This window comes from Nyctereutes procyonoides, unplaced genomic scaffold (assembly GCF_905146905.1).
Source record: "Nyctereutes procyonoides isolate TBG_1078 unplaced genomic scaffold, NYPRO_anot_genome, whole genome shotgun sequence".
NCBI classification, from domain to species: domain Eukaryota; kingdom Metazoa; phylum Chordata; class Mammalia; order Carnivora; family Canidae; genus Nyctereutes; species Nyctereutes procyonoides.
In genome coordinates, this window is record NW_026575020.1 from 37,399,046 (window position 1) to 37,878,082 (window position 479,037).

Below are 479,037 nucleotides of genomic sequence, written 5' to 3' on the forward strand. Positions count from 1 at the left end.
AGGGAAAGGGGACCACCTCCGGTGACCCTCTGTCCCTGGCACAGCCTCAAGCTGTGCACCCCTCTTACCCTGGCTGAGATCTTCCCCCATCTACAGGGTCCTGGTGAAGTGTGGGTGATAGCACCTCAGCCCCCTCAAACGCTTTCAGCTCCCTGGCCCTAGCTAGGCCCCTGCCATAGGACCTGCAGCAGGTAGCTGAACGTGGATGTAAGATGTGACCCATCAATGTGTTAAGAGGCAGAGGTGAGTGAGGGTTATTGCTGGTCTGGGTCTGGGCCTGGAGTTGGGAGCTGGATGTGTTCAGTAAATGCTGAACTCTGCTTCTGTGGCCTCCATCCCTCTCTGGGGACCACGATCTCTGGGAGTGATGCTAATAGGAGCCCTCCTTTGCTCTTCTCCCTCTCAGATAGCCCAGGGGTCAAGGAGCACAGGTTGGGAACCAGGTGGCATGTGTTTATTTAGCAAGCAAGGAGGAAGAGTTCCATCAGAAGGACAGCCTGGAGAGCAGCTGGTGGGCTATGCGGTAAGAAGGGTCTCATGGCTCTCTCGGTGTCCGGGTTGGTGGGGACAGCTGGGTGATGTCCTGGTCAGAGGTTGGTGTGAGGGCGACCGGGTGGAGAGAGACAGGGAGCACCTGAAAGGGAGTCAGGGGAATCAAGATGGCAGCAGTGCTGGTCAGGGGGGACAAAGGCAGGCCTGGGACTCCCTCCCACCAGCACTCTGGCCCCCATCAAGCCCTCCTGAGCCATACTCACCGCGTTCTCATTCACCCATCAATGCACTGATCTGTAGGGGACAGAGTGGTCAGCATGGGCAGGGGGGTTGGGGTGTTGTTCCCTGACCTCCAGGGCCCCTGTTTTTCCTTTGGGCCACCCTGGGCCCCAGCCTGGCCCAGCCACAGAAGATCTGGGGGTCCCCTTCTGGGATAGTACAGCAGAGGGCTGGCTGATGGGGGCGGGGAACTGGGAGAGAGACCTGAGGACGTGCAGACCTGAGTGACACTTCTCCAAAGGAGGCAGGTGAAGCCCAGCCACATGCCTGCTTGGGCATCAGGCCTTCTGCCAGCTTACCTGCTAAGTCCCGACAGCCCCTCAGCCTTGGGCCCCACTGCCGGAAGACAGGGGGCCTCCCAAGTCAATGGTGAGCAAGCCCCAGGCAAAGTGGGAGTTAGCCCAGGACAAGCAGAGGGAGGTGGAGGGAGTCAGGCAAGGAGACAGGAAACCTGGACCCTGGCTATCTGTCAGGGAGGAGCACTTGGGGCCCATGTTGCCGGGTGCCCCACAGACCCCTGGGTACAGCAGACTCTTCCTGAACCCAAAGTGGCTCCCAGGGACTCCAGTGACTGCTGCTGGGGCCCAAGTCTCCCCCTCTCCCCCCTTTCCCTAGTGGGGCAACATCAGGTTGGGACAGTCCCCACTTCCCCTTCTCTTCAACTTCGCCAAAGATTACCAATGGGGACAGGGAAGATGATGTGGTCTTCCATGAGGCCTATGGATTTGGCAAAACTGATGAATTTCTTCTTCAGTTCTGGGGGCAGCTCCTTCGTCCTCCCTGTAGTCAAGATGGCCGGTAAGTGGCAGGTGAATGCTCCAAAAATATCATTGAACACATGAAGGAGGCCTTAGACCCCTTCCTCATGATGGAGGTGGGGGGGGTGGTATCTGTGGAGAGATCTCTCTCCCATTTCCCAAGGGCTGGGGGGCGGGGAGCAGGTGGGATGGGCTTATCTTACTCCCTCACAAGCATGAGCAGGAGCCGGGCCCCAGAGGCCATAGTGTGGACCTACCATAGAGGGTGGTCTTGAAGTACTCCTGGCTTTTGTAGACTTTCCTGAAGTACACCAAGGCATACTGGTTGTAGTTGGTGGCCACCACTTGCACCAGGTAGCTCTGTACTCCAGGGTAAACTGCAGGGGGCGGATGGTAAGGGATCAGCCCATCCCAGCCCGGTGGAGGGACCTATTTCTCCCTAACCCTAACCCCCACACCCCCTGGCTGGGCGGTGTCTGTGCGGATCGCCCGGAAGGTCTGTGCCCCTGGAGACCCACCCTACTCAGGACTCACGCTGAATGTTGCCCAGGCTGAACTGGCCAGGCTGGAAACTTGGGACAAAATCTCTGTTCCAGTAGTCACAGCGCTCATTCCTGTGGAAGCAAGAGATGGGTGGTAAGATGGTGACAGCCTGGCAGTGCTTGGCTTCGGCTCAGGTCACTATCTCAGGATCCTGGGATTGAGCCCCACATCAGGCTCTGCACTCAGCACCAAGTCGGCTTGATGTTCTCTCTCCATCTCCCCTTGCCCCTGCCCTTGGTCGCGGGTGCACACACATGGGCATGTGTACACACTCTCTCTGTCTCTCTCTCAATAAATAAATACAATCTTTTTTTTTAAAGGGTGTCAGCCCCTCGTGCTGCAAGAGGCCTGCACCCCATCTTACTCCGATGGGTCTGGCTCTTCCCCACTGAGCCTATCCCAGCCTGTCCCTGCCTGCTCTGTCCTGAGCCACCTGACTCTCCTTCTGGCACCTACTGTCCTTCCCCCTTCAGGGCTGTTTCCCCTCAGTGGCCTTCCCTCCATCCTGTCTCCCCAACCCCAGGCATTTGTCCCCTACTCTCATCTTGTGGCTTCCTGCTATAAGCTCTCCTGGGGGATTCACTCTCCAAGGCTCCAGTCGGCTTGATGCCAAGGGACTCCCTTAGCTCTTGGGCCAACTCTGACGTCTCACCTGCGTCTCATCTGGTCCCCTGGCATCCCAGAGCTGATCTCCCCAAACTTGCCCTTCTTCTGTTCCCAGAACCACAAATGCCCTAGCCCCATCCCCCAAGTGCTAGAGCCAGAAAGCCATAGGAGTTGGGTAATCCTCAGTTCCCTCTCTGGGTCCTAATCTGTGCCTGATTCCCCCCTACCCCAGTCATCTCCCACCTGTGACTGGCCAGCCTCCCAGCTGCATCCTCTCATCCCTCTCCCTGTGGCAGCCAGACCTGTTCCTCACCAGACCCCTTTGGTACCGGTGCCTAAAGACCCTGCCACTGTGTCCAACGCCCCTGTCTAGGCTGCTCCTTGGCCCCTGCTCAGGGCAGCTACTTGATGGCTTCCTGAAGAAGCAGCTCTGGCAGGCCCTGTCCAGCAGCCGCTGCCACAAATGTTCCCGGCCTCCTTTTGAGGCATGTTGATTCCTCAAGGCCTGGCCTAGAGACCACCTCCCTGGAAGCCCTTGACGAAGCCCTCGGTGGGATTCCAGGCTGGATCCAGGGGCCCTCCCCTCCACTCTAGGACACCCCTGCTCTCTCTGTCTCGTTGCCCTGTGACTGTCTGTGTCCATCCCCAGGACTATCGGTGTGTCTGTGCTGAAGGGACCGATAGACATGGATCTAGAGAATGAAGGAAGGAATAAATGGAGGGGGATCCAGTTCCAAGCAGTAGGATGACCTTTCAGTTTAGGTCACTCCTTGGTACGACATCGGTCTGTCTCTTAGACCCCCAGGGTAGCCCCCACCCCAGGGCCCTTGTGCCCCCCCAGGAGGCGGTGGCTCTCACCTGAGTACGGTGGAGGTGACATTGTAGCTCTGGTCATCTTTCAGCTCATAGGTGGTGGTATACATCTTAAGCTGGCCATGTCCTTCTTTCTTTAATGTATTCCCTGCTATGCCGATGATGTACCATTTCCCCTGGAACTACAGTGGGTGCGGATGACAGGCAGAGCCCAGGAACAGCCCCTGGAGGGCCCTACTGCTCCGTCCCTGCAGACAGCTCTGGGCAGCCTGGCCAAGGGTCCCTCTAACTGGGCAGCAGGGACCCTGACTGGCCACACAGGCCTGTGGTGATGAAGGCTGCGGGAGCTGAAGGCTACCAGGCCAGGAGGGAGCCCTGAGTCTGGTAGGGATGGGGTGACCCTCGGCGAGTGGCCAGCTGACCTCCCTGATCCTGTTTCTTCATCATGCAGAGAGCCTGAAGCTTTTCCACCTCACTGGACTGTGGGGATTATGGAAGGGAGTGTGGACCTGGGAAGTTCTGCCCTAGTGACCCTTTTGTTGGCGAAGTTGGGGTGGGGATGGGGGCATGAGATGTGCCTTCCATTAGGGGACCCAAGGGCAGGCTGGGCTGAAGCCTGAGCCCATCCTGCCCTAACACGCTCTGCCTCTCCTCCCCTCTGTTTATACTCTGCCCTGGGCCTCCCTGCAGCAGGCTGCCCCTCCAGCCCCCTTACCTGGTCATGCTGGAAGTCAGGCTGCAGTGGCACCTTGAGCAGAGGCGGGGCTGGGATCAGACTTGGGGTGGAGTCCTGGGTCTGGACCTGCAAGGACCCCAGCAAGGCAAGGCCCAGCCACAGGAGAACTTGGGTCATGACTTTAGGGCTTAAGAAGCTGGTGTGCCAGATAGCAGCTGAAGAAGAGAAACTAGTGAGAAGGTTGCCCCAGGGGACCTTATTTATGGTCCCCTAGTCAGTTGCTCATTCCGGGGTGGGGCGATTTATCCTTTGCTAATCCAGAAAGGGTGAAGCAATTGCCCGCAACTCAGGCTGAAACATTTGGCAAGCTCTGACCCTTTCCCTGAGGTCAAGATTATGCAAGATGAGGGGCAGAAAGGCCAGGGAGGGGGGCAGGGATTCCCCAGAGCTCCACACCTCCGCAGGCACAAAGACGCCTTTGTGTGTGATCTGTGGTCTCCAGTCTGGACAAGCTGTCATCCCTGACCTCTAGAAGCCTCTGCTCAGCCCAAGCCCAGAGTGGGGTAAGTGTGGGGTAAGGCGGGAGAGAGGCCCCCTCCCCACACCTAATGAAAGCAGAGAATGCTTCACAGCAGCAGAGTACCTGCTACTTCTCGGTTTCCCTCCAGGAACAGGGGGACAGCTGTAAGTACACCTTACCGGCAAGGAAGGGAAGGATGGAATGTGTGCCCCACACTCCTGGAGCCCAGATCCTGGCTCTCCCAGGGACCCCACACCAGACCCTGGCCCAGGGTGAGATGTCCCTCTCCCTGCGAAGGCCCCCTGTCCCATGCCCCACTGTCAGGGCTGGACCCAGACCTCAGCTGACACCTAAGGGCTTGGCCCCTCCTGTGGGCCAAGTGGACAGAGACCCCAAGCTGGGCGTGCCAGTCGCAAATGAGACAGCTTGATAAAGCAGAGCTCTAAGGCTGCGATGCCAGCTCCATTTTGCTGGGAGGACCATGAAGGACATGCCCTGGACTGGATGAAATGGGCTGGGGTGCTAGGGCCCAAAGGGAGGGCTCTTTCTACCCTGTTACTCTGGACCCCAGGTACTCTGGGGTCACAGTGATGGCAAGGATTCATCCTCATTCTTGAGAGAGCAGGTATCAACCATCTGCTATCTCTGGTCAGCCTTGGGCTCTGGAGCCCAGGGGCCCAGGCCTAGGCCCCCAGAACTGTTTATGCCATGGCTGATCTCAGCTTTGTCCTGGAGGGAAGCAGTTTCCTCATGGGGGCCTGGCGGTCTATTGGAGGCAGTGAAGGGGCCCGGCCCCTGGGCAGTGTCCCCTAGAAGTCAGCAGGAGGCCTCACTGGCCTCAGGTGACCTCTGGGACCTCATTACTCCTCCACCTGCTACAGGGGAACCGGCTCCTCTAGTCTGGGCTTTGGGTGGTGGGTCCTGAGGGAAGGAGACTCTGGGAGTCCTGAGATGAGGGGTGAGGGTAGCGTCTACCTCCTCAAACACCAGGAAGGCCCCCAGAGGATCCCCACCCTCTCAGGCCTGTCAGGGTGATCAAAGAGCAGGAAGTGGGAATGTGCAAACTTTTGGGGTAATGATGCTGCCACCAAAGGCCACATACCCTCTGAAGGCACCAGTGGCCATCCCTGACCCCTCTCATCCCCACTCACAGCCCCAGGAGCTCCACTTCTGCTCCTTCTTTGACCTTTAAAGGTATCTTTGGGTTTGCAGTGACTGCTGGATACGAGGGAGGTCAAGCCCCAGAGACTTTTCACTAGGGGAGGGGCAGTGCCTCTCTGTCACTGGATGGAATATTCTAGACTTGAAAAGTCATGAGGCAAAGTGGTCAATGCTCCTTTGGTATGAATCCATACCCCTGGCTCCCCAGGGTATGAAGTGGGGAGGGGTTAGGGCCAGGTCTGCAGCCTGAGCAAACCAGGGCCAGGTGCAAGCAGGGGGAAGGCCCGGCTCAGAGGCGCCTGGTGGGACCCTGAGTCCCCTAGCTGTTGCCCACCCTTGCCCACCCCACCACTCCCACAGGCGCAAATGGATTCACTTATGTTAACAGCCCCGTGTTGGCAAGCTAAGACCTAACATCGCCTAACCCAACTGCAGTTTCGGCTCCGATGTACCCTGCCCCATGTAACCATTCCACATGCAATTTCTGGAACAGCACCCTGGAATTTACTGAGAGATCCCTTCTGTTACCCTAAAGAGGGTGACCTTGCCTAACACAATGGATTCTTTGATAATAATTTCCTTCTTTCTGTTGCCTCTCTACCTTCAAAAAACCTTTCCTTTTCTACAGCTCAACAAAGCTCCTCTCTATTTGCTAGATGGGATGCTGCCTGTAGTCATTCAATAAATCCAATTTGATGTTGTAAATTAGCTGAATTTGCGTTGTTTAACAGAGGCCAGGCACACACACAGGGCATCTCTATACAAGGCTGTCTCAGAGTTTGTTTTTTTTTTTTTTTTTTTTTTTTGTCTCAGAGTTTGTAAGCAAATCTGGTCTTCTCTTGGTGGTGGCTCCAGGCCTATCGCAGGCCCACTGGTCTTATCTGTCTGTTCTTATCTCTGTGTGGTCTCGCCTCAGCTGACACCTGGTGACAGCCACCTCATCACCCCTTCCTTCCCTATCTGCCTCTTCCCCCTGTTGGCCCAGCCCGGGAGCCGAGGGAGAAGAGGGGGACGAGGCTGTGTCCATGGATTTGAGGCTCAGCAGGGTGCAGTGTCCCAGTCATACTCTGGGGATCCAAGGACGGTCATATGACCGTAGCTGGGGCAGAGAGGTCAGGCCAAGCTGTGGCTGATCCCAGCCAACAAGATGTGGGCACTGAGCTGGTTGGAGCTGAGAGGAGGGGATTGGCTGGGTGTGCCCACTGCCCTGGGCCTGAGGAAGGGAGGAGTCCTACAGGGCTGTGGGGAAGAGGGTCAGCTCCAGATGGCACACCCACATCACAAGCTGAGACTTGGCACTCAGAGGAATGGGTGAGCACCATGGTGTGAACCTTCTGTGTGGACTCTGGCCAACTCCAAGGGCTCCACGGTAGACAGAGCCCTGAAGGCCACATTGCCCACTAATGTGAGCCCACAAGTCACACAGAAGCCTTGGGCCCAAGTCCCTCCTGGGAGAAGCCAGGACTGGGCCTTCCAAGTCCTGCTGTGGGTCTCTGCAGCAATGGCAGGGACTGTGGCAGGAAGTCGGGACAACTCCCCCACTGTTCCCGCAGGCGGCTCTCCCTGACCCACACGCCCGAGAGCAGAGGCTCCCGGGGACTGCATGGCCTCCGTGGAAGAACAGGCCCCACCTTTGTCTAATCACACAAAATGTACTCTGGCAATTTTTACATCTGAGGAATCCTGTCTAACCTCCTGGACAGGTTTCTAGAAGTTTGTGAGCAGTGTCTGGTCCAGCCCATAGCTGGGGCAAAAGCAACCCTCTCTCACCTGCTGGAAGGCTGGGATGGACATCCCCAGGAAGGGGGTCACTAGGCTTCTCAGAGCCAGGACCACACCTAGGAGGAGCGGCCAAGCGAGATGCCCCCAGGAGACCAGTCACAGTAGCAGAAACTCTTGGGGTCCAGAGATGAGCCCTCCTGGCCACTGCAGGTCAGAACACCCTGGAAGGGGAAGGCCTGCTCCTCCATAGCCTTGGCTTAAGTTTCTAGTTTGCAGAAGCAGCTTTCTAGCTCCCAGGCCCCATCTGTCATGCTAGGACTCACCAAGGAGCCTCAAGGATCTCCTTGCTCCTGCCCCTTCCACCTGGTGGGGACCTTGCTTATGGAAAAGCTCTGAAAGGCAACCCCTCTCTACACCTCCCACAAAACAACTGCTGGGTTCCTCTAGCTGCTGCCCACCCTGCGGAGGTGGGAGTCCTTTGGCCCTCTGGGCAAGGGCAGCAGGCCCTGCCATTCGAGGTCTCGGCCCAAGGCTGCCTCCTCAGTCTGGCCCTCAGGTACCTGGCCCAAGCATGCCTCCTAGCTGGTGCTCCTGCCTTTCACTCCAGGACCTGGACTCCCATGCAGCCTAGAGGGTCCATGATCACCACAGTGGGGCCTGGAGGCCACTGCTCTGGGCAGGGTCTACAGTGGGCACCAGGCATCTAGCAGGTGGTGGGTAGACACTGGACTCCCGTGGAGCTGGGCAGGAGGCACCTCTGCCTGGCAGGGTCCTGGCGCTGGGCGAGACCCCACTCCTCCTTGCTCTGTACCCTTCCTTCCTGGGTTGCAGCCCTGGGAGCCCCAGGAAAGGGCATCTCCACCTTGGCCATTCCTGCCTCCCCTCCCCCCTTGCTCCCTGCACGCCCCGGGCCCTTGGTTCGGCCTCTGTTGGACACCATCCAGGATGGCTCTCTTAAAAGGATGTTTCTCAGGGACACCTGGGTGGCTCAGTGGTTGAGCATCTGCCTTTGGCTCAGGTTGTGATCCCGGGGTCCTGGGATCAAACCCCGTATCAGGCTCTCTGCAGGGAGCCTGCTTCTCCCTCTGCCTCTGTCTCTGACTCTCTCTGTGTTTCTCATGAATAAATAAATAAAACCTTAAAAAAAAAGAAAAAAAGGCTGGTTCTCCTTTGTACCCTGAGAGACCGAGACGCATGAGAAAGTGCCCAGGTTCTGGAAGGGGGAAAAGAAAACAAATGTCTGAGAGGTACCTAGCTCTGACGAAGTCCTCCCAGGAGCTCAGGGGGTAGGGACTGCAGCCCTTCGGCCCCTCCGCATTCATCCTGGGCCCCTCCGCATTCATCCCAGGTGGAGGAAGGCCAGGGTCACTGTGGCTCCTCCTCACTCTCTGAGCTTATTTCTTATGGGGTGGGGTCTGTGGCTGAGCCGTTTCCTCTGGGGGATGGGGTCACGAGCAAGGCTGTGACAGGCAAATGACAAGGTTGGCCCCAAAGAAGAGAGTGTCCAGCCTCATACAGGGAAGGGGTCGACTTGGGCAAGTGGAGAGTGCGGTGAGGGGCCAGGGGGCTGGTGCAGGTTTGGAGGAAATGCTGAGAACATGCGAACCCTCTGTGGCAGCCAGAGCACACAGGGCACAGGTCTGGGTGCCTCTCTCTGGGCCCAGGGTCCTTCGGGTCTTGGGTGGGCACTGGTTTCCACCCCCGCAGGTCAGTGCAGCTGCGAGTGTCCCTCCTGAATTGCTCAGCCAAGTCTGCCGGGACTGGAGTGTTCTCGGCCCCTACCCCTTGGGCCCCTGGTACTAGACTGAATGCTTGTGTCATAACACCCCCATCCATTTGTATGTTGAAATATTTTTTTTTAAAGATTTTACTTATTTATTCATGAGACACACAGAGAGAGAGGCAGAGACAGAGGCAGAGGGAGAAGCAGGCTCCATGCAGGGAGCCCGAAGTGGGACACGATCCGGTGTCTCCAGGATCACACCCCAGGCTGAAGGGGGCACTAAATCGCTGAGCCACCTGGCTGCCCTGTATGTTGAAATCTAATCCTCAGTGTAGTAGTATTTTGAGGGGGGTTCCTTTGGTAGGTGATTAGATAATGAGAGTGGAGCTCTCGTGAATGGGATTAGTGCCTTTATAAGAGGCCTCAGAGAGGTCCCTCACCCCTTCTACCATGTGCAGTAAGAAGGCAGCCAGATCCATGAATCAGGAATCCAGTGCTCACCAGACACTGAATCTGTCTGCAACTTGACCTTGGACTTCCCAGCCAGGCTCCAGAGCTGTGAGAGATAAATTAAAACTTTTTTTTGCCTTTCTCTCTCCTGGCCGTTTTGGCAGCTGCTCTTGGTTGGGGCCATTCCTCATTTAAGGCAGGAGGATGGTGGCTGTGAAGAAGATGAAAAAGTCATTGGAGTCAATCAACTCTAGCCTCCAACTCATTATGCAAAGTGGAAAGTATATGCTGGGGTACAAGCAGATTCTGAAAATGATCAGACATGGCAAAGCGATGCGGGTCATCCTCGCCAACAACTGCCCAGCCTTGAGGAAATCTGATATAGAATACCATACCATGTTGGCCAAAACTGGTGTCCATCACTACAGGGGCAATAATATTAAATTGGGCACAGCATGTGGGAAATACAACAGAGTATGCACACTGGTTACCATTGACCCGGGTGATTGTGATACTATTAGACGCGTGCCATAACAGATGGGTGAAAAGTAAATCATGCAAAATTTTTCTTTAATAAAACTGACCAGAGCTTGTTCTAAAGGAAAAAAAAAAAAACATTTTTTTTTAAAAATTGGAGTATAGGGGATCCCTGGGTGGCTCAGCGGTTTGGTGCCTGCCTTTGGCCCAGGGTGCGATCCTGGAGTCCCAGGATCGAGTCCCACATCAGGCTCCCGGCATGGAGCCTGCTTCTCCCTCCTCCTGTGTCTCTGCTTCTCTCTCTCTCTCTCTCTCTCTCTCTCTCTCTCTCTCTCTCATAAATAAATAAATAAATCTTTAAAAAATAAAATAAAATAAAATTTGAGTATAGTTGACACAATGTTACATTAGTTTCAGGTGTACAAGATAGTGATTGGACTAAGTATGCTATGCCCCCCGCAAGCATACTTGCTTGCAGATACTGCTGCTGTGCAATATCAAGGACTATATTCCCTAAGATGCACATGAGAGATAAATTTCTGTTGTTTCTAAGCCACCAAATCTGCAGTATTCTCTTAGGACCGAGATAGTTATCACCCCACACTGCTGGATCTCCACGTCCTGGGCTGACTCCCCCACCCCACCCCTGGAGACCCCTGTCTTGGGCTACCTTTTCCTCCACATCCTTAAGTCCCCTGCTCAGCTGTACCCCTGATCTCCCCACAGCACCCTCTCTGAACAGTGAATTTCCTACTTTTAGCTATCTTCTGACTAGGCTGATTATTTCCCAAACCATCAAATTATTGCAACAAATCACCACAAACTTTTTGTCTTAAATGAACACATTCTGAAGGCCAGAAGTAAAAAATCAGAAGTTCTCTGTGCCAAAATCAAGGTGTGGGCAAGGCCACACTCCCTCCTGATGTTCCAGAAGACTGTTCCTCGCCTCTTCCAGCTTCTGGTGGCTGCTGGCATTCCTTGGCTGTGACTCCACTGTTCCAAACTCTGTCTGTCTTTGCATCCCCTTCTCCCCTGTGTATCTCACTTGCTTCTTTAAAGAGCACACATGTGATGACACACTGGGCCCACCTGGAAAATCTGGGATGACTTTCTCCCATCCAAGTTCCAACTCATTTGGAATAAGAGGTGAAGAAAGGACAGAAAATGAGAGAAGCAAAAGAAGGGAAAAACCAATCATTAGTTTTGAATGCTTGTCTTCTACTATTAAAATACTGGTCAGTTGTGAAAATAATTTTCTTCTTCTCTTGAAAATTTGAAAACCGAATGCACTCTGTGTCAGATTACGAATCAGGAATTAGAATACTGCCAATCTTCAAGAGAGGAAAAAAAATCTGGGCCATAAAAAGAAAAAAATAGCTTTATTTGCTTTTGAAGAGAATAATGTACACATTTAATTTTTTAAAAAATATTTTATTTGAGAGAGAGAGAGCACAAGCAGGGAGAGGGGCAGAGGTAGAGGGAGAAGCAGACTCTCTGCGGAGCAGGGAGCCCCATGTAGGACTCAATCCCAGGACCCTGGGATCATGATCTGAGGTAAAGGCAGATGCTTAACCAACTGAGCTACCCAGCTGCCCCTGTACACATTTAATTTATACACTTTGAAAATCGGATGTTAGCACATTAACCATTAAGGCATTTTGAAAAAGTAGTAATAAAGAAAAAAAATCTTTAATTTAATCACAGCTGCAAAAACTTTTTTTCCAAATAAAGGTACATTTACAGGTTCCAGGAATTAGAAAATGATTATATCTTTTGTGGGGGGTGCAGTTTTCAATCTGCCAAAGTCCCCTTGACCCACTCAGACCCTTTCTTCTCACACCCCAGGCCCTATCTGTTGTGTGCCTCATACCACATATCTGCTTACAAAGGGACTTGGGTTCACTGGTCCTGGGCAGTCTGGCCTGTGTGCGCAGCTGCAGTTGAGCTGCTCAAAGAGCTCCTCATCTCGCCAGCAGAGGGGCTTCAGAGCTCTGCTTTGTCCCACACAGGGCTTCTGGGTGCCCTGGAAGGTGCTGTGGCTGCAATGCGGGAGCCCGGCCTTCTGGTGTCTCCTTCTTGTGCTGCCTCACAATGCTCCCCTTCCTGCATGGCTAAGGGCTCCCACGAGGTCCCAAGTGTACACCAAGTGTTTTCTTGAGGGGGCGTGTGCCGTATTAGGAGCAGTGGGAAGTAGGTCTCCCGGAGGGCCTTGGGGTCCTTCCCCTCCCTGACTGGAGTCTCTCCCCTTCTATCTATGAATTATCCCTACTAGGAGCAGAGTGGGGAGGGAGCTGCTTCTCCAGCTCCTGCCCAGAGAGGCCTATTTTAAAGTCGTGGGGAAGATGGAGGGCTGACTTCTGACCTTGGAGATTATGGACTAGAGTTAGACTATTGCCAAGAAAAGTCAAGGCAGCTGGCTGGCTCAGCTGCTGCTGAAGAGAGAAGAGAGGGGGCAGTGGCCCAAGAGAGGCTGCTGCTCCAAGTAGGCAAGGAGGGGTGACCAGTCTTTCTGTTGTCTCTCTGCAACCCAAGTGGGCCTTGATCAGGATCTATTTGTGTGTGTGTGTGTGTGTGTGTGTGTGTGTGTTGTTTTTAAAAGATTTTATTTATTGGAGAGAGAGCGTGTGCATGCATGCACATAGAACCAGGGGTGAAGGCAGAGGGAGAAACAGACTATCCACTGAGCAGGGAGCCTTACTCGCAGGATCCCAACCCCATGATCCCAGAGATCATAACTGGAGCCGAAGGCAGATGCTCAACCATCTGAGCCCTTATCCAGGTGCCTCGAGTAGGATCTATTTGAAAAGCAATCATAGCTGAACAGGAGCCTGGACATTTTGAAGAGCGCTCTCTCTGCCAGACAACCAGATGTAGCTGAAGCCAAAGCTGAATACCTGGCTAGGTTCACAACAAACAAGGGACACGCCTAGTCTCAAGTGTGTGCTTTATTTATTTATTTATTTTTAAGATTTTTTTTTATTTATTTACGACAGACACAGAGACAGAGAGAGAGAGGCAGAGACACAGACAGAGGGAGAAGCAAGCTCCGTGCAGGGAGCCTGACATGGGACTTGATCCCTGGTCTCCAGGATCATGCCCCAGGTGGAAAGTGGCACTAAACCTCTGGGCCACTGGGGCTCCCCTATTTATTTATTTTTTTAAAGATTTTATTTATTTATGAGAGACACAGAGAGAGAGTGGCAGAGACACAGGCAGAGGGAGAAGCAGGCTCTACGCAGGAAGCCCGATGTGGGACTCAATCCTGGGACTCCAGGATCACACCCTGGGCTGAAGGCAGCACTAAACCGCTGAGCCACCGGGATGCCCAAGTGTGTGCTTTAGAATAGAGAAAGGCTGCAAAGTCACGAGAAAAGTGTCCTGAGTAAAAGTTTAGAAAAGAAAACATGGAATGCAAAGAAAATAGAATGAGAACATGAAGACAAGAAATTAATAGAAACAAAGTTACAATAGGAATATCAAAGTAAAAAAAAACTGAGGTTCCCTGGGCATTAAGTAAGGCTCTTTGTTCAATGCTGGCCAGAAACAGGAGGCCCCTGGCTGCAATGAGTCAAGAAAGAAACTGTAGGGGGATCCCTTGGTGGCGCAGCGGTTTGGCGCCTGCCTTTGGCCCAGGGCGCGATCCTGGAGACCCGGGATCGAATCCCACGTCGGGCTCCCGGTGCATGGAGCCTGCTTCTCCCTCTGCCTATGTCTCTGCCTCTCTCTCTCACTGTGTGACTATCATAAATAAATAAAAAAAAAATAAAAAAAAGAAAGAAAGAAACTGTAGGGACAGAGGGCAGTGAGACTGCCCTAATATCCTGCCTAATCTTGACCAAAAGGACCAAAGGAAAATTCTGCCAGGTATTTTGGTGGAGGTGCTGGTCACTGAGTTTCCATTCCATAGTTGGCAAATGTGGAGCAGCTGCCAGGCACGCAAAAAAGAGGAGTCTCTATGGCACAAGACTCTCTAGCCTCTAGTCTGTCCCCATTCATTTTTCCATTAAATCCTTACACATCTCAACGCAGGAGATACTGCTCATTATTCTTGTTTTATAGATGGGGAAACAGGTTGGAAAAGGTGAAAAACAGCTGATGGTTCTCCCTCCACCACCATTCCCACCCGCCCCCACCCCCCCACCGCAGTGCTGCGCAGGCAACAGGCTGCGCTGTAAGCAGGTCACAGGCGCCAAGGCTCCGGGTCGCACCAGCCAAGGTGGCTGGGGAAGCTGACTCAGCAGGGCGGGTTCGCCCACCCAGGCAGCCCCTCCTGCTAAGCCAAGACGGCCCACCCGCCCCACCCCCTCAGGAGCCTCCGTGTGCTCACGGACTACAGGGAGTGGCTGGAGCAACTGTCTAAAGGGCGAGTGAACCTGAAGTGGCCTCAGTTTCCCCGACTGTAAAACGGGGCGGGTTGCCCGCAGTTCTTCAATGCTGCGGGTTTCCAGGGACCCACTCACGGGTGCTCGCCCTGAACCCCCGGGCCGGCGCCTGCAGCCGCAACCCACCCAGGGGCGAGGGGAGAGAGGCTCCTGCGGTCCCCTCCAAGCCCCCAGCCTGGCCCCGGCCCCCATTCCCAGGAGGGCAACCCTGGGAAAGCAAAGGTCGCTTCGGCAGTCCCCCGGGTCACCTGCTTCCCCGAAGCCGTCGTCCTCGCCTTCCGCGCCCGCCTCCACCGGCAAGCCCAGGTCCCCGACATTGCGGGCCCTCCGCGACGAGGGAAGGCGGCGACCGTCGAGCGGACAGCGGGCGCGGGGCGGAAGGCCGAGCAGCAGGGTGGCGCGCTGGGGCGCAGGGGGGCGGCGCGGGGGAACGCCTCCCGACCCCCGGGTCGGCCGCACAGAGGCTCCGCCCCACCCCGTCAGGCTCCGCCCGCCACGCCCGGAGCTCTCGCACTTCCCCCAGCGCCCAGCGAGCCGAGCTCTGTCGCCGCCCCGCGGTGGCACCCCTCTACCCGCCCACGGCCTGACCGGTCCTGGATCTCCGCCTTTTCCCGGAATCCCGCTCCTCTGCCGGCCGTCGGGCGGAGCCATCCGGGGCTGCCCACCGAGAAGCCTAGGTGCGGGGGGCCTGGGCCCTCAGCTACGGCGAGCGAGCCCCGCAGAGGGGCGGGGACAGCCTGGCACCTGCCCTCGGCGCGTCCTCGGCGGGGACCTGCGGGTCGGCTAACCTGCGCCTCCGCGTGGGCGAAATCTGAGACACGTGGTCCCTAAGGCCCCCTTGTGTGTATGGAAAATTTTATGGTTCGGGACACAGAAGAAACAGTGCAGCGGCGCGGGAGGGCAGAAAGAGCCCTAGTCCTGGCACCAGGCCTGGGCCGGCTGTTCCGCGGCTCTCCCGGACCCATGCTGTGGCCCTTTCCCAGACATTCTGAAGGGCTCAGTCTCTTTCCATTGGGTGCATGAGGTAGAAGTTAATAAACACACATTCCGGACGACGCTGAGACCCAAAGTCCACATGGCGGGTTCCTGCATTGGGCCCCGGGTCACCACCGAGAGCGGTTACATCGCGTGTTCAGAAGCCGGGCATTTAGCGACTCCCAGATATCCCAGAGTGTTTCTGTGGCTCTGACGAGTGCGGGGAAACTGGGCGCCCGGGACGCACGCCCAGTCCCTCCGGGGCTGTTCTTCCCCTCTCGGCGTCACTGTCACCCCTGGCAACCCTCCGGCGACGGAGCCCCGCCCCTTTAAGGGGAGCCTGATCCCCGGCGGTCTTCGTTTCGCGCGCCCGCCTGCGGCTCCGGCGGAGCGAACATGGCCCAGGTCGCGCGGGCGCCGTGGCCGGTCCGGTACGCTCTGGCCTGGAGGCTGGGCGGTCGCCTCCCGCCGGGACTCCCCGCGCACAGTCGGGCCGGCTTCGCGGGAGCGGCAGGAGGCCAGGGCCCCGCTGCCACCGCCCGCAAGGGGAGCCCGCGGCTGCTGGGAGCGGCGGCGCTGGCCCTGGGGGGTGTCCTGGGGCTGTACCACACCGCGCGGTGGCACCTGCGCGCCCAGGACCTCCGCGCCCAGCGCCCTGCCGTGCAGGTAAGGCCGGGCCGAGCCGAGCCGAGCCGAGCCGAGCCGCGGGCTGGGATCCGCGCCGAACTTCGGGACTTCTGGTGGGGTCGGGTATCCCCTCTTCCGTCCGTTCGTGACCTTGGGCAAGTGACTTGGTTTTAGGTCTCTGAGCACTTAGCGTCCTCATCTGTGCAATGGGGTCGCCATTGATGCCAGCTAACTAGTATTGTTGTCTTTGTCTTAAGGTGGTTTTCTTTTCTTTTCTTTAAGATTTTATTTATTTATTTATGAGAGAGAGGGAGAGAGAGAGAGGGAGGGAGAGAGAGAGAGAAGCAGGCTTCATGCCAGGAGCCCGACACGGGACTCGATCCCGGGACTCCAGGATCAAGCCCTGGGCCAAAGGCAGGCGCTAAACCGCGCTGAGCCACCCAGGGATCCCCTTAAGGTGATTTTCTATCGTGTTTTCAGACCTTTTTAATGGAAAGATTTGGAGATTACAAGAAAGGGAAAGAAAGCCTCCTTCAGAGTTCATTACTTTCTAAACATTTTGTCTTTTGGAAAGTAATAAACGTTCCCCAAACCCTCCCACTGTCTTCACATCATAAGGTTATGTATTCGTTTATTAGTGTTAATATTTTTAGGGAACACACGACCCCTGGATTCTCTGGATTCTAGGCCCTGAGACAGAGAACCGATGACCCCTAGATTACAGGCCCTGAGACAGAGAGTGGCAAGGAGGTGTCCACTAGCTGGGTGGTGGTCCAGGTGCCCTTGCAGCCCTCCATACACAGCACCAAAATGACCACCATCCACCCACAGGTGCCCCTTCCCTGGGCCCAGGGAAATAGGGTGGTAGGAGGGGAGTGGGATTCTCTTATCTCTCTGCCCACCACCAACCATGGTCCAGCTTCAGTGTCGCATCTGAACAGTGATGGAGGGGGACTGCTGCTGTGGCATGCATGCATGCATTTATTATTTATTTGTTTGTTTGTTTATTTATTTGTTATTTATTTGAGAGAAAGAAAGCATCAGTAGGGAGAGGGGCAGAGGGAGAAGCAGGCTCCCCGCTGAGCAGGGAACCCAATGTGGGGCTTGATCCCAGGACCCTGGAATCATGACCAGAGCTGAAGACAGATGCTTAACCAACTGAGCCACCCAGGGACCCCTGTTGTGGCTTTTTTTTTTTTTTAATTTTTATTTATTTATGATAGTCACACACACAGAGAGAGAGAGAGGCAGAGACACAGGCAGAGGGAGAAGCAGGCTCCATGCAGGGAGCCCGACGTGGGATTCGATCCCGGGTCTCCAGGATCGCGCCCTGGGCCAAAGGCAGGTGCCAAACCTCTGCGCCACCCAGGGATCCCCCTGTTGTGGCTTTTAAACATGAATATGTAGCAAGCTTACCTGGGGCTTACCTGCTGAACTCACAGATACAGGCCCAAGGCCCAGATACAACCCTCCCCACTTTGGAGATTTGAGGTAGACCCTGCTCCGGAAAATGCTGGGCTCTGCCCCCTTACCCAGACGTCCCTTGGGTGGAGGGAGTGGGGGTGGGTCCTCCAAGTTGAAACAATTGCCCTGCATCTTGAGTGGCACATTGGAGATGTATGATATGGTCTTGGGACAGTAGATGAGGAGAGGGATGCCTGGGTGGCTCAGTGGTTAAGCGTCTGCCTTTGCTTCTAGAATTCTGGGATCGAGTTCCGCATCGGGCTCCTGCACTGAAGCCTGCTTCTCCTCCCTCGACCTGTGTCTCTGCCTCTCTCTGTTGTCTCTCATGAATAAATAAATAAAATCTTTTAAAAGGAAAAAAAAAAGGAGGAGAGGTGTCTGATGTTGAACAGAGACCTGAAGATTCATCCATCCTACCATATACTTCCTGCCTGAGGGGGGTGTGGTATGAGCTCTCTGCCACCTACCCCACCCCCCTCACCATTCCATCTGAGGGTCTCAAGGTCATCCTCAGAGACTCCCTTGGGAGAAGTTTGCTTAAGGGTGGGGGCCTGGGCACCAGGCTTCAGATGCCCCCCTCCCTCTGCTCCCCACCCAGCTCTCCCTGTCCAGTCGCCTGCAGCTGACCCTGTACCAGTACAAAACATGCCCCTTCTGCAGCAAGGTCCGTGCCTTCCTCGACTTCCACGCCCTGCCCTACCAGGTGGTGGAAGTGAACCCCGTGCGCAGGGCCGAGATCAAGTTCTCCTCCTACAGAAAGGTGCCCATCCTGCTGGCCCAGGAAGGAGAGAGTTTGGTGAGCCTCAGGGAGCAACCCCCTGTGTCCTGGCTTGTCCTGGGGTACCCCCGAGTCAGGCCCTGCTCTGCAACTCTAGAAGAATGTGGACTCTTTGGGCCTCGCTAAGGATTATGAACCAGCTGGGCCTAAGGGAGGCAGAGCATCACAGAGGTCAACAGTGTAAGCTCTGAAATCAGGGCGGCCTGGGCTCAAGGTGGGGCTCTGCCTCTCCCTGGTTATGTGACTTGGGGCCAGTCACTTAGCCTCTCTGAGCTTGCTTCTTCATTAATTAACAGAGGACCATAGTGCTTGGCTCCTAGGGTGTAGCTTCTAGAGTCCACCCTGCCCCTCAGTGCCTGGGAGGGCAGGCAGGTGAGTGGGCAGGGCCCAGACGTTAGGTCCTCCCTAAACCCTCCTTCCCATTAGCCACACTTGGGTCTCCCTTACTCAGGATGGGTCTGAGGGGATGGGCAGGGACTAGGCTCAGTGGGCATCGATTTTGGGAGGATGAACCCCCAGGGATGGACAAACAATGCCAGGGTTCCACCCAATTTCCTTAAATGCCTGGTGTTTATTTTTAAAGAACCCTGATGATCCTGCTGGTGGCCAGGCAACCCCTGCCCACTCCCCCAATTTAAACCAACCTCTTGTCCTCCAGCAACAACTGAACGATTCCTCTGTCATCATCAGTGCTCTCAAGACCTACCTGGTGTCGGGGTAAGGAGCCCCTCAGAGGCCCAGGCTGGCACTACATTTTGTCCCTTTTATCCCCTGAGAGGCCTTGCCTGGGTCCCTCCGGGGGAGCAGGGTGGGGCTGCTGCAGGATCGTTTCTACTCTGAGAGCCCCCTTCTCTCCTCTGTACATCTTGCTCTGTCAGGGAAGTGCTTCTGGTATTTGCCCCAAGCCCTGCTTGCTGCAGGACCTCCTCTGGCACCACCAGAGGGCAGAAAGCTTCTGTTGGCTTGGTCCTGGTTCTGCCCCAGAGCTGGTCCGGCCAGGGTAGATATCTACCCTGAGCCGGTGACAGCTCAGCCTCCCAGAGGAGGATGTAGTTGGGGTGAGACTCTCGATGTCTCCCAAAGGCAGCCCCTGGAAGACATTATCACCTACTATCCACCCATGAAGGCTGTGAACGACCAGGGAAAGGAAGTGACTGAATTCTGCAACAAGTATTGGCTCATGCTAGATGAGAAAGAGGCCCAGCACCTGTATGGTGGGAAGGAGGCGAGGACGTAAGTGAGGCTGGGGCAGGTCCCAGGAGGTGGCGGGAGCAGGGTCTTCCGGGTAGGGGTGGGAGTGGGGACAGACTGAGCGAGACACTGTGAGCAGGAAACAGTGTGTAGACAGTGCACCTGCTCCCACACCTCCCAGGCCCTGGCTTGACAGCCTACCTGGCCTGCCCTCTGTCCCCCTCTCTGTCCTCCCACCTTGTCCACAGGGAGGAGATGAAGTGGCGGCAGTGGGCAGATGACTGGCTGGTGCACCTGATCTCTCCCAACGTGTACCGCACTCCTGCTGAGGCCCTGGCTTCCTTTGACTACATTGTCAGGGAGGGCAAGTTCGGGGCAGTGGAGGGTGCCGTGGCCAAGTACATGGGTGCAGCTGCCATGTACTTCATCAGCAAGCGGCTCAAGAGCAGGTGATGGTGCCTGTGTGCGTGTGCGTGTGCGTGTGCGTGTACGCGCCTGGGGGCCCACTGTCCCTGAGCCCCTCATATAAGCTGAGCCAAGACTCAAAGTCAGAACTCCCAGTTGCCTCCACCACCCCAGGGGAAGCAGACTGGCCTAGATGCCTGCTTTATGCCTTTTTCTGCTCTTTTCTCTGTGTTGGGTCTCTTGTCCATTGGTCTTGGCCTCCCTGTCTGGGGCAGATGATAACTGATTATTGCAGTGCCCCTCAGGGGAGCAGCCCTGGCTCCCTAGCCTTCCTGTTTTCCCAACCTGGGGGGAGGGTTGGAGTTCCCCTGATGGACTTTCCCCTCCACACCTAGGCATCACCTCCAGGATGACGTTCGTGAGGACCTCTATGAGGCTGCCGACAAGTGGGTGGCAGCCGTGGGCAAAGACCGACCCTTCCTGGGGGGCCAGAAGCCAAACCTGGCTGATCTGGTGAGTGTGGTGGTGGCAGGGGGTGCCCAGACTTGAGGGACCTGTTTGGGCAGAGGAAGCCCACATGTAGGCAATACCTATATCTCACAGCATTCCCACTCTGGAGGCACCTGGCTCCATACGAGGAACTGTCTTGCTTCACATAACTGACAGGTTCAGGGTGGGGGTGGAGGGTTGGCTTCAGGCCCAGCTGGATCTAGAGGCTCAAGTGATATTACCAGGGCTCAGCCTCACCTGTTGCATCTCAACCCCTTGGAGTTGGCTTTAGCCTGAGGCAGACCTGGGTCCCATGCTCCATGCTTACACCCGACAAAAGTCTGGGGACACTGTCTTGTTGGCCTGGCTTCAATGCCAAGCCTTGAAGCAATTCTTCAAGTCAGGGTGGAATATGTTGATTGCCAGGTCCAAATCTTAGAGCTGGGTGGTTGGGTCCCCGATCCTCAAATCTCAGGACCTAAGAGTGGGGTCAGACATTTTTCCAAAGGAAATTCTGGAGGTGGAGTTTGTTGCCCAGATAGGGAGTGTGGGTGCAGGGTAGGCAAAAACCTATAGAAATCCCACACTCTTCACCCAAAGCCCCAGTGAGCCCTCTCAGAGAGGAGGGTGATGGGCCCCAGGGCACACAGCTGGTGGAGGACAGGGCAGTGTGGACACCCACTCTGTACCCACCCGCAGGCAGTGTATGGTGTGCTGCGTGTGATGGAGGGCCTGGAGGCCTTTGATGACCTGATGCGTCATACCCGCATCCAGCCCTGGTACCTGCGTGTGGAGAAGGCCATTGCTGAGGCCCCCCAGTGACCCGAGTGTCCTCAGGGAGGCAGCAGAAGAAACACCGGCTGCCGGAGACCAGGACTGCTGGGTCAGCACTTGGTGCTGTGCTGTGGTGGAGGGTGGGGGTGGGGGTAGGCGTGATCATTCTGCCTCTTGCCCACCCCCAGCCCTCCAGCTCCCTCAATTCTCACACCAGACATATCCCCTGAGGGCCACAGAAGGCTACTCCTCAGCCCCAGGTGGCTGACCCACCCCTGCCCCCTATCTGGGGCCTCCCTCTCTTCAGCTCTTCTCTGGGACTCTCAGGGGCTGCTCTGTCCACAGAGGAAGCGGGAACAGTCTGGCTTTAGAAGATTTCATCCCTGGCTCCTCCTGGTTCCTGCTTCCCAGGTTCCCCTGGGACTGCGTGTCACGTTTGCAATAAAGAAAGGTTTGCTGCTGCCTTGGTGGTGGTGGTGTTGTCCTGGGGGTTTGTGCCGGAGTGCTGTGTGTGACTGCTGGTTAACAGAGGCTTCAGAACGAGGCCATGCCCAGCCCTGGTCGGAGCTGCTGTTTGTCCGGTGCCTACTGGGTGTCAGGCCTGGGGTGAAGGACTTAGCAGGCTTTGTGTCACATAGACCTTGGAACACCAGGATAAGTAGCCAAGAGGCTTGAGATGTGCCAGGGTGCAGGTCCAGTTCTGCCCCTCACTTACTGTGGGACTCTGGGCAGTGACACCCTCTCTGAGCCTCCATGTCCTCATCTGTCAAATGGGCATAATGATAGGCTCCACCTCAAGGGGAAATTGCAAGGGTTTGAATAGGAGAAGGACGCCCCTCTCGGGGCAGGGGCTAGAGTGGCTTCAGTCCCAGCCCTGGGTAGGGGGCCTTGGGACAGGGGTCTGTAGGGAAAAGCCAGCTCTGGGAGCCAGGGGGGCAATAAGTAGAGTCCCATTCTGAGCAGAGCGCCCTGGGTCAGGGGGTGCCATTACCCTGGTTCTGGTAGATGAAGAACACAGTGGTCTCCAGAGGCCTGACAGGTGGCCAGTGGGCCAAACTCTACTCACTGGGCTCTCCGACTCCCCCAGACCTCTCAGGAGAGTCTGATAATTTTATTTTCTTTCTTTATTTATTTTTAAGATTTTATTTATTTATTTGACAGAGAGAGAGCACAAATCACAGGAGGGGCAAAAACAGGTTCCCTGTGGGGCTCGATCTTGGGACTCTGGGATCATGATCTGAGCTGAAGGCTGACACGTAACCAACTGAGCCACCCGGACACCCATATTGTCTTCCATTTTTTTAAAACCTGAAAATAATTAATGTCCCTTGTGATGGCAAACACTCAGATAAGGTAGAGAGATGGTGAGTACTCTGGAGGCAAATAGCCTAACGTTTGGAAGCAGCTGCCTCAGTTTCTCTTGCAGAAACAGTCTGCTAATCTGTTCTCATACCCATCATGGGCTTCTGTCTGTGTCAGCACATGTCACACCAGCTCTGTCACAGCTGCAGAGGGCTCCTCTGTATGCATGCGCTGTAGCCCACCAGCCAGGCCAGGGGGAGCACCAGCCTGATCCCCTTTCTGTCTCCCTGGGAGTGTCTCTCCTGTGGGAGGAAGCAGCCAGGGCCTGAGGCCACATCAGTCTGTGGCATGAGGAGCCATGGAGGCCACCTCCAAGAGCCACCCTTGTGTCCAGACAGGGTCCCCCTGAGTCAGGCCTTAAGTCCTGAAAGGCCTTTGCTCCAGGGATCTGGCATGGCCTGTGGATCCCAGAGCCTCCCTCCACCAGATAGGAACTGGGCCAGCAGCGCTATGGGTCCCCCAGGGAGGGCCTTCCCTGCATCCCTGTGCCCCTTCCCTTCTCTTTGCAGATACCTGTTTGTGACCCCGTGGCCAGGGGAGGGTCTCACCACCCTGTGCTCCCTGCCCCTCTTGCTCCGACCAGTGATCATGTCTCCCAGCCTGGCTTTCCCGCCAAGGCCTGGTCTGGCTAAGGAGGCTTGGGTGCAGGCCAGGCCCCAGTCACCTACCTTCTCCCTATTTTCACAGAGAGATTTTTTCTGTCTCTGCATCTTGCAGAGGAGAATCCATTGGTGGCAGAGCCATGCTGGAGATAGGGACCTGACTCCTGACTGGGGCTTTTACCCTGTGCTGCGGCAGGCAGCACCCTCCACACCCACCTCCACTGAATGGTCACCCTAATGGAAAGTCCAGGGACTATACTAGCTAGACCTGTTCCCAATGGCTGGGGCTGGAGAAACTTTTTTCACTGAGCATCCCCCTCCTCCATCCCTGGTGACAATCCTGCCTGAGTTTTCCCAAATGTTCCTTGGCCAGCCCCTGGGTGTATTTTCCCCCCTAACCACTAGAGGGCAGCGGAGGATGCGAAACAAGGCCTCATGCTGTCACCTTGTGACCAACTTCAGAATTGCATCTTGTCGACAATGTTATCCAGAGACTCTATTTGCTCATCTGTAAAATGGGTTTAGCAGATAAGGATCTGAAAATAGGCAGGCAGGAAAAGCCACACCTCTCAGGGGAAAGGGCCCCAAGCCAAGAGCCTCTGCCGCATTGTGGTCACGCTTAGATCAAGGCATGTGCTCTCTGGCCTTGATGGCAGCAGAAGGCCTGAGGTAGGAACCCTGCCACTACCTTACCCATCCCTGGGTAAGCCCTTGGAAGTCAGTTAACCTTCGTGGAGCTGGTGTGGTCAGAGATGGAAAGCCTGCAGAGAGTCAATGGGCACAGTTGACATGTATGGGCATTTTATGCAGCCAGTGGGGTCTGCTAGCTCGGAACACGCTCCCTGCTCTGTTCCCACCCGGGGTCCTCAAGCTCATGGTCAAGAGCTCCAGGAAGTAAGAAGAGAGGAGTCGTGAGAACAGAAAGATCCTTCTGCCCTGGGAGTCAGGGAGGTCTCCCTGGGGAGGGTAAGCCACAGCTGGGGCTCTAAGATTCGGGAAGATTCTCGTTTGCTTTTCTGTTAGATTTTTAAAATTTAAAATTTCACTTTGATTATGCAAATGATTAAGTATTGTACATGAACAAAACTCAGATAATCAAAAAGATGATACCAATAGTTTACAGTCCCACCAACCTAGAGGTATGACCACTTAAAAATTTGGGGGAGGGGACACCTGGGTGGCTCAGTGGTTGAGCTTCTTCCTTTGGCTCAGGGCACGATCCAGGAACAAGTCCCACATCTGGCTCCCTGCATGGAGCCTGCTTCTCCCTCTGCCTGTGTCTCTGCCTCTCTGTGTCTCTCATGAATAAATAAAATCTTTTTTAAAAATTGGGGGAATATAGCCTTCTAGATTAATCTTTATGTAGTTTACATATAGGTGCATGTGTGTGTGTATGCAGACATAAATAGGTATAAATATAATTTATATTTCATAAAAGAAATATGTCCATTACAGGGGGCCCATTTTATGGCAAACATTGTTTTATTTTATTTCATTTTTTAAATTTCATTTATTTATTCATGAGAGATACAGAGAGAGAGAGGTAGAGACACAGGGAGAGGGAGAAGCAGGCTCCACGCAGGGAGCCCGATGTGGGACTTGATCCCGGGTCTCCAGGACCATGCCTTGGGCCGAAGGTGGCGCTAAACTGCTGAGCCACCTGGGCTGCCCAGCAAGCATTATTTTAAGCACTTTACATATTTTACCTTATTTAATCTTTGCAACCCTATTTTACAAATGAGAAAACAGTCTTCAGAGAGGTTAAGTGAATTGTCCAGTGTCACACAGCTAGTAAGTGGCAGAGGTGGGATCTGAACTCAGATCTCCTGGCTCCAGAATCTGCAATCTTAACACAGTGTCTTATTGTTCCTCTCTCTCTAGGTAAGTTTTTCCTTTTTTCTTTTCATTTTTTTTTAAGATTGTATTCATTTATTCATGAGAGAGAGAGGCAGAGACACAGGTAGAGGGAGAAGCAGGCTCCACGCAGGGAGCTCGACACAGGACTCGATCCTGGGACTCCAGGATCATGCCCTGGGCCAAAGGCAAGCGCTAAACTGCTGAGCCACCCAGGGATCCCCAATTTTTTCCTTTTTTCAAGTAAAAATTTGGATTGTGAACATATTCCAGATCAGCAACTGTTTTCTCTTACTGTTTTTTTTTTTTTTTTTAATTTGAGAGCGGAAGAAGGAACAGGGGGAGGGGTAGAGGGAGAAGGAGAAGCAGACTCCCTGCCAAGCAGGGAGCACGGCACAGGACTCGATCCCAGGACTCCAGGATCATGACCTGAGCTGAAGGCAAATGCCCACCGACTAAGCCACCTGGACGCCCCTCCCGTATGAGTCCTGATGACTGTGTGGTGTTCCACAGTAGCCAAGTTCCATCGGATGACTGTTCCCTAATTTTTTTTTTCTGTTCCCTAATTTACTTCACCAGTCAAATGGGATTTTGCCGGGCAGAAGTGTCTAATGAGGAACAGGGTTTGCAGCGGGGGAGTGGTGTGGTGGATTGAATAATGACCCCAATATGTTCAGGTCTTACGCCCTGGAACCTGTGACTGTCAGCTCATGGGGTCAAGGGCATTTGTAGATGTGATTAAATTAATGATTTTGGGATGAAAGGATTTTCCTGGATTGCTGAGGTAGGCCCTAAATGTAATATAATCATAATCCCTTATCAGAGGAAGGTGTGACTCCAGAAGAGATGAGAAGCTGTGCCTGGGGAGATTCGAGAAGGGGCCACGAGCTGAGGAATGATGACACCCCCAGAACCCTTAGGGACAAGGAGACGGCCTCTCCTTAGGGGTCTCCAGAAAGAACCCGCCCAGCGCACACCTTGATCTCAGCCCAGTAAAATTGAGTTTGGACTTTCAGCCTCCATCATTGGCAGAGAATAGATTTGTTTTGTCTTAAGATGCCACACTGTGGCACTTTGGAACAGCAGCCATAGGACATGAATACACATGATCCAAGCCAGTGTGGTGGTGTGGGGGGGAGGTGGAGAATCAGCCACAGGGGGTCTAGAGGCCTCTGGTAAGTCCCTTGCCTGGGCTGCCAGTTTCCTCCTCTGGAAAATGAGGGGTGAGGCTAGACTGGAGCAGGGTGCTCGCCCTGGTGGGCAAGAGTGGATCCAGCCCCCTCTCTCAGCAGCATCCACAGCTGCTGTGGGGAGATAAGGGGTGGTGTGGATGGGCCACGGCAAGTGGCCAAAAGAGGTGGCTGGTGGCAACCCCGGCCAGCTGCTGTTCCAGGAAACTGCAAGCAGGAGGCCCCCATCTGTCTGAGGACAGGCCTCTGGCCCTCTCTGGCCTCAGTTTACCCATCCTTGGTTTGGAAGGTAAAACCAAGGGGAGGGACCTTGGTCCCTGCCCCATTGCATCCCTCCTGCTGTCCCTTCCTAGCCAGCCCTGACCAGTCTTTCCAGCCACCGTGACCAGCCCTCGCTGGCCTGCTCCAGCTTCCTCATTAGCCCAGAGGGCAGGGACCAAGGTCCACACCTGGGCTGCTGAGCTGAGCACACAGGTGCTCCCCTCTCCCTTCCCGTACATTCCAACTTGCTCAGACCAGTACGATCGGGACTGTGGGTGGCCCAGCTGGGAGCCAAGGTTGAGAACATGGCTTCAGAGTCAACAAAGCTGGTTTGAATCTCAGTTCAACATTTACTTAGCCTTTGTATGAACCCGGACAAGTCCCTTCCCCTTCTGAGCTGTCAGGAAGGTACTGTGCCCATCTTGATCGTAAGGAAACTGAGGCCCAGAGAGGCAGATTTGCCTAAGATCACACAGCAAGGTGCCAGGATTCAAGCACAGGCCTGCCCAATGCTTCCCAGGCTGTCTGTGGCCTCCTGACCCAGGAGAGTAGCCAGGGACTGGATGCCACGTGCCTAAGATGAGGCAAAGAGCACTTGCTCCTGGGTGTAAGTCCCCACAGGTGGGTCGAACATGTTCCCTGCCTCCTGGGCCTCCTGACAGGCAGCCCCAGCAAACCCCAGGGGTCTGCTGACCTGCATGTGAGGCCCTGTCACCTACTCATGGTGAGGCCCTGGCCAAGTCACTTTTTCCCCCAGACATAGTTTTTTTTTTTTTTTTTTTTTTGATATTTTATCTATTTATTCATGAAAGACACACAGAGAGAGGCAGAGACACAGGCAGAGGGAGAAGCAGGCTCCATGCAGGGAGCCCGATGTGGGACTCGATCCCAGGACCTCACCCTGAGAGATCATGCCCTGAGCCAAAGGCAGACACCTAACCACTGAGCAACCCAGGCATCCCAGACTTAGTTTCTTCATCTGTAAAATGGGGTCATGGCCATTGCAATACCTCCTCGAACCTCTGAGGGCTAAGCTAAGTCCTGTGTGTGCCGTGCCCTAGCTGGTGCCCTTAGGATTAGAGATGGGAGGGCTTAGCTTCAGGAAGGAGGCATGAAGAGGAGTTGCCAGATCTTGCAGCACAAATGGCTCCTCCCCCTCCCCCAGGTTGGATATCTTCAGGTGCCAGAGATCCCAGACATGTGCAAAGCTCTTTGCATCAGAGGCTGGATTGACAAGCACCGAGGGTGAAATTGCTGTGTGTGTAGAATCCTGGATGGGGAAGGGGAGCTGGTTTTTAAGGACCAGTTATTTAAATTTCCTGTCTCATTTCAATGTTCCTTTTTTTTTTTTTTTTTTTTTTTAAATTCATGAGAGAAAGAGAGAGAGGCAGAAACACAGGAAGAGAGAGAAGCAGGCTCCATGCAGGGAGCCCGATGTGAGACTCGATCCTGGGTCTCTAGGATCACGTCCTGAGCCGAAGGCGCCGCTAAACCGCTGAGCCACCCAGGTGTCCCATCATTTCAATATTCTTTATAAAAAAAATTATTTTTTAGATTTTAGTTGACACACAATGTTACTTTTCATTCCAACTTGTTAAAAAATAATTTATGGCTAACATTTTTTTTTTAAGATTCTCTTTATTTGAGAGCGAGCAAGAGAGAGCATGTGGGCCCAGGGAAGGGACAAGCGGACACGTGCTGAGCTCAGAGCCTGACATAGGGCTCCATCCCACAACACTAGGATCATGACCTAAGCTGAAATCATGAGTTGGACACTTAACTGAGCTACTCGGGCACCCCACATTTTTTTGAAGATTTTATTTTTAGGGGCACCTGTGTGGCTCAGTCATTTAAGCATCTGCCTTTGGCTCAGGTCATGATCCCGAGTCCTGAGATCAAGCCCAACATGGAGCCCTGCTCAGCAGGGAGCCTGCTTCTTTCTCCCTCTCCTTCTGGCTTGTGCTCTCCCTCTCTCTCTCTCTCTCAAATAAATAAATAAAGTCTTTTTTTTTTTTATTTATGATAGTCACACAGAGAGAGAGAGAGAGAGAGAGAGAGAGAGAGAGAGAGAGAGAGAGGCAGAGATATAGGCAGAGGGAGAAGCAGGCTCCATGCACCGGGAGCCCGACGTGGGATTCGATCCCGGGTCTCCAGGATCGCGCCCTGGGCCAAAGGCAGGCGCCAAACCTCTGCGCCACCCAGGGATCCCGTAAATAAAGTCTTTAAAAGAAATTTATTTTTAAGGAATTTGTACACCCAAAATGGGGTTTGAATTCATTACACTGAGATCAAGAGTCCCCGGCTCCATCCACCAGCCAGCCAGGTACCCCTCACTCCAACTTTCTTTCTTTTTTTTTTTTTAAAATTAAAGATTTTATTTATTTATTCATGAGAGAGAGAGAGAAAGAGGCAGAGACACAGGCAGAGGGAGAAGCAGGCTCCATGCAGGGAGCCTGACGTGGGATTCGATCCTGGGTCTCCAGGATCATGCCCTGAGCCGAAGGCAGGCGCCAAACCGCTGAGCCACCCAGGGATCCCCTCACTCCAACTTTCTAACAACACTTCCAGGCAAGCCTTACTCTCTTGATCTAATGGACATGGGCTCAGAGAGGAGGTGTGACTTGCCCAAGGCCGCCCCTCTGCCACCGTGGGGCAGGGATTTCCACTGTCCTGGTGTCTGTCCGTGGGAAGTCAGACAGGCTCTCTGCAGCTCCCACATCCCCCGTTCCCCAGACTGCTCCAGGCTCTCCAGCCATAATCTCACAGTAGGTGGGTGGCTGGATGCCATCTACACAGGCCTGAGTACCTGGGGCAGGGCGGGGGTGGTGGTGGTGCCCACAGTGCTTGGGCTTTCTGGTGGAGCAGTAGGGGTCTGCTGGCCCCTGACAGGGTGCTCCTGGGGCTTCAGTGCCAGCCACCTACTCAGATGGGCCAGGAGCCAGGCTGGAGCCCGGGCCGTCCTAGGTCACCATACCCTGCATACCCCACCTGCAAAGTGCCAGCTGGAGGCAAACCCCAACCCAGGGGAGGCTCTTAGCCCAGATGGAAGAAGTTCAGAGCTAACCGTGTGTGTGTGTGTGTGTGTGTGTGTGTGTGTGTGTGTGTTTCCTATTGCTGCTGTAACAAGCCAGCACAGGCATAGAGCCTTAACCAGTACAAAATTATTATCTTACAGTTACAGTTCTGGAGGTCAGAAGCCTGACATGTGTCTTACTAGGCTAAAATCAGTACATCAGCAGGGCCATGTTCCTCTTGGAGACTCTCCGTGAAGATTCCATTCCTCATCTCTTCCAGCTCTTAGGAGCCATCGACATTCCTTGACTCGTGGCCCCTTCCTCCATCTTCAGAGCCCGTGACCGTGGGCTCAGTCCTTTCTGTGCCTTCTCCCTGGCCCTCCCATTGAAGGACCCATGTGATTCTGTGGGGCCCACAGGGATAATCCAGGATAATCTCCCTATTTTAAGGTCAGCTGATTAGCAAACTTGATTGCCCCATGCCTTGTAACCTAGGTCACAGGTTCTGGGGATTAGGCCAGGGATATCTTTGGGAGGGGGTGTGACTCTGCTTACCATACTATGGGACATTTGGTTGGGAGAGCAGGTTCAGAGTAAAGGGGATCCACTTACCAAGACCCAATCATTGGGAAATGGTTTCTGCCTGTTACCCTGGCAATGAACAACTGAAGCAGGTGGCATATTAGTTTCCCCAGGGCTGCTATTAACGAAGCATCACAAACTTAGATGACCCCAAACAACAAAAATTCTCTCATAGTTCGTTCAGGAGGCCCAGAGTCTGGAATTCAGGTTCTGGCAGCCGTTGGGTCCTTCTGGACAGGCTGAAGAAGAAACTACTTCCCGCTCTCCTGGCTTCAGGTGGCCCCCTGCAATTCCCGGTGTTTCTTGGCTTGGAGGTGCCTGTCCTGTGATCACGTGGCCTCTTCCCTGTCCTTCTCCTCTGGGCTTGTCTGTCCAAAGTCCCCTGTTCTAGGACACCACTCATTGGTCTTGGGGCTCACTGTAATCCAGTGTGACCTCATTTTAACTTGATTACATCCGCATGAGCCCTATTTCCAAGTGAAGCAACATTCTGAGGTTCCCAGGGGACAGGAGTTTTGGGGGGGATGTAATTTGACCCAGGACAAGTGGTATATACCACTCTCAAACCTGGGCACACTTCTGTGCCTCCCTACAGTCTCTGGATGCCACACCCCCTCCTGGGTTCCCCCAGCTGCTTCCTAGTCTGCTGCTGCCCTGACCCATGGTGCCTGGGGCCATGAGGAGACAAAGGGTGGATAGTTTTTTAATGAAAATGGCATCTGCACTGTCTTGAGTGCTGAAGAGAATGCCACAAATGCATTCCCTGCCTCAGAGGCCTCATCTCCTCCTGGGAAGACAGAGAACAAACCGAGAATGCCAGGTGGGGTCCTTCAAGACTCTAAGTGTGCAAGTGTGTAACAGTGAGGCTGGGAGGGGGGCAGCCAGCGAATGGACAGCACAGCAGCATCTGCAGGTGCTTCAGGGGTAGGGAGTGATCAGCTCCGCCCAGGACAGACTTCAGAGAAGGGCTGAGGAAGGACCACCAGGCTCCGGTGACCTGGGCAGAGCACCCCAAATCCTACAAGCACCCACTTTAAAGAGGCAGTGCCTCCAAGAAGCCCGGAGAGGGAAGCTTTCTCATTTTCTGATGGCAAACATGGATTCATCTTCTAACACGCAAAGCCCCCCCAACCCAACAAGCCCATATCAGAAAAACCATGGCTCTGTCATCAGCTTTGAAAACAACTTTATTAGAAGGCTGTTTTTTAAATGACAACTTCCAATCCTTTCTTAATTTGCTTTTTCACAAATTCCAGTTATCGCTAGATTTTTATATAACAATTTTTGCATTGATCTTTGCATCCTATTTGAGTTGTCCTCACCAGGCCATTCTGGTGGAATGGAAGTGCGACCCTGAGAGTCGCAAGTTTACCAGCATTGCTGAGCAGGGGTTGTGGTGGCAGGAAAGGAGGGAGCCCGATTCACAGGCAGGAGGGCGGTGCTAGCCGCCCTCTCCTCTCCTCCCCACCCCAATCTCACAGTGATAGGACCCTTGGCGCTTGTTGTGCTAAAGGATGAAACAGATCCTCCGAGCCCAAGAAATGATGTGGACCTCCATCTTTGATGGAATTGAGATTTCTGCCACTCTTCCTGCTGCTGGTCAAACCCTCAGACCCTAAGGCTTCCTGGGTGTGAACCCTGTCCCAACCTGCCCACAGTCATCTCCCCCTGGCCAGGGCCCCTCCCGATCTGACCTTTTTTTATTTGTCGCCAGTTCTGAGGAATTTCTTTGGACAGATTTGACGTCAGTGTGGCCAGTGGCGGGGAAAGGTCACTCCCACAGCCCCTCCTTCCTCTCCCCACCCGGCCTAGAGGGTGTAGGGAAGGTACAATCAACCACAAACATAAATATGAATACAAAATGAACTTGAAAATGACAGGCTATTAATTAAACAAATCTATAAAAATAGTTAGGACATAACTCTGTTCAAATAAATATGAAATAAATAGGCTCCAAGCAGTGACACCCTGCATCAGTGGAATGTGAGGCTGGTCCCACTCTGCCCCGATTGGGATCCAACAGGAATCCCCAGGGGCTCGGAAACAGACTTTAATGCCATCAGCCAGGCTCTCAACCCCCTTTGTCTCCCTCTGGAAGCACAGAATTTGCACATTTGTCCAGCTTGTCCTTCTGAACAAAACCCTTTGCCCAACGGTACATAATTAAGGCCTTGAACACCTTCTCCTCTCATTGGGGTGTGCAGACACTGGGCAGCAGCTCCCTTCCAGGAACTATGTGATGGCCCCCTGCTCTCATTCCAGAGTGGGCATGGGGAGCTGGTTCTGAGCTGGTGCCAGTGCTGACAGTCTGGGGCCAGCTCAGAGCACCAGGACAATCCTGGCAGCAGGAGCAGCAAGGCCCTCCACATTGCAGAGGCCAGTACTCGCCTTCCATGAAGCCATGCACTGGGTCGCCAGGCAGCCAATGGCGGGGCTTGGCCTTGCCCCCTGCATGCACACACACATCCAGGTGCCCATCTGTTGGTGAGCTCAGAGGCCAACAGCAGGGCTCAGAGGAGGATGAGCAAGAAGCCAGACTCCTCCCTCTCCCCGGCACAACCTAGCCAAAGGTGACACCATAGGCCAGAAGTCAAGGTGTGAGGCCCCCATGGACCGAGGGGAGGGGAGCAAGCAGTAACATGAGGAGCAGGCTGGCAGCCTTCCTCCTACCATATCAACACAGCAGCAAGGAAGGAAGCAAGGTGGGCATGGGGTAGATGCCCAGCAGGCCAGACAGCAGGGCTTGCGGCTGGTGGTCTGGCTGCCAGAGGGAAGAACTAAGCCGGCTCTGGGCCCTGCTATCTGGCAGGCACCTCAGGAAAGGTCTGGAGCTTGCGTGCCTGTGCCCATGTCCTGCTGGCCCCGGGAATGGACATGGTGGTCGGCCAGAGTCAGCAGGACATACCCAGTGGGCCTGCCAGGCCCTGCCCCACTCCCTTGCGGGCACATCCCAGGCTTTTCACAGCTTGGCTTCTGTCAGCTTAGTGTTGGCACATTCACAGAATGGATGGCTACACATCCCGGGGCTGCAGACCCAGGATCCGGGAGTCCGCCGAGCAAGTGCAGCTGCCCCCCGTCCCGTCACCGAGACTGCACACCCAGGGTGATCTTCAGGTTCTCATAAACCACGTAGCTGATGCTCACAGCTGGGATCACCTTCATGAAGTTAGGGGCCAGCCCCCGGTACAGGCCAAAGGCCCCCTCGGTTCGCAGGATCTGTCTGAAGAGGCTGCTCATGGTCACCTCTGGAGCGCCCTCAATGGAGGCTGTAGTGAGAGAGGCACCATCAGGGGTCTGCCAGTTCTGCCCTGGAGCCCAACCTGCCTGGGGACACAGGCCCCTGAGGACTGGCCCAGAACCAGCATTACCTTGGGCCTGCATCCGGGTCCTGACCAGGGCCAGTGGGTAGCTGGCCAGCTGGCCACAGGTGCTGGACATAGTGCCACAGGCCAGGAGTACAAACACGCCAGGGTCCGCACTGTTTACCGCATAGCGCTGTAGCCAGGCGTTCTTGAGCGTCTGGAGGGGGACAGGGGGACAGGGGTGAGCCAAAATGCCTGTGAGGCCCAGAAAGAGCCCATGAGGCAATAAGAGACAGGGGTTGGGAGTGGGGACACACAGTTACTGAATCCGCTCAGGAGGCATTTCCTTATCACATGGCATCCTCGAGGCTACTGTAACCTGACTCGCTTGGCCTGCCTGCCCTTTGTTTCTGCTGTCACTGGGGATTCCTGGATGGGACAGGGGGTGGGGATGAGGCAGGGGCAACACCCACTTCCCCACCCAGAGTCTGACTGCTGTGGTTTCAAGTCTGCTGGGGGCCCAGTGAGCAACCCTGGTCAGAATCAGTCTGGTTATCTGTCCACTTGAGTCCCTGTCGGTGGAGAACCTGGGCAGTCCCAGGGACTGGGAATGTGACAGGAGACCCCTGCAATCAACAGAGGAGTCTGGAAGGAGACACTGTTCCCTGCTGCAGCCATCCCCCATGTCTATCAGGAGGTGAGAGCAGGTGGGGGGCCTGGCTAGGAGGAGTTTCTGGGTCTCTGCTGCTGGGTCAAGGGGCCTGAGCCACCAGAGCCTCACCTCATAGACGGCTAGGTCTATCCCAGCGTAGGGGATGATCCCCAGCATGTTTGGAACGTAGCCTTTGTAGAAGGCGGTCATTCCCTCTCTGGCTAGGATCTTCCTGGCACAGTCCAGCATACCTGAGTACTGGCCTGTCTTGCGCAGGGCCATTCGGGTCTTCAGAACCTGGAGGACCCGAAAGAGCAATGGTAGTGTGAGCACGGCCCACTCCCCACCCTCAGCCCCAAGGGCACTGACCACTCTAGGACCGAGGGGGCCCTCACCTCCATTGGGTAGATGCTACTCTGGGCGATGGCCCCAGCCAGGGACCCTGCCACAAGTCTCTCGTGAATCCTCAGAGTCTCCTGGTCACTCCCCACAAGACGCTTGATCTAGAACAGAGAGCACATGAACTGATATAGCCCAGAGACCAGCACAGCTGCTCCTGCTCCACCGTTCCTCCCGGAGCCAAAACCTGGTGCCTCTGGAACACCTGTCACTGCCCAAAAATAGAAGTAACTGGCCCACAGTGGAGCTGGCAGCAGAGTGGGGGCTTGTCCCAGCTTCCTGCCTCACCCTGCTGACCCCTCAGTACAGTGACTGGCTCCACGTTCCAGGGCATCAGCAGGGCAGGGAGGCTCAGGAAACAGCTAACGACTGACGACTCTCCCTGGGAAGCTGGGTCCTTACCTGCTCGTAGGCCATGAATTTGATGGCTGATTCAGGGGCAATTTTGAGGACGTTGATGCCATTGCCCCGCCAGAGAGATTTGGCCCCGCCTTCTCGAATCATCTGGGTGAACCCGCCCACAATGCACATGTTGTTGCTGCGGGAGGCGTGGACCTAAGGAGGGAAGGACAAGCGGTCAGAAAATCCTGCAGCCAGAGGGATGCCATCAGGGCACAGAGAGCCTCTACTATAGGCCAACATAACAAGGTCAGCAGGCAGCTCTCTCCTCTCGGTGTCCTAAAGGGTAACTGGGCACTGGGAGAATTAACCATGGCTACCCTGGTTCTTCATGGCACCTGCGGCGTGCCAATCACCTCCACGACCACTACTTTAAAAAAAATTTGTTCAACTGAGCCTTTAACTATGGAAAGTTTCAGACACGTACAAAAGTGCACAGTATTGGGGATCCCTGGGTGGCTCAGCGGTTTAGCGCCTGCCTTCGGCCCAGGGTGTGATCCTGGAGTCCCGGGATCGAGTCCCATGTTGGGCTCCCTGCATGGAGCCTGCTTCTCCCTCTGCCTGTGTCTCTGCCTCTCTCTGTGTATCTCATGAATAAATAAATAAATAAAATCTTAAAAAAAAAAAAAGCGCACAGTATTATATATTGGGCTCTCGGGAACCCATAATCAGCTCTGATAATCATAAAACCATGGCCCATGGAAGACTGCACGCTGCCCCCACCTCTGCTGGATCAATTTAAGGCACATCCCAGGTACTGTGAGTCCATCCATGGACAACTTTTCATCTCTCCAGCATTCCTGGGAATTCAGTTAGGAAAAACAAACTGATGAAGCAATTTGTTCAAGCCTCTTGGTTTCTTTCTTTCTTTCTTTTTTTTTTAATATTAAGATTTTATTTATTTATTTATTTATTTATTTATTTATTTGTTTGTTTGTTTATTTATTTATTTATGATAGTCACATAGAATGAGAGAGAGAGAGGCAGAGACACAGGCAGAGGGAGAAGCAGGCTCCATGCACCGGGAGCCCGACGTGGGATTCGATCCCGGGTCTCCAGGATCGCGCCCTGGGCCAAAGGCAGGCGCCAAACCGCTGCGCCACCCAGGGATCCCAAGCCTCTTGGTTTCTGCAGAGGAACGGAAATCCTGGCATTGAAGTGACTTGCCCAAGGTCACACAGCTGTGGGGTGGGACCTGGTCAGGTTCTAAAGCTCTTCTCCCCAAACCATTACGCTGCCTCTCCACTTCTGCATGAGAAGGGAGCTCATTTAACAGGCTTCCCACCAATGCCAGCTCAGGAGGGCAAGGCGGGGAGGAAAGGATGTCACCTTTTTTTTTCTTTTCAAAAAAAAAATTTTAGGTAGTTACCACATAATGCGATCTTGGTTTCTGGAGTAGAACTCAGCAATTCATCACTTACACATAACACCCAGTGCTCATCACAAGAGGATGAGCTTGAAACACAATGCTAGCACCTACGCCAAGAGGCGTGTGTGACCAGCCATGTTCAGGCGACACTGAAGTCCGACAGGGCATCCTTGTGTAGGCCAATTTCGCAAGCCTGTCCCTGACGTGCACCTAGCTTATCTCTGCCCTGTGGACGTGGAGTTGGGCGTCTGGCCAAAGTAAAGGTGTCTGGGCCAGGCAGGGGTCTGCTCGCACTCATCCCATGTGCCTGCACAAGATGTACCCAAGGCAACAGGTTCCTGCCACACCTGGTTCTCACTGGCTTTACCTGTCCACACTTCAGCCCTTTAATGTGACCCCTGGCTTTTGTGCCCCGGATAAAATGAAATAAGCTCTGTGCAAAGGTACCCCAGACCTGGATCTTATGTTGCCCTTGTCTGAACAATGATTCCAATCTAATTCACTGGGGTTAGAAAAGTATGAGCCCAGAGAGCACAAGACACAGGAGGAGGAGATCAACCTACTGAGGACCCCTGGGGTGGAAAGCCAGTGGTCTGAGGCCTGTTTTCCTACATACCTGCATGAGCACCTTGAGCCTGTCCAAGGGCGCCGTGCAAGTTCTGGATACAGCCCCTGCCCCGCCTCCAGCAACGAGGTGTCTCCACCACATCCCCGTCTGCCTCTCCTCAACTGTGAATTCATCAGGGACTGTCAGATTCTCACCCACATCAAAGATCTGCAAAGGAAGACCAGCAAAGATAAAACAAACAGGCTCCTGACGTTTGCAGCCAAGCTGCTGGCAGACAGCTCAGTTTATAACCTTCCACCATCTAGAATGGCCAGGCCCCAGGGGCCATACGGTGTAAGAAGGCCCAGGGGAGGGAGACTGGCATGCCCCTTCTCATTTATCTGTGAAGGTGGCATAGCTCTGGTCCCTGTCCAAGCCCTGAAGAGGCCCAGGGAGAGAATCTGAGAGCCTAGGGAGAGAAAGTGGTTATACAACCATTGGATGGCCTTGCAGATACCTGCCCACGGCTCCTGCAAGAACGGCTTACAAAGGCATTTCAGTTGAGGATCACCAGACCGCCTGTACTGCAAGGGTCAAGTCAGGGGTAAAGATTCTGAAACCCAATGTGTAACCAGATCACGCTGGCAGAACATTGCACAAGGCCTCGGCAAATATCAGAGCGCTGTGATGCCTATGTAACAGCCGCTCTCCTGGGCAGCATTCCACCTGGCCAGAGCCAGCTCTGCTCCAAAGCGTGGGGCGCCGTGCTGGATTTTAGCTAGCTGGAGAACCAGGTGTGCCCTGAGGGTAGGCCCTGCCCTGGGTACTGTGGAAGACAGGCCAGAGGCGCGCCCCTGGCCTCCCTTCCCAGAGTGGAGAGTCTGGGGTGGCTAAGATTGCAAATAGGGTGGGTGTACCCCGAATGAAGGGGCTCAGAGGTGGGGAGTCAACATGGCCATGTCCAGGGAGGTGTGGATGTGTCTTTCTGTTTTTGTTTTGTTTAAAGATTTATTTATTTATGATAGACATAGAGAGAGAGAGGGGGGCAGAGACACCAGAGGAGGGAGAAGCAGGCTCCATGCCGGGACCCCAGGATCGCGCCCTGGGCCAAAGGCAGGCGCCAAACCGCTGAGCCACCCAGGGATCCCCGGATGTGTCTTTCTGAACAGCAGCACTGACAGGGGTGAAAAAGCAGCATGTACAGGACCACAGGGACATTTTCTTTTGACAGAAAGGACACACAAAATGGGGTGGTGGGGGAAGAAACTTAATGGCTCTACTATTTGCTGTCTGTGGAGTGCCCCTGCTGCTGGGCGCACACGGGCTTTGGGAGAACAAGCAGATTGGGGCAGGGGTGTTTGGAGTAGACCCTGAAGAACAGGCAGCGGGAGGGCATCCTTGGCAGATGGAGGCCTGCATCTGGGAAATGGTTAGGCTGCTCAAGTTGGCTGGTGTGTGGGATTGCGGTGGTGGTGGGTACATGTGGAGGGCCCTGCGGGGCTGGTGGAGTTGTGGACAGCCTTTTGTTGGAGGAGGCAAGCTGAAAACCCTACGTGCATCTCCACGGATTCCGTATCTCCACGGATGCCGCAGGACCGGACCCGCCTTCGTGTCCCAGGGCACAGGACTCACCGTGGAATGCTTCCAGTACAGGATGATCTCGGGGATGTTTTCCACGGGATGGAGGAGGTGGTAGTCTCTCCATTCATTCCAGTCAATAGTCATTGTGCCATTCTTATCCATGCTGTAAGACAAACGTATGGTTGGTTGCCCGGGGGAAGACAGGCCAGTGGGTCAGCTGCACATCCCCCCTCCCGGCAAGCTAAGGGCAGGCGCTGGGCCACCGAGGAGACCATGGGCAGTGTCTCTGTCCCAGAGAAGAGGTGAGGTGGCTCTACTTTGCACAAAAACGGGAATTTAATGGCCCACAAGAACCCCACTCAGATCAGGCACAGAGGTCAAGAAGGGAGGGAGTCACCGGGGTGACACAGATACTTACTAGGTGACAGGGCCCCAGAAGTGGCCCGTTCGTATTCTGACAGACAGACAAAGGAGGATGCAGAGGAGAGAGGAGAAACACAGATAAGTGCTCTGAGCAGATGTTAGTGAAGCAGGCACACAACCACAGCATGATGCCCGGGGATGCCCCGGGGATCTGGAAAGGTGCACATGGGAGAAGAAGCCGCTCCTAAGGCCAATCTGCATGATTTCCTGGTGGGGACACTATGTTCTCCCCTGGGACCAGGGCTCCCCCATGAGCTGTCTCCAGGCAGCACATCTGATTACAGGGTGGAGGAAGGTCAGCATTCTCAGGAAGCCCACCCTAAATGGGGTGCTGCCCCCGGAGCCCCTTCCCCACTAGGCAGAGAGAGTGCTCCTTGCTGGCCTTTCACCCTCTTGAAATCTCCCCAACTAGTCTCTTCTCTTCACGGGTCACTAGTGAGTGGGCATGCTTCCAGGCGATTTGTGACCCTGGCCTGGAAGCTGGGGAGCGGCTGCTCTTGGGGATGGGCTACCTTTCCATCACGTCAAACCACCTGAAGCCAAAGTTCAGAGAAACTGGGTCAATACAGTGAAGGGCACCACAGAGTTTGGTCCAAGAAACTCTCTTTCATCACATGTTTGTTAAACCAAAAACAGAAGCTGACTAGGCTCTCACCTCTTGAGAATCTTTTCCGCCTGCTGTTCGGATATCTTTACTCCTAGGTCCCGCAGGGACTGCATGATCTCCTGAGCATCGATTCGTCCTGTAACAACAAAGGCTTCATCCAGGGGCCAGGCCCATAAGAGGCCTGAGACCCGGGCGGCCGTGGGCTCTGGAGGGAACACTTACCATCATTCTTCTTGTCCAAACTCTTGAATACCAGCCTCAGCTTCTTCTCGTGATCTTGTAGATAATGGACAAACTCTTCAAAGTCGAGCTGCCCATCGAGGTCTTTGTCTCCAGCTTGCACGATTTTCTATAAAACAGAAATTGAGGTTTCTTCCTTTAGCATGTACCCCAGCTTTTCCTTGTCCCTCATGGTGTCCTCGTTCCCCAGGACACAACTGTGCTAACCCAAGGACCGAGGTGGCTCTGAGGACCTGAGAGGCTTGCTCTGCTCTATTCCCAAAGCTACCACTTGGATCCCCGAAGGCCATCCAGAACCCAAGTGAGAGCCCACCTTGCTTCCTTCACAAGCAAAGAGGAGAAAGGCACTCCCAGGAGGAGCCCTTCAGATAGAAACCAGTGCTGGCCAGCTTGGCACTTTCTCATTCCAAGTATCCCGAAGACTAGCTTGCACAACCAAGGTCAGTTGTGTGGCTCCCCTGTAGCACTGTCCCTGGCACCAGGCCTCAGCCCGCATGCTCTCTACCCAAATGTGGGGACGGCCTTGGACGCTCCAGATTCCATGAGGAATGCTGTATCTTGCTCTTTTTATCCCTAGAAGTGGCACCGGCCCAAGAACCAATGGGTGACCAGGGTAAAAAGGTATGGGGGCAGAGCTAGCTCCTGCCAATGCCTGCAAGGCAGAAACACTGCCAGAGAACCCTGGTAAGAGCCAAGGCGGACTATTCTTGGGCATGGACATGGGCTTGATGGCACTGCTGGCCTCTGACTCCCGGGGAACCAGATGACATCGCCGACCTCAGCCCACTCAACCAGGCACTGAAAAGCAGGACAGCTCTTCTTAGCAGTCCTGACCCAAGAAGGCTTGAAGAGACCCCTTGAACAGAACTCTGTGCCTGTCCTCAAAAGTGAGCTTTGTTCAGCAGCCGCAATTTTACACGCTCAGCCCTGGAAATTCTCCCTATAAGGAGGGAGCAGCCCTTGGCCTGTGCCACAGGGCCTGCTAAAAGCTTTACCTCTGGTAACCTGCTGAATCCCCTCAAGCAGCTCTAGGAGGCAGGTACTGTTATTTCCCCCATTTGTACAGAGAAGGAAACAAGCTCAGAGAAGTTAAGTAATTTATCCAAGGTTGCACAGCTAGGGAAGTTGTGGGTAGGATTCAAGCTGGGCCTGTCAGACTCTACCTCCCTGGATATCCTGCTGCCACCCTAAAAGTTAATCTCAAGAAGGTGGGTGACACACATGAGTCACTGCAACCCAACAACACCCCAAAATCTGGACGGAGACTCTCCTAAGGAAAATGAGGATAGTCTTCCTGCATTGCCCAATTCTCTCAGTGAGAACCACGTTCACTAGTCACAAACCAGTATGGCTTTAAAAGTCTCTGGGCCAGAGGGTTTGGAAATTGATGGACCACTGGCTGGCTGGTGCTCTCCAATGACTACAATCATGGTTACTCTCTGAACCACCTGATGGCCCTTTGTGACTGCTCAGCCACTAAGGGTGCAAGGAGGAGGCCTGGACAGACACCATGTCACTTAACATGATCCAAAGAACAACGCCAGGGGTGTGGCTGGAATGTGAGATAGGCTGGCACATATTTTATCTGTTATCTGGAGTTAACTTCCTGCAGACATTTATGGTCTCAGCCAAGAATGGTACAAATTACATATAGGGTTATCATTCTAGATTTATAGCAGGAGTGGAAATAGAATCTAGGAGGCGAATGCTAGGCACTGAGCTTTTTGGTATCCAAGCTGCTCTGCCACCAACACAATCCACCTGCCTTAGTGGGGTGGGTGCCTTGCAATATAGAAAACCCAAGGATGTGTTCATTGCAGCTGATTTCAAGATATCCTCAACGACCTTGCTTCTACCTCAGAACCACTAGATCTACTTTCTGTCTTCTTCCTAGGATACGTTAATCACCATCCCTGGCACACCATCTAACCCCCACTGCCATCATGAGCACTGGAGGACAGCATGAAATCTGATTAACAGAAAAGTCAGAGGAGGCCCTTTTAGGAGGCAAGGAGTCCCTCACAGGCTCTGGAGCCATTTCCCCATCTTTAAAATGTGATTTCTGCTGCCTCTCTGCTCCCAAGGGAAGCTAGGAAGGTTCCCCTCCCCAAGGCACAGCCAGGCCAGCTCCAGCCTCTGCAGCTCCAGTTCCAACTCCTGGCCTCCAACAGGAGCTTCTCTGCCTCTCCCTCCCCCAGCTCTGAGAAACGGTCCCACAGCAGCCCTGTACTTCTCTGGAACTCCCACCACTCCACCCCATCCCCGGCGCCCAGCAAAAGAACTCATTTCCATCTCCCACAGTACCTTCCCCGTAATTCCAGCCTTCCTTCCTTGGAAGTCATAAGAAAGCCAGGCATTCCCGTGACATGACATAACCCTTTCCCGGCTACAGCCACATGACAACTGGGGAAAGAACTCGCACATTTCCGTCATTCTTGCCCTGTGGCGGGGCACAGTTCGCGCATGCGCACCCCTACCACACCACTCATGCGTTTGCTCAGCCGACCCCGACCGGGCTCCCCGCCGCCGCTCCAGACCTGCTTCCACTGGCGGTAGGTGGAGAACTCCTGGGAGGGGATGAAGACGCTGAGTTTGAAGATGGACTTCAGCTCGGCGGGAAGCCCCTTGGACTCGAAGTACTGGAACTCGCTCTGGGTCTCCCCGATGAGCGGCACATAGAGGCACAGGCAGAGCATGCTGACCGGGATTCGGGCGCGCAGCCGCCGCCGGGGAGCCAGGGAATGCTGCCCGGGCCGCACACGCGCTTCGGATAAGCCGGGGCGCAGCTGTCATTGGCTGCTCGGGCCCTGCCCTTTTACTTAATTGCGAAAAGCCGGCCCAGGGGAAGTCCTGCCCACAGCCAATGAGCACGGGCCCCCACCTCCAGCGCCAGCGGAGGGGTGTAAAGATCAGGGCTGACGTCACCGGCGCCCCGAGTTAACTCTTCGGAAGCAGGCCGAGAGAGAACGAACTTTCACCCTTCGTTGCCAACCCGTCCAGATGAACAAATACCCCTCAACATATTTTTCCACAAGGTCCCCAAACGCGTCACACCGTGGTTTTCTCCCCTTAGTAAATCATTCCCAGCAGAAAAATAAGTGGATGTACAGACTGAGTCGATGCTCGCTGGAGAGGGGCCCAGTTTAGCTGTGAGGATAGAAGCTGGGGAGCGCGGTGCCCAGCCTTCCTGGAAGTAGCCCCAAGGCGGGCTCATTCATCCGCAGGGGAGTTGCCCCTGAACTGACTGAGCCCTGGACTCTGCCTGGGCCAGCCACCTTCCAGCTGGCTCCAGTGGCCTTCTTTGGGCCATTCTGTGATGTGAGCACTTCAGCAGAAACCCATTCCCCTGGGGTTTCCCGTGAGGGTCCTGCAAGGACCCGGGAGCGACCACGACACAGGCGGAAAGGACCCTCGCTAAAGATGGTTGTGCTGTGGGCCTCCGAGGAGATGGGGTCAGCCAGGCCCTCACAGAAGACTCCAGACAGCCTTCAGAGCCCACTCTCAGAACACCTGAAAGTTCGGTATAGTCCTAGCTTTCTGGCCTAGGTCTGTGTTAATCAAGAAGTTTTAAATTTTGAATTGATTAAAATTAAATAAAATTAAAAATTCAGTTCCTGAGTTGTGTGACCACGTTTCAGGTGCTCCATAGCCACATGGACTCCGAGCATTTCCATCACACAGGAAGTTCTACTGGGCAACAAAGCTCCAGAAACACCCCTTTTAAGTGAGGATGAGAGAAAATCTCAGGTCCTGGAAATTCAGGATTGGATCCTCATTTATTTTTTTAAAGATTTTATTTATTTATTCATGAGAGAGAGAGAGAGAGAGAGAGAGAGAGAGAGAGAGAGAGAGAGAGAGAGGAGAGAGAGGCAGAGACACAGGCAGAGGGAGAAGCAGGCTCCATGCAGGGAGCCCGATGTGGGACCGGATCCTGGGTTTCCAGGATCACGCCCTGGGCTGAAGGCAGCGCTAAACCATTGACCCACCCGGGCTGCCCTGGGTCCTCATTTAAAGGTGATCCTGGGACACCTGGGAGGCTCAGCAGTTGGCTCAGGGCATGATCCCAGGTCTCCGGGATTGAGTCCCACATCGGGTTCCCTGCATGAAGCCTGCTTCTTTCTCTCTGCCTGTGTCTCTGCCTCTCTCATGGATAAATAAAATATTTTAAAAATAACTAAATAAAGGTGATCCTTTCCTGGCCAGCCTACCATCTCCACGTCACCTCTTGCCCACAAAAAGTGTCAAAAGATTCATGCTGCGGAGGCAGACTGCGTCACAAAGATGTTCCTTCTATATAGTGTACCACTTCCTAATATAGACTAAATCTCACTACTGGGATGGATAAAAATGGATGGTTATAATTTGGAAATAACCAAAGTAAAAGGAATTTTGTAATTCACTAAAGAGCTTTTTTGTTAAAAACTAGAAAAAATGATTTTAAAATAAGATGTTGGGGCACCTGGCTGGCTCAGTCGGAAGAGCAGGTTGAGTTCGAGCCCCATGTTGGGTGTAAAGATTAAATAAATAAAACTTTAAAAATATAAAATGAGATGTTGATGCTTACATACAGTATTATGAAACATTTTAATAACTTACATGACATTTCAGCCCTTCTAAAAGAGATGTGATGGGGGCAGCCCTGGTGGCGCAGCGGTTTAGTGCCGCCTGCAGCCCAAGGCGTGATCCTGGAGACCCTGGATCAAGTCCCATGTCAGGCTCTCTGCATGGTGCCTGTTTCTCCCTCTGCCTGTGTCTCTGCCTCCCTCTCTCTCTCTCTGTGCGTGTCTCTATGAATAAATAAATAAAGTCTTTAAAAAAAAAATTAAAAGAGATGTGATGGGCAGCCCCGGTGGCTCAGTGGTTTAGTGCCACCTTCAGCCCAGGGTGTAATCCTGGAGACCCCGGATCAAGTCCCATGTCAGGCTCCCTACATGGAGCCTGCTTCTCCCTCTGCCTATGTCTCTGTGCCTCTCTGTCTCTCATGAATGGATAAATAAAATCATAAAATAAAAATAAAATAAAATAAAAATAGATGTGATGATGAGTCTATAAAGACAGGTCTTGGACTACACTGGGGAGGATTCGATGAGGAATCTAGAGGCAGCTTGGATTATCCAGATTTCTGCTCAGCCTCCACCCAAGTCCATGACACTCATCTATCTCTTCAACTGCCCCATCCAGAATTTCTGGTTCAGGGGTATTTTCATATATAACTTATCTCTGCTACTGGGGTTCTTGAAGGCAGAGGCTATTGGCTTTGAACCTTTGTATCTTGACTTGGGTCATGGAGGGTGCTGATACAAACAGCTTCTGAATGAGTGAAGCCAGTGGCAGCCCTTTAAGACTCCAGGAAACAAACATGACCACTCTTGATGAAGACTTAAAGTGTGTTCTCCTGAGCGTCTGCAGTTGTCAGGGTATTTTATCCACTTCAAGAGGATCACGTACTATTTTTATTTTAAAGGAGGTTCACATTTATAAGGGCACCTGGCTGGCTCAGTGGGTAGAGCATGTGACTCTTGATCTCGGGGTCGTTAGTTCAAGCCACATGTTGGGTAGAGAGAGCACCTAGCTAAATTTTGAAATGGTGATCTTCCTTTGTTAAATTATTCATGTTTGCCTCTGAAACAAAAATAAGTTAGAGATGTTGAAATATCTCATTTCAGTGATGACTGCAGTCATTCCAATACAATAGGACCAATATTTTGACTGAAAAAAATAAGTTGTTAAACTTGGAGATGTTCATTTCCTAATAAACTATTTTTCAAATAATTATGGTAACTGTACCACTGAATTTTTCTTTGTCTACTATTGAGTTTTCTGATCCATTTATAGAACAAATATAAGAAGAGTAGATAATAACAAATAAAAGTAAAACCTATATTCTATACTTTGGGGAAAACTTTATAAAGTATTATCAGATAAGAGCAACTGTTTTCCAGGAAAAAAAAAAAAAAAAACAAGGTGAAATCCTAATTATAACAAAGCTCATTACTCCACAGACCAATGGCATCATGGGGTCAGGAAATGTCCTCTGACAAGCTCTGCATGTGCTTAATCAAATGTTATTTTACAATGCTAACGTTAATTCCATTCCAACGTTAATTCTAAAGGTTCAAACTTATTTTTATTGTGCAACTGTGATGGAATCCAACAGAATGTCTTCACTGGGCAAATGTGAATTGCTATTTGCTTATTTATTTAAACCACTCCTCCTGAGTCTCATAGGTCATGCAGAATTCCACTTTCAAACGGAAACTGGAAATTCTGCCCAAATGAACCAATCTCTAGGCACCTGGGATCCATGGTAAGTGCTGTATCCCTGGGGTTATAGACAGTGGGGCCCGCAGGGGCTCCTGGGGTTGCCCCTTAATCTCTGAGATGAGCAAAAGGAACTTAGGAGAGGTGACCTGGTTTGCCCAAGCCCAGAGCCTGTTTGCAGCAGGGCTGAGCCTCACCCAGGACCCAGCTCTTGTTACATCCACGTAAGACGGCACCCAAACCTGACACTGCCAAAAATATTTTAGAATTCAGTTTCCAAAAAAGCCCATATGCCTGATACTGAGAATTACAGTAAGCCATACTTCACATTAAAAGGTGGCAGGTGTGTGGGAAAGGTGTGACCCGAGCAAGTTCAGGCTTCGGCTTAGCTAAGAAACGACACAAAAGCTGATATGGGTTACAGCTTCTGAACCCGCATAGGAGAAATAAAATAGGAAAGATTAAATCAAGGTTGTGTTCAGTTCCTCACGATTCACACCAGTGCATGGCGTCACGTGTTGTCCCTCTCCTTGTCCTGTTGTGTACCATTCTTTTCTGCTCTTTTTACTTATTCTGATTTTGTGACCCAGATCTACTTTCGCTGGTCTCTTCTGATGTCCATTCCTGTAACAACTAGCACACAAAACCAATGACAGCAACTCCAGATCCCTGAGGATCTAATGGTTATCAGGTTCCATTTCATCCGTAATGTAGAAGTTCCTCTCCTGAGCATCTCAGCATCTTGTCCCCCTCGAATCTACCAATACCACAAGTTGTCTCTGGTTCTACCACTCTGGTTCATGCCCCAGGACAGGCACTTCCTGTTAAGTGCTGAATACCTTGAGTAAGAACAGGGCAGGTAGAGTACCTTCGGGACTGTAGCATTAGGTCATAAGGTATCTCCCCCCTCCTCTGCAATGACTCAGACCAAGCCAAAAATATTAATATGCGAAGAAGCCCTGCCAGCATCCGGCTCTTCTAGCCGCACCCACCCATACGGCTCGGCTCGGCTCTTGAACCTCCTTTGCTGCTGTGGCCAGAGTGTCATTTGATGATCAGGTTGCCATGACAGCCCAGTGTAGCAGGTTTCCAATGAAACCTGCCTACACTTGGTAATTAGACACACAATGAGCAAAATTCTCTGAGCTTCTGAGAAGACGGCCCCTTGGGATTTGCAAGCTTGAATGCTGCTGAGGGCACCTCCCACTCCACACTAATGGCTTTCTTCTCCAACTGCAGATTAACTGTAAGACAAAGATAAAGGGGAGAACTGGAACAGTTCCTAGAATAAAAAAGCCTGCAGGAACCTGACTCCCTGGCAGACATATTTCAACGGAGGAAGTGAGAGCAAAACAAAGTAGTGCAGCTGGGGAACTGAGGAGCTAAGGACCAGGGGGCACGTGTCTATAAGGTTTCCGCAGTCTTTTCAGGGAGACAGTCAGCGAGGCCAGGTCCCCTCGGCCAATGATCACAAACCCCAGACCCCACCTTTCGGAGTCACTGGAGCTGGTGGGCGAGGCCACGCTCTGTAGAAACATGCTCTTCCAACTGTCAGTTGATCCACAGAAATGCTCCTGCTATTCCCAGGTCCCAGTTTGTCGGCTTTTAAAGAGTCCACACTGCCGAGGTGTGCTTGTTCTCTTGCTTCAAACCAAAGAGGCTGATCTGTCTCTCTCCTGGGGCTGTCCCCACCCCCACCCCCTGCCAGCTGATCCACAGCTCTCTTTCTTGGGGAGAGTGGGTTAATGAAAGGTCTGGGTCTCCGTCTCAGCCCTATGGCCCCTGACTGGCAGGCCAGGAGTGAAGCTGTTCAGAACATGAAGTCCTGATGCCAGGACACCCTGGGGAGGAGTAGGGGGGGAGGAAGGCTGGCAAGAGGTGACGGGATGAGTTTGGAAAATGGTTCAGTTTATTTATTTATTTTATTTATTTATTTTTAATTTTATTTATTCATGAGAGACAGAGAAAGAGGCATAGGCAGAGGGAGAAGCAGGCTCCACACAGGGAGCCCGATGTGGGACTTGATCCCGGGACTCCAGGACCACGCCCTGGGCCAAAGGCAGGCACTAAACCCCTGAGCCACCCAGGGATTCCCAAATGGTGCAGTTTAATGATTAAAGTCCAAAGAAGGTGAATTTAAAAGGGAGCCAGCCAATCCCTTGATCCCTTGCCCGTAAGGCCAGCAGATCTGGAAATAAAAAAGCTCACAAAGGAGAGTGCCATTGCCATTTCTGAGCTCACCCCAAGATGACAGAAAGATAGAAAGTGACAGGGCTCGAAGCACACCTCAGGCGAACACAGACTCTGAGATCCTTGCCGACCAGGACAAGCCCAGGGGAACTGAGGCTTCTCTGCCAAGCTCACGCCTAAATGCCCACAGAAGCTGTTGGCATCAAAAGTACCTCCCACTCAGCCAAGGAAAATGGAACATTGAATTCTTTGATGTAGCAATTCAATTCAGGCAACTTTTCTGGGGTAATCTACAATGTGCCAGACATGGGGCAGAACCTCTTTCCCTCTTCTAGTTGATTTTTATCATGACAAATGAGAACAGATTCAAAATAACCGAAACTCAGGAGGTCAGCAAGGTTGCCCCTAGTGCTGGCAGGAGAAATCCCAGGCGAACTGCACTTTCTGTTCTAATCCTGAGAACACGACCGTATATTAAAATTGCTTTCTTAAGGGTAGCGAGGCCAAGTACAGGGCCAAAATTCCACACAGATTCAGGCGAAATCTCATCTCTACTCCCCATAACTGTTTAATCCTGGGCAAATGACTCAACCTTTCTGCACCTGTTCCCTCATCCATGAAATGGGGGTGCTACCACTTACCTTGGCTTTTGTGAAGATGATCTGAGATAACCCACACTCAGAGCATGAGATGAATGGAAGGCTCTGGCACTCAGCAGACCCGCAGACCCTCGAGGGGCACCGGCCTCAGTACCTTGAGATTCCAGCCTTTCCTCCGATTCCTCCTCCCACTCCCTTCCTTGCAGACCCAAGGCAAGGGGTCTGACCTTAGGGATGCAGGACAGGCTGGCCCTCCCCAGCTCCAGGCAGTTGGGTTCAACTTTGAAGATCCTCCCTGCATTGTTCAGACAGGCTAAAACATAAGACACACTGTAATAGTTTGTCTCTTCCTTTCAAATGGCTTTCTGGGGCCAAACCGAAAAATCCTAAGGTAAATCCTCTATTGCCTTCAACCTTCCTTCCCCAAATCGCCACACTGAAGCAGTCATGGCAGGCTGATAAAAAGCTCTTACTGTGGCCACAGGAAGATTCTAGACTGAAGACTTGGGCTTCTTCATTGTCTAATATTCTCCCCAGCCTCCAATACCAAACTGATTGATTTCTAAGTCCTTGCTTCCTCCCCACACTCCAGTTTTTTTCCAGGAAACCGATCCTAGACCAGCCCCTAGAGTAGGAGGTCTTCTTGAGGTTGCCATTACCTTAGGAAAATGCTCTGCAGGTCCGACCACCAGCAAAATGGTGGGTCTCTTTTCCGTGGCCTCAGCCTTTCCGTCCTGTTTCCCCAAAAAGCTTGACATCTGGTCTCCCCGAGATGGAGCCAGGGTGCCTGTGACTTCATTATCCTTCCCCTCTCTGGAGCCTTGGCACCCAGCCCTAGGGAGAAAGCTAGACAGAAAATGCCACAGCATCTGCAACATCACGGCTTCCTCTCAATGTCGCGTACGGTGACTGTTCACTTTTGAGGAGGGATGTGACCACAATACCAAGGATCTCTGGCTACACGGTTGCTTGGAAGACTAGCCTGGGGAGTTGTAAGGCTGGACGCTCTGCATGCAGTGGCTGTTTCCTGCTTTTTCAAATTTGCTAGCACTGCTGTCCTGCCTGACCAGAGAAGTAGCTCGCTCTCAGCGCCGCCGCTGGGTTGCTGGCAATGAGAGCAGCTGGAACTTCTTCAATAAAAACTCACTTTTGCAGGTGGACGGTGATCAATTGTGTGGCTTTTTTCAAAAAGGAAAAAGCAATACCCCGGCTGATCTCTCCTGGCGGCAGAAGCAACTTGGAGCTCCCAAATATTCAGCAGTCCTCGCTCCACTAATGATCATCACACTAGCGAGGACCAGAGTACCCCTACCGCATTCTCACTGCAGCAGGGCGCGGCCAATCACCTCTGCCGACACTACCCAGTTCATTATCCCAACCGGCAGCGCCCCTCCAATCACAGGCGGCCGATTCCCTGCAAGCATGCGGCCGGCAGCTCTGCAGGGAGGTGCTGATGGCGAGCTCCGGGCTCCAAGCGAGCCTCCCACCTCGCAGAGTCCTCCCTGCGCTGGCTCCCGCCCGCAGGACCCCAACTTCCTTCTCCCCGCCTGCTCGTTTCCGGGACGACATTCACCATCAAGGTTAACATGATCGACAGGCCCTGGCAACACTTCCTAACACATCTAGCAACATTTTTCTTTGCTCCGTTATCCCATTCTTTCCAACGGAGCGGAAAACAATACCCGCCATACCGGCTACTTACTCTCCCCGTGTCTTCCTCTACGCCATGAGCTGCTTGGGGACAGGAACCAAGTCACTCATGTTTCTACCGGTAGTACCCACAACCAGCACAGATGAAGGCTGCAGACTGGGATTGAGTCTATGATCATGAATAAAAGGGAATTAATCTTTGGTTATCTGTTTCTTAATTTGCTAGCTGCAGTGACCAATATCCTTCCAAAAGTCACCGTTTGATATGGTGTTCACAATCATTATTTTAAAAACACAAATATGGGGGAGCACCTGGGTGGCATAGTCGGTTGAGCGTCTGACTCTTGGTTTCCATATTCACGGTGATCTCAGAGTCATGAGATAGGATCCAGCAACAGGCTCCTTGCTCAGCTAAATAAATAAATCTTTTTAAATTTTTTTTTAATTTTTTTTTATCTATTTATGATAGTCACATAGAATGAGAGAGAGAGGGGCAGAGACACAGGCAGAGGGAGAAGCAGGCTCCATGCACCGGGAGCCCGACGTGGGATTCGATCCCGGGTCTCCAGGATCGCGCCCTGGGCCAAAGGCAGGCGCCAAACCGCTGCACCACCCAGGGATCCCTAAATAAATAAATCTTAATAAAAAAATAATAATAAATAAAATAAAATAAATAAAATAAAGTAAAATAAAATAAATAAAATAATAAAATAAAATAAATATAAAATAAAATATAAAATAAAATAAAATGAAATAAAATAAATAAAATAAAATAAAATAAAATAAAATAAAATAAAATAAAATAAAAACACAAGTATGAGGGATGCCTGGGTGACTCAGCGGTTGAGCGTCTGCCTTCGGCCCAGGGCGTGATCCTGGAGACCTGGGATCGAGTGCCACATCGGGCTCCCTGCATGGAGCCTGCTTCTCCCTCTGCCTGTGTCTCTGCCTCTCTCTCTCTCTGTCTCATGAATAAATAAATAAAATCTTAAAAAAAAAAAAAATCACAAGTCTGAGACAAGTTTCACAAACTGTGTTAGAGAGTGGAGGGAAACATGTACCCTCACACTCTCATAGCAAGAGTACAAATCAGTAAAACCTCTCCAAAAGAGTAAGTCAGTCTGATTTTTTTGTTACATTTTAAAAGCACAAACCCATTGACACAGCAATTCCACTTTTAGCAATATATCCTGCAGATATATTTGCTCTTGTGGGAAATCACATATACATTTTTATGATACATATGTGATAAAATATAAGGATATTGTATTTTATCAAGCAGCCCTGTTTATAATAGTGCAAGTCTGGAAGCAACTTCAAGTCCTTTACAAGAGGAGCAGGTAAGATTCTGGCACACCCATACATGGAACCCTACAGAACTGTTAAAAAGAATAAGGTAGGGATCCCTGGGTGGCGCAGCGGTTTAGCGCCTGCCTTTGGCCCAGGGCGTGATCCTGGAGACCCAGGATCGAATCCCACGTCGGGCTCCCGGTTCATGGGGCCTGCTTCTCCCTCTGCCTGTGTCTCTGTATCTCTCTCTCTCTCTGTGTGACTATCATAAATAAAAATTTAAAAAAATTAAAAAAAAAAAAAATAAGGTATAGGGATCCCTGGGTGGCGCAGCGGTTTGGCGCCTGCCTTTGGCCCAGGGCGCGATCCTGGAGACCCGGGATCGAATCCCACGTCGGGCTCCTGGTGCATGGAGCCTGCTTCTCCCTCTGCCTGTGTCTCTGCCTCTCTCTCTCTCTATAATAAATAAATAAATAAATAAATAAATAAATAAATAAATAAATAATAAATAAATAAATAAAAATTTAAAAAAGAGTAAGGTATAGGCAGCCCCAGTGGCGCAGTGGTTTAGTGCCTCCTACAGCCTGGGGTGTGATCCTGGAGACCCGGGATCGAATCCCACGTCTGGCTTCCTGCATGGAGCCTGCTTCTCCCTCTGCCTGTGTCTCTGCCTGTGTCTCTGAATAAATAAATAAATCTTAAAAAAAAAAAAAAAGAATAAGGTGTCTCTACCTACTGTTAGGAATGACTTGAAGGTATCTTTTTATTTTTATTTTATTTTAAAATTTTATTTATTTATTCATGAGAGACACAGAGAGACGCAGAGACACAGGCAGAGAGAGAGAAGCAGGCTCCATGCAGGGAACCTAATGTCCCAGGTCCGTGGGATCATGCCCAGAGCCAAAGGCAGACGCTCAACCGCTGACGTCACCCAGGCGTCATTTCAAAAGTATCTTTTGAAATGAGAAAAGCAAGATACAGAAGAAAAGAGATGATACACTGCCATTACATTTCAGCGTACATGTGACAAGTAACTCTGGAAAGACACACTAAAAATTGAAGAGATGGTTTAGGGCACTTGGGGGCTTGAGGGGAGAAAGGCAGGTAGGAGATTTCTTTTCAATGCATAGCCTTAGACCTTGTGAAACTGAATCATACGCCATGTATGACCAGGTAAGCATACATATGTACATACATACAATTACTTAAAAGATCCCAGGTTTAAATCCTGGCCATCCCTTACTGGTAGTGTGAATGATCTTGGACAGTTACTTTAGTTCTCTGTACTTTAGTATCTGTATGTGCAAAATGGGCATAGTAAAAGAACTGTATTGTTACTTCATAGAATTGGTTAAAAACTAAATTAGATAAGATACATAAAGCTCTTACAACAGTACATACTAGGGGCTCTGGGGTGGCTTAGTCAGTTGAGCGTCTGACTTGTGGTTTTGGCTCAGATCATGGTCTCATAGGTTGTGGGATCAAGCATGGCTCCATGTTCAGTGGGGAGTCTGCTGGAAGACTCTCTCCCTCTGCCCCTCCCCTCCCTAAAATAAATAAATAAGTCTTTTTTAAAAAACAGTACATGCTAGCTATTTTATTTTTTAAAACATGTTAAGTAATCTCTATACCCAAATGGGGCTCGAACTCACAACCCAGAGATCAAGAGTCACATGCTCTACCAACTGAGCCAACCAGGCACTCCCATACCAGCTATTTCATTATCATTATCTAGAAAATGACTGTGAGTTCATGCAAATAAGTAGTTTTAATAGCAAAGAAGAGTCAGCCCAGAGTCCAAAATCCTACACAAGTAATCCTTTGAAGATGGATCTTGTTTTTAGGCACTGAAGGTCTGGTGAATTGCACATGGCAGTGTTTTGGACTCCCATCTGCAAACACAAGAGAAATCTCTAATGTAGATTACTAGCATTTCATTTAATGGACTCTTCCACTCCACAGAACTGAGTAAAAACTCAGGGGTTTCCAGCCAAGATGGAATAACAGGGACTGATCCACCTTTTAGCCCATAAGCAACAAAATACAGTGACTCCTGAGAGATCCATGCAAATGAGACAAGCCCTGCAACCGCCCCAGATTCCTGGCTGGAGTTTGCAGGCTACAGTCTAGGAAGTGGGTACCCAGGCAGAGCCCAGCAGTCTCCCCATGCTGAAGGCAGGGATCTGGAGGATCAGGGAAGCCAGGGAGCCAGAGGAGGAACAAATATCAGGGAGGAAAGAACTGCACAGATAGCAAGCTCTGGGGAGCTGCTGAAGGTCCCCTAGAGTCAGGATGCATGCATACAAGGAAACTGCCTGAGGGTGGGAAAAGAACCATCAAAGGCATCCTGTTCCCACCAGCCAGAGTGGAAAACCTCATAATATAGGGAGGTTCAGGGATGCCTGCCTGGGTGGCTCAGTGGTTGAGCATCTGCCTTTGACTCAGGTCGTGATTATAGGATCCTGAGATCGAGTCCCAAATCAGGCTCCTTGTAGGGAGTCTGCTTCTCTCTCTGCCTGTGTCTCTGCCTCTCTCTGTGTGTCTCTCATGAATAAATAAAACCTTAAAAAATAATAATTAAAAAATAGGGAGGTTCAGGAAGGGTATGCAGAGTACTTTGCCTAGTAGTGGGGCAAAAGTGGCCCTAGGCTAAATGTTATTCTGGCACCAAGAATAAAGCTTTAAGTTTATTTTTATTATTTTTTAAAGATTTTATTTATTTATTCATGAGAGACACATACAGAGAGAGGCAGAGACACAGGCAGAGGGAGAAGCAGGCTCCATGCAGGGAGCCCGATGTGGGACTCCATCCCGGGACTCCAGGATCACTCCCTGAGCCAAAGGCAGATGCTCAACAGGTGAGCCATCCAGGCAATCCAAGAAAAAAGCTTTAAACAGCAAGCCCTGTAGGGTCAAATAGTTTCCAAATAACTGCATCCTAGAATAAAGCTCAAGAATATTCATAGGAGGAGTGCCTGAGTGGCTCAGTCAGTTAAGCACCTGCCTTCGGCTCAGGTCATGATCCCAGGGTCCTGGGATGGAGCCCCATGTCCGTGTCTAGCTCCCAGATCAGTGGGGTATCTGCTTCTCCCTCTCCCTCTGCTGGTGTTTATACACATGTGCACTCTCTTTCTCTTCATGATTGCTCTCCCTCTCTTAAATAAAAAATAAAAAGAGTATTTGTAGGAATATGAGAATATCTAGCACCCAGCAAGATAAAATCCAATCAAAAAAAAAAAAAAAACAGGAATGCAAAGAAGCAGGAAATGACCCATAATGAGAAAGCAGTTGAAACTGACCCAGAGGGAGGCTTGGGTGGCTCAGCAGGCCACCTGGGTGGGACAACCACTAACATGTTAATATGAACTGGAGTTCATGAGGGTAGGGACAGAAAAAACATTTAAAGAAATAACGGCTAGATTTCTACCCCCAACAAATTCATTGAATACTACAAATCTACAGATCCAAGAAACTTAACAAACCCTCAACATAAGAAATATAAAACAAACTACACTCAAACCTATCAAATTAAATTTCTGAAAACCAGTGATAAAGTGGAATATCTTAAAATCAGATAGAGAAAAAAGACCCAAACATACAGTGGAACAAAGATAAGAATGACGGGGGACCTCCCATTAGAAACTGTTAACTTAGAAAAACACCTTCCACAAGGAAGGAAAAATAAAAACTTTCAGGCTTATGAAAGCTGAAAGAATTTATCACCAGTAGATTTGCATTACATGACATGTTAAAGGAGTTATTCAAGTAGAAGGAAAATCGGGATCCCTGGGTGGCGCAGTGGTTTAGCGCCTGCCTTTGGCCCAGGGCGCGATCCTGGAGATCCGGGATCGAATCCCACGTCGGGCTTCCGGTGCATGGAGCCTGCTTCTCCCTCTGCCTGTGTCTCTGCCTCTCTCTCTCTGTGTGTGACTATCATAAATAAATAAAAATTTAAAAAAAAAATTTAAAAAAAGTAGAAGGAAAATCTAGATTTATACAAAGGAATGATGAGCACCAGAAATGGTAACTGTGTAGGAAAATATAAAGGACTCTTTCTTTGTTATTTAAATCTCTTTGATCCCAGGACCCCAGGACCATAATCTGAGCCAAAGGGAGACACTTAACCCACTGAGTCACCCAGGCGTCCTTAAAAGATGGTATCAAAGTGAAAGTAAAACAATGTATTGTGGGTTTATGACATATGTAGAAATAAAAATGTATGAGAACCACAGTACAAAAGCTGGGAGAATAGAAACAAAAGTACAGTTGGTCCTTAAACAATGCAGAAGGTTGAGGCATCAACCCCTGAACAGGCAAAAATCCACTTTTGATTCTCTCAAAACTTAATAGCCTACTGTTGACCAGAAGCCTTAATGATAACATCAATAGTCGATTAACATATATTTTCTATGTTCATCTGCTTTTGGCTCAGGTTGTGATCCCAGGGTTCTGGGATCGAGACCTGCATCAGGCTCCCTGTGGGGAGCCTGCTTCTCCCTCTGCCTATATCTTTGACTCTCTCTGTGTGTCTCTCATAAAAAAATAAAATATTAAATAAATGATTTTATTTATTTGAGAGAGACAGAGAGAGAGAGAGAGCATGAGCAGAGAGAAGGAGAAGCAAACTCCTTGCAGAGCAGGGAGCCCGATGTGGGGCTTGATCCCAGGACCTAGATCGTGACCTGAACCAAAAAAAAGACGCTTAACCAACTGGGCCACCCAGGCACCCCTGTATTTTTTTCCCCCAAGAAATCCACATAGAGAAGTGGATCTGCACAATTCAAGTTCATGTTGTTCAGGGGTCAACTGTATACTAAGATTCTTAAACTATTTAATATAGTACCAGTTAAAGTAGGCTGTGATTAGTTAAAGTTGTATGTATATTATAATCTCTAAAGCTACCATAAGAGAGAGATTTGGCTCATAAGCCAACAAAAGAGACAAAATGGAATCACAGATCATACTCAATTGACCCAAAAGAAGGCAGAAAGAAAGGGAAGAATAGAAGACACACACAGAAGACAAATAGTAAATTAAAAAAAAACAAATAGCAAGATGGTAGATTCAAACCAAACCATATCAATAACAGTAGGTACAGGTGGTCTAAACATCCCATTTAAAAGGTAGAGAATGTTAGATTGGATTAAACAGGCAAGATCTAGCCTATGTTACCTATAAGAAACACATGTTTTTGTACAACATTATAGAGCCTCAAAAATACATGAAGCAAAACCAACAAAACTGCATGGAAAAGGAGACAAAATTATAGTCAGAGATCTTAACATCCTTCTTTGAATAACTGGTAGAACAAGAAGACAAAACCAATTAAGGACACAGAAGACTTGGGCAACATTATCAACCACCTTGACCTAACTGGCACTTCCAAAGCACTCTCTACATTAAGACTAGAATATGTATTCTTTCCAAGTACAGACAGAACAGATTCTGGCTCACAAAACCAGTCTCACTAAATTTAAAAGGATTCAACTTGTACAGAGTATGTTCTTTGACCACAATGCAATTAAATTAGAAATCAATGATAGAAAGATACCTGGAAAATACCTATATGTTTGGAAACTAAATAACCCAACTCTAAATGATCCACGTGTCAAAGAAGAAATCAAAAGAGAAATTAAAAAAAAAAAAAAACAAAAGAGAAATTAGAGAAGTATTTTGAATGGTGTGAAAGCAGAACAAATGAGAAGTTGTGGGACACAGCCAAAGCAATACTTAGAAGGGAAAGCCCATATTAGAAAAGAAAGGCCTCCAAGCAATGCCCTCAACTTCCCCTTCCCCTTCAAGAAAATAGAAAAGAACAAAGTAAACCCAGACTGAGCAGAAGAAAGGAAATAATCGAGGCAAGGGAGTGACCAAGCCTTATCTTAAAATCTGTACTGAAGACCCAGATCAGTGAAAACTTGTTTTGTTTTGCCAATATTGTTTTGCCAATATTGTTATTTTGTTTTTTTTTAAATTTTTTATTTATTTATGATAGTCACACACACACAGAGAGAGAGAGAGAGAGAGAGAGAGAGAGAGAGGCAGAGACATAGGCAGAGGGAGAAGCAGGCTCCATGCACCGGGAGCCCGACGTGGGATTCGATCCGGGGTCTCCAGGATCGCGCCCTGGGCCAAAGGCAGGCGCCAAACCGCTGCGCCACCCAGGGATCCCCCAATATTGTTATTTTGAAGCACCTTCTTTTGTATCTTTGATTCCCTTGGGGGTTAATACAATACCTCTCTTTTTCTTATATCACATCATCACTGAAACCAGTGGTTTTCTGGAGAACCATTAAACTTCTTTTGGGTTACAAGCAATTCCTATAATATAACTCTACTTCCTTGGGTATAAGAGGCCGCTGGTAGCCAGACACCAGGCTGGCAAGTGTAACCCTCCAGTAGCTGTTGCTTGTATGCATCAACAGAACCTGGTTAACAAGGCTAACAACCAGAAGTTACCCACTCTCGCAAGAAGCCAGGAAACAGACTTGCTGGATAAAACAGGATCTCCTGTATTTCGCAGAGAAAACAAGACTCTAATGGAATGGCTGCCCAGCAGGAGCCCATTCCAAATTCTCCTGAGGAATTGCCCGGGGTGCAAAAGCCCTGGAGCAGCCAACAAAAGGAAAACTGGAGATTCCTGAGGAGTCTCATAACCCGGCAGAGAGATTTCCCATGACTGACTCCAAGGCAATGTTTCATGTCTCATGTCTACCAGTTTAACTACCTATGACCTATCTGAGAATTATTACCATTCAGAAGAGCTGTAGTCAGAGGGAAGACTATTAACACTTTTTTTAGATTTATTTATGAGATTGAGAGAGAGAAAGGGAACCTCAAGTGGATTCCAAGCTGAGCACAGAGTCCAATGCAGGACTCGATCCCACAGCCCTGAGATCATGACCTGAGCCAAAGCTGAAACCAAGGGCAGCCCCGGTGCTGCGGCGGTTTAGCGCCGCCTGCAGCCCGGGGTGTGATCCTGGAGACCTGGGATCAAGTCCCACGTCGGGCTCCCTGCATGGAGCCTGCTTCTCCCTCTGCCTGTGTCTCTGCCTCTCTCTCTCTCTCTGTCTCTCATGATTGAATAAATAAAATCTTTAAAAAAAAAAAAAGATCAAAGCTGAAACCAAGAGTTGGATGCTTAGCCCACGAAGCCACCCAAGCGCCCCAACACTTTTTTTTTTTTAAACTGAAAAATTAAGCCAGACTTTGATAGAAAACCACACTGATTTGCTTTGAAATGAGGGCTGGCTTGGCCAAGTAGGTTATATGGAGGCGAGGAGACAAAGCAAGGCACACCAGTTGGCACCAATGAAACCAAGGCATCGAAGATGACGATTCTGCAATGAAGAAGGTGAAATCCCCTAGTTTAATTCCATTTTAGGAAATAGAACTAAAAAAAATCTAGCTTTGGCAAAAAGTCCCTGAAGGAAACTCCTTTGACTGTGGGAAAGAGAAGTGCACTTTGGAGAAAACTCTTGGGAGGGCTTCTGTCAACTCCTGGTGAACAGCCAGTCCCCACCAAGGTTCAAGGTCAATGCCTACTAAGATGTCTTTTCCTTTTCTCTAAAAGAAAGTTAGGGGCCTACAAAATTAACCCAATTTAGAATTGGGATGTGTAGGATTTTGAGATGTGACACGTAAATTAAGCACTACGCCATGTAGAAACATGCATGATTTTGTGTGTGTGCTCTTAGAAGAGCAGGATTCTCCTTCAAATCAGATGTGTGCCAAATGTTAAGGGGGAGGGGAGAATGAGGTATTGAGGCCAGCAGGTATAAACTCCATCAGGGCAGCCCCGGTGGTGCAGCAGTTTAGCGCCGCCTGCAGCCCAGGGCGTGATCCTGGAGACCCTGGATCGAGTCCCACGTCAAGCTCTCTGTGTGATGCCTGCTCCTCCCTCTGCCTGTGTCTCTGCCTCTCTCTCTGTCTCTATGAATAAATAAATAAAATCTTAAAAAAAAAAAACTCCATCAGTTAAAATGATCAGAAATTTCTCAACCAATCCAAAATTGGCTCAGTGGGAGCCACACCCACTGTCATACATTGAGCCTAATTCTGCAGCCAACTTATCCTTATTCACACTTTCCCTTCTCTACCTCAAAAAGGCAAACCAGCAGATTTATTATTAAAGCAACACTAAGTGTTGATCTCAGGGGGCGCCTGGGTGGCTCAGTGGTTGAGCCTTTAGCTCAGGGTGTGATCCCGGGGTCTGGGATCAAGTCCCACATGGGGCTTCCACACAGAGCCTGCTTCTCCCTCAGCCTATGTCTCTGCCTCTCTCTCTCTGTGTGTGTGTGTGTGTCTCATGAGTAAATAAATAAATAAAATCTTTATTAAAAAAAAAAAGGAAAACTGATTTCAGGATTACAGTCTAAAACTGAGATCAAATGAACAGTGCAAAAAATCATTTTCCCCAGCTGCTTGCTCTGTACTGAGTGGACTGCAGGGAAGAGCCTGTGTGAAACCCACCCAACCACTGCCTTCAGCAAACACGCACCAGAGCTCCTGTTGGGGTGCGAAGGGCAGCCTTGAGAATTCCGTGTAAGCATCATGGTTTCTATCTTTTTAGCTATAGATTTATTAGATGCCATCTTTACTTCTTATACAGATTTTAATCTTTTAGAAAAGACTCTAGCAAAAGAACACACCTCTGATGTGATGAAAAAAAGGATAGCCGTGTCCACAAATGCATCGCTAAGGGGTGCTCCAGGGACCTTACCTTACTTCCCCTAGTGAGTCTGCAGGTCCCTGGACAAGTCGTTTTAGCCTCTCTGGGCTGCCAAGTGGGGAGACTGAACTGGACAAACCTTGGAAAGCTTTTCCATGCTAACATCATATGGATTCAGACTCAGCCTGCAGTAATAACCAAAAGCGACAAGCATTTTGCGCATGAAGGGGGGGGGGGGGCAACAGATGAATGAGGTGGGTGCTGTGGCTGGCTGGTTTTAACCGACTATTTAGTTGTGTCACGCCTAGGGCCAAGATTTCACAGCTTGTGCTCATTCTAAACCCTCCTCTGCCGGCCCCTCCTATTCACCACTGGCTTTCAATGGTTTTTGAGTTTTCCCACACAATATAGGTGGTTTTGTGTTTTGGTAAGAAGAGTCACAGCAGACTCCAGCCAAGGGGGGGGGGGGGAGATTTGGAGGAGAGAAGGTACAAGACCAGGGGTTGACCAGAACAGCCTGAAAGACTTCACAGAGCAATACCAGGAACAGGGACGGCCACCATCTCCTTTCCCCTTTGGCCCTAGAAAATGAGTCATTCACCTCCCTTTCAAGCTTCCTGGCCCAGAGTGTAAAGCAGATAAGAAGCTCCTTGGGCTCTACCTTTGTTATTCATTTATTTAAAGAAAGGTGCACCAAACTTCTTGTTTGGTTTTCTTTAGGTATTGTGTTGAGTCTTTTCTATTCCGTATTTAGGTAGACCATACCATAGGTATCATTTTAGTCACTGCTTCCTGAGCACCATCGGGGTCCTGCAATGCTGAGCTGGTCTTCTACATGGTTGGTCACTGTCATAAACTGTGAAAATAAAAGTTGCAAAGTCTTCAGGGCTGGTGAAGTATCTGCAGCTGTAGAAGCAAGGAGGCAGGGTTTGCTGAACTAACTTGGGCAGTCAGAATTCTGGGCTCTGCTACTCCCTTTGCCTCCAACCAGCCTAACTTCTATGCCCCAGTCCCGCTTCTGCAAAGTAACAAGGCTGGTGAGCTCATCTCTGAAGGTTTGAAGTCAGCTCCACTTGAAGCTTCCATTTTCACAACTTCCAAGTAAACTTCCAATCTGAGAAAAGGCCATCCATGGTTCATGAAAATAGGCAACAGGCTTGTGAGAGCCCATAAGCACCCAGTTCTGTCCAGGGAAACATTTGGGCCAAAGACATCTTTTTTTTTAAAATTTTATTTTATTAAGATTTTATTTATTTATTTTAGAGAGAAAGAGAATGAGGGGAGGTGCAGAGGGAGAGGGACAAGTGGACTCCTCGCTGGAGCACAGAGCCCACCTGGGGGCTGGATATCAGGACCCTGAGGATCACGACTTGAGCTAAAATAAAAAATCTGGACAATTAACCATCTGAGCCACCCAGGTGCCCTGAGCCAAAGACATCCATCAGTGTAGATTGACTCTACCCCTTCGGTAACTTTTTAGAGATTTCCTGCTAGCAGGGTTTGTTTCTATCTTCCTAATGTCTGTAGGGCCCAAACTTCCCACAGCCCACACCTGTCCTCCCTAACTGCTGGCCCTCCCAGACTGCACCACCCAGGTGCTACACAAACTTTATTACTGAGGTCCACCAGATGTTCTTCCTTCTTCACCTAAGCCACCTGGGAAAAACCAATTCTGGGCATCTCATTTTCAAAGACTCTGTGTGCGAAAAAGCCACCTTGTGCCAAATACCTAGATGTCAGACACTGTGCCAGGCTCTTTACATACTTTGTCTAATTTAATCTCACAACCACCTTATGAAGCAGGTATTCATAACGCCATGTTTCTAATGAGACTGAGGTGTGGAGAGGTTGAGTAACATGCTCAAGGTCACATGGCTGGCAAGCAGTAGAAATAGTATTTGAATCCAGATTTATACCACAGATCCTGTACTGGGTACAGGATCTTTTATTGTCATTGCTGTTGTTGTTTTTAAGTTTATTTAAGTAATCTCTATACCCAGTGTGGGGCTCAAACTTATGAGCCCAAGATCAAGAGTCACATGCTGTTCCAACTGAGCTAACCAGGTGCCCCTGTACTGGGTTTCTGAAAACAGTTTTACTGAGATAAAACCCCACGCACCCTACAAATCACCCCTTTATACAATTCAATGGTTTTTCACAGATCTGTGCGATCATCACCATAGTCAAGTGTAGAACATCTTCTCACCTCCAAAGAACCCCTAACCCTTTAGTTATCACCTTATCTCTACCTCTCCCCTCCCAGGTTTAGGCAACCACTAGTCTACTTTGTCTCTTTAGCTTTTCCTATTCTGGACTTCCATATAAATGGATCATGTAATAGATGCTCTTTGTGACTGGCTTCTTTGACTTAGCATATTTCCAAGGGAAGACTGTACTCCTAGGGTATCCTGCCTCAGATGAGGGACCCCAAAAGGTATGGACAGCATATCATGTGAGCAATGCATGATGAACCCTGTTTTGGGCAGCAGCAGCAATTATTTTATAGACAGCTGTTTTCAGATACTTAAAGAGCCTTTGGATCACTTGGGTAGCATCTACAGATATAAGCAGACTGACATGAAAGCTCCCCACAATAGGTATGAAGCTGGCCTATGGTGACCAGTGACCCTTTCAAGACTAAATTCTTTGATTCTGCCAAATTCATATAAGAAGAAATGGCTATACATGAAAAGTCTGCCCGGCCTTAGTTTAATGAGACTGGTCCTATACAGTTTTGTTCATTAGATTCATCCTGGAGCTGTGCTCAGTAGGACTGGAAATGAATAGTAGCAAAAGTTTTTGTTTCTCTCAATCCCTGGTGGTCTCTGTGAGGCTTCAACAATTAATAACTCTTTGAGCATCAAAGGAATTCATTCAGCTGAAGCTCCAGATGAGGCCCACTCTGGTATATTCCCAACTATCATCTGGTTTTAGGATTGGGGTACCTGATTGTACCTTTCCAAATATCAATTAATTTATTTTATTTTTAAAGATTTTATTTATTTATTCATTCAAGAGAGACACAGAGAGAGACAGAGACATAGGCAGAGGGAAAAGCAGGCTCCTCGCAGGGAACCCGAGGCAGGACTCGACCCAGGACCCAGGGATCATGACCTGAGCCAAAGGCAGATGCTCAACCATTGAGCCACCCAGGTGCTCCGCAAATATCAATTAATTTTAAAAAGCCTTCTAGTTGACTTGATAATTACTTCAAACTAGGAACCAATTTCACAACAACAAAAAACAATTAGTTTAATATATGAATTAAATCTAATCTGTGGAATAGCATTTTTCTTTTTCAAGTGGGCCATTATATTTTACCAAGTATTGTCTATCCTTTTTTTTTTAATAAAAAGGCTCTTTATTTTGCAGATGATCTTACCTGAGTCTGGCTATTTAGGTAAATACCTTCCCCACAAATGGCCAATCATTTAAAAAGTATAGAGTTCAACAGCACTGTCTGATTAAGCAATACCAACCTGATATCTTTTATTCATTCATTTTAAGTCAATAGAGATTGCCTCCCGTACACTGCTCAGGTCAAGGAGAGAATTAGGGCAGGGCGGATTCTCATTCTTTGATAATCTCCAGACAATCTTGAAATCTATTTTGGGAATAACAGATGTGGGTCTAACTGGATCTTTCTCAAAGTTCTTTCCAAAGCCTGAGTTGGAACTCTCTGTGTGTCCCTCAGAAACAACTGGTATAGTTATGGAGGAGTGGAGCAGGAATCAGAAGACAGTTCAGTTGCTTCTCTGGTGTAATTCCTAGGTGGCCAAATGAGTTTTGAGGTTGTTTCACTGTCTTTCCAGACCTCTGTAAAATGGGGTGAAAACACTGCCTTGCTGCCTTCTCATAGTTATGGTGGAGCTCCAACTCAATGGCACATGTGCAAGTCTCTGAACTCGACCATCTTCTAGAAGCTTCACCTGCATTAAACACCAGTCTGGTAAGAGGGCCCAAGAGCCGCAGCTAAGGGGACAACTGTTTACATGTCACACAGCTTGCATTCTTTCTGTAATTGGCTCCCTGGGTTCTACCCTAGGTTTTAAATTTTGTTTTAAAACAAAGATTGCGTTTGGTCACATGAAACTGCCTTAAATAGGCAATCTATAATTAGCTCCAGCTGAAGCTTCAACTCCCAGAGTCACTACCGGTGTCGTCATCTCTTTTCTTTCTTTAATAAGCTCTGCCCCTCTTCTGTCCTAGGACGGGCTTCTGGTTCACATGCCCTGGCCGGCTGCCATGGGTTTCTCTGCCCACATCCATTTTAAGTCATTTTTCCTCAACTGTCCCAATTTCTTCTGAAATAAAGGCAGGTGACCCAAACTGCTGGTTCGTGTCTAAAGAAAACTTGACTTGACCTGTTGTAGGCTATCCAGAGGCTTTATGTGGTCACATGGCCTGGGTCCACACCACACACTGATAAGCACTCACAAGGGATTCCTGCGCAAACCCTAACATCTAGGACTGGTCCTCTGGGTCTCATGATGCAGCTACCAAAGCGTGATGTTGTGTTTTTCAATGCCTATTCCCACAGCAGATGACCCATTTCAAACCGAAGGCCCCCCACATTCTCTTTTGGCTTTGCTAGTTCTGCAAAACTACAGCACTGTTTTTTCTGTATGTAGCTAATACTGATAGAATTTCAACAGGAAGTGGGAGGGGGGGTGTTCGTGAGAGAGGGTGTCTTCCTGTGGCCAAGTTATTGACAAAAAGGCAGGTTCTCTAATACTTCAACCATTTGCCACAGGACTAACTTGTATATAAATGAATAAAATAGATCATTCCCAATTTCTCTCAAGCTGTACGCTAATTTTACTTATATAAAACCCCAAAAAATTGTAGAAATAGAGTCCATACTAAATCCACACACCAAAAGAATGATAAAGAAGGGGCAGCCCAGGTGGCGCAGAAGTTTAGCTGCTGCCTGCAGCCCAGGGCGTGATCCTGGAGACCCTGGATCGAGTCCCACTTCAGCCTTGTTGCATGGAGCCTGTTTCTCCCTCTGCCTGTGTCTCTGCCTCTCTCTCTCTGCATCTCTATGAATAAATACATAAGAAATCTTAAAAAAAAAAAAAAGAAGAATGATAAAGAATTGTTTCACATCACACAACTGAGATCAAAGATTTCAGCCAATGTGACCCCAAGGGGAAAAGCTCCTTTTAGTTAATTAAAGTTTTAACACTGGAAATCAAAATGATCACTTCCTCCTTATTTCCCTTACAGATTTACTGGCCAAAAAAGGGGATTAGCATTAATATCAGATGTATCATGAATCACAGTTGAGTCACAAAGTACGTACAAATATTGAATAAAGCCAGATGCCCTCAATGTGCCTGGGTAGGTTCACAAAAGCAGAAAGGTTCACCTAGGCTCACACTTCACCAAACTCCTAAAGCACAGACCCTGAGTTTAGCCATCCCATCTTTCCAGGCAACTTATTCATCAGATATGCATGGAAAAATATCTAGGGGCGCCAGGGTGGCTCAGATAGCTAAGAGTCTGCCTTTAGGCTCAGGTTGTGATCTCCAAGTCCTGGGATCAAGCCCTGCATTGCTCCTGGCTCAGAAGGGAATCTGCTTCTCCAGAGGCTTCTTCCCCGTTTGTGCTCTTTCTCAAATGACTAAATCAAATCTTTAAAAAATCTAGCTCATTGTATAAAAATGCAGGGAAAATAAAAATCTTAAACTTGTCTCCAAGCCTCTTAGACTTGGCCAAAAATTCTATCTTGCATAGTTTTACTCTTGGTCTTCTAGGCTGATCCTAAGTAGGTTAAATTTTTTTTTTTAAGATTTTATTTATTTACTTAAGAGACAGAACACCGGAGAGAGAGCAAGCACAAGTGGGGGGCAGAGAGAGAGGCAGGCTCCCGACTCAGCAGGCTCAATCTCAGATCCTTGAGGATCATGACCTGAGCCAAAGACAGACGCTTAACCAACTATGCCACCCAGGCACCCAGGTTAAATACTTTAGATCTGATCCAATACCCTGTAGGCAGAAGTTAAAAACACCTTAGATATACCCACCTGACCAACAAATGGGTTTAAAGTCACTGGTGTTTTATCAGATTTTTTTCATATTTGGCTATAAGAGATTCTCTAATTGTTGTATGTACAAATGGACCAAACAAACGAAAAGAGAAACAGGTTACCAGGTAAAGTACTCGGAAGTTCTATCCCACGTTGGAAATCAGATTAAGTCATAATAAATGAAATACTTGGGAAGAGTATCTGCAGCTACCAAGCCAGGGTTGGAAATACCAGGAGAGATAGAAGGGGAAGTGACAAGCCTCTGCTTGAGGTTCTTCTGAAGAAAGAAAAGCACTTTTCTGGCAGGCCTAGATGGCCATTCTTGGTCCTCCCATTCCTCTTGGCCAAAGCCCGTTCCAGAATAGGAGTAAAAATATCCCCTTCTAGGTGTGCAACGCTTTCACTTTTAGGAAGAATCTTCCTCCTTCCACTCGAGACCACCATTCCATCTTCTGGATAACCATGTCAAATGAGGATGAACCTAAACCATGAGAACTGTCAAGTCTTCAGTCTTCACCAACCTCCTCACAGATCTGCCTGAAACCCCAGTTCCCATTTTTTCTACTCCCACATGCTTCTAAGAGGAACCAGATCAGGGCTCGCGGCTGGCAAAGAATCGAGAGGGGAAGGGAGGGGTGCCGCCGGAGGACGGATGAAATAGTCAATGCAGCGGAGGGGAGGGCATCAAGCTTAGCTTGGAGGTCAGGAGGTGACAAAAGGCGACTGCCGAGACCTGGCCTCCTACTTCGAGAGAAGGCCGAGCAAAAAGGGCTATGCGCCCACCAGACAGCCCCAGAGTGCCCTCCTGTGCCTACAGAGGGCCTTTCCCCCTAGTCCAAGCGCCCACAGAGCTCAAAAAGGAGCTCCACTCCCACGAGCACACACACGGTGCGTCCCACCCAGCCCAAGAGGCCGTCCACCAGCCCCGCCGCCACGCTCCACAAGGAGCTGCTGCTCAAGGAGCCGGGCCGCTCAGACCTGTCACCCCGACCGCCGGAGGAGCTGGGGCGCGAAGGGACCCCCTCCCAGCCCGCGCCGACTGAGCGCGCCGCCTACCCGGAGCTCGCCCTCCGTGCGGTGCAGTCCCAGGCGCCGCAGCCCCACGGCCAAGTCGTTGACACACAGGCCGCCGTCGCGGTTGACGTCGAGAGTCTGGAAGAGGCTCCACAAGCGCAGCTGGTGGTCCGGGCCCCCGCAGACGGCGCCGCCGCACGGGTCCACGGACGCCGGAGACGAGGCGGACGACGAGGAGGCGGCGGCGGGGGCGTCCGGCGGCGGGGAAGCCACGCAGCGGCACAACACACTGCTCACCATCGGGCGCGAGGCAGGGGCGCCCGGCGCGGGGCGGGGGAGACTGGCCGGCGGGGAGAACGCGGAAGACACGCGGGAGTCCCCAGACAGGAGCGCGGGTTGAGAGAAGCCGGCAAGCGGGCGGGAGGGGCCGCTTCCGGGAGCCGAGCCCCGCCCCGCCCCGCCCCGCCCCGCCCCGCCGCCCGCCGCCCCGCTGGCCACGCCCCCAAGCGCGCCACCGGCCAGTCACAGGCCCGGACCGCCCCCCGGGCGGGGCGGGGCCTTCCCGACACCGCCGACTGCCTGGATCCGGGGAGGAGGCGGGCGATCCCTGCTCAGCCTGCGGTCGATTCAAACTGAAGGAGGCAGGGATTGGCTGAGCTGGGCTAGAGAGAGCAAATCACGCCGCGATAGGCAGAAGTTCTGTGATTAGCAGGCGGAAGGCCCCGTGTCCAATTTCCATCGAGAACGCTGTTTAGGCTAAGGAATCCCGAGGAGACATCGTAGTCTCCGGTGGGAAATAGGATTTGTGTGAGGACCAACTGGGAGCTGCGGCTACGAAGCAGAATTTGCCCCCGTGAGTAGGATTAAAATTAATTGGCCAGTGGTTCAAGGCCGAAAGCACTAGGAGGCCGGGTTTTGGTACTCTAACTCCCTAAACCACCAATAAAATAGCTGAATTTAACGGCGTAATAGTCGTAATGCTGACGATTGAGGGACAGAAGGATTTTCCAATGGAAGTGAGTAAAGGCAGGTGGGCGGAGCGCTCTGTAGCGACAGACACACGTTTAGGCCAATGACCAGGCCAATTTGGTAAGTAGGCGCGCTCTCCAGTTGAGCGACAGATCAAAGGAACCAGTGATCGGCGTGACGTTTGAGCCCCAACCAATCAGGAGGGCGGGTTCCCCTGAAGACGCTCTGGGAGGCGGGAAGAGGGGAAGTGGGCGGATCTCCGCACACCCCGGCGGAAGAGGCAGATTCAGGAAGCCATTACGCAGCTGGCTGGCCGCGGCCGGGCCGGTCGGGGCTGGGCCCTACGCACTTTGCGTAGCGAAGGGGGTTACCAAAGGCCTGGTGCTTGGCCTTGGGCAAGCCCGGCCTCTCCCCTGTAGGGGGAGGTGGGTGAGGGGCGAGGCTGGGGAAGAAGGGAAGGGGAATTGGGGCAGTTGAGGGGATTATAATTTCCTTAAAAAGGGGGGGGCTGGGGAGAGGCCATGGCTGTCCCAGCCAAGAAGAGGAAGATGAACTTCTCTGAGCGAGAGGTTGAGATCATCGTGGAGGAGCTGGAACTAAAGAAACACCTGCTGGTGAACCACTTCAACGCCGGGGTCCCTCTGGCTGCCAAGAGTGCGGCCTGGCATGGCATCTTGAGAAGGGTCAACGCTGTGGCCACCTGCCGCAGGGAGTTGCCTGAGGTCAAGAAGAAGTGGTCTGACCTCAAGACCGAGGTCCGTCGCAAGGTGGCCCAGGTCCGGGCAGCGGTGGAGGGTGGCGAGGCCCCAGGACCCACTGAGGAGGATGGAGCCGGTGGGCCTGGGACAGGTGGTGGCAGTGGCAGCGGTGCCCCAGCTGTAGCCCCCGTCCTGCTCACCCCCATGCAACAGCGCATCTGCAACCTGCTGGGTGAGGCCACCATCATCAGCTTGCCCAGTACCACAGAGATCCACCCCGTGGCCCTCGGACCCACAGCCACTGCAGCTGCAGCCACGGTCACCCTGACACAGAGTGAGTGACCTCTCCCGCCCAGTCTGTCGTGCATAAATGGGAAGGGCCAGCCAAGAGCTGGGGCAGCCTGGGGAAGGTTGGCTGCCAAGGGTCAAAGGTCAGATGGGAGACTCTGAAGACCATGAGGCCTTCCAAGAGCTCCCCAGACAGAAGTGATCCTGTACTCTTTGGGACTTCCTCAGCACGCAGTCTGGACTTCTGAGGAGCTGGATTGCTCTCAACCGTTTTGCCACCATTCCTGTCCATGACTGACTGAACTCTGTGATCCTTGAAGACAGAGACCATGTCTGGATCCCCCCCCCCCCCCTTATCACAGGGCCTGGCCCTTAGTGGCAGTCAGGATGTATCTGTCAAATGAATAGATAGACGGGAATGATAATACCCAAGTGAGACATCGATTCTGGACAAAGACCTTCTAGGTTTTCAGTGCGGGGAGCATTCATCAGGCACTGCCCAGAAAACTCACGATTCCTAGTGTTAATCTATTCATTCCTTCAGTCCTCAAACACTAGATCTTATTCCTTCCACGTCAGACCCTGTGCTTGGCACCAGGATTACCCTGGTGTTTAAAATACAGGCCAAACTATTCTAGTAGGACGATAAGACACACCCATGAACAACTGTACTGTCGGTCAGGAGAACCTAAGGACTCAGAAGAGGAAGGGGCTTCCTGTGGGGTGGGGACTCACAGCTGATGTTGGCATGGTAGGGTAGAGAAAGTTGTCCTTTCCCACAAGCCAGGAGGCCCAAACAGCCCACCCAGAATTCCTTTCAAAGGTTCTCAGTTATGAATGACAGTGGTTTTGTTGGACTTCTTAGTTCAGATAAGGGTTTGTACCAGTAACTGGTAACTGCTAGTTTGTGCTGGGCTGTGACCTGTATCAGCCGGTGATTCTCAGTGGGGTTTGGGGGAATTGGGTGTATGCGTGAGTACCATCCCATGCAGTCGTGTTTCCCAAGGATATCAAGGTGGGAAAGAGGATCAAACACTGGTCTTAGTCAGTTGCTATTCTAGAACTAGAAGGACAAGGTGATGGAGTAGGTGGGAGGCATTTATTGGGCACTTAAGCAACTGCTGTCCCGCTCCCACCTCCTTTTCTGCTTTGCTGTAAAAGAAGGAGGGAGGTAGGAGGACTAGTGTGGCTACCAACAGTTCAGGTAGAGTCCCATCCAAACTGGCTACTGTGTGCCGGCCCTGCCTTTGTTAGCTGGAGGCATCCCAGTGAAGTGGTTACCCGCAAGTTGGACTCTGGTGTTAGGGAGACCTGGGTTTACTTCCTGGACCTGCTGAATAAACTGTGTGACCTTAGGCAAGTCACTCCATGTTTTTGAGTCTGTTGCCTCATCTCCCAAGATGAACATGACAGTACCTGCCTCTTGGTGTCTTGTGAGGATTCATTGAGCTAACAAGTGCGAAGGGCTTAGCACAGTACCAAGCACATAGTGGGTGCCCTAAATTTTTTGCTAGTATTGTCATTAGCTTTGCTTTTGCCAGATCTGGTACTGGCCCTTTGGTTACCAAGTAGATTCTAAATGCTTTAGACTCCAGATTTATATGAGAAGAGCTCTAAAGCCAGAGGAGACCTGAATTCCCCTGAATAGGGATTAATGGCCTCCTGCCAACCCCATTTGGCCAGCTTCATTCCTTCCAGAAGGTGACCTGCCACTGCCTTTGGTGTTTCTTCCCCACAGTCCCCACGGAGACCACCTATCACACACTCGAGGAGGGAGTGGTGGAGTACTGCACCGCAGAGGCCCCTCCACCCTTGCCAGCCGAGGCCCCTGTAGAGATGATGGCCCAGCACGCCGACACCTCAGTCAAACCCCAAGCACTCAAGAGCCGCATAGCCCTCAACTCAGCCAAGCTGATCCAGGAGCAGCGGGTCACCAATCTGCACGTGAAGGAGATCGCCCAGCACCTGGAGCAGCAGAATGACCTGCTACAGATGATCCGCCGCTCCCAAGAGGTGCAGGCCTGTGCCCAGGAGCGCCAGGCCCAGGCCATGGAGGGCACCCAGGCAGCGCTGAGCGTCCTCATCCAGGTCCTCCGACCCATGATCAAAGATTTCCGGCGCTACCTGCAGAGCAACACGCCCAACCCCACACCTGCCTCTGAGCCTGGACAGGTGGCCCAGAACGGGCAGCCCGACAATATCATCCAATGAGGGCAGGGATTGCGCCAGCTTTCTGCTATGATTGGATGACACCGCTGTGGTCTTGTAAGAGGGTTCCATGACTGGCCTTAGGGCTGGTCACATGGCCAGCTCTCTCTTTGACAGACTGTTAGGAATCCACTGTTTCTCAGAAGTGAGGGAGACTGAGCAGAACTTGTGCTCCTGGGAGCTGAACTGCCTTACCCCTACCACTTGAGCTGCCTTGCTGAGAGCTTGCAGATTGGTTAGGTGGGGTTTGGGCACTGGTGATACAACACGTGGTGTCGAGCCAGGGCTTGTAAAAGGACACAGTGGGAGGGGAGGTTCTCACTGGTGGCCTTCTCATAGCTTGGGGTGGGGGGGTGCCCGGAGGGTCTGTGCTGAAATGCTGCCCCACCCCGCAGTGTCATACTTTTGAATGAGATAATGTCAGTGGTGCTGGCATGGGCACAATATCTTCTTCCTCCCTTGGGAGGCAGAGTGACTGGGCCTGAGGAGGAAGCTCCACCCTGTTCTCCTTCCCACTGTGCCTCCATTCTCAGGGGACTTTAGTCAATCTGTGCTCTCTCCACACCCCACCCCACTCTGGGCGTAGCAGGGGCCCCTGTTATGTCCCCAGGCTGCCTCTGCATTACACCCAGGATGCAGCCCATGGAGCTCAGGAGTGCTAGGTGTGCTGGGGACAGCCTGGCCACCAGCCAGTCTTCCCTGCATCCCCAGGCAGCCCTTCCGTGGTTGGTCCTGACAGCTTTTTGACTCAGGGCAAGATTCCGGCTTTGGGTGCAGTAAATTTGAGAGAAAACGGACCAATGTGGAAATTCATTGCTCCCCTGCAGTGGTTCTGAGGTGACCAATTGGCTTCTTCCAGAAGCTTGCTTCAAGCCAGTTGTATTTATTCTATACACTTATCCCTCCCTTGGAAGGGGCAGGCAGCTCTGGCCACAGCCTCCGTCCTGTCCTTACTGGCTGCATGATTCTGAAACTCAGTGTGGGGGGAGAAGGAAAAAGAAAAGTATGTGTGTAGGGGGAAAGGGCATCATGCCCCAGATTCCCTCTCACATTATTCAGCACCTCGTGTTCTTGTGAGACCCCAACTGACTGCCAAGGTGAATCTAAAGGCCTGATCAGCCCTGAACATTTGAGGGGGAGAGCCAAAGCTGACCCAAGAAGTGGGATCTTTACTTTCGTGCTCGGGAAAGAGCAGACTGACCTCGGAGCGCCAAAGGAGGTAGTGTTCCTTGTCCCATCTTGATGCTCTTGCCCCTTTTGTGGGGAGTTTACCGAGATGGCACTTGCTTGGTTCATTTCCAGAATTGCCCTTGATCACTGAGACCCTTACATCTTCCCCAGTCATTCTTCAGGATTGCCATTTTGCTGCCGATGCCTTGGCTACATGTGACCAGTGGTAACACCTCAAGGCTCCAGATCTCAGCTAAACAATGAAGGTGTTGCCCTTCTGGGCAACGTACGCTTAGAATGCTCACTTCACTGTTGCAATCACAGGAAGGAAGATGCCCCCAAAGGCAGTTGGGAGGTGACTGCAGAACACCAGCCTCTCTAGAGGGCAGGTGTGGCACCGACTACTGAGCAATGGAGAGGAATCAGACTGGGGAGGGGGGTGGGTGACAGAAGGAAGCTCAGTGGAGCCAGAAAGCTACAGCCTCCATGGAGCCGGATGGCCCTGGCAGGGAAGCTATGGGGCCTTCCTGAGGCTTTGCCACTTGGTTTAGTTTTTCTTTGGGGTTGGCAATCTGAGCCAATATTGCATCTGTTCCAATTGGTATAAAGAGGAGGCCTGGATCACTTAAACTGACTGTTCCTTTCCAGGTCATAATTTTAAATTAAAAATATATCACTTTTTTTTACACGTATCTGTGTCTTTATTGATTATATATAGAAGAGATAGGGGCTGGCAGAGAGAAGGGACTGGCACACGATGGCCCCCAGGTCAAATCTGGCCCACCACCTGCCTTTGTAAATTAAGTCTTATTGGAACACAGTCACCCCCATTCATTTACTTAAAGTCTGTGGCTGTTTTTGTGCTACAGTAGCAGAGAGTTGAGTAATTGTGGCAGAGACCTCTGGCCCACAAAACCAAAGGTATTTACTCTGGCCCTTTACAGAAAACCCTGCCTATCCCTTGCTGAGAGCAATGTTCCAGACTCTAGATGAGAATTACCTGGGCTGTCTGATAAACGTACCTCAAACCTGACCCCCCTAAAACCTAGAAGAGACTCCTGGAGGGAGAGCTCTAAGAATCTGCTTTGTAAGCAAGCTCTCTGGGTAATTCTGGTATTTCCTGAAAGTTACAAATTTTGGCTTAGAGGCTAGAAAGACTTAAACTCGGCTAGAATCATGGAATCACGGATTCATGCCCCATAGAGGGCTGATTCTCTGGAGTTGCTGCTGCTAAGTCCTGCCAAGCAAAGATTCTCACTTAAGATTGGCCTTCATTCTGGAGATTGGAGGGATCCCAACCTTCCTGAACATAGTTTTTGTTTTGTTTTGTTTTTTTTACGGTTTTATCTATTAATGAGAGACACACAGAGAGAGAGGCAGAGACACAGGTAGAGGGAGAAGAAGGCTCCATTCAGGGAACCCAATATGAGACTCAATCCCGGGACTCTGGGATCACACCCTGAGCCAAAGGTAGATGCTCAACTGCTGAGCCACCCAAGCATACCCTTCCTGGACATAGTTATCACTCTCTCCCATACTTAGTAACAATAAAAACTTTATTATCAAGCCTTTGCTCTGTCTAGGCCTTGAAAGAGTTACCTTATTTACTCCTTGCAACAGCCCCATGAATTAGGTAATAATACTGTTCTCACTTTGCAGATGAGGACATCAAGGATCAGAGAGGTTAAGCTATTTGCCAAAAATCACACAGCTACCTTATTCTCTGGGGTGGCCCATGCTTTTAACAATGCTGGCCTCCACAATAGCCAAACTGTGGAAGGAGCCTCGGTGTCCATTGAAAGATGAATGGATAAAGAAGATGTGGTTTATGGATACAATGGAATATTACTCAGCCATTAGAAATGACAAATACCCACCATTTGCTTTGATACGGATGGAACTGGAGGGTATTATGCTGAGTGAAATAAGTCAATTGGAGAAGGACAAACATTGTATGGTCTCATTCATTTGGGGAATATAAATAATAGTGAAAGGGAATAAAAGGGAAAGGAGAAAAAATAAGTGGGAAATATCAGGGAGACAGAACATAAAGACTCCTAACTCTGGAAAACGAACTAGGGGTGGTGGAAGGGGAGGAGGGCGGGGGGTGGGGGTGACTGGGTGATGGGTACTGAGGGGGGCACTTGATGGGATGAGCACTGGGTGTTATTCTGTATGTTGGCAAATTGAACACCAATAAAAAAATAAAGTTATTATTAAAAAAACAAAAAACAAAAAAACAAAACCATGCTGGCCTCCCTACCAGTCAGATGTGAAATCACCTAGAGACAATTTGAGCCTGGCCTTGGGGAGTTTCTAGGTCAAATGTGGAAGCCCAGGAGGCACCTGGTGTTACTACCCTTGACACTTGAAAGGGAAACACAGTGACCTCTCCAAATCTATACAGGCTTTGGACATTCCTATTAAGAGGGAAAAGAGTGGCTTAACAGAACTGAACTCATGTCTCGGTGCTACTGGAGAAATGTGTTACACTGGAGAGACTTTTTGGAGTCCTTCCTGAAATGTGGGATTTTACGTAAAATCCTCCAAGCCACTGAAGCTTACTGCTTCAGGCAATGAAGCTTTTTACATTTTAAACCATTTTGAAGGTGAGAATTCTGGGTGGCTCAGGGGTTGACCGTCAGCCTTTGGCTCAGGGCATGATCCTGGACCCTGGGATCAAGTCCCACATCAGGCTCCTTGTGGGCAGCCTGCTTCTCCCTCTGCCTATGTCTCTGTCTCTCTCTGTTTCTCATGAATAAATAAATAAAATCTAAAAAAAAAAAAAAATGGGGCTGCTGAGTAATAGTCCCTACTTGCTAGGGGTGTCATAAGGTATTAATCAGTGGAAATAGCTGCCATTTATTGAGCATTAACCATGTGCAGCACTGTATGTATTAACTCATTTCATGAGATTAGTCGAGTCTGTAACACTTGGCCTGTACCTACGATATGACATGCTCAATAAACACTGCCCACTGTCATCATTATTACAGTGTCTTGTTACTCCAAAGGGGTAACTAGTGAGTCTTCTCTTGAGATCACAATAGGAGCTTTGTCAAAAGGGTTTTGAGCTTAAATGACAATCATTTGTGATCTTGCAGTATGAAGAGGGCTCAGAGGGAACAGCTTGTCTCTGTTTCTGTGTCAGCTGGAGCACTCTCCTGGGCATGGGGGGGCCACTTCCAAGATGGCCTACTCACATACCTTGCAAACTGTTGCTGGATGTGGGCTGGGAACTGGACCAAGGCCAGGAGTTGGGGAGGGGGACACCCCAGTTTTCCTCTCCATGGGTAATTCTCCGTGTGGCTGCTTGGACTCCCTCACAGCATGGTGGCTGGGGTTCCCAGCACAGGAAGCCAAAGCTGCCTGTCCCCTTAAAGATTAGACTTCAGGGACATCTGGGTGGCTCAGCGGTTAAGCATCTGCCTTTGGCTCAGGGCATAATCCTGGAGTCCTGGGATCAAGTCCCACATTGGGCTCCCTGCATGGAGCTGTTTCTCCCTCTGCCTAGGTCTTTGCCTCTCTCTCTGTGTCTTTCATGAATAAATAAATAAAATCTTAAAAAAAAAAAAAAAGATTAGGCTTCAATCTGGCCCAGCATCACTTTGTCACATTCTCTTAGTCAGGCAGTCACCAGCCAGCCCAGATTCAAGGGGATCCAGGAAGAGATTCCACCTCTTTTTGGAGGTGATGGCCCTGGCAAATGGGGGAGGAGAGGACCTGATGGTGGCCATGGCTGCAATCAAGCTAACTTGCTGCTTTTATTGTTATAAATTAGAGTCAGGACTCCTGACCCATGAAAGACAGAATCTCCTCCCCATTCCTGCATTCTGCCAATCAGGAGGGAAGGAAGCTCCCCTAGTTTTGAAACAGAACCTCTTGAACCTACTTTTCCATTTCTTGTAGCTTTGAGTCCAGATAATAGAAAGCAGAAAACCTCGGCAGAATGAAGACTGCTTTGGCTCCTACTCGGGAAATCTTTGCCCGTTAGAAAGGGCCCTGTGCCCTGGAAGGGCCCATCTGTGCAGACCCACTTGGAAATCTCCATGGAAGAGGCTTCCTGACCCGTGGGAGGGGAATTCCAGACAACTGGTCAGGGTGGCAAGCTGGTGGCTGAGGGGAACAGGCAGGGACAAACCACTCTTGTCATTAGAAGAGGATGAGCTAAACTCAGCGTGGATATCTACAAAGGAAGAGATGGCTCTCAAAATGGCCTGTCTGGTGACAGAGGTATAGAGGCTATGCTGGAATGTACTGGTTCTCTGTCAAATTTGGGCCATCGTCTTCTGCACCCCACCTCTTCCCTGGCAAACTGGTGGGTGACGCCTTGGGGTACAGCCTGGATATCACTTCCTCAAGAGGCCCTTCCCTGCCCCCCATGTGCCAGGGGAGGCTCTTCACCACTGTGTACCCCGATAGCTCTCCACACTGGCTCCCTAACTCATGTCCATATGTACTTGCTTGTTTTCCAGCTGATACCCTCACTGGGAGCCACATGGTTTCTGTAGCCTCATCCACCTTGTTCCTGGCTCTGACAGTGGCACCCCTGCCACACACCCCAGTTGCCCAAACTGGAAGGCCAGGTGACATACTTGTTTCTTCCCACTGCCTCATCCCTGTATCCTCCAGTGTTTTTTTTTTTTTTTAAGATTTCATTTATTCATGAGAGACAGAGACAGACATAGGCGGAGGGAAAAGCGGCTGGATGCAAGAAGCCCCATGTGGGACTCTATCCCAGGACTCTGGGATCATGCCCTGAGCCAAAAGCAGATGTTCAACTGCTGAGCCACCCAGGCGTCCCATATCCTCCAGCTGTTAAGGCTCTCACTATCCCTCAGATCTATCTACCTTTCTCTCATCTGGATTGCCCACCACAGCCTCCTTGCCAGCCTCCCTGCCTCCAGGCCCTGGGAGTTAAGGGAAGTCACTGAAAAGATAGGACAGGGAGTGGCATGGTTAGATTTGCTTCTGAGGACCCTCTCAGGATAATGGAGAGGCTTCTGAATGTGACCCACAGGGCCTTTCATGGTCAGATGCTACCTCCCATCTTCATTCAGCCACAGTGAAAGTTTACTTCCTCATCGGTTGATTAGATCTCCATAAAACTGCAAGAAAAAAAGGATTATTTCCTTAAAAATGTCAGGCTCAGGGTGCCTGGGTGGCTCAGTCAAACATCTGGCTCTTGATTTTGGCTCAGGTCACAATCTCAGGGTCCTGGGATGGAGCCCCTTGCAGCAGGCTCCACACTGGCTTCCTCTCCCCGTGCCCCTTCCCCTGCTCACATGGGTGCATTCTCTTTCATAAATATTATTATTATTTATTTATTTATTCATTCATTATTTATTTATTTTTAAAGATTTTATTTCTTTTTCTATGAGAGAGAGAGAGAGAGAGAGGGAGAGGCAGAGACACAGGCAGAGGGAGAAGCAGGCTCCATGCAGGGAGCCTGACATGGGACTTGATCCTGGGTCCCCAGGATCACACCCTGGGCCGAAGGTGGCACTAAACCGCTGAGCCCCACTTTCCAAACTTCTATTCATCCTTCACATCCGGCTTGGACGTCACTTCCTCCAGGGAGTCTTCTTGGGTCACACTGTGTGCTTCTTTCTCACTGGTTTACCACACCCTACTGCAATAGCATGTTTAAATGTCTGGGTCCTGGGACGCCTCAGTAGCTCAGTAGTTGAGCGTCTGCCTTGGGCTTGGGGTGTGATTCTGGAGTCCCAGGATCGAGTCCCGCATTGGGCTCCCTGCATGGAACCTGCTTCTCCCTCTGCCTATGATTCTGCCTTTCTGTGTGTGTCTCTCATGAATAAATAAATAAAATCCTTAAAAAAAATAAATGTCTGGGTCCTGCGATAGGAGAGTTTCTCAGCCTCAACATGGTGATTTTTTTGGACTGGATCATTCCTTGTGGAGGGCTGGCCTATGTGTTATAGGATGTTTAGCGGCATCCTGACCTGTACACAGTAGATGCCAGTAACACATCTCATCCAGTGGTAACAATCAGAACTGTATCCAAACATTGCTAGATGCCCCCCACCCCATGCAAAATTGCCTCCCAGTTAAGAACTGTCCTATAGCAACATCAGTCTTTTTTTTTTTTTTTTTATTTATGATAGTCACACAGTGAGAGAGAGAGAGGCAGAGACATAGGCAGAGGGAGAAGCAGGCTCCATGCACCGGGAGCCCGACGTGGGATTCGATCCCGGGTCTCCAGGATCGCGCCCTGGGCCAAAGGCAAGCGCCAAACCGCTGCGCCACCCAGGGATCCCAGCAACATCAGTCTTATTCATAGTTTTCAAGCATGTGACACAACAACCCCCCCCCCCCCGCAACAAGTATTTGATACACTTTTTACTGTAGTGTAAGATGTTTTGAATTTCCGTCATTTGATAGATAAAGAGACTAAAGCAAGACTCACCCGATGTCATGTAATTTGTAAGTGGCAGAGCTGAGAGTCCACCCAAATGGGCCTGGCTACACAGCCTCCTCTTTGTGAGTCAACCTCCTGTGAGCATGTGAGTGTGAATCAGCTTTCCAGAGCTGCGGCCTGGGCTCTGGACCTGTGACAGGTGCATCAGGAGCTCCGCCCTGAGAGGCCAGCCTCACCTGAGTGCTCTGACCTTGGGCAGGTCGCATCACCCCACCAGGCTGGGCTGTGAGGCTTTATCTCTGGTGCAGGCCCTGCCTTTTGAAGGGTAATGAGAGGATTCAGTGAGGAAAATGAAGGCGATCAATCATATGAGGGTAATTCATGGGCAATGAGGAGCCCCAGGGCTCTCCACAGGGCTTGGCTTGCATCGGATGAAGGATATAAAGAGATGAGAAGGCAAGAAGGGGCCCACCTGAAGACCCTTCCCCACACCTTCTCTGAGATTCTGTTAATCCCGAGGTCACAAACTCCTGCCTACAGCCACTCAGATAAGAGTCCTTTGGCTCAGATAAAAAGTGTCCTGTCTGCATCTGCATAAGGTTGGCTGGATGGAAGCTGAACTCAGCTTCAGGCAAGCCTGACAGTCAGGAATGTGGTCCCATCCTGCCAGAGATTTCCTTTTTACAAAAACAGCCAGAAATCTGGGCTTTCATGTGAAACCTCCCAGTTTAAACATATTGACTACTAAATATTTGTAAACCCTGTATAAGCCAAACAAAACACACCTGTGGGCTAGAGTGAGCCCACAGAAATCAGCTTGTGAGCTCTGTCTGTACTTAACCCTTTGGAAGCCAGCTTGTACCCCTTGGGAGGAGCCAGAGGAAAGCAGTTGGAGGCGAGGTTGCTGAGCGGGAGGCCTGGGTACCAGATCCCTGTTTCTCTTGCACCTCAGCCTCCCCATCCATATAATGGGGTTTCCAATCCTAGCTGGAATGGTCTCTAGTGAGAACACCTCTCCTGGACACCCCTCCTTTGCCCAGGCTGGGCCTGACTCACTGGGAAGATCTGGGTTGGGCTCTTTGCTTTGCTGGAAGCTGAGTAAGTCTTGATTTGTGGTGATGATATTCACATGCAACCTGCCTGTCAAGAACCAAGCACAAATGGGGACTGGCCATTGCAGGGGACCAGCACCAAGGCTGAGGCTGGGAAACAGTTTCCAAGCAGGCCTCCAACAGGGTCCTGTCCAGAGGGTAGGTTGGGCCAAAAGACATCCATGATCTCTTCTGGCTGTTTTTAAGTGCCTGCTCAGCGTCCAGGGCTCCTCCCAGCTGGGATACTCTGGTTTTGTTCTGATGAACCATCTCCCTTCAGCTTTGAGTTGGAGCAATATGAGCGACGGATCCCAATTCTGGCTTTAGTGGTAAGGCCCAGGCCTCCTCTCTGAGAGCAACGTCTCCCTCTGTCCACAGTGATTGGTTATGGGTAAACACATGACCCAACTGGACCTATAAGAGTTTGCCCTGGGGAGGTCACCCCCCCGCCCCCTCCCCCAGCCCACCTATCAGGAAACCACCCTGGGAAAGGTTAAGCAGAGGATGGAGAAAGATTTCAGTTGGTGTAATTTGATCCAGCAGTTCCTGAAACTATATCTACCCTCCTGGATTCAGGTGTAGCACCAGCAAATCTCCAGTTTTGCCTCTGTCCCTTTAAGCAGGCATTTGTCATTAGCAGCTGAGAGTCCTCAGGGTCCCAGCTTAAGGCTCTGAGATTCGGATTACAGGTCAGGATGCCTTCAGAGTATCTGCCTAGGCTAGCTGTTTCTCAAGGTGTAAACTGAGGGAGTTTTAGCTTTGATGCACATTGCTGAGCCCCCATCCTGACCAAGTGAAACAGATCCCTGGGGTGTTGGCTGAGAATGGGGTGGTTCACAAGCTCCCAGGTGGTTCTGGCCAAGTCTCCAGTTGGAGAACACTGGCCGACCTCTGCTCTTTATCTCCACTCTCCTCCCTCCGAATCTGAACCACATGATCCCGCCCAGATACCTCAACTGAGCCAATCAGTTGGCTTTCCCTCAAATTTGGAATTGGGATTTAAGGACCTGCACAGTATTTGTGGCTGTTTGAACCTCCCTCCACCTCCCTCCACCTCCCACACCAATAAACCAAAAAGGATGCTCAGCAGAGGGAGAGGGAGGAGAGAACAGATGAGAAGGGACAGGGCTGAGAGCCTAACATAAGAAGTGACCAAGGTGGGCAGCCTCGGTGGTGGCGCACTGGTTTAGCGCCACCTTCAGCTCAGGGTGTGATCCTGGGGACCCAGGATCAAGTCCCACATCAGGCTCCCTGCATGGAGCCTGCTTCTCCCTCTGCCTGTGTCTCTGCCTCTCTGTCTCTCTCTCTCTCTCTCTCTCTCTCTCTCATGAATAAATAAAATCTTAAAAAAAAAAAAGTGAGCAAGTTTCCAGACTGTTCCTTATCCTGATCCCTGCCCCCCCGAGTTCCCCTTGCTCACTGCCTTCGGGGCCCCCTGTGTTTTTTATTTATTTATTTATTTATTTTTATTTTTTTCCCCCCTGTGTTTTTATAGCCCCTTTTAGTCATCCACTTTTTGCAGTGGGTGACTAACTCGGGTGATGTCTGTTACTCGTAGCCAAGAGACCCTTACCTGAGGATTAGCTTACTTCTCAAGGTCTCAGTTTCTTTACCTGCAAAACAACCAACATTTTGTGATTCAGGACACCCTCTCTCCATATGCAGCAGGTCCTCACAGAAAAGGCCCCGCTTAAATGACTCCTTCGTTTAGGAGAGGTTTTGGTAACATGGGGTATAGGTGGCAGAAGGATTTTGTTACAAACAGTACCTTTCAAACTCTGGTGTGCATTGAAATGATCTAAAATGTAGATTCCTAAAATAAAATAAAACAAAATAAAATAAATAAAATAAAATGTAGATTCCTGGACCCCCACATGTGCAATCTGTGATTGCTGGGTAGATCTGTAGGTGTGTGTGTGTGTGTATGTGTGTGTGTGTATTTTACAGATTTTTTTTTTAAAGATTTTATTTATTCATGAGAGACACACACAGAGAGAGAGAGAGAGAGAGGCAGAGGCACAGGCAGAGGGAGAAGCAGGCTCCATGCGGGGAGCGCGACCTGGGACTCGATCCCAGGACTCCAGGATCACGCCCTGGGCTGAAGGCGGCGCTAAACTGCTGAGCCACCTGGGCTGCCCTACAGACTTTTTTGAGGTATAATTGACATAGAATGAACTCCCTATATTCAACAATTTTTTAAAGTTTATTTTAAAATTTTATTTAGGTATTTGTAATTTCTACATCCAATGTGGGGCTCAAAATCAGGACCCTGAGATCAAGTCACAATGCTCTTCCCACCAAGCCAGCCAGGCACCCCTAACAATTTGATGAGTATGTATGTATATCTGTGAAACCATAACCATAGTTAAGACAATGAGAATTGCCATGACAATCTCCATCACCACCAAGTTTCTTGGTACCTCCTTATAATCATCCCTTCTTCCCTGCTTCCTCCCACCACTTCCCCCAAGCAACCACTGGTCTGCTTTCTGCCTATAGATGCACTTTCCAGAATTTTATCTTTTTTTTTTTTTAATTTTTATTTATTTATGATAGTCACAGAGAGAGAGGCAGAAGCAGGCTCCATGCACCGGAAGCCTGATGCGGGATTCGATCCGAGGTCTCCAGGATCGCGCCCTGGGCCAAAGGCAGGCGCCAAACTACTGCGCCACCCAGGGATCCCAGAATTTTATCTAAATGAAATCATGCAGCATGTCCTCTTCCTTTGTCTGGGTTTTTTCATTCAGCCTAATTATTTTGACACACATCCACATTGATGTGTTTATCAATAGCTCACTCTTGTTGAGTAGGATATACCGTAATTGACTCATCTAATCACATACTAATGGACGTTTTAGTTGTTTCCAATATTCAACTACCACAAATAAAGCTGCCGTGAACCCTTGTGTATAAGCCTTTGTAGATAAAAATGCTTTCCTTCCCTTGGATAAATACCTAGGAGTGGAATGGCTGGGTCATATGGTGGGTGTATGTTTCATGTTTCAAGAAAACACTGTTTTTCAAAGTGAATGTATCATTTTACATTCCCACCAACAGTGTCTGACAGTTTCTAGGGGCTCCACATTGTTGCCAACATTTGGTAGCATTTTAATTTTAACCATTCTAGTAGGTGTGAAGTGGTATCTCATTGTGGTTTTAATTTGCATTTCTTTAAGACCAATGTGTGGTTACTTGCCATCTGTAGATCTTCTTTGAAGGGGTGTCTAGCCTATTTAAATAGTCTTCTTATTCATAAGTGTTTAGAATTCTTTATATATCCAGATACAAGTGCTTTGCTAACTCTATTTTTGCAAATATTTTCTCCTGTTACCTTTTGTAACAAATGCCATAGGTTCCTTTGATACACATGGAGTCTGAGAACCTATCTTCAATTACAAACAGAGCAAATTCAAACAGTAATGAGCTCGACTTTCCAACTGGCAAAAATAAAAAAAGAGCTCTTAGGCATTCCTGAGGACAGCCAATGGAGAATGCTCTTGTCTGTTACAAAGAGCAGAAATTGGTACAAAACCAGGAGGACTATTTGCTGACGGTTCCTCAAAATCTTTAAGTGCAGGTTTGTTTGAACTCGGCAAGGTCAGTTCTAGAAATTTTTTCCTGAGAAAATAAACAAACAAAAGCAGTAAATTATCCCAGAATCTTTGTTCTGGAGATTGTGCTGACAGTTGGGGCTACAGACACGCCTGGCTGGTCGGCCTAGTATCTTGGTACTGTGCCCCCATGTGCTTAGAGCTCTTTTGCTGTCAAGCCTGGGTAGAAGGCTGAGTACAACTGGAATTTGACCCATCCCTGGCAGGGTGGCCAGAGGAAAGGGCAGTGCAGGTCTCACTCGATTGCATCAGGAGTCTGGCTCTGCTGTGAGGCTGGTGTGGCCGTGGAAGGCTCCAGGATTCAGGTTCTAACCAACTCCCACCAATGCAACCTGGGAAATGGGGACACCTGGTTGACATAGCTACCTGGGGCCTGAGAAGAGACAACTCTTTGCTCTCCAAACACCAATAATTTCCCCAGGATTAGAGGAAGTGGGGCCTTAGCTAAGGCTGGGTCAGCACAGCTGGATCTGGGTATGAGAAGGAAGCTTGGAGCCTGGAGATCTGGTTTCTAGATTAGCCCCTGTCCTGCTGTGTCACTTAGGTAGGGCCAGCCTGTTCTGCCACCTAGGTCCCAGTCTCCTCAGCTGGAGGGTGAGGAGATAGATCAGATAGTCCCTCCTGGCCCCTCCAGCAAAGAGTGAAAGCATGGGTGCCAGAACCAGCCAGACCTGAGTTCCATTTCTCTTTTTTTAAAAAAGATTTTATGTATCCGTTCGACAGAGAGAGACAGAGACAGAGGCAGAGAGAGAGAGAGAGAGAGAGAGAGAGAGAGAGAGAGAGAGCATAAGCAGGGGAAGCAGCAGAGGGAGAAGCAGGCTCCCCTCTGAGCAGGGAGCTTGACACCAGACTCAATCCCAGGACACTGGGATCATGACCGGAGCTAAAGGCAGATGCTTAACCAAATGAGCCACCCCGGTGCCCCCTGAGTTCCATTTCTGTCTCCAACACTTTCTATGACTTGGCATGTTGGTTAGCTTCTTTGAACCTCAGTTTCTATCTCAACTTAAAAGCCCTGCAACAGCTTCCCATTGTGCTTTGGAAAAAGGTCCTCATGATCTACCCCTTCCTAACTTTCAGTTCCAGTTCCCACCACTCTCCCCTTCATTTGTCACACTCCAACCACACTGGAGTCCCTAAGCTCTTCCTCCTGACCCCAGGACCTTTATACATGCTGCTGCTTCTGTCTTGCATGTCTTTGCCTCTCTCCCTAGCTAGGCCCTATTCTTTTATCAGAGTTCAGATGTCACTTCCTCAGGAAGGCCTCCCTGATCCCAGACACAGTCACTCCTGTGCGTCAGGAGTGACTGTGGTTCATAGCACCACTGTGGTCATTAAACAATTAAACATTATGTCTGCATGATTATTTGATGTCTGTCTCCCAGTGGCATTGTGAGCTGCCTGAGAGCAGAAATGAGACAGTCTTGTTTAGGCCTCTTGCACCGGTCTGGTATAAGGAGGTACCCCAGTAATTTTGTTGACCTAATTTGTCGCCCCACTAAGGGAGGGCTTATATCATGTAGGCTGATACCAGACTTCATCCATTCTAAGAGGTGTTTTCCCCCACATTTAAACATCTCTGAAATCAGAACATATTTTACATGCTGTGACCAGGTAGCAACCGTGACATAGTTGTCAATATCTATGCCTATGAATCAAAACTTGCAGCTTGGAAGGACATCCTGAGACAAGAGTAGCACACTCTGAGGAAAATCGGTGTCGCCCATGCTTCTAATGACACAGGACATTAATGTCTGAAACAACAGACATTATGTTTCCTTCAATGACTCTGAAGGAAAAAGTCATGCAGAAAAGTCAGACTCTGCATGTGCAAAAGTTTCAGGAATATCTTTACTAAATTATTTTGATAATATGTATGCACAATATTGATATATGATTTTAAAAAGTCTTGGGGATCCCTGGGTGGCGCAGTGGTTTGGCGCCTGCCTTTGGCCCAGGGCACGATCCTGGAGACCCAGGATCGAATCCCACATCGGGCTCCCGGTGCATGGAGCCTGCTTCTCCCTCCGCCTGTGTCTCTGCCTCTCTCTCTCTCTCTGTGACTATCATAAAATAAATAAATAAAAATTTAAAAAAAGTCTTAATTAACAGAGCGCCATCAATAAACATAAAATTAAATTTCTAGGTGATAAATGCTGTGTCATATTTTTTAAAGTATCAATACCTTTTTCTTTTTTTAGCATTTATTTATTTATAGAGACACACAGAGAGAGAGGGGCGCAGAGACACAAGCAGAGGGAGAAGCAGGCTCCATGCAGAGAGCCCGACGTGGGACTCGATCCAGGGTCTCCAGGATCATGCCCTAGGCTGCAGGCAGCGCTAAACCGCTGCGCCACCAGGGCTGCCCTGCTGTGTCATATTTTACTTGGTAGTGCTTTTTTCTTTTTTTAGTGGCACAGAAATGAACGCTGAATCTTTCTACAGAAGTAGGCTCAGATTTGATTCAATACTGCAAACTCTTCCTAAGTGGGATTGTGGGGCGGATTCCAGCGAGATCAGAGGAGGGCGCAGAGCTCTGGGCGGCCACTGGGGGCGCTCTGTTCTCAGCCCGAAGTTTGAGGCCTCTGGGCTCTGAGAAGCCGGGCGGCGTGTCGTTATTCATATGTCCTATAGGTGGCGCTAGAGAACCACAGTCGGCCGCGGCCCAGCGAGTTCTAGGTTGGAGGGAGGCCTCCGGAGAGCGTCAGGCAAGGAGTAGGCTCTCTTGCTATCCCAGGGAGAGGACATAGCCAGTTCTACCAGCCCATCTGGCCCAGAGGAATCTCTGGGTGTGGAGAGAGCTTAGGAACGAACAGAAATTGGGGACCCTGCCCTGCCCTGCCTGGGCAAGCTGTGTGATTTTGGTTCCCCTCCCCTTTCTGGCCTCAGTCTCCCCTTCTGTGCAGTGAGGGTGTGAGAGCCTGCCAGACCTGAGCCCAGACGGTAGAGGTCTGCGGTGGCCGAAGGGCTGTGACTGGCTTACCTGACAAAGTCCTGGGCCAGCCCTCTCCTTGTCTGACCTTGCCATCTCCCTCTGAGGTCATGATGTTTCCCTTCCCTAAGGATTGGGGGGAAAGATTCAGTGACTTTCCCAAGACTACAGAACTGTGAGTGGTTGGAGCCAGGAGTGAAAGCTTCTGCTTCAACCATGCCGGTCTGACCTCCTGTGATAGAAGGGGATGCAAAGCAAGGTGGGAGTGAGTTTCCCACCAGAGAAAAGAGCTAAAAGAAGTTCTTTGGCAAGACAATGGATCCATCATCCATGCCTAATTTGTCTCCCCACTAAAACCATAGCAAGGAGATTTTTTAAAAAAGATTTTATGGGCAGCCTGGGTGGCTCAGTGGTTTAGCGCCACCTTTGGCCCAGGATGTGATCCTGGAGACCGGGATCAAGTCCCACATCCTGCTCCCTGCATGGAGCCTGCTTCTCCCTCTGCCTGTGTCTCTGCCTCTCTGTCTCTCATGAATACATAAATAAATTTAAAAAAAATAAAAAGATTTTATTTATGTATTCATGAGAGACACAGAGAGGCAGAGATACAGGCAGAGGGAGAAGCAGGTTCCTTGCAGGGGTAGCCCGATGTGGGACTTGATTCCAGGACTCCGGGCTCACGACTGAGCCAAAGGCAGTCACTCAACCACTGAACCACCCAGGTGCCTCCAAAGAGACTTTTTAAAAAGTCATTGATTTCTTAGTACACAACGCACAAACTATAAAAGGAAAGCTTGATAAATTAGACTATCAAAATGTAAAACTTGCTCTTCAAAAGTCATCGTTAAGAGAATGAACAGGGGGGATCCCTGGGCGGCGCAGCGGTTTGGCGCCTGCCTTTGGCCCAGGGCGCGATCCTGGAGACCCGGGATCGAATCCCACATCAGGCTTCTGGGGCATGGAGCCTGCTTCTCCCTCTGCCTGTGTCTCTGCCTCTCTCTCTCTCTGTGACTATCATAACTAAATAAAAAAATTAAAAAAAAAAAAGAGAGAATGAACAGGGGACAGCCCAGGTGGCTCAGTGGTTGAGTGCCTGCCTTTGGCCCAGGGCGTGATCCTGGAGATCTGGGATGGAGTCCCACGTCAGGCTCCCTGCATGGAGCCTGCTTCTCCGTGTACCTGTGTCTCTGCTTCTCTCTCTCTCTCTCTCTCTCTCTCTCTCTGTGTGTGTGTGTGTCTCTCATCAATCAATAAATAAAATCTTAAAAAAAGAAAGACAGAGAGAATGAACAGGCAAGTTACACACTGAGAAAAATATTTGCAAAACCTGACTCTGGCAAAGGACTTGTATCCAGGATATTTACAGCTCAATAATAAGACAAGCAGCTCAGTGTAAAAATGGGTAAAATATTTGAACAGCTACTTCATGAAAGAAGATATATAAATGGCCCATAAGCACATAAGAAGATGCTTAACATCATTAGTCATAAGGGAAGTACAAATTTTTTTGTTGTTGTTGTTGTTTTTGGGAAGTACAAATTAAAACCACAGTGAGATACCTCCACATGCTCACTTCATTGTCTATGCTTAAAAAGATGGATAATTCCAAGTGTTGTTAAGGGTGTAGAACAACTGGGACTCATATCCTGCTGGTAGAAATGTAAAATGGGACATCACTTTATTTATTTAAAAAAATTTTGGGGGGATGCCTGGTGGCTCAGTGGTTGAGTGTCTGCCTTTGGCCCAGGGCATGATCCTGGGATCCCGGGATCCAGTCCTGCATTGGGTTCCCCACAGGGAGGCTGCTTCTCTCTCTGCCTATGTCTCTGCCTCTCTGTGTGTCTCTCATGAATAAATGAATCAAATCTTTAAAAAATAAAATAAAAATTTTAAAAGATTTTATTTATCTATTCGAGAAAGAGAGAAAGTGAGAGAGAGGCCACAAGAGGGGAGCAGACCCCCCCTCCCCCCACTGAACAGGAAGCCTGGTGCGAGGCTCCATCCCAGGACCCTGGGATCATGACCTGAACCTAAGACAGACGCATAACCGACTGAGCCACCCAGGTTCCCTGGAACACCACTTTAGAAAACAATTTTGCTGTTCTTATAAAATTAAACCTATGCTTCCTACACACCCAGAAAATCCACTCTGAGGTATTTACCCAAAAGGAATGAAAACATATGTCTGCCCAAAGTCTTGTTCAGGAATTCATAGCAGTATTATTCACAACTGGCGAAAACTAAGTATATTCAGTGAGTTGTGTAAAAAAGTGTACAAATCTGGGGTGCCTGGCTGGCTCAGTGGGAAGAGTGTGCAACTCTTGATCTCGGGGTTGAGAGTAGAGATGACTTAAAATAATCTGTAAACTTGAAAAAAAATGTGCAAATCTGAAGCATGATTAGTGATTTAACCTGAGACTGCAACATTACCTCTGCAGTAGATGACAGGGGAGAGGGGATAATAGGGGAGAGGAAACAAGGAGGGGGCGTGATGCAGGAAGGACTAAGTCCTTCATCCTAACGGGGTAGTCAGGTAGTGCAGGGCAGACAGGGAGACAGAGTAGGTGGTAGATAATGGTTAAAATTAATGTATCAAAAGAGAGCCATATGTGCTTGTTACTTAGAGATATGAGATGTGTGTTAGAAAAAAACCAGCTGAGAGAGTCAACAGTGGTTGCTTTTGGGGAGATGGGGTGGGGAAACAGGGAGGGGCAGACAGGAAACCGCTGTCTTGCTATCTCCCTTCAGCACCGCTGATTTGTTTTCTGAGCACACACTGTATCTCATCCAGGCTGAGATGCCCATTTATTTACGTTTTAACATCTTTAAAATCAAGATACATCTTCTAACAGTCAATGGTGCGCCTGACAACTATAATTGGCAGTGGTTTTTCTTCCCTTTTCTTTGAAGATTTTATTTATTTATTTATTTGAGGGAGAGAGAGGCAGAGAAAATGATAGCACAAACAGGGAGGAAAGGGAGAAGCAGTCTCCCTGCTGAGCAGGGAGCTCAGAAGCAGGGCTGGATCCCAGCACGCTGGGATCATGATGTGAGCCGAAGGCAGACGCTTGACCAACCTGAGCCACCCAGGCACCCCAGCAATGGTTTTTCTTGATGGTACATAAGAAATGGTGCATGTTACATATGGTGATGTCTGCCCAAAGGCTTGTTCAGAAATGTTCATAGCAGCATTATTCACAACAGGCAAAAACTAAATATAGTTAGGTTCACTGAAGTAGGACGTTATTTTTATTTGTTTATTTATGTATGTATATATTTTTAGGTAATTTCTACATCCAACATGGGGCTCAAACTCACGACCCCAAGCTCAGGAGTCACAGGCTCTACCAACTAAGCAAGCCTGGCATTCTTTTTATAAAACAATTACTTCTAAGAAAAAAAAAATAAGCCAATTGGAACAGCTACTATTTATGGAGCTCCCACTGTGGATCAAGCACTGTGCTTCCTGCCCATATTCTTACTTAGTATTCCAAAGAACCCTGCCTTATAACTCAATTTTTTTTTATAACTCAAATTTTTGAGAAGAGGTAATTGCGGCTCAGAGAGGTTAAGTGACTTCCTTAATGTTGCCCAGCGAGTGACAGACACAAGTCAAAAGCGATGGTCTGACTCCTGAGTATGCCACCTCTGTTTTGATTAGTTTGCAAGAGCTCCATCTGTGGTCCCTCTGGTTGTAAGGCCCGGAGAGAGACAGGGGATTTGCTCAAAAATCACACAGCAAGGGGATCCCTGGGTGGCGCAGCGGTTTGGCGCCTGCCTTTGGCCCAGGGCGTGATCCTGGAGACCCTGGATCGAATCCCACGTCGGGCTTCCGGTGCATGGAGCCTGCTTCTCTCTCTGCCTGTGTCTCTGCCTCTCTCTCTCTCTGTGACTATCATAAATAAATAAAAATTAAAAAAAAAACTCTAATAAAAAAAAATCACACAGCAAGACTAAGGCTGAGTTGGGCCAGGACCTGGGCCTTTAATCCCTAATCTAGCATCCTTCTCTTGAACCTGTTCTCTCCCTCCCTTACTCTCTCTTCCCAGGATGCTCTGGATACCATAAAGAGCTTAAGCTCCTAAACGCAGGCAACAGTTATGGGGCCCAGCAGAGGCCCTGGAGGTGGGCTCAGGGTGGGCAGGGCAGAGCCTGGTGCCCGGCGGCGCTCAGCCAACCAATATCATGTGAATACAGCTGTGAGCACGTGGCTCAGCAGCTGGGCAAGACTGGCCTCGGGACAGGTCAACTGACCAGAAGGAGCCTGAGGGCACCAGTGTGGCAGGGAAACTGTGAGGTGAAACCAGGGACTTTCTGCAAGCTGCATTTGGCCAGTGAGCTGGCTCTTTTATGGAATAGTGTCTTTGTTTGGGGAGGCTGGGGCAGAAGGCTGCTGGCACTTATTATGACAGGGAGAGGATAAAGCCAGCCAAGTGGTCCATGGGCTTTGCCTCCCCATATATGGAATGTCTCACCAGCCTTCCTAACAGAGGCCCAGAGAGGTCAAGCCCTGCATCTGCAGTCACACAGCCAGGAGCCTGACTCCGGAGCCTGTGCTGTCACCCTTAGCAGAGCTGTTTCTCCCACAGTGCTTACATCTGATAGTATGTGTCTATCTTGGGGCACCAGCCCCTTAAAGGGAAACCCACATCCTGTCTCTGGTTCTGCCTCAAAGAGATGAATTTTCGATAATGGGGCATCAGGAGCTAAGCTCTCATGTAAAACCCTGCTTCCTCTTTCCTTCCTCTCTCCTCAGCCCCCAACTTGCACATGGCCATGGCCTGCCTGTGGCTTTTGCAGCATTTCCACATCTCGTGTCTTTGAGCCTCACTTTCCTTTCCTGTCAAATGAGAGGAAGTATAACGCTGATTTTATAGGGTTCTTTGGAGATTGGACGAGTTGATGTGTGTTTCATGCCTGGCACTATGCCTAGTGGGAGTCTGGGAGTCAGGGGACATGGATGTGACCCCTATTCCTGCCATTGACCAGCTGTGTAGCTGGAAGCAAGTCCCTGCCACTCTGCACTTCAGTATTCTCATCTGTATTATGGGGGCCGTGGCCTGACCCCCCTTTCATTTACCTAACACAGGGTCCAGGTGAGACTGAATTTATTGTGGTTCACAGTTATCTTCACTGCTCGGCTTCATTGACCCTCTTCTCCCATCAGAAAAAAACCATCTAGAAAGCTTTTACCCTGACTTCATCCCTGAGGGTGCCAAGAATCCCCAGTTAAGGGACCCCTATGATCCTCAGTTTCTTCATCTGCTAAGTGGGCACCACAACTGCATATGCCTCACTGCAGTGCAGTGAGAACTCAGTGAGTGATGCCTGTAGATTGTCCAGGGGAGCTCATCTGGCAGGAGACCTCCCTGTCACAAGTGTGCAAGGGGAGGTGAGCAAGGATGTTCACTGCAGCAGAATGCAGTGGAGAAAAAGGGGAAATTGCCTCGTTCCCCTGTAGGCACCTACGGTGGCAGGCCCCCAAAGAGCCCAGTGCTCCTTGAGGCCTGGTATCCAGGCCTTGGGAAGCCCCTCTCGTGTGTACCGGAGTTGGTTTGAGTGCTGAGTAGCAGAGTGGCCTGCCATTGTGGAATGTCACATCTGAGATTAGGTTATGAAAGACTGCCACTTCCATCTTGGGCTCTCTCATTACTCACTCTGGGGGAGCAGCTGTTGCATCCAGGGGACAGTCAGATAGCCTGTGGAGAGGCCCATGGAGCTAGAGTCTCCAAGTACAGGCAGCAAGTGATTGAGGCCTGTGAAGGTCACAGGAGTGAGCCTGAAAGCTGATTCGCCCACCCCTTCAGAAGATAGCAGCCTCAGCCAACAGTTTTCTGCAACCCCAAAGGCATGGAGCCAGAACGACCCAGCTGAGCCCTCCTGGAATCCTGACCCTCAGAATCTCTCCTGTAATAAATGGTTGTTGACCTAAGCTGCTAATTTTCGGGGTAGTTTGTTATACAGCAATAAATAACTAACACAGGGCCCCATTAAATACATTTATCCATGTGTTACAGAATGCTGGACTGATGTTAAAAAGAATTAGATTCCTCTATCCAAACATGGAAAGATATCCAAGGTATGATGCTAAGTGAAAGGAAATCTTGCAGAACAATATATATCAAATGATGCTTTTTGTATAAAAATATGCTGCTACGGCACAGCAAAAAAATCTAGAAGAATATATTTAAACCGTTAATAGTAGTTATTTCTCAGAACGCCTAGGTGGCTCAGTGGGTTAAGTGTCTGCCTACAGCTCAGATCATGATCCTAGGGGACCGGGATCAAGCCCCACGTTGGGCTTCCAGCTCAGTGGGGAGTCTGCTTCTCCCTTTCCTTCTGCCCCTGCCCCCTGCCCATTCTCTCTCTCTTGCTTGCTCTCTCTCAAATGAATAAATAAAATCTTTAAAAAAATATAGGGGATCCCTGGGTAGCTCAGCTGTTTCGCGCCTGCCTTTGGCCGGGGGTGCGATCCTGGAGTCCCGGGATTGAGTCCCACGTCGGGCTCCCTGCATGGAGCCTGTTTCTCCCTCTGCCTGTGTCTCTGCCTCTCTCTCTCTCTATCATAAATAAATAAAAATAAAATCTTAAAAAATATATATATATAGTAGTTATTTCTCCTTGAAGAGCAAGGAGGGGGCACAGGAGACCTTCATTCATTTCTGTAGTGTTTGAACTTTTTATGATGTCTTACTTTGGTAAACCAGTGGAAAAATACAACAATTTTTTAAAAAAAATTGCTTAAGAGGAGTCTGATGATAGAAAAACATAATAAATCGGCTTACATAACCCATAACCCTTGAAATCTCAGTGTTTAATAGAATTGAAGTTAATGTCTTAAGTCTTGTGAAGTTCAACCAACAGCCAAGAGGGAAGAATGGGAAGGACTGTGGTCCATGGAGCCATCCAGGAATGTGGCTGATTGCTCTCGCCATTGCTCTGGCTTCCTAGATGGCCCTGGGCATAGATAGGCATCTGGCTGGCAGGTGGGAAAGCGAGAGGGTAAAGGATGAAGTGAAAGTTTTTTTGTGGGACAGGTCTGAAAAGATGCTCAGTCACCTCTGCCCACATTCCATTTGGTTAAAATTCAGTCACCCTCTGGTCACAGCTCCTACTTGATGAGCTCAGGACCATCTCCCCTTTGTCCCCACCCCCATTGGCTGTCCACTATCATTGTGGCCTCCTATCCAAGAGCCTTTTTTTTTTTAAAACCCAAGATTTTATTTTTAAATCATCTCTGCACCTAGTGCGGGGCTTGGACACACGACCCCATGATCAAGAGTCCCACACTTCACCAACTGAGCCAGCCGGTGCCCCCTATCTGAGCCTTAGCCACAGGAACACTAAGGCAAGCCCCCCCTGCTCCTCCAGATGCTGCTGGCCACCCAGAGGAAGGAAGTGCTGATGCTGCATTATTCTGGGAGTGTTAACCCTGCTGAGGGTGGTTCAGCCTGTCCTGTGTGGTCTGTTCAATCAGGAACCCAGCCTTCGACCTGGTGCCCCTCCCGCCGCCCCTCCCAAGGGCAGGGCCCTGTCACCTAGGGTGGACCTGTTTGAGGATGAACCCAGGGTCACAGAGCCCTAGGAATTGTTTGCAAACTGCCGTGTGCATCCGCGTGGATCTGTAAGCCAGTAGTGCCAAGATCAAGAAGTGTGATGACTGGTGTTCCCTGTGCTGAGCCCTACACCAAGCACTGTGCTGAGGGCCTGCCTGCAGGAGCGTGTGGGACCCTCCAAGCTACTCTCTAAGGAGCCTCCAGATGAGGAAACTGAGGCTCAGAGAGGCGACATCATTTACCCAAGGTTACGTAGCCCCTAAGGCATAAGGTTGGGAAGAGAGTGTAGACAGGTCTGCCTGTGTTTCTTTTTTTGTTGTTTTAAGCAAGTTCTATGCCCAATGTGGGGCTCGAACTCATGACTTTGAAATCAAGAGTCCTGTGTTCTACCAGTCAGGCATCCCCAAAGCCAGTGTTTTTAATCCTTACTCATGTGGGTAATCAGGGTCAGTGTCTCCCAGCTGATGGCACTTGAACTGAGGCCTGAATGACTAGGAGCCAGCAGCAATGGAAAAATGCGGGGAAAGACATTCCAGGCAGAGAACATGGCATGTGCAAATACCCTGGAGCAGGCACAGGCAGGGAGAGGGAGGCTGGTATGAACAGGGGTCTAGAAAACAAGGGGAAGGAGAACATGTAAAGTGAGCTCAGAGTGGGTGGGGGATACCCTGAGGGCCTTGCAAGCCACAGTAAGGATTTGGGGTTTTACTTGAAGCACAGTGAGACACTCTTGGAGGATTGAAGCCAGGGAGTGATATTTTCCAAATGTGGTCCTGAGCATTTTCAAGTTTTGAACTATTTCAACATTTTAGTAAAACCACCAGCCTCCGTACTGGGCCACGTGGAGCCTGGCCTGTGTTAACATTTCTGTTTGCGTCTGAACCAAGGAGGGCTATGTCAAGGACCTCTGCCAGTGAAACAGTAACAAAGAAGAAAGGGCAACTATATTATTATTTATGATAATATAGTCTAACATACTAACCTCCCAAAACTCGGCATCATCAAACAACCAACATTGGGCATTCCATATTTTCTGTGGGTCAGGAATCCTCAGGGTCTCTCCCCAAACTGCAGTTGAGGTATCAGCAGGGGCTGAGGACCTATCTCAAGGCTCAAACGGAGAAGGATTTGCTTCCAAGCTCACTCAACCTGATTGTTGGCAGCATTTGGTTCCTCCATGGCCTCCCTTAGACCTTGGCCACATGGGGATTGCCATAGGGCAGCTCACAACACAGCAGGGGACTTCAGAGCCAGGGAGGAAGAAAGCCAGAAAGAAAGAAGAAAGCCAGAGGGGACAAACATCCAGAGGTGGAAGACAGCGTCTTTTTCTACCTAATGTCAGAAGGGACATCTCATCAGTTTTTTCTTAATAAGTTTTTAAGGGGCACCTGGGTGGCTCAGCGGTGGAGCGCCTGCCTTTGGCTCAGGTTGTGATGATCCCGGGGTCCTGGGATCAAGGTCTTCATCAGGCTCCCCTAGGGAGTCTGCTTCTCCCTCCGCTTGTATCTCTGCCTTTCTCTCTGTCTCTCATGAATAAATAAAATCTTAAAAAAAAGTTTTAAAAAAGTTTTTGGAATAATGTTATAATTTACAGAAAAATTGCAAAGAGAATACAGAGTTTCTGTACACCCCACCCCAACCTGTTTCCCGAATGTTAGCATCTTCATTTACTACGGAGCATTTGACAAGAGAAACGAACTCTGATAGGTAATTATTGACTAAATTCCAACGTTTGTTTGTATTTCACTCATTTCTATCTTTGTTCCTGATCTGCCTGAAGATCCCACATGGTATATGTTCTCTTGATTTCTTCCTGAGAAGAAATCTCAGGTTTCTGAGCAGTTCCTCAGGCTTTGCTTGCTCCTGAGTCAAAACTCCTGATTTTGAGTTTTGAGGAGCACTGGCCAAGTATCTTGTAGAATGTCCCTCAATTTGGGTTTGTGTCTGCTTTTCTTATGATTATGTTAGGGTTATGGATTTGGGCATAGGATATCACAGTATTGGATGAAGTACTCGCCTCATTCCATTATATTGGGGACATATGATACACCTATGATGTCACCTATGAGATTAATCCTCAACTTTTTTTTTTTACTTTCATCTGTTGATTAAGATAGTGTGTTTCTACACTGTAAGGTTTCTACACTGTAAGCTTATAATGTTTTCCTTTTTTCCCTACTTTATTTTTTTTTTAATTTTTTATTTATTTATGATAGTCACACACACACACAGAGAGAGAGAGAGAGAGGCAGAGACACGGGCAGAGGGAGAAGCAGGCTCCATGCACCGGGAGCCCGACGTGGGATTCGATCCCGGGTCTCCAGGATCGCGCCCTGGGCCAAAGGCAGGCGCCAAACCGCTGCGCCACCCAGGGATCCCTCCCTACTTTATTCTTTGGAAACAAGTCACTGAGTCCACCCATACTCAAAGGGGTGCAGAATGAAAGTCCACTTCCTGGAAGGAGTATCCTAAATTATTTGGAATTCCTCTGTAAGGACAATTTGTCCCTTCTCTCCCATGTACCTATCTGTGCAATCATTTACTGAAGTCGGTATGGACTTACGCATGTTTATTATATAATTTGAGTTATAATGCAATACTACGTTGTGTATTTATTTTGTTGCTCAAATCATTCCGGCTTTGGCATTGTGAAACCTTTCAGGGTGGCTCCTGTGTCCCTTTAATCTGCCCCTGTTCTTTTGGTTTCAAGCATTTCCTTGCTTTCTGGCACTATGCTCATACGTTCCCTCTTTCCACCTTAGAATTAGTCATTTTTTGAAGGAGCCCTGATTGCTTTCATTGAGGAATAGTATTTAGGAACCAAGATCTGGGTGCTGGGATTTAGGGGCTTGTTGCTGCTAGAGTGTCAATGCTTCTGGGCCCTCTTGGCCATCCTGTGACCTTTGCTGGGTCTCTTCATCAAAAGCTAATCCCTGGACCCCGCCCTCTCTCTGGGGGAGGGGATGATACTGAGGCATGAATATCAGGAGGTGGGCATCACTGGGCACCATCGTCAAGGCTGCTTCCTGCAGTGACTAAGGCCAACACGGGCGATTGTGAAGGACAGGAGCAACCATCACAGGTTTCAGCAGAGGACAGGCAGGGACACAGCACACAACGTGAACGTTCAGTCACAACGTGAACAGGAATGAGGAAGCCCCCTCCATCCATGTGAAGTGACCTCCAAGACCCTCTGTGAAGTGGAAATAGCAGGGAGCAGAGCCACGGATATGTCATGAGACTTTCCTCTTTCTAAGGACAGAAAAGAGAATATATATGCTCTTTGCAAAGACACACAAGAAGCTAGTAACACTGACTTCTAGGGAAGAAGGGTAGGAAGTGTATCTATGTTTCTATTATCTATTTATCTAATATCTCTGTGCAATTTTGAAAAATTTGGGAACAATGTGAAAGTAGTATGTGTTCCAAAAATTAAAGTAAAAAGGAGAAAAAGGTGCTGTTATGCCAAGTGGAGGACAAAAGCCAAGGATTTCCCCATGGTTTGGAAGGAGAATAGTAGTAGGCAGGCCAAGGCCCCCTGGGGAACACAAGGGCTGAACTCAGCACTGTTGGGGGCAACCTCATTCCCGCAAAACATCATCGCCTGTCAACAACATCACATGAAGTTTGTGCGGCAGTTTGAATGTTGTTCTTGTAGATTGGTTTGTGCTTAATTTGTAGCTGTGTGGTGTAGTGGCCAAGAACACAGGACTCGGGAGACTGACCGTGTGTCTAAATCCCAGCCCTGCCACTCCCCAGCTGGGTGGCCGTGGCCAAACAGCTTACCTCTCTGAGCCTCAATTTCCTCTTCAGTAAAATGGGAACAATAATAATCCCTACCTCGTAGGTGCTAGTAAGGATTCAGTGAGTTAATACATGTCGGGTGGGGATCCCTGGGTGGCGCAGCGGTTTGGCGCCTGACTTTGACCCAGGGCACGATCCTGGATACCCGGGATCGAATCCCACGTCGGGCTCCCGGTGCATGGAACTTGCTTCTCCCTCTGCCTGTGTCTCTGCCTCTCTCTCTCTCTCTCTCTGTGTGTGTGTGTGTGTGACTATCATAAATAAAAATTAAAAAAAAATACATGTCGGGTGCACAAAGCAGCGGCTCAATAAATGTGAGCTGCTATGGTTATTAAGTTCAAATTCATACATATTTAGGAAACAGAATAACTGAAATAATCTGTCACCTCTGGAGCTCTGAGAGATTTTCTCCCTTTTATTTATTTATTTTTATCTTTATTAATTTTTTAAAAAGATTTTTATTTATTTATGAGAGACACAGAGAGTGAGGCAGAGACACAGACAGATGGAGAAGCAGGCTCCATGCAGGGAGCCTGACGTGGGACTCGATCCCAGGTCTCCAGGATCAGGCTCTGGGCTGAAGGTAGCACCAAACCACGGAGCCACCCAGGCTGCCCTTATTTATTTATTTTTAAAGATTTTTATTTATTCATTTAAGAGAGAGAGAGAGAGAAAGCACAAGCAGGAGGTGTGAGAGGCAGAGGGAGAGGGAGAAGCAGGCTCCCCACCCAGCTAGGAGCCCAACGTAGTGCTCGGTCCTAGGAGCCCCAGTTCACAACCCAAGCTGATGCTTAACTGACTGAGGGCACCCAGGTGCCCCTAGATTTTCCCCTTTTAGGTGGGTGTTTTTGTTATTCTAGCTGGAGGAGCATTGGGTTCCCAGCTGCTTATGGCCCATTCCCAGCCCAGCACTGTTCACACGCAGACTGGCACTGTCTGCTCCTCTGTTCCCTCTCCTCCTCGAACCCAGACCTCGATGTGAGCTGGACAGGGCAGGGAGGGTCCGTTCACTCTGGTATCCCTGCTGTCCAGTTTGGTGCCTGGCATAGACAAGTATTTCTATAACCATTTGGTGAATAAATGAACGCAAAACGATAAAAATGAATGGTAACTCTGACAGTGTCCATGTGACCATGTTGCTGAACTTCCCCTCAGGTGATCAGGCAAGGCTTCCAGGAGGAAGTGGGGGAGGTGCGGTGTCAGCAAGGGGGTGTTCCAGGCAGACTGGGGCCAGTATGTACAGAGGTTCAGAGACTAGGCAGTGTCCTACTCCTTTGGGGAACTGAAAATAGGTTAATCCAGGTGGAAGTCAGAGGGTGAGGGCAGGAAGCAGCAAGGGAGGGGTGGGTGGGCAGGGGAGCAGGGCCCAGATCACTCACTGTCCTGAGGAGGTTGGTCTTTCCCCTCAGGGGAGGAATACAGGGGAGACAGGGCCCAGCCTGGAGCTTAGAGGCGAAATGGGAAGCAAAAGAGCCCTGGCTGAGCTGGTGCTCCTGGGCTACATATTATTGTATTGACCTTGGACAGATTCCTTCCTCCTTTGGGGTCTCAGTTCTCCCATCTCTGAAATGGGCACTGGGTTTTAGGAGGGTGGACACCAGACAGGCCCACACTGTGCCTCTCAAGCCTGCTGGCAGAATGGGAGAATCCATCTGCTGGTCAGCAGGACAACCTCACAGAAGGTATTGTACCATTATATACATATATCTTTAAGATTTTATTTATTTATTTGAGAGAGAGTGAGGTAGAGAGAGAGAGAGAGAGAGAGAGAGAGAGAGAGAGAGAGAAAGGGAGCACCAGTGGTGGGGAAGGGCAGAGGGAGAGGGAGTAGACTCACTGCTGAGCAGGGAGCTGGATGCTGGGCTCCATCCCAGGACCCTGAGATTGTGACCTGAGCCAAAGGCAGACGCTTAACCAAATGGGCCACCCAGGTGCCCAGTATTATATCCTTAGAACATTCCTAACCTTCAACTCAGCAGTTCCTTTCCTCAGAACTTATCCTGAGATGATAATTGAGGACTAGTGAGAAAGTTGGCTCAGAAGATGTTCATCAGAACACTGCCGACAAAGGAGAACAATAGGAAGCAGCCTAAGTGCCCAGCATCAGGCAAATGAGTTGCTGCTCTAGCAAGAGTCGTGCTGGATATTTCTAATGACATGCAAAGATTTTCACAGCACATTCATACACATTTTTATTGCAAAAACAATACATCTCACTTTTAAAATATTCCAACCCTAAAGAAAAGTATAAAGTAAAAACTGAAAGGTTCCCCCTTATCTACTCATTTCTACTGAAAGTTAAACACTTCTAGCAGTTTATTGAACTGTCTTGCAGATTTACATCAATGCACCTATAAACATATACACGTGTATTATCCAACAAATATGTGAGATGATATTTTAATAAGGACAGATGTAGTTTCTTAATAAAATATTATCTAATTACATATATAATGCTAGATTATTACTGCAATGACCCCCAGTGCATCTTGCCTCCTAGTACTGGTGCCCTGGCGTAGGCCCTTTCTGTACTGACTTTGGACCTGGCCATGTGACTTGCCTTGGGCAAGGGGACACGAGCAACCATGATGCAAGCTGGGGCTTGGTAAGTAGTTGCACTTGGAAATCTGGTCTCTTGAAAACCCTTGGGATCCAGCCACCATGCTGTATGGCAGCTCAGGCTAGACTGCACAACGATTAGAGGCCACATGCAAGGCCCTGGTGGATGAGAGGCCATCTTGGAAGCTCCAGCCCAGCCAAGCTTCGAGGTGAAAGCAACCTAATGACCAAGTCCTGCTGATGCTTTGGGGAACTGAAGAATGGCCAGATTCTGGATGGTGTGTTACTCAGCAATAGAAATAGAAACATAGATCCCGCTTGAGGGCGCGATCACCATCGAATCACGGCCCGTGCAGGACCTGCTTCCCTTGCGTGTCTCTGCTCCTCTCATGTGTGATCTAAATAATAAAAAAATAAAAAAAAAAAAAAAAAAAAAAGAAATAGAAACATAGATTGTTTTGCAACTTAAAAAAATCTTAATACATATATATATCATGTGTATGTCAGTTCATGTGGATGAACTCATCCTTTTTAACGACTGCATAATTTTCCATGGGGGTCAATGAAGCATATATTTTTTTAAAGATTTTATTTATTCATGAGAGACACACAGAGAGAGGCAGAGACACAGGCAGAGGAAGAAGCAGGCTCCTCACAAGGAGCCCGATGTGAGACTCAATCCCAGGACCCTGGGATCACGACCTGAGCTAAAGGCAGATGCTCAACTGCTGAGCCACTCAGGCGTCCCTGAAGCATAATTTTCTCACCAATCTCCTACTGATGGATGTTCTTGGCTATGACAAACAGTTCTACCTCCTTGTGTGAATATCACTGCCAACCGACATTAGTGTCTTTAGGATAAATTCCCAGAAGTGGACTCACTGGGTCAAAGGGTACACATTTTAAAAGTTTGCACAGATACTTGTAAAGTCACCCTCCCAAATGGTTGTACCAATTTGCAATGGGTAAGTGGGTCAGGCTTCCAACCCTGTCTACACCTGGTATGATCCAGCTTGAAAAGTGAGCGTGTGAAAATATCACTGAAGTGGCAGGGCTGCGGTGTGGTGGAGGTGCAGGCCATGGGGAAGATCTGCTGTGGCTGCTGGGAACAGAGTCTGGGGCGTCAGCCCACATGCCCTCCCCCTCAAGTCCTCCAGTCAGTTCCTTCCTCTTCTGCTGAGGCAGCTGTGCTCAGCACATCCTCTTTCAGCGCTGCCCTTGAAGACGCTTCCCCAGCAGACCTGCCTCATGGTAGGCTCAGTTCCTCCAGCCTTAACCCCTATTCACAGTGACCCTTTGGCTCAGATGGGCCCTGGCCCCAGCCCTTGTCTTCTGCACAGAGGAGCCTTCCAAGTTCACCTTTTGACTTTGGGTAAACCCTGATCTTCTCTTGATGAGGGTGATACCATACCAACCTTTGGGCTCTGTTTATTCCTTCAGCAAATGGTAATTTATTTATTTATTCCCTTAGGAAACAGATATTTCTTTTTTTTTTTGAAAGAGGGTTTTCTTTTTTTTAAGATTTTATTTATTTATTCATAGAGACAGAGAGAGAGAGAGAGGCAGAGACACAGGCAGAGGGAGAAGCAGGCATCATACAGGGAGCCTGACGTGGGACTCGATCCAGGGTCTCCAGGATCACGCCCTGGGCTGCAGGTGGCGCTAAACCGCTGCGCCACCGGGGCTGCCCGGAAACACATATTTCTTCATTCATTCATTCATTCATTCATTCATCCCTAAAAGCAACACTTATTTATTCATTCTTTCTTTCCTTCCTTCTTCCCTTCTGCAAACATTTACCATTCTGGCCTCTTAGCCCTCATGGTCCAGTGGGAGGAATAGGTAACTCCATAGGTATATATTTTTATGTACTTGTATATGGGGCTGCATCACCTGAAATCAAGTGCAAGAACACAGAAACCTGATTTAGCTGGAAGGGGGGAGGGGACAACGAGATGGCCATCTCCAGATGGAAGGAGGAGCCAAAAGGGTGGGAAGAAGGATAGCTGTTCTCCTGGTGGGTGGCATGGCTTATACCAAGACCTGAAGTACAAGGTGCATGTCCCATTCCTTTCTGGGACAGAGAGAAACTGAGTGCATGGTGAAGGGGAGAGAGAGGTCTGAGATAAGGCCCCAGGGGTCAGCAGGACCACACAGGCGGTGACCTTTAACCTAAGAGCACTGGGGAGTCATTGCCAGGATGGTAGGAAGATTAAATAAGATTAATGATGTGTAAGTCTTAACCTATGGTTAGTTGCTCTGTTGTTGTTGTTGTTGTTTAATTAATTAATTTATTTTTTAAAAAGATTTTATTTATTTATTCGTGAGAGACACACAGAGAGAGAAAGAGAGAGAGAGAGGCAGAGACACAGGCAGAGGGAGAAGCAGGCCCCACACAGGGAGCCTGATGTGGGACTTGATCCCAGGTCCCCAGGGTCATGCCCTGGGCTGAAGGCGGCGCTAAACCGCTGAGCCACCCGGGCTGCCCCTGTTGTTGTTGTTGTTGTTGTTGTTATTATTATTATTATTTTGAACTTTCTCTACCTACTGGGTATCAGGCCAGAGAATTCCCTTTGATCCCAAGACGCCCTGACTAGTCTGGACCAGCTGTGTTCCTTGACTGGGAAGGACTCCAGAAATAGCCCCAGTGTTTTTAGGAAATGGGATCCAAATCTAGAGATCATTATTAGTAGCTTGCCCCAAGGTCACCAGGGGAGGCAATGCTGGGATTTGGACTCAGTTCTCTGTCTTCCAGCCCAGTGCCCTCTCACCCCATCCCTACTGCTAAATGCAAGTTCTCATTATTATCTCATTGCCTAGCCTGAAACCCTCAATGGTTCCGCACTGCCTCCCAATACCCATAGCCTAGCCCTCAAGACCCCCTGCTTGGGGTTACCTCTCTCTGTCACCTGCCATTAATCCACACCAAGACAAAAAACATTGTTTGATGTTCTCCAGAGGACACAAGGACTTGTGCTGCTACCTATTTGTTGGTGCCATTCCTCCCCCTGCCCCGCCCCGCCCCCCCCCCCCCCCCCCCCCCGCAACCTCCCACCAGGAAATTAGGAAGTAGGGGTACTCCAACCTTTTCTCTAGTCATTCTGCTCCCTATGGAGCCTACCTGTGCTCCTGGATTAGTTTCCTATGGCTGCCATAACAACTTATCACAAACTTCGTAGCTTAAAACAACATAAATCTTTTTGTCTTATAGTTCTAGAGGTTAGAAGTCTGAACTGGGTCTCACTGGGCTAAAATCAAGGTGTCCCCCAGGACTGTGTTCCTCTGGAGGCTCTAGGAGAGAAGTCTTTTCCAGCTTTTAGAAGCTTCCTGCATTCCTTGCTTCATGGCCTTTTCCTCCATCCTCAACGCCAACGACATAACATGGCCCTTCCCATGCTACCATCTGTTTTTGATTCAGTCTCTTTCACATTGGGAGACCCTTGTGATTACATTGAGGCCACCTAGATAATCCTGGATAATCTCCCTATCTTAAGGTCAGCTGATTAGCAATCTTAATTCTGCTTCTTGCCTTAATCCCCTTTGCCATGTAACCTAACATATTCACACTAATCCCTGGATGTGAATGTGGACACCTCTGCCAGGGAGTCATTCTTCTGCCCACTACACTCCTCCCCCTCACCTCCCCTCTCCCTTGCAGGTCCTGCCCTTTCTCACCAGGCAGCTGTCATTCAAGTAGGAACCTGAGAGGAAGTGTTTGCCACTCACATTTCCATAGAAGAAATAAAGACTCCTCACAATACACCTTTGTGGAATGTTTTTGCCTTTGTAAAGGGCTTTCTCATTCTTGGGGGTTAGTATCACTTCTTTTACTCCACATCTGAGAGAACCATGGTTAGAAAGGTCAAGTGGCTGTCCCAAGGTCATAGGTCAGGAGTGAATGTTGCTGGGCTCACACCCAGGCCTGACCCCAGCTTTTCCCCCTCCTTCCCCACCATGCATGAACAGCCGCTCCTCCCCAGACCATCTTAATGACTTTCCAAGGGCGAGCCAAGGGAGTCCTGTGGCCGGCCAATCTGCCCTTATTCTGGCTTCTGGCCAGAAGTCATGGGGTCATACTTGAAAGACTTCCTCAAACCTTGCAAGTCTCTCTGGAGGCATCTGCCTGAATTAGAAGCAGGAACTGTTCCCTCCATGCTGCCAATGGAGCGGGGTGTCATGGGTACAGGTTTCCAGGGGAGCTATTAATCAATGTGTTTCAAAAGCCTTAAAAGCCTGAATTCTGGAGGGTTGGGGGGGAATGGGGTAACTGGGTGATGAACATTAAGGAGGGCAGGTGATGTAATGAGCACTGGCTGTTATATAAGACTGATGAATCAATGACTTCTACCTCTGAAATCAGTAATACATTATATGTTAATTAATTGAATTTAGGGACACCTGGGTGGCTCAGAGGTTGAGCACCTGCCTTCAGCCCAGGGCATGATCCTGGAGTCCCAGGATTGAGTCCCACATCAGGCTCCCTGCATGGAGCCTGCTTCTCTCTCTCCCTATGTCTCTGCCTCTCTCTCTCTCTCTCCCCTCTGTGTCTCTCATAAATAAATAAATAAATAAATAAATAAATAAATAAATAAATAATTAAAAATTAATTGAATTTAAATATAATTTTAAAATAATTTTTCAAAAAAGCACGCATTCCTTTACCCATCAATGCCATCTGATGGAAATAGACAAATATGCAGAAATGCACATACAAGGTTGTATGCCGTGGCATTACATGGAACAGCCAAACATCAAAGCCAAGCAAAATGTCTACCAGTAGAGTCTTGATAAAATAAAAAGATGGATCCATTGTGGTAGTACTACACAGTCATTAAGAATAATGTAGATCGCCATTTAGCGATATACAAAGACAGCTTCAAATAAGCACATGAAAGAAGTTCCATACCATAGTCACCAGAGATACACAAAATAAAGCCATCTGCCACTATACACCTATTAGAGTGGCTGAAATAAAAAAGAGTGACCATATCAAATATTGCCAAAGATGTAGTCACTGGAAATCACATATAGCGCTTGTGGGGCCATAACATGGTATGATGATTTTTTAAAAAAACTTATTCATGAGAGACACACACAGAGAGAGAGAGAGAGAGAGAGAGAGAGAGAAAGAGAGAGGCAGAGACACAGGCAGAGGGAGAAGCGGGCTCCGTGCTGGGGACTGGATCCCGGCTCTCTGGAACCACTGAGCCACCTGGGCTGCCCTGGTATAATGATTTTAGACAACAGTTTGGCAGTGTCTTAAAAAGTTAAACACTTACCATGTGTTTCAGTCATTCTATGCCAAAGAATTTACCCAAGATAAATAATAGCACAGGTCCATACAAAAACTGATATATAAATGTTTACAGTAGTTTTAGGTCTAACAGCCCCAAACTGGAAACAACCCAAAGGTCCATCACCAGGTGAATGGATAAACAAACCCGTATATCCACACAATGGAATAATGCTTATAAAAAGAAAGGGAACTATCCAATCCACACAACACGGATGAATCTCAAAATAATTATGCTAAATAAAAGAAGTCAGACAAAAAAGAAAGCATAGTGTATGATTCTATTTATATAAAATTCTAGAAAATACAAACTAATCAGTGGGACAATAAAGCAGGATCAGTGGTTGGTGGTGCGCATGTGTTTGGGGGAAGGGGTGGCAGGAGGGATTCCAAAACGGCATAAGGAAACTGCTGGGGGGGTGATAAGCTTGTCGATGCGAATACGGTGATGGGCTCGTGGGTGTACACATATGTTGAAACTCATACTCTTTAAATATGTACCATTTACTGCATGTCAATCATACTTCAATAAAGCTATATTTTAGGAAAGATTAACTCTTAAAAAAAAAAGTAGGTTCCAACTGTATAGACAGTCTGATTTCCTTTCCAGGGGAGAAAGAAAAAAAAAGCCTTTGTGTGTGCACATTTTCTGGGTGACAGATCGGACGTGAAGTAGACTTTTTTCTCTAAACTCTTCTGTGTTTGCGCACAACCACACGTCTGAATTTATATTTATAATAAAACAATTTCCATTTTGCAAAAGGAAAACCAAACAAGGGCCCGAAGCAGGGCCCAGCTCCTCCCCCTGCCTGGTCCTCTCCAGCCAGAGCGGAGGCACGAGGTGACCCCGACTCCAGGACTTCCTGCAAAGTCCCCACGCACAGCGGCCCCCAGGGCAGTGACGAGCACAGCCCTGCAGATGCTTCCCGGAAGGCCGGGGAGGTCAGCCTGGGCTAGACCAGTAAATCACCCGCGGAAGGGGCCGCAGGGTTTCCTCCGCTGAGGCTGGGGAAAATGCAGGCTGGGGTAGGTGAAGGAAGGGGCGGCCACCCGCACTTGGCTGTTCGGGGGGGGGGGGTGGTGGTGGTGGTGGTGGTGGTAAAGACTTTAGCATACGGGGACGGGAAGCAGCGCTGCCCAGCGTCGCCAGGACCGGGCGGAGGCCCGGGAAACCAGCAAGCCACTCCCGAGCTCTACGTGCCAAGGACCGCCTGTTTCACTCGCTGTTTCTCTGCGCATGCGGCTCGCCTTCCGCTGGTAGTTCACGTGCCGGTAAGGACTAGTTCTGAGTCCGGTATAGAACCAGGCTAGAATCTGATTGGCTCATTTTGGGTCACGTGAGCGAACCAGTCAGCCAATCGGGTGGGGTCCCGTAGAATAAGATGCCTTCTAAGGGGTCCTGCAGGGCTTCGCACCGGAGGGGTGGGCGGGGGCTTCCTACCGGCTATGGGCTTTGCTTTGCAAGGAGTGAAAACCTGACTGGTTCAGTTCTCAGACAGCACGGTGCCTTCCTAGGGCGCAGCTGTCCTGAGGGGCCCAGGCACTAGGAAACCAGCCTGGTTCAAGCCTCCTTCCATGCAGTGGTTCCCCACCCAAGTCTCTACCACCACAGCCCCTGGCGGCGGCTGCTCAGACCCCTGCCCCAGAGCAGCAAAGCTCTGCCCCAACAAGGTGCTGGCAAAGTTCTGTGAGGAATCTGAACTAGGTAATGCCGAGGAAAGTCAGGCCTTGTCAGGAGAAGCGGGGGTGGAGAGGTGCAGAGTGAGCAGAGGAGGCAGAAAAACGGTGACTCCAGGGGCCTTTTCATCACTGTCACCAGAGCTACAGTCATATGGCTGCAACACTGACACAACCGTTATCACAAAAGGCACAATTTTAAAGACATGCTTGCAACATGGTAAGCAAATTCCATGCAGGAAGATGCTGGGTAGCAGACACCAGTGCCTGCTGCAGATAGAACCTTGGAGAACCTTGTCTAACCACTAGTGTTTAATGCTAACAGTAACACTGATCTAGCATCTTCTACAGACCAGGCGCCCATTCCAAGCACCTCACTTATAGCTGCTCATGTAATGAGATAGGTATTATTATCCCCACTTTACAGATGGGAAAACTAAGGCACAAAGAGATTCGGTAACTTGCCCTTAGTTCATAGAGACAGGCTTCAAACGCCAGAGGCCTGGCTCAGAGGTCATGCCTGTAACCACTGTCCCCTAGGCACTGGTATGTACCTGACACTGTTCCAGGCACTGGGGTACAGATCAAGACGCTTACCCTATTTTCTGGGCCTTACTGCCTGGGTAGGGAGAGACGTAAATAGCAGTGACCCATATAATGAGCGGTCACTGTTGTTTTAAGTGCTACAAAGCTTGGAGCTCTAAGAGAATCTAGAAAGGGACCATCCTTGCCTGGAGAGGTCAGAGAGGGCTTCCCTGCAGAAGTGAGACTGAGGGCAGAGTGTGTGGCAGGAAGAGGTCCCAGGTGAGAGGGAACAGCATGTACAGTTTGCTGAACCACATTAGCTAAGCTCTTTGCTTACCCCAGGCAAAGGTTACAGGGCATGATAAGGCCCTGCCCTGGCCACCAGGTGACTGGCCATTCTCTCCATGACTCTGCCCCCACCTCTCCACTGGCAATCACAGTTGAATGAATGACCGTAGCTCTCTGAGGTGGCAGTAGGACAAACCTATGAATGTTTTCGGGAAAATGTTTTCTCCCAAGTGGCCCTGGAAGGACACTAATCACTTTAGTGCTCGGGTTGTGGGAGTCATGATGATTCAGGGAAAAAAGGCCACTAGCTGGATTCTGGAGGGAATTCAGCCACCCCAGCTGCCCATGTGTGGAGATGCTTATCAGAGGCCAGCCTAGGCATCGCTAGCTTCGAAAGTGGGGCTCTGGCAGTTTGCGCAAAGCAGCCCTGGCCTCTCTCCAAGGGCTTATTTTGGACACTGCTGGCTTTCCTAAATGAGTTAAAAAGCAAACTCTGGGGGTTTTGAGAAGTGCTCTAGTCTCAGCCAGATATTCTTGACAAGTATGGTCAGTTTCTGGATCCTAATGGCTGCAACAGGGCTGTCACGACGAGAAGCTGGGTCACTCTCAAGGGTTAGACTGGGTAGGATGAGACAACAATTGGATCTCATACTGGCCAGCTGGGCAACGGTGACAGCAGGGACGGGGAGGGTAGGGGAAACGACTCTCTCCTACTCTCTCTAGGCAAAGCTGGTTTCGCCTTCTAGGAGGGAACATTAAAAATGTGCTTGACTTTTGGCCCAGAGATTCTGCTTCTGGGAATTATTCCCCAAGACGCCTCCTACCATCACACAGGGGCATACACAGGGGCATTTACAAGGGTGCTCACTGCAGAATGGCTTGAAATAGTTAAAAACTGCGAACACCCCAAACATATCCTGATGGAACTGGCTAAATCTAGTGCGGATGTCCTCATCCCAGACAACTGCCGCCCCTGAAGAGAATGTTCCAGAAAGGCACAGCCTCTAAGAGTTGCTGCTAGTTAGGTACAACAAAACAAGACAAAAAAATACATAAAAGTGATGAAACAATGTGTATTGTATTATTTCATTTTTGCTTTTTTTTTCATATAGTATTCTTGCAAGCTTGGAAAAAAAGATGATCTAAAGCATCCCTACTGCACTGATAAACAGAGGTTATCTGTAGGGAGGAGCACCATGGGAGGACTTTCAGTTCTTAAACTTTTGCTTTCTATAGCATAAAGTTATGCAATGCTTGAATTTTTACTTTTGCTTTCAGATCTTTCTTTTTTAACGCAAGCATTTTACTGCTATAAACTTCCCTCTTAGTCCGGCTTGTGCTGCATCCCTGAGATTTTGGGACGTCGTGTTTTCGCTTTCATTTGTTTCCAAGATATTTGCTAACTTCCCTTGTGATTTCTTCCTTGACTCACTGGTTGCTTAAGAGTGTGTTGTATAGGGATCCTGGGTGGCTCAGCGGTTTAGCGCCTGCCTTCAGCCCAGGGCCTTATTCTGGAGACTTGGAATCGAGTCCCACATCAGGCTCCTTGCATGGAGCCTGCTTCTCCCTCTGCCTGTGTCTCTGCCTCTCTCTCTCTCTCTCTCTCTCTCTCTCTCTCTGGGTCTCTTATGAATAAATAAAATCTTAAAAAAAAAAGAAAAAGAAAAGAGTGTTGTATAATTTCCACATACTTGTGAGTTTTCCATTTTTTCTTTCGCTCTTGATTTCTAATCTCTTTCCATTGCAGGGTACACACTATGTTTGAAGTCAGAGGAGCAGCGATGACAAAAGGAGAATGTCTCCGCAGCAAGGTAAGTAGGAGCGCAGGAATGGGATCCACACTGCCTGGATTTGGAGTCAGCTCCCTCATAGACTACCCACGTGATCCTGGCTGTGCTGTCACTGCTCTGTGCCTCAGCTTCCTTATCTGTGAAATGGGACATACAGCATAGGGTCTTGTGAGGATGAAAAGAATTCACATGAAGAGGGATCCCTGGGTGGCGCAGCGGTTTGGCGCCTGCCTTTGGCCCAGGGCGTGATCCTGGAGACACAGGATCGAATCCCACATCGGGCTCCCGGTGCATGGAGCCTGCTTCTCCCTCTGCCTGTGTCTCTGCCTCTCTCTCTCTCACTGTGTGCCTATCATAAATAAATAAAAAAAAAATTAAAAAAAAAAAAAAAAAGAATTCACATGAAGAAAACCTGAAATTAGTGCCTGGGGCCCATACAGCAAGTGTTCAAGGAAGCGTCAGCTGTGGTGGTGGAAGAGGAGGTCAGGACACTGGCAACTGCCCAGTCTGAGGATGTCTCCACTGAGCCCAGTTATAAGCACATATGTTTGCACTCCCTGCCCTCCAGGACCAAATGGGTCCCTGACCCCTGACCTGTAGAAGGGTTGCTGTCAGCCTGTCCTCTTGTTCATTTGTTCCTTCCTTCCTGCATTCAGCACTCCCTCACTGTCCCCACTCCCTGATGTGCTAGGCCTTGGAGTCAGTGGGGGCGGGGAAGAGGACAGACATAAACTCTTCTGTGAAATGGGGATGATGATTATCTAAACTGCTTTAACAAAATACCACAGACTGGGTGGTTTATAAAGAACAGAAATTTATTTCTAACAATTCTGCAGGCTGGAAGTCCAAGGTCAAGGCGCCAGTAGATTTGGTGTCTGGCAAGAGCCTGGTTCACAGCCAGCTTTCTTTGGGTCATGTCCTCACATGGCACAATGGGGGAGGGAACTCCTGGGAACCCTTCGTAAGGGCACTGTTCCCATTCATGAAGGCTATGCCCTCATGACCTAATCACCTCTGAGAGGCCCCCCCACACCCTAATACCATCAGGTTGGAGGTTAGGATTTCAACATATGATTTTGGGGGGAACACATTCTGTCTATAGCAATGATACAACCACTTGCTGCAGGCTGTTGGTGCTTGAGGGGATCTTAGAAATACAGTCCTTAGCCCAGGGCATGGGCCCCCAGGTGAGGTCAATACACGGAAGCTGTTGTTTAGAGAGAGCAGTGACAATACCAAGGGCCTCTTATCTATCTATCTATCTATCTATCTATCTATCTATCTATCTATCTATCTACCTTTAAAATTTTTATTTATTTATTTGGGGGGGGGAGCAGAGGGAGAGGGACAAGCTGACTCCCAGCTGAGCTCAGAGCTCCATGTAGGGGCTCGATCCCACAACCCTGAGATCATGACCTGAGCTAAAATCAAGAGTGCAGTGCTTAACCGACTGAGCCACACAGGCACCCCTCTATTTTTTTTTTATTTTAATTTTTAAATTTTTTTCCATTTTTAAAGTGAGTTCTGTGCCCTCCTTGGGGCTCAAACTCATGACCTCAAGATCAAGAATTGTATGCTCTAAGGACTGGAATCAGCCAGGCACCCCCATTGAGGCCCATTTTTAAGGCCAACCCCCTTATGGTCAACAATATGCTGCCTTGGGGTTGATCATTGGTGTTGATTTCTAGCCATCTCTCCTCCCGCCTGCACCTGTTCCAAAATCTTCATGGAGGTCAGAACTCTTGTCTAGTTGTCCATTCTTCTGTCCCAGTGCTAACGTCAGTGCCTGGCACAGTATGGACAATCAGTTTTGTTCTAGTCAAATAAGCACTATTCTAACTGCTTTACAAATATCAACTCATTCTCTACTCATAACACTTCTGGGAAATAACAGAGAGTTTCATAACTTATCCAAACTCACAGAGCCAAAAAAGCGGCCAAGTCAGAATTTGAACCCTGGGCGATGATGTTTGCTGAAGGAAGGAAGGAGAGTGAGGTGCAGGCTCTGGCATATATAGTTTTGAAATGCAGCCTCAGGGATCCCTGGGTGGCGCAGCAGTTTGGCGCCTGCCTTTGGCCCAGGGCGCGATCCTGGAGACCCCGGATTGAGTCCCACGTCGGGCTCCCGGTGCATGGAGCCTGCTTCTCCCTCTGCCTGTGTCTCTGCCCCCCCCCCCTGTGTGTGACTATCATAAATAATAAAATAAAAATAAAATAAAAAAAAAAAAAAAAGATTTGAAATGCAGCCTCAGGGCAGCCCGGGTGGCTCAGTGGTTTAGTGCGCCTTCAGCCCAGGGTGCGATCCTGGAGACCCGGGATCGAGTTCCGCATTGGGCTCCCTGCATGGAGCCTGCTTCTCCCTCTGCCTGTGTCTCTGCCTCTCTCTCTCTCTGTGTCTCTCATGAATAAATAAAATCTTTAAAAAAAAAAAAAAAGAAAAGAAAAAAAGAAATGCAGCCTCAGAGAGCAGGGCCTTTAGCAAGCACTGATTTCCAACCTCATTGCTGTTCCATAAGAAGGAAGTGGAGACTAAAGTCTGGGGAGGTGGGACCCCAAGGCCAAACAGGAAATTAAAATTTGGAATTCCCAGGCTACAGCCCTGTGATCCTAGACTGTTGGGAATTCGGGGTGTGTCAGGTATTCCCCGCTGTCACTGGAGAGAACTTCACCATGAGTTGAGTAGAGAGGACAGTTTACAAAATACGGTGTGATGTTGGTAGCTAATACTTGATGAGCACTACCCAGGTGCCAGGTCATTTGCAAAGTCCTTTTTGTGTGTGTGTGTGTGTGTGTGTGTGTATGTGTGTTTTGTTTGTTTTTTTGTTTTGCAAAGTCCTTTGTATATATTATGCCCTCACTGAATCCTCAAAAGAATTTCATGAGGCAGGTATGACCACTAAACCCATTTTACAGCTGTTAAAACTGAGGTTGAGAGACTCCAAGTGACTGGCCCCCAGGTCATTGAGCTAAGATGAGGAGGAGCCTGGGACACACACACCCCCCACCCCTGTCTGCTCTCTGGTCTCCGCTGGAGCCCTTGTCCCCCTCTGCTCCTCCAATGCCTCACTGTTAAATGATACCACATTTCAAAATCTTAGCTGTTGCTGACAGCAACATGGAGGACTGTGCCTAAGGATTCAGAAAATAAGCAGAGCTCAGCAAGGGCTGAGGGGCTGTGTATGTGCCTAAGAGGACAGGGAGGTGACCTGGAAACACCTCTTCTTGGTAAACAGGGCCCTGATCACTGGGTGAAAGGTGTCGGACTCCTGACCGGTTATGTAAACCCTGTGTTCACCTGCTGACTTCTGGCCCACCGGGTGGGGGTCTAAGAAGGTCCAGAAGTCTACCTCTCTCTTTGCAGTGTGTGTGTGTGTGTGTGTGTGTGTGTGTGTGTGTGTGTCTCATTTTAGTGCACCTCACATACAATCAGGCTGCTCAGACAAGGCTTCAGCCAATCCATCTGTCCACTGTGCTTAGGCCCAGAAGGGCCACAGGGCCACCTGCCAGAAATAGGACTGCTGCTTGCTCTTGATGCCCCCTCAAGCCCTCTCCAAGACTTTAGTTTGACTTTGCACAGGAGGAGTTTAACTGGACTCCTTTTCCTAAGTGGTACTATGCCATGCACTTTCTCCTCATACTTTATGTAACTGTGCAAAGGGGTCATTATCTCCATTTTATGGGTGAGGACACTGAAGGTGAAAGAGGTTAATAACTTGCTTGAAGCGATAGGGCCAGGGAGTGGCAGGGCTGGCATTTGAACCCAGGTCCCTTCAGGCAGAAGGAAGGCTCTGGGAACTGTGTTCTCATGAAAGATCTGGAGATCCAGGTGACAGGCAGAGAAAGGAAAGTTAAGGAAGTTAAGTTCCTGACTTTTATAGGGAGGCAAAGGCCATGTAGGAGCTGGCCTGGGATAATCACATCACCCTCTCTCTAACACTTTCCATGGTTCCCCATGAGCTTTAGGATAAAGCACAGCATCATTATCATAGCCTGCCAGGCCCTCCTGTGGGATGGGGCCTGCCTACTTTTCGAGCCTTGCCCTCGTCTCTCACAGATTCTGGGCTCTTACATCTTCTCAGCTTAGACTTCCCACCAATTCCCCTCTTTCCTGGCTGACTTCTGCCCACTCATTAGGCTTGGCCTTACATGCCTTTCCTACTCGGAAAAGCCTGCCCAGGTCATGGACACCAGTTCAGGCCCAGTCTGCATCCCCACCACTCCCTGAACGCTCCTTGACCCCCAGGCATACCACAGCCCTCATTGCTTGAGTCACACCTGCCTGCCCATCCCCAGCCCTCCCCCTTGCGGCCCAAGTCCCAGAGCCGATGGTGTGATAAGCACCTGGGAATGAAACATGGAGGGAAGATGTGCTTGGCCGACCTTGGAAGGCTGGGGACCTCGAAGGCAGATAGAGAGCGAGGTGGCAAGGCTGCTGGGCTGCCCTGCAGGTTGTACTAAGACAGTACTATAAGAGCAGGGCCAGTGCTCAAGAGCCCAGAACACAGGCTGGAGTTTGGACTTTGTCCAGTTAGTGATTTGGAGTTCTGGGCTTAAGGCACGCTGGAGCCAAAGCCAGGGTTTAAGAAGGTAAGGCTGTCCTCAAAGCCATAGGGAAAGACAGGTGGGTCTGGGGAAAGCCACCTCCGGGTCTCTGGACAGAATGAAAATGGGGTAAACACACTGTCATGTTTCAGCCTGGGAATCGGCCTGATTTTGAACAGTGTCGAGTTAGATGTTGGGTCTCGGCCTTCGCATACTCACTGATTGAATCTCCTCAACAACCTCAGGAGGCAAGGACTGCTGTGGGCCCAATGGGACAGATGGGGAAACTGAGGTTCAGAGAGGTGGAGTGACCTGCCCCAGGTCACACGGGGACTCTATCCCTGCCTTAGTTGTAACTCTGCCTTGTAGCTCACTCAGAGGTCAGTGGGATCTAGACGGTCTAGACCTGTGCTGTCCAATATGGTTGTTGTGAGCCACCTGTGCCTAGTTAAAATTTAAATTTATATTAAATGGAGTTTAAAATTCAGTTCCAGGGCAGCCCGGGTGGCTCAGCAGTTTAGTGCCACCTTCAGCCCAGGGCCTGATCCTGGAGACCCGGGATTGAGTCCCCTGTCGGGCTCCCTGCATGGAGCCTGTTTCTCCCTCTTCTCCCTCTGCCTCTCTCTCTCTCTCTCTCTCTCTGTGTGTCTCATGAATAAATAAATAAAATCTTTAAAAAAGTAAAATTCAGTTCCATAAATAAATAAAATAATAACATAAAAATAAGATTCAATTCCTTTTTTTTTTCTTTTTTTTGTTAAGATTCAATTCCTCAGTCACACTAGCCACATTTTAAGTGCTCAATAGCCACATGTGGCTAGTGGTTATCACACTGGATAGTGCAGGTATGGGACATTTCTACCGCCATGGAAAGTACTATTAATAATGCTGGTCAAGGGATCCCTGGGTGGCGCAGTGGTTTAGCACCTGCCTTTGGCCCAGGGCGCGATCCTAGAGACCCGGGATTGAATCCCATGTCGGGCTCCCGGTGCATGGAGCCTGCTTCTCCCTCTGCCTGTGTCTCTGCCTCTCTCTCTCTCTCTGTGTGACTATCATAAATAAAAAAGTTAAAAAAAAATAATAATGCTGGTCAAGACTGTGAAGGTGGACAGGTCCTCAGAGACCATTTAATTCAATTCAATGCTCCTATTTAACAGACAAAGAGAGGGTAGGGACTGGTTCAAAGTCATACAGTGAAAAAACAAAAACAAAAACAAAAAAACCAAAGTGAGTTGCTGATAGGGGTAGAACTCAAAACCTGAGTTCCTCACTCCCAGCCTGAGCTCTCTCCACTGAAGGAGACTGACTCCTGTCTCTTAGCTGGGGCTTCATGAGAGGCTTCTGTGAGGCAAAGAGGGACCATAAACTAAGTCTAAAGACAATCCATTAAGTGGAAGTAATACTTTCATGTTGAAATTTAACAAAGGTTGATATCCGCAATATGTAGTAAGCTACTACAAATAAATAAAAAGATGACTACTCCAATTGGAGAAAAGGACCAAGGATAGGCCAGGCAATTTACAGAGGAAACGAGAATTGCCAAAAACATTCTAGTGAAAGAAATGTACAGTAGTGTAGCTTTCTGTTGTTGTTGTTGAACAGATTGGTAAAGATAGAGAAAATGTGGGAATGGATGCTATCTTATACTCTTGGTAGGAGTAGAAATGGGTCCAACCTGTTTGGAAGGCAGTTTGGCCACACTTTTCAACAGTAAATATGTAAATTTTCTTTGAATCAGTAATCCCTGGGCCGGAACCCAAGGATGCCTGATTCTGGGTCTTGTGTTCTGAACCATGACTACTCTCCATGAGTGATGGTCAGGCTTAGGTTGGAAAGGGCAGAATCACTGGTCAATGGGGAGGCTTGTGGACTTGGCTGTGGGAGGCTTCAGCAGGATGGACCCGCGTGGGCGAGTTCTTTGGAGCCTTTATTTTCTTATGTTACTGGCTCAGATATTAGCCAGGGGCCCAGCACCAATCAATACGCGCTTGGTCAGCTGCCGTGATGGCTCAGCTGCCATTCCAGTTCTGCAAATAATTGGAGCCCAGTCACCGGTGAATCAGCACCGGCCGCCCTTGGCAAGCAAGGCTGGGAAGGCAGCTTGGCGTGGCAGTTTGTGCTGGGTGTCAGGTGACAGAGAGCAAGCCAGCTGGGTAGCTGCCCCCAGAGTGATTTGGGCAAGTAACACCCCACTTCAGTTTCCCCTTTCTTTCCCTGTTTCTTTTCTTTTCTCCTCTCTTCTCTCCTCTCTCCCTCTTACCCTTCCTTCCAAAGACTGCCAAGTGTGCATCACCTATTGTGACAGCAAACAGAAGGCAGAACCCTTGTTTTCTCTGCACACAGATGGTTGGTAACTTGGGGGCACAGAGAGTGAGTGTTGTGCCTGACATGGGGGAATGGGGTGGGAGAAAATGCCTGAGCTGAAGCTTGGCACCTGGTAGGCGACACCAGGTGAGCAGGGGACAAGACTGAAACCTTTGGACAGGGCTGAGGGAGGCAGACAGTGAAAGGCTGAGCAGTTGCTTCCAAGGATCCTGGATACCAGGCTAAGGACCTTTGATTTTATCCAGAGGGTGATAGAGAAACGTGGTAAGGCTTTGTTTGTAATATACTTATAACAATATATTACTGAATTATAAAATGAATTCATCATATTACAAAAAACAATATCCAGGGCAGCCCAGGTGGCTCAGTGGTTTAGTGCTGCCTTTGGCCCAGGGCGTGATCCTGGAGATCCAGGATCGAGTTCCACATCAGGCTCCCTGCAAGGAGCCTGCTTCTCCCTCTGCCTGTGTCTCTGCCTCTCTCCCTCTCTCTCTCTGTGTGTGTGTCTCTCATGAATAAATAAATAAAATCTTAAAAAAACAACAACAATATCCAAAATATCCATTAAAATAAAGTAAAAATTTCCCTCTAAACTCTCTCCCCAGACAGAAGCCTCTGGTAACATTTAGGGTGTATTCTTCAAGATTCTTTCCTATGCATACAGAAATATATCCATTCTTCTAGACAAAAATAAGCTCACCCTTTACATACTGTTCTGTGACTCACTTTGCCATAGCAGGGAGGACATTTCCCACCTTGGCACACACACATCTCCTATGTCCTTCTCAGCAGCCATGTGGCATCTCATCAATGACACTTGCCTTCATTTGACAAATACTGATTGAATTCCATTGTGTACCAGACACTGTTCTGGGTGCCGAGGATGGAGCAGAGTAACAAAAAACAGGTTTGCCCTTAAGGCTTCCAGCTTCCTACTGGCAGACATCAGGCTGCTTCGATATTTTTGTATAATATACAAGGGTGCAGGGACCATCTTGCATGTGTATTTACTTGCATGAGTGAGTACTGCCATTGGGTAACCTACTTGAAAAGGAATTGTGCCCCAGGGTGCCTGGGTGGCTCAGTTGGTTAAACGGCGATTCTTGATTTTGGCTCAGGTTATAATTTCAGGGTCCTGAGGTCGAGCCCTATGTTGGGATCCACACTCAGTGAGGAGTCTGCTTGAGGATCGTCTCTCCCTCTCCCTCTGTCCCTCTCTCCCACTCATGCAAGCACATGCGCTCTAATAAATAAATCTTTAAGAAAAAGAAACTGTGCACATTGGATTTTGGTAGTTACTGGCAACATTGAAGAGTTTTAGAGTAGGAGGTGATGTGGTTATATCTACAATTATCTGCCCACCCGTCCATCACCCTGTCCATCCACCCATCCATCCTTTACCCATCCATCCATGCATATATATGCACATACATCGTGCGTGTACCTGTGCATCTGTCTCTTTGACACAGTTATTTATAAAGTGTCAATCATGTGGCAGGCCATGAAATGTACATCCCGACACCATGAATGAGGCATCTGACCCTGTGAAGCTCCTGCTGTAATGGCACAGAAAGAGAGAAAGAGAGAGAGAGAGAGAGAGAGAGAGAGAGGGGTAAGCAGTATCACAAGAGTTTGTCAGGCCAGACGAGGGCAAGGATTCTCTCAGGCCTCCTGTTTTCTGCAGGTATGATTCTGTTCTCTGTTCCCCCTCCTCCTTCCTTTTTTTATTTTTTTAAATTTTTTTAGTTTTTTAATTTTTTAATTTTTTACTTTTTTTCCCCTCCTCCTTCCTGACAGGGGTTATGCTCACTCACAGCTACTTGGAGAACCAGGTGGCATTCAAAATTCAAAACCCTGGGGATATTCAAAAACCTCCACTTGAGAAACTATAGCTGTTTCTCAGGAAGCGCTGAGCTCTTTCTCTGCCATGTGTCCCCTTCTCTTCACAGTGCTCTAGTGCACTAGTCCATCTCCTATTGGCATGGCTGCATTAGCTTCCTCACCTGTCTGTCCTGTCCTTGTTCTTTTTTTTTTTATATTTTATTTATTATTTGAGCATGCACACAAGAAAACACAAGCAGGGAGAAGAGGCAGAGGAAAAGGGAGAAGCAGACTCTGCCTAGCAGGGAGCCTGACGTGGGGCTCAATCCCAGGACTCCAGGATCATGACCTGAGCCTAAGGCAGAAGCTTAACCAAATGAGCCACCTAGGTGCCCCCCTGCCCTTGTTCTTGCCTGCTGGTAACCAATCCATTCTCCACATAAAAAGAACTTTGAAGGAGGCATTTTGGATCTTGTCACTAACCTGCTTGTATCCACCCTCAAAGATAGTGTCCCTTTGGGCTTCAAAAACTCCTCCCAGGCTCACAGAGCCCATGTCAGCAGGCTCCTTCCTGACTCCATGCCTCTCACTCCCCAAACATGCCAATCCCTGCCTCTGCCCCCAGAGCTTCCTGTGCTTGGGTCCTCCTTATTATGTAGGTCTGTGCTGGGATAATCCCTCACACAGGCCAGGAAGGACAGGCTATGGTTGGGATTTGAGGGTGCTGGGGAAGTGTGGAAGTGCTGGCCTGGAGCTCTGTTATGACCACTCGCTCAGATCTCTTTGTCCCTTCAGGCCTATGCCATTTGCAGGTGTGGCCTCTTGAAGTCTTCATAACATTCTGAAAAGATTGGTTTCCTTCCTTCCTTTCTTAATTTTTCAGTAAGCTCTATGTCCAATGTGGGGCTTGAACTCACAGCCCTGAGATCAAGAGTTGCATGTTCTACCCATTGAGTCAGTCAGGCACTCAGGTTGGTATTCTTATTCCCCTTTTACAGGTGAAAAACTATGGCTTGGAGATTAAAAAAAAGGGGGGGTATATTTTCAAGATTTCTTTCTATGCATGCAAAAGTACACCCAAAGTTTGTGTGACACTGATTGATGGTCAGTGTTAAGTCAGCCGGATTTTTTTTTAAGATTTTATTTCTTTGACAGAGAGAGAGCACAAGCAGAGGGAGTGGCAGGGAGAGGGAGAAGCAGGCTCCCCATGGAGCAGGGAGCCTGATGTGGGACTTGATTCCAGGACCCTAGGACCACAACCCAAGCCAAAGGCAGATGCTTAACCAACTGAAGCACCCAGGTGTCCAAGTCAGCCGGATTTTTCAATCTTGCTCTGATGACTTCAGAGCAAGTGGTCCTGGCCATATCATCCTGAATCTCCTCGTTATGTAGAGTCTTCAGGCCTCAGTGTCCCAAACCGAGGCCACACTGCCAATGTGCAGTAGAGCCAGGATTCTAACATAGGTTTGTCTCACCCCAAATGGAGCATCCTGAACTGGCACCAGGTTTTCTCCCTTCCCTAGGCACTGTCTGGGAAATGAGGAAAGTTGAAACTTCCGGGGCTCCCAGCCCTGAGGCTATAGAGAGATAAATACCCAAACTGGGCTGAGTCTGGCAGCCAGGCCCACCCTGCTTCTTGTTAGAGCAGTTTGGGGTTACTCGTGGTCACAACTGAGGAGCCAGCCAGGCCTTGAGACTTCTTTGGCTGGTCTTCTCCTCTAAAATCCCTTCCTGGGGTCAGGTGGGCATGAGTTCTTCCCCTGTCGAGCAGGCCCAGCCAAGATCAGGAAGGACAACACATCCCACAGAGTGGGAGGCACAGATTAGTCCTTTACTACCTGTGCTCCAGGGTGAAAACCTTATTCGAATTATCTAAACTCTCCAGGCCTCAAGTACCCTGGCTGTACATGGATGCACATAATGGCAGCGAGAGCTGCTATTACCACTTTTCACCTATCTGGCTTCATTGTGTTTCCTAAATTATGAGATAAACTGGAGAGAAGTACACGTGGCTACCCCATTTTATGGCTGGGAGGCAGAAAGAAATCAGAAATTTGAGCCCTCGGTTACATGTCTGGACCTAACTCAGCCTCAAGTCCAATCAATTTCTGTCTCTCAAGTGCCTCTCAAACCCATCCTCTCATTTTCTTTCTGCTCTGAGGTTCTGCCTTCATCATTTCTTGCCTGGATCAACACATGGCCCCTCACCCCTGTTTCCCATATTCTCTCCTCCACACTACCTGCTGCCAGAGCCAGCTTCTTACAACAAAAAACAAGTCTGAGTCACGCTCCTGTTAAAAATGTGTGAGTAGCTCCCCTCCTTACTCTGGTCTATGAGGCTCTGTAAGATCCAGCCACTGCAGCTCAGGTCTTCCAGCTGTATCTCTTGCGCCCTGCCTCTTTCGAATCTCAATGCAGCCAGGTGCAAGTACTCAAAGCTTCTGTGGGCACCACATTCTCTGTCCTCCAGGCCTCTAGAGGCTCCCTCTGCATGGCCCCTCCACCCCTCCCACCTAACTCAGGGTGTGCATCCTTCTAAGGCTTGGATAACTTTGTGTGAGAAGCCTTATCCCTTGGACCATGCATCCCTGCCTCCACTGAGCTCATCCAGTCCCCTGTGCGACCACAATCACAGTTCTCATCTACCAGAATTGTTGCTGCCTGGGTCCCAGGCTGCTTCTCCACCTGATCTTGGACTTGAAGAGGCTGGAGAGGGGAGAGCCATCGGGGGGGCTCACTGCTGGGTCCAAGCCTGGTTCCGAGCAGTTGCTCTTTAACATTTGGGGACCAAATGAATGAACTACAATGTGTCCCAGGTCTGAGAAGTACGGGGCTCTGGAAGCGGTCTCTGTACCCAGGGCAGTTAATGTAGTCAGAGAGACCAGCAATAGCTAGCTAAGAAGCTAACCGACAACAAAAGGCTTGGGAAGCAGCTTGAGGAAGAAGCTGGGTCTACACAGGTTGCGTGAAGAACTGCTCCAAGTCACTTCCTCAGCGAAGCCTTTGCAGACATTTCTCAGTGCTCACAACTAGAGATTCCCAGGTCTGCTGCTCCCAAGGACCTGCTCGGTCTAGCCCTGGCCAGCTCTCTGGGTGTTTTTTCTGAAAATGGGACTCACTACCTCCCGGCCTGATTTAGTGGCTAACGAGCTCAAATCTGGGGGGGGGGGGGGGCATTGGAGGGCCACTGCAGCTACAGCGTTCATGTGGTTTCTTCTCATTGTTTCTTCTTTTCTTCTGCTCGCGCCCTCCTCCCGGCCGGACCAGCCCGAGCTTCCCGCCCCGCGACCTCCCACTGCCGTCTCGGGGCCCCCTCTCCCTGGGCCTCCGCTCCTCCCCGGCCGAGGAGGCGGGCCCAGCGCGCGGCGCACCAATCCAACCGTCCTGAGCCGCCTCTGCCTCCCGCGAGTCCCGCCCCATGCCGCCGCCCTCCAATCGCGCTCCGCGCCCGCCCAGCTAGGTCGCCCAATTGCGAGCGGCTGGGCCGCCGGCGCCCCGCCCCTCCCGCGCTCCGCGGCGGCTCCGCGGGCGGCCGCGCTGGGCCTCAGCATTCTCCCGGCGGCGCCACACAGCGTCGGTCTCTGGCGGCGGCGTCCGGGGCGCAGGCGGCGGCGCTGCTGCTCGCGGGCTGTTGGGCAGAGGCGGCGAGCGAGGCGGGTGCCACCGGCCGGCCGGAAAGGCGCCTCAGCTCCGCCGGGGCCCGCGGCGCGGGACCCAGGACCGAAGAGGAGGCGGCGCCCCGGCTGCCCGGGCCCGGTGCCTGCCCCGAGGGGGGCCGCGGCCGGCCGTTCCTGGCCCGGAGTGTCCCCGCCGCGTCTCCCGGAGAGGCCCCCAGAGCTCCCGGTCGCCCCCTGGGGGTGCCTTCAGCCGCCCCGGACTCACCTGCGCGGGCCGCCGGCGCCCAGGTGCGGGGGCGTGTGCGCGCAGGGCGCCTCCCCCGACCGCCAGCGGGGCGGGGGCGGGGCCGGGGCCGGGGCCGGGGCCGTCCTCCGCCTCACCGGTCCGCCAGCCGCGCCCGGTAGCGCGGCGAGAGCTCCCCGGGGACCGCGGAGCGGGATGCTGCCCGCCAGCGCGGCCGCTCGCGCGCCGCCCACCACCCCAGCCCCTGCCTCCTGGGCCATGCCCCGCCGTTTACATGCCGGTGAAGCCCCCGGCCACTCCGAGCCCCTCCGAATCCCGGCGTCCCGACGGTGAAGCCAGCCGGCCCACGAACTGGACTGGTCGCTCAGACCTGGGCCCTCCGGACTCAGATCCCCGCCCGCTCAGCCGCCTTCGCCACCATCTGGGCGGGATCGGGCTCTGATGTTTTGAGGAGGGGGTGTGGTGTAGGGAAAGGAATCCTGGGGATTTCTGCCCCCCCCCTTTTTTTGGCCTTCGGGGCTTCAGACTCAGGGAACTCGCTCATGGCTTTCTTGATGAAGAAGAAGAAATTCAAATTCCAAACCACTTTCACCCTGGAGGAGCTGACTGCGGTCCCCTTCGTGAACGGAGTCCTCTTCTGCAAGGTCCGGCTGCTGGATGGCGGGGATTTTGTCAGCTTGTCGTCAAGGTAGGAGCTGGGGCAGTGGCGTCTGCAGAGGAGGGGGGGGGGATGATGGGCCAGATCTAGCCACTTGGCACATGGAAGCACCCCTCTGGGCCCAGAGAGTCCTGGGGATTATGTGTGTCTGGGGCAGGTTTGCACAAGGCAGGGCTGAGTGATGTGGGAGGTCTGGGCCTGAGCAAACTGGCAGGATGCCGGTACCGTCTGCAGGTGACCAGCTGGATAGATGTGGGTTCCTTTTTTCAACTCCCTCTTGGGGCCCTGCCCACAGGCTCATTCCTCAGACCTGTGCAAAGAGCCCACTGGGGTTTGTGCCTGGAAGGTCTGAGACCGAGAGGAGTATTCCACGCCACCTTGCACCCGGCTGGCCGCTTGGGCTGTAATATGATTTAGAGCCTGGGCCAGCCACAGGTTCCCAGGCACTCCCGGTCTGGCTGGAGGGAAGTGGCTGGATTTTGGCCTGCCCAGCCCTCTCTGAGTGTCTGTCCTCTTCTGGCTGTGGCTTGGACTGCTTTGCATTGTAAATGCCCTTGTCAATGAGCCTGCCCCCCTCTCTGAAAGAGGCTCAGTCCAGTTCAGTTTATGTGTTCTTCCCCATCCTGCAGGTCCAGCTGTCCAGCTCATTGCTGAGGGTGACTGAATTCCTGAATGACTACCTGGGGTCACACAGTTTCGGCTTGCGGGGGGGGGGGGGCAGTGTCTCGGAGTCTGACAGATGGGGTTTTAAGTCCCAGCTCTGTCACTTCCTGGGCTCAATAACAGGTCTCTGTCAGAGTTGTGGAGAAGTTTCAGTAGGTAAAGTGCAGTACAGAGCCTGGCCCAGTGCCTAGGACATGCTGGTTCCCTTCCCTGGTTTGTCCCTTTGCTCCTCTGGCCTCGTTGTGGGCCCAGTTAGCTGGAGCTGCCTTACTTGAGCTGAGATGGAGAAACTGAGGCCCAGAAAGAGAAAGTGAGTGGCTTTCCAGGGACCTCGCAGGAGGCAGTTGTCAACTGAACTTGGCCTATTTGGAGACCTGTTTGATGAATCTGGTGGTCTGAGAGGATGCAGGTGAAGGGGTAGGCATATAGCCTAACCCAGATTTAGGAGTTTCTGGTACAGACAGGGTGGGGTGCCTTTTCTCTGCACTTGGGCCCACTCAGGCCTGGAGGCTCCCCAGTCTGCCAGGAACTGCTTATCTGAGGAATTCACAGAAGGGCTGCCCTTTGCTGTGGGGGCTGGTGGCAGTCTTCTGCCTGGGAAGGCTGGGATCCCGTGGCCACCCACAGAGCAACCTGAGGTTTGGAGGGGTGGGAAGGATTGTGCTCAGGGCTAGGGTCTGGGGTCTGACACTCACTGGGTGATCTTGGGCAAGTTACCTAACCTCTCAGATTCTAAGAACCAGCATTTGTTGGTGCTGTGCTCCCCATTTTACTAGCACTTCTTCCCTAATTCCTGGACTATCCCATGGAGGGGGGTAGAGAGAGGGGGCACTGTAGGATTATTATCCCCATTTTACAGAGGTGAAAACTGAGGCTCAGGGAGGGAGTGATTTGCTTGAGCTAATACAGAAGAGCCCAGATTCAGTCAGGGTGTGCTTTTAACCACTATCTTGTTCTACCTTTGAGCCTTGGTTTTCTTGTCTATGAAATGAGAGAAGTCATATCTGCCCCCAGAGTTGAGAGGATAATGGATAACGGCTGTGCCACGTCTGTCTCGGGCAAATTGTTGCAGCAGTTGTGGTTATTATGGCAGAGGGGTTCAGGCTCCAGGCCCTAGGCCTCCCACTTCCCAGGGACCAGCTGGAGTCAGCAGAGGGCCCACATGTGAGCTAGGGGTGGAGCAGGGTTTTAGATCCCACCAAGCAATCAATATTCAGCCTCAGACTGAGGTCACCTCCCAGGCACTGGGGCCATTGTCACCCTACCTTTCAGTCTTTCCATTGCCCTAAACCTGCCCCCTCATCTGGGAAACTCTGGAAAGTTCCAGGTTTTGGCCCACAGTGTCTGGATTTCACCTCTGCCGCCCCTTCTTCCCTCCTGGCAAGGGGCCAGGGATTCCCTGAACCCAGCTGAGCCCAAACAACCTTTCCCAGCCCTAGTCCTGGTTGAAACCTGAGAGGATTGTGGAGGGAGGAGCTGATACTGAGCCCCTAAGGCTGGGCACATGGTAGGCCCTGAGTACCTGTCTCTTGCTGGGCAGGTGTGGCTGCAGCAAGCAGACAGGGACATTGGAACCTGAGGTTGCTTTAGAGCTGCTTTGGCTTTTGCCCAGGAGATAGGGGTTCCTGGGCTCCTACCCTCTCCACTCCCATCCCACCCATTCTATTCTGTAGCCTGGGAGCCTTACCTCACAACCCACCCCTCCAGATGGCCAAGGCCCCATTGTTTTGGAGTTGCGGTAGGGTCAGGGGTGAGGAGGCCTGCTTAGGTCCTGGGCACAGATCCAGTAGCATACTCTTCCCAACCCCAGGGACCCCTGGGATGGCCTGGAGACTGCTGGTGGCAGCATGTGTGTTGTCTGAGTAAGGCCCTGAGGCCCCACCCCTGCAGTGCCTGCCTTCCTAGTTGGAGTGTTTCTGTGTGTTGGGTGCTATGGCAACAGCTGGGTACACAGCTCCAGCCTGACCCAATTTGAGCAGGTAAAGCAGGTGGTATGCCATGCTGTTCCCCAGCCTCATCTTGGGCCTCCTTACTAACCGTAATCCTCACAGCTACTGTGCTCCAAGGGCCCGTGCTATGTGCCAGTGTTTTGCAAGTGGTATGTCCATTAATCCTCTTGGCCATCGAGGTGAGGGGGACACCAAAGCCAGAGAGGTTAAGGCATATGCCAGAAGTCACTTGGCTGGTAATGTAATTGGGAAGATATCTTATTTACCATTAGGGTTTAAACTGCCTTCGATGTGCACTTAACTGGATGCAGGGGATCTGCTGAGCTCCTCGAATGGGTGATCAGTTGAGCCTTGGAACCACCCCCTGAACTGATGAGGAAACTGCTCAAGAGAGCTGAAGTGATGGACCCATTTCACTTAGCCAGGGAATAACAGGGCTGTGATGTAAATTGGGCAGGCCTGGCTCCAAAGTCCTGCCTTGCCTTGGTGGCAGAGGGCTGGAAGCAGCTACAGCCGCATGTGATGTCCTCAGACCTTTGTTTATTGGGTTGGATGGCAATAGTCTAGATTTGGATTAGATCCTGTGATATCTGAGGAAAAGGGGCTCTAGGGCCAGAAGTGGGGGTGAAGCTAAAATCACTGCCATGGATTTGGGGCCAGGCATGGGCTGGCACTGGGGCATAGTGGGCATTTGCCAAGGTCCCTGCTTGGAGTCCTTTCAGGCAGATGCATCCAGATGGCATCTGGAAGGCTTTCTCAGGGGTCCTGGGAGGAATGCAGAGGTCCCAGCCAAGTCTGGTGAGTTGAGAGGCAGCAGCCCGGGCCATGGTCTCTCCAGGGCAGGCTGGGTGCAGGCTTCCAGTCTTGAGCCAATCCATCCTTCAGGCAAGAAGAATCCCAAACATCCCAAGAGGTCTCTCTGCCCAGCTGGCACAGGTCCTGTGGTCTGGCCCATGCATGTGCTGGCGGTGCCAGGGAAGAGAGCAAGAGGGAGGCATTGATTTACCGTATAGCAAGTCCCCTCAGGAGGAGACAGGTGGAGAACCCTTCCTTGGCCAATGGCCAACGGGATAGGGAGGGACTGGTGAAAATGAAGATGAGGAGTGGCCAGGCCTGACTGCCACCCTCCCCCCACCCCCCCACCCCCCCCACCCCCCGGTCTTGGTGGTCCAGCTGACGGGCAGGGGGGGAAGTGTGGCCTGGTTTGCCCATTAGGATGATGGCTTTTGGCTGCTGAATGGAGAAGATGCAAGGGGTCCTGACCAGTACCCCGTAAGGGACAGTTGGAGCTGGCCAGGTGGGTTTTGCTGGCCCAGCTGTGTGGTAGCAGGTAGAGGGAGAAGAGCAGACATCTTGGAGAGAAGGTTGGCAGGCAGAGTGGGCAGGTGGGTTTCCTGGTCCTGAAGCACCTGGCACCACACCTAGTGCTTAGTGGTTGCCTGAAGATGGAAGTTCACAGGGTGCACAGTGGCCAAATGTAGCTAGGATTTTACTGCCCCGTACTGTGCTCTAATAGTTTTTGACAGAATAAAAATCCAGACTTTTGATTTCTTTTAAATTGGATATCTGGCAACAGTGCCACGTGGCAGCATTTGGCCCAAGGGGCTTTGCAGCTGCCTTCTCCATGGGATGCTGCTCTAGGCTCCTGACCCCACTGCGCACCTTTGGATCTCTGCCATAGTCTGCCTCCCTTGTTTTACTAGGTCCTGCCTGAGGCCTCTGCGAAAGGCCTTCTATGAGCAGGCTGAGGGACATGAGAGGCAGGCACCTATGGAGAAAGTCCTGCTGGCAGGCTGTAGAGGCCACCCCAGGCAGCCAGGCGGTGGCACCAGGCCAGCTGCTGGGTCCCTGTGGGGTCAGACCGTGCTGCTGGTGCCCATGGTGAAGCCCGAAGCTGCCCAGCCTGGTCCTGGCTTTGCTCTCTGCTCCTTGGACCTGGTCTTTGCCACCAGCTGGCCACACCTTTGGCAGGTGCCACCCTGGCAGTCCCTGCTACTTGTCTGCCAGCCTGGCAATGGCAGAGCCCTGACCTGAGGTGATCTGGCTCTGTGGAGCCAAGGCTATTCCCTGAGGCCTGTTCTTTGCTTTGTGGTCTGTCCTGGGAGCCACTCTGGCCAGGGGTTCTTAGCAGTGATGACTTTGTGTGTCTGAGGGCCCTGAGTGCACTTGAACTCTGTTTGTTCAGTACCTGAAAGTCCTGACTTGCATTCGGGAAGCCCTGCTGAGCCTTGTGATGGCTGCTAGTGTGTCTGTTCACATGTCTCAGGAGCCCGGAGACTGAGTGTATGCAGTCTGGTGACTGCCATGTGGTGACCCTGCGGTCACTTGCATGTTGTTGGGGATGGGATGGGCAGTATAACACCCTGGCAGCTGGGGTACGTTTATCTTCTTCCTACCAGACAGCCACAACAAAGTTTGAGCAGGGGAGAAACATAAGATTTGCTTAGAAAGAGACGAAGGTGAGGGCAGCGAGGGATGTCTCTCTTCATTATCCACCTTGTCTGGCAAATGCTTCTGGTTGTGGATACACCAGGCCAGCCCCCACGGCTTCAGGTGCACTCTGTGACCTGAAGTCTGTCATCCCCTGGGCCTACATGGGCTCTCCATGAGGTCACACCGTGCCAGTGATGGCCTTGGTAAGGCCTGACACTGCCCAGCCTGCACCTAGTATTGGTGTCTGTTTAGGGCTGTGCTTGCGAACCCTTGGTTTCTCCTCTGCGCCTCTTTTGACACCTTGAACTTGGAATAGCTCTCACATGCAGGCTTGGAGCCACCGACCCCCAACCTTGTCCAGATGTCAGCTGAGAGTGGCCAGCTAGCAGCCCTCTCTGGCCAACTTGGTTCAGCAGTTGGGAGGAAGCAGCTCTGGTGGAGGACTTACTGCCTAGTTGGTCAGGCTGGTGCCCTGCCCCCGACATAGGACTGGGAAGGACATTCCTGTTCTGCCTCTTGCTGCCTGTGTGACCTTGGGTGAGGGATTTAGTCCCTTAGACCCTACCAAGTGGGGCTGGTAGTGCCTGCCTCACAGTGTTCTTGGGAGGACACAGTGAGATAATGCCTGTCAAACGTCCAGCTTGGTTTCTGGCACATACTAGAGACACAGTACACACTGCAGTCCATCCTCCCGTCCCAGGGCTGAGTCACAGTGGTGGGCTGGGTGGTACACCTCAGTTCCCCCCACCCCCACCCCTACCTGTCCCATGACAGCTGGCACTTCTTTGTGGGCCAGGACTGACTGGGGTGCTGTCTCTGTCTTGTGATTTCTGTGTGGCGCTGTAGGAAAAGGACACTTTCCCTTTGGGGCTTTCTGCCCTTCAGATGGGTGGGAATGAGTGAGGAGCACACTTAGTGCCTAAGGGGCATGCTATCATATTGGAGCACAGGGTCCCTAGTGGGTCTCTGTGGGGTTTTTTGCCCCCATTGCTTTGAACCTGCCCCATCTTGGGGTGCTTGGCTCTGAGCCAGTGCCATCTGGGGCACTGTCCCCACAAGGGCCTGCGCTGGGTCAGGGTGGGGTCCTACCTGCAGGGAAGGACCCCACTCCACAGCCAACTTTGAGCCCCCCTCCCAACAGGCCAAAAATAGCCCCCACTAGAGGTGGAGGCCCCCAGTGTCAGATTCTGCTGGGGACAGGGGAGTGGGTGAGGAAGCCAGGGGCCCCTCAGAGCGGGGAGGCCCCTCTCCTGGGGCTCTGGTCCCCTTGCTTCCACCACGCCTTACTCTTGTAGTTGTTTGCTTCTGCAGTTATGTTGATCTCAAGCTCCCTTCCCTCATTGCTTCACTTGGCAAAACTCCTGCTCAGCCTAAGAGCCACCTCTCCCGGAAGCCTTCCTGGGACTCTTGCCTCATACACCCACTGTGAGTCCTCATCTTAGGACACTACGGTCTCTGTCCCTGCCTCTTAGCTCCTTCCCCAGACTGTGGGCAAGAGTGGCATCCGTTACGTCTTAGTTCTAGGGCTTCCTGCTGCTGCCTGTTGGTGCTGGCACAGGGCTAGAACTTTTCTCCCTTGGCACTGAACCAGCATGGGCATTGGTGGTGCTGGATCGTGTGCCAGATCGTGTGCCGGCCACTGCCAGCTGCTTGGGTATGGCCCCTCCCCACCCTGGGGGCCAGAGGTATCAGCCTGTGTCAGGAGCAGCCCTCACCCGCTTACCAGGCAGCTGGGCGCCGCCACGGGCTCAGAGGCTGGGATTGAAAGGCAGCTGGGGGCATCGATGGGTTGTGTTGGGTGAACCCTCTGTGGGAGGTGGGGATGCTCCTGGTGGGACAGGGGTGAAGAGAGGGCTGGGGCCCACCCCGGGCTCTGTTGTTGGACCTTGGCAGCTGCTTGCTGGCTCTCTGACTGGATGGAGGCTTTGTCCTTTCAGCCTTGGTTTGTTCCTCCATCAAGTGGTGTGGGGTTGCTCACGTGAGGGTGGGAGGACTACCTGTTCAGCACAAGGCCACGCACCTGGCAACTGAAAGCCAACTGAACTTGCTGAGAGAGGAAAGATGCACAGCCTAGTGCGGGGGAGGGTTCCGGGGAAGGCAGAAGTCTGAGTCCTGTTCGCCTTCAGTGCACCCTTTTCCTCCCACCACTTCCTCTCTAAGAGCAGACATGTGGAGACAGCACACCTGTGGCTCCTAGTCCCACAGGGGACAGTTTCCTGACCACCTTCTGGGGGCGGGGCTTGGCGGCTCTTGGGGACACAGCCCTGCAGTCCCAGGGCCCCTCCTCAGGCAGTGGTGCTGGGTTTGGTTCAGGGAAGAGTGGCCAGGTGGTGGGGAGAAGTGCAGACTGGGGCAGAGGGAGGGCAAGGATGAGAGTGCTGAGCTGGAGGGCCCAGTGGCCTGCGGGCCTGCAGTGGCAGGAGGCCATGGGGAGTAGTTTGACCTTTCCTAGGGGGGTGCCCCAGAAGAGATTTGGGTTTTGGGACCAGCAAGGGCCGCCCCCGGGTTGTCCACTTGGGGCTCCAGTTTGCAGAAGGGGAGGTGGCTGTCAGCTGTCATCATGGAATGGTTCCAAACAAGGCTCAAGCCTCTTCTGCAGTGAGAATGAACGAGCCACTGCTACTCATAACCAGGACGGGCGTCACATACAACGTGGAAGGGAAGGAAGCAGACAGCGTGCTGTGTGATGTTGTTGATACAAAGCTCAGAAGCAACCTGATTTAAAAAACCCAACCTGATATGAGTCAGGATGATGTTCTCTTTGTCAGGGTGGCAATCACGCCCGGAAGGGGCTTCTGGGGACTGTCCTGCTCCTTGGGGGCTGGTTATGTGGGGCTGTTCTGAGAATCTGTGAGCCCAGCACTGACAACATCTACACACGTGTGTCAGCAACAGCCATAAGACATCCCACGCCTTTGGGAGCACTGGGTACCTCTAGACAAAAGTGAGGTGCTTTCTTGGCTGCCTGGAAGCCTGGAGGAGGTCTTGCTGGTGGGGCAATCTGAACCGTTCTGACCTGATAAGCATCGCTCCTGTTTATGAGGCTGTAACTCATCTTGGCAGCTGCCAACGGTCTTCTCTGGCTGCAGATTTTCCTTCTGGTGCTTGCAAAAACCCCAGCGGGGGCTGCTGGCCTGGGGGGCTTGGCAGTTCAGAGGGAGGATGGGCTCCTGAGGCTTCCAGACCACGGATGTCTCTGAGCCTTGCTTTCCTCCTCTGTGAAATGGGGTGATAAGCTGCTTGGTGTTTGGTTAAGTGGATTAACACCAGCTATATACCCAGCACAGCCCTGGGCCAGAGAAAGGGCTCAGCGAAGTTTGGCAGTGATTGGTATTAATCTAGGACAGTTATTGGAGGGGACCCAAGGGTGAGAGCAGAAGGGAAAGGTCCACATTCCTTTGTCTCTCCTTTTAATCGGTTTTCTTCTCTCTTCCTGTGGTTCACCCAGTCAGCAAACATTTGTGATTAGAGCCAGGCTGCTGCCCTGGCTTTGCACTAGGCACCGGGCCCAGCAATGACCAAGACAGCCATGGTCCCTGACCTGGGGCCGGTGAGCCGGGGAAGACCATTAGCTGCATCCGCTCTCAGAGGAGATCTAGCACCATGGGGGGAAGGAGACATTGGCTTCTCCCGCCTGCTCTGGCCCTGACCCCTCTCTTTGGGAATGGGCCTTTGACTGACTGGGTATTCTCCTTGAATGCCAGGAGAAGGCTCCAGCACCTCCCAAAGATTATGAGTTGGCTAAAGAAGAATCACCTGGACCTGAGTGAGACACACACATTTTGGAGGCAGACAAGACTGAGGCCCAGGCTTGTTCTGGATGTATCTCCAGTGTCCTCCTCAGGCCTGGCTCAGTGTAGGAAATGCTCAGTTGATATGTGTAGCATGCATGAGTGACAGAGGCAGTGAGTGGCCCAGGGTCTGCATGAGTCTGTTGGAGAATCAGGTGTTGAGGAGGAGGTAGATATTGGGGAGCCCCACCTGACCCTGAGCCCCTTGTCCTGTGGTTGGAATCTTGGGGAGATGCTGAAGATGCCTGGAAAAACAGGTCTGAGTCTGTGTGGAGACGTGACTCCGAATGAGTGGTCTCTGAGTATTCCTTGGTCACCTCAGAAGACTGGGGAGCCATGTGTGGGGCAGTGGGAACACCTGGGAACAGCTCCAGGGGTGGCGATAGCCCTTGACCCCTTGGACTCTGCAGAGAACCAGAGGACATGGGCCAACCACAGCAGGAATGGCCCTTTCATGGAGGTGGAAGGAGCATTTTAAGAAGGCCTGTGACAGCCCTTGTTAGGAGCAGGGCTGTGAGGGTCACTAAGTTAGTCAGTCATTAGATACTTCCTGAGTTACCTACTGTGGGCCAGCTGCTATCCTCAGGACTCCGAAGCAGCAGTGGGTGAGACAAAGGCCCTGCCTCTAAGAGCTTCATACTCTGAGACACGGGAACCTTGTATTTTCACCACACCTAAGACCCAGGCCTAGAAGAAGAAGTGATTTGTCTAGCTGTAGTAGTTGGGGGAAGGGTGCTTTCCAGAAAGGCCTAATGAGGTTGGGTAGGGGCTCAGAGGATAGGGACAGCCCCCTGACTTGCTGAAGACCAGCCACTCAAGGAACAGGGTTCTGGGGATGGGATTCCCTCCCTCCTCTCTTTCCTTCCTTGGATGATTCAAACACCACCCAGATGTGAGTCAGCCAGGAGTGGCCTGGACATTCCTGCCTGGGCCACCTGCCGGTTTATCTCCTGGGTTATCCCAGACAGGCTCAAGGCCTGGGGAAACATCCAGATGTATGGTCCAGGATGGGGAAAGGGGGACTCCATTAGGGGCCTGGTGTGCCTGGCTTCCTGCTGGACCATTGGTCTCAGTTACTTCTGATGGTAATTCAGCATGAGTACCCTCTAGGGGTGGGCTCCTGAGGTAGGGTTTGGGAAGACAGATCAGCACCTCCTGTGTGACCAGTGGACTTCTTGAGAGTTTGCTCATCTGTGAGGTGGGTGGTGGTCATGCCTGCAGAGAGTCAGTGCTTGAGTAGCACCTGGCATATGTGCCAGGAGGCCTAGAAAACAGGACCCGATGGGCCACACTGGGTAGTGGGGGCATCTTTGTATAGGTGTGTGGGATTGGACCAGCACTTGGTCAAAGCTAGAGGTTTACTTTGGATCCTTTCAGTGGCCTACTCTCCTCTTGGGCTAGAAGAGCAACAGAGAGTGGCCCATTGTTGCCACTTGAGAATAGCAGCCTTCACCTGGGTAGTGGGGAAGCTGCCTCTGAGGCCTGACTGCATATAGAAGGCTGAGCAGGGAGGCTGTGTGCCTGTGTACATAAAATGGGGAAGCTGGCACCTGCTCACTGTGGGGTTTTTTTGATCCAGCTCAAGGTTATTGGGCTGAGAGTGGCAGGATTCAAATTCAGGTACATGTGACTCCAGAATCTTTACTCCCACCCCTGATGCTTCCCCACCAGGCCTGAGTGATTTGCCTGCCCCCCTCCCTTTTTCAATCTGGAGTTGCTGCAGCCCCCAGTGGGCTGTCCACTCTGTACTTCCATGGGTCGCTTGCTAATGCCAGCCTTTACTCTTGGGCCAGCAGCAGGGCTCATATTGGCAGGGGAGCAGAGAAGGGGTCTTGGGGGTGGCTGGTGACAACACCTCTCTGAGCACTCCAGTGTCAGCACAGAGTGGCTGGCTTCTAGGAACTGACTGCTGCCTCATCCTGTTGCAGGAGGAGCCGCTGGCTGTGTCAGAACCGCAGCAAGCTGCTTTCCTTGCGCGCAGCCCTGAATTCCTGGCAGGAGGCAGATGTTGCTGGGCTGCCACGTTGGCCACGTCGCTGGGATGGAAGCTCTACCGCCCCACGGCCCCTGGATGGGCGCCTTGGCTGGTCCCCGGGGTGGGCCCCTCCCCAGGCGGCTGTACTCTCTTCTCTTCGGGGAAGCACAGGCAGATGTTGTTGATTTAAATTGTTTCCTTATTAGACTCTCCTGGCTTGGGCTGCCTGGGCTGCGTTTCATCAGCCGGGAACCTTGGCCGCATCACTGGGACCGCCGCTTGCTCTGCCAGGAACCCAGCCAAGGACTGGAAATCATGGAGTGGGCGTGGCCGAGAAGCCACAGGCTGGCCTCGAGACAGGGCCCCCCCACCTCCTGCCCCCACCCCCACCCCGGCTGCTGGACCAGTGGTAGGGACTTAGGTGATACAGCCTTGCTCTGGTTACCTGTCATTGTAGGGGCCAGATAGGAAGAACCCAGGAAGCGGTCCTCTCAGGAACCTAGGAGTACAGCTGGGGCTGGGAGGTCCCTGGGGTCCCACTCATTGCTCCTGGGTATGTCCTCCGTTAGTTGTGTGCCCAGCTCCTGCATCAGAATCCCAGGTGACATTAAGAAGTTCAGTCCCCGAGACACCTGGGCTGTTTGATTTTGGCTCAGGTTGTGATCTCAGAGTCATGAGATTGAACCCTGTGTCGAGTTCGGTCCAAGACCTGCAGCAGTGATTCTCAGTGGGGTGACTTTGTCCCCTGGGGGGACAGTTGATAGTGTCCAAAGATATTTTTGGTTGTTATAGCTGATGTTGTGCTACTGGCAAGATGCTGCTAAATATCTTGCAGTGCACAGGTTGCCCCACTAAAGCCTCCAGAATTTCCATCTCCAAATGGCACTAGCTCTAAGTTTGAGAGGGACACCCTGCCCTGTAGTCTGTAGTTCTGGCAGTGTCTGGGAATCTGGGTGATGAGCCACAGGTTTTTCAGTGTTCCCTCGAGTCTGAGAAGTGCTGTTTTCCTGGGCCCTGCTTGGGGCCATGGCTGAGCTGCCTCCTACCAGGCTAGGCCTCTGTGCTGGGCAGTGGTAATGAGGCAGATGTGCAGACGAGGCCCAGGGGCTGGGACAGTGAAGTGCTGACTGTGGGTGTGGTGTCACGCTGGCACCTGTTCCAGGGGCTGCCCCATCAATACCCCAGATTCCGTGCTCCTGACTTTCTGTTCCTCTCATGACTGCTGGCCATGTTCCATCTTTGCTCTGACTCTAGGGAGTGGCACCGAATGGCCTGTTTGGTCCCTGTCTGCAAGGACCCTGTGGGTGTGGCAACATGTGGCCAGGAGGTGGCTCCCACTAGCACTGACTCCTTATCACCTGGGTGATGGAGACCCTGGGGGTGCTAAGGCTCTGGGATCTTGCTGCACTTTCTGGGTGATGATGCCGGTCTGGGCCAGGTGATGGGGATGTGGCAGTGGGCCAACCTTGAGAACCATAGAGCCTGGACTCTGGGGTGACTCCTGCTGGGAATCCTGAATTTCTAACCAGCTCTCAATGTGAAAGGCTAAGGATGGTGGCTCAGTTCAATCCGACCTGCCACCCTTCACAGCCTTGAGACTCTTCAGTTGCTGGGGCCTGGGAAGAAGCATTTCCCTCCTCCTAGGTGTCCACTTACCATCCTGCTTTTGAGGGGAACTGACATGAGGAAGCAGTGGAGATGTGGCCTTGATGTCAGGCTATCTCAGGTCAGCATCCAGCCCTGTTTTGTGACTTAGGGCCTATCTTGCCTTCTCTCAATCTCAATTTCTTCATCTGTAAAATGGGAATGATAATGGTACACACCTCATAGGATTGTGGTAGAATTCAGATAGTCATATATACAAAACATGTATCCTGGGATCCCTGAGTGGCTCAGTGGTTTAGTGCCGCCTTCAGCCCAGGGTGTGATCCTGGAGACCCAGGATTGAGTCCCACGTCGGGCTCCCTGCGTGGAGCCTGCTTCTCCCTCTGCCTGTGTTTCTGCCTCTCTCTCTCTCACTCTCTGTGTCTCTCATTAATAAATAAGTAAAATAAAAAAAAATGTATCCTGTAGAATGAGCTCAATGAACAGGACCTGCTTTTATTATTGATTGATTAAAGATAAGCCTGAGGAGCAGGGAAAGTGGTCTAAAGTGAGAATCCCACTCTGTGCAGCTCTGTTCTGGGCTCTGGGGAGATAGTGTGACAGATGAGGTGCTTTCTTCATCTGTGTGGGGCCCCAGTGGTGGCTACCACCTGCCTTCTCTGGTCTCTGACACACAGTGAAGCAGATGCTAGGAAGACTTGGCCACATATACTGTGTTGACAGAATTGTCCGTGTTCACCACCAAGCTGAGCAGGAGGAAGAAACCAGACACAGCACCAAGGCGGTGGGCAGTGTCACCCTTCTTGCAGATGAAGAAGTCAGGGCCCCCCCCGAGATGGACCTCCTGGGGGGTCACTCAGCAGCCTGATCCTGTGCCCCCAGAAGCCACCTCCTTCCCTCAGGGTCTGCTTGGACTGTTTCCATTGCCTCAGACATCTCATCTAATCTTCACCTGACCAGTCTCACCTTGAGGTCCCAGCTCTGGTGTCACTGCCCCAGAGCAGGTCAGGCTCCTGTCTGCATTCTTGGAGGCTGGTGGCAGTTACCAGTCACTTGTGAAGTGTCTGTCTCCCCCATTCAACTGTGGCCTCCTCCAGGTCTGCTCCTGCCATGTCCCCACACCCACCCAGGCCCCATGCCAACCCAGCACCCACAGTAAGTCTTTGTGGATGTGTAATAGAGGCCTTGGCCGGGATTTGGGACCAGGGGAGCTCCAAGGGAGTTCTGCTGGCCTGAGGACTGCAGCCTGGTGCGGTGCTCTGCCCTATTTTAGGACAACCCAGAAATAACTGAATTCTGCCACTGGTATGGCCACAGTGGGCTGTGATGGGTGGAGGGCTTGCCCCGCCTCTCTGGGATTCAGGCGTCTAATTGTATATCTTAAACCTAAAAACAAAACTCCCCTGAAAACCCAGTCTCTGTAATTACCTGTCCCTGGCAGCATGGAGCTGGGGACTCACACTTGAAACCCCAGGCTGCAGCACGCCGAGGTCTTCCTCACCATTTCCTGGGGGGTGCCTGGCCCTGTGAGAGGGTAAGTCTGGGTCCAGGCTGTGAATCACGGAGATGAGAGGTTACAGCCCCTTTGCTTTGGACCAGTCCCCCTAACCTCACACCCTCCTAACGCCATACCCTTTTCTCATTTTTCAATTTAAATTTATATTATAGAAATGATTCTTGGACAGAAATGAAGAAGATGGCCCTGTTGTCCCTCATCCCACTCTAGCCAGACCTGCTGTGAGCTCCCTCCTTCCTCTGACCATTGTCCCCTCATGGCAGCGTGCAGATGCAGCAAGCCCCTTGCCTGGGAGCCTAGCGTCCAGGGTTCTGAATGGGCTCCTCTCCGGGCTTGGCTACTTCATCTTTACAGTTCTGTTTCCTGGCCTGTCCTCAGCCACATCAGCAGGACGAGCGGTGGGGACGCCCAGGCCTGTGTTTTCTTAACAAACATGTTATTATGACTTTTTTTCATAGATGCTCATTGGTCTTAATTCTTTCATGCTCCCCCTCTTTCTGAGATAGGCACTCACTGTGTCTCCTGCTGGTGCAGATGCACGTGGAGGCCAAGGGTGCCCAGGCAGGCGGGGTCCCTGTCCCCTGGGCCTGAAGTCCATCCAGGTCACAGTGGTGTGAGGTGGCGCTCGGCTTTCAGGGTCCCGGTCACCCTTCAGGAGTCTTGCACGGAGCCCCTGCTCTTCCTGGGGTCGTTCCCCACAGTGGCTTTGTGGCCTAGGGCCTCATGGCACCGCTGAGCACTCCCAGAGTTCATTTTTTTCCCCCAGTCATGGTTGTTAAAAAGGCCACATTGATACTTAGAGTTCCAAAAGAAAAGGGCACAGTTACCCTCCCCCTCGTCTCGTCTTCCTGTGCTTCCCTACCTGCCTATGCACATGGGCCCGGGATTGCTGACACCTCTGCACAGTTTGGAAGCTTGGGGCCAAGATCTCGTCTCCAGCCTTCCTCCTGGCTCCAGCCACGCTGGTCTCCTTGCATTTTGGTAAACCTGTCAGGCACTCTCCCACCTCAGGGGCTCAGCAGTGTGAAAACTGGCCCTTCTGCCTGGGCTGCTGTTCCTCTAGGGCATGAGTCACTGTCTCACCTCCTTCAGCTCTTTGCTCAGATGTCACCTTCCTAGTCACCTTCTCTCACGGTCTCTGCACCTGGTCACTGCCTGCTGCCTCCCCTGGTTCCTTATTCCTGCTGTTTATATGAACACCCCTCCCCGGCCCTCTGCTCCTCTCCCTCCATTGTCCCTGTCCTGAGCCTGGGACTATCCCACCCGACTAAGGATGTCCGACTCCCTCTCTCCAGAGGCAGCTATAGGGCCAAGTCCTGGCTGTGCCATCTCTGGTTCTATGACATGGGCTCTGGACACAGAAGCGCTCGGGTTCCACACTGGTCTCTACTCCTCACAACTTTGACTATGGGTGAGTTACTCAGCCTTTCTGAGCCTCCCCTGTGTCCCCTGTGAAGTGGGCATGAAGACACCCAGCATTCAATGTTGAAGGGTTCCAGGTGGCACATAGTAGGCCTTTGGGAAAGGGCTGCTGCTAGGGTATTTATTTTACCCTTGCTGTGACCTCCTGGGGTGGGCCAGGGTGGGGCTGTGAGCCTCTTCCCGTGGGAGTGGTGGCATTTAATAGTGTGTGTTTAGAGCCCTGTGGAAACAACGGGGAGGCCCGGCGCTGATCCTGTGAGCCCTGCCCTGGCCCATCTTCCTGTGGAGGGAGAGGAAGGCGCCTGTTACCTGAGCCTGGGAGGGCATGGAGTGGCTTTCTCTGGCCTGGCCTGGCAGGCCCACAGGAACCCCGAGAGAGCCTCAGGCTTCCTGGCCGGCATTCCCAGGGCAGACTCACAAAGAGAAAGGGAGAGAGCCTACAATTCGATATATCAGCTTTTGTTCCCAGACACTAATCCTAATTCCTTTGGGTGTTTCGACATGCCCAGCCTTGTGAGCTTCCTCCTCAGATCTCCAGCAGCTGCTTCCAACTCCTGGGCTGAGTTGAGTGGAGGGGGTAGGTAGAGATCTGAGGGCCTGTGTGGGAGCCATGGCTATCCCCAGATCCCCCATTTAGGCTTGGGCCTCTGGTTGCTTGGGAAGTGTTTCTGCTCTTTTTGCTCTTCCACCCACCTACTCTGGGGTTGCTCTCTGCCTCTGCCTCAAGCCATTGTAGCAAGACCCAGCCACCATCAGAATAAGACTCAAAGACCTCATCATGGCCCTTGAGGTCCTGATGTGTGCTACCTAACCCCCCTCTACTACCAAACACATCTGCTCTCCAGCCCCATTCAGCCACTTGCCTCCATGTCACACTTCCATTTGCCAAGCATATTTCTACCTCAGGGTCTTTACATTTGCTGTTCATGCATCTGGACAGCTTTCCCCAGTTTTTGCATCTTTGCTCAGCATGCTCACCCGGCTCAGGTGTCACTGCCTTAGAGCTTTCCCCAGCCATCTGCCTGAAATAGCAGCCCTCACCGTCTTATCTCTTTTCAGCCCTACCCACCTTACCCTCTGTCTTCTCCATTTTTCTCTTTTTGTCTGACCTACCGTGTTTTTTGGTTTTTCACCTGTCTAAAGTGTAGGTTCATTGGTTTGTAGTCTGTGCAGAGTGGTGTGACCATCAGCACAGTAAATTTTAGAACATTTTTGTCACCCCAAAAAGAGACCCTATACCCATCAGCCCATTAGCAGTCACTCTGCATTTCCCTCCTGACTCCCCTGGCCTCTGCAGTCACCAGTCTTTCTGTCTCTTAGGGCTTTGCCCATTGTGGACGTTTCATGAGTGGAATCACAATGCAGTTGTGACAGGCTTCTTTCACTTAGCATTTTTCAGGGTTCATCCACATTGTAGCGGGTGTCAGCCCTTAATTTCTTTTGACTACTGAATCATACTCCATGGTAGGGATAGACCATATTTTATGGATGCATTCACTGGTGGATGGACATTCAGGTTGCTTTTATTTTTTGGCTGTTGTGAGGACTGCTGTGTACATTTGTGTACAATTTTTAAAAATATTTTATTTATTTATTCATGAGAGACACAGGCAGAGGGAGAAGCAGGCTCCATGCAGGGAGCCCGATGTGGGACTCCAGGATCACGCCCTGGGCGGAAGGCAGGTGCTAAACTGCTGAGCCACCCAGGGATCCCCATTTGTGTACAATTTTGTATGTGGACGTATGTTTCGTTTCTCTTGGATATACACCTAGGAGTAGCATTGCTGAGTCCTAAGGTAACTATGTTTAACCTTTGAGGAAGTGCCAGGATGATTTTTTCTTTTCTTTTTTTTAAGATTTATTTATTTATTCATGATAGAGGCAGAAACGCAGGCAGAGGGAGAAGCAGGCTCCATGCCGGGAGCCTGACGTGGGACTCGATCCCGGGACTCGAGGATTGCGCCCTGGGCCAAAAGCAGGCGCTAAACTGCTGAGCCACCCAGGGATCCCCCCTGGGATGATTTTCTAAAGCGGCTGCACCACTTTAGATTCTGACCAGTGCTGTGCGAGGGCTCCAGTTTCTCCTTATCCTCTCCAACTCTTGTCACGATCATGATAACCTTCTTAATACAACGAAGTGGTCACTCATTATAGTTTTTTTTTCTCTAAGATTTTATGTATTTATCCATGAGAGACACAGAGAGAGGCAGAGACACAGGCAGAGGGAGAAATGGGCTCCCTGTGGGAGCCCAATGTGGGTCTTGATCCCAGGACCACAGGATCACCACCTGAGCTAAAGGCAGACACTCAACCATTGAGCCACCCAGGCATCCCTATAGTTTTGATCTGTGTTTCCCTGATGGCTAATGATGCTGAGCATTTTCTCCTGTGCCTGTTGGCCACCCGTTCGTGTACTTCTTTGGAAAAATGTGTATTCAGATCATTTGCCCATTTTTAAATTAGTTGTCTTACTGGTAAGTTGTAAGTGTCCTTTATATATTGTTAGCAAAAAGTTCCTTGTTAATATGTATAGTCTGAAAATATTTTCCTTCATTCTGTGGGCTATCTTCTCCCTTTCTTGGTGGTGTTCTGGGAGTCACAAAAAAAGGTTAATTTTGATAAAGTTCAGTATTTCTATTTTCTCTTTTGTCACCTCTTCTTTTGGCATCATATCTGAGAAACTTGCCTAATCCCAGATCACAAAGAGTATTCCTATATTTTTTTTCTAAGAATTTTGTAGTTTAATCTCTTACACTTAGGTTTTTGATCCATGTTGGGTTAGTTACTGTGTATGGTGTAAGAAATGGGTCCTACTTCATTATTTTGCATGTGAATATCTTATTGTCCCAGCAACTTTTAAAAAGACCATTCTTTTCCCCCATTGGCAGGCACCCTTTTGAAAATCAGTCGACTCTATTCAGTCGATTTTTTTCTGAACTCATAATCCCATTCCAATGATCTATGTGTCTGTCCTTATGCCAGAACCATACTTTCTTGATTATAAGCTTGATTAAGCTTTGTAGAAGTTTTGTAGTCAAAGACATGTGAATCTTTAATTATATTCTATTCTACTTTTCTAGATGCTTTGACTATCCTGGTCTCTCTTATTTCCAAGGTTGAGGATCAATTTGTCAAATTTCTGCAAAGAAGCCAGCTGAGATCATATTGAGTTTTTAGATTCAATTTGGGATTATTGTCATACCAGCATTAGATCTTTGGAAACCTGAAGATCTAATGGAATGTCTTTCCATCTACTTAGATCTTTTTGAATTTCTTTCAGTAATGTTTTGTAGTTTTCCAGAATATATATTTTGTAGTTCTTTTTTTAAATGTAATCCTATTTATTTTATTCTTTCTGATGCTGTTGTGAATTGACTTATTTCCTTCATTTCATTGTGGATGTTCACCGGGACATAGAAATAACTGATTTTTGTATATTGATCTTGTATCCTGAAGCCTTGCCAAATTCGTGTATTCTGATAGTTATTAGTGGATTCTTTGTGATTTTCTACATACGAGATCAGAGTCTCTGCCAGTAGAGAGAATTCTAGTTCTCCCTTCCATTACTTTTCTTGTTTGCTTGACCTCATTCTTCTCCCACCACAATGGAAGTTGGTTACTGCTCTGGTCCCAGTGCATAGTATAGGGACCGGCACATGTTTGAATGAACAGGTGGAACCAGCGCGGTTCGGTCAGGTGATGCTCCCCAGCCCAGGCTGCTGCTTCTCCTGTGACACCTGCTTCCGACAGGGTCCCCATCCATGTCTGCCAGGGGTCGGGCACTCTTCTTCCCCCCTCACGTCTGGTCCTCACATTTCCGCTTGTCCCCAGTCTTGGGGCTGCAGGGAGTTGCTGGAGTCCCCAGTGTCTTCATCAGTCAAGACACGTCTCATGGACCTTCCCCTGAGGGTCTTGCTGATGCTCCTGGGTGCCCAAAAACGAGTGGGTGGTGTTCCTGTTCTACCCATGAGGGTAGAGAGGTCAAGCCCTGGCTGAGTCATTCAGCGATTTGAGGGCTTGGAGTCCAGGTCTGCCTGACCTGAGTCCTGTTGCCCCCTTGTCCCGGCCCTGGCAGAATGTGGGAGAAGCCTTGTGGAGCCACGAGGGGGCTCCTTGAAGACGCTCAGTGCAGGGGAGGCGAGGCCAAGGAAACCAAAAGAATATTTGTTCCTCACTCAGGCTGTTTCCTCTGCCTGGAACTTGTCTCCCTTACTGGCTACACCCCTCTTTTCATTCCGTTTGAGCTTGAATGTCACCTCCCTGCGGCCAGTCACCTACTCTGACTCACCCCTCCCTCCACCCTCTCCTGGTGACACTGAGTCATCGTTGGTTAACTGTCAGTATTGATCTGTGAATACGGTCCCCTGCAGAGCTTAGGGCCTGATGCGTACTTGGCACTGGGAGACGTGGGTATGTTTCTTGAGTACAGAGCAGGGCTGCTGGCCGGGAAACCCTGGCGAATTCTGCCTGCCGGGCTTTTCCAGGCTCTGACCTGTGAACCAAGGTGATGGCTGAACACATTGACTAGTCAGACGGTCCTGGGTTCAAATCTGGGATTGCCAGTCACTGGGGATGTGATCTGGGGCAGTCTCTTGGCACCTCAGTACCCTCAGCTGTCAAAGAGGGTGGTATAGAGCCTACTGTTGGAGTTTATGTGAGAAGCGAACACACCCATGTTCAGATAATACTCCACTTGTGCGGACCCTCTACCCTGAGGCCTAGTCTGGCAGTTAACCTGTGATCCTGGGGTTCCCGGGGTGTGGAGTAGTCACTTCCTCAGCTGTCCAACATGGCCATTCCTGTTAGATGGGATGATGGGACAGAGATAATGTCTCTCACTCCATGCCTTCCCTTCCCTTCCGTGGCCACCCTTCCTGAGCACAGACTCTGCCAGGCAGACTGTGGGGAGGACAGGGAGCTGTGCTGGGCCATGGAGCTTGCCCCTGCCACCCCAGAGCCTGCTGAGCAGCTGGGAGAGACAGGATGAGTGCTCCCCGAGGTTCCACTCACTCCCAGGACACAAAGCATTTCCTTATTAAGGGGGTGCTGGATTTTTCAGTGTGGTAATACCCCCAGGTACAGAAGGATTTGGGCTGAAGACCAGCTCCCCATTTAGCGTCAGGGAAGCCAAGGACTCCAGGTTGGTGTCACAGGCTGATATGGTGTAAGTGAAGGATGTGCTATCGGGAGCCTACTGCTCAGGTCCAAGTCCCTGTTCTGCTGTGCACGTGGTGGGCCTCAGGCCAGGGTCTTGGCCCCCCAATTCCCGGTTTCTGTGAATGAGGAATTGGCTTAATGGTAGTAGCTGTCCCAGGCAGTTGCTAGAAGGGTTGGCATGATCATGAGTCTCTGGCCCTTGGATCAGCTCCATTAAAGTGCTGTGAGTGCTGTCTGGCACAGGGGAAGCATGATACCAGCCTGAAATGCTGTTATTGTTACTACTACTGTTGTTGTTATTGTTAGTGGTGAAGAAGGGGTCTCTGAAGCCAGGCAGCACTGAGCGGATGCCAGCTGTTTCCTGACTGGGTGACACTGGCGATTTACTTCACTTTTCACCTGTAAAATGGGCTCTTGGGCCAGTTTGGAAGGACTGTGATGAGGGTCCATTGAATGGCCAGGGGCTGGTGGGAGATAATGGCAGAGGAAGGAGCCCTCCAAAACCACAGAACAAGGGGTGGGAGCAGCACTGAAAGTAGGGGGAAGTAGTAGCTGCCCCCTGCTTGACCTCACCCCTACCTTGTTGTTTTTCCATTTTGTATTATTTAATTTTTTTCTTTTTATAACACTCAACACAAGCTTGTTCCTGTTATGAAAATACAGTCACTTTGTGATACAAAGTAAAAAGTGAGAGCTCCTCTCCTCCTTCCGTCCCCTCCCTAAAGGCCAGCCCTGTCCCTGATACCTGCTTCGACCTGCGTGCTTGTGCTCACCTGTGTGTCTGCCCTGCAGGGAGGAAGTGCAGGAGAACTGCGTGCGGTGGCGGAAGAGGTTCACCTTTGTGTGTAAGATGAGTGCCAACCCAGCCACTGGCCTGCTGGACCCTTGCATCTTCCGTGTGTCGGTGCGCAAGGTGAGGCTGGGCCTCGGGGCTGGGGCTGGGGGCTGGGAGTCCATGGCCAACGCGGGGGTGTGAGGCCACTAAACCAGTGGCTTTAGATCCATCCCCTGACCTGTCCCCTCCAGAGAGCAAGGAGTGGGTCCCTCTGCTACTTTGCTTGACCCCCCCCCCCCCGCAGTGGTCAGATTGGTTGCAGTGGAGTGGGGAGGCTGGGGCAATGCAGGAGGTCCCTTGGATTCCCTAGTCACACTGCTGCTTCTGTGTGTCTCTCTGCAGGAGCTGAAAGGCGGGAAGGCTTATTCTAAGGTGAGTGGGGCTGTGAAGGGACAGTGGGATGGAACAGGCGTGAGAGAATTTCCAGACCCTCTCTGCACAAAGCAGGAGACACTCAGCGCTGCATGAGATATATTATTTTTTGGAAATATCTTTATTGAAATTAACTATCAATATAGTCTTTGTACTCAATACAAAGCTGCCACATGCTTTGTTATAGCACAAATGGTACAAAAGTCCAGACTGAAGAGGGCTGTTTCCATCCCCTTCCTCTGCACTCTTTCTCCCCAGACCCCATTCTTGGATTTGTTAAGGTCTTCCCAGATCTTTTAAGAAAAAGAAAATTATGAAATGTACACACAAAGCAGCGAGTAAAACACATGTGCATGCAGTTTAGAGGAATGCAAAATGAGCACTCCGGGTGTGTACTCGTGTGCATGCAGACGGTAGGATTTTTAAAGACACAAAAGGGACTTGTTCTAAACAAATTCTGCAGCGTGGTTTTCATTTGCCAGTATGCTGTGGGCATATTTTCATGAATTACTCTCTTGCTGGCAGTGGCCCCCTGTACGGCTGGGTGGTGGGTACCCAACCAGTCCCCGCTGTGGCACATTTGTGTTGTTGCCATCTGCATGGCACCTACTGTGACCAGCAGGAGAAAGCGGCTCTGCCAGGGTTGCCTCTGGCTTTAGCCTGTTCTGGCCTGGACCTCTTTCTTAGTGGGGAGTCACAGCCCACTGTCCGTGGCTCTTGGGAGGTGGCCTGGTGGCAGACGGTGGGCTTAGTCCGTCCAGAGGGGAAATGCCTTTACCTCACCTCGCCCTGCGTGAAAGGCGTGTCCCTTCCCACTGACCGGAGCTCAGGAAGCTCCGTGTTTTGGACCATGCACTCTACCCCGGCCGGGGCACTGGTGGCCTTTTGCAGAAACGGAGGGCAGGGTGGCTAGAACTGGGCTGTGGAAGGTGCCACCACAGTGGAAATTTCTCCTCCCGTTAAGTCATGTGGGCGCCGACAGCTGCAACCTCCCACTTTCATGCAGCAGACACTCACCAGGCACCCAGCACATGTCAGACCTGCAGGCCCTTCCCTTCTGTCCTGTAGTCAAACGCCCTTGACAGGCCCTGCTCGCATTCTCCAAGGAAGGAAGCTGGGCCCCAGAGGGACTGGACTGGAGCTGGTTGGTCCTGGTCTCAGGCCTGGCTCTGCTAGCTGGGCTGGATGAGACCCTGGGCACATCACTTACCCCCCAGAACCTTAGTTCCGTTCCCTGCCAAATGGGGGTCTCTCTGACTTGATGACAGGGCTGGGATGTGAACCTCCCAAGTCTCTGATTCTGGCTTGTACATCTCTAAACTCTACAGTAGAGACTTGCATGCAATAGGTGCTCAATAAATGCCACCTGTTGGTTTGGTTGTCCCCCAAGTCCCTAATCCCAGCATGCCCCCACCTTAACCCAGTTTCCCCCCCTACCCAGGTCTGGAGACATGACTTCCACAGAAGATCTTCCCCACTCCTACACCCTGTTCTTGAATGTTCTCCCTCTTCCCTCCATGCCCCTGGCGCCTCACCCTGTGTCCCAGGAGCAGCCAGGTGTTTCCCCCAGCCCCTCATTCCATCCTCTGGGAGGGACTCCTGCCTGCCCCCTCCCCCATACCAAGTTCCCACGGGGCTTCCCGCCCCCCTGCCCGCTGGCCTGGCGGCTCCCACAGCACAGCCTTGTTTCCCAGGGAACAATGCCTCTGTGTGACAGGCAACAATGTCCTTTCATCTCAGGCGCTGCCCCAGTGCACGCCGGGATGTGGCACAAAGGGCGCTTTGTGCGGCTCAGGGATATGAGCTCCAGACCAGCCTCTGTCCTTGGGTGCCATTATGCAACACTCAGCCTGGGCTGTGGGCAGTCCAGGGATCTGCCTGCCCACTCCCCCAAGTTAACCCTTGCGCAGCCGCGCTGCACACCCACACCCCCTGCAGCCTCCCACATTCTCCTCTGTCCTTCCCAGCTGGGCTTTGCCGACTTGAACCTGGCCGAATTCGCAGGCTCAGGCTCCACGGTGCGCTGCTGCCTGCTGGAGGGATACGACACGAAAAACACTCGTCAGGACAATTCCATCCTCAAGGTACCAGGGCCCGCCACCAAGGGCGGGGGCAGACCTCCTCAGCAGAGTCCCCTGGAGGGTGGCTAAAAATACAGGTCCCTGTCCCAGACTTTGGGAAGGTGTGGTCCTGGGGTCAGGAAGCTACCCTCAGAACTCTGGCTCTGCCACTGGCCTCAGTTTCCCCATCTTTAATCAGGGATCAGCAGTGGATCCCAGCAGTCTCTGTAAGGGTTTGGTGAGATGAACATCCCTGAGCGCTTGCCACCTCTCTGCTCATGATGCCTGACAACAGCCCTATGGGGTGTGGGGCCCGGTTTTGCATGGGAGGGGGTTGAGGCACAGAGGTTAGATAGATCATTTGCCTGGGGTCACAGGCAGAGATGACCGCCAGCTATTTGACTCCACAGTCCAGCTCCCAACCATTGCCCTGTGTGACATGAGGCTGCCTGATCTGTGAGTGGGAGAACCTGCCATCTCTTGACCTGGGCAAACTGAGGGTGGCTGCTTCTAGAGCCCAGCTACATTCAGGTTTCCAGTGGCTGGGGCAGCTCCCTCCCTCCAGGCAGCTGACTCTCTGGCTTCTCAGGACAGAGCTATCTGGGCATCTGCCGCTGCCAGCACACCTCTCTTCCTCTTCCCCCAGCCTTCCACTTGGCTGAGAAAACAGTCTTGTCCTAACCACACCTCTATGAGTAGTTGACCCAATGGGAACGTGTTGTGTCGGAAGTAGAGCCAGGCTGCAGGTGGTGGACAGGGGCTCTGCAACTTCCTGGACCCTTTGCAGAGGGAACCAGAGGTACCCAGAAAGGTCTAGGCTAGTTTTGGTGGGGGCTAGGGCCTTTCATTCTCACCCCAGTGGCCCTGTGCATCCTTAGGCAAATCAGGAGGTGTGAGGGGGGCGCAGGTGGCCTCAGTTTCAAGGACAGCTTCCCCACGTCCTGTCTGTGGGTCTGTGGGCCCTCACTCCCCTTGAGTCTGTATCTGAGCGCTTGCTTCCCTTGTGTACACCCTGGGGCCATCACCTACTTATAAGCTATCACAGTCAAATGAAATAGTTTATTTAAAAAAAGAAAAAAGCCTCAGGGAGCACCAGGCTCCACAGGGGTGTAGAATTTATTTATCAAAAAAGAGTGAGGGCACCTGGGTGGCTCAGTAAAGTGTTAGACTCTTGGTTTTGGCCCAAGTCATGATCTCAGGGTTGTGGAATTGAATCCCATGTCAGGCTCCACCTTGGGTGTGCAGTCTGCTTGAGATTCTCTCTCCCTGTCCCTCTACCCTCCCCTGCTCGTGCACATTCTTTCTCGATCTCTCTTACATAAAATTAAAAAAAAAAAAATCTCAGCCCAGTAATCTCCATTTTTGTCAGTGATAGGAGTACCCATTTCCTATCCCATCACCCTTTTCCTGTTGCTCTATCTCAGCCCAGATTTGGGGTCCCAACCTTGCCTTGTTTGGGCCATTGCCCAAATCTCTGCCCAGGTGGACATTGAATTTCTGACGACTTCCTGTTTCACTCAACAAACTTGTTACCAAGCCTCTGCCCTACATGTTGGACTCTGTGTACCTCCTCCCCACCAGGTGGCCTCCGGGAGCCTCCCGCCTGCCTGCGATGATATGAGTAGGTCCAGAGGCTGGAGAAGGAACCGTGGCCCCTCTCCTAATTGCAGTTCTGGAATAAGAGTTGCTAGCTTTTTCTGCTTGTGCTCTGTGCCAGGTGCTGAACTGTGCAAAGCCTCATCTCCCCCAGTCCTCTCTACCCATCCCAGGAGGTGTCAGGATTAATTCTATCCTCCGCCCAAGGAAACGGGCTCAATGCATTTCGGTGGCTTCACCAGGTCCAGCAAGGGGCAGAGATGGGCTCAGAGTCCAGCCCCAGCCCGTCTGGAGCCACAGCAGAGGGGCCACAGGGGAACACCTGGGTCACAGAGTGGTATGGCTGATTTCTCCCTCTGTGCAGGTCACCATTGGAATGCTCCTGCTATCCGGAGACCCCTGCTTCAAGACGTGAGTGTGGTGCAGGCTGAGGGAGTGTTACACAGGGACTCTTCCCTCCTCTGGGCTTTTGGGCTCCCCTGTCTTTGACCCCGAATGTGGGGCACCCCAGTCACAGCCATCTGTTCTCCCCAGGCCACCATCCACTGCCAAGTCCATCTCCATCCCAGGCCAGGACTCCTCCCTGCAGCTGACGCGCAAGGGTGGTGGGACCAACAATGGCACCAACTCCCTCACAGGGTCCCGGCCCCCCAAGGCGAGGCCCACCATCCTTGGCTCAGGTACCGTTCCCCACCTGCCTTCCCTGTCCTTCCCTGTGACCTAGGGCTCATCTCTGTATCTCCAGGTCCCAAGAGGGACACTTGCTGAGAAGACAGAGGTGGTGGGAGGGTGTTTATGCCCTTCCATCAGGCCCATGACTGAACCCTTCCCAGTGCTGGGCCCTGGGATCACAGCAGGGAGGCCCCGTCTTGCAGGAGAGACAGGAGTCAGACAAGAAATAAGTCAGTGTCACCTAAAGAGTGACAAGGACTTAAAGAGTGACAAGAGCTGTGACAGGCACGGAAAGCATCTGCCTGAAAACAACCAAGGAAGCCCCTCTGAAAAGGTGACATTTGCGCTGAATCTGAGGTGTGGGGGGCAGTGTTCCTGGCAGAGGGATGTGCCATGAGCTCTTGCTCTCCTACTTGCGTCACCAGGCCTGGCCATTTTGCCAGTCCGATCTCAGCACCCTCCGCTGGCTAATTGTGTCAGCATTAGTAACTACAACCTGGGTTGCTTTGGAAATGAGCTGATGCCTGGCACATAGTATGTACTCTGTGCATTTCCCAGCTCTGGGTTTCTACTTAATTGTTATGATTACTAATGCTATAAAAAATGCAAACGTCTGAATATCCAGAGGAGACAGCATGGTGATTAGGATGAGGAGGTGCTACGTGAGAAGGTTCCAGCTTCCCTTGCCACCTCATGTCTGGTGCTGTACATGGCAAAGTAGGGGCCCCCTGGTACTCTGCCCCTGGGGGTGAACTCGCCTCTGGGAGGCAGACTGCCCCCAAGCTGATTAGGGAGCAGGGCAGCACCTGCTACCCTAATTTGCACCACAAGAGCAATTAGAGAGGGCGCAGGGCCTTGGGTGGCTCAGCGGATGTTTGTGGAGTGATTCTGCCCCCAGGACTGCTGGGAGCAGTGAGGGCCTGACTGACCTCAAGGGCTAGCTTTCTTCCACTCCCATTCTTCCTGTAGACTCAGCCAGGGAAGACCCACAGCTGAAAGCTGGGGTTCAGGCCTGCCTCAGCCTGGTGACTGCTCGCTAAAACAAGGACTTCCCAATGCCAACACCACTGCTCTCTTTAGCTTCTGGGGGGTGGGTCTCCCAGGCAGGGTAGGGCTTGAGCCCCCTATATGCTTCTGTAGCTGATTTTCTACCCTTCCCCTCCTGCAACCACCCATCTGCAGAGCACCTGTCTTGAGAAACCCTGTGGCTTTGGGTAGGGACCCAGGCAGGCCTGGGGTCCAGCCTAAGGCCTGGTGGGCTCTTCTCCAAGGAGGGGCATGGATGAGATGGGTTATTCCTTCCTCTGAGCAGAACCTGGTGGGCAGGCACTCAAGGAGCCCAGAGTGGATCCCACCTGGGTCTCTTGCGCCTCCTTCTGGTGAGTGCCAGAAAGTTTGTTTCGAAGTTGGGCTTATGGGTGACTTGGGACCAGACTGTTGGCCACTCCTCATTCCCCTTATTGTCTCACTCCAGCCACACTGACCTAAGCTCATCCAAGCCTCAGGGCCTTTGCTTCACTGTTCCTCTGTCTGGAAACCTGTTTTTCTGAAGGTTTCTGTGGCTTGTTCCCTCCCATGCCTCCTGAAGGCCTCCCATTAAGGCCACCTTCAGAGAAGTTTTCCCTGATCCCAGACCAGGTCAAACCCCCATACACACTGCTCCCTGCTCTGTACCACTCACCTCAGTTGTGGTTAATGGTGGATCTTTTTTTTTTTTTTCCAACATTCTCCCTTCCCACTGGCCTGTGGCACTTCATCTCCTATTTACAGCAGCAGTGGGGTGCCGTGTGCAGAGAAGGTCCTCACAGATATTTGTGGAGTGAACCGGACTGGGCCCCCGGGGTGACTGTGGTGGGAGCAGGACCTCTGTTTTTGTCTGTTAAATGGGAAACACGCAGTGCACCTCCCCTACCCCTCACTCCCGCCAGCTCCCAGAAAGGACACGTGCAGTTGGCAAGGGCTGACACTGCCAGTAAGCCTGCCCTCTCCCTGCTTTCCAGGGGTCCCAGAGGAGCCTGAACAGAACCTGTCCAGCCCTGAGGAGGTGTTCCATTCTGGCCACTCCCGCAACTCCAGCTATGCCAGCCAGCAGTCCAAGATCTCTGGTGAGTGCCTGCCTGGCCCCATGCCCAGGTCTTTCACATTTCTGGCCGATGCCCCCATAACAAGCCTCCCCAAATGCTCATCAGGCTACAGCACGGAACACTCGCGCTCCTCTAGCCTCTCAGACTTGACGCACCGCCGCAATACGTCCACCAGCAGCAGTGCCTCTGGTGGCCTCAGTGTGACTGTGGAGGCCCCTGAGGGCAGTGAGCGTGAGCACCGGCCCCCTGAAAAGCCACCACGGCCGCCACGGCCCCATCTGTCTGACCGTTCATTTCGGTAAGTACCACTCCCCAATGGTCCTGGAGAATAAACCCTTCTTGGGGGCACCTCGAACTTCTGCTTCTTTACCTATAGCATGGAAACAGCAGGGTCCCACTTCAGAGGGTTGGCTGGTGACAATTCAGCTGGTGGATGCACATACAGGGCACAGCCTGGGCCTGGCAGGCAAATGCTGTTGTACATGACTTAGTGACCTAGGGCCCCTGTTTACACTGTGTGGCCTCTCAGAGGCTAAGGTTAGGTAACTTCTCAGGGTCTCTAGATCCTCATCCATAAAACGAGGCCATGGCCCCTACCCTGGGTACTGAGGGGAGGGCTAGATGACCACACCTGGGAATGAGTTCTTGGGTGCCCTCAGAGCAGCCTGAGTCCTGTAGGTGCCCACCACTGTCATCCTCATGCCTATCACTGGCTGGACTGCTGTGACTCTGCCCTGCCCCACCCCAGGCGGAAGAAGGACTCTGTGGAGAGCCACCCGACCTGGGTGGATGACACTCGGATCGACGCAGATGACATCGTGGAGAAGATCATGCAAAGCCAGGACTTTACAGATGGCAGCAACACTGAGGGTGAGCTGCCCACGTGGGGAGGACTGGGAGACTATGCCGCCTGCTTCAGGGCTTCCCCAGCTGCTCCTGCTTCACTCAGCCTCCATCCTTCCCTGTGTCCCCACAGACAGCAATCTCCGGCTGTTCGTGAGCCGTGATGGATCCACCACGCTGAGTGGCATCCAGCTGGCCAACAGGTAGGAGTCACAGCTAGGAGTCACAGCTCAGGGATGGGTCACTAGGGTGGCTACTGGGGGCACAATGGTGAGAGCACGGTCTCTATAGACACTCACATGGCTTTGTTCTTTTTGTTTTTAAAGATTTTATTTATTTATTAGGGGGGGGGGGCAAGAGACAGGCAGAGGGAGAAGTAGGCTCCATGCAGGGATTCCAATGTGAGACTCGATCCTAGGACTCCAGGATCACACCCTGGGCTGAGGGAAGGCACTAAACCGCTGAGCCACCCAGGTGTCCCCCATCACCTGGTTTTGAATAGCAGTTCTTACCACCACAGTGTCACCATGGACCGCTCACTTCTCTCTTAACCTCATTTTTCCTATTTGTCAAATGGCCTGGACCATCACATCTCACCTAGAAACCTGGGACAGCACCCTGGTGTTGGTTCTGAGGGTTCCAAGGGTAGCCTTGGGCAGTGCCTAGTGCAGGGCTTGGCACACAGCAGAGGCTGTAGCTGTCTTTATTTTGGATCTTGCTTTTCCCTTCCTTCTGGATCTGGGAACCCTTAAAAATGATGATGATGACCCATTTATCAAGTTAATATTGAGCATGAGCCACACACCAAGCAAAGCACTGAGCTAGGTGCTGGGAATACAGCAGTGGGCACCACAGATCTGTGCCTGCATGATGTTTACATATGAGGGAGTGGCAGGCCCAATGTGGTGCTTCAACTACAGTTTGTAGAGAGTCTTCTTGGGATCATTTATTTGTACCGTGTTTACTGGTTCACTGAAGGAATGAGTGAATGAGTAGAGGAGCTCCCCATGTGCAGGGCTATGCTAACTGAAGCCTTATCCCCTGTTTCCGGGGGCTGGCCAGGAAGGTGCTCATTTAATTAACATCAAGGTTGGGGAGGGGAAGATGGAGACCTGGCAGGGCTGCGCAGGGTCCCCGACCTTCCCTCTGGTGCTGCTATGCTGACACCTGCTGGCCGAGGCTCAGAATTGCAGCTGCCGTCCCCAGGTGGCTTCCTGGGCTGTTCCAGTGAGGTGGGCAATGGTAAAACAAAAGGCACCTCCTTGGAGGTTTACAAACCCCTCCCTAGCCCCCTCTGGCAGTGAGGAAACGATTTCAGAGGATGGAAGAAACCAGTTTAATCAGGAGCAAGGTCTTAGCAGAGCTGCCCACCAGCCCTGAATGTCCGTGACCCTGTGGGTGGGCCTGGCTTCAGGAGAGAGAAGAGCCAGTAAGGCTCCCCGGCCTTCTGTCCTCTTGGCAAACTTCGTAATCCCTCTCTGCTTCAGTTTCTTCATCTGTCAAATGGGGCAGCAGGCAGTCTTTGCCTGCCAGGGTTGCCATGAGGATGGGTGAGGCACAGCTCATAGCAGCTCTGAAATCCCACAGACTTCCATATGTAATGTCTCTGTTGTGTTAGGTGAGTAACTCAACTTCTCTGAGCCTCAATTTACCTCTCTGTGAAACAGGGCGGGTTAGTTCACAGTGCCAACTTGTGCAGTAGTTCTAAGGGCCTGCCCCAGAAGGGCATCTAGGAGGACAGGCTGACCTGTTTCTCTTCTCCCCTACCCTGCAGGGTCTCCTCTGGGGTCTATGAGCCTGTTGTGATTGAAAGCCATTGAGGAGCGGGTGTCCAGGCTGGAGAAGGGCCCTGCCTTTGCGGGCATCCAGGCCCGCATCATTCCACGAGGGACCTTCCCCTTCGGATCGCCATCCGCACCACATCTTATCTGTGCCTCCTCCATGCACTCCAGCCCCACTCCTGCCCCAAAGCATCATTCCATTGTCCTCCCATCCATACCGGGACCCTCCTGGCCCACCAGGCCCCCGGCACCACTGTGAATATTCTCCTTTGAACCACTAGGGGGCAGGAGGTGCAGGTCCGTGAAGCAGGTGGACAAGACAAAGATGGCCAGGACTGCCCCGCTGGAGACCAGTTTTGGCCCCTCCGCGAGGACATGCAGCGGCACCCACCTGCAGGGATGCCTGTGGCTAAGGGGCCCCTGGCCCTGTGTCCCTGCTCATTCCGGGAGCATCAGCTTAGCCATGCCCTGGCCGGGCCTTGCTCTATTGCCCCCTTGCCCTTGGGAGGGCCAGTCCACCCCTGAATCCTGCCACCATGGCCCTCTGACTGCTTTAGTGCTTCAGCTGTCCCTTCCCTGTGTCCTGGGGGACCCGCTGGCGGCCTTCTCCTGGGAACCAAGACCTCAGACCCATCCACACTCCAGACTGAGACTCCCACCCCAACGAATGTTCTCCTGCTGCCCTGGCAGCCTGCACTTTGCACATGCTTGCCTCCAGCACAGCCCCACTGGCCCTTGTCTGCCTTTCCCTTGAGCCCTTCACAAGGGTTTCTGGGCACTGCTTGCTGTGCGGTCAGTGCCTACCCCTGGCAGCCCGTCTGGAACGTGGCACTGCCTCTCCCCCCCACTTTGCTCCAGCTCAGGCCTGACCCCCCTGCTGAGAATGGTCTGAGCATTGATGGTGGCTCTCCTCTGCTCAGGGCTGGATCCTGAGCAGCTGGTTTTCTGTAGGAAGCCAGAAAAGGTGCCTCCCAAACCCTCAGAGGTCAGCAGTCAGGCTGGTGGGCTGGACTTGGCAAGCAAAAGCCCCTTCTCTGTCCCTGCAGGGTCGGCTAGCCCAGGCTGGGGCTGATGCTGGAAAGGCAGGTGGACTGTGACTGGACCAGCCTGGAGCTGGCTTCCTGGCCAGAAAAGCCTCAGCCCTCCTCTGGAAGCATCCCTCTCTCTGGGCGAGGGAGAGGCAGGGAGCAGTCTGGCCCTGCCCCCCACCTCTCACTAAGTAAGGCCTCTGCTGTCTATACCGCCCCCTGTCCTGTCTTCCTTACTTGCTTGAAGGTGGGTTCTGGCTGCCAGCCGGTCCCTGGACAGACTTCCCTGCCACTCTGAAATTTCACTCATTTTGTGTGAACCCAGCAGGCTGGTGTTTACCTAATCCTGTAACTTTTTTCTTTTTAAAAAACATTTCTCCTTTTTTTTTTCTTTTTTCTCCCCCCCCCCCTTTTTTTAAAAATTCAGTTTGGTATCTTCTCCTCCCCCAGGTGAGGGGAGGTGGTTCTGTTCTCTGCCCTACCTGCTGGCTGGGTCCCAGCAGGGCTGAGGATCTGGATTGAGGGACCGGTTCTCTCCCTGGTAGGGGTATGGGCACCAGTGGGGTGTCCTCCCCAGGCTGGGAGGGCTCCTTGCCTTATGCTCCAGCTGGCAAGAGTTGGAGCATTTAGTGCTTCAGCTGTCCCTTCCCTATGTCCTGGGGGACCCGCTTTGTCCTGGGGGTTCCTTTGTCTTGGAACCTCCTGGCCTTGGGAGCAGAGCATTTCTAGAATTCTTTGTTGTTTTTAATCCCCTAACTCTCAGAAAATGAATGTGAGGAGCTGCCTGCTGAGACAGGATGGAGCATTTGCTCTGGTTGGAGAAGGCTCTGGTTAGCCCTGCACGTCCCTTCCTGCCCTGCAGACACCTGGCACTTTAAAAGGGGAACTGACTGTGCTGTCTCCAGATGAAGTGACCCCCCAGAAGATGGGAGAGCACTCTCCTTCCTGCATGACTTCAGCACAGGGGGGAAGCACATTCAGGGTATATTTGGGATCTGGCTCAGAGTTCTGGGCTTCATGCTTAAAACAGCTAGCTCTGGTGCTGTTGGGTAGTCCCCCAAATCAGGAGCCCCAGCCCCATCCTAAGCGAGGTCTGGGCTCGACCATCACCCCAGAAGAAGACAGAGCCTGCTGCATCCTGCCCTGCCAGGCCCCAGACCAGGGTAATTGGACTGAGAATTTGGCCACATCCAAATGAACACTAGCTGGAGCCAGAGGCCTGGAGCTTCACAGCCTCATCCCCATGTGGGATCCCCTTCTTCGACATCTGGGTCCCCTCAAGCTCAGTGAATTCCCTCCAGGCTCCCACAGCTCCTGGACTTAAAATTCTATATATAGAGAAAGATAGACTATATTAGAGATATTTTTGGAAAGGAATCAGTCTATGCAATGCCAGTTTGGAATCTTCTTGAAAGACAGTTTAACGTTTTTACTAGGAGATTTAAAGAAAATAAAAGTCTACGATATTTTTAGGTTACTTTTTTTTTTCCTGGTCACCCCAAACTGACCGTATGGTGTGATCTATCGGGATGGAGATCTGCCATGTTCTCCTCTCTCTTAGGGAGTTGAACTGGGAAATGGGTGGGGGTGGGGGTACCTTTGGGTTTGTTTTTGTTTTTTTTTTTTTTTTTTTGGCCTTTAAAAAAAAAAAACCCTCATTTCTAATAGAATGTTGCCACCACCACCACTCTTATTTAGAGGGCTGTGTTTATATCTCTGTCCTGGCTTCCGTTGTAGAAATTCACATTGTAAGTGGAAATCAGCCTAGTGTCAGTGTCTTGGTTTGGGGGGAAAAATTAAATGTTGCAGTTTTTGGTTGTTACGGCACATTGGGTTTTGTTTGTTTATCTTTCTGTCAGCATCAGAAGAAAGCCACATGTGTGGGTTGATATCCGGGAATGGGGGAAGATGTAAGTGGCCAGGGTCCTCCCTGTCCTGGCTGTCATCAGTCATTACCACCTTCATTGTTCAGGTTCCCGGAGGAGGAAACAGACCCAGAAAGGAGATTTCTTGCCAGTCTCACACCTACTAAGCCGTCTCAGTGCACAAGTTCCAACTGCTGGACCTTCCCAGCAGCCAGCCTGAGACAAATAACTGTCTGCACCTCCATTCCTCGGCTATAAATGGGCCTGTGGTTGAAAGAAGGAAGTGGGTATACGGCCTGACCTAGGGGTGCTGACTTTGTTCCCAACTTCTCTCAAGCCCCAGGCTGCAAGTGTCTCCATGCCTAACTAAGCCCTCACTTTCTGCCCTGACACTCTCAAGTTATGGGGAGCCAGCAACTTAGCCAAGTTCTGAGAAAGGCAAGTCACCCTGGCCTTTAATTAGCTCAGAAGTGGCAGGAAGCTTCAGTGGCTGTGGACAGGCCAGAAGGGACCAAACCACCAGGTCTCCTTCCTGCTGCAGCTCCTCCCTGTCCGCACCCCTTCTTGGAGCTGACACCCATTCATGGCCCCTTTAAACCCTTTGAATCTCTTGTTCTTTTTTTTTTTTTTTAAGACTATTTATTCATAGAGACACACACAGAGAGAGAGAGAGAGGCAGAGAAGCAGGCTCCATGCAGGGAGCCTGACGTGGGACTCGATCCAGGGTCTCCAGGATCATGCCCTGGGCTGCAAGCGGCGCTAAACCGCTGCGCCACCGGGGCTGCCCGGGTCTCCTGTTCTACAGTGCACACCTGGGGAGGGGAAAGTTGGCTCCTGGCTGAGCCCAAAGTCAGTCCTGAGATGAAAAGGGAAGGCTCTAGGCTGCAGGCCAAGAAGAGTTGTTCTGTCAGCTTTGAAGAGTGCAGTCCCGATAAAGACGGGCTCAGGTGACCCAAGGAGACATGCTGCTGGCAGGAGCAAACCATGCTAGGTTCTGAGGCATCTCCAAGTGTGCCAATCTGCCCCTCCTTCCCCCCACCCCTGTACCCCCAATTCTGGGCACTAGGGCTACAGCAGTGACTGCAGACCTCCCCACAGAGCTCATGGTCAGGCAGATCAACAAGTAAATGAGCTAACCAAAACCTGATGATGACAAGCATTATCAGGGGCACACTGGGGGCTGTGGAGCACAGAGGAGGGGAGCCCTGCCCAGCTGTGAGGGGCTTCCCTAAGGGGTGTGGCATCTCGGTGAGACCTGATGGGGGAGGAGCAGCAGCCAGCTCCGCGAGCTGTGGGAAGACCGTGTTCCAGACTGGGGAGGGACCTGTATGCGGGGCGTCCGTGTGGCTGCCTGGGCTGCGCACCCAGGCCCAAAAGGCGGATGGTGAGGAAAGGGACGGTCCCCTGAACTCATCCCTGCAGTGAAGACAGGACACAGGAACGGCCGCCTGGGAAGCGAGGCAATGGTAACCAGGCGCTCCCCCAACAGCCAGTGGGAATCCTCCCATCCCTGGGGACGTGGGGCACGCCCTCTTCCAACCACTCCAGGTGGGGCAACAATCACTCTTTGCACGCCTCTCGACCAACAAGTTGGAGGCTCCGTACTAAGAAATAGGGCCCCTGGGTTCCGGTCTCGGCTTCAGCACTGACTTGGGTTGTGATCTGCAAGTCTTCACGCCTCTCTGATCCTCAGTCTTCCCACCTGAAAACTGGGACCTCTGACCTCGCACGCCATCCCGCTCTGGCTTGGGGATCCTGGGATATTTAGAGATGAGCTTTTGCTTCCGGGACGAGTGCCAGCCAGTCTGGGTCCCCCCTCCCCCGCCCCCCTCGACTCTATTCCCTAGGGAAAGTCAGAGAACAGCGTGACCCGCAATGCCTTTGGAAACTACATTTTCCGGCATGCAAGGGGGGTGGTGGTGGCACCCTCCTGTCTTGGGACACGTAGTCGCGGGCCCGCCTACAGACTACGACTCCCGGCGTGCCCCGCGGCTCAGGGCCGGAAAGCCCCGGATCCGGATCTGGGCGGTGGCTTCCGGCTGGGGTGTGAGATCGTGGGGGAGATGGTGAGCTCTGGGCGGGGGGCGTGCGCGGGTGGGCTCCGCCCGGGAGCGGGGCCTTGGGCGCTCGGAGCCGGGATTGCTGTCCCGCCGGCTCCCTGTACGAATGAAAACGCCGTGGCCCGGCGCTCTCCGAGCCTAGAAAGCGATACCTGATCGGGGCTGCGTCTGTTGAGTGAATGGGAAGCTGAGAGCGCAATCAGGCTGCGACGCCACCCCGCCATGGTGCACCCAAATGGGGAGTTACTTCGTCAGTTGGGCCCTCCTTTTCTCCAGGCCACGGGGACAGACCAGGTGGTGGGACTCGGCCTCGTCGCCGTTAGCCTAATCATCTTCATCTACTACACCGCCTGGGTGATTCTCTTGGTATGTGTGCTTGCCCCGCCCCCGCCTCACCTTCCACCCCCGGATGCTGGCGCGGACCCCTGGCATCGTTTAAGCAGCTGCTATGGACCGGGCTCGGTGCTAGGTGCTTTCCCTGCCTCATTTCCTTTAGTCTCCAGCACAGCACTATGAGGACGAGGCTGGGGGTGTCCGGTGTGTAGATGACGAAGTAAGGCTCAGGGAGAGGACTGATCGCTTACTGCTGCTCTGTAAAGCCTATTATTGATTCGCTTTTGCCTTTGATTGGAGTTGTAGTCCTTCTGGTTATCCTGCTGGCTCTCCGGCATGAGTGCCAGTGGATTTTGTGAGGGCCTTTAGGACTTTTTTTTTCCTTGTGGGAAAACTTGTTGGTCATTGCTTAAGAAGTGCAGTGTGTTTGGAAGGCAAAACCTTACAGAACTCTGGAGGAAAATGTTAGTAAAGAAGACCATGGAGCCCACTTGAGGATTTCTCCTGTACCTTTGCCCCCGTTGGGCGGTGAGTGCCTCAGGGCAAGCCCCTCATCTTCTGTTCAGTGCCGGGTCCCTAGCACCACCGTAGGGCAGGCACCAGGCCAGTGTGCAGTGAACAACTTCAATAATCAAGTAAAGGAAACAGACCAGAGCACCCCAGATACCACCGTGTTAAAGCAAAGTAGGTGCTGTCCCAGTGCTTGGACAGGGGTTAGCCCCTGAGATGGAGGAAGGGGGGTGTTTGGCCTTGAGAGGTTGGGCAAGGCAAGGAACACTCACCAGAGCTCTGTCCTCGATACCAGCCTTTCATCGACAGTCAGCATGTCATCCACAAGTACTTCCTGCCCAGAGCCTATGCTGTCGCCATCCCACTGGCTGCCGGCCTCCTGCTGCTCCTGTTTGTGGGTAAGTCATTGCTCCCTCGACCCTGAACAGTGTGTCTGGGAGTTCACACCACCCTCTCCCACCTCTGAACATGTTTTCATACTTCAGCACCGGCCATACACCTGCTTGATGCCCCTGGCCCCCGACTGACACCCTGGGGTTTTCCTGTTCCTCCTTCCGGGCTGCCAGTCAGTAGCCCTTTGGATTTTCTCCATGCCTTCTGGCTCATTGGTCTCAAATGGGATGGCCCTCATGCGGTGTCTCCCTTTTTCCTGCTTCCTCCACTACCACCATCTTCACTCTGTGGCCACCTCAGTCACCTTTCACCCCTTTGTCACCCACTGGCTCATGATTCCTGTACCTCTCTGTCTCTCAGCCTTTAGTGTATGCGCTTCTGTGGGGCAGGATGGTATCTTCATCATCTTTATTATGTCCTCAGCTCCTGGCACAGGCTGTGGCACCGAGTTGGTGCCGAAGAAAGTGGTTTGGATGAGTCATTCGGATGACCGGGTGGTGGGGTGGGTGGTGGATGTAGAGAAGGCAGGTAGGGGGCAGGGGTGGATGGGTGGTTGATGGGCTGGGTAGATGGATAATCAAGTGGGTCTTATGCCCTGTAGAAGCTAAAACACTATGCATAGCCAACTGCCTGTGCTGGGCACTCCATTGATGTTTGTTGAGTACGTGTGGGTGGATGTGTGGCTTGCTGAATGACCAGGGAGGTGATCCTGGCCTGGAGGGTGGTTGCGCAGGTGCTTGGCCCTGTGTATGGGTCACTCCACCATGCTGTGCCCACTTTGGCCTCCCCGCAGCCCCAAGCCTGGATCTTACGTGGCCTTTCTGGTCTATTCCAGGAGTGTTCATCACCTACGTGATGCTGAAGAACCAGAAGGGGACCAAAAAAGCTCAGTGAAGGCCCAGTGGGGCTGAGGCTGTGGCACCCCTCTGCCACCCCTCCAAGGGTGGGGGTGCACAGGACCCATCCAGGCACCTCGGCTCCCTCAAGCCAGGGCTCCCTTTGGACATCCCGGGGATGGAGCTGTTCAGGACCTACCACATAGGCTTGCTCCTTCCTGCTCAACTTTCCAGAAGCCAGGAAGGAGGATTACTGGGAAGCCTCCCTCCTACCCCTTTCTGGTTCAGGGCCTGAAAGATGCTGGTTGTCTCCCTCTCACCTTCAGACTCCCTGTCACCTTTTCCTCTGAGTTCTATCTTGTTTCAGTTTCCCTCCTGTCACCTGCTGATGTTGGACTTGGTAGGTTCTGAGGCACCATGTGTCCTGCTCCTCCTCTGAGGCAGCTTTCCTGGGTCTGACATAGCCCCTGGCCCCACCAGGACTTCAGGACCTGGAAAGCCTAAGGGGTTTACTGACAGGCCAGGGGTTATCACCAGGCCTCAGGGCACATTAGGGGGGGGCCATAGTAGGCCCCCAGACCAACTGCTTCTCATAGAGGCCCAGCCCCTTGGGCCTAGCACTGGCCAGTTGGGGGAGAACTGAACAATAAATGTTGATGATGTGTTTGTCTCTGTGCCATCACTGACCTGGGAAGCTGGAGAGGGGCTGGTCTCAGGTCAGGAGACTCTGATCTGTGCAATGAGGGAACCTCCCCGATTGTCCACGCACTGGACACGGCATAAAGTGGGGACTGAAACAGGTGTGGCTCCAGTCTGGTGTAGCTGACAGGTGGGGAGTTGGCAGAGACCTGGCCATGTGCCACACACCACAGTCTCTACCATGCCTCCCCTGTGCCAGCCCAGCTAGTGTGCATTAGTATTTTAGGAATCCTCAGGACCCCCTAAAAGCTCAAGTCCATCGTCCTTCTCTTGTACCCAGCAACCCAACCTAGCATTGGCTCTGAGCAGTGAGAGCTCGGGGAACCAGAACAGGGCTGGCTCTGGTCGGGCTGACTCTGGTCAGGCTGACTGACAGGCCCAGCCCTGTCTCCCCAGCAATCCCACCACACCCTTCATCCCATGCAGCTGGGTCTCCCGTCCTCAGTGCCTAGTTCAAGCTTCTGTCATACCTGGGATGATATTCACTTCAGTTAGCAGAGGCCAACCACAGGCACACCTGCCCTGCCCTCACCTGTCCCATCCTCTCCCCCCTGCTGTAGCGGTGGTATCCTGTCTGATGGTCCCCCTCTCTTAGGGACAGCCTCTGCCTCTCACCAGGATCCTTCTTGTGTTTCAAGAGCATGCTAGAGGCCCCCACGTAAAGGACTGTCCATCAGCCCAGTAATTCCCTCCAGGTCTCCCCCCCACCTACCCCAAATAGCCAAATTCCCAAAAGGGTGTCCACACCTGCTGCCTGCTGTTCCTCACCTTCATCGCCCTCAGCGTCACTTGGGAGGACTGCACCCACTCAGACCACTGGTGACCCCATGTTGGCCTGTGACATCCCCCCAGATGTACTTTCAGATGCTCTCAGTGTCTATGAGGCTCATTCTCATAATTCATGTCTCCCTGTTCCACTTCTGCCATGAGATGGTGGGTTCCTTGGGACTTGGTCACAAGCCTTCCCACCCCACACTTGTCCTTAGCCAGGCTCGCCTCCTGAGCCCCAACATATTGCTCATGCACCAGTTATCTGCCGTTGGATGTCATAGTGGCATCTCCAATTCATACTGTCATGATCTGAATTCCCAGACTCCTCCTCCCCTCATGCCTTGCCCCCTCCCATGACTGGCATCCTGTGGCCCCAAACCCAGCCAGAAGCCTGGCCAATATTATTGACCTTGGCTTCCTCCTAGCGCCCATCCACACAACCCCAAATCCAGTCTGTTCTCCCTCCTCCCTCCCCTCCCCCACCAGTCACCTTCCCAATGCAAAGCCACTCTTCTCTGCCCTAAGTCATCAAAAGTTTCCTCACCCCCTCCTACTCTGGCCCCTCCAGTGTGACTATACATAACAACCATGACCTTTTTAAGAACATCTGAGCATCTTCTGCACATAATGCTTGCCTGGGTTCCCACCCCCTCCCTACATGATCTAAGAGAACCTACATGTATCTTTGTTCACTTCTCACTCCAGCTACCCTTACCTTTCATTTCCTGGGATTCACTGAAGCCTTTTGCACATCCTACTCACAGTGGCTCGACACATACTTATGAAATACTGGTTTGTGCCAGGCACTGAGCCAAGAAGTGAGCCAGCACGGTTCCTGCCCTTCTGGTGCTCCCATCCTGGTGGGGGCCGGGGGGGGGGGAATATAATGAACAAGACAATTTCTGACAGTGTTAACGGTGATGAAGAAAATAACACAAGGTGATGTGGTCAAGAATGAGGGGACACTTAGAGTCGAGCAAGGTGAAAAGAATGACAAGAAAGAATAGGGGAAAGGATTTCAAGCAGTAGGAAGAGCACCTGCAAAAGCCCCAGGTGTGAAAGAATTTTCTGCCTAAGGAGGGGTGGGGGATCCCCTTGTGGCTGTTGGGTGGGTGTAGGCAGGGTGGTTTGAGATGGGCCTGGGGCCGTGGCAAGGGGTGTGGATTTTGTTCTAGTGCAGAGGGATGCCACTGGAGGCTTCAAGCATGAGAGTGACATCATCCGATTTATGCTTTTAAAAGATTACGCTGGCAGCTGTGTTCCTCTCACTCACCACTGAATCCCCAGGGCCTAGCAGGGCTCCTGCCCATAGTGAGCGATCAAAATAGACTGAATGAATGCATGCGCCAGCCTTCCTGTGTGACCTGGAGGTACTCACTTCTCTCTCTGGACCTGAGTTTCCTCGCCCGAGGGACAGTCTGTGGGAATTTCACGCCAGAGTGGGTGGGCGGGATTTCGATTCAGGTTTCCCGCCTCCCCAAGCGGCCCCGAGACCTGAGTCCTCCGCTTCAGGAGACGGACTGGGGAGGTCTTCCCTCCTGGCGACCCTATGCCCCGCGTGGCGGCCCCGCCCCAGCCTGGACAGCGGTCTGAAGGATGCTGCAGCTCCGGGGGCGGGCTCCGCAGGCGATCGCCGGCGCCTCCCGCGCGGATTGGCTGCAGCCGTGACCGGCGCCGCTCTATTGGTCGGTCCAGAAGCCGGGGCGGGGACCGGCTCCTGCAGCGCGGCGGCGGGGACGCGGCTGGAGCCCGGGAAGCTGCTGCGGGGGCGATGGCCGCACCGAGCCCGGGGCCCCGGGAGGTAGGTTCGGCCCCAAGAGAGGTTTCCGGCCCCAGGAAAGGGAAGGGTTGGGGGACAGGGCCCAGGCCTCCGATACCCGTGCGGCGCGGACACACCCCCATCCAAGGCCAGGAGGGGTCCAGCTCTGGGCGGGGACCAGGACACGCCCCACGCGGGGCCCGCAGGTATGGAGGGGGAAGTCTGGTGGGTGTCCCCAGAGAACTTCCTCAGTTTTCTTATCCGGGGAAAAAGCTCCTTCATTGGGCTGCTAGCAGGTCAAGCTCTTGGCCAGTGCTGGGTACATGGTGGGTGCCCACTACTAATGGGTCAGCTGCTATGAGCTCAGCTTCGAGCAGAGGTCTGCTCGGCCTGGAGGAACTCCGCATACAGGAGTGGAATAGATGAGTCCCTGGCTCATGAGTCACAGCTCCTACTATCAAGGGTTCCTGTGCATGGAGCTCAAAATGCCAAGGGGTTATTATAGTTCTCATTTCACAGATGAGAAAAGGAGATGCAGAAGGGTTAGGTGACTTACCTAGGATCATACAGATGGTGAGAGACAGGTTTGGCTGTGGAAAGCATCCTCTACCTACTGGTAATAATAACCATCATTCTAGTCTGGGTGCTGACTGCATCACAACACCCAGTGAGGTGGGTACCAGCATTATCCGTGTTTTACAACTGAGGAAACTGAGGCAGGGAATGATAATAGGAGGGCTCACATGTACTGGAGGTGGGATTCAAACCCAAGTCTTTCCCCTCTGCGATGCTTCCGTGTGTTCATTGCTTCTTGTGCCTCCTGCCACCAGGTCCTGGCCCCCTCCCCAGAGGCTGGATGCAGAGCAGCCACCTCGACCTCTGGCCGCCGTGGCCTCCTCTGGCGTCTCCGAGACAAGCAGGCTCGCATTGGCCTGTTTGAGATTGGCCCGGGGCATGAGCTGCACCAGCTGACATGCATGATGCAGGCAGGGCTGTGGGCTGCCACCCAGGTCTCCATGGACCACCCAACCACAGTGAGTGGCCCATCTCCGTCTGCACCTCTGAGGTGCTGAGGGCAAGACTATGCTGATGCCCTGTCCTGCTAATACTGCAGCATTGGGGATCAGAGAGGGCTATAAAAGGAGGAAATCAGGGGCTTGGTGTAGGAAGGGAGGGACATGCTGGGGTGGGGGCTGAGGCCAGGGAAGTCCAGTGTGTATTGGGGATGTGAGGAACCCCTTGACCTGGGTGTTTGTTATGACTCTAGATAGGCCTCTGCTTCTTTGGGCCTCAGCATCTCCATCTGTATAATGGGTGAGGCAATTATACTCTTTGGTCTCTGAAACCCTCCTAGTTCTGCTAGGGTGTATGGCTGAGAAGGGACTCCACCCCCACCCTGCCAGCCTGGCCCATCTGTCCTGGAGCTCAGGCTGGGGCCAGGCTGGCTCAGCAGAAAGGGTCACCCAACTGCAAGCTCAGCAGCTGGATGGGCCAGAGTGAGCATGTGTGTTGTTTGTGTGTGTGCACACACATGTACAGTGTGACCACATCCCACAGACCGAGTCCTGGCACAAGGACCTAGAAGTCCAAGAAGAGTATAGGAGCTTGAGGCGGGGAGGGGAGGGATGTCTTCTAAATCTTATCACCTGCTGACAGTCTTCCATGGCTCCCCAGTACTCAGCATGGCTTCAGGATCCTGCTAGCTCAAGTCCAAGGGCCTACTGTCCAGCTACATTCACATTCCATCCCTTCCTTATTTACTTTAACCACTTGAGCTCTCCTGCATTTCCGGTGGCCACCAATGCTGTTCCTCCTGCTATGAGCACCACCCTCCTCCTTTCTACCACTTTCAGATTTCGGCTTAGAGGTCATCTCCCCCAGGAAGCCTTCTCTGATCCTGCCCCTCTCACACTGAGTCAGGCAGGTCCTTTGGCTTTAAGGCCATCCCCTTTCACTGGGATGGCATCCTGCTTCACTTGGCCACACAACATGTGCTTCTGGGTGAATGGACCAGGCTCTGAGTCCTGGTCTGTTTGCTGGAGCAATCAAATTGAGGGAAGGGGGTGAGGCCAGGTGTAGGACCCTTCGAGATCCTGGAGCTAGCATTGTGGGGCTGAGACTGACCCTGAGCCCCTCCACCCCTTTTAGGGACCACCCACTGAGGAGGATTTCTCTGAGGTCCTGACCCAGGTTCACGAGGTAGGAAACCCAACAAAACTGCACGGGGCTGGGGGGGGGGGTGCGTGCTGGTCTTCCTTCTCTGTCCTCAGTTTCCCCATCGGTGCAGTGGGAGTGCTGGCCTGCCTCAGGGCTTTGCAGGAAGGGCGTGGTTCCCCTGACCCACTCAGGCTTGGGCCAACTGCACCCTCCTGGGGCGCCGGTGGACACTTTTGGGGCTGCTCTTCCTCCCCTGCAGGGCTTCGAGCTGTGCACCCTGGCTGGCCCAGCCTTCTCCTGGCTGCGCCGTTCCCTAGGCCTGGCAGAGGAGGACTACCAGGCAGCGCTAGGCCCGGGTGGCCCCTACCTGCAGTTCCTCAGCACCTCCAAGAGCAAGGCCAGCTTCTTCCTGTCGTGAGCTGGCAGCAGGGGTGGGGAAGGGGTGGGCGCTGTGTCTCTGGGTGGAGGGGGTGGCTGGGAAAGAAACAGGATGGCCAGGGCCGGGAGGGTCAGGTCCGGATAGAGGTCAGATGGAGGAGAGTGAGGGTGGGAGGTGACGGGGTAGGGGTGGCGGGGAGGCCTCGAGCCCGGTCCTGGGCGGCGGGGCGAGGGGGCGGGGGCAGGGCAGGGAGACAGATCCACACTGGGGCAGAGGGCCGGGTGGGGGCCGCTCCAGCCCCGCCTGACCGGCGACCTCTTCCTCCACCCCCCAGCCACGACCAACGCTTCTTCCTGAAGACCCAGCGGCGTCGGGAGGTGCGGGCGCTGCTCGCCCATCTGCCCCGATACGTGCAGCACCTGCAGCGGCACCCGCACTCGCTACTTGCACGGTTGCTGGGTACGACCGGCCGGGGACCAGGGACTGCGGGGCGGGGAGGGGGTTGGAAAGGAGGGGAGGAGGAGTGAAGGAGACCGAGAGCGAGCAGGGGAAGGGGCCAGGGAGTGGGGCGGCGGCCAGGATGGGGGGCGTAGGGGATCTGATCCCGGGGTCTGGGCCGGCGGCGCCGGCTGCGGGCAGCGTCCCGGGAGGGGGGGGCGTGTCCGAGAAGCCCCCATAGGAGAAAGGCGGTTTCTGGAGGGCGTGGGCCGAGCTCTGGGGCGGGGCCTCCGCAGTGGGAGGGGCCGGGGATCGCCCCGGCCCGGGCAGGGGCTGTGGGTGGGGTCACGCCTGAGGACCGCGCCTCTCCGGGGCTGCCTAGAGGCGGGTCCAGTCGGGACGTCCACTCAAGCCGAGGAAGAGGTCTGGGGGCGCGGCCTGGAGGGGCGGGCTCGGGAGGCGGCGGGCCTCCGGGAGGAAGCGTGGCCCGGAGCTGGGCTAGGGCGGGATGGACCCGGGGCTGTCGAGTTGGGGGCCCCTCACCTGGCGCCCTCTCCCCTTCCAGGAGTGCACAGTCTGCGGGTGGCTCGGGGAAAGAAGGTGGGTGAGGCCGAGGCGAGGGGGCCGGGCCAGAGGGGGCGGCTGGAGGGTGAGATCCTGTCCTTCCTCACTCCCTACCCCGTCCCCAGGAATTCTTCATCATCATGCTGAGCGTCTTCTACCCTGCCGGCCGCATCTCTGAGAGGTGAGTCGCCTCCCAGGGCCCCAGCCCCACGCGCGATCTGCCACCTGAAGCACCCGTACTCACTAGACAGATGTGAAACGGGGGCCCAGGGAGGAGAAGGGACAGCCCCAGGATCTCCAGATGGATCGGAGACAAGGACAGGCACGACCAGCGTCCCCCTTGAACACTCAGGATGCGCTGGACGCTGTGTCGAGTCTTTGCCTTCTTTGCCTTCTTTATTCCCAGAACAACTCTGAGGGATAGGTGTGGTTATCATCCCCATTTTATACAGAGGAGAAGCTGAGAAGGAGGAGGAGGAGGGCCACGCAGCTACCACGGGAGGAGCAGGGATTCAAACCCAGCCTCTGATCGCACATTGCCCTCTGAGCCTCCTAACCCTGACTCTGTCTGCAAGCTCTCCATGAGTGCTCCCTCGGGGGCCACGGGCTTCCCTCAAGCCTTACTGGTGCTGCTGCCTAGCCTTGGACTCCTGTATTGGGAACACTTCCAGGGATAAGGTGCCCAGAGGGAGGCATAGGCAGGGATAAAGCCTGGACTGGGCTTCCGGAGGCCTGAGTTCAAATTCCTGCTCTGCCCTTTACTTACTATGTGGTCTTGGGCAAGACAAAGATACTCTCTGAGCCATTTTCTTCCTTTCTGCCATGGGGACAATAATGCAATAGGGGTTGTGGTGAAGATTTGAACATCCTCCCAGTGGAAGCTCTTATTTCTTGCTCCCCGACTTGTGTCAGTCTCTATAAAGCTGAATTTTGCTGCCCCCTTCCTGTCATCCCCCCTCACAGGTACGATATAAAGGGCTGTGAGGTGAGCCGCTGGGTGGAGCCAGCCCCTGAGGGCAGCCCCCTTGTCCTGGTGCTGAAGGACCTCAACTTTCAAGGCAAGACCATTGACCTAGGTGAGCCATGGAGGCAGTTGGTGCCTGCTCTTCCTCCATTCAGGGTGAGGTTAGAAGAGTGTCCCTGCCCTGCCCTCTGCCTGAGACATGGAGAGCCCTTATTCTAGGGTCAGGCAGGGGAGGGTTCAAATCCTGGCGCTGTGACCTACTAACCAGGTGACTAGGGCAAATGGCAGATGCTCATCTGTGAAATAGGACAGTAATGACACCTGCCCTCTTGGGGCAGATAGGTGTCGTACCCTCAGCACCTTGCCTGGCACACAATGAGCACTCAAGTAGGGGCACTGATGCTCTGGCAGGGCCCCAGCGGAGCTGGCTCATTCACCAGATGGAACTGGACACCGCCTTCCTCCGGGAGCTCAACGTGCTCGATTACAGCCTTCTGATGGCCTTCCAGCGTCTCCACGAAGATGAGAGGGGCCCTGGCAGCAGCCTCATCTTCCGCACAGCCAGGTGGGCCCCCCACAGAGCAAAGGCAAGAAGGAGGTGTTGAGACCTTGACAAAGATGGGGGAGGCGGGAGGGGGGCAGACAGCAGAATCAAAGGCTTGGAGACCAGAATGTGCAGGGTTTGTGTGTATATGCTTGTGTGTGTGTAGTGTGTGTGTGTGTGTGTGTGTGTGTGTGTAGAGTGGAGGGCTGAGAAGCCTGGCTGGCAGACTTGATGGACAGGTGTGGACCGCAGCATGGGAAATCCAACTGGTCAAGGGCTTCAGTGCTGATTTAAAGAATCTATCCATTTCCCTGAAGATGGATGTGGAGCCACTGAAGGTTTCAAAGCAGTTTTCAGACCTATTTAATTTTTGCTTTAGAAAGAGCTCTAGCCCTTTATTATTTTTATTTTCTTTTATTTTTTAAAGATTTTTTAAATTTAATTTATTTACTCATGAGAGACATAGAGAGAGAGAGGCAGAGACAGAGCAGAGGGAGAAGCAGGCTCCATTCACGAAGCCCGATGTGGGATTCGATCCCAGGTCTCTGGGATCACGCCCAGAGCCAAAGGCAGATGCTCAACCTCTGAGCCACCCTGGTGTCCCCCCTTTATTATTTTTAAAAAGGTTTTATTTATTTGAGAGAGAGAACAAGTGAGTGTGGGAACACAAGTGGGAGAGAGGGGCAGAGGGAGAAGAAGCAGGCTCCTAATGAGCTGCGGCTCAATCCCAGGCCCCCAGGATCATGACCTGAGCGGAAGGCTTCACTGACTGAGCCACCCAGTTGCCCAAAAGAGTCCTTGTCCTTTACACCAATTCCACTTCTAGGACTGAGGTCTTCACCATTGGCACCATCATCATGTTGTCTCCTGCTTTGTAGTAGTAATTGTCACTCTTTGCACGCTGACCATGAACTTTGTTAAGGTGGACTCATTCCCACTTTAGAGATGTGAAAATTGAGGCTCAGAGAGGGGGAGTGAGGTTGTAGAATGACTTCTGCAGATGCATGTTAGTACTTGGTTAGTTACTTGGATTTCAGTCCTCCATGGCCCACGTCTGTGGCTGAGAATCATGTAGCGGTTAAGGAAGGCACATTCAGGAAATGTGAAAAATGACATCCTCTCATCCAGCCCACCAACCCACCCTTTGGAGGAAGACCTTGGGGTGGGTGAGGCTTGAGCAGAATTGAGGTTGGTGGCTCCCCACAGCCCTCTGGCTGAGCTGGACACATCCTGGCCAGAATGTGGAATTCCTGCCTTGGGGCACAGGCACCCCCCACCCCCTCTCTCCCCAGGTCTGCCCATGCAAGCTAGGTCAGCTTCTTCCTACCACTCTATCCCCAGCTGGGGCTTAGATTACAGTTGTCATTCAGCCAGTAAACCCTAGTTTGCATATAATGGTTGTTTTCATATTGAAATATGCTGGCTGGTAAATACCCACTGCCCTACCCTTACCAGTTCCCAGCAACCAGCCACACACACACACACAAACACACACACAAACACACACACACACACACACACACACACACACACACACACCCCGGCAGAGTGTATCAGTGTTTTTAGCCCAGGCACCCAGGCCACTGGGTTCTGATTGGTTGATGCCTGGGATACTTCCCGCACTCCCCTCCACCTCCTGGAGGATAAAATTAGGGAATTGAACCTGCTTCTGGCAGAGACTGGGAACCAGCCAAAGGCATCTTCGGATCTCAAATACATTTAGAAGGCAACCTCCCTCTCCATCCACCCCGACGCCATCTATAAACTGGAGCTGGACTCTGTTCATAAGCTTTTAGCTCTGCCATCCTGAAACCTCCAGGGTTGGATGACCCCAAGGAGAGGTTTAGGAAACACCCCCATACCAGACTTAGCCAAAGTGATGTTGCAGATAAGTAAGTGTCTCTACGACCCAAAAGCTATAGCCCATACCACCCAATAGAAATGTAGCTTGAGTCACACGTGTAGTTTTAAATTTTCTAGAAGCCTCTTTAGAAAAATAAACAGAAGGGACGCCTGGGTGCCTCAGCGGTTGAGGGTCTGCCTTCAGCCCAGGCTGTGATCCTGGGGTCCCGGGATCCAGTTCCCCATCGGGCTCCCTGCAGGGAGCCTGCTTCTCCCTCTGCCTGTGTCTCTGCCTCTCTCTGGGTCTCTCATGGATAAATAAATAAATAAATACATCTTTTTAAAAAAAAAAAAAACAGAAACAGGTAAAAATTTAATAATATATTTGTTACTTTGTTAATACATCCCAAGTTTTATAATTTCATCCTGTAATCAGTATAAACATTTATGGGGCATTTTGCACTCTTTCTCATACTGTCTTGGAAATTCAGTATGTATTTTACATTTACAGCGCATCTCAGTTGGGACTGGTCACATTTAAATGCTCAATGGCCACATAGGGCTAGTGGCTACGTAATGCACAGTGCAGGTCTAAAGCATCCTCTGCACTTCACTCAGCCTGGGGTTTCTCTGACGTCAGGGGCCTGGCCCACAGGAGTTGTGGGAATGAGCCGGGGACGGGCAGGGTCGGTGCAGAAGGCTGCCCGGGCGCCCCGTGGCCACGCTTGCGGGCATCCATGGGCTGAGGCTCCCCCCGGAGGAGGCAGTAGCCTCACCCCCCTGTCGGCCGCCAGGTCTGTGCGAGGCGCGCAGAGCCCCGAGGAGCCGGGATCCCAGAACCGCCGGCTGCTGCCGGACTCCCCCAACGCCTTACACATCCTGGACGGGCCGGAGCAGCGCTATTTCCTGGGCCTCGTGGATCTCGCTACTGTCTACGGGCTCCGCAAGCGGCTGGAGCACCTGTGGAAGACGCTGCGCTACCCGGGCCGGACCTTCTCCACCGTCAGCCCCGCTCGCTACGCCCGTCGCCTCTGCCAGTGGGTGGAAGCGCACACCGAGTGACCGGCGCCCGCCGCGCTCTCCGCGTCCGGACAGTGGGCGCACGTGGGGAACCGGGGTTCCAGGCTGGCCCGGGCGGCCTGTCGGGCTCCCTTCGCCTGGCGTTCCTCCCTTTGGCCTCCAGAGGGCAGCATCCCCTAACTAAAAACGGTGACGACACAGCCTCCTCTGGTGGTGATGCCGTGTTTGGCTTTGTGCCAGGGACTCCCCTACATTAGCTCATCTAATCCTCAAAAAACTGCTATTACTTTCTTTTTACAGACCATAAGATGGAGGCTCAGAGGGTGAAGGGACTGAGCACGAGCATTCAGCAATAAATGCTGGAACCAGGACTCGACTATGCCTTTTGGACTCAGGAGCCTGTGTTCTTACTCACCAGTTCCCTCAGCCCTGTCCTCATGCTCCAGGGAAGGGGGGAGGCTGAAGGCTCCAGCCAAGCGCCTTTGTCGTCCAGATGGGGAAACAGGCTCAGAGACTTTAAGGCGCTTACCCATGGGTAAGTGGAAGGGCAAGTCCGAGAACCCAGGCCTCCTTCCCCCTTGCCCACTGACTTCCTTTTGGAGTGTCCCCCTCACTGTGGCTCCTTGAGGGATGCAGTTGGGAGAAGGTGGGGGGTATTCAAGGGCCTGTGTCTCTGGAAGACACTATGTTGCAGCCCACCACTGATCTGAAGTAAGCTCTTTTCTCCTCTGGGAGTCACTTATCTCATCTGCGAAATGGGCGTAGGGATTGGTGGTCAGACCAATCTTGGTCTGACCCTTGGCCACATGGAAATGACAGCGAGCAAGGAAATACTGCGTGCATAGCCCCTGATCATTCCTTCTCCTCCCACCAGGAAACTACAGCCTGGCCTCTGACCCCGGTCCAATCCAACCATACCCAAGTGGGCCTTTCCTCTAGAGCTTCTCTGGGGCCTGGTTGTATGACCAGGGCAAGGTGCTAAACCTCTCTATGCCTCAGTGGTCTAATCTGTAAAATGAAAGGATGAAAATGGACTTCACTCATTAAATATTTATTGTTGCACCTACTACATAACAGGCCCTCTACTGGGTGATGGGGACCCAAGGGTGGAGCAAGATTCACAGATTCTATCTTCACAGAACTCACAGTCTGGGGAGAGGTGACAAAGGCAGCCTGGCATGACACAGCCTCATGAAGGAGCATGGGTCCATTGTGCTGAGGGAAGGGGCCTCCACCTAATAGTTTGATGGAGGTGGGGCTCTAACATCTCAGCTGAGACCAAAAGAGTCAGATGCAGTCCTGGGCGGGTCCCAGGCCAAGGGCATGGCAAAGGCCTGGGATGAGAGAAAGCCTGACACTTGAGAGAAGGAAACATTTCACTGTGGTCAGAGTTCAGAATGGGAGAGGCAATGTGGTGGTAAAGGGGGACTTTGTGGGCCAAGAGCTGACTCCCCAGGACTGGGACTGGACTTTGGAAGAGCCACTCAGCTGATACCAAATAGTGTCAGTCCATTAGCATTCAGAGAAAATGAAGCAAAATGATGGGTAGGGAAGGGAGAGGTAAGGGGAAGTTAACGCGGCAGCCCAGGAGTGTGGGCTCCTGGAAAAGTATACAATTGACCTCACCCCTCATTGTCTGGGTGACCTTAGGTGATTATTCAATCTCTCTGAACTGGCACAAGTCACAGAGAATTTCTTGTTTGGGCTCAGCAGGAAGTTGAGACATAGAAGCCTTAAAGCCATCACTCTGGAGGTGGGTACTTGAGGAAGCTCAGTAGCAGTAGGGGCAGCACAGCAGGAAACGGGTTTGGCCCAGCATTTCCCCAGAGTCTGGATCTGGCTGGACTGAGTCAGAGCCTGAGAATCCTGCACTCATAGATGAGGATGGCTCAGCCCTTCACCTACCTTGGATCTCTGGCAAGGGCTGAGCCAGAGCTTGAGGCTGGAGAGGGACGTGACTTATCCAAGATCTCATGGGGCCCAGGACTCCTGGTTCTCCTAATGTGGTCACTCAACAGATGTTACTTAGCATCTTGTGCATGCTGGGTGTTGTGCAGATACTGGAAATGCTCGAGAACATGACTGGCCTGACTCTGCCCACACGTGGCTGAGAGTCTGTCAAATGGGTGGACGGACCATGAACAAGAAAGGCAGTTAGTACACAGGATGATTTCAGAATGTGACCAATACTGTGGAAAAGACCAATCAAAGTGGAACTTAGAAGGGTGGGCCCGCAGTGTCACAGTGTGGTTGGCAAGGGCCTTTTTTTTTTTTTTTTTTTAGATTTTATTTATTTATTCATGAGAGAGGCAGAGACATAGGAAGAGGGAGAAGCAGGTTCCCTGTGGGGAGCCCAATTTAGGACTTGATCCCAGGACCCTGGGATCATGACCTGAGCCAAAGGCAGATGCTCAACCACTGAGGTCCCCAGGTGCCCCAGTGAGGGCCTTTCTGAAGAAGTGATGTTTGAGCTGAAGGACAGGAAGGAGCTGGCTATGTGAGTAGAGCCATCCAGGTAGAGGAAACAGCAAGTGCAAAGGTTCTGGGGTAAGAATGAGCTCGATGTGATCGGGGGTCAGAAGGTGGCCAGGGTGGTTGGATGGTGATTAAAAAGAAAGACAGGCATTCCGACTGTACAGAGCCTGTCCTTCAGGTTAAAGACAATAGACTTTTGGGCAGCCCAGGTGACTCAGTGGTTTAGCGCCGCCTTCAGCCCAGGGCGTGATCCTGGAGACCCAGGATCAAGTCCCACATTGGGCTCCCTGCATGGAGCCTGCGTCTCCCTCTGCCTGTGTCTCTGCCTCTCTCTCTGTGTGTCTCTCATGAATAAATAAATAAAATCTTAAAAAAAAAAGACAGTAGACTTTTGCCAAAACCAAATTGAAAAGCTTCATCGGAGCCTGCAGAACTTGCCACTGTCAGTACTCCTGTGGACCTGTATCTAAGTCCAGGACATCTGGGCATGTCCTTGTCCTCATGTGGCCCTAACAAGGAGGGAGTCAGTTGCCTCTCTGGGGAAACAAATATCACTTCACCAACCATTGTGGGTGATGAATGAATCTGTAGGGGATTTCTCACCATTGTCCCCTTGGGGTTGGGTCTCTGAGGAGAGAAACTTGAAGGATGAGGACTTGGGGTTGGGGGCAGAAGGGCTCTGGCTTTGGGGACCCACTGTGTGCCTGACCTGGAGTAAAGAGGAGACCACAGAGAGAGATGGAACTTGAACCACTACCCTTGAGCTGTGCCCAAGCTTTGGGGGAGAAACAAGGTAGGCCTGTGCTCAAAAGAGGCTTGGGGCAGGGCTGCTTCAGTCCCCCACCCCCACCATAGGATGGGGATAGGCATTGGGGACTTGGTTTTGCACTGGAGCAATCTAGGTAGACTTGGGAGTTGCTGATCTTGGTGCAGATACCCAAACATGATACCTTGGCATTGTGCCCACACCAGAGGCATTGAGGAAAAGGCAGATGGAATTTGAAATGGGGTCTGAGAGATGCCTGGGTGGCTCAGTGGTTTAGCACCTGCCTTCAGTCCAGAGCGTGATCCTGGAGACCTGGGATCGAGTCTTGCATTGGGTTCCTTGCATGGAGCCTGCTTCTCCCTCTGCCTGTCTCTGCCTCTCTCTCTGTGTTTCTCATGAATAAATAATAAAATCTTTTTTAAAAAATGAAATGGGGGGATCCCTGGGTGGCTCAGCGGTTTGGCGCCTGCCTTCGGCCCAGGGCATGATCCTGGGGTCCCGGGGTCGAGTCCCACATCGGGCTCCCTGCGTGGAGCCTGCTTCTCCCTCTGCCTGTGTTTCTGCTTCTCTCCCTCTCTGTGTCTCTCACGAATAAGTAAAATTTAAAAATCTTTAAAAAAAAGAAATGGGGTCTGAGCAGAAACCTAGCCTGGATCCCAGGGAGAGGCCCTGCAGAGGGAGGTGTGATAGAGGTGGTCAGATGAGCTTTCTGGCCCATAAAACATTTTATAAAAAACATTTTAGGTGAGAAGCATGCCCTCCACTTCACCACAGGCCCACTCCTCCCTATTGCCCTCTATCTGTTCTTTCAACCCTTTCTGGCCTCTGAAGGCACTTGAGTTTGGACTCCCCAGGGGACCCCAGTTAAGCCTTCATTTTTTAAAAAAGATTTTATTTATTAATTCATGAGATACACAGAGAGAGAAGCAGAGGCATAGGCAGAGGGAGAAGTAGGCTCCATGCAGGGAGCCTGATGTGGGACTTGATCCCAGACCCCAGAATCATACCCTGAGCTAAAGGCAGATGCTCAACCGCTGAGCCACCCAGGCGTCCCTTGAGCCTTCAAATGGGACACATTTCAGCATCTGCAGGGGGTACAAGACTGAGTTGGTTGGGGTTTGGAGGACACTTGGGAAGGGGAAGGGTTAAGAGGCAAGAAAGTACATGGCCCAGGGTTGGAGTCCTGACTGTACTACAGCTGCCCTGCACCACCTCACTGGCAGGTAGGTGCTGTTATTATCACTTTTTTTTTTTAAGATTTTATTCATTTTATTTATTCATGACACACACACACACACACAGAAGCAGAGACACAGACAGAGGGAGAAGCAGGCTCCATGCAGGGAGCCCGATGTGGGACTCGATGTGGGACTCGATTCCGGGACTCCGAGATCACGCCCTGAGCAGAAGGCAGACGCTCAACGGCTGAGCCACCCAGGCCTCCCTATTATCTATCACCACTTCATGCAGGAGAAAAACTGAGGCTAAGGTGGAAGTCACACGGCCAGAGAAAATACAGAATGCCCAGTTACACTGGAATGTCAGATCTTTAATATAATTATTCATTGTTTATCTGAAATTCCAATATACAGAGCGTCCTGTATCTTACTGGCTAAACCTGGCGCGACCCTAGCAGCTTGAAACCCAGGGCTGCCTGACCCCAAGCCCCTGTTTAATTTTCCTGCCCCCCCCCGCCCCGCCCCGCCCCCGATTTCAGAAATGGAGAAAGTCGAGTCCGGAAAGCTAGGCAGCCACGGCGCCGCGGCTCCCACATCCCCTCGGTCCTTTTGCTCCGCGCGCTGCCCGTCCGATCCCCCGCCGGAGCTGGAGCTCGGGAGAAACAGAAAAGCCTGGGAGGGCTGAGCTCCGCCCCCGCCCCGCCCCGCCCCCGCCCCGCCCCCGGCCGCGGGCTCCGCCCCGCCCCGCCCCCGGCCGCGGGCCCCGCCCCCGGCCACGCACTTCCCTCCCCCGCCGCGCCGGCGGTGCTCGTAGGTCCCGCCCCCGTCGCCCGGGGCCCGCCCCCAGCGCGCCGGTCCCCTCCCTGTCCTCGCAGACCCCGCCTCCGCTGCCGGCGGCGCACGTTCGGGGTCCAGCCTCCAGCCGCCGCGGCAGCGGTGCCGCCTCCGCCCCGGGGCTCCGGCTTCCAGCCTGGCCCGCCCGGGTTGCGGGCCATGGAGCTCCGAGCAGCGGATCGAGAGCAGCCGGAGCGCCCCAGCGCGTCCTCCTGGTTAGCGCCTGGCCAGGGGAGGGGGCCGTGGAATCGGGGAGAAGAGGGGTGGAAATCCCTCGTCTTATCCTGCCCCAGGCCTCTCCGTTCATCTCGCCTGTAGGGAGGTAGGAGGGATGGAGTGGCAGTCGGGGCTCCTGGCTCCTGGTTCTCGCTGACCCGGACTCGATGGGTGACCTTGAACCGAGGGCTCCCTCTCCCCGCCTCTCCTTCCCCATCTGCACAATGGGGATTGGGTTGGTGGGAGGTTTCCCAAAGGCCACCTGACATCAGCTCCTTTAGGATGAGGACGACACTGTCCGGTGTTTGCGGGCTTTAAGGAGTTTGATTCCTGGAAGTCATCTGCCTAGACCCCGGCCCACACCTTCCGCTGCCTCAGTTTCCCTGGGCCATTTCCTCAGAGGCCCAGGACCCAGCTCTGAGTTTCTGGATCTTGGCAGGTGCCTGGCCCCCACCCCTTCCCAGCGTGAGGCCTGGAGACGGCAGCCCCCTGGCTGCTGAGCAGCGGCAACAGCATGAAGGCCCCGGTAAGTGGTGAAAGGAGGAAGGCTCTTGGGGAACTTCCGGCACAGCAGCCTCATAACCTCTCCCACCCCAGGACTGACTCACTTCTGACCCACTACTCCTGGCTAAGAAGGGCAGACTGGCCTCAAAACCCTGCTGATCTGGTCTGGTGGGCAGTGTGGCTTCTGGCAAGTGTGTTCCCTCTCAGGTTTCAGTGCCTTGCCAGACTCCCCTGTAATATGGAGATAATAGTACTACCCCCTGTAAGCATCCCCAGGGGTGACCCAGGTGCGGCACCCACCTGGAAGGGGGATATGGTGTGAAAGTTCTGTTTAGCTGCCCTTGACTATTCAGAAGCCCCTGGTTGTGGGAGAGGGGCCCCGGGTGTTGGGGGGAGTCCACTACCACTGCCTGAATTCAGGTCTCTGGGTCCTTTGTGAGCAGAGGACCAGGTGCCAGGCAGAGCCTGAGGCCTCAGGGACTGAACCCCCTCCCCCACACAGCTGGCCACCGGGAGATTTATTTTTAGAAGCTGATGTGGCTTGTGGGCAGAAAAGGGTGGGCCTCTGGTAGGATCTGCCTGGGGGGGAGTGGAGGAGGCTGCTTTCCCACCTCCGATTTTCAGAGCACCCGTAGCTTCTAAGTGGATTCTGAGGGGCAGCTGAGGGACCTATGCCTTGGTCAGGCTGGGAGAATATTAGAGCCCAAAGAGACACAGATGGTGACTGGGGTGGCCCAGCACATGATAATAGCCCCGGGTTGTGCCATCTATGTGGTGGCCCTTCCTTGAAGCCTTGGTCACTAAATTGGCCAGCAGAGCCAAGGGGCCAGGAGGGCTTCCTGGTTCACATTGCCTCTGGCACATGTTCTCTGGAGATGGGGGCCTCTGAGTGGCAACTTTCAATGACTGAAACATTCCTTGAGTGAGATTTCAGTCGCTTCCTGGCCGCTGACCCAGATCAGGATCATCAGCTCGGGACTGGTCACTGAGCAGCTAGGGGAGGGGACAGGGGAAACCCTGCTTAACCGAGATCGCGGGGTGTGCTCTTGTTCTGGAAGCTACTGAGCTGTGGTTTGGACCCATGAGGCTGGAGTACAGCAGCCAGCACGAACTTCTAGGAGCCCCAAAGACCCACACCTACACACCCTGACCATGGTTTCCCCCAGGGCCGGCTCCTGCTCATCATCCTGTGCTCCCTGGGCTTCTCTGCTGCCTACATCCTGCTGTGCTGCTGGGCCTGCCTGCCCTTCTGCCCGGCCTCCTGCCTGGACCCCCACCTGTCCACCCACTCCAGGCCCACCGTGCCAGGGCCCCTGCACTTCAGTGGATATAGCAGCGTGCCAGATGGGAAGGTGAGCTGGCCAGACGACATGGCGCAACATGGCAGGCCACAGCTGCCAGGGTGCCCCCAACCTCCTGGGCATAGGTGAGAACCAGGCTCATGCAAGGCCAGCCGGGACCCAAGGCTTGGCTCCTTTGCTCCAGCTGTGTGACACTGAGCAGCCACTTCACCTCCGTGAGCACCAAGTTCTAAGAGGAAGTGGTTTGGGTTTTTTTGTTTTGTTTTATTTTTAATTCAACAGATCTTGCCTGGCTGTTCTCAGCTGGGTGCTGGAAGTAAGAAAAAGGTGAGTCAGCCAGGGTGGCTGGCCATCTGGAGCTCCTAGTCCAGTGTGGGTGACAGACACCATCACATCATAGGGGTCTGTGCTTCACTCTATGTATCTTTAGAATTAACTATGTATACACATAATCTACTCATTCAGCAGGTGTGTCTTTGGTGCTTTGGATGTGCCCTGCCTTTTGCTGATGGCTGCTGGGGATAGAGATGAGAGAGAGAAGTCATATCAACCCCAGAGCTCTCCCTCTTAGGGGGACACAGGGACCCTGGGGCTCAGAGGTGACAAGGCAGCTGTGGTCTCTGCCCCATGATGCCTACCTCCCTATGCTTGTCTGCCAAGTGTGGTTTGGAGTACTTCACACCCTTCACCTTGATTTCAGTGCCCCCCCTCAGGGTAGCTTTCTTAGAAGCATCCCACACTGATACCAGGGTAGAAAGCTCCACAGGTCAGAGGGAGGCATGTTCAGGGACCCTGGCTTAGAGGAGACGTATTTTGGATCTTAATTTCTCTGAGTCTCGGTTGCCTCCTCATCAGTAAGGGACCGTCTTTTTTTTTTTTTAAGATTATATTCATTTATTCATGAGAGACACAGAGAGACAGAATCATAGGCAGAGGGAGAAGAAGGCTCCCTAAGGGGGGCCCGATGTGAGACTGGGTCCCAGGACCCCAGGATCACAACCTGAGCCAAAGGCAGATGCTCAAACACTGAGCCACCCAGGTGCTCCAGTAAGAGACCATCTTGTGGTTTCTACCTTGATAGTGTTGCCGGGCAGATTGAATTGGGTGATCCTTGGACAGTGGTCACAACAGGTGCTGTATAAATATTTGATCAAGATGCAAAACCAGGGACACCTGGGTGACTCAGTGGCTCAGGGCATGATCCTGGGGTCCCAGGATTGAGTCCCACATCGGGCTCCCTGCGGGGAGCCTGCCTCTCCCTCTGCCTATGTCTCTGCGTGTCTCTCATGAATAAAGAAGTAAAATCTTAAAAAAAAAAAAGCAAAACCCCTGGGGCTTTGGGCACATAGGACAAGTGGTGGTTGTGGGCCAGGTAGATGCTGTCCCATCTTCCATGGTGGTGGCCAGTGTCTATTTCATACACTCAAGGGCTCATAGGGATGTGGGCTGAAGGTAGCCAGATCCTCTGAGTTTCTTAAACGAATCCAGAAATCCAGGTTTGGGGTACCAAAGTGGACTGATTGCAATTAAATATTTTTAAGACCTTACATGGGACAAGCAGAATATCTCCTGAGGCTGGTGGGGACCTCAGATCTGAACAGACCCCCACTGTCAGGCTCAAACTGCAGGCAGAATAAAGGAGTCTTGTTCTGTGGCTTGGGGGCTTGGAATATGGGCTTATGAGTCCCTAAATCAACATCATGTTAGATATAAAATGTCCCCAAGTGGGATATAGGCCTTTGTAAACCCTGATCCCCCCAGGAGGACATGGTAACATGGAGTGAGGAGCAAATACTTTTCTGGGAGTCCTGACCTCTGACCCCAGTGAACATTTGCAGGTTTGCTGGCTCAGCTTCTGCTTCTCTGAGTTTATTTTTTTATTTTTTTAAAGATTATTTATTTATTTGATGGGAGTGGAGGAGAGAGACCACAAGCAGGGGAAGAGGCAGGCAGAGGGAGAGGGAGAAACAGGCTCCTCGCTGAACAGGGAGCCCGATGTGGGGCTCAATCCTGGGACCCCAGGATTATGACCTGAGCTGAAGGCAGATGCGTAACTGACTGAGCCACCCAAGCACCCCACTCTCCAGGCATTTTTTTTATTAAAGATTTTATTTATTTATTTATTCATGAGAGACACAGAGAGAGGCAGAGACACAGGCAGAGGGAGAAGCAGGCTCCCTGCAGGGAGCCCAATGTGGGACTTGATCCTGGGTCTCCAGGATCATGCCCTGAGCTGAAGGCAGCGCTAAACCGCTGAGCCACCCGGGCTGCCCTCTCCAGGCATTTTTAATTAAGTCCTCACAACCTGGTGAAGTTCATTCCCATTTGACAGATGAGAAAATTGAGGCTCTGAGAGACAGGGGAAGGGCTAAGCCAGGATTCCAGCTCAGAACGGGAGGTTGTGAGTGTTGTTGGGGCACTAAACACTCCATTTGTACTTATGAACCAGGCATAACGTGAGCAGGGCTTAGGCAGAGGAGGGAGTGGTCTCAGTGATTGTGAAGAGCTGAGGTTCATGTTTACTTAACAAACACATGTATGACACCCAGTCTGTGCCAGGCATTGCTCTAAGTGCTTTATAAATATTTGCTCATGTAATTGCAATAAGGAACCCATGAAAGAGGGCCTGTTAGGGGCTCAGCAGTAAGGAGAAGGAGCATGAATACAGCCGATGAGGAAGCATGGGGCTCTGAGCACACAGAGTCTCAGCCCTGCCACCCGCTATCCATATGACCGTGGGAAAGTCACTGCCTGCCCAGTCTCAAATTCCTCATCTGCAGAATGGGTTGATGCCGTACTTGGAGCTGATACAGGGATCCTGTGGAGTCAGTGCCTGGTACCAGGTGGAGGCGCAGCGCCGTGGGAGCTGTATGCTCATGCCTTTTCCTTCCTCTCTGCAGCCGCTGGTCCGAGAACCGTGCCGCAGCTGCGCCGTGGTTTCCAGCTCCGGCCAGATGCTGGGCTCAGGCCTGGGCGCCGAGATTGACAGTGCTGAGTGCGTCCTGCGCATGAACCAGGCACCCACTGTGGGCTTTGAGGCAGACGTGGGCCGGCGCAGCACCCTGCGCGTGGTCTCGCACACGAGTGTGCCGCTGCTGCTGCGCAACTACTCACACTACTTCCAGCATGCCCGAGACACGCTCTATGTGGTGTGGGGCCAGGGCAAGCACATGGACCGGACGCTGGGGGGCCGCACCTACCGCACGCTGCTACAGCTCACCAAGATGTACCCAGGCCTGCAGGTGTACACCTTCACTGAGCACATGATGGCCTACTGCGACCAGGTCTTCCAGGACGAGACGGGCAAGAACCGGTGAGCCTGGGGCCAGCCTGCTGCCTGGGGGCATGCCTTCTCTAGCATCTCCTTGTCCCTCCAGGGTCTGTTCCACCAGGCGCTGGGGGTCAGCGGTGATGGAGGCAGATGTCCTGCCTCTGATGGAGGACAGAATCTGAAGGCCTGTCATTCATCGAATTAGCACGCATATCCCAAGCGCTGGGGGGGGGGGGTGTTTGGCCTTGCAAGCACTAGATAAGGGAGCACTGGCGGGTGGAGCAGTGGCAGGGAGCCCTTCCCTCTGGAGTGGATATTCCCTGAGATCTGAATTGGTGTGTAAAGTCCCTGCCACATAGCAGAAGTAACAGTTGCGGTGGTAACAGCCCTCTCCGTGCACCAGGCTCTGGGTTAAGCACTCTACATTGAAGATCTCATTTTATCCTATGCTCAGAGGAGCACCTGACTCCCGCCAGCCTCCTCCGCACACTGGCTCCCCCAACTCTCCCTGCTCTGCCCCAGCTCAGGAAATACAGCACCAACCTCTGGTTTCCCAGCCAGAACCTCTGGTTTCCCAGCCAGAAACTTGGGTTGTGCACTCGACTCCTTTTATTGCATCACCTGCCACCTATAGTGGGCTCTTAACTCTCCTTCTGTGCCCACAGGTGCCACCTTGACCTAGCCATCATTCTGCTGGCCCCACCCCCTGCTTCCCTTGCAGCACCCCCTTGCTGCTGCCGCTCTGCTCCCACTCCCGCAGTCTGAGCGCCAACCCCCAGTGAATTCATCCCATTGGTGGCCTGCCCTCAACCTGACAGCAGCTTCACTTTGCATGGAGAATAGAGTCAAGGCCCCCACTCCCCCCCTCTCCTGGCCTGCAACCTTGTATGATCTGGCCCCTGCCTACCTCTGTTATTTCATCATTTCCCTTCACTTTGCCTGCCCCAGCCATCTGGGGTTCCTCGAAGCAGATCTTGCACATGCTATTCCCTCTGTCTAGAATGTTCTTTCCCTGTATCTCTCTATGACTGACTCCTTGCTGTTCAGGTCTGGATGGGATGACACCTCCTCAGAGAAGCCCTCCTGGACCACCCCATCTGCAGGCACACCTCCTTGCATGATATTGTCCTCTTCCTTTGTCTCCTTGCCTTTTCAGCAGTTCTGCCCCCATTCCTTGAGAATGTTAGTACTGGCTGGGGCAGGTTCCTGGCTAGCACAGGGCCTGGGAGGTATTGAGTTTGAATGAGTGAGCTACCCCATAACCCCCCTGCCGAGGTAGAGGTGGGTAGCCCTCAGCTAGGAGAGTAACCAGTGCTGGTACATTGAGAGGGTTGAGGCAGGGGCTATCCACACAGCCCCTTGCTCCCAGGTGGGTACGGGGGCAAGGGGAAGGTGCTGAGCTGACAATGTTCCCTCCCCATAAATATCTCTGATTCTCCCCATTTCACAGGTGGGTCAGTGAGCTCCAGAGAGCTTTGGGAGCAAACGTACTGCAGAACAGATTCAGGGTTTGAATTGAAGGCCATTTGACTCCAGACAACTGTCTTTTTTTAAAAAAAAATTATTTATTCACCTAAGAAAGACACACAGAGAGAGTATGAGCACGGGGGAGAGGCAGGCATAGGGAGAAGCAGACTCCCCACTAAGCTGGGAGCCTGATGCAGGACTCGATCCCAGGACCCTGAGACTATGACCTGAACTGAAGGCAGATCCTCAACCATCTGAGCCACCGGGTGCTCCTGCAGACAACCGTCTTACCCATTTTCAACCACTGCGCTCTATGGCCTCCTGCCATCTCCCCAAGCTTGGTCCCTTAGAATAGCAGAGGTTGTGACCACACTGTCGTCTGGGGGGTTGCTCAAGTCCTGTGTGGGTGGTAAGGGGCTGAACAGGCCTGGGTTTGCATCCAGCTCCACCTCTTACCTGCTGCTGATCTCAGGTTGGCTCTGTCCCCTCCCCAGGTTCCCCCAGGGTCCCCTCTGAAGGGGTCAAGGTAGGGGCTTTTGGCTGGGAGGGTAGCCAGCGCCGTGTCCTAAGAGAGCTGAGGCTGGGTGCTCCACACAGTGCCTTGCTCTGACTTGAGTTGGGGAAGCAGCCAGGCTGACTGTTCCCCCTTCCTGGCAGGAGGCAGTCGGGCTCCTTTCTCAGCACTGGCTGGTTCACCATGATCCTCGCCCTGGAACTGTGTGAGGAGATCGTGGTCTATGGGATGGTCAGCGACAGCTACTGCAGGTCAGGCCAGCCGGGTCCTGGGCAGGAGGAAAGGCCAGGGCAAGGAGGACCCTGTGGGGCCCCTGTGCTGGCCTTACCCCGGGGGCCTAGGAGCTGTGGGACCCAGGGTGTGTGGGCTCCCCAGTGGGCGGCTGAGGCCCAGACACCCCATGGGCCTGGCACCTGATGGGAAGGAGCCAGCCTCATGACCAGTCTCATCCTGCCTTTGTGACTTTGGGCCAGTCACACCACCTCCCAAGGGCCTCCATTTCCTCATGTGTAAAAGAAAATAATCACACCTCCAGAAGGTTGTAGAAACATTTAGAGAGAGAATAATCTACCAAAGTGGTTAGAATGGCGTTATCAGGCACCAGCTGATAGGTGTGTCAGGGATATGTCACATCTGACCTATTGCTGTTGATACTATAATATTCCAGTATTAAAGTTTTTTTTTTTAAAGATTTTATTTATTTATTTGTGAGAGACACAGAGAGAGGCAAAGACACAGGCAGAGGGAGAAGCAGGCTCCCTGCAGGGAGCCCAGTGTGGGACCGGATCCCAGGACCCCAATGCTCAACCATTGAGTCACCCAGGTGCCCTAATATTCCAGTATTATTGGAAGTGACATGTTTGGAACATGAACACATCCCAGATCTTTATCTTCTGTTCTCTTTGGAGCTTGCTTGATGAGCACATGGGTGAGATGGCAGGAGCCTGTATGCCCTCTGCCCTCTGTACTTTACAGTCTTGATCTTTTGGGACCTGTGGTCTCAGATGACCCTCCATTTTATAGATGAGTTACTTATACTCAGAAAGTACATCTCTGGCCCAGAATCAGCCAGCTTGCCAAAGGCAGAGTCGGGGTTGAACTCTGACCTCTGGGATCTGTGGGCTGTCCTGCTGTCCTGTCCTAGCCCTCTCGCTGGTGTGGGGCTCTGGGGGAGTACCTGGTGAGGGGTGGTCGTGGTAGGTGACAGGGTGTGCTGGGAGGTGGGCCAGTTTTGGTACCCCATGCTTGTCCCTCTTACCCACCTGCAGGGAGGAGAGCCACCCCTCGGTGCCTTACCACTACTTTGAGAAGGGCCGGCTGGATGAGTGTCAGATGTACCTGGCGCATGAGCGGGCGCCCCGCAGCGCCCACCGCTTCATCACTGAGAAGGCTGTGTTCTCCCGCTGGGCCAAGAAGAGGCCTATTGTGTTTGCCCACCCATCATGGAGGACCCAGTAGCCCCGTCACCCAGCCAGCCGCAACGCCTTCCCCAGGCCTCTGTTCAACACTCCACTAAAAATTTATGGATCCTGTCTCCTGCCACATGCCTACTGGACCTAAGGTCCCTTTGTGCCCTACCCTGGGGACACTTGGAGCCATCCTAGGACTTGAGAGGGAGAAGAGGACTGTGGCGACCTTGGCGCCCTCCTCACCCCACTCCCTGAGTCATCCAAATCTTCATCCCTTCTCTGGGTCTGTCCAGTGGCCTTTGCCCTGGGGCCGATGGCCCCCCACTCACCAGCATCACAATCTTTGATCTTGCTCAACAGCCCTGGTCCTCCCTTACACTCCCCCTTCTACTTGCCTTTGGTGCCACACTTCCCAGGCCGGTTGCCTTGGTCAGGGCAGCTTGGAGCTTGGGGTTCGTTGGGCAAAGGGGCCTTTGAACTGTGACTGTCAGGGCCATCTCTGCAGTGTACGGGTAAACGTGTGTTTTCTGGAAGTCTGTCTGAAGTGTGATCATGTGTCTGGGGGAGGGGATGGGGGTTCATCTGCCTGCCACCATCCCGTAACATGTTAACTTGAGGGCAAACTGAGTCCTTGGGCCCTTCCCCAGGCCCACAGCTGGCTGGGTTCCTGGCCCTGAATCTGCCCACGTTTCTCTTCCGCAGGAGCCTACCGGCTTCCCTACCAGGTCAGGGAGCCTCTTCCCTACCAGGCCAGGAAGTCTGGCCTCCTGGGTGCACTTGACTCAGGGAACGCCCCAACTCAGAGGCTTCCAGGAGACCCCCCCACCCTGCACCAGTGAGAGGAGAGTCTAGGGCCTGGCAGGAAGTGACTCAGGATGGGAAGGAAATTGCCCCACCCCCTGTCACCTCCCTGGTCCATGGGTTAAATTCCAAGGACTTGACCAGTGAAATTCCCTTTTAACTCTGCAGTGGGTCTCACTGCAAGAGAGGGAGGCAGAGAGCAGGCCCCAGGCTTTCTCTCTCTGAACTTTAGCTTTCTTACCTATCAGGTGAGAAAAAGAGACCCACCAGTAAACAGCAAGTGCCAGTGAACAAGGGCCTGCAGCCACCCTATGGGGAGGGGGCTGGTGTTAGCCCATTTCATAGGTAAGGAGAGGCCACTTGGCTGAGCCAGGATGCAATCCCTTATCAGAGTGGAGCCTGATGCCTGGACCCTGCACTAGGGGGCTGGGAAGGGCCCACCAGAGGGCTTCACTACTCCTACCTCCTTTTTTCTCCTCTCTTCCTCCCTCCTTCATTGGAGACCAGGAGCCTAATGGAGAACCATGACCCCAGGACCTCAGGCTCTCAGGTGGGATGAAGCCCTGGGGTCTAGCTCCCTGCTCCAGAGTTTGGGGCCTGCTTCATGGGCATATAACCTGTACAGTTGTTCAGAGTCCTGTGGTTGGCATAATACTCTGTTGTTGTCAACTTGAAAGTCTTAATGTTTTTTAATCAGGCATGTTCTCTTTTTGCATCGAACTCCCACAAATTATGTGGCCAGTTGTGCCAGGGAGTCTGGGTAACCCAGCATACTCCCTCTCCTGCCCCCTGCTTTCTCAGGAGAGGCTGGAGACCTGGCACCTGGACCACAGCACTGCCTTTTGGGCCCTGCCTCCCCCTCCCCAGTACCAGGCTGGCCCAGAAGGCTCTGCAAGTGTGGGAGGAGGGAGGAGTGCCCTGAGCTGGGGAAGTGGGGAGGAGCAGGCTGGCGGCCAACCCCAGCTGCTGGCCTGACAGTAGCCAGAGTCTCCAAGTCTTCCTCCAAGTCTCCCTCAGAGCAGGTATTGGGCCGAGGAAAGGGTAGAGGATGTGACCTGGCTGGCAGAGGGTTGGGAGTGGAGCTTCCAGGCACAGAAGGACCTGGAAGGAGACCTGGCCTTACTCAGGCTCCTGCCATGGAACTCTGGCAGATTAGGCCTCAGCTTCCTCATCTGTAAAAAGTATTACAGAATCTACTGGGGTGCCGGGCGGGCTCAGTTGATAGAACAGACAACTCTGGGTTGTGAGTTCAAGCCCCACGTGGGTGTGGAGCCTCCTTAAAAAAAAAAAAAAAAAAAAAAAAGGAATCCCTACCTCATGTGATTGTATGAATTCAGAGAGATGGTCCCAGGGCTGGCATTTCCTATGTGGTATCCATCATTTTCAAAGGGATCTCCCTTGTTCACCTGGCCCTGCCCTTGGCAGCCACAAGAAGACTGCCCACCCCTACTAGCTCCCTCCCTGCTCACAGCCTCATCCTCAGTCTCCAAAGACCAGAGACTGCTGGTTCTGATGGGATTTGAACTCACCCTGCCTCCCAGGAGGTTGGGTTGCTTCCTCCTCCTGCTCCATCCCCCGGGAGATGCTGGCTCAGCCCCTGGGCCCAGCACACAGAGGAACCTCTATTCTGGTCCTGTGTGGGATGTTTTTTGCTGGTTTGCCCTAAATAACGTGTCTTTCTGGGGTGGTGACCTGGCAGGACAATCCATTGCTACTTCCTCCAGGCCAAAGAGGATGACCCCTGGCTGTTCTGTGACTGGTTCAGGGCCTGCTGAAGGCTCTCTCCCACTGGAGTTCCAGCAGCTTCCAGGAGGTGAGTTGGGGGCAGGAGCTCCCTCTCAACTCCAAGAAGTGGGGTGGGGGTGGGGGCACCAAGCTGTGCAGACCTTCTTTGGGGCTCTTCTTTCCTGTCCACAGCCCTGCTCCTTTGTCCCCACAGGCCTGGTGGGGACTCATCTACTTCCTCCTAAGGAGACACCAGATGAACCTCTCAGCCTAGAGGTTCTTAAGGGGCCTTTTTTCAGAAGGAACTTGGGGCCAGGCCAGGAACTCACACTCAAACCTCATCTAGCCGGCTGAGGAAAGGAATACTGGTTCTTCCGTGTACCACTGGGTTCTTGTGTCCAGTGTCACCTGGGCCCACCTGAGCACTCCAGCCTGTTTGTGAAGAACCAGCTACTTCCTGGTTCCAGACTCACTGCCCAGGTCTTGGGAACACAAGCTTATGGAGAGCTCCTGTGTGCAGGCCCACACCTGCTGGAGCCTCTTGCTAGCCTCTCTTCCAAATGCCCTTCCATTGGGCTCCTTCTCTATCCAGAGACAGAGAGAAGCTGCAGTTTCTAGACTTGGCTCCCACACTGGCTCTGCCTGAGGAGTCAGCAGGGAGACTTGGACGGGTCTTGACCCCTCAAAGGGCTTGGTTTCAGTCCATGAAAATTGGGAGCTGGGGTGGTGGGTGAGGAGGCCCCTGTGGGCTCTTTTTAGGGCAAATATTGCTAAGTGGTAAGAAAGGAGGGTGTTCACACTCAGGACCCCCACTCTGGGACAGGAGGAAGGCCTGAAGCAGAGGTCACTTGTGCCAGACCATGGAAGGGCAGCCCTGTGGGGAGGACCAGCTCCGGGCAGGACTGGAGTGTAGCATGGGGATTGGCATGGCCACCCATCCATGAAAGCCCTGCTGTGGGCGTAGGCAGGCCTGGGGCTTCAGGGCAGAACGGCTTATGGTTACTCAGCAGACAGGTGGGAAATCCCGGCCTAGGCAACTGCACACACCCCAAGCCTCACTTTCTCCCTCTGGAGCAGAGTGTCCATCTCATAGGTTATTTTAAGGATTCTGTGAGGTATGTCTGCAGAGTGCTTACTTAGCATGAGAGAAAGCCCTGCTACATGAGGGTCTATTTTTCTTATCCTTGTTATTATTGAAAGGCTTGTTCTTATTCTTGGGGCCCAGGAAAGGGAAGCTGGCCCTAAAGTGGAGCCTCTGGAGTAAGCCTGTGCCTGGAGACAAGGCAGGCCTGAGGGGGGAGCTCCAGGTCCAGATTTGGTCCAGGAGCTGGGTTATTGCAATTTGATTTCTGGAGTCCCTGTCCTTGGCCTGGGGCAGGACAAAGAGCTGGGGACAAGACGCCCCTGCCCCCTGTAGAGCCTCCAACCTGCAGGGTGACTTCAGGCAAGGGGCTCCTCTTCTTTGAACCCTCCAACATCCGGCTTCCCACCTCACTGCCTCGTTCCTTGCCCAGTGGTTTGCTGTCCTGTGGCTGGCAGGGGGAGGTCCAGTAGCTGGAGTGGGGTGGGACTCAGAAAGCAGACGGAGGTGGACAGCATGGGGGCAAGAAACAAAAACTTATGGCCCCAGAGTAAATTCTGCAAAGAATAAATCGCAAATAAAAATTAAAAGAAGAAAGAGGAGGAGGAGGAGGTGGAGAAGGAGAAGAAGAAAAGAAGAAGGAGAAGGAGAAGAAACAGCAGCAACAGCAGCAACAGCTGCAGTAGCCTCCAATCCACCTTTGGCTCTCTCTGCTGAGCCCTACTGTCCAGTGGGTGGTGTGTCTCCACAGCCTAGAAGATGGACTTGGGCCTGTCCTCACCCCACTTTTGTTTTAATTGAAAACAAAGTGGTATGAACTTAACAAATGTGTCCAAAGTAAACAATCTGGAACTTAAGAAAGCAAAAAATGAAGGCAGCACCCACCCCTTCTGTGCCACATCCACTCTTCAGGGGCAACTACTGACTGCAGTCCAGTATGGATTCTTCCAGAACTTTGGTGTACATTTTCAAATACATAGGCATAGGTAGTTGTATTTTTTTAAATTTTTATTTATTTATGATAGTCACACACACACACACACACACACACACACACACACAGAGAGTGGCAGAGACACAGGCAGAGGGAGAAGCAGGCTCCATGCACCGGGAGCCTGACATGGGATTCGATCCCGGGTCTCCAGGCTCGCGCCCTGGGCCAAAGGCAGGTGCTAAACCGCTGCGCCACCCAGGGATCCTGGTAGTTGTATTTTTTAAAAGGAACCATGTTATATAGGCAGTTCAGGTTTTTTTATAAGTTAAATACTCAGTTTTTAAATATGAAAACATTGTGTAACCATGATTTTAAAAATTTCTGGAAAATCCAGTTAAGCTTCCCCTCCAAAAAAACCCCCCAAAACAAAAGCAGCCCATAATCTCATCATTCCAGAAATAACCACTCTTAACACTTTTTTTTAAAATTTTATTTATTTATTTATGATAGTCACACACAGAGAGAGAGAGAGAGAGGCAGAGACACAGGCAGAGGGAGAAGCAGGCTCCATGCACCGGGAGCCCGACGTGGGATTCGATCCTGGGTCTCCAGGATCGCGCCCTGGGCCAAAGGCAGGCACTAAACCGCTGCGCCACTCAGGGATCCCCACTCTTAACACTTTAATCACTCGTTAGGCAAAGAGTATCTCCATATTTTCATTTATCTCCTCTTTCTTTTTTCTTTGAACACCGTGATGCATACAAATGATGGCATGCATCATACTCATAAGTTATAAAATGTAGTAATGTGGGACGCCTGGGTGGCTCAGCGGTTAAGCGCATCTGCCTTTGGCTCAGGTCGTGGTCCTGGAGTCCTAGGATCTAGTCCCATATCGGGGTCCCTGAATGGAGCCTGCTTCTCCCTCTGCCTGTGTCTTTGCCTCTCTCTGTCTCTCATGAATAAATAAATTAAATATTAAAAAAAACCAATTGTTTAAGTTATAAAACATAGTAATGTAACAAACCTCTTGAATCCCGGTCCCAGTGGAAGACCAGAGGGTAGGAGGACTGCATGCTTCTGTATTTCCTCCCTCCGCTCCCCTGCATCCCTGCCTCCCTGACGAAGACAGCTGTGTTCTTGACTTTTGCTTGTTTAAAACTTTAATCATTCTGATAGGCAAAAGCTCAGTCTGTCCCTGGCTGTGAGAGGTGTCCCTGCTGACAGCTGTTTGCTTAAACAATATAGTGTGTAGTTTTATTTGGTCTTCTGGGATTTGTCTTTTTCACTGTGCATGTCTCTACAATCCATCCATGTCACGTAGCTCATTCATTTTTCCCTGCTATATAATACTCCACCATGGCATACTGCAAAGGAAACATCAATTTTCCTGCTGATGGATGTATAGGCTGTTTCCGGTTTTGTGTTATTTCAAAGCTACTCTGAACTTTGTCTTGTGCATGTGCAAGAGTTTCTCCGGAGTACATATCCAGGAGTGGAAAGCAAGTTTTTACAATTTCCTTTTCCAGAATGATTAACTTCTTTCATTTGCTTTCTTAAGTAGCTTGTAAATATCCTGGACATTTCTTCCTGTCAGGTGCCTATTGACTTGCATCCTTCATTTTAGCTGGGCTGTGCTTTTGTTTATTTAACCAGGCCCCTATCGTGGCTACTATCACATAAAACCCATGTCATGAATACCCCGATAACTCCAAGAAGTAACATAACATTTTTAACCCTGACAACACCCTATGAGCCTGTTCTGCCTATTTTCCAGAGCAGAGGAAGGGTGAGTAATGTGCCAAGCCCCAACAGCTAGTAAGTGGCACAGCTGGACTTGAATCCAAGGGAGGACCCCTGGGTTCACTCCCTGCGACTAGTGGATGGATTCAGGGCTCTGGGGGCCCGGGGTAGGGGAGCTCTGGATGAAACTCAACTGATCTCGAGCTCAGTGTGCCCTGGGACTCGGTTTCCTCATCCGGGCCGTGGCGGCAATAAAGCGAGATAAGACAGGCCCCACTCACACTGAAGGGCTCCAGTAGGCTGTTGTAATTTTTTTTTTCATCGCCACTACCGGCTGCCCGAAGGAGCAAGCGAGGCGCCGGCGCGGCCCGGGCGCGGGGTCGCCCGCCCCCCACCCGTCCCCGCCGGCGCCGCCCCTGGGCGGAGCCACCCGCGGCCCCTCCAGGCTCCGCCCGCCTCCCTGGCCTGGGCCGGAGCGGCGGCGGCGGCGGCGCTAGGACCCGGCGGGCGGGGGCTGCGGCGGGGCCTGGGCAGCCGGAGCGGCGCGGACCCCGGCTCTCGGCTCCCGGCTCCCGGAGCCATGTGAGGGGGCTCGGGGGCCGCGGGGGCCGGGCGCTCCCCGGGGGAGGTGAGCGGCGGCGCGCGGGGGCGGGCAGCGGGAGGGGGGCGCTGCGTGCGCCCGGGGGAGGGGGTCGGGACCCCGGGCCGGGGGGAGATGTGCAGCCCCGGGCCCCCCCCCCAGACCCACTCTCCCTCGGCGGCCGCGCCTGGACATCCCGGTCCTCGCGCCCAAGGGCTGTCGCGGGGATCGCGGGGCCCCCGCCGCTGACTACTCCATTAGGGCTCGGGGACCTGCCGCCGTCCTGCCTCCCTCCTCTCCCCAGCAGGGGCTAGGCTCCGGACCGCCCGGAGTGCGGGAATTGGGGCGGGGGGGGCAGGTCAGTGCGAGAGGGGGCGTAGAGGGTGAGTCGCTCCCCACCAGTGGACCTAAGGGCTCAGCGACCCCCCATCTAGACATCAGGAGGCTCCTTCCCCCTTCTCCCCAAGCCCTCCTCCCACGCGGCTCGTGGGGGCGTCTCGACCCTGCAGGAGGACTCCCCCGCGGAGAGGGGCAAAGCCCCCATACAGGGGGCAGGGTGTGTCCCCCCCCACACAGCCACGGACTGAGCCCTCCTGCCCCGCCAGTCCCGGGGCCGAGGCCACGCTCCTGGCCCAGCGCTGGATGCCGCCGCCTCCCCAGCACGAGCAAGTCACTCCCCAGCAGGCCTGCTCCCTGGTGCTAGGCCAGGTGCTGAGCGCACACTTGGTGGCCTCTGGCTGATTCCACCCGGGGAGATCCCTGAGGGAGATCCCGGGCAGGCTCAGCCCTGGACTGCTCCCTGCAAACAAGCCTGCAAACAAGGCTCCCCGGCTGACTCTGGGCAGCTCTGCCTCTCTGTACCTCAGTCTCCTTATCTGTGAAATGGGGAATAAGAGCCCTTCCCTTGCAGGGTTGCCGGGAGGATGGGGTGAGTGGGTGGTACCTAATGTGGCTCCCTGCACATTAGAGGAAGCACATCTTCCTTGGTATTAGAGGAAGTGGCTAGGCGAGGTATCTGAGAAGGGGCAGTGTTCTGGCAAGCTCAAGGTGAGGCAGGCCTCCAACAATGAATAACCGCAAGGCTAACAGGCACTGACCGATCACTTTCAAGCCCCCTACTTCCCTTGCCACATCTGCTGGAATCCTTTCAACAACCCCATAAGTTACCTACTCTTATTATTCCCATTTCAGAGATGAGGAAACTGAGGCTCATAGAGGTCACATGGCTTGCTCCAGGCCCCTCAGCCAGTAAGTGGTGGAACCGGGATTCACACTGGCACCTGAGATGCTGTATGACCGTGGCCTTCTCAGAGCTGGATTGTGATGGGGCTGACCAGAGGGTCCGTGGTCCTGGCTGAGGGCACTCATCAGGCGAAGGTGGGAAGGTAGGGAGGGGGTGGGCCAGGGAACTGGAGTGCCCTGGTGTGTCTGGGGCGTGGGGCATCCGAAGGAAAGGGTAGTGAGAGGAGAGGCTCCACTCAGAGGTAGCTGGACGGTGAGGGCCCAGACTGCCAGAGGATCAGTGCTGATGGGCGGGACGCTGGGATTCTGGACTCCCGTCTTGCGCCCCAGCGGGGGCTGTGAGTCCGAAGACAAATTGTTTCCTCTCCTAATGGGCCTCAGTTTCCTGGTCTGTATGGTGGGCACTGGACCCAGCGAGAGCTCCCCCGGGACTGGCCCTCGGGTCCTGGCCCTCAGTCTGGGAGGAAACAGAGACCCGGCCTGGGAGGAGGGGGCCTCACCCGGAGAAGGGGCGGGGTTGTGCGGTGGGCGGAGTCGGGGCCCAGCCAATCAGGAGCGGCATGCGAGGAGCCTCCTTCGGCCTGAGGTTCTGTGGCTCTTCGTGGTGGCGGTGTAGGAGTAAACAGCGGCCAGGTCAGGGAGCGGGGACAGTGGCGGAGCTGGGAGGCCCCTGGAGGGAAGGACGGAGCTGGGGAGCCCTGGGCCCCTGTTTCTCCATCCGCACACTCTCCCAGTGGCCTCGAATCTACTGGAGGTGGCTGGAATGCAAGTACTCCCTCCCTCTGGACAGGTGGGGAGATTGAGGTCTGGAGGGGAGCTAGGGCCTGTGAAGATGTCCCCTCGCAGCCGCGGCCGCTAAGGGCAGATGGGCAGGCAGGAAGGATTGTCCAAGGCTGCCTCGTTACGGGAGGTCCTCCACCCCCCACCCCCCCACCCCCGCTCCGAGGGTGGGACTGTGATTATTGCCCATTGGTGAGTCTGTGCCCTTAACCCCGAGATCTTATTGTTAATTAACGAAGTCATTAAGCGAACCTCCTGCACCCATCTCTGAGGCTTCACAGCGGAGATGGTGAGTGAGGATCTGTGCCGGCCCCACCCTCAGGGAGCTCTCAGCCGCTCTCAGGCTAGTGGGGAGGTGACACATAGAAGTTGTTGGCCTCCCCCAGGCTTGGAGGATGAGAGAGCGTGAGCAGGGTGCAGGAGGGCAGGGTGTTCTAGATAGAAGGGACGTGTTCTAGATAGAGGGGACATTTAATGCAAGATCTGGAAGGGTGCTTTGCAGAGAACTTTGGGGACCTGTAAGGAATATTGCCTTATTCCAAGACCACAGGGACCTACATCAGAGTTTGGGGTAGGAGTGTGCATGGGGCTCTTGCTGGGTTGGGGAGCCAGCCTCAGACCAGTTGGCTGCCTAGAAGAGCTAAGGTGTGGGGAGGTCCCTGTTCGGGGAGCAGAGTGGGAGAGAGCAAGGGACCAAGAGAGAGGCAGGGCTCTGCCACCACCTGGCTGTGTGACCTCAAGCAGGTTGCTGCCCTTTCTGGGCCTCAGTGTCTCCCTCTGCAAAACGGATATGGCCTTGAGCCTTGAAGTCTTGTGTGGGTAAGAGGGCTGGTAGGGTGGGGAGGGTGTAGCCTTTGACTAGCTGTTCTAGGGGAGAGGACTCAAGCCATAACCTTTTCTGTGGCTTGCAGGTGTGACCCCACATCCCTGCCCCCTGGGCCACCTACAGGACGCTGGCCCCTGCCCCTCAGCAGACGCCGGAGAGAGATGAGTAGCAACAAAGTAAGCCCCCCTCATTTCTTGTCCTTATCTCAGCTTTTTACTTTCTCAGTGAAGTGGGCTCCTTTGGGCCTGCCTCCTTAGGCCACTACCAGTGTCTCTTCCCTACCAAGAAGTGGCTGATGCCTGAGAGGCTTGAGCTCTGCTGTGGCCACTGATCCCTGTAGCTTTGGGATCAAGCTCCTTTCTCATTCTGGGCTAGGTCCTCCTCTGTCCTCCTAGGTTAACTGGTCCATCTGTGGTCCAGAATTGGCCGAGAAGGTGACTGTGAAGTGTTGTGCAGGGTGGGGGTGGGGTGGGGTGAGCAGGCAGTGGTCAGAGTCAAAGATGACAGGATGTTGGGAGCATCACTCTGAGGGTGTCACAGCAATCCATTCATTCACTACTATGTTCCTGGCCCTGTGGACCCCTTCCTGGGATCCAATGCGGGGCAGCCTTGGCACAGCTTGAGGGTCAGGGGTAGTGTAGTGTGGACATACCAATCTGGGTCAGACTGGGAGACAGAAAGCACACAGTAATTTGAACCAGGAAAGTTTAGTGTAAAGAACTATTAGCTACAGCCAGGCATCGAGTAATGAGGGATTGGAACTCTTAGGAATACAAGACTAGCCAGGAGAAGGAGTAGCCACCACCTGCGGGCCTGAGGCCCAGGCCTTGCTGGAGAGGGCACAGCTCTGGCCCACTGGATGACAGAGACCTTACCCGAGACCTTGCTGGGCTGGTAGAAGTTGTCATAAAAACACTTCTGAGCAGGGATCCCTGGGTGGCGCAGCGGTTTGGCGCCTGCCTTTGGCCCAGGGCGCGATCCTGGAGACCCGGGATCGAATCCCACGTCGGGCTCCTGGTGCATGGAGCCTGCTTCTCCCTCTGCCTGTGTCTCTGCCTCTCCTCTCTCTCTCTCTCTCTGTGTGTGACTATCATAAATAAAATTTTAAAATATATATAAAAAAAAACACTTCTGAGCTACGAGGAAGGCTGCCACTCTGAAGAGGCCCTCTGAGCCTGTACAAAACTGCTCCAGGGACAGAGCTCTGGCCTCTGGTAGTTGAGTGTACTGCATGAACTGAACTCTGGAGAAGCTGTGTTCCTAGCAGGAGCCAGAGGCACTCTGCTCCCAAACTGCCTGAAGCCAGGTGCCCAAGCAAGCGCAGCTGAGTGCTTCTGGCTGCTGGCCACTGGGTGCTGGGGATGGAGCATGTGCTCTGGAAGCCGTGTGCTGTGGAAGGGCAAGGGCACAGACCAGGTGTCAAGTCCAACTAGAAGCAGGAAGCAAACTCCTTTTGTCTCGCACTGCCTCTCCAGCATCCTTTCCTGACAAAGCTCAATCTGCAATTAATTGGCAAAATGACACTAGGGCCCAGGTCCATTTCACAGAGCAGGCAAAAAGGATGAACTTGGAACTGAGGAGAGATACATGAGTAACCAGCACAGAGGGCTTAGCGCAAAGAGCCAGGACTTGCAGATCTTGTCTCACCATGTGGACCCTGGGCAGATAAGTCCCAGTGGATACTTTGGGGATTACTTTCCTACACTGTCATTGACATGATGGGGGCACTGGCTGTCCACACATTCCAATTCCTGACCAGAATAATCCCCTCCAGGCTTCATGAATGATAAACATTACAGAGAGTTCCTGTTTGGGGAAGACCTTGGGCCCTCTCCTTTGAATGCCTCACCTGTCTCTAAGCATCCTTCCAGCTGCAGCTGAGGTATCCCTCTGACACATCCAATCCAATCCAGCGAACCCTCCCCAAGAACCTTCTGTGCTTCTGTGTTCTGGGAGGTGGGATAAGGTGGCCAACGAGGCTCAGTCCCAGCCCACAGAGCTCATGGTCTGACTGGTGGGGAGGGGGTGGGAGACCACAGTGTGACCAGTGCTGTGATGGGGGTGCTCAGGGGCCTGGAGGAGGTGGTGCCTCAACTGGTCTGGAGTGAAGAGCAGGAGTTAGCCAGGCATTGTAGGTGGCAAGGACGAGGCAGGGGCCTGGGGGGTGGCTGGGCACTCATCGGCCCCTCCCCTCTCCAGGAGCAGCGGTCAGCAGTGTTCGTGGTCCTCTTCGCCCTCATCACCATCCTCATCCTCTACAGCTCCAACAGTGCCAATGAGGTCTTCCATTACGGCTCCCTGCGGGGCCGCACCCGCAGGCCCGTCAACCTCAAGAAGTGGAGCATCACGGACGCGTATGTCCCAATTCTTGGCAACAAGGTAGCGTGACCACTTTGGGGAACTCTCTGAGACCAAGCTGATGATTGGTCTTCCCTGCTACCCACCATCTCTGTTCCCACTCCTCCACCTCTTCTCTCTGCTATTTCCATTCTTCCTAAAGGAAAGGGGGGACCCCAGGAGTCAAGGCCTTGGCTTCCAGTGCCATCAGCCCCTGGTTTGCTGTGTGATCTCAGACAGGTGCCCTGTCTGTCTCTGGGCCTCCACTTTCTGCAAGGTCCCATTTTAACATTGATATCCTACTGCTTTCGGAGTCTGAATCCCTAAGGAGAGGTATTGCTGGCTTTCACTGATCTCTGTCTCTGCAGGGGTGTCCATACAGGGTTTGGGAGCAGAACACTGGAGTACTTGACAACACAAAACAGTCATAATAATGGTTGTCCTTTGTCAATTGCCTGCTGTGTGCCAGGCACTGTGATTAGCAGTAATCATCACACCTACAGAGGCTGTGAGGTCAGCATTGTTATCCTCCTTGAAGAGATGGGGAAACCAAGAGTCAAAGAGGTAAAGTCACTTGTCCAAGGCCACACGGCAAGGGAGGGGCAGAGCCCCAAATCCCTTTGGAGTTGCAGCTGTATAGAGAAGCCAAAGGTCATTCCCAGGGCTTTTGTTTGCCTTGGGTAGCCATGCAACTCAGGCTGTATTTCTGGGGTTCCCTCTATAATCCTCTAAGCCGTAAATGTTTTCTGAGAGGCCAGGGAGATAATCATTGGCCTGGAATATGGACTCCACCTTCCAGGAGGAGGAGGTCTCCAGATCCCTGCCTGCCTCCCTCTCTTCCCTCACAAATCCTCCTAAATCTATCAGGATCTCTGTACACTTGGTGCCTGGGGCTCTGAATACACCCTTACTGCGAAAGGGCCCCTTAGCAGGTATTTAGAGACGGATCAACATCTAACTGAGATCGTAATGCCCTTGAAATAAAAATAACAGAACCTAGGAGAAAGTAGAAGGGCTTGAGTGCGGGTGAGGCAGTGCTGAGCTTGTAGCTACCTCCAGCCTGACAGGGGAAGCCAGTAGAGCTCGGGAACCTGCAAAAGCCGTCAGCTGAGGTCCATGGGACCAATTGTTGGATCTTGGAGTAAGGGCTCAGGGAAGACTGCCTGGAGGAGGTAGCACCTGAATTTAGGCTTAACGGGTAAACAGGAATTCCATGGGTAGAAGATAGGTCCCAGAGAACTCATGGTTCCGACTCATTCAGCAGTGGGGAAACAGGCCCAGAGGGGCTTCCACCCTTTCCTAACTGACAAGGTGGTGTCTTGTTGGTGGGTGTTGTGGAAATGTCATGGGTGCCCTGGGCAGGATTCCCTCCTATGGGAACTGGACTAAGGCTGGGGCGCTGGGGCCACACAGAGTTGGGTTCCTACCCAAACGTTCCACTCCTCTGCTGTGTGCCTTTGGGGACATCCCTGCATGACTGTCTTGTCCTCCTGTTCCTTCACTCTGCCCCAGCCAAGCAGCCTTTTGCTTCTCAACATACCATGGTCATTCCCACTTCAGAACCTCTGGTCTTGCTGTTCCTCCTGCCTTGCGTACTTTCCTATGTGGTTCCTTTTCATCCTCCAGGTCTCCACTCCGAGAGCCCCCCATCCCCCAGATGATCTTTCTAGAGTAGCCCCTACTCCTGTATCTCTTGATCCCTTGCCCCTACTGTATTATCTTCGTAACATGTTTTACTCACCACCTGGTGTCATTTTGTCTTTTACTTGTTCCCTGACTCTCTGACTGTGAGCTTCTTGAAGGTAGGAATGGGGTCTCTTTTATTCATTGCTCTGTCCCTGGCATTTGGCCATTAGCTAGCTTGATGTAATATTTGTTGAATGTTGAGTGAGGAGCCTTTAGTTTCCTTGTCTTTAAAATGGGCAAAATAGGGGCACCTGGGTGGCTCAGTCAGTGAAGTGTCTGCTTTCAGCTCAGGTCATGATCTCAGGGCCCTGGGATCGAGCCCTGCATCTGGCTCCCTGCTCAGTAGGGAACCTGCTTCTCCTTCCCCCTCTGCACCTCCCGACACACAATCTCTAAATATACAAACAGGTAAATAAATATGAATAAAATAAAATGGGTAAAATAATTCCTGCCTCCCAGATGCCTGGATGTACAGGGCATAGGGCCTGGCACTGAGTGGTCATGACAGTGTTGACTTTCCTTGCCCCCCACAGACGCTGCCATCCCGGTGCCACCAGTGTGTGATTGTCACCAGCTCTAGCCACCTGCTGGGAACCAAGCTGGGTCCCGAGATTGAGCGAGCCGAGTGCACAATCCGCATGAATGATGCGCCCACCACGGGCTACTCAGCCGATGTAGGCAACAAGACCACCTTCCGTGTGGTAGCCCATTCCAGCGTATTCCGTGTGCTGCGGAGGCCCCAGGAGTTCGTCAACCGGACCCCCGAAACCGTGTTTATCTTTTGGGGCCCCCCAAACAAGATGCAGAAGCCCCAGGGCAGCCTTGTGCGCGTCATCCAGCGGGCAGGCCTGGTGTTCCCCAACATGGAGGCCTATGCCGTCTCTCCCGGCCGCATGCGCCAATTTGACGACCTCTTCCGGGGTGAGACGGGCAAGGACAGGTACCAGCTTCCTGCCTGCCCCCTCTAGCCAGCCCTGTGCTCCCCCTAAGCATTCTCTGCCTACCAGGCCTTTGGCTTCCAGCATGCACTCCTCTGAGGCTGTGGTCACTTCCTGCTACCCTCTGGTCAGATTTTCCAGGAGAATCTTCTTCACATCTAGTCCCTAGCCTGGGTCACTTCCAGCATGCTCTGCACGGTCTCATCTCCCCAGGAGGGCTTCCTCCCAGCATGCATTGGTCTGAGGAAACAGGACTCTTAGCATGCTCTGCTCTAAGGCGGCATACTCACTCCTAGAATCTTTCTAGGAGAACTCCCTGTCGCTCACGGCAGGTATTCACTGTACCCAGCATGTCTTGCTTGAGGCACACAGTTGCTCCCAGCATGCTCTATCCTAAGGGTACATCTTTCCCAGCATGTCCTTTTCTGGCTGATCCCCCCAGAAGAGCTAGGCCAGTGCTATCCAATAGAAATATAATGCAAGCCATGTATGTAATTTAAATTTTTATAGTAGCCAAATTAAAAAAGTAAAAGGAAACAGGTGAAATTGATTTGAATATATTTTATTTAACCCAAAACACTCAATATCTATACCCTGTATTTTTTTCGGTTTGATTAATCCCTAAATATTTAAGATTTGAGGGAGCTATTATAAATTTTATTTAAAATTTTAGGGAGTTTCCATTTATTTATTGCTAGTATATAGGAATACAATTGATTTTTTTGTGTGTTGGCCTTATATCCTATAATCCTGCTAAACTTACATATTGGTTCTGGGAGATTTTTCTAGGTTCATTGGGTTTTCTATGCACGTAATCATGTTGTAAGGACATGTAATTCAGAACACCTTTATTTCTTCCTTTCTAATCTGTATGCATCTTATTTCTTTTTCTTGCCTTTGCACTGGCTAGGACTTTGATACAAGGTCAAATTATACGGGGGATGATGAGAGTAGACATCCTTGCCTTGGTCGCCATCTTGGGAAAGCATTTGGTCTTTCGTCATTGAATATGACGTTAGCTGTAGAGTGTTTAGTTATCCTTTACCAAACTGAAGAAGTTCCCTTCTCTAATTTGCTAAGAGTTTTCATCATTATTGGATATTGAATTTTATTTTATTTTTTATTTTTGTTTTTTTTGGATATTGAATTTTATCGAGTGTTTTTCTGCATCAATTGATATGATCATGTGGTTTTTCTTTTTTTTTTTTTTTCTTATTTATTTATGATAGACACACAGTGAGAGAGAGAGAGGCAGACACACAGGCAGAGGGAGAAGCAGGCTCCATGCACCGGGAGCCCGACGTGGGATTCGATCCCGGGTCTCCAGGATCACGCCCTGGGCCAAAGGCAGGCGCCAAACCGCTGCGCCACCCAGGGATCCCTCATGTGGTTTTTCTTAAGGCTATTAGTATGGTGGATTATACCACCATATACATTTTTGAATATTGATTGATTTTTGAATATCGAATCAGACTTGCATTTCTGGAATAAATTTCACTTGGTTGTAGTGTATTATTTTTATATAGTGCTGGATATAACATGCTAATATATTTTTTTAAGATTTTATTTATTCATGAGAGACACACAGAGAGAGGCAAAGACATAGGCAGAGGGAGCCCTTGCAAGTAGTCCGATGTGAGACTTGATCCCAGATTCTCAGATCACACCCTGAGCCAGAGGCAGACGCTCAACCACTGAGCCACTCAGGCATCCCAACATGCTAATATTTTGTTGAGATTTTTGTGTCTGTACTCAGGAGACATACCAATGTGTAGTTTTGTTTTGTTTTTGTACTGTCTTTGCATGGTTTTTGATATTATGGGTAATGCTGGCCTCAGAAAATGTGTAGAATTGGTGTTATTTCTTCTTCAAATGTTTGGTAGAATTTGTCAATGACACTATCCGGACCTGGAGAGTTCTTTTTGAAGATTTTCTGCTTTTTTAAAGATTTATTTATTTATTCATAAGAGACACAGATAAAGACCGAGACATAGGCAGAGGGAGAAGCAGGCTCCCTTCAGGGAGCCGGTTGTGGGATTCAATCCTGATCCCGGATCTCAGGATCATGCTCTGAACCAGAGGCAGACGCTCAACCACTGAGCCACCCAGGTGTCCCTCTTTTTTGAAGGTTTTTTTTTTTAAGGCTTTTTTTTTTAGTATTTATTTATTTATTTATGAGAGAGAGAGAGAGAGAGAGAGAGGCAGAGACACAGGAGGAGGGAGAAGCAGGCTCCACGCCAGAAGCCTGACGTGGGACTCGATCTTGGGACTACAGGATCGCACCCTGGGCCAAAGGCAGGCGCTAAGGTTTGAAGGTTTTGAATGATGAATTCAATTTCTTAATAGTCACACACACTCAGGTTCATCTGTTTCACCTTGACTGAGTTTTGGTAGTTTCTGATTTTCTTTTTTTTTTTTTTTTAAGAGATTTTATTTATTTATTGATTGATTTATTTATTTATTTTTTAAACATTGGTAGCAAGTATTTTTTTTTTAATTTTTATTTTATTTATGATAGTCACACATTGAGAGAGAGAGAGGCAGAGACACAGGCAGAGGGAGAAGCAGGCTCCATGCACCGGGAGCCCGACGTGGGATTCGATCCCGGGTCTCCAGGATCGCGCCCTGGGCCAAAGGCAGGCGCCAAACCGCTGCGCCACCCAGGGATCCCAAAGATTTTATTTATTTATTTGACAGAGAGAGAGAGAGCGCACATGCACAAGCAGAGGGAGCAGCAGCAGTGGGAGAGGGAGAAGCAGGCTCTCTGCAGAGTAGGGAGCCCGATGTGGGGCTAGATCCCAGGACTCTGGAATCATGACCTGAGCAGAAAGCAGATGCTCAACCAGCTGAGCCACCCAGGCACCCCTAGTTTCTGATTTTCAATCTAAGTTGAGGATTTTATGTATGTAATTGTTTGTGGTTTGCTTATTGCCCTTCTCATGTCTACAGGCTCTGTGATATATAATCTCTGTTTTATTATTGATAGTGGTTAACTTCTGTCTTTTCTCTCTTTTTCTTTGTCAGTCTTGTGAGAGGTTCATTTTCTTCTTAAACTTCCCCAAGAACCAAAACCAAAACAAAAACAAAAACTTCCCCAAGAACCACCTTCAATCAAATATATCCAAACTATTTTCAGTTTAACATATAATCAAAAACTACCAGTGACATTTTCTATGTTTGTTCTTTCATACTAAAAAATCCCATGCATATTTTACACTAATGGCACATTTCAACCACATGTCATGCTACTGGCTGCTGTAGTGGGCAGCTCAGCTCTAGGTCCTTGGTTACTTTCCATGCCTTGCTCTGAACCTGTGGTCACCGCATGACCTTCTCTGATTAGTCTCCCATTAGTCTGCTCCTAGTGTGGGCATGGCTGTTCTTAGCAAGCTCCATCAAGCAAGACCACAAGTCTAGTGAGCTCATGGTCACTTGTGACCTGCCCTACTCTGACTAATCTCTCCAGTTGATTCCCAGCATGCCCTGTTCCTTCAAAGGCACTCTCTCCACACCCTTCGTCTCTGCCCAGACAAGTCCTCTGCCAGCATGCCCATGTTCCCACAGTGGGGCTTGAGCAAGGGGGTCACTGAAGTTGGGGGAGGGCCCCAGGGGGGGTGGGGGTGGGAGGAGTTTCGGGAAACTCCAGGTGGGTTGACCTTCCCATGTGTGTGCCCCCTCATTGTGCTCCCTCTCTGCCCCCAGGGAAAAGTCTCATTCGTGGTTGAGCACCGGCTGGTTCACCATGGTGATTGCAGTGGAGCTGTGTGACCATGTGCACGTCTACGGCATGGTCCCCCCTGACTACTGCAGGTGAGCCCCGGATAGGGCCCAGAAACTTCGGCTGGGGGTGCCTCTGAGGGCCTCTGTGGTATTCGAATTGCTCTGCAGAGATCTAGGCTTCTTGGGGCTCCTCCCCTCAACTCAGCCAGAGTCCAGAATTCATATATTAATAACTATTATTATTATTATATGAAAAGTCTGCTAGGTGACAGCTTTTCTTTACCGAGTGCTGACCATGTTCCAAGCCTCGCTACATTTGTGATGTCATTTACTCCTCACAGTGACCCTAATGGCTAGTTACCTTATTATTTCTGTTCCATAGATGAGAAAAACTGAAGAAAACATTTTGTGAGTAGCCTAAGGTCCCACAAACAGTAAGCACTGGGGCCAGGCTCCAGAGCCCGCCCTTCTTACCACTACCCCTACATCACCACCCTCTTAAGGAAAAGAAAAGTTTCGATCATATTAATAAAAATAAAAAAAAAAAGCCGAGTGGTCATAAACCTAGTCCGCTCTACACCCATTTTACAGATGGGGAAACTGAGGCCCTGGGGGAGGCAAGGATTTCCCCCACTGAAATCCTCTAGTAAGTCAGGTGCTGGAAAGCATAAGGGCCCTGCTGGTGCCTGCCCTGCCCTGACAGCCCCCATCTGCTCTGCCCCAGCCAGCGGCCCCGTCTGCAGCGCATGCCCTACCACTACTATGAACCCAAGGGGCCAGATGAGTGTGTCACCTACATCCAGAATGAGCACAGCCGCAAAGGCAACCACCACCGCTTCATCACCGAGAAGAGGGTCTTCTCATCCTGGGCCCAGCTGTATGGAATCACCTTCTCCCACCCCTCCTGGACCTAGGCTACCCTGCCTGTGGACCTCTCACAGGGGACACAGGAGAGTCCTCTCTCCTTCCAGCCACTCAACCCAGGGCCATCTCTTGGCCAATCAGGGCTGGCTGGAGTGTCTTTTGGCCAATCAGGGCCTCGTATCCTCCAGCCAGGGCCTGGGGGTGTCTCTTGACCAATCAGGGATTTGAGCTATGTGGTTAATCAGGGGTGTTGGAGGTATTTCTAGTCCAGTCAGGGTCTGAGCATAGTCTATCAGGGTATATCTGAAGTTATCTGAGGCTAAGGACATGTGCTTTCCCATGAGGCCTTGGTTCAGTGCCCCAGGATGGACCCCCAATCACTCCCTTATTGGCTGGGACAGTAGGGTCCTGTCCTGAAGAGCTGGGAACCCTGAGCCAGAAAGAGGGTTTGCATGGGAGTGGGAGCTGTCTGGAAGCTAGGCCAGGGCATTTGTGGGCTTATAGGGGGCTACTAGAGGTGGGAGCCCCCATCTGGATCTTGGCTCTGCCCTGAGTGGCTTTGGACAAAACCCTTGCCGCCTCTCTGGTCGCCCTCCTGCCTGTGTCAGGTTCTAATGTGGAGTCTGAGGCCCCCTCCCACTTTCCCCACTGACCTCTTTGGGTCTGTCTTCCAGTAAGACTGGGCCCCTCCCGCCACCACCCTTGCTGGGGGGCTCAGCTCCTGGGGGTCTGGAGTCCCCTTCCTCCTGGAAACTTAGGGTATTTTTGCACAAACTCCCACAGAGTTTGGGGGGGATCTAATAGGAAAGGGATAAACCTTTAGCTATTTTCTTAATCCCTCCACTCAGCTGCCATTAGTTTGGCTCTTAAAGAGCCAGGCTCCCTTTTCTGCCATCTAGCAGTGAGGCTTTCCACCTGTTGGAGTGGCCTCTGGGGCTGAGAAAGGGGGAATCCCAGCCAGACTGGGGTTTCTCACAGCCCCTTTGTCGCTGCTGGAATCATCCAAGGGTCTCCCCTCAGCTGGGCCTAGGAAGGCTCTCGGGGGCCAGGAGCCGTGTCACCTGGGTTCTGTCCCCTCACTCTAGATCAGGCACTTTATTGTTGGAACTCAGTGGGGTGGGCTTGCCCCTATTCTTCCAGAGCCTGGAAGGGAAGACTAGAGGGCTTCCTGGAGGAGGCTGTGGAGCAGGAGGGGTCAGGTGGAGAAGAAAGAGGCCAGCAGCAAGCCTTTGCACACTGGGGTGGGGGCTGGGAGCCGGCGACTACCCCAGACTTGGTTTTGTAATAATTTGTACAGGAATAAATGCACCTAAGCTCTGTTTCTGTTTCCTGTGTCTCGGATCAAGCATGGCCTTGTCCGGCCCTGCTGTGAGCCTCCTCAGGACAGTGCCCACGTCCTCCAGCCTGGGAGCCCACACTCAGGACAGCTGGCAATTTCAGCCAGGCAGTGAGTCATGCATTTTGCAGCTTGGGTGGAGACCTGGCAGCTCCAGAGGTGTGTGGGGTTCCCGGAACCAAGCCCACCTGGCTTTTCCAGTGTGACCTCAGGCCAGTCACTTCACCTCTCAGAGTGCTGGTTCCCTCAGGGGCGAGACAGGTCCAGACACTGCTCTCCAGGTTCTAGGGAGACTCCAGGAAAGGGAGGGGCCCCGTGGTAGTTCTGTCCCAGACAGGGCCTGGCGGGTGGTCGGGACTACAGGACAATGACACTGCCCTTTATCGAGGTGACATTCTTCCGGAGGCTTGAAGGGTGAGGAGGAGTCTGTAGAAGTTTGGGGTAAATGCTCCTGGCAGGAAAAAGTGTGTGTGTGTGAGGAGGAATGATATCGTTGTCACAGAAGCAGCTTCAGGGGACTGCAGGAGGCCAGAGCAGCACAACCAAGGGGAGACTGCAGGGGGTGGGTGCTCAGAGTTTGGCTCTAGGGCCTCCGGGAGCTGAGGGCAGGGACATTTCCTGTGAGGCCTGGCCTGGAAAGGAGGCGAGGCCACTGGGCTGCAGCCTGGGGAGGGCCCCGGTGAGCCCCGGACTCCACGCGGCTGCCGCCACGCTCTAGGCAAAGGGTTTGTTTGCTCCAGGTTGGCAGGAGGAAGGGGGTCCATGACCCTGGCTGATTACAACCTGTTGAGGCAGATAAGATGCCCTTGGGAGCAGAGGCCTGACAAAGGCGCTGTGTGAGTTGAGGGCAGGCTGCCGGGACTGCAGGGACGAGGCGGGGGAAGAGCTCTACCCCGGCACTGGGCCAGCTGGGAGGGTGGGCCACAGAGTTGGTAGGCCGCAGGGGCACCGTGCATTGGTTCTTGCTCACATTTACGTTCATGCAACAGGTAGCACATGTCATGTGCTGTGTTAGGTGCAATTGGTGAGAGAGGGAACGTCAGGTGGGAAGAATGGCCTGAACAAAAGCCTGGTGGGAACAGGGAGGGGGGACCTATAGCCTCGCTCTAGTCAGCCGTGAAGCCACAGAAGGAGGGAGCAGTGGGAGATGAGACGGCTTGGGGTCAGATGGGGAAAGGCCATGAGTGTCAGCGAGAGAAGGCCAAAGGCGCAGCCCTCGGGCAGCAGAGGGGGGACAGGACGATGGGACGCTGCAGGGCCCAGGCCTGGGGCCAACTAGGTACAGTAACAGTGGAGGTGGTTGGACAGTTGGAGGGACAGGGACTCCTTGCAAAGTCCTTATGCGGGGAGCCTAAGGCCCTACATGGCAATGGGAAGACAGGAATATGGCAGCACTTCCAGTCCCGCACAAAGGCTTCTGGGAATCTGGGTCCAGGCAGAGGTTTCTAAGTCAACCTTCTCCCAGAACACTGTGGTCCCTTCGCCTGCTCACTGGTGGGCATAAAGGCAGATGCCATTAAGAGGGGGGTTGGTTGCTTCTCCTTCTGCCTATGTTTATGCCTCTCTGTGTGTCTCTCATGAGTAAATAAAATCTTTGAAAAAAAAAGAGAGGGGTTGGTTGCTGGGGGTGGATCCTGGGACAGTTCAATTTAGCATCAGAAGGTAGCACTTAGGGACGCCTGGGTGGCTCAGTGGTTGAGCGCTTGCCTTTGGCTCAGGGTGTGATCCCAGAGTCCTGAGATTGAGTCTCATATTGGGCTCCCTCCAAGGAGCCTGCTTCTCCCTCTGCTTGTGTCTCTGCCTCTCTCTCTGTATCTCATGAGTAAATAAATAAAAACTTAAAAAAAAAGAAGAAGAAGAAGAAGGTAGGACTTGGAAGGAGGCAGGGGCCCTCAACCCCACAAACTCACGGCCTCAGTTGGGACCCAGCAGAGACTGGTCCACTCATTGCCAAAACTAACTCTCTAAGCCACCTCACCATGGTTGTCTTTGCTCTGAAACCTTCACTGGCTCCCAGTGTGGCTAGGACCAAACCTATCTCTTTCTTTGGGATCTGCCCCCCCCCCGCCATGTCTCTGTGGTTCCCTTTCCCGGTTACCCCTTTAAGGCGCCTACTCCTCACCCCTCCTTGGGGCTAGGGGGGCATCTCCCACCAGCTGCAGACCTGATGTGTGCTTCCTGGAGTAGCCAGTCCAGCTGTTTCCTGCAATGCTCAGCTCAGGGGTTCAGCCAGGCCCACCTGGGGCAGCTGGGCTGTGCCTGGTTCCAGCTGTGAGCTTCAGAGCAAGGCTGCCCCAAGAGTCAGCCTCCCCCAAGCAGGCTTGTCTAAAAGCTTTGGGGTTCTTTTTCTTAACCAAAATATTTTTTAAATATTTAAAAAACTGGTTTCATTTTATATGTTTTTAGTTTTTTGGGTTTTTTTTTAACGTTATAAAGTGATACAAGATAGAGGGCATCACCCCTCGTCCTATTCCTGTTTTTTTTTTTTTTTTCGTCCTATTCCTGTTAACAGTCTAAGGTATAATTTTCCAGATTTTTCCTCCATGCAGCTTTTTGCCTTTTCTCCCTCTGGCTTCTCTCATTCCCTCCTTCCTACCTCTTTTCCTTTCTGCCTTCTTTTTTTCTTTTTTTAGGTTATAGCCTGGGGGGGTCGGAAATCCTGACACTTTATTATCCCAGCATTGGTGGAGAATCCACAGGTCATACACTAATGAAATAATTAAAATAGGTACTCAAATACAGAAATTTGTTTGGCTGGAAAGCTCATTGAACTTCCAACTTGCTCAGATAGAATTACAAAAAAGCAAAATTGTGTTTTTCACAGACTTCAATCTGGCTGAGACTTGAATGCAGAATAAAACAAGTACTTAAAATTTTAAGATTTATTTATTTTTTTAATTTTTATTTATTTATGATAGTCACAGAGAGAGAGAGAGAGAGAGAGAGAGAGAGAGAGAGAGAGGCAGAGACACAGGCAGAAGGAGAAGCAGGCTCCATGCACCGGGAGCCCGATGTGGGATTCGATCCCGGGTCTCCAGGATCCCGGGTCTCTGCACTGGGCCAAAGGCAGGTGCCAAACCGCTGCGCCACCCAGGGATCCCTATTTATTTATTTTTAAAGATTTTATTTTATTTATTCATGAGAGGCACAGAGAGAGTCAGAGACACAGGCAGAGGGAGAAGCAGGCTCCGTGTGGGGAGTCTGATGTGGGATCCCAGGACCCTGCGATCACAATCTGAGCAGAAGGCAGACCCTCAACCACTGAGCCACCCAGGTGCTCCTCTTTTTTTAAGGTTTAAAAATTATTTTATTGGGGAAAAAAAAACATAAGATTTACCAGTTACCCATTTTTAAGACTACAGTTTGGTAGTGTGAAGTACACTCACATTGTTGTAAAACATCTCCAGAACTTTCTCTCATCTCATGTGCCTGCAAGTCAAAGTCTATTAAACAGCAACTCTGAATTTCCCCTTCCCCACTGAACCCCTGGTTGCCATTTCTGCCTTCTGCTTCTATGAATTTGAGTACTCTAGATACTTCATATAAGTAGGATCATACAATATTTTTCTTTTTGTGACTGGCTTATTCACTTAGCATCAGGTCCTCGAGGTACATCCGTGTTAAAATTGTTTTATGTATAAAGTAATAGGTGCTTGTCTTATTTTTAGAAAGCAAGCAAGCAAGCAAACCATCCTCTAAGTAAGAAGTGAAAGTCCCACCTCATCAGGGGGTCATGAGCACACCCCCGCCCTGCCCCCTCCGTTCTGCTTCATTTTATGACTTAAAGATACCATCAATTTGATTTTAAGACAACACGATTTCTGAGAAGGTAAAATGCAAAACAACAAAAACAAAAAAACAACCCCCCCCCCCCCAAGAAAGCCAAACCCGGAGGAAGAGATTTTACACACATGCCCCCGCATGTTTAGAATTATTTTCCCTGGGCTCTTTGCCTGTTTCTCTTGCATCACAGTCACACAGACCTCTGGCTTCCTTTCTCATGCGGACTCTGCTGCAGAGTCCCACCCCATCCAGCCTGGCTGTACCACCTCCCTCCCATCAGTCACACCCACTGGCACTGGAGAACCATCCTGTACACATTTTGTGCCCACGTGTGAGAGAGATTCCTAAAAGAAGAAGGGTACATTTGAAGTTTTGATGGACATCATCAGTTTGTTTTCCCCAAAGATTGTGCCAGGGTACTCAGTCACCTACAGCTTTGGAGAGGGACTTTCAAGCAACTTCAGCTTCAAACTTCTAAGGCAGAACCTCTGGCCCAGCACCTACTCCTCCCACACAGATGGAGGAAATGAAGGTCCCATGAAACAGGGACCTTGTCTCATGTCACAGGTGGCAGAGCTAGGACGAGACCCAGGCCTTATTGTCCTGGCTAGTTTTTTTGTTCAGGAACCACCCACCTGATACAGTCTCACTTTCCTGGTACTCTCGCTATCTGGCTCAAACACCTTCCATGGCTCTCTAGTGCCTACAAGACAAACTCTTAAGCTCAACTCACCACTCTCTGGGACTGCTACCTTCAAGGTCATGATGTAGCCTGGTGGCCAGCTGCATGAGTTCTGACACTGCATGGTCCTGGTCTCTGCCGTGCTACATTATTGAGCACCTCCTGCTATGTGCTGGTCTCCACGAAGGAACACATCACTTCTGCCTATTTGAACTAAGAGAAAGAACTGAAATAAAACAAAAGCCTTTATTTGGGGTCTGAGAACTGTAATTTGGGGAGCATAGATTCAGGGGAGCGACCCAAATTGCGTCCAGTGAGGAGGGGAAGCCAGGGGTCTTTATCAGCAAATTGCAGTATTAGGAAGACCACACAAATTGTTTTCTAAACATATGGCTGAAGAGAGACTGACATTTTACAGTGTGTCAGGTTTCTAATACATTATGACAGTTGCTAGGAAAATAATCAACTTGTTGATTTGTGATTTGTGATTCTCGGTATCACCTTTGTTGATTATTTGTTAAGAATGGGGGTGCAGGGCACCTGGATGGCTCAGTGGTTGAGTGTCTGCCTTCGGCTCAGGGTGTTCCTGGGATAGAGTCCCACATGAGGCTCCCTGCAGGGAGCCTGCTTCTCTGCCTGTGTCTCTGCCTCTTTCTGTGTGTCTCTCATGAATAAATAAAATCTTAAAAAAAAAATAACAGGTGCAGCAGCTCTGTGCTCCATCATATACGCCTTTGTCCAGTTCAATAGTTCAGAAATCCCTGCGTCTAACACTGGATGAAATTTTTTGTCCCAAAATGAGGTTTCAGGTTCAGAGGTTTCACAGAGGTTCATACTGGGGACCCCAGGCAGGCTATCTTGCAGGCGTGACCCTCAGTTTCCACTGTGTTTAAGGATCCACAGGCCCAGTGTGAGCCCAGCGCCCTGCCCAGCACCTGGCACAGTGAGTGCTCATAAATGGGAGCTGTTCTGTCGGGATTGTCCGTCCCCCATCTGGGTACCCGCGTCCCACTCAGCATTCTGCATGTCCCACATGCTCGTGCTCACCTCGTGGGAGCTGCCTGGCAGATAATTGGAGGCAGAGCTGATTTTTTATCCCCGATACAACCACTAGCCAGGGAATGGGTACATGAATGGCGTTTGGGGTCCTGAGAGAGTTTCAGTCCCAGAGAAATTCTCTGGCCCCTTCTAACAGGAGACGAGGAGTTCCAGGTGAGTCTCGGCCCAAGAGCCTCTGGGCACCATCTCAGGAGGGGCAGGGGCCTGGTCTGGCTAGCAAAGCCCCCTTGCCCCCCAATCCATACATTGGTTGTCTCCCACACTGGGGTCTGCTGTCTCGCCCACAATTTGTGGCGGGATTTTGTGCAGAGCCTCTAGTCTCTGAGTCTCAGTTTCCCCAGTTGTTACAGAAGAAACCCGACCCTACCCCCCCCCCCCCGCAGTGATGTGGGTACACCGGCGGCGGTGGCGCGGGACGCGAAGCCCTGCAGGCGCAGCCCCCGGGGGTAAGATGCCCCGGGCGGGGCGGGGCGGGGCGCGGCGGGGCGCGGGGCTCCGGCCTCCCAGCGGGGCTCCCCGGGTCCAGGCGCCCCCTCCCTCCGGGCCCCTCTCCCTCCTTCCTTCCCTCCTCCCTGCCCTCCCGAGCGCTGGCTCCCGGCATGCTGCGCGCTGCTGACAGCCTTATAAATAGTCGCCTTTGCGGGCGGCCGGCGAGGACGCGCAGGGCACCACCGGCCCCGGCGCCCGCCGCACGCCTCCCCCAGGTCAGTGCTGCGCGCCTGCGGGCCTGGGCGGGGGGCGCCTCCGCGGGGGTGGGGGCGGCGCGCCGGGCGCGGCGCTGCGTGTGTCGGGAGCCTTGCGGCTCGCGCGGCTGCGGGTTTGTATGGGCGGCCGGGACCCGCGTGTGTTCGCCGGTCTGCCCTTCCCAGGCTCTGCTGCGGGTGTTCGTGCCACCGTGCGTGTGCCCGGGTCGGGGGATGTGTGCTGCGCTCCCGCCTCGCCTCCAGCCCGACGCCCCTTTGTCCCCGCGGGCACTCCGGGGGGGCCGGGGGCTCCAGGCCCCTGCCTTGGCACTTCCCGGCTGGGGCCCAGGGAAGGGGGCTGTGGCCCGACGCCTGCCCTGGAGGACCCGGCGGGAGCCCAAGAGATTGGAGGAGGTATCCTGCCGCGTCATTTTGAGTGCGGGCGGGCGGGGGGGGGGGGGGGGGGGGGCAGGAAGCCCCCTGGATGTTTGGCCCCCTGCCCCAGCCTCCTGAAAGGGCGAGGGCTCTAAGGGAGCCCCGGGGCCAACACATGGGACCTTCTCTGAGCACCGCTCAGATATTCACTCAGGAGTCTCCAGCAACAGCAGGATGGGGCCTGGGGGTGCAGGCCCAGAGAGGGGACGCCAGCTGCCCAAGGTCACACAGCTGAGTGAGGAGGAACCCTTAAGCCACTGTCCTTCTGGGCCTCAGTTCCCCAGGCCCCTGGGCAGACCACCCAGTCTCAAGTGGAGCTGCTGCAGCCTGGATCCAGGGGCCTTATAAGGCCTCAGTGCTGAGCCGGTAACCCAACTCCATCCTGGACCCCTGGCCTCTGGGAGGCCTCCTCACGACCCAAGTTATTTTGGACCAAGGAAGTAGCAGGTGCCAGTAGGGCAGAGGGGCTTAGGTTACTGGGAGGAGGCAGGGCAAGGTGGGTGCGAGGCCACTCCTCAGGGTGTCACCGCAGGTTCTCCCTGGCCTTGGGACCCTCCACCTCCCTTGCCAGCTGCTTCGGAGCATTGGCTGTTTCTACCCTTCCTTAAGCACACTCAGCAGGAAAGAGGCTATAACTCATGCCCCACGAGTGGCAGGACAGTCAGCAAAACTGCTCAAAGACCTACTGGGTGCCAGGCCTAAAGCAGCAGAAAATGCAGCCTGAGTCTGACCCCAGCCAGTCTCTGGAGAAAGTCTCTGCTCCTCTCTAAGCCTCAAATACCTTCCAAGACAGCTCCGAGCACAGAGTGAGGCACCCGGCCCTCTGCTCTGCCCAGAGCCAGGCCCAGGCCCAGTCTGGTGGGGCACATAGGCCAACTGCACAACAGAGCAGTCCAATACCATGTGGTGTGTGCAGTGCTGGGGGCATTCAAAGAAGGCAAAAAGTCCAGGAGTGGAGGGCAAAGTCCAGGAAGACTTTCAGGAGGAGGTGACACCTGAACTGAATCCTGGACAGTAGCACCTGGAGAAAAGCATCCAGGCATCAGGGTCTGGAGGTGGGGCACAGTCATGGGGGGTGAGGAAGCTCCAAGCTGTTCAAATGGTGGCTGTTACGGCTGCAGAGGGGGGGGCAGGAGCCAGGTTGTTGGGCCCTATCATCCATGTTAGGGGCTCAGGCTTATCTTGGGAGCTGAGGGGGCCCCACATGGAAGGGTTTTAAGCAGGTGAGCGATGTGGTCTGATGCTGACCAGAAAGAATCCTGCAGATTGCCTGGTGGGGTATGGAGGCAGGAAGACCCATGGGAGGCTGGGGCAGTGGCCAGGCACCCTGGCTGGAACAAGGAAGTGGTGGTGAGGACACAGGCTGGACGGAGAGTGGTTCAGGAGCAAGAGAGGGGGTATGCATGTGCAGGGGTGAAGTGGGGTGTGGGAGAAGGATGTTCACACAGACTGGGGCCTCTGGCTGGGCAACAGGGCATGGAACTGGGAACATGGGAGAGTCTGTGGGCACTCCAGGCCTGTCCAGGGACCGTAGGCTGGGGAGGGAGGGCCAGGTTTGGCTGGGCAGAAACAGGGATCCTGGGAACCTGAAGCCAACAGGGTGAGGGTGAAGTAAGGGGGTTGGGGGGATGCCAGGCAGAGGGAATGCCGGCTAAGAGTTGGGCGTCAAAGGTCAGGGCAAGAGTGGCTGTGATGGTCGCTGGTGGCCTTGGGGAGGGCAGGTGGGTATGTAGGTGGCAACTCTAGGTGGAAGGAGAGGTTGGAGCAGAGTGGGGTCCCCAGAGGGGGTGTGGTTGACTCACATGCTGAGAGGAAGGCAGGGGGTGCAGCAAGATCCTAAGGGGGTGAGAGTGCAGGGGCCGTATGAGGGGGTGAGACCCCCCCCACGAAAACTTTCCAGGTCTGTGTCCACTTGAGCAACTCCCGCAGCTTCCTCCCTGTCAGGCTTCTGTGTCCCTTTGAGCATCCTTGTCCCAATCCCAGCCCAGAGGAAGACACATGCAGCTCAAGAGGGCTTCCCACCCCGGCCTCTCCTCCGCAAGCTTTCCTCCTGGCCCTAGGGAGTGTTGCCAAGGTGTTGGGCAGACTTCTGCTTTCTGGGACTTAACTAGGGGAGCCGCTCAGCGGTTGCTGACGCCACTGTTGGTGTCCCTGAGGACTGTCCTCACCACTGGCTCCTCCAGCGGGAAGAGGTGAACGGGAAGGGGCTGCCGCCCTGTTGTTGCAGGCAAGGCCGCGGAAGCACACCGAGGAAAGGTGACTTTCCCAAGGTCACCCAACATTCGGGGCCTTCCCTGCCCTGTACCCTTGGGAGCGTCAGGGCCTGGCGCATACCATGCAGCCTGGCAGGAGCAGGGCAGGTGGAGGAAGGTCCCCCTCACCTGCCCTGCCTGTACCCTTGTCTTGCAGTGTGCTGACTCGGCTCCCCGGACCTCAGCAGGATGGAAGGTACCGAGGCTCTTCTTTCCTGCTCACTGCCTGGGCCTCAGTGTGCCCATCTGTCAAGGGGGTGTGCTTTCAGGAGACGTTCTGAGAAGGGTTGGAGGAGGTTCTGGGGCTGCCAGAGGGCCCTGCCTGGGAGCCTCCAGCATCTTCCTCAGGCATCTCATGGGATCTGCCAGCTCCAAGATTAATTTTAGAAGCAATGAGGCCTCCGTGAGGCTCCTGAGGGCCCCATAGCTCACCTCCTACGCTGATATTTATAGAGCTGAATCCCTGCCTCTTTCTAGAAAGGGTGGGTGCTGGCAAGGGGGTGGCTGGCCCTGGGGATGGGCCCCAAGTGTACAAATGCCAAGCCTGACAAGGACGAGGTGAGGTCTAGCCCCTCTGTGGGACTCAGTTCCCCTGTTGTCCAGAGGGGGTGGGTCTTGAGAACACTGTGGGCCCTCCTGGCTGCTCTGGGCCTGGACAGGAGGGAGACGTGCAGCCAGCAGGGTGCCTGGCTGGCCTGCCTCCTGGCAGTTTCACCGCCCCATCCTTGGTGTTGTGCCTCAGCCTGGGCGGCTCTTAAAGGAGCCTGCTGCTGCTGCCTGGGTCACCCTTCTTCCCCTTGGGCCCCAGACATCAGCTGGCCCTGGGGTGTGGCCTCCCCCCACCCCCAGGTTGTACCCAGCACTTGGCAGGCACTTGGCAGGCAGTTGATGGGAACCCACACAAGGAGTTGTTCTTCTGACAGGTCCTCTAGGCCTCCAGCCTCAGGGCCAGAGGGCCCCTGGGAGCTGCCAGGCCTTCCTTGGGAGGGACAGAGAGCCAGGGAGGGGTGGGGATCCTTGCCTAAGGTGACATAGTGAGGGCCTACTTGCCTGAGAAGAGGGCAAGGCTGAGCAGTCTGGGAACAGGGCCCAGGTTCCAGTTCCAGGCCCGGCATCCTCAGAGCAGGCCCTGGCCTCTACAAGCCTGTTTCCCTTGTCTGGTGAGGCTGGGGTCTTGCTGAGTTCTAAGGGCTGGCAAGGCAGAGGCTGCAGCCTGAGTTCACCTCCCTCTCTGGGCAAGGGTTCTACATGCCCACCGCAGCCCTCTTCCCTGGCAACAGTCTCCAGGGCAACATATATTGCGGTTGCCAACTCCATACTTGTGCTGCCCAGAGAAGGCGGGCAATGGGCAGGCCCAGGGTCTGGGAGGGGAAGGCTAGGGGACACGGGAGAACAGGACCATGGGTGCCTACTGCTCCAGAAACCACTGCAACATGGAAGACTCTAAGGCCAGAGGTGACCCGCTGCAGCCCAGCTGCCCACAGGGAGGGGCGGTGAGGGGTGGCCTCTGAGCCCCTTGGAGTGGTCCTCAGCCTGTGCCAAGTCTGGAGCCTCCAGGCCTCTGCCTGTGCTGGTTCTTCTGCCTGGAATACCCCCCCCCCTTCCCTGACCGCTGAGCTTTGCTCCCCTGTCACCGGACACTCTGGGCAGAAGCAGGAGCCGTGTCTGTCCCTCTGCCTAAGGCCTGGCACGGGCCTGGGATTCCAGAGGTGCTTCTGGCTATTTGTCAAGTGAGTGACTGAACCCTGCTCCCCTTTTCTCTTCCGCAGAGAAGCTGAAGAAAACCAAAATCATCTTTGTGGTGGGTGAGTCCAAGGCAGGCGGGTAAGACAGCAAGCAGGGAGGCTCTTTGCAGGTGTCTGTGGGAGCCTGGGCCTGGGGGCTGCACCCCGGGCTCCGCCCCTCCTTCACTGGGTGATCTGGGCAGATCCTGTCCCTGCAGCAGCTCCCATTTCATGGGGCTTCCGAATGGGTGGGCGCTTGCAGGAGGGCCCGGCTCAGGGAAGGGCACCCAGTGTGAGAAGATTGTGCAGAAGTACGGCTACACCCACCTCTCCACCGGGGACCTCCTGAGGGCCGAGGTCAGCTCAGGCTCGGCCAGGGGCAAGATGCTGTCGGAAATCATGGAGAAGGGGCAGCTGGTGCCACTGGTGAGTGGGCCCGGTGGGGTGGGGGGTGATGGTGGCCCTGAGCGGGCTCCAGCCAGCAAAGCCCATGATGCCCTGGCAATGCTGCCTTGATCTTCCCCGGCTCCAAACACTCCTGCTCTAGTCCCCATTGCCGTTGGTGGGAAATTCCTTCTAGAAGCTCCCAGAGCTCTGAGGACCCTGCCCTGCTGACCCCTTCAGCCTCACATTACCCACTCACCCTACCCCACCCCAACTTTCCACCTTCCAGCTGCCCTGGCCTTTCTGTCCTGTCAATCTCATCATACTCCTTCCTGCCTGGAATGTTCTTTCCTCCTCCTTTCAGACATTCCTGGCTCCACAGATTTGAGCTTAGACCCCCAATCTTATAACTACAAAAGCCCTCCTTCTTTGCCCATTCAACCTATGTCATGCTTGGAAATTGATTAATCAACATCACCACACTGTGAGCTTCTTGAGGAGGTTCTGCTTTGTTCCCATGGTCCTCCTGGGCAGGAGCTGGCTGAGAGGAGGGATTCAGTACATACTGTTGAACAAATGGATGGATGAATGAATGATTTGATCAACCAGTCAAGTGCTCACAGTCAAAGGAGGCTTCCTGGAGAGGGAGGCTTGTTTGGAACACCTTTATTAGGGCAGAGGCCTGGAGGAAGAGATAGGGGAAGGAGCTCATGACCCCCGCCATCTTTTCCTGTGCCCCCAGGAGACAGTGTTGGACATGCTCCGAGATGCCATGGTGGCCAAGGTAGATACTTCCAAAGGCTTCCTGATCGATGGCTACCCTCGGGAGGTACAGCAGGGAGAGGAGTTTGAGCGGAGGGTAAGGTGCAACCTGCTGGGTACATTTGGGAGCTGTGAGGTGGGGGAGCCAGGCAGAGGCTGCCATTATGGCCAGAGAGAGAGACTGATTGTGGGGTCGGGGAGGGGAGAAGGGTGAGGAGGGCAACCAGGGAAGAGTTTAAGAAGAGGAAGCACAGACTGGAGAGCTCACAAACCTGAGCTCAGGTTCTGGCTCAGCAGACCTTCGGCCAATCATTTTGCCTCCTGGAACCTCATCAGTGTCCCCATTTGCAAAATAGGGGGAGAGAGTTGGCGGCTGCCTTATGGAGCAGAATGGCGATGAGAGAGAATGTACCCTTCAGAAGTGGGGCTTGGCATCTTATAAACATGTAGGCAGAGGGGCAGGGAGCAGGATGGACTGGGCTGGAAGGGTCAGCTGGGGGGCAGGGCAACCAGGACAGATGTGGGAAAGGGTTCAGACCTGGCTGGAGGCTCCTGAGGCCAGAGAGTCCAGTCTCCTCTGGGCCACAGGGAATCCAGCTGGAAAAGGTAGGCCTCAAGGAAGATGGCTCTGAGCTGCCTGAAACAGATGCCCAGCAGGAAAATGGGGTGGGGGACACCTTTCCCAAACACACAGGCACACAAGCACATGTACATGTGAGCACATACAGAGCACACACAGTGTGCACAAAGCCACGGACAGACACACATGTGCACAGGCATGCATGCATGTGCACACACATCTGGCAGTATACATACACACATGCTCACACAGTGCATGCACACTGATACAGCACACTTGCACACAGGGCTGTACACCCCTACCCCCATGCCTCTGGTGTCACAGGTCATACTAGGGAAACAGAGCTGCAAGGGGAGGGGGAGTAGCAAGAGGTAGGGCGGGCTCAAGGAGGGCCTCTTAGTAGATCCCAGTAGGCTGGAGCAGGACCAGTCCCTCAACTCCCACTTCCCAAGCCTGCAAGACTGGGGCTATCATTGAGTTTCCATAGCTTTGAGCCTCATCCAGAGGTAGGAGATTGTATTTCCTGACCTTTAAGTGCCTGCAGGACTTCAAGAAAGTGTCTACCCTATCATGGGCCTCAGTTTCCCTATCTTTGAAAATGGAAGTTGGCTGGGCTTCCTTCAGATTAGGAGGGCATGGACACTGTGGTCAGGTGCTAGGCAGCCTCGAAGCATGTCCGGTTGTGACACACACATACCAGCTGTGTGATGTCATCTCTGACCCTCAGGGCCACACCTGGAAAATGAGATTACTCAAAGTCTCCTTCCCTCCTGGGGCTGTTTTTGGCACTATTGTGGGCAGTGGACTCAGCACAGGGCCCAGCCCTGCCAAGGCCTCCCAGGGTCCGGGCACCTGGTCTTCTCAGATCTGGACACCAGGGGGCATCAGGGCCTCATCGACTGAGGATGGGTCAGCCTTGCTCCTCACCCTTTGCGGGATGAAATGTTTATTCCAGTGACAATGACATTGTTCAGAAACCCCACCACCACCACTCCCAGCTCAGCGGGGCCGTCACCCCTCCAGGCAGCCCTTGTCAAGTCCTTGCCCAGCTCTGCTGTGCAGACAGATGCCTCGCTGCCCTCAGGGGCCCCTGGCTGGCAGGGGAGAGGGAAACTAAGTAAATCACCAGATACCCCCTGAGACATTCTGGGCGGAGGAGAGGGCAGGATGGACTTGGCTGGAAGGGTCAGGCTGGTGTGGGGAGAACAGAATCAAGGGGACAGGGCAGGAGATCCCTGGGTGGCTCAGCGGTTTGGTGCCTGCCTTTGGCCCAGGGCGCGATCCTGGAGTCCCGGGATCGAGCCCGCGTCAGGCTCCCTGTATGGAGCCTGCTTCTCCTTCTGCCTGTGTCTCTGCCTCTCTCTCTCTCTCTCTCTCTCTCTCTCTCTCTCTCTCTCTTTCTCTCTCTATGTCTATCATAAATAAATAAATAAATATTTTTTTAAAAAGGGGGTTGGGACAGGGCAACCAGGACAGATGTGGGAAATGGTGTTCAGGCCTGGCTGGAGGCCTCCAAAGCCAGGGAGTCCATTCTCCTTCTCTGGGCCACAGAGAGTCCAGCTGGAAAAGGTAGGCCTCAGGGAAGATGGCTCTGAGCTGCCTGAAACAGATGCCCAGCAGGAAAACGGGGTGGTGGTGGTGGGGTTCCCGCAGGGAGCTGGGAATGGTGGTGGGGGTAGCATCCGGGAAGACTGCCCTGGAGGAACGAGATTTTTGTTCCAATCTGAAGGCCAGCACTGAAGGCCTGCCTTGGTATTGAGGCCAGTTTCTGGCATGAGCAACGGCCTGGCGTGGGAGGAGGCTGACGAGAGCCCAGACTACAGAGTCCACGTGGCTGAAGCAAGGAGAGCCAAGGAGTGGGAAACACAAGATGAGGAGGGCAGGAAGCCGTCCTCTGAAGGCACTGGGGAGCCATGGGAGAGGTGGGGAGCAGGGCAGTGGTTTTTGGAAGGTCCCTCAGGCTGCCTTGGGGAAAGGCTTGGAGGTCTGAGTGGGTCTCAGGTGGGGCCTGGGATGCGGGAGGACAGGGTGGAGGTGGCCCAGGGGCAGGAATGGGGCCCCTATGAGTACTGCTCCACCTGCAGATTGGACAGCCCACGCTGCTGCTGTATGTGGACGCAGGCCCAGAGACCATGACCCAGCGGCTCCTGAAGCGTGGAGAGACCAGCGGGCGAGTGGATGACAATGAGGAGACCATCAAGAAGCGGTTGGAGACCTACTACAAGGCCACAGAACCTGTCATTGCCTTTTATGAGAAACGTGGCATCGTACGCAAGGTGCGCCCTCTGCAGGCCGCGGGGGGCCCTGGGAAACCGGGTTTTTGCTCGGGGTGGCCAAAATCCCGGTGACCTGGGGCCAGCCCTCCTTTGGTTCCCCCAGTGGCGCGGTGATGGGCTGCTGCCCCTTGTGGCAGGGCTCCGAGCTCTGCAGCCAGGCCAGGCCCCTGCGGGGAGTGAGCCCCTGCCTCGGTGGGCCCGCCCAGACCTCCCCGTCCCCTCTGCCCCTCCGGTGCTCTCCCCACAGGTCAATGCTGAAGGCTCCGTGGATAATGTCTTCTCCCAAGTCTGCAACCACCTGGATGCCCTCAAGTAGCAGTCCCAGAGCCCCTTCCCCAGCCGAGCCCCGCCCCACCCCTGTCCTGCCTGAGGCTGTCCTGGCCTGGGCTCAGCGCCTCCACCCTGCCCGGCTGGAGCACAGACAGAGGAAGCCACTTTATCCTGTTTTCATGGACAGCCAAGCACTAAAGGAATTTCCAAGGACATTCGGTCTTATTCCTTTTTCTTTGCTTTCACTGGAGTTGATCCACATGGGATGGCCTCTCCTAGTCCCTCACCCTCCCGGGCTCCCTCGGGCCCCTCAGCCCACCTTGGCCAGCTGCCTTCCCCCTAGTACCACAGGAAGACCCAGGGCCCTTCCTCACCCAGGGCCTGGGGAGTCTGGGGGGCCAGGGTGACTGAGGCAGGATCCTTGCTCTCAGAGACGGATTGTCAGGCACAGCCGAGCCCGACCTGGGTTCCTCCAGGTCCTTGCTGTGTGGCCTTGGCTCTGACCCCTCATCAATCTGAGCGTGTTTTCTGTGCTTAATGCCACTGGGGCCTGTGTGCAATAGGCAGCGAGGTCATGGGCTTTGAGGAGCTTCCAGGGCAGCAGGGTGGCACACATCAGCTGTCAGGGTGGGTGTTGAATTGGCTTCCTGGGTAAAAGAAACTCTGAGTGTCTGAAAAGGGCATCGAGATGAATGGTCAGTGGTACCTCCCTGAGGAGGTGAGACGTGGAGGATCTCCCACCATGATGTCCCCAGACAAATCACAACCTGCCCTTTCTGAGCCCGTTTCCAAATCTGAGTTAGGGTCCATGCCTCCTGAGACCCCCACCCCTCAAGGATAGGATGAGGACACACTGGATGAGGGTATAGGCTGTTGGTCATCATGGCTGTGGGAACTGAGATCAGAGCGGCCTTGGGGATGAGCAGGGCTGGGGTGTCCCAGAATCCCCGGGGGGAGAACTCGCTTCCCTTTCCTGTTCTTTCACTCTGACCTCATCACCGAGAAAGGTTCAACTTGGTGCTCACGTATCCTTAACACCTGTCCCAGCCCAGGCTGACTCCTCTAGAGCCAAGAGGGCCTTCAGCGGGTCACACTGGGCCAAAACAAAACCCCACATGGGGCTGATTGTGCCCATGCTGCATCCCCTTTTCTTTATGGCAAGTGTGGCTGGTTTTCCATCTACATTAGTTATTGAAACTTTATTTATTTTTTTAAAAGATTTTATTTATTTATTCATGAGAGACACACAGAGAGAGAGAGGCAGAGACACAGGCAGAGGGAGAAGTAGGCTCCATGCAGGGAGCCCGATGTGGGACTCGATACTGGGATCCCAGGATCAGGCCCTGGGCTGCAGGCGGCGCTAAACCGCTGAGCCACCCAGGCTGCCCCGAAACTTTCCTTTAAAATAAAACATATTTAAGTTATAAAAGTGGGTCTATTGAAATAAGAACACAGAACAAATAAATGAGAGCCCAGGGGAGGTAGAAAGCAGGCATCACATGGGGATGAGCCCTCTGGCTTGGGTAGACGCGCAGGAAAGCCCTCTGCCCTGCAGTGCAAGGGGGAGCCTCAGTCGCTCTGTGACCTTCTACCACCGAGTCTCCAGGTCACATCCATCCAAGCAGGTTAATGTGTGCGCACACGCATGCACATGCACACACATACACACACGCACCCATGCACGTACACACCTTCTAGCTCAGGGTTGTCGGATCAGCGTGAGGATGAGCGGGAAAGACATGCCAGAGATAATAGCTAGAGAACTCACCTGACAGAAACATCTTCATGATCTTTATTATTTTTAATTATAGCATCATCGAATCAGGTGTGTCCAGTTTAATGAAAACCTAAGCTGACTCAAACTACTGCTGGCTGCAGAGTTACTTTATTCACTTAAAAAACAAGCTGAAAACTTGAAAACACACACAGAGACATACACAAATGTAAAAGCACCAGTAACCACCACCCCATCCTTGCCACCACAGACCTCTCTTCGAGGGTTTCCTTTATGCGTGTTCATTCACTTAGCAATTTTCCAGAGCCCCAGCCATGCTGGCAAGCAGAGGCTCATAAGCCCCCACCTGCTGTGATATGGCCCCTCAGCAAGAGGAGGGGGCCGTGGTCACAAAACTGAGACCAGTCTGGGCAGCTGAGTGCACAGACTCAGAGGGGCTCCTGCTGGCAGCCGGTTCCTTGAGGTGGAGATCTGTAGTGGGGCCTTGTAGATACCTAGGAGCTCACTTCACCATTAGAGAGGTCATGGAAGGGTAAAGGGAATAGCTCTGCAGAGGCACAGAAGCCTGTTGGGTGGGATGCAGGTGAGAGGGGGTGCAGTAGCAAAAGACAAGGCCAGATTTGCAGGGCCTTAAATGCTGAACCAAGTATCTAATCTCTCCCCTAAGGGTCATGGGAGGCTCAGAAAGAGGTTTTCTTGGGGGAGGGAGGGTGCTTGGGTGGCTTAGTTGGTTAAGCATCTGAATCTTGATGTCAGCTCAGGTCATGATTTAAGGGTTGTGGGATCGAGCCCTGTGTCTGGTTCCACATTCAGTGGGGAGTCCGCTTGAGGATTCTTTCCCTCTCTTTCTCCCTCTGCCCCTCCATGCCTCTCCCACTCCACTCTCTCTCCAAAAAAAAAAAAAAAAAGTTTAAAAACTATTTTTAAAAAAAAAATTTGGAACAGAAAATTGGAGGAAATAATATAACACCTGTCACCAACATTTAGTAACTTTTATTTCCCTATATTCCCTTCATTATTGTTTTGCTTTCGACCGAGTATTTACAGTAAATTACAGATACGAGAAAAACTTCACCCCTAAAGTATGATTCTGAAGAATAAGGGCATCTTCCTACATAACTGCAGCTCAGAGTTTCAATAATACTGTTTTTGCTTTTGTTTTTTTTTTTTAAGATTTATTTATTCATGAGAGACACAGAGAGAGCCAGAGAGAGAGGCAGAGACACAGGCAGAGAGAGAAGCAGGCTCCGTGCAGGGAGCCCAACATGTTACTCCATCTTAGATCCCGGGATCACACCCCGAGCCAAAGGCAGACACTCAATCACTGAGCCACCCAGGTGTCCCCAATAATACTAAGTTAATGATAATTTCGTAATATAGGATAATCAGCTCACATGCAGTTTTGCCCAATTGTCCCCAAGATGGGTCTTTGTTCAAATCAGGGTAAACCCGGGATCACACATGCACTTGGTTGCAATCATCTGTCAGACCTCTTTCAGCCTGGAATGGCTGTCACAACAGCCTGTGGAGGCACCAGCTGTCCTGCAGAAAACTCCTTCCAGATTCATCCTTTGCTTCCTCCTGGTGTCATCCGGCTTGCTCCTCCATCCCCTAAATTTCTTGTACACTGGAAGTTAGTTGTAAAGCTTCATAGATTCAGGCTCAGCCTCTGGGGCAAGAACACCTAAGAGGTGAGGCTCAGTAGAGCCTTTTTAATTTTTTTCATTTTGTTTTTTATTTGAAAGAGAGAGAGAACATGAGCAGGGGAGAGGCAGAGAGAGAAGCAGATTCCCTGCTGAGCAGGGAGCCCAACACGGGGCTCGATCTCGATCCCGGGACCCTGAGATCAGGACCTGAGCTGAAGGCAGGCGCTTTGCCCACTGAGCCACCCGGGCATCCCTCAGGAAGGCCAGGACTGTGGGGCGCCCAGACTACAAGTGCACACAAATCTCCCGCTTCTGCTTAGGAAGCTCATTCTGCTTCAGCAGGGCTGGTCTGACCAGTGAGGCTGGGCTGCTGGTCCAAGGGCGGGGAGCAGGGGACGTCTCCAGGGTCACCTGCTCCTGGGCTCCTGTGGGCTGGGAGGTGGGCGTGGCATCAGGACCGGGCAGGAGACAGTCATAAATGTCACTCTTTGCGTCTCTAGGGATGCTCCAGGCAATGGCTTGTCCCAAAGTGCCGGAACATTCTGACCAGCCAGAGACCTTAGGATCTCAGAGAGAGAGAGAATACTCGGCGGGGGTGGTGGCCTCAGATGCCCCCCCTGGACTGCGCCCCCAAGTCTTGGCCTGGAGGGCCCTGAGGGCCTGGCCAGAGGCACTGAAGTGGGAGAGGAAGGAAGCAGGGAGCAGAGGAGGCCAAGGCTGCCGCCTCCCAGCCTCAAGAGGGGCCTGGAGTAAACAGGAAGGCCTGGCGGCTCCACAGTGGGGGGGCTTCGGAGGGGTGGGGGCCAGGGCCCTACTGCACATGTGCAGCCTGTGAGCTCAGGGCTTCCTTATGGGGGAAGCTGACCCAGGGAGGTTGTATGACTTGCCCCAGGCCACACAGCAAGGCAGGGGTACTGGGCTAGACCCTCACCTGCTTCTCCTGCTTCTGCCCCCTTCTCAGTCCTCTGGTGCAGTGTCTCCTGCCTGTGTTGCCCTCTACGGTTCAAGGAGTGCTGGGTGAGTCTCTCTCCTCCGTGGGCCTCACCTTTCTTTCTATGCACTCTGAGCCTTACAACTTAGAGGTTCTAGAATCCTGACCCAGTGAATTCTCCTGCCTCCTAGGTGGTCATCAAGGGTTCTTTGGACCCTGGGGAGCAGATTTCATCAGAAAGGCCAACATTCAGAAGGCAGCAGGTACCTGTCCTTGGGGAATGAGAAGGAGAATCTGAGGGACTTCTCTCTTCTAGAACAGAGCAGAGTCTGGCAGTACCACTGACCCTCATGACCACCATGTCCCCATGAAGAAACATTCTCCCTCTCAGAGACCCTGTCCTTGGGCTCAGAATGCCTCCAACACCCACACCCTGAGGCCTCAGAATCACAACCTTGAGCTACAACCTTGAGCTGCTAGCCCATTCATTTATTTTATCAGTACTTCTCAAACACGTCCCACAGGCCAGGCACTATTTGAAGTGATGGGTATTGGGCAGTGAACAAAGCAAGGCCCGTGCCCTCATGGAACTTCTAGAGGTGGAGACAGACAAAACAACAAAACAAAAACAAACACACACAATATATAGCGTGTCAGATTGAGAATAATTGCTGATGTGGGGAGGGGGCTATTTTGAATGCCATGGTCAGGGAAGTCCTCACTGACCATGGGACATTTGATCTGTGACTTAAAGCCCTGTGGTTATCTAGGGGAAGAGGGACTAGCAAGTGCAAAGGCCCTGGGGTGGGTGTGTGCCTGGCACATTCCAGGAACAGCAAGGAGGCCAGTTCTGCTGGAGTTTGGGGAACAAGATAGAGCAGAGCAGAAGGTGAGGTTGGAGATGGGACAGGTGAAACCTAGCTGGCCATTTGAGGGGCTCTGGCTTTTACACTGAGTGAGATGGTGACCCAAGATAGGTGCTGAGCAGGAGGATGGAACTTGGCTCAACTTTAACTGCCTCCCTTTACTGTGTGCAGAATGGGCTGGGGTAAGCGTGGCAGCAAGGAAACTCTGTAAGGAGGTGACTACAATATTCTAGGAGGTGCTGGTGGTGACCAGGGTGGTAGCTGTGGTGGGACCCCACGAACACTGGGAAATTGGGTGAGCCACTGACAAGATTCGCTTGTAGGTTGGATGGGCAGGGGGAGTGAGAGTCAACGTCCACCTCAGGGCTTGAGCAATGAGAGGAGGGAATCTGTTATGGTCTCAGATGGAGACACTGAGGCAGGAGGGGTTGGCAGAAGAACCAACAGCATGTGGTTTGGGATGCATGACGTCTGAGCTGCTTATTTGACGTCCAGGAGCCTGGAGCCTGGGGGAGAGTTCTGACTGGAAATAGAAAGCCATCAGTATATAGAGATGGTACTTAAAGCCATTTATTTGGATGAGGGCACCCAGAACAGCACTTCTCAAATTTAAAGTGTCCACGGATGCCCGGGGGGTCTTGAGAAAATTGCAGGCTCTGAGCCAGCAAGTCTCTGGGTCAGAGCTGGAGAGAAGCTCTCGGGAGATCCTAAGCCCACACTTGGAGTGGCAGGGAACTAAGGCATGGTATTTTATGGCCAAGACCCACTGGTGGGTCATGAAATCAATAGAGTGGCTTGTGATCAGTATTTGAAAGGAAACGAGACAAGAGGGATAAGCATCATAAGGGTATATATACACGTTCACAAAACAATGCAACTGTCGGAGCCCAAGTCCCAGGGTTTGTGTTGGGACACAACTTCATGGTCTCAAAGGTTTGTGAAAACCTGGCCTAGGGAGCGCCTGGGTGGCTCAGTGGTTAAGTGTCTGCCTTTGGCTCAGGGCATGATCCCAGGATCCGGGATCGAGTCCCACTTCGGGCTCCTTGCAGGGAGCCTGTTTCTCCTTCTGCCTGTGTCTCTGCCTCTCTCTGTGTGTCAAATAAATAAATAAATAAATAAATAAATAAATAAATAAATAAAATCTTGGGGGGAAAAACAAAACAAAACAAAAAAACCTGACCTGGGAATGAGTGTAAACAGAGAAAGGAAGAGGCCCAAGAGCCGAGCATGGGAGGATGAGGAGGAACCAGCATGGGGGCAGATAAGGTGACCAGGGAGGTGGGAAGAACACCAAGATGGAATGTTCTGGAAGCTATGGGAGGAAATATGGGCCCAGATTTGAATTATCCTCTGCTTCTCCCCAGTCCTGTGGCCATGCATGCCCGAGTCTGTTTCCTGCCCTGTAAAATGGACACATGACAGTGTCACCCTATTCGGTGGCTGTAAGTTGGCTCTCGGCACAGAGCTGGACAAGCTTGTGAATGGCGGGGTGATTCTGAATCTTGACTTCGAGCTTTTCCAGGCTCAGGCTGTCCTCCCATTGTGCAAGTAAAGAAACTGAGATCCAGAATGTAGAAAGGTTTTACCAGAGGCCGCCTAAGACAGAGTGACACCCTGGGCACCCTGACTCCCAGTCCCGTGCTCTCATTCCTGTTTACCCACTTTCTCCCTTGTCCTTGGTGGGGTCATCCCTGATGTTCTCAGCAGCCTCTGGCTCCAGGCCGGTGCCGGAGACAGACAGCCGCCTGGGGGCCTCCCGGGGGACTGCCTAAAATTCCTCCTGTGGCTAGTGGCCAGGGTAGACGTGCTCTGTCCCTTCCCGTGGCCCTGGCCCCGCAGCAAGCCAGGAGGAGGAAGGAGCAGGATTTATGCACCTGCCCACTGTGGAGTCAGGACACAGGGCCCTGGCCATCGGCCATGTGTCTCTTTGGCGTGTGGCTAGGCGGCACCTGAGATCGTCTGTATCAGCCAGAGCCCCGGCAGGAAACAGATGGCACGCTCCAGTGGGATAATTTGAGAATTTAATGAAGGATCTGTTTACCCAGGTGTGGACAGGGTGTAAGGGAACCACAAGGGACCATAGTGTGGACCATGACCACCCTTGGCCTGGACAGGGCCTGGTCAGGGCTGCAGCCTTCAGTGCATGGAGGCCACTAACTCACAGTGAATCTGCAGGGATGAATCCTCCTCCCGGTCCCCCTCCCACTCTTCCTCCTCCTCCTCATTCCTCTCTGTGATCTGTGCAGGGCTGAGGGGGAGGAAAGATGAAAGGTGGTTAACCCCAAGTCTGTCCCCAGCCGTGAGACCATATGACTGTCAAGCTTCCCAGGGAGAGACGACCCAGACGGAGGACTGGCCTCTTCTACTAGAGAACATGAGTGAGACCTGCCTCTTTGTACCCCAAATGCCCTGTGCCTCCTTGGCCTCCACCCCTGCCTTACCTTCCTGGTACTTCATGCTTTCAATAAACAGATCTTAAGGCCCAAAGGGTCCTGGGCTCTGTGCTGGGGACCCTGCAGTGTAGACAAAAAGTGCCCCCTCAAGGGGCTTCTAGTCAAGTGGAGAGACTCACACAACATGACTCCACACAGGCTAGAAGTGGTGTGGAGGTCTGAGGTGCTAGGGAGCTGCAGGGTGACCTCCTCTCCACAGTTAGAGGGGGGCGGGTCCCAATCTCCTTCCTCCTGGGGTTGGGGCTCCAGGCCCTCCTCTAACTGCCTGTAGGTTTTTTCTATTTTTGGAAGCTTCCTGTATGTTCTTTCTTGGGTCTGCCTATAGCCTCTCTTGCTTTCTAGAGAATCCAGTGGGTCTTGTGTATAAAGTGTGTGGGGATGGATTGTGCAGCATGGAGTGGGGGTGGGTAATGGGAAGGAGGAAGTTTTGGGGAGGGCCTCCCATGGGGTCCCTGCTATGGCCCTGGATATCCCTCACGCGGTGACACCCACAACCACGGCGACATGGGTCTGCTCCACATTTAGCAGAAAAGGAGGTGAGCTTGGAGCCAGGCAGTCTTGAGGTCTCCACTTGCCTGCTGGGGGTCACGTAAACTTCAGGGAGCCTCGGGTTCCTCTTCCGTAAATGGTTTAATGTCACTGGCCTCCAGGGGTGGCTGTGAGGATTCAGAGCTGATAAGGCCACCGACTGCCTAGGGTGGGGCCTGGGGCACTGGGGAGTTCGGCCCCTGAGGCCGGGTTAACTGTCCCCTGGGGTACAGACCCTGTTCAGAGGGCCTCGGGGAAACCTCCCAGCCCCCTCCATCATCCCTGCCCTTTGCCTTGAAGGGCCACCCCCCATCTCTGCACCCACAGGAACAGGTAGAGGAGCTGTCACTCCCGGGATGGCCCCATCCTCCCCATCACGGCCTTCCCGCTTGCAGGGCATGGAGGGCCTCCTGTGACCCCGCACGCATGGCTGGCTAGAAACTGGCTCCAGGGCCCCACAGCGAACCTTCTCCCAGTCCCCATCCAAGGAGCCACACCTGCCCTTCCCTCCCCTGTATCAGCTCCTGTAGGGACAAACACACTGCTGCTCTGCTCCCTCCAGAGGCACCCAGGGCTCCTGCCTTCTCCTCCCTCCCTGGGCCTCCATTTCTCCATCTGGGACCCAGGACAAGTATAAAAAGAAAGGACTCCTGGCTTCATCCCGTTTGTGGGTCCTGCCAGCAAATATCACAATTTGTCTTCTCCAAGCCAGCAGCTTCTGCTCCAGGACCTTCCATGATATTCCTTGGCCTTCATTCAAGGCGTCTCTCCAGAACCCAGCCCAGAGTCTGCCTCTCCAGCCTTCCTGTCCCCACCACACCCCTGCATGTCCCACAGCAGTCCGACCACTTCCTGCATTGCGCCTTCGCTGGGGCTGGTCCCCTGCCCAACGGACCCTCTTTACCCCCTTCTTCCGCATCTCTCTCCCACGCACCAAGTCCTTCAAAGGCCAGGCAGTTCAGGCTGCTTCCTCTGGGCTCCCTTGACCCGACCCCCAGGTGCCACCTGTGACTAACGCCATGTGGGCACACAGTTGGCACTTACTGTTTGCAGAATGAACTAAGGGCCAGTTCTGACACTGTCTCCCAGGCTCATGGGAGAGTGCTTCCTGTTCAGGCCTAAGCGCATTGTCCTGGTGCCCAGACCTCCCCAGATCCCATAGCCGCATGGCTGGGAAGGCACCATGTGCCCACTTGACAAACAGGGTGAGGAAGGTTGTGGAAACTTGCTCCAGGTCTTGAAGGTCAGAGTAAGGAGAGCAGGGCTTTGAATCCAGGGCCGTCTGACCTCAGGAAGGCCATCAGGGGCTTTTTCATCTGGGGCTTTTGTCCCTGGAGGATTTTCCACCCGTGAAGGGGGCAGACCTAGTGTTTCCTATCCTCCTTGGGCCCTGAGGCCTCTCAGCCCCAGCTGCCACTTGGGAGTGTTCCTTCCGTATCCCATGCCTTAGTTTCCCTGCCTGCAAAGCAAGAAACGACAAGCCAGTGGCAGGCTAATGTAAGCTTGGTACTTGATGACACCTAATCAAATCCATCTTTCAGGGCCAATTATCTCACCTCATCAGACCTCTGTTTTCTCATCTGCAGAATGGGAACAACTGAGTTCAAGAACTATAAGCTCCACCTGGGCCTCCTTGGCCAGGGCCTGGCCTGGAACGGCTCCTTGGTGGGCTGTTAGGGTGACCATTTTCATCTGTGCTTTGGGGGCTGCCAGATGTGCCCAGCAGCTGGCCCTGCAGGGGGTGGGATGGGAGGGTGGGGTGCATAGGGAGACCAGCCTGGAGCCTGGGCCCTCCCACTCCCCCCCCTGCAACTCCCCCCCCCCAGCCCGAGGGCCCCCCACCCAGCGACAAAGCCCGTGGCACTTCCTCTGCGCGCCTGGCAGGCCGCCTGGCCCGGCCCCTTCTCTAAGGAAGCGCATTTCCTGCCTCCCAGGCCGGCCTGGATGAGCCCGGAGCTCCCCACCGCTGCCTGTCAGACCCCCCAGCCTCCAGCTGCATCCCCAGGCCCGGACCTGCCGCTGCCGCCTCCGCCTCCACCGCCCCAGGACCCGGCACCCCCGCCCTGCTCATCCTCTGGCCGTGACCCCGGCCCGGCCCGGCGCCCCTGTGCCCACTTCTCCTGACCCCTCCGCCGCCACCTCAGAAGGCTGGAGCGGGGACGCCGTCGCTCCGGCCGCCTGTTCCCCTCGGGTCCCCGCTCGCGCCCACGCCGGCCCCCACACCCACCCGCAGCCCTGCCCCTGGACACCGGATAAGGCCCCGAGCGCAGACCCCCTGGTGGACCGCATGGACCGCACTGCGCTTCCCCTGGTCGTCGCCCTACTCCTGGCCATCTGCAGCCTCAGACATACAGGTAGGTGTGGGGGGGGGGGCTGGGGGGGGGGGGAGCCTCGGCCCCATGTGCTCCCGGCATCTCTCCTGGTCCTGACCTCATGCCCAGTGGGACTGTACTGGGGGGCTTGGACACCAGAGAGGTGGGTATCCGCCATCCCGTCTTGACTAGATAGAGAACTTTCAGCCCTAAAAGTCTCAAGCATAAAGGGATGAGTTATTTGCCTTAATCCCAGCCTCTGGCCTCTGCCCTACCAGCTAAGTCTAGTTTCTCCCCAGGAAGCCTAGGTCGCAGAGTGCTGTGCAGTCGGGGGAGGGTCTCCTGCCCTCTCTGGGCCTTCAGGTTCCCATCTGAGGAACCCGTGGGAAGGAGGGCCTGTGGATTCGCAGTCAGCACTAAGGCTCTTGGTTCAAATCTCACGTGGTTATTTCCTCCTGGTGTGATGTTGGGGGGACTACCTTTGGGCCTCTGAGCAGAGCAGGGATGGCAATGGAACTCCTCTGGGGCAGCTGGGGGGCTGGTGGTGAGGCCATGCTTAGAGAGCGAGCTCCAGAGCGGGCTGGAGGATTCTGTGTTGTTATTGAGGCTTTATGATTCGCTTTAAATTCCTGCCTCTCACCTCCCCAGGGCCCCTGAGCGGCTCCCAGAACATTCTTGAACATAGGGCTCTCCCTCTGTCTCTACTTACTTTCTCTTCCTCAAGATGCTGCAGGGTGGGGACACGGGCCCAGGGCTCTGCAGGGGCTTCTCTGTCTGGGGGCTTTCCCAGGTGGTCATGGTTCTGCGGCCTTCCAGAGTGACCAGATGAGGGACCATGAGGAGCTGGGGACTCCCAGACCTTCATCCCACTCTCATCCCACTCATGCCGGCCTCGCTGTGCCCACTCCGCAGGACAGCCCGGTGGGCACCCTTCACCTACGGCACATCCAGAAACTGTCTAAAGGATCTGGGGGTGGGGAGGAGAGAGTGTAGGGGAAGAGCACAGCGGTGGCCACCCTCCCCACCTGATCCCAACCTGTGGACTTTAAAGCCCCTAGTCCTTGGTCTCTAAACGCCTACCCCTGTCTTACTGATCACAGGAAACTGTCTCAGACATTTAGTGACCAAGCACAGATTTCACCCTAGGCTTGTGGTTCCTAAGCATGTGTAATACGCACCCTCCACCCCCATAGAGCTCCCCGAAACCCGGTAAGATGGCTGCCTTTGTCTCCACATTTCACAGGAGAGGAAGTAGAGGCTGTACCTGCCAGGTTCACACAGCTTAGACAGAAGCCTACCTGGGCCCCACGATAGGCCTCCAGGCTGCCCTTTCTCCTGCCTCCCCCACGTGTCTAACTTGATAACACTGTCTTCTTCATCTCATCAGAGAAAGATCTGTGTAGAGCTTTAGGGTCTGGTTCTACGGGATGGAAAGCAATGGTGTGCTGGCAAATAATTAACAACAGGGGTGGAGGGTGTTGGGAATAGTGTTTGTTAATGTCCAGGGTATAAATGTTCTCACATGGCTGATTTCAAGCTACCAACTCACCAACCTTGCAGTTGGGATGCGGTGTCCATAGACCCTTTGGTATCTTTGCCACACAGATGCAACAGACATCTGACCTCAAGAGCATAGGTTTAGAAAAATGGAGTAAAATAGCTAGGAAATAATGAGTTTTGACATTTATTACCATTTTTAAAATGTAATTTATTTTTAAGCTTGTAAAACTTAAATTATTTTAAAAAGATTTTATTTATTTATTCATGAGAAACAGAGAGAGAGGCAGAGACATAGGCAGAGGGAGAAACAGTTTCCCTGCAGTGAGCCTAATGTGAGACTCGATCCCAGGACCTGGGATCACGATCTGAGCCAAAGGCAGATGCTCATCCACTGAGCCACCCAGGCGCCCCTAAAATTTAATTTTTTAAGATTTTATTTTATTTTTTTAAGATTTTATTTATTTATTCATTAGAGACAGAGAGACAGAGACAGAGAGGTGGAGACACAGGCAGAGGGAAAAGCAGGCTCCATGCAGGAGCCCAATGTGGGACTCGATCCTGGGGTTCCAGGACCATGCTCTAGGCCAAAGGCAGGCGCTAAACCGCTGAACCACCCAGGGATCCCCTAAGATTTTATTTTTAAGTAATCCCTACACCCAATGTGGGGCTCAAACCTATAACCCCGAGATCAAGAGTCATATACTCCACTGACTGAGCCAGCCAGGTGCCCCAAAATTTATTTATTTATTTATTTTTTATTTATTTTTTTAATCTTTATTTTATGATAGTCACACACACACAGAGAGAGAAAGAGGCAGAGACATAGTCAGGCTCCATGCACCAGGAGCCCGACGTGGGATTCGATCCGGGGTCTCCAGAATTGGCCCTGGGCCAAAGGCAGGCGCCAAACCGCTGCGCCACCCAGGGATCCCAAATTTATTTTTTTAAAAAAGATATAATTTATTTACTTGAGAGAGAGAGAAAGAGGGGCAGAGAGAGAGGGAGAAGCAGACTCCCCTGCTGAGCAGGGAGCCCAACGCAGGGCTCGATCCCAGAACCATAGGATCATAAGCTGAAGGCAGACGCTTAACCTACTGAGCCATCAGGGTGCCCCACAATTTAATTTTTAACAATGGCTGTGTTTATTTTTTTATTATTTTTATTTATTAAAGATTTTTTATTTATTCATTTATGATAGATAGAGAGAGGCAGAGACACAGGCAGAGGGAGAAGCAGGCTCCATGCCGGGAGCCCGACATGGGACTCGATCCCGGGATTCCAGGATCACGCCCTTGGCCAAAGGCTGGCGCCAAACCGCTGAGCCACCCAGGGATCCCCACAATGGCTGTGTTTAATCGCAGATTACAAAACCTGATAATTTATCAGCTTGCTCCTGGGAGCAGGTTCTAATACCCCAGTAATCATACAGTTCAAGGACATTCCAAACCATCCAGCCCAGCTCTGTGACAGTCTGGGAAACTGAGGCCCATGGAGGGCAGACAGAGGCCCAGGTCAGGGTGTGGAACCGAGATCTTCATGCTGGGAGTGGGGTGGGAGTGACCAAGGCATCCTCAGTCAGGCTGGAGAAGGTTAAAATGGGTGAAAAACAGGTCCAAGAAGGAGTCCAGCCTTCTGGGAATACAACTTGGCAGAATGTCTCAAAACCCTAATTTGTGCACCAGCTCAACCTTCAGCCCTGTGGAGTCACGTGCCCAACTCTGTAAGGACCTGTATGATCCATAGGTACCTGTAACAAAAACCCATCAGCCTAGGCCCTAGCAAATGAATTATTTTTTAGTGAAATACCCTGCGGCTGAAATGGAGAAAAACCTGAACCTGTGTCTATACTACTGTGGACGGGTGTCTGGGACACAGTGTTGGGTGCTCAAGCAGCAGTGACTCCATTTCTATCAGAATCAAATAGGAACAGTGCATGGTACACATGGGGACAATCTCGATGTTCCTGATCTCAGCACAAGCTTCCTCTAGGAAATTGTCTCTAAGACACACTTTTCTGCCATGCTGTATTTTTTTTTTCCTAAAGAACAAACACGTAGATTTTTATTTATTTATTTATTTATTTTTAATTTTTAATTTTTATTTATTTATGATAGTCACACAGAGAGAGAGAGAGAGGCAGAGACACAGGCAGAGGGAGAAGCAGGCTCCATGCACCGGGAGCCCGACGTGGGATTCGATCCTGGGTCTCCAGGATCGCGCCCTGGGCCAAAGGCAGGCGCCAAACTGCTGTGCCACCCAGGGATCCCAACACGTAGATTTTTAAAGAGCAATTTAATTACATATTCACTTCAGACTACTCCTCAAAGAGCATAGATAAGAAGGGGGAAAATGACTTCCCAAGTTCTTTGACTAATATAGGCGTTGTTAGCATGCTGGTGGGTTGCCTACTAGTTTTCGTCTAGTGTTTTTTTTTTTTTCTTAAGATTTTATTTATTAACTCATGAGAGACACACACAGAGAGGCAGAGACACAGGCAGAAGGAGAAGCAGGCTCCATGCAGGGAGCCCGATGCGAGACTCCATCCCAGGACCCCGCCATTATGACCTGAGACGAAGGTAGATGCTCAACCACTGAGCCACCCAAGTGCCCCTTTGTCTAGCTTTTTAAGGTAACTTTAATGCAGATGGGTCAATATTTGAGAATCTTGGGTACCCTTCTTATGACCCAGAAGGTTTCTATGTTGTCATGTAGACTCCATAACTGTCCCACTATGGTTCCAGAATATTCTTTCCCTTGAATGTGCCATCCCGTCGTTTGTCTAATGAATCCCTTATTGTTGAATATTTAGGTGGTTTCCCCAATAAGTCTAGTTATAAATACCACCACCATGCACATTTTTGGTACATGCATCTCTTCCTGTATTTTGGAGTATATTTCACTTGGATAGAGTCCCAGAAGTGTAGGGGTGCTGGGATTTGAGGCCCATGTTGGGTGGCTGGGATCAGAGTATTTCTGGTGTGGACAAGGCTTCACTGGAGGATGGGGCAGAGGCGGGACTTGGAGCCCTGTGGTACCTGCCACCTGTGTGGGGATCTGGGCCTCTCCAGAGAGGCAAGTAACATGGGACAGAGACAACAAATATCCATCTCTTCGAGCCCACACTCCAGAGCAGCTTCCCATTTGCCAGGAGGTAAAAGAGGAGCTGTGTGAGCCAGGAGAGGATGAGACCCCGGGGACAGTGGAGACAGGACCGTTGAGATTCTCTCTTGTCTCAGCCAGACAGAGAGTGACACTGAGACCTGGCTCCAGCCCTGGCACTGGGACATCAGCCCTGGAGGCTGAAGAAGACCATCATCCTGGGCTGAGCTGACTTCGAACCTGGGACCAGGATGGGGGTGAAGAGACAAATGTTACTGCTGACACTGATTCAGCACCCACTCTCTGCCACACACACAATGCTCTAGACCTGATGGGTACCATCAGATTTAACCTTCACAAAAGCCCAGTGAAGCAGACACTTGTCTCCCCCATTTCACAGCTGAGGAGCCTGGGGCATAGGCAGGCGAAGAAATTTGCCCAAGTAACAGCCCAGAAATGAGCAGCTGGGGTTTGCACCCTGATTCTAACCACGGCAAAATACTGCCTGAGGGGCAATGAGGTTTGGTCCCCTTCTTGTCCCCGACACTGGCCCTCCCAGCTAGAGTGCCACTGGATTGGTTCCGACGAGAAGACTTTCACAATAGGCTTTGAAGGTTGAATAGAAGTTGACCAAGAGGTCAAGTAAAGGAAGACCACTGGTCTGGGAAAGAGCAGGGCAGCTGCAGGGAATGAGGTGTGTTTGGAGGAGAAGCTCACCTCTGCCCAATGGGCATAAGTACTCATGAAAACAGCTGCCGGGCCCGAGCCACCTCATGCATCATAGGTCCCCTCGTTGCCATGCAGCTGTCATCTGCACAGTCTCAGCAACTCGATGAGGAAGCTATTGTGATTGCCACCATACCCATTGTACAGATAATAACACTGAGGCACAGGAAAGAAGCTGGAAGTTGGCAGGATCAGGATCTGAACCTTGGTATCGATCAGATCCCTGCATTTCTTTTTTTTTAAGCTTTTATTTATTTATTCATGAAATACACACAGAGAGAGGCAGAGACTTAGGCAGAGGGAGAAGCAGGCTCCTCAAGGGGAGCCGGATGTGGGACTCGATGTGGGACTCCAGGACCACGTCCTGAGCTGAAGTCAGATGCTCAGCCTCTGAGCCACCCAGGCGTCCCAGGTCCCTGCACTTCTTAATTCCACATTAGGTTGTGGAGTGTGGAGCTGTCCCTGCAGGCACTGAGGAGCCTCAGGGAAGACTGGAGAAGGGAGCCTTGAGGCCTCCTGGGGGTGGCTGGGCTGGAAGTTGGGCCATCCGGGAGGCTAGAATGGGACCCTGAAAGGAGCAAAGGATGGTTGGATAGCTGGGTGAGTGAAGAAGAGAAAAAGCTGGGATCCCTGGGTGGCGCAGCGGTTTGGCGCCTGCCTTTGGCCCAGGGCACGATCCTGGAGACCCGGGATCGAGTCCCACGTCGGGCTCCCGGTGCATGGAGCCTGCTTCTCCCTCTGCCTGTGTCTCTGCCTCTCTCCTCTCTCTCTCCTCTCTCTCTCTCTCTCTGTGACTATCATAAATAAATAAAGAAAAAAATTTAGAAGAGAAAAAGCCTGTGAAAGACTCTGCCCTGGCATTAGGAAGCAATCACAGCCACTGTGTTCAGAACACTTACTGGGTGCCAGGCTGACACATAGCTGCGAGGTGGATCCTGTGTGCAAGAACTGGATCGCCTGGTTCAAGTACAGACACTGACACTTAATAGCGGGGCAGCCTCAGGCAATTTCTTGTAGCAAATTCTTATACCTGGAGGATCTTGTCTCCCCAGGCGTCAGATGGTTACAGTAACAGTACCCATGTGTATGGCTGCTGCAAGGATCAAATGAATGAATTCATGTAAGACCTCAAAACAGTGCCTGGCTCTCAGGAAGCATGATAGAAGCTGTTTTGCAAATGGAGAAACTGAGGCCCAGAGAAGTTAGGCTTTTGCTCAAGGTAACCATCGTTTTGAGGGGGAGAGCTGGGATTTGACCCAGGCTGTCTGGCTCTGGAGTTGCTTTTCTTGACCATTGTTCTCTGTGGCCTTTCAAGGTGCTGGGGTGCCCCATGTGGAAAGCCCTGAGGTGGCTCTGTGCTCATGGGTGGGAGCAGAGGAGGAAGGGGACAGAGGTGGGGAGGTGGCTCCTGGGTCTCTCACTCGGGCCAGGTCACCCAGGCCCCTAGCGGCGCCTCCTTCAAGCTGGGTCCCGGGAGGCCCTGGAGTTTCCCTTGGTGCCAGGGGATTGTTTTCAGCTCTGTCTGGGCCCGCCTCTGGCTCCGGGAGACAGGCCCGGGCGTCATACTCCCTCCTGTCTCCCCATTCTCGTCTGCGGGGTGGGGGCAGCCAGGATTCGAAAAGGCCCCAAAATAAATGGACCTCTTATCTGATCTCCCAGCCTGGCCTGTTATCTGATCATTACATAATGGGCAGGCCCATGGCCTCTCCTGCTGACGGCATGGAGGAGGTGGCCCTGGGCAGCCCAGGCAATCCAGGAGGAACTGGGGTTCCTGGAAGTCTGGGGAGGGGGCAGGGAAAGTCCGAAGGAAAGGAGGAAGGCACTGAGCTAATCTGCAGACCAGACCCCAGGTCATATGGAGAGAAGTGGGTCTGAGGCCCAGCCTAGTCAGCCATGTGCCATGTGACTCCGGCACATCCCACCTCTCTGGGCCTCAGTTTCCCCATCTGTATAGAAAGAGTTTGGACCAGGTAGCAGCTGAGAGGTCTGTGTTTGCTGATAGGGAAAGAGAGAGAGGGTGGGGAGCCCTGAGGGGCTTAGTGGGTCACCAGGGGGTGGACAGCAGGACATGCTGTCAGCCCTTGCATCTGTTGGGGTAAGGAAGTCTGTTGGCCTGAGGCTCCAGAGTCCTCCCCATCAGAGGTCTCTCACCTGCAGACCACCCCTTCCCACCACTTCACCCCTACCCCCTAAGACAGTCCATTCTTCTCCAGTAACTGAAGTCAATCAAATAATTGTAACCAAAAGAACTGTTCTCATAGTCTTCCCAACATCCTCAATGGGTTATGTGGGTTCTAATTGTCCTTTTACAGATGAGGAAACTGAAGCCCAAAGTGGTGAAATCCTTCACTAAAGCCACATAGCTAGGAAGTTCAGGCCTGAGATTCAAACCCAGGTCGGCCTGGCTCCAGGGACCTTGCCTTGAATCAAAATGCCACATGACACTTGCACTGTGACACCCACATACTGGACAGGGCCAAGACAAGGAGTTACAAGGCCTGGGCCTCCATGGCTGCCAAACGTCCTCGTCCTGAACTTCTCCCTCCCAAGACGTTGCTGGGGGGTGGAATGGCAGCGGCCAGGGACGGCCATCTTAAGTCCTTCTCTGACCTCAAGGGTCCTGAGCACAGGGAGGCGGGCTTTGGAAAAAGACAGCCCAATAGCCTGAGCCTCCCTACCCCCCATCCCCTGAGCTGGCGACGGCTGGACGTGAGGCCAGCTCCTCCGCGCCCATCTTTGATCTCCAAGAAAACAGGAAGTGAGCGCGACAAGATGGAGACACAAACTTACAAACAGTCTCCCTTTCTCTGTCCTCCTTCCCTCCTCCGGAGCCCCCCCTTCCTTGGCACATTCCTTAGGACGAGGTGTAGGGGCCTCATTTCCTCTTCCTCCTCTGCTGGGTCAGGGTGAAATTCCATTCCCTTCCCTCAGGACCTGTGTTTCCGGGCAGCCCAGGGGCAGGCTCTGCGGCCCAGGCCACCTCCCACTGTCGCCCTCTGAACCCAAGCCGCCCTTCTGGCTCGCTCTGTCCCTTGGGGCCAGGAGGCTCTCAACCCTCCTTGGCCCCATTCCTCCCAGCCTCCTTGAGGACCAGGATGGGAGGTTTTCTTCTCTGGATCTTATCTCTTGTCTCCCTTTAGAGTGAACCAGCCTGGAGGCTTGGAGTGTGTGCACCCGTGAGCTAGGGTTGCCAGACATAGCAAGTAAAAATATAGGATGCCCAGTTAAATTTGAGTTTCAGATAAACAGTTAAAAAAATTTTTTCAGTATAAATATGTCCCATGCAATATTTGGGATACACTTATACTTTTAAAAATTGATCGTTTTGGGATGCCTGGGTGGCTCAGTGCTTGAGCGTCTGCCTTTGGTTCAGGATGTGATCCCAGGGTTCTGGGATCAAGTCCCACATCGGGCTCCCTTCATGGAGTCTGCTTCTCCCTCTGTCTGTGTCTCTGCCTCTCTCTTTGTCTCTCATGAATAAAGAAATAAAATCTTATTTAAAAATAAATAAAAATAAAAATTGATCGTTTTTTATTTATTTAAATTTAACTGGGTATCCTGCATTTGATCTGTCACCCCTACCCCTAGTCTCACTGTGATATTGGGCAAGAGACTTTTCCTTTTTTTTTTTTTTTAATTTTTTTTTTATTTATTTATGATAGTCACAGAGAGAGAGAGAGAGAGAGAGGCAGAGACACAGGCAGAGGGAGAAGCAGGCTCCATGCACCGGAAGCCCGACGTGGGATTCGATCCCGGGTCTCCAGGATCGCGCCCCGGGCCAAAGGCAGGCGCCAAACTGCTGCGCCACCCAGGGATCCCCCAAGAGACTTTTCCTTACTAAGCCTTAGTTTCTCTGTCTGTGGAATGGATATATGATATCTACCTTGTGGGGATGCAGATAGCCCTAAGCCAGTGCCAAGCCCTAGGCCCTCAGAAAGTGGGAGTGATTGTCACCACCTTATTCTTATCTAGTGCTCTCTGGGCTGTGCTTCCCCAACAGGTCTTGCAGAAACAATCCATTGTGACTTACAGCCTGTGGACGCCGAGGTGACATACATTACAAGTCAGGTTTCTGAGGGCTGCGTGGCTCAGGTCCCCAATGCTACCGTGGAAGTTCATATTCTCTTCCTGGAATACTCAAGGGTGAGTGCCTGATGGCAGGGTTTGGGGGAGAGAAGACAGGACCAATGGGATGAGGGGAGCTTTCCTTGTGGCTGTCCCTGGAACAGTGGTCGACGTCCTCAACAGAGCCACCACCAGCAGGGAGATGTCGGCATCTCCCAGGGCGAGTAAGGGATGGCATTTCTGGGGTTGGCATCACGGAGGTCTTCTGGATGCCATAAGACCCAGGTGGGAAGGGCTGGGGTTTGGCCAATAACTGGATGGAGAAGAGCCAGGTGAGTGGTGGAACGGACCAGGTGTGCTGTCACCTGTGCATCTGCAACGGTGGGGAGCTTGCTGCTTCTCAGGGAAATGAGCTCCCCTCTAGGCAGCTTGGATTTTGAACAAGTGCTTCCCTCACTGAGCTCAAATTTCCCCCACTGAACAACTGTGACGTGGCCAGGCAGCCCACAGAGATCGGAAGCCAGTGATGCCCCCTTGCAGACCGCCATCCTTACTGGGGTCCAGCCCTAGTCTAAGTTCCTCCTAATGATAATAACTCACTGAGTGCTTACTATGTGCTAGCTTCTGCCCCAGGCACACTGTGTGCTGGATTCTACGTGAGGCTTACTATGTGCTAGGTACTATTAGGCATCTACTAAGAGCCAGGAATGGAGTTCAATATCATCCATATATGAAGCCTCCCAAGGGCCCATCTGTCAGAGTCTGTTAGTACCCCCACTTCTTGGAGGAGGAGGAAACTGAGGCAGGACTAGAGAGGTGAAGCCAACATGCCCAAGGCCAGAGATCACACTAGATTCCAGAAGACCACGAGCTCAGCTATCACCTGGCTCCCCAGGAGATCCGTGTTCTGGCAGCATCTGGCCTGCCTGGGCTGGTGGCCACACCTGGCTGGTGTGGCATCAGGTCCTGATAGCAATTTAGTGGCGTCAGCTCAGCAAACCTATAGCCAAGCTGCCCCTGAAACTGTTGAGTTGCCCTACATTTGTGTGGTGATAAGACGGTGCCCAGACCACCAATATCGGGGGGCCTGCTCCCCACCGCCCTGCCTGCCACCAGGACTGTGGGCCTTGATAACCCCCAAACTGAGATAGCACCAGGCACACGTTACATGGTTTCCATAGCCATTGTCTTTTTTTTCAAGTTTGGTTAATGATATGGAACCTAAGATTGCCCTCTGTAAGTTCACTCTGTTCTGATGACCCAGTCTCTGTGCCTCCTCTGGGTGCCTGGGATTCCCCCACCCTAATTACTCAATAACAGGCCAGAGTCAGAGAAAAGCCCCCTGCCAAGTGCCTGAGTCTATGGGAAGCCTATGTATAGACAGACAGCCAGGATCCAGGGGATTGGTGCTTTCTCGTGGAGCACAGGGCAGGGGTACTGCAGCTGCTGTGGGATTAGACAGGTCTTCCTGAAGGAAACAACACTTGGGTGGCCAGGAGCTCATGGGGTGAAGGAGAAAGTAGAGGAGAACAGAGGGCAGAGTGAATGCCCAGGCTGAGAGGACTGTGGGTCCAAATGTGGCTCACAGTGGCGGAAACTTACAGTTCACCTTGGGGCAGGACCAGGGAGATGCAAAGGCCCTGTCACTGTATATTAAGGAGTTTGGTCTTTATCCTGTGGGCAGTGAGAGTCATTGGAGGGTTTTTAGGGGCATGGTAGAATGCCAGTATAACTCATGTCATCCTGGAGCTCATGACAACAGAACCTCCCGTCATCCTCTGCCTCTTTCGGAGAATTCAGTCCATGGAACATCTGGTTTTTATTTGTTTATTTATTTATTTTTAAGATTTTATTTATTTATTCATGAGAGACACAGAGAGAGAGAGAGACAGACAGAGACACAGGCAGAGGGAGAAGCAGGCTCCATGCAGGGAACCTGATGTGGGACTCGATCCCAGGTCTCCAGGATCACACCCTGGGCCAAAGGCAGATGCTAAACCGCTGAGCCACCCAGGGATCCCCTACACACAGTTAAGAACATGGGCTCTGGAGCCAGACAGTCTTTGGATTGAACTTTGGCTTCTCAACTTACAGCAGCACGGCCTTGAGCTGCCTCTCTAGACCCTGGCTTTCCACAGGAAATATGGGGACAATAATATTACCTCCCTCACGGGGACTTTGTAAGAATCCAGTGGGGTAGGGCAGGCAAATATTGAGGGCAGGCCTGCCCAAAGTGACCACTCATCTTATTGTAGCTCCACTTATTGTGGTTATAATGGCTCCTCTTTGGCCTCCAAGACCCTCATATAGTTTCCAGAACATCTTCACATCAGTCAACTAATTTGATTCCCAAATGTTATCGCTACAGTTAGCTAAGGCAGGGGCCATGAATCTCTTTTCAAAGGGAGAAACTGAGATCCAACCTGATAGAGCTGGGCCTCCCCACCAGGTGGTCCTGGCCTTCCTGCCCCAAGGGCCTATGATCTCACTAGACCCTATGCTGTGACATGGAAGGCACCTCCCTCCCCGTGTAGCCCTAGGAATCAGGTCCACAGCCTGAGAGTCCCCCCCGCCATACACACTGCTCTGTACCCAGCCTGTGTAGGCATTGACAGTGCAGAGAGAAAGCAGACCCGATCTCTGCCCTTGAACTACTCTCAAGCCAGGGGAGGTAGAAGCAGGTATCAGCAGCCCTGGTACTGAGTGATGGGATTGGCAGTGGGGGGCACACAGGCCATGGAGGGAAAGGAGGATTAGTGAAAGGCTCTGGGTGTCTAGCCAGACAGAGGGGAGAGGTGAAGGGCATTACTAGGCAGAGGGCACTGCACAAGTAAAAATCTAGAGGACAGAAAACCAGCCCAAGCCCTCCCCACCTTTGGCTGCCTTCTTCAAACTCTGGCACACAGAAACAGCTTCCCTGTCCACCCATGCATAGTCTCCGAATCCTCAGATTTCCTGTGGGTGGGTGTACATGAGCTGTGGCAGCCAACAGGCTCAGGGAAGAGAGATCCATGGCAGACAGACCAGGGGGCTGTTGGGCAGGGGCTCTATCTCACTGGGTCCCTGAAGGCAGGCTGGAGCCTGGATTCCGGGAGCGGGCCCGGGGTCACATCCTGACCCGCGGAGACAGGAAACTGGCCTGGTGTCTCAGCGATTCCCGTCACTCTGCACAGATCTGCTGTCTTCCTAACAAACCCCAGGCAGCCAGGCCAGAGCTGGGGCAGCCGCTGATTCACCCTGCTTCTGGGCAAACCTGGGGAACTGAAGACACTCCACCCACCCCCGAGCAAATGGAACCTGCCAGGGTCTTGCACTGACTCATTCCTGACCAGAGGGGCAGGCCAGGCTGCTCAGGCAGAGAGGGAGAGTGGGAGGGGGCCTGGGCTCCCTCAGACCATCCCAGGAGGCCATTCGTGAGGCCCACACGGCCCTCCACTGGCCTTCTTCCAGCTGCATTCCTCCTCCAGGATAGGGTATCTGCAAGGCTAGAGGGACATCCCCATCCAGAGCCTCACCTGTCCCTGAGTTCATGCTCCGGGTCCCTGGGCTCCAGAATTCCCTGCCCATATGTGCTGCGCCTCCTCCTGGGGCTGCGTGGGGCTCTTTCTAGTCCCATTGTCTAGAGGGGGTTCTGTGTGGCTGGTAGGAGCTCCTCCAGACCTAAGAGGGGTGGGATGAGGTGATTATTTGTAGGGGCCAGGCACGGCAGAGCTCGGGCATTCAGGCTGGGTCTCTCACATTTATGCTCACGAAGAGGAGGTGAAAAAAAAAGAGGGTGGGCTGGGAGCTGGGAGTTTGTATTCATATCCCAGGCCTTGCAAATAGTAGGGGCAGGTTTGGTAGAAGGGCACAGATCACAGGCCAAACACGCTTTGTGGAGATAGTGGCTATGCTCTCACTGCTTTGTTTGCAGGTGTCCAGGTCAGGGTCAGTCTGGAAGTAAATATCAGGTGGATGGATGGATCACAGAAGGAAGGCAGGAGAAATATACTTGCACATGAGCATTTGCTCAGTGACCATCCCCACGGAGTTAGTGGCGTCACTTGCTGTTCATCTCGAGCTGTTCAAGGGTATTAGCCTTGTTCTCTGCCAAGCCCCTAAAGGATAGAGTTGTGCCTACCTCCTGTGCCCCTTCAAGAGCATAGAAGCGCCAGGCAGGACTCAGCACTGGCTTCATAGATTAGCAAAGAACACAGGCTGACTAGGGGCCCTCAGCACGTCTCTCCCAGGGGGTTCCAGAAGCCCATTCTGTGTCCACCTGGCTAGAGACCACGTCTCCGGGATGCCAACCACGGGGACCCCCAGGAGGCAGGATGAAGTCCAAGGACCATACGATACTAGAACATTGCTGAGCCCAACTCCTCACTACACAGATGGGGAGACCAAGGCCCAGAGCGGGGATGCCACCATGAGGCATAGCTTTGACCTGCTCCAGTTCTAGCTAACTGCTGCCCACCCTTAACACTGACCTCCCCAAACCATGGCAGTCCTCTGGATGAGTGGGCAAGGAGGAAGTCACAGGTGATGAGAGCCAGTCTACTGCTGTGTATTTAGCTGGGCCCTGGACACCCCCATTTTGCAAGCAGAATCTCACCGATTCCTCCCAAGTCTATGAAGTGGGTGTATCATTCAGCCAATTTTCCAGACCAGAAAACTGAGGCCCAGAGAGGAATCGTGACTGCCCAGGGTCACAGGTTAATGACTGAGCCCATATTTGAATTCAGGTCAGTCTGGCTTTGACCCATTTCCCCTGCCATCCTGCCCGTGTGATCATCTGAGACTGCTGGGGTGGATGGAGGGACGGCTGGCTCCAATCTGGCCGGCTCCAGTCTGGCCCTAGGAGGGTGGGGGCTGCAGGCAGCCCCAAGGCTCCACTCCTAGAAGAATTGCTGGAAGCAACTTTCTATAAGTGGCTACTAGTGTTCAGGGCCTCCTCACCGAAATCCCCCCTTCCCGCCACCGACGCCTGAGCCAACAATGCATCTGTGGGACACTAGCACAAAAATAGCAACGCGGCCTCCCGCCCACCCACTCAGGGAAGGGGGGCGTGGGCCCAAGTTGGCCCAGGCCAGAGCTGAGAGCTCCTAGAATTCCCAGGCTGCTATTCGGGAGGCAGGGTGCTGGGAGGTGGAGGGGGGCGAGTCAGACCCCTCTCTTCCCCCCTGGGCTCCGGGCAGGGGCAGAGGGGGAAGTCGGTGTGTGTGGGAGTGACGGTGATGATGAGTCAGGGCTCTGGGATGGAAATGTTTGCTGTGGAAACTCAACTGGGGTTTTCTGGTAACCAATTGGCCTCGGCGGGGTCTGGGAGCTTGGGGACCCCTGGGGGGTTGGGGGGTACCCAGGCCTCCGGCCTCCCCAAGCATGCACATGGTCACCTGCTGTGTGCCTCTGGCCCATGGCTGCCCCTCCTTGGGCCTCTACCCCTGCTCCCTTTCCAGCCCCTACCCCCGCAAGGAGGGACACGGGGACAGCTGAGTGAGTGGTGGATGAAGAGTTGAGTTTCACAACACATGTCCCGAAGTGCCCGTCTCCCAGTGCCCTCACCCTTAGCCTGGCCCGACACTGACCTCTACTTCTCTTTTTTAACTTCCTTTATCGAGAGCCCTACCTGGTATTTGTTCCCAACCCTGTCCTCCTGAGTGGAGACCAGGGACAGTTGCCAAGCAGCAGCAAGAATGGATGTTCATGGGGCTCTTCCCTGCCAAATCCCTATTGCTCTGGGGCCTGCGGTGCTCTCAGGCTGTGGATGCCCACCAAGGGGCAGAGGATGGACCTCATCCACTGCGGCCCATCCACAGCATCTGCAAACCCCAGGGCCCATGCCTTTGCTGCATATGGGACTCCAAAGGTCACTCTCCTGGGGGAGGACAGACAGATGGGACTAGACAGTGATGAACTGCAGGGCAGTCCAGGACAGCAGGGCTGAGAGAGGGAGGACACAGCCCAGGGGTGTGGGCTCTGCTCTGGCACCAGGCTGATGTGCACTGGACACCTGACTTCACCTCTGGCACATCCCTTGGCAGTTTCCCTTTCTGACCCTGAACTGATAAATCTGTAAAATGGGAGGTTCCCCGACTCTGCTTCAGTAAAAACACATGTAACATGCTCAGTATAGGGCCAGGAACAGATTATGTTGAACCATGTGAAATTACTGATATTTAGTGGTTTTTTTTGACCGCTTTATCCAGGTAAAGTTTGCCCATTGAGAGTGTACAATTGAATGGTTTTTAGTAGATACACAGGGTTGTGCAATCATACTCAATTGTTCAAGCCAATAGTACATATACAATCAGGGCAAAGAAGTGGGAGGGGGTGGGCAGGTCCATTCTCAAGGATTCTCAAAGATTCTCAAGGATTCTAGCAGGTTGGCAGTACTGGGTCTTTCCCAATACCACCAAGGTGGGTCTCCTTTTGCTTAGGTTAATCTCAAGTAAGTCTGCCAATTATACTTCAATTTTTAAATAAATTAACAAATTAAATAAAAGTTTCAAGTAGTGATCACAATCTTGGAACAAAATGTCAGTTCTGACCATTAGCTATTTATTTCATATTTTACCAAAATATATTAAATCCACTTTTTAAGTTTTAAAGTGTTTAGAATGCATAAATATTTTTTTTTAGTTTTATTTATTCAAGAAACCTCCATCCCCGACATGGGACTTGAACTCACAACCCTGAGATTAAGAGTTGCATGCTCCTCCAACTAGGCAGCCAGATGCCCTTAGGATGCATAATATGCATAATATTTTTAAACATTGACCTAAAAAGATATTTCGAAAACCAAAAGGTTATAAACCTATTAGAAAACACTAATTTAAAAAAAACACTGATTAATCAAAAACATGAACTTATGAAACATCATTTTTAAAAAAGATTTTATTTATTTATTCGTGAGAGACACACAGAGAGAGGCAGAGACATAGAGGGAGAAGCAGGCTCCCTGCAGGGAGCCTGATGTGAGACTAAATCCCAGGACCCCAGGATCATGACCTGAGCTAAAGGCAGACACTCAACCACTGAGCCACCCAGGTGCCCCTAAAACATAAATTTGAAACATATATTATTGTTCTATAAATGTGCATAAAAACAGATCTGAAGATAGGCAACATCAATAGCTCACTGAAGTGAAAAAGTTACTTGTGAAACATTCAAATTGAAATCACATTATTTGCTCTTTTGTTTCAAAGAGCAGAGTTACAAACAAAGAGTGACTATGGTGTCATTATTGACTAACGGAAATATTTCTGGGCAGATTTTTCCAGCGGCTGAAACACTCTATCTGGCTCTGTGACATCAGCTGGGGAAATGGCCAGGAGATAATTGGAAGTTAAATCTAAAACTTTCCACTGATGTCTTCATCTTGAAATACCTCTCTCCTTTTTGATAAGTATTAAGGAGATTTGGGGGGTCAGGTTTTATCTCTGTGTAGGGGCTGCCAGCTTCAGAGAGCGGCTGGAACTCGTTGCTCAGAGAAGTGTTTCCATTAATCTTTGTCCCCGTGAGTCCATGGTGGGGCTCCCGAGGCATATCTCTGCCTGTTCACTGGTTCAGAAAGTCTTTGAGCAGAGCTGAGGTTCTCTTTCTTTTCTCTTTTCTTTCTTTTCTTTTTTTCTTTTCTTTTCTTTTTTTTCTTTTCTTTCTTTCTTTTCTTTCTTTCTCTTTCTTCTTTCTTTCTTCTTTCTTTCTTTCTTTCTTTCTTTCTTTCTTTCTTTCTTTCTTTCTTTCTTTCTTTCTTTCTTTCTTTCTTTCTTTCTTTCTTCCTTTCATGTATTTATTGAGGCACCTGGGTGGCTCAGTTGGTTAAGCATCTGCCTTAGGCTCAGGTCATGATCCCAAGGTCCTGGGATCAAAACCCATGTCGGGCTCCTTGCTCAGCAGGGAATCTGCTTCTCCCTCTGCCTCTGCCTGCTGCTCCCCTGCTCATGCTCTCTCTCTCTTAAATAAATAAACATCTTTTAAAAAACTATTTATTTATTTGAGAGAGTGAGAGACAGCACAAGCGGGAGGGGCAGAGGGAGAGGGAGAGAAAATCTCAAGCAGGCCCCACACTGATCTTGGATCCTGATACAGGCCTTGATCTCACAACCCTGGGATCACAACCTGAGCTGAAACCCAAGCGCCCCTGAGGTTGTTCTTTCAATAGAAGCATTGCCATGGTGATTGCTGTGTCCTTTTCCTTCTTGGGAGTAAAGAGGTGTAGAAAAATGTGGTGAGACCATATGGTTAGAGCAGAGGCCTGCCTGGTCCACATCCTAGCTCCATATTTACCTGTTGTGTGATCCTGGGACTTCACCTCTCTGCACCTCATTTTCTTATCTGTTAAGTGAGAATAATGATGCCTACCTCTTAAGATTGTCATGAGGATTAAGTGAGTCCATATGTAAAGGACTTGGAACAGTCCTGGCACATAGCACCATCTAAGTGTTGTTATTACTGTGGATGTGGTTGTGGTTGTTGTTATGAAGGCATTCTAAATGCATGCCCCGTGATAAATTAACATTTTTCATTCTATAGGTTCCTCTCCCTCTCAGGACTTAATGATTTCAAGTTCCCAGTCTCATAAAATATCAAAATGATGGTATTATATCAACAAAAATATGGGCATTTTAGTACTTTAAAATAGGAAGGCAAACAGCAATACAGGAAACAGGGAAAGGCTGATGCCTCAACACTGCTGCCTAGGAACAGAGAAAGGGCACAGGATACCATCCAAGTCACGCGGATGCTCAACAGAAACAGCAAACTTGGATCTACTGTGGGATAAAGTTCAGGCTTATTGCATTAAAAAAAAAAAGTCTCTTTGGATTTGATGAGAGTAATCACTTTCATATTCAGCAATATTCAGCAAATATTTTCTGAGTCTCTCCCAATGGCCAGGCACAGTGCTAGGCCCCGGGAGGCAGGGGCAGCCTAGTGGGGCAGGAAGAGTGGAGGGGAAACTGATGGCAGGTGAGCCTTTACTACTGATCCAGGTGGCACAGCCCGTGCAAGCCTGACTGCCCGTGTGTGTGTATGTGTGTGTCACTTTCCTGCCTCCACTCTAGGAGCTGTCAGAGCTGGAGCTGACTATCCAGAAGTCCAAGCAAAATGGCACTCGGCCCCGAGAGGTGTTCCTGGTCCTCAGTGCAAAGAAGAATGTGCTTCTGCAGTTGCAGGCCCCAGGAATCCCACTCTACCTGGCCTTCGTGAGTGTGTTACTTCCAACTGTGGGCTGAGGTACTGGCCGAGGAAGGCCCCTGCTGTCTGCCTCCATGGGCCAGGCTCTCTTGCCCCAGCAGTCCTGATTTTCTTGTTCATTCTGACATTATTGCCTGGTGAATATCATGGGGCCCTGACTGAGAACCCAGAAGGCTGCAGCGGCTGGGGTGAAAAGCCCAAACCCAGATGTGGGAGTCAGGTTTATGGACAACCCTGGCCAACTCCAATCCTCTTGTAGAGCCTCAGTTTTCCCATCTGTCTAGTAGCAGAATTGGAATCTGTGACATACCATTAAGTAATCTTGTCTCTATCTCTGAAAAAGTTACAAGATATGTCTGAAAATATTTAAGTACAAAGGAAAAGGAAACCTAACAATGAAGTAATGGTGATTATGGCTGGGAAATGGGATTAGGAGAGACATTTATTTGTTCTTTACACTTTGTTGAATTCGCATTTGTTCTCATCAACATAGCCTACATTGGAGAAAAAGTATTTTGTAAAAACTCAAGTTTTAAGTGTCAGACACATCCACCAGAGAGAGAGAGGAGGTCAACAGGTGGGGACCCACGGCAAGGGGGAAGGTCAGGGCTGGAGGAGGTAGAAGGCCCTGGAAAGTGGTCCCCAGATGGGAGCAGCTGCTGTTTTTAGCCAGAGAAAGCAGAGGGCAGGATGGGGGCGGACAGCAGAGATAACAAGGGAGAGAGAAACACAGAAAGAAAAACAGAACTAGCAAGAGCCAGCCTGTTGTAGGAGGGACAGACACACACTCAGAGAGGGGGAGGAGGAGGAGAGCTGGGAACTGAACACAGACCCGGATCCAGGGCTGCCTGGGAGACAGGCCTAGAGACCAAGACAACCTGGGCGTGGGGTGTGGAATCCAGGCTTGCGGCAGGCCAGCAGAGACAGACAGAGAGGAGAGGGCCACGTGAAGGCCCAGGGAGCCCTGGAAGCCAACCAGGAGGCCCAGCCCTGGAAGTCAAACACCGGCCCAGCCCCCTGTGTTTCTTCCCTCTGTTCCCAGTGGGGTAAATTGAGGCCCTGTGGAGAGCAATGGCTTGCCAGGGCTCCTCCTCCCCCTTCTCTCTTCCCCTCTCTCTCCTACCCCTTCAACGGCCCTGCAGGCGGGGATCTGAGCCCCAGCGTGGCACTGGATGACATAGGGAACATGAAACGCACCGGCTGGGCAGGAAAGTCAAGCAGCTGCTGGCCGTGGCCTGGGTCACGCTTTCCTCCCCAGAGCTAAGAATACTCTGGGATGGGGGTGGGGCACTTACTGTGGGAGCTGCTGGCACCCCTCACACACACTCCAGCTACCTGAAGGGGGCAGGGACTCCCCCAGAGGGGCCACAGTCTGTTTGGAGCTTGGGCCTCTAAGTCTAACTCAGCACCAGGCAACTGACAAATGCCTTGCCTTTAATCCCTGTTACATCCCCAATTTTATAGATGATGACCTGAGAGTCCGACTGGGTAGAGGTCCCTAACCTCCTCCTGCTCCAAACCACACCCTAGCCCCTCCATTGTGGGGGCTGAGTTCCTCATCCTAGCACTCAGCACTTTGTCCCCTTGTTTAAGTCCTGGTCCTTTCTAGAGGTGTGCCATTCTATGGTATCTTGCTGACTGCTACTGCCCGGCAGTCCCCCTTAGTATCTAGCCTGAAGCCCTTAAGGTGCTGTTACTTCAGAGCAGTGCCCCTGGCTTTGGAGATGGAATGCAAAGGAATTCTGAGTCTGGGGCCCCAAGAGCTTCCTCTGAATCCTTTGGCTTCACAAAATACCTCTTCCAGGAAGTCTTCCCTGTTTCTTTTTCTTCTTCTTCTTCTTTTTTTTAAAGATTTTATTTATTTAGTCATGAGAAACAGAGAGGAGACAGAGACACAGGCAGAGGGAGAAGCAGGGGTCCTGGGTCTCCAGGATCACGACCTGGGCTGAAGGCGGCGCTAAACCGCTGAGCCACCCAGGCTGCCTGTCTTCCCTGTTTCTTTCTTCAGGCCCACCAGGGTCGCTCCTGAGGCCTGGACAATAGAGGCAGTGAGGTGCTAGAGCCACCCAGATTCCCATCCCTGTCCATCCAGAGACCTGTCTTGCTCCCTTGTTTCTATTAAATAACATCCTCTGTCTTCTGTTGTTTCAAGTGACTTGATGCACGACTAGTTTCTGGATGGTAAAACCCCCAGGGCAGGGATGATCCCATTCATTCATTCATTCATTCATCTGTTTCTTCTTTCCTTCCTTCCTCCCTTCCATTGTGCAGGGAGCACCTGCTGTGTGCTAGGTATCTGGGTAAAGCTGACATATCAGGATCCCCCATGCTGGGCCCCGGGCCTGGCACAAAGTCATGTATTTCTCAGTGCCTACTATGTGTCTGGCACCATGCAGGGATGATGTGCCTCACAGCAGATGCTGTGACTCACAGGCCCTAGCCAAATGGTGTTACAAGTGTGGGTTTTATGAGTAAGACTATGGAGGGGTGGTGAGGTGATCTTTGGACAGGTGGATGAACATGGATGTGCATCCATCCAGCACCTTAGGCATGGAAGGGCAATGGGACAGATCAGCTCAGGGTAGGGGGGCTAATGAAGGGGCTCTGAGCTAACTTCATATCCATCAGCCTCAGCATTCTCAGCCCTGCCTCCTCCACTCAGCCTCCCCAAAATACCTCCCAACCTTCTGAATGGGACAGGGGGCTCAGGCCCAGGAACAGCATTCTGAGTCATCATGTGTCTTCCCAGAACCCCAAACTGATCTTCCAAGGGCACCCAGGAGTCAACACCACGGAACTGCCATCCTTCACCACCAAGAGCCAGCTCCTCGCCTGGGCGGATACCAAGGGCTCCATTGCGTCTATCGCTGAGCTGAATGACCCTCAAAACATCCTCCTCCGTCTGGACCAAGGTCAGCTTCCCCAGCAGCCTTTCTGGACTCAGGACTCAGCTCTGAAGAAATGTGACTTCCTCTGGCCCATTCCTCAGATGTGGACACTAAGATCCACAATGGGATGTGATTTGCCCCAAGTCACATAGAGCAAGTCAGTGCTCTCGGGACAATAATTTGTGACCTAGAAAGCAGCACTTTTATATTATTTATTGTGCACCTACTATGTGTTCAGTCCTATGCTAGGCACTTGGGGACTCTGTGCAGTCAGACCCAGGTCCTGCCATCCTGGAGCCAACACTGGTGAGGCGATCACAGTAAACAAGTATAAAGATGAATAAATTCCCTAATTTTAGGTCATGGTAAATGCCATAGAAAGAGGAGAGTGAGGTGATGTGCTGGTGTTTGCAGGGCTGCACCCCTAAAGCACACCATGGCTTCATGCTTTTATTAACGCTGTGTCCATGGATAAGGAAACAGGCCAGGGGTCTTGCCTCCAGTCACTTGGCAGTAGTGATAGAGAGGAGATTTCAATTCAGGTCCTCCCAGGCATCCTACTTCTTTGCTGCTCCACCCTGCCCACCCCACCTTTACTGTGGGTGAGGGTGGACCTCTGTATTGGCGCCAGGCTGCTCAGGGAGGGAACTGAAGTGTGCTTGTCCCCACAGCCCCGAGATCACCGTCCTTCTGCAATCTGGAACCCCTCATGGACATGGGCCACACACTTGAGTGGAGCCCGCTCACCCGGGCCTCTGTCCGGGGCTGCCGTTTGGAAGGCGTGCCTGGCCACAAGGAAGCGCACATCGTGAGGGTCCTACCAGGCCCGGAGGCAGGGTAAGGGTGCCCGCCCCTGGCCCCGCCCACATCAAGCCCCACCCCGGCTAGGTGAGAGTGGAGCGGCCTCTACCTTAGCTCTGGCCCCTCCCCCTCTGGGCTCCACCCCACCCACTCCCACGCCCCTCCTACCGGCCTACACCTGCTGCCCACCTGACCCCAGGCCTAGTCCCCTCCAGACCGGTCTCCATCAGGCCCCACCCCGCATTCCTGTCCTGCGCTGAGCCAGGTCTGCCCCCACCGCAGGCCCCGGACAGTGACCGTGAAGGTGGAGCTGCGCTGTGCTTCCGGCGATCCCGAAGCTGTGCTTATCCTGCAAGGTCCACCCCATGTGTCCTGGCTCATCGACGCCAACCACAACATGCAGATCTGGGTGAGTCTTCCTCCGCGGCGACGCGGACAGCCCTGCCAAGGCTCTGGAAGAGAAAACCCCAACTCCCTGGATCAGCAAGCACCCCAGCCCTGAGCTTTTGCACGTCTACCCTCTTCCTCGGTGCACTAGCTATTCCTTCTTTAGGCCTTCACCCGGGTGCCACCCCCTCCACAAAGCCTTCCATCATCCCCTAGGGAGGCCCCTACCCCAGCCCACAGGGTCAGGGAAGGTTCCTGGAGAAGAGAACCTCAGGCTGATTTGAAGGACCAACAGGAGCCAGTAGAGGAGGGGAGGGGGTCCTCAGGGGAGGAAACAGTAGGAGCAAAGGAGAGAGTGGCACTGACGCCTGGCATAACCCTGCCAGGCTGCGTGCCCCCCTGACTGTGTCTGTGGCTCCCTGCCCTATCATTAGACCACTGGTGAATACTCCTTCAAGATCTTTCCAGAGAAGAACATCCGTGGCTTTGTGCTCCCAGATACACCCCAAGGTCTGCTGGGGGAGGCCCGGAGACTCAACGCCAGCATGGTAGCATCCTTCGTGGAGCTCCCCCTGGCCAGTGTCGTCTCGCTGCAGGCCCACAGCTGCGGTGAGCACCCTCTTCCCTTCCCTTGCCCTCTACTGGGGTCAGTAGCCACAGTGCAGTGAAGCACCACCGTGCTGCCGTAGGAACAGGGCACTTGTGTCAGCCTGTGGGAGCCCCATCCTTCCCATCCACAACTGAGGACAGTGACAGTAGCTAGTCACTTCGTGCCTGGTGCATGGGGAGTGCTCAATGACTTGCCGGCCGTCCTCTGTGAACTGCAGGTGGTGGTGGGCTGCAGACCTCTCCCCCACCTGTCCAGACCACCCCTCCTCCCACGGAGAGCTGCAACCAAGAGCTGCTCCTGTCCCTGATCCAGCCCAAGTGCTCTGAAGACATCATGACTGTGGTGCTCAAGAAAGACCTCATCTCGGTAAGGGAACCCCTGCCCCTCCAGCCCCAGGGTATGTGGGTAGCTGGTCCTTCCCTTAGGCCAAGAGTCTTGGGGTCCTGACCCTGGCAGGGAGGCAAATCACATCCCTCTGCAAGCCTCAGCTCTTCCACTTGTGAAATGGGCTTGATGATGGTACCTGCCAAAAAGAGGTCTGACACGTGGAGCCACATGTTGTGTACAGTAATTGTTCGATAAACAGATACTAGTCATCATTAATGAATCCTAAATGGAGGCTGAGCTGGGCGGTTACTTAATATCTGTATGATACAATACGCATCTGACTAAAGAACGAGGATACTTACAATAACACCAGATTTTTTTTTTAATGTGAAAAATTAGGGAGAAAAAATTTCAATCTTCCTACCCAAAGACAATGGCTACCAATATTTTAGTGTTTCTTTCTGGAATGTGTTCTTGGTGTATTTCTTTTTTTTTTTTTTTAAGATCTTATTCATTTATTCATGAGAGACACACAGAGAGAGAGAGAGGCAGAGACACAGGCAGAGGGAGAGAGAAGCAGGCTCCATGCAGGGAGCCTGATGTGGGACTCGATCCCGGGACTCCAGGATCATGACCTGGGCCGAAGGCAGCGCTAAACCACTGAGCTACCCAGGTGCTAAATGGCTGAGCCACCCAGGGATCCCCTCTTGGTGTATTTCTTATATGGTGTCATATCCAATGCACTTGTCTGTCTCCTGCTATATTCACTTAATGTATTTTTAGAACTTTGACATATACTTAATGTCGCTTTAATAAGCACAAATTATTCCATCATATTGGCATGCCATAATTAACTCCTCCCTTGTTAGACATTTAGGTTGCTTCCAATTGTGCAACATTATACATACACAGAAAATATCACCATGCATTCTTTATATAATAGATTGTTTTCTTAGGCTAGATTTCCACATTAGTGAGATTGCTGGGTCAAAATGCATGAATATTCTGTAAGCTTTGATATATGTTGCCAACCCACTTTATAAAAGATGATTCCTATTTTTCACTACCAATTTAGGAGAGAGAACTTGACTCTCTCCAGACTGTTACTTTTGTTTAAAAGAAGTCTTTGCCGGGCACCTGGCTGGCTTAGTTGGTATAGTGACTCTTGATCTCAGGGCTGTGAATTCAAGCCCCACGTTGGCTTGGGCACAGAGCTTACTTAAAAAAATTAAAATATATAATTTTTATTTATTAAGATTTTATTTTATTTACTTATTTATTCATGACAGAGAGAGAGAGAGAGAGAGGCAGAGACACAGGCAGAGGGAGAAGCAGGCTCCATGCAGGGAGCCCGACGTGGGACTCGATCCGGGTCTCCAGGATCACGCCCTGGGCTGAAGGCAGGCGCTAAACCGCTAAGCCACCCGGGCTGCCCAAAAAATATAATTTTTAAAGTTATCAAAACCTTTGGCAATGTGAGAGGTGGGACATGGTGTTCCATTCTTGCTTTAATTTCTAATTCTTTGTGTTTTTTTTATGTTTATTTATTTATGATAGTCACACACACAGAGAGAGAGAGAGATAGAGGCAGAGACATAAGCAGAGGGAGAAGCAGGCTCCATGCATCGGGAGCCCAACGTGGGATTCGATCCTGGGTCTCCAGGATCATGCCCTAGGCCAAAGGCAGGCGCTAAACCGCTGCGCCACCCAGGGATCCCTAATTTCTAATTCTTTGATTTGTAGTGAGTGTGGTCATGACTCCATGTGACTTATAACCTAAGGCTCTTTAACAATGTAGTTCAGCATTTTTCTTTTTAATTTTTATTTATTCATGATAGTCACACACACACACACAGAGAGAGAGAGAGAGAGAGAGAGAGAGAGAGAGAGAGGCAGAGACACAGGCAGAGGGAGAAGCAGGCTCCATGCACCGGGAGCCCAACGTGGGACTCAATCCCGGGTCTCCAGGCTCGCGCCCTGGGCCAAAGGCAGGCGCCAAACTGCTGCGCCACCCAGGGATCCCCAGTTCAGCATTTTTCTTGATTTTTATGAGCATTTTACGTAAAGAAAAAACTTGAGGGCCCTCTGTCCACCATTCTAATTTGAAATATTGGTTATAGTTCAAAATTTTGGCTACAGTGATTTTTGTGTCTTGGGACATTTTAAAACATTGGACCATCCTAACTGCCCATCTCCCCTGTGTGATTTCTTCTAACCTGAGGCAGGAAATCTTGGCCAGAGGTTGACAAATCATCTATGATCTCAGCAATCTTTAGAATGACACTCAAATCTGTAAAGTCCATGTGGAAGTTAGCTGGATTCAAGTGGGCTCTCCAACAGCTCACTCAATGCAAAGACTGAGTCTCTGACTCTAAGAGCGTGAGGGAAAAATTCTAAGATTGATTCTTCTAAGACAGGAGATGGCAAACCCTGGCCCTCTGCCCGGTTTTTGTAAATAAAGTTTATTAGCATACAGCTACACCCATTCATTTGCATATGTTCCATACCTGCTTTGGGCTATGATGGCAAAGTTGAGTAATCACAACAGAGTCCACATGGCCCACAAAACCTAACGTATTAACCATCTGGCTCTTTATCAGAAAAATTTGCCATCTCCAATTATCTAGGGTTCAGAGACTGGATTATGCTGGTGGGATCTCCATGCCCCTGGGGCTGTGGGCAATGATTATATGTAGAACTCAAATGAATACTTTTAATACGTCTGCATTTATTCTAATATATATAAGTAGCAAATCAAGCTCATGATGTCACAGATATTGCTTAGGACAAGGCTACGTGCAAAAGTGAGTGTAGTTCAGGTATTAAGTCTTAAATGGTGTGATCTGGTAAGACCTAACAGAAAAGAGGAGGAGGGGAGAGGAATGCTGTGACTGGGGAGCCCTGAGTTATCAGTCCTGGGAGCTGGGGTGTGAGGAGCAGGCCCCAGGGAGCCCTGCGCCTCCTGATGGTGCCCTTCCACTCCAACCCTGGCCCAGACACTGCGGTGCACCATCACGAGCCTGACCTTCTCAGACCCCAGCTGCCAGGCTGAGGACAGAGACGACCAGTTTGTCCTGCGCAGCACTTACTCCAGCTGTGGCATGGCAGTGACAGAAAACGTGGTCAGTAATGAGGTAAGAACAGAGGGCGGGCAGGAAAGGTATCGGCCAGCTTAGCTGCTGCCTCCGACCTTCCAGGCCGATGGGCCTTTGAGAGAGGGGTGTGATGCTCAGTGGGAAGACAAGCTTAGCCCTTGGTTGCCTCAGTCTCCCCATCCATAAATGTTGGGTGGGATGCCCTCTGGGGTACTTTCTGGCTCTGACCTGCTCTTCTTGGCTCTTTTCCTGCAGGTGGTCGTCAACCTCTTCTCAAGCTCTTCACTGCAGTGGGTGAGATGGATGGTTACCATGCTAACCCATCTGGTTCAGGGTCCTGGCGCCCTTTCCTGGCCTGAGAGGGGAGCAGGGCTCAGGAAACTCAGGCCCTGATGCTACAAGCCATGTTATTACCTTCAGTATGCCTCAGTCTCCCCTTCTGTACAATGGAAGCAGTACTGTTTAGGGTTCTGTCCTCAGCCTTTCAAGTCAGAAAGTTGTAGTATATACTGGCTGTGTGGCCTTGTGCAAATCTGTTAAGCTTCCTGGACCGAAGGTCATGTCTGTAAACAGGGGCATAAGAGATCTCCCTCGTGAGGGTGCTTATGAGCAGTCACTCACATGACACATAGAAGAACATTCACCCAGGCCTGGCCCAGAGCAAGTTCCTGATAAACGTTAGCTTTGTCTTTTTTAAAAAGGTGCTAACGAGGGTTGGCCAAGCAGCAAGTCAGGACTGTGGCTAGTGTTCCTACCCCCACCCCTTAATATTCCTAGCCTGGAGCCTCCCAGACTGACCAAGCCCCCCTCCTATCTCCCACAGAAGAAGGTTCACTGCATCAACATGGAGAGCCTCTCCTTCCAGCTGGGCCTGTACCTCAGCCCACACTTCCTCCAGGCCTCCAACACCATCGAGCTGGGGCAGCAGGGCTTTGTGCAGGTACTGGACTTGCCCGCTCAGGCCTGCCCGCCCCTGGGGTTCTCAGAGCCTTTCTTTCCACCATCAGTACAGAGAAGGTGTGCAGTTAACTCCCCAGCAGGGTGCAGGGCGGCGGGGAGACACAGCAGTCAGGCACTGGGTGGAATGTCCCCTCCTCCTCATCTGCTCTAAGAAGACCATGGACTGTCCTTCCACTGCCAGGATGGAGCTCCTGAATGAATCTAGCTTCTTCCACGAGGGGAGCATTGAGTAACTGACCATGCCTCGTCACTCTTACCTACCCACACAGGTGAGCATGACCCCATCGATCCCAGAGCTCACGCTCCAGCTGGACAGCTGCCAACTGGATTTGGGGCCTGAGGGAGACACCGTGGAACTCATCCAGAGCCAGACAGCCAAGGGCAGCTGTGTAAGCCTACTGTCCCCAGGCCCTGGTGGTGATGTGCGCTTCAGCTTCCTCCTCCGTGGCTACATGGTGCCCACACCCACAACTGGCACCCTTACCTGCACCATAGCCCTGCGTTCGAGGAGTCTGTCACCGGTGAGTGGGGCCCCAGCTTCAAGGGTGGCTTCAGGTCTAGAGTTTCCAGGAAGGGGTAGGACAGCCCATGATGTGGGGCCAACTGGCAAGGGGCAGAAGAACCACAGATTGGTGTAGGACTTCTGCCTACCACGGCTACTCCTTCTGCCACCCTACAGTCTTCTGATAGCTCTGCTGAGTATGGAACATTAGTAGGATTTGCAGCTGTGTCCATCATTCCTTCCTTCGTGCTTCCATCAATCCTCTCATCTATCCTTCATTCCTTTTTCTTCAATCCATTCATCTATTCATTCTTCCTTTTCTTTCTTCCATCCATCTTTCTTCCCAACCACTTATCATCCACCTACCCTTCCTTCCATCCATCCATTCATCTACCATCCATCAATTCGTCTGCCAACCATCTACCCATCTTTCCATTTGTGTCTTCTACCCATCCACTTTTCATCTTCCATCTTCTCTTTCTTTTATCTATCCATCCTTCCACCCACTCATCCTTCCACCGTCCATTCATCCTTTGCATCCATCCACCCATCCTTCCTTTCATCTATCCATCTTCCATCCATGCATTCTTCCATCCTTCCTTCATTCTTCCACCATACTTTCCTCCCATCCATCCCCTTCCTTTTCTTCCATCTATCCATTCTTCCACTCATCCCCCACCACCCATCCTCTCACTATCCATCCATCCATCTTTCCACCATCCTACCCAGCCATCTACCCTTCATCCCACTTTCCCAACCAGTCATCCATTCATTACGTGATACTTCTCACCATCCCACCAAGTCATTCACTCATCCATAGTCCTTCCAACCATCTCAGTCAGCCAGTCAGGCTCTTACCATCCCACCCACTCATCCATTGATCCATCCACCAAGGAATCCACACACTCCCCCATCTTTCCACATAGTAGTCACCAATGTCACTGCATTAAACAGGAAATCTCAGTGAAGATGGTTAAGATAAAGGACACCGAGTTCTGATTTTGTTCTTCACCATCCAGTGGAGATTCCCATCCTCAGGCACACAGCCCTAGACATACCTATCCTCAGGTCCTGGCATACAGAAGGGTCTTCAGGATTGGAAACTTCTCTGATTGTATGAAGCTAGGAAAGTGTTTGTGGCCATTTCTGAGTTGGCCTCTCCCCCACTACCCTCCATGAGCACAGGTCTCTGGCTAACCTGGCTCCTCTCTCCCAGGTGTTCACAAAGGTCACAGATGCAGTGCAGGGTGCCTCCGCAATCCTCGTGGGATTCGGGCACCTCCCAGGGAACATCCTAGTAGCAGCCAAAGGTTGTCCACCCAACACCCTTCTCTGAGCACAGATCTCCCAGGACCTGCCCACAGGCTCTTAGCTAGAAAATGGTAGGATGGGACCCAAAGCCACAGCCCCAAGGTGGCTGGTGACAGGCCAGGGTCACTGAGCCAGGGAATAAGCCCAGAAGCTGCCTCCTGCAGGCTATGCTATCCACCTCTCTTTTCCTCCCCCAGGAAACCCACAGAACTATCTCCATGCGTCTGAACATTGTCAGCCCTGGCCTGCCTGGTGAGTCTCTCTAGGGTTCCACTGGCTGAGGCCAACATGGGACCTGATGGATAGCCCAGAGGGGTGCAGCATAGACACATGCAGGAAGGACCCCAAAGAGAGCAACTCTGGAAGGAGGGGCAGAAGGGCCCCCTTGCAGCCTAGCATAGGATCTGTGCTGTATCTGCTAGATAGCCTTTGTACTTGACTACCGCATGGACCAGATCCCAGGCATTTAAGTTTCTCTAATTCCCATAGTTGCCAGCTGACCTTGCTTGGTTGGGGGAAGGGGCATCCTGAAATCAAATGAGGCAGAAGGCATGTTGCAGCAGGGCTGGCCTCACCTTCTTAAGGCCTCCAGTGTGGAGGGGGCCCCTCAGTCCAGCACTCTCTAGCCTCCTCGTTTATTCCCTCTGGGCCTGGGCCCCCACAAAGCAGAAAAGGTCACTGACATTGGGGGCAGAAGCTGAGGGGTACCTGCTTCCTAGCCACCCTACTTGGGTCAGAATGGAGCTCCCAACCCCAGCCCATGACCAAGAGAGCACGGCTAATTACCCCACAGCATAGATGGAAACTCAGTATCCAAGGGGAGGCCAATAGTCACCCAGGAGTCAGGAGTGTGGACAGAACAAGGCTTGGGAAAACCCAAGAGCAAGCAGATCTGAAGAGCCCTCAGAAATACTCTGGCCATTCTTACCATAGTATAGGGCTCAGAGAGGGGCAGGGATTGACCTAAGGTCACACAGTGGGGTGGGGCAGGCTCTGCACTCCCAGGCCCCCTCACTTGGCTCAGATTACACCATCCATTTTCCCTAAAAATGCAGCTCCATCAGCCTTGGAAGGCAGACGCATGGCCCAAAAGCCTGATAGGGCTTTCTAGGTATATGGTCAGAACAGCCATGGCTTAGTGCCAGGCCTGGGTGTGATGAGTCCATTTGCCTGATGAGAAGAGACTGAGGTCCAGAGAAGTCAGGGTCAGTGGCTGAGCTGGGATTGATGCCCAAACCTGTGCTCCTGGCCAGTACCACACAGTAGGGTGATAGGGAAGAGCCACAGCACTGACCACAGCCATCCTTCCGTTGCATGCTTAGACAAAGGCCTCGTCCTGCCCGCTGTGCTGGGTATCACCTTTGGCGCCTTCCTCATTGGGGCCCTGCTCACTGCTGCACTCTGGTACATCTACTCGCACACGCGTGAGTATCCCAGGCCCCCACAATGAGTGCTCAGGACCCCTCTGCCACCATCACCTGGGGGAGCCAGGGGGAGCCTCAGGGGGAGTGGGGAGCCCTGGCCGGGGCCCTGACCTCCGCCCCTGCCCCCAGGTCCCCCTGGCAAGCGGGAGCCCGTGGTGGCGGTGGCTGCCCCGGCCTCCTCAGAGAGCAGTAGCACCAACCACAGCATCGGGAGCACCCAGAGCACCCCCTGCTCCACCAGCAGCATGGCGTAGCACCCGGCCCGGAGACCTGGGGGCCCCCCAGCCAGCCCTCGCCCAGCAGGAGAGACTGAGCAGCCACCAGCTGGGAACCACTGGCCATGAACTTATCCCGGGACCCCAACCCCTCCACTCGACCAAGGATGGACCATGCCCTCTGCGCCCACCCCTCCTGCCTCCCTCTCAGAGGCCTGCTGCCAGCGGGGGCACCAGTTTGGAACACCTTGGGGTCCCCCCACCCCACCCCCTAGAACCTGCAAACCCAGTGGGCCTGGAATATGACTGCCCAGGACCACGGAGAGAGAGACCACTGCCCTATAAGTCCACACTATTGTAGAAACCAAGTCCTTGTCATTTTAACCTGGATCCAGCACTTGGTGACCTGGGCTGGGTGGGAGGGGAGAATTCAAAACAGACTCACCCAGCCCACCCAGGCCTCCTCCAAGGAAACAGAAGAAGGCTAGTCCAGAACCCTCTGGACCTGCTCCCCGCGGCCTTCACACCTGGACTGGCACGACTTTGGCAAGGGAAACAGAAGCCTACGGGTGCCCAGCCTGAGAACAGGGGAGCCTAGCTCCTCTACAACTGTCACATGGAGACCCCAAAGCAGGCATCAGCTGGGAAGTGGCCTGTCTGGCCTGGACCCACCCCTATATACTCACCACCAATAAATCAGACCATGAAATCAGTGCTGGGCTGGGCCAGAAGAAAGAATGGGAAGCCTAAAATGGGTGGGGAGGTGACAGCTCTGGGTTCAAATCCTGCAGCTGCTGCATAATTGGCTGTGTGACTGTGGGCAGGTTCCATGGCTTCTTGAAACCAGCCAGTTGCCTCAGTCGGAACAAGGTCTCTGTGGGGAGGTCTACAAAGCAATGCCTGGCCTGAGGCCAACAGACATTAGTCCACGGTTCTCATTTCAGACAGGCCTCCTGAGACTTGGGAGGAGGGGCTCCCACCGAGTCCAGTTCCTGTGCCAGCTGCAGCCCTCAGGCCCCTACCTTGTGCTAGGGGCGCTAGGGATCAAGAGTCGATCAAACTTTTTTTTTTTTTCGTTAAAGGCTTTAATTGGTTCCAACCATCCGCCATCTCTTGTGGGCCACTAGGAGGTAATCTACCACCCAGCACCCAGCAGAACCCTAGGCTGGCCAGGTCGCTCACATTGTGAGCTGGGCCCAAGCCAGGAGGCAGGCAGGATGGGAAGGGAGGTGAGCTGCATAGTCAGGTGGACTCCAACAGCGGGAGAACGAGGAAGAGGAAGCCCTCTGGCTGTCTCAGCCAGGAGGAAGGGGAGGCCAAAAGCACCCTAGGCTCAGAGACAGAGGTGGTCCCATCTTGGCCTCCCCTCTCCAGCCCTCAATCTTGCTGCCCAGAACCCGGGCCCCTGGGCCAGTCTAGACAGAATCAGAAAAGCAGACAACAAAAGGCACCTAACAGGAGTTCATGGAGAGATGCAAGGCAGGTATGGGAGACCCCCACTTCCAGTCCCACTGCCCAGGCTACTGGGACAGGGCAGGCTCCAGCAGCTTGAGGACACCGCCCACTAGATGCAGGCTGCCTGTGACCAGTACGTGGATGGCTACAGCGTCGCGGAGCAGGCTGGCCCCACTGCCTGCCACAGGGTGGGCAAGGAGGCCCTGTGGGGGACTGGGTGGCTGAAAGACAGGGTCCCGGCCTTGGCTGATCCACTGCAGGGCGTGGGAGATGCAGCTGAAGACGAGGGAGCTGGTGCTATGGGTGTGGGGTTGGTGGGAAGCCAGCAGCAAGGAGGTGGGCTCACCAGGCTCCAGGCTGGTGGGGCTCCAGAGGTTGGGGCTGGCATGCTCCTCATTCAGGTGGCTCCAGTGCTGTTGGTGTGCAAGGCAGCGGAGCAACACCTGGTCCAGGGTCACCATGAAGTTCTGCTGGTCTGCCGGGTACAAGGATGGGCACATGAGCAAGAGGAACAGGGGTGGGGGGCACAGGAGGCATGCTGAGCACCTGCCTAAAGCCAGGCCCTTCCTTTACACATACGATCACATCATCAGGCCTCACAGTGGGCAGTGCTGGGAGGAAACAAAGATGCAGATGGTGACCTGCCCCTGATCCTGGAGCTGGGGGAAGCAAGGCCAGGTGGTTTAGCTTCAGAGCTGGGGCTTTTGCCCACTGAGCACAGCTCCCCACCCTAGCCTCACTGCCTCCAAAGGTAAAGCAGGGTCCAGCACCTGGGTGGGCGTAAGTAGAAATGCGAATTCCTAGATTCTCCCCAGCAGTCTGATGTGGAACCTGAGGATCTGTATTTTTTTAAGATTTTTTTTATTTATTTGTGAGAGACACAGAGAAAGAGAGGCAGAGACACAGGCAGAGGGAGAAGCAGGCTTCCTGCAAGGAGCCCAATTTGGTACTCGATCCCAGATCCCAGGATCATGCCCTGAGCTGAAGGCAGATGCTCAACCACTGAGCCACCCAGACGTCCCAGGATCTGTATTTTTTTTTTTTTTTACACTATTTCAATTTGTTTTGAACATGACCCAGAGTAAAAAACACTTACGTGGCAACTCAATACTCATACGGGTGTATACAGATGTCTGGGACAGATTTTTCATAAAACTACCCTTCATGCAAGGTACACAGAGACAGCCAGAGGGCTTCCTCATTTTCCCGCTGTCGGAGTCGTTTAAAAAATGCTAGTTTAGGGGATCCCTGGGTGGCGCAGCGGTTTGACGCCTGCCTTTGGCCCAGGGCGCGATCCTGGAGACCCAGGATCAAATCCCACGTCGGGCTCCCGGTGCATGGGGCCTGCTTCTCCCTCTGCCTGTGTCTCTGCCCCTCTCTCTCTCTCTCTGTGTGACTATCATAAATAAATAAAATTTAAAAAAAATGCTAGTTTTAAAAAAAAAGCTGGTTTACACTAGCATTTGATTTTTATTTATTTTTATTTTTTTAAAGATTTTTATTTATTTATTCATGATAGTCACGAGAGAGAGAGAGAGAGAGAGAGAGAGAGAGGCAGAGACACAGGCAGAGGGAGAAGCAGGCCCCATGCAGAGTGCCCAATGTGGGATTCGATCCCAGGTCTCCAGGATCACGCCCTGGGCCAAAGGCAGGTGCTAAACCGCTGCGCCAACCCAGGGATCCCTAGCATTTGATTTTTAAATTGATTTTGAAACCAGCAGTGGGTTGCAGCCTGCATTTTGAAAACGGTTTCCCCCAGTAATTATGTTTTGGTACTGTGGTCACAATACCCAAAACGTACCAAACATTGTATATCTGTACAATAAAACAAGTCTAGCTCCTACCCCAGACCAGTTCGGAAACCCCCACTGTCACCAGCAGAGCAATCCACTTAGGGACCCTCCAACCCCCTGCTCCTACCCAGGGGTCATACCTGTCACCTCTTACCTGCATTGCCAGCAGATGACACCTCTGTCAGGTTAGGGCAGAAAACAGCATAGTCAAACTGACAGGGCTAGAAGGCCAAGAGGAAAGACTGGTGTCAGAGCCCCCAGAGGATGGCCCACCACCCTGACTTGCACCCAGCAGCCCCCTGCCTCCCCCCACATACCCACCTCTGGAGATGCCCCCACCCAGCTGAACCGCAGTGATGCTGTTAAGCCCAGCCATGGCACTTCGGCGGCCCATCCACCTCCATTATACCCTGCGGAACCGGGGCTGGTCGGCCTCCCACCCACCCTCCAGCTGGCCCCTCACCTGCAGCAGCTTGAGCAGGGCCACGGGATCCCGGTCCCCGGTGGAGTTGAAAAGCAAGACGCGCACCTCAGGGCCGCTGGGAGACGGGCAGGGTTGGGGGCGTAGGGCGGTCAGAGTGTGGTACCTCCCGCCCTTCTCTGCGGGCCCCGCCCCCTCCTTCCTCCAGAAACTTCCCTTCCCCTCCGCCCCTCCCTGCGGCCCAGTCCTGACCCAGGTCCCGCCCCCCACGCCCCCGCCCCCGGAGCTCACCGCCTCGGCACCCGGCTGCGATGCAGCGCCTGGCGGAACCAGCGCACGCAGGCCTGCACGCTGCTGGCGGTGTGCGCACCGTCCAAGTACCAGGTGAGGGGCCCGCGCCGCAGCACCTGCGTCCGGCCCAACCACTCCGTGTCCCGAAGCCCTGCAGGGGGCAAGGCAGCCAGCTCCCACCCTAGCCCTAAACTCACACACACAACCTGCCAGCAGGGCCCGCTGTTCGGGGCGCCCACCCTGAGCCCTCTCAGCTGATGAGCCTCTTATTCTTGGGGGCCAGTCACTGCGATCAGCTCTTGGGCTGCCTCATCTGATGGAATCTTCCCAGCAGCCCTGAGAGGGAACTATCCTATGTTAGTCCCATATTACATGTAGGCGGAGAGCCCTTAGCCCAGAGAGGTTAGGTCACAGAGCAAGTGTGCCAGGACGTGATCCGAGATCCTCCTGGCTCCTGTCATGGCCCTGACTGGGGGTCTGGCACACAGTGAGCACACCGGAATCATCTGCAAACGGGGTTTAGCTGCTATGAGTGCCTACTATGTGCTGAAAGCTTTGGGGGAGGCAAGAAGCCTGACAATATCTCCATTCTTAAGACCTGTCTTATGATGATGACAAGGATGACAGTAGCACTGATGATAGTAGTACCATTGACTGGGTATTATATCCCAAACCACCAGGCCCTGGTCTCAGCCCCTTCGTGATGTCACCTCACGGTGGGTCCTGTCATCACCCCATTCGGCTCAGAGTCATGAACTCAGTCAAGGAAGCTTACTGACTTCAGAGCCTTTTGTTGTGGGCACCGTCTCAAACTGCTCCCACCTCTCAAACAGGACATGCTACATGTGAAGGGGCCTGACTGGGCAGAAGGTCCAACTCACCATGCCGCATGTGGGACGTGGGCTGGAACACGGGTGCCAGGGGCATCTGCCACAGGACACTGGGCCGAGACACCTTTAGCTCCCCAAGGCCTGAGGAGGGAGGAAGGAGGGACCTGTGTGGTCGGAGTGTGCACGGGACCTTCCAAGGCAGGCTCCACATGCCCCCTCCCCACCCATCCGCCCATTTACCTTGGTGGTCCTTTTGCTGCAGCCAGCAGCGAGCCAGCTGCAAGGCTAAGGCGGCATTGGACCGCTGGTGCTCTCCCTCCAGGCCCAGGGTCAGTGGCGGCCCCCCTTCCTCCAGGGCTTCCAGCGGTGGGCACAGGTAGAGAGGACACTGCCAAGGAGACAGGTGACAGCTGGTCAGGGAGCTGCCATTGCCAGCATCTTGGCGAAGAAGCCCTCCCTGACGCTGTGGCTCCTTCCATCTTTCCACATTGACCAGAACCCACCAAACCCCGCTCCCAGAACAAAAATGTGCTCCAGCTGGAGGAACAGTTATCCCTCACTGTGCAAATGGGCAAAAGTGAGACCCCAAAGGATGACGTGTCTCCCCAGCCAGCTGCCACCCCCGCCCCAGTGCGGCCAGACTCACTGAGATCTTCTGGGCACGGTCCTGCAGCACTGCCAGGGGACCGTCAGGCTGGAGCACCGTGAAGGCAGGGACGCCATGCTGGGGAGGGGAGGAGAGGGAAGGAGGGAGGGAGACAGGCTGCTGAAGGTCCTCTGTCCCTGGGTCTGGGCAGTTCACTTAGCCTCCCACCCGAGGGGAGGGGAGGTGGCTCTTGCTCCACACACACCACTGAGACAAGAACCCAGGCCCCACTGACGCCCTAGACCTTATCCTGAGTCAGGAAACAGATGCCCCTGCCCCACTTCCCTGAGCCTTGAGGTGCAGGCCCAGGCCATCCGTGGACCTCCTCTGCCCTGCGCTGCCTGGTACCTTGAAGATGCCCCCTTTCTGCCATGCGATCTCCTCCACTGTGTCCCCCAGAAGGCTGGTGTGGTCAAGGCCAAGAGAGGAGATACCACACACCACAGGCTTCCTGCAGAAGACAGGAGAGCCATGATGGCACTGCCCTCGGCTCATGGCCACCATCCTTCTCCCCGCACAGCTGTCCTCACCTGATGATGTTGGTGCAGTCATAAGCACCACCAATGCCCACTTCCACCACTGCCAGGTCTACCTGCAGAGAACCAGAGGGACATCAGGGGCCTCGAGCACCCAGCCAGCTGAGCTTTCCCTCCCTGAGGCCTCTCAGACACAGGACTTTGGGGGAGTGCACTCGTACCTTCTCCTGGAGGAAGATGTGGAAGGCCATGAGTGTGAGGAAGCGGAAGTAGGCTGGCATGGAGACACAGCTATTGCTGTCCTGCGGACAAGAACGTGTCAGGGCCCAAGCCCTGTCACCTCTGCTCTGGGGAGGTTGGGTCCGAAGATGTGGAGCCTCCTCTGGGTCCCTCCAGCGCCCCCTACCCTGCACACCCACCAGCCCTCCTGCATGCGCACCTTGGTCTCCTCCAGCCGGTGGTAGAGGTGCCAGAAATGCTTGGTGAAGAGCTCAGGGCTTATGGGCTGCCCATTGATGCGGATCCGCTCCCGCACCTGCACCAGGTGGGGAGAGCTGCCGGGAGACCCGTGGTCATCGGAACTCCCTTCCCGAGTCCCTCAGACCTGTCTTCAGAAACCTAAATCTGACTGTGTCACTGCCCTGCTGACCATCCTTCTGTGACTTTCCTCTGGCTTCCAGTGTCTCAGCTCCTCACCCGGCCTCCCAGGCCCTGGTGGGGCTGCTGCCATTGGCCTCTGGGCTTCCCCTCTCCCACATCCCAACAGTTCCCTGTGCCCCAGGCCCCCTGGACTATCTATAGTTCCTCCAGCCTGCCCCCCTCACCTTGCTCAGTCTGACTGAGTTGGCCCCTCCTCCAGAAAGAAAAGCAGCCCCACCCTATACCCCAACAGGCGGATCCAGAATGTGCTCTGGGCACCAACAGGCCCCTGCCAACATGCCAACGTCTGCCCCCACAATGCCTATTTTCTAGCCCTGGACAGCAAGGCCTCATCTGTGTGCTCAAGATGCATCTCCAGGCTGGCCCACAGGCTACATGGGCTGAAAGTCAAAAGCTGGGTTTTTACCCCAAAAAATATGTTTTAAAAAAATACTTTTTATTAAAGTTTCATTTTTTAAAGTAATCTCCAGCCCCAACATGGGGCTCAAACTCACAACCCCGAGATCGAGAGTCGCACTCTCTACCCCGTCAGGCTGCCCCGCCCCAAAAATTATTTTAGAAAAAAGATTGTCAGCTTATATTTGAATCCTCCAAGCTCCGCTTGTATTATAAATCCCTCTCTACATTTATTTTGAACAATGAACTGTGAAGAGAAAATATGGCCTGAAATGATCTCAGCTGATTCCAGACAGCCACAGAAGGCACTTGATGGAACTAGTAAAATAAAAGGAAGTAAAAATCTTAAGTCCCTCCACCCCAAGGACCAAATCCTCAGCAATTAATCATCACCTTAATCCTACTGCTTGACTGGTGGCCAGGTAGGGAGAGGCATGTGTAATACGGGGAAGAGTACCTCACGTCTGGTCCATACCCCATCCTCTGGTATGAGTTTTGGGTGCCTGACAACAAGCACGAGGAGGTGCTGCCCCAAAGGGCAAAGCAGTGGCTGAGGCTGGCAGAGCAGAAGGGAGGCCTTGACACGCTGATATCATAAACTACCTAGACCTTAAACCCTAATAAGCCAGGTTTTCTGCTCCTTACTGTAGAGACATCCAAACTGATAAATATTTCTCTGTGATTTTTTTTAATTTTTTTAAATTTATTTATTTATGATGTCACAGAGAGAGAGAGAGAGAGAGAGAGAGAGAGAGAGAGAGAGGCAGAGACATAGGCAGAGGGAGAAGCAGGCTCCATGCACCGGGAGCCCGATATGGGATTCGATCCCGGGTCTCCAGGATCGCGCCCTGAGCCAAAGGCAGGCGCCAAACCGCTGTGCCACCCAGGGATCCCTATTTCTCTGTGATTTTAAAGCTATACGTGAGGGCACCTGGCTGGCTCAGTTGGTAGAGCGTGCAACACTTGATCATGGGGGGTTGTGAGTTTGAGCCCCACACTGGGTGTAGAGATTACTTAAATTTTTTAAAAATCTTACAGGAAAAAAAAAATAAAAACAGGATGTGGAATTTAAAAGTTAATAAAAGGGTATCTGACGATTCTTGCTATGTATTTACTTTATACATCCAAGTTGCTATCCCTCTCCCAAATTTGTTTCATTACGAAAGTTCAAGACTGCCACAAACTGGGGCCAATATGTTAAAAGCTAATGGAATGGTTATTCCATTAATAAACCAACACTGGGCAGAGAGACAAGCAGTTGAGCTCCTGCTAGTTGGTTCCAAAGCCCTCCAGAGAGCTAAGAGATCCCACATTTCTCCACACCTCAGTACCTAAAGAATCCTGTCTTCAGGCCGTAGCTTCGGAGAATACGTTCCGTGAAGGCACAAGTGGAGCCCTAGAAAGAACAGGTCTTGTCTGGCACGTCTCACCCTCCCACACCATCAAATGGCTATCCTGCTCCTGAGTCCCATCCCTCACCTTCCCCTTGGTCCCAGTGACGTGAATGATGTTCAGCTGGTCCAAGTCTTCCACCTGAGACAGAGACAACTGCCTCAGCCGCAGACTCATAGATGGGGGAGGGCGGGGGGGAGGGGTGTCACTGGCCCCGCCCACCTTACCTGCAGACCACTCCGTGCCAAGTACAGCTTCATTGCTTCCAGCTGTGTCTGAGGATCACCCCGCTGGCGCTTTACCTGCTCCAGGTAGCCAGCATTGGTCTGCAGGGTATTCAGTGTGCGCACTGCATCCTAGCAACCACAGTCCCCAGGTAGCAGGTTAAGACCCACCAGCAGTCCACAGAAACAGAGGAACCCCAGGGCATCAGTGGCCAAGCCAGGGCACCAAGTCTACAAATGCCAGCCCTGTTGCCCCAGCCTAGAGGTTAGAGAAGTGGCATCTTTCCAGCCCTGGCAGAGATGGGAGCCTGTGGCAGTTCAGCCCCACCTAGGAGTGTCAGGCAAGCAGGTTACATGCCTAACGGGAAAAGCCTTGCTTCCTGTTCCCAGTTCGGGCTTCCGAACTGTCTTCAGCAGTCTTCACCCCCCACACCAGGGCCTTAGGTCTTGTTCCCTCCAATGACATCCACATCTATACTGGGTCCTAAATTGGGAGGGGACTGCAGGAGCAGAACCCCAGAAGGCTGGGGTCTTAGAACTGGAGGAATTTGAACTAGGAATCCCTGGAAGTTTCCATGCCCAACCCTGAGGATGGGGCTCCGCATTCTGACCCAAAGAAGAGCTGCTTGAAGCATCCAGATGGAGAAGAGCAGGAGGCTCAGAGGAAGAAGGGTATATATACCTGGGGTCACCCAGCTGGCAAGGTGGGTAGCTACAGTCTCAGGAGAGTCTACCCTGAGGGTGAGAGTGCAGGTGCTATTTATTTCTCCTTAGGGTCCCAATAGCTGGTTGGAGGCCCCACACCCATTAAAACTGTTAACTGCCTGGCAGGCAACAGGTGTGGTCTACGGAAACCAGCCTCAGCAACAGAGCCTGGTGTCAGTTTTGTTTTCCAAATTCTTACCCCCACCAACATGGGGTGAATCCTGCCTGCCCCCCAGTTGCGGGTACTTTCCTGAATCCTGGAGACTCCAACCCAAAATCTCAATTCTTGGATCTCTCAAGTGTGAATTCCTGAAACTCTTTACTCTCCCCCCAGCCTCCACCACCCAACCGCTTAGTTGGGACTCTGGAGAAACTGGACCTCCTGTCACTGGGCACCCCTTCCCACAAGGCGGGACTTCTTAGCCTCAGAATTCCCAGAATCGGCGGCCCAGGCCCAACTTCCTGGTGCCTGTCCCCACCCCCGGGCTCCAGGATGTCCCGCCCCCGAGTCCCCCACCGCCAGGCTCCCGGTCCACCCCAGCCTCAGGACCCGGAGTCCGGACGCCGTGTGACTCAGGCCCGGCCCACGTGTCATCATCGCACGACCGCTCGTCGGCCCGCCGGATACCTGATACTCCATGCCGGGCTCCTGCGGCGCGGGCCACGCGCTCAACCCTCGCCGCGCCTTGACCCCGGTCGTTGCACCGCGCGGGGAAACTGCTGCCAGGAAGAGAGCCACGCGCAGGTGGCGGCGTGCCTGCGACATACTCCCGGCGCCCGCTACCACTCGCTAGGCCCGAGCAGGAGACGCCCCGCCCCGCCCCCGCCCTCGGCCAATCAGCGCCGCCCAGTGCGTCCTCCGGAACCAATAAGAACCCGCCGATGCCATATTTGTGAGGGGCAGGCCCGGGGGCGGGGCGGGCGGTTTCGCCCGGTTTGTGAGGGGCACGCTCCCCGGAACGCCCTCCGCACGCGCTCAGCATCTCGTGGACTCGGCCACACCCCCAAAATAGTCCTAGTCTGCACCCCTCAGCCTGGTGATCCACGAGGACTAGCTCTGAGGCGGCACAGAAGACGGAGCAGGCGTACGCTTGGAGGGAGGTCCTTTAATTCAAGCCCAGAAACGTCACGCCTTAACGCACAGACCGCAGGCGGCGGGTGTCCGGCCTCTGCGCTCCTGAATCTGACAATCCGATGGCGAGGCGATAGACCCAATCCCAAGCACCTTCGCTACTGGGGCTACTACCGTCCCTGGGCAGCCTCGGAAGGCGTCCTGGAAGAAACGACATCCTAACAGGGGCCTGGGGATGAGGCGGAGTCAGAGAGGTGGCGAGCAGCGGGTGTGGGGAGAGGTTTCCAGGCCAAGGGAGCGAACGCCGGTGAAAAGCAAAGGACTGAAGAGGGAGAGGGCGGGGTGGAGAGGGAGGAAGGGAGGGAGAGAGAGCACGAACTAACTAGCCCGAGGGAACTGCACTTCCACCTGGTGGGGCCTAGTTGCCCCGGAGTGCCAGAATGCCTGATCCAGCAGGACCTTGTAGCCTAAGAAATTTGGATTAAATCTGGAGAACAATAAAATGGTTTTAAAAAAAGATAACAAGATCAGGTTTGCGCGTCGGAAGACTTGCTGTGTGGAGAATGAACTAGATAGAGAGCCACGTGGGGAGGAGACATAATCTATCCTAGTTTAGGGGTGAGGAGGACTTGTCCCAGACTTTCCCCGTTTTGACCTTCTTGGCCAGAACTGCTAGCATGGAAAAAGTAGCATGGAGATTCCTTTTCTTTTCTTTTTTCTTTCTTCATAAGATATGCCTGTCATTTATTTTTCAGCCCTCTGTAGGATTAAAAAGTCCTTTTCGCATCACATTGCCATGCTCCCTGCTCTTGGTCCTCTTTTCCATGTACTCCTTCAAGCATTGTCTCATCTCCTGATCGAAATCATTGCAATGACCAAACAATTTCAGAATGCTGTGATTTTTATGACATTCCTTAAGCAAGTTAATCAAGACATTGCATTCTTCAGTGTGCAGGTGTAGAGAGATAAGACAATGCATCTTTAGAAGGTGAAGGAGCACAACAGAACAACCTGATCATCCGCCACACCCAGAGGGCTGAAGCTACAGTCACCAGGGAAGACTCCCCATCCAAAGGCTGGTGGCCTGGGCCCTGGGCAGCTCCCGGTGGCAAAAGCTCCCATGCCCTCCACAGCTGACCGGCTCAGAGATGCCCTTTTTATAGCTCAGGTCACAGAAAGGTGTATGGATGGGGGGCTGGGGGGCAGGGTTGCTATAGACAACACTCTAGGGAAGTTCCCACAGGCAAAAGATAATCCTTCAAACAACTGATTCCAGCACCTCCCTCCCTCTTTCCTGCCAGCATTGGGGGTAAATATTTATCAGAGATTGTTTGATTTTTGAAATAAACATATGACATGTTGGGAAGATTCTGTCATTGGCTGGACTTCTGCTCTTTACATCACTGTTGGGCATCCCAACTCTGGCCCCATGGGAAATAGATGCTTTCCCTTCTTGGTTTTCTTCTCCTTCTCTTCCTCCTCCTTCTTCCTCTTCTTCATTGAAATGTTCTCTATGCGTATACATGCATATAATAACTGCATAGAAATGATCATAAAAAGGAGCTTTAAATGTTTTTTGCTTTGTGGGATCCTGGCAGGCTCAGTCCGTAGAGCATTCAAGCCTTGATCGTGGGATAATTAAGTTCAAGCCTCATGTTGGGTGTAGAGATTACTTAAAAATAAAAATCTTTAAAAATAAAAAATATTTTTCTTTGCTCACCCCTACCTCTTAAATTCCTCCTTTGGTGACATCCCATCATGTTTTCTAAGCACATGAGATGACAGACACATCTAGACATCTATAGGACTTTGTCGATGTGCATGACAATATTTTCTGCATCTTAACACTTTTTTTAAAAAAACATTTTATTTATGAGAGGCACAGAGAGAGAGCGAGGCAGAGACACAGGTAGAGGGAGAAGCAGGAACCTTACTGGGAGCCCGATGGGGGACTAGATCCCCAGGATCGTGCCCCAGGACCACGCCCTGAGCCGAAGGCAGACACTTTAACCGCTGAGCCACCCAGCATCCCATCATCTTAACACTCTTATCCAACAATAAGCTTACAGGGATCCCTTGAAGATACTGACTTAGCAGATAGTTAAAGAGCACTTGTTTGGGCCATGCCCTGTTCTAAACACCTTCTATACCATTCCTTTATCCATAATGACCCTATAAGACTAGTATTAATGTTACTAGTATTAATGGCCTGTTTTCACAAGTGAGGAAATAGGCCAATTGCCTCCCTCCTGCCCTTGTGCCGGGGCGGGGACCCTGCTAACTCAGTGGCAGTGGCAGTACTATATTGCACCAACCACTTGCCTGCTGAGGGGCATTCGTGTCACCTTCCATCTGTGTTTTGTCTCTGGGGACAGCATGTGCCCCAGGGGGTTTTGTTTCTGTGGGTAAGATCCCCTGTAATGAGAGTTTGGGGTCTATGGGTATTTGCAATTCTTTCCCCTCACACTGTAACATTTGCATCCCACCAACTGTGGGTGAGGATACCCCATTCCCAGAATGTCCCCCAGACTGCTGGGTGTAGAGTACCTTGTCACTGTTACTCTGCATTTCCCTGGCTGTGGTAAACATGAGCATTTTCCATACATTTATTTCTGTAAACTGCCTCCCTCATCCTTGGCACACTTTCCTACTGTCTGTTCATCCCCTTCTCGGCAGTTATAAAAGCATTTTGGGGATCAAAGACATTAGTCCTCAGTTCTGTCCTGTATACACCAAGTTTTGTTTGTTTGTTTGTTTAAGTAGTCTTCTAGTAGTTTTTATTTTTTTATTTATTTTTTTACCCCCCCCCCAGTAGTTTTTAAAGTAGTTTTGTTTTTTTGTTGTTGTTAAGTTACTGTTGGGGGCTTAACTTAAAATTCACAAACCCGAGATCAAGACCTGAGCTGAGATCATGAGTCAAGCCCTTAAATGACTGAGCCACCCAGGGTCCCCCGAAATGTTTTTTCTTGATCTACTATGGGTGGCCTCAGTTGATCCATATATAACAGGGTGTACTGGAGCTCCGGGTCATTCCTTCAAGAATGAGACCGCAGGGAAAATAAGATGCCAGGAAGGAGTCTCTCTTCTCCCAGGTCAGCTGGAAAACTCCATTTATCTACATTCCTAAATCTTAACCGATCTCTTTCCCTTTGCCCTGAGCAAAGAAGTCTGTTCATTTCCCCCTCTCTAGAGCAGACTGCATTTGCAATCTTAACAATCATTGAGCTACCGACTTCTGTTCCAGTTGGGAACAGAATAGATGCAAAGGCATGAAGGCAAGCAGCAGCCCAGAAAATTCTGGGGGTCTATCTGATATCATCCCAGTTGTGTAGGAAATTATAAGTGGTGACTAGGGCTTTGGCAAAGCCACCCAGTGGCCTTGGGCAGGTCATGTCTCCTTTCCCCTGGACCTCTGTTTACTCCATGGTCTCTAAGGACAATGGTCATCATAGCCACAGACACTGGGAAATTTGTAGGAGTCATTTAAGGGGGTGGGGGGTTGAATAGAGTTATCTTCTTTTCCTATTTTTATTTTGTTTTTAAATCCTAATATTTTGAGGGAGGGGACGCATGGGTGGCTCAGTTAAATATCTGACTCTTGATTTTGGCTCAAGTCATGATCTCAGGATTGTGAGATCAAGCCCCTCCTCTGGCTCTGTGACGGGCATGGAGCCTGCTTAAGATTCTCTCTTGCTCCCTCTCCCTCTGCCCCTATCCCCTCCCTACTCTCTCCAAAAAAGATAAAAATTCAAAATAAAATAAATCCTAATATTTTTTGATGGATAATACATCATATCATTCAATTAGTCAGAAGTACAGAAAATACACAATGAAAAGCTTCTCTCCCACACCAGGTCCCAGCATCAATAATAGCTCTCTCCAGTCAGTTATGTTTCCTGTGAGCTCTTCAGAGATATGTCATGCATTTGCAAGCAAATATAGAGATTTCCCGTTTATACTTGCAGATAGCAGACCATATACACAAGTCTGCATTGTACTTTTTCCATGTACCTTTATATCCTGAACCTTATTTTGGACCATGTTGGTACATAAGAGCTGCCTCACTGGCTAATTTGTTTTTTTTGAAGCTGCTCAGTACTCCCTGGCGTGGAAGTACTACTGTGGATTTAGCCAGTCTCCTACTGATGGACATTTAGGTTTCTAATATTTTGCCATCACAAGCAATGTTGCAGTGGGTAACATTTTACCCTCATCATCTCTTCCATGTGTGAGCACATCTGATGGATGAATTCCAAGAAGTGCAATTGCTAGGTTAAAAGGGATTGGCATTCAACATCTTCATACATATTGCCATATGTATGTGCCTGTGTGTCTCTGTGTGTGTGTGTCTCGAATAAATCTTTAAAAAATGTATTAAAAAATAAAAACAAAAAAAAACATTTGTATGTATGATTTGCTAACCTCCTTTGTATCATTGCTTTTTATTTTTATTTTTTTTAAAGATTTATTTATTTATTTATTCATGAGAGACACAGGCAGAGGGAGAAGCAGGCTCCTCACAGGGAGCCCGATGTGGGACTCGATCCCGGATTCCCAGATCACCACCTGAGCCAAAGGCAGGCACCCAACCACTGAGCCACCCAGGCATCCCAATTTTTTATTTTTTTAAGATTTTATGTATTTATTCATGAGAGACAGCAGAGAGAGAGAGAGGCAGAGACCTAGGCAGAGGGAGAAGCAGGCTCTGTGCAGGGAGCCCAATGTGGGACTCGATTCCAGGACTTCAGGATCAGGCCCTGAGCCGAAGGCAGATGCTCAACCAATGAGCCACCCACGTGTCCCCATTGCTTTTTATTTTGAAAGTCACAGATGTTTATAGAAGAAAACAGAGAAATGTGTAAGGGGAAAAAAATCAAAGTCACCTTCATCACACACCTGGAAAACCAATGTTGGCTTTTTAGTTCCAGGATGAAAGTATTCATGCTCTCCAGAAAGGACAATAGAAACAAAGCCATTGTCTGGAGAGAAAAAGAAAACAGGGATGCAAGAAAACTGGCAAGTGGGTCAGTGTCCCCCCACTGGAAGCAGATCTGCAGATGTATGTAGAGGGGAGCAAGGGCCAGGAATTCTAATTTAACCCCCACCCTCTCAAAGGGAAAGGATGTCATCCATCCATCCATCCATCCATCCATCCATCCATTCACCTCTGTGCCAGACCCTGGGCTTGGTGCTGGAGACACTGGGTTCTGGGGACAGATGGCCAAGTCCTGCTTGCAGAGCGCCCTGTCCGATGTGAGAAGACAGTAGAGAAGGAAACTCACAAAGGAACATACATCTTTGCAAACCCTGATAACCCTGATTAAAGCCATCCTCACTGCTATAGGGGCAGGAGGCTGAGGTCCTAGAGAGGGACAGAGACAGCTTGGGGTCACACAGCAGGTCAGCAAAGGCCCTATGCTGGGCCCCAGGGTGGACTTTTTAAACTCAGATCAGCCTGTGTCACCGCCCCCTCTCTTGGCCCATCATGCCCTCCAGATTAATAAAGCCCATAAGCTCACTGTTGCCCAGCTTCCACCACCTCTTGCCTCACTAACCACCTTAGCGCACCATCCTTACAGCTGGCCAAGGACTTCAGGAATCGGTCTGGGTGTCTTCCACTTCCAAGCTTTTGCTCACATTTACCTTTGCCTGAAATACTTTTCTTCTATACTTTTCTCCTTTGCTTTTTCGGGCAGGTTGCTTTCAGTTAACATTTATTAAACACTTATCCCGGGATCCCTGGGTGGCGCAGCGGTTTGGCGCCTGCCCTTGGCCCAGGGCGCGATCCTGGAGACCCGGGATCGAATCCCACATCGGGCTCCCGGTGCATGGAGCCTGCTTCTCCCTCTGCCTATGTCTCTGCGCCTCTCTCTCTCTCTCTCTCTGTGACTATCATAAATAAATAAAAATTAAAAAAAAAAGCTATTCTTAAAAAAATAAATAAAATAAAATAAACACTTATCCCTGTACTTGACATTGCAATCTCTTTTTGTGTTCTTGAAAAGTGTGTGAATTAGAGATTGGCCCCATTTTATAGTAGAGAAATCGAGGTTCGTCTGTTGTCAATGAGCTGGGTGGCCCTGGGCAATTTGCTTCCCCTCTCTGATCCTGTCTGGCCCTTGGTCTCCTCCTTAGTAGGGTGAGAGCTGAAATGAGCTCTGTCCTAGCCCATAATTTCTGGGGATATCTATGGGTGGATATTTCACTGAGGACAAGTCTCCAAAGGCTACCACACTCCAGAGCCTGGACTAGAGGGGTCCAGTGGTTCCTTTCTTGCTTACGTAGACCAAGGGAGGTTCGAGCTCATTGGTAGGTTTGTACAGAAGCCTGACAGCCCCCGGCCCCGGGGTTTTAACCCTTTGATAAAAAGACTCCTCCACCACCCAATATCTATTTACATCTAGTGACCTATAAGAAAACACTTATTCTGTAATTGGGGGAAGAAAATTTGCATTAGAGGGAATTCCATATCCTCAGTGGTGTGGCTATGCCAAACTCACACCCTTGAGTCTGGCTACTAAGGTGTTTATGGATTTAGTTGGAGGGCAACCGGGGCCTTAAAAATAGGCCTCCCTCTGATCCTGTAATTCTATTTCTAAAAATGACCTTGAGGAATCAATTGGAACTGTGCTCAGAGCCCCATGAGCCATGTTGATCACCCTCCATCTTAGGTGGCAGGTTATAATACAAGGCTCATGATGCCCTCCTCCTTCCTGAAACCCTTTGTTCTCTGTGCTTCCCTGACACCTCCCTCCCTGGTGCTACTTCTTCCTTCTTCCTGCTTGGCTGCACCTTCCCCACCCCCTGCCCTCACCACCCCCATCCTCATGTTGGAGGGCCCCAGGGATCATGCTTCTCTCTCTCCAAGGTCCCAGGTCTGGGATGATGTCTGAGTTTCAAGTGCTACGGACATGAGTGGCCTCCTGACATCTCCCCCAGGCTTGACCACAGCAAGCACCTTACACTGGTCATATCCATAGCATGTGTTCCCTTGTGTTCTGCCCTGAAACCAGTCAGCCAGCCAGGCCTTCCCAGCTTGGGACACAGCTTCACCATCTGCCCAGCTGCCCTCACCTTGGGTTTCCCTCACCCCCAAACCCCACCCATCCACAGCCTTTCCAGCAGCCACAGACTTCCCTCCATGTCACCACTGCTGCTCCGCCCTGTCTGTAGTCTTGCTGCTGCTCCTTTGGACACACACAAGCGTTCTCTTGTCATTTAAAAAGAAAATCAGATCTTGTCTCTGTTCTGCTAAACCCCTTCAGTGAATTTCCACAGCATTTAGGGTTACATCCAAACTTTTGTACTCACCATCTCTTACCATCGCCCCCGCCCTGCTGGCCTTCTCTGGGATCCTCAGATACACCTGCTCACACCCATCTCTGCAAAGGTCCACCTCGGCATTAAAAGTACCCATGTCATCCTCACAATAGCTTTTTGAGCACTTTGATTATCCTCATCATACACATGGGAAACTGAGGCAGAGTGGTTACTCAGCCAGCTGAAGGTCACACAGAGAGAATGTATGACAGTGCCTTAGGGCCTTTGCATTGGTGGTTCCCTCTGCCTGGATCATTCTCCACAAAGTTCCCATGACCGACTCCCTATCATACCAGGTCTTTGCTCAAATGTCATTTTCTTGCCACATTCTGTTCACCATCTGCCCTTTTGTTTAGCCACTGGGGATACTGAAGCCCAGCAAGGGGCTATAACTGACCTGGAACTAGGCATGGCCCACATGTTCTTGGGGTGTTCCTGGGGTCCCCACTCATGGCCAAAAGGGGCCCTCAGAGGGTACCAGACATGTGATGCAAGGCCTTGTGGTGGGCCAGGCCACAGAGAGGCTGGCTTCAGCCCGGCCTCCTCCCCAGGGGCCCGACGCTCTTTGGACTGGCTGCTACCTTCTCTGCTCAAACCTGCAGACAGCTGTCTTCCTGACCTCCAGTGGGAAGAAGTGTGTGGAATTTTTTTTTCATTTGCATATCTCACTCTGCAACCACAATTGTCTTCAGCACCTCCTCCCTGGGGTGTGAGATTTATGAGCCGTGTCCTTGCCAGGTGCTGTACTGAGCCCTTCTGACCAGGGAGGAACTGAGGACCAGAGGTGCAGAATCACCTGCGAAGCTCACCAGCTGGCAAGTGGCGGAGCAAGGATTCGGCTTAGTCCCAACTCCATTTGATTCCAGCTGCTTCCAGTTTATTTATCTTTTATTTCCTCTCTATACCCAGAGCGGGGCTTGAACTTACAACCCCCCCCCCCCCAGATCAAGAGACATGCTCCATTGACAGAGCCAGCCAGGTGCCCCCAGCTGCTACTGATCAAGCTTGGGAATCCTTGGCTATTTTTTTTCATTTGTGACTTGGATTTTCTTTAATAATAGCTAATATGAATTCTTTCTAAACATCAGCACTGTGCAGAAATCTTTATGCAATGCTTCTGTTCCTGGACCCATTTCTCAGAGGAGGCAAAAGAAGGCCTAACAGGGAAAATAGCTTAGTCACTCAAGGGCTCTATAACACAGGCTCCAGACTCCACCCTCAGGCCACCCCTGGACCCTGCCCCCACCTGCCCTGTGTCCTGCAAGGGCACCTGTCACCTGGTCATTTGATCAATGGGGCTCTGGCCTTGAGCTGGCTCTTATTTCAGAGGGAGGCCTTACTGCCTCAAGGAGCCATGCAAAATGCCAAAACCCCATAGCTCTTGGAGTGTCCTCAATTCTCTCTTCCCTGCTGAGGGGACCCACACTGTGTGACCCTGAGCAAGTCACCTCACCTCCCTAGGGTCCTGACCTGTAAGGTAAGGGGGCCTGGATGACCTCACGGGGGCCACTGCTCTCAAACCCTTGCATCTGGGGCCACCCCTCCTCTGCTGCTGGGCAGAAGGTTCTATGGGTCAGGTGGTCTGGGTAAAGAGTGGCCTGGCCTGGTGTGCAGCCCCAGGCTGGCTAATGGCAGCCTTAAAATTCTGGCCTGGACTTCAGACTACAGTCCCAAGAGGGAGGGAGGTGCTGACTCACTGTGGGCCCATTCAAGAGAGGAGAAAACTGAAGGTTGTTGAGGCCAAGTGACTTGTCTAGTGCCTGTCAGGTCCTGAACCTTGATTTCCTCACTCAGACTCCTGCAGCCAGGCGAGTTCTATACCAGCTCCAGCCAGTGTTCACCCAAGCCAGGCTGGAAGGTGGGGGGCCGGCCTGGGCCAGTCTCCTCACCTCTCTGAGCCCCATTTCCTCATCTGTAAAGCAGAGAATGTTGTCATGCCCACTTCAGAGGGGTGTGGTGAGGCAGAATGAGAGGGTGCTGGGCCTGGAGCCCAGAGCAAGCTCCAGATGGGGGTTAGAAATTCAATAGGCTAGGTGCTTAACTGCTCACTATCGCACCTTCCAGATCTATAAAATAGCAACATCAGCACGGGACCAGGGCTGCCACTATTACTATAATTCTTACTATTATTATTATTTAAATGGAGCTAACAACCCTTCCTTATGGAGCAGGCAGAATTTAATCTGGTGAGATCCAGTGTAAGAACCATGTCAAGAGGGCAGCTCCAGTGGCGCAGCGGTTTAGCGCTGCCTGCAGCCGGGGGGTGGGATCCTGGAGACCCAGGATCGAGTCCCACGTTGGGCTCCCTGCATGGAGCCTGCTTCTCCCTCTGCCTGTGTCTGTGCCTCTCTCTCTCTCTCTCTCTCTGAATAAATAAATAAATCTTAAAAAAAAAAAAAAAAAGAGCCTGGAGCACTAGAAGCCCTGTGAGGGGGCCTCTGCACCTCCCAGTCCTGCTGTCAGTTCTGCCTTGGGGACCCCTCCTCAAGAGCTTCCCCCCAATATAAACAATAGTGAAAGGGAATATAAGGGAAGGGAGAAGAAATGTGTGGGAAATATCAGAAAGGGAGACAGAACATAAAGACTCCTAACTCTGAGAAACGAATTAGGGGTGATGGAAGGGGAGGAGGGCAGGGGGTGGGGGTGAGTGGGTGACGGGCACTGAGGGGGACACTTGACGGGATGAGCACTGGGTGTTATTCTGTATGTTGGTAAATTGAACACCAATAAAAAATTAATTTATTAAAAAAAAAAAAAGAGGGATCCCTGGGTGGCGCAGCGGTTTGGCGCCTGCCTTTGGCTCAGGGTGCGATCCTGGAGACGCGGGATCGAATCCCACGTCGGGCTCCCGGTGCATGGAGCCTGCTTCTCCCTCTGCCTGTGTCTCTGCCTCTCTCTCTCTGTGTGTGCCTATCATAAATTAAATAAAATAAAAATTATTTAAAAAAAAAAAAAAAAAGAGCTTCCCCCCAACCACAGCGGGCAGGGGTTCCCATGGAGCCTCTGGCCTGGTTAGAAGGTGGAGCTGAGGCCCACAGGGGAGGCCCCTGATCGCCCCAAGCCCACAGAACAAGATTTTAGAGAAGACAAAGTTTTCCCCTGGGGCCCTGCCAAATGTGGGTTATCACTGTTGATGGCCTTGGGCCCCCGAGGGAGTAGTTACACGTTACACAGAACAAAGATCTAACCTTAGAGAGGCAGGAGTTACCTGCCCCAGGTAACTTTACCAAGCTCTCCTACCTGGAAGGAGGAAGTTTTAGCTGAGAAAGGACTTGCAGATGGGCCCGGCTGCTCCATGGTAGCTTCCCACCGCACCTTCTCAGCCAGGAGGTTGCCAAAGACCTGGTACCGTTCATCCCTGGGCTTCCTGCACCCTAACGGGGCTGGGCACAGAGTGATCCCTGAGTGAGGGCGCCTCTGTCAAATCCCCTCTGCCCAGGGCTTGGCTGGGCTAGAGGAAGGAGGGGGTGTTGGGGGGATTCCCTCTCCCTGCCTGTTGGCCTTGGCCAGGGCCTCCCCAGGGCCAGGGAAGAAGGTCTTAGCTGATAGGTGCCTGCTCTCATCCTGGGATGGGCCTAGGGAGGGACCTCTCTGATGAATCTCCCGGGTTAAATAACAGCCCAGGAAGGTTAAAGGTGAGTGGGAAGGTGGGGGGTGTGCTGTGCAGAGAGAAGGGAGCCCTTGAGAAACTTCCAGACCTTGGGGCTGGGCTTCCTGCAGAGCCAGGCTGGCCTTATCTGGCCTTTCTTATCACAGCCCACCTCTCCTCACAGTTAGGGCCGTTGGCCCTGGCCCTGCCAGGCTGGGAGCCCCCTACAGCAAAGGCAGGACACCCAGGCACTCTCTACCTGAGGAGTCAGAGGCTGGGTTTTCCCAAAAAGGAGCCAGGACAAAGACAGAGTTCCCCGCCTGCAGGGTGAAATGGAGGGCTGGCCCCCCAGGGCTGGTGGAGGCCTTCCCCACCCCGGCTTTCCCCCTTCAACCGTCAGCTTGCATGGGCTGACCCGCTGGAGTGGGTGCCACTCGCAGATGCCAGGCCCTCCACTAGCTGCCTCAGGGTAACACCACGAGGCCCTGCCCTCTGGGAGCTTTGGTTCCTGACCACGCATCTCTCTCCACAGACAGGGCAACTCCTTCTGCATGCCAGGGGTTGAGGCATGGTTAGTCCAGGCCTCCCCTCTGGGCAGTTCTGTGTTGGGGGAGCTTGGAGCCAGCAGCTCCAGGGCTTAGGGGCTGCTTTTTGTTTGAAAATACGGTTTGGCTGCATGAGTAAAAATACGAAGTAAGGAAACAGGAGAAAACACAGAGAAACATGAAGAGCAAAACCATCCAGGAACAACCACGAGTAATGTTTTACTGTGATTCCTTATTTTTCTTATAAAATGAGTTCAAGCAATAGAACTGGAACATCTTTCTAATGCTATACACGTGCTGCCTGAATCCCAACCAGCAGCGTTGGTTGGCCAGAGGCACCCACCTGGACACAGGAGTCCCAGGTCTGGACGTGCACTGAAGGCAAAGAGCTGCTCTAACTTACCGAAGCTGAAGGAGGTTCTCCCAGCTTTTCCCCACACAGGGCTGCCCTGAACATCGTGGACACACTGGGAGGAGGTAGCAGAAAGGGGGTTAGGGGAGTAGCCTTTGTGTGGCCACTGCACACCTGGCCACATGGCCCTTCTGTCTACAGGACGAGAATCAACACAGAGACGTGCCGTCTCTACCGGGTCATTCCACGATGTCTTGGCTCTCATGTAAGACTAGCCAAGACTAGTTGGATCCCCACTCCTCCTTTACAGATGTTCCTGCTTCCTGTCTTTGATCCCCTTTGTCTTGTTTTCCAGGAATCCTACAGCTCCTGGCAAGCCTTCACCCAAAGCACCCACCACTGACCCCAATGTAGCGTGGCCTGATGGTCAGCCCTCACTCCCATCAGCATGGGACCATCAGAGGCACTTGTCCAAGCCACCACTCCCTCCTGCCCAGAACACCCTCTCCCTGGCCCCTGCTTACCTCATCATTCCTGCTCTTGATTCCCTGAGGACATCTGAACACTGGAGGACCCAGGGAGCCATCATCTCTGTTCTCTCTTGCCATGTGATCTCCTCCTGCCCTGGACCATTACAAACCATGGTGCTGACAGCTCCCAAAGGTGTACCCCAGTTCAGACTCTGGGGCCCTGAGCTAGCCTTTGATATACACCTGCCAACTCCACTGGATGTCCTCTCCATCTTACCATGTTGGACCACCCATGCCTGGGCCCCACCTCCTGCAGCCTTCCCTGTCTCAGGGATGGCAGCCCCAACCTCCCTTCCAGCAAAGCCCGGGACTCTGGACTCCTTTCATTCACTCATCCAACCTGAAAACACTTACCCTCATAGCATCATCACATAGATTGACACACTTGCCACCAGCCGCATTACCAGGCTGGTTCAGGCCCTCATCGCCTCATGCCTGGATTATTACAGCCCCGTTTCCCCTGCGTCCAGCTTTCAACAGAGACACTCTGACCTTTTAAAACGCATGTCCCGGGAAGCCTGGGTGGCTCAGAGGTTTAGTGCCACCTTCAGTCCGGGGTATGATCCTGGACCCGGGATGGAGTCCTACATCGGCTCCCTGCATGGAGCCTGCTTCTCCCTCTGCCTGTGTCTCTGCTTCTCTCTCTCCTTTTCTGTGTCTCTCACGAATAATAAAATCTTTAAAAAATATAAATAAAAATTATAAAAATAAAATGCATGTACCCCTCCGCACAAGGCTCTCTGAAAGCTTCCTAGCCTTGGGTCCTGGCACTTGTGCCACCCTCTACCCGACCCCTCCCCACGTCCCATTTCTCTCGGGGTTTCTGCTCCTGTGTCACCCTGAGCCCCTCCCACCCTTTCCCCACTATTCCACTTTATTGTTTGCCACACAATTTATCCCATCAGACTAGTTCGAACCAACTAGAATGTGAGTTCCATAGAGGTGGGGGTGGCCACTGCTTGATAGCTGTATTGGGTTCAGAAAAGTCTGGTCCTTGGAAGACACAGACAATACATGCTGAACAAAGGCATGAAACAATCAGGCTGGTAGTGAGGATGCAATGAGGCTGTCACTGTATCAGTGGAAATGTCTTTTTTTTTTTTTAAGATTCCATCTATTTTAGAGAGAGAGCTCGAGTGGGAGGGGCAGAGGGAGAGAGAGAATCTCAGACTCTACACTGAGCATGGAGCCCAACATGGGGCTTGATCTCAGATCATGACCTGAGCCCAAACTAAGAGTCTGAACTGATTGATCCACCCAGGTGCCTCAGCAGTGGAAACTTCTGTAAGAGAAATTGCTGGGTCAGAGAACAAGAGCCTCTGCAGCGCAGCTTTCTATCTCCTTCAGAGAAGAAAAAAAAAAAAAACGCACCTCTGACAATTTAGGCCAGGTCATTCAAAACTATTGACTCCAAGGGTGCCTGGGTGGCTCAGTCAGTTGGGTGTCAGACTCTTGGTTTCCACCTGGGTCATAATCTTGGGACTGTGATATCGAGGGCCCCCGACCCCGGTCTCTGCGCTGGGTGTGGAGTTGGCTTGGGATTCTCTCCCTCAGCCACATTCCCCCGCCCCACCCCATGCACAAAGGAATTCATTAAAAATCATTTAAAAAATAAAACTATTGACTCAATAACCATTAGGACAATTTGCAGTTGTTTCCATATGGATTTGATTACTTACTAGCTATACTGACTTGGATAGAAGTCCATGTCCATCTGGAACCTCAAAATGTGACCTTATTTTAAAAGATCTTTGCAGATGTAGCTGGTCGAGATGAGATCATACCGGATCAAGATGGGTCCTAAATCCATTGACTGGTGTCCTCATCAGAGATAGTCACACATAAAAGAAAGAACACGAGGTGAAGACAGAGGAAGAAACTGGAGAGGTTCATCTACGAGCCAAGGAAAGCCAAGGACTGCCAGCCATCACCAGAAGCTAAAGAGACAAGGCATGGAACATTCTCTTGCAGAGCTCTGCTGACAGACCCTGCTGACACCTGGGTTTCACCTGGATTTCACTTTTAGCTTCTGAAACAGTGACAGAATAAATATGTTATTTATATGTTATTATATGTTAACCCAATCTGGTTAGGTGATTTCCTATGGCAGCCCCCAAAAACTAAAACACTAGTCAAGAGGCCTTGGTGGCTGTTAAGCATCTGCCTTCGGCTCAGGTCATGATCCCAGGGTCCTAGGATCAAGCCCTGCATCAGGCTCTCTACTCAGCGGGGGTCTACTTGTCCCTCTCCCATTCCCCCTGCTTGTGCTCTGTCTCAAATAAAACCTTAAAAAATAAAAACAAAAAAGAGGGTTTTTTTGTTTTGACCTCTGGCCTTTTGTGAAGCTGAGATCTGGATCAATTTCTACAGGGACAGATACGATAATAAGTTTTACCCAACTTCCTTTGGGGCCCCCCTTCAAAAGACATCCTCCTGTGACAGAATATAGAATTTGCCCTAAGCGTGCCTGTCCCCAGCTTCAGACTCACAGGGAAGTATCTACCAAAATGTGCTCTCCTCCAATGATTGCAGCTCTGTCGCCAGACATGCCAACCTTCCCACTGCTGTTTGGGGCCTGCTCACCATTCTAATTCCAGTGACTGCCACCTCCCCAATCCCCTGGAGATCCTTCAACTGCTCTGGTCCTTTCTTGCCTCCCTTGGCCACCAACTACTCAGCAGCCTGAAGGACCTTTGCAAGTTACAGATCTAACTCTTGTCACTTTGATCGAGAGCCTTCTGCAGCCTTCTGTGCTCATGAGTCAAGTTTGAGCACTTCTGTCAGCCATAGGACATGGATTCACCATTGCAGATGCAGCTCACAGCAGGCTCTCCCCAGTTCCCTCTCTCTGAGGAATTAAGATCCTGCCTCATGTGTCTTTCCTCTCCCTTGGACACCAAGTGGACAGGGAGAGCAAAAGAGCATCACAGCACCTGCTTTTGCAGGAGCATGACAACAGTGTTCTGGAAGGTACACACACACTCACACACAAACCCTCCAAAAGACAAAAGTACTCTGCAATTATGTCTGGGGACATGAACTGGGATGAAGAAAAGAGTCAAGACTTGACAAATCCAATCTCGATGGTTAGACCCAATGTGCCAGCTACAGGGTTAAGAGCTGGGGGGTCTGAACACAGAACACAGCACATAGCCACTTACTGGAAAAAAAAAAAAAAAGAAGTCAACTTTAATTATAACTGACCAAACTGCGTCCAGGAATGTCTCCAAACTGAACAAAAGAAACACGATAAAATTCTCTATTGAAGAAACCAAGTTTTTGCCAACCCCAGGCGTCTGAGGGTTGGGCCAAGAGTAGCCCATTCCTGAGGCTGCTTCTGTCCCCCACACAAGTTTCTCATCCCGAGAGGAGAGCTGGCAACAGGCAAGGGACCTGTCCCTTCCTCCCATCATGCTCAGAAAGTCACTGGTGGGGTGTGCCTCTCCTCCTATCCCATTCTTGTGTGAAAGTAAACGGAGAACCTCTGGGCATCATCTTGAAAGCCCGGGAACAAGGCGAGGGGCCTCAGCGCCCTCCGGACTTTCAGCCAAAGCTTTGCTCCAGTCTGCTCAGCGGGCATTCCCAGTGCCCAGGGTGGGGAGTAAATAAAGTAAGCACTAGAGAAAACTCAAATGCCCCACAATCTCCACAATGCAAGTCACATAGCAGAAAAAGAAATGAAACTGCCCTAATGAAAAGCATGGGCAGCCGGCCCTCAGAAGACACGCTCGAATTCCGTCTGGTTGGTGGTGGCAGGATTGCGGCTCTGGTTGGTGGATTGCTGGGTGATTTGACTGCCCTTCCGGCGTGGTGGCGCCAGGTACTCGAACATGGACGTCAGGTGGGTGGAGAGCATGCCCTTCAGATCCGAGGGCATGGGGTCCGACCAGAAGAAGTCATGGTTGAGGGCGTCATCACTGTCGATGCGCTGTGCAGGATCCAGCACCAGCAACTTGTCGATGAGGTCCAGCGCGTAGGGGTCACGCACATAGGCCTTCAGCCTGTCCTTCACCTTCCGTTTCTGGCCCTTCACCAGGTCCAGCTTCTCAAAGAGCTCATACTTGTCCACATTGGGCCATACCTGGGCAGGAGGCACGGGAAGAAGACTGTCTTAATTCAGGGGGTGTGTGGCTTGTCCCCTGGTTAGGCACCCGAAGGGACTACAGCTTCTCCTTTCAGATGCTCCCAGACCACCCATGGAGGGTGAACTTGACCTCTCCAAAGTAGAAGCAGCAGTGACCACGTGTCTGGCACACACCAAGCGCCAGGCCTTTTTACGTGGTCATCTGAAATATGTCCACCAAGCCTGATACAGGCATAGTTGTTTCACGAAGAGAAACTCAGCTCCGAGGTGAGGGATGCAAACGCCCTCCCCAGGGCCATGAACTGTGATGGAAGTGAGACTCAAGCATAGCCCATGCGACTCTAAAGAGCAGCCCCTGTCCCTCCACCAGCCACCTCTCCAGAACTTTCCTGCTATTTCACTCCCCACTCCTCCCTTGCCAGGAGGACTTCTGGATCTCTGCGTCCTGTGGGGACCAGGGGCCCAGGCAGCCTGGCCACGCACCTCAGGGGTGATGGAGCCACAGAGCTGGCTGATGAGGGCAAGCTGGTGTTGCTCGGTGTTGCCCTGCATGATAGGGCTGCGGGTCCACATCTCGGCCATGATGCACCCAGCACCCCACAGGTCAATGGGGGGGCCGTAGTCCCGCTCCCCTGGGAAGAAGAGCGCACCAGGAGGGCCCCTTGAGCCCGAGGGCCTCCTGAGACGCAATGCCCCGGGGCCGGCGGCTCAAGAAGCCCTGGCAGTGGGGGACTGAGGCCGGGTAAGTGCCCAGCCCCTGCCCCACTCCGCCCGCTCGGGAGTCCTCACCGAGCAACAGCTCCGGAGGCCGGTACCAGAGCGTCACCACACGGTTGGTATAGCGATTGGGCTGGCTGTTCTTGGCCAGGCTGAAGGCTCGGGCCAGCCCAAAGTCTGCCAGCTTCAGAACCCCATCGCGAGTGATGAGCACATTAGCTGCCTTCATGTCCCTGTGCAGGATCTGCAGGAAGCGCAAGAGGGCTCAATCAGGTTTCCAAGGGGAACCCTCAGTCGCACCCACCCAGCGGTAGGAGCCGAGGCCCACCCCAGCCTGGGTCTCTCTTACCCCATGCTGACCCCCACCTTGTTTCTGTGGATATAGTAGAGACCGTTGAGCAACATCTGCATGACCTTCTTGATCTCAGACAGTGTGAACTTGACCAAGACATTGCTCAGCAGCCCAGCAAGATCGTGCTCGCAGAAGTCAAACACTAGGTATATACTGCCTTTGCAGCGGTTATAGGGGGAAGCTGGGAGGGAAGAATGGGGGAGGAGTAAGAAAAAGAAAGTAAAAAACCCCACGTGCAACTCATTTCCCCACACAGCTTCTACCCCTCCAGCCCGTGGACACTGGGATATTCGGCTGTGCCTTCCTTCACTGGAAAACTATTTCCTGAGTGCCTCCTCTGGGCTGGGTGCTGTGGCAGGCCCTCTAGGAGCAACAGCTACGATGGAAGGACCCAAGAGCAGTCACAGTCGGTATGTCTGGGTTAAGAAGAGGCAATTTAGGTGTGTCCACTTCCAACTTTGCAAAGCCTTAGGCAGTAAGCCTCATTTTCCCCATCTGTAAAGGGGGGCAGGAGCCAAAGAACCTACCTTTGGTTCGACAGATCTCAATTAAGTTGACCACATTCTCGTGTTTCAGAAGCTGGAGGATCTTGATTTCCCGCAAAGCTGTAATGGGGAACTGGGTAGGAGAAAGGCAAGAGGGGGCCTGAGGTGAGCGAGTCAACTATAGACCAATGAACAGACCAATGAACAACCGTGTGGTCCAGATCAAGGGGCACAGGTGCAGCAAATGAGTAAGGTCACAGGCTCTGAAATTAACCATTTCAGATGTCTTAGCTGTAAAATGGGTGTAACAATAGTATGTGCCCCTCAATGAGTTGCTCTGAGACAATGAACTGAAACAGTGGGACTTAATACCTACACACTTCACTACTCGTCACTAAATAAATGTTCCACAGTTTCTTCAATATTTAAGTTTTAGCTCTATACCTGTATTTAATTTACTAGGTGGTAACAAATAGCTATTTAAAGAAATGTCCTTGCTAAGCAGGTCTCTGGGAAGCTGGACTAGGGCTAAAATGAGGCAAGGGAGGGGACTGCTCCTTTTCAACTGAGTACAGCCACTCCCTTAAAACCACCAAGTGGAATTTCTTTCCGCCTTAAGCAAAATAAATGCTAAGGAAACCGTGTTTAAAGGCTTCCTAACTTCAGGAACCAAGGCACACTCTGCAGGCATGAGCTCCCCCTCCTGGCCCCAACCGTATTTACCTAAGAGTGGGATATCAAAATCTCTAGAACATTTGAATTAAAAAATTCAATTTGGAAGCCAAATTCCCCGAATACGGAAATTGCCTAACTACCCCCCCCCCAACACACACACACACAGGTTCTCCAGACGAGAGCCCTAGCAGAAGCAGGGTGGAAACCCAACCCCGAGCCCAGGGGAGCTGGCAGGCCCGCCCACCCGGCCCATACTCACCCCCTCCTTCTCGTTCTCCATCAGCACTTTCTTCAGAGCCACCTTTTTGCCGGTCTTACGGTGCTTTGCCTTAAATACCTCCCTGCAGGCCGGAAGGGAGACCCAAGAGGTTTTATCAGGCCGTTTCTGCAGGGCCCGCCCCTCCCCCACCAGAGGAGGGGGGCAGAAAAAAGGGATTCCCCGGGCGGGGCTGGGCCGGGGACCGAGGGCACTCCGCTACCTTGCCACCCGCTATCTGCGGAGCTTCGAGCCTCTACTTCCTCCCCTCAGTCTCCTCACTCAGGCGTCTCTTGGAGCGCCCGCTCCCATCACTGGCTCCTCTCCGTAACGCCTCCCCGCCCCCCATCACAGGCCTCAGGCTCCTCCCCGCCAGCCGGCTCGGTCAGGCCCAGGCGGGCCGCAGCGCGGCCTAGCAAAACCAGGGGACACGTCTGGTGCTCATGGCCTTCCCGACCACCTCGGGCCAGGCCTTGGGCATCGTGACGTCGGATTTGAGGGGTGCAGGCCCAGAGCGCCTGGTCCCCCGGGGGCGCAGCCTTACCCGAAGGTGCCTTGGCCGATCTTCGCGAGCTTCTCATATTTGGACACCTCATCACAAAAGGGACACTCCACCGAGTCGTACTGCTTTGCCATGGCCGCCTCCAGCGCGCCGCCGCCGCCGCCCCCAGCCGCCGCCGCCGCCGCCGCCGCTCCCGCTCCGGGTCCCGCCGCCGAGCTCCAGGCCCCTCCGCGGCCGCGCCACTTCCGCCTCCACGGCCACTTCCGGCCTCGCGGCGCCGACCCCGCCTCTTCCGCCCGCCGCCCGCCGCCAGGCCCCCTGGGACTTGTAGTTCCCGGGAGGCCAGGAGCAGCCGGAGCTGCAGAGGCGCCTCCGCCGCCGCCGCCGCCGCTGCCCCCGCCTCCGCCGCCGCCACTGTTGGCGGCTGCCCCGATCGGGGGCGCGGGGAGCCGGGGCGCCGGGGCTGGGGCTCGGGGCGGTGCGTCCCGCTGCATCGGCCCGGGCCGCCGCTGCTGCCGGAGCCGCTGCCGCTCTGGCGCCCGATCCGGGGCCAGCCGCAGTGCCCTGCTCCTCCTCCTCCGACGGCGCCGCCTCCGCCGGGCTGCGCGGGGCGGCGAGCGGGGGGGTGGCCCCCGAGCCGCGGCCTGGGGTCTCCCTGGCCGGGCCCGGGCCCGGGGCGGCCGGGCAAGGGGGCGAGATGGGAAGAGCCGACGAGGAGGCGGCCCGAGAGCCCGGGAGGGGGCGCGTTATAAAGGGGGAGGTGCCCTGGCCTCGCCCTCCCCTCCCCCTCCGCCCGCCCCCCTCCCTCCTCCCTCCCACCCTCCGCGGCCGCACCTGCCGCTGCCGCCGCCGCCGCCGCCGCCGCCGCCGCCGCCCGCCCGCTGTCCGCCGGCCGCCCTCGGCGCGTCACCGCCCGCGGCCCCTCCTCCGCCTTCGGAGGTGGGGCCCCGAGCTCGACACCTGGCTGCGGAGCGCTTTGTCGCGTGCCTCAGTTTACCCCCACATGCTAGCTGCCGCGGAAAGCCCTCTCCCCGGCTCGGAGTGCCCCTCCGCAGGGAAAGGCGGGAGGCGCCGAGGGAGCGGCCTCCGGTCCTGGGAGGAGAGAACGGCCCCCGCCGCCGCCTCCCCAGGCCCCAGTCGCCCGCCGTTGACATGGCAACCGACGGCCGCTAGGGGGCGCGGCGACATTGGAGACGGCGAGCGAGCAACGCCCGGGCCTTCCTGCCCTGGACCCCCAATTTTCTGGGAGGAAGGGATGAGACCCACAGGAGCCCTGTCCCCACCCAGCTGCGTCTGAGCGGGTCAGTCCCGGGTCAGTAATCACAAAAATAGCTAGCATTTACTCAGAACTCCTGTGCGTTCAGGAATTGCTGGGCATTCCTGCTGAATCCTGCTGAATCCTCACTCAAGCGCCCCATGGGCAGGTTAACTAGCCCATTTTACAGAAGAGGGCATTGAGGTTCAGAGTGGTGAGGTCATTTGCCCACGGTCACAGAGTGACAGCGCTGTGACTGGAACCTGGTCTGTCTGATTCTGAAGAGGATTCTCCTGAGTCAAGGCTATCTACAGTCTGGCCAAGGGTAGAGCAATGGTGCAGCTTGAGGCCTGCTGTCCCTATGCCAGCCACCAAGCCCTCCACCCATCTCCTCCTCCGACCCTACTCCAACCCTTCCTCCTCATTTTCCTGCTACCTTCCAGGCTCCAGGAGCCTCTAGATTCTTCCTCCAGCTCTACTCAACAATCAACCCACAGCAAAGCTGACCTTTCTACCACCTCTGCACCCTTTCAGTCTGTCCTCTGCTGATGGGTCCTGAGTCCTACTCTCCCCAGTCTGGCCTCTCCATCTGTCCTCCTTACAGCACCTTCCAAATCCTTCTAAAATGAGGTATTTCCCTCTTCCACTGTCTTCAGGAAAATCAAAATTGTGACATTTGAGGCTCTTTCCAGCTCCATCCCAGGCCCTAGTGGCAGGAATCTCCCTCCTGCGCTTTGCTAACTCCCTGGACCTTCCTACCTTCAGAGCTGGAAGGCAGTTCCTCAGTGGCACACTGTTACCTGTCTCTTCAGGAAGCCCTCAGGGTGGCCTGGTAGCTCTTAACCCCCATGGCTTGGCTTTCCAGCCCTTGTAGAAGGAAGCAGGTTCTGATGATCCTGGCATCCCAAGAGTCTCTGTTTTGGGGGAGGGCCATGCCACAGACACCTTGATGTTCAGGCGACCAGCAGGGAGCCCCCTCCTGAGGTCAGTGTGAGGCCATCGAGGGTTTTAGGCAGTCAAGAGACCTGTCGGGGTGATCTGGGGTCTGCTTCATGGGTATGTAGAAACACGGAGGCTGTTAGCTAAATTGCAGGTAGGGAGGGCAAGGAAGGAAAGCACAATAATAATTGTAGTCATTACAATTTGTTGAAGGAAAATAAATGGTCCAAGCCAACCATCAGCACTTTACAAGAATCATCTCAATTCTCATTCATAGGTAGGTAATATAATCACCTCTGTTGTACACGTAAGGACATCGGAACTCAGAGGTAACATCACCTGGCCAGGGTCAAACAGCTGGCCAGCAGCCACACTGGTATTTAAACCAGGTCAATCTAGACCCCACCCACTGGGGCTGTGGGGAGAGCTAGGGCACAGCCAGGACACAGTACCACTGGCCTAGGTGTCCTGGATGCCCATGGGAGGTATGGGAGGGGATGGCAGTATTGGGGATGTACCATGGTTTTGGGTGGTCTCCACCATCAGACCCTCAGCCTGGGGCCCCTACCTCTTTCCCATGAGCCCTCCTTAAATCACATCCTGTGGGCAGAGGCCTCAGCGGATGTTCCGGTGATGTTGTCACCTCCACCCTACCATCCCTGGCCTGAACCCCAACATCCGCCTGTCACTTCCCCTCAGAGCTTTGGCCTCCCAGACAGAAGCCATCAGGAGCCCTTTAGAAGCCTGCCCACCACACTGCCCAGGCATGGGGTCCTGGATCACCCAGGTGGAAGTATGAACAAATTAGGTCCTAGTTGGAAATGATTTGTCACTGACTCTGACTTCTGATTTGCTGGCCTGAGGAAAATGTTTCCTGCTTCCATGGATCAGCTAAGCTGGCAAAGCCAGGCATGTGGCTAGTACTCAGTCAATGTTTGCCAACTGACTGACCAGACTCTGTGAGAGCCTCTGGTCCTGCTGCCTTGTGACAGGGAAGCTGAGGCACAGAGTAGAAGAGGGGGTTACTGGCCAGCTGCTTGACTCTGGCCCAGACCTTTGTTTTCCTCTCCTGAGCAGGGACAGAGTAGGGGGCATATGAAGGGAGGCAGAAAATAGACTCACAGGTAGGCTGCTCTTGGCTGCTGGACACAAAGGGGCCCTGGGTAGGGAGAGACCAGACAGAGGGCAGTGTGATGCTAGCAGCTCTGTACACCATGGACGTTCTGCCCACACCAGCTGGGTACTGACTCTGCTCAGCCCTGTGTCGATAGGTGTCATTTCCCTGGAGCTTTACAGTGCCCCTCTTAGGAGGTTGCCCGTATTGGGCCCAAGTTACAGAAGAGGAAACTGAGGCTCAGCGTGGTGAAGTGGCCTGTCCAAGGCCACACAGCCAGGAAGCTATGGAGCTGGGATTCAAAGCCAGGTGTCTTTGCTTTCAAAGTCCAGGGTCGGGGCTCCTGGCTGGCTCAGTGGGTGAGCAAGTGACTCTTGCTCTCAGGGTTGTAAGTTGAAGCCTTACATGTACATGCAGCCTACTTAAAATTAACAGCAACAACAAAAACAAAGCCCAGGGGGTCATTTACCATCAGCCCACACAAACCCCAATATCAGACAACTGGGTCAAGCCAGGAGAAGCTGAGACCTATAGTACAGGCGCCAGTATGGATACATATGGCCAATTCCTCTCAGGGAGGGTGAAGTCTGTTCGAATATGCAAATAAAGACACCAGTGAGTGTAACATGGATAACACTTGCAGTAAAGATGTTTTATTTCACTGCCACAGGATCACATGAGGGATGTTGAATTTGTCCCATTTTACGGATGGGAAAAACAAGGCTCAGCGAGGTGACATGACTTGCCCAGGGTCCTGCACGTGGGATCTGAACTCAGGTTCGCCTGGGCCCCAGTGACTTTGACAATGAAGATGAAGGATTCCAAAGCATAATAGAACCTGGCCAAACACAGACTGGGGGAAGAGGCAGGAGGGAGGGGACAGGAACCAGAGCAGGGCTCCCTAGGGCCCTGTGGCTGGGTCTTGAGCTGCGGCCACTCAATGGTGGCAAAACTCTCAGCCAGTGGTGGTGGGTGGGAGAGCCACACTTGGGGTGTGGGTCCAGCCGCAGCAGGGGCCTGGAGGCAGGAAAGCACTTATCTTGTCTGGGCTATGGAGCACATGCGCTACTCTGGGCCAGCCTCCAAAGCAGGCTGAGGAGGGTCTGCGAGACAGCCACCCGCCAGCAGGTCCCCAGCGGCACTCCCAACGGCCACTCAAGGCAGCACAAAGGGGGCTCTGAGCTCAGTGGAGCTGCCACACTGAGCCCCATTCATTCTCCCAGGGACGCGGCAACTGCCCTGGCGCCCAGGCCAACGGCAGCAACACGGCCTCACGGCCTCAGCTCAGCCTCAGCTCGGCCCAGCTCCCGGCTCCCCCACCCTGTGCTCTCCTGGGCGCTTCTGGGCCTGTGCCACTCTGCCCCAGGCCTGCACCACCCCCATCCTTCAGCAACAATCACCGGGGGCTGCGAGGCCACCGGGACCAGCCTGGGCCAACTTTTGCTCCTTTCATCCTCCCAACAAGCCCTGGAAATGGGAGCGACTGTGACCCTACTTCATGGACAGAAACGGAGTACCAAAGAGGCAGTGTCTCGTGAAGGGTCACACGGTGAGGCAGGAGTGCCAGAAACCCACCCAGGTTACTGAGACTGCCTCCCAGGAAGGAAGCCAGGGATATCCCCTCTGCCTTCCATGAGGAAGACCCCTGGCTACTGCCAGGCCACAGGCCCTTCTCTCTCTTCTTTTTTTTTTTTTTTTTAAGATTTTATTCATTTATTCATGAGACACACACACACACACAGACAGAGACACAGGCAGAAGAAGAAGCAGCCTCCATGCAAGGAGCCCGATGTGGGACTCGATCCCTGGACTCCAGGATTATGCCCTGGGCTGAAGGCAGGCACCAAACCACTGAGTCACTCAGGGATTCACCCTTCTCTCTCTTCTGACAACTGCAGGTGGGAGAGGGCTCTGGCCAGGAACTAGGACACCTGGGGGTGCGTCTGTCTAGCCTCTGCTCCTCTTCAGCCTCAGTTTGCTCATCTGTACAATGGGAGAGTACCAACACTTGCCTCACAGGTCTGTTGCAGGGACTGAGCAGATGATCTGTGAGGCTTTCAGCTCCATGCCTGGCTCAGGGTCAGGACTCAGTAGAAGGACTGTTTCTTCCCAAGCCCATGACCCAGAAACCCCATCCCTTCATTTGAACTTTGAACACTGGTCCCATCCAGATCTGTCTGTGAGCAAGACCCTGCTGTCTGGGTCTCATAGGGTGTGTCTCTTTTTCCCTCAGGGACTCCAGTCCCCTCTTATCCCACGAAAAAGTTTCAATCAGATACTGCCCCTACCAAGGCCCATCATCCAGCTGCAGGGGGCAGGGGCAGCTCTGGAGCTGTGGGTGTGGAAGTTAGGCCCTCAGCAGGGGTCCTAATTCCAGGTAAGCTGACTTTGGGGGAGGCCCTCAGTTTCCACATCTGTAAAATGGGGAGGAGAGAAACATTTATCTCCTAGGGCAGGAGGACTGAGCTCTGGCTGGAATGTACCAAGTGATCAGAAGATATTAGTCATCATTGTTTTTTACTGAGAATGCAGGAAGGGCCCCATCTGACCTTGGACTCCCTCTTGCCAGCCTCAGGGCCAGGATAATTATGTCCAATCATGCTAGGGCCTCTGTGGGTTAACGGTGTACCTTGCATTTATGCCCATTCTAGAGATGGGGTGACTGGGGCTTCAGAGGCAGCAGTAACTTGCTTGCAGTACACAGAGCTGGGATCTGAACAACCCCTGGCCACCTCAACACCAGCAGCAGCTGACAGCGTCCGCAGGTGTCTGGGACAACCTGTGTTGGGGAGTTTCATTTCCTCATCTCTCTCCTGCCCACTTGAGCATACATATGTGTGCGCACGTACACACACACACATGTTATAGGGTGGAAAACCACCGAGCTGTGGGCTTAGGACCTAAATGGGTCAGATGTAACCCAGTCTATGCCATCAACCTGCCATATGACCTGGGACAATCCCTCTGCCCATCTGTTCTTCGGTTTCCCCACGTCCAATGGGCGTGGGGGACCAAATTACCACCATGTCTCTGCTGGCTTAAGAGGGAATGATCATGCCATGGCAGGCACCCATTCTGTGCCAGGCTTTGTACCAAGCACTGGACCCTGTGAGGTAGGCATGGCAAATACCCCCTGCTCACAGTGAGGAACCTGAGGCTCAGAGAGGTCAGTGGCCTGGCCGGGATCACACAGGGCAAGTAGCCAGCCAAGATGACAAAGTAGACAGCCAATACTGGAATGTTGATTTGGGTGGTCCCAGGGCCACAGGCCTAACCACCACACTCTTCACTGCTGCCAGTCCTTCCCCCAGACACTGACAGTTAGAACAAACTGCCCTGTGGGCAGGCCTGACTCCCAGCACCCTTCCAGCCTCTGGCCAGACCCCCTGACAGCCTTTGGCAGGTCTCTCCACGCCCCGCCCCGCCCCCCAGCAGGCTCCATTCCCTGGGCCTGTGGTTTGTCTCCCAGGCCCTCCAGGTCCCATGGGCTTGTGGTCTGCCCCCTGCCCCCCCAACAGCCAAGGCCAAGGAGGCAGCCCACAGGGGCCCAGACTAGGGGAGGCCTTGGCCCCCGCCCCCTGTGGAGAGGATGGGGAGGGTGGAGCTGTGGGAGTTTCACTGGTTTAAAAATACACAGAGGAAGCGAGTGAGAGGGTGCGAGAAAGGGGAAGGGGAGGTGAGGGAGGAACCTCAGCATTGATGTCCGGAGCTGGCCAGGGGCTCTGCGGTACTTGCCAAGATGACAGAGGGACCCAAGAAAGCCAGCAGAAAGTTCAGTGAGTGCGGGGTGCCCTCTGCACTGTCTCTCATCCTCTGTCTATCCTTCCAGCTCGGCCTCTGTCTGCACTTGCTTCTTCATCACTGTCTCCTTTCTAATTCTTTCTCTCCATCTCTGCTCCTCTCCAGAACTCCCTGCTTCTGGACTCCCTGTCTCCACCCCTCCATCACTGTGGTCCAGTAGCTCTTCTCTGTCTCCAGCTGGTTTGGCTCTCTATCTCTGCTTCTTGTCTGACTCTGCCCATCTCTGTTCCTCTGTCCCTGCATTCGTCTGTGTGTCCACCTCCGGTTTCCCTGGACCCCATGGCTGAGCAAGGGGAAACCTCCACACACTCCATGCCCTGCCTCTGGGGCGGGTTCACATGGCGGAGGGATGAGGGTGCTCGGGTTGGAAGTTACTAGGGCTGGAGAGGGTACGGTGCACCATGGGATGCTGTCCCACGTCACTCCCCAACAGCAGTGACGTTGGGACCCAGTGCAACTCCATGAGGGGGTCACACCCACTATCACTGCTTCCCCAGGTCAGTCCCTTCCTGACCTGGTCTCAGCAAACTTCTGCTTCCCCTGAGTCCTTCCATCTGATAGCACGGGGGGTGAGGGGGGGAGCATATAGGGCCAGGATTATGACTGTATCCCACAGATGAAAATATTGGGGCTCAGAGACTTGCCTGAGATCATATGGGGCTTCCCGGCAGGTCAATCCCATGTCCCTGGACTCGGCCTCGGTTTCCCTCCCTGTCCTGCTCTACTATTTCCTCCAGATAGCCCCAACCCCAACTCCGGTGCCCAGGAGACCACAGTTCTTGGTCCCCCTCCTGGCAATTGGCATATTTCTGGCCCATGACATAGCTAAGAGCAGAGCATCAGAATTTTCCAACAGTTTGTCTGAAGGCAGAGGCTGAGACCAAGTAGGGGGTGGGCTGGGAAGGAAAGCCCTAGAACACTGACCCCTGCAGTCCAGAGCCTTGAGCCCTCATCCAGGCTCAGCCCTGCTGTGTGATCCTGGGTGAGTCCCTTCCCTCTCTGGGCCTCAGTCTGCTCTCACCAATGAGGGCATCCTACCTATATATTCCAACGTGGTGGTGAGGACCCGAGGAGGCAGAGTGTGCCCAGGAAGTGAAAATGCCAGGATTTTCCCTTTTCACTCATCTGGAGGCCAGGGGGTTGTCAGAAGTGGTGGCTTTGAGGAGGGGCAGTCCCAGGGCTGGGGGCGGGGCGGGGGCGGAGGGAACTCACACGCACCCCTGCGGAAATGAGGGAGATGGTATCACCCGAGCCCTGCCGCCCAAGTCAGGACCAGGAGCTCAGCTGACAGGAAGGACAGAACCACAGAGTGGGCCCCTCGGGTTCCCAACCACCTCCTTCTCGCTTCATCCCCCGCCCCAGGTGCTCAAACAGCCCCCCTCCCTGCCCCTCTGCCCTCCACCCCTACACACACACACACACACACACACACACACACACACTCAAATACACTTCATCTGCTGGCTATGCCACCCCTGGTGGTGCCTTCCATGGCTCGTGTCATCTGCAAAAAGGGAAATTAAACTCCTGCCATTGAACTGTGCTGGGAATTCAGTGAGGTGACCTCTGAAGCACAGCTGACCCATCAGAGGCATTTCTGGTGATCACCATCATTATCTATGTTACTTGTGGAGGCTATTTTGGGTGCCAGGCACCCTACTAAGTGTGTTATTTACATGCTTTCCTTCAGTCCTCTTGCTGTCCATAGGAGGTGGGTACGACAATCTCTATTTTGCTGATGTGGCGAATGGGGCTTGGAAAGGTCAAGCGACTTGCCTAAGGTCACACAGCTAGGATGTGCAAGCGGAGGGACTGAAGCCCAGGGCTGTGTGACTCTAGAGCTGCTGTGTTATATCATAACAGCCCTGAGCCCCCCTTGAAGCCTCAATAAGAGGAACAACATGTATTTTTTATTGTTATTATTACTGCTGCTGGCATTAACTCCTTTCCTTCCCCTCCTCCCTGCCAGAGTTCTTCAAGTTTAAGGGCCTTGGGAGTCTTTCGAACCTCCCTCGGTCCTTCACCCTGAAAAGATCCTCAACCTCCAGCAGTATCGAGTCCCATCTGGAGCCTGACACCTTTGAGGCTACACAGGATGACATGGTGACTGTCCCCAAAAGCCCCCCTGCCTATGCCCGCTCCAGCGACATGTACAGCCACATGGGCACTATGCCTCGCCTCAGCATCAAGAAGGCTCGAGACCCACAGGCTACCCACAAGACCAAGGAGGTGGGCCTTGAACCCCACTTAGTGGCCCAAGGTCTGCCCAACCCTCCAGGCTTGGAGGCAGCCAAGGAGGTGGTGGTGGAGACCAAGCCCCCCCTGGAGGACACCCCAGCAGTGGGACCCAACCCTTCTGCAATGAGCCCCACAGAAAAGCCTAAGGATCCCAGGGCAGACAGAAAAGAAGAAAGAGCCCCCAGGAATGTGCCTCCAGAAAGGTAGGTGCCCACCAGGAGAGGGGGAGGGTGGGATGTGCAAGAAGAGTGGTATCTCCAGCCTCCTGCTAAATAGAGTCCAGAGAGGACCCCATGATACACACATCGAGGGGGGAATAAAAACCCTGTGCATAAACCAAGTGCTTACTACAGACCAGGCACTGTGTTTAGTCCTTCACTTGCACTTAATTCTGAAAAACAAAACAAAAACAAAAACAACTGGTGAGGAGATTCTGTTATTTCCATATGACAGATGAGGAAGAGGAAGCTGAGACTCGGAGAGGGAGAGTCATCTGCCCCAGTCAGGTTGCATATCTGGCAAATGACAAAGTTGGGATTTGAACAAAGACCCACCTGACTTGCCCTAGGCAGCCTCCAGAGGGAACTGCAGGGCTGTTTGGGCCCTGAGCCCAATCACTGGATCCCGCCCAGCCTCCCTTCTTTAGTTCTACCGGACAACCCTGCTCCCTCCTGCTTGCCACTTGGCTTGGTTATACCATGAGTTGAGTTCATGCAAAAATACAGTGATGATATGACCTGAGCTCACTCCCATTTAGGAAGCACCCATTCTACTGGGTGTCAAAACAAATATTACTCACAGACAACTCTGTAAAAGAATCTGTCATTAGCCCCATCAAACAGATGGGGAAACTGAGGCTCGGCCAACATGGCAGAGCTGGATTTGAGCAGAAAACTGCCTGCCTCCTGTGGCTGCACACTCACCTCTCACATTGTACCCACCACCTTGGAAGCCCTACAGGTGTGTGCTTCATGCCCTTGGGAGACCCTCAATCCGAACCATAGCAGTCTCCAGCTTTTCAACTTTCAGAATCTGTGTCTAACCCACACCAGTCAGATGTGCTTATTTAAATGAAGGCGCGGGGCAGGGGCGGGGACCAGCTGAGGAAAAATAACTCTAGAGCTGGTCCTGGGACCTCTCCTCAATGGCTTTTCCCTGAGACACCAAACACTGCTTCTGGGTGCTGGGGTAATTGAGTCCAGACCTCTGTTCAATGGGGAGCAAGACTTTGTAAAGCTGCAGAAGGAATCCAGCCCAGACTCTGCCTCTCACTGACTGCAGGATCTTGGGTCATAGAAGGACATAATGATAGCACCTACCTTGGAGGGCGTGATGACAATTCAGGAATAACCTAAGTGCTTTGTCATCGTCTCTGATCCACGCTGCCTTCTTCTGCCATCCCCTCCTTAGTTCAGCCCTACTTGGGCGTGGAGGAGCAAGGATTGGATGCAGGGGAGAGGGCCTGATGGGTTCTGGGCCGTTCTGAGGCACCCTGAGGTCTGAGACGTACCCTGGGAGTTTGCAGGAGCCGGGCGCGTGGAGGGGCGCGTGGAGGGGCGCGTGGAGGGGCGCGTGGAGGGGCGCGTGGAGGGGCGTGGCTTTTCCAGGCTTCGAAGCGGACTGTTAGGGGAAGGTGGCTTTGGAACGAGGCGGGCCGAGGCGGAGGGGTGTGCCCGGGGGCGTGGCCTTCCGGCCCCAGACTCTGACAGATGGGGAAGGGGGCGGAGCGAGACGGGAGGGGAGGGGTGTGCTCGAGGCCGGGCGTGTCCTCCCCGGCGGGAGGCGTAGGCTGGGGAGCGGCCCCCGGCGGAGGGCGAGGGGCGTGCCCGGGGCGTGGTCTACAGGTCAGGCTCCGCCCCCGGGGTTCGGCTCCGAGCTCCGCAGCTCCGCCGCCTGAGAAAGGCGGGAGCCGTCAGGCCGAGGAGGTGTCCGGGCTGCAGGTAGTGACCGCGGGGGACCATGACTGCAGTGGGACGAAGATGCCCTGCACTGGGACCCAGAGGGTGAGTGACCAAGCTGGACCTGAGGAGGGAACGGGAATGGTTTGAGGGGAAATCAGTGCCCTTGCAGCAACCAGCGAAGGAAGATGCCCTGTTAGCATCAGGGACTTTTAGGCTTCCTTTTGGTGTAATTTTGTCCCTGTCTTGTCCTCGCACAGGTTGGGCATTTCCTCCTCACAACAGCCCCAGAAGAAGGGCACTATTATCATCCGATTTTACAGATGAGGAAAGGGAGATTTACTTGATGGTTTGCCTGCCACAGTATCGAAAGTTAGAACCGGGGTTTAACTCCATCTTCCTGGCCCATGCCCTTAAAGGCTGGACAGCCCGTTCCCTTCCATTTGGGTCAGGGTCTCTGGGAGGAATGGTCCTGAGAAACCTTGAGGATGCCAAGTCTGGGACCCAGGATTCCTCCCTGTGGGTAGGGGCCCTGGTGGTCCTAGGCAGTGCCTCTGGCGTCAGGCCTGGCCTTGGACTGGCAGAGGAAACAGAGAGACAGAGCGACAGGCCTCCATCCCTCAGTCATCCAGGGCACTCATCCAGAGTGTCCTATAGTCCTGAGGGGGGTGAGGTTAGCATGTCTGATTGAGGCCCTTCCTGGTGTCCTGAGATCCAGTGTCCCACTTGCCCTCCAGGCCAAGCAAGAGGCCAGAAATTAAAGGTTCTTCCAGGAGCCCCTGAAAGCCAGCCCTGAGTCCCAGAGTTAAGAGAGCTGCTTTGCCTATGATCTCAGATTTGCCCTGCCCTACTCTGGGCTTCAATCTCCTAGCAGCCCAGATGGGACTGGAATGGTCTCTGATGATACATCCAGTTTGTTTTTTTTGTTTTGTTTTGTTTTGTTTTTTTGATACATCCAGTTTGGAGAGGAGGGCATTTGAGAACTGCCACTGAGCAAGACTGGGGCCCCATTCCCGAGTGTCCCAAGGAGGTCATCTATGGCTGCTCAGGGAGTGGTCAAAGCTGGGGTAGATGGTGTCCCTCCCCTGCCCCTGGGAGGCAGGGTGCACCTGGAGCAGAAGGAAGGAAGGGGAAGAGGTGAGGCTGCAGGAGTTTCCTGGTGCCCTGTTCCCTGCTGAGATCATGGGGGATGAGGAGGAAGGAGGGAGGAGGGGCCAGGAGCACAGGGGCTGAAGAGCCTTTAGCTCCCAGACAGAAGAATACCAGCCTAGCCTCACCCTACCCTACAGCACCTCAGCCTTCTGCAGGGAAATAGCAGGTCCAGACATCCTTGACACCCTCCCCTTCAGTCCGTGTTAGGAGGAGAAGTGGAGGCCTGGTAAAGGAAGGAGGCCCCAACACCTTCCACCCACACCCATGCCCACACACAGGAACTGCACTCCAGGGTCCTGCAAGAGGTGGTTGAGATCTGGCTCACAATTGGCCAGGCCCTGCCTGAAGCACCCCACAGGTGCCATCTCCCACACAGGCCCTGTGAAGGGGAAACCTCTGTTTGCTTCATTTTACCAATGAAGAGACCAAGACTCAGAGAGGGGAAGGGATTTTCCTGGGGTCACAGAGAGATTAAGTGTCAGAGCCTAGATTTGATTCCAAACGTGACCAACTCCCAAGTCATCAGGCTGCATTTCACTTTTCGCAAGTAAAAACCACAAAGCCATTTCTATGTTACTTAAATGACCTCCTATAAGCCCCTGGAAGGGAAATAATAGGAGCTTATTGTACAGATGAAGACACAGGTTTTCTGGGGCCAATAGCTTGCTTGAGATGACACATATAGTTGAGTTGGAATTTCATTCACTTTAATATTTACTGTGATGTGACTATGCCCTAGACACTCTTGAGAGTTCTGGGAGACAGCAGTGAGCACAGCAGACAAAACCCTGCTATTGTGAAGCCCCCATCCATTGTGGGGGAGACATGATAAGACAAGGAGTTAGATGGTCAAGCAGAAGAGGGATGTGCTGGGGGAAATATTGAAACCATCTAGGGGAATTGGTCAGGGCAGGAGAATGTCTAGTGGTAGCGATTTAGGAAGGTTAGCCAGGAAAAAGCTCTCTTTGAAGTGATGTTTGAATAAAGGGATGAGGGAGCAAACTCTCTTGATATCTGGGGAAGAGTGTGCCAGGCCAAGGGAACAGCAGGTACAAAGACCCTGAGGTAGGAGCATCCTTGGCATGTGTGAAGAACAGCCGAGACCTACAGTGGCTGGAGGAGATGAGGATGGGGGCTGGGGAGTGGAGTACTGGGAGGCGAGGCCAAAGAGGAAACGGGTTCAGATAATGGAAGGCCTGGAAGGCCCGGCAAGGACCTGGCTTTGACCCAGGGAGATGCGGCCATTGCTGGCCTTGAGCAGAGGAGGGCCTCACTCAGACTTATGTTTTATGAGGACCTTTCCTTTGAGGAGGGTTTGAATGAAGTTCCACTCATTGTAAAGTGTCACACCCAAGCGTTCTTTCCTCCCTGCCAGATCACAGAGACCCAGGCCCCTCCACTCTCACTCTCAGGGCTGTTCAGAGGGAGATTTGGAGCAGGTGGCACCCCACAGGAGAGCCAGGGACACCCTGCGATGTGGGTGCCCCAGTCCTGGTGCCAGGCACTGAGAACGGGCCAAGAATCTGCCCCCCATCCCATTTCCTTTTGGAATGTTGATCCTGGTCCAAGAATTCCCAACACTCTCCAGAGTCCCACGACCCTCTCGGCCCTGCAGAGTGACGTCAGCTGCTGGGCATCTGGTAGTGATTACCCACCAGGGGAAGGGGCTGTGGTGGGCTCAGCCTGATGGGCCTCCTCAGGCTCTGGGCGGCTGGTCCTTGTCTTCCGAAGGGGCCCAGCTGCTCCCGGCTCTCATTTCCTGTGGAGACTTTCTCACAGTCCTCCTTGAGACCCCCGGATGCCTCTGGCTGTGGGAACTGTGCTGGCTCAGGAAGGACAGACAGTACCCCCACCCCCAGCTGGAACCACATCCCCCCCACCCTGAAACCCTCAGGGGACCTTGTTTGCAGAATCCTGGACCCACATGGAGTAGAGCTGGAGAGGAAGTTGGGGACATCACTGATTGAACAATGTTGAGCAGCCCCTTTGCCCCGTCTGATGCTCAGGTTCTCCAACTGTAAAATGGGGACAATATGAGCACCCACTTCACGGACACACTGTGAGGACTAGATGAGGTAGAGCATTTGTCCTGGGCAAGGCCCAGGGAAGGGCCAGTATATAGGAGCTGCTCTTGCTATCACCACGCCCGTGTCATGGAAGAGTTCACTGAGGCCCCAAGAGGGGGACATTCGGGGCTCAAGTGGCTTCCTCCATCCAGAGTCAGAGAGGGTCTTCTCTCCTCCCATCCTGCCCCATTTCTCCTTCTTGACATCAATTCTGGGCTCGTGGTCCAGTGGAAATATTAGTTTTCTTTGCCCTTCCCTCCCCACCTTCTGATGGAGATGGTCCCCACCCTGGAATGGTCCCCTTTCTCCAGGGGAGCCTGCCTCATGCAAGGAACAAAGCGGAGCCAACCCAGATGGAGAGTCTGAGCAGCTGTGTGTCCTGGATCAAGTCGCAAACCTCAGCTTCCTCTCCTGTCAAGCGAGGCCTCCAGATCACAGGCATTCAGTCAGCACGCTACACATGCCCTCCCCTGTCCTCTTCTCCAGCAGATTTTGAGGGTCTGTTAGTAGCTCTCAGGGCTCCAAAGCCTCAGGTCTTCCCTGGAAAGAGTAGCCCCCATCTGCCCTAGCCTCACAGGGCTGGTCCCATTTGTGAACTCCTGCGGGCAGGCTCACCCCTGTCAAGAAGACAGAGGGCACAGAATGGTGGAGAAGGAGCAGGGATGTCTTCAAGACAGTGGTGGCCCATCTTACTGGAGGTGGAGTGGGGCAGGGGCTAAAGCCAAGAGCCTACGTGGCAGAGAATTGCGAAAGCCCCAAGGCAGGGTGCCCGGGGAAAGACAGGGCTTTCCACCTCCACCCTCTCCACCCAGGAACTTAAAAACTAAAGAGGGGATCCCTGGGTGGCGCAGCGGTTTGGCGCCTGCCTTTGGCCCAGGGCGCGATCCTGGAGACCCGGGATCGAATCCCACGTCAGGCTCCCGGTGCATAGAGCCTGCTTCTCCCTCTGCCTGTGTCTCTGCCTCTCTCTCTCTCTCTGTGACTATCATAAATAAATAAAAATTTAAAAAAACAAAAAAGAACTAAAGAGCACAGAGCAAGCAGTATTGCTTTTCTGTCAGGGTGAATGATGGTCGCAGTGAAAGGTAAAAGAATCTGCAGTCCCCACCTCCCCGACCCTCCCAACACCCCCCCACCAAGGGCAGAATGGGAGGTCTCCTTAGCTGGGAGCTTGAGCAGCAAGAGGAAACACCTAGGTTTGGTAACTCTGCACTCTTCCTTCTCAGGTTGCTTGTGGATCTGAGGGGACGCTTAATGCCCATTTTACAGAAGAGGCAGTTGGAGGGGAGGAGGCAGGGTAAAGCTGAGAAGCAGGAGGCAGAGGTTGGGGAAGGGTCCACCTGAGGCCATATGGCCAGGCCTGGAGGCCCATGGGGGTCAGAGAGAAGGTAGACAGGCAACTGGCCTCTGCAGAGGGTAGGGCTGCCCCTGGCAAGGGAGGGTCAGGGTGGGATGGGACAGCAGGTGCTCTCTAGTGCCTCTCCTCCAGGATCCCCTGGGAAGCCTCCCCCTTTCTCCTGGCCAGGATGGAGGCCCTGAAAGCAAAGCTCAGATTTAAACCTGTGTTGGGGAAATAAAGGATAATGGGCTCTAATTACTGCTCATTAATCCAATTAATTAAGCTAATGTATGCAATAAGTGGTATCAGTTATCAGAACAAATCAGTTAATACAGGCAACTAAAGGGGTTGGTTATTTGAATAATTAATGTGGCTGATTAATGGGACTGATTTACTGATTGTCAGAATTGTTTATTAATTGATTTCACCACTAATATTAAAGAGGAAGTGCCTTTTAAGTCCACAAAGTAAAAAATAAGTTGTTGTTGTTTTTTTTTTTAAGATTTTGTTTATTCATGAGAGATACCCAGAGAGAGAGAGAGAGAGAGAGTGAGAGAGGCAGAGACACAGGCAGAGGGAGAAGCAGGCTCCATGCAGGGAGCCTGATGAGGGACTGGATAGGATCCGAGGACTTCAGGATCACGCCCTGGGCCGAAGGCAGGCGCTAAACCACTGAGCCACCCAGGGAACGCCAGTAAAAAATAAGTTAATTAATTGGTGGAGTGGAGCCTTTAAAAATGGAAGCTTCAATTTCTGAATTTGATGATTACAATGGGAGGGACAATGTTCTAGAAATGTCTAAGTGAACTGAGATCTGAAGGCCACGTAGGATCCACTCTGGCCCTAAGGGAGAGAGGACATTCGAAGCAGAGGGAGCATTATGTGGAAAGGCCCTGAGGCTGGAGGGAGCAGAGCTCTTTGGACAAAGTGCAAGCAGGCTAGAGTGCAAGGAAGAGCAAGGGGAGAGGGGAGGGATGGCTGTGTCAGAGTGCTGAGCCATGAGAACAAGACTTTGTTGCACAGGGCAGCTGTGTGACACCCATTCATTCAACAAAATTTTTGTGGGGTGCCTGGCACTGCTCTTGGCAGATCCCAATCCCTGTCCTCTCGGAGTTTATGTTCTAATGAAAGAAGATTGTTCATGCATGGCAGGTCAGATGTGCAGTGGAGTAAAACCAGAGAGAAGGGAGATAGGGTGTGTTTAGAGATTCTCACTTCAGACAGGTGGCAAGGGAAGGCTGTGCTGAGCTCAAGGGGACATTTTATTAAAGACCTGATGTAGGGCAGGGTGGGAGCTCAGTGGTACCTGGGGAGAAAGTATTCCAGCAGAGGGAACAGAAAGTACAAAGGTCCTGCAGTAGGAACAAAAACCTGCAAGAAGCCGAGCATGGTGGGAGCATCATAAGTGAGGGGAGCAGGGCAGGACACTGGGTGGGAGAGATGGTGGGGATCTAGTCCACAAGGCTGTCAGGGGGACTTCAGCCCTTACTCTGAGTGACACTGGGGGCCAACCCTGGTGGGTCGAAGCAGAGGAAATCCGGGCCTGACTTTCATTTTAACAGGAGTGCTTGGACTGCTGGAGTGAGAACAAGTCACAGAGGACACACATAGAGGCAGGGGAGCCAGTGATCAGGTGGTGGCAATAGTCTAGGCAAATGATGACGATGACATGGATCAGAGGCAGACATGGTCACGTTATGTCTTGGAAATCCTGGAGTATTGTAGAGGGGCAGGGTGAGGTGATGGGGGTCCAAACGTGGCCCCAGGCCTGCAGCTTCTTGGGCCTTGGCCTCTGCCCTGAGCTCCCCCATTGGCTCTGACCACCCCAGCCCACTTGATCCTTGGTGCAGGCAGCCACCCCCCACACCAAGGCTCTGCTCCCTCCCCTGGGCCCAAGGAGGAGGTAGACAGGAAGCAGGAGGAAGCTCTGAGGGCAATCCCAGTGTCCTGGCCAATCTGTTCCCAGCAGTGGGCGGAAATCCGGGACTGAATGGCCGGAAACTCTGGGATGGGACACCTCACCCCGGGAAAAACTGGCAGAGGTGAATGCGCAGGGGAGGGGACCCCATGCCACCTCACTCCCACCGCTGCTAGACAGACAGAACCAAAACAGCCGTTGACTGGGCTGCAGCTTGATGGGCTATGTCCTTAAGTCAGGAAAGACTCTAGGAGAGAAGGTTAGCAACAGGGAGGGCTGTCAGTCAGCCTTTCAGTGAGGAGCCCCTGGCCTCAGGAGCTGGGGAGCCCCGTGTGGAATTCTGCCTGAGGGATACCTACCTTACCCACGATTTTGAAAGCTTACATTTTTTTTGTGTATGTTTTAAATTAAGTTTATTTTACTAAATTTATGACATTTAAATTTAAATATTGGGCTTCTGGAGGTGAGGAAGCAGTTTCCTAATGTTTGGCCTCCCTCCCTATTGTGTAGATGGGAACACTGAGGCCTGTCCTAGCCAGGGAACCAGGACCCAGCCTGACAAAATGAATCATTATGCTAGTGATCCATATTGGCTGAGTACTTACTGTTCATGTATTCCTTTAAGCAATCGTGAGCTCCTCCTATGCGCCAGGCACTGTGCTGGGGGCTTAATGATGGATGAGACAGTCAATGCCCTTATGTAACAGGCAACAATACATGTAAAATGATCATTGCAGGCTGAGGAAAATAAAGGAGGGTTGAGGACAGAGAGTGAAGGCCCAGGGAGGGTGGTCAGGGAAGGCTTCTCCGAGGAGGGGCATTAAACAGAGCCCTAGGGATCCCTGGGTGGCGCAGCGGTTTGGCGCCTGCCTTTGGCCCAGGGCGCGATCCTGGAGACCCAGGATCGAGTCCCACATCGGGCTCCCGGTGCATGGAGCCTGCTTCTCCTTCTGCCTGTGTCTCTGCCTCTCTCTCTCTGTGTGTGACTATCATAAATAAATAAAAAAATTAAGAAAAAATTTTAAAAAATAAAAATAAAAAAAATAAACAGAGCCCTAAATAAACTAGAGGGAGGGGCAAGCTATATGAAGATATGGAGGAAGGGCATTCTAGGCAGAGGGAACCGCAAGTGCAAAGTGGGCTTGACAAGGAGGCCAATCTGTCTGGGGCAGAATGAGGGATAGAGTGAGGGAGGGAGGCATGCTGGTGGTTGGCAAAGTGGGTGGTTGGGCACCACAGACCCACACAGGGCCTTGTAGGTTAGGGAACATATGGCCTGGTTGATGCCGATTTTTCTGGTATAACAATGATATCTATCTCACAAGGGAAGAAAAGTTCTGGTTTGGGTGATAAACTACCTGGCCAACCATTTGCAGGCCACGGAGAGGGGTTTAGATCTTGTTGGGTGAGAGGGGGTAGCCCAGAGGGCATGGGGGTGCTTTGTGTGACCTGCTTCTTTTTACCTGAGTGCTGCTGGGGATGGAGTGGAAGCTGAGTGGGGTGTGAGAACAGGCAGGGGGCCAGCGAGAAGCCTGCTGTGTGCTCCACTGAGAACACAGGGTTCCTGGATGGAGCAAGGATTGACCCTCGGGGAGAAGTGGTTAGGATCTATTTTGAAAGTCGAGCTGCAGGATTTCCTGATGGGTTGGGTGTGGAGTGTGAGTGGAAGATGAGGCACAGATGACTGCAGATTTTTTGGCCAGACAGAGCGACAAGGATGCAGCTGACATTAACTGAGATGGGAGGCGGATGTGGGGAGCTGGGGCGTGGCGGCAGCGGGTGGGTAGCTGCAGTCCTACTTTGGATATGACAAGTTCACAATGACTTTGGGCATCCGCGAAGAGATGCTAAGGAGGCAGTTGGGTTTATCAGGCTGGAGCTGAAGGGAAAGTTCCAGGCTGTATCAGAAAAGCCATGGCAGGGGCAGCCCCAGTGGCTCAGCGGTTTAGCGCCACCTTCAGCCCAGGGCCTGATCCTGGAGACCCTGAATCGAGTCCCACGTGGGGCTCCCTGCATGGAGCCTGCTTCTCCCTCTGCCTGTGTCTCTGCCTCTCTCTCTCTCTCTCCTGTGTATTCTCATGAATAAATAAATAAAATCTTAAAAACAATAAAAAAATTAAAAAAAAAGAAAAGCCATGGCATTTAAGGCCAAGGACCAGGGGAGGTGGCTCACCTCATCCCTCACAAGGAAGGGTAGTATTTGTCTGGCACCTGGGAAAGATAGCCAGCCTCTGGCCTCTTCAGGCCCCCTCCTGGCCACCATTAAGGCTGAGGGGATCCACTCCACAGCCAATGGTCACCAGCACAGTGTGCTGCTGCTGAGTGGGCCATTCTGCACTAGGGAGAGAGTGTGAGTGGATGGAGGAGAGGGGAAGGAGGGTGAGCCCCAGCCCGGGGCCACCAGCGCTTGGAGTGGAGATAGGTAAGAACACTCGAATGTCCTGAAGCTGGGTGAAGACACTGGTTCAGGAAGCAGGCTTCTCATTAGGCATATTAACATGTGTCAGCTCCCAGAGTTCTTGGAACAAGCCGATGAGGCAGAGGCTGTCATTATCCCCAGGCAACTGGAGCTCAGAGAGGTGAGGGGACTTGTCCAGGGTCGCACAGCTGGAGAGCAGAGGAGAAGCCCTGCCAGCAGATTCCAGCCAGTGCTGTCAGCTGCAACACCCCCTCCTGCTTTCAGATAAGCCCTCTGGAGTGCTAGGGGCAGGTGCTGGCAGCAGGCAGGTGGGTGGAGGGTAGCAGCTGGGGAACCAGGTAGGGCTGGCGACACTCACCTCTCTTCTCTCCTTCTAGGGTTGCTGGAGAGCCAGAGGCTGGCGGGGACTACGTGAAGGTAAGAGGGGCTGGGCAGGGGACTCTGGACAGCTCAGAGCCTGCTCCATGAAGGGCAGAGTTCTTTTCTGAGCCTTCTTAGGAGGTGGACCTCACAGCCTGTTCCCAAGAAGAGCCAGTCTTGGGGGTTGGAGCGGAGCTTGGGATCTGGTTTCACTACCAAGGATCTTCTTCCCATGCCTGCCATCATTCTCTCCTGGACCCAAACATGGGACACCCTGCTGTTTGTTACCACCAGACCCCATCCACCTGCCAGCTGCACAGAGCCCTGGGATGTCTCCATGCCCAGACCCCATCCCACCCGTTCTCTGAGCATATGCTTGTGTTGAGAGGTGGGAGCAAGAAAAAATGACTCGGTTTTCATCACAGATAATGGGCTCAGCTCACATTTACCACGAATTTAATTTGTCCTGGGCACTGGGAATGTTGAGAATGCAGCTTTGAAACAATGATGATAAAGAGAGTAACATAACATTTTGAGAGCCTGCTGTGTGCAGAGCCCTGTGCTGGCTGCCAGCAATGGAAGGGAGATAGTTCTGAGCTCTGTACATGAATGAGGCCTTTGACTTCTTCCCTCATCACTGAGCAGGGAAGGCCTTCCTATACCCATTTATATATGGGGAACTTGGGGCCTGGAGATGCACAGTGATTTGCTCACAGCCACACAGCTATTACAGGGCAGAACTGAGACTGCAATCTAATGCTATTTGATGCCAAGACCATGGACAGAGTCCTTGGTCTTCTACCACCAGGAGCACGCACACTGAGCCAGGCTCAGTGTTGAGTACAGAGCATACAGCAGAGGGCTGCGAGCACCAGATCTTGTGTTCAAAGGGCTCCTGGTCCACATGGAGACTGGGAGAGAATCACACAGTGGTTTGGGCTTGTGCTTTGCAATCCAGCAGACACATATTTTAGTCCCAGATCTACCACTTACTTGCTACATTCTTTTGGGTATGTGGGGCACCTCACTGAGCCTCAGTGTTCACCTATATGAAATGGGGTAACAGCAGTTCCTCCCAACTAGGGTTGCTATGGGCTCCATAAGTCCATGCCCTTAAGTAGGGTTACTGGGCCTGGAATAGAGCAGGCTAGCCTATCTCCTGACCCCAGGGACATTCTGTCATCTGAGATGCTGCCTGTAAAGCTCTGTGTAAGTGTCTAGCGATGAGGCAGCAAGGGAAGTGCTCAGACATCTGCCCCTCCCTTTCATCAGAAGCCTCAGATAGGAAGTCATTGGAGCTCAGTAGGTAGCAGATGACTTTCTGCTTGGGAAATGGGGAGTGGAGATCAAGGAAGGGTTTCTGGAGGAGGAGGCATTGAAACCAAGCCATTGCAGTTGACCAGGAATGTTTGCCAATATCCTGTGCCCAAAGGAAAAGCTGAAAAGCAAAGATAAGCAGAAATAGGCACTAGAGTGATCCAAGCAGAGGCAAGAGGGTGGCAAGGTCAAAAAGCAAGCTGGGTGAGCCCAGGAAGTGCAGCCCAGGGCTGTGACAAGTTGAGCTGGAGCTGCTCCTGGAATCTGGGCCCTGGCTCTTCATCCAGAGCTCTTATACCACAGAAGGACAGAGGCCTCAGGGAGAACCAGCACCAAAACCAGTGGGTAGGAACATAGGGCACACATTTTAGCACCCCACAGTTCTGGGATACTTGGCAAGGTAGTGAGATCCCCATCACTGATGGTAGTAAGATCTCTGTAGTATTATTAGCTTTGTATTTTCCCTTTAGTTTATGGGGCTAAAAAATAAAAATATTATAAAAGAAATAATACCTGTTTACTGGAACTGATTAAAGGATGAAGTCAAAAGAACATGAGTTCTAGTTTCAAGTCTCAGAGGGTAGTAGAATCAATAGTCAGTTACCAATAATCCGTTCCTCCCTTGGGGTACTAGCTTCCAGAACTGCAGGGTTCTCAGACCATGATGTGAATAATTTGATTCCAAGTCAAGGGTTCTAAAGTTCCAAGGCCATAAAATTCCACGCTTTATGCTCAGAGCTTCAGATATATTTGTGGAAAACAATTGAATAATGGAGGCCTAGAAAGGTGGACTCACCTCCCTAACATCATAAGGCAGGTCAAAAGGATTTGACCCTAGGCCTGACTGACGCAGTCAGTGACGACTCTCCTTAATTTCTAGGACACAGGGTCCAGATTGTAAGACAATCAGCTTGACAGTAATAGCATGCGTTTATTGAGCACTTACTTTATGCCTGGCAACTTAACATCCATCAACTCAGCCAAGGCTCAGAAGAGTTCTGTGAGGTCAGCACAGGTAGGTTTTCCAGATGAGTGCATCTGAGCTCCAAGAGAAGGGACTGGGGGGTGGAGGTGGGGGCATCGCTAGCTGAACCCAGGTTGGTGCCCTGAGCATTGAGCCTTACTGGCTCTCTGCATCCCTAGAGTCTGGTAGATTCTCAGTCGGGTCCCTGATTCCAAATCAGGGGTGAGAAATCCTGGGCTCTGGGAGATTTCCCCAGGCCACAAAGGATTTGGTCAAACGCATGCATACAGGGATTTTTCCAGCTTTAGATATGATTTAATTCAAGTCTTTGGCCGCTCCGGGTCAGTAAAGGGTCCGGTGAGTTCGGGGAGGCAGGATCTCCCCCACCAGGCATCCCACCCCACTCCGCTCCCTCCTCCCCCCGCCACCCCCGTGACCGCCCCCCTAGGCGGGTCCTTGGCTCCGCTCCCCCGGACTCCAGGCAGCCCCGCGGGGCTGGAGCTCGGGGGGCGAGGGGCGGAGAGCGGGGGGCGGGCGGAGGGAGGAACAATGGCCCCCTCCCCTCCCCTGACCGGCTGGAGGGTGGGGTCTCCCCGCCCCGCCTCCCCGCTCCTCCCCCGGCAAGGCGATGAGGTAATCGCGCCGCCGAAAGGCACGCGCAGCCGGTGCCCAGCCCGGTCGGTCCCCGCGCCCCTGCCCCGCCGGCCGCCGCCCCCCGCACCGGCCCGGCCCCGGACGCCCGGCCCCACCATGACCGAGCGGTGCAGCCTGTGGAGCGCCCTGTCGGCCGCCGCCTGCTGCTTCTACCGCGGCTCCTTCGTGCAGGTGCAGGTGAGGGGGCGGCTGGCTCCCGCCAGGCGCTCCGGGCTGAGACCCCCGCCGCTCCGCCCCGGGCCCGGGGACCCGGGGCCGCAGCCCGGTGGCGCCTCGCAGGGTCTGGCGGGGCAGGGGCAGGGCAGGGGCTGCGGGAGGGGGCGGGGTCGCCCCAGCCTCACCTCTGGGCGCCCCGCCGCTCCGCAGGGTGAGGGTCCAGGCTGCGGCTCCTGGGACTCGGGGCTGCGGGGCTGCCTTTTCGGTCCCGCTTCCTCCGCGGGCGGAGCTGAGCTGGGGTCCCAGGTCCCGGGAGCTGCGTGCCCGGCGTCCCGCCCGTGCTCCGGCGAGCGCTCCGGCCCCTGCGGCTGACCCGGGCAACCGGGATCCCCATTGTACCGGGGGCGCCGGGCTGGGGTCCGAAGGCTGAGTGAGCGGCGGGAAGTTGAAGGGGTGCTGCGGGTCTCCGGGGCGACGGCCAGGGCGCCCGCCACTCTCCCGCCCTCCAGGTGGACCGGGGCAGGCTCGGCGCGCGGGGCTCCCAGCCCAGCCGGCCGGGCAGTGCGGGACGGTGCCGCGGCGGTGAAAGGGTTAAACGGAAGGGGGTGGAGGGGAGGACCCGGACCCCGCCTCTCTGCGGAGCATCATCTGGGGATGGCCTCGCTTGCGGTTGTCGGACCGTAGGAAGCTGGAGGGGGCTTGCCGGGCGCGGGCCGGGGGTTAAGGGTTAAGACCCTGACCGGGGGTCTCTGCGCTTTTGCCTCCGGAGCCCCCTGGGGGACGCCGGGCGCGTCACCTCTGCGCTTCCCTGGGCTCACACACACACACACGCTCCGAGCCCGCCTGAACCGCGGCCCCGCCGGCAGCGGAGAGCAGCATCCCCGCATCGGCCAATCAGGCGCGCGCAGGCGGGGAGGCGGTGAGATCATCTTTGGCCAATAGCGGTGCGCCGGGCGCAAGGATGCTGCATTCGCGCCCCAGCCCGCAACTCCCACACCCCCGCCCCAGCCTTGGGAGCTGGGGACCCCCTGATGGAGAGTGATGAGGAGGGCAGGAGGACCCTAGGGTTCCTCACTCTCAGGTGTGTAGGAGGACTAAGTTGGTTCCCCTAGATTCTCCCTGTGACCATTGGTTATGGATGGAAAAGTGGAGCCCAGTCTCCCCACCCCCTCCCGCCCCGTTTACAGATGAGGATACCCAGGCTCAGAGAGGAAGAATGACTAGCTCAAGGTCACACGGTGGTGGGCAGAGTCTTGTGGCCAGGTTCTTTATCTCACAGCCTGCTCCCCTGTTTTGCCCCATGTCCATCTTATCTTGCTCCAGCTGTGGAACTGGGGTCAATTCTCAGTTACATGCTTTTTGTCAAGGAGAAGAACCCCTGAAGGCTGGGGTACCAGTGTGCTCTCCCCTGTGACTCCCAGTCTTCCCTTCTCAGGGTGTGGTGAGGTATAGAGAGGAAGGCCAAGGACACCCAAGAATAGGGAGCGCCACACAGGAGTGTAGGTCTCAGTTCAGCCCTCAGCCTTCCTACTCTTCAGGTGTATCAGTTTCTATCCCGGGCAGAGGGCATACAGAATCCCCATTTCCAGGACCTGTACCATCTCTGACCCCCCACCATCTGTCCCTAGAGCCCTACAGGCTCCTCAAAGCCCAAATTTTCATAGGGCCATCACCAAGCAGCTCCTGCTCCAGCTTTGCTCACTTGGGGGAGTGTCTCATAGTCCTCCCAGGATCTCCATCAGAAATCCTCCGGACCCTTCCAGGCTCTTCTCCATATTCACCAATGGCTATTTAAACACTCTTTCCCCAGTTGCCACTCCCTTGCCCCGCCCTTCCCTGCCAGTGCCTGAAAAGCACTGAGCCACTCACCACACAGCAGACTGAATCTTGAAAAACCCTCTGTGGCTCTGCTGTGGCCTCTGGGTAAACCCCAGCTCCCCACGGCAGCCCGACAGCCCTGTTGCATCTGCTCCCATGTCTCCCCACTTTGATGCTCCCCACCCCCACCCCAGGACATTTCTGCCTACAGAACCCCAGCTTTGCCACTGTCTTCCCAGAAGCTCTTCCCTTCCTCCACCTGTTTGCCTGTCTGCCCCCACCTTGATGCTTTTGCTGGGCTCATTCGGTCCTTCTGCAGGCCTCTGTGGAAACATCACCTACTTCTTCAAGGACTCAACTCCCCGGCTAGATGAGGAGGGACACTCTTAGCTGTTCCCAGAGCTCTCTGTGCATCTTTGAACATTCAGAAAATTGGAGTTGCTCATCAATGTGGCTCTCCCAGAGGTCGTCTGTCCTGATGACTTTGGGGTCTCAGCTCCTGGCACAGGACCTGTCTCAGTGGGGGATTAATCACTGTTGAAATAATGAAGTCAGAGACTCTAGATATCACTGAAGCTGGCGATTAGCATGTCTCGGGGACAGTGTGGATTGGGGCAAACTAAGCAGTGTGGCAGCAGAGGGGTGGGGGATGGAGCTGTAGAGTTAGGTTCTGAGATCTTTGGAAGGTCAGAAAAGGCAGGGAGTGGATTAGAGGACCCTTGGGCCCTGGTAAGTAGCGGATCCTGGGGAGAGATTGTCACCTGGCTGAGCCAGGCCCTCTAGTACCCCCTTTCATCTGTCCTGCTGTCTGGCCAGGTTGAGGCCAGATCTACCTGTCCTAGAACAGCCACCTGTGGGGCCTGGAGTTGAGGGATGGGAGAGGAAGCAATGTTACATGTCCTCACAGTGATGAGGACATCAATGGGCTAGTCACAGTACTCTGGAGTATTGTCTCCTTTCATCCTTGCAACCCAGTGAAGCAGGTTCTGTCATAATACCCATTTTAGGAGATCCCTGGGTGGCGCAGCGGTTTAGCGCCTGCCTTTGGCCCAGGGCGCGATCCTGGAGACCCGGGATCGAATCCCACGTCGGGCTCCCGGTGCATGGAGCCTGCTTCTCCCTCTGCCTGTGTCTCTGCCTCTCTCTCTCTCTCTCTCTCTCTCTCTCTGTGTGTGTGTGTGTGTGTGACTATCATAAATAAATAAAAATTAAAAAATTTAAAAAAAATAATAATACCCATTTTACAGAGGAGGAAACTGAGGCCTAGAGAATTTACAGGGCTCAGCCAGGATTGGGGTGGGCTTTGTGGTGGGGAGTACACCTGGCAATTGGAACTCCCTTCCCTCTGCTCTTATGTATCCAGTCCTGGGCCACAGTAACCAGGAGTCTCCCCCTTGGGCAGGTGGAAGGGTGAGGTGTCCTGAGCATTATCTCCATTGAGTGATCTTTGGCTTCCTTGCTTGGCTACAGTCTCTCCATCTAGCCAGGTTTGCTTGAGATAGCAAGGAGGAAAGGACCTCGGGAATTGTAAAGGACAGGAGAGATGCCTGTGTGGGGGCCTCTGCTTCCCTGTTTATAGCTGCCTCCTCCACCCTTCCACTGTATAATTCAGCATCCCAGAATGCATCCTCAGCCATTGCAGCTCTCTATTTTTGTCCTTGCCTCTGCCTGGATACCTGCTGCCTTCCCTCCCTGATCCACCTGTAGAAATCCTGCCTCTTCCCAATGCAAGGTCAATTAGATGTTTCTGGTACAGAGTGAGTGTTTTGTTGTTACCATTCCCTCCAGAAAAGCTGCCTGGACCACTCCACCTCGCCTCTACCTTATCTTCTCCTTTCTCCAAGCCACTCTGCTCTTCTCTGCTGCCCAGTAGGGTGATGCTGACCCCATTCTGCTCAAATGTTCCTGTCGTTTTTGCTTCCCTGCCTAGACTAGCAGCTTCTTTGAGGACAGGGCCTGGTTTGTTTATTGCCTCATTTACTCCTGGCACATAGCAAAGGGCCTGGAGCACAGTAGGACTAGTTGACATTTCCTTATTCTTGCTGGGATAGGGACTCTCGGGTGTCTGAGTCTCCCCAAGGTGCTGGGATGGAAGTGGCTCACCTGGGATGGGGAGGCATTGGGAGAGAAGAAGGAAGAAGGCTTTAGACCAGATCCAACTCTTGACTGTCTCCTGCCCAGTTCTCCAAGGAGAAGTACATCCTGGATTCCTCGCCTGAGAAACTGCACAAGGAGTTGGAAGAGGAACTCAAACTCAGTAGCACAGACCTCCGCAGCCATGCCTGGTACCACGGCCGCATCCCCCGCGAGGTGAGCTGGGTGGGGGGCCCGGGCGGGACCTCAGCCCTAGACACTTCCACCCACCAACTGGGCCAGCCCTGCCTAGAGAGGCTCTGACCCGCTGCTTGGTGACTCAGTTTGAGTAGACTGCAGTGAGGTCTAGCTCTGGCATTTACTGACTGTGTGACCTTGCACCGGGCACTTCACCTCTTTGAGCCTCAGTTTCTTCTTCTATGAGATGGAGTGTAATGATAGTGCCTGCCTTAAAGGGCTGAGAACAAATGAAACAATGCAGGTAGAGTGTTTCACTTGATGTCTGACATGCAGTGGGCTCAGTGTTATTATTAGTGTTGTTATTGCCATTATTGCCACTATTATTTTTAACTGTTTTTTCGTGGGTCTATACATAAGACTTTTGTGTGTTTGGTTAGTGAGCGTCAGTGCCTAGGATTCTTAGTTTGGGCAAAATTGAGTTTCTGTGCTGAGTCATAGATAGGCTGATAGTCACCTGTTCCCTCTTTCATTCATGCTCTCAATCTTTGTCAAGCATCAACTCTTCTAGGCCCTGTGCTGAGCACCAAGAATATAGGGAGAAAATGGGTGGTGGCTTCCCCCGAGGGCTGGTAGTCCAGTCAGAGCGCCGTAGAAGAAGTGCAAGAATGGAGCATCCTGCAGGGAATGTGGGCAAGCCCTGAGATGCAGGTCAGTGAGAGATGGACAGGAGTTCACCAAGTGGGCAGAGGCGGAAGGATGTTCCAGGCAGAAAGAGCAGCGTGAGCGTACAAAGGCCGGGAGGCATGGGAGAGCACCGGGTGCTTGGAGGAATAAGGATTGGGAAGTCACTCTGTCTAACATGAGCCCCAAGAAGGAGCAGAGCTGAGACCCCTAGGTGCCCCAGACTCTGGTGTCCCTGTTCCAGAGTGTCATGTCCTCCCATTCCCGAGCTCCTGTGCACCGGACCCCACTGAATCCAAGTCACTGCATCCCCTTTCCCAAGCCTTCCAGAGCTCTGTTCCCTGTGTCCCCCCAGATCCCGGGTCTGCCCCGCCCCAGCCCGATCACTGCCTCCCACAGGTGTCAGAGACCCTGGTGCAGCGCAACGGTGACTTCCTCATCCGGGACTCTCTCACCAGCCTGGGTGACTATGTGCTCACATGCCGCTGGCGCAACCAGGCCTTGCACTTCAAAATCAACAAGGTAGTGGTGAAGGCCGGTGAGAGCTACACCCACATCCAGTACCTGTTTGAGCAGGAGAGCTTCGACCACGTGCCTGCCCTTGTGCGCTATCACGTGGGCAGCCGCAAGGCCGTGTCGGAGCAGAGCGGAGCCATCATCTACTGCCCTGTCAACCGCACCTTCCCGCTGCGCTACCTGGAGGCCTGCTATGGCCTGGGCCAGGGCAGCAGCAAGGCCGCCAGCCCCGCCAGCCCCTCAGGCCCCAAGGGCAGCCACATGAAGCGGCGCAGCATCACCATGACTGACGGGCTCACCGCTGACAAGGTCACCCGCAGCAGCGATGGCTGCCCTGCCAGGTAAGCGAGGACCCCCGACTAGGCCTTGGTCTCTCCTTTTGTCAAGTGGGAGGGATCCATCATCAGAGTGCTGCTGAGGAGCGGGAGGCCCAGCTACTCTGAACTGGTGGAATTACTGTCCTGGAGCCGTGGGGTGCAGTGAGGAAGAGGAGGGAGACAGCTGACTACAGGGTTTGCAGGTGGCCAGGCCCTGGTGACAGCCTTAGCTGTGCTGCAATGAGCTCAGCGCCCTGGGCCCTGCCACTCTCCTCTCATGACCACGTTCCTACCCATAAAGGGCCCTTGCTCAGATAGCCCCCTAGCCTAGGGGGACCCCCTGGGTGCTGTTCTGTCCCTGCAGCCACTGCCCCCCCTTCCCACCCACCTCACTAGGCCAAGGTGGTCATCAGAGCAGAGGGCTTTACAATATGCAAATGGCTGCACAGGGGATGGGATGTTCCCGGCAACAGTTTGATGACACCCAGTTGCTTCTGGGGCTGGATGAGACCAGGCCAGGAAAAGCCACAGCAGGGACTCATCACTAGTGTGCACCCGGCCCCATGCTGAGTCTGTCTGCCCCCAATCTCATCAACTCCCATGTCCTCCTGCAGGAGGTGGCTCCTGTGCATGCCCCCACTTGACAGATGAGGGAATAGGTTTAGAGAGGGGAGGCCGCCTGCAGGAGAGTGGTAGGACTGAGATTCAAACCCAGGGCTACAACTCCAAAGTCTGTACCCCTGATTTCTATGGCCTCCCTGGTTGTTTGCAAAGAGACTTGCCAGCCTGTGCCAGCAGCCCTTGGATAGGTCCCATCTCCTTAAGCCTGGGCTGGGTGCTGTCAGCCAAAGAATCGCTGGTTGGATTCTCCGTGGGCAGTAGCCACTTTGCCTGTGGTTTAGAACTAGTGACCATAATGGTGCCAGGATTTGGCATTCTGAGCACAGTGTAGGAGCAGTGAGGAGGTGCCAGCCTGGTGGGCCTGGTTCCCTCAGGTTCTTCATCCTTTCTCTAGGCCTGCTTCCCAGACAGTTCTCTAATTTGGAGGCAAGTTTCTCAGGGAAGAGAGCAGTTGTGCAGGTGGTAGACTGCACAAACACTACCCCCCCACACCTCCAGGCTTTAGTCTTATACTAGCCAATGAGTACTACAATCTCCAAACTTTTTCTGCCTTTGAAGTTCAGTCAATCTAGTATGGAGGCAGAGGTGGGGGTCCTAAGGCCAGCTGAGGACCCTGCCTGCCCTCTGGGCTCTCTGCTCATGAAAGTATCTACTCCACAGCACATCACTGCCTCACCCCCGGGAATCTATCCGCAACTGTGCCCTCAGCATGGACCAGATCCCAGACCTGCACTCACCCATGTCACCCATCTCTGAGAGTCCCAGCTCCCCCGCCTACAGTACTGGTATGGCCAGTGGAGAGGGAGGGGCAGATGGAGGAATGTTGTGGGAGTGACCTTGTGTGTGCCTGAGTGTTCTGTTGGTCTCTGGTGACTTCTGTTACAGTGTGATGTGTGTTTCTACCTCTTTACTGAGGGTGATGCCTGGGAAGGATTTACACAAAAAAAACAGCCAGCAGAACTACTGATATTGACATGCAAAACATATCCATGGCTCATTCATTCAGCAATGATTTATTGAGCCCCTACTGGGTACTAGGCACTGCGCTTGAAGTAGTTTCCGGTGCATTCCCTGGAATGCAGTGAAGTCTGCTAAAGGCTCACAGTGTTACTGAACCTGGACTCAAATGCTGTGATGTGGGCTCATGTGGCAACATGCAGCCCCCACTGGCCCAGTGCCTGCCACATGTACATGCTCTGCCAGGCCTTGCATTGGCTGGGACTTAATGCCTCCCTGATTCCAAATGGCAGGCTCAAACAGGCTAGTTGGGTTGTGTTTTTCACTTTTTTTTTCCTTTTAAATAGACTTTTTTTTTTTTTTGAGCAGTTTTAGGGCTACAGCAAAATTGAGCAGAAAGTATAGAGCATTGTGCCTTAAAAAAAAATACAAAGAAAAGTCCTGTTGTCTTTAGTAGTAGAAACATGCCACTACTTCATTGCTGGAAGAAAAAGAAAGTATTTTTAACAGGCCATATTGCGTATTGCCCATGTGGCAGGCACAGTGTGCTGGGAGGCGGGCAGCCTAGAAGGAAGCTTTGCCTGCCTGTGCTCTGTTGCAGTATTGCTGTCTACATGGTTGTCACACATTTTCCTCTGAACACAAACCCACCAATTTGTCCTGACTACAAACTTGTCCTCAAACCAACTTCCCTGAATGCAGAAGTTAAAATACCTTGCCACAAATGATTTACTGGACATTTTCTGAGTAACATGGCAGAGTGAAGTATCCAGGACTGAGGATTTAAAGCCGAGCTCTCCTATGTGCTGGGCAGTGACCTCAGGCGGGGCAGCTGACCTCTCTGAACCTCAGTCTTCTTGTAGGATGCGGATCATGGAAGTACTCACTTCCCAGGATGTTAGGGTTAAGTCTGCTAACATACAAACAAGGATCTCGCAGGCAGGAAGAGCTCAATATACATCACCTCTCATTTTGGATGATGGTTTTACTGCTGTTGACTAGTGTATGGCCAGCACATCGCCAGCTCCTGGCACATGTGTACTCAATAAATCATTGCTAATTCATTGAAAAATAACTCCACACAATGAACTCCAGCAAGTGCTTATTAGTATCCCTGAATTACGGAAAGCTCCTCCAAGTAGTTCAGTGGTTCCCTAAGGCTGCAGCAGCCTGAGGGTTGGAGCGAGCAAACTCTAGGGTCTAGGTGATTTGAAAGTATCCTGAGGCCTGGTCACTTTACCTGAGGCTGCTGGACCTGGCCTGGGTGCAGGGAGGTGGGGACATCACCCCTATAAGGTAGGTGGAGCCTGTCCTTTGAGAAGACGGTGAAGCATATTTCACTGGGTGGGGAGCTCTGGTAACTAGTCCTCTCCCTTTCTCTCCCTGCAGTGACCCGTGTCCACGCCACCTCTGCAGCTCCCTCAGCCACAGCGCTGCCTGCCTCCCCCGTCACCCGCCGCTCCAGTGAACCCCAGCTGTGTTCCGGAAGTACCCCAAAGCTGCCTGGGGAGTCGGACAAGGGTCCTTATGCCAGCCCCTCCCACACGCTCTGCAAGGCCTCCCCATCGCCATCACTCAGCAGCTACAGTGACCCGGACTCTGGCCATTACTGCCAGCTCCAGCCTCCTGTTCGTGGCAGCCGAGAGTGGGCAATGGCTGAGGCCTCTGGCCGGCAGGCCAGAAGCTATGGAGAGAGGCTAAAGGAACTGTCAGAGAATGGGGCGTCAGAGGGGGACTGGGGCAGGGCCTTCACAGCCCCTGTTGTGGAAGCCACCTCTTCCTTCAACCCAGCCACCTTCCAGTCACTACTGATCCCCAAGGATAACCGGCCACTGGAGGTGGGCCTCCTACGCAAGGTCAAGGAGCTGCTAGCAGAGGTGGATGCCCGGACGCTGGCCCGGCACGTCACCAAGGTTGACTGTCTGGTAGGTGCTGGGAAAACACTGGGACGGAAAGATCACCTCTGTCCTGTGGCTTTGGGACAGGGGTTGGGGCGGTGAGGAGTTGACCCCTAAATTCCCAAAGTATAGAGTGTGGGCTAGGATTCTAGCTTCATAGAGTCCCTCACTTGCTGTGTGACTCTGGGCTGATGACTTTACCTCTGGGCCTCCGTTTTCTCCTAAAAACAACAACTACAAAAGATATATTCTTGCTTCCTCCCTTTTGGCACTGGAACTGGGCAGTGCTGAGAGCCAGAGCTCCCTGAGGCACTGGTGAGTCTGCCCCACTGTTCCAGGGAATGTGAAAGCCGAGACTACCTACCCCCACTCCCCCTAGTGGACAAAGTAAGCAAAATTCATAACCTAAACTAAATTATCAATGCCTGGGCCTCTAAATGAATCTTTTTATTTTTTTTATTGGAGTTCAATTTGCCAACATATAGAATAACACCCAGTGCTCATCCTGCCAAGTGCCCCCCTCAGTGCCCATCACCCAGTCACCCCAACCCCCTGCCTACCTCCCCTTCCACTACCCCTTGTTCCTTTCCCACAGTTAGATGTCTCTCATGTTTTGTCACCCTCACTGATATTTTCACTCATTTTCTCTCCTTTCCCTTTATTCCCTTTCACTAATTTTTATATTCCCCAAATGAATCAGACCACATAATGTTTGTCCTTTTCCGATCGACTTATTTCACTCAGCATAATACCCTCCAGGTCCATCCACGTCTGAATGAATCTTAATACGGACCCAGACTCTCTGAACCTCAGCTTCTCCCTCTGAAGTTTGGAGGGGGGCACTGATTACTTTATTTGGGGGCCACACTGATCTCTCAGCTTAGGAAGCAAGAAAACAGCATGGAGATATTGCCCTGTGCAGTGCTAGGCGTGAACGGAGCAGTTCTAGGCCCCGCTGTGTGATCTTGGACAGGTCCTTTTCCTCCCTGGGTCTCAGGTTTGCCTTCTGGAATAAGGGTGTCCTGGCCACCTTTGGCACATAGCAAACATCTCTGGGCGTTTTCCCATTTATCCCTCATTTCACGGATATGGGGCGGGGGGGGGGGGATGAGGTTCATTTGCTCCATGGCAGAGAGTGAGAGCTGGAATTCAAACCCTGTATCCCAGCCAGGCTGTCCTCCTAGATAAAGCCCTCTGACTCCCAGATGGCCTGGGCCAGCCGCGACAGGAAATTAATCAGCCCTCTGGGCGTCCTTGCAGGTTGCTAGGATACTGGGCGTTACCAAGGAGATGCAGACCCTAATGGGAGTCCGCTGGGGCATGGAGCTGCTCACCCTCCCCCATGGCCGGCAGCTACGACTAGACCTGCTGGAAAGGTAAGGCGAGCACTTGCACGCGGACGCTCGGGGGAATGCCCGGTGCTACCTCGCTGCCCTTTGGCTGTGGCCGGTTGGCCAGAGTCTCTCCGCGCGGCTCCCCGGGTTCTGGCCACGCCGTCTCTCCATTGACGGATCGCAACTGCTCGGCGTCCCGCTCCCAACAATCCTAGTTTCCCCAAAGCCGGAGTCCTAGCTCAGGATTCATCTTTTGCACCCTCTGGACCAATCACACGCCGTGAGCCTTCGCCCCGCCCATCAGCTCCGGCTACTCTTCCTAAAAACTGTTCTGCCGGGTGAATTCCACTGATCCTTCGCGAGCTCCCCGGCCCCGCGCTCTAAAGCTTCTGGCCCCGCCCCTGACGTACACTGACCAATCAGAAGCCCGTAGCCTTGCCTTCCCTCGCTCTGGCCGCGCCCCCTCATCTCATTGACCCTTTCCAACCTATCACTTCGGCTCGGCCCTCCGCCCCTCGGGCCCCCTCGCCTCTGACCTGGCCTCTGTGACAGGTTCCACACCATGTCCATCATGCTGGCCGTGGACATCCTGGGCTGCACGGGCTCCGCCGAGGAGCGGGCAGCGCTTCTGCACAAGACCATCCAGCTGGCAGCTGAACTTCGGGGGACAATGGGCAACATGTTCAGCTTCGCTGCGGTCATGGGCGCCCTGGATATGGCCCAGGTACGGAGGGGCGCATCTCGAGCTGGGTGGGCTTCAGGTAGTCGCTGTCTGGAGGAGCCCTGGGATGCGTTCCAATCCGGAAGAACCTGGTGACTTTCAGACAGTATTGGTAAAAGGGTCACCGCGAGAACGGAGTTCTCTAAGTTGGCAATCTGCTCCAGCACCAAGTCTTGTCCCTTTTTTGGGCCTCAGTCTGCCTCCCTGCAAAATGAGTGAGGAGCATTATATGAGTTTCAGGAATAAATATAAAATGGCTATCATTTGGCGAGCACTTAATATATGCCAGGTACTACACTAAGTACTTTACAAGCATTGATTCCTTGAGAGAACAACCTTGTGAAGCAAGTGCCTTTATTGTCACATTTACTCATGGAGAAATCAAGGCACAGCAGTACTTGCCTAAGGTCACACCGTCAGAGACTGGAAAAGTTGGGATTCGAAGCAGGTCTGTTTCCAAGCCTGAACCTCATCCACACGCTACACTTGCTCGCCTATGCCTAGTCAAAAGTAACAACAGGGGCCCAGGGGCCGTGGTTCAACTCCCAGCTCTGCCACCTAATTTTGGAATGATCTTGGGCAAGTCATTCCCCTCATTACGCCTTAGTTCCCTCCTCTGTAAAGTGAGCTGTTGCAAGGCCTCATGGGAGAACGTGAAGAGCCGCCAGCACCATCCCTGGCACATGAATGGTGACTGTGATAACAATTATCCTATATCCGGGTGTCCACTCAGCAGGGTAGCTTGTGGCCCATGCAGGCCCCTTCCCTAGCTGGACGCTCACAATCTGCTCTTCCCAGATTGCCCGGCTGGAGCAGACATGGGTCACGCTTCGGCAGCGATACACGGAGGGTGCCATCCTCTATGAGAAGAAGCTCAAGCCATTTCTGAAGAGCCTCAATGAGGGCAAAGGTACCTCCCCCACCTTGCTGTGTGACCTCAGGCAGGCTCCAACCCCTCTCTGGGCCAGCAAAGACCAGTGTGGACGAAGATGAGAGCTATGGAGCTATTCTTGCGCTCACTTTCTGCATTTGGCAACCGTGTGAGCCGTAGCCAAGAACAGGCTGCAGTGGTGTCAGCTGGAGGAATCCAAAAGTAGGGGGCTTGTCTTGGGAGTTGGGAGCCCTGGGGGCTCAGTCAGAGATCTCAGGCAGACCCTCCCCCGGTGCACCTGCTTGCCAAGGTTTCTAAGCGCCTGCCTCCCTCCCTGCAGAAGGCCCACCGCTGAGCAACACCACGTTCCCCCATGTGCTGCCACTCATCACTCTGCTGGAGTGTGACTCCGCCCCTGCTGAGGGCCCTGAGCCCTGGGGCAGCACAGAACACGGCGTAGAGGTGGTGCTGGCCCACCTGGAGGCTGCCCGCACAGTGGCGCACCATGGAGGCCTGTATCACACCAACGCTGAGGTCAAGCTGCAAGGTGAGTCACAGGTCACATCCAGGAGGTGCAACAGTCACCACCCTCCACCAGAGTTGCTCTCCCTTCTCCTCCAAAGGTCCCTTCACATTTCTCCATTCCTCTGTCCTGCCCCGCTCCCCAACTCCTTGTTCTTATGCCTGTTTGCCACTCACTTACCAGTTCAACTGTTAGTGGAAGGGCCCAGGGTGGTGGTGGAAGGGCGCAGATGATTCAGTGAGCACCAGAGCTATGTCTTTTTCTCTGAGCTTCTGTTTTCTCATCTGGGAAGTGGATGTCCTAATGGGATTGCTTTACCAGGCTGTTTGCAAAGCACTTTGGCCTGGGGCTGAGACACACCTGCCCTGCCTTAGGGGAGCTCCCAGGCCAAGTGGGGAGGGGGAACACCCTTGTGAAAGGACCGGAGAGGGAGTGGCTTCAGACAATCCATCTTTTACTGCTTTAGGCATTATTAAATCAGGAAAGTTCATTGTAGGCAAATTGGAGATTACAGTTGAGCAAAAAGAAAACACAAAAGCACCCACAATCACCCAGAGGCAAATGGTGGGAACATTCTGGTGTTTGTCTTTCCTGCCTTTTTCTTTTTCAGAAAGAACCAAAAAATTGTTTTTACTTACAAAAATTTACTTGCAAAATGCATACATTTCTAAAGAAAAATTTTGGAACTTACTGAAAAAAATACAAAAAAGAAAAGAAAAATCCTTTCAAACTGACATTACTATTTTATCATCCAGTAACTTAAATATTATATGGTGCAAACATGGTCATGTTCATGGACAAAGCTTGTTGGATTCTTAGTGGAGCTGGGAGAAGGGTCTGTAGGAGCGGGACCCTGAGAGATGTGTTGGGGATGGTAGTCCCCTGACCCCTGTGCCCTGTCTTGTAGGGTTCCAGGCCCGGCCAGAGCTTCTGGAGGTGTTCAGCACAGAGTTCCAGATGCGCCTCCTCTGGGGCAGCCAGGGCGCCAGCAGCAACCAGGCCCGGCGCTATGAGAAGTTTGACAAGGTTCTCACAGCCCTGTCCCACAAACTGGAGCCTGCTGTCCGCTCCAGTGAGCTGTGACCCCCGTGGACCTCTCCCCTGTGCAGCTGTGGGCAGCAACAGGGAGAGGGGCACAGACCTCTCCCCAGAGCACCCCAGAGACACTGTGATCAGCTCGAGAATGTTCTCGGCCCAAACCAGGATCTCCCTTGCACCTCCAGGGTCCTGCATGGACCCCGGGCTCCATCCCACCTACTATATGCCCACCAAGTCTCCCTTCAGGAAGCACCAAAACCCTGTTCCTCCTTCCAGCTTTTGCTTCTCCCCTTCCTGCTGAGGTGCCCCGTGTCCGAGCCATGGGAGGCTTCCTCACACCTCCTCTTTCTTTGGGCGTCTGCCCTCAACGGACACCAAGGCCTCCACCTGGTTGTAAATATGTCTGTTCTGTAAATAGATGTACAGAGGCCATGTTCTTTCTTTCATATAATAAACTTTTATGACTCTTTCTTCTGTCTCTCAGGGGCCCCAGGGGGTGGAACAAAGCGTCTCTTCTCTCAGGTGAAAGGTGGAAAAATTCAACAGTAAATACTTATTTAGCACCTGGTATGTTCCAGATTCTACTAGGAGCTGCCAATACGGAAACACAGTCCCAGTCCTGAAGGAGCTTGCAGACCAGTGGGGGAAAGAACCAGCCAATTCCAAGCAAGGGGAGAAATCCTGGCAGGGCCCCTACTCTCACCCCATGTCCTGCTTTGGGAAGCCTAGCAAAGTTTCCCACAAATGCACAACCAAGCATTCCAGATGTTTGGGGCGGAAGGGCTTGTTGAAATTTACGATTTCACCTCTACCCTGAAAAACAGAACTGGGGGGAGAAGGGGCCCTCCCAGCATCACAGCAACAGAATGAGGACGGCTGGCACCAGGGTGTCCTGATCTGGAGTTCTTTCCTTTTCTCAATAGAGGAAACTACTTATTTCTTTTCAGGCTCTGAAAGGGCCTTAGAAGAGGTGTGTGTGTGTGTGTGTGTGTGTGTGTGTGTGTGTGTGTGTGTGTGTAGGTGGGTAGGTCAGGGAATCTCTAAGAAAGGTCATGAAAGCAGTTGTCTGGATTCCATGGGTAGGAGAGGTGGGCAATGTGGATCAACACGATTCCCCTCCAGGCTGGATACCTGGGGAGCCTGTTTACTGAGTATGAGATGTCCTCTGAAGGAGAGAGGCTGGATAACAGTGCATTAGATCTTTGGCAGCATCCTGACTTGGGTTCAGTTCTATTATTTACTAGCTGGGTGGCCTTGGACAAGAGGCTTAACCCCTTGGATCCCAATTTCCTCCTCAATAAAATGAGGACAATAACAAAATCGGTTCCTTAGGATTGATGTTAAAGCACTAGGGAATAGTAGCTGCTAGGTAGGGGACTGCCGTATATCATACATAATGGATTGCCAATAATTATTTATTGATCACTTTCCGAGTCAAAACTCTTTATGTGCTGTACCTCATTGAAATATCATTTCTGGGATCCCTGGGTGGCGCAGCGGTTTGGCGCCTGCCTTTGGCCCGGGGCGCGATCCTGGAGACCCGGATCGAATCCCACGTCGGGCTCCCGGTGCATGGAGCCTGCTTCTCCCTCTGCCTGTGTCTCTGCCTCTCTCTCTCTCTCACTGTGTGCCTATCATAAATAAATAAAAATAAAATTAAAAAAAAAAGAAAGAAATATCATTTCTCTGTATGGCGGGTAAAGCCATCAGAAGACATCGAAGGCACCTAACACTAACCGCACATAGTAGGTGCTCACCAAAAGCTGTATTACTGAGCGCTCTTTCATCATATAAAAAAGAGAGCATGGAAAAGGCGCTTTGCAAGGTTTAAGGTGCCGCATAACTTTTTGCTGCAATTGTCATGTCACCTTTTGTGGTCATAATCCTTTATTATTCTTTTGGCGCTATTATAGTCGCCTAGTTACCGTGGCCAAGGAAACGCGGCCCGCCGTCCTGGATTAGGGCGGTTCGCGGACTCCCCCTAGAGGCTACCTTCCGGTCCTGCGGCGGGAGGACGGCTCGGGCCTTTCTGGGGGAAGCCGGGAATTGTAGGCTACGGAAGGCGGCTGTCGAGGAGAGATGCACGCCGGGAGTTGCGGTCCTAGGGAGGGGCGGTTGGCCCACGCCGGGCTCCCGCCTCATCCGCATGGCGGCTGCGAGTCTCGGCTGCAGGCCCTGGGGCTCGCTCCTCGGGTTGCTGGGGCTGGTGGCGGCCGCGGCCGCCGCCTGGGATCTGACTTCGCTGCATTGCCACTTCGGCGCCTTCTGCGAATGTGACTTCCAGCCCGACTTTCAGGGTGAGGGGCCGCAGGAGCCCGGAGCAGAGGGGCCGGCTGACCGGGGAGGCCTCGGCCTGTGGGGTTGCGCCCGGGCCACCCGGGGGGCAGAACCGAGGGGCGGGACCCGCAGGCTTCCGGGTGGCACGGGCCGGAAGTGGGCCCGGCTTGAAGGACCGAGAGCCTGGAGCAGCGGGCTGGGGGCGACGGTGTGGGGAAGCCTGTTTGGAGTCCAGGCAGAACCCTGTCAGGATGGAGAGGGCCTTGGGGGGAGGATTGGGCCTCCACAATGGACTGGCCGTCAGGGGAGATACCTGCCTTGGGCATGGGTAGGAGTCTTGGGCCGACCCTGTTGACAGCTCTCCACCACTTATAGCTGAGCGCAGTGCAGAGGGCCAGCTGGTGGGGGCGCTGCCAGGTCTGAGGGTGGCTGCTGCAGCCGGAGACCCCAAGGGCCCCACTCCCTATCCGAAGACAGTTTGTAAAAATGTCCCAGAACACAGGGATCCCTAGACCAGGTTTCAGACGTGACTCCTCCCCACCCCCTTCGGTGCCAGTGGTGGGTCTTCAGCTCTGATACTGCCCTTCTTGTGGCCCTAGGTCTGGAGTGTGACCTGGCCCAGCACCTGGCCGGCCAGCACTTGGCCAAGGCACTGGTAGTGAAGGCACTGAAGGCCTTCGTGCAGGACCCAGCACCCACCAAGCCACTGGTCCTCTCCCTGCACGGCTGGACAGGCACCGGCAAGTCCTACGTCAGCTCCCTGCTGGCTCACTACCTCTTCCGGGGTGGCCTCCACAGCCCCCACGTACACCACTTTTCCCCCGTCATCCACTTCCCTCACGCCAGCCACCTGGAGCGCTACAAGGTAGGCTGGTGGCATCCTGGACCACCGTTCACCTGCATGTTGGGGTGCCAGACCTTAGGGAGTGAATGAGTCCCAAGTCCAGAGAGGGAAAGTCACTTGCTCCAGGTCACACACCCAGTTGGAGCCTCAGGCCTCAGGACCCATCACGAACAGAGCTTGAGATGGACAAAGGACATGAGATTATATAGTTGCAGGTATTATGTATTGAGCATTTACCTTTGCCTGTCTGCATTACCTTCTTTCTGTAAAGTATGGTCCCAATTTGAGGCTCAGAGTAAGCATCCAGCAAATAGTAGCTCTCATTACTATCATCGTTGTTGATTGCAGGGTACTTTCCAGGCTGGTCTTTGTCAGCTGTCAACATTATTGAGAAGGTTCAGGAAGCATAAAGGAACCTTCCTCTGTTATGGAAAGTAGGAGATATCAGAGGAGGAGTCCTGAACAGGCAGATGTGAGGCCTGGGTTTGAGTCTGTTTGCTTGCTGACTTGCTGTGTGTGTGAACTTGAACGAGTCTCTGACCCCTCAGGGCCACAGTTTGGCCACCAGCCCCACGAAAGGGTTAGTTCTCTCTGGGAGACCAGACCTTCCTGGGAAAAGGGGTTCTTACCATGGGAAGAAGTCTGAATTAGAGGAGTATCTCCAGGTACCTTCAAACTCCTGCCTCTTCCCTGCAGAAGGAGCTTAAGAGCTGGGTCCAGGGGAACCTCACAGCCTGCAGCCGCTCCCTGTTCCTCTTTGACGAGATGGACAAGCTGGCCCCAGGCCTGATGGAAGTCCTGCGACCTTTCCTGGGCTCCTCCTGGGTTGTGTTCGGGACCAACTATCGCAAAGCTATCTTCATCTTCATCAGGTGGGCCCAGCTTTGCAGCAGCATGATGGGGGATATTTGTCCAAGGTCTCAGCTATCCAGTCTTGGCCTGTGGTCCCATACCAGAGTACCTTTCCCCTGGGGCCCAGTTGGTGTTTCCCAAAGCCCCTTAAACTCTGGCTGTGACACTGTATATTCAGATTTTGACAATCTCAAAGCTCACTCTGGGCTCAGTCTTTGGGATCCTCACTGTTTCTTTGTGGAAGCCCTGCCAGGCTAAGTGTTTTCCCTCCTTTGTGGCCAGGAGACATAGACCTGGGGAAAATAGGACTTGAATTCTAGTCCCACCTCTAAGAGTTCTAGCCATGTTTTCTTGGGCAAATCTCTTCACCTCTCTGAACTCCCATCTCCTCTTCCACACAGCAGGTTTATTAATACCCCACTGTCCTCCTAGAGGCTGGGGGAGGGAAAGTCAGTTAAGGGACCCAAAAGTGTTTTGTAAACTTTAAAGTGCATGGCACATCCAGATGAATCTCCAGGCATCACATGGTAGACAAAACCTCTGGAGAGGGGAAGTGGTTCCTATGGGGTGTTTTCAGTGGATTTGGCTCCTGCTGAACTGGGTCTCCAGGCTCATGTCACGTTGGGTGGCACATGGGAAGTAAGAGCCAAATCCTGCCCCGCCACCACGGTCTGAGCCACGGCCTGCGTCCCCCCATGGGTTTCAGCAACACTGGCGGTGAGCAGATCAACCAGGTGGCACTGGAGGCGTGGCGCAGCCGCCGGGATCGGGAGGAGATCCGCCTGCAGGAGCTGGAGCTGGTCATTTCCCAGGCTGTGCTGGACAACCCACACCGTGAGTTCAGCTGGGGAGGCCCACCCTGGGGTGACTTCGGCAGGCTGAGGCTTCACACCCACATTGCCTGGGCCGGGCCAGCTTCTCCCTGGGTCTGGTGCTCTACCCACTGTCATCGGGATTTCTCAGGCCAGGCTTTGGCACACCCAGCTGTCATACAAGCTCCTGGAACCCAATACAGACCCTTCCCCCTTTGCCCCTTTCTGCAGATGGCTTCTGGCACTCCGGCATCATGGAAGAGCACCTCCTGGACGTCCTGGTGCCCTTCCTGCCACTGCAGCGGCACCATGTGCGACACTGTGTGCTCAACGAGCTGGCCCAGCTGGGCCTGGAGCCGAGGGAAGAAGTCATCCAGGCTGTGCTGGACAGCACCACCTTCTTCCCCGAGAAAGAGCAGCTCTTTTCCTCCAACGGCTGCAAGACTGTGGCTTCCAGAATTGCCTTCTTTCTCTGACTCTCCATATGGTGTCCTTGCCCTCCTCTGCCTGGCCAGGCTGTGCAGGAAAGCCAGGGGCCTCCTTGGTAGGGACCCTTTTCCTGACCCTCTTGGGGAGCAAGACCCAGAGCCCAAAGCGAAGATGAGGAGGCATCTTGGCCTTTGCTTCCTTCCCTACGGAACCACTGGTGACCCCAGAACTTCAGTGAGCCTTGACCTTGCCCTCAGCCTAAGCCTTCTTAAGATGTGAATTGTAACTCAGGGACTATGGCTCATGGCTGCTCTCTCCCTCTTCTGTCTGTGACTCTCGGCCCCTTGCTCTGGCACCATCTTCTCAACCCTCCACACCCCATGTCCCTCCATACCCTGTGTCCCAGTACCGGAAAGTCAAGCCGAAACTTCTCAGTCTTTGTGAATATAGAGATTCAAGCTGCCGCTTAGGCCTGGTTTTTAAGGTTTTTAATTTTATAAGAGAACAAATACAATAAACTTAGCCATGGGACCAGAGGAATATTGGCTGAGATATCTAATTGCTCTGGAAGGAGGTTGTTTTGCTGAGTGCCAGTGAGTGTATGTAGGGCTTAGAATCTCTCCCACGCCCAGCTGAGTGGACTCTTCGGGGACCAGTGTAACTGCTGGGACAGCCTTGATTTTTCTGGGGTTCTGGCTCAGGCCCTATGTGGTCTGGGGTTTTCTGAGTTTGGAACTCAGTCCCCAGGTGACCTCAGTCTTGCTCGAACCCAGACTTGTGTTTTGGCTCCAGCTCTGGGCAGCCTTGGTCTTGCTAGGCCCCTGGGATTGGTCCTGAGTGTTCTCTGTATTGCTGGGGCTCCAACTTGGATCATAGAAATCTTTGGTCTTGCTGGAACTTCGGATCAATCCCCTGCTCCCGCCGTGGGTGGCAGCCTTACTGGGTCGCCAGCTCTGGCCATGGGAAGCCTTGATCTTTCTGAACCTCTGCCTTGAGCCTTGAGTAGCATTGGTCTTGTTAGGCTTTTGTCTTGGGCCTTGGGTGGTTTCAGTCTGGCTGGGATTTCGGCTCTGGCCCTGGGTGGCTTCAGTTTTGCTGGGCCTTTGGCTGTGGCCCTGGATAGCTTCGGTCTTGCCAGGCCTCTGGCTCTGGCCCTGGGCTACTTCGATCTTGCTGGGCCTCCTGCTCTGGCCCTGGGCCACTTGGGTCTTGCTGGGCCTCTGGCTCTGGCCCTGGGCAGCTTCAGTCGTGCTGGGCCTCCGGCTCTGGCCCTGGGCCGCTTCAATCTTGCTGGGCCTCCGGCTCTGGCCCTGGGCAGCTTCAGTCTTGCTGGGCCTTCGGCTCTGGCCCTGGGCAACTTCAGTCTTGCTGGGCCTCCGGCTCTGGCCCTGGGCAGCTTCAGTCTTGCTGGGCCTCCGGCTCTGGCCCTGGGCAGCTTCGGTCTTGCTGGGCCTCCAGTTCTGGCCCTGGGCAGTTTCAATCTTGTGGGCCCTCCAGTTCTGGACCTGGGTGGCCTTGGTTTTTCTGGAGCTGTGGCTCAAGCTTGGGTCGTCCCTGTTCTCCAACAGGTCTGAGGACTGAGTCTTCAGCAGTGAGGAATCAGAGGATGTCACAGCAGTGGCTGAGGTCATCTTGTATTCCTGGCAGATAGCGGACATCTCTGTGTCTGAGGTGGACATGGTCCTGACTGGGAAAGATGTGCCAAGAGCATCCGTTAGGCTGCCCTCCCTAGACAGCTCCAGGAAAAGGATGTGTAGGCCTTACCCTTGCCTCCCAGAGGCTTTGCATGGCCAAGGAGAAGGCCTGCCAGATGAGGCCAACCTAACCTTTCTCGGCAACCCAACCCCGACAGGTGGGCCAGGGTTGTAGGGTAAGTGGGAGATACTGAAGGCTCACCATGCCCCATTCAAAGTGAGAATTCTTATTCCTGCTTTATAATCACAGAGCTATAAAGTAGCAGAGCCCAAATGGACAAGCAGGCCAAGGAGTCTCTGATCTTTACCTACTCTGCTGCTTTGGCTTACTGGCCTGGAAGGAGCATTGGGGACTTACAGCCCAAGCTGGAGCCTGAAGAGGTCTGGTCAAGGTAGCTGTCAGACAGGGACCTCACCCTGCTGGGTGTGGGCTCCGGCTTCTCCTCCTAGGGCAGAAGACAGGTAGGGCAGTTATAGGATATAGGAGGCTCCAGGCCAGTGGCTCAGCTCTGGAAGGAAGATCAGCAGTTTAGAGCTGTTCCAGGGGCCCCAGTTAGGGCTGGGCTGCATGTGGAGAGGCCAAAGACTGGATAGAAAGGGCAGTGGTCAGACTAGACTGGCAGGGTACTCTGAGAAAGCCAGTATTGGAGAGGCTGCTTGGGCCTCGGTTTTGCCATCTGCAAAATGCAAATTAGTTTCAGTGTGGGAGAGGCCTCTGAAAAATGTAAAGTGCCCTACCATGGGGAATGGCTAATGAAGAACTGCAGAGCTCTTTATGCTTACCATGCCCATCAATTTCATCTTCCCACGTATCTGGGAGGGAAATACTACTTTTACCGTTTCATGGCCCAGAAACCAAGGCTCCAGGAGCCTAAGCAGTCTGCCCACGACACTCAGCTAAGAAGCAGAGGAGCAGAGCTTGAATCCAGGCCTGTGGACTCCACAGCCAGCCTCTTAGCTGCTGGATGCCTCTGGCCCACTCACACCTGCTGGCAGTGGGGAGCGTGGGGAAGCAGGGAGGGGGTGGGCAGAGTTCTAGCACCCAGCAGATGCCAGTTCCACATCTTCCTAAGGGAGGGAGCTCACAATGACTTCAGGAGGTGCACAGATCAAAGTTTTGTATGTTTGTGTTCCATTGTGAGCGAGAGAACTGTAGCACTAGCCTTTTCCGGTTATGGCAAAGGAGGCTGGTCTTCCATTGACTTCATTTTCAGTTTCCTTTGAACACAAATGTACTTGCTGTCCATCAGCGGCTGAGTGGATAGATCGTGGGACTTTCACAGGATGGACTTCTCCACAAAGGTGAGAATGAGCCATCAACTTAGATGCACCTCACAAACATGCTTAAGGAAGGGAGTCTGAGACAAGCAGGTACACCCTACATGTCCACTGATGTGAGGGACAGGGGACAGGCAGGTTCATTTGTGATGTTAGGAATCAGGACCACCATGGAGGTGCACTGGGCTAAGGAAAAGACCTAGCGGGGGGCATGAGGGGGCTTCTGGGGAGCTGGGAGTTTGTTCTTTCTATAGGTAATGGTGTCATGGGTGTATTCAGTTTGTGAAAATTCATCAGTTCACTCACTGATGACATGTGTACTTTTCTGTATTTACATGACATTCCATAAAAAGAATTAAGAAAATCCTGGCACAAATGGCCGGTGCACACAGAATTTATGAAGCTGAGTGTGGCAAGGTGTGGGGAGGCCTCTCTGTGAGGGGCCCACATCTCAGGGGTACCCTTTATTGGTACCATCCCCATCTCACGGCAAAAGGACCCCAGCCCCGTCACACGGCTGAGTGGTGGCAGAACCAGGCCTGGATGCCAGCCTCTGGCCAGTCTGCATCCCTCAGCCCTGGCTTGGGGTATACTCTACCCCAAATCCCAGTGTGTGGCCCACTCACCTCTTCCTCCTCTTGGGGGGCCTCAGCTTCTTGGTTTGGACCTTCTGGCTTTCCTTTCTGGGTCTGGGGAGTGGCCTGGAGCTCTTCAGAGGTCCCAAAGGCAGGTTTCCACCAGAACTGCAGTGCCCGAGCCTTCTGGCGCACTCGTTCCCGCTCCCTGAGCTGCCTGCCAAGCCATGGCCCCAGAGTGCTGAGTAAGCCCCCCTGACTCAGTGCACCATCCCCAGCATCTGGAGAATGGCTTGAGGAGGAAGCAGGGGCAGGAGGAACCTTGATGCCCAACCATTTCCCACTGGCCAGCAACCCCTGCTTGAGGAACTTGCCCCATGATGCCTTGAGGGATGCCAGCCTGCAGGCTGCTTTCCAACACCCGATCCAACTGCAGCCTGGCCAGGTGGGCCACCTGGCTGCAGAGCACTTCTTCCACCGACATGCCCGGGAAGAGGTTGGTCATCAGTGGGAGCAGCTGCCAGGGAAGAACCGGGTGTGGGCCAACACACGGAGCAGACGGGTGTGGGGCTCCCCTGACCTCGCAGAGCCCTTCTCAGGGCTCACAGGGGAAGGGTTTACAAATTATTGATTTAAGAGCGCCAGACCAGCTTGCCCCAGAACTGGGAGGAGCCTGTGTGGAGGTCTACTGGGAGAGGGGGCTCGGACATGGCCAACCCCCGGTGCTGGAGCCAGCAGGGCAGGTCTGACCTCTAAGCCTGTGCCAGGAAGAGGTGGGTGGGCCATGGGTACTGACTTCTCTGAGCCCTCCGCTCTTCACGTACAAAATGGCGGGGGGTGGGGGCCATGGGGAGGTGTGATAATGTTACCGGTCTCTGGTGTTGGAAGAGCAGTAAACAGAACACACGTTGAAGTGGCTAGAACAGTATCTGGCACCATGTAAGTGCCTGGCATCAGCAGCTGTTAGTTTTGCTAGGAAACCAGACTTCTTTTAGGAACAGGGAGAATCTTGAGGTGACCAAGGGTATTGACTCTGGAGCCTGTCCTCCTGGCCCAGCAGGAACCTACCTTGGGTTGCTTGGGGTTGAGAAGCAGGACGGTGGCAACATCCAGGCGGGCCCCCAAAATGTTCTGCAGGAGCTGCCGGCTCCTGGCGCGGTGCAGGTAGTACTGGGCTCTCTTGGGGTTGTGCTGGATAGCCATTGAGAAGTGGCTCTCTGCCTTATGGAACTGCCTGCAGGACACAGTGCCCCATGGGCTGTTGTGAGCTGGGCCCCAAGGAGGGAAATGGGAATCCTGGGCCCCACGGGGGAATGTAGGGGAGATTGGGATGGTCTCTGCTCCCCTTACCTCTACCATCCCCTCTGCTCTTTTCCTATCAGCTATACTCTTTTTATTTTATTTTATTTTTATTTATGATAGTCACAGAGAGAGAGAGAGAGAGAGGCAGAGACACAGGCAGAGGGAGAAGCAGGCTCCATGCACCGGAAACCTGACGTGGGATTCGATCCCGGGTCTCCAGGATTGCGCCCTGGGCCAAAGGCAGGCGCCAAACCGCTGCGCCACCCAGGGATCCTATCAGCTATACTCTTAACAGCCCCAACACTTAAATGCTAGTATAAGACCCCAGAATAAGTGAATTTTTTAAAAAAAAAAATTAAGGTTTATTTATTTATTCATGAGAGAGAGTGAGAGAGGCAGAGACATAGGCAGAGGGAGAAGCAGGCTGCCTGTAGGGAGCCCGATGCAGGACTGATTCAGGATCCCAGAGCCACCCAGGCGTCCCTAAGTGAATGTTTTCAACATCATGGAGTAAGGAGGACCTTTCTGAGAATGTCACAAACCCAGCAGCTAAAAATGAGAATTAATTTGACTATGATTGAATCCCAAGTTACTGAGTAGCAAAACTGCCACAAAGAAAACAATAAATAGGGACACCTGAGTGGCTCAGCCGTTGAGTGTCTGCCTTTAGCTCAGGGTGTGATCCTGAAATTCTGGGATCCAGTCCCACATCAGCCTTCCTATGAGGAGTCTGCTTCTCCCTCTTCCTCTGCCTGTGTCTCTGCCTTCTGTATTTCTCATGAATAAGTTCTTAAAAATAAATAAAAAGAAAAGCAATAAATAGGAGAAATAAAATTTCCTACAGAAGGCAGACAATAAGTTAATTTTCCTAGCCTACAAAGAACTCTTCTAACAACAATACAAGTTTTAACGGGCAATTTATTTTTTAAAAAATCTTAGTTATTTCAGTAGGCTCTACGCCCAATGTGGGGCTCGAATTCGCAACCTCGAGATCAAGAGCCATGTTCTCTACTGATCGTGCCAGTGGCATGCCCCTTCATGAGCAATTTAACAGCAAAATGGGCAAAAGGTTTGAGCCAGCCATTATGACCCCCCACACACGAAAAAGATGCTGGATTGCACTACCAATTTAAACATGGGACAAGAATCAATTGTGAGAGAGCATTTTTTGCCTACTAGATTAGCAGAGTTGAAATTAGTCTTAACGCCCTGCAGTATGGAGCTTTCAGGAAACCAAGATTCTCCTTTCCTAGGGCAAGTTTACAGTGGCTCACTGTTTGTGGAGAACAGTCAGATATTATGTTTAAAAGTGTTAAATGTTCAGGGCGGGGGCACTTGGGTATCTCAGTGGTTGAGTGCCTTAAGCTCAGGGCATGATCCTGGGGTCCAGGAATCGAGTCCTGCACTGGGCTCCCCGCAGGAAGCCTGCTTCTCCCTCTGCCTATGTTTGCCTCTCTCTGTGTGTCTCTCACACATAAATAAAATATAAAAAATCTTTAAATTTTTTTTTAATTTTTATTTATTTATGATAGTCACATAGAATGAGAGAGAGAGAGGCAGAGACACAGGCAGAGGGAGAAGCAGGCTCCATGCACCGGGAGCCCGACGTGGGACTCGATCCCGGGTCTCCAGGATCGCGCCCTGGGCCAAAGGCAGGCGCCAAACCGCTGCGCCACCCAGGGATCCCATAAAAAATCTTTAAAAAAATAAATGTTTGGAGTGACTGGGTGGTTCAGTTAGTTAGGTGTCTGCCTTCCAGTCAGGTCATGACCCCAGGGTCCTGCAATTGAGCCCTACATCGGGCTTCCTGCTTGGCCGAGAGCCTGCCTCAGCCTCTCCCTCTCCCTCTGTTATTCCCCCTGATTGTTCACTCTCTCTCTCTCTCTGTCAAATAAAATTTTAAAATGTTTTAAAAAATGTTAAATATTCACACCCTTTAACAATACTTTAGCTTCTAGCAATCTAATATGGCATTATTAGTGTAATGCGTGAAAATGTATGTCCTATGTGCTCATTACATTATTTATAATCAAAAAGAGAAAATAAGGCAGCCCCGGTGGCACAGCGGTTTAGCGCCGCCTGCAGCCCCGGGGTGTGATCCTGGAGACCCAGGATCGAGTCCCACATCGGGCTTCCTGCATGGAGCCTGCTTCTCCCTCTGCCTATGTCTCTGCCTCTCTCTTCACTCTCTCTGAATGAATAAATAAATAGATCTTTAAAAAAAAAAAACAGAAAACAGCCCAAATACTCATCAGTGGAGGGTTGTCTAAAGAAATGCATTGTGGTACTTCATAGAATGGAATACTAGGCAAATAATAAAAGAGAATGAGGTCATCATATATATAATGACATTGGAAATAAAAAAGCAAGTCAAAAAACAGCATGACGTCACTTTTGTAAAATGATAATAAGTGTTAATATATGTATAGGAAACCATCTGGAGGGATCCTTACCAAACCGATGGAGGGGTTGGTGATGGGAGACAGATATTAGAAGGAACATTCCGTGTTCTTAAGTTTATTATAAAAAGCACAATTGTCATAACAATATTCAGGAAAAAAGTGAAGAATTTTTCACAAATACTTGAAAACCAAAACCATTATTTAGGAGGCAGACCTGGGAGAGCAGAAGATGTTGACCCAGGGATCCCAGCAGCCCCATGCCAGGCCCAGCCCTGCCCGCAGCCCTGCCCCGGGGACCACCCTGAGCTTGTGCACCTGCTCCTCTGCTCGCAGAAACCCATCTTCTCCTGCAGTAGGCCCATGCGTAGGTTGGCCCCCTCGTCCTGCGGGCTCAGCGCCAGCGCCTGCTGGTAGTCTGCCTCTGCAAAGGTCAGGTTGCCCAGCTGGAAGAAGCAATCTGGGGGATGGGGACAGACGTGGAGGCTGAGTGGGCCCCCAACCCCAGTGCCCAGGAGCCCCAGCCTGGCTTGCTCCAGCTCCCAGAGGGATCTTGAGACTGGTGGCTGTGAACTTCTGAAATCCTGTGGGTGGTGGAGGGCGTCTACCAAGGTTTTCCGTGCCCTAGGGCCCTTTTCTCCAGCCACTGGATTCTGAGCATTTTGAAGAGGCTGTAGCCAGTCAGTCTAAGACAACACTTTGCAGTGTGTGTCCCCAGGGCCCTGAGGTTCTTCCCCTCCTCCTGCCTCCCCCCTCCCCTCCCTGTGGGGCCTCAAGTGCCCAGCCCAGGCCTTAGAGGGTCAGGGGCGGCCCCCACTCACCACCACGATTGATGTAGAGGCCCTTCTCCTGCTGCTCATCCTTGAGGGCTTTGTTGAGCAGCAGCACACCCTCCTGGTAGGCACCCTGCAGGTAGCAGTGCACTGCAAAGTCATTGTAGGCCAGCAGCAGCTGCCGCTGAGCCTGCTGCACCTCTCCCTCCTGGCTTGCACTCATCATGTCCAATGCCTTTAGGAAGTCCTCCACAGCGCTATCAAACTCCTGGAGCCTGCGGTAGATGGTGCCCCTGTGGGGGAGGGACATGAAGGCCAAGGCTACCCCATCCACCTGGGCAGCCAGCTGAGATGTTGCCTCCTCTGAGCCTTCCGAATTTGGCAGGTGACAAGAGGGTCCCCTCTTCATGCACTGGTTCGGCTGTGGAGCTGGCTCTGGATTACTACTCGGATAGCCCATTGGTCACTGGTAGTTTTGCTTTACACAAAAATACCTTACATCTTTCTTTTTAGGAAGTAGGTGTGCACCAACCTCTATGCTAAGGCCTTTCAGTACTGGGGACAGATGTTTTACCCCACTGTTTATACGAGAAAACCTAGACTCAGGCAAGTTATTATTATTATTTTTTTTAATCTTTTCCTTTTTTTCTTTTTAAGATTTTATTTATTTATTCGTAGACACACAGAGAGAGAGGCAGAGACACAGGCAGAGGGAGAAACAGGCTCCATGCAGGGAGCCCGATGTGGGACTCGATCCCAGGTCTTCCAGGATCACACCCCTTGCTGCAGGTGGTGCCAAACCGCTGCGCCACCGGGGCTGCCCGACTCAGGCAAGTTAAATGGCCCCAAATCCGGGCAGCCCCGGTGGCGCAGCGGTTTAGCACGGCCTGCAGCCCAGGGCGTGATCCTGGAGACCCTGGATTGAGACCCACATTGGGCTCCCTGCATGGAGCCTGTTTCTCCCTCTGTCTGTGTCTCTGCCTCTCTCTTTCTCTGTCTCTATGAATAAATAAATAAAATCTTTTTTTTAAAAAAAAGGCCCCAAATCCCATAATAGAAGGGCAATGGGTAGATTCAAGCCCGAGCCTCCCAGAGTGAATGCTCAGCAGGCCCAGGGATCCAGGATTCCCAGGTGAACTAAGTGGCTGCCTGGCCCTCCTCTAAGGGCAATAGCAGCTAAGACCTCTCCCTGGTTTTGACCTTAATGGGGAGTAGAGGAGGATTATTAGAGGCTACTTGGGGAAATTGAGGCCTGGGGCGGCTCACGGCCTCTCCTGAGACCATAGAGCAGGACCCAAGATGGGTACTTCCCCACACAGTACCGGAAGAGGAAAAGGCGAGGGTCCAGAGGGTTGTTCTCGATGGCACAGTTGATGCGCTGCAGAGCATGCTGTAGCTTGCCCTGCACAGCTAGGATCCCAGCATCCTGACGTGCCTGCTGGGCTTGGTCCACCATCATCTGGAGCAACACCTTGGCCTGCGAATGCTTGGGGTCCAACAGCAAGGCACTGTGCAGGTCTCGATAGCAGAGGCTGGGCTGCAGGGGCAGAGGCTAAGCAGAGGCTAAGCTGAGCTCTGCCCTGTGCCATGGTGGGAGCACCCCTCCAGGCCTTTAAGAGCCTCTCTCTGGGCAGGCCTGCACCATGTCACCCATCATCAATGTCCCTGCATTGCGGTGCCACCTTTTTTGCCTTGTGAAAGAAGCAAAGCAGGGGGCATTGTGGGAAAATCCCATCCCAGACCCCATCCCTGTTGGTCCCTCTCCAGATGTGACCTCAGGTGAGCCAGGCCAGCCTGGGCTGTTTCTGCTATAGAATGGTGTTGTAAAAAAAAAAAAAAAAAAAAAAAAAAGAATGGTGTTGCAGATGCCTCCTCCTTGGGGAAGGGTGTGGCCTCCTGACCAGGACTGTCATATCCTCCCTAACCTCCCATGCACATGCCCTCCCCCACTCCCCTAACCTTTAAGCCCAAGACAACTCTGACAACAGCAGAAAACATCCCCAGGCAAATACCTCCCACCGGGTGAGCAAGTCTGTCAGTCAGTCAACAAACAGTTTTAGCAAGCATCCTGTAGGTTAATGGGCTGGACAGTGGGCAGGGAGAATAGTGTGGACAGCAAGTGTGAGTGGAAGTTACAAAGGTGTGAGGGGGAAGATGGCAGAGGCTAGAACAGGGCTTTGGAGTAGGTGGGCTTGGGTTCAAGGGCAGCACCGCACCAGAACTGACTGTGTGACCTTGGGCAAGTCACTCAGGCCCTCTGGACCCATTTCTTCATCTGTGAAAAGAGGACAATGGGTTGTATCTCTTCAAATGATTACCTCCTAGTCTTAAAGACAAGCATGACTCAAGGGCTTAGAATGTACTTATGCATCACAGGGGCTGAGGTGGCAAGAGGGGCCAAACTCCCACAGCCAATGATTACCAATAATTACTAGTCTCCTGCCCTGGAAGGAAACTCTCTCACTGACTCACTTGTGAGGCCCAAAGCCCAGCCCCCAGCATAGGGAGGCTCAATTTCCAGCTTCCCCCAGGATGCGCCATTTGGGACCAAGGTGAACATGCCCACCCCTTGGTCCTCCTGAGTTTCCCATCTCCTAGGCGCCAGGCCAAGTTCTAGCACCATTGTTCTGGATTCTTCCCTTTTCCTCATGCCCTCCCCCATCAGTCTCTGCTCCTGACTTCCAAAAGAACTGTGGGACTTGCCCCTTTCTGGCCATCCAATGGCCATCCTCCCCTCCACCCTCCTCTCGGGCTGGATGGCAGCCAGGCTCCTGGCCTCCAGACTTGCCCCTCCAGGCCAGACTCCCACTGGTAGCCAGACGATCTTTCTAAAGCCTACTGTCCCAAGAAGTACCCTTTTGAGGCTCCTGCTGCCCCCAGGAAGGGGTCAGGGGCCTCCTCGGATCACAGAACCCTGCCTGATACCCTCTCATACCTGCAGTCCCTCCTCTCTTGTGACCCCAAGTCTCCCTTGTCCCCAAGCTGTTCCTTGTACTGTCTGGCTCCAAGCCCTGACAGTGAGGCAAATAAGGAGAGACAGGAAAGGAGGAGGGAGGACACCTTATCTAACGGATCCTTGGGCGCCCCCACACCGTGCTGCTTCCCACACTTGTGAAATCATTCTCTGTGTAATCATCTGCTCAAGGACGTCTCCCCTAGGCTCTGAGTTCCACGAGGGCAGGGCTGGCACAGGGTTCTCACTTTGTGGCTTCTGGGGGCCGACACAGGCCTGGCACAGAGCTACAACTGAGTGGTAGCAGAACCATGCAAGTGGTCAGCACAGGTCCCCACCACACAGCCTAGTGGCTTCCACTAATCTCAGGGTTGGCTGTGGGCACCCATACAGGGGGCGGGTCACCCATTCTACCTTCTGTAAGAAGTTGTAGAGCCTGGCCCGGAGGATGAAGACATCAGCATTGGTCATGCCAAGCATCACCTCCTTGGTGACAAGGGAGAGGCAGTCCTGATACCGTTCGAGAGCCAGGAGACAGGCCATGCTGAGGACAGAGGGCAGAGGCACTCTGTCTGTCGAGCGAGAGGGGCAGGAAGGGGCGGCAGAGAGAACCCGGGCGTGCAGCCGCCTCTCACCATCGGTAGCGGAAGCTGGCTTTCTCGGGCTGGAGCATGGAGGCCTGCGAGAAGACTTTCAGAGCGTCCGGGAAGGCACATTGCTCGAATAGGCACTGGCCCTGGGGGACATAGTGGGGTGGTTCCTTCTGATTTTGACTCTGGCCCAGCAGCACCCCCGCGCACCCACTGGGGCAGGAGGGGAGAGAGAAACAAAAGATGGAGACAGCTCTGTAGGTCTGGGAGAGACTAGGGGACAGAGACATAGAGATGGAGAGAGACAGAGACATGGGGAGACAGTGACAGTGTAGAGATGGAGATACAGAGCAAAGGAGAGACAGCAGAGACAGGATTATACAGCTGGCAAAAGACAGCGATACAGAAACAGAAACAGAGTAACAGAAAATCTTGGACTTTGTTGCTATCTTGTGGTTTAATATTTTTCTTTTGAATTGTAAAGGGAGGTGCTATGACCTTTCCAGCACTTAGAGCCTCCTGATGCTAGTGCCATGATAGCAGCCACCTGCTTCATGTGGCTATGCAAATTTAAGTTTCTTTTCTTTTTTTTTTTTTAAAGATTTTATTTATTTACTCATGAGAGAGGCAGAGACACAGGCAGAGGGAGAAGCAGGCTCCATGCAGGGAGCCCGATGTGGGACTCGAGCCTGAGACTCCAGGATCATGCCCTGGGCCAAAGGCAGGTGCTAAGCTGCTGAGCCATCCAGGGATCCCCATAAATTTAAGTTAATTAATGAAATAAAATTTTAAAATCAATTCCTTAGTCACACTTAATATATTTCAAGGGCTCAGCAGTTACCACATTGCTAATGGCTACCAGATTGGACAGTGCAGAGTAGACCACTATCATCACTGCGGAAAGTTCTACTGGGTAATGCTGCAAAACTTTACCAGCCCTGGCAGTAAGCCAACTCTGGAGGTGGGAGAGGTCATGAAAGGGGTGGCAGGTAGCCATTTGCAATACAGGGACAGATGGTCCCCAGAGAGACAAGAGCTGGTCCCAGGAGCAAGGAAATCCCCCACAGCTGGAGGGAGAGCCAAGAGGCTTGGGTGTGGGGTGGATGTGGTGGGTGGGTCCATGGCAGCCCCAGGCACCTGCAGGTAAAGGACCAGGGTAAGGCGCTCCAAGTACTTGGTGTTCTCAGGCTGGAAGGAGGAAGCCCTTCGTAGATTCTGGGCGGCCGAGGAGAAGTCACAGAGCTGGATGTAGGCCTCAGCTCGTAAAGCATAGAAGTCTACCTGAGGGAGAGCGGACACAGACTGCTGTCTTCTCCCTACAGTCTGCTGGGGCCTGATGCTCAATTACCAGAAGGGACTTGATGGCCCTGAGAGGAGGAGCCTGGCAGGCATGACAGTGAGGGCAAAGTGTTAGCAACCGTCCATGCCCACCCTCTTACCAGCTGGGAGTCCAGGTGGAGGGCACGGGAAAAGAACAGCACGGCCATCTCCCAGTCCTCTTGCTCCAAGCACTGCTGGCCTTGGTGGTAGCTGTGGGGGCAGGCGGGGCACAGGCAGAGGGGCTGACCCTGACTTTGACCAACCCAGGGCATACAGCTGTGGCCATGGGAGTGGGTTGGGAGGAGGAGGGGCTTTGGTGGAGAGACAGGGTAGGGCAGGTAGACAGAGACCCAGGGAGAGGAGCCTGACACTCGGAGCTCATCCAGGGCCACAGCCTTTCATCTGCTGAGGTAGAAGTGCCCTATTATACAGAGGAGTTCACTGAAGCCCTGAGAGGGAGATTAATTGACCCAAGGCATGTCACTGGCTGTGCAGGATGGGAACCTGGGACCCTGGACAAGGCAGTCACTCACTACTCCCTGACTTTGAGGGGCACTGTTAATCCCGTGATCTTTGGTTTCACATCATCAAAGTTCTGGAACACCTGGCTGCTCCCAAAGATGCGCTCTATGTTCTCCTTTGGAACTGGAAACACCCATGGCTTTGGGATGTGCTGTGATGGAGACGGGTCAAGCTCCAGACCATCCTAGAACCAAGGGACAGCAAGCTGGGGCAGGCCTCAGAGATGACCCCTGTGCCTCTTACACACTCTCCCATCCTGTTTTACAGAATGATCAAAAGCTAGAAATGAGGCTGGTAGGAGGCACAATTTGGGTTCTGGTGGCACTTCCAGTCCCATTCTCTTTAGGGATGTTCCAACTTCTGTCTCCAGTCCTATGATCAAGGTCAGGGGCCTGGGTTCTTAAACTCACACTGCACTCTGCTCTCCTCCTGGTCCCCCTCAGCTTCACCTCCATTTCCCACCACCCAAAACTAATGCCTCCAGCTCAGGCGCTGCCCCAAGCCGAGGCCCAGGAGGTCCTGCAGTCCTCTGCATATCCTGTGGGACTCTCATGCCCAGCAGGCCAAATAAAACACCTCACCTGACTTCTGCCCCAGGCTTTCCCACCTTTGGTGAGTCCACCTTTTCAGCCAGCCACCAATCCCTATCAGTCCTCATGTCCTGTCTATCCCACTTCCTAAAGATCTCTTAAGATCTCTTAGATCCGGGGGCGCCTGGGTGGCTCAGTGGTTGAGCGTCTCCCTTTGGCTCAGGGCGTGATCCAGGAGTCCCGGGATCGAGTCCCCACATTGGGCTCCCTGCATGGAGCCTGCTTCTCCCTCTGCCTGTGTCTCTGCCTCTCTCTCTCTTATGAATAAATAAATAAAATCTTTAAAAACAATAAAAGAAAAAAAAAAGAATATCTGTAAAAGTCGTAATGATGTGGGAAACATTTCATGATGACACCATTAAGTATAAAATTGATATAAAAAAACCTGAATATACATTAAAAAAAAAAAAAAGATCTCGTAGATCCCGCCTCTTCTCTCATCGTCGAGTCTGGGCCAGTGCCACCTCTCCGACCTCCCCAACCGCTCACACGTCTCAAGCCCTCAGTTCTCTCTGCGCTGCGCCCAGGTACTTTTCCTGAACTGCACAACTTATCCTGCCTCTCCTGGACTTAGAACCAGGAGAAGCCAGCCTGCGAACCCAGCCTCGGTCTCTTCTCCCAGGACCCTCTGGCGCACCTCTCCGGAGTTTGCCATGAATTCCCCTTCCGGGAGGATCTCCCGGGGCCCACTCCCGGCGTTGCTAGGCACCATCTCCAGGACGCTCACAGGCTCCGCCCCTCAGGCCACGCCTCCGGGGCCCGAGGGTTGTTAGCGCCGGAAGGAGGTTAGCAAACTTTATCAGCCGGGGAGGCTGTGGCTACGTCAGGGAGAGGGCTTGCCAGACTTGCGCAGCGAGGCAGGGCCACAGCAGGGCCAGAACAAGGCTCCCTCCTCCCATTCCGGAGGTCACACAAAGGCTCCGCGAGTTCACAACAAACCCCACAGGGACGTCGTGAGGCGGGACCGCGGGAGCGGTGGCGCCGCACACGGGCCCGCCCCGCCCCGCCCCTTCCGCTCCCTAGCAGCATGGCGGCCCGTCGCTCGCCCGGGATTGGGCGCTGGGGCTAGGAGGCCACCGCGATTGGTCGAGGGCTGACAACGTCAGGGGGCGGGGCCCACGCCTGACTGGGGCAGCATGCCGCCGCCCGGCCCCCTGCGAGCGGCCCTGTGGAGGAGTAGCGCCATGAACTGGAGCCTTTTGGAACCGCGGCCCCCGGGGAAGCGGTGGCTGGTGAGTTGAGTGGGGGGCGACGGCGTAGGGGCTCCGGGGCCCTAGCAAGTTCCTGTTCTGCCAGTGTCTCCAAACAACATGCCCTACATTCCTTGTGTCCGTTTCCTTACCTAGAAAATGGGCCCAGTATTCTGACTGCTCCAAACTTGAAGGAACTCTCCTCTGACCGTCCAGCTCGCGGGCCCCTCGGCCTTCAGGAGTCCCTGGGGTTTCTGGGCTCCCTACTCCGCCCCCCTGCCCCACTCTACCCTGCCCTCCATTTCCCTCTCGCTGGTTTGGGTCCCGGGGAGCCCTGTGAGGTAGAGGGTGGCGAGAAATGTCGTGCCTCAGTTTCCCTGTTGCCGCCGCAGGTGGCCGGCCTGGGAAATCCTGGACTGCCCAGCACGCGGCACAGCGTGGGCTTGGCGGTGCTGGGGCAGCTGGCACGGCGGCTGGGGGTGGCAGACGGCTGGGCACGGGACCGGCGCTGCGCCGCCGACCTCGCCCTGGCCGCGCTCGATGATGCCCAGCTGGTCCTGCTTCGGCCCCGGCGGCTCATGAACGCCAACGGGCGCAGCGTGGCCCGGGCGGGTGAGTTGAGGGCACCCGCGGAGGCCGGCCGGGAAGGCGGGAAGGCGCAGGGGCTGGAGAAAGGGTTTGGGGCGGGAGCAGGGCTGTTCACCTCTAGGTGCCTGTTGCGCTCCAATTGCTGCATATGGCCCTCCGTACTTACAGGAGTCTCGGTTTATATGTGAAATGGGTTTAATTGTGGCCCCTCCTCATGAGAGCTGTAAATAAGGACACCCCCCCCCACACACACACACACACACACACGCGGGGTTGACCCCTCCCCTGCCCCCCCCCACCTCCCCACCCTCGGGCTGATGGGCAGTAACCAGGGCCACTGTTGTCTGTGCCCAGCGGAGCTGTTTGGGCTGACTGCTGAGGAGGTCTACCTGGTGCACGATGAGCTGGACAAGCCCCTGGGGAAACTGGCCCTGAAGCTGGGAGGAAGCTCCAGGTGAGGTCCTGAGCAGGCCAGGGTGGGCTAGGGAGGAGCCTCCCAGTTGAGGTGGGATAGGGGTGCCCATCCCAGTCTTGGCAGGGAATATGGGTGCTCTAACTCCAGCCTGCACTAGGAGGGGTGAAGAGTGCTCATCCAGGGAAGCACTAACTGCCCCTTCCATATCCTTTTGAAGGGGCCACAACGGAGTCCGTTCCTGCATTAGCTGTCTCAATTCCAGTGTGAGTCTGCCCCTCTGTCCTGCATGGGGTCTGGTGGGCCCGCATGAGGCTCCCCTGACACTCCTTAACAAAGCTCCCTGGGCCCCTCTGACTCCCCCACAGGCAATGCCGAGGCTGCGGGTGGGCATCGGGCGCCCGACAGAGCCTGATACAGTGAAGGCCTACGTGCTAGGCTGTTTCTCCGCCGCTGAGCAGGAACTGCTGCCTCCATTGCTGGAGCGAGCTACTGACCTGCTCCTGGACCACATCCGTGAGCGAAGCCAGGGCTTGTCGTCAGGCTTTAACATCCATGAACACATGCCTGCCTGACCACCACGCCCACACACCCAGCCCCGTTTACAGAGGTGCCATGCCAACCTGTGGTATCCACTTTTTATAGAACTCTTCTCTGGGCTGCCTCAGGCTGCCTATAGATTGAAGAGGGGACTGTGGCTGCAATGATCCACTTCTGGGGTGGGGATTAGTCTTCTCTCTGTGTCTTACTTGGAAAGTGGAGAAACTTCAGGAAGAGTAAACTTTTTGAGCCTTTTTGGAGAACCAGAGGTGTGGATCTGTAAGATTAAAGATGCGCGGCTTGGAAGCTGAGGCCTCCTTGGGGGGGTTCCCACCCTTCCACTGCCAGTGGATGAGGGGCCAACAGGGTCCAGCAAGCCCCCTTCCCAGGCCATGTGTGGGCATGTGTTAGCCCACTGAGGCCTTGCCACACTTTTCTTTGGCTCATTTTACAGATGGGGAAATGCAGGCTCAGAGGGCCAGACACACCCCCCAGGCCATACAGCTGCACCGTGGGCTGGCTGCTCTCTTGCCATCCCTGGGGCCCTTGGCACTCACCTCAGGCCTGCTGTGCACCTGGAAGATTCCCACACGTGTGGTGTGTGAGAGCAGCCTGAGGTCCTCAGGGTTGGGTGGGATGTGGGCCCGTCGAGGCACCAGGCCCAGGTCTCCCGGCTGGTAGGGTGTGATACTGGACAGCTGCTGGGACAGAGACCCCACCTTGGGTGGCTGGGTGCTGGGCTGGCTGTGGAGAGGGGGCTGGCATCACCACTTCCTTTCATAGTTGAGGAGGTTGAAGTTCAGAGAGGCTTTGGGGAACTGGGTTTCTGGTGGCCCAGAGTCAGCCAAAAAGAGCCCTTGGACAAGCCCCACATCTGCCTCCTCTGAGGTCATACAGGGTCACTCACTCACCTCTCCTTGGGTGGGCCATGACGCAGCTGGCTCTCTTGACGGGAACACACAGCCAGCTGGGGGTTTAGGACCATGGCTGAGCTGAGCATGGCCAGCAGCTGCTGTAGCATCTCCTTGCGTTGTAGCTGGAACATTACATCAAAGTCGCCGTCCTCCTCATCCGGTTGCCTCTGCTGGTGGGGGTGGGCCCATGGGGATCAGGCCCACAGTGGCCCCAACACCCACCTCTGGGACATTCCAACCCCAGTGCCTGTTTTCTCCAAGCATACACTCCTGACTGTGGTGGGACACTCATTCTCCAAATGGGAAGACTGAAGCACAGGTCTTCCAGGACCTCAGAGAGGGACTCTGGCAACTTTGAGACCTTCAGTGGCTCTTTGAAGTGCAGGTTCAGGAAAGGACAGACTTGGCAGGAGTGTCTCAGGGGAAAGGTGGGACCTCTGGCTGTGGCCTGGCCACCCCCAATGCCGGTTATCTCCAAGCAGTGTCTGACATTGGCCTGCCCCCCCGCCCCCGACTTGTACCAACTTCCTGTCACCTGTAGAATGTCCTGTAGGAAGAAGGTGGCCTGGGCCAGGGCTGTCTCCAGACTTGCTTGAACCTTCTGCTCTTTAGTCAGCTCCTGCTGTAGCTGTTGTGCCTCAGCCTGCTGCTTCTCCAGTTGCAGGTTCAGCTGGTCTCTCTGACTCCTGGACTCAGGACCAGGATGAGTCAGTCCCCTCCCCTGCTAGGTGGTTTCCCTTTGGCCCACCCAGCCCCAGTCCTTAGCCTATTTGAGAAAGCCTCAAGGCCCCTCGAGAAAGGGAAGTCAGTGGCCTGTGCCATGGGACCCAAAAGGAATAGGCTCAAGCTCCCCCACCCCCTGCCCCCAATTGTTCCTACTGCTTACCCCTCTGGGGCCACACCTCAGTGCCTGATTGTCCTGCTGCAGCTGCCCAAGGCTCTGCTCCAGTTGGCTCAGCTGGAGGCGCAGCTGCTCAGCCTCCGCCGTGCCCTGCTCCTGCTCACGGCACTTCTCCGTCAGCATGAGAATGATCTGCGGGTGCGTGCGGGCAGGTGCGGCCATGCCCTGGGCCCGCTGCAGGCCCTCCATCAGCCTCCCCCTGCCCCCCAGTTCTGGAGTCAGCCAGAGCTCACCCCATCGAACAGAGAAGCCTGCCAAGGTCCTGGGGGACCAGTACCGTCTCTGGTAAGAGCCCCCAGATGGCCCAGGGTAGGTTCCACTTCAATGAGTTATGGGGGCTTTAAACCAAATAAAAACCAGAGATGTACCCAGGAGCCCCCACGAAGGACCCCGTCACCTCACTTGCTGCCCCCCTCATGACCTGGCTCCAGCCTAGGGTCCCACCCTGCCAGGCTGTGTTTGCCTTGTAGCAGTTCCCCCTAGGGTTCCCTCCTGCTTTATGTGCCAAATGCCTTGTGGTGCAGGCCTGGCGGGCACACCTTATGATGGCCTCTGCTATGCCTGGCCATGACCTTCTGGGTGTTCTCCAACAGATCCAGCTGTTTGCACAGCTTGTCCTGGATGCCCTTGAGCTGCTCATTTTCCTGCAGGAGCTGCATGCCGTGCTTGGATATCTTGGACAGCTGCAGGGTGATCGTGTTGTTCTCTACGATGGCCCGCTTTGTCGTGTCCCACATCTGGCTAGTGGCCACCTTGCGGAACTCAGTGGCCACCAGGTTCACATGCTGGATGATCTCCTTCCTCAGTCTAGTCAGTATGGGTGGGAAGGAGGGAGCATCAGAGTGGGCACAGGCACCAACCTTCCACGTGAGGTTCCCCCAGAGTGCTTAGGGCCACCACTGTGCTCTTTCCCAGGAGGAGCCTTTTCACTGTAGACCCTCCGTATCTCTGGCATTTTGAACCATATCAATGTAGTCCTACCTATTAAGTAAATATAATTTAAGTCACAAAAAGTGGCAAAAGGAAGTCCAAGGATTCTCTAATGGCGGTGTGAGGACTAGGGCTGGGAGCTTATCTATTTCCTCCTTCCCTTCATAAATCACTAGCCAGGATTTTGACAAGCAGCAGGCTAGGTAGTCCCTGAGTGCAGTACCCCCAGTTAGAAGCTGAAGCTGTTGGGAGGCCTGAGGGCTGAGCTGGGCTTGGTCCCAGCACCCAGCCTGCCCACCTGTCCTTGTCCAGCATTGACTTCTTCTCTAGGTTGTACACATAATCCTTGTATTCACTCTCCTGCTTCCGTAGCTGGTCCTCCAGTGACTCGAACTTCTCTGTGAGCTCCTCTTTCTGCAGCCGGAACTCTTCCAGAGCTGCCAGCTTCCCCCCTGCCCCACCACAGGGCACAGGCCTGGTGAGGGGCCACCTCGGGAGGGCAGGGCCCGGGCAGGGCAGCGACAGCCTTGAGCGATGCCCCTCCCTCCCCACCTCCTCCACGTCTTTTTGCCCTCCCTATGCTTCCCAATTCAATGGGGCCAGACCCCTCCCTACAACATTCCATGCCCAGTCCCGCCCATGTGCACGGTTTTCATCTGGAGTGCCCCCCTCCCTTCCCTCCCATTGATCTTATGAAGCCTCATTCGGGTTCCGCCTCGGAAAAGCCTCCATTGGCTTCTATTTTCTGGGAAGTGACAGTGACAACAGCCACTGAACTTGCACACCTTCTCTGGGCCAGGCACTAATGCTGTCCTTAATCCTCAAAACGCTTGCCAGCCAGGTGACCTTGGGCAAGACACTTCAACTTCTTGAGGTGCTTCCTCACCTACAAACTGGGTGATAATATTTCCTGCCTTGGGCGATGGCTGGGACCCTTAGAGAAGATAATGTGTGGAAAGAAGCAGCATATAGCTGCTGTTACTCAAGGTAGACATATACCCATTTCCCAAATGAGAAAACTGAAGGTCAAGGAGAAGTGCTTGCCCCAGGCCACAAAGTCAATGGTAGAGCTGGGATTAGAACCCCAAGAGCAAGAATATTGGGTTCCCTCCCCCATGGTGTGTGCCCCCCAGATTCGCCTGCCAGTCTCCCCCCTCACCAAGGATGATGTTCTCTGTGGTGAGCTGGTCCTTGGTCTCCTGGAATTCATGGCGCACCTGAGCTAGCTGTGCCTCAAAGGCATCCTTCTCCATCTCTTTGGCCAGCTGCAGGCTTTGGAGCTGCTCATTGAGGTCAGTGATCTCGTCCACCCGCTGATTGAGTGTGTGCTTGAGGAAGGCCACAATCTCCTTCTTGTTGTTGGCCAGCTGCTCAAACTCCTGGCGGAACAGCTTCTCCTGAACAGCCAGCTCATCCCACTTCCGCTGGTACCTGAGGTGGGGGTGGGGTAGAGATCCAGGGGAGTGGGCAAGCCAGACCTCCATGAAACTGGGCCTGTTCCACTGGAGCCTTCCATAGAGGGACATTCGAGGTTTCTTATGTGGGAATCCAGTCTCATCTCCACTGTGCCCCCGATCTGTACTCATGACCATAGCCAACACCGGTGCTTAGTGTGTCACATTCATTACATCACCAGATTGTAAGCTCCTCAGGCTGCTGTTTTCCTTACCCTTGTTTGCTGAGTGAACCCTGCTGAGCCTCATTAGTAGAGCCTTCTTGGACCTGAGCCACATTTGTGACCCTCTTTTTGGTGCCCTCCTGTAAGTGGGCCCTTATTCCAATGGTCAGTCAAGATCTGATGTCATATTTGTCTTCACTTGGCAGACCTCTGACCTCCTCCACCTTTCTATTCTTGAGGTCTGACAGAGGGGCTCAGTTAAAAAAAAAAAGCACCTAATAACTGTCTCCCAAAAGAATTTTCCCCAAATACATTCCATCTGGTGTCTCAGCTTGAGGGATACTTGTAAATTTTTAAGAGTATCATATAATTGATTTACTGGTTTCCAATGGAATAATTTGAGGAGTAATTTGGAAAGATGTTTTACCTCAGTATTTACTCAAGCAACATCTTTTGAAAGTCTACTGCATACAGGGCATTGGGTGGTACAGAGCTGAATGACCTGCTTTGTGGAGTGAGGAAGCAGCTTGGTGTAGGGAGGTCAGAAGGGCCAGGGCTCCTATCCTGGCACCTTCTGGGAGTGACTTCCCTCCCTGAGTCTCAGTCCCTCCACCTGTACAATGGGGATGTCAGGACCTCTCGGACTGTTTCAAGGATGCAGTGAGCACCAGCCCAGGACCCACCTGGAGCATATGAAGGACTCAGCGTTAGCTGTATCTGCAACATCATCTGGGGGAGAAAGTGCTGCCTAATGGTCACTAAAGGCGTTTGTCTTTTAAAGGTCACCCTAAGACTAGGCAGGTGCATCATTAACTGGGAGGAAACTAGTTTTAAAATAAGAAAACTGGGCAAGTGAGTATGTCTCAGAAGTTAGAGACCCCTCCACACTACCACCTATACCACACAGTCCTGGGGAGACAACCCTCCTCATTTACATTTGGGGAAATGGGCCCAGCATGCAAAAAATCTGGGCTCCACAGGTGGTTAGGTCAATACGGCACCAAGCCGTATTGGGAGTCAGCACAGACACGGTGGGAGTGGGAGGGGTGGTGGAAGAAAGGACACAGGGTCTACCTGCCTGCCAGGGTGCTGCCATTTTCAATTCATCCCACTGATTGTCCTTTTATAAAGCAAATACATAATCCCATGGGGCAAGAGTGAGGCAGGGGGAGTGGTACTTGCTTGGGGTAAGGTTGCCAGGTAGCATTAGGACCCCAGGACCCCGGGAGCCGAGATTGAGATCGGGTGGGTTCAAATTGTGAAGCCTCTCTATGTTACTTGCAGGAAACAGGCTGGGGGTGGGGGTGGGGTGGGGTGGGGCCTAGACATCCCATGGGAGGCCGAGGACCCCTGAATGAGCCCGCCCCTTGGTCAGCTGCGAGCAGGGCTTCTGACCCAGCAGGAGGGGCCTCCCTGAGCGCCCACCCACCGGGCCAGCCTGTCCTCCAGGTCTCGGATCTGGATGTGATAGAATTCTCGGATCTCCTCGCCCAAAGTCGTTTCCATGGGCTTGTTGGCCATGCTGGCATCCTTCTTGCCACCTTTCTTCTTTTTGACCTCGGGATCCTTGGTCCCCTTGGTTGCCTTCTTTTTGGGAGCCATGGCTGGTGGCAACCACTGCTCCAGGGCCCCTTTAAGAAGCCAGGTGGTTGCTAAGGAAGTTGGTCCCATACGTAGCAACAAACTGAGGGAGAGAGGCAGAGCTTAAAGGGACCCTGCCCTCTTCCTGGCAAGGCTGGGCACTAGCAACTGGCCTCCCCCTCCAAGGCCAAGCACCACAGAGGCCCTAGGCCAAGGTGTCCCAGGCCATGGCATCTCAAAATCAGGATGCTAGGCTCTTGGGGCACTTTTTTGGGCTTTGGGAAGACCTCTCCTTTCCCCTAGGTGAAAATGTTACAATGGATGAGCCCCAGAAACCACCACCCTGCCCCTTTGTGCCAATCAGAGAGGGAGGACTTTCCTAGAGTTCCCCAGAACCAGAAGAAGCCAGTCCCCAGGCCAATGAGCCTCTTCCTTGAGCCCTCTGAGACCAGCTTGTTAATCCTTGGGTGATATAGCTATATAGCAAGTTATTTTCTTAGTTCACCCAAAACACACTGGAGAGGCAGTATGCTAAGAGATGGTCTATATCCAAGGCTGCTCTGCCGGAGTTCCAGGACATCCCTATCCAGAGACTGGCTCTGTTTTTCATGAGGCTTGGTGGAAGGTTTTCCATGTAACCCAGGCTGACCCAGGCAGACAAAGGCCAGCTGCAGGCTCTGGCCTGGGATGGCGGAGATAGGCGGTGGGGGTCCAGCTGGTAGATGCCCTGGCTTGACTGTGAGCCCCACCCATGCACTGGCCCCACCATGCTCCATCCCCCGGCTCTCATCTCCAGCCAGGGATGCCTGTAGGCCTGCTGTCCATCCAGTGCTTATAGGAGCCCAGGCAATCCCTGGGACAGTGGCCAGGTGCTTTTTATCCTTGTTGTCCTAGGGCTCAGCTCTTCACAAGAGGTGGCCGCAGCTCTACCCTGAATGTCCGACGGCTGGATGCGGGGAAGCTCAGTATTACTTCAGCATTTGGGGTTGGTTTGAGTGGCCAGATCTTGTGAACAGTGGAATCCTTGCAATGGATGCAGGGGAACAGGGAAGGGTGAGAAATGCAAGGAGGTGGGTGTTTACTCATTGCCACAAGCAGTGGTTGGTTAGGAGTGGGCTCTAGTTTAGCCAGTCACATATCCAGTGTGACCTTGGGCCAGCAGCCTGACCTCTCTGAGCTGTAAAATGGGGAGGCCATGCCGTGGACCGAGTGTGACCTTGTATGTAAGGTGCACAGTGCAGGGCTATGGTCCAGGGGTGCAGGAAAGTGCATAGGAAGGGGCACCTGGTGTTGCCATTAGCAGAGCAGATAGGTGAGGCTCCAGCCTGTCCTGGGTTAGGCAGCCTCTGGGATTTCCAACATCCTGGTACTCTCAGCCTCTCAGCCTCGGGGTCTGTGTTGCCAGGGGATCCATTCCCTGCAGCCTGAGGCAGCTCTTGGAGGGCAGAAGCACGACTGGCAGAGGGGACAGGTACTCACTACTGCACACAGGCATCTGTCTTTGCACAGATTCACAACAGCGCAGGGAGTTCTGTCTGCCCAGAACTGCAGACAGGGTGTCACTAAGGCTCCAGAGAGAGAGGGAGAGAGGCCTGGCTTAGTGCCCAAGACTCAGGGCCAGCACAGGGCTGCCCCTCCTGCCCAGGGCAAGGACCCCCACTCCAGCTGGACATCGCTCCCTCCCCAAACTGAGCAGCAGCCCCCACTGGAGCCTAGCTCAGACAAAGGATCACCACAGTGTCCCCTGGCTGCCCTTTTCCCTCCTCCTATCTGTGTTTCCACCTTCTTTTACCTCAGGCCCATCTTAGGGGGTAGCTCCAAATCCCCAGCCTTAGCATGGCCAGCAGCCCCTCGGCCCCGCCTGGAGCCAAGAAAGGGTCAGCTCTGGGACCTGTACTTCCTCCTCTGCACCAGAAAGGCTCCTGGGGGTTAGGGCCAGGCTCATAAATGCAGCTGCAAGAGTGACCGGCTGGACTTCCAGGTGCTGGGGGCAGGGAAGGAGATAACTGCAAGTCAGAGGATATCCCGTGCCTGCATTAGTTTTAAGATCCTCTCCAAGGCTCCCTGGGGCCACGGGCCAGGACCCACGCCAGGGACACCTTCTCATTGCTGTTTCATGAACTGCCTTCTGTGTCCTGCTTTGGGGACTGGTGGCCGTGAGCCTGGAGCTGCTGGAGCTGCTAGACCACAAAGTCTAGCGGCTGGGAGCTGTCACAGTGCGCATAGCCCAGCACAATGTAACATCAGCCCAGGGCTGAGGCCACAGGGCTGGGGGACTGCCACCTCTGGGAGTTTCTGGAAGGAAGGAAGCCTGGGCCCAAGGGAGATAGGGAGGCTAGGCCTCATTCAAGATTTTAAAGTTTTTATTTTTTTCATGAGAGACACAGAGAGACAGGCAGAGACACAGGCAGAGGGAGAAGCAGGCTCCATGCAAGGAGCCCGATGTGGGACTCAATCCCAGGACCTGGGGATCACGCCCTGAGCCGAAGGCAGACACTAGCCTCAGACCACTGAGCCACCCAGGTGCCCTGGTTTCCTCAAGTTTTGTTCTAGGATTTGGTGTGGATTTAAAACATGGCTTAACAAACGCATGTGGAGTGACAGGCCACCCAGATCCTGAAGATGAACTGCGTGAACAAGCTCCTCGATACTAGAGAAGGGACTTACGCAGCGCTGTGAAGAGCCTTCAGCGGGTGTCCCTCGCACTTCCATGTGGAAATGGAGTCTCAGTCCCTCCTCAGGCACGTTGAAGAACCTCCCACACCCAGGGCTGTTCCTCTCAGCACTGCATGAACATCAGGAAGCGCTGCCAACTGGGGGCCCAGGCAGGAGCCGGGCATTCCTGCAGCTGGGCCGTCCTCACCACCCAGGGAAATAGGCTTCTCTCAACACTGGCTCCAGGGGCCCTTGGCTCCCGCAGAGAGCATCAACCAACCACAAGCCACTTCTGAGCATGGGAGTTTGTTGTCTTAGCCCCTTGGGGCTGCTGTAACAAAATGCCGGACTGAGTGGCTTATAACAACAGGAACTTCTTTCTCACAGTCTGAAGGCTAGAAGTCAGAGGTCAGGGCCACCAGGGGCAGGCAAGGTCCCTCTTCCTGTTGCAGACCTAACAGTTGTGTCCTCAAGAATTAGAGGGGCCTGGGAGCTCTGTGGGGTCTCTTAGGATGTGCACAAATCCCACTCATGAGGGTAGAGTCTCCACAGACCCTAATCACCCTCCAAAGGCCGCACCTCATATCATTACTTTAAGCATTATGTTTTCAGCATATGAGTTTTGCGGGGGACAGAAACATTCAATCCATAGTGGACTTTTTAAAATTTATTTTTATTTTAAATTGTGGCAAAATGCAGGATGCCTGAATGGCTCAGTGGTTGAGCGTCTGCCTTCAGCTCAGGAGTGATCCTGGGGTCCTGGGGTCCTGTCTTCATGAATTTGACTACTCCAGGTACCTCATATAAGTGGAGTCATACAGTATTTATCATTTTGTGACAGGCTCATTACACACAGCACAATGTCCCCACGGTTCATTCATGTTGTAGCAGGTGTCCTTTTTAAGGCTGAATAATATTCCATTGTGTGTATATGGTACCTTTTATCTATCCATCTGTCAATAGACACTTGGGTTAATTCCATCTTTTGCCTATTGTGAATAATACTGCTATGAATATGGGCATACAAATATCTCTTAGAGACCCTCCTTTCAAATCTTTCAGGAATATACACAAAAGTGGAACTGCTGGTCTCATGTGTGATGCTGTGATTTATAATAAGATACAGATTTGGTCTTCATCTCTGTTTCTGGCACTGAGCTCCTAAAACCCTTGTAATTTCCTAAGTGATAAGTGTGATAAAGGTGTCTCGATATTCCTAACAAACATCTTTCAATCACACCTGAGTTTATGTTAATGAGGTGACTTTCCGAAAGCACCTAATGGGTGCTGGTTTCTAGAGGAACCAACCTTGTGATTGTAGGGTTAACTTTCAGCCCCACCCATTTGGCTCAGGTCATGATCCCAGGGTCCTGGGGTCAGCACCACTTTGGGCTTCTTGCTCCGTGGGGAGCCCACTTCTCCCTCTTCCTCTGCTGCTGGCCTTGCTTGTGCTCTCTCTCTTTCAAATAAATAAATAAAATCTTAAAAAAAAAAGAATTAGTTTGGGGTGCCTGGGTGGCTCAGTCAGTTGAGTGTCCAACCATTGATTTTGGCTCAGGTCTGATCTTTGGGTCGTGGGATTGAAGCTTCAGCAGGGCTTCAGCGGGGAGTCTGCTTGAGAAGCTCTCTCTCTCTCCCCCTCCCTCTTTCCCTCCCTCTGCCCCTCCCCCACCTTGCGTGTGTGTGTGTGTGTGTGTGTGTGTGTGTGTGAGCACACACATGCACGCTTTCACAAATCTTTTTTTTTTTTTTAAAGATTTATTTATTCATTCATTCACAGAGAGCGAAGAGAGAGGCAGAGACATAGGCAGAGGGAGAAGCAGGCTCCATGCAGGGAGCCTGATGTGGGACTCGATCCTGGGTCTCCAGGATCACACCCCAGGCTGCAGGTGGCGCTAAACCGCTGCGCCACGGGGGCTGCCCTTTTTTTTTTTTTTCTTAAAGATTTTATTTATTTATTCATGAGAGACACACACAGAGGGGCAGAGACACAGGCAGAGGGAGAAGCAGATTTCTTGCAGGGAGCCCGATGTGGGACTTGATCCCCTGACCCAGGATGGCCCCTTGAGCCAGAGGCTCATGCTCAACTGCTGAGCCACCCAGGTGCCCCTCTCTCTCGAAAATCAAAAAAAAAAAAAAAAAAAAAAAAAGAATCATTCGTTTACAAAGCAACCAGAAAAAGAGTGGAAATAAGACATAGGACAATAATTAGATTTTCCAGGACAGCAAGCTACACTTCCCTGGTTCCCCATGCATTATGTTATGAAAGAAAACTGTCCAGAGAGTAATCCCATGGGCACAGTGACCTTGTTCATAAGCCTAGCAACTTTCCTCCTACCAATCACAAAAGAGTATACGAGGGCAGCCCCTGTGGCTCAGCGGTTTAGCGCTGCCTTCAGCTTAGGGCGTGATCCTGGAGACCTGGGATCGAGTCCCACGTCGGGCTCCCTGCATGCAGCCTGCTTCTCCCTCTGCCTCTCTCTCTCTCTCTGTGTCTCTCATGAATAAATAAAATCTTAAAAAAAAAAAAAGAGTATACGAAAAAAAAAAAAAGAGTATACGAAACCAAGTAATTCCATTGCTAAATGTAGTGAATGCCTGGTGTCACACCGAGGCAGGTGGACAGACCCCAAGCAGAGTCTGGGTGAGACCCTCCAGCCCAGCCTTGGCCCCCTGGAAAGGCAGAGTGACCGGCTACAGCTCTCAGAATGGTCTTGGTCTAGGATTGCTCAGTTACTGATTCAGCACCGTCTGTTTTGGTTTCAGAACCCTCCGTTCCTCCAAGAATATCTAACACCATTGGAGACTTTTTGGAGGGGCAACCCACAGGCTCCATCTGTGCTGTGGAACACAGAACTGCCAGAAGCATAATAAGGGCCAGGTCTCTGCTGTTGGCTGGTGGTGAGGCGGGTGGCCTGGAAGGAAGGAGCAAATGGCATTTACTTTGCTTTAATGTAAACTCAGTTTAGAACAGTCTAGAATTTAAACATTCTGATCCTGGATCTCATTCCAGGGTGCTTGGTTACTGGGGCAGTGACTACTGCTATAAGACAGTGTCTGATGCCCCCCGAGCCAGAGCAGGCTGTGTAGGTTACTGCTTTACTCTTGGCCTGGGCTTCCTCACCCAGTGAAACTGGGAAGGGAGCCACCCAACACATGTAGCACATGAGGGGTCTCACGTGGAGCAGGAACTCAATAAATGGTCACCATCAGGACGCCTGGGTGGCTCAGCTGTTAAGTGTCTGCCTTTGGCTCAGGGCATGATCCCAGGATCTTGGGATCGAGTCGTGCATTGGGTTCCCTGCAGGAAGCCTGGTTCTCTCCCTCTGCCTGTGTCTCTGCCTCTCCCTCTCTCTCTGTGTGACTATCATAAATAAATAAAAATTAAAAAAAAGAGAAATTCCTACAAAGAACCCCATGCCCTCGTGCCTCCTATTCCAGCAGGTTTCCAGTGTGACCCCAACCCTAACTCAAGGGTCTACTCTCCAAGTTGGCCCAAACCCATCTCCCTCTCCCCAGGTTCTGAACAGGCTTCCAGAGCAACAGCACGTGCACCAGATTTTGAGCTGGGAGCTCATAAAGCCAAAGAGTGTGGTAGCAGGAAGAGAGGAGGAGAACAGTATGATTGATAAAGTGCCCTCCTCACACGCCTTAAATACACTGCCACTGAGCAGGGAGCATCTGCAAAGAAAGAGGCCTGTAGTCGCTGAGCTGGAGAGACATTTCCACTAAGGAGAAAGAAGAGCTCCCTGGCCCACAAGCAGTGCCCTGTTGTTGCCTAGGGCCCAGGACAAGCTTTATGCACTGTCCTCGAATGTGAGACCATTACAGATCTTAATGCAAGTGCCACTGCCTGGGACCCAGAAGACTCCAGAAACCTTTCTCCTCCGACTCTCCAAGGTAAAGCCACACCAGGAGTCACCACGGACACCATGAATGGGTGCTGATTGATTGATTTATTAGACTTGAGTGCTTTAGTACAGAACGGTACGGAGATGATACATGTTTGTGCTTCAATACTTTCCAACACTGAGATTCTGAGAATTTCAAGGTAAACAAGTTTCAAGACAGACTAGCTTTTTTAAAATATCCTTTTGATAAATTATTTTTATATAAATAACAGAGAAAGAAAACCCAACATGTTCAACGCGCAAGGCCCTGAAGCGTGAGCCCTGTTTGGTCAAGGGGAGGGAACAAAACAAGCAGTGACAGCAAGAAACAAACCAGTGCAAGCACCTACAGTTCTGTCCTAAGGAAACAAGATATCTTAAGAGGGAAAAGGGAGACAGAGAGAAGAGGCCTGAAAACTAATCTGAGTGCGCAGGGGAGATTCTGGAGCCTTGAGAAGAGAATACCACGAAGCACCTAACGGGAAGGAACACGCTCTGAAGGAAAGCGGGTGGCCGCGTGGAACTAGCACACACCACGTCTGCAAGGACATCACGAGACAGTAATATGCACACGGTCTGCGGGGGTTCAGGGGCGGTGGGGGGGCTGGGCAGGGGACATTTTTGTGACTTCCACTGTCATTATATTTTTCGACAACAGCAGCAGAGCATGTGGTGCGCTCATCATCGGAGAACAGAGAGCTGCTGAGTCTTGAGGATGACGAGACATCCTTTCTGCATTTGCTTCTTTCATTTTTGCTTTAGAGCTAAGATTTATACAGAGAGTAAAATGATCATTTTCTCTTACAAGCACGACGACATATGACCCCACACTACACAAAATAAAGTATTATAAAGTATCTTAAACTGAGGATAATCTGAATGGGAACAGGGTCTGCAGAAATCCAGTGGGCTGTTTTTCTGGCGGTTTCAAGTCTTAGGGGCGCAGACCCTTCTCTAAGGAAGGGCGCCTCTGCCCGGGAGCCCTCGGAAACCATTCTGTTCTCGGTTGTTCCTGACCCTGGAGCTCCACCTGTGCTGACCCCACTGAGCAAGAGGAGGTCTGCTGGGGGTGGGGCCCCAGGGAAGGGAAGGGTCTGGCCCAAAAGCCCAGCCTAACTGCTTCTCCAAGAGACGAAGGTCCTGGGGGGAGTTTGCTCTTTGGCTGCAGGATTACTTCCCTCAGGATCATAGCACTGTGGACACGGGCCAGGGAGGGAGCAGCAACAGGCTGCATGCACGTGGGCCAGCACCCAGCCTGACTTCACAGGATCTCTCCACCCCTTCCCACAGCCCGGCACAGGAGGATGAGCCACTGCAGGAGGCTAAGGGATCGCTTCCAGCTCAAACCTTGCAAGATGTCATCTGATCTTTGCTGCCACACTTATCTGGATGAGGGGTATGGAGTGAAGACAACAGATTAATCCTCAGTTTGAAATATTCCAGGAACAGATATCTCTGTGATTCCCCAAAACAACAGGAAACAACCCAAAACAGAATTTTGTAAAACACCCAAATGTCTGCCTTCCCATACTCAAGCAATTTGCGCATGTTGCACTGGGCTATATACAAGGTCACAGAATTGTAATAATGGGGAGAAGGTGTCCATTCATTCTAGACAGTTTCACAACTCCAGCAGTGTGTCCCTTGCGTAGGAACTTCTCCTCTTAGGACACATATAGAAGTTACTCTTTTAAAAAACACAATGCATTATTTTCTTTTGTTTCACACAAGAAGAGGGCATCATTAAACACGAGAACGCAGCGGCGACAGTGCCGGCCAGGGCGTGCAGAGCTGGGGGAGGCGGTGGAGGGACAGGGTCAGCAAAGTAACCAAGGCGGGCAGCGGCAGGGGCTGTGGAGCACTGTGGGAAGAGGGTTCGTTTTTTTGGAGGGGTGGCTTATTTTTTTTAACTGCTTATTTCTTCATCTGTTTTATTCAGTTTCTTCAGCGTGTCCAGCAGTTTCTGTGGGGTGAGAATGTGCGTGGATCCTGGGGGGCAGAAAATACAGTGAGCTTGCTGGCTCCAGTTCTTACCACATCTCCTTTCCCGCTCTTCAGTTCCCACCTCTGCATCTGTTCTCCCACCCCCACCCCCCACCCCTGGTCCCGCTCTAGAGGAAGCAGGGAGTGGGTCATGGGTTGGGTGTTGGGGCCACATCACAATAGGCCTGGGGGTCATTTGAGGACTGTAGATAAATAAAACACATCCTCCGGCTCGGGCAGGGTCCCAGGCTGTACCAAGGAAGGAACCCGCCTCTCCATGTGGGCTCAGCGTCAGTCATCTGCCAGGGTGTGGGGAGGGGGTGGGGGAGGGCAGGGGGCCAGGGCAGCTGCATTTCTAATTTTCTCTTGCACTCGAGGTGAAGCCAGGGAGAGAAATTCCAAACCACATGGCAGGGGAAAGATTGGGAAGGGGGTGCGCGGGTTGGTAGGGGGCCGTATATGGGAAGGATGGTGCCTGCCAGGGAGGAAGTGATGGGCAGGGCACCCTGGGGGAAGCCACTGACCTCTGGGAGACAGTGGGCTGATGCTGCCCTCATGGGTGGGACCTCAGGTGTGAAAGGGAAAGGGCCAGGGTACCTGAGGCCTTACCTTGCAGAGACCGCACATTGTAAGAGATTAGAAATGCTTGCCAAAAACTTAAGCTAATGGAGTTAGATATACTTTTACTGCAAAAATAAAAAAATAAAATAAATAAATGAAGTCTTTTTCATAAGGAGAGAGAGCTAATAAGTGCAGTAAAAAAAGATGCATGGACTGTGTGGTTTGGACATGGACTTTACTCAAACAGAACAGAAGTGACTGGTGTGTGAACATGAGGCCTGCACACATGCAGTGGGCTTCAAAGAAAGAGGTCCCGGTGGGAGAGAAGAACTGAACAAAAGAGACCCGTACTTGAAAATGTGCCTCCCTGGAGGTGCAGGGCGGAGGAATGGGCCTTGTGGGGGTGGGGACAGACACTGCAGAGTGCCAGATTTCCACCCTGAGGGCAGGCAAAAGAAAGCCTTGGCTGGCTCATTGGGGTGATTCGGAACACCAGATCCCTGTGCCTTTGATCACTACATGCTCAGCTGACCCGAGGCTGCTGGGAGTGCAGGCCTTGAACCTTCCTGGTCCATCCAGATCGGCAGAAAACTTGTAAAGCCCTCTCCAGCGTGAGGGGCTTCTTCCAACATCCCACCTTCTGTGGTTCAAGCCCTAGCCACCCTTGTCACTGCCCTGAGTGAGGAACCAGTCTATGGCTGCTTCCTGGAGGAGCCAAGCTTACAGCCTGCACCAGCCCCTGTGCTCTAAGCTGACCTATCTCTCTGCAGACCTGAGGCTTCTTCAGCAAATGCCACAAGGCTTTCAGCAGTGGGTCCCTGGGCATTCTAACAGCACCGCCCTCCTCTAAAGGTACCAAAGGTAGACTCATTTCTGTGATCTTACTCATCTTCCTTGTCCTAAAGAAGGCCAAAGGCTACTCCACAAATGAGAAAACAGAAATAAACATTGCCAAATTCTTGACAGTAAACCACTGCCACAGTGAGTGCCTTCCAAATCTCAAACTCCATGTGGTCTGTGTGTCTACATCCAGACAGCCAGCCTCTGGGTACCTTGTGCAGGTTAGCCTGGGGGCTTTCCAGGTAAAGGCAACAACAGTGCACATGTGGGGAACCTGTCCCTGATGCCCTCCCACACTATCCAGCTGAGCTCCAGGAAATAAGACAGAAGACTCAACTTAGCCAAAAAATCACAAGGGAGCCTCGCCTATCCCAAAGTGTCCCCTACCCTTGCTTACATGCACAATCAAGATCTGACGGAGGCCCAACAAGGTTAAGGAATCTACGCTCTACAACTCTCTGTCATCTGATGGCTGACCACCTGGTGCCCTGGTGTTGCCAGGTGTGACCAAAAGAAGATGATGTCCAGGACTAAGTATCTCTGCAACAGGCCTGGGCATTTGGGTGCAAAAACTCACCCGGTGTCTTTAGAGGATCCAGGCCAGCTGGTGTTAATCCAAATCACCTGAGAGCTAATTCTTGGACCCCCCCCCCCCATCCTCTGTTTTATATTAGTATCTTGGTCAAGCTTTTCATCACCACAAACACTGCAAATGGACCTGGGTGAGTCCACCATACACATATTGCAGACCCGCATCTTGAACCCACGGGGAGCTAACCAGGTAGGTCTCTCTTTTTTGTTGACATTGTCATTTTTGTTTTTGTTTGAGGGTCCCTCTTATGCTACATAACCGCAAGACTGAGAAATGTAAACAGTGGTCTCCAGACACCAAGTCATCCAAAAGACTGCTGAGGCTGGGGGCCAGATCCTGTGAGCTCTGCCAGGACAAACTCTCTCTTCACTGAGAGAGCCCAAAAATCAGAGTCTTCTTACAGATCAGCTAGTCTAGGCTTTCCTAGGTTTGGTTGAAACAGACCTACCAACTCAGAAGATCCAGGGAGGCACCAGGGAATGTGTACATTTAATGTGTACAGCCACCCAGTAGAGTCTGAGATCTACCAGGTTTGGGAAACATACTCTGGCCTGCCCCACATCTTAAAGAGGGGAGAATGAAGCCCAGAGCAGCATTGTGTTCGTTCATAGCCCTTTGGTGGCATAGCCAGGCCCAGCAGCCGTGCCACTGGTCTCAATCCTGGGCACCCTGGGCTCCTAGCCCCGGGAGGGGACATGCAAGTGAATGCTTAGATAGCAGCTGGGTAAGGGGTTGGCTCTGAATGGATTCAAATCTGAGTCCCACTGAAAAATGAGATTTGTCTGACCCCAATTGGGAATAAAGCAAAATATTGAACATAAAAAAACAAAAACTTTCTCCCAAGTGCAAGTGCTGTGTAACAGATTTTCAGTACACCCGACTAGCTTTAGACAGCCCCTTAGACATTCCTTCATGATTGGTACTCTTTTTCTGTACCATTTATTTATTCGTGAAAGACAGAGAGAGAGGCAAAGACACAGGCAGAGGGAGAAGCAGGGTCCATGCAGGGAGCCTGATGTGGGACTCGATCCCGGGTCTCCAGGATCAGGCCCTGGGCCAAAGGCAGGCACTAAACCGCTGAGCCACCCAGGGATCCCATGATTGGTACTTTTAACATAAACCCCCCAGAGCTTGGGGTGAAGATCTAATGCAAAGACTTTACTTCTGGACAATGTGGAGGGATGACTGATTAATGGGATTAAGGTGGGGCTTGGTGGCATCTGTGTACTTCGGCTGCTGACACCCACTCCCCTGAAATGCCACCTGGGGGAGAGAAGTGCCAGAGGACAGAGTAAGCGCTGGGGCCACTCTCATGCAGGGCCTGCTGGGGACACTCATCCACTGCTGAGTGGGGAAACTTGTCTCTTAGAAGCTAAGTCACTGTAGACTGTGACAGGAGACAACCCCAGCCCTCTCCTGTCCTGCCTTGTCCTCATCTTTGGTCACCTGGATAATCAGAACGGGGCAAGTCATAGTTTTATCTGCCTCCTGACCTCCCCAGGATTAGGGCTCTGTGCCTTGCTTTTTCCTAATAGAACTCTCTAAAACACAGCACTGCCCAGAAAAACATTTCAGAAGCCAAGAGTACACAACTCAAGTCTATTTGTGTTCTCTGCTCATATGGCTGCTGAGATGCTTTAGTGCTGACTGAACATAAAACAAAGGAAAGCAGCCTGAGAAGGACAGGCTGCTCCTGAAGCAGGAATTCTCAGAGCGAATCCTAGCTGGAGTCCCTGGAGTCTGGGTTTGGGTCTTTCAGACCCTGCGAGCAGTCTGCCACTGCAGCAGCCTGGACTGAACATCTGTCCTTCTGTAAGTCTTAAAATACATCCTACAGTAAATGCTGATCACCTGCCTGCCATGTGTACACAAAACCAGATGTCTCTGATTACCAACCAATCCAGGTACTTCTAAACAATGAATATATTTTTTTAAATGATGACTATTTTTTAACATTTGCTTTTATTCACCACCCACTAGTTTTACTTTCTAGGGGAAGGCAGCTGGGCAGGATGGGAGGCAGCCCAAGGGCACAGTCAGCCCACCATGGACCGTGGACCGTGGACCATGGACCATGGACCATGTAGGCTCATCCCACATGCTGTTTCTTCCCTCACTACTGCCCTAGGGGAGCCATCTCTTGGCCACAGAAAGGAAAGAGGAGACAAACTGCACAGCTGCCTGTTCTGACCTTTAGAGGGAGTTCTTTTTTGGACGGAGTGGTTCTCTTTATACAAACAAGCATGCTTCTGGTGCTCCCTGGTCATGGCTTTGATGGCCCAATCACCTGAGGTTCATCAGAGAGCGCAAATGCATGAGGATAGGCCTGCAATATTTGAGGCACCTGGTCTGGATTAGTGAATTAGACAGGGTTTGAGGAGCCTGGGGCCCTGCAATCCAGCCTTTGCTTTCTGCATACTGTGTGCAAGTGTGTGTATATAGCCGGGGGTGGAGGTGTGTGGCTCCTGCAGTCACACAGGTACTCCTGGCAGAGCTGGGGCTAGAGTCCAGGTCTTGCCACTGCTCACAGGTGACTCATGCTCCATGACTCACCAGGCCACATCTCAGCCTGGGTGGAGGCGGGAGAGGGGGTTGGGGTGGGGGTGGACACTATGCATGGAGTACACGAGGTCAGGCACATAGAATGTGGCCTCATCACCAGACTCCATGAGAAAGCTTCAGAATAACTGATGCTACAACACAGTTCTTCAGTAACCATCTGTCACAACACATTAGAGGAGGTGTCCAGCCACAAATGAGGGATGGAAAGAGAGAGGAAGGAATGAGGACAAGAATAAATTCTGGGTAATCTACCAGACAGACACCAGGTCCTGGGTAACAGGCAAAGGCACAAGCGTGGTGGAAGAAAGGACACTCTTGCAAACAGCACACAGTGTTAAGAACAGATTTTAACCCAAAGGTTCTCAGATCTCACTAAGAGAATTCAGTGGGAGAGGGTGGGTGTGATGACTCAACTTTGGAAAAAATCCACAGGAGAATGAAAATAAAAGCAATTACTGAAAAAGTAAGTGACTATTAAGGGCCATTTTCCCCAGGCAAACATGAGACGCGGGTTTTCCACTGGTGGCTGGAGTTCACTAGGTACATGGTGGTTCCTGACCCCATCATGCCTTAGAAACTGTTCCTCAGGATAAGTGCCTGTTCTGGGAAAACGGAATTTTCATGTCTAACTACCACTGATGTGGAGTCTATTCTGATGCGCTCCAATAAGCCTTCCTCATGATCAGGTGCCCATGGACATCTCCACTGGAGTTCTGCCTTCTTAGACATGACAGTCCCTTGAACGCCTGCTGGCCTCACTCTCAAGTTCCCATACCACGTCACAAGCAGGATGCTATGTGTTCCCTGCCTGGTGCCCACAAATTCACCCCGGGCCAGCAGACTTGTGTGCCATGCTCCCAGCATCCCTCAGCTGGAGGGATGGAGGACTGGTCACAGCAGTTATGATCAGTGTTGGTCTGAAACCCAGGGGGCTGCACTGCCTGAATGAGCAGCAGGTGACCTAGGGCACAAGTGAGCTGGCAGGCCGGGGCCCAGAGGCTCTCGCGGCAGGGTCTGTGAAGGCAGCACCAGACACATTTTCAATCGGTGTTAAGAACTGCAAGCATTTTCTTGTTGAAAGAAAATCAAATAAAGAAACTAAAAAAGAAAAAATAAAGGAAAAGAGTGACGGAATAATCAAAGAAAACCCTTCAGAGTGGAAGAGTTTCTTTTCTGTAATAAGCTGCTTTTACTTTGTTTCTTTGGCTCTCACTCCATTGTTGGAGCCTGATCCTCAAAAGATACCCTAGAGGACTCCCTGAAGTCGGGGTGTCTCAGGTCCATGAGAAATTTGGTGGGAGTGAGAATGTGAGTAGAACCTGCGGGAGAACAGAGTCCAGCTGACTGCTTGAACAAAGGTACGTTATAGGAACATGCCAACTCAGGCCTACGTTTTATGCAGCCAATGAGGTGTAAGAAAGCAAGAGGCAGGCACGCGCACACAGGCCGCGAGGACAGCCAGCATGCACAAAGCAGGTGAGGCCACGCTGCGGACGTCAGCTGTCTGCACAAGGCCTCTCCATGAACCTGCATGGGCAACTTCATCGCCCCCAGTATTCCACCCCCCAACTGCAGGGAACTGCAAGTCAGGACCAAAGTTGAAGAGGGAGATCTACACCAAAGCCTGGCTGTGACAGCTGCTGCCCAGGAAAGCTGTGTTTGAGCTGAGAGTTACCTGACACACGCATGCAACACACGAGCAGGGGACAGAGAGAACGATATCACATGGACCATGTAACAAAAAGGAAAAAACAATATGGGGAGAAATGGTGACCAGCTGGGAAAGTTCCAGGGAATGGGAAGGGGAAAGGGAGGATGGCCAATCTTCCCACTGAATGGTGGTATCTCGAAAGGGGGCTGCCAGTGCCAGGTCCATCTTGACACACCCAAGAATGGCCACACGGGCTGGCCTGCAGAACCTGCTTACTCAGAGCTTAGGGGGCACTGTGACTTGGTCACCCCAAAGTGAAGGTATAAAACTGACATGGCTACTAGAGATAAGGGGAAAGGCCGGGGCAGGATGTGCTGACAGCCTTTTGTCAATCAGTGTCAGGAGGCAGCCCGGCTGGGTGTAAATCCATTTTGTTAAGGGTGAGATGAGGCAAAAGGAAGGCATCTGGAGAAAGCATGATTTTTCTCAGCTCACTCTTCCCTTCCAGCCCTAGAAACTGTGGAAGCTTGTGCAGGCATGAAAAAGGAGTAAAATCTTCCACTGCATTACGTCAGCTCTAATGAGTTGCTTCCTTTCTTCTGAAAAAGAAATGCCAGAAAGGGTATGGCAGACCTAGAAGTGGTAGGAACCGGAAGGGAGTCCAGCCCACAGGCCAGTATGTTTCGGGCAGTATCTGCTTGCATGCTGTGTCCATCTATCTCCAGCTGACAGGTAAAGAAGGGGGTGATAATTTACCTTCCATTCACTGAGCATCTTCTGGATACGAGGCCCAACACCAGGAAACTGACAAGTCCTGCCTCAGGCCCAGGGCAAGGCTGGGTAAGGAAATCACAGCATGGAGAGGTGGGGTGGTTGCTCAAGGTGACCCACTTGGCAGTGGCCAAGCAGGATCGGGAGTCTGGGGGTGTGTTGGAGTCTCTGACCAGGCGCTTCCCACCGCTTGCAGCTGCCTCTCATCATGAGGCACAGTGCAGACACAAGGAAAGAACCCTTTGCCCCTTAGCTGCTGCTGTCCACAAACTGTCTAGAGGCTAAGTTTTGCAGGGGCAATGAAGAATTGAAGACAGAACAAAACACCAAAGCATGGAATGGGTCAAAGTGCGATGAAGCAGCCCCTTCCCTCTAGAATACATGCTCCCACTCACCTATTAGCACTTCCCACTTTCCATTGGCTTGGGTCACCTCGTAAGCACAGCGCATCTCATTCAGGCTCACGCCCCCAAGGATGAAAATAATGAGTCTGGGACCACTTCGGTACTCCCCTGGGGCCTTATTCTTATGCCAATGCCCATAGCGGGCACTGGGGAGCGGGGAGGGAGAGAGAAAGAAGGAAAGAAGGAGAGAAAAATTAATTGTGTTTATCTTAAGTATTTATCACTTCATACCTTAGTGATTTATTTACACATTTATTCTGTACACCAGTCACCAAAACAGAGTAGTAGTAAGTGCTGGTTGAGCTGAACCGCTGTGCATATTATCAAGTGGTCTGGCTGCCATGCTGTGGGCTTGTCACTCTCTTGGAAACACGTAGGTGACAGGCAGGCTCAAGTTAGCTTTAAAGTTTGATGTGTTACATTCCACAGCTTCAGCTCTCATGGTGGTTGTCAGGCTTCTACCCTCGAGCATACAGGTTTCTAGGCTTGTCTGGGACACTGTTGGAGGTGAGTGGTGATGACAGAGTCAAGGCCCGTCTTCAGGATGGCATGCTGATTCATGGACCAGGCTGCTCACCAACCAGTCTCCCCCAGCACCTCAGTGCTGACCTGAGGGAGATTCAGCAGTGCCTGCCAAGAGCTCAGGGTTTAACCGGGATGGGTGGGGAGAAGGAACCAGGTTAGAATCGTGCTATGACAGAAGAGCTCAGTGCCACCAGGACACACACGGGAGGGCCTTCTAGCATCATCTGGGCATCACTGGAGAAGTCTTCCTAGCAGACATGACACTGAGCTGCCCCTGAAAGACCGGTACTTTGATGGTGGGACAGTTCCCAGAGGGGTCCCTGCTGCCCCTCACTTCTCTTAGTAGGTCTTCACCTTGTCCTCAGAAACAATGAGAAATGGATTGCTTTCTTAGATTAAGAAAATGAGGCGAGAGAGAAGACAAGCAGTGCCCTGGGATGACCTTTTTGGAGCTAGCGATGCTCCTGTTCCAAGCTTCAATGTTCATTTAGCCTTGACTGTTCTCAAGAGACACGCTAAGCAATTCCTGTCAGAGAAAACAGAGTAGCACCCTGGTTCTGAGCCTGCCATCTCAGGAAAGGTAACAGATGCCACTGTGGGTCAGGGAACAGCCTAGACCACACAGATGAGGGAGGCCAACAAGAGTCTGGATTTTGTTCAGATGTAATTGCAGAGTACAGCACGGAAGGCTTCTAGATGTCTGGCAAGTAGGAGAGCAAGAAGAAAAGCTTTTGAAAACAGACCCTGGAAGACTGCATGAGTGACCAAGAAACAGTGTTGGAGAACCCAGGGACGGAAGTATGGATTGCTGTCAACTCGTATCTCAAAGCTGAAATGTCTGAACATCACCAGGTATGTGTGTGGCAGAAACCCAATAAACCCAAGGCATCTGCTTTTCCATCATCTATGTTTCTATCAAGGATGATTCTGAGAAATGTGGCTCTATGCAGACAACATATTCATCCCCTTTTTAATTCTAAAATGAATTAATCAAAAGCGAAAGCAGAATTCACTGAGCACCTACTATATGCCAGGCTCTGTTTTAGCAACTGAGAATAAAAGACACAAATTCCTGCCCTCACGAGGCTGATAGTCTAGTTGGAGGAGACCAGCAGTAAACAAGAGAAACACAAAAACTGTACTACATGCTGGTATAATCTATGGAGTGAACAAAAAAGGGAAGGGGGAGATGAAATGTCGAGGGGAGGCTATCACTTTTGGTCTTTATTTTCTGTAACACCTTTATTGAGAGAGAATTCATTTGTCATACAATTCTCTCATTTAGCGTGTACAATTCAATGGTTTCTTTAGTCACAGAACCGCAGACCAGCACCAATTTTAGACGATTCTCATCACCCCAGAAAGAAAGCCCATACCTATGACCAGTCATCCCCCAAGTCCCCACCTCAAACTGCATCCCCCAACCCTGAGAATAGATTTTCCCACGCTGGATGTTCCATACAAATGAAATCATACAATGTGTAGACTTTAGCAACTGGCTTCTTGCACTTAGTATAATGTTGCCAAGCTTCACCCATATGGTGGCACATGTGTCCTTCATTTCTTTCTCTGGCTGGATAATATTCTATTGTATGAATACATTGTGTTTTATTTACCCATTTATCAGTTGAGTCTTTTCCACTTTTGAGCTATTACAAATAATGCTGCTAGGAACCCTGGTGTAGTGTATTGCTAAACAGGGTAGTTAGGGAAGGTGGGGGAAAGTAACAATTGATTAAAGGTGTGAAGGAGATAACAGGCAAGCCATGCAGATAACGGGGGACAGATCCTTTCAGGAAGAAGGAAAAGGAAGTGCAAAGGTCCTGAGGCAGAAGTAAGCCTGGCATGTGTAGAGAAGGAAGCTAGTACGGCAGAGGTGGAGGGAAAAAAGGGAAGAGTATGGAGTGAGTCAGAGTAGAATGGGAAGCCAGAGAGGATGAAGGGCCTCATGAGCTGCTCTAAGGACTGGGCCTACACTGGCTGGGATGAGAAGCAGTGGGAGGTTCTTATGGATATTGCTGCTTCAAGACGGGACCACCAGATAGCTGACAACCACCAGAGATGGTCCCACTTCTCTCCCTTGCTTGCTCAGGATTCTCACTCACCTGACCGCGGTGGTACTAAAGGAGGCAGAGGAGCGGGTAGAGATATAAGGGTAGTGCTTGGTATCAAGTTTGTCTTCAATAGTGTCCTGGAAAGAAAAGAGACAGATATTGGGCTTGCCATTTGTTTGAGAAGGGCTGACAGAATCAAGGTGAGAGGATTCAAAGAACAAGTCACTTAGCAAAGTGCAAAGTGACATGGCCAAGTATGCAACAACCAGAGCTCCTCTGTCCTGCCACCTGCTGCAGGTGCCTAGCACAGTGCTCTGCATGGACCAGATGCTCAATAACCAGCTGGTACGCTGAGATAAGTCTGTAGGTCTGTTTCTTTAAAAGAAGTTAAAACAAAAACAAAAACAAAAAACATAAAAAAAAAAAAAAACACCAAAAAACCTGTGACAGGGCACCTGGCTGGCTCAGTCAGAAGAGCACTCTTGATCTTGGGGTCATGACTTCAAGCCCCACTTTGGGTGTAGAGATTACTAAAAAAACAAAAAACAAAAAACTTTAACAAAACAAAACTGCATTAATTTTTCTTGCTTTCCATCTACTTTGTTTTTTCGTTTTCTTTTACATTCTATGTGAGATTATAAATGTTGCATTCTGTCCAATAAACTGACACTTGCCATCAGTCTTGTAGAAACCCGGCACCGGGAGTCTCTCATCCAAGACCACTCAGTTTTCCAAGGGTCTAATTATCCAGTGGGGGGATTCCAGCTATGTACCTCCTGCTGCCTAGAAATCTCCACTCCTCCTAACAACTACCATGTGAAGCCTACACACACATATCTCTTTAGGGGGCTGGAGAGAGGTGCAGGAGAGGGGAACAAATGAGACAGAGGGATGGGCTTTAATTATAATACAAAGAAATGTAATTGGTTTCTAGATGTTCATGTTCACGCATCCTTTTGGTTTGTGGGTTTTAAAAATAGGAAGTTGACTCACTATATATATTTTAACATAAAATTCAGTAGCAACATGGACTGCTTGAATTGACAGGAGTTCTGGGAAAGCCCTTCATTGTCTGGATCCCAGGCTTGTCCACCTATTGAGAGCAGAAGCTGGACAGCGTAGCTCCAAGACCTAGAGGGGGCAGGATTCTAAGCAGGGTATCTTTCAGCTATAAGCAGAGAGTGGAGGGACACCTCGCATTCACAAATATAAAGCACCTACTATGTCCAAGGCACAGTGCCAGAAGACACATCAGTTGTGGGCAGAGGCCAAGGTTTAAAAAAACTAACTCCAAACACTGAACAGATACATATATACAAAGGGCAATCCTGGACACACACTACAGGAGTCTGGGGTGGCCTCTGGGGTGCTGGGTGGTCAGACAGGGGAAGTATATGTGAACAGTCAGACCTGATGGGAACTTTGAAGGAAGGTAAGGCAAAAGATGGAAGAGCAGAGGCAGAATTATGCATGGCAGGGTTCCTGACTGACGGGGAGTCTTAGGGAGGGATTGGCTCAGGTCATATACCCAAGGACCCTCCATATCTGCACCCTCAGAGTGGTGCTCGTTACTCATCTGACCTGTAGAAGCTGGCATGTTTGCTTCTTCAGATGCAGCACCCCTGAGAGGTCTCACTATGAGGCTACGTCATATGGATCATGGGGATCTACTTTTGGTGGCCTCTGAGGGCTGCTCTTCCTAAACACTCAGAACAAGGCTACAGGGCCTCATAGAGCCCTGAGACTGGATACAGATCCTCCTGGGAAGACAACCCCAGCTATCACCACCACCCTATGGCAGGTGAAGCTGAAGGTCTCTGGGCCCATTAGTGAAGAGCCCCAGGCCCTGGCTATCTCCTCCACATCCTCACGTCCCCCTCACTGACCTCCATGATGTCTTTAATGATTGGGGTCCACCGCGAGAGCTGGTAGGTCTGCTCACTGATGCGCTCCTTCCGTTCTGGCTTGCTCCTGCGGCGCAGTGTGGACTGAGTACAAACACACATGAAGTTAGATGGAGTCATGGGTCACCTGGGCCCCAGCGACCTTACTGGCCCCTGAAAATCCCTCCTGAGGACTCTCTGCACAGAGTCAGCACTGGCAGAGTAGGAAGTGGGAGGGGTTTTCCTGGAAAAGTCCAGCATGTGCCCCTTAGGCTTTAGCCTGAGAACTTGAAGCAAACTTGGTCCTTTAAAGTGACGGAAAATGGCAAACATGGGTCAAAAGTACAGATGCCATTCAAAAAAGTTCTGGTATCAGAGCGCCTGGGTGGCTCATGTGGTTAAGCATCAGATTCTTGATTTGGGCTCAGGTCATGATCTCAGGGTTGTGAGATAGAGCCCCACACAGGGCTCTGTGCTCAGCAGGGTTCAAGTTGAGATTCCCTCTCTCTTCCTCTCCCTCAACTGGGACACAAGTGTTCTCTCCGCCCCCAGAATGAATGAATGAATGAATGAATGAATGAATAAAATCTTAAACAAAAAATCCTCATAATTAAAGAAAGTAGTTTGCTTTTGATTATAGGAGAAAAAACTACTGCGTTGGGTAGGACTTGGTCTTTGATTTTGCTTCAATAGTCCGGTGGGTGTGAGTAAACCATTTCCATTCCCATTTGGGTGCCTCTTGTGAACAAGGGTCTGAAAATACCAAACTACTTCCAGTTCTAGGTCTCAGGTCTAGGCTCAGGGACAAAGTTTTTGACTCTAAGATTCCAAAAGATGTACATTTGCAACTCTAGCTTTATAGCACTTTTGTGTGAACAACTCCCCATAGGAAGAATGTGTACAGTGAGGTTCCTAGCAGAAGACCCTCAAGAGTGCCTGGGGTTCTTCCTAAAGTTCTGGAGCCCGCCAGGCCCCAGCCTCTTCTAGAGCGTACCGCACCGTGTGCTCAGGCTTCCCAGACACCCTGCCCTGGTCTGGTTCTGAATCATCACCAGTGAAGAACCAAGTGGTGAGCCTGCTTGACGCTAAGCATTGTGCTCTGCCCTCACAGAAGATGCTGGACCTGGATGTGCAAAGGCAGAGCCAGACTGACCTCAATACACAGAGGATGAAGCTGGTGTGACTCCCGTTTGGGGCTGGTTCAACATGGCTCAGCTTTAATGACTGCAACTCCTTGATACACACATCCTGGGTGTTACCCTTCCATTTTACTATATTTACTATGTTGCTATACCTTTATTCCTCTGATTTTTAAAAATATTTTATTTATTTATTTATGAGAGATACTGAGAGAGGCAGAGACATAGGCAGAGGGAGGAGAAGTGCAGGTTCCGTGCAGGAGCCCAATGGGACTCGATTCCAGAACTCCAGGATCATGTTCTGAGCTGAAGGCAGATGCTCAACTTCTGAGCCACTCAAGTGTCCCTATTCCTCTGGTTTCATGTTTTCTCTTTCTCCATGTTGAATGTATGTATCATAAGCCCCCTTAAGTTAGGGGAGAAAAGATAAGATAGGCCAGCCCACTTTGTGCTTCTCCCTCCCCATATGTGAGGCTGGCCCCTTACGTCGGTGACAATGGGCACCCCCAGGTGTGCCATGTTGGTGATGATCTCGCTGTCCTCTGGGGGGATCTGGGCGTGCTGGATCAGTTTATTCAGGTTCTCTTCAGTGATGCCTGAGAGAACAAAACCCCCAGTCACCACACCCAACCACCATATAGCACATACTCAGAGGCAGAGCCAATCAGCTGAGGGGGGGCAGCACCCCTTCTCCTCAGGGTGAGTAGAAATGAATCTTCACCACATCAACTTTACTGTAAGATGAGGACATAATCAGCATTTCCATTCAACTCTAGCCACTCTGTCCCAGGCTATGACCATCATCAACTGCCCCATCATGGTCTATATTTCCATCCGCCTCCTTGACCACCCCCACCCACATCAAAGTCAAGAGTCTCAGTGTCCATCTTCTGCACAATGAACCTGTACAGGCAACTATGATGTGGGTAAAAATCAGTTATTTAAAGGCAGAGATCACCAATGTGATGCTAGTTAAAGTATGTGGCAGACATGCTCTCATAAATAAACTGGCTTTGTAGTCAGTGGCTTCTCCCTGCTCCCACCTGTCCTCCTCCATAGATGTCACACCTTTATTAACTCTAGAATTAATTGCTTTTAGTTGCAACTGATTTGCCTATATTTCCCCAAAAATAAAGAGCTCCTGGGGTCTCCATATTAAATACCCCTTTCCATGTCTCCTAAACTACTTTTCTACTTTGTCTTCTCTCTCCCATCTTCCTCATTTGCCCAAGAAGGGGCCTATCCCACCATTCCTACCATTCTTCAAAAATATGTAGAGAAGGATGATGCGGATTTTGTCATAAGTGCTGACATTTGCATCCAGTAGAATGGGGACGATGGCTCTCATGGGGTCCTTGATCTTCTCCCCTTCAGCATCCGTGCCCATGGCCAGGTCCTGCAGAAAACACACCATGTTGGCCCCATCCCTGATGAGAGTGTGGATAGGTGGCAACTATTAGATAACTGGTGGTCCATAAATGGGATTTGTCACTTGGCTGGGGAAGGCCCTATGCAGGGGCTTCTGCTCTCATAATGCACCATAATCAGCCCTGGAGTCATTAGCATGGTTTTCTATGGTGTCAGTGAGAAGCAATGATAGCCCCAGGGTTCACTTTGCAAAAACAGAAACCACCAAGATTTTTTTGCCATCTTGTTTGCAGGTAGGCAGCTCCCTCCAGGTGAGTGCTGGTGTACTTATATGAACTCCTCAGGTCAAGCCTTGGTCCTAGGGGAGCCTCCAGAGGTACAAAGCCCTGCTGAGGGATTGGGGCTCAAAGGGTTGTACTTCCCACACATGAAAAGCTTTGGCATTTTAAGGGGCCACTGTCTGGCTAGATTCTTCCCATGTGCTCCCCCTTGGAGCTGTAGGACATGCTGAGTTTTAGCTAGTCTAGGTTTTCGACCTATTTTTAATCTTCCAACCACTTTTAGGGTGAGGAGAAAAACAAGGGCTCCTGAACCTGTAAATCCAACCCAGAGAGATGAAAGAGGAGAGAAGGCCTGGCAAAAGGAGGAGGATGAGAGAGCACAGTGACGGCTCCCACTTCACAACTCAGGCAAGAGTCAGATCCACTGCTGAGAAGCCAGAGAAGGTGGTACATCAGCCTCAGCAAACCAGGAACCCATTCACCCTATGCTCAGAGACCAGTGGCTGAATGCCACTCTCCCTGGAGCCCAGACAGGGCTCGCCTGAAGGTTCCTTCCTCTAAGATCCCATGAGTCCATAACCATCATGGTCTGGAGTTTGTGGTCTGTCCAGGTTGGGGAAGTTGGGCACTCCCAGGCCCCTTCACCTCTCAGAGCTATCACCAGCCTCAACAGACATTTGCTCAGCGGGACCTGAGTCTAATACTCTCTAAAGGTCCAATTAAATGTTTTGAGTTTAATAACTACTATGGAGGACTTCTGAAAAAAATGTACACTTCCAAGGATTCATCCTGGCTGCACTTTTACTGATATAGGGATATCTTATTTTCTGGACAGTTCTCTTGGAGAGGACACCCTGTGCTTGCTAATAAGATAATATGAAACTGACGGACATTCGCAGGGCTACTTCCCTTTGGAAGAGAGTAATTGAATCAGGACAAGTCTGACAAACCTAAGCTGGCCTGCCACATCACACCAGAAGATGTAAATCTTAACTTCACACTGAGAACTTGAGCTCTTCTTTCCAGCTGCAGCTTTATAGTAATTTAATGCCCTCCCTTGCCATAGAAGCTGATCCTAGCTGAGGAATGTTCTCACATTTGGAGATTGGAGGGCCAGGATTAGTGACTGCACACAACACTGAAAAGGTGGCAGCATTGTTATTTCCCTTTGCAGATGAGGAAAATAAAGCAGAAATTGGCACATCAAACAAATCGGTGACAGAGATAGAACTCAAATCCCAAACTGCTGACTTTTTTTTTTTTTTTTTAAATTTTTTTTTTTTTTAAATTTATTTATGATAGTCACAGAGAGAGAGAGAGGCAGAGACATAGAGGCAGAGACATAGGCAGAGGGAGGAGCAGGCTCCAAGCACCGGGAGCCCGACGTGGGACTCGATCCTGGGTCTCCAGGATCACGCCCTGGGCCAAAGGCAGGCGCCAAACCGCTGCGCCACCCAGGGATCCCCCAAACTGCTGACTTTTAATCCTAATTGTGATCGGGGGGGCTGTAGGTGAGTTTCTGACATGCTACTGCACTAGCTTTTCTCAGCATCTAAGTCTCCAAAGCTGGTGTGGTCACAGCAGGAGGAAAATACACTCAGAACATAAAACTCAGCCAGCCTTGTCAGTTAGGGCTCAGAGATCCACATAACTCTTCAGACATTCCAGGAAGCCGGTAGAAAGTCAGACATGCAAAATCCAAACGACACAGCATTCCAGACCAATCTAGTCCCTACCATCGAGAGTGGAAGTACATTGGCTCCAGAGCTGAGACAACAAGATCTAGAGACTTGCCCATCTCTATATCCTATGATTCTGAGGATGTTCAAGGTCATAAGTTAAAATTGAGCTGGGTCAATGGGCATGGCAGAAAGAGAAGGAAAAGGTCTTACCTGCTCCACTCGGCAGAGTTTATCCACAGTGCCTTGGTAATGCTTCATGCAGTCCTCGGCCAGGTGCAGGTGAGTTGAATACTGGGAAAAAGCAGAGAGTTTGTGATCAAGAAATCACTCACTGATTCATGCAATATCACCTGAGCTCCTACTATGTATATACACTATGCAACATAGCAAGGAGACTTCAGTCTCATAAAGGGGAAGAAACATGAGCTCAAGCAGGAACATAAACATCATGACAGAAAATTCTATGTGTCAGAGGAGAGAGGGACAAACCCATTCTAAAGGAGTCAAGTGGAGGGAGGAATCCTTTATTGGAGTAGGGTGGTATGATGGTTCTAACAATGTGTTCACAAATTCTTTGATACCCCTCCTTCTAGGAGGTGGAGTTTAATTCCCCTCTCCTTGAGCGTGGGTTGGATTCAGTGACTCGCTTCTAACAGGGGGTGTGGAGGACATGATGTAGGACACCCCAGGTCAGGATAGAAAAGACACTGTAACTTCCTCCTGGCTCTCTCCTTTGGGTCACTCACTCTAGGGGAGGCCAGCTGCCATGTCATGAGAACACTCGAGCAGCCCAGTACAGAAGCCCGTGAGGTAAGAAATTGAGGGATTAAGAGAGAAAAAGATGAAGAGTAGAAAAAAGAAAGTCATATAAAATAAGCTACCCAGCCTTTTAGCTTTTTCTAATAAAGCTGGAAGTTGATTAAAAAGGATTTCAATGTATCAGTTTGTACAGTGGGCCTGTGAGAGGTCTTACTGCAACTGTTTATACACAAGATTCAAATTCATTATTTGGGATAGTCGTACCTTGCTGAGCTCTTTCTGGTACTGGGGCATTTTCTTCAGCATCTGGGACAGGTCCCGCATGGTGGTCTATAAGGGGAAGGAAAACATATGGTCTCACTTCAATGGCCTTGACCTAAGAGGCTATGCAAGGGTGCTGAGCAAAGGGCAGGACAGCAGCCAGCACTAGATTTCCTCACAAACTCAAAATAAATCTGTTAAACCTGAGGTCACTGTGGGTTTAGGTTTCCAGCCTTTTGGAAAAAAATATTTTGGATCAAAAAATTATTGATCCAAATACCACAACTGTCTTATAGGTGGGGAACTGAACTCTGAAGTGTAGGAATTATGTTTTATTTATTGGACTAGAAAGTTACTGAGAGCATAACTCTTGCCAGGAAAAAGCTATTTTTTCCCTCTGCGCTGCTTTATGGCATACTTAGCTCAAGCAGGCTAGAAATTAAGTTCACATATCATCCCAGCAGAAAGACTACAGTTATGTAGACAGGTAGGAAGAAAGAAGAAGGTGGAAAAGGGCTAGGATGTGCATCCTGACAGGTGAAAGGGGTTTGTTTACTTGCTGTGTGACCCACCTAATTCCACTCTTATCCAACAAAAATTTACTCAATTACTATTATACACCAGGTTAAGTGCTGGAGATATAAAAACAAAACAAACAAAAAAGGAGAAATTCTTGCCTTTGTGGAGCTACCACCTAGTAGAGGAGCCATTCCCACTAAGCGGATTAGTGTTCTTCCAGAAAATCATGAGTGTGGGTGCATAGGGCAGAGGTACCTCACTAGTCTAGGGAAGAAGGAGTAGGGAAGGTTTCCCTGAGAAAATGATGCCTGAGCCAAAGGACCAGGACTTCACAAGGCAAGGCCCAGGCAAGGAACTCAGGCATGACTGGAGCAAGGCGGTGGGCACAAGAGGGTGGAGGCAGATATGAAGTCTGGGGAGCCGGATGGCCCAGTGCTGTAAGGTATGTCCATAGGTGAGGCTTGATTCTACTGGGAACAGAGTCACCAAATGGTTTTGAGCAAGGGAGTGACACAAGAGCTGTATTTCCCTTGACCAAGATAGGCAAGCCACTTCTGATGAACAGTCAGGATAAGGAGAGGACCAGGCAAGTTATGAGTTCTAATTCCACCACAAGCTACAAAGGGTTTCGTTGTTCTTCTGGCTGAAACTGAATTATGATCTAAAACAGCAAATATTATCCCTCAGAGTAACAAAGATCTCCATAAATATCAAAAGATGGCGGCTCCCATCTCAATCTTGAATACAAAAATAAGACAAATGGTATTAGATGAAGAGGGAATCCCCTAACTCACTAGTCCTGTGCCAACGAGGTGCCCTGCCAGCCAGTTCCCAGAGAGAAGACAGGGATCAGCCTAAAGGACATTGGAGATCGAGCACGCATTTACCTTCTCTCCAGTATTCATTCTCTTGCTGGAAGAAAAATCTTTCAGAGAACGGGTAACTTCCCTAGAAGACAGAAGGAGGCAGCTAAGTTCCAACAACAATACCGAGTGTCTCCATGTGGAAGCTACAGAAGGGGTGTGAGATTCTTCCTTCAGGAATATGTGGCAACTTTTCCTGCCAGTAGGTCTGCATTTAAAGTGATTTTCGAGGAGGGGAGAGAGAAACATCAATTTGCTAACTAATATTCTAAACCAGGGTCTCCAGAGGTGGGTGCATGAGATGATTTGAGTGAAGAAATTATTAGGAGGTCTATTTATGTTTATTTTACTCCACCCTTCTTAAATTTTATCTTTCTATATACTGGAAAACATACATATTAGTATAATAAATTATATAGTTAATTCATAAATAAACTTACATATTAGAAATGTGAAACAATATTTTCCTAAGGTTGAGTGATCCAAAAAGTTTGGGGGTCACTTTTCTGAACTGAGTGTTATTTTCAAAGAGTATTATTTTCCCACTCTTCCTTGTAAATTTACTAAGGATAACACCAATTCAATGTAGCAGACAGAATGCCCTTCTACAAAAGCAGAATTGTTATCTATAGCTTAAAGGTCTTATAAAAACATTCAGGTGGGGATCCCTGGGTGGCGCAGCGGTTGGCGCCTGCCTTTGGCCCAGGGCGCGATCCTGGAGACCCGGGATCGAATCCCACGTCAGGCTCCCGGTGCATGGAGCCTGCTTCTCCCTCTGCCTGTGTCTCTGCCTCTCTCTCTCTCTGTATGACTATCGTAAATTAAAAAAAAAAAAAAAACATTCAGGTGTTAGGAGCACCTCAGTGGCTCAGTTGGTTAAGCAACTGTTTGGCTTGGGTCACAGTCTCAGGGTTCTGGGGTCAAGCCTCATGTAGGTCAGTGGGGAGTTTGCTTCTCCCTCTCCCTCTGCCCCCCACCTCAACTCATGCTCTCTCTCTTTCTCTCTCACAAATAAATATTTTTTAAAAATTCAGGTGTTAGAAACATTTTGAAACATTTTCAGAGCAAGATATGGGTTGTATGTGTACACATTAGCTTGGAAATTTTACAGATGACAATAGCAGAAGATTACATACTGGCTATACAAAAGAAAATCATATAAAGGAAAATCAAATTGATGCAATGGACTCTGGATCTTCTTCTAATGGAAGGAACTGGATTGTTTGAATGACTGACTGATGGATTTATATGTAGGATCTATGTTCAATGTGGGGCTTGAACTCACCACCCTGAGATCAAGAGTCATATGCTCTACTGTCTGAGCCAGTTGGGTGCCCTAGGAAGGAACTGGCTTTAAATATTTAGTGTTGGGCAGCCTCAGTGGCTCAGTGGTTTAGCGCTGCCTTCAGCCCAGGGTGTGATCCTGGAGACCCGGGATCAAGTCCCACATCGGGCTCCCTGCATGGAGCCTGTTTCTCCCTCTGCCTGTATCTCTGCCTCTCTCTCTCTCTCTCTCTCTGTATCTCTCATGAATAAATAAAATCTTTTAAAAAAATAAAATAGATGTTTAGTGTTTATAAAGTATTTCCTGAGAGCTATGGATGTTTTCTAAAAATCCTAAGAGGAACTAGAACACAGAGTAGATTTTCTCACTTGGTGAAGTTGGTGGAGCTCGAGCTGAGATCGGAAAGGATTCATCATTATTGGTTAGCATGTTGGGGAATTTATCCACGAGCAGTTCTATGCAAGTTGCTCAGAGAGTGTACATTAGCATCTGGACAAAGGTTTCATCCAGTACTATGGAGTGACCCCTGGGATGGCAGGGCTGGCTAAGGTCCCTGGGGAGGAGCAGAGGCAAGGGGCTCTTACTGTGACACTTCTGCAATGTGCTTGTGGCGCAATGCTATCCAGAGGTCATCATCCTCATCCAGGAGCACTTCCTTCACCCGTGCCTCTCCAATGCCACTTGTCTCGTACCTAGAGAGAAAACATCCCCACGGAATTCATTCAACACTTTCCAATTTATAAGACTAGAGCTTATGGTCCCTCAGTGGACAGATGTTCACATGGATGACTTTACCACAGGCCCCCCAACCATCTGATGGATCACTGTCCATATTAGGTATACTATAGCAACACTGACACACAGCAACAGTTTCTTGGGTAGGGAGAGACCCAAGGTCAATAGACTTGAAGCTCTGTTTTAAAATCTGCAGGGTCAGCTGGTATGTGCTCAAGTCAGGTTACAGGTGGGTTCATAGCTACTTATAAGGGAAAAGCAAAGATGACGCTTGCCCCTTCCTGGGAAGGACTGGGATACCATCCTCCTGTGTGTGGTACTTAAATTTTCAGTTTTAAAATCAGATGCCTGCAACAGGTCCTCAGCATATTTTTACATGTAAAATCATGAACATCTAAGGGAAAGTAAGAATTATAGGTACTAGTAGGGAGGAAAACTGATATTCAGTCATATTTTTAGAACCTTCGTTTTGAAACCACTACCTTGGTGATTAATGATAAATGACATAAGAACAATACAGCCTGTTTCCAAAAAAAGAAAATTTGTTTTTAAAAACTGAGTTTTGGATGATTGTTACCAAGAAAAATGTTTATAATGAAGAAACAGCTCCTTTGCAAATAAACTTCAGTAAGAAACTTCTGTTGTATATTTTATCATCATCATATTTCATGACCTATAATTCAGAAGTTTTAACTCTGAACAAGATATGCATGCATGTGCACACACTGACACACACACATAACATATGAACCCCCCCCAAGCAGGCTCTGAGCTGAGGTGACATGAGTCATGAACTAAAGATCTAAAGTTCTTGTTCTCCCCTAAAGGGGTATGGGCTCCTGGCTGCTAATGCCAAGTAGATTTGAGGAACTCACAAAAAAAGCTTACAGGCTTATTAGTAAGACTGTAACAATGCACCCACTTTTTCTTACGTTAGAGCTGCATTTTTTGTCTGCAAAGCCATACCAGGCCTGCACACTTACTTGTATACATCATTTTCAATGGGCAACAGGTCATAACTCATAGCCTGAAAAGTCAACTCATGAAGCACAGGGGAGCTGGGGTCGAAGCCACGGTCCAGGATCAGGAGCTGGGAGCGCGCCTTGTCTGGGCCCTGGAAGGACAGACACAGGGAACGCTTTCACAAGTCACCCATACAACTCCAGCCTCTCCCACTGGTGCAGCTGCCCCTCCTGTAAAAGAAGCCCCAGGAAATGAACTCTGAGATAAAACCTAAAATAACACTGAGTAGTCCATTTGCTGCTTGACAAGAACAGCAGTAAACACCATGCAAAAGTCCAATGTGTTTATTTCATAATGAGGATACTTTAAAGTAGATCTAAAACTGTGGCTAGGGTCCAAAGTAAGCTTATGAAGACTGAGAGTGCCACCTGGGTTTGGCTATAAATAAAGTGACTCACCATCCAGTCTGCCTGGGACCCAGTTTTAAAATTATGATAATGATGGGGGTGCCTGGGTGGCTCAGTTAAGTATCTGCCTTTGGCTCAGGTCAGGATCTCAGGGTCCTGGGATTGAGCCCCATGTTGGGCTCCCTGATCACAAGGAGCCTGCTTTTCCCTCTCTTCTCTGCCCATGCTCTCTCTTGCTCTTTCTCTCTTTTTCAAATAAATCAGCAAAATATTTTTAAAAGGCATGATAGTGATGGAACAGTTCTGTTCTGATTACAGTGAGGGTTATATGAATCTATACATGTGATAAAATTGCATAGACCCATACACACAGGCGAGTACATGTACAAACTAGTTAAATGTGAGTAAGGGCTGGAGACTGTACCAAAAATTTTCTGGCTTTGATACTGTACTACTGAGGGGTTCCCAGGATGCAGGACTTTCAGTGCTAACACTAGGAAAGTCCCAGAAAACAGAAACAAGTTGATCACCTTGGCTACACTGAGCAGAACCTGTATCATCCCACCCAACGGCTTGAGCATCTCACTGGAGGCTAATGCGCAGGAATAGTGACATCCAGGCACACTCTGTGAGCAACAAAACCAAGCTGTCCCCAGGACTGCCATACAAACACTGTGGTCACTTGGCAAAAGAGCCTCATGGACCAAGTCCAGACTTACCTCACCCATTGTTGGGTCATCAGCTTTGTAGGCGTCGAGCTTGTCCTGGATTAGCTGAGCCAGCAAAGCATTGTCCTTGTATTCCCTGACAAAGAAGGAGTGACACAGGATGAACTGCCCATGTACCCACTCCACAGCACTGACTGCTCTCAGTGTGGAAGGCAGGAAATGAAAGCAGGGTCAGGGGAGATGAACTTCGCCTATGCTGTTCTACTCAGAGAACACATTTATGTATTTATATATATAATTTAAAATGACAAAAAATACTTTGCTCAGTGCCTGGAACATAAATGATTTTCTATTCCTTAAAAAAAAATCTAAATGGAAACAGAGTTAGTCTTTCCAACTGACTTCAGAAAAACAGCCACACTTCAGCAGAGGGTACTGGCCATCCACCTTCCCTTGATCAGGTTGTCTGAGCCAGACTCACCCGATTCTCATTTCCCTCAGTTCAAATCCCCTTGGGTCTTGTTTTGTTTTCTTGGCAGGTGATATTTCTGCTGACAGATCCAAAAAGATATAAGCGAGACCCGGTGGACCTTTTCCCTTAGCCAGGCCTGACAGCACCTCCTAGGGCTTCTCCCAACTGTATACAGTGTGTGGCTGCTGCCTGGCCAGGTTCAGTGCTGAAGCAGCTCCATGCCCAATCCCACTCCTCCCACAAATGAACTCTCAGCTCCCCCTACCCCATTTGGAGATATGGCCTAGGCCCCCATTTCTTAATTCCCACTGGGCTTTTGTCAGCAAATACCAATAATAAAGGGAGGTATTCTTCCACAGCTGCACATTCCCACAGACAAGGAGTCAGTAAGGACAGGCTGCCACGATGACCCTCAGTGACAGTTCAGGCCCTTTGCTCCCCTGCAGTGGCCACCCCTCTGGGTCTCCCTGCCTGACTGCTGCTCTCACTCCCACAGTGCTGCACTCACTCCCCTCTGCAAATTCCCCTGAAGGTCTCTAGTGATAACCATGGAACGACATTATCCCAAGCCTGGCCTCTAGCACCTCCAAGAAAGGCTTCAGAGCTGCCCCACTGAGTTGCCCCACAGCCCTACACAGACACTGTGTCAGACTGCCAATCCTCCTCAAATGTGCCTTTTGTTTTTTCAACTCCAAAGTTTCCTTCATCCCAATGGCAAGAGCCGACTGTCCACACAAAGTGCCCTGTGCTCCTCTCATTGATCTACTAAAATGTGAACCTCCCTTTGAGACTCAGCTCCAATGTCACCTCTGATCTGAAGGTCTTCTTGACCCTCTCAGTTCAAGGGCCCTCTCCCAACTCTGGATGGCCAGGCCCTTGGCTTGTACTGTCCTCAAGCACTGGGCTATAGGGCCTGTAGCTAGGTGTTCACAGTTTACACACACAAGTGTTGGTATGCATGTCACCTACCCTTCTAGATCAAGGGCTTCTAAATGCAGAGGCTGTGTCTTCAGGATCAGTACCCTCTTCCAGCACTCAGCTCATAACAGATAAATAATAAGTGAATGACTATAAAATCTGAGGAATATGTCCTTTGGAGAATTATCCTTGTATTTTATCTTACTCTGGAACACTTTCTACAAAGATGATATTTGTTTTGAAAGGTTAGAAAGAGCTAAAAATAGGGATCCCTGGGTGGCGCAGCGGTTTGGCGCCTGCCTTTGGCCCAGGGCGCGATCCTGGAGACCCGGGATCGAATCCCACGTCAGGCTCCCGGTGCATGGAGCCTGCTTATCCCTCTGCCTGTGTCTCTGCCCCTCTCTCTCTCTAGGTGTGTGACTATCGTAGATTAAAATAAATAAAGATTTAAAAAAAAAAAGAAAAGAAAAAAAGAAAGAGCTAAAAATACCACAGGAAGCCTGGATTGTGGTTACATAGGGGTTCACATTTTGCTATTCAGTAACTGAATATATATATTTCATGCCCTTTTCTGGATGCATTACATTTCACAAAATTTAGAAAACATTGGAAGAATGATTACAAATGCAAGATACTCAAATCTTGACCCTCTTGAGATAGTTGCCAGAGCAATCTTAAGACGAAAGGAAGCTCCTTGCCCAGTGGACACATGGGAGGCCACTGAAGGCAGTCTGGCGCGCTTGCTGACTTACCCCCGATACCGCACAGCCGGGTACTCCTTCAGGGTGGCACACAGAGTTGCAATTTGCTCTGCCAGGCGCTCCAGTATAGGATTCTTCATCTGAGCCTTGTGGGGACTGTAGAAGCTCTGGAAAGAGTCAGCAGAGTCCAAGGAATACACCTGAGAAGGAAAAGAAACAAGAAAAAAGAAAAGATATATATATCTATATATATATAGATATATATACCTCATGTTTGCTTCCAGAATGGTGAACTGTCGAGTGTTTTCTCCAACCTTGGTAGTGAGTCTGTAGAACATGTTTTCATTTAGTCTACAAATATGTGCTGAGTGACTGCTGCAGGCCAGGCATTGTGCTAAACACTTGGGAATGATCAGTGACCAAAACATGACTGTCCTCAAGGAGTGTGCAATCTTATAGGAGAATAACATAACCATAAACAGTAAGCATAATGAAAAGCAAATTATATGATATGTAAGAAATTGATTTAAGAGTATGAGAACACAACAGAGTAGGGAAAGAAAGCCTGGAGGGACAAGGAGGATAGCAGGTCTCCTTGAGAAGATGATGTACCAGGCAAGGGCTTGAAGGAGGTAAGGAGTTCCTCACCAACAGGGGGCTTCCACATGGAGGCAACAACTAGTGCCAAGGCCCTGCAGCTGGCATGTGCTCAGAGGGTCTGATGAACAATGAGGAGGCCAGAAGACAAACAGGAGAGGGTAGTGTAAGACCATCTAGCCCATTATAAGTTTAGTTTTTAAAAGTAAGGGACCGGCTAGAAATTGGGACTGTGGGCAAATAAAGGATCTTTTTTATGAATTTAATACTTTCCTATCCCCAGTAATAGAAGTATTTTCCTTTTTTTCTAGAAGTTTAAAATTTCCTCTTAAATTACCTATCTACCAGCTATCAGTAGTTTTTCAGAATCTCACTTATATAAACTACCTTGATCATCTAGAAAACCTGTGGTTTAAAAAAAAATACATTACTTTTTAAAAATATATGAAATGCAATGTGGCCGAATATGTTAAAGTTGGGTTTTGTTCAATCTAGGCAGGCTCATGGGTGTTTCCTGTTTGCTAGGAGAAGACATGTTGACCAATCTTACAAAACGAAGATATAAATTCTGTACACTCTCTCACAACCAGCTTCACCTTTATTGGTTTAACAACTGAAGTTTTTTTTCCCAAGGGGACAGATTTATCGCTGCGTTGTGGCATCTGAAGTGTTAATAGCTACTGACGAAGGCTACCATCTGCTCCTCCAGCAGAGCATAAGGGAAGTTATCTCTGCACAAATCCAGCCTCCTATGCAGCAGATGGGTGTTGTCTGATCCCCACCCCCTTGCTCTCCTTCCCTGCTTCTTTTGGACTGGCTACCTTTTGGTTATTCAAAGAGTCACCCAGTAGGAGTGAACACTGTGAGCAAGGATGAAATGCACACAAAGAAAAGCATAGGAGCTTTAGGAAAAAAAAAAAAACTCAGAAATGACCAGAGAGTAAGATGAGGGCCTCAGGCAGACCTTTAAGGAACTCTGTTTCCATTCCATCAACATCCACTGTCCACCTACGGACAGGTCATTGAGCAATTCAGAACATAGTATCTTCTTCCCCGACTCTGCTTAGTGAACCAGTCAGGACTTGCCAGAGCAGTGAGGATGCAGACTTTCTATGCACTTCCCTCTCAGCCTCACCTGGGACTCATAGGGGAGAAATGCAATGTTGATTTCCGTCAGGGTTTTGATAACTTTGGCTGCTCGAGATTTCACCAACTCATTAAACAGGGCATCTGGACAAGCTGTAAGAAGGACAAAAGACAAGCAGGTTTTCCTGTCCATGTGCGGGTCCATTTCAACAACTGCACACATCTGGGATTGTAAGAAGGCAACTAGAAAGTTTGTCCCGTCCTAGAATATCCCCTATCTCTAGGGTACAAAAGGAATGTAAAATCATGTAAAAGGTCCTCAACATCTAACAGAGAAGCGAATGGCAGAAAAACTAAAACACTGAGAGCTAATAAAAACTACTTTCTGGGCAGCCCCGGTGGCGCAGCAGTTTAGCGCCGCCTGCGGCCCAGGGCGTGATCCTGGAGACCCTGGATCGAGTCCCATGTCAGGCTCTCTGTGTGATGACTGCTTCTCCCTCTGCCTGTGTCTCTGCCTCTCTCTCTCTCTCTCTGTCTCTATGAATAAATAAATAAAATCTTAAAAAACAAACAAAAAAAACTACTTCCTGATGTCAAGGAAAGGAAAAAACCCAGGAGATTAAGAAGAGATAAGGAAAAGGCCTGTGATACAAACACCACACATCTGACTTTATGGGACCCTTACAGGAGCTTGGCTGCACAGGAGACCCACTTGGTGGGGAAACCGCAAATGCCAGGGGCTCTCCTAAACCAAACAAATGGCTTTGCATTCTCAGCAACGCATTTTCAGTTTATTATTACTAATGTCACCTCTCTACTCTTTTTTTATGCATATTCAAATAGTATACAATTACTCTTTGCAAGAATCTTTCTCATTTTCTCAGTGATAAGTTCTGTGGGGCTTTCCCTATGGAGAAAAACGGTGGGTATGCTGTTATTGCTGAAGTTTTAAGATAGCCAGTTTGACTCCTCTCTCTTCGCTATTAACAAAGATTGACCAAGATGCTTCTGCACTAGGCTCCATGTGCAAAACCTCCACAAAATAAGAAACTTAATTCCAGGACAATGGTGCAGGTTCCATTTACTACCATCACTGCCAGCATGGACTATGTTTGTAGCTGAAAAACTGATGGGAATACACTACAGTTTATAGTACTATCTGGAAGTGTATACAGTGAAACATTGAAGCTACCATTGAAAAATTCTTGGCATTAAACCCTCTAGTCCTTAGAAGAGATACTATTTTTCATCAGAAAGGACTGCATGACCAAGTACATTTGTCTTTGTGTGTTTATTTTTATCTCTTATGCAATTTAATTTCTGAAAAGAAAATAAAAGCTCAGGAGAAACATGGCAACAACCCATTTTTTCCCCTATTAATCAGCCTTGCTGAACAGAAACGCTCACCTAGAAGGACAAGGGTAGAACTGCCGTACTTACAGTCTGTGAAGAAGACATGTGCAGCCCGATACTTAGCGGTCGGTGGGTCCTTAAAATCACTGATGAGAGAGTGGACAGACTGTAGAGAGGGAACAAAAGAGGGAACTGAATCCAATTCTAGAAGCAAATGGGACCTATATCTGAACTGGGTTAAATCCAAGCTGCTTGTACAAAATAGCAAGGAATTTTTCTATGTATAATTCATGTTTGGCAATAACGGAGTTCTGAAGACTTAAAATTAGGATTGTTTCAGAATTTAGATGAACAAAAGCCTTCTTAGCTCATTCCAGAAGACAGCGCCAGTTCTTTGAAGCCACTATAATTTGGGTTCCTGAGAAGATATTCACAAAAGAGGAAACTGGTCAAAAACCTTCCAAGAAATTCATATTGATGACATTCTGGCAATTTAGTAGCCTCTGCAAAAACTCAGATGTAAGCCAGCTTTCACAAGGAAAAAGAAAGGGAATAGAAAGCAAGAGGGAATTTACACAGATTAAGAGACCTAAGACAACTATCTGCCAAATGCAAGGAGGCGCATTTTGTCTGGATAGTGACTTGAATCAATCTCCAAAAATGATAAGATGGTAAATTTCAACACAACCTGGATATTGATGAAATGGACTCAAAAGCATAAAATACCAGAGTTCTGGAGGGGGGTCACTAATTAAACACAGTGGGTCTCCTCCCTAGAGAAGGAGTGCAAGAGAGAGGAAACTAGACTGAACAAAGCCTGACCTTCTGGACAGCAGTTATGCGGCAAGAGAGCTTAATGCACCCTTACTCCACTTCACACTGCACCCCTCCTTCCCTCTTTGTGGATTGCACGTTTAATCAGAGCAGTGTGTTAAATGCGCGCTTAACCTAGAAATGTCAGACACTCTGCCCCACAGATGCCAAGCCAGCACATGCAACCTTAGCCAAAGCTCTTCCAGGGGTGAAACTTGCCTTCTCAGACGGAGTGATGAGATACACAGCCTCCAGGCTGGGGAGCGGCTCTCTGCGCTTGTTGATGTCTTCCACGACTAGACAACAAACAGCAGCCCACAGTCAATTAGAAAACAGAATCAGTGATCATAGAACTAGAAACAATCTAGACAGGCCACCTTCAGACTGCTGCAGCTGAAAATATCCAGGGTGTGGGGTGGGAATCACCTGCCTCTTCCTTGAAGTTACCACGTACGTTCCACTACCTCACAATGCTCAAGAGGTTAGAAAGCCTGAATTTTACCAAATACCAAGTATTTCTCATTTCAGTTTAAGTAAACTCCTTGATCTTGTGATTAAAAATGGAAAATCCTATCTCATTCTATTAAGGACAGTGTTTTTCCCCTTCCTCCAGTTTTTTTCTCATCTGTCCTAAATAATTCCAATTCCTTTAGAATTGCCAGGTTGAGTTTATCAACAATTGGATAGTTTTTTTTAAAATCATTTTCTTCTGTATATCACACAAAGATATTCCAAACATACCTTCTACATAATATGGTCCTTCTCAATAGTTCAAAGACTAAACATTATATTTTGTTAAACCACAATCTTTTGTTTTGCTTATTTCTTTTACAGTTATGTCAGCTACTTCATCTAGAAAGAAGTACTTCTGGGATAATCCTCATCTTACCAGCCACCTGATAAAGCTTAGGATATGCTATCTATCCTGTACTGTCTTCTGTTATAGAGAGAACAGTACAATCACTTGCTCCCATTCTTCCTATGCAGAGGATTTAATCAAATAAAAGCATCACTTTAGGATGATATAACATTTATAAATACTTTTCATGCCAAATAATGTTCAAATGCCAAAGTTCTTCAACCATCTACTTTACACCAGTGGTTGTAGATTTCTCAATTTCATAGGCCAATAATAATTCCCCCAAAATATTTTGGGGGTTTTACATAGGATTTCTAACTTTTCAATTTTGCCAAGCAAGGACCTTTTTTAGAACCCATCTTCGGTAGTGAGGAAGAGTCTGTGTACAGCAGGGAGAGAGCTAAACCCTCATCTACCACCACAGGGAGCCAAGAGAAAAAAATCTACCATCAATGAATCCAAAGATAATAGTGTAAGTAGTTATCTAGAAATATTAAAAGGATAACCAGAAGAGCAAGCAGGCCCTGAGGGAGAAGGGAGTAGGCCAGGATGCTGCTGCTTCTTCATTAGACGCTCCTTAGCTCTATTTGGCTTTTTCTCCTCCTTAATGTTTGTGCATTTTTTGCTTTAATAGAGGATAAAAAATAGCTTCAAAAATTCAATGAAAGGAACCCCTGGGTGGCTTATGGCTTAGTTGGTTAAGTGACTGACTCTTGATTTCTGCTCAGGTTATGATCTCAGGGTCAAATCCCACGCCGGGCTCAATACTCAATGAGGAGTCTGTTTGAGATTCTCTCCCTCTCTTTCTAAAATAAATAATCTTCAAAAAATTCAATGAAGGGGCCCCTGGTGGCTCAGTCAGTTCAGTGGCTGACTCTTGATTTCAGCTCAGGTTGTGATCTCAGGGTCCTGGGATGAAGCCCTGCATTGAACTCCTCCTTCAATGGGGAGTCTGCTTGGGGCTGTCTCTCTTACTCCTTCTAACCCTCCCCCAGCTCACATGCATGCTCTCTCGCTCTCTCTAATAAACAAATCTTTAAAAAAATTCAATGAAGAAAATAACTTTGTAAGTTCAAAACAGGAATAAGCCTCATCTTGAATCACTGAATGACAAAAAGTCACAGTAAAAGCTATATACTTTCATCATAGGGCTAGGTTTCTGGTGACAGATAAACTAGGTTTGGAAAAGTGTTTTTTTTTTAAGATTTTTATTTATTTATTCATAGAGACACACACAGAGAGAGAGAGAGAGAGAGAGAGAGAGAGAGAGAGGCAGACACACAAGCAGAGGGAGAAGCAGGCTCCATGCAGGGAACCCGATGTGGGACTTGATCCCGGGTCTCCAGGATCACACCCCAGGCTCAGGCAGCGCTAAACCGCTGAGCCATCGGGACTGCCCTGGAAAAGTGTTTTTAAAAATGAAGGACTCACATCCAAGGTATGATTATACCCCCCCAAATTATTACATATATATTTATACATATATATTTCACATAGAATTTAATCAATAAAAAAATCCACGATGTAGTATCACTATAATTTCACAACTTAAAAGCATTTTTAAAAAATATTCTATTTATTTATTCATGAGACACAGAGAGAAAGAGAGAGAGAGGTAGAGACATAGGCAGAGGGAGAAGCAGGCCCCATGCAGGGAGCCCAACGCGGGACTCGATCTTGGGCCTTCAGGATCACAACCTGGGCCAAAGGTGGTGCTAAACCGCTGAGCCACCTGGGCTGCCCTTAAAAGCATTTTAACACCAAATAATAGGAAAGACATGATCTTAGAATAAAGGACAAACCTTTGAATGAAATTCATTTAGCTTAGCAAAATCTCAACCCTCCTGTAATTGTGGTTTGGGAATAATTTTCACAAAGACCAACAACAGTCTGCAAGTCACACATCATACAAAGTCTCCAGGGAAAAATACTAGGAAAGAAATTGCAACAGGTGTGTTCCACCCAACATTTTTTCCACAGGAAAAATAAAGGTTAACTTCCTTGTTTGAAACAATAGCTCAGAGAATATTGCTTTTCAGTCTTCTGAGATAGTTCAGGAGAGAATGCTGTTTCAAAGATTAAAATACATGATCCCTCTTGAAGTTGCCCCTGAGTAAAAGAAGAGCTACAAACAAATGTGAATAAGAGCAAGGACAGGAGTCAGAAGTCTGAGTCCTAGCCTCAGGTGTGAGACACTGGCTAGTGACCTTGAACAGGTGACTTAACTTTTTAAAAAAGCCTTTGTTGTGAATTAGAACATGCATTCCAAAGAGTGAATAAAACATAAACATAAAATTACAAAGTAAACACCTGTATAAGTGTCACCCCAGTTAGGAAAGAGAACTGGCCGGCACTAAAACAAGTACACTTGTCATACCCTCACTTCCCTCCCTCCAAAGAGAACCATCATCCTGACTTAAATGTGATTACTTCTCTTCATGGGTTTACCATATACATTTGCATTTCAAAACAGCATAGCTTAGTTCTGCCTAGTTCTGAACTCTATATAAATTAAAGCACACTGGGGGCACCTGAGTGGCTCAGTCAGTTGAGTATACAACTCCTGGTTTCCGTTCAGGTGGTGATCTCAGGGTCGTGAGATGGAGACCCATGGTGGGCTCTGTGCTCGGTAGGGAGTCTACTTTTCTTTCTCTCTCTCTCTCTCTCTCTCTCTCTCTCTCTCTCTGTCTCTGTCTCTCTCTCTCTCTCTCCCTTTCCCTCTGCCCTTCCCCCCATTCCCTCTCTCTAAATAAAAATTTTTTAAAATTAATTAATTACAGCACACTGTAAGTATTTTGTATCTTGTTTCTTTTGCTCAACGTTGTTTATCAGATCTACCCATATGCTTGTAAATAGCCAGATTTTGTTCATTTTCGTTGCCTTATAGTATTCTGCTATGTGACTATACCATAATTTAACCATAGTACTTTTTTTAAAAAGATTTTATTTATTTATTCATAACAGGCACACAGAGAGAGAGAGACAGACATAGGCAGAGAGTGAAGCAGGCTCCTTGCAGGGAGCGCGATGCAAGACTCGATCCTGGGACTCCAGGATCACACCCTGAGCAGAAAGTAGATGTTCAACCACTGAGCCACCCAGGTGTCCCAATCATTGTACTTTTTTTTTTTTAATTTTAATTTATTTATGATAGTCACAGAGAGAGAGAGAGAGAGAGAGAGAGAGAGAGAGAGAGAGAGAGGCAGAGAAACAGGCAGAGGGAGAAGCAGGCTCCATGCACCGGGAGCCCGACGTGGGACTCGATCCCGGGTCTCCAGGATCGCGCCCTGGGCCAAAGGCAGCCATCAAACCGCTGCGCCACCTAGGGATCCCTCAATCATTGTAGTCTTGATGGATGTTTTGTTTTCAAATTGGGGCTACTATGAACAATGCTCTGTGAATATCCCTGCATGTGCATTCTGGGCACATCTGCCTAAGGTTGTCTAGGACACACACCTAACCATCTGGCTTGTAGGACACACACACCTTCAACTCTACTAGATACTGCCAGTGTTTTTCCAAGTAACTATACCAGTGGACACTTGTCATATAGGAGTTCCCATTTTTTTACATCCTGTCACTTGGCATTATCAGAATTTAAATATTCCAATCTGGTAAGTGTATAGCAAGATTCCACTCAGGTTTTAACTGACTAATGTAGGTGAGCAATTTTTTCATGTATTTACTGGTCATTGGGATTTCTAATTAAGTTCCTGTTCAGGTCTTTTGTCCATTGTTTCTATTGGTGGCCTACTTTCTTCCCCTTGATTTAACCTTCCTTTCAACACCTTTACCAGGTATTTAATGTCGTCTAGTACTACATCAGGTGCTGGGATTTAGTGAATGGTAAGGAAGCCTTGGGTCTCTCTCAAAAACTTATAGTCTTACCACCCAGGTTGCTGAAAGAATCTAAAGTCAAGTGAGATAACAGCGAACAGGGAGAGGGAAAGATCGCCAGAAAGAGGAGGCCTGAGTTTCACTCAAGGGTAGAGAGACAGCTGTGCTCACTTGTTATCCCCTCGGTCATGATGTCCGTCATCTTACAGCAGGAGGACAGCATCCTCATGCTCAGCTGATCGACCACCAGCACCTGGAAGCAAAAAGAACAGCTTATGGCCTGCAAGGAATCTGTTATGATTCTTTCAGCTTACTGTTAGACTTCAAAAAGCACCCCAGAAATATAGAATAGTAAGTTATAAATACTTACTATGGGCCAGAAGTTTGCTAACATATCATGCTAGCTTTTCTCTCCTATGCCACACCCAAACTTAACCTTCTAAGAGTCTAGAGTTCATTCTTGCCGACTTAATTTTATAAGCTTAAAAAATTAACATTTTTCCATGATAAAGAAACGGACTACTCATAAAAAAGGCAAAAGAGAAAAGAAAAGAAAAATGTCATCTGCAGCACCCACATTCAGAGAAAACCATACTGGAAATTATCTTTTCTTTTTACATGAACACTCGTGCCACACATATGGCTTAGAAGGTGAGGACTTCGTTGCCAACATCATGAGGATGGAGCAATATATGAGTTGTCTGGGCACATACTCTACCTTGGCCCAGACTGGAAGAGGAAGAACACACCAGTCCCAGCCTAAGTTTCAGACCTACAATTCTTCAGCTAACCATTCCCTTCTCCATTCAGGCAACAGTGGGGAGAAGCCATAAGCTAAAACAAGGGTACTTCTCTTCCTCTTTAATGATATAAACCAAGATAACACGAGCTAGACACAATGTGGACCAGAAAGCTCTAAGAACCAGTTATTTTTCATTTAAAATTCACAAGTCTGAAAGTCTATTACTGATGGGAAGGGTAAGAGAGAAAGAAGAGGACATGGATAAAGAGGAGGATGGACGTGCTGGTAAAACAAACTCAACAAGGCTGAGGTGGAGACCAAAATGCTTCTGTACCATGCAGCTTTGTTGTTTATGGACAAAGACAACTTGAAAATGTATGGGCTCTTGACTGTAGGACAACTTAGGGGCAAGAATGATTGGTATAAACCCTCCAATGACACATGGGAAAGTTCAAGTAAAAGGGCATCTTCTTCTGATTGGTATAATGCCTGGCCCCAGACAACCAAATGACTTTCGGAATAGAAGACAGCCGCTTTCCCACTTGTATCACCCACTCAGGTAAGTGAGAACATAATTAATCTGATTGGCTTAAGTACTTGCTTCCAGCATTGCTCTAAATGTTCTATGAATAAACAAGCTTCCTTCTTTCATCTTATGTAATTACAGATAAATGGGGATGGATCAGATGAGGGCTTTCCAAACTGTTGTATAGGTTCTGTGGAGATGCTTTAGGGCCACCAGAGGGACTTCTTTCTCTCCCATAGCAAGCAGAATAATTTCACCTTCTTCTGCTTTATAGAAGAGGTTCCAGGTAAGATTTTGTTTGAATAAGAGTTCCTTTGCTAAAGTGTCCCACCAGGTGATCTTTAACAGAAGCTTTATTACCAAGAGATTTCTTAACTAGGACTGCATAAAATGAGGCAGAAGGGATTATTATTATTATTATTATTATTATTATTATTTTACTCTCTGGACACAGCAAAGGTATTGATTCCCTACTTATATATCTTTCCTCCAACTCTATTTTCTTATACTTTCACCATTCTTGTATTTTCCACATGAACTCACCTGTTAAGACCCTTAATTGTGCTCTTCTACCTACCTTCCACTCCCCCTTCTTCTTTACCTTCTTGATCACATCATGCATAATCTCTAAAAAAGGAGAGAAAAAAAAGAAGAGAAAAGAAAAAGAAAGGAAGGGAGGGAGAGAGGGAAAGAAGGAGAGAGGAAAATTTAATGTAAAGGTCTTTCAACACCTGTTTATTATATTACACCAGGTCATTTCCTCCACAGGCTTTGTATTCTCTGTCATGCAATTCAACCAATCTGCTTACTGAGCCATAATCAAATTATCACAAACTTTTCCTGTTCCTTTATTATTTAAAAAAATATATTTTATTTTTATATATTTTTTAAATTAAAAAAATTTTTAAAGATTTTATTTATTTATTCATGAGAGACACACACACACAGAGAGGCAGAGGCATAGGCAGAGGGAGAAGCAGACTCCATGCAGGAGGCCCGATGCGGCACTCAATCCCAGGATTCCAGAATCACGCCCTGAGCAGAAGGCAGACACTCAACCACTGAGCCACCCAGGCGTCCCTTATTTTTATATTTTTTATATTTTTTAAAGATTTTATTTATTTATTTGAGAGAAAGAGGCAGAGATAGTGAGAAAGAGCATGAGGAGGGGAGGAGAGGGAGAAGCAGCCTCCCCGTTGAGCAGGGAGCACAACGCGGGGCTGGATCCTGGGATCCTGGGATCATGGTCTGAGCTGAAAGCAGACACTTAACCAACTGAGCCACCCAGGCTCCTCTAACTTTTTTTTAAAGTAAGCTCAAGGCCCAAAGTGGAGCTTGGACTCTTGACCTAAGATCAAGAATCACATACTTCACCAACTGAGACAGCCAGGTGCCCCTCTTCCTATTCCCTTAATTTGGCAGTTCTCAAACTTTTTGTTTTTTTAATTTTTTTTTAAAGACCTCATTTATTTATTCATGAGAGACGGAGAGAGAGAGGCAGAGACACAGCCAGAGGGAGAAGCAGGCTCGATGCAGGAACCCAATGCGGGACCTGATCCCAGAACTCTGGGATCATGTCCCGAGCCAAAGGCAGACACTCAACCACTGAGCCACTCAGGCATCCCAGTTCTCAAACTTTTTGGTCTCAGGACTTCTTCGCACTCTTAAAAACTGAAGACTTCAAAGAATGTTTGTTAGGTGGGTAAATATCTGTTGATATTTATCATATTAGAAATTAAACTGAGAGGGGCACCTTGCTGGCTCAGTCAGTGAAGCATGTAACTCTTGATCTCAGGGTTGTGAGTTCAAGCCCCACGTTGGGCATAGAGTTTACTTAAAAATAAAATCTCTCTCTCTCTCTGTCTCTATGAATGAATAAATAAAATCTTAAAAAAAAAAAAGGGCAGCCCCGGTGGCGCAGCGGTTTAGCGCTGCCTGCAGCCCAGGGCATGATCCTGGAGACCCTGGATCGGGTCCCACGTCGGGCTCTCTGCACATGGAGCCTGCTTCTCCCTCTGCCTGTGTCTCTGGCTCTCTCTCTCTGTCTCTATGAATGAATAAATGAAATCTTAAAAAAAAAAAATCTTAAGGGTGCCTGGGTGGCTCAGGCACTTAACTGGCCTGGTGGCTCAGTTAAGCATCAACTCTTGATTTAGGCTCTGGTCAAGATCTCAGGGTCCTGGGATCAAGCTCCATGTCAGGCTCCCACTCAGCAGAGAGTCTGCTTGTCTCCCTCTCTCAACCCCCATGCTTGCTTTCTCTATATATATCTCTTTCAAATAAATAAATAAATCTTTTTAAAAAATCTTTAAAAGGGGCGCCTGGGTAGCTCAGTGGTTAGGCGTCTGCTTTCAGCTTGGGGCATGATCCTGGGGTCCTAGGATCAAGTCCCACATTGGGCTTCCTGCATGGAGCCTGCTTCTCCCTCTGCCTATATCTCTGTGTCTTTCATGAATAAATAAATAAAATCTTAAAAAAAGTAAAAATAAAAAATCTTTAAAAAATAAGAGGAGAAATTTTTAAAGTAATCATTAATTCACTTAAAATTACAAGAGGATGGGTAGCCTGGGTGGCTCAGAGGTTTAGCGCTGCCTTTGGCCCAGGGCCTGAGTCTGGAGACCCGGGATCGAGTCCCACATCGGGCTCTGTGCGTGGAGCCTGCTTCTCCCTCTGCCTGTGTCTCTGCCTCTCTCTCTCTCATGAATAAATAAATAAAATATTAAAAAAAAATTACAAGAGGAAGGGGGCCTGATTGGTTCAGTCAGTTAACCATCTAACTTTTGATCTCAGCTCAGGTTTTGAGTCTTAAAAAAAACAAAACAGGGATGCCTGGGTGGCTCAGCGGTTGAGCATCTGCCTTCAGCTCAGGGTGTGATCCTGAGGTTCCAGGATTGAGTGCCACATGGGGCTCCCTGCATGGAGCCTGCTTCTCCCTCTGCCTGTGTCTCTGCCTCTGTCTGGGTGTCACTCATGAATAAATAAACAAAATCTTAAAAAACAAAAACAAAAAACAGTGGTGTCTGGGTGGCTCAGTCAATTAAGTATCTGCCTTCAGCTCAAGTCTTGATCACAGGGCCTTGGGATTGAGCCCTATGTCCCTGCGTCAGGCTCCTTACTTAGCTTCTCCCTCTCCCTCCAGCTCCCTCTGCTTGTGCTTTCAGTGAAATTAATAAGTAAATAAAATCTGTAAAACAAAACAAAACAAAAACCAAGAGGGGTGACTGGTTAGCTCAGTCCAGAGAGCATGCTGACTCTTGATCTCTGAGTCATGAGTTCAAGCCCCATGTTGGACATTGAGTTTATAAAAATAGATAGATAGATAGAAACAAGAAACCCATTATATATTAACATAAATAGCATTTTAATTAAATATAATTATATTTTCTACAATAAAACAATAAAAATTGTTTTTGTATCTCTCTTCATCTAGCTTCATAAAAGACAGCTGGGCTTTCCTATATGCTTCTGCAGTCTGCTATGAATCACATAGCATCTAGAAAACTCTACTGTATACTTGAGAATAAGAGTGAAAAAGTCAAATAACATCTTAGTCTTATTATGAAGACAGTTTTGCTCATGGACTCCCCATGGGATCCCGTGTTTGAGAACCAAAGCTTTAAGTAAATGGGTAAGAAGGTATGACATTACCTCAGGCCACATGAGACCCCTTAAGCTCCAAAAACAGTTATGATATCTTTCTAACCTTGAGCTCATCTATGGGATACTCCCAACCAAAATCACCATTTTGGTAAGCCACAGTTCCTAGAAATGCCACACCATACACAAGTCTATCCAGCCATGGAATCTTCACAGGAAATAAAACTTCAGCCACTCTTTCTAAATCCAGGTAATACAAGGGCCTGGATGGACTAAAAGGCAAGAGTTGCCATCAGCAAGTGTGTTTCAAACACTGAGGTCATTCTCTAGAGCACAACAGTTCCGAATTCTACTTTTGATGATCTTCAATAATCTGATGTGTTATAAAAGTTTCCCAAAATCTTGGGGCACCTGGGTGATTCAGTTGGTTAAGCATCTGCCTTCAGCTCAGGTCATGATCCCAAGGAGATGCCAGGGTCCTAAGATTGAGCCTTATGTCCGTTGTCCTCCCTGATCAGTGGGGAGCCTGCTTCTCCCTCTCCCCTCTGCCACTTCCCCTGCTTATGGCTTGTTTGTTCTCTCTCTCTGTCAAATAAATAAATAAAATCTTAAAAAAAAAAAGTTTCCCCAAATACTTAAAAACTTTTAAAGTTTTTATTTAATATCTTTTATTTTATATTTTTAAATATTTTATTAAAATTTTATTTAAATATTGATAAATTTTTAAAAACTTTTTTATTCAATTATAAAAAAAAAACACACACTGTAGTAAGCATAGAAAACACAAATAAGTATAAAGAAGAAAATACCAATACTACTTGTATACATTAAAAAAAAAAAATTGGGAATCCCTGAGTGGCTCAGTGGTTTAGCACCTGCTTCAGCCTAGGGCATGATCCTGGAGTCCTAGGATGAGTCCCGCATCAGGCTCCCTGCATGGAGCCTGCTTCTCCTTCTGCCTGTGTCTCTGCCTCTCTCTCTCTCTCTCTCTCTCTCTCTCTCTCTGTCTCTCATGAATAAATAATAAATCTTTTTTTAAATTTTTATTTATTTATGATAGTCACAGAGAGAGAGAGAGAGAGACAGAGACAGAGACAGAGACATAGGCAGAGGGAGAAGCAGGCTCATGCACCGGGAGCCCGACGTGGGATTCGATCCCGGTTCGACAGGATCGCGCCCTGCGCCAAAGGCAGTCGCCAAACCGCTGCACCACCCAGGGATCCCTAAATAATAAATCTTAAAAAAAAAAAAAAATCACCTGTAATCCTGCCAGCTTGAAGTAGATAATTAACATTTTAGTTTATTTCCTGCTAGCTTTTTCCATGCAACTCTACATAGTTAATATAATGCTGTATACATAATTTTGTATTATGCTTTTTTCATGAATAAGCTCATTTTCCCACATTAATAAAAATGCTCCCTTGATTTTAAATGCCTGCATAACAGTCCCTAGTTTAAGTCAACAATTTCCCCAATAGCCATTTAGATTATTTCCCAGATTTCAATGTGATGAAAAATTGGGAACAAATACATCCAATGATAAGGCTGTGCTTAAGGCAATTAGGTTATGTTAATATAATGGAATACAATGTACTCATTAAAAATAATGATATGGTAGCATATCTATTCACTCAATAACATTTGCTGAGTAACCACTGTTTACCAGTCAGTGGACCAGGCACCAGGAATGGAACATAGAAGACATGGTACAGCTCCCATGGAGCTTATACCCTGGTGGAGAAAGCAAACACTGGATCAAGAGCAATCTCAGTTTCTTGTAAGTGTTCTCTGAGGTGAATAAACAAAAACTATGGTAGAAAAAAAAAAGTTGTGAACAGCTACCTTAAAGAGGAGACCAGACAAGGCCTCTCTGAGGAAGTGAACCTCACAAGGAGGATACCAGCCATTCAAAGGCTGGGAAGGAGAAAGACCAAAAGACATCTTCTCGGAATGGAGATGGTATAAGTTGAGGTTGGAGGACACATCATACAGCACCTTGATAAGGAGTATTATTTTTATCTGAAAGGTACTGGAATGCCACTGGTAGATAGATTTCACTTTCTTAAAGATTTCATCCATTTATTCATGAGAGACACAGAGACAGATGCAGAGACATAGACAGAGGGAGAAGCAGGCTCCCTGTGGGGAGACTGATGCGGAATTAGATCCCAGGACCCCGGGATCATAACCTGAGCCAAGCACAGACACTCAACCACTAAGCCACCCAGGCACCAGGGAGATGGGAGACTGGAACGGATGAGAACAGAAGGAAGGCGCAGAGCTAGGAGGCCTTTGCAATCAGAAAAAAAAAAAAAAAAAATCAGCATGACTGGTAGCAGTGGTCATGGTAAGAAGTGGATGGATTTGATACATATTTTGAAAATACAACCAACAGAGCTAGCTGCTGAATTGGATATGTGATCTGAGGGATGAAGGATGGGGAAGAGACATAGATAAATCCTGGGGTTTGGGCTCAAGCAAAACTGATGTAAAAGACATTTGGAGATACAGAGAGAAAAGATTTAGAGGAAGAACTGAGTTGTAGGAGAATAGCAATAATTCTTTTTTGATTAAACATTGAGATGGCTGGGATCCCTGGGTGGCGCAGTGGTTTAGCGCCTGCCTTTGGCCCAGGGCGTGATCCTGGAGACCCAGGATCGAATCCCATGTCGGGCTCCCGATGCATGGAGCCAGCTTCTCCCTCTGCCTATGTCTCTGCCTCTCTCCCTCTCTCTCTCTGTGACTATCATAAATAAATAAAAATTTAAAAAAATTTAAAAAAAAAAGATTGAGATGGCTAAGAGATATCTGAGGAGAGATGGAGGGCAGGTAGCTAGAGGTAGCTCTGGAGTTTGGGAGAGTGACCTCAGCTGGAGGTAAAAATTTGGACTTCAATCCTTCCTGCCTAGGTATTCCCATTCCAAAATTCTTGGTAAAGATGTTTGTCATGGGTATTGTTAACAGCCAATTCTAATGCTGCCCTACATTTTTCTAATCCAATACCGAAAAGGAAACAAGGATTAGAGCCCATTTTAGCATTAAGAATCAGGTAGCTTGGGCTACTTCCCCACAAATAATCCCTGGCAATCACATTTCATCTCATAGTCCTCTTTGTGTGGAAAGAAACAAAGCCTTCTGAGGCGGGTCTAACCAGCAGATCTTATTTTTGCACACCAAACTGTGTGTATAAACAGCCACACCATCCCCTCCACCACCCACCTAGTCTATACAGATGGAATGGAAGATACCAAGGCAGCTTCAATTTCTCCATAATTGCGAGGACCACAGCACTCGCGGACTCCGCTTCCCTCATAGCCAAGGGGGTAAACAAGAAGGATCCTTCTTGGCCACATGCACCCAATATACCAAATGAAGTCCTGAAGCACAGACTCTAGGGATAGCTCCAAACCCTGTCCCTCCCTTGTGAAGCCCTGTCCTTATAGCCCGGGCACCCATGACTGCATTTCACAGTGACATGTGTCAGGACCCCTGAGCCCATGGTACACCAAAACATGTGAAATAGCATGACTAATATTAGATGGGGAGAAATGTGAGCACCACCGGAGTCCTTAAAATCTTCCCTTAAATGGGGGATTCAAATATGCTAATGCCCTGTCCAGAACAGATGCATCAGGAATCTGGTGCCAACAGATCAAAGGAAAAATACGTCTATTCTACAAAGAGATTTAAAGTAATCTAAACTCAGGCCACAAATGGCCTCCTCTTTACCAATCCAAAGTACAGGGTCGTTCTGGCTTAATAGGTAGTTCTAAAAGACACTCTTGTGTGCTTGCTTCGGCAGCACATATACTAAAATTGGAAAGACACTCTCTTGAATATAAAGCTAGTTACTCAACAAAGGTCACCCCCATCTCCTATAATAAAAAAAAAAAGAAAAAAGAAAAGAAAAGCATCAGAGGAAGCACTAATGTTAGACCAGGGAAAATCCAGGTTCAGGCATTTATGATTGTGTGAACTTGGGCAAGTTTAAAATGTTTTAACCCTCAGTTTTCTCACTGAAAAATTTAAATTATAATATTCTTTTCTTAAAAAATATTTTATTTATTCATGACAGAGAGAGGCAGAGACACAGGCAGAGGGAGAAACAGGCTCCATGCAGGGAGTCCGATGTGGAACTCGATCCTGGGACTCCAGGATCACACCCTAGGCCTAAGGCGGCGCTAAACCGCTGAGCCATCGGGGCTGCCCAAATTATAATATTCTAATGGCCTGTTATAAAGATTAATGGGATACAATGCTCAGTCAGTGCTTCGCATTTCACAGAAGGCACTTATTGTGATGTCACTATAAAATATGCTATTCATACAACAAGGAATTATTTCCTTATGAAAATTATGACACTGCATCCATCAATCAAGATTTTTAATATAATGTAAAAACCTATTAAAAAGAAACACATATTCAAAATAGTTTTAAAATAATCACAAAAATATTAGACAGCAATCTCTACAGGTAGTTCACCCAAAACTTCAAAAGCTTCTCTGACCCCCCAACACACATGTGATAAGTTTTAGGATAATGGCACGAATGTGTCAATATATATAATATAAATCTTATATGGAAATATAAAGTTGAACGGAAGATTCCTTCTATCCCTTCTGAGAAGACAGAGACCTCTTTAGGAAGAAATGCATTTACACCAGAAGCACAAGTGGGGACCCACAGGAAGTAAAGGTATTTAACAGTCCTACAGAGATACACAGGATTGTATTTTTAAATTGCTATTACTAAACATTGTTCTGCAAATTCGCTTAGACAAGAAAACAAAATGAGGTAAGGATATAAAATTGGTAAGAAAAATGCAGAATATCTGCCTGCAGCAATCATGGGAATCACATTAAAACGCTCATGAAGATACAAAATAAATACATAAGAACCAACGGGGACTTCTCCAGAGCAAAAACAATCTGAAAACAAGTCTGATGTTTACCACCGCATACTGGGCCCTGGGCCGGGACTCCACCTCTCTCAATTCTATCCACTGCTGGCAATTCTGCTCCAAAGCAACAAGAAGCCTCTTCCTCTTTCCCTGGCAGCACTTCAAATACCTGAAGATGGCAACCATGTCTCTTTGTCTTGTTCTGGGCTGGAGAGTCTCCTTGCTAAACAACTGTACCTCCCAAGTGGAATGAGTTTAGGGCTAAACAATACATGAGAAAATGGTTTAAGTACTTGAAAACAAGACTTCCAAGTCCTGTCAGGATCTTTCTTGCCTTAGACTCCCTGCATAATCATTTCTTGGCCTTTTGGCTAAGATCAAGTGTAGACTCTCTGCATGGAGCCTGCTTCTCCCTCTGCCTATTCTCTGCCTCTCTCTGGGTGTCTCTCATGAATAAATAAATAAAATCTTAAAAAAAAAAAGAAAAAGAAAAAAAAAGATCTTGCCTTAGAAATACTCATTTAAGGGCATCTGGGTGGCTTAGTTGTTGAGTGTCTGCCTTTGGCTCAGGTCGTGATCAAGGGTCCTGGGATCAAGTCCCGCATCAGGCTCCTTACAGGGAGTCTACTTCTCCCTCTGCCTATGTCTCTGCCTCTCTGTGTTTCTCATGAATAAATAAATAAAATCTTAAAAAAAAAACCATATATACATAGACTCCTAGTCACCTAGCTACAAATTATTTACCATTTTGTCTTCTTTCTTTCTTTCTCTTCTTTCTTTCTTTCTTTCTTTCTTTCTTTCTTTCTTTCTTTCTTTCTTTCTTTCTTTCTTTCTTTCTTCTCTTCTTTCCTTCCTTTCTTTCTTTCTTTCCTTCCTTCCTTCCTTCCTTCCTTCCTTCCTTCCTTCCTTCCTTCCTTCCTTCCTTCCTTCCTTCCTTCCTTTCCTTCGACACAGAGAGAGAGAGAGAGGCAGAGACACAGACAGAGGGAGAAGCAGGCTCCATGCAGGGAGCCCGATGTGGGACTCGATCCCGAGTCTCCAGGATCATATCCTGGGCTGAAGGCGGTGCTAAACTGCTGAGCCACCTGGGCTGCCCTCATTTTGTCTTTATGTAGTTCTTCATAATACAGAAGTAGCACATTTTTGTTGAGAAATTCAAATAGATATGTAAATACAAAATGAAATTTACCTCCTTACCCCATTCTTGAGGGGAAACACTCGTGAACAAGTCTCACAAGCACCCTTACAGATCCTTCTCTATGCATATACAAATGTATATGGGAATGTACACATGTATACCCATGACTCATTGGCTGAGGCCTGGGGAGGTTAAGTAACTTTCCATGATTCTCCTTCTTTGGTGCTTAAGAACCCTTGTGTTAGAAAGCACTTTAGGGATCCCTGGGTGGCGCAGCGGTTTGGCGCCTGCCTTTGGCCCAGGGCGCGATCCTGGAGACCCGGGATCGAGTCCCACATCGGGCTCCCGGTGCACGGAGCCTGCTTCTCCCTCTGCCTGTGTCTCTGCCTCTCTCTCTCTCTCTCTCTCTGTGACTATCATAAATAAATAAAAAATTAAAAAAAATATAAAAAAAAAAAAAAAAAAAAAAAGAAAGCACTTTAGAGGGCAGCCCAGGTGGCTTAGCGGCTTAGTGCCACCTTCAGCCCAGGGCGTGATCCCGGGGACCCGGGATCGAGTCCCACATCGGGCTCCCTGCATGGAGCCTGCTTCTCCCTCTGCCTGCGTCTCTGCTGCGCGCATGCTCGCTCGCTCTCTCTCTCATTAATAAATAAAATCTAAAAAAAATTTTTTTTAAAAAAGGAAGAACCTTAGAGATGATTTAAGACCAGAGTCTAGGTCCCTCATTTTGGAATTGAGATACTTCTTGCAAAACAGAACCATCTCGGGACGCCTGGGAGCTTTTTGAAAGTATTTTGGCTAGGTTGTGATTGCTCAGATACTGATTAAAAATTAATTACTGGAGAAATGGGACGCCAGGGTGGCTCAGGGGTTGAGCATCTTGCCTTTGGCTCAGAGTGTGATCTTGGGGTCTGGGGATCAAGTCCTGCATCGGGCTCCCTGCATGGACCCTGCTTCTCCCTCTGCCTATGTCTCTGCCTCTCTCTGTGCCTCTCATGAATAAAATAAAAAAAAAATCTGGAGTGGGCAAACCCACTAAATGGTCACTCTAGAGTAAGCAGAAATGGGTTCCTGGATCCCCATCCAAATGTTCTTCCCATTACACACAGTGTCTCTTGGCTATAGCATGGACTGGACTCTGAAGTTTAAAGCTAGGTGTGCTTTTCTCTGTTTCATTTCAATGATCACCTTGACACAGTAAAGCTAATTGATTCAGATGGGTTTTGGAGCCAGATCCTCCACTTACCCAGCTGTGACCTTCACCAAGTTATTAAATCTGTGTCAGTTTTCCCAGCTGTAAAATGGGAATGACCACACATGACCCATGGAATTATTGTGGGGATTAAATGAGTTCACGTAAGCACTTAGTTTAGTACTTAACACTTGGTTATCACCATCACCATCATCATCTATTTCAAAGGGTACTAGATCTCCCTAGGATGGAAAAACCCAACAATTTCCAGTTGGTTTCTTATTGCTCCTCCAGGGAGTTTGCGATGTCTTTTTTTTTTTTTTTGTCTCCTGTTTTCCAGTTTATTTCTCTGCATAGAAAATTCTAAAAGAATTTTCTTTCATCCACTCAACAATGATGATTTTTTGAACACCTGCTATATGTCAGACCTCCCTCCTGACACTGCAAAGACCACAGTGAACAAACTAAATAAGACGTCTGCTCTTAAGGTGCTTATACCTGATATGGAGGGCAGAAACAGCCAATAAACACTAGAAAGTCAACAAGATCATTCTAGAGACTGATATGTGCTCAAAGGAAATTAAAAAGGTTAATCAACAAGAATGTGATAGAGGTTTGGTAGAAGGTCCTCTAAGGAGGTGACAAGGAGGATCAACATTGTGTCATTCAGGCAGGAAGAGTTTTCCAGGCATAGGAAAAGCAGGTGAAAAATCCTCAAGTTAGAATCAAGAGTGGTATAGTCTAGGAATAAAGAGAAAGCAATTATGGGGAGACCCAGCGAGCTCAGTGAGGGAGAGAAAGGTTTAGGATGCACTGAGAGGTCACCCCAGAGTCTCACCTGGTCTTTAAAGCAGTAACTCCTTACTGAGGACTCCACAAGGCATGCACAGTATTCTGTGCCTGTAACACTAAAACCTCATTCAGTCACCTTCAAACATGACAATTCCTTCCCATCCCTGCACCCTCAACTCCCACTCCGTGTCTGGCATTTGGCATAAAATAATGATCTAGCAAATGCCTGTAGAATGAATGAATCCCCGAATGGCATAATTGAGCAGTGCTTGCTGAGAGTGAAATGAGTGGTTCTGTTCATAGTGTATCTCATGACTGCATAAGGTGATTCCACCCAGTAGCTTGCTGCAACCACCTACATACCCCCTTCCAGGGCTGCCAGTCTCCTGATATCCCCCAAGATTCAGAATTCCCAGTTCAAGGATGATTGCCAGAAAAAAATAGTCTCAGGGACTCTTTCACAGGGATTGCTAGAGAGAGAGAGCTTTTTATTCTTGAGGAACATGACAGGTAAGTTATGGTTATTCTGGCTAGCCCCAAGTTTGTAAGCCAGAAAGATCTAGAAATATTTTCCCCAAACTTTCCTCAATTAAATGCAGTGAGGGGTATGGGTATTACATGAATGTTCAGATACAAATGCTCAAATCCAAAGTTTTCTGCCATCTTAGCATTTCTCTAGTAATTAGTTTTTTTAAAGATTTTATTTAGGGGGGATCCCTCGGTGGCGCAGCGGTTTGGCACCTGCCTTTGGCCCAGGGCGCGATCCTGGAGACCCAGGATCGAATCCCACGTCGGGCTTCCGGTGCATGGAGCCTGCTTCTCCCTCTGCCTGTGTCTCTGCCTCTCTCTCTCTCTCTGTGACTATCATAACTAAATAAAAAAATTTAAAAAAAAAGATTTTATTTAGGTATTCATGAGAGACCAAGAGAGAGGCAGAGACACAGGCAGATGAAGAAGCAGGTTTCATGCAGGGAGCCCGACGTGGGACTCAATCCTGGGTCTCCAGGATCATGCCCTGGGCCAAAGGCAGGCGCTAAACCACTGGGCCATCCAGGAATCCCCTAGTAATTAATTTTTAACCAGTATCTGAGATATCACAACCTATCCAAAATACTTTCAAAAGCTCGTATTAAAAAAAAAGCCCAGGGATCCCTGGGTGGCGCAGCGGTTTAGCGCCTGCCTTTGGCCCAGGGCGCGATCCTGGAAACCCGGGATCGAATCCCATGTCGGGCTCCCAGTGCATGGAGCCTGCTTCTCCCTCTGCCTGTGTCTGTGTCTCTGCCTCTCTCTCTCTGTGTGACTATCATAAATAAATAAAAATTAAAAAATTTAAAAAAATGCTTGGGCTTTAAAAAAAAAAGCCCAATCAATAATTCAGTCTTAATTTTTAAAAAGTGCCCACAATTATAGAATCTAACACTTACTGAAGAATTACTATATGGAATACCTTGTCCTGTACATTTTACATGTATCATCTCATTTAAAGCTCACTGTGACCCTCTAAGATTAAGTATTATAATCACTCCCATTTTACAAAGAAGGAAACTTAGGCCAAGAAAAGTGAAATGTCTGAGATGAATGGAGAAAGACGTATACAATGGAACACTACTCAGTCATCAAAAAAATAAATCTTGCCATTTGCAGCAACATGGATGAAACTAGAGGATATTATGCTAAGTGAAATAAGTCAATCAGAGAGAGACAATTATCGTATGATCTCACTCATCCGTGGAATTTAAGAAACAAAACAGAAGATCATAGGAGAAGAGAGAAAAAAATAAGACAAAATCAGAGAGAGAGACAAACCATAAGAGATTCTTAATCACAGGAAACAGACTGAGGGTCACTAAAGGGGAGGGGGGTGGAGGGATGGGATAACTGGGTGATGGACATTAAGGAGGGCACATGATGTAATGAGCCCATACATTACATGATGTAATGGGTATTATATAAGACTGATGAATCACTGATCTCTACCTCTGAAACCTAGAATACATTATATGTTAATTAATTGAATTTAAATTAAAAAAATAAGTGAAGTGTCTAGCACCTGCATTATAAAATGCACATAACCACAGGAAGCCTATGGAGAATATATATATATTTAAGTATAAATCAATTCTTGGCCTCAAGGAACTTATAGTCTATTTGGGGAAACAAGACAATATACCCAAAGCCTAAGATAAAAGTCATCAGAACCCTCCTGCACTGCTCCTGGGAATGTAAAATGGTATAGCCGCTTTGGAAAACAGTCTGGTGGTTCCTTAAACAGCTCAATGTAGAATTACACTCCTAGGTATACACCCAAGATAAATGAAAACCGAGGTCTACACAAAAACTTACACATGAATGTTCATAGCAGCATTATTCATAAAGTGGAAGCCAAAAAAGTGGAAACAACCCAAATATCCATCACCCAGTGAATGGAGAGATAAATGTCGTATAACCAGACAATGGAATATTCAGCCATAAAAGGAATGAAATACTGATACATGGTTCAACATGGATGAATATTTAAAACATACTAAGTCAAAGAAGCCTGTCACAAAAGACCACAGGTCCAGTGAATTCCATTTATACAAAATGTCTACAATTGGTGAATCCATGGATATAGAAAGTAGATATGGATTGATCAGTAGTTTCCTAGTGCAGGGGAATGGAAGAGTTGGGGGTAATGTTAAGGGAGTATGCAGCTTCTTTTTGGGGTAATGAAAGTGTACTAAATTTGTGATAATGGATGTACACTTCTGTGCATATACTAAAAGCTACTGAAATGCACACTTTAAATGGGCAAATGGTATGGTGCATGAATAATATCTCAAGAAAACTGTTTTTAAAAAGTCATCAGATGGGGTACCTGGGTTCCTCAGTGGGTTAAGCATCTGGCTTCAGCTCAGGTCATGATCCCAGGGTCCTGGGATTGAACCCTGCACCAGGCTCCCTGCTCAGTTGGGAGTCTGCTTTTTCCTCTCCCTGCTGGTGTGCTCTTGCTCTTAAATAAATAAAATCTTAAAAAAAAAAAAAAAAAAAGAGTCCTCAGAGAGAGACACCGGGTAGCACAGTTGGTTGGGTGACTGACTCTTGGTTTCCACTCAGGTTGTGATCTTAGAGTCTTGAGATTGAACCCTACATCAGGCTCTGTGCTCAGTGTGGAGTCAGCTTGGAGTTTCTCTCTCCCTCTCCCTCTGTTCCTCCCCCTGCTTGTGTGGACATGCTCACTCTCACTCTCTCTCTCAAATAAATAAATAAATAAATAAATCTTTTTAAAAAAGTCATCAGAGAGGGATGCCTGGGTGGCTCAGCGGTTAAGCGTCTGCCTTAGGCTTGGAGTGTGATCCCGGAGTCTCAGGATCCAGTCCCACGTCGGGCTCCCCGCAGGGAGCCTGCTTCTCCCTCTGCCTGTGTCTCTGCCTCTCTCTCTCTCTCTCTCTCTCTGTGTGTGTCTCTCATGAATAAATAAAATCTTTTAAAAAATAAAAAAAATAAAAAATAAAAAGTCATCAGAGAATTTCACTTTTTTTAAAAAGATTATTTATTTATTCATAAGAGAGAGAGAGAGAGAGAGGCAGGCAGAGACACGGGCAAAGGAAGAAGTAGGCTCTATGCAGCGAGCCCAATGTGGGACTCCCGGACCACATTCTGAGCCAAAGGCAGACACTCAACCGCTGAGCCAGCCAGGCATCCTGAGAATTTTTTAAAAATATTTTATTTATTTATTTGAGAGAGAGAGAACACGAGAGAAAGCATGAGCTGGGGGAGAGGCAGATGGAGAGGGAGAACCAGATCCCCTACAGAGCAAGGAGCCCAATGTGGGGCTCAATCCCAGAACCTGGGATCATGACCTGAGCCAAAGGCAGACACTTAACCAACTGAGCCACCCAGGCGCCCCATCATCATAGAATTTTAAATTTTTTTTTTTAATTTTTTTTTTTTTAATTTTTATTTATTTATGATAGGCACACAGTGAGAGAGAGAGAGGCAGAGACACAGGCAGAGGGAGAAGCAGGCTCCATGCACCGGGAGCCTGACGTGGGATTCGATCCCGGGTCTCCAGGATCGCGCCCTGGGCCAAAGGCAGGCGCTAAACCGCTGCGCCACCCAGGGATCCCTCATCATAGAATTTTAGATGAAAATTTCAAACCCAAGTGGCTAGGTGGCTCAGGTGGTCCTGGGATCAAGCCCCATGTTGGGACTCTCTACTCAGTAGGGAGTCTGCTGCTTCTCCTTCTCCCTCTGTGCGTACTCTCTCTCTGCAAATAAACAAACAAAATCTTAAAAAAAAAAAAATTTCAAACCCAAAAAAATAAACACCATTTTGCTTAATATGGAATTGCTCTGCAGTGTCTTCACCTGAAAACAGGTACCTAGCTTACCCCTCTAAAACATCGGTTATTATTATTTTTTTTTTAATTTATGATAGGCACACAGTGAGAGAGAGAGAGAGGCAGAGACATAGGCAGAGGGAGAAGCAGGCTCCATGCACCGGGAGCCTGATGTGGGATTCAATCCCGGGTCTCCAGGATGGCGCCCTGGGCCAAAGGCAGGCGCTAAACCACTGCGCCACCCAGGGATCCCTACATCGGTTATTTAAAATTATAATTTACTATAATTTTATATCTGAACTGTACTTTATGAAAGTGAGAGACCAAAACAGAAACCACAAATTGTCAGCCACAGAGCAAAAATGAGGTACTGCTCCCTCTAACTGTTTAATGACAATTGCCTAACCTGGGAATGTTCCTGTTAGGTTTATTTTTGGGGTGGTGGGGAGTGAGAGGGAAAGAGGGGCTGATTGTTGGAGTGGTCACAAGCTTTAGAACATGCAGAGACTAGTGAACAATGATTTGATTACGCTGCCCTTGTAAACACACCCACAGATTACATAAGACTCAAAATGTCTAATATTATGACATCCAACACTTGGGCTGCTGCCAGCATCTGAGAGGAAAGTGTGATAAATAAAGGTCTGATGTCTGAGAGACCAAATCCTAACCTTAGATGCCAGATGGAGTTACAGAAAGGACTACTCGCTGTTTCTTTCACAGGAGATTCTCATTTTCTATCTTACTTTCCCCACTCTGCTTCCTAAGCCAAAAGGTTAAGGAGAGCCAGAGCATCTCTAATGCAAAGCCTCACAGACCTTGGAAATTTGATTAGTAGAAAGGAAATCTCAAAGTGAGGACAAAAGAGATTAGAAAGAGGAGTTCCCATAGCACTTTAGATGCAGTCACCCCACCTCAGCTCCAAAGATGCTATTGTCTTCTTCCTAAAGTTTCTTTCCACATAATATCCCTTGGATTAAAGGAGCTGTGAAATCACCAAATACACATAAATAGGAAAATCAGTTAAAAAATGGAAACTGAAACAATTTCTATTTTCTTAAAATCAACAGCTTATAGTAATAAATACTGTTTAGTTAATTAAAGTTTTGCACAAAAAGACGAAAGACACAAAATGGTGAAATGGAGATTATTATTCTAGGACAGACAGCAGCACTAATACCTTGCAAGCATTACTGAATAAGACATTTTTTAAAGGACTCAAGAATGAAGGCCATTTTTATACAAGATAGTAATATCATGCAATTATTTGGAAAGCATTTTACATTGGCTAAAGAAAAAAAAAAGGAAAGAAGGAGGGAAGGAGGGAAGAAATGAAGGAAGGGAGGGAACACTGCCCATATACATCATCAACAGCAGCAGACCTCATCTGTAAATGTCTCATTTGGTCTATCAGCCTGTATTTGTTTTTCTGCAAAAAGCTTGTCCTCAGAGCACCTGAGTGACACAGTCAGTTAAGTGTCTGACTCTTGGTTTCAGCTCAGGTCCTGATCTCAGGGTCATGAAATTGAGCCCCACATCAGGCTCTGTGCTGAGTCTGCTAAAGTTTCTTTCCCTCTGCCCCTCCTCGCCTCACTTTCTCAAAAAAAAAAAAAAATAAATAAAATAAAATAAAAATAAATAAATAATTTTTTTAAATCCCCCAAAACAGCTTGTCCTCCTCCGAGTACAGACTATGATGCCTGCAATAACTCCTCCTTGAACTACAAGGACCTAGAACAGGTATCTAACTCGGTCTTGGCAGGAACCCAAGATGTGGCCAGTATCTTAAATTCCTAAGTGTAGCGTTTAATGGCTCCAAATCACATTTCTTGATTAAGTGGGAGTTTCCCTCCCATTAAGGACTAAGGATTAGAGAAAAATATGCTATAGAAAGAGGGAGAAAAAATAGGATGCTCATATAATCCCCAAAATCCAGAAACCCAGAGCAGACAAAAGATCCAGCCCAGTGGTTTTTAGTGGGGAAGTGACTGGTGCCCCTCCCCATCCTGGCAGGGGACATTCAGCAATGTCTGGAGGATGCTGCAGGCAGGTAGTGGAAAAAGGCCACGGATGCTGCCAAACATCCTACAACACACAGGCTCATATAGTCCCATATGTCAATAGTGCTGAGGTTGAGAAACCCTGATCTAGTCCATTTTATAAAGAAAATGAACCCGAGAGATAAGTGACTTATCTGTGACAGTGGTGGTAGGAATCCTCTTATCTTCAAGTCCAAGATTCTCACCAGCCCAATCTGTTCTGTTCTAAGATTTAACCTGCTTCAGGTCTTCAGGTATGAGACATTAAAAGTGTTGAGTCTTACACAGCACGGCAAGGCCATAAGTTCAAGCTCCTTCTGGAGCCAACAATACAGCCATTATAGAGGTGTCAAAATGACAGAAGACAAAAGCCTCAGGGAAGCTTCCAGAAGGAGGAAATGCTCCCCCCACCACCACTCCCAGCCTCCAACACATAACAAGGTCTAATTCCAGGAGTGCTACTTCCTTCTCTCAAATCCATGTAACTGGTTACAATTATATACCAGGAAAAGAAAACATCCTCCAGGGGTTTGGGCCCAGGATCAAGCACAGGAAGAAGGTGGAGCTCTAAGAACAAACACTGAAAATCCAGAAGAAACGGCTGAGTTTGCACTAACTTTCACTGAATATGTAGGCTGGGTACTTTCCTCAAGCCAGTCTTCCATACCGTGTAGAAAAAGATGCTGCTGCTTACGATTCTGGAGTGCTACCTACCATTGTGTGCTTTCCATTTCCTTGGCCTGGCTAACCAATTTCCCACTTTGTTCTGTTATTTCACAGCACCTGACATCTGAGCTCTTGGTTCATCATTTTTCTGTTTGAGAGTGATTCAAATTGTTTTCTCTGTATCGGTTTACTTCCAGAATAAATTCTTTACCTGAGAGTCTATGTGCCATATTTCTGTCATTTTTCCTTTTCAGAGTTTTACAAAGTTCCCATGTAGATATTTTTTCTTTTCTGCTTAAGTCACCTACACAGGGACAATTCTCTCTGGCAATCTGTTGTATCAAAATGTCCAGGTGGGCTCTCTTTGTTCCCTCCCCCATTTACCTAGGTATTATTTGAATACTGCCCTCAGCATAGGAGTTGGCTGTGTGTTGGGATGGTGGTCTCTGCCCAGCGTTCAGCTAGGGAAGGGTAGGTGGCAGAGAACTGACTGGAGAAATTCATCTCTACAGATTGTGTAACTTGGTTCTATGCCAAAGACCACTCCATGAAAGATTGATGTTGGGGTCCAAGAGGGGATACCCAGTATCAAAAAAGTGACTTTAGGATCCCTGGGTGGCGCAGCGGTTTGGTGCCTGCCTTTGGCCCAGGGCACGAACCTAGAGACCCGGGATCGAATTCCACGTCAGGCTCCCGGTGCATGGAGCCTGCTTCTCCCTCTGCCTATGTCTCTGCCTCTCTCTCTCTCTCTCTCTCTCTGTGACTATCATAAATAAAAATAATAATAATAATAATACCATTAAAAAAAGTGACTTTAGGCTTCACTTGATTTCCTGCTTCATAGTGAACTAATGAGCTCAATTCAGAATGAAACTTTTGGATTTGAGGTGTCCAAAATATTTTTTTCACCTGTCTCTGTTTAGTCAGGCTTTTGTTTACTACCCAGTTAGCCTTAGAACTGTAGCAGATGGGGATCCCTGGGTGGCGCAGCAGTTTAGCGCCTGCCTTTGGCCCAGGGTGTGATCCTGGAGACCCAGGATCGAATCTCACATCGGGCTCCTGGTGCATGGAGCTTGCTTCTCCCTCTGCCTATGTCTCTGCCTCTGTGTGTGTGTGTGACTATCATAAATAAATAAAAATTAAAAAAAATAAAGAACTGTAGCAGATGGTTTCCATTCTCCTCTCAGCAAGAAAGGGGGGGGGGAGTGGCCAAAAGAGCCAGTCATTTTGTTATATTAAGAATCTAGGGGGGTAGCCCAGGTGGCTCAGCGGTTTAGTGCTGCCTTCAGCCCAGAGCCTGATCTTGGGGACCTGGGATCGAGTCCCATGTCGGGCTCCCTCCATGGAGCCTGCTTCTCCCTCTGCCTGTGTCTCTGCCTCTCTCTCTCTCTCTCTGTGTCTCTCATGAATAAATACATAAAATCTTAAAAAAAAAAAAAGAATCTAGGGTGTGGTGGTCCCCAGCTTCTGGCTGCTGGCCACTCCCATCCTTCCTTCCTAGAAATGATAGTCTTATTTATAAATTCTGAGTCTGTGCTCTTATTTTCTACAGTAGACATGTGGTAAGGGACTTAGCAGGCCTAGGAAAGCTGAATCTATCTGAAGTGGAATACTAAGCCAGCAGTAGGCAACACTGAAAACCAATTAAATGTGCATAAAAGAATCCTCAACAGTTTCAGGAACTGGAAGCACAGGTACCTCTGGAATTTAAAAGAATGTAGGGGGAGGGGAGTGGCAGGGAATACAAGGCATGTTGGTAGAAAGGTATTTGAGTCCCAACTGTTATAGCCTAGATTCCTTCTACCATTTCCGGTCACTGGGTGATTGTCCTTCTCCCAACATGGCAGAACACTGAAAATTTGTACAGGGTCCCTGAACTGTGAAACCCAAGGCACAGCTCTGAGCATGAGTCTAATAGTGAAAACAAAGGGGCTAAACGAGCATGTGTACAGATTGTTGAGAACTACCCTCCATACCTCTGGCCCTCTTCATCCACTCAGCTTCCAGAATTCTGGTAGCCAGACCTTTATCTCTCAAGCAGGAGACAGACTTCTCTGGGCAATCAAGCCCAAGAAGGAAAAATCTAAAGACCTTGACATTCGGGATTCCCCACAAACAGCTCACCTAGTTCAGCCCCATTCACAAGCCCAGAGCTCCAATCAACATTTAAGTCTCTCATTTTAATCACAAGCAGCCAGTCACTGAGTTTGCTACCCACTTAATGAAAGTTCCTAGGTGGAAAATAGAGATAAAACAACAACAAAACCTGGAAGAAACAGTCTATGCAGATAATTTAAAAAAATTTTCTTTTAAAGATTTTATTTATTTATTCATGAGAGACACAAAGAGAGAGGGGCAGAGACACAGGCAGAGGGAGGGGAAGCAGGCTCCATGCAAGGAGCCCAATGTGGGACTTGATCCCAGGTCTCCAGGATCATGCCCTGGGCTGAAGGCAGTTGCTCAACCACTGAGCCACCCAGGAGTCCCTTAAATTTTTTTTTTTTTTTTTTTTTTTAAAGAGAGACATAGGGCACCTGGGTGGCTCAGTAGTTGAGCATCTGCCTTTGGCTCAGGTTGTGATCCCGGGGTCTTGGGATCGAGTCCCACATCAGGCTTCCTATAGGGAGCCTGCTTCTCCCTCTGCCTATGTCTCTGCCTCTCTCTGTGTCTCATGAATAAATAAATAAAATCTTAAAAAAAAATAAAAATAAAAAGAGAGACATGGAGAGCCTGGGTGGCCCAGTGGGTTAAGCATTTGCCTTCAGCTCAGATCAAGATCCCAGGGTCCTGGGACTGAGCCTCACATCAGGGTCCCTGCTCTGCAGGGAGCCTGTTTTCCTTCTCCCTCTGCCTCTCCCCCTGCTTGTGCTCTCTCACTCTCTGTCAAATAAATAACATCTTTAAAATAAATAAATAAGGGATGCCAGGGTGGCTCAGTGGTTGAGCATCTTTTGGCTCAGGGCATGATCCCAGAGTCCCAGGATCAAGTCCCACATCCAGCTCCTTGTATGGAGCCTGCTTCTCCTCCCTCTGCCTGTGTCTCTGCCTCTTTCTGTGTCTTTCATGAATAAATAAATCTTATAAATAAATAAATAAATAAATAAATAAATAAATAAATAAATAAGACATAAAGGAAGACACCACATCTGTGAAACAAGAATAGGAAGCTACAAAAGAAAAAAGGCTATTAGAAATTTTTAAGGAAAAAAAAAGATAAAAAAATTTTTTTAAATTTTTATTTATTTATGATAGTCACAGAGAGAGAGAGAGAGAGAGAGAGAGAGAGAGAGAGGCGCAGAGACATAGGTAGAGGGAGAAGCAGGCTCCATGTACCAGGAGCCCGATGTAGGATTCGATCCTGGGTCTCTAGGATCGTGCCCTGGGCCAAAGGCAGGCGCCAAACCGCTGCGCCACCCAGGGATCCCGAAAGAAAAGTTTTTAAGGAACAGGGCAGCCCTGGTGGCGCAGCGGTTTAGCGCCGCCTGCAGCCTGGGGTGTGATCCTGGAGACCCAGGATTGAGTCCCGCGTCGGGCTCCCTGCATGGAGCTTGCTTGTGTCTCTGCCTCTCTCTCTCTCTGTGTCTCTCATGAATAAATAAATAAAATCTTTAAAAAAAAAAAAGAAATTTTTAAGGAACATGACAGCACATATTTAAAATTAAATAGAAGGGTTGAGGGATCCCTGGGTGGCGCAGCGGTTTGGCGCCTGCCTTTGGCCCAGGGGGCGATCCTGGAGACTCGGGATCGAATCCCACATCGGGCTCCTGGTGCATGGAGCCTGCTTCTCCCCCTGCCTATGTCTCTGCCTCTGTCTCTTTCTCTCTCTGTGACTATCATAAATAAAAAAATTTTAAAAAAAGAAAAAAAAATAAATAGAAGGGTTGAAAGATAGAGTTGAGGAAATCTGAAACACAGCAAAAAGTCAAAGAGATAAATAACTGAAAAGATAAGAAAATAGGAGGACCAGTCCAAGAGGTTCAACATCTAAATAGTACTAATTGCATAAAGAGAAAACTCAGGAGAGGAAATAATTGTGAAATTATTTTTTTTAAAGATTTTACTTATTTTATTTGAGAAAGAGAGAGAGAGCAGGGGAGGGAGAGGCAAACGAAGAGGAGAGAAAGAATTTCCAGTAGACTCTGCAGTGAGCATGGAGCCCAACTTGGGGCCCAATATCATGACCCTGACATCAAGACTTGAGCCAAAACCAAGATTTGGATGCTTAACCAACTGAGCCACCCAGGTGCCCCTGAGAAATTATTTTTTAAATGTTCCCAGTAGTAAATGATATAAGTTGCCAGACAGAAAGACCCACTGAATGTCTAGCACACGGGTCAGCAAATTATGGCCTGTGGGCCAAATTTGGTGTGCAGTCTATTTTTGTACTGACCTTAAGCTAAGAATGGCTATTACACTTTTAAAGGTGTGGGGAAAAAAGGATGAAGATGCAGCAGAGATCACACGCGGATCACAAAAACTAACGTATTTACTATGTAACCTTTTATGGAAAAAGTTTTCTGACCCTCATCCAGCACAATAGATAAAGAGGCATACACCACAGCAAATCACTATGAAAGTCCAGAACAACACTGAGGACAGAGTAGAAGTTTCAGAAGGGAATATATAAGACATATACTAAAAGATCAGGAATCAAATACTTTCAAACTTCTCAAAGGCAAAACTGGAAACAAGACAACAAAGGAGCAGTCTTCAAAATTCTGAAGGAAACCAATTTTCTTTTTCTTTTTTTTAATTTTTAATTTATGATAGTCACAGAGAGAGAGAGAGAGAGAGAGAGAGAGAGGCAGAGACATAGGCAGAGGGAGAAGCAGGCTCCATGCACCGGGAGCCCGACGTGGGATTCGATCCCGGGTCTCCAGGATCGCGCCCTGGGCCAAAGGCAAGCGCCAAACCGCTGCGCCACCCAGGGATCCCAGGAAACCAATTTTCAATGTAAAATTCTATGCTCCTCCAAACTATCAATTAAGCATTAAGAGTAAAATATTTTCTGATATGCAAGGCCTCCAAAAAACTACCTCCCATTTTCCAGAAGCTCCTGGGAGGTAAGCTCCACCAAAACAGGAGAGAGTAAACCAAGAACGGAAGATATGAAATACAGAAGACAGGATGATTCAAAACGAGAGAGGAGAGGGGCACGCCTGGCTGGCTTAGCCAGTACAGCATGTAACATTTGCTCTTGGGGTCATGAGTCTGAGCCCCACAATGGGTGCATAGATTTTTTTAAATGAATGAATGAATTAAAAAACAAGACAGGTGAAAAAGATCCCAGGGGGATGGTGAATAGATGGAGGTTGAGAGTAACAGTGGTGCACTAGAGGGAAGACAACCAGTCTCGGCATAATTGGCTTTATGTTCAGCCACAGTCATCGTTTCTGGAGTTCTGCATTCTATTGGGCAGATGCAAGTTCCCCTGTGGTATCATTTCAAGGGTGTAGGTCTGCTGGTGAGGCATTCTTTCAACTTTTTTTTTTTTTTTTTTTTTACCATCTGAGAGTGTTTATTTAGCTTTGCTACTGAAGGATACAGTATATTCTCTGGGGTATAGCATTCTAGGTTAATATTTTGTACCTCTCAGTCCTTCAAAGTCACTGCTCTACTGCCTTTTAGCTTACACAGCTTTTGGCAAGCAATCTGTACCATCTTTATCTCCACTCCATATCGTATGTCTTTTCTCTCTGGTTAATTAAACATTTTCTTTTTATAACTGCTTTTAAGTAATTTGGTTATGATGTACCTTGGTGTAGAATTCCTCATGGCTGCTTATGCTTGGGGTTCACTGAACTTCTTGGATCTGAGAATTAAGTTTTCATCAAATTTGGAAAGAGTTCAGCCAATAGTTCTTCAAATATTGTTTCTATAAACTGCCCCCACCCCTCGCCCCATTCTTCTCTCCTTTAAGGACTCCCAAGTATATACACCGTGCTCCTTGGAGTTGTCTTACTCACTGATGCTTTTTGTTTTTTTCCTCAGGACTTTTTTCTGTGTTTCACTTTGGATAGTTTTTAGTTCTGTATCTTCAAGCTCACTGTTTTTTTCTTCTGCAATGTCTAACCCCTAACCCTGACCCTTCAGTAAAAAGAGAGATAAAAACAAAGATAGCAAGAGATTAACAACTGTTAAATCTAGGTAGAAGGTAAGTGGATGATCATTATACTATTCTTTCAACTTTTCAGAATGTTGGACATTTTTAGTAAGATTGGGGGCAGGGAAAGAATGGGTTTTACCACTGTATGAGAAACAGATCTCATACAGACCTTTCACAGGTCTCAGTTAAAGCCTAAAAAAAGTTAGACTTTAACTTGAATTTCGAAGTTCCTTAAAGAATAAATAGGAGGGGTGAGGTGACACAGAGGGATAGACATCCCACCACACAACCAAAACAGTAAAGTTCAAGGTAGCTCATCCTAGGATTACCTGAGGGAAAGCAAACTAGAAACTCAGCAGCTACACGATTGCCTCATATTAAAATCCTGAAGAACTTTTACCCAAAACATGATTAGGTCTGTAGGGTGAGTAATTTTTAAAGGGTCTGCCTCAAAGTAGTCTATTGTGGAAAGCCTAGAGTGTGAAATTAACAGAGCAAGAGGGCAACTCTTGCTCGGCTGCAATGTTTTATTTTCCTCAAATCCCTAGCAACTAGCCCCAACAATATTGATGTGTCTGGAGACCAGTGAGAGGCCTCTCTCCTTCCTCTCCTAGGTACACCAGCGCCCAAGAAGATGGGTGAAAAAGAACTGTAAGAGAAGAGGCCAAGGTCTGTATTGCCAGGTCCCTCTCAGCCTGGGGGCTCTGAAAACCATCTAAGCCTCAGCTGCAACAGAAGCAACTTTGTTTCTACTATCATTAGAGGAAGTTCATGAGGATCATCTGTGACTGGATTAGAATCAACTAGAAAGTCCTGAGCTAGGGATCCCTGGGTGGCGCAGCGGTTTGGCGCCTGCCTTTGGCCCAGGGCACGATCCTGGAGACCCGGGATCGAATCCCACATCAGGCTCCCGGTGCATGGAGCCTGCTTCTCCCTCTGCCTATGTCTCTGCCTCTCTCTCTCTCTCTCTCTCTCTCTGTGTGACTATCATAAATAAATAAAAATTAAAAAAAAAAAGTCCTGAGCTACATCTAAGCACAACATAAGTGACCTTTCCTCCCTATTATAATATTGCTAGTGGCTTATACCTGTCATTGTGAAAATCTACAGTGAAACAGACATGAAAATAAGACTCTGTCCCCAGGGGCAGCCTGAGTGGTTCAGCGGTTTAGTGCCTGCCTTCGCCCCAGGGCCTGATCCTGGAGACCCAGGATCGAGTCCCGCATCAGGCTCCCTGCATGGGGCCTGCTTCTCCCTCTGCCTGTCTCTCTCTCTCTCTCTCTCCCTGTGTCTCTCATGAATAATAAATAAAATAAAATCTTAAAAAAAAAAAAAAGACTCTGTCCCCAATAGCCACAGAGAAGGGGAAAAAAAAAAACCTGCCACTGTGTTTCATACAACAGACTAGACAATCTGACTTCCTGCCCTGGGTGGGAGTCTGGATTAAACGCTTCTAAGATTGTTCCCAGAGCCAAGATTCTACACATTGATGCTATTTTGATATAGCATAAATTCCAAATCCTCAGAGCTTTACAACTATATCCTCATTTCCTCCTCAAAACAATCCTGAACAATGAAATTCATATAGACATGGATTGACTTTAAGACACAGAATAACTCTGGAAAAGTATCCAAGTGCCAAGCCTCCCAGCTTGGAAAGCAAAGATTCACTCCTAAACAAGGAGTCCTGGTTGCCGGCTCAAGCTTGCTTCGAGACAGTTTGACAATGGGCCCTGTGAGTCACAAAATCATAGACACTGCTCTGTTAGATTTACCTTCCTGTCTCTCTGACTCTCAAGGCTGTTGATCCAAAACAGCATCTCTTAGGGGAAAACGCAGGCCCTTTCCTCTGTGATCTGATCCCATAGCTTCAGTCACCTGGGGAGGCCTCAATCCAAATCTCCAGCCCAGGCCTTCTGGATACATCTGTTGGCTGCCTACTGGCTGTCCCTTACACAGTCCACAGACACAATGCCTATGAAGCATACCTTCCCTGGCAAACCTGTTTCTTCCCTTTTCTATCTCAGTGAATGGCACGACCTCCCATCCCGCACATCCAAGCAATCACAATGACCTGACCTTTCTACCTCCAGATTCCTTCATGTCAATCTTCTCTCTAGCTGCTGTGACTTCTACATCCCCAGCAGAGCTCAGCATGCTCACCTCAACTGCCTCTAGCCTGGGCCACCACAAGAGCTTCTTAATGGGATCCTCTGCCGTTAGTCTCCCTCCCTCCCACCGTCTTCCATGCAGCAACCACAGATCTTTCTAAATTCTTTTTTTTTTTAATTTTTTAAAGTAGGCTCCAAGCACAATGTGGGGTCTGAGCTCACGACCCTGAGATCAAGAAGTCAGATCTCTATTGACTGAGCCAGGCAGGTGCCCCCTAAATTCTAACCTTCTCCCCCCTAACTTAAACCTTCAGAGGCGTCCTCCTGCTCCTAGAATAAAGATAAAAGTCCTTCACAAGGGTAAGAAAGCCCCAAGCACCTCTCCAATTTCGCTCTGCATACTCCCTCACCCCAGATCTCCAGCTACGTTGAATTTTTTTCTCATTCTCTTGCCAAGCCCAGACATTCATTTACTTGATTTAATTTCCCCCAGGCCCCACCAACACCATCCTTCTCCTGGTTAACTCCCCTAATTCTCCAAGTCTCCCTCAGTCTCCCTCATTCCCCAGGCCTTGTTGGAAGCTCCACCATGTGCTCCAATATCATCATACCTCTCAGGGATTTAACCTGATGTGCTACCATTGCCTGTCTGAATCTCACTAGCACCAGATTTACTTATACACCATTATATCTGCTGCTCATAGCACAGCTTTTGGCATAGAGGAGATTGCATAAATACTGTTTGAATGAATGAAAACACGTGGTCTCAGAACCTTCTGCAGCACGCTGAAATGGAAACAAGCAGTGATATATGACTGGGGTTTCTCTGACATCTCAGAAATCCTCCAAAGAAGGAGTGACTGTTGGAAAGTCTGATTCAAATCTGTATCTTCACAGCTAAGCTCCAGGAATTTTTTAAAAATTTGTTTTTCTCTATTTCTCTCTATCTCTAATTTTGTTATAGTTCCTAAGAATGAAACAGATTTTCTTAGTGTGATAAACACTTAATAGCTCATTCATTTCCTACAAGTCAGCTTTTAGGCCAAATAATTAGTAGAGATTTAAAGTGAAAGAAACATCATGGGGTGCCTGGCTGGCTCAGTTGGTAGAAGCGTGAGACTCTTGACCTTAAGAGTTGTGAGTTCAGGGCAGCCTGGATGGCTCAGCGGTTTGGCGCCTGCCTTTGGCCCAGGGCATGATCCTGGAGAGCCCGGATCGAGTCCCGCGTTGGGCTCCCTGCGTGGAGCCTGCTTCTCCCTCTGCATGGGTCTCTGTCTTTCTCTGTGTGTGTGTCTCTCTCATGAATAAAAATATCTTTAAAAAAAAAAAAAGGAGTTGTGAGTTCAAACCCCATAATGGATGTAGAATTTACTTATAAATAAATAAAGTTAAATATCAGTGGCATATAAGAAACAAACAAAAGGAATACTGGAAATCTGTCCTGAGAGCTTGCAATCTGAGCCATCAGTAGTTACTCTTGCTTCAGAGCCCCACAGACATCTATTAAGATCAGATCAGTGTATATCAGAAGCAAATTGCTTTGTTTTAAGCAATGCAAATTCTACCCAAAGGGCATCAGAATGGACAACAGCTGGCTGTTGTCTAGTGATTATAAGATCTTGTGTCTATCAAAAGCATAGTGATTGATTTCCTTGACTTTTCTAATAACTTATTCACCAATCTTGAGCAGTAAACTAATCTCTGTGGTTATATCTGTAAACAATCTGTAAATAATAATCCCTTATAGTGACTGTCTTCCAAGCAATTTTTTCGTATATTATTTAATGTGAGCCTTAAAAGAATTGTATGATGCTGAGATCAGCATTCCTAGTTTAAAAAGAGGTTTAATAAGATGTCCAGGTCATCTTACCACTAAGTGTGAGAACCGGAACTGTCGGCTGGATGTTCTGACTTCTGGTCCAGAAATTTTTCCCACTTACCTAATACTGCTTCTCATGGATTAAAAAAAAATTTTTTTAACTAAAAAAACTGCATGGAGGGAAAATGGTAAGTAAAACTCTGATTTGCTAAAATTCAGATGAAGTCTTGGACATCTCACCCTAACTTTCATGCTAGGAACAGCCTTGCACAGAGCAACTGGTTGAAGCAATCAAAAAGCAGAAGCTAGGGATTCTCCAAGCATTTCTCATATAGGTGAGCCATGGACGAAGGTTCAAATTTTATGGCTGCTGAGTTGCTAGTAATGACTATAAGATTTGGCCTGACTACTCTACTAAAGAAAAGATATTTCATTAGCTGCCAAACACCTGTTTTTCTAAGAGGTGCTGCATGCCAAAAAAGCCAGAGGGAAAATCTTTTGGTGCACATTCAATAAGCCCTTTTTGGATCCTGTGGCAGATATATATACTTACATCTGATGGGTAACACATGAATGTTACCTGAGTCCCAAACCACCTCTTACAGAAATTTTGCCCCAATATAAACTGCTAAAAAATGTGTGTGTGTGTGTGGGTGCACCTGGGTGGCTCAGTCAGTTAAGTGTCTGACTTTTTTTTTTTAAATATAGCTGTATTTTTATTATTTTTTTAAAGATATTTATTTATTTATTCACGAGAGACACAGAGAGGCAGAGACATCAGGCAGAGGGAGAAGCAGGCTCCATGCAGGGAGCCCAACCTGGGACTCGATCCCGGGTCTCCACCTGGGCTGAAGGCGGCGCTAAACCACTGAGCCACTGGGACTGCCCAAGTGTCTGACTCTTGATTTTAGCGCAGCTCATGATCTCAGGGTGGTGAGATCGAGGAGCCCAGTATCCTGCTCTGTGCTGGGCATGGAGCCTACTTAAAAAAAAAAAAAAAAAATTAAAACAGGTAAGTCTCTAACATATATTTCCATGAAAATAATAGCACAAACAGAATAAATGAGAAAGACGATCATAACAACTATTACAGGAAGTATTTTATAAATTAACAAATTTATGGGATGCCTGGGTGGCTCAGTGGTTGAGCGTTTGCCTTCGGCTTGGGTCGTGATCCTGGAGTCCCTGGATCGAGTCCCACATCGGGCTCCCTGCATGGAGCCTGCTTCTCCCTCTGCCTATGTCTCTGCCAATCTCTCTCTGTGTCTCTCATGAATAAATAAATAAAATATTTTAAAAAAATAAATTAACAAATTTAAAGTCAATAAATTTAAAATTTTTAAGTTGAGGGAAGCCTGGGTGGCTCAGCGGTTGAGCGCCTGCCTTTGGCCCAGAGTGTGATCCTGGAGTCTGGGGATCAAGTCCCACATTGGGCTCCCTGCATGGAGCCTGCTTCTCCTCTGCCTGTGTCTCTGCCTCTCTCTCTCTCTCTCTCTCTCTCTCTCATGAATAAGTAAAATCTTAAAAAAATAAAATAAAATAAAAAATTTAAGTTGAAAGGCCTATTTAACAGGGAAATTCAAATTGCCAAAATTGACTAAAGAAGTAGACAACCTGGGACACCTGGGTGGCTCAATGGTTTAGCGTCTGCCTTCAGCCCAGGTCATGATCCTGGAGTCCCAGGATCGAGTCCCACATTGGGCTCCCTGCATGGAGCCTGCTTCTCCCTTGCCTATGCCTCTGCCTCTCTGTATCTCTCATGAGTAGATAAATAAAATCTTAAAAAAAAAAAATAAAAAAAGAAGTAGACAACCTGGATATTTTTTTTAATTTTTATTTATTTATGATAGTCACACACACACACAGAGAGAGAGAGAGAGAGAGAGAGAGGCAGAGACACAGGGAGAGGGAGAAGCAGGCTCCATGCACTGGGAGCCCGACATGGGACTCGATCCCGGGTCTCCAGGATCGCGCCCTGAGCCAAAGGCAGTCGTCAAACCGCTGCGCCACCCAGGGATCCCTAGACAACCTGGATAAACAAAAAGCTATCAAATATTTATCCTCTCTCCTCAAAAAAACAACAAATTCAAATGCTTTTATGGATAAATGACTTCTGATTTTCAAGGAAAGGAATTCTTATGTCATCTATTCTGAAACATACAAAAAGATGGGAAGCTTCCCACTTCATTCTTTTTTTTTTAAAGATTGTATTTATTTATTCATGAGAGACAGAGAGAGAGAGAGAGAGAGAGAGAGAGAGAGAGAGAGAGAGGCAGAGACACAGGCAGAAGAAGCAGGCTCCATGCAGGGAGCCTGATGTGGGACTCGATCCTGGGTCTCCAGGATCATGCCCTGGGCCGAAGGCAGACACTTAACCAACTGAGACACTCAGGTGCCCCAATACTGATTTTAAAAACAAACTCTTGGGACTCCTATTTAGGGCTCAATCCCACAACCCTGAGATCACAACCTGAGCTGAAACCAAAAGTTGGACACTTAACCAACTGTGGCATCCAGGCACACCAGGAGGTGGTGGTGTTTTTTTAAAAGATTATTTATTTATTTACGAGAGAAAGAGAGAGAGAGAGAGAGAGAGAGAGAGAGAGAGAGAGAGAGAAAATACCCACGTATGTAGGTGATGGAAGGACAGAAGGGTTAAGAGAGGGAAAAAAATCTCAAGCAGATTCTGTGCTGAGCTGGGAGCCCCACTTGGGGCTCAATCTTAGAACCCTGAGATCATGACTTGTGCCAAAATCAAGAGTCAAGTGCTCAACCAACTGTACCACCCAAGCGCCCCTAAATAAGGAGTTTTAAAAATATGATACTTTTAATTAATAAACTGGGAATGAAGACACGATGGGAACACTCAGCAACAATAACTTTAAATTTTTTAAAGTATTTATTTATTTATTTATTTATTTATTTATTTATTTATTTATTTATTTATTTATTTATTATTTGAGAGAGAGCACAACCAGGGGGAGCGGCAAAGGGAACAGCAGAGGTAATGGGAGAAGCAGGCTCCCGCTGGGCAGGAAGCCCAACTTGGGGCTCAATCCTAAGACTCTAGGTTCATTACCTGAGGCAAAGGCAGACACTTAACCAACTGAGTCATCCAGACACCTCAATAACTTTTAAATTTTCAATGAATTGTCTAAAAGGACAGAATTACAACTACTACAAGAAAAAGTAGGGGTTTCTTTGTTTCTAAAGACTGCTTATTTGGGATACCTGGGTGGCTCAGCGGTTTAGTGCCTGTCTTCAGCCCAGGGTGTAATCCTGGAGACTCAGGATCGAGACCCGCATCAGGCTCTCTGCCTGGAGCCTGTTTCTCCCTCTGCCTGTGTCTCTGCCTCTCTCTCTCTGTGTCTCTCATGAATAAATAAAATCTTAAAAAAAAAAAGTAAAAACTACTTATTTGAGAGGGTGAGTACTTGAGCATGTACAAGGGGAGGGGCAGAAGGAGAGGGAGAAACAGACTCCCCACTGAGCAGAGAGCCAATCCCATACCCTGAGACACAGATGCTCAACCACTGAGCCACCAGGCATCCCGAGTTAATTTTTATGTATTGTGTGAGTTAGGAGGTTGATTTTGTGCGTGTGTGAATTTTTTTTGTATGTGAGTGTCCACTTGTTCTAGCCCCATTTATTGAAAAGACTATCCTTTTTTTCATTAAATTGTCTTTGTTCTTTGTTGAAAATCAGTTGGCTGTACGTGGGTAGGTCCATTTCTGAACTCAGTGTTATGTTTCATTGATCTATGTGTATGCTTTCATCAATATTCGCTCTATGTCATTTATTGTAGCTTTAAAGTAAGACTGGAAACCAGGTATTATGAGTTGTCCAACTTAGTTCTTTTTCGTAATTGTTTTGCTTCTTTTGGTTCATTTGCTTTTCCACATAAATTATAGAATCAGCATATCTATTTTCTATTTTAAAAATATTTCTGGGGGACCCCTGCATGGCTCAGCGGTTTAGTGCCTTCCTTTGGCTCAGGGCATGATCCTGGGGTCCCAGGATCGACTCCCACGTCAGGCTTCCTGCATGGAATGGAGTCTGCTTCTCCTCTGTCTCTCTGCCTCTCTCTCTCTCTCTCTCTCTCTGTGTGTGTGTGTGTGTGTGTGTGTGTGTCTCATGAATAAATAAAATCTTTAAAAAAAATCCCAGAAATATATATATTTTTTTAAGATTTTATTTATTTATTCATGAGAGACATAGAGAAAGAGAGGCAGAGACACAGGCAGAGGGAGAAGCAGGCTCCATGCAGGAAGCTCAATGAGGGACTCAATCCCAGGACTCCAGGATCACACCCTGGGCCGAAGGCAGGCGCCAAACGCTGAGCCACCCAGGGATCCCTATTTCTGGGATTTTGGTTGGAATTGTGTCGAATCTATAGGCCAGTTTGGGAAGAATTGATATTTTAACAAATTTACTTTTAATATTTTAGTTTCTTAGCTATATTGCAATGTTAAAGTCATAATTCTTAGCTTCCCAAATAAGGGAGCAACCTATAAAGAGAACTGCATATAGTTTAATAGAGTTGCAGAATACAAAATCACTTTATAAAAATCTATATGGAAATTGAAATTTAAAATAGTACCCTTGGGGATCCCTGGGTGGCTCAGCGCTTTAGCGCACCTGCCTTCGGCCCAGGGCGTGATTCTGGAGTCCTGGGATCAAGTCCCACATCAGGCTCCCTGCATGGAGCCTGCTTCTCCCTCTGTGTCTCTCATGAATAAATAAATTTTAAAAGAAAAAAAAAATAAAATAAAATAGTACCCTTTATAGAATGAATAAAAGCATGAGATATTTAGTATAAATCTAATAGAATATGTTCTAGGTCTATATGCCGAAAGCTATAAAACACTGCTGAAAGAAACCATAGAAGGCTTAAATAAATGGAGCGATATACCATATTCATGGAATAGAGTTTATGTTACATTTATTTTTATCTTTTTTTTTTTCTTAACATGTCTTTTTCAGTTTTCTTGGGTAGATACCTAGGAATAGAACTGCTGGGTCATATGATAACTATATTTAACTCTTTGAAGAAAGAGTTACCGTTTCCTTTCCCAGAGTGGCTGCACATTCCTACCAGGAGTGTGTAAGGGTTCCAATTTCATAACATTCTCCTCAAATTTTTATTATCTGTCTTTTTTGTTATAGCCATCCTGATGAATACAAAGTAGTATTCCATTGTGGGGTTTTTTTTTTTTGAATAGTTGTGGGGTTTTTTCAAAAGATTTTATTTATCTGAGAGAGAGAGATAGCAAGAAAGAGCACAAATGGTGGGTGGGGTAGGGAGAAGAAGACTCCCCACTGAGCTGGGAGCCCAACTTGAGGCTCGATTCCAGACCCCAGAATCGTGACTTGAGCCAAATGCAGGTGCTTAACCCACTGAGCCACCCAGGCACCCCTCCATTGTGAGTTTTTTTTTAAGATTTTATTTATTTATTCATGATAGAGAGAGAGAGAGAGGCAGAGACACAGGCAGAGGGAGAAGCAGGCCCATGCAGGGAGCCCAACGTGGGACTCGATCCCAGGTCTCTAGGTCATGCCCTGGGCTGAAGGTGGTGCTAAAACCGCTGAGCCACCCAGGCTGCCCCATTGTGGTTTTGATTTCCATTTCCCTGGTGGCTAGTGATAAGCAGTTTTCTCATCTGTTTATTGAGCCATTTGTATATCTTCTTTGAAAAGATATGTACACAGATCCTTTGCTTGCTATCTATCTATCTATCTATTGAGTTGAGGGAGAGGCAGAGGGAGAGGGGGGAGAGAATCGTAAGCAGGCTCCACACCCAGTGCAGAACCCCACGTAGGACTCAATCTCACAATCCTGTGATCATGGCCTGAGCTGAAATCAGGGATCAGACGCTTAACTGACTGAGCCACCCAGGCACTGTTCCTTTGCCCATTTTTAAATTAGGTTGTTAAAATTACATTTCTTTTTTTTTTTTAAGATTTTATTTATTTACTCATGAAAGACACACAGAGAGAAAGGCAGAGATGTAGGCAGAGGGAAAAGCAGGCTCCAGGCAGGGAGCCTGATGTGGGACTCGATCCTGAGACCGCAGATCACGCCCTGAGCTAGGGGCAGGTGCTCAACCGCTGAGCCACCCAGGTGTCCCTAAAATTACATTTCTAATCTACATATTATTTTCATTTGAAGTTATTATTTTTACTCTATATTTTAAATATAAAAGTGGAGGGACACCTGGGTGGCTCAGTGGTTGAGCATCTGCTTTCAGCTCAGGGCATAATCCTAGGGTCCTGGGATCGAGTCCCACATCAGGCTTCCTGCATGGAGCCTGCTTCTCCCTCTGCTTGTGTCTCTGCCCCTCTCTCTCTCTGTCTCTCATGAATAAAAGAAATAAAATAAAATAAATAAAATCTTTAAAAAATAAAAGAAATTTAAAAAATAAAAATTAACTCAAAATGGATCTAAGATTAAATATAAGGCCTAAAATTATGAAACTTCAGGACACCTGGGTGGCTCAGCAACTGAGCGTGTGCCTTCGGCTCAGGGTGTGATCCTGGATCCAGGATTGAGTCCCACATTGGGCTCCCCGCAGGAAGCCTACTTCTCCCTCCATCTATGTCTCTGCCTGTGTGTATCTCATGAATAAATAAATAAATTCTTTTAAAAAATAAAACTATAAAACTTCTAGAAGAAAACACAGATAATTTATAAAACAGAGAAAATCTTTGTGAGTTTGGGCTAGGCAAGGATTTCTTAGCTAGGATACCAAAAACAGAATCCATAAAAGAAGAAATTGATAAATTAGACCTTCTCTGAAAAATACTGTTCATAGAATAAAGACAAGAAACAAACTATGAGAAAATATTTTTTTTTAGAAAACATTTTTAAATAATATCACTGATAAAGGACTTGCACCCAGAATATATAGACCTCTCCAAATTCAATCATAAGAAAATAACCCAATAAAAAATATGCAAAAGATTTGGACATTTCACCAAAAATATACAGATTGATACTAAATGTATGAAAATATGCTTCTCATCATCATCAGTCATTAGCAAAAGGCAAATTAAAGCCATCAGATTGGGGTACCTGGGTGGCTCAGTGGTTGAGCAGTTTGCCTTTGGCTCAGGTCATGATCTTGAGGTCCCTGGGATTAAGTCCTTTACCCCCTCATCAGTCTCCCTGTGGGGAGCCTGCTTCTCCTCTGCATATATCTCTGCCTCTCTGCATCCCTCATGAATAAATGAATAAAATCTTAAAAAAAAATAAATCAAACCAATACCTATCAGAATGGCTGATATATATATATATGTATGTCATGATCCCGGGGTCCTGGGATCAGAGTCCCACATCAGGCTTCCCTCAGGGAACTTGCCTCTCCCTCTGCCTATGTCTCTGCCTCTCTCTGTGTCTCTCATGAATAAATAAGTAATCTTTTAAAAAAACTTTTAAGATTTTACTTCTTTAATTTAGAGAGAGGAAGCACAAGCAGGGAGGAGGGGTAGAGGGAGAAGGAGAAGCAGGCTCCCCCCTGAGCAAGGAGCCCAAAACAGGGCTCAACCCTGGGATCATGACCTGAGCCAAAGGCAGACCCTTAACCATCTGAGCTACCCAGCTGCCCCTTTCAAGAAATGTTTCTGAGACTCCTTTCTCCCCCTAAACTCTGGCCCCACAGGACAGCTAGCGCTTGTGCTCAAAATTCTCTAACACTTACTGACCTTTTTTGTGGATCTTTTCACTTTGATAATATATACTGAATTTACTGTGTGCTAAGAACCATGCTATGTGCTATACCTGCACTACCTCATTTAATCCTCCCAGAACCCCACAAGGTAGATGCTATAACTCATTTTATAGTTTAAGAAACTGAAGCACAAAAAGGTTCCATTATTTGCCAAAGTCACATGGCTAATGATTGGTGAGCCAAAATTTTATCCCAGGCAGTCTAATTCCAAGAGCCCATTCTCTGAATTGCTATACATAAAGGTTAAGCCATTTGTTCATCTACTGAGTACCAAGCACTAATTCACACACTAAGGATAGACAAAAGAATAAGACAAGGTTCTACTCTCTCCTGAAGGAACTTCTGGTCTAGCTGGGCAAGACTATCGATAAAGACATGCAATTCACAGAGTATATCCTACATGGGGGAAGCGATAGGGGGTGAAAGGGAAAACCTGGCAGTAACTCCTCAGGATTGTCTATGTCTGTCACAACAATATGAGTGTCTCATATTTTAGTCTCCCATAGTTCCTAGCTGGCTGTGAACTAACATTGCTGAATAAACAGTTTAAAGTAGACCTACCTCCTCTATTTCTGTTGTCTGTTCCTACTGCCATTCTTAAAACTCAACTCAGAAAGATGTGACAGGGAGCCAAAAACTACACTTAATCGTGCTCTCCATTGTATGCTTCATTCATTGACATTCAATAAATATTTATTGATGGTTGACTGAGTCCGCCACCATTCTCAGCATTGAGTACAGTGATGAACATGCCAGATAAAGACCCTGCTCTCCTGGAAGCGATATTCAAATGGATGAAACAATCAAAGAAATACAAAAAAAAAAAAAAAAAAAGTCTCACAAAAAACAAATCTGAACGAGATCATTTCAGTTCATTTTAAGTGCTACAAAGAAAATAAAATGAAATACAATCAACAGTGACTATCAGGTGTTAATTTAGATTGGGAAGACCAGGCTGTCTGTGTAGGAGACATTTAAACTGGTGCATATTGGTTAAAAAAAAAATCTTGGGACACCTGGGTGGCTCAGCGTCTCCCTTTGTCTCGGGTCATGATCCTGGGGCCCCAGGGATGGGGGGATGGAGTCCCACATCGGAGCCTGCTTCTCCCTCTGCCTGTGTCTCTGCCCCTCTCTCTCTTTCATGAATAAATAAATAAAATCTTTTAAAAATAATATTTTTAAAATAATAAAAATATTTATTTTACTTTTATTTTTTAGAGAAAGAAAGGAAAAATTAGAAACCCAAGCCAGAATTAACCTGTGTCACTGACAAATAATTGCAATAGTATTTTTCCGGAAGTATATACACAACTCAAATGTTATCAGAACAGTTGCTGTTCACGCATTCACCAATTTTATGTAAAATTAATTTGATTTTCATAAAGAGTGGTCTTGCTTTATTTCAGAAAGGAAATTTTAGCCATTACTGCATTATTGATTTTATCTTTATGCTGATTTCTAAAAGGGGAGGAGGAATAAAGGGCTACGACATATACAAGGGTCCTGGCAAAAGGATGCAAAAACTTATTTCTATAACACTTAAGGTTTTTATCTTAAAAGCACAATATTCAAATATAACATCTGAAAGAATGTAACATATAACAACATTCCGCATTCCAAAACCCTTTTAAAAGGCTACTGGAAGGAAATGGTATATACAGAATAATGAAGAAAGTTATCTTTTACTAATGTTGCAAGGAAATGGGTATTAGGTTTTAAAAAATTAATTAACACTGATTTTGGCAAATCATTTAACTGCTAACAAGACTCTCTTTCTTTCCCACAGGTAAAATGACATTAGAAGATCCCTCATGGGTCCTTCCAGCCCCAACTGCCTTGATTCACCTAAGAAAACAGAAGGTAAATGATTCGGGAACTTTACTGCATGAGGAAGGCAGGTAATATTGTGGGCACTCTTCAAAAGTTGCTCATCTGGGGTCCAGTTTTTACCACAATTTTCTTCTGATGCAATAGGTCAGGTCAGGTTGTACAACAAGTGGGAATATTTCCTATATATCAACGGAAGAACTGGGGAAGAAAAACAGTTATGATGCTCAAAAGGAACGCTACACAGCTAAAAAAACGTTTGATGTGAGAGCGCTATAATAATAGAATCACTGGAAAGGAAATACGGTCATTTCCACCACTTTTATTACCTTTCTTATCATCTCCCGCAGAGATTCGAAAGAGGTAGCAAAAGCCACAGAAAGCCTTATACGTTTTTTATTAAAGAAATCGACAAAATGCCGAAGAGGCACTGTCTACACACCTACCATCAATCTTATTTAGCACCGAGGACGCCGTTTCCAAATATTATCACCAACAGCCCTCACTCCGCTGCAGCCGACACTCAACCACCATCCATTTTTAAACATCCATTTACGCGGAGCCTTTCATCCAAACCCATCAACAACCCTTTCCTCCCTGCAAAACGTCCAGCCAAGCCAAGCCAAGCCAGGGCTGAGTCCTGCCAACAGGGAGACTGCAGACTGCGGTGCAGGGCAGGGCCGCTCCTGCCGCCGCTCGCAGAAGCTTTCCGCCTCTCCCGAGAGATTGAGAAGGGGTCGGGACCCAGATAAGACCCCGCCCTTACAGTCACGACCCCGGAACGGGAGGAGGAGAGAGGCGGCCTCAGCGCAGCAGAGCCGAGCCCTTGGAAAAACAGGCTGCTTCTCCCCGGCGGGCAGCAGCGGCCCGGGCTGGGCGAGAGGCTCGCCGCGGCCCGCGCGCGCCGAGCGGTTCCCAGGTGGGTCTCCGCAGCGGGGGATCGCGGCTCCCGCTCGCGCTCCCGCAGGGGGGCGGGGTGGGGGGGGGTGGGGGTGGGGGTGGCGGCGCGGGCCGCGATCTCGCTCGTCACGATTCACCAAGCAGAGTGGGAAAGAGGGAGGGACTGGAGGCAGAGAACGGAACGGAATCAGGGAGGTCGGGGAATAAAGAAGGCGAGGAAGGGAAGAGGCGAAGGGGGGAGGGAGGTGACGGGAGTGAAGACGAATGGGGGTGCAGGGGAGGGTGTCGGGTGCAGAAGGGGAGGGTAACGGGCTGCAGGGGATAAAGGCGAGGTGAAGGGGAGGGATGGGGTGCTGGGGTTCGTGAAGGGGGAGGAAGAAGGAATGGCGTAAAGGGGGGATGGGGTGAGCGGAGAGGAACGGGGGTGAGTAGGGGGCGATGGGGTGGCAAAGAGGGAAGAGCGGGATTGGGGATGCAGGGGGAGGAATGCGGGAAGGGGAGAGCGGGGGAAGCAGGGAAGCGGGCGCCGGCCGCAGGAGGCCGGGGGGACTTCCCTGAGAGGAGGGCGGCGCCGGAATAACGGGACCCTCCCAGCCCGGAGCCCCCGGCCGGGCGGGGCGAGCAGCGGGCGCGGAGGCCAGGGCGCCGGGGGCAGGTAGGGCGAGCCCTTGCCCGCAGGAGGACCCCGACCCCACTTACTCTCTCCGACCACGGCTTTGAGGCCAATGGGGGCCATCGCGCTGCGCGAGTCTCCGGGCTCCGGGTCTCCTCAGGCGACACCCGCGGACACCGCTACCTCCCCGGGTCCGCGCGCTGTGCCGGCCGCAGACCTCCGCTCCGCAGCCGCGCTCGGGCTCGACTGACGCACGGACTCGGCGCGAAGGCGCGGCGCGAGCCAGAGCGAGGCTACCGACGGGCCGGCGCGCGCGCGCGCGCGCGGGCGGGGCCGGCCGGGGGCGGGGTCTCGCGCCAGCCGTCAGCGTCACCCGCCCGCCTCCGCCAATCGCACTGCGGCTCGGGAGCTCAGCCCCGCCCCCCGAGATGCGGCTGGACGCGAGGCGGTCCCTGGCTGGCGCGAAAGCCGCGCCCTCCCCCTGGCCTCACGCGCCGCGCGCACCCCGCCTGTCGCGCGCTCCTGGGGCGCAGGGTCCTAAAGTCCCCGCCGCCGACTCCGCACCTGGCCCCTGGCTGCTGATGAGCTCGCTCTTCCTGAAACCACGTTATGTCCTGTGTTTCCTCTTCTGGGAACCCTCCATTTTTCCGCTGCCCGCACGAGGAACTCAGAGACGCCTAACCACGACAGAACTGGAGGTTAATCGACATCGTCTCTCCCTGGGTACCTATATCCACGTACCCACCGTTCACGGAGTTCTTACTTGCCAGGCTCCACGCTGAGCGCTTTACTGCATCATCTCATTAAATCCTCACAATAATTAAGAATTGTTTTTAATCTCCATTTTCAGGTTAAAAAAAAAAAAACAACCCGAGGCTCAGAGAATTGAGCGCTAGAGTTGCTCTCAGGCTGTGTAACATTCGTTGGTAAACATCGAGTGGTCTCTCGACTCCCTGCAAGCTATTATTCCGGGCTTTGGAGCAACGGCCACGTACAAGGCAGGCTGCGATCCGAGTCTTTGGGCGCTTAACGGCTAGACATTTTGAAGTCCCAAATCTGATAGGAATATGCTGTAGGACAACTCAGGTCTCAGCATCTCTTTGCCGGAGTCCACGTTACCAAAGTGGTCGCAGGTCAGTTTTTGATGGACTTTCTTTGTTGATGAGGGAGGTTACTTTTTAAATATGGCACAGGACTCATCTGGCTTCAGAGAGAAGCAAAAGAGTGAGCTGATTAAAAATCAAAAAGGCTAGGAGAGCTGGAAGTCATAAAATCAGTGAGTACTCGTTAAAATTTTGGAACAATTCTGTGAGCTGAGTCTATTTTTTTTTTAAGATTTTTATTTATTTAATCATGAGAGACACACAGAGAGAGGCAGAGACACAGGCAGAGGGAGAAGCAGGCGCCATGCAGAGAGCCCTATGCGGGACTCGATCCCAGTAATGTGGGATCATGCCCTGAGCCAAAGGTAGATGCTCCACCACTGAGCCACCCAGGCATCCCTAAGTCCTTTTTGCTTAATGTTATTAAGATGTGTAATGATATTTATAGATGAAGAAATTGAGACTCAGAGAGGTTAAGAGCTTTGCTAGTGAGTGACAAAGGAAAGATCTAATTCCAAAATCTGAATTCTGAATCTCTAGTTTACACTGAGCAACAGTTAAAGAAACTGAGGCCCATAGGAGGACTTTCCACAGGTCACACCTACAAAGAATGGCAGAGCCAGGACAAGGGGCCACACGTCTTAGTTCAGCTACCAGCCCCAGGGCAGGAAGATTTGACCATCTTCTTGTCCCCACCCCAATTTACCTCAACAGAACTTTCACATGGCTTCACAGGGAGTGTTTGTCTATCATTTCACATCTGGGCTCTGCCTTTTACCCAAGGAAGGTATTAATAGTCTCAGTGTAGGAGGAGATGATTTGTAAATGTGAGGGAATCTAGGATGCACATGTAATGCTGCATGCTCCCTCCTTAGCCACCAGAGACTGCCCCCTCAAGGAGCCAGTATTTTTGTTTGTTTGTTATTATTATTCTTGAGAGACACAGAAAGAGTCAGAGACACAGGTAGAGGGGGACTAAAAAAAAAATTCTTTGAGCCCCTGCAGGACTCAATCCTGGGACCCTGGGATCACTGCCTGAGCCAAAGGCAGATACTTAACCACTGAGCAACCAAGGTGTCCCAAGGAGCCAGTATTCTAGCTGAGGAGACAGCCAGGAGTCAAGGAGTCAGACACAGCATTGAGTTACTGTCCTAATAAGTGCTGAAGCAGGACGGGAGCTGTGAGAGTGAGTGACAGAGCACCTGACCCAGTGGACCTGGTGAGGTACAATCAGGGCAGGCTTCCTGAGATGAGTAAAAGGTAGCAAGAGGGGTCTGGGAGAGTGTGCCAGGCAGATATTCAGAAAACGCAGAGGTCGAGTGCCAGAAAGGAGTTTGGCTTTTCCAGGAACTAAGAGGAGGCCAGTGTGATGGAAAGAGAGTCTGAGGAGCAGGTTAGAGAGGAAAGCCCCAAGAGGTAGGCCTCACTGCAAGGCTCCAGGACATTTTGGTAGCTGGAATCTGTGTGGCACTTCCTCAAAGGTCACAGACAAATAAAATATAGCAGTTTGTTATTTCCTGCAGGGGGGAAGGACAAAAAAAGATTTTTTTTCCAGTGGATGTGTACCTGAGATGTTCACTAGGGATGGCAAAAATCGGAAAGGATGTTATTCTAAATAAGGATGTTTGAAAAAGAAAGTCAGGTGACAGACTGTGAACTCACTCAGGAACCCCTGACTCTGGAGTGGTGGATTGGAATCTTCCTGGATGTGGAATCCAAGATCTGGCTTGAGACCTTCTGATATCTCTGAGCCTTGATTTCCATATCTGTCAAACAGGACAATAAAGTTTCCCTGCTATTCTGAGGCCTCAGAGGAGCCAGCTAGATGACCTGCCTCCCCCTCTTTTTAAAGATTTTATTTATTTATTCATGAGAGACACAGACAGAGAGAGAGAGAGAGAGAAGCAGAGACACTGGTAAAGGGAGAAGCAGGCTCCATGCAGGGAGTCCGATGTGGGATTCCCACCCGGGACTCCAGGGTCACGCCCTGGGCGGAAGACAGGCACTAAACCGCTGAGCCACCCAGGGATCCCCTGACCTACCCTTTAAGGTAAACTCATCCTGTCAGTCATCATGCCTACTATCCTTTGATACAGCCCAGACTTCACGCAAAGGGTCCTCATGAATATTCACTGATTCTCACTACAGCCCCACGGGGTCAGTCCTATTATTATTATTATTTAATTTTCCTGGTGCGCTGGGAGGTCAAGTCACTTGCCCAAGGTCACATGGCTCTAAGCGCAGACCGGGGAGTCGCGCTCTTTCTGATGCCCAGGGGAGAACATCAACGCCCAGGCGCAGCCCCAGTGCCCTGACCCTCTCCTTAGAGAGCTCTGGCTGTGCGCACTGCTATCTAGGAGCATATCAACAACCAGAACCTGGACTTCTTGGGGATTCGTACCCAGGCGAGCCCTCAACGCGGCTCCCCAGCCCAGCCTGAGCGCCGGGCGGGCTGCGGCATCCGGATGCCCTGGGCTGGTCCGCGGCCGGGCAGGTGCGTTTGGAGCAACGCATGCGCGGGCTGCAGCCTCTGCAGAGCTCTGGTGCGGACTAGCCGCTGGGGGTAGAAGAGTCCTGTGATTTACGCACCAATCATGTGACGGCGGGGAGTCTGCTAGTGGCTTGGCCGCTGCACTTCCAGGAGATAGGCAGGTGGGGGCGATGGGTGCAGAGCAGAGCGGGGGTGAAGCTGGAGGTCTGAGCTTAACGGTGGTGAGCAGCTTGGAGGGACCGAGAGGGGAGAGTGGGACACACGAGCCAGAATTAGTAATGGGGCAGACCAAACTGAGGCAGAAGCAACCGGTATAGTTGTTGCCACCAAACCTAATGATACTGTGGACACCCTGGCTTGGGTCCCCTGCACACACCCAGGGCCTGTTGAAGAGCCCTTCTCCCACGGGCTTGCACCTCCCTCGGGTTCGCACCTCCCTCCCTTCTGCTTTTAAGCCGCATCATCAACTGCATTTTTTCCTGTTCACCCCCACGCTTCTCATGGCCACGGGACATTTAGATTCCGCTACATTCTTTTAGAAGCAATTTTTGAAGAATTCAACAAGGTAATATTTATAAGATTCTTTACCTAGGACTGGGTAACTAGTAAGGACCCAATGAATGCTAGCTAGTAACATCATTAAAAACAACATGAGGGGGATCCCTGGGTGGCTCAGCGGTTTAGTGCCTGCCTTCGGCCCAGGACGTGAGCCTGGAGACCCGGGATCGAGTTCCGCGTCGGGCTCCCTACATGGAGCCTGCTTCTCCCTCTGCCTGTGTCTCTGTCTCTCTCTATGTCTATCATGAATAAATAAATAAATAAATAAATAAATAAATAAATAAATAAATAAATAAATCTATCTTAAAAAAAATAACATGAGGCTCTGTCCTACCTACCTTTATTGCTGCTGTAGATTCTTGGCAGAGAATGAAAAAAAATGTTTCCATCACAGCCACCCACTGTCCCCACACCCGCAAAGAGCCGCTGGACCTGGCTGGAGTCCTTGGGTTTGGTACATCCTTGTCCCCAAGAGTGAGTTAACAGATTTTTGTATTTGAGGTCAGAATATAATATCGAAAGGGCTTTCTTTTCTTTTTTTTTTTCTTTCTTTCTTTTTTTTTTTTTTTTTAAGGGCTTTCTTTTCAAAGTGTAGGCCAGGATCTTAAATTCAAAGTACTGGAGAGGCCATGCAGAGCTGAGTAACAACCACAGATGTGGCCAACTACAGACCCCATGCCTTGTTCAGAGGGGCAGTCCTTACTCAGCTCCAAACAATAGTTTCTATGCAGTGGCCAAGGGTCTTGATGGTAGTAATTGTGACATCTCTCAATGGTTAAGCGTTACAATGGACTAATAACACCACCATTGGCCAAACAAAACACATCTGAGGGTCACATCCAGCCCCTAAGCCAGCTGCATGCAAAACTCTGGGGGACCAAAGGGAAAGTTTGGATTCCCCCATTTAGCAGGTTTCCAGAGAGGCACTGACTTTTACCCCACTCATATAGAGCCCCATTGTGGGTAGGGCTGTGGACAGGGGTGGTGGTAGTGTGAATGCCTGGAATCAATCACCAAAACCTTTCCCACTCAGCCTGAAGAGCCAGGAAAGAGTCCTTTTGCTCAGCCTGGCTCTGGGACAGGGATTAGGGCCAGCCACTTTCAAATGGGCTAGTGAATACTGCCTGTGGAAGCCTCTGCAGACAGCTGATGTGGGCAGTTCAGATTTGCATAGAGTGTGAAAATCCCAGGAATAAGGAAAAAGCTACCCCCATATGCCAGGTACTAGAAGTCTCCCTGATCTCAGCCAGTTGGGGCTTAAAGCTGGTTTAATTTGATTTAGAAAAATAAAGAAATATGGCATTTTTTACACTGTGGTTATCAGAAAACAATCTGTATCTTTTACACTTTACATTAAATTGTTATAGGATCCCAGAGAAAGGGATTTTCATTCCAAGTGGGGAAATAGTTTTGTTTAGATGTATTTTGCTTCAGGCCCAGTTTGGCCAGAAAGATTCATGGAAGAAGCAGCAGTTGAATGAGCGCAGAAGCTGAGAAGAGAAAGCTCAAATCTAATCAAAGAAAAAGCATAGACCCACGGTTCCGAAACTGTGTTGAGATACCCTGAGGTGCCATAGCAAATGAACAGGAGCATAGTAAAATACTTTCAATTTTTGAGAGAAACAATGATATCATCTGTTGGACACTGAAAACTAGTAGTTGGAAGTAGTTCACAGTATCAGCATTAGACCTTCCTACATTCCTCTCTGTGATATCACATCTTTGTAAAGCTGGATTTTCATCAATTAATGTGATAAGAAGCAAATAACTCATGCAAATCAGTGTGGAACAGGAAGTAATGGAGTCAATGTCTGATTGATTCTAAGGTCTGAGAACATGCACATATACCATTAGTAAGTAATGGTGTTACTTAGGAATCATTTTAAAGTATCTTTTCTTGGGGCACCTGGGTGGCTCAGTCAGTTAAGTCTCTGCCTTCAACTCAGGTAATGATCTCAAGATCCTAGGATCAAGCCCTGTGTCGAGCTCCCTGCTCAGCCAGTAGTTTGCTTTTCCCTCTGCCCCTTCCCACACTCATGCTCTCTCTCTCTTTCTCTCTCTCCCTCTCCCTCTTCCTTTCTCTCTCTCAAATAAAGAAATAAAATTTAAAAAATAAATAAAATATCTTTTCTTTGAATACATGGGTATTTTTTATTTCTTTTTTAAAATATTTATTTATTTATTCATGGGACAGAGAGAGAGAGGCAGAGACATAGGCACAGAGAGAAGCGGACTCCCTGCAGGGAGCCCAAAGCAGGACTCAACCCCAGATCCCAGGATCATGCCCTGAGCTGAAGGTAGATGCTCAACTGCTGAGCCACCCAGGCATCCCTTCTTTCCTTAAAAAAAAAAAAAAAAAAAAAAAAAAAAAAGATTTATTTATGTATTCAAGTCATCTCTGCACCCAACATGGGGCTCAAACTCACGACCCTGAGATCTCTTGACTGAGCCAGCCAGGCTCCCCTTATTTTTTTAAAATGGCTAAGAAGTGGGATCCCTGGGTGGCGCAGAGGTTTGGCGCCTGCCTTTGGCCCAGGGCACGATCCTGGAGACCCGGGATCGAATCCCATGTCAGGCTCCTGGTGCATGGAGCCTGCTTCTCCCTCTGCCTGTGTCTCTGCCTCTCTCTCTCTCTCTCTCTGTGTGTGTGACTATCATAAATAAATAAAAAAAAATTTAAAAAAAAAAATGGCTAAGAAGTTGTTAGGACAAGTTGTTTGGCCCTAACTATGTACTAAACAACGCTGATAGGTATTTCTTTTGGTCTGAGATGCTATGAAAAGAATGGCAGACACAGAAGCTGCTGTGCTTGGGAACCTCTGGCAAGGCCAAGTGTGGTGGTATTCATTAATGCAACAATATTGATTGAGCACCTACTATGCACCAGACATCATCCTAGACACTGAAGATGCAGTAGTGAAGAAGAAAAAATAATCCCATTGGATATGAAGCTGACATCCTAGAGGGAGAAACACAGTAAGTAAGTAAATAATAAATTATATAGTATGTTATAAGGTGATAAGTGGTATGATAAAAAACAGTAGGGGCAGCCCTGGTGGCAGAGCGGTTTGGCGCTGCCTGCAGCCTGGGGTGTGGTCCTGGAGACCTGGGCTCGAGTCCTACGTTGGGCTCCCTGCATGGAGCCTGCTTCTCCCTCTCCCTGTGTCTCTGCCTCTCTCTCTCTCTGTCTATGAATAAATAAATAAAATCTAAAAATAAAAAAATAAAAAATAGTAGAGTGATCAAGAGTAGGACTGGGGAAGGGCAGAGGATAGTTTTACATTTTATTTATTTTATTTTATTATTATTATTTTCTAAGTGGGCTCCATAACCAGCGTGGAGCTCAACGTGGGCTCGAACTCACAATGGCGAGATCAGGACCTGAGCCAAGATCAAGAGCCAGACACTTGAGTGACTGAATCGCCCAGGAACCTCTAGTGTTGCATTTTAAAGGGGAAAGACAGGCAGGCTGGGCTTCAATGGGAAGCCACTGGATGTGAGTTCAAAGTCAGAAGCCAGATCTGGTGTCCCTGTCAGCTCATAGGCTATGGATGACACCAGCAATAGTGACTGAGATGATCCAAGTGCCTAGGGTTGGTTATGTGAAGGACACTCAGTTTAAGGCTGAGCAAGAGGAGTAGACACCAGAAAGAGGCAGGAGGGAAATGGCCAAAGAAGTACAGGTGAGCCAAGGGTGCAAAGAGACGGAATAGCAAAAGAACAGCTAGATGAACCACAGATCAGGATCGAGGACACTTTTTTGAATAGGGGAGAACCTCTATTTTTTAAAAAGATTTTATTTATTTATTTATTTATTTATTTATTTATTTATTTATTTAGATTTTATTTATTTATTCACGACAGACACAGAGAGAAAGAGAGAGGCAGAGACACAGACAGAGGGAGAAGCAGGCTCCATGCAGGGAGCCTGACATGGGACTCGATCTGGGGTCTTCAAGATCACACCCTGGGCTGAAGGCGGCGCTAAACCATTGGGCCACAGGAGCTGCCCAGAACCTCTATTTTTAAAAACAAAATACTTTTTAAAACACAGCAAAGCGCCTTTCCATGCTACCCAGGGACGGGTCCATGCGGCATTGTTTTGCGTTCCCACCGTTGTTTTGCGTTCTCATCGTAACTTAAAGGGAAACTTTAACAATGTCGGGAGCCCTTGATGTTCTGCAAATGAAGGAGGAGGATGTCCTCAAATTCCTTGCAGCAGGAATCCACTTAGGTGGCACCAGCCTTGACTTCCAAATGGAACAGTACATCTACAAAAGGAAAAGTGATGGTATCTACATCATAAACCTGAAGAGAACCTGGGAGAAGCTTCTGTTGGCAGCTCATGCCATTGTTGCCATTGAAAACCCAGCTGATGTCGGTGTTACATCATCCAGGAATACTGGCCAGCGAGCTGTGCTGAAATTTGCTGCTGCTACTGGAGCCATTCCTATTGCTGGCCGCTTCACTCCTGGAACCTTCACTAACCAGATCCAGGCAGCCTTCTGAGAGCCAAGGCTTCTGGTGGTTACTGATCCCAGGGCTGACCACCAGCCTCTCACAGAGGCATCTTACATTAACCTGCCTACCATTGCTCTGTGTAACAGACTCTCCTCTGTGCTATGTGGACATTGCCATCCATTGCAACAACAAGGGAGCTCACTCGGTGGGTCTGATGTGGTGGATGCTAGCCCCCGGGAAGTCCTGCGCTTGGGTGGCACCATTTCCTGTGAGCACCCATGGGAAGTCATGCCTGATCTCTACTTCTACAGAGATCCTGAAGAGACTGAAAAGGAAGAACAGGCCGCTGCTGAAAAGGCTGTGACTAAGGAGGAATTTCAGGGTGAATGGACGGCTCCAGCTCCTAAGTTCACTGCTATTCAGCCTGAAGTTGCAGACTGGTCTGAAGGCATGCAGGTGCCCTCTATGCCTATTCAGCAGTTCCCTACTGAAGACAGGAGCGCTCAGCCAGCCACTGAAGATAGCTCTGCAGCTCCCACTGCTCAGGCCACTGAATGGGTAGGAACAACCACTGAGTGGTCTTAAGCTGCTCTTCCACAGAAGCAACAAAATGGAAATAAGGTTGGCAGAAAATAAACAGTTTCTAAAAAAAACAAAAAAACAAACAGCCAAGCAATAAAGCAAATTCCCATGTGCCCCTCCTCCAAAAAAGAACAATTAATGTTTTGCTTCAGAATTTTGTTTATAGAAAAATAGATCTCGTTATATAATGTGGAATCCTGTTACTCCTGAAACCCTGCTAAAGCAACAGCAGGGGAATTATTAGAAGTTTAAATCTATAAAGTCACAAAGAATAGGGGTATCTGACTGGATCAGTTGGTAGAGCATGTGACTCTTGTTTTTTTGCAATAGTTTTTTGTTTTGCCTTAAGATATTATTTATTTATTTATTTATTTATTTATTTATTTATTTATTTATTACAGATTTATTTATTATTTATTCATGATAGAGAGAGAGAGAGAGAGAGAGAGAGAGAGAGAGAGAGAGAGGCAGAGACACAGGAGGAGGGAGAAGCAGGCTCCATGCCGGGAGCCAGATGCGGGACTTGATCCCGGGACTCCAGGATCGCGCCCTGGGCCAAAGGCAGGCGCCAAACCGCTGAGCCACCCAGGGATCCCCTAAGATTTTATTTATTTATTTGAGAGAGAGGGAGAGAGCACACAAGTTGAAGGAGGGGGAGAGGGAGAGCGAGAAGCAGACTTCTCACTGAGCAGAGAGCCAGATGTGGGGCTCCATCCCAGGACCCTGGGAGCATGACCTGAGCCAAAGGCAGATGCTCAACCACTGAACCACCCAGGCGCCCAAGCATGTGACTCTTGGATCTCCAAGACGTGAGTTCAAGCCCCAGATTGGGCAAGGCACCTACTTAAAAAAAATATTGGAGGGACGCCTGGGTGGCTCAGCGGTTTGGCGCGTGCCTTTGGCCCAGGGCGTGACCCCAGGGTCCCGGGATCGAGTCCCATGTCAGGCTACCTGCATGGAGCCTGCTTCTCCCTCTGCCTGTGTCTCTGCCTCTCTCTTTCTCGCTCTCTGTCTGTGTCTCTCATGAATAAATAAACAAAATCTTTAAAAAAAATTGGAAAAACAAAAACATAAAAAGGACACAAGAAACAGAAAAAGGAGGGAGTGAGAGGTGAGGCATAGTGACAAAACTCTGGAAGGTGAACAGCATGTGGCTAAAGGTTAATGACTGCATAGAGAAGAGGAGGTGGAAATATGAATCTTCAAAAAGAGAATCTTCAACCACAGAACGTTGGAGAAGCTCAGGATTCATTGGTGCCAATACTTTGGAAGGTAAGAGTCAAGGGTAGGGCTGAGTAAACAAAGGACTGGTAAAGAAAGGGAGCTGTCCTGCCACCAGGTCCTTGCCCCTCCCCCAGCAGAAGAGTGATGAGGAGGAGCAGGGGGAGGGCAGGCCATGCAAGACAACAGCAAGGTAGTGTGGGACATACTGTGTGTCAATCACTATTCCAAGCTCTTTACATATATCAATTCATTGAACCCTAATGGTCACCTATGAGTTATTTGCTATTATTATCTCCATTTTTTAAAAAGATTTTATTTATTTATTCATGAGAATACACAGAGAGGAGAGAGAGAGGCAGAGACACAGGCAGAGGGAGAAGCAGGCTCCATGCAGGGAGCCGATGTGGGACTCCATCCCGGGTCTCCAGGATCACACCCTGAGCTGTAGGCGGCGCTAAACTGCTGAGCCACCGGGGCTGCCCCTATTATCTCCATTTTATAGATGAGAAAACCAAGCCATTTGTCCAAGATCTCACAGCCAACAAGAGAAAGGGCCAGAATCCAAACTGTGCCATGTGGGAGGTGAGGATGGACAGTTGAACACAGTACTCTGTGGTTTGGACTTCATCTCTCTCTCTCTCTCCATGAGAAACCATGGAAGATTTTCAAATATGGAAGTGACATTTATTTATTTATCCATTTCACATTTAATAAACATTCATCAGGTGTCTGTGGTGTGCTGGGCACTCTGCCAGGTACTGAGCACTCCAGGGTGAGCCTATAGATGCAGTGCCAGGATGAGCCAGGGCAGGGACAGGGAGACAATGAGGCCTGAGGAGGGGCACCCAGTCAAGCCAGGGATCTGGAAAGGAATCTTAGGAAAGGCAAAGCTGGGCAGCCCCGGTGGCTCAGCGGTTTGGCACCGCCTTCAGCCCAGGGCATGATCCTGGAGACCCGGGATCGAGTCCCGTGTCGGGCTCCCTGCATGGAGCCTGCTTCTCCCTCTGCCTGTGTCTCTGCCTCTCTCTCTCTCTCTCTCTCTCTCTCTCTGTGTGTGTGTGTGTGTGTGTCTCAAATGAATAAATAAATAAAATCTTTAAAAAGAAAAAAAAAGAAAGGCAAAGCTGACACTTTGAGGCTGAACTGAGTTTGCATGGGAAGTGGGGCGGTGGGGGGGGTGATGGGGCAAATCCTGAACCAAAGCAACAGCACCAGGGAAGGCCCCGTGACCCAACCATGGCCATTCTGGCACAGCCCACTTAGTAGCTGAGAGGAGGCCAGCTCAGAGGTGAAGGCACCAAGGGAGGCTAGGGTAATAGTTCAGGTCAGAGCTGTGGAGTCTCTGGGGTTCTTCCAGGATGGGTATGGGAGGGAGGGGCTGAATATAATAGACATGAATAAAAATAGCACCTGCCAATTCCTGGTCCCCCTTGTTTATCAAATGCTTTAAGCACAATATCTCATTTAATTTCCCTCGAAATTCTATCAAGTAGGTATGATGATTTCTATGCTTTACAGATGCAGATACTAAGACATAGCACATCCTGGGGCACATAGCAAACTCCCAGCCAAACCAGGACTTGAACCAGGCATGTCTGAGCCCAAAGCCTGAACTCTTTTTTTTAATTAAATATTTTATTTATTTATTTGAGAGAGAGCAGGAGAGAGCACAAGCATGCAGGGCCACAGAGGGAGAGGGAGAAGCAGGCTCCCCACTGAGGAGGAGCCTGATGCTGGGGGGAGGTGGGGCTTGATCCCAGGATGCTGAGATCATGACCTGAGCCAAAATCAAGAGTTGGACGCCCAAACGACAGAACCACCCAGGCTCCCCACTTTAATTTTTAAAGATTTTTAAAAAGTAATCTCCATCTGGGATGCCTGGGTGGCTTAGTGGTTGAGCATCTGCCTTTGACTCAGGGTATGATCCCAGGATCTGGGATCAAGTCCTGCATCGGGCTCCTTGCAGGGAACCTGCTTCTCCCTCTGCCTGTGTCTCTGCCTCTCTCTCTGTGTCTCTCATGAATAAATAAATAAAATCTTTTAAAAAATTAAAATAAAAAAATAAAATAATCTCCGTCTAACATGGGGCTCGAACTCAGACCCTGAGATCAAGAGTCACATGCTCTTCCAACTGGATGGCACCCCATGTTATAGTTTGATTTTTTAAAAAACAGGGCTTCCTGGAAGAAGTGCCATTTGAAGTGAAATTGAATCATTTTGGATGATTATTATAATCATAACCAAATACTTATGGCATGTCATGCATACCATTTATTGAGTACTTCCTTTTTTTTTAAGTTTTTATTTATTTATGATAGTCACAGAGAGAGAGAGGCAGAGACACAGGCAGAGGGAGAAGCAGGCTCCATGCACTGGGAGCCCGACGTGGGATTCGATCCCAGGTCTCCAGGATCGCGCCCTGGGCCAAAGGCAGGCGCTAAACTGCTGCGCCACCAGGGATCCCTATCGAGTACTTCCAATATATCAGACACTGTGCTAACTACTCTACATGTTATTATTTTACTTAATTTCTACCATGATCCTGAGGAGATAATATTATCCTGCCCATTTTACAGATGAGAAAATTGAGGTTTTTGAATAAAATGACTTGTTAGTCACAGGAAGTAACTAAGCTGGAATTCCAGCCCAGGTTTGTCTGACCTCCAAGTCCATGCTCTTGACACCACCTGCTCCCACCTTCCTCTGCTCCTCGAGTGGCTGGCCTTGGGTTATAGAGGATGAGGGAGGAGAATCCACAGGCTCTGAGCACCTGTAGAGGTACTGTGAAGCAAGGCCCTTCTCAAGGCTCTATACCACTGTGCCACCGGGGCTGCCCTAATTTTTGTTTTTGTAATTGTGTTTTCTCTTCCTTCAAGAGAGCCTCTCGCCCCTGCCTCCCCATATTGTCAAAGCTTCAGGGTTCTCCCTGCAAAACCTGGATCTGCCCTGGCTCCAGGGTGGCGAGGAGGATAGTACTCCATCATGAGACTCTAGAATGTTACTTAGCAATACCTTAATCCCCACTGCAGCTCATGATGGGGCACCCTGGGATCCTCATCACACACCACCCCCTACACCAGTGTCTTGCAAAGCAGACCCTGAAAAATCTCTCAATAGCCTAAAAAAAGCAGGGATGCCTTCCCCTCCTCACTCAAATTAAACAATGGCTGTCTCCCTGGCCCCCTCTGCTTCCTGCCTCATCTCCACGCCCCTCCTCCCTCTTTCTCCTCTCGGTCTACTATCTTCCTACCTTTGCTCCTCCCCACTCATCCCTCTCCCTGACTGTCTTCCAATCTTACCGCACAGAGAGTCAGGGCCCAGAGCCCTCCCCACCCTGGTTCAGCCTCAGTGTGACACTCAGCTTTGGGGAAGCCAGGAGTCCAGCACTCAGAGTCTGGCCCTGCCATGCTGAGTGGTCCAGGCCTGTCCCTCTGTCCCTCTAGATATTAGTTTCCTACCTCCCATTTATGCCTAACCTGGGCCCTGGGTTCCTTGTCTTGAGTCACACTGGGTGTCTCCAGCTCTCTGGAGTCAAGAAGCAGGTAGACAAGGGAGTCCATCTTGGGGACCTGGCTCCCCTCCTCCGCAGCTGGCCACCCTTAGAAGGATCTCAGGGGCCTGTCATCAGGCCAGCAGGTGAGGCAGGCTTTGGGTCCTGGGTCCGCTGATCCAAAGTTCAGGACTTACTGCCCAGACCTTTTGGGTGTCCCTGTGTGGGGTCCCTGGTGGGGTCTTCATGACCCCCGAACTCCCTCCCTGTCTTCCTTCCAGGCTGGGACCCTTCCCCTAGCTGTGGATAATCCTCCCTTAAACACATTGCAGCCACACCCTGTGTACCAGAGGAGCTGTTTGAGCAGATGTTTCATATACAAAACAAAAATAGCAGTTATTTGGCTGAATGGATTCCCAACAATCAAAGCCATCTGTTTTCGACATCCCACCCCAAGGGCCTAAAAATGTCTGCCGCCTTCCATGGCCAAAGCATGACCACCAAGAGCTGTTGGAGCATATTTATAAGTCATTCTCTGCCCCGATTCACTGGAAGGCTACAAATAGCCCCCCACACCCCCAACCTTCCCACTGATGGGGCCTCATGAAGGAGACCGAGCTTTGCATTCTGCATGATGGGTTACAGCTTGCCTTTTTTTCCTTGGTGTTATTTATTTATTTATTTATTTATTTATTTATTTATTTATTGGAGAGAGAGAGAGAGAGAGAGAGAGAGAGAGAGAAAGAGAGCGTGAGTAGGGGGAGGGGCGGGAAAAGCAGGTTCCCCGCTGAGCAGGGAGCCTGACTTGGGTCTCCATCCCAGGACTCTGATATCATGACCTGAGCTGAAGGCAGCCACTTAACTGACTGAGCCACCCAGGCATCCCTCCCTTGGTGTTTTCTTTGACTGCTTACAAAACAAACAAACCTCTTTTACTCTGAAGTTAATCTCTTGCCATTTGCAGTTTTTCTATGAGATCCATACCTTACCACCTTCCCCTCCCCAACACTGCTGTCCCAACTTCTGAAGCTCATGCTGAAAGAGTACCTGTCTCCAAATCCTCTGCTACCACTGTGCCCATCACCTGACTCCTGCATTTGCTCCTCTACCTGCAGCAGAGAAATCCTGGAATGGTGTAATTGGACTATGTGGGTTTGCGTTTTTTTTTTTCTTCACTTTTCATTACACAAGTAAGACAGTACACCTTTATTGTTAAAAATACCTCAAAAAGGAAATGAAATGAATTCTTTATACTAAAACCCCATGGGACACAGTTACAGTTGTACTCAGATGAACATTAGCAGTCTTAAATGCTGTTATTTATAAAAGAATCAAAGTCAGTGAATCAAGGATTCGATCTAAGAAATTAGAAAAACCAGTAAAATAAAAGGAGAGAAAAATAGGATGAAAGTGGACATTAATGAAATGGGAAAAAATACTAAGAGAATAAATAAAAATTGTTTGAAAAGATCAGTTTGAAAAGACAAATAAAAAGAAAGAAATCTTAACTAAAGGTAAGTCCTCTTTATTTTATTTTTTTATTTATTTATGATAGTCACAAAGAGAGAGAGGCAGAGGGAGAAGCAGGCTCCATATACCGGAAGCCTGATGTGGGATTCAATCCTGGTTCTCCAGGATCACACCCTGGGACAAAGGCAGGCGCTAAACCGCTGCGCCACCCAGGGATCCCTAAAGGTAAGTCCAAAGAGAGAAAGCAAAGAGAAAAAAGTAAAAATATGTGACATTAGGATACAAACACAGATATGGATGTTATTAATCATTTTTAAATATTATGATAATAAATTGGAATAACAAAAGTTAATAGGTTTTTTTGCAATATATAAATTATCAAAATTGACTTAAGAAGTAGAAAATTTTAGCAGACTGAGAACCACTGAAGATTGCATCCCAGAAGGGGGGTAATAATAGGACGCACTGGGCACCTGGGTGGCTCGGTCCATAGAGCATGTGACTTTTGATTTCTGAATTGTGAGTTTAAGCCCTGTGTTGGGTGTAGACACTACTTAAAAATAAGATCTTAAAAAAAATAGGACAAAAAAAATAGGACAAATTAACATTAAATGCCTTCTAAGATGACGCAAAGGGAAATATGTAACATCAGTTGTTTAGCATTGTAACCCAAAATATTTATCCTGAATCTAATCCTAAAGAAATAAACTGAAAAATCAAGATGGTGGGACTTACTACAAGACAATTGAGCTGGCCTCTTAAAAAAACAAAACAAAACACCAAAGTCATGATAGAGAAGGAAAAAGAGACAGAACTGTTCCAGATTCAAAAAGTAAAGGAGGAAAAAAAAAAAAAAAGGTAAAGGAGGGCAGCCCTGGTGGCTCAGCGGTTTAGCGCCGCCTTCAGCCCAGGGCCGGATTCTGGAGACCCAGGATCCAGTCCCACATTGGGCTCCCTGCATGGAGCCTGATTCTCCCTCTGCCTGTGTCACTGCCTCTCATTCTATGTCTCTCATGAATAAATAAATAAAACCTTTAAAAAGAAGAAAAAAAAAACAAAAAGCAAAGAAATATTGGGGCACCTGGGGGGCTCAGTTGGTTAAGGGTCTGACTGTTGGTTTCTGCTCAGGTTGTGATCTCAGGGTTGTGAGCTCAAGCCCTGCGCTGAGCCCAGCTCAGAGTCACCTTCAGAGTCTCCCCTGTGCCCCCCACCCTGAAATAAATGAATAAATCTTTTTTAAAAATTAAAGAAATATGACACCAAATGCACTGGAAGCTTCTTGATTAGATTTTAAAAAAGAGTTTAAAAAGAGTTAAAAAAGAAAAAAAACAGCTATAAAGACATTATTGGGACAATTAGAGAAATCTGAATATAGATAGTGTGCTAGATACTATTATTACATGCAGTTTCTTTTTTTTTTAAGATTTTATTTATTCATGAGAGACAGAGAGAGAGGCCGAGACACAGGCAGAGGGAGAGATTCACCAATTTTTGTCACGTGTGCTCCCTCTCTCTCTCTCTCTCTCTCACACATACACACACACACACACACACACACACACACATTCATGCTCTACTTTGTCCTATGTCGACTTAGCTGGAACCAAGACTCCTAGAATTCTCTCCCCTGTGTGGTTCCAAGTTGAGCTGGCCACAGAATCAATTTGCTCAAGATGTGGAAAGAGCAGACATTCTTTATGTTCTGAGATTTGATGGAAGGCTTTAGGCTCTTGCTTAGCTGGCATGTGGCTGTCATTGATCTGCCAACTTGCCTTGTTGGTTCTGGGCATCCTGGGTCTATAGTCTCCCTGGTTTCTGCCGGGTCCTCTCCTTTGACTTGTCTGAGTACTGGAATCAGGTAGGTGTGCAGCCATGGCAAAGGACACCAGTACTCCTGCAGGTCACCTGTGTCACTGAGGCTGAAGAGGGTGACAGATGTGGCTCTACTGTGTCCTAGCCCTCACACGTCACTGCCTTCTCTCCAACAACTGACAGGTATAGAGGCCTTGCACAGTCTGTCCCACCAGCACCCACAACTGCATGAAGCCTAGACCTATTACCAGCCTACTGATTCCAAGTCACTCGTAGTGGCCCTGCTCTTCTGTAGACACAGACACACTCCACACCTAAAATTTTCTTGCTCAGCTATTTGAAAGGTGAAATGCGAACATCAAACACTATTCCTTAGTACATTTTAAAAAATGTATCTCTGGGGCACCTGAGTGGCTCAGTCAGTTAAGCATCTGCCTTTGGCTCAGTTCATGATCTAAGAATCCTGTGATCAAGCCCTGCATTGGGCTCCCTGCTCAGTGAGGGATCTGCTTCTCCCTCTCCCTCTGCTGCTCCCCTCTGCTCATGGGAGTGCTCTTTTTCTCTTTCTCCCTCTCAGATAAGTAAAATCTTTAAAAATGAAAGAAGAAAACTGTAGATCATTTTCACTTTTGGGTCCCTCCCCCATCCCCGAGAATAAGAGATTTCATCACTAGAAACATGGCCAATTTATTACATAAATAAACTAAAGAAGAAAAAACACAAATAACTTTCTAACCAGAAACAAACAAACAAACAAAAAACCACAACCATGTTATTTAAGCATTGCATCCCGTACCATGCTCCACACATTGGGAAGGGTATAATAGTTTGGACAGTGGAGCTTCTGCCCTTCTGCAAAATCACAGATTTCCTATAATTGAGCATTCTATCAACCAGAGGAAGATGAAAGGGAGTCCACAATTGGGTTCTAAATGGAAAACAATGACATTCCAAATGGCATGGCAAGGAGAATGAGGGTGAATGAGAACACATGGCTGAGAAGTGTGAGCTAGAAATGAAATTTGAGCTCCTAGCCCTTTACAGGTAGAAAAATGGAAGTCCAGAGAGGGAAGGGACTTACCCAGTTTCATAGACACCCACCTACCAGGTCAGCATGGACTTGAAGCACCAGTTCTACAGATCCGGAAAGCAAAAGCCAAGAGAAGGTATTTTTCTAAAAGGAAGCTGACCCTACCACCTGCAGGTTGAAGAGAGGAACAGCAGGATCTTGAGGGCCAGGGCTATGAGGGGATTGGTATTTTTCCTTTTGCCTCAGGTCCTGGTTTTGTTTAAATTTTTGATATTTTGTTCATCATGGAATTTTTGACATTAATTTTTATTTAAAAATAATTCATCAATGGGGCACCTGGGTGGCTCAGATAGTTAGATGTCTGTCTTTGGCTCAGGTCATAAGCTCAGGGTACTGGGATCGAGCCCCATGTCGGGCTCTCTACTCAGTGTGGAGTCTGCTTGTCCCTCTCCCTTCCCTTCTGCCTCTCCCCTTGCTTGTGTTCATTTGTGTCTCTCTCTCACATAAATAAAATCTTGGGGTGCTTGTGGGCTCAGTTGGTTAAGTGTCTGGCTCTTGGTTTTGGCTCAGGTCATGATCTCAGGGTGGTGAGATCAAGCCCCACGTGAGACTGTGTTCAGCAGGGAGTCTGAGCTTCTCTCTCTCCCTCCCCCCTCCCCCCACTCGCTTCTCTCTCTAAAATAAATAAATCTTTCTTTTTTAAGATTTTATTTATTTATTCATGACAGACAGAGATGGGGGGGGCGGGGGCAGAGAGAGAAGCAGGCTCCATGCAGGGAGCCTGATGTGGGACTCGATCCTGGGTCTCCAGGATCACACCTCGGGCCTAAGGTGGCGCTAAACCACTGGGTCACCGGGGCTGCCCTAAAATAAATACATCTTTAAAAAATAAATAGGAGGCACCTGGGGGCTCAGTGGTTGAGAGTCTGCCTTCAGCTCAGGTTATGATCCAGGGGTCCTGGGATCGAGTCCCACCCACATCAGGCTCCCTGCAAGGAGCCTGCTTCTCCCTCTGCCTGTGTCTCTGCCTCTCTCATGAAAAAATAAATAAAATCTTTTAAAAAGGACTAATTTAAAGTAAATAGATAAAATCTTTATAAAAAATACTTCATTAAACTATTCTTTATCTTGATTACTGAGATTTTTGGCACATACACCCCCCACCCTTAAATTTTGCACCCTAGACTAGTACGTCATTTATTTCCCATTTCCATTACCTTATATTCCTAAAACCTGGAATCTTCAATCCTAGTCTCATTTCCGTCCCCAACCCAGCACTGGCATCTTATGAGAGAATCTCATCCTCTTTTTAAGAACACAGGCAAAACCCTCCAACTCTCCCTCTTTTCCTCCCTTCTTCCATCCCAACTCCTCTATGCCAGGTGCTATGTTAATAGACAGAGGATCTCTGCCTTTAGGCAGTTATCAAGTAAGTTATGCTAAATAACACATTTTGTTTTTCATTTTCCCAAAACACTAAAATAGTACACGGCGGAGTAATTTAGCACACAAACAGAGAGAGACAATGAGTAACCCCAAAAATGGTTGTCATACTTTAGGACTCCTTAAAAACTCACGCTCTGAGGTGACCTTGATTGGAGTTCTCAACAACCAGAGGGGTTACTTCAGAAAAAAGGTTAGTGTAAGAGATACCTTCACTCCTGGAAACTGGAAACATTCTACAGGGGAAATATGGGGTCTGTTTCCCCTAACTGAGCCAGCAGATAGTCTCAAGCTTGTTTTATTTCAGGTGACAGGGCTAGGGCTCTTTGTTTGAGAAAGGATTATACCAAAAGGACATTGAATATTGCAACTTTCACCATAAGGACTCCATTTGAACTGTGTTTCAAGGGCAAGGAGAGGGATGTGACAAAAATAAAATTTTGCTGCTGACCGACGTTCTACAGAATGCAGAAATGGTGGCAGCTCACAATCACGTCAGCAGGGCTGAGAGCAAGTAGGGAAGGGATGACTTGTACATAAACAGCCACTTCCACCTGATGATCAGACAGTCTAAAGAGAGTATCTGGGACAGTAGCCCTTTATTTTTATTTATATTTTTAAAGATTTTATTTATTCATGAAAGACACACACACACACACACACACACAGAGAGAGAGAGAGAGAGAGAGGCAGAGACACAGAGGGAGAAGCAGGCTCCAGGCAGGGAGCCCGATGTGGGACTCGATCCTGGGTCTCCAGGATCAGGCCCTGGGCTGAAGGCGGAGCTAAACTGCTGAGCCACCTGCTGCCTGAAGTAGCCCTTTAGAATGAACACTGAAGATACACAAAGAATTTTGTTATATCTTTACATTGTAGAGATGGGTGGCTCAGCGGTTGGGCATCTGCCTTCGGCTCAGGGCCTGATCCCAGGATCTGGGATTGGGTCCCGCATCGGGCTCCCTGTGGGAGGCCTGCTTCTCCCTCTGCCTGTGTCTCCACCTCTCTCTGTGTGTCTCTCATGAATAAATAAATCTTAAAAAAAATCTTTACATTGTAACCTGACATTTATATAGGATGTATTAATGTTCTTGAAAAGGTATCCCAATATTGAATGTCTTTCAAGCACAAGATAAAACAACATTCAATCTAAGGTCTACCTGACTTAAAACTGATTCTCATAATCACTATTTGTCACTCAGCAAAATTGGTGCATGTCTACCTAATGTGATAGGACCCGTTTTAGGTGGTGGTGGGGGATATAGTAGTGAAGAAAATGGTTAAAAGTTCCTGCCCCTGGGTGGTGTTCACTCTGATGAGGAAGACGACAATAAACATGTAATTAAATAAACAAGATCATTTCAGATAATAAAAAGTGTCATAAAAAAATGAAGCAGGGTGACGGCATGAAGGAATCTGTATTGCCAGGCAACCTGAAGATGGAGCATTTGAGATGAGACTTGAATCTAAGGAATCTACCAAGTGGATATTGGGAGAAGAGTGTTCCAGATAGAGAAAACAGGAAGCGCAGAGGTCCTGGGGTAGGATTAACCTGGGCACTTTTATGGAACAGACAAATTGGTGTGGCTGGAACACAGTGAACAAGGAAGAACGAGGGAGGATATGAGGCCTGAGGCCATGTCACAACAGCTGGCTGAGATAAAGAGCTTGGATTTTATTCCAAGAGCAATGGAAAGCCATTGCTCCTTCCATTGGAGGGATTTAAGAGGAAGGTGCTAAGATGTAATTCATGTTTTTTTAAAGGATCACTCTAATATATGGTTTGACAACTTATTCATATTTTAGGCCAGACAATTCTTTGCTGCAGGGGGGCTGTCCTGTGCATTGTAGGATGTTTGTCAGCATCCTTACCCTCCACCAGTAGAGGCCAGTAGTACACTGTCAGTCATGACTACCCAAAGTGTCTCCAGACATTGTCAAATGTGCCCTGGAGGGCAAAAGTTGCCCCCAATTGAGAATGACTGCTATAGTCATAAAAGCAAATGAAAGTTCTGGAATGTTGCTAGTTGAAAGAACCTGCAGAGACCTGACAGCTAAGTGCAATGCCTGATCTCAGACTGGATCCCATATGGTAAGGGGAGAATGCAAGGTGCTACTGAGTCAACTAACAAATAAGAATGTGAGTGGTTGCAGTACCTGCATGGTGTAGCCGGTTGAGTGTGTGACTCTTGGTTTCAGCTTAGGTCGTGATCTCATGGTAGTAGGATGGAGCCCTGGTGTCAGACTCCTCGCTCAGCGTAGAGCCTACTTGAGATTCTTTCTCCTTCTGCCCCTCCCACTCGTGTTTTCTCTCTCTCTCTCTCTCTCAAATAAATAAAATTAAAAAAAAAAAGAATGTGAGTAGTGGCTTAAATAAAAGTATTGAATTAGCATTAATTCCACTGAAGTTGCTACCTATGCTGTAGCTATGTAGGAAAATATCCTTATGCTTACAAAATACACTGGAGTGTTTAGGTATAAAGAACCATGAAGTTTAAAGTCTATGCTTAAGGGTCGCCTGGGTGGCTCAGTGGTTGAGCATCTGCCTTTGGCTCAGGTCATGATCCCAGGGTCCTGGGATCGAGTCCCACATTGGGGTCCCCGTGGGGAGACTGCTTCTCCCCCTGTCTACATCTCTGCCTCTCTCTGTGTCTCTCATGAATAATAAATAAAATCTTTAAAAAATAAAGCATATGCTTTAATAATTCAGGACAAGTTATATACATGCATATACATATACAGATACATGTAAGAATGTTTTTTTACATGTAAGAATGTTATATAACACCCATACATGTATAATCTTATGTGTTTATATCTATACATTCTTACAATATGCGTACAAATGGGTGTGTATATATAGTAGTTCTATCTCCCCATGATATGAAATAATAGTTTGAGCAAAGGATGTACAAATGTGCCGTTTGTACTATTATCATTCTTACAACTTTTCTATAAGCTTGAAATTATTTCCAAATAAAAAGTTCAAAAAATGGCTGTAGTCTCCTCCATTATGAGTGGACTGGGAATTGGTACGCCTGTTTTCAGAAACTATTTGGCTAAACTTCTGCCTGCCTGGCAACCCAACAGCTCTACCTCCAGGCACGTGCCTAATTGATATGAGTGTTTATGTCAACCAAAGACTTGTACTGGAATATACATAGCAGTTTATTCTTACTAGCCTCCAATGGGAAACAACTCAAATGCTCTTCAACAGTAGAATGGATAAATGATAGCTCAGTAATACAATGGAATAAATACACACAACATCATAGTTAAACCCCAAAGGTGTAACATGAACCATAGCAAGTGAGAAGCAGAAGAGTACCCATTATATGGTGACTCCTTTTCTTTGCAGGTGGCAACAGGTCAAATGGGTCTGAGGTGGTAGAGATTGGAATATAGGTTATCTGTGAGGGGAGGCGACCAGATGGGTTTCCAGGGCTGGAAATGTTCTGTGTCTTGATCTAGGTGGGTGTTACATGCATGATCACGTATATAAGAATCGATCAAGCTATGCATTTAGGATTCGTACAATTTATTATATATAACTTTTATTTAATAATAATAAAAAGACGGCTCTGGTTTCTGTGTAGACTAGAGTAGTGGTGCCTGAGGGAGCCACAGAGAAGAGCAAAGAGGAAGGGAATGAGAGACAGAGGGCTCGAGAGTGGACCCCAGGTGAACAACTGGCGGAGGCAGGGGGCGGGTGCTGATTAGGATGAGAGGTCTGGGGGAAGAATGGGACCACTCCTCTCCCGGTAGGCCTTTCCCCAGGCCCTGAAGAATTTGGATTTCCCTCCACAGCCATGTCCCAGCTGCCACCGCCAGGGGGCAACAAGATCCTTCCAGACTGAGGAGGCGGCCTGAAGCCCACAGCAGGAGCATCTGCTTCTGGGAACAGCTGTGGACAAGGTGCTTGGGTGGCCTCCAAGTCACCGGGACACTGTGCTCCTTGCAGGAGAATCTTGTAGGATGGCGATGGAAGGAAATTAAAACCTAAATCCCTGGAATCTGAAAATCATGACTCCAGCCCTTTACGCTCAGGCTCAGGATGGGGCCAGGCTCCTTAAGGTGGCCATGAGGTCTGGCTGCTGGCATCCTCCACCTCACCTGCCTCCTCTCAATCCCCACACATCTCAGGGAAGAGATGGGCTCCCTTCACGTGCACCCCCTTGCACCTGTGCTGTTTCTGCAGTCTGACCCTCTCTCCTGTGGGCATCTGACACATCCCTCAGGAGTTACTCCTAGACCCTTTCTTGACCCAAAATGTGGGTCAGACCAGCCCCCTCTACATCTCCCATCACACCCCTTTCTCCCTAAATTATATTAGACCTAATTCTTCAGCCCAGCTGTGGCTCTGATCTGAGAGGCAAGGAAGAGCCTGACATGGGCTCTAAGAATACCTGTTGGATGAATAAATGAGTAAGTGTATCTAAGGTAAGAGGATAGCATCTCAGTTAATCCACCCGGAGTTCTGAAGACAGAAACCTGGGTTCAAGTACAGACAATGCCACTTATGAGCTGTGTGACCTTGGCAACTGCCTTAACCTCTCTGGGCCCCAGTCTCCTCTTCCAATTATCATAGTTACTGCATATCAGTCCCTTAGCGTAAAATCTGCACATAATATATGCTCAATAAGGGATGCCTGGGTGGCTCAGCGGTTAAGCATCTGCCTTCAGCTCAGGGCATGATCCCAGAGTTCTGGGATCAAGTCCCACATCGGGCTTCCTGCATGGAGCCTGCTTTTCCCTCTGCCTGTGTCTCTGCCTCTCTCTCTCTGTGTCTCTCATGAATAAATAAATAAAAATCTTTTGAAAAAAATATATGTTCAATAAAATGAGGATTTGTGTGTGGGGGGTTAAAAACATAAATGTATGTGTGTGTATACAATTATATCTGTGTGGGCTATATAATAAACTTAACTAATGACAGGGAGAGCAAATTGGGAGATTAAGACAAAATTTTCTTTTATGGGCTTTACACACTGTAGTTGAATGTCTTTCATCAAGCATGTTTCATAATATCACAGCCTTTAAATGTAAAATGAAATCCAATATCACATGGAAAGAATACTCCATACCATTAGTCATAAAGGAAACGCAAAACAAAACCACCATGCACTTGTCAGTTGCAAGGCTAAACTCAAAAGGCTTAACAATACCAAATGTTGGCAAGAAGGTGGGGCAACTGAAATTCTCCTGCATTGTTGGTGGGGGCACGAAATGGACAACTATTTTGAAAAAATGTTTGGCAGTTTCTAGCAATAAGCATACTTCCCCTATAACCAGAAATTCCACTCCTAGCTATACTCAAGCACCAGGAAGAAAGGATGTGTCTGTAAAAATACTGTACACAGATATTCATAGCATCTTTATTTGTAATAGCCAAAACCTAGGAGTAGCCCACATTTCTATGAACAGGAAAATGTGAAAACAAACAAACAAACAAACAAACAAACAAAAAACCAGGAGAATGTGATAAACTTTGTGGTGTGTCCATACAGTGGGATAATAGCAAAAAAGAGGATGAACTGTGGTTGTAGGGGATAATCCAGGTTAATCTCAGAACCATGATGGTTTTTTTTTTTTAAGATTTTATTTATTTATTCATGAGAGACACAGAGAGAAAGGCAGAGACACAGACAGAGGAAGAAGCAGGTTCCCTCTGGGAGCCCGATGGAGAACTCGATCCTGGGACCCAGGGATCATGACCTGAACTGAAGACAGATGCTCAACCACTGAGCCACCCAGGAGTCCCCAGAACCATGATATTGAGCAAAAGAAATAAGACACAAAAGAAAATGTGCTGCATTTCTGTTTAATTCCATTTATATGAAGTTCTAGAACAAACATAGTTGATTTATGGCGAGTGTCAGAACAGCAATCACCATTGAGGGAGTATGACCTGGCACAAGAGAACTTCTGGGGTGCTGGAAATATTTCATATCTTGACCTGGGTGATAGTTACACACATGCATACATAGATAAAACTCAACATGCAGGGGACCTGGGTGGCTCAGTCAGTTAAGAATCCACCTCTTGATTTTGTCTCTGGTCATGATCTTGGGGTCCTGGGATGTAGCCCCCTATGGGCTCCATGCTCAGTAGGGAGTCTGCTTGAGATTCTCTCCCTCTCCCTCTGCCCTTTCCCCTGCTTGCATGTACTCTCTCTCCTCTCTCTCTCTCTTTTTTAAAAGATTTTATTTATTTATTCATGAGACACACACACAGAGAGAGAGAGGCAGAGACACAGGCAGAGGGAGAAGCAGGTTCCCTGCAAGGAGCCCAATGCAGGACTTGATCCCGGGACCCCGGGGGTTAAGGCCCTGAGCTGAAGTCAGATGTTCAACCGCTGAGCCACCCAGGTGTGCCACTCTCTCCTCTCTCAAATAAATAAATAAATCTTTTAAAAAACCAACAACTCATCAAGCCACACACAAATGTTCACAGAAGCTTTATTTATGGTACCTCAAAGCAGGAAACAATTCAAATGGCCACCGACAAGCAAAAGGATGAAGACAAGTGGTACAACCCTACTGTGTAGTATAAGGCAGCAATAAAAAGTAAATTAGTAATACAATACCATAGGTGAATCTTGAAATTATGATGCTGAGTTTGAAGGGGTGCCTGTGGAGCATACAACTCTTGATCTCAGGATTGTAAGTTCAAGCCCCATGTTGGATGTGGAGATTCCTTAAAAATAAAATCTATAGAAAAATTATGATACAAATTTTTTTAAAAGCGAGGCCCAAAAAAATAGTGTATGATTCCATTTATATAAAATTCTAGAAAATGTAAACTCATCTATTGTGGTGGAAATCAAGTCAGTGGCTGCCTCCAACCACACAAGGTGAGTGGGAGAGTTGAGGGAGAATTATAAAGGGCCAGGAGGAAACACTGGGGGTTATGGGTGTTTTTCTTACCTTTATTGTGGTGCTGATTGTATGTATTCATATGCTCTAAATGATCAAATCTACACTTTAAATATGTGCAGTTTATTATATGTCAATTATGGTTCAATAAAGCAGCAAAAACATTAAAAAAACCCCCTCATTGTGCATTTGGTATGTATAAATTAGGCTACAATAAATAAAAGAAAAAGAAATGAAAAACTGTTTTCCTGACTCCTAGGTCAGTATTTCCAGCCTTGTCCGTGTCCCACGGAGTCCTTTCCTCTCATCCGGAGGCCCCCACCCCTCCCACGAGAATTTCTACAAATCTGCGTTCTGCCGCTCAGCTGGCACACCTGGGACACATGGTCTCTTTACAACCACCATATATATTCCTTTTCTCACAGCCCAGCTCAAGTACCACCTCCTCCCAAGAAGCCACCTTGTTTCATGCCACACCTTCCCAGCTCAGGACTCCCAGGATCCTTGGCTCAAACCCCTACCTTGGCATTCTACTGTCCACCTTGTATCATCAAGGGTAGCCCCATCTGTCTTCCACACTCAATGCTGACAGTCGTCGTGAGAACAGCTACTATTTAATGGCCCTGGGCCAAGTGCTATACATGGTTGATTTCATTGCCTTTCTACATGAGTGAGGCTGGGAGGGATTATTAGCTCCCTTTTGCGAAAGTGGAGGCCCAGGATGGTGATAGCCAGTGGGGCCCAGACCCCATGGCCATCAGAAGGTTAAAGACTATTCAAATTCTGCTCCTGCTCACCTTGAGGGCAGCCAGGGCCTTTTCTGGTGGAGAGAGAGAGGAAGGATTTAGCATCTTTGGAGTTCTTCACAGTTACAGGAAGATACCTTATAGGTAGAAAGATGAGTCACTTTAGGTAAAAGAAATTGCCTTCAGGTTTCCAGAGCAGGAAATACAAGGAGAAAGCAGGCACCAGGGGTGGAGGATAGGCTCAGGGAGGCCTCTCCTTGGGTTTTCTTCTTCTTTTTTTTTTTTTTTTTTTTTTAAGATTTTATTTATTTATTCCTGAGAGACACAGAGAGAGAGGCAGAAGTATAGGCAGAAGGAGAAGCAGGTTCCCCATAGGGAGCCCCATGCAGGACTTGATCCTGGGATCAAGATGCTTCTTTTGGGATCCCTGGGTGGCGCAGCGGTTTGGCGCCTGCCTTTGGCCCAGGGCGCGATCCTGGAGACCCGGGATCGAGTCCCACGTCGGGCTCCCAGTGCATGGAGCCTGCTTCTCCCTCTGCCTGTGTCTCTGCCCCTCTCTCTGTGTGTGTCTGACTATCATAAATAAATAAAAATTAAAAAAAAGATGCTTCTTTTAATTCTTGTTAAAGGGGGATGCTTGGGTGGCTCAGTGGTTAATTGACTGCCTTTGGCTCAGGTCTTGATCCCTGGGGTCGTGGGATTGAGTCCTGCATCGGGCTCCCCACGGGAACCCTGCTTCTCCCTCTGCCTATATCTTTGCATCTCTCTCTCTGTGTCTCTTATGAATAAATAAATAAAATATTTTTTTAGATTTAATTAATTCTTATTAAAGGGCTCCACATTTGCAGATGGGGCCCTTGGCACAGGGGTGGAGGGGGAAGACTCCTGATGAACAGGTTCAGAGATCTTGGTTCTGGGTTTGCCAGTGACTAATTGGGGAGCAGTGAGAATGTCTGTTTCCCCATCTGTCTTAACGGCAGGGGTAGGGCTTTGCAGTGAAGTAAACCTGGGTTGAAAAACCAGCTTCCTGGGAGCCTGGGTTGCCCAGTGGTTGAGCATCTGCCTTTGGCTCAGGTGGTGATCCCTAGGTCCTGGGATAGAGTACCACACCGGCTCCTCACAGGGAGCCTGTTCCTCCCTCTGCATATGTCTCTGCCTCTCTCTGTGTCTCTCATGAATAAAGAAATAAAATCATTAAAAAAAAAAGAAAAGAAAAACCAGTTCCCTGACTTCCCATTCGTGTGACTGACCTTGCCTCTCTGAGCTTGTGTTTCCTCATCTGCAAAATGGGGATAATTATAGTGCAACCCTCATAGGACCATCAGGAAGATAACACATCCAAAGGCCTGGCCCTGTGCCCAGCACATGGGCCGCTCAATGTCTACCCATGTCCTTGCCATCATTATTCCTAGATGACAAATAAAAACATCAGCCTAGTCCTTGCCCAGGCGAGGTGCAAACCCAGTGACACAGTGTCTCAGAACCACTTTAAACACTGGAGGAAATTCTACAGTACGTATGATCCTCTCCACAATGGAATTGGACAGCAGAGGGGTCTCAGCCTTAGGTTTTGAGGGCAGGGGAGGAATTCATGCCTGGGCAGCACAGGCCATCTCAGCAGAATACTTACCGTCGCTGACCTTCAGACATTAGATGCCAATAGCATCTCCTCCCCCACTCCCACAGACACCAGACATAGTGACAATTAAGAACTCCCCCATACACACATTTCCAAATGCTCCCCTAGGAGGAGGTACCATCCCTGTGGCTGCCTCCTCACTCAGGACTCCTGCATAAGCAGGTCAAACATCTACGAGGGCATCCGGTGGGCTGGGTGACAGGGTCGAATCCAGCCCATGCTGCACTTGCCAAGCCAGCTGGGGCCTTGGTATAAGACTGCCCCAGCCTGTTGTCACTGACTTTGCTACTCTTTTTTTTTTTTAATTTTATTTATTTATTTGAGAGAGAGAGAAAACATGAGTGTGAGGTAGGGAGAAAAGGGAGAAGCAGACACTCCCCTGAGCAGGGAGCCCGATGCGGGGCTTGATCCCAGCATCTGGAGAGCCAAAGGCAGGCACTTAACCATCTGAGCCACCCAGGCGCCCCAGACTTTGCTACTTCTCATGGAGGCACCATATGGGGTGGAACAGCACAGTCCTTGCAAGCTCCCTGCTCCCCTACCTGGTCCTCATGGTCCTTACACAGTGGCCAGTGCCCACCCTGATGCCCAGTTCTGGACTCTCCCCACCACATGTCTCTCCCTCTCTGCCACCAACCCCCTCTTCCTCTTGGGCTTCTTCTTTGTTCATCCCCATGATATGACTTCTGTCCTCCAGGCTAGGCCCTCGGAGAGTGTGGGAACTGTGTCTCAATCACCTTGGCACACTCAGGCACTCGGTATCCAGGATTATTCTCATCCTATTGAGAAGGCCCAGAGGACAGAAAGCAGTAATACTCAAGGGAGAGAGGAAGGAGGGCCAGGCTGGGGTGGAGGCAGCCCCACCTCAAGAGGCCCAGCCCAGCCTCACCGCAAGTTTAGTCACTTGGAGTGCTGAGTAGACCCAGGCAGCACTGCCATCCTGGCCAGGCTCTGAGTCACCAGCTGGTGAGGGGCAGCTGTAGCCCAGCGGGAAACCACGCCTGACATGGAAGTGGTACATGTGGGTTGGGGAGGCCTTAAAACCCTCCTGGCTGGCCCTGGAGGAACTGGGAGTGACTATCACATCAACACTGGTCAGGCAACAAATGTCTCTCTGGGACTTGCCAGGAAGTCAGGAACCCAGCTAAGCTCAAGGTCTCTGGGGAGGGTGATCTCTCACTCTGGAGGGTGGGGGTGAGGTGAGAGGTAAGATCACCGTGACACACTGGGTACTAGACAAGGGACATATGACAGGTACAAGGCAAGGGCCAGGAGAACTAGTGCCTGCTACAATCCTTTCATCACGGCAATTTGTCACCATGTATTGAGAACCTCAAAAGACAGCTTATTAACCAGCCATTCCAGTTCTAGCAACTGATCCTCATAAAATAATTGTGAAAATAAGTGTCCAGGGGCACCTGGTTGGTGAGGTGAACATCTGCCTTCAGCTTAGGTGGTGATCCTGGGGTCCTGGGATCAAGTCCTATATCAGGCTCCCCATGAGGAGCCTGCTTTTCCTTCTGCCTATGTCTCTGCCTCTCTTTCTCTGTGTCTTTCGTGAATAAATAAATAAAATCTTAAAAAAACAAAAAGAAAAGGAAAGAAGTGTCCATTCATAGGCAAGTAGTTTAATGGAGTCAGACAATGGACTATCACACAGCCATTAAAAATCAGTAGAATTAAAAACTCATTAGCATGGAAAGATGTTCACAGTATATTGTTAAGTAAAAATAAAAAATGAGTGCGCATGAAGCAGCCCGGGTGGCTCCGCGGTTTAGAGCTGCCTTCAGCCCAGGGCCTGATCCTGGAGACCCGGGATCGAGTCCCATGTTGGGCTCCCTGCATGGAGCCTGCTTCTCCCTCTGCCTGTGTCTCTGCCTCTCTCTCTCTCCCTGTATCTCTCATGAATAAATAAATAAAATCTTTAAAAAAAAAATGAGTGAGCAGACAGTGGGTGTAGCAGAGAATCTCCTTTTGTGTGTGAAAAATAGAGGAACAGGGATCCCTGGGTGGCGCAGCGGTTTGGCGCCTGCCTTTGGCCCAGGGCGCGATCCTGGAGACCCGGGATCGAATCCCACGTCGGGCTCCCGGTGCATGGAGCCTGCTTGTGTCTCTGCCTCTCTCTCTCTCTCTCTCTGACTATCATAAATAAATAAAAATTAAAAAAAAACCTAGAGTAACACATGGGTTTGGATCTGGAGGGATGGTGGTGTGTTGCACTATGTTGCAGCTCTGTGTATGTCTCTAACTTTCATGTCTTCCTTGCTATGTGACCTTGGATGAGTCACTTAACCTCACTGAGCCTCAGCTTTCTCTCCCTATAATATGAATGTCCCTGAAAAGGGCCTCTTTCATGGAGCTGTGGTGAAGGTCGATTAAGGCAGAGGATGTAAAGCCCATAGCTGGGAACAACAATGTTGTCACTATTTCTCACTCCCTGCCTGTTTGCTGGTGCTGAGGTACTCTCTTGTCTGACTTTGGTGTTCTTGGGCTGGACATGGAATTGCAACCTGGGGAGGTGGTGAGCACCCCCTTCCTGGAGGTATGCAAGCAGAGGCTCCCAATGGCAGGGACACTGAACAGGTTTTGCTGACAAATGGGGAGTGAAGTGGGTGCGGCCACAGCAGGTGTGACCATATGCATGTCTAGGAACAAGGTGGCCAAGTCCCAGGGATCAGGTGGGTGTCACTGTCACATTCCTCTCCAGTGCCCAGGGCACTGTTCTGCACATTGCAGGTGCTCACCCAAGCTCCCATTATGTTGACGCTAGGGCTGTCATGTTGGGCTGACAGTCCTGTCATCAGAGAGGAAGACTTCTTTCAACAAATAACTGTACACAAAATTAAGTAATTATGAACATGCTGATTGTGATGAAGGAGAGGTATAAGGCACTAGGAGAAGCAGCAGACAGGAGAGGCCTCTCTGTTTTAGCTGAGGATGGTTGGTGCTTGGTGGGGCAAACTCAGGAAAGGGAATCAACATGTGTGTAAACCCTGATGGAGACGGGCAAGGCTAGTTTGTGGGTATGAGAGGTCAGTATGGCTGGAGGGGGGCCAAGGGAAGGGGGCAAAGGGGAGGCTGGTAGGAGCCTTCAGTGCCGTGTTTGGGGTCTGGGTCTGACTTTGTCCTCAGGACAGTGGGAGCCACAGAAGGTTTGAAGCAGGGGAATGACACAGTCATATTTGTGTTTTGAACAATCCAGCTGGCTCTCCACTGAGGAACAAGTAGGAGGCCACTAAAGGGTTGGGTTAGTTAATGGGTGGGGGAGTACAGGGCAGAGTCTTGGGGTCTGGACTTTGGGTGTGGTGGTGGAGCTGGCCACAAGAGGAGCAAGAATGGGGCCGGATCAGCCAAAGACCAGGTGACAGATGGAATGGCTGTGAGCAGTGTCTCCTTCTACCACTCGACAGTCAATAAAGAGGGGAGGTCCAGGCGGGGTGCCAGGGTCCCTTCCACACAAGGGGCCATGCCGACCTGACCTGGTAAACAGCAGTGGACACACGATATTCCTTAAAAACAAAATCCTGATTCATTCACATTCCCTGTTGTTTACCCAAGGTGTTTGTTTTTTTTCTCCTGGGCTATTTCAGGTCTGACAGGTTTGCGGGGAGAGCAGAGCTGGGACTCAGAGCCAACTGGGAGAGAGAGGGACCCATGGGGCAAGGAAGGGCCCCTCCTCCTTCTTATAAAACCAGGAAGGGTCCTGGCCTGGGCCCCTACCATATGTTTTGTGGCAAATCCCTTCCCTAATCCGGGCTGCTGTCCAAGCTCTGGACCCTCCTGGACCCTCTCTTTCCAAGTAAAGTATTATTATTCTTTACCTTTAGGTCTCAGTTTCTAAATGTGCTTTTGGGTGGGGTGAGGTGGGGCGGGGCAGCCCTGCAGGGAGGCAGCTGGGCAGAAGCCACTTCCTGACAAAGGACTGATGAATCAGGGGCTGTAGGTGGCATTCTCTGCCAGAGAGGGCAGGCTCAGCAGGTGGGCATGGGGAGTCTTCCTTCCTTGCTCTAGATCTGGATCATTCCTCTTCTTTGTCCACATGCCTGGTATCTTCCACTGGGCTTTAGGGCCTGGGCCAAGTGAAGGGTGTGGGAGAGAGCTGGGGGATAGATATCAAATCAAGAACCCTAGAAAAAAAGCAGACACACCCCCTGCACCACACATTGCAGTACTGAGAAGTTTTTTGCTTTTGTTTTTCTTTTTTTAAAGATTTTATTTATTTGAGAGAGACAGAGGGAGAGGGAGAGAAATCATGAGTGGGGCAGGCGGGTGGTTGGGCAGAGGGAAAGGGAGAAGCAGACTCCTTGCTGAGCAGGGAACCCAATGATGACACCAGCGGGGCTTGATTCCTGGGGTCATGACCTGAGCAGAAGGCAGACGCTTAACCAACTGAGCCCCCCAGGCACCCTGAGAAATTCTTCCTTATAGAAAGAGCTCTTAAAAACCAATAAGAAAAACATACACATTCCTATGCAAAAGCAGGCAGAAGATATGAATAGTAAATCCCCACAAAGAGCCAAGAAATGTATGAAAACATGCTTTAATTTATTCAAAACTAAAAACAGCCTCAAGTGTAGGGGCAGGGGTTTCCAGCTTTTCAGAGTTGGAGAAATTCTCCTGATGTCTAATTTCCTGAAATCCTTTCCTCTTCCTCATATAGTACTGATGACTGTATTCATTTTTCTTTAAAAAAATAAGTCATTCTTCCTCCACCCAAAGATCACAACTGGCCTGATTTATTAACATAAAGTAGTGGAGAGCTGAGAGTATATATATATTTTTAAGATTTATTTATTTATTTGAAAGAGAGACAGCAGAGGGAGGGGCAGAAGGAGAGGGAGAGAGAATCTCAAGCATGTGGAGCCCTACAGGGCTTGATCCCATGACCCTGAGATCAAGACCTGAGGTGGAAGCAAGAGTTGGACACCTAATAGACTGAGCCACCCAGTCCTCCCAAGAGCTGAGAACTTTTTTTTTTTGCATTTTATTTTTTAAAAATATTTTATTTATTTATTCATGAGACACACACACACACACACACACACACACACACACACAGAGAGAGACACAGGCAGAGGGAGAAGCAGGCTCCACGCAGGGAACCTAATGTGGGACTCGATCCAGGGACTCCAGGATTAAGCCCTGGGCTGAAGACAGGTGCTAAACCGTCGAGCCACCCAGGGATTCCTGTATTTTATTTTTTAAAGATTTTATTTATTCATGAGAGACACACAGAGAAGAGAGAGAGAGGCAGAGGGAGAAGCAGGCTCCACGTGGGAAGCCCGATGTGTGACTTGATCCTGGAACCCCAGGATCATACCCCAAGGCAAAGGCAGATGCTCTACTGTTGAGTCACTCCCGTGTCCCGAGCTGAGAACTTTTAAAGAGGTTTACAATCATCTCAGAATAAAGTAAAAATCCCTATGTTCTGAACACAAGGAGCCTCCTGTCTGGTCCCACCTGTCCAGGGTAGGGGCCCCTCTCTCTTTTTCCCTTGAAACAGACCCTGGGTTGGTAAGGACTCATCTCCCTTGCCTTTGCTCACACTGACACCTTTACGTGGTGTGCCCTCCAGGCCTACCTACCCAGTGTTTAAGTAAGGGCTACTATGGGCATCCAATGGAATGTCATCTTTTGAAAATCCTTAAAACTGGTCATTCTTCCAATAAAGTAGTTGTGAGGGCTGTCTGATGAGGCAGGGAATGCCTTTGGCATGATATCTGGCATGAGCACAAGGGCCATGAATGATAGCTATCCCTGGATCTTCATGGCTACTTTTTGCCAATCAAGTCTCCAAGTGTTACCTCCCAGACTGCCTTCCTAGTTGGTACTCCCACTGCTGTCACTTTAATCCCTCATCCTATTTTATTATCTTAATGTTTATTCTTTCTGAAATCATCTTGTTTATGTACTACCTTTCTCCCTCCAGCATGAGAACATAGCCTCTACAAGGACAGAGATCTTGACTATCCGGTATCCTGATGTATTCTCGACCCCTACAGTAGAACTTGACACACAGCTGGAGCTCCATGCATTTGTTTCCCATTTCATTTTTGTTTTATTTTACTTTTTAAGATTTTATTTATTTATTTATTTATTTATTTATTTATTTATTTATTTATTTATAAGAGACACAGAGAGAGAGGCAGAGACACAGGCAAAGGGAGAAGCAGGCTCCCTGTAGGGAGCCCAGTGTGGGACTCGATCCCAGGACCTCAGGATCACGACCTGAGTTGAAGGCAGATGCTCAATCACTGAACCACTCAGGTGCCTCCCTCTGACATTTTTAACAGTCAATTCCCCTCCACTCCACTGCTAGGTAAAACTCTGTGTGTATGTGAACTTAATGAATTTTTTTAAAAAAGATTTTATTTATTTATTCATGAGAGACACACACAGAGAGGCAGAGGCACAGGTAGAGGGAGAAGCAGGCTCCATGTAGGGAGCCCGATGTGGGACTCCATTCTGGGACTCAGGGATCATGCCCTGAGATGCCCAACTGCTGAGCCACCCAGGAGTCCCAACTGAATGAATTTTCACTTGGGACTGGCGTCAAGGTCTGAGGGGAGCTATTTGCATACACACAGCATTTTATAGTTTACCAGGCCTTTCTACTTTCATGATTTCATTTGCTTTCTACATACCACAGATGCTCAGAGGGGCTAGGTGACATGTGACAGAGGGTCTCCAAAGCCATGAAGTTGGGGGGGGGGCGGGGAAGGGGAGGGCTGGACTAGGGTTCTGGCATTCTGGGTAGTTTGTAGGTGCTCCAGGGTGACAGGCCTGGGTGTACCATAAAGGCTGACAAAAGGCTGCCTGTGGCCCCACTTCTATCTCAACTGGCCCAAGCCTCCACTCTGACCGAGGACATGCCCTGGGGTGTCCAGATGCTGGCTGGCTCCAGCTATACACCTAGGGCAAGCAAACCTTTCCAGTCCTTATAGTTTGGGCTGTGGGGAAAATGAAATGAGAGCAGCAGCCTCTTTTGCTTCTAGTTACTTCTATCTGGTTGCTCAAAGAGAACAGACAGATGCTGGGTGTCAGGAGACTTGACTTCTGGCGGGGTTCTGCTTCTGCCTTGCTGTGTGACTTTCCTTCTCTTGGCCTCAGTTGATCTCTGGAAAGGAAACCAGCTTGACTTCAACCCCACCTGAAGACTCTCCGCTGCATGAATCCATCCTGTTCTTTAAAGACTGGCCTATGCCTGTGCTCTCCACTTCCTGGGATGCTGATCTCCAATGTCTGCTGTCAACTTCTGTTTTTTCTACTTGTAGTTTAGGTGCTAGTCCCTCTGGGATTTTCCTCAACATGAAATGTTCTCGGAGCGCCTGGGTGGCTCAGTGGTTGAGTGTCTTTGGCTCAGGTAGTGATCCTGGGATCGAGTCCCACATCAGGCTCCCTGTGGGGAGCCTGCTTCTCCCTCTGCCTATGTCTCTGCCTCTCTCTGAGTGTCTGAGAGAATAAATAAATAAAAACAAAACAAAACAAATGTTCTCCTTGCTATAGGCTCTTTTTATTATTTTTTTAATTTTTTTTAATTTTTATTTATTTATGATAGTCACAGAGAGAGAGAGAGAGAGAGAGAGAGGCAGAGACACAGGCAGAGGGAGAAGCAGGCTCCATGCCCCGGGAGCCCGATGTGGGACTCGATCCCAGGTCTCCAGGATCGCGCCCTGGGCCAAAGGCAGGCACCAAACCGCTGTGCCACCCAGGGATCCCTTTCCTATAGGCTCTTGACAGCAAGGATGGTGATAACAATAAGAGAATGGTGGGCTCTATGTATTGAGATGACCAATCCTGTGCCAGGCACTGTGCTGGATGCTCTGTTATATGCTTTAAGCCTTACAACAAAGTGTCATTATTCTCATTTGACAGATAAGGAAATTAAGGTTCAGAATAATGCCACTTGTCCTGGGTCACAGAGAGGGTAGGACAGCTTAGGCAACTTCTCTTAACCCCACACCCAGCATGTTTCTTTTCTTCTTCTTTCTTTTCTTTTCAAGTTATCTTTAAGTATTCTATACCCCAGGTGGAGCTGAAACTCACCACCTGAGATTAAGAGTTCTCCAGTCCTGGGACAGCCAACCAGCACCCCTGCTCCCAGCACCCCCACCCCGGGATCTTGTAGAGGGCTGAGCAAGCAGGTAGTTACCACCTGTATGCTGAACGACTGACTGGTAAGCCACTGGCTGCACAAATGAGGGCCAGTATCACATTAGTCAACTTCAAACCTACCTTTGGCGATATTGAAAGGACTGAAGTACCTGTGCCCAGTAATGCCAACTTTTATTACCACCATTCTTTGCCTTTGTCATAGCTACAGTAAGAACTGCCCGATTACAGGGTGGGATACATGGGTGGTGGGTACTCAGCCACCAGGGTGAGCACACAGAAGCTGGATGACCTTTGGGATGCAGCTTGGGGAAGTCTGAGCATCAGCAGCCAAGGAAGGCTTCTGCTACCCCAACCCATGATTTTGGGGGTCCCAGTTGTTGGCCTATTTCGTCTACTGGCTTGGGGGGTGGTGAGGGCAGGATCGACACATTCCTGTGGTACCCTGGACACACCCATGCCCAGCCCCGCAGGCCCGATTGATACCCACAGACCACGCAGGTCCGTGAGTTTAGAATCTTTTACCAACTGGAAAGTTCTATTGTTTTTTTCCATTCCTGCCCTGCCCTGTCCCACAAGCTACCTCCCGAGTGAAATACCCATACGCTGAGCCTGAGGAATGTCCGCCTGGCATTGACACCCGGGGAGCCTTCTGGCCACCCCCTCTCCCCGCGCTATTGTGCAAGGCGGGCCGGGCACACCTTGTGGGGCAGGTCGGATCAAGGCCAGGAGCTTCCTGAGAGCGGGAGGCGGCGGGCGGGGCTGGGGCCAGGGGCGGAGAAGTGGGCTGCGAACGCCGAGCTCCCGCACCTGGGCCTCGGCATCCCCTGCCGGTTCCCCACCACCTGCTCGGCGCGATTCTCCTCCCGCGAGGATAGGGGAGGAGGTGACCCCAGGCTGGAGGCCCCC

At 50.9% G+C, this 479,037-nt stretch overlaps 20 protein-coding genes, 1 long non-coding RNA gene and 1 pseudogene across 48 annotated transcripts; 15 read left to right on the top strand and 7 right to left on the bottom strand.

Annotated features, from left to right (window-relative positions):
- Positions 1-439: 439 nt before the first annotated feature.
- Positions 440-15,357, bottom strand: LCN2 (lipocalin 2). Of its 3 annotated transcripts, none has more exons than XM_055337084.1 (9): positions 15,191-15,357; positions 9,795-9,954; positions 4,207-4,382; positions 3,537-3,673; positions 2,064-2,143; positions 1,787-1,906; positions 1,450-1,551; positions 756-786; positions 440-634 (listed from the first exon to the last, which is right to left on the bottom strand). In XM_055337084.1, the coding sequence occupies exons 2-8, from the start codon at positions 9,925-9,927 to the stop codon at positions 767-769; spliced, it is 768 nt and encodes a 255-aa protein (XP_055193059.1). In that variant the 5' UTR covers positions 9,928-9,954; positions 15,191-15,357; the 3' UTR covers positions 440-634; positions 756-766. The 3 variants fall into 3 exon arrangements, with proteins under 3 accessions (XP_055193059.1, XP_055193049.1, XP_055193068.1); XM_055337074.1 differs by lacking the exon at positions 15,191-15,357 and adding an exon at positions 14,851-15,060; XM_055337093.1 differs by lacking the exons at positions 9,795-9,954; positions 15,191-15,357 and adding an exon at positions 14,851-15,060.
- On the top strand, positions 9,948-10,505 carry LOC129517332 (60S ribosomal protein L30-like). The gene has a single exon (XM_055337106.1). The coding sequence runs from the start codon at positions 9,948-9,950 to the stop codon at positions 10,275-10,277; it is 330 nt and encodes a 109-aa protein (XP_055193081.1). The 3' UTR covers positions 10,278-10,505.
- Positions 15,358-15,937: 580 nt separating the features above from the next.
- Positions 15,938-21,768, top strand: PTGES2 (prostaglandin E synthase 2). Of its 4 annotated transcripts, XR_008666112.1 has the most exons (8): positions 15,938-16,243; positions 18,267-18,464; positions 19,105-19,163; positions 19,530-19,679; positions 19,886-20,086; positions 20,438-20,555; positions 21,231-21,414; positions 21,613-21,768. XR_008666112.1 is itself a non-coding variant. In XM_055337960.1 (7 exons), the coding sequence occupies exons 1-7, from the start codon at positions 15,974-15,976 to the stop codon at positions 21,351-21,353; spliced, it is 1,119 nt and encodes a 372-aa protein (XP_055193935.1). In that variant the 5' UTR covers positions 15,938-15,973; the 3' UTR covers positions 21,354-21,768. The 4 variants fall into 4 exon arrangements, 3 of the variants coding, with proteins under 3 accessions (XP_055193935.1, XP_055193954.1, XP_055193950.1); XM_055337960.1 differs by having other exon boundaries at positions 21,231-21,768; XM_055337975.1 differs by having other exon boundaries at positions 15,941-16,243; positions 18,372-18,464; positions 21,231-21,768.
- A 9,571-nt stretch (positions 21,769-31,339) lies between these two features.
- Positions 31,340-67,812, bottom strand: SLC25A25 (solute carrier family 25 member 25). 4 transcript variants are annotated; one of them, XM_055320536.1, is made up of 10 exons: positions 67,439-67,812; positions 39,672-39,798; positions 39,498-39,585; positions 38,471-38,582; positions 36,908-37,066; positions 34,926-35,078; positions 34,520-34,627; positions 34,254-34,421; positions 33,539-33,689; positions 31,340-33,436 (listed from the first exon to the last, which is right to left on the bottom strand). In XM_055320536.1, the coding sequence occupies exons 1-10, from the start codon at positions 67,694-67,696 to the stop codon at positions 33,252-33,254; spliced, it is 1,509 nt and encodes a 502-aa protein (XP_055176511.1). In that variant the 5' UTR covers positions 67,697-67,812; the 3' UTR covers positions 31,340-33,251. The 4 variants fall into 4 exon arrangements, with proteins under 4 accessions (XP_055176511.1, XP_055176539.1, XP_055176518.1 ...); XM_055320564.1 differs by lacking the exon at positions 67,439-67,812 and adding an exon at positions 49,399-50,226; XM_055320543.1 differs by lacking the exon at positions 67,439-67,812 and adding an exon at positions 42,227-43,425.
- Positions 67,813-68,858: 1,046 nt separating this feature from the next.
- NAIF1 (nuclear apoptosis inducing factor 1) lies at positions 68,859-74,115 on the top strand. Its single transcript, XM_055345919.1, has 2 exons — positions 68,859-69,397; positions 71,090-74,115. The coding sequence occupies exons 1-2, from the start codon at positions 68,887-68,889 to the stop codon at positions 71,560-71,562; spliced, it is 984 nt and encodes a 327-aa protein (XP_055201894.1). The 5' UTR covers positions 68,859-68,886; the 3' UTR covers positions 71,563-74,115.
- Positions 74,116-123,008: 48,893 nt separating this feature from the next.
- On the top strand, positions 123,009-157,050 carry EEIG1 (estrogen-induced osteoclastogenesis regulator 1). Its single transcript, XM_055322225.1, has 11 exons — positions 123,009-123,471; positions 144,745-144,865; positions 145,130-145,159; positions 147,127-147,243; positions 149,180-149,226; positions 149,350-149,495; positions 151,488-151,592; positions 151,677-151,869; positions 152,320-152,441; positions 152,548-152,617; positions 154,189-157,050. The coding sequence occupies exons 1-11, from the start codon at positions 123,326-123,328 to the stop codon at positions 154,232-154,234; spliced, it is 1,143 nt and encodes a 380-aa protein (XP_055178200.1). The 5' UTR covers positions 123,009-123,325; the 3' UTR covers positions 154,235-157,050.
- A 2,031-nt stretch (positions 157,051-159,081) lies between these two features.
- DPM2 (dolichyl-phosphate mannosyltransferase subunit 2, regulatory) lies at positions 159,082-161,886 on the top strand. 2 transcript variants are annotated; one of them, XM_055322246.1, is made up of 4 exons: positions 159,082-159,154; positions 159,425-159,514; positions 160,287-160,389; positions 161,220-161,886. In XM_055322246.1, the coding sequence occupies exons 1-4, from the start codon at positions 159,152-159,154 to the stop codon at positions 161,276-161,278; spliced, it is 255 nt and encodes an 84-aa protein (XP_055178221.1). In that variant the 5' UTR covers positions 159,082-159,151; the 3' UTR covers positions 161,279-161,886. The 2 variants fall into 2 exon arrangements, with proteins under 2 accessions (XP_055178221.1, XP_055178214.1); XM_055322239.1 differs by lacking the exon at positions 159,082-159,154 and having other exon boundaries at positions 159,162-159,514.
- Positions 161,887-164,184: 2,298 nt separating this feature from the next.
- On the top strand, positions 164,185-172,728 carry PIP5KL1 (phosphatidylinositol-4-phosphate 5-kinase like 1). 2 transcript variants are annotated; one of them, XM_055326203.1, is made up of 10 exons: positions 164,185-164,491; positions 165,280-165,483; positions 166,598-166,648; positions 166,866-167,020; positions 167,320-167,444; positions 167,989-168,023; positions 168,113-168,168; positions 168,951-169,063; positions 169,363-169,516; positions 172,132-172,728. In XM_055326203.1, the coding sequence occupies exons 1-10, from the start codon at positions 164,240-164,242 to the stop codon at positions 172,397-172,399; spliced, it is 1,413 nt and encodes a 470-aa protein (XP_055182178.1). In that variant the 5' UTR covers positions 164,185-164,239; the 3' UTR covers positions 172,400-172,728. The 2 variants fall into 2 exon arrangements, with proteins under 2 accessions (XP_055182178.1, XP_055182188.1); XM_055326213.1 differs by lacking the exons at positions 164,185-164,491; positions 165,280-165,483; positions 166,598-166,648; positions 166,866-167,020; positions 167,989-168,023 and having other exon boundaries at positions 167,324-167,444.
- A 4,938-nt stretch (positions 172,729-177,666) lies between these two features.
- ST6GALNAC4 (ST6 N-acetylgalactosaminide alpha-2,6-sialyltransferase 4) lies at positions 177,667-186,819 on the top strand. Of its 4 annotated transcripts, XM_055337493.1 has the most exons (6): positions 177,667-177,932; positions 178,266-178,352; positions 179,497-179,682; positions 182,532-182,944; positions 185,027-185,134; positions 186,152-186,819. In XM_055337493.1, the coding sequence occupies exons 2-6, from the start codon at positions 178,341-178,343 to the stop codon at positions 186,339-186,341; spliced, it is 909 nt and encodes a 302-aa protein (XP_055193468.1). In that variant the 5' UTR covers positions 177,667-177,932; positions 178,266-178,340; the 3' UTR covers positions 186,342-186,819. The 4 variants fall into 4 exon arrangements, with proteins under 4 accessions (XP_055193468.1, XP_055193445.1, XP_055193455.1 ...); XM_055337470.1 differs by lacking the exon at positions 185,027-185,134; XM_055337480.1 differs by lacking the exon at positions 185,027-185,134 and having other exon boundaries at positions 177,667-177,825.
- A 6,238-nt stretch (positions 186,820-193,057) lies between these two features.
- ST6GALNAC6 (ST6 N-acetylgalactosaminide alpha-2,6-sialyltransferase 6) lies at positions 193,058-206,865 on the top strand. 7 transcript variants are annotated; one of them, XM_055323436.1, is made up of 7 exons: positions 193,058-193,201; positions 194,345-194,401; positions 196,087-196,177; positions 198,201-198,380; positions 200,558-200,964; positions 204,665-204,772; positions 205,407-205,736. In XM_055323436.1, the coding sequence occupies exons 2-7, from the start codon at positions 194,376-194,378 to the stop codon at positions 205,594-205,596; spliced, it is 1,002 nt and encodes a 333-aa protein (XP_055179411.1). In that variant the 5' UTR covers positions 193,058-193,201; positions 194,345-194,375; the 3' UTR covers positions 205,597-205,736. The 7 variants fall into 7 exon arrangements, with proteins under 7 accessions (XP_055179411.1, XP_055179409.1, XP_055179407.1 ...); XM_055323432.1 differs by having other exon boundaries at positions 193,063-193,201; positions 194,345-194,538; positions 205,411-206,865; XM_055323433.1 differs by having other exon boundaries at positions 193,063-193,201; positions 194,345-194,530; positions 205,411-206,865.
- Positions 206,866-212,967: 6,102 nt separating this feature from the next.
- On the top strand, positions 212,968-221,987 carry AK1 (adenylate kinase 1). The gene is made up of 7 exons (XM_055323437.1): positions 212,968-213,110; positions 215,934-215,972; positions 217,546-217,581; positions 217,763-217,926; positions 218,627-218,743; positions 221,311-221,502; positions 221,750-221,987. The coding sequence occupies exons 2-7, from the start codon at positions 215,966-215,968 to the stop codon at positions 221,816-221,818; spliced, it is 585 nt and encodes a 194-aa protein (XP_055179412.1). The 5' UTR covers positions 212,968-213,110; positions 215,934-215,965; the 3' UTR covers positions 221,819-221,987.
- A 9,868-nt stretch (positions 221,988-231,855) lies between these two features.
- On the top strand, positions 231,856-264,043 carry ENG (endoglin). 2 transcript variants are annotated; one of them, XM_055319034.1, is made up of 15 exons: positions 231,856-232,285; positions 241,569-241,711; positions 250,678-250,818; positions 253,560-253,722; positions 254,370-254,535; positions 254,782-254,908; positions 255,321-255,495; positions 255,714-255,862; positions 258,820-258,957; positions 259,174-259,212; positions 259,742-259,858; positions 260,148-260,399; positions 261,889-261,943; positions 263,014-263,115; positions 263,245-264,043. In XM_055319034.1, the coding sequence occupies exons 1-15, from the start codon at positions 232,219-232,221 to the stop codon at positions 263,367-263,369; spliced, it is 1,959 nt and encodes a 652-aa protein (XP_055175009.1). In that variant the 5' UTR covers positions 231,856-232,218; the 3' UTR covers positions 263,370-264,043. The 2 variants fall into 2 exon arrangements, with proteins under 2 accessions (XP_055175009.1, XP_055175012.1); XM_055319037.1 differs by having other exon boundaries at positions 231,866-232,285; positions 259,745-259,858.
- A 120-nt stretch (positions 264,044-264,163) lies between these two features.
- On the bottom strand, positions 264,164-286,739 carry FPGS (folylpolyglutamate synthase). Of its 3 annotated transcripts, XM_055319054.1 has the most exons (16): positions 286,022-286,739; positions 284,252-284,394; positions 271,918-272,046; positions 271,778-271,831; positions 271,630-271,694; positions 269,682-269,796; positions 269,464-269,544; positions 269,297-269,358; positions 269,115-269,217; positions 268,767-268,844; positions 268,361-268,508; positions 268,172-268,261; positions 267,291-267,441; positions 267,042-267,117; positions 266,733-266,799; positions 264,164-265,260 (listed from the first exon to the last, which is right to left on the bottom strand). In XM_055319054.1, exons 2-16 carry the CDS (start codon positions 284,306-284,308, stop codon positions 264,851-264,853), a joined length of 1,686 nt encoding a protein of 561 aa, XP_055175029.1. In that variant the 5' UTR covers positions 284,309-284,394; positions 286,022-286,739; the 3' UTR covers positions 264,164-264,850. The 3 variants fall into 3 exon arrangements, with proteins under 3 accessions (XP_055175029.1, XP_055175020.1, XP_055175038.1); XM_055319045.1 differs by lacking the exons at positions 284,252-284,394; positions 286,022-286,739 and adding an exon at positions 273,248-274,130; XM_055319063.1 differs by lacking the exons at positions 271,778-271,831; positions 271,918-272,046; positions 284,252-284,394; positions 286,022-286,739 and adding an exon at positions 273,248-274,131.
- LOC129505828 (uncharacterized) lies at positions 282,313-289,332 on the top strand. Its single transcript, XR_008663607.1, has 2 exons — positions 282,313-282,488; positions 287,775-289,332. It is a non-coding gene; the product is annotated as an uncharacterized LOC129505828 (long non-coding RNA).
- Positions 289,333-289,560: 228 nt separating this feature from the next.
- Positions 289,561-293,877, bottom strand: CDK9 (cyclin dependent kinase 9). Its single transcript, XM_055319077.1, has 7 exons — positions 293,141-293,877; positions 292,600-292,681; positions 291,708-291,798; positions 291,195-291,361; positions 290,901-291,072; positions 290,595-290,743; positions 289,561-290,108 (listed from the first exon to the last, which is right to left on the bottom strand). The coding sequence occupies exons 1-7, from the start codon at positions 293,590-293,592 to the stop codon at positions 289,743-289,745; spliced, it is 1,479 nt and encodes a 492-aa protein (XP_055175052.1). The 5' UTR covers positions 293,593-293,877; the 3' UTR covers positions 289,561-289,742.
- A 6,244-nt stretch (positions 293,878-300,121) lies between these two features.
- On the top strand, positions 300,122-330,727 carry SH2D3C (SH2 domain containing 3C). Of its 4 annotated transcripts, XM_055335397.1 has the most exons (12): positions 300,122-300,182; positions 302,177-302,648; positions 313,615-313,654; positions 320,688-320,816; positions 321,861-322,318; positions 323,576-323,700; positions 325,262-325,797; positions 327,031-327,146; positions 327,657-327,828; positions 328,624-328,735; positions 329,037-329,243; positions 330,127-330,727. In XM_055335397.1, the coding sequence occupies exons 1-12, from the start codon at positions 300,146-300,148 to the stop codon at positions 330,300-330,302; spliced, it is 2,580 nt and encodes an 859-aa protein (XP_055191372.1). In that variant the 5' UTR covers positions 300,122-300,145; the 3' UTR covers positions 330,303-330,727. The 4 variants fall into 4 exon arrangements, with proteins under 4 accessions (XP_055191372.1, XP_055191398.1, XP_055191380.1 ...); XM_055335423.1 differs by lacking the exon at positions 300,122-300,182 and having other exon boundaries at positions 302,522-302,648; positions 322,038-322,318; XM_055335405.1 differs by lacking the exons at positions 300,122-300,182; positions 302,177-302,648 and adding an exon at positions 304,363-304,448.
- A 1,632-nt stretch (positions 330,728-332,359) lies between these two features.
- TOR2A (torsin family 2 member A) lies at positions 332,360-336,011 on the top strand. Its single transcript, XM_055337994.1, has 5 exons — positions 332,360-332,554; positions 333,134-333,399; positions 334,075-334,250; positions 334,937-335,064; positions 335,274-336,011. Exons 1-5 carry the CDS (start codon positions 332,404-332,406, stop codon positions 335,516-335,518), a joined length of 966 nt encoding a protein of 321 aa, XP_055193969.1. The 5' UTR covers positions 332,360-332,403; the 3' UTR covers positions 335,519-336,011.
- Positions 336,012-336,078: 67 nt separating this feature from the next.
- On the bottom strand, positions 336,079-350,179 carry TTC16 (tetratricopeptide repeat domain 16). Its single transcript, XM_055309414.1, has 14 exons — positions 350,105-350,179; positions 348,889-349,061; positions 348,475-348,565; positions 348,173-348,316; positions 347,081-347,181; positions 346,860-346,989; positions 344,815-345,029; positions 343,541-343,785; positions 343,038-343,179; positions 340,087-340,252; positions 339,389-339,535; positions 338,959-339,231; positions 337,524-337,611; positions 336,079-337,158 (listed from the first exon to the last, which is right to left on the bottom strand). Exons 1-14 carry the CDS (start codon positions 350,177-350,179, stop codon positions 336,176-336,178), a joined length of 2,973 nt encoding a protein of 990 aa, XP_055165389.1. The 3' UTR covers positions 336,079-336,175.
- A 380-nt stretch (positions 350,180-350,559) lies between these two features.
- Positions 350,560-352,452, top strand: PTRH1 (peptidyl-tRNA hydrolase 1 homolog). The gene is made up of 5 exons (XM_055320856.1): positions 350,560-350,699; positions 351,050-351,269; positions 351,600-351,699; positions 351,878-351,923; positions 352,026-352,452. The coding sequence occupies exons 1-5, from the start codon at positions 350,604-350,606 to the stop codon at positions 352,230-352,232; spliced, it is 669 nt and encodes a 222-aa protein (XP_055176831.1). The 5' UTR covers positions 350,560-350,603; the 3' UTR covers positions 352,233-352,452.
- CFAP157 (cilia and flagella associated protein 157) lies at positions 352,398-360,981 on the bottom strand. Its single transcript, XM_055309536.1, has 10 exons — positions 360,928-360,981; positions 360,809-360,846; positions 356,102-356,373; positions 355,241-355,394; positions 354,552-354,819; positions 354,014-354,144; positions 353,647-353,797; positions 353,109-353,278; positions 352,755-352,941; positions 352,398-352,474 (listed from the first exon to the last, which is right to left on the bottom strand). The coding sequence occupies exons 1-10, from the start codon at positions 360,979-360,981 to the stop codon at positions 352,403-352,405; spliced, it is 1,497 nt and encodes a 498-aa protein (XP_055165511.1). The 3' UTR covers positions 352,398-352,402.
- A 3,752-nt stretch (positions 360,982-364,733) lies between these two features.
- STXBP1 (syntaxin binding protein 1) lies at positions 364,734-441,402 on the bottom strand. Of its 3 annotated transcripts, XM_055320860.1 has the most exons (20): positions 441,182-441,402; positions 401,924-401,973; positions 400,250-400,331; positions 395,602-395,678; positions 394,657-394,735; positions 393,266-393,369; positions 391,585-391,733; positions 389,494-389,578; positions 388,388-388,518; positions 387,254-387,361; positions 385,409-385,469; positions 384,006-384,071; positions 383,193-383,273; positions 380,909-381,047; positions 380,138-380,247; positions 378,516-378,617; positions 376,681-376,766; positions 374,042-374,196; positions 372,418-372,543; positions 364,734-366,675 (listed from the first exon to the last, which is right to left on the bottom strand). In XM_055320860.1, exons 1-19 carry the CDS (start codon positions 441,216-441,218, stop codon positions 372,434-372,436), a joined length of 1,812 nt encoding a protein of 603 aa, XP_055176835.1. In that variant the 5' UTR covers positions 441,219-441,402; the 3' UTR covers positions 364,734-366,675; positions 372,418-372,433. The 3 variants fall into 3 exon arrangements, with proteins under 3 accessions (XP_055176835.1, XP_055176841.1, XP_055176846.1); XM_055320866.1 differs by lacking the exon at positions 372,418-372,543 and having other exon boundaries at positions 441,182-441,401; XM_055320871.1 differs by lacking the exons at positions 372,418-372,543; positions 374,042-374,196.
- Positions 441,403-449,371: 7,969 nt separating this feature from the next.
- LOC129513856 (40S ribosomal protein SA-like) lies at positions 449,372-450,317 on the top strand (annotated as a pseudogene).
- Positions 450,318-479,037: the final 28,720 nt, after the last annotated feature.

Bases quoted from the DNA above. Each gene is read 5' to 3' on its own strand.
- LCN2 (XM_055337084.1), bottom strand. From the start codon at position 9,927: ATGGCCCCAACCAAGAGCAGCTGCCAAAACGGCCAGGAGAGAGAAAGG. The intron at 1,907-2,063 runs GTGAGTCCTGAG...CGCCCCCTGCAG, and splicing joins CAGCCTGGGCAACATTCAGC to TTTACCCTGGAGTACAGAGC. The intron at 1,552-1,786 runs GTAGGTCCACAC...TCTTGACTACAG, and splicing joins CTTCAAGACCACCCTCTATG to GGAGGACGAAGGAGCTGCCC.
- PIP5KL1 (XM_055326203.1), top strand. From the start codon at position 164,240: ATGCCCCGCGTGGCGGCCCCGCCCCAGCCTGGACAGCGGTCTGAAGGA. The intron at 165,484-166,597 runs GTGAGTGGCCCA...CACCCCTTTTAG, and splicing joins CCATGGACCACCCAACCACA to GGACCACCCACTGAGGAGGA. The intron at 168,024-168,112 runs GTGGGTGAGGCC...CCCCGTCCCCAG, and splicing joins GGGTGGCTCGGGGAAAGAAG to GAATTCTTCATCATCATGCT.
- AK1 (XM_055323437.1), top strand. The intron at 217,927-218,626 runs GTGAGTGGGCCC...CTGTGCCCCCAG, and splicing joins AGGGGCAGCTGGTGCCACTG to GAGACAGTGTTGGACATGCT. The intron at 218,744-221,310 runs GTAAGGTGCAAC...CTCCACCTGCAG, and splicing joins GAGAGGAGTTTGAGCGGAGG to ATTGGACAGCCCACGCTGCT.
- PTGES2 (XM_055337960.1), top strand. From the start codon at position 15,974: ATGGCCCAGGTCGCGCGGGCGCCGTGGCCGGTCCGGTACGCTCTGGCC. The intron at 20,087-20,437 runs GTGATGGTGCCT...CTCCACACCTAG, and splicing joins AGCAAGCGGCTCAAGAGCAG to GCATCACCTCCAGGATGACG. The intron at 20,556-21,230 runs GTGAGTGTGGTG...ACCCACCCGCAG, and splicing joins AGCCAAACCTGGCTGATCTG to GCAGTGTATGGTGTGCTGCG.
- FPGS (XM_055319045.1), bottom strand. From the start codon at position 273,385: ATGTCGCAGGCACGCCGCCACCTGCGCGTGGCTCTCTTCCTGGCAGCA. The intron at 272,047-273,247 runs GTATCCGGCGGG...TGTGGTTGCTAG, and splicing joins AGCCCGGCATGGAGTATCAG to GATGCAGTGCGCACACTGAA. The intron at 269,545-269,681 runs GTGCGCATGCAG...TCTTGTCCGCAG, and splicing joins ACCGGCTGGAGGAGACCAAG to GACAGCAATAGCTGTGTCTC.
- ST6GALNAC4 (XM_055337493.1), top strand. The intron at 182,945-185,026 runs GTGAGCCTGGGG...CCTTCCTGGCAG, and splicing joins GACGAGACGGGCAAGAACCG to GAGGCAGTCGGGCTCCTTTC. The intron at 185,135-186,151 runs GTCAGGCCAGCC...ACCCACCTGCAG, and splicing joins GTCAGCGACAGCTACTGCAG to GGAGGAGAGCCACCCCTCGG.
- LOC129517332 (XM_055337106.1), top strand. From the start codon at position 9,948: ATGGTGGCTGTGAAGAAGATGAAAAAGTCATTGGAGTCAATCAACTCT.
- DPM2 (XM_055322239.1), top strand. From the start codon at position 159,371: ATGGTGCACCCAAATGGGGAGTTACTTCGTCAGTTGGGCCCTCCTTTT. The intron at 159,515-160,286 runs GTATGTGTGCTT...CCTCGATACCAG, and splicing joins CCGCCTGGGTGATTCTCTTG to CCTTTCATCGACAGTCAGCA. The intron at 160,390-161,219 runs GTAAGTCATTGC...GGTCTATTCCAG, and splicing joins CCTGCTGCTCCTGTTTGTGG to GAGTGTTCATCACCTACGTG.
- TOR2A (XM_055337994.1), top strand. From the start codon at position 332,404: ATGGCGGCTGCGAGTCTCGGCTGCAGGCCCTGGGGCTCGCTCCTCGGG. The intron at 332,555-333,133 runs GTGAGGGGCCGC...TTGTGGCCCTAG, and splicing joins CTTCCAGCCCGACTTTCAGG to GTCTGGAGTGTGACCTGGCC. The intron at 334,251-334,936 runs GTGGGCCCAGCT...CATGGGTTTCAG, and splicing joins GCTATCTTCATCTTCATCAG to CAACACTGGCGGTGAGCAGA.
- SH2D3C (XM_055335397.1), top strand. From the start codon at position 300,146: ATGACAGAGGGACCCAAGAAAGCCAGCAGAAAGTTCA. The intron at 320,817-321,860 runs GTGAGCTGGGTG...TGCCTCCCACAG, and splicing joins ACGGCCGCATCCCCCGCGAG to GTGTCAGAGACCCTGGTGCA. The intron at 327,829-328,623 runs GTACGGAGGGGC...TGCTCTTCCCAG, and splicing joins GCGCCCTGGATATGGCCCAG to ATTGCCCGGCTGGAGCAGAC.
- EEIG1 (XM_055322225.1), top strand. From the start codon at position 123,326: ATGGCTTTCTTGATGAAGAAGAAGAAATTCAAATTCCAAACCACTTTC. The intron at 151,593-151,676 runs GTGAGTGCCTGC...AATGCTCATCAG, and splicing joins CCAGCAGTCCAAGATCTCTG to GCTACAGCACGGAACACTCG. The intron at 152,442-152,547 runs GTGAGCTGCCCA...GTGTCCCCACAG, and splicing joins AGATGGCAGCAACACTGAGG to ACAGCAATCTCCGGCTGTTC.
- ST6GALNAC6 (XM_055323429.1), top strand. From the start codon at position 194,956: ATGCGAGGAGCCTCCTTCGGCCTGAGGTTCTGTGGCTCTTCGTGGTGG. The intron at 195,186-196,086 runs GTGGGGAGATTG...TGTGGCTTGCAG, and splicing joins TACTCCCTCCCTCTGGACAG to GTGTGACCCCACATCCCTGC. The intron at 204,773-205,410 runs GTGAGCCCCGGA...TGCCCCAGCCAG, and splicing joins GTCCCCCCTGACTACTGCAG to CGGCCCCGTCTGCAGCGCAT.
- NAIF1 (XM_055345919.1), top strand. From the start codon at position 68,887: ATGGCTGTCCCAGCCAAGAAGAGGAAGATGAACTTCTCTGAGCGAGAG. The intron at 69,398-71,089 runs GTGAGTGACCTC...TCTTCCCCACAG, and splicing joins CACGGTCACCCTGACACAGA to TCCCCACGGAGACCACCTAT.
- STXBP1 (XM_055320860.1), bottom strand. From the start codon at position 441,218: ATGGCCCCCATTGGCCTCAAAGCCGTGGTCGGAGAGA. The intron at 394,736-395,601 runs GCAAGTTTCACC...CCCTCTCTACAG, and splicing joins TCATCACTCCGTCTGAGAAG to TCTGTCCACTCTCTCATCAG. The intron at 381,048-383,192 runs GTAAGACCTTTT...TGTTTTCTGCAG, and splicing joins AACTCTGCCGAGTGGAGCAG to GACCTGGCCATGGGCACGGA.
- CFAP157 (XM_055309536.1), bottom strand. From the start codon at position 360,981: ATGCCCGGCTCCTGCCTGGGCCCCCAGTTGGCAGCGCTTCCTGATGTT. The intron at 356,374-360,808 runs GTAAGTCCCTTC...CCCCCACCTCAG, and splicing joins AAGGCTCTTCACAGCGCTGC to GTACCAGCGGAAGTGGGATG. The intron at 352,942-353,108 runs GTGAGTGAGTGA...CCCTCTCCACAG, and splicing joins CATGGCCCACCCAAGGAGAG to CCAGCCCAGCACCCAGCCAC.
- ENG (XM_055319034.1), top strand. From the start codon at position 232,219: ATGGACCGCACTGCGCTTCCCCTGGTCGTCGCCCTACTCCTGGCCATC. The intron at 254,536-254,781 runs GTAAGGGTGCCC...CCCCCACCGCAG, and splicing joins CTACCAGGCCCGGAGGCAGG to GCCCCGGACAGTGACCGTGA. The intron at 259,213-259,741 runs GTGAGATGGATG...TATCTCCCACAG, and splicing joins CAAGCTCTTCACTGCAGTGG to AAGAAGGTTCACTGCATCAA.
- SLC25A25 (XM_055320536.1), bottom strand. From the start codon at position 67,696: ATGGTGAGCAGTGTGTTGTGCCGCTGCGTGGCTTCCCCGCCGCCGGAC. The intron at 38,583-39,497 runs GTGAGAGCCTAG...TTTGTCTTACAG, and splicing joins GCGGAAAAGATTCTCAAGAG to CATGGATAAGAATGGCACAA. The intron at 34,628-34,925 runs GTAAGGACCCAG...TCTCTGTTCTAG, and splicing joins AATTCATGGCCTACGAGCAG to ATCAAGCGTCTTGTGGGGAG.
- PTRH1 (XM_055320856.1), top strand. From the start codon at position 350,604: ATGCCGCCGCCCGGCCCCCTGCGAGCGGCCCTGTGGAGGAGTAGCGCC. The intron at 350,700-351,049 runs GTGAGTTGAGTG...TTGCCGCCGCAG, and splicing joins CCCCGGGGAAGCGGTGGCTG to GTGGCCGGCCTGGGAAATCC. The intron at 351,700-351,877 runs GTGAGGTCCTGA...ATCCTTTTGAAG, and splicing joins AAGCTGGGAGGAAGCTCCAG to GGGCCACAACGGAGTCCGTT.
- CDK9 (XM_055319077.1), bottom strand. From the start codon at position 293,592: ATGCAGCGGGACGCACCGCCCCGAGCCCCAGCCCCGGCGCCCCGGCTC. The intron at 290,744-290,900 runs GTGAGGACTCCC...TCTTCTTCCCAG, and splicing joins GCCTCCGGAGCTGTTGCTCG to GGGAGCGGGACTACGGCCCC. The intron at 290,109-290,594 runs GTGCGTGGCCAG...CCTCCTGCCCAG, and splicing joins GTGGCTCCATCACCCCTGAG to GTATGGCCCAATGTGGACAA.
- TTC16 (XM_055309414.1), bottom strand. From the start codon at position 350,179: ATGGTGCCTAGCAACGCCGGGAGTGGGCCCCGGGAGATCCTCCCGGAA. The intron at 347,182-348,172 runs GTGCCTGGGGCT...TATGTCCCCCAG, and splicing joins CCCTGGTCCTTTACCTGCAG to GGCCAGTGCCTATTCGAGCA. The intron at 339,232-339,388 runs GTTCCTCAAGCA...CTTGGCAGGCAG, and splicing joins CTCAAGGCATCATGGGGCAA to CTCAGGGAGCGGGAACGAGT.